This window comes from Rhynchophorus ferrugineus, unplaced genomic scaffold (assembly GCF_030347505.1).
Source record: "Rhynchophorus ferrugineus isolate W39M unplaced genomic scaffold, kcgeb_rfMv2 rfM3, whole genome shotgun sequence".
In the NCBI taxonomy this organism is placed as follows: domain Eukaryota; kingdom Metazoa; phylum Arthropoda; class Insecta; order Coleoptera; family Curculionidae; genus Rhynchophorus; species Rhynchophorus ferrugineus.
In genome coordinates this window covers 17,170,633-17,710,233 of record NW_027472582.1, presented here as the reverse complement: position 1 = coordinate 17,710,233, position 539,601 = coordinate 17,170,633, and the positions used below count along the sequence as shown (strand labels likewise).

Sequence of the window (539,601 nt, the reverse complement as noted above, 5' to 3'; positions counted from 1 at the left end):
GTGTCGCTGTTAATGAATTGTATATAAATAAACTATATGATTGAACCAATAAAATTAAATATAACACCAATATTTTTAATATGTATTATATGAGGATTAGAATTTGTAAAATTATAATAGGTGAAGAAATGTCCCGCTACCATTTTGATTGCGCACCATCTTGGTTATGTGACATTTATCTCAGTTTCGCTTTAACCATTGTGTTGTGAATCACGTCCAAATTTCATTATGGATAACTATAGGCCACAAGAAGGAGCAGAAATAGTGACAATATTTATTGAAAATAATCGTTCGATTATTGCAACTCTGTAGAAATTGCGTCAAAAATATGTTAATAGTCCAGTGCCTTACAAAACCACATGACGACACAGACCAGCCCCGTTCTGAAAGACAACGAACGTCTCGTATCGCTGAAAATGTGGCTCTAATGCGCGATAGTGTTGCAGAGTCTCCAAAAACATCAATTTAGAGACTCCAAACAATTCAGCATCTTAAAGATGATATTCGTCACGAAATTGAAGTAATTCAGCCTCATATGTTGGAGGATGTCATGAAAAATGCCTTAAAAAGAGCCGAAAGTTTCATACCTAGTCGCGGTCACCATTCAACGAAAAAAAGACCAAATAAACTTTTTATGAAAACCAAACTTACTTATCTTTTCTTTGAGCACAGTTAAAGGCAATCAAAATGGTAGCAGGACTTTTGCTCCAGGTTGTACAAGGACTGTGAATTAATTTAAGATAGTGTGTTATTTTTTTTAAACCATACATTGGATTATTTTTGAACGCTTTCAAGAAAAAGATATATATTAAATGAACTATATGTCGGATTTGATAATAAAAAACACTTTTTTCTATAAACATATCGTTACTAGGTCCAACACCGAGTTATTTGTGTAATTCAAAAAAACTAGAATAACTGAACAGAAATCCCTATAAATTTTATCTATTGCGGCTGACTTTACCATTGAGATAAAAAACAGTCATCGTACTCGACATGGTGCTTTTTTCAAATAGACAACATTGCTTACTTTTATGAGAGTTTACGATATTGCAAAGAAGAAACCTTGCCCCATTTCTCTATATAATGGTAGTCTATTTCTACGCATTTTTGTAGATGATGTTCCAATTTATATATCCCAATGTCGTAGAACTACGTCGTCACCAAATCGTTGGGGGAGACGCTTTACCTCTTCTTTGATTTCATCGTAGCTGCGAAAGCGTTAACAACTCAAACGTTCCTTTAACTTGGGGTATAAGTGATAACGCGTGAGGTTCGAATTATAGGTGGACTTGGCAATCTACCTAACGTATATAAAAAGTCCTGCATTTGGCGGAATCAACAATAAGAACCTCCACGGACAACTGCAGAATCGAGAGTGAGGTACGCAAAGAATCGCCGCAGAATTCAAGGTAAAAGAACAGCCACACACAGCGATATAGCTGGATGTAGATCCGAACCCGGACGTAGATCCCGGACCTCAAGCTCTTAAAGTAAACAAGGCGGTCCTTCTACTGCTACGATAGGCGCAGGTTCGATTCCCACAGAACATGGACATACTTTATATTTGTGATTGCAATTGTATATGTTTCTAGCCAACAACTGTAACCAGAATGAGTAATTCGGGGTGTCTATGTTGATCACTAAGTTGGTCGATCGGTAGACTTAATGACTTAAGACCGTGGTTCGGAAACCACGTTAAGCTGTAGGTCTAACGCCTGAAAAATTCAATAGGCTAACATACCCAAAATCCATAGGCATACATAAGAAATTGTATTATTGACTGGATCTTCTTATTTTATTAATTTATAGTCAATTAACCGAGATAAATTTATTAGAAGCAATTATGAATAAGACTGCCTTGGTGTAGCACAGAGGTGTGTGAGATATATTACCTCAGAAACAAATTGTTCACGGATTGTTTCCAAAATAACAAAACTCAAATTATTATTATAAATTTTTTGATCAAAAGAAAAAAATCATTTTTTACATCAAGATAACACACAGATCTCAGACAGATAAAAAAATTGAATTAAAGTAACATACTCGTAACTATTCTCCAAATATACCTCCCTCTAACATCTGACCGTCTTCGCCCCAAAAAAATCATAAGTAGAAAACGCTTTTCATCGAATGAAAAGGTAATAAAAGCCGGATTCTCAGATATGGAACCAATATACTGGAACAAATGTATTGAAGTTCAAAGAGATCGTGAATAATAAAATGTATTGTCCATTAAATAAAAACCGTTATGAAAACCCTCTCTCGATGCTTCTTAACCAGGCAAGTTGTAATATTAAGGAGACTCTTAGATTTAAAAAATTGTCAGAATCATAAGTGGATAATAATCTGCTAACACACTGGGTGAATTAGTGAAGTCAATGAAACAGCAATGCTGAAAGAGTATAAAATTGTATTTTAGTGAGTTCATACGATTTTTTTGAACATTCCACATCGCATGTTAGCGTTTGGGAATAGTTCATGCATCAGCTGCTAAATCGTCTGAAACTTCTTTGAGAGTTTGAGCAAGGTTCTCATCAAGTAAGTATTAAATATGACGGGGCAGCAACGCCATAACTTTATTGTTGGAATATTGTTTTATTTAGAGAAATATTTACACCACCGAATTTAACAGTTAGGTTAGGTTGTTTAATAGTTGCTTACATTTTCACTAACATATATCACTGATACACAAAATACAAGCAATCAAATTATAAGCATTTAAACAAAACTCAAAACTGACTTTTTTCTTGTTTATAAAAGTACAAAGTTTCTTCTCTTCCATCAGCAATGAAATGAAATCGCCCATTGAGTCATGATGCTTACTAAAAACTAATTTTGAATGATACAAGTGTAGCCCCTGGGGATACAAGAGAAAAATCTAATTACATATCAAAGAATATCTTTTTCAGCATACTGATTCCAATTATCTTATCATCTCCATCATCATCAACGCGCTCAAACAGCCAATATAGTGAAGAGATCAACACAGATAAACCAAAGTGGCCAAGTAACCAACCAAGTCACATCAACCGATAACAGCAAAGTTACGATAAAGAACATCAACGATCATGTACCTAACTACGAAGAAACCTACCAGTACTTAGTCATCAAGCAGATTCTACGTCGTAGAGAAAAGAAAAATCCGTTTACAAGGCTTACACAAAAGCGGTTTGTACCGTGAGAAATCGTACAATGTAACATTTGCAATATTCACAAAAAGAAAAAAGTCACAAGTCACAACACTAAGTTGAAAATTATATGTATTCACTAACTGTACCAAGTTATATGTACAGCTTGTTCTAAGTTTATCTGTAATTTAATTTAGGTTATTTTAATAAATACGTTTTAACTAACTTGCGATAACTAACTTGAGATTTTTTCGATGCAACGTGTGTTGCTCTATTACATCATTAAAATTAATTCACAGCCCTTATCGATAAATAACACAAAATAACATAAAAAAATCGAACCAATACTTTACTTACCCGAGTGGCAACTTCTGACGTTTATGTAATGTGTGAAAAGCTTCATCACGTTTAAATGATAACAGTCTCGAAAAACACGAACGTATAAAACGTGAACATGCGAAAGGAACGGTATCCAAAAAAGACCATGGCACCGAAAGAAGCTCCGAACATTATTTACGGCGCAGATTGAGGGGTTTGTATTAAATATTTAACTTTTATAAGACAAATGTTAGTTTTCCGAAGTTTTACAACGCTACTTTACAAACTCGATTACGATTATGAGACTGTTTAGAATTTTCGCTTACATTTAGATTTTAACATTTTTTAAGTAATTTTTTTTAAAGATATATTTTTAAATAGCATTCATTTAATATAGAGAATTTTGATTTATAAATGAAAACATTAAAAATTACACGGTTAAAAATAATTGATTTGGCTGGATTGGCACTAGTTCTCTTCACTTGTCTCGAAGATGTGAAGGTGGTGATATAGGTAATTATTCTGAAACAAACATATTGCATTAGATTATTTACAGTTATAATAGTTTAATATAACGGATATTAAAAAATTCGCATATAAAGTAGTATAATATTGACAAAAAGTGTTTTTTAATTTTAGCAACTAAACGTTATTTTTGTTCAAAAATATTATGTGATAAAACAATAGTTATTATTTCCAAAGAAGTAATTTTGATCTATTTTGCTCTACTTTTAAATATGTTTAATGAAGGTTGTTTAAACCTGTTTATGTGAGTAGATTTTTTACTGTTTTAAGAGAAATTTTACCTTTAACATTCAGATAGATATCTATTATAATGTATTTCCTTCGGATACCATAAATAATAAATGGTTGTTAGTCCATGGAAATTCTTACTTTGATAAATTCAATGACCATAATATGAAACTAAATAATAATGATAGTTGAATTGTTTCTCAGCCTGCATAGCATATGTATATGTTCATGTCAAGCATCACTTACTATTATTACCTGATGAAGGTATGATACATCTCATCCAAAAGTCAAAACTTATAACTATAACTATTTGTTTCTCCAATATGACACATAGATTTTCTGAACTCTGCAATAATATTGACAAGCCGTAAAAACCAATAATTAATTTCAGCCCTTTTCTTATTACCCATATAACTCACTTCACTATTCCTGAGAAGCAAAACACAATATTGTTGTCAACTGAACATCTTAAATATGTAGATCTCTCGTGAAACTAAGTTGTCAATTATCTACCCAGAATATTAATTTAATAGCCACGTTGGCGATTTGTGGTCTATGGATTCTCAGCAACATGAAATGTGTTGGTCTCTTGTATTCTGAACAAATCATATAGCGGCTTTTTTTGGTAAAATCTAACACAAAGAGCATGAAATTCAAAATTTGAGTAAATTTTGTAACTTTTAGTTCCTTTGTTGATACAAAAAAAGATATATAATATATAAGATTCAAATTAGCGAAGTGTAAATAGAGTAAAATACAAATTATTATATATAAATCATATTATTTATATTCCATTAATAAATAAATATTATATATAAAACTATTTTTTAAGTAAAATACTTAATTAAATCAATAAGTAATTTGGTTGAAATGTCGGACTAAAATCTTAACTAACCCTTTTTAAACTTATCCGCAATAATCTGATAAGGTTTGAATAGAAAACTTGCGGCTGAAACCAAAAGGAATAACCATTGAAGATCTCTATTATTACAATAGATACGTTTAGGATAGAACGCGCTATAATTCTTTTGCAAAATGACAAGGTTTATACATCAGACATTGCTCCTTCCAATCACCATTTATTCCATCATGTCGCATGGTAACGAAGTCCAAAAATATTTGTTTTTGGAAAACTATTTGAGTTTAAGAAGTAACATTTTCACTAGAACTAAATCAGGAGATTTCAAAATGATAAATATAACATTTATAGTTCAATATTTTATATAAAATCACAGGCATTATTATCATAAAAAATAAACGGTGAACATTTGGGATCGCTATAAATACCCACAGACCATATCAGAAATAGCAATACTACTGAACCATTAAACACCGTTATAGACAAAGTAACATTTAACGTAATACATCACAGTCAAAAGCTCTTCCGAAACGACATGAAGTGTATGCTTTCCACATCCATCATCGACGAATCTTACCGCAATTTATTCCACACAAACAACTTGTAATCTCCAAGCTAAACAACAGCTCCAGATTACATTGCACGTAGTACAGGAAATTATTTACTGTTAATATTAATTAATTTATGAAGGCAATAACAACATCTAATGTACTCCATCAGTGTGCCTGATCACGTTTGTGCTCTAGCTTCGACATTAGTTCGAATACTATTAGCGAGATGTAGATACTTTGTCGCCATTATAAAGTCTCCGTTCGTGCAATACAACGATAGGATTTATTTCAGTATTATTCTACTTATTCCAGCGTTTCTATAAAGCGAAGAGATAGAGTGAAAACTAAAAGTATTAATATTTTTAAATAAATCACTTGATACAAAATAATACAATATCTGTTTATTAATGAAGTATAATACCTACAAAATGACAGTAGCCCATTTTCTTAATCTAATATTGTGGCGTATTATTGATTTGCTGAAGATTTATTTCACCAATAAAAAAAACAAAAACAAATTACTTGATACGCACAGAAACCGTATAACTTATAAATTTGTAATCGTATAAATTTATGTTAAACTAAAAAAAAGACACAAAAAACAAAAAACGTATTGCCACAAAATTGAAAAGTGTAGGTACTAAACTCCTACATACTTAACGTATATATATAATAAATTACATATTCAATATTTTCTTGACTGCTACAAATACTCTGCACCAGGGAAATTAACTATTATCTTTTGAGACTTCAAAAAATACTACAGGAAAATAAATTTGGTTTGGTCAAAACTAAGGTTATGAAGGTAAAGCCGGATCATTTTACCAAAAAAAAGTCAAAAAAGATAATGGAATTGACATTTTGAATGATATATGATTTTGAAATAAATTATATAGAATAAACCACAGGGATATATACCATTAATATTTTATAAAAACTGTTACAGTTGTGTTTTGCTGTGATTAAAAGAGACGCATTTATTCATAAACCAAGATTAAGAGCAGTAAAAATAGAGAGTTCTTTGATGAGTTTTCGCTCACATAGAAGAATTTTTTACTAGATGGAATGGCAAGCTGAGGAAACTACTGCCACAGACCGTTGACTGAAGTTATTCAATTTTGTATTAAGATATTAAATACACTACATACAACTTTTATATTTTCATTGACCAATATCAATATCAACTAAATACGCACCCAGTTTCATTCCTGATTTTAGATCTCATTAACTAGGTATTTAAGTTAAAATTTCTTCATTTATAATAAAATCTAATAAAATACAAATGACTATTTTTCTACCCAATTTTTAGGCGTGATTAATTATTGTTGAGAAAAATCAGTACAAAATATTTCATTCAAAGTATTGTACGTAGATAACCGCTATTTTATCCTATCTTTTAGTAATTTTACTAGTTCCATCTCGAAAGAATGATATATGTCTTGAAGCTATTAATATAGGTCGGTTCGATTATTTTTTGATATCTTCATAAGAAGTGAAGCGCTGATCAAATAGGTCACGATACATGTGTCTGAACAAGCAAAAATACAATGTGGAGTTCCAATTTTTAATAGCACCCATTTTAGCAACACCAACAAAACAAATCTAAACTGATATAATTGTTTGGGCTCGGCACCGACTTCAAAGTAGTCAGTTGATAGTAGTTAAAATAATATTGTAAATAGATAAATAAGGTTTTCGTTTATTTTTATTTAGTTATTACAACGTTGCTTAAATAGATCTCGACACATGTGTGTGAACAAGCAAGAATAAGAGTGGGGTAGCACTTTTTAATAGCACCCATTTTACCAACACCAACAAAACAAATTTAAATTGATATAATTGTTTGTGCTCGGCACCGACATCAAAGTAGTCAGTTGATAGTAGTTAAAATTAATATTGTAAATAGATAAATAAGGTTTTCGTTTATTTTTATTTAGTTATTACAACGTTGCTCAAATAGATCTCGACACATGTGTGTGAACAAGCAAGAATAAGAGTGGGGTAGCACTTTTTAATAGCACCCATTTTAGCAACACCAACAAAACAAATCTAAACTGATATAATTGTTTGGGCTCGGCACCGACTTCAAAGTAGTCAGTTGATAGTAGTTAAAATAATATTGTAAATAGATAAATAAGGTTTTCGTTTATTTTTATTTAGTTATTACAACGTTGCTCAAATAGATCTCGACACATGTGTGTGAACAAGCAAGAATAAGAGTGGGGTAGCACTTTTTAATAGCACCCATTTTACCAACACCAACAAAACAAATCTAAACTGATATAATTGTTTGTGCTCGGCACCGACATCAAAGTAGTCAGTTGATAGTAGTTAAAATTAATATTGTAAATAGATAAATAAGGTTTTCGTTTATTTTTATTTAGTTATTACAACGTTGCTCAAATAGATCTCGACACATGTGTGTGAACAAGCAAGAATAAGAGTGGGGTAGCACTTTTTAATAGCACCCATTTTACCAACACCAACAAAACAAATCTAAACTGATATAATTGTTTGTGCTCGGCACCAACTTCAAAGTAGTCAGTTGATAGTAGTTAAAATAATATTGTAAATAGATAAATAAGGTTTTCGTTTATTTTTATTTAGTTATTACAACGTTGCTCAAATAGATCTCGACACATGTGTGTGAACAAGCAAGAATAAGAGTGGGGTAGCACTTTTTAATAGCACCCATTTTACCAACACCAACAAAACAAATCTAAACTGATATAATTGTTTGGGCTCGGCACCGACTTCAAAGTAGTCAGTTGCTAGTAGTTAAAATAATATTGTAAATAGATAAATAAGGTTTTCGTTTATTTTTATTTAGTTATTACAACGTTGCTCAAATAGATCTCGACACATATGTGTCAACAAGCAAGAATAAGAGTGGGGTAGCACTTTTTAATAGCACCCATTTTACCAACACCAACAAAACAAATCTAAACTGATATAATTGTTTGGGCTCGGCACCGACTTCAATGTAGTCAGTTGATAGTAGTTAAAATAATATTGTAAATAGATAAATAAGGTTTTCGTTTATTTTTATTTAGTTATTACAACGTTGCTCAAATAGATCTCGACACATATGTGTGAACAAGCAAGAATAAGAGTGGGCTAGCACTTTTTAATAGCACCCATTTTACCAACACCAACAAAACCAATCTAAATTGATATAATTGTTTGTGCTCGGCACCGACTTCAAAGTAGTCAGTTGATAGTAGTTAAAATTAATATTGTAAATAGATAAATAAGGTTTTCGTTTATTTTTATTTAGTTATTACAACGCTGCTCAAACAGGTTTCGACACATGTGTGTGAACAAGCAAGAATAAGAGTGGGGTTGCACTTTTTAATAGCACCCATTTTAATGTTCCCAAGTATATTTTCACTGGTTTTACATGTTGTCATGCTGAAGAAGAATATTGCCGTGTCTTTGCTAATATTCCGGCCGTCTTTCGCCCAATGCTATTCCATTGATGGTTTCATTAAGTCTTAGTAGGTCATAGTATACCACACAAAGCTGATCCCAACATATACAGAGCATTAATTTGGAACCATGGATATTCGGCTTTACCCTTGACATTGACGCATGACCAGGTAGTGCCCACAAATTTTCTCACGTTGGATTGTCATGATGGATCTAAAAAAACCTTTCTGATTTTGTCGTTGAAGTAGCACTTCAATGTATCTTGCCTGTGGTAATCTTGGCAAAAACATCCAAGCTTGTGGATCCACAAAGGATTCCCCTGTTCTTGCGATTGGAAATGGTATCTTATATTAATCCCAAAAATTTTGCATATTTTTCTTGCATTTTACATTGTTTATCATTGAGCAATGGCTTCATTTCCTCATCTTCATTTTTTGCCTGTCCTGAACCCTTTTTGTCTTCGGTATCAAAATCGTAGAAACTAGTATTCACGTATTGAAATCGATGAAGCATGGTTATCATAAGCTTCACACATAAATAACACACATTTTGATAAAAAAAAGAAGTATAAAAAGCAAAATAAAAAAAGTAAAACAAAAAAAATTATCAGCGCACTGAAAATAGTTCTGTTCACACATCAACGATATGAAACCCCTGAAAAGTGAAGCCTTCAACATGAAGTTGGCTACAAATATACATACATAGTAACACTGTCTGTTCTAAATCTTTTAAAAATAATTATAGATCAATTTTATATTAAATAAATTATATCAGGTGCCTCTATCGGCAATACTCAGAGAAATTGTAATTAGTATATTTCAAATCCGTACAAAATTTTTGGGGGCTTATTTAGAACGTATTCCGTCTTCGAGGGGATAAAAAATATAATAAAATCGGAATATTTTCAAATGTCAATACTCGTCCCGCACAATCTTCGCTTATTCACCTCCAACTGTCAGGAAAGCTCTCTCGACACCGCTTCCATACGAATAAAAAACGTGCCTCGTTCCGAGATGCCGGTGACATCTCGCGTGGCGTAACGAACATTTTTTCCACCTGCCTCTTCCATGTTCGCCATCTCGCTAAAAGATAAAGTTCGTCGGCTCTCGTGGGGAATAAAAATATGTATGAGTTCTCTTTTTTCTAGCGCTCTAAACAAAAGCGGTGGCTTAGAAAAAATATGATGTTTATCGGATAAAAATGATCCTCTTGTTTACCATCAATGCGTAGAAAATATGCGGTTGGATATTTGACTAGTACTATAATATGCTAGATAGAGACCAAAGTATTTCCGATACAGTCAGTTTAAACATAAGTTAACAAAACACAAAAATTCAGTTTATACAGAGAAAGTTTCAATCCAATGTATTGTACTGTGTTGCTCAAAAAACAAAAGCATTTGTAAAAATCTATTACATACGTATTCCGAGAAATACTACTGTCCACCATTTCCTACAACCTCAGCATTCAATTTTTATATTTTTTCAGTTAACAAGAATATTGATTCTACGTCGATTAAATTCATCATCTCTAAAGATTATCCAAATACCCTGGACCCTCACATCTTCAAATTAACGAAACTGATGACCAGACCATGAGTCATTGACCAGAACAGATTATAAAAAATAAAAGAAGCAATATCAGGAGAACATGACAGATGGGATAGAAATAGGATATTCTATGGGTTTGCCTTAGCAATGTAATTGTGATTCTAATTGTATAAATGGCAACAGTTTTATTCTCAAGCCCACAAGTTGAGATGGACACTGTGTCCCTGCAATTGTTTTAGCAACTCCTGATTTTAACAAAGCTAACTTTAACAAAAGTTTCCTGATCCAATAAAACTATTTACTTCTTTTGGAGCTGTTGCTAGTAGTACTGGCCATTTTATTATATACATCTTACCCATCTTTCAGATAATTTTTGAATGCCATACAAAAACAAAAAGTATTCGTCCTTTGAGCAAAACCATTCATCGAGCCATTTCCTAACTTGTTAGAAATTAACGAAGTCTGCAAGCGTGCGTCCCATTCTTGGTAAAAGTTGATAATCAAACGGGGCAAAGTCTGAAGAGTACGGCGGGTACTATAATATTTACCATCCAAGTGCTTTCAACGCTTCCTTAGCCGGTATTGTTTTAGCCGGCGAGTTATGGTGCTGTAAAATCACATTACCATGTCTTCGGGTCCATTCTGGACGCTTTTCGATCAATTCCTGGTTCAAATTGATAATTTGTTGTCGGTAACAGTTCGTTATAAACTACAAAACACAGAACAATGTCCTACGACCAAAATGATTTGGCCTTGGAGTCGATCGGCCGGCTTCGCCAGGTGCTAACCATGATATTTTGCGCTTAAGGGTTTCAAAATAAATCCACTTTTCATCACCCGTCACTATTTGATGCAGAAATTACTTCGGATAATACTATGAAGCAGAATTTCACAAATGATTCATCGATTTTCCATTTGCCTATCATTCCATTGATGTGGTATCCATCTTCGCATCTTTTGAATTTTCCCCATTACTCGTAATCGATCGCTAATCGTTTCTTGGACCACGTTTAACGCTTAGGCCAGTTGTTTTTGAATTTGGTTTGGGTCTTCATCCAAAAACTCTTGCTGATTCGCAACTTCACCTTTTTTTGGCCTGTCAGAACGTTCTTTGTCTTGCACATCGAAATTGCCACTTTTGGATTTTCAATACCACGGCTCACATGTTTCTTTTACCATAAAACAATGAATTTCAGAGGCATTTTTGATTAAATAAAAAAAAGTAATGCACATTTTCAAGCAATAAACTTAAAATTTTCTAAAAGGGATAAATCTATGACGATATTATTTTCCCAAAATATACCATATAGTCTATTCAAAGTTTATTTGTATATGCGTCATCGAAATTGGTGACGTCAAAACGTCACAATGTTGCCGCATCAACTCTGAGTTTTAGTTCAGTTTGGCTTTAACAAATTCTAATCTAAATAAAATCACTGAACAAAATTAGTTATAGGTTATAACCTCTTATCACTATTGCTTTCAAAAATTTTGCGTCTGACAACTGGACGACTTTGACAGGCTCATTAATTTACGTGTTCGAACTAATCAGACAACATTGTGTCTCATTTTAACTATAATAAAATGAGAAGGAAAATATTGTCTGATTCTGAAACGAATTTACAAATTGCGGCAGGCAATCCATTAAACATCTTGATGACGCATATACAAATAAACTTTGAACAGACTATATATAGGTTTCCAGCTTGATGTCAGTAAATTAAAGTGACATATGTGTCAAATCATAACATTGCATGCTTAAGCCTAACGACATCTGTTCAAAATAGGTAATGACTTTTCAGTAATACTGGTAAAACAATTAACGATACTTACAGTCCTTAGAGTAATATAAATTTCGATTTGTTTCAGCTATAAATAATAATGTCTAATAAAAAAACAAAGATAGAAACCAAAGATAGACGAATTACTGACTACTAAAATGACACTTGTTTTGACCAACGATAAATCTAACGACATATGTGGTACATTTTATTTTTATAAATATATCTAGGAGCCGGGGAAAGAACTGATCATGACGTCGTCAGCCATTCAGATGTGAGTTTTTGACCACAAAAGATCTTTTTTAAAAGCCGACTTAACGTTACTATACTTCTGATTATAAACAATAGTTTATCTAAAAATACTAATTTGAAAGAAACTGAACATAAGAGAAAATTAAGCACTGAAATTATTTTAATGGCTCTTTCAAAACAAAAAATAATTATGGTCATAATAGCTTCCTGTAAAAAAAATTTGATATCCCATTAGAAATACAATACACCGCGACATACATGAAAATATTTCTATACTTTTGTAAACATTTTTCATAAATTACGTATAAAAAATAACAATAGCTCAGTACTAATGCCTTGCCTCGCTTTATATCTTTCCTTTTCCATTCCGTATTCGAGCCATCCATAGATAGATCTTCACAATAACATATTTTGGATATATATTGTTAAAATATTACTGCTTTATGTCGGGAACGCCTTTATATACACACGAATAACTGAGCATTATCTGGCCTTGCAGACCATTCCAAAATTCAGTGGCTGAGGCCGGTCCTTAATTGCGCCAACTTCCCAGATTAAACGATATTTAGGATCTCGGAGTGGAGTGGAAGGCGTAAGTTGAGTTAATCTGCCGATCTTGGAGTGCCGCTACCATTGTATGATATTTTATTAAATCTGTATTCCAGACATCCGCGCTAGGCACAGATGTATGTATTCATCTTCGGTTTTACCGAACACCTAAGCCTCGCTGAAAATGGAAATTAAATATTTGTACAGCGTACACCAATCGAAACTATGATTATCAAAACTAGGTAATTCCGCATTAATTTTCATATTATTATATATATTATATTATATATAACGATTAGTTATCTTTGTTAATCTCACTTGAGATAGTGTAGTATATCAGGATTATTGGAATAGTTTTATTTAGTGTTGGGAACTATCGACTGAAATCGACTATCGACTGCTTAGTAATTGACTACTTCTTACTATCGACTGTTTCAGTTGCTATTTTTGGTTCCACTGATTTTACTACCTTTTTCCAGTGACTGTTCTCAGTCGCTAATTTCGGCCCGACTGATTTTGTTACTATTTGCTATAGACTGTTTCAGTCGTGTACTTTTAGTTACTATTTTTGGTTCTACTAGTTTCATTCGACTGATTTTTAACGCTCGGGCTCTGTCGTCCTAGCCGAACTACTAGAAGAATGTACCCAATATATGCTTACATAGATTTATATGTAATAAATATAGTTTTATGATTGTTTTGGTAGTTTGTTTGCAAATAACAACATATTGTATATTAATATAGCAGTATTTTGGAACGATATTTTTCAAGATTGTTAATGTAATAGGGTAAAAAGATTAAAATGGTGAATGATAAATATTAAAATACTTTTGATTGTTTTTATGGCACTAATAGGTAGTATTTCGATTACTCAATTTTTGTTAAAAAATATTTCCGTTTAATAATAAATAAAGCATTTGATTTATTTAAAAAGCTCTAGTAGTTATTGTGCGATCATTTTTAATTATATCATGAATTAGTTTTTTTCTATGGTTAGGTATAAGTTCTATTGTATTATCTATATTTATTATAGTATATTTAAAAATAGCACTTAATATATTAAAATATGATAAAATATTTCTACGGTATTATTCCATTTCATAGAAAAATTCCATTTCTTTTTACAGATCCACAGAACATTCCAATATAAAAGTAATTCTACTTGGTTTAAAATGAAATTGTTAATTGTATCTTAATAGTATTCAGCAGTTATTTTTTTCCTTTTCTTTTTTAAAGTTAGTACGTGAAAGAATATGTAAATCTCCGTCTCGCTTATACTATATACGTTTTCAAAATTGTATTGTAATTGTAATAAATTGTAAATTATACGTTGGAAAATATAAGGACATATAAAATTAACTGCACCAAGCAATTATCTTCGTCCTTTCCTCTCGCACAATTATTACAGAAAAGGGTTCATACGTCATCGTCTGACATCACGAATTGAAAAAAAAACAGTCGAACCGTGCATTTGACTGAAAATAGTAATTAATATTTTCACTAGCGAGTGAACGACTTTTTTGAGTATCGACTGTTTCGACTGATTTTATGAGTCGATAGTTCCCAATACTATCGAGTATTACTCAACAAGAAAGGCGCAATTATATAGCAACTATGTAACATATATTATTACTTTATAATATATGACGTTTGCTATTTATCTTTCGAAATTTTAGATCAAGACCCATTATTTATTAAATATTATTATAATTTTAAATTATTCCTACTGGAAATTACGATTTTGATCTTGATAATTATTTATTTTCCACTTCGTTTCTCTCACTTTTTTGATAATTTAATTAAAAACTGTGATTTTCATCTAAGCAGTTCGTACAATTTCGTTCAAACTTTACCTCACAATATTTGAAGAGTATCGCACTCTTTTAAATTTTAATCTAGCTCTCTAACTTGCTATTATTAGGCCTCTAAAAAAATATTATATCACAAAGAGATGCCAAACGAATACTAAACAAAGCAAAACCTTCAAACTTTTACATAATATTTTTTTAGCTATTTTCGATGCTATATCAGATATTATTTCGCCCACCTGTAAAACTGAAAAAGATAGTGTTGATGTCTTATCAAGTTAAAGCTTTTAAGTTAGAACTCGTCAGATGAATCAATATTAAATTTTATTTTACTTCAAACTGTTCAAATACTAAATAATAAATCTCAAGTAGCCAAAAAATGAGAAAAAAAACAAGACGGTACCAACCAGTCTTAACTTTCAGTTCGAAACGGTTTAGAAACGGAAGTCAATTTTCTCATCTCTCGTCAAACATTTTTTATTAACTTATTAATTTACTCGTGGACTCTTTTATTATCATCCTACAGGCAAAACTGACTAAAGTTTAAAAAAAAAGATATAATAAAGACAAGGAAAAGTTTCTAGATATAAAATCGATATAAAAGGTGGTAAGAGATATGGATTCCGATTAACACCGCCAGTAGACGTATTGTTTGATGGTTTTCCATTCAATAAGTTTGTAAATGAGAAACAAAAGTTGTCACTGTTGCCGCAAGATTATATTATAAAGATATTTAAAATCTAATTTAAAACTTAAATTATAATTTAAAACTTTTTTTATAATTTCTTTTAATATATCTCATTATACCGGAATTAATATGCCCATTCTCGTATAGAATATTCAGCAACTAAAGCCATATTAAAGACATCAGATAAAGACATAAAGTGCTGATTATGATTTAATTCTGATTAGTCTACAGAATTAACCATTTAAACATTTAATATCGACCATTTCGTCTGAAATGCTTCATGCAAGAACAATTATTATTATATTTAATTCATCTTATAAGACTAAAGCAGTCGATTGCCATTTACTTGTAACTTCGCACGACCTAGATTCAACTTAATCATATTTTTGATGTATTTGTTTCTTCTTCTTCAAACTGATGTGAAAAATTTATCAAGTATAAAATAAACGTCAAAAGTGTCAAACTATAATTCATCCTTCCGTTACCAGACCCACAGCATAATGAAGTTCCGAAGAGCGCAATTCCGAAATATAAAAAGTAATTCAAATAGATTATTTGTAGCTTAAAACGTAGTTTGTTTAATAAAAGGATTCATACCGGTAATAATCTATATCAAACATGTAAAATATATCTGTATTAGAAGATGATAGTATTAGAGAATATATTAAAAAGCATATATTGTTGGCCAGCCGTGATTGATTGTCTTTCACTCTTGGAATGAGTTACAAAACGACGCTTTTAAGAGTGTCGATGACGCTCACCGGTACTACCTTGTACATTTCATATTTTTCTTGTAATAATAATTTTTCTCTTTATATTTAGGCAAGAACGAAGAAGGCATGTCCAACTGAAAAGATAAAAAGCATAGCAGATCAGACTTAAAATTCTGTACAAGTTAGTCAGAAGATACTCCCAACCTGATATAAGATCAAAGGGATTGGTTTGGTTTTCAATTAATTTATTAGAAAGCCTATTTGGACTTATGGATTAATTACTAATGCTTATAGTTACGCAACCAACCAAGAATTACACGAAATTCGTGTAATTCTGGTTGGTTGCGTAAAAAGATTAAAATGATGAATGATAAATATTAAAATACTTTTGATTGTTTTTATGGCAATAATAGGTAGTATTTCGATTTTTGTTAAAAAATATTTCCGTTCAATAATAAATAAAGCATTTGCTTTATTTAAAAAGCTCTAGTAGTTATTGTGCGATCATTTTTAATTATATTCTTACATTAATTACTAATGCTTATAGTTACGAAACCAACCAAGAATTGTACGATTGTAAAGATTGTACTAAGCATATCTAATGTAAGATTTAACGTAAGTAATTTTTAAAAAATACCTTGTTCACATTTACTCCATAATTATTACTCCTTAGAAATATAACTATAAATTTTATTTAATTATTTACACACAATATGTTATAACAAAATTTTACTGCTACCGATATCCTCGTTCTGTTAAACTTTCAACAAAGAAATACTTTTGTTTTTTATCCATCTAGTTATCCTCTCAACTAATTACCCTTAATTAATATTTAGCAAGCAATTAATATTCAACAGCAGTCCAGCAATTACACAGACAGTATAAAATATCTTGTGAATTAAGTATCTTGTACATTTTCACCATATTTTATTTATCCCTTTATTAATTATACAGTATTAAGCTTTTCAACAAAAAAAAAACGGTTAAAGAATTACAAGTTAAAAAAATCATATTTATGTAAAACAGGGCTTAAATAATGTTTTTGTTACGAGTTAAAAGTTGATGACTTTTTTATTGTTTTAATAAATTATTCTTTCACGGTTACAAACAATATAAAGCATTGCAAATACAATAATTTATTTTAATAAACTCTAAAACACGTACCATATTGTTCGATAAGATCATTAGGAAATATTCATTTGTTAGATCCAAACAATTAACATCCAAACAAAATTTGACGCCACTGTAATAAAACATATTTGATAGGAATATAAAAAAATTTCATATTTAAATTAAATTTACATTTAAAAACATAAATTGTGTTCACACTTTTTAAAGGATTAAGCGAATGTTATACGTCGTTTCATCATTATAATGAGTTACTGGTCTGCCATGATCATGAACCAAATCAAGATACAAACAACTGGTATAAAGCCGGTTCTTCGACTAAAATCAGCTTCGCAAATCAGCCAAAATATATTAACATCAATTCTCAATACATTAATTAATATCCAGAGTAATTAAGAAATAATTTCATAACAAAGAAACAAAGAATAAAAAATATATGAATCAATGAAAATACACTTGGAGAGTAAACGATTTTTCCAATACGATTTATGTAAACTCAGAAATCTGCATACATGGGATGCGCCAATAATTACGACTTTCTAGGATAAACTAACTCAGAGCATCGTTAATATACAGTAACATATTTAAGAGAGGGTCATTCATCACAACTGGATGATATCTATTGTTGAAGATTGAAGATTAAAATTCTGGTGTTCTATTCAGTAATTGGCTAGTAATATTATAGAAGGTCTGTTCAAAGACTAGAAAGGTTTAAATTATAATCGTTAGACAAAGTAGCTATATCTACATATAACAAATGAACGTACATTTTTCATATTATTTTAATTAAGAACATTTAATGAAACTATATGAAATTGTTTTCGTTGATGAAGATTTTAAAATCAAAATATGACTTATAGTTTTATATAACGATCCTCGGTGACCGTTTTATTAACTTGCAACTGTTGCTTTATTCCTCTGGAGGATTTTCATTAAAACTTTAAAAATATATTTCCAAATAAAATAATCTATTACTGCAATGTAAAATTGGAATAATATAAAAATAAAATTCTAGTACCACAATAATAACCTAAATCCTAATAATAATAATCCTAACTAGTTCCTAAATAATAACTAATGGAATATACTTAAATGTAAATAATTACATCATATCATGTTACAAAAATAATCATCCGTTTGATTGACAAATTTCTATAATTTTCAATGTGTCAATTATATTCGGATAAATACCATTACCAAATGTATAATTTTAATGATTCTATAAACAGGTAGTGTAAGCTCTAATCCTGCTTACATATAAGCGTACATATAAATATTTATTAATGCCCGTATTATATCCAACATAACCTCTTTATTTCAGAGCTGCCGAGAAAAGAGCACATTGACATCGCGTTTTACGCTGACGACACTGCTTTCTTAACGGCATCCAGGCTCAAGGTTACCATTCAACAGCGTTTCCAGAAAGAAGCAGCTCCATCATGCGGTCAAGTGGTTCAAATTCTGGAGGTTGCAAATCAACCCCCTGAAAACCCAGGCCATCATTTTCCATAAGAAGCGTTACGCACTGCGCGTCTCGCAACTTAATGTCATGTATCTAGCTCCCCACTTCGACAAACGGTTCGGTTGACATTCCCAAATCCAGAAAGATTCGGGGATAGTAACGATTCTTACTCTTTTACGTATCTAATGTCTACTCCCAAAATAAGCTCCTTAGGAGAATCTTAAACGCTCCATAGTTTGGCAGAAATAATCAAATTCACAGTGAAACTAACACACCAGAAATTAAGCACTTCATATCTCAATCATTCCACAAACAACAACTCAGCTCAAGTTCTTCTGAAAAGGCGCTTGTTCGCGAGCTGGTCGACATGCTGGGAGCTTAGCCCCGCGTCATCGCTAACCTCCCCTTTTCCAGACTAAGACGACCTCATCCACCACTGCAGTCATAACTTTTGCCCCCATACGACAGCATCCAATCGTATGTTAACCCAAGTTCCTTGAGTTTTCTTATTACGTGTCAGACGACCAAAATAATAATTAATTGTAAGCAGAAAAATGATTCTCTGTTTACAATTAATTATATATATATATTAGTTATATTAGTTATATTAGATTATTAGATTATATATCTATATATATATATATATATATATATATATATATATATATATATATATATATATATATATATATATATATATATATAGAAACTGTAAAAAAATAATTAATACAAAACTATAAAATATTTCAAATATAGCAAGATATATTTACAAAAACATAAAACACAATGAACCAACGAAATATTCATTAAAAGTTGAATCCTTCCATCGTAAAACATTTTTCGTTTCAATTACAAAATATCTGGCGAAATCTTATTTTATATCTGGTTACGGAGAGACTGTTACAATGACAAAAACGCGTTTTAATGAGAAACCAGTTGTTAAACACCACCTTATCTGAACATTATAATATCCAAGTGTGAATTATACTTTTGTCGAGAAAATCTACCACTGTCCCTATTTGATTAACTCGTCGCCGTAGCCTTTGTTTTTCCGCCGAGAAACGAAACTTTAGCAACTGGAATTTTGTCCGCCCTATTATGAACCGAAAACAAAAGAAAGTTTGGTAATCAATAACAAGTTTATGGAAGATGCGACCTAGGAGAGGCTGTCGCATAGAGCAAGTTTTAGTTTGAGTTATTTATAAATGAAAATAGAAAAGATCATTTGCATTTTATCGTATTGATGTTATATGAAGAATTATCAACATAACTATAGAAAATATCTGTAATAATTGGAATATTCAGGAGACGATAAGTATTAGCTAAAAAATACTAGGTCTAACACTTAATTCCTCCTAACATATGGCAATATAACCAATTAGAATCAAACTTAATTTTAAAATCTCGCTCTTCGTTAGTCTGGCTAAAACTCGAGAATAGTTGCGCCAATTTGACTAATTTTGATTTCGAAATGTGAGGGTTCATAGAAGATTTAGATGATGAAAAAATGTTGAATATTTTCGAGGAATGTGGTAGAAACAACAATTTTGTTCTCCTGTAAAATGTCATTGTCATTGTCATTAGTTTCACTGTAACAAAAGATCGACAATTCTGGTGGTTGTCTATGAGGATTGTTATTAGAGGTGCGTAAATACTCATTGAAAAAGAATAGATTTGAAGTAGGTATAGTTTATTCAAAGTGTTTTTGTACATAGGTCATCAAGACATTTAATGTATTGCCTGCCGCAATTTGTAAATTCGTTTTAGAATCAGACAATATTTTCCTTCTCATTTTATTTTAGTTAAAAAGAGACACAATGCTATCTGATTAATTCGAACACGTAAACGAATGAGCCTGGCAAACTCGTCTGGTTGTCAGACGTACGCAAAATTCTTGAAAGCAATAGTGATAAAAGGTTATAACTCCATCCTATAAACTATTGTGGCTGTATAATTAAGTGTAGTTTTTAGATGTACTATAATGTTAAAATAAATTATATGTAATAACATTTTTGTTCAATTATTTTATTTATATTAGAATTTTGTTGTATGTCAAAGCCAAACTGAACTAAAACTCAGAGTTGATGCGGCAACATTGCGACGTTTTGATCATAAATTTAAACTAAGTATGTACAAAATAACTTTGAACAGACTATAGTGACTGTTTATGGTAAAGCATACTTTGTACTTTGTACTTGAGAACTTTTTTTACTTTTATTATTAACAAGGTCACGGAAAAGTAAAGTTAGGATAATTAGTTCCAATACAGGTCCATTATAAATTTTTAGTTTAATTTCCTTTAGATTTTGGGTTCCGAAATGGTTCGAACCGCTTCGTAACCAACATTCAAAAAAATTGTTGTTGTTTCCAAATGATGTCGTTTGGCGCAACGCATAAATTTACAAGACAATTTCATTTCCACTTTCAAGGTATTATACCATAAAAGTTGTTTGGTAACATTCAACTTTGTATTAAAAATAAGATAACAAAATCTTAAACAACTGCAGATATAAGGACAAATCTATGACTTACTAAAGGCATTGTTAGGTGCAGGTCATCAATTCTTACACATTTATTTTGTGAGAAAACCGGATGTGGAAATTGAAAGGTGTTGTGCTTACAATGCACCAGTGAAGCTAATTATAGTCCAAGAAGTCAGAATCACGCCCGACTCAATATATTATAGCATATAGCCTTGTACATGTGACAGGTACTGAAAGAAATCGAGTAAAACTCATCAAATTCGAGAAATACCAACAACTGAATGTAGATATCAACTAAAATTTACTGAATTTCAGAATGGTGTTAGCCTCGATTTGCAAGTGCTTAAACTAAAATGTTTAACTAGAATGTTAAGAAAAATTGTTTTTGTACTGATTTTCGTCCTGCTTTCTTCCTGCTGTATGTTCGACATCACCCTCACCTTCGATGGTATACAGTGGATATACTTTGGGCAGCTATAGAAGCTGAACATGTTAAACATTATTAAAGTTCTTCAGGCATCTTAAAATGGTACTGTTAAAAGCGCGCGAGTATGAAACGTTCAGATAGTTGTCAAATGACAGATACGGCGTTCAATAGATGCTACAAGCTTCTAGACGAATCTGAAATTCTGTCGTTAATACAGATGTTGAGACTTTGAGCTTTCTTCGGGATAATAGTATTGTGAATTTAAACAGCATCCGGGGCACATGCAAGAGTTGAAGTAGTGAGTATGTGAGAACTGGGTCCCTTATGAAAAGTGTGGCATAGTTTTCGTCGGAAGCGCATGTTTCACGCATGTGCTACGACCATGAGTGAATGTCTAGTGCCGACCACCGTAGCTCAACGTATTGTCATTCGTTTTTTAGTGTGGAAGGCGTTAAAAAGAGGGAAATTTTCTGTGTTTGCCAAATCAGTTCGATAGTGAGCGCCTGAGTAGGGCCACCGCGTTTAAAAGTCCAGTTTAATCACACCAGATCATCACACCGCCGCGTGGCACAACTAATTTAGCATAAATGTTCGAGACATTTCGGCTGAACTCGGCAATAGTATTGGTAGTGTAGAGTCTACCATCCACGACCACCTTCAATATCGCAAAATAACGGCGCCATGGGTTCCTAAACTGTTGAATTTCCTGCGCACCCAAATGCACCATTAATGCTGCATACTACTCTAAGCTTCTAAAAACACACGTGAAACCCGCTTATCGCTCGAAACGGATGATAATTCCAGCACAAAGTGCGATTCCTCTCCAAGATAACGCGCGCCCTCATACCGCACGTCTCACGATCGATACAATATCGGAATTAGGGTGGGAGGTACTGAAACACTCTCCCTACAGTCCGGATTTATCACCCTGTGATTACCACATGTTTTGACTACTGAAAGAAGGCTGTCGGAGTTGCTCAAGGAATTCTTCGATACCGGCACCAAAAAACTTCCGGAAAGATGGACAAGCTGCGTAACTAGTGAAGGGAAATACCTAGGAAAACTGTAAATTTTTGTAAATTTTTTCAATAGTAAATAAAAGTGAACCACCCTCGTAATTGGAATCAGTATTACAGGAGAAGAAAGGGCATCTAAGATGAAAGCGACCAACTAATGGAAATATTAGAATAAAAAATGAAATTCGGTTCTTTCTAGCGCTTATGTTACCAATCCTTCTATATAGCTCCCAGGTTGGAACACTCTTGCAGTCAGACATTTATAAGATTGAAATCCTTCAAATGAAATTCTTACGACAAAGTCTACAGTGTACAGTTTGAGAAAGAAATCAAGAGCGCAGATTCTAGTGATTTGTGATTGTGATTAAAAGGTACGCATTCCTAGCAGAATTTTGGAAAAAAAACATTTTTTGACAAAAAGACACTTATGAAAATCATCTGTAAAACGTAGAAAATTAACATTATCTGAGGCCAGAAAGGTTGCAGCCAATTGTCAACAGTGGCAGGATTTGATGAAGATGATGACTAATAATTGAAATTCTCTCTCTTAATATCTGGATGACGAGCCAATAATCCATGAATTAAAAACCATGATCAATAAAGTCAATGAATAAAATACAGAATGGACCAATTATCTCTTTTTTTTTACTTTTTGTGATTCCACAATCTGCCCTATAGGCTATCACGTCACATATTTAGCTGATATAGCGTTTATATATATATATATATATATATATATATATATATATATATATATATATATATATATATATACATATACATATATATATATATATATATATATATATATATATATATATAGCGTTTATAGAGTATGTGCTTCTTCTCTTTTTTTTACTTTTTGTGATTCCACAATCTGCCCTATAGGCTATCCGTCACATATTTAGCTGATATAGCGTTTATATATATATATATATATATCGTTTATAGAGTATGTGCTTCTTCCAGGTTAGGCGTCGATACAAACCAAGATATTTAACTTGCTCTGCTTGAGGGAGTTGACGATGATTGATACTCACTGTTGGACATGTTCCTCTACGCAGGGTAAACGTTACATGCGTGGATTTTATTTCATTGACTTTAATGCGCCATGTCTTCAACCATAATTGTATTTGATCCAGGTGGGTTGTAGGTATATTGATGCTGTGACCGGATCTTCATGGAATGCCAATATTGCTGTGTCGTCTGCGTATGTTACCACAGTAGTTATTTTTGTAAGGGAAGATCGGCCGTATAAGAAGATACAGTACTGGACCCAGTACACTACCTTGCGGAACTCCTGAATATATAGGATTTAAATCGGTATGTTCATCGCCTTGATTTATAATAAAATGTAATATGTAAGATAAGATTTTAGTAACTGATAATCCGGATGAGGGAGAAGTTTCTTTAGTTTAACCTTCAAGTCCGTATGCCATACTTTGTCAAAAGCCTCAGATATATCTAGAAAAGCAGCCGAACAATATCTTTTGGCATTTAGGTCAGTGTTTATTTTGTTTACAAGTCTGTGCACTTGTTCTATAGTCCCATGGTTATTGCGAAACCCAAACTGATGTTCTGGAATAATTTTTCTTTTTTCTATTATATAGTTTAACTCCTTGATGTATAGTTTCTCGAAAACTTTCGAGATTATCGGTAATAAACTTATAGGCCGGTAGGAGGTCACATCTTCTGGTATTTTTCCTGGTTTAAGAATCATTAGTATTTTAGCTACTTTCCAGATGCTAGGGAAGTAATTAATTCGTAGCATAGCATTAAATATAAATGTTAGTAGTTTCACACCCTTTTCTGACAGTTCTTTTAAAATTTTACTAGTAATTAAGTCATAACTAGGAGCTTTTTTAATATTAATTTCTCTCATTATTGTTTGTTTAACTTTTTTAACCGTTAATTTCTCGTGCGGTAAGTCCATTTGAAATGGCGAATCTAGAAAGCTAGTAATTTTATTTTCCTCATCTTTATGTAGCTGAGACTGGAAAGGTTTAAAAACATTTTTAAAGTGTTTTGAGAAAATGTCGGCCTTCTCTTTATTGCTTCTAGCCCAATTATTTTCGTTTGTTTTAATAGGTGGGTTATGCTGCTGGGGTGTCTTAAGCTTTCTTGTTGCTTTCCACAACGAATAGTCTGTAGCCTCAGTCCTTTGTCCGTTGCTGTTGCCAATTCTGTCGTAACTTTCTTTTTTCTGCTATCTTTTTCTGTATTGTACATGATATATGTGCATTTTTCCTTGGAAATGTTTCATTGTTAGTAGTTGCGGAGTATGCTGCCTCCTGTATATTTTTTGTAATGTTTATTGCTGCCATTTCTATGTCAAAATCAGTTTGTAACGGTAAGTTTAGAGAGATGTTTCGGTCTAACTTTTCTCTAAATGACGACCAGTTACTTTTATTATTGCACAGAGAAGGGGAATTATCTCTTAATATTTAAAAAAAAGACGACTTGACAATAGATATTTTGGAATTCGCCTTTGCTTCGGAACAACTGGGGAAAAAGAACTCAGATCTACTATTGGTACTCCAAGTAATATTCAATAAAATAACAGACATGTATTTAATATTTAATAGTAGACCTTCCATTAGAATTGTAACATTATACATTTAAATATTTTATATTGACAGAAAAAAAGGATTATAATACTTTAATATATCTCCCTATTAAAGTGTTGGAAGGCTACGGCCTGCTGAAAAAAGGGTTCATTTATTCTTTGGGAATTTATTCTTCAGTTCGATGAAAAAATTAGGCAGCAAAACGTCGAAAAAAAACTTTTCTCTTGACCAAATTCTTGAAAAACCGGGGAACTTTTAAAACACAATTAACATAATAAAAAGAAAAATAATATGCAAAAATGAAACTCCTCCGAAAAGTTTGAACTTTTTAATGAAGGTAAGGACTGTACGAGTGAAGTAATATTTCAATTTCAGCGAGAGAAAAAATTGAACTTTTTTCCGTTAAAAGTTTATACATTTGAAAATATTTTTGAAATAAACAAAACTAAATGTCACATTTAATGTAATTCGCTAAGAGAGTAAAAATTTGATAGACAGGGAACGGTAAAAACAATTGATACAAAATTAATGGCTTAAACAAGATGTTAAATAGACTTTAAATGTCACTTTGAAATCCAGGTGTTCTCAGAAAAAGTGAAAAAAGTATTGACTAATAATAATATTGTATTAAATCCTTGGGTTGATCTTCAATAAATAATTTCTGTCTTTCTTTGAACATATAAAATTTCTAAAGCAACCAAATTAAAACGAACCGATTTGGTGCTGCGATAGCCGCGAGTTCGAATCCTGCTGGGGGCATGGTTGTAAATTTATGTTTGTGGTTGTTTAACATTTGTGATTACCTTTAGGAAAGAGTGTAAAATCTGAAAGGGAAAATGATCCCAATCTCGCCAGCAACCAGGCTGGGTAAGACCGGATATCTTCTAAGTTGGTTCATCGCCAATCGGTGGGCTTAATACCGAGTGCCGCGGTTCGGAGCCCTCGTTAAACTGTAGATCCAGTCCAGATAAACCCTCATTGGTAAAAATAAGACTTTAAAATATAAAAAACAAGAACCGAAACTGTAAAATATATCAGGTTAAATTCAAAGAGAATATAGAAGCATTAAAATTAAATCAAAATTTAATATTGAGTTTAATAACACCATTGTCATGTTTGATCGTAATTTTGGCATATTTATCAAACTTTGGTCATAGAGTAATAGAGGAAAACTCAATACCTATACCAAATAACTCACCCATATCAAGCGCCATGGCATCACGTGACTAGCTATTGATGACATATCTTTATTGTCAATAAAAGTGAAATTAAAAACGAAATTTTATTTCCGTTAAAATTTTTGAAATAAAACTCAGAAAAACGTCAACTAAAAACGTAAGAAATAAAATCAATATATAACATAATAAATATATATATATATAAATGCATGTAATATATATATATATATATATATATATATATATATTTATATTTATATATATTTATATATATATATAAATATATATATATTTATATATATATATATATATATATATATATATATATATATATATATATATTTATATATATATATATATATATATATATATATATATATATATATATATATATATAAATATATATATATATATATATAATATATATATATATATATATATATATATATATATATATAGATATATATATATATATATATATATATATATATATATATATATATATAATATATATAATTTATTCTAATATACTATTCAAATATTGATTGACTTTGCGATAAAAATCTTGTTATAACTACTTTCATAATTTTGACATTGTTCGATTTGAACACATTTTGGTCCCATCACATTTTACACCCATCATTCATAGGTTGGTAATAAAGTGAAACATAGCCTAACGTTCTGAAACAAAAAACATTATATACGTATAAAATATATGTAGAATATTCAAAGTTATTTTGTACATACGTCATCTAAATTTGTGACGTCAAAACATCGCACATCGCATTGACGCATTATTGCTGTCAACAATTTTGCATACGTCTGACAACCGGACCACTTTGACAGGCTAGTTCGGTTAAACGTTCGATCTTATCAGACAGCATTGTGTCTCTTTTTAACTAGAATAAAATAAGAAGAAAAATAGTGTCTTCATTCTAAAATGAATTTACAAATTGTTACAGGCAATACATTGACGACGTATATACAAAAAAACTTTGAATAGACCATATATTAAACCCCTATGTATATATACCAGGTAAAAATAATCCAGTCCAGAGTCACACGACACGCGTGGCTAATCCAGATACTTTAGGATTCCTAACACAATCTACTTATTTTAGAATAGAAAATACCTTGAAAAGATAACGATGGCCTATTCCTATGCTTTCTGTACGCCCGGGTGTATAACACTTCTTGGAACGGATTTGCATTAGAATTTAGTTAGTTACGAAATTATAGAAAAATGCTAAACGCACTCTTTTTTACGTCCTACACAAAGAAAATGCCACCCAAAACGACAAATTCACCATAAAAATTATGTGAACCAATCAGAAGCCCTCATGGCTCTTAGCATAGCTATTCAAACAAACCAATAAAATGGATCGAAAGGGCGATTGTAGTGTAGCTTTTTCCAGTACTAGTAACAGAATCTTGTTACATGTTTTAATATTTGGGTTTTATTTTATAATAATCAAATCAACAATTGTTATATAGAAATTTTAAGCGTATTAATTACTATTATTCAATTAATCGACATCGCAATGAACTAAGAAATGAAATGTATACTTCTAACTACGCTCTTATCTTAAAACTTAACTCTTATAGCTGGCTTTGCTTTTATTTATGGTTTATTTTAATTCGGCCTATGATGTCCCACTTTTCTGTGGACAAATTGAAAATTCCGACGCTGGTGTTTTGCCCGAGAAACTTTGCAAATTTCAAATTTAAATTCGAAAGTTTCGTTACCTACACAGAGAGACGGGAAGTTTTCGGTTTGTATCCTTCCTAAACTTTTACTTTATAACATACATAAACCCGTACCCATTCCGTTGCAAATATCATCGGTATTTTTAGTCAATAGTAGATTATATATACATTTTGTAATGTTTTATTAGGTGCTTTTATGTATTTTGATCAGCGATATCTATTGGTAAAAATGGGAAGTATTTTTACAGTATAAATGAGTGTTAAGCAACTTATTTATTAAATTCTATGGCTTTGACACTTCTCTAAATAAAGTAGCAGTGTTCCATTTAGTGTCATTCAATATATACAGACATTCAAAATTGTAATTTCGACATTAGTATTGTTTCAACAAATCGACTGCCGAAGCTCATGTGCTTCGTCATCACTCAATCTTCATGTTAGACAAAAAGTAGAGCAGATTAGTTACTGGTTAGTTAGACGATCCAAATTGATTTAAAATAAAGGAGATTAATTTATCATTTAATTATAAAGTCTATTTAAACTTACGGGATGCCAACATGAGGTTTCACTAAGACATTAATGCTTATCAAATCAAATCTATCAATTAAAATCAAATGGATCTACGAAGTTATTCTAAATTTCGCATTCGAACATGAAAGATTGTAGTAAAGCAAAACGAACGAAGTTGTATAGTTCAAAATGTTACTCTTAACCTAATCTCAAATAGACTAATTAATTTTTGATTTAGGAAATACATACTTATGTATTTATCCCTAACGCTTTTTATAATTGTTACAAATAATAGAACATATACAATACAATATAATTTTTTTTAGAAATGGTGGCTTTGATGCCAATGACCAAAACGACCTAAATGACGAAATAAGTTAAAATATAACACAACCAGAATATGGTATGGTTGTATTATGAGTTAACCAAGAGATATGAGGGTAGCTATTTTTATTTTGAACCCTAGCAATACTTAGTGTTGTTAGGCTCTATCTGACGTTTCTGATTGGAAGTTTGACCTTTGTAACCATAACCTTTTACACTTTTTCTTATTCTAGTAACTTGAAAAGTTTGTGTCAGCGATAAACTTAAAAAGTTAACTCGTGGACATTTTCATCGCTCAACTTACCTCGACTTATGGCGATGAAAACCCATCCTTGACCACTGCGAAACCTTGGTATAACATATTTAACCGTAGCCTCAGCTCGCTCACCGTACTCTCCAGACCTTACCCCGTTCGACTCATCAACTTTTCAACAGCACTTGAAATCAGAAAACGACTCGATGAATGGTTTTATCCAAAGGACAAACGGTTTTTTTGAGATAGCATCCATACATTACGTGATAGATGGGCAAGATGTATAGAATCAAATTATCCAATACTTTGAATAAACACATTTTCTCCATTTTCTTGAAAATTATGTGGATATAAACGTTAATGACTTTCCGGTACACCTGGTAACTCCATACAAATGACGCAAAATACTCAAATAATATTCCTTATTGACAATTTCTTCTGGTGGAAGCAATTCATAACAACGCCAGCATAAAATAAAGCGTCTGCCATGTTATTGCAGTTTGCTGAAAAATGTATTTCTATCGTTTATGGCCTCCACTCATCATTTTTTGCACCCCAGAAATTTCCTTGATTTTTCCCATAAACTTTTTTTATATTTCCAGCCAGAAGCAATTTGATTTTTCGACCCTTTGATATATTGGGGCCGGCCTCTTGTCGATGGTGGGTTTCGTGTGTGCGCTTGGCGCCGAAAAGTCTCTGTTATGTTTGGGACGGATTCTGCGACTTCGCATTTGTTCCTGAAATGTGCGTCCGGGACCTGCGTTCGGCAAAGCGGACAAGAGGGAGAATATAAATTCGGAGGATACTAACGAGATTACTTACTAGTTTTGTTCGGGTTATAACATGTAAGCCCCTGGGTATTTTCCTTTTATGATATTCAGTTTACTTGCGAATGAGAACTGTTATTGTGTTATTGTGAAATATTTGATGCCGCAGGAATGAGAGTTGATATCATCTTAAAATATCAGGCACCAATTAACAAACATTTAATGTATTGCTTATCTTTTAGAGATTTTTCAAAAACTTTATTGCATATAGAAATAAACGACAATAAAATATTGGTGCAAGAGCTAGGAAAAATATTCCAAAATATTAGGAAACAAGAACATTGATATGTAAGCCCAAAAAATATCGATAATTTTAAAAAATAATTAAAATTAAGTACCAAAACGTGTTTTAAATATATATGAAAATATTAATATTACTGTAAATATTTAAAAAAAATGTTTTTTTGAAATAATATAATAATCAACATCATCTTTAACTTATATACTGCAAAATATTTCTCTTAACTTCAGCTTAACTAGTCTAATTCAATTTTAATTCTCGAACTCGTCTTGCTTGACTATTAATGTAAGTACAACAGAATAGTAGTAACAAAATAATTTGTACATTAATATTGTACTAACCATATCTAATATAAGATGTAATTAAAATATACCGCAAATGTTGAAACAAACATTTTTGAAGTGGTGATTTTGACATCAGAGATAAAAAATCCTCTCTTTGGAGGGTGAAAAACTTCTTATATAACATATGACTATATAACAGTATTTTATTAAGTCTAAATTTGGTATATATTATATTAAAATACAACGTATCCATATGGATACTATGGATACTACTGAAATTATTTACTAGTTTTGTACAGGTTATAAAATATAAGCCCCTGGTATTTTCCTTTTATGATATTTAGTTTACTTGCGAATGAGAACTGTTATTGTGTTAGTATAAAATGTTTGATGCCTCATTAATAAAAGTTTTTTAAATTCACGGAAAAAGAATCAAGCACCAATTAACAAATATTTACTGGATGACTCTAGTGATTTTAAAGGATTCTATTTTAATTTGAAGCCTTATTGTTATAATGTATTTTACGAACGCGCGCTCGAAAGAACGAGGTACATTTTGAGGGTATCCACGTGTCAACCCATTTTTTGGTATCCTCGTAAGAAGTAAAGCGCTGCTCAAACATGTCACGACTCATATATCAGAGCAAATAGTAATCAGAAGGGACAAGGTCTGGAGAATACGGAAGGTACGATAGCACTTCCCATGTTAGGTTTCGAAGTATGCTTTCACCGATTTTGCAACATCTGCCTCAGTGGTGCATTACTGAAGAATAACATTGTTGTGTCTTTACTCGTATTTTGGTCGTATTTCGCGCAGTGCTAGGCTCAAACGCATCAATTGCAGTCAATAGCGATCTCCATTGGTGGTTTTATAAACTAATGCCTTCAAATTGTCGTGTTCAAACTGGTTGTCCAAAACGCTCTTTGTCTTCGGTGTCAAAATTACCACTTTTAAAATATCGAAATCAATAGTCACATGTTGAAATCGATGGAGCCAGGTTGCCACAGTATTCGGTGATCTGCAGCAGCCTTTTTCTACAAATTTACTCGGTACAAATTCAGACACAACCAACGCACTGATAAAATGTCTGATTCACACTTCGACGAACTACTGAAATGTGAAGCCTGTCAAGGAGGAGAAAGGAAGTTTGAACAATCTTCTATATAACACATATATACAAGTTACAGGCAAAGAAACAATATATAGTATTTATGCTTAAGTTGAGAGACTAAACTCGAATAAAAATCTTGTATCACCGGATACTTACATTTTCTGGCATATTTTTTTTCTTCACTAAATATTTTAAGTTAATCTAGATCAAAGTTTTGAACTGAGATAATGAAAATAAATAAAAGAAATAAAACAAAATTGATGTGAAATATAATATATACTCCTTCCAATTAAACAGCCAATGCATGTCATAGATACATAGAAATACAAGAAAATTGTAAAATTCGTTATAAACTGGAAGCGGATTTTTCCTTCTCATTTTGCCCTATTTAAAAAGACAAAGAAGGGCTGTCTAATGCGTCGGAACATGTAACCGAATTAAAAATAATCCCATCTTCAACCCCACTTCTTCATAAAATAGTCGTTAGTTACAAAAATTGCTAACTATTTACTATCAATGAATTAAATTACAACAGATAATAAGAGTAAAGATATAAGATCGCTGTTGAACACAGTGCATAACATAGGACATTCCAAAGCTCTTCAAATAGGTCATTGTGATCCAACATTACTATGAAAAATATTGGCATATTCAGAAAGTGTTTCCTTTTTTTAATGTTTTATTTAGTGTTATTAGTAGTTATTGTGATTGCCATTACATTTGGACGCTATTTAAAACTGAGTTACATCAAGATTTTGCAGCAAATATCAGAAAAATATTTGGTATTTTGAGAAAAACATTGAAAAAATACGAATAGCAAAGGAAAATGGTCGTCATGCATTCAAGAAACGATCGGCTTTATTACCACCCTGTCATAAGCCATCTAATAAAGTAAACTCGAACCAATATCATACCAACACATATAATCAATATGTTAGGTCAATTATTTAATAATCTGCTAAATATAATGAGAGGCGAAAATGCGAAAAGGCCATGAGAATGAATAATAAAAGTTTAATAAACTAATCAAATTAAATTTTGAAACTTAATTAGATTCCAACTTAAATCTGACACTATTACACATTAGCGATGTTAATACTGTATAAATCTCAATTACGGGCTATAACTCTATTTATATAGCATAGTATTTTCGATATTTGAAAATCCAGCAGTTCATTTAATCTATACAATAAAAAATATTTACAAAAAATTAAAATTGTATTTGCATTTAATTGGAAATGGATTTATATATAGAAATATATACTTAGCAACATTTTACGTTTATGATATAAGATTACTATAAATATCAACTCTGTTATCAATGGTCAAAAACAAAGCATCATTTTGATATCTGTATTTATTTTGCACAAATGTGATAACAAAACTTAATTTTTGAGTTTCGTTGTTGATATAAATCATATAAAAGAAATTATAAATTAAACATTAGAAGAAATCACTTCATTTAACCAGAGGTCTTAAACACTGTTATTTAACCACATCGACAAACTTCTAATCGATTTCATTCACCATAATCACCAATGAGTAAAGACTGGAGTGTAACTCAAATTTTAAAGTAAATATGACTTTTGGCTTTTTTATTATTATTTATTAAGCCTGTCAACATACCTAATACCAAACATAACGTTAATTACATAAGCTTAATATAACAAAAAAGAACAATAACAAGTTTATTTCTAAACAAATTAATTAAATATTAATAAACTAATTTAATGTAGTTAGAAGAATTATAAATATATGTCAAAATAAATTAGACACAAATTTATTTAATTCCATTGTAATTGAATTTTCCTTCTCTAGAATATTATTGAATTAAAGCCGCATATAGTCATGCATTTTATCTTATATTTGCAATTATTATTTCACTATTTGCAACCTATTTTAAAGTTTTAAAGTAAATTATGCTAATAAATTTAAAATAAATTACTATATATCATCAGAGAACCGATTAAACCCAAATAAATTATTGTTGTTCGGACGCTCACTAAACTTTTCATAACTCACCAAATATCTTTCCATTAATTAAAACTCGTCAAAACTTTCTCACATGAAAAGTTTTTCACCACTATACTAAAACAGAAAAATCAATGCTTCACTTTCGCGAAAAGTAGTACTGTTTTTTTCTGACACTCCCGATATAATATATCAATTCAAATGAGTCCTGAAACGTGACAGTGAGCGGCTGAAAGATCGACTCGTGTCTACTGAAAACTCGCTACTGAAACGGCTAAATATTTTCCCCTATTCGAACTTCGCAATGCGAAATTTAAGTCCTTAGTTTGACTTCAGGACGTATGGTGGCAGCACAACATGGAACCTTTCGTTGTTTGAAAAATCTAATTGATACCTACCAAATAGAGATCCCTAAGTGTTTAAATAAGCACTCAGATATAATTTCACCAATCTTCGAAATCACAAAAACATAAACACATAAGACATATGCATATAAAAGTAATGTTCCCTCTTATATACTTAATTATTTATATATAAACAAGAATATAGAAACAAATATACCCCTCTTCATTTGTCAAGAATATTGAGATATTATTTTATAACAAAGAAATATTAAATAATTAAATGCTCAATTATACATTTGTATATAATAATTTTAAAAAATTTTAAATCAATAATTCCATAATGATTGGTACTAATTTCAAATAAGTCAGCTATCAGATAAATAAATTTGAATACATTCTATACAAAATTTAAATTTTTGAAACTTATGCAACCAAACATATAAAGATGTTTTATTATTTTTATTACAGATTTACTACTCAATCATGTATATTCATACTATAATATAATTTTACGGCTAAATAAGGCAATTATATTTTGTTTTTAAGTGTCTACAGGTTTTCTACTTTGCTATTCATCTATTATTTGACATAAAATTTAGTTCTATTTTATACCGTTTTGTCAGAAGTTGTTTGACGTTGGGCTTGTTTGTTTGCTGTTGCATTTGTGTTTATGGAAATATAAAACAGTACAGGCGCAATAAAACTGAAACAATCTTTATTTTAGCATAATTTAATTTAACATGTCTCTTCGAACATATGGCGATAAACCAATTAGCTTTCAGCTTGAAGAAAATGGAGAATATTATTGCGTTGGTTCAGAGGTTAGCTTCACTTAATATTATAATCATTTTATTTACCCAATTTTTTAAATTTTAGGTGGGAAACTATCTCAGACTCTTCAGGGGTTCTCTCTACAAGCGATATCCTGGCATGTTTAGAAGATCTATTACAAATGAAGAAAGAAAAAAATTAATTGATTTAGGTCTGTCCCAACATTGCCTAGCTAGTAGTGTTTCCTTACTTCGGGCTTCAGAAGTTGAAGATATCATTGAAGGAAATGATGACAAGTGCGTGGAACAAAAGTGTACTATGTTGTGTATAAATCTATAATAATTGTAGATATAAAGCTGTATCAGTTCACACTAGTGATCCACCTATGCCAAGGGAAGGAAAAAGCAAAAAGAATATGCAATGGGTACCATCATTACCAAATTCAAGCCACTTAGATGCTGTGCCTCAAGCAACTCCTATTAATCGTAATAGAGTGGCTGCAAAAAAAGTTAGTTTAATTTATTTTAATTGGGTATAATATTATGAGAAGTTTGTAGGTAAGGACATTTCCCCTCTGTTTTGATGACACAGATCCACAGTTAAATCAGGAAAATGCTTGCCAGCAGGAAGTTTTGGTTCCTATTCGTCTTGATATGGAGATCGAAGGACAAAAATTAAGAGACACCTTTACATGGAATAAAAATGGTGAAACTGCATCATATTTTAATAAGTTTTATTTCTTGAACATATTGATTTTTAGAAAGTCTAATAACACCTGAACAATTTGCTGAAGTTTTATGTGATGATTTGGATTTAAACCCTACAACATTTGTACCAGCTATTGCACAAGCCATAAGACAACAACTAGAGGCTTTTCCCAATGAACCACCAAGTATTATTGAAGAAAATGCTGATCAAAGAGTAATTATTAAGCTCAATATTCATGTTGGAAACACATCATTAGTTGATCAGGTTCATAATAGACCAAATATTTTTATTAACTTTTATTTAATTATTATATATTGTTAGGTTGAATGGGATATGAGTGAAAAACAAAATAATCCAGAAGAATTTGCTTTAAAATTATGCTCTGAATTGGGTTTAGGAGGAGAATTTGTTACAGCAATTGCTTATTCAATCAGAGGACAACTAAGCTGGCATCAAAGAACATATGCGTTTAGTGAAGCTCCACTTCCGACAGTTGAAATTCCATTTAGGTAAAATTATATAATAATATAAAAATATAATAGCTTAATATATATCTTCCATTATTTTTTATCTTCGAAATAAATAACTTTAATTACAAGGCATTATTAACATTTATGTTAATTATATGATAATCATTAGGACTCCTTCTGAATCTGATCAATGGGCTCCATTCCTAGAGACTCTGACTGATGCTGAAATGGAGAAGAAAATTAGAGACCAGGATAGGAACACGCGAAGAATTAGAAGACTCGCTAATACTACTCCTGGATGGTAGAAGTTAAATGTATTTGAAGTCTTATAAATGATAGTAATTCAAATACAAGAATATGTGGCAAAAAATTAATTTGAATAAAAATATAATCCATTATGTATTTTATTTATATGCTATCAAGTTTAACTTTTTCTGTAAGCCAACTTACTTTTTAGTTACACCCTTTTGTTAAATTTACTGTTTTAAAAAATTAAAATATGCTATATAAAGTTTAATCGTCAATAATTAAAATTTATCCAATATCGCTTAATTAACTGAGACAATGCGGCAACCGCGCATTGTTTTGACATGGAATTTTAAAGGTCGTCGAGGTTTGGAGGTTATGTAGCGACACTTTCGACTTAGTGTAGTTTCCAATTCTCTATCGCGATAATATGTTTTGTTAAATTTAAAAACAAGAAACCATTTACTAGGTAAGATTTTTCAATAGTGATATTATAGTGCCGAGTTTTTTACTTATTTTATGAAATTATGGCCCTATTTAGGTGTTATGTTTAATTGTATGTCATTACAAATATATGGATAACATTAAAAATAAGAGAACATACGGTTTTATTGGGATTTATCAATAATTCATTGTTATGTAATGAAGCTAATTCATGAAGACAATTTTAAATATATATTTTATTTCTATTTCAGTTCTATATTTTATAAAATGAAACATTTACTTTTATAAATTTTTTTATTGATATTATAAAGGTATATATTTATTACACAATGATCTACGTTAAAAAAATACATCTATAATTTGAAAACAAATATCTACTTACATTTTTCATACTTTATGTAATAAAATTCATATTCATTCATATGAGTTATTAATAAAAAAAAGTAATTTAACTTGGTTAATAATTATTTTAAACGAGAATTTACAATAAAAAAGTAGGAAACATAAATTCTATTCCTACATCATTTAATAAACCAATTACTTACTAACTTAAATTTTTAAAATGAAGGAAGCTTAATTAGTTACGCTTATCGGCCTTTAATGAAATGTCAGTTATTTTGCGTTAATTGCTTTCGAGTGTGGCAAAGGTGAGGCAGTTTTTCGGGCATTGATTACATTTGTTTGACGCATGTGACCAACGGTCAATTAACCGGAAAAGCACAATACTTAGGATAATAGGATGTCTCTCATAAATGTATTAAATACATACTACAGTATTTTAATGAAACTTTATTCCTTTCTGGAAGAAATATCTGATTTATTATAAAATATCTTATTTATATCTTTTTAAACATTTGTGTTAAATTTTTGAGAATAAAAACGTATAATGCGATAATTTTGGTTAAGATTAAATTATTATCTATTTAATATTGAGACTACGTTCTGAGCCATGAATAATTTTCCATTATATAATTCCAATAAGATAAAATATATAGGAATGTTTTATCTTTATCCAGTTGCTTGGTATAAGTGCAATAAAATATATATTGTATATAATTGCCACATATGACCTTTAACAATGAGATTGCTGTATTGGATCATAACTTGATCATGCAAAAGCAATAATCTGAATTTTACCTATTTTTTGCTGAAGTTTTTAATATGTTTGGCATTTCCACTACAGTTTGATAAAAATTTAATAAAACTAGATGAAACAATATGAAATATTATCACAATGACGCCACTGTTTTCACTTGAAAACTGGCGTCAACACGATTTTTTCTGAACTGTGTATTAACGCACGATAAACCGTATGTATAAAACTTATCGAATATACAATATTAACCAGATAACTGTATTATATTAGTAATATATTTTAACACGTGTGAAATAAAATTAATATAATTTTATTAATTCCTTCTTGACTGCGTATGTATGTTAGCTTTACTTGCTTATTCGGCAGTTTAAAAGGAAATAGCACTAAGTAGGTAAAATGTAAATCAGCTATTTTACTTAATAATCTTGTTTTTCTATTAAAAACCACGCTTAGTTGCCATATGATTTATTTTTATTGAAATTCTAGGACGAAAATTATCATTTTAAATTTTATTTTATATAGAAATTATAAATATATTTTTAATGATTAATTTGTCGGTCTTCAAGATTAAAAAAATCTAACTGTATCCAAAATGAAAATACTTAATACTAACCTTTGAAATTAATAATTTAGTTATATAATGGAAACAATTGGTTCTATACAATCTTAAAAACTATTTCAACGTTTAAATTGAAGAATTATTTCACAAAATAAATTTTGTATTTCTGTTATTTCTAAAACGGAAGTAAACAAATTACAAATACAGCTGGAAAGTTGAGATACATTCAATTACATAGCAAACATATGAAAGGCGACAATCCACACTAAAACTATTATAAACAAAAAATGAAAAGTCAAAAGTAAATAAAAGAAAATTATGTCTGTAATAATTACGCGTGCTAATAATCCTTTGACGAGTACAAAAAATTCCATTAGTTTTTTTTTATTTTCCAGTATTTGTTTGGGGCTAATTATGGATTTTACTACACATTGTACTATTGTCGAGCAGAAAAAACCGCTTAACATATTTAATAATCGTCAAAACTGATTTACAATTTTTTATCTTTCATGTGTGATTTATAGTATTAGAAAAAGACTAAACTAAACATACAATTTCATGATAACAATTCTATAGCGTCATTTAATATTGAAATATATAACAGCTACAGTGCAATGGTTGATAACATCTGATTTGACTCTAATTTTATATTTTGGGAACTCCATACCATTTTTTATTAAGGTATGATATACTTTTAAAACCTCAAACGTGTAGTATTTGAAGACAATATAAAATTATACGAAATACGTCCAGTGGCTTAAAATAGTCGATTATTAAACTGAATTTACTTTTACAAGGCTAAAAGGAGCATTATATTGTTTAAAGTTCAGGCAAGTTCATGGTACCAGTAGCTAAAAATATCCTACACAGTTAACAAGAAAAATTATCCATTATATTTATTCAGAAGTTATTTTGTACTACAACAATATTCATTTAATTATTGAAAAAAAAACAAATATTCGGAATATTAGTTATCTTAAATATTTTAAAACATTATATACATTGTTGATGTTTTAATAATAACAGTGTTATTACTTAATACTAACGTGTAAGATCTATTACAGTTTATAGATAACAGGCCAGACAAGATGTCCACACAACCACCTCCATTCCTTCTGCGAAGGCCATGGTTAAACCAGAATGGGGCAGCGGCAGCCGCTGGCGGTGGTAACCTTGGTGTCAAAGGAATAATCGCAGGTACTTACTACTTAATTAACTTAATATTAACGCTGCGAAGAAACCTTGCACTATGATTAATGATCTTTTAGTTGTTTTATTATTTAGTCGCCCGTAACGACTTGACAGATATGATTGTTGGTCAACTAGAAAGTAGTACTGGAAATATTTAAGGCAAGGCAGCTGACTGAAAAATATTTTGGCGTGTGTTAAACCTACTAATTATTTTTTATAATACTATCTGAGATTTTTTATACGATAATGTGTTTACATGTGTATGTTTTAAGGTCATATCGGCCAGTTTATTGGACTTTAATCTGAATTGCCTAAAATTAACTTATACTAACAGCATTAACTGTATAATTTAACATTTTATTATTTAGAGACTTTTTTAGTAATAATTTAATCTCTAAGATTTGGAAACGCCTGGCAATGATATTTTTAAAAATACTCAAATTATTGAGTATTTGCGTAACATAATAGTCAGATAATCAGAATTGTTTATATTCAATATGGTATTATAGTAATTCAAGTAGAAAAGGTATTAAAAATATAAGGCCAAAATATTATAAGCATTGGTGTGATGTGATCTTATTTCAACCAGTCGAAATTAGATCTTGAAATTATAATAATGAAACATATAAAGCTTTGGTTTAAAATTTTCATTTTAAAAACTAATCCAAACTAAACGACAAAATATGGGGAGAATTAAATTTAAAACAAAATATTTTTACAGGTGGAATTACTGGAGGTATTGAAATATGTATCACCTTCCCCACGGAGTATGTCAAAACACAATTACAACTCGACGAAAAGGGTGATAGAAAAAAATATTCGGGAATAGCAGACTGCGTTAAGAAAACCGTAAAAAACCATGGATTCTTTGGTCTTTACAGGGGATTGAGTGTACTGTTATATGGATCTATACCTAAAAGCGCTGTAAGGTAATTGAAAGTAAATAGCAAATTATTATTAATATAAGTTTTTGGTGACAAGTTTTACAAAAAAAAATGTTTAAAATTAGGAGATCATAAATTACTTTTTAACATTTTTTTTTACATTTTATTAAAATGGTAACTTTTCAATGAACTATGTACTAATAAAACAACATATTTCTTATTATTATTTAAAATTATCAAAAATTATTTAAAATTATTTTATTTACAAAATAATAGTTGTTTGTTATCTGATGTATTTGTTAATGCCACCAAACCAAATGTCGATGAAACAAGAGATTGGAAAATGAAATTAAAGAAAGCATATCTACTTAATTTAGTAATACATTTTAGTTATATTCATTAACTTAATTGTATATTTCTATAGAGTGAGAGTTAATTTATTATAATTGGCAATGTCATTTAAATTTTTCAAGAATTTTTACAGTATCTGAAATGCTAAATAAGTTTTTGTTTGAATAATTTAGTACAGCTAATCAGTTTCTTCTACTTTCAACAAAAATAGTAAATATTGGAACCATAAATTAATTATTTATCAGTGCCACCTATGTAAATCTCATCCAACTCAAACCTAACGCAACATCAGTAATAGACCATTTGGATCTAGCTGTCCATCGTAAGTCCAAAGAAAAAACTACCAAAAAGGAAGCATCGGGCAGCGACAAATTTTGAGGCCAACGAATTGCAAGCATTATTTACCAGTATAAAAATATATGAAAATTGTGCAACAAAAAGGAAAATAACAATCATACTAATTGACTGGAAATAGTAGTGTGCTGTGATATGATAATATCAAATAAATTCAGCATTAATGACATTTTAAGGAGCTTGAATAATAAATATTACAGAAAGGGCTAACAGTAAAAATCGATAGACCCAAAATCATTCTTTTACATGAGAGCATTCAGCAAAGCGTTGGAAAAATAAAAAAGTACACTATCGCGGAGTAATTTATGATATATCCAACAAGCTCACTATATTAGCACTTATGACTTGACTGGCTTGATTGACTACCTTTTCCCAAAGAATTATTTTTATGTATTGATTACTTCTGTATCTAATAGAAATATATAGATCGGCCTTTTATATTATTTTTAGATTTGGCGCGTTCGAAACTCTTAAAGGGTTTATGCAATCACCAGACGGTACTCTTTCTCCGGGCGGCAGATTACTCTGTGGTTTAGGGGCCGGTGTGAGTGAAGCCATTTTAGCCGTAACACCAATGGAAACTATCAAGGTCAAATTTATCAACGATCAGAGAAGTGGGAATCCTCGCTTTAAAGGATTTTTCCATGGTGTGGGCATCATTGTCAAAGAACAAGGCAAATAATAAAAATCAATAATAAGCCAGGATAATATTATGTAACGATTTATTGATAGGTATTGGTGGTGTGTACAAGGGCTTAACGGCGACAATACTCAAACAGGGTTCGAATCAAGCGATACGTTTCTTCGTCATGGAAACGCTCAAGACTGCTTATAAAGGGGATGATCCCAAAAAACCAGTTCCTAAATATATGGTTGGTCTATTTGGTGCTGTAGCAGGTAAATGTTAAACAAATGAATCGAAGTCCATTATGTATGTGTAAATTTAATTTTATTAGGTGCTTGTTCGGTCTTCGGAAACACCCCATTGGATGTTGTGAAGACCAGAATGCAAGGTCTCGAAGCTTCCAAATACAAGAGCACAGTGGACTGTATGATCAAGATTTGGACACAAGAAGGACCAGCAGCCTTCTACAAGGGAACAGTGCCAAGACTAGGCAGAGTGTGTCTAGATGTAGCCATTACATTTATGATTTATGACAGTTTCATGGATTTATTCAATAAAATATGGCCTTAGATTTTAGTATCATTGTGTAAACAAAAGTATGCTAAACTTAGCAGAAAAATACTTTTTTCAAATATATATTTTGTTGCTACATTCGTTCACTACACAATAATTTTCATTAATCTGAAACATTCCTTTGTGGCATTTTAATTGTTATGTTTTACTAGTTTATTTGACATTTGTAAATGTGTTGTTTTTATTGCTTTTTTTTTTATTTTGTGTTTTACTTTTTGGAAATTTTATTCGCAGTTCTATTGTATTGCTAAGGTAATGTATTATAACATGGTAACAAAGTTCATATATAAACATCTAATGTTTATATAATTAAGTTATACATTAGCGGTCAATAATAGAACTATAACGCTGCCAAGTCAATTTTTTGACTAAAATATCATTGTCTACTTATTCTATGATGCATTTTATGAAAATGTTTTTTTACAAAATATTTTATCCAGATGAGATTTAACAGTACAATTTTTTTGTAGACATAGTTTAAAATTTTGACACTGATTCACGGTACTCTAAAATGCATTATAAAGTTATTGTACCTTTATTTTTCGTTATTTTATCTGATTACAGTTGAATAGTGTTACTAAATTATTTTAGTAGTCGTAAAAATTATTGTATATCTTAAAGATACTACAATTATATATGTATTTATTATACACATTTTTCTAAAGGGCTGGTAAAAAATATATATTTTTTAAAATGTACGCTTGTTTTTGTTCTGCTCCAGCTTTCTTCTCTAACTAATCGAGATGTTATTATCATTATATTATAATCCCTTTTGAACCAACTTCGATTTATTTAGACCGAAGCAGACAAATGGCCAACTTAGATAACATCTCATGAATAATCCAGTCTTGTCTAGGCTAATTTTACTATGATGGTCGGTATATTTTGCCATTTTTATACAGTTAACTGTAGACATTATTTACGAACACAATTTAACATTTCAAATTATTTCTTCGCGAATTCGCATCCATGGCTGTCACATCAATAGAACCATCTCGTCGCGTTGACGACTAACTATATTTTGAAGTGTGGTACTTATATATAAAGGATTAGGCAGAAGCTAGAATCATCTTAATTATACAATCTAATTAAAAGCAAAGAGAAATAAAGCTTCTTCACATTAAAAAAGCCAATTAGATTCCCACAAAAGAATATTTAAAAATATAAGGGATCTCAAAAGAAAATTTTTCGTAATTCAGTTGTTTTTTTATATATGGAGGTCTTACATAAACGCTGGTTTAACTACACTTGAAAATTATAGCCATCTAAATGTGCGCAAAGCATTTCTCTCATTAGAAAATATATCGAAATGTTTGAAAAGTTTGGTACATCAACATGTCTAAAATCCATGCTGCGATCATCAAAAACAGCAAAAAACCTGGAGAGTGTCATGACGACCAGAATATTTCAATTCAGAAACGCGAAAATGGTTTTAAAAGGTGGAAATCAACATTATACTTTTGTTTTATACAAATTTTACACTTTTGCATATTTTTTATTAGACGATTTACTCACTAAATATAAACTTTCTTTTGAGACAGATCTTCAAATGTCACTGAACACCATTGATTGTTTTTAAAATTTACGAAGAATGAATTCTCTTGATTGTAATATCTAAATACTAAGCTATGATTTTCAGAAGTGGTAATTTTAAAGGAGAAATTGGATGGACATGCCACGAATCACGCGTCAAGCACCTTGTAAGAATGCAATAAGGAGCTACAGATAAACTATTATGTTTTATGTATTACTATATGTATTAAAGCTTGATAAAACTACTAAAGACCAATCATTATAAACAATAAATAATGTCGTTAAACGGATTATTGAGACAGAAATATTTAACAGAAAAAGTTAAGAATAATGTCCAAAAGATATTTTGGAGACAAGATACGACGCAGAGAAAAGGTAAATAAGTAGAAAAATTATTTAAACAGTAAACAGGTTTTTGTTCAGGTTGACTTGATCTGTTATTATCTATAGCTCCCTCGAATTTTATATGTTATGTTGATTTTTACAGCTGATTTTTAAGATTAAAAATTTTAATTACACTTACAGTAACTAATACTAATAATAATTTAAATTAATTAACTAGTTCTCGAAAATAAACCTCAATAAAGACATTTATTTGTGTAATCAAAATTAATAATGTTAAAAATGCAAATATATATAAAAATGCAGTTTATAGTAGTAAAATGCAGTTTATATATATACTCCAGGAATGTTTTAACCTACATTTTTGTAACAATTTTAGTTTCCCTCAGATACCAAAAAACATTGTCATTCCCAACCCATCACAGTTTAAAATGCAAAAATAGAAATGCTGTAAACCACGATTCGAAATTGAAGAATTAAAATTCAAAGTGAGTTCCAACAAAAATAAACCGATTAGAAACGTCAAATTAACTCATTAGCGTATTAAGTAATTTCGTGGAATTCGCAGATCAACTAAACCGAGCCAGACAATTTATTACTCATAAAAACAAGTTACTGGAACAAAAAAGCTTCATTCTATAATTAGAATAAGACAAAAAGAATAATGCTGAATAATTCTTCATAAATTCATTTACATTTAAATTTTTCTCTCATAGTTCTACTTTTCGGAGTTAATCGATGTTTTAAAAATTATATAAAAAATTAGTTTTACTAACAATTTCGGTATCAATTATTTCTAGCCACCAAAAATGATTATTTTGTTCATATTCAGCAATCGCTATTTTAGTAATTTATTAACTGCTTAAATAAGACTGGTATACTTTTTAAGTAAAGTGTAAATACATAATAATATAATAATTAAATATTAAAAGACGGTACTAGTATACTCGACTGATAAAAAATCACAATTTGTTATGAAAAGGTCAACCTGTGTAAGAATAAAACGAATTATTTTTTATAAATATTTATTTTTATAACTGATAAAATGTAAAAAAGAAAAAAAACATTTCAATAGTGTTTTTAGCAAGTTCCAAACGTTGTTAAAAATTCCGTGACTGGTGAACGTTAAATTCAATCTCTATAATGTATTTTCTTCTATTATCTCTCCGGATGTTTTGTTAAATCAGAATACACCAATTGTTTTGAAAGTTATTTTCGTTTACTTTGTAACAAGTCACAACAACTTTTGATTCGTCAATATTGTTACGGTAGAATAACTCATCCAAAAACTAATTTCTATATAAGGCTTTAATGTTGTTCAAAACGAGCGTATTAATTGTAAAAAATCGCAGTTAATTTCACAACGAAGACGTTGTTACAAAGTATGTCTTGTACAGTATCGTCTGATTTTTGTGTCTACCTATTAAACATCTAGTTTTACCAATAAGATCCCTTAATCGAACACTTTTTACTTAAACTATTTTTTTCTTTTATACACTGGCGCGGAAATACATTTTCACATTTCAAAAATTGATTGTACACATATTGTACAAGTAATCGCTGTTAAAATAATCTACAGCTTGTTGAAACTTAAATATCTCACTAATAGAATTTCACTGTAAAGGTAAGACTGGCATTGACTGATCGACAAGTTTCAATTTTTACCGTGAAAATGTCCTAGCACACCAAAAAAGAGTACAGCCATCTTCTAAGTATGTTTATCCGTTAAACATAATTAGAATTCTACATTTCTATGTAAATATTATCAAATATCTGAAGAAACTTTTCAAAAGTACAAATCACAAATATATGAAACTTACTGGTTGAAAAGTTTAACTTAAAAGAAAACAAAGAACCTTATCGAGTTGAATGAGATTACGAATTTATTTTCTTTTTAGAGTATAATTTCAATGTCCAAAAATTAGCTATTTCTTTTAAAAAATAAAAAATGACAAGGTCAACATCTACAAATAATTCCCCACCATTCTCTTCAAACATATTCTCATTGAATCATCGCATAACTCCTCTTCTAATTCCTATCATCATCATTTGTGGATGGTCCTTAGGTTGTATAATCTGATATTAACTTGATAAAGATCTCTAGAAAGGAACTATATAAATTTTTTTTAATGGATGGCATATTATTCGTACTTTTAAAAGTTCAATTGTGTACCTAAAAAGTTATTCCGTATTTTCGTTCTAAACAGTGAATAAATGAATACAATCTACAGAGTATACGCCAAAGTAAAAATAACTTTAGTTTTACTCTGTATACATTATTTATTGTGTTAAGTGCAAAAATTTTAAAAATATTGAAAACTCGGAACAACTGTTGAACATTAAAATTTAATGCTCAAAAAACCATACATAACCTTTCTTGCAACATTAATTTTTTTGTTTCTTTATAATATATAATTTTTATATTAGTTTCTAAAAAGCTATGTTTTCAGTTTCTCTTTAATAATTCAATATATTCTTTTGGGAATCCTCTCTTTTGTTGGGAAAAGAAAACTCAAATGTTTGCAAATCGCAGAAGATATCTCGAGAATTCACAGTCAAAAACTGGACAGTCACATTTTTGTTGTACTCGGTCAATTTTGTACGATTTCTTTTTTCTTTGCTTGTTTATACGGAAGAAAATGTGGCGTCACATTTCAACTGACAATTCTCAAATGGCTCAAACGAGGTACAGATTTGTTTAGTTTGTTTCTAACATAAAAGCCCTTGCTAATACTTTGAAAAACACAATCAATTTTTTTCCGATCACTTGACATTTGATTCAAAGCGATACATAGAACCAAAAAAATTGGTTGTCTAAAAATTGACCAGGTTTTTCCTTCGAAAAACATTCATATCCTAGCTACGTTACTAACATTTAAAATGCAAACATTGAAGTTTGTAAAAACTTTGCATCAAAATAAAACCGATAATGTTAAAAAGAACCTCTACATAAAAATGATTAAACTTCGAAGTAAACTTGACCGAACAGAAACTAAAATTGCTTTATTGATAAATCTACGGCTATTTCATTTAATTTTTTTCTTCTTTTTTGTTATAATTTATTTACTTCAAAATTTAATCATCATCTCTGACTAGTCTAGAAAAATAATAGATCTATATAAATAGCAAAAACAATGTGTAGATTCATTTATACACAATTATAAATCGTTAAAAGTAGTTTTAATATTATTCGGTCGAATTTCATCTTTTTTCTCGTAACAGAACACAGTTAAAATTACTAATCACACGGGTGGTTTGTAAGCTTGTATGAATCCAAAAACGTGTATATCAAGACATGTTATGCTGCTCCAATACATTTAATCTGTCTTAATTACATCCTTATGACCACTTAAATCAATTATAGCTATAACCTATGACACTATATTGAATCACATATTACAAAAATCTTGATATACATACATATCCCTCCTGTGACAATTAGAAACACAAACAAGCCTAATTAAACACATAATTTTACAATTAAATATAAAGCGTATGCTTATATAATTACAATTAAATATATCTTAATACTTCCTGAAAATGAACTGACTTCAACTGATTTTATGCACATTTGATTTTAGGATTAGTACAGGATAACTCTAAAATAAATTCAATCACAAGGCTGAAATTGTTTTATTCATTCTATGTTTTGAGCTATTTTAGAGTCACTCTGTACATAAACTCAACAAATTAAGCCTTAAAATAATGTGGGGGCACCACTTTGTCGATACAAGCTTAATTGTTAGAGCCGATAAGTTGAAATTACATTCATAAAATAATTCATTGTAGCTAGTAATCAAATGTAATTTGTTCTTCTGGCAAATTACCAAGGGGTTCAAAACAGAAAACATTTCCTTCTCTTTATACTAATAGTTCAAAGATTATACATATGCACCAAGAAAAAACTACTGAAAACTACTGATATGAACTACTTTTATAGAACGTATAAGTGCATAAAAAATAGTGAGAATACTATACTTGCAATAATTAACAGTGTACTTATTAAAGCAGAATCCAACATATTTATATATTAAAATTTGTAAAAAATAAATTTTTAATTGATAACAAAGATATATATATACTCCAGATCTAGTTACTGTTGGAATATCGACATTGCAGAAAACTACTGTAATGCTAAGAATGAATGTAATGTACTCATTTTATCAAAAACAAAAGATGAATTGAAAGCAAAAATACAGTGCCTTGTGGAAAGTAATATTCTATTAACAATAACATAACATCATATTGTATATATAATTAATAAAATCTTTATCCAATATCAAATGATAGCTCTTATATATTCACTTCATTTGTTAGTCACCATCAAGTGCTATCCATTACAGTGCAGTAGTCTACAACCAAATTTGGAAAAATACCATCCCCATATTCTTTTTAAAAAATATTCATTTAATTTCAACTTTATCCTCTAGGTATAAGGTGCCCTATAATATATTTGCATATTATATATTCATATATAAATATATACGAAAATAATTTAACTGTGAAACCGGCAATAAAATTTCAACATGCTTACTTGGGCAAAAAATTAAATTATATTGTCACTAAAAAAGCACTTAAACTTTGGCAGTGAGAAATAACCATCACCTTCCATTAACATCCATAAGTAAAAGTAAAAAACTGAGTTTTTGAAGAAAATTTTCTGACAAAATAGTTTACAGTTATGTCAAAATATATCCAATATCAATATATTAATAATGACAGGGGAAATAATTCAATTCAATTCAGTTATATGCTGGTGTATTTAAATGATATTTAATCAGTAAGATATATTTTGACAAATAAAAAGATAACTAACAGTAAAGACAATATAGATTGAAACAATATATATAAAAACATTATTACAATTTGGAATTTTTAAAGCTTTGGAAACTTTGAACATCTTTTTATGAGCCTGTTAAATGAGAAAATGCCCTGAAATAAAAATAAAGACGGAACTAAACGACTAATAATATATAAAAACAATTTTTCGAGATGCTCTAACCAGTTTCATTTATTTCGATATCCAGAAAAAAATGTTCAAGTAACAATAACTGACAAAAAAATAAAATCAAATTATACATTTAATAAATATAATAAAAATATAAAGCTTACGGCTTTTTTTCTTTACAAAGACAATAGAAAAATCACAGAGCTGCGACGTAAAGCAACCGACATGGTGAACCATCGATTTTTTACGCCATTTTACATATATTTTAAAATCACAAAAGAAAACAGTTTGTGGTGCCCTCTAAACCTTCAATTAAAAGATTCTGGGTAGGTCCAGGTGAAATTGAAATTAATTTTTGGTTAAACCAATACACATCTGTATATATAATTGGAAATAATAATTTTAGGACCCACTTAGAAACTACAAAGCTATACATTTTCTCAGCTCCCTCCATCACCAATAGTTTGGCACAATATCACATACAACACACACTCCCTTCCTTGTGAATATTACTGTAAACTTCCCAGCTGTTTTGGTCTATTTCTTTTGCTATAGTTTTAACTTTAAAAACAAAAATACTATGTACATCTACAATTGTTACACATTTTGACTAGCAATCTTATTAACTAAATATAACTAGCTAACAAAATAAAAACAAAATATGCGATGATAAACAACATTAGTTAGTAACTGAATTTTATTAATCAAATTAGGTGAACAAAATCAATATAAAAATAAAAAAATGCAAGGAAGAATAAAATTTTGACTGATACAGCTGATTTATAGAGAACTGGTTAAAATATATATCCTTTGGCAAATATGAAAAGCTAAAATGTTCTGGTTTGATTTCAATTTCACCTAAAAACCTCGATAAAATTACAAAAAAAAACACAATTGTGTCAACAACTTAAAATCGACAATGAAATAAATAATTACTTTTAGTATTTTCTTCAATAACATATAATAGAAATTCTAACAAATAGTGTATCTTTTTTTGTTAAACACTGCACAAAAAACCAACTTTTTACTGTTCTCAAATTATTCTATCGTCCATTTATTGCCCCACCATTTAATTCTTTATACACTCTCACTTTTTGGGAACAGCATTAAATTTCACCTCATGCCTAAGCGTATTTCAGTAGTAACCTTATTTGATAAGGTTTTACATAATTCAGTTTTAAACTGAATTTTATATAAATCTCTCTCTGTTAAAATATATCACATACCAGTTATATCACATCTCAATCAAATCTTCATGTCAAACAAGAGTTAATTGTTTCTTCTCGGTAAATCATTAAAGGGGAATATTTTAAATACAAATATTTTTTCATGCTAAATTAAAAACAGAAACAAAAAAACTCTCACAGATGATTCAAAATTTGGTGCTGTTCCATGGCCAATTCTGAACCGAATCCTTACTAAAAATACAAAAAGATATATGGGGCGGTAAACTGACGACAGCGTCTATCCAATTTTTTTAATTTGTTATATTTAATAAATCTAGTATTTTTAGTCTAAAATGGGCATTCTAGCCTACTTTAAACTCGTCCCACCATCCTGTTGGGTATTATTTCCAACCTAAAAAGAAAAACAAACACAATAATTGAAAATTAAAAAAATATATATACATCAGAATAAATGTATTTGTAGATCTAACAATTAACGCGTCCTCAATTGTTTTAATAAAGCATAAAAATAAATTAAATATGAGGGTAGAGGAAAATAACACTGAAATATTAACACAAGTTTAGACCATCTAACAACAAACAAAAATAAATTCAAATATTGAGATTAAAGTAATATACAAATATGTATATCATGCGTTCAGATAAGGCACATTTGAATGTTAACAAATAATAAAGTTAAGATATATCCTTAGAATTGATATCTGACTGAAAAAAAGGTCAGTATGTTGTGCTTGAACTCTTATATGGCACGGAAACTCTAGTTTTAGCTTTGCCAAAACAACGATGAATATTTTATAATAGAGAGCAAATCCTTTGTATCAATGACAGAACAGTTATAAAAATGGTATTACATAAAAATGAAAGGACATAACAAATTACAGTGGCCCCATGAGAGGGCCTACAGTGCAGCTTAATACCTTTGATAGTTCATGAAATAAAGGTTTATAATTTGAAGAATTTATTTTGTTTAGAGATTAGAAGAAACCAATTGAGAATTGAGATAATTCAATCTAATATGAATATATATCTATTGGATCCCTACCTATGAAAAATATAATACTTTGAAAACTTACCAATGGGTGTGGTTGGTCTTGTCCTCCTCCACCTAGTTGCGGTACAGTGCCACTGGGAGGTTGTTTAATTTTATCGCAGTAATCGCTGAGAATATCTCGAAACCGTGACCAACATTTCTCAGGCAACGTTATGGCGGTGCGAAAGTTCGTTTTTACTTCAGAAATGCGCATATAAACACCACGATTATTTTGACCTACACAAGAGAAGAGGTACATCAATTTATTTTTTTTGAAGGTATGATTCATATAAGTGAATTACCAATATCAAAATAAAAGTTTTTGTTATCAACATGCATGTGTCGGCCTTCAGGTAGATCGGGTTTGTATGCATGTTCATCAGTACTAAATTCATCCAGAAGATCCGTAAGGGCATCTCTGAATTCAATCATCCCTTGAGCAGGGATTGCTACCTGAATATTAAAATAACCTTTACATTAATTGAACATTAAAATAAATTGATCATTATAAACAAATAAAATATAATATAGAAAACATTTTTAAAGTTACTTACTTGTGAACGAGGACCTCCTCTTGTAATTGTTTGAGATACACGTAAAAATCGCCCTCGAGAATTCTCTTTAAGATCCAAATAGTATCGACGATTGTCCTTAATCATCATTTCAGATTTTAATTTCCCATCTTCAGGGACGTTATCGGGATTAGGTGGACCTAAAAAAAGGATCACTGTCAAAAATTCCTTGAAGTCCACATATTAAAATTGTTACCGAGAGAAGAATAATAGTCACTAAATGTAGAGAGATGGTCTCGAAATTCTGCAGCAGTTGACAAAGCAAGAAATACTTGTGATCTCCTACCATCAGCTCCAATCTAAAATAAAGATATGCTATAGAAAATATTACAATTTTAAAAATATAAAAGGGTTGTAATCCAGTATCTAATACAGCTATGACAATTTTATAACTTGATAATACAGGACAGAACAAAGAAAATGTCAACAATCTATTTAAAAGACCCAAAACATAACCCTCCAAATTTTATTAATACTGTTACTAACTTACCTCAGCAACTTTAATAAATCTACCCCTTCGATTTTGTTTAACATCTAAATAGAATCTTTTGCTTTGAATTTGTAGCATTTTTGTTGCCAGTTCTTGTTCCATCTGGCCTTGTTGACCTGTAAATTAATTATTGTTAACTTCTTGTATGAAGTGAAGTAGTTTTGCACAAAGTAGAAAATGCAAAAGGTAATATTTAAGTAGATAATAACATTTATATATTAGAACATTTTATCATATGCAAACACTTCACTAATATAACAAAATAAATAGAAATTTTAAAAATAAACCAACTTGGATCTTGCCAATGTTCTATTCTACCAATAACCCAACCAACAGTGTTAAACTCCATTTCACTTAATTATCACATTAACATATAATTATTTGAGGGAAGAATTTTTTGAAAGCTCTGAGACCGGTCAAAAGCGCGAATAAACTAAACATGATTCATTTAATGAAAGAGCAATAGTAAAAATCTACTACTATGGAACTCACAAATTCCCAGGAAATCAATGACTCATCCATTGGAATCTCCTTCAAATTGTTTTAGAAATTATAAAGATGAACACTAGCATTTTCGGGCTACACTGGCTTCAATAATGAAGAAACAAAGGGACCGGGGATATGCGATTTTAAGCAAAAGAAAGAGCATAAAGGGCTTACCTGAGTCATATTCGCTTCCTTGTTCCATGCCGTGATATTCTGCAAGAAAAATGAGAGAAAAATTAAAGTCTACGTTTCAATGGAAATGTTTTCTAAGGCGAACACATTTTCAAAAAATATTTTACAGTAGTTTTTCACAAAAATTGATCAAAAACATTAAATTTTGTACTAAGGTCGAGATTCCCGTATTTTGACATTCACTTTGAAATAGAAAGGCAACCGAACTGACGTTGGCCAAGGTCACTATATTTGACTATGACAATACTTTAGATATTGCAGATTTTCTGCGGGTTTTCTGGCCCATTTAGTAAATGCTTAGCCATTATACCACTACATAAAGGCACTAACAATTCATTTCTAAAATGTTCATTTATCACTCTTTCCGAACTCTTCTGCAAATCTCTAAAATTCTAGTTATTCTCGCTTGGAACAATCGAAATTTACGCCATCTTGGTACACTTGTCAGGTTTAAAATCAAATTTCCGCGGAAAGACACGAATATATCAACACGAAAACTTGCACAGGGATTAAAAACAGAAATATATTTCATACGTCGATTACTTTTTGGGTATTTATTACTCACTTTGCGAACTAGAACCTTCATCTCCACTACCTATATCCGACATCGCAAGCCCTACTCACACACACACAACCTTCTATTTTGGGGAAAAATCGAAATGTTACTAGGAAAATATGTCAGGGATTACATTAGATCCAGGATCGGACTAAAATATTTATTTGAAAAATGCATTAAACAAAACATTAACTTACGGAAAAAATGTAAAACAGTTTAGATTTCATATTCTTAAGTTATTTAAAATATACATTAAATTAATAAGTGAACTCAGGATGTTACTGACAAGTTAAAGCACTTTTAAAAAGTTTTCGTAACGCGCGCTATAAGCAAAATCAAAAATTATGTACTATTAATTTCTGTTTTTAAAAACTAATTTTATATAACCATAAGTTTATATTTTGTTAGTGCTTTTATTTATTCTTGATAAAATGTAATAAATATATGGAATTGAAAAATACAACATTACATAAGCTTATTATATCATCAAAATTTTAAACTAAATAAAGCTTTATTATTGATACAAAAATAACTGGAACTTGAACTCGAATCCCAATCGTGACAATGATCTAATAATAAACAAAGACGTCATAAACATTATGTCATAATTTTCGATGTAATTGCAAATCATGCGCCTTCTACGAACGTCTGACATCGGTCCTACCAATACGCATGCGTTGAGTGTTGTCGTAATTACTGTTGCAGCAAGGGGAACAAAGATGGCTATGGATCTATCCGCCATTTTCTAAAGTGAGATGGAATCAAGTGTTTTTTGTGATTATTGTGAAAATTTGGGGTTATTTTGATAATTTTTCTATTGTATTGACTGAAATATGCGATTTATGTTATAAATAAAGTGACTTTAAATAGGTTTAAGTGAAAATATAGGCGAAAACGGAGTACTAAAAGCAGCGTCTTCCTTGAAGAGACAGAGTGAAGGTAAATCGTTTTCTTTGTTACTTCTATACACTTATTTCATTTTATCACATCGTCTTTGTTGTGTAAAAAGAGATAAATTTGGAGGAAGGATAGACGGTCTTTTAAATATAGTCTTTTTTTCTTTTCGTGGGAATATTGCAAAAATATGTTAAACAATTTTTAATATATCGCCACGCCCTTTGGTACCGTTTTGTCTCATGACACCAAGATATTTTTGCGGAATTCCTGTCCAAATATGCTTTTATTATTTTTTTTGCATCATATCCATAAACCGGCTTTTTTGCATAGATGAATTAGTCTCTAAAAATAGACTTCTTTATTAGGAATTATTTTAAATATTTTATCAATTAATTTACTACATCACAAGCATTATGGCGTTAAAAAATAGTATATTGTAATTATGTATATAATCGATAGCCAATGTATTATAACATTTTGTTATGAGCCAAAATAGTAATATTTATTCCTTACATATCAAAACAGTAATGAGCACACAATTGATCAAAAATTAAATGTGATTTTTATCATATTGCAACTGCTTATAGAAACATTATTTTCACTTAAATTTAACCAAGGAATTATTTATAAATAGAAACTGAAATGTATATAACTTTATATGTGCATTTTGCATGAATATTTTTATGGCAGACGCATTCATTCACTTTTAAATGTAATTTGTTGATGTAGATGAATTTAGTTTCTGATTTTAATTTAGTATGATCATTCATTTGTACGGGTTGTGGTCATATTCTTTATAATTAATTAAGACTCATATAGAAAATACTAATAAAACACTCGTAATGTAAAAATATATATTGCATAATTTTAACATCAAGTCGACATTATGTACTATTTTTTGTATAGTTTTCTTTTAATATTTACTGTAATACAATTTGTTATTATTCGTAATGTGTTGTCATTCATTTAATGTAGATTTATTAACTTTAACATCGTTTTTCCCAAAAATATATGGGTAACTAATTATATCATACAATTAAATACTCAGCTATTTATAACAATGATATTGAAACGTTTCAGATAACCTACCGATATGTTTGACCCTAACAATGTTATCACCACTACGACACAACAGTCACAGATTCAATACCAACAACAGCCGCAACAAACGGACAAAGATAAAAATGGCCAAGACCAGAAACAAGAAAATTTTGCTCCTTTTTGTTATGCTAACGTCAACATGATACAGAAAATTACCCCTCAAACTCAACATTCGACAGTAAACATGTCACAGTTGACGGAAGACAAATGTTATATTACGCAGCCCTTTAGTTATAACTATGCCTTGGTAAGTCCTTCTGGTTCGGCTTCACAGTACAATATGTGCAAATGATATGTCAACAGTGTACTACTTCCAAATTGTTACAATAATCTGAATTAGTACTGTAACGCTAAACTTTTAGTAGTTTTATAATAATACAATATTTTTTATTTATATTATCAAAAATATTATTAAGTACAAGTACACAGACTAATTGTTATAAATTAAAAAAATGTAAAAGCTGTTTAATATATATATGCATACTTCTTCAGGTAAATCAGAATCTATTGACGCAAAATGCAATTTCCAATATAACATTTAAATGTGATGTCTGTGGATTAATGTTTAGTCATTTATCCCTCTTAAATCACCATAAAAAAATTCAACATGGCCAAACTGATCAACAACAAGCACAACAACAGCAGATCACAGTACAGGTAAAGTAAAAAAGCTCAAATAAATGCCATGCCTTAACTGTTTTTTTTTCTGTTATTATAGTTGATGTCAACTCAAGTACAACAGACTCAGCAGCCAACGCAAATTCAAATAGTACCTGCCGAACGGATACGATTTTCTTGTGAGGAATGTGGAATGACATTTGCCAATCAGTCTGAAGTAAAAAATCATAAAATTCAAAATCATCAACAGCCACAACAGCAACAAGTAAGAAGAGGTGAAATTTTATTTGTTTCAAAACTCATATGTTAAATATTTTGATCAGGTTCAGACACAGCAACAAACAGCACCAGCAAATACATTAAAAATAAAAAATTGTGAATCTTGTGGAGCGCCTCTACCACAAGACACAAATAAAAAGAGAGCTGTTATGAAAGTAAGTTATAAATCATTCAGATTAATTATTTTCTTACATTACTAAACATATTAGTTTCAAATTAACCAAGCAAATATATTTACTAAAAATCATTGTAAGTAAGAAACCAGCATATTAAGATTACATTGTAATAAAACTTAATTTTTAATGGATACCCTAATAAGAGTCTTGATTATTTATGAAAATAAGTAATAATATCCTATATACCACATTTTGAAATTACATTGATTAGTTAATGTATTTCTATATTTATCCGTTTTTATTAAATAAAATTTGTATATAGGTAAAATGTGAAAATTGCTTAAGTGCGGAAGCTATACAACCCCAAATTTTTGTAGTCGCTGCAGCGCCAGAACCAACAACAGTCAAATTTGAAGAGAGTTCAACTGGAACTCAAACTCAATCTAATTTAGGTATTTAATAAGTCTATGTTGTCTTTGAAGTATTATATTTTTATATTTCTTAATTTGGCAGGTACCCAAAATTCTATTCCAATCGGTGTAAAAAATAATCACCCTGTTAAAAGACGTGGTATAGCCAGTGTGACAAAATGTACTAAATGCAACGGTAGTGGTATAATATTTATTGGAGGAACAAAAAATCAACAAAATAATGTAGATAAACCATTTCACTGCAATATTTGTAATGGTAAGTGTTTTTTTATATTTCTTATACTAAATTGCAGATCTTCATGCTTATTAATAACAATAAAATCATTTTCTGTATATAAGTTAACCCTTGAATATAGTCAGGGTTGAGTGACAATCTAACATTATTTTTTAACTAACAGATATATTGGCGTTTTTAGTTTGAATTAATTTTTGTTCGACAGCTGCTTTTTTTGTTTTACACTGTCAATTAAATATCTGCAAAATGGCTCAACTATTATCATCATGGCATAATATGTAAGGATAATATATAAGTAGCCTTTAGTCAATATCGAAAGTTCTACAACTTTAGAACACTAAAGATGTTTCACTGCAAGTCTCATAAAATAGTTCACTAGGACTTATTAACATTTATAAAAACCATTGTTTTTCATTATAGCAAGACCCATAGAATTTGATTTTTTTAATAAGGTCATAACTTACCTTTACCATCGAGTTTTTTCCTTTTTAGTTGTCGAATTCTTGTTGTTATACGTTTTTCGACGCATGCTGATGATTTATGAAAATTTTAATTTGTTTATAATGTTTTATTTTGGGTATAACGAACTTTGCACTAACAGAAAAACCAAAAACAATTCGCTAAAAATGAGTATATTTTACAAAAGCATCATGTTTAAAGATTGTATTTAAATTACGAGCTAATGCGTTTCCTTCTTCGGCCTCATTGCTCACATCACCTTTTGATATGTTATTTATCTGCCTTTTCGAATATGAATACATATCAAAGGAAAAATAAAAATTCACAAAGGTAATAGCAAGATAAAGAGTAAAGGGAATAATTTAAAAATGATATATTACTAAAACTTGTTTTCACAATATTTTCAATATAAGATAAGAAATGTAAAATAACTATCTTAAGAACTAACACTAATCTTTTTTCAACAAAGTATTGATAAGTTCAAATTACTACACCATTAAACATTATAGCAAAGTATCGTAAGATTATTTTCAGAGCTGTAACAACTTCAGAGCATCAAATATAAATATACATGATATTTCTTTACTTTTATATTATAAATATAAATATGGAATAATAAATCAAGTGATACGTATTCGTAAATTAAAACTGATTTATATTTGACTTTAGCATGTATATTAGAAGAATAACGAGCACAATTACTTAATTTATTTTTTTTAATTTAGAACTTTTATCATTAAAGGAATGTATTTACAATCATTAAATTAACTACTGATTCTTCAAAACTTAGGTCTAGAAAGTGTATTATCCAAATAAATGTCAAGAATAAATTTTTAACAATAAAACGTCACATATAGTCACCAATCTTATCAATGCTATAAAATGTTTACTGCAAATAATTCATGATTTCTTCTATTTGTCCTGTGTTGCATCTACGCAAATTACTTCATTTATGAAATCATATAGTCTTTATCTTTTATCCATATTTCTCACCTAAAACAATAAATACACCAGGCTGATTGAAAGAATAATTTATTTACCTGAATTTTTAAATAAAATTGCATTTTTCTTGGCTTATGTATTCAACTCTTCGATATTACCCTAGCTCATCTTTAATTTTCCTTCTATGGCTATTCACTGATTCCTACTTATGTCCTACACTGGAACTAACAATTCACCAATAAATGAGGAATTAAAATTCTATGAAGCTATTTCAAAATTATTAATATTCTTTACAACATTCATTTTAACTCTTGATGCACAAATTAACCTTATTATTACCTGCAATGTTGAATTAGTGCTTTGTTAAGAAATACATTTACTAAACAAACCTGAAATAAATGAGAAGCTAACACCACTAACATTTACAGAAACATCTTAATAACCTTTAGAATCACCTTTCCTATGCAATGACACTATGTCTCCAAAACCATATGAATTAATATTCAGTCCTTAAGCAAGAATGATTCTTCTTAGCTGTTGTCTGTTCATCAGTTTAAACAAAAGCTGATTTCAAAATTTTAAATATCTTGCAAACAAAGAGGACAGACAATTCTTTTTATTCTTGAACTTCGTTTAATAATATTATAACGCACTCACATCAAAATTGCTTGTCGGCATTTTGCGGTACAACATTGCAAAAGATTTCAATTTTAAAAATTACGTGTCCGTAGCTAATTTACGTACAACAAAAACTACAAATCATCTACCATATACAAATTCGAGCTGGCAGCGCGTTGCCCAGAGCCCAAAATATTTATACATTTTGTGACACCGATCTGACTGCTATTCCAGGTTGCTTGATTTGGGTATATTTCGTTTTATTAGAATTTATTTATTTGTATGGCATATTACACAAACATTTTAGGCCTAAAAATTCTTTCTCCAGATAACCGTACAAAATTTCACGCCTCCAGGTGTCCCCGGTTTCCTCAAAAAGGGAGCCAACATTTTCGCTAAACCGATTAATATAAAGATAATGCCAGCTTTAAAATAACGCACTTAATAAAAATTATAAAATAAAATTTTAAACAGATATGTTATATTTTTGTCCGTCGTATATATATATTAAGTAAATACTATTTTAAAAGAAACATTAGAATACATAGTCGGAATCAACATAATGTTTTACATAAATTATTTTTCAATTTTCAGGCTCCTTCAGTAGATATTCATCATTGTGGTCACACAAACGATTACATACTGGCGAAAAAAATTTCAAATGTAATATTTGCGGATTAGCATTTGCGAAAGCTGCATATCTCAAAAATCATTCAAGAATTCACACTGGAGAAAAACCTTATAAGTACTAATATTATATTTGCCACTGTTTTTCCAATTTTACTTATAACTTTAATTACAGATGCAATGTATGTGGAATGCAATTTTCACAATCACCACATCTAAAAAATCATGAAAGGATACATTCAGGAGAGCGACCATATGTCTGTGAAGTTTGTGATAAATCATTTGCAAGACACTCCACATTATGGAATCATCGAAGGATACATACTGGAGAAAAACCATATAGGTAAAAGAAATAATATTTAATTTTAAACCACCCTATTGTTACTGGATTTCTAAATATAGGTTCTCGCTTTTTTTGGAGAGCTTTTAAAAGTAAAGCTTCCCCATAAATAAAATGTTTGTAAACGAAACTTATTATGTTTAGCAAGTGAAGAGTTGTTTCTACTTTGCAAAAATAATTTGAATCTGTATTACCACAATGTTACAGATAATAGCTAATAGCGAGAACTTATTCACGGTTCCAATAGTCAATTTTCACACATTTTAATTTCTGGGATTACTTTCAGATGTGATATATGTAGTTCTTGCTTTAACCAAGCAACTCATTTAAAAAATCATCAAAAAGTTCATTCAGGTGAAAAACCGTTTAAATGTGATATTTGTTCAGTAGGATTTTCAGACAGGTGAGTTTATTATAGAATACTAAGTTATATTTAATCTTCAACATGGAATTTTATTTTCAGATTTGCTTTAAAAAGACATAGAAATATTCATGAAAAATATGGTAGAACCAAACCCATGCATGAGACTAATAATACTCAATCACAAAATTCATCTGGTGAAGCTTCTACTGAAACTTCTGTACAAACCTCAATGCAGGAAGGGTATGTATGTAATTGTTGATATTATAATTATTTGTAAGCCTTGTATTTTCATGGATTATGACTTGCCAAGTCTTGGCTAATGTTTTGTTAAACATAATACCATAAAAAAAGGTGGCTTGGTGGATTAGCTTGGGCAAGTCATACATCGTGCGAACAAGGCTTTGTACTGTAGTGTTTTCTACGATTGAAATTATAATTTTTTTAATAGATTACTACAATAAACCCAAACATAAACCTATAACCCCTCAGATTGTGTCAGAAATATACATTATACATACATGCCACTCGGTTATTGATGCACATTACTTTGAATAATAATTAATATAAAGCCATTAAAGTTATTCTTAAAATTAATTGATAATCCTCATACGTAAAAGTTAAATAATGCGCTAATGCGTTAATTAAGATTCTATTTTAGTACGGATCATGAGGAACTAGTGGAAACAAAATTTGAAGAGAAATATGAACAAACTGAAGAAATGACAGGAGATGATATGGAAGATATTTCCGAGTTACAAGTCCAATTGCAATAAAAATGATAATACTTCCAAGTGACAATAAATAAGTTTTGTGCTTGAAATTGATAAGATAATTAAGCACTAAATCTATTTATTATGTTAAATTTCTAAACTGTTTATTTCAATCCCTGGTGTAATTGATTTTATAATGATCAAATCACAAATCAATATTGTAAATATTTTTTATAGAATATTGTTTAATTAACTAAACAATATCCTATATATATTTATGTATATATAAATACTGTACGATAGCTTACATTTCTATAGGCAGAGACTGTGTCGATAATAAAAGGGACATTTTATTATGGAAAAAGTGTTTTATTTCATAAGGCCAACAAATCTTGACCTAAATATTCTTCCTAATGAATCCAAATTCTCACTCTAAATATATTCTTATTTTTATTTAAACAAAATAGATGCTATTTAGTTTAACTAAAGTTATTTATTTTTTAGTTTGTCTTATTTCTTCATTAATCAAAACATTTTTAAATATTGATACTTTATAGTCTTGCATTTCTAATTGTATACTATTAATACCTTTCTTAGGCTATTATAAAAACCCATTTTAGCACTTACACCTAATTACTGCTCACCCCAATGTTTATATATATTTCTCCAGAGTACTTTTGAACTGGAAGAGTACGAAGAGAAGCAAGTCTAAATCATCATTATGTTATTTTTCTATTAACTTTTTGCTATTTGTGCCTCCTTGTTCTTCACCAATAATCAAAATCTCACTTTCTGGTTAACTGGTAGGTCCACACATATGTATAAGGACAGAATTTTACACAAGATACTATAACTGTGTAGCAATCTAAATAGTGGAAATATAATATGCGCCGATGAAAAAGAAAGTGGTCCATCTTATGAATAACTATGTGCCTCCCTTAAATGCTTATCTGTTAGGAGGATTTAGACATCAAACCCGATGGTCCACTTATTGTCTATATATGGACATTTATTGGCATTTTAATCACAGCAACAGGAAGTTCAAATGACTACCCAGACTTAAAATTCTTATTGGAAAACATGGACCACAAAACGATTATGAGATAAAATAATAGAAAGAAATATTAAATTCATTTTAAAGAACTGGAACTAGTTCTTGTAATAAAAATTATAGTATTCTTGGTGCCTATTCATTTAAAATATTTTATAATGTAGTGTAGTTTTTTATTTTTTCATTAAATACACACATACCTGCATTAATTTGGACTAAGCTATAATTAAAAGAATATGCTAATTACAAATATTTAACAAGAAAATACTTGATAATACAGCCATATTTTCTGAAGAACATTCCTGACAAAAACAAAATTTATACTCCTAAACTAAGTCATTTCTAAAATTAAATATTTACACAGGTCTAGAGAAAACATGGCAAGCTGGAATGAGAAAAATAGTTTAAAAGTTATCTCGTTGAAAATATGTTTTAGTTTATCGATTAATATATACTTTACAGTTCTACTCAATATACTAATTGCATTATAACTAGTGAATAAAAATTATTTTAAATGTCTGTTTGGTATCTATTTTGTTTATTGAGAATAACTTTACAAGGAAGGCATAACATAACTAAGTTCCATATTGATATACCCATATAAATCGTTTGAAAACAGAATATATTTTTATACTACCAGCAGATTAATTATTAATATCATTATCAATAGTGAATTTACTCTGTAAAAGGCGTTTTATATGAAAGGAATATTAAACTTGTAACTCAAAATAAACTAGTTTATATTATTAATACAGTACTGACAATAAATAACAATTTAATACATTATAAACCTTAATTAAGTATTTAAGATAAACGCCTTAGACTGAAATATAATATCCGATAATGAGAAAATACTTTATATATAAATATGCCATGGTACTAATGGTGTCGTTTTTAAAAATATTATAAGCAATGAAATTAGAAACGTCACTGCGACAACAATGAAGCATTAAGTGTACTACTACAATTGACAGTACATTACTATTAATTAAATATATTTATAATTTCGTTATTTTGTGATATATTTCAAATTGAACTATATGGGTAATATATTTGGACCAATTGTCTGCATTGTATTTTCGCCAGACATATAAATATATACGAATATTTATTAATGACAAAAAGATATAATATAAACAGGACAAAAAAATGTACCATGTGTTACTACTTTCCGAGTAAGACTAAAACTTAAATTAATATAAAAATCAATTTGTCAACATAATAAGAATGCTCAAAAACACCAAAATAGATGCTCGATTGTCTAGAAAAATATATATGGTTTCTAAAACACAAGTAACAACACTTAAGTACATTTTTCTATCACTTATTCCTTATATAAATACATGCAAACGTTGGAAAAAATATAATAGGGTAACACTAGACATAATTCTCAACTCTACAATGTTGTTCCACAAATTCTGCTTATAGATTTTATTAACACTATTTGAAAACAACAATTTTTATGTAAAATAAAACTAACATTCTTTCTATCAATATTGTAAACAACGAGTATGCTACAATATAATTTATTAGGGCTATAATTTAAATACAGCTTAAATGTTTCTTACTAAATTGTAATTGCTTTATTTAGAAACAAATTTAAAATTTATAAAACTAACTAAACAAGACAATAGGTAAGATTAATGTATAAGTTAAAAAATACCACAGACAAAAAAAATCTAAAAGGCGGCTATACAATATTTTATTGGTTCACAGAATGTCCTGTACATACTACAACAATATGTAGATTTCAACAATATTCTATAAGATTGAGAAAAACTTAAAGCCTAAAACACTTAAATTTCATTGTCTAATAGTTTATTTCTGAATAGTAAGCAAAACTTTCTTTTTCAAAAACACTAGTCAGTCTTAAAAATACTAAATGGCAAAAATACTTCGTAGTAACAATGAAGAGTTTTTCTCAAAATATACTAAAAATAATTTATACCTTGAATATATTAAACGTTTGATATTTTGACTATTATTTTAAATAATCTGTAGGAAATACATATACGTATAAATGAAAACTCACTAGATAAATATTTTAAATGTAAAGATCTCCACTGTCACTAAGGATTTTTAATAACTTTTATGACATTATATAAATTTATAAGCAACTGCAATAAAAATAAAATAAACCTTTAGACGATGATGTCAGTGCAGATTACAGATACGTTTTAATTTTGTGTAAGTTGACTAGGCAAAGGGTGATTTATGTTTCTTATTGAGTTCCATTCGTTTTAGATTTCTTAGAATATTAGACGACCAATCAAGTTCACCATTTGGCTTCGCCGTTTATATCTGTAATATAAAATGTCGACCTGCTTACTTTAAATCTAAAACAAAAACAGAAAGAAGAAACAAATATTAAGATAATCTTTCCAGTTGTTAGTTACGGTATGAAGGCTCTACCTAGCATTCACAAAATGTTTCATAAAAGCATCCAAAGCAATATACCTTAGCACCTACCCTATTCCTTATATCTAGCTATAGCTTTAATGTAAATGAAAGCAATCTGCGTTATAATTAGGAACAAGAAAAACAAAACTTTTTAAAAACAGCGACATTCCCTTTAAGATAAGAACACAGACGATTCCAGTTCTCAGATTTATTTTTTCCAATACAGATAATTTTATTATAACATAAAAACTATTAAAAATAAAACAATTTTATATAAACATAGTGATTAACGTTATTCGTTGGAGTCATCTGAAGTCAACCATTTCACCCTCAGAGCCACTCTGCGAACAGAGCATAAATGAATTTACATCTAAGCAAAATTTTTATTTTACAAATAAAAATTGGGAATGATGTTAAGTGTTATATATTTGATTCTGCGATTAATTGTGCACTACGGATGGATATTTTATACTATTCATATATTTTTATAATAGGGATCATTGAACAGAAAGCAAATTAATGAAAGTTAGAAATATGTTTGTCATTAGTCGACTTATTTTTATTATGAAATAAATTAATTTTTAATCTTGTGTGATTGAAATTTATATAGAACATTTTTTTCTCAAATATTCTTATTCTTATTCTATATAAATATTCTTTCTTTCTCAAAAAATTAATTATATGCTTATGGGGGTAAGAAATACAGAAAACATTACATATCATACAGAAACAACACAAAACATTTTATACATATATACTATATATTATATTATAATATAATGTTCTAATATACCTAACAAAAACTAATTTATTTTATTTTCCTTCTCAGGATTTATTTCATATCTCAGCATATGCGAATAACAATTAAACTATCACTTGCACCAATAATTTTATTGACAGTGGCGGATTAGCCGGTAATAAATCTTGTTCTGTTAAAAAATCTTGATTAAAATCAAGACTGATACCCTAATTTATGTAAAAGGGGGGCCACAGGCATAGATTGCATAGGCCATCAAATAGTCTTAAAACGGCACTGTTTATTGAAATGTAGACATTAGTTTTTCTTATGTTTTGTTTCCCTTCTGTGTAAAAACAAATGCCTTGATATATCTTATTTCAGTTGTCTAACAACATAACACCATTATTGTATTGTACACTCGTAATTTTACTTATTATATCGCATAAATGTACGTAATGCTTATTAAATTATTATTATTTTTCAATCTATTTTGAAGTCTCCTTTTACCAACTATGGGTTTATCTGGACTAGACCTAAAGTTTAACGTGGGCTCCGAACCACGACCCTTAGCATTAAACCTACTGACTGGCGAGTGACCAACTTTAGAAATCATCCCAGAAGACAACTGGTCTTACTTACCAGCCTGGTTACTGGCGTGACTGGGATCATTTTCCTTGTCAGATTTTACACTCTTGCCTAGGACAATCACAAATTTTAAAAAATCACAAACATAAATTTACGATCATGCCCCAGCATGACCACCTATCACATTTACCACTGCGCCACCAAGCCGGCTATTAAATTATTGTTACTACGGATTTTAAAATTTCGTGAGAAATTATTTTTTAGACTAGAATTTCGAATACAATACAGACTTTATCAAAAAAGTCTGGCATCAGCCAGAAATATACCTGAGTAACTTAGCTCATTTTTATAAACTCCATACATTGTTAAATCTAGGCCTATAGATATTAAGCATCATATTAACTAACTGCATCTATTAGACTGTCATTCCCAAAAGCAAAAAATACTACAACCTAATAATTGTACAACTTAAATAATAAGTTAGAATAGTATCCCTCCATAAATGTCCAGTTGTCAAGTCACAGCCCGTTGTAATATAAGGCCTTCACTTACCAGGAGTATAAACAGGCACGTCACCTTGATTTAAGGCCGCACTTTCGCCAGCGGATTGAGGCGCTGGCATTGCGAATACGGGATTGCTAGGGCCTTTTTTAGGGGAAGGTTGACTTGTAACCGGAGAACCGATTCGGTCATCATCGCTGCCATCGTCCTGCAATAAAGGCTAGATTTGTATGTAAGTCGAGAGCTTAAACTCTATCATGCTTAAAAACTACAATTATGTAAAAATCGGGAGATTAACATACAAAAAGTATTTTTACAAGTCGAAATGTCAATATAATACTAAATAAAAAAAACAACGGTAATTTTATAGTAATTTTTACTACTAAATATTCAAATAGAATCGTTAATTGAAAATACCCAAATTATTTCAAATTATTCATTCGATATTTTACTAATAATATTATGAGAACTTTTTTTGTATAGGTAACAAAATTAGAATGCTACATTATTATTACATATACCAGAAAGTATACCTTAATATGTATGTATTTATATATATATATATATATATATATATATATATATATATATATATATATATATATAATAAACAAATAATGAAGCCAGAATTTTAAAATGATAGAGAAAAATAATTAATAAATATTTTCTTCATTAAAACACTTCAAAAAATTCAATTTCAGTATATTATTCAATAATAAAATTCAAATTACAAAATTGTTGTAACTCTTAACAGTTTTATCCATAGAAAGTTTGTAAATAATACTATCTTGCATGACATTCCCCCCAATATATAAATGCGATATATTCATATACAAAATATAAATATAAACAATTAAAACTTATATAATAAATTTGTCCTTATTGAAAGGGAAGAAAATACACACTATGTAAAATCCGCTAAAAATGCAAAATATCAAACCTTAATGAAACTTACCCGCGATTTACCTGGTTGCATTGTGACTGGTTGACCCGTACTTGGTCCACCCTCACGCTGAAAATATCACTACAGTCAGAACTCTCAAACAAAAATGAAACTTTGATACTAAAGAAAATAAAACGAACAGTATTTTATTGCATTTATATATAATACAGAATGAAAATCCCAAAACAAATCAAAGCCTTGCCGAATATGAAAAACACTAAAACAATTTAGCCAGAATATTTTGGAAAATAAGAATAAGTATGACGAAAGTAGAAATAAGAATTTTGAACATTACAAATTTATGTCATCATCATTTATAGACTTAGTAAACACAGGATTTTAATTATTAGAATAAATCATTTACAAATCATTACATAAGATAACAATAAAGATACTTTATTTCATTTACTAAAAATCATCAATTAAATGCCAACTAACATTGTATAATATAAAATTATAATTAACATAAACATTCTAAACATTTAACATTATATATTATGTTCCTTTTATGCTCCATTTTTAAGGTCATAAAATTATGTTCATAAAGAGGCATACAAATAAACACTCAAAACATTTGACAGAATACAACTAATTGAATTCCTGACATTTACTAAAAAGATCACCAAGAAGAAATTAAAGAAGTAAAATATTTCATACCCATTCCAAACTAGACAAAAAAAAAGAAATTAAAAATAAAAGGGAAAATTAGTATTATATAACATACATTACCTTTACAATGCCGATGCCTTTTTTGAAACGAACACCAATACATAACAATAAAACAACATATAATACTTAACTACTTACCTTACATGTGTGTCTAAATATATATATATATATATATATATATATATATAAACTATATATATAAACTAACATATATATAAAGAATCAATAACATAAACTTCCTAGTAAAATATATCAGATAGAACAATGAGATATTTGTCTACTATCTTTATTTCTTTATTTATGGTATTCCATTAATATCTCTTTACTCAACTGATATATTAATAGAGGTAAATATTTAGCCTTACATTCAGTGTATGATAGTCGCCAGTATCCTGTGGAGTTCTTGGTTTGCATTTTCCACAACAGAAGTTGCAACAACAGCACAAACAACAGCAACAGTAACATCCCGTGAGAATTCCACAGACTGCAAATAGAGCCTGTAAAAGTTAACAAATAATAAGTCAAAATAAATTATTAAAGTTTTAGTACTTGACTATCCCAACCAAGAAGCTTTAAACTATCTAAATAAGACCATATAACCAATGTATTAAATACACCAGACATAATTACTAGAGTACATGAAATAAGAACTTATTTAATCAATCCTCCACAAAAAGATTATGAACTAGATAAATAATGTTATTTGCAATGAACTTCGATCTGCATAATCAAAACATTACTTATCTCCAAAATTTAAGAGAAAATTAATTAAAAAATCATAACATTCCTATATATGCTATTTAAAAAAATACTTAGTTAATTCAGTAAGAAAATATTTAATAATCTAATTTTATAATAGTTTAGTAAAATAGAAAAATAAGTATATATTTAAAAATACATAAGCATTAACTTGGCTAAAAATTAAGTCTTTCATTAAAATATAAGAAATTAAAATTAATAGAGATAACAGTAAAATAAATGTCATTACACTAAGCTGAAATATTGACTTATTGATATTAAAAAATATTTTAACAAGAATAGTTTAGTTTAAAATACTTTAAATCAAAAATATAAAAGTTGGAAATTCATTTTAAATGTAAAGTGTTAGTGTTAACAAATATTATATCTTACCTTGCACCATGTAGATGTAACAACAAAATATGCATTGACATTTTCCTCTCCAAATTGTTCAGCAATATAGAGCCCCAACGACCCATAATTATCATATATATTTCTTTTTGTTGGATCACTTAAAATTCTATGAGCTCTAAAGACCATGAAATAAAATGAACCTATTTGTTGTATAATACATGGAAATATTAATAATATATATGGCCATTTACTTACCTATTTACTTCTTTAAATTTATCAGCTGCATCAGGATTGTTAGGATTTTTGTCTGGATGATATTTCAAAGCTAAGCGACGATACGTTTTTTTAATTTCTTCTCCTGATGCAGTTTTAGGAAGAGCTAATATTTCATATAACGAATCGCCCTGAGTCCTTAAATTTAAAGGGAAATTATACAGATAAAAACTGCATATTTAACACCCTATATTAACTATTGAAATTTAATTATACCAAAATTGATTGACACATATTAAGAATTTTGCGGAACAATATACTTAGTAGGATACCAATGTGTATTCACTGAATAAAAATTTAAAATAATATAACTTTCAGTTTTACATATTCGTTAAACTAAATGTCATTTAAAAACATCTACATCTTTGATGAAATTTTGACAAAAAAATACTTTTATACTTACGATAATTTTCTTTTGTTGTCCATTTTAATGAAAAAGTTTAAATGTTGAAACGTTTACTACAGTATATATTATAAAATTCGAAACCGACACCGCTCCTTCACAAATTTTGAATCATATTTACAAAACTCTCCCGATTCATTACTCACAATAATGTTAATGTCAAAAAATGTCAATAATATAATTACTAGATCAGAAGTAATACCAACAAACTTGACAGAAAGTTACCAAGTAATAATTTAAATCAATTTAGTTAAAATATATTATTTTGTCATGTTTTATATTTTACTATTTATTTAAAATAATTTTGATAAAAATAGAAAACTATTTGAACCTTTTGATACCGATCCCGATCCCCTATCGATATCTGTGTCTATTAGTAGTGTTGTTGGAGGATATCGACACTTTTTGTACCATCGATACTAATTTTTATTAAATTTTATTAGCCGCACTTGCAATTTTTGTATTCAACAAAAGAAAATATTTTATATTTGTTTAGAATTAATTGTTTCAGGAGTTAGCCTGTCTTCTGACATGATGTCAGTAATAATTCAACTTAATAATAAAAAATGTTTGCCAGTACTGCAGTCCATTAATAATAATGATAAACACTCAATAATGACTCAATAGTTTAATATGAATAATTAAACATTTGTCGATCCTACGTTATTAGAATAAATATACTTAAAAAAATATTGGCAACAACGAAATTTTACAATAGAGATTAACTTATTTAAGCAATAACATGCTAAGAGAATGATAACTTTCGTTTGGACTTTACAAACAGAATCAATAAACCTTTCAATAAAATATAGTCATAAATAATATATGTTAGGAATGTATACGTATACAAATAATGAGAGGGCTTCGAAAAACTGATTGTCATAATTTGCCTCATGTTGATGTTTTATTTCCATATTAAATTCCATGTGAGTGTCTATCATGTTAGGATATGTGGGCCTGCCAACATGTTAAAATTGAAAAACAATTGAAAGCAGTATAAAGTGTCTCTATTTTTTAACTAACCTGTTTCAATAATTTTCATTTTTTGAGGAAAGTTATGGAGTAAATAATTGAATAAAACTTTTCTATTAAATATAAATTTCCATTATATAAATCAAGTCCATTCTACGTTCATTTCTGCTTGCAAATTTTTTAATCATTTTTTCATTAAAATTATCTATTGCGCAGATAAACTTTCTTTCAACAGATAGCATGTAAATAACTATTAATCATCCCTCATTGAATTTCGGAGAAACCTTTTGATTCTGTTTAGTGTTGTTATAGAATTAGTTTAGGCGTCTAATGTAACAGGTCAATTGTGAAGTTTCCGGCCTACCATAGTAAAACACATTTTTGTATTTTTTTTTTAATTCAACATGGGAATTATGTTCAAGGGTGATACACTGATTATAGCGACCCTCCAATTTTTCGATGTCATTTTTGTAGTACGATTTGTCCTTTGCTTCAAAATAGGCATCAGTTTCGGCGATCACCTCTTCATTCGACGAAAATTTCTTCCCAGCAAGCATTCTTTTGAGATCTGAGAACAGGAAATAGTCGCTGGGGGCCAGATCTGGAGAATACGGTGGATGAGGAAGCAATTCGAAGCCCAATTCATGGATTTTTGACATCGGTTTCACTGACTTGTGTCACGGTGCATTGTCTTGGTGAAGCAGCATTTTCTTTTTCTTGAAATACAGCCGTTTTCGGCGATTTCGCCCTTCAAACGATCCAATAACGTTATATAATAGTAGCTGTTAATGATCTTTCCTTTTTCAAGGTAGTCAATGAAAATTATTCCATGCGCATCCCAAACTACAGACGCCATAACATTGCCAACCGACTGTTGCATTTTCCCACACTTTAGAGCGGGTTCATCGTGTGCAGTCCACTCGGACGACTATCGATTGGACTTCGGAGTGAAATGATGGAGCCATGTTTCATCCATCGCCACAAAGCGACGCAAAAACTCGGGTTTATTACGCTTGATCACCTTCAAGCACTGCTTCGAATCATCAACTCGTCGTTGTTTTTGGTCAAAAGTGAGATCGGGCGGCACCCACTTTCCACAGAACTTTCTCATACCCAAATACTCGTAAATGATATGATGTACACGTTCAGTTGATATCTTTAGAGTGTCTGCTATTTCATTAAATTTCAATTTACTGTCATTCAAAATCAATTGGTGGATTTTTTTAATTGTTTTCGTCGGTAACAACATCTTTGGGCGTCCACTGCGTTCACCGTTTTCGGTGCTCATTTCACCACGTCTAAACTTAACATAGCAAACTAAACTAAACAAAGATAGAATAAAGAAATTTTTCTTTAATTATCTTTTATTTTAAAAGAAAAGTTTCTTTATTCTATGTTCACAAACTAAAGTTCCGACCGCTATCAAATTTATACACGCATCTTTTGAGCGTTAGGGCTAACTAAAAAACATATGGATTTAATTCTAGTAGCGTCATCTATGTGCCAGACTGGAGACTTTTCAATTGACCTGTCATTTTGTATTCGGTGTTTGTTTATGTCAGGTTTATTTATGACAACAAAATTACTCGAAACACATGTATATGAGAAGTGAGGGTGGGTACGTGGTGAAATTGTTAGAAACTAATGGAATTATTTTTGATATATTCGAGTGATTGACAATTTACAGTTGACTACATAGCTACTCCAGGGAGCGCGAAGAAAGAAGAGACCGTCGAGTTTTTTCCAGAATAACCAGCTAGAACCAAATGGTCTTTTGCTGATAACGCTTCGGATTCAGGATAGTTAGGTTTTGCGGGCGACAGAGACCGTGGGTTATAACTGTGATTGTCGCATTTGGTTTAACTACCGGCGTTGTTACTGTAAAGTCAGTTACAAAACATAGAGGAGACACCAAGAAATGTGTAAACTATTTCAGAGAGATTATAAGTATAAATAAGAGTAAGAGGGTGAATTAGAACGAAAGTCAGAAGAACAACCGGAATGGATAGAAGTGAAGAACAAGACAGATAAGAAGAGGAAAAGGCCCGAGATGACACCTTCCTCGCTAGTAAGGTATCTTCAAGGAAACGTTGCACATAATATAAAAAGAAGAAGCAAGAAGATAAAATTCCTCTGCCTCCCCCGATCACGTTTCTTACTTATTGGCAAAGTTAATCTATTCAAAACACAGTTAAAGAATGTAGCCCCCAACCAAGTGGCAGAGAGTCGATATTAAAGGATTACCGTCAACAACAAGTCAGCACTACATTAATAGCGAACTAGAGGTTTACGGATATGAGGTCGCGACCGTTACTTTTATAGTAAAAAATTTTAAAAAATATTTTAATGTAAAATATATACATAATAATTGTTGTAATAAATATATAAAATAAACAAAGACCATATTTAACTTATCTAGTACGCATATTTCATATTCTGCTATATACACACAATTTAGCTTAATATCTATCTAAACCTATTTATCTAATTACAATATTATTTTAACTACTACCATCTGATCAGTTTGAAGTCGACGTCGAACCCAAACAGTCATATTAATTTAGACTTGTTTTGTTGGTAATTTATTTTTTTGTATATGTCACAAAATTATATTATTATGTTTGTATTGTTTGTATTTTGAAAATCGGCTCACAATTGACGGAGAAATCGGCAAACATACATAACATATATTTAATGTATGTTTGCCGATATATATATATATATATATATATACAGCCGAACATAGAATCCATTTTCGAAGGCGGTTAAAAATAAGAAACGTCTCAAGACCTGTGGCCCGTTACCTAGTCTAGGTGACGTGACACATTTTCCAACCAAACTAGAACAAAAGAAAGTTGCTGCCCCCGTTGAGCGCAATTAAAGACGCGACCTCTTGGTGTGAGCATAATGTTCTAATCGATACACCATTCGAACCGTTGCCTTTTTGTTTTAACGACGTTTCATATAAACTTCTTTTCCTTTTTTCTAAATTTCTCCCGATTTTTCGTCACATCAGCTCAGCAATGACATTATAAACTAATATCTGGTTATTTTAGATAAAAACGTGTGAAAATTTTAGTGAAAACAAAAGTGAGTAATTCGTTCTTAAGAATTATAACATAGAACGCAAATGGGCTCAATCAACGGGTCCGGGAACTAGAACTATTTCTGAGAACAATTAATATAGATATAGCTCTCATATCGTTGACTTATTTTTTCAAAAATGATGATATGATGCCTACTAGACACTACACTCCAGAGAACGCGCTCGTGATGGAACAGCTCTTATTATAAAAGAAAATATAGAATATTTCCAAAAAGACGAGATTAAAAAAGAATAAATACAAACTACTACAGTTGGCATTGTATAGGAGCCATATACTGTCCACCAAGACACAAAATAACATAACAAGAATACAGAGATTTATTTTCAAAATTGGACCCAATATTTACTATTTATATACTTTAATATTAAACAACCAGCTTGGGGTTTAGGATTAATAGCACCTGGAAAAGGAAATGAATTATTCATAGCAATAAATATTACCAATTGTGAACCATGCGTGAACCCATTTCCTGACCCGTCGACAATAATAAAGTGCCAGACCTACTGGATTTTTACATTTCGAAAATCTCATCAAATTAAACAAAAATCTATAGCTTGTATCATCGGCTCACACTAAACAAAAAACTCAAATATACAGAGTATACACGATCTTGAGCAACAAACCCGAAATATAAATGAACAAATTCGGTCAGCTGCAAAAGAAGAAATTACCGCAACATCAAGAGAGAAATTAGAATAAGAGGTAAATTACCCCTTGAAATTAGTAAATTGATAAAAGAAAGACGGAAAGCTAGAATGGCATAGAACCAGAAATGCTGTAGATAAAACAATATTTAATATAATTAGTAATCAAATCAAAATATTAAAAAATATAAACAGAATTGCTTCCAAAATATATAAGTGAATTCAGCCCGAAAGCAGACAAAGATTGTTCGCTAGGGAAAGCAACTCGAAGATTTAAAATATCAATTATGTTATTAGAGTACTGCCTTATTTAAATGATCGTAATGAATGGGTTCGACGCAACCATGAAAAAGCTGAATTATTCGCACAACATTTAACTAACGTATCCCAACCGAATGATGTAGAATTTACAATGGATGCAAACCTTGTTTATCAGCCCGATGTAGCTGTAAACTTGTTTTCTCCATTGGAAATTTTTACGGAAATTGTTAACAATTTCAATCTTAAAACGGTTCTTGGAACTGATAATATTTCTGACAAGAAAAACAATCGTCATGTTCATCATAGAAATACCAGATTTCTAGTTTGAATTTCGAAATAACCACTCAATAATCGACCAAGTGCAGGCATTTGAAAAGTAGTGGCTTGGTACCACTCCTATATTTGCTATATACTGCTGATATGGACACTGGAAAATACAGCTTATTAACGTCAAATGTGTCACTATTTTTGCGTTACGGCGAAATGACAAAAACCTAATTATATCACTTGACGGATGCCGGATTAATCAAGCAGAATCAGCTAAATACTTAGGCATCCATCTTGATAGCAGGTTAAATTGGAAACATGAAGTTACACAAAAGACAGACCAGATTAGACACAAAATCAAGCAACTGTACTGGTTATTCGGAGGATATTCTCAACTTGACCTAAAACCAAAGAGATTGGCTTATCTAGTCAATCAATATATTCAATTTGGAGTTATGGGTTGCAAATATAGGCTTGTACTAAAACATCAAACCAACTAGTAATCCACTGCACCCAAAACAAAGTTCTACTATTAATTACCAATGCTTATCGCTACGTAAACAACGAAGAGCTACACGATGACATCGAAATCAAATAGATTTACAATTTACAATCAAAATGACTCTAATGAACCAAGATTTTCGTCTTAAAAGATGAAATAAGGTAAATTACAGTAATGTGGAAGCAATTCAGCTACTGGACAACGCGCAGGAAACAGAAGAATGAAGCGAACCAAACCATACAAATTTGTATAGTGTATAAGCGTATTCTTAACTTTAGCTTAAGTAGTTCAGATTTTATTTTAATTTGGAAAATACATACTGATGTATTAATCCCGTACTCGCCTAACTTGTCTACTAATATAAGTACAACAGAACAGTAGTAATAAATTAGTTTGTAAATTTCAATTGCACTAAGCATATTTAAGGTAATATGTAATTAATTAAAAAAAACAATTTATAATACTACCACCATCATAATATCATCATTTATAATCGATACCATGCTAAAATTCGGTAATTAAATTTACTATTGCCTAGATGTTTGCGTTTACTTTCTTGACTGTTTGTATTTGATGTTTCACTAATTATGTTATTAATATTATTTTTAACTTGAATTATGCTGGGTTCACAATTATCGGTAGCGTCTCTTACTATAGAAGGGTCAATCATTTTTCTTTGTTGCAATAAATTAACAATGATATTTACGTGAGGCATCACATGATGGAAAAAAATCAGCCAAAAATTAAGGATAAAATTAGGCATTTTCTTGTTTATAGTTTATTTGTTCTTGTACTATTTATATTTTGATTGTAAATAGTAGGCAATAATGGATAAGTTATGGATTTGTGAATATTGTAAAATAAGCGTTTATGTGTCAATTATTGTCAAACTGTTTATGCGTACAAATTGGATTCAGTTTTATAGGGAATTATTATATATAGTTGAGCCTGCGAAAGAAAAAGTATAGATAAATATGTCTTAATGTCCCTTATGTGAGCAAACCTTATCAAAATCACAGCTCGTTAATCATAACAGGTCAATTGAAAAGTCTCCGGCCTACCATAGTAAAACATGGATTTTTGCCATCGTTTTCACTGACTGGTAACGCGGTGCATTGTCTTGGTGTAGCAGCACTTTCTTTGTCAAACGGTCAAATAACGCTACGTAATAGTCGCTGTTGATGGTCCTTTTTTCTCAAGGTAGACAATGAAAATTATTCCATACGCATCCCAAAATATAGACGCCATAACCTTGCCAGCCGACTGTTGCGTTTTCCCACGCTTTGGAGAAGATTCATCGTGTGCAGTCACCTCGAATGACTGTCGACTGGACTTCGGAGTGAAATGGTGGTGTCATGTTTCATCCATTGTCACATATCGATGCAAAAATCGGGTTTATTACGCTTGATCATCTTCAAACACTGCTCCGAATCATCAACTCGTCGTTGTTTTTTGTCAAAAGTGAGCTCGCGCAGCATCCACTTTGCACAGAGCTTTTTCATATCTAAATATTCATGAATGATATGATGTACACGTTCAGTTGATATCTTTAGAGTGTCTGCTATTTCATTAAATTTCAATTTACGGTCATTCAAAATCATTTTGTAGACTTTTTTAATGTTTTCCTCGGTAACAAACTCTTTTAGACGTCCACTGCGTTCAATGTCTTCGGTGCTCATTTTACCACGTCTAAATCTGGCATACGAATCCTTGATAGTTAATTTCCTAGGGCAGTGTCCGGAAACTCAGTAACAAGCCAAGTTTTTGCTTCAACTGTATTTTTTCCCTTCAAAAAGCAATATTTTATCAACACGCGAAATTCCTTTTTATCCATTTTTTCCAGAATAACAAAAGTTGCTTCACTCAAAATGCTATAATTCACAAACTAATGATCCGACAGCTGTCAAATTTATACACGCACCTTTTGAGGGTTAGGGCTAACTAAAAAACGTATGAATTTAATTCTAGTAGTGCCATCTATGTGTCAGACCGGAGATTTTTCAATTGACCTGTTATAAGTGAAAATAAATTTTATATTTACATACATACGTACAGACTTTTCTTCATTAATGAATAGACAAATAAATTCAATATATACATAAATAAAACATATAAATCTAACAAAATTATATGCTTTTCTTCTTATAACCCGTATATGTATGGATCCCTCATTAACCGCGGTTTCACCAACCGCTGCTATCTTATCGGAATGTAACCTCGGCGATTAACGAGGGATTACTGTATAAAAGATGAACATTGTATATTGGAATTACAAAATTATACGTTTGGCTTACCATCATACAATCAATATCTGTTGCTTTGTCCACCATAATCGGCAAAAATAAAGAATTGTTAATTTCCTCAATTATTTCTTCATGACTCACCTCAAGCATACACTGTAACAGATCATTCAGTATTTCTTTGAAGGTGCATTTAGATATTGAAGAATGTTTTAGATGTTCATTTAGAGTTGCTTCTAATTTAAAATGTATAAGTATGCGAAATATCCTGGAATTGTTCTTCTCATACATTCATTATGACCACGAAGAGCAAATTAAAAAATTCTTCAAAAAGTAATGCAATTAAAATGTATTTTTGATTAATTATATAGTCGTTCCAATTAAACAGCCAATACATGTCATCAACATCCTCGAACGTATTACCAAATTCAGTTTAAAATACATAAAATCCCTTTTAAACTAGGACCATTTTTTTCTCATTTTATTGTTTAACGTTAGTCCAGTTAAAAAGAGAAAAAATAAAGTCTGATTCGTCCGTACATTTAATCAAATCGGTCTACAAAATTTGACTTATGGTTGAAATGGTCGACACCGTTGTCATATGTCAATAGAAATATAATAAAACAACTCAAACCTGCGAATTATTCTGGCTGTTTAATTAACTGTAGTTTAAGTCCTTCAATAAATAAGCATTAGATTACAGAATTAATAAATAAACTATATTTTATAATGTTATTTTTGTTTCATTATTTTATTTGCATTATTATTTTGATGTCAGAGCCAAAATAATCAATAATCGAAAACTAAAATTTTGCGCGGCAACATTGCACTATAAATTTTGCTGACTATTTTATTGGAAGGACTATGCCACAACACTGACAGGCAGGATATTTCCACGTTTTGTGAACCATACCTGTTCTTTGACACGTTTTCATTATATCTCTGTACATTTACCCAATAAGCAGAATCCACAGAGAAACTCTTTGACAGAATCTAATTGAGTTATAATGTTAGTTGGCCTTAGTAGCGCAAATTCCATAGGATTATGAAGATGTCTTTTAGAGTTTTCTTGCCTTTTTATGTTGCAACACCAAGCTTTATCGCCACCAAAAAGTAAACATGGAAAACAATATAACGCATTATTTCTATTACGTCCACAAATTCATTCATGTTTCAAATAAATGTCTGTATTAAAATTACATCTATAATTTTTTCCTCTGCTTGCACCAGATTTTTCAATGATATTTTCTAATAAACATTTCAATGATTTTTGCTTTAAATTTTTAATTCTATTTATTTTTCCTGTATTTAAAAAATCACTCTACGTTGGTTAAATTAAAGAAAAGATCCATCAGTACTCAATTTATAATTGACGTAAAATAAAATAAATTAAAATAACATTATCATAAATATATACATTATCTGTAAAAACTAAACTATATTTTGTGTTATAATTCCAATCAGGAATGCGAAATATTAGTAACGATACAGAAAATATTTTAATTATGTTATAGATTGTTGGAAATTATATAGAAATTATAAAAGAAAATTAAAAATTATATAGAAATTATATAGGATAGGATGGTATATTGATGAAAAGTCCGGTTAAAAATATATTTCTTGTTTTCTTGTTCCACAATTTACAATTTCTTCTCAACTGTCTTATTACATTACATTTTGTTATCACATAAGCATATTAGTAGAGCTATGAATTGAGTTTAAAGTTTTTTTTGTATATTTTGAATATGTAGTTGATTATTTCGTAGTTTTATTCTAAATTATTATTTTTATTCTCTAGTTTGAATTATAATATATAATATATGAGTCTAGTAATCCTGACGTCACAAACTCTCAAACTTTATATATATGATCTTACATGTACACTTACGATATATATGTATATATAATACTATAAAATATTATAGATAACTAACTATTTCATAAAAACATAAATAATTATTATAAAATATATAGATATAGATATATACAAAAATAAGAATATTGTTATTTTTTATATATGATAAAGATTAATATAACCTTTAATCAATATTAACTCATGGTGATGTCAAAAAAATACATTTGAACTACTTCTAATTCTGTCAAATAGTTAGCGTCCAAACAAGCTAAGAGAAAACATTTAGTTTACTTAAAAAATCTATCGGCAATCATCTTCGTCTATATAAAATATTTCTTAAAACTATTTAACTAGTACCAATATAGAAGTATTAAAATGTCTATCGGCGTTCCAATTAAAGTTTTACATGAAGCAGAGGGACATATAGTCACTTGTGAAACAATAACCGGCGAAGTTTATAGAGGGAAATTAATCGAAGCAGAAGATAATATGAATTGCCAAATGACTCAAATTACTGTAACGTATAGAGATGGTAGAGTTGCACAGTTAGAAAATGTATACATTAGAGGATCTAAAATAAGATTTATGATTCTTCCTGATATGCTAAAAAATGCCCCGATGTTTAAAAAACAAACTAAATCCGGTACGGCTGGTAGAGGAAAGTCTGGGATCCTTAGAGCGCAAGGTAAGTTCTGATATTTAATGAGATTACAATGTTTCTCACTACTAATTTTGTAGCAAGAGGTCGGGGAAGAGGTGGGCCTCCTACTCGAGGTGGTCGAGGAGCAACACCTTGGCAAAATCAACAAATGGGACCAAGTGGTCGAGCAAGATAATATCTTATTATTATTTAATATAAAGTCATATTTGAATGTAAATATTTAAGTATTTAAGTTTTTCTATAAGTTCGATGTAATTGGAATACATGTTTAGTTGACAAGACTTTAAGTAAATGAAAAGAAAGAGCTCAGTTTACATGATCAATCCATTTATCGTAATAAAGTTATTTTTATTTAACAATCTACACTTCATTTACAAATAATATGTGCGCCTCTATACAAGTATTGTATCTTATGAAAACATATATTGAAAATATAAAGTAACAGTTTTATTTTGGAAACACAATTCAACTTTATAATTTAAAACCAGAATGTATTGCTACTATTCCTAGTGTCAAATTCTCAAAAGCTACTTGGCGAAATCCAGCTTCTTCAATCATATTTTTATACTTTTCCTGTAACAAAAATTTAATTCTGTTTGGTTTATAAGAACATATTAAAACAATACCTGATTGGGGAACTGTCTTATACTCTCAACCAAATATTGGTAAGGTTTCCACTGTTTTGCAATAAGCTGACCCATTACAGGTATTACTTGAAAACTATATTGATCATATAACCTTAAATAGTAAAACAAAAATGTATTACATTAAATATAAATAAGCAATTTGAGCAATAAAAAGTTAAATCAACAAGTTTATAAGCCATACCATTGTAATGTTGTATTCTCTAATTGACTAAATTCTAAACACATAAATCTGCCACCAGGTTGTAGCACCCTATAAGCCTCACTAAGAACTTTATCAATATGCGTGCAATTTCTTGCACCGAAAGCAATAGTATAAGCATTAAAAGTATTGTCTTTAAATGGCAATTCTTCTGCATTACCTACAATATATCCATTTAAAATATAAAAAAATACTGATTTAATCAAATATAGTTAAAAACCTTCTTGCCAATTAATTATGCCTGGATCATGATTCAAAGCTTTGCTTCTAATTTTTCCAACATTCAACATGTGACTATTTATATCGGTAACAGTAACATGGCAATTTTGTCTCTGATATGTTTTAACATAATCTATAAACCTAAAAGCAATATCTCCTAAAAAAAATCTATAGAACCAAATGATTATATTTTGTCTTATAGACCTGTTCCACCAGCAACATCTAATAATTTTGTATTGTTAGTAGGGCTTAAAGAGGATATAAAATAATCTTTCCATAAACGGTGTATACCTAAAGACATAACATCATTCATAATATCGTAATCTTGTGCTACATTTTCGAACACCTTAAGAACTAAAAATCAAAAGATATATCTTAAATAATTGCAAAATCAAATATGATTATAACCTTTTTCTTGTTTTTCGCTTTCTTTTACAGTCTCGAAACCAAAATGAGTTTCTTTCTCATTGCTGGTGGATTGTGAAGTAGAAGTAACAGGCCTTACATTTATTTGCTTGGGTTTCTTTAAATAATTCCGTAATAATATTCTAAAGTTTAGAGCCATCTACTCCGTAAAGTATCAATCATAAAATAAAAAGTTTATATTAACTTTTTAATATCTTAATATCTAAATATCTTCTTTTTAATATCTTTTTAATTTTTGGTATTAACGATAGAAAAAAATATGAATAAACTGTCAGGCTACAAATGCCGAAAAGATATGAATATATAGATGGAAGCCAATATTTCAATATATTTTACAATATCCATATTTTTGTCCGAATTCTGAAAGAAAAATTTTCTGTGACGATCATAGGACAGGCCTTTTTTCCTGATAAGTTTTTAAATTTTATATATGAACCGTCCTAATGGGTGTTCGCAACAGTAGTTATTTTATATAGTAGTTTAAAAAATTATAGTATACCATGTATTGAATGACGTACTTTTAACAATAAGGTGTATTTGGCTGTATTTGACGTATTTGTCAAAGGGATTTATTTTTGTTGTATGTTGTATTGTTATTCATAATTGTTATTGCTATTTTTTAAGTAAGAAATATGTCTGGCCATCAATATATAAAATCAACAAATCCTTTTGACACTGACTACGACGATGTAGATGACGAAACTTTTTTAAAAAATTCAAGAAGGCCAGCAAGTAATCAGAGTAGTTTCGATGCCCAGGTATGTTTTTTGTTTAATTATAGTCCTAATATGATATTTTATGTTGGAATATGGTATAATAGTGATATTGTATACTTATACCGATAACGAATATATTTTTTTGTTTCTTGAATAGATTCAGAGTTTTCACGAAAGAAAACGTCAAATTGAAGAAAGCACAATTCGAAGCTCTGAACAAAGTTTGAGTATTTTAAGAGATTCTGAACAAATTGGAATAGCTACTGCCGAAGAATTAATGCGCCAAAGAGAAAAATTAGAAAAAACTGATAAACAGTTGGATGATATTAATAATACTCTAAGATTTTCTCAGAAACATATAAACGGAATTAAGTCTGTATTTAGTAGCCTCAAAAACTATATGTCAGGAAGAAATGATAAAAGTCCAACAACATCAAGTTCCACACCCAGTACAGTAAAAGTAATAATAATTTAATTTGCTTATAACATAAAAAAGTGTTTATTACATTTTTTATTTAGGAATCTACATCATCGACAAATTTGCAGAGTAAATTAGAAAGATATGATCGTTTTAGTGAGCATCCAGCTACAAGACTTCGAGGAAATGATTTTAATGAACCACCGACACAACAGTACTCTTACAGTTCTGGAAGTAAAGATTTCAGTGCAAAGCTAGATGCCAATTTACAGGAAATGTGTAGTAATATATCTAGGTATGTCTTTTTGTTTATATTAATAACTTTAGATTTGGTAGTATAATCATTTTATAAATTTATAAATGAATAATATAAATATTTGAATAATTTTAAAGGTTAAATATATCTTAACTTGTGGTTTGTACATTTTAATTACTAAAAAGTGTTTTAATTTTTAGATTGAAAGGTTTGGCTAGTGAATTAGGGGAAGAGATTGACAGTCAAAATGATTTAATAGATAATATAACTAATAAAGCTGAAAAAGCAGAATTAACCGTTCAAAAGCAAAACAAAGATATGCAAAAAATTCTTAAAAAATAATGTATCTAAATTATTCTCATTGTTCTTTTTTTAGTTGAATTTATATTATTTATTATTGAATTAGAGCAAACTAAATGTTATTGAAGTTCTCATACAAGAAAATGTAAATGTTGTTTTGTTCAGAAAAGCTGTATTTAATCTATATTTTTAATATATTATTTAATTTTTGAATTATTTTTTATGGTTATTGTAAGTATATTGTATATATTGCTATTATTATTGTGTTCAATATATAAAAATTAATTTCATATGTATATTTTTAATATAAATTGTATGTTTCCATAAATTGTTTTAAGTGATATAATTTTATTTTTGGATGTTGGGAAATTTAATTTCTATAGTCTTTTACTTATTTTTCACCTACAGAACTTAATTTTTCCCGATACCCCTTCATATATATTCCCTTTCGTTCCACTGAATGTATTTCATTATTATTACTAATTGTAAGATATGTAAAAGTATGTAATATGTATTTTACATATACATTTTCTAGTCCATAATTCATAGATTCCCCGTGATACAGAAACTAATGTGTTTTAAAAGTTGCATAAAGATATATAGCTTCTAAATATTAATATATTAAGAAATTATGAACTTTTAATAGCCTGTAGTTGTTATTGCTAGATCTGACTATGGACTTTTTAAGATTATAAATTTTAGTCAACATTTTTTTCTGTCAATTCTAAAATTTAATTTTTCTATGTAAATATGTTTGATATGTAATTTAATTTAAAATAAAAAATGCCCTTATTATATAAGAATTCAAATTTAGAGCTTTGCGCACTGACGGTATCGCACTTGCGCAAACAGGAAGTATGTGGCAAGCCTAGCGGACAAAATGAGAATTTTTTAACACTTCTGTCTACGGTCGACCATGTTGGGTGCAGTAGGAAGAGCTGCTAGCCTTTTGGCTAGCAAAACCACTGAAAAAGTTGGACAAGAATCACTAAAAGCCGTAGCATGCTACAACCAGCAAAGTAAGTATTTCATTTACACCGAAATGCTGTATCTTCATATCTTTTATGTTAATCAGTTTGACATTCCGGTTACTTATATCATCTCAATACCACAATTATAGCTGCTTTCTAAATCAAATTATAATAGTACTTTAATCGCATTTATTAATGCTTCAAGTGTCGATTAAATTTATTTATAACTATAAAATCTTATTAAAACCATCTCTATCAATAGTTACATAATCATCCTACTAACACTCGCCATTTTGAGTGTATGTAAGAATTTTTAAGCGAAATTAATATAAATATTGCCTTATTAGAGATAATATCAGTGTTTTCTTTTAATTTGGAAGAAAATGTGATCATTACATAATAGATAGGCTTATGTCATACTTAAACTCATGTTTCCTAAGATTTTAGTCTAAAGGTTAACCATTTTTATTGATAGATCGCAGTTTTGCTGCAAAAGCCGCACCAGGAGCCGCAAAAGGCAAAGTCGTAGCCGTTATTGGTGCCGTAGTAGATGTTCAGTTTGATGACAATTTGCCACCTATTCTCAATGCTTTGGAAGTTTCAAACCGTAGCCCCAGGCTAGTACTCGAAGTAAGACATTTATAAAGTGGACTATAAAATATTCAGCAAGCTTCAGGGTTGATTTACTATTTAAATAGTTTTTCAATTAAATATATCTTGCAATATAAATTATAATACGTTACTGTCTTTGGCCTTTTTTATTTGGGTCAAGGGTTTTGTTATTATATACAAAACTAATTTAATTTTTTAGACAATTTTTTATTGTTAACTTTACATTTTAGGTAGCTCAACATTTGGGAGAAAACACTGTTCGTACTATTGCCATGGATGGTACTGAAGGTTTAGTCAGAGGGCAAGGTGTTTTGGATACTGGTTATCCCATTCGTATTCCAGTTGGTAAGTTGGCATTGTATATGTCTTTATCCATTATAGACTAAACTGGGTTAATTTAGGTGCTGAGACTTTGGGTCGTATCATGAATGTTATTGGTGAACCTATTGATGAAAGGGGCCCAATTCCCACTGATAAATTAGCTCCCATTCATGCTGAAGCCCCTGAGTTTGTTGATATGAGTGTTGAGCAGGAAATTTTAGTTACTGGTATTAAGGTAATTTTATTTCATGCTGTTTATGCATATGTACTCACTTGCTATTTATGAGCAGGTTGTAGATCTTCTAGCTCCTTATGCCAAGGGTGGTAAAATTGGACTGTTTGGAGGAGCTGGTGTAGGAAAAACTGTATTGATTATGGAACTGATTAACAATGTAGCTAAGGCTCATGGTGGCTACTCAGTATTTGCTGGTGTAGGAGAACGTACCCGTGAAGGTACGAGGAAATATAGTTTTATAAATTTGTATGTGTATTTACACAAAATATTCTGTAGGCAATGACTTGTACCATGAAATGATTGAATCTGGAGTCATTTCTTTGAAAGACAAAACATCAAAAGTAGCTCTTGTCTATGGACAAATGAATGAACCACCAGGTGCCCGTGCTCGTGTAGCTTTAACTGGATTGACTGTTGCTGAATATTTCCGTGATCAAGAAGGACAAGATGTGTTGCTGTTCATTGACAACATTTTCAGGTATTTTTTAACTATATTTTTCAGCTTATTTGTTGTCAATTTTACAGGTTTATATTATTAGAATTATAAAGGAACCTTCGTTTAATTTTTAATAATCTCCTAGATTTACCCAAGCTGGTTCTGAAGTATCTGCTTTGCTGGGTCGTATCCCATCTGCTGTAGGTTACCAACCTACTCTGGCCACCGATATGGGTAGTATGCAGGAAAGAATCACCACCACTAAAAAGGGATCAATTACATCAGTACAGGTTCGTTTATTTGAACATGTTATTTCAGTTACATTTATATTAATGTCATTATTGTTTAGGCTATCTATGTACCTGCTGATGATTTGACTGATCCTGCTCCAGCCACCACTTTCGCTCACTTGGACGCCACCACCGTGTTGTCCCGTGCTATTGCTGAATTGGGTAAAATCTTGTGTGAATCGTTCAAATATAGCTGCTAATATATTTTAATCATTTTAGGTATCTACCCAGCTGTCGATCCTCTTGACTCCACCTCCCGTATCATGGACCCTAACATCATTGGTCAAGAGCACTACAATGTTGCTCGTGGTGTACAAAAGATTTTGCAAGACTATAAATCTTTGCAGGTATTTCAATAAGAGGCTGTTCATTTATTGTATATGACTAACTTTTTTTTTGGAAGGGAAGCAGTTTATCTGATTTTTTCTTACAATAAATGAACAGCCACTAAGTTTTGTTTTGGAGCATATTTTATACTTATGTAATTAAATTTTAAGGATATTATTGCTATCTTGGGTATGGATGAATTGTCTGAAGATGACAAATTAACTGTCGCCCGTGCCCGTAAAATTCAACGTTTCCTGTCACAACCTTTCCAAGTTGCTGAAGTTTTCACTGGTCACGCTGGAAAATTGGTCCCTCTTGAAGAAACTATTAAGGCGAGTAGTTCAAATTTAAACTACATAATGCAATTAATTGTTAATTGTTATTTTATTTTAGGGATTCCAAAAAATTTTGGGTGGAGATTATGATCATCTTCCAGAAGTAGCTTTCTACATGGTCGGTCCCATTGAAGAAGTTGTACAGAAGGCGGAAAAACTGGCAGAATCTTCCTAAATGAAGATGTAATACGTGATTTGTTTCTGTTGGTTCTTTATAAGAATATTCCATCATTCGTCAAATATATCTTGGATTTTTTTCAACACTCTAGATGTCATTTTATTTGAAAAGATTTAGATATTTTTTTTTATGTTCCAATATACAGTTTGCACTTAAAGTGCTATTGTTGTATTTACTAATATTAATTATTTAAAAATAGATACAAAAACATTATCGCTTTTCATTTATCTCTATTTTACTTTATGCTATATAGTCATTATAGATTTATTATTAACTTATCTATTCAAGATAATTTAAATGATTAATTCAGAGATTCAGTAAGATTTTAAAACATTTTAAAGCTTCCTTTTTAACCAACTGGGGTTTATCTGGATTGGCCCCTGCTACTTAATGAGGGCTCTGAACAAAAATCCTCTGCAAATCTTATGAACTGACCAAACACCATCCCAGAAGACATTTGATCTTATTCAGCCTAGCTAGTGGCGTAACAAGTATCAAGTTGTTCCTTGTCGGATGTTTCACCACTGTCTAGAAATAAACATCAAATATATCCAAACCTGTGGATTTCACTGTAGTAGAGGAATGGTTCTATCATTTCACCACTTTGGCTATAATTTTTATATTATATTACATAATCATACATTAATATATGTAACATTAACCTTGTTCTGAATTAATGCAGACAGATATTTAATATTTTATGATCTGTCATTAGATTTTTAGTACATCAAAATTAAGTACATTATATGAATTAAAATTCGCTAATAAACAAAATATGCCTACTATTTTGTCTAATCTAATCTTTTTTAAAAATTTTTGTATGAAATACCTAATTGTTATAAGTAGCACCTTATCTAGATTGTTTTGTCTTGCTTTAACTCAAAAATATACCATATCATTAATAACATGTTAAAATGCTATTTACTGGAGACTAGATAATTCAAAATATTATTGTCTTTGATATATAACATTTTGTCACCTATATAACATGCCATGTTAATGAGGTAAATTAAGCATTTTTTCCTGAATAGACATTTTTATTATAACTAAGTGCTACCTTGAATGACATAACACATCGATGATTGACAGTAATGAATCACTAATATGAAGGATAATACTATAACTTGTTAGAATAAAATAGAAAAATATACGTTTTAGAGACTTTTATTGTTTTTATTACATCTTTTTATAATTTAATAATGCTCTATTACTACATGATTAAATCACCAATTCAAAATCCAATCCTGTATAGAGAATTGTTCTGATACTTTAACTAAACCTAAATACTTATCAATAATATGTAAGTGCATAAACTAGAATTTATCCAAAAAAAAAATATATTTATAAGAGAAAAATATATTTATATTACTATTGGTGGGAAATATAAAACAAAATAGGAAAACTAAAAGGTATTTTACACATGCCTATGATTAATAAGCATAATTTTGACATCTCATTTTTATATATTTTTAGTCAGTGTTACGATAAAACTGTAATACTAGTTTTGCAAAAATTATCCCAAAATTAATATTTTCTGTTAATTTTTACAAAGTAGTGTCTTTTAAAATTAATTTAATATTAATCAGTTTGACCATAAACATTTTCATCAGAATAAGCAATGTAAAGGAAAGCATCTTCCTCATGATGTTCCTAGAAATAATTATATCACTCTTTTTTCTATAATATCATACATTTCAAATACATACCTCATATAATGATCCCATAGTTGCGGATGTGGGAGGAATAACATTGTTTACAAAAAAAAACAAAGCATCTTCTGGCCTAAGGTGAATTCTCTTCCTAATCAAAAAGTAAAACTGGCCAAGGGTCAAATCAGAGGGTACCAAATATTTATTTTTGTCCACATTACCAATTTTTGCTTTTGGGGCTTTTTCAATAATAACCTAGGAATAAAAATAATTGATGAAATTATGACAAGTTTAACATTAATAATACAGTACTTTCTATGATCAGGTTAATAATAACATATTATTGATAAAGAATAATCAATTAAAATCTAACAAAAGCTACAATTGAAAACTGTCAAAAACCGACAGCTGTATTTTGTAAACCTGAAACTAAAACTCTTTTTTTAATTGTAAAGTAACATTATTACAACATTACCTAATATCTGAAATACAATGCTCAATATTTATTTTTAGAAAAAAATAACGTTAAGTACCAACGTTTTGTTCTATTTTCAAAATGATTCAATCATATAATAGCTGAAAACTGTGTTTATCATATGTTATTGACGCCATTATGCTAAGACGTAAAATATAAAAACATTTGCCAAAAACAGAACGTCATGACGTATAGAACTACCCAGTTTTTAAAGAAACCGTATACATGTTTTATTGACAAAAACATAGTATAAATAACTGTTATAACAATTATTTCAGTATTTACACCATATTTGCTAACACTTAAAAAAAACTTACTGGCACTCTATCGGCATGTTTTTCTCTGATTTTCAATCCCTCACTTTTCCTTTTCTCGAAAGGTTGTTCTTCCTTGTATCTAAATTTCATTTTGTTAAGCTTGTTCACCAAAATTTCGACAAAAACGTTTTAATATTTTGACAAAGCACGATTGGTTGACGTTCAACTTCTAGATTTCCTTGTTGTGAAAACAATCAATATGTATTGGTGGGGCGTACTACACTAGTCAATGATTAAACTTGACATTTTTAAACAAACAATATAAAATAAATAAAGTATATCATTAATACAAACAAATGTTGTCTTTATTTTCTGTCTTAATATGTATGATCAACAATGTTCTATTTAGAATATAAAATTAAAAAGTGTATTGAACTTGACTAGTGATAATATCTATATATTTTGAGCATAATCAGCTGTAATTCAAATCAATGTCACTGTAATTTTCTTTTTAAATTTTTTGTATAATTATGTGTAATTATCTCTTCTACTATATAACTGATCTAATAATTATATTATTTAAAAATTAGTTTTCTCAATATTCTATATACTTAACATGTGCATTATATTTATTTTGGTAATTATGAAATATCAATATATTTAGATGAAGACCTTCAAACATTTGAAGTTATATTTAAAGGTCATATTTGTTCGATATATCGCAGAGAAAATAGAGATCTTAACTGGAGCAATTTTGGAGAAATATTTCGCGACACCCAACACCTAGATATGTCTACTTTGAACATTACTTGCTTGAATCGCTTAGTTAAGAACCGCGAAGAGATTTGATTGGTTCATTCCGCTTTTATGGCACGTTTGTTGTTTACTTTTTAGTATGTTTCATTTATAGAAGAGTGCGTTTAATTTTTTATACGGTTTGGCGATTCAATTATTAGTTATTAAGTTCGTCAATGTAATATTAGTTACTCTATGGTACAAGACATTGAATATTGTCTGTATATTTTGTCCTCTGTGGTGTGTCCTAGTTTTCTCTAGCTTCATAAGTGATCTAAATTAGAGAAATCAGTAATGATTAAAGGATTGTTATTTATTAGTCTTGGTATTTTGATTATGGTGGTTGTTAATTTTTATTTTATTGTCATTGTTTTAAAGGTTGTTTTTTTTTCGTTCACTGATCGCTGAAGCTGTATTTTCTCATATATTAGATAAGAGGGATAGATTATAGAGAATAGCGAGTTGATAGTACTGCTATTGAACGTCTGCATATTGAGAAACGAAACCAGATCCTCGATGATTAAGAACATTATTAAAACATGGCATTCAATCCAATTGCAGATCTAGGCAGGTAATACTGATAAGAACAAATGATACCTTATTTAAGTAATATTATATTAATAACGATTTGACCACCCATATATGTGTTTTGTTTCAGTAAATAATTGTTTCAAAGTGGTTTTTATATTTTTATTTATTATAAATATTTACATAGTTTTATAACACTGACCATCATCTAACCATGTACACCAGGTATTATTATAAAACCTAGGGTTTGACGATAAATCAACAGGATACATTCTTTCAGGTACTAATTCATTAATATAACTATTTAACCTTTGTTTCAATAATTTAACGACATAGGGTAATGTTGTATTTAAATTTTCAGTTTCACAGGGATCTTCCCATAAGTCAAAAAGACATTCTCCTTAAAAAAAATTTTTAATATGGGTATTTCAATTATGAAATATAACTTACTTAAACATGGAGAATCCCTAGTTCGTGTTTTACCATTACAATGACTTATATCTAATTGTTGTCTTATTTGAATAATCCTACTTGGGGTTAAGGGTTGTTGTTTAGACAAACTTTTAATAGCTTCGTTAACAGGGCTTCGAATTATACCCTGAATATTATATGGAGGAACGGTTCCATTTCTACCTGTTTCTCCATAAGCTCCATCATATATGCCAGCTTGGTAAGATCCTAAAAGTATTATAAGATATTATGCAAAAGACAAGGCAGTACCATATTTGATTAAGTTGTTTTTATTATGATGTAATTTATTAATGATATAATTACTTACCATTTAGAAATTTGTATCTTCCACCCTTACTTATGATAGCAGAATAACCTTCTAATTCATCAATATTGAGTAAAACTTCATGGCGTGGAGTAGGAAAATCATATGATATTGTAGGCCATTGGTCAATACCATCCACATCATAGTCAACTGATCCCCCTGGAAATTTTAAAGTTTAATATATATAATAAAATTTATTTGGGAAGTTTACCTGCTAGACAGATAAATGTAGTGTAAATGTCTGTGAGATGCATTAAATTATTGTTAACATATCCTTTCTTGTACAACATCGGACTATACAGGACAGCAGATCCTCTTACACCTCCTTCAAGCAAAGTAAATTTAAGCTGAAAATATGTTCTAATTAATGAGGTACCGTTGTTGATGTTACTTGGTTTCCCTGATTACCTGAATGTCGTTTTAGGACGAAAGAATAACTAATTAGATTAATTTAAAAAATACTATAAAACTGTATTATAAGACTATAACTATATTTATGTTATTTATTTCTTTATACATAGTTCAACTGTAAATTAATTTTGAGGATTTTACAATAAAGGGAGTACCGTTCGCTATATAAATTTTAAATTTTCAAAAAAATCAGTCAAAAATATTTCACAGTTCTTATATAAATATTTGAAGTTTGCAACTTACCCCTTTAAATGGATAATTGGACCCATGATTTTGATACAGTCCAATTGTTTGTGCGCCGTTATCAGAAAAAAATAAAATTACTGTGTTCTCTAGCATACCTCGATTGCTTAATTTCTTAACGATTTGTCCTACTGAATTATCAAGTCTGTTCACAACATCTATCCATAAACGGGTCATTAGAAATGTATGTTCTTGTTGTTTTTATACAAATTACCTGCTAATCGTTGTCTCATAGGATTGGTGATATGTGAGTAGGTTCTTCTAGTATAGTTTAGATCCGGAACACCCAGCTCAGTTCCGTTTGCGCCAGTATGGGCTGCTAGATGTGCCACCATGAGAAATAATGGTTTCTTTACGTTATGTTTATCTATAACTTCTAAAGCCTTCTTGGTAAACATATCTGTTACATATTGGTTTCGGTATTGCCACTGAGGTTTTATGTCGTCGTGCAAATCAAGTCCGGATAATGGTGGTGTGGCATTCTATCAAAATAAATAGATTATTGGAGTTTGGGAAAACATTTTTTTTCTAATAGATTGATTTAAAGTCACTTATCTAGTAATTTTTAATTTATGGAAAAAGTCCGTACTATAGCGTGTAAGAGTGTCATTCCTTTAGTCAGTAAAATTTTATTTCGATTCAAAACCGGAGATTATCGAAGTTAATTTTCAGAATATCAAAAAAAAAAACGTTTTAAAAGAGAAATATTGAGTGCATTCAGACTAAGTAAAAAATGAAAAAAAAAAAATGTCGGAGATTTTGAAGCATATGCGGTTCGCTCGGATGTTGCTTGGTCCGATTACTATTTGTTTCGGTCTTTGCAAAACTCTCTTAATGGCTGGATTTAAAAGGGCTTGCAAGAATCGAATGGTCCACATTTTCAAGTTCAACAAGTGACAGAATTAAAATGACACTTTCAAAAACACAAAAGGAAAAAACTAAATTATTTTTTCATTTTGCCATTATAATGCTTTTTTTGTAAAATGACAGCAGAAGCTAGTGCAATACTGATTTTTGATAAAAAATGTCAAATATTCTGCAGCTTTAATCTACATTCCTTTGCAACGGCGTGTTGGTGCGTTTCTTTTAATTCTTGGTAAATACCACACATAAAAAGATAGTACAAAGTAATATTTTGATAAAAGCTCGGTAATTGAAAAGTAACTGTTGCAATAAAAGTGAAATTTTCTTACCTAACAACTTTTTATTATTTATGTCTATTTGTTCTTTTTTCGTTAGTTTTAATTCACAGAAATTATGCATTTTTAATTCCATGTTGTTTTGTTAAAAATTAAAAAGTCGAGATAATTAAAAATATTCATTGCAACTATAAGATAGGTTTCTAATTTAGAATATTTATATTTATGATTTGGTATTGATACATTAGCCTGATATGTTATCTATTGACGTATGATGAATGATGACGTATAAATGAATATTGATGCAAACACGACTTTTTAAAAATAATTACATCCTTAACTAATATTCTGTCAAAATTTAATGATCATCAGACGATTTATTATTTTATAAATGATAGCGTCTTTGTTGCATTGGTGCAAGAACGAATGTTGAACAAAAGGCTAACATAAGTTTTATTTTGATCTAATAACTGGTTACTGATGTTTTTAATTTTTGTGTTTTAAACAATTTATTATGGTGTATTTATGGCATTGAACTAGAATTACATAGAACATAGTTGGCGTTTGTTGCATGATAACACGCGTCTCATCATGCCAAATTTTTTTATAAAAAAATCTCAATTTCCCCACATTCGTAGTATTCACCTGATCTGTCACCTTACGTCTGAGAAATTTTTACTATGTAAATGTACTTTGTAATGTAGCTTGTATTGGTAAATTAATACAAGCTTATTTTTTAAATTGTTCTATAAACTTTTTAATATAACTGATATATGCAATGTAACAGTTCGCATGAAAGAATGTAAGATACATAATTGCCATACAACAGTTTGCATTGCTGTCATAGAAATATTAAATGAAATTTATCTGGTTTTTTATTTTTAGGAATATATGCAGTTGTAAGCGATCGTTATAAAATATAACATATGAATAATGTTCAATAATAATATATGAAATATGAATAAAATTCGAGTGGGAGGGGTTGCTAATTGTATGCATGTTACTTATGTATGAAATGTTATTATTTTCTCTATTAATATTGAAGTTTTACTTTACACTGCTCTATAAATTTATGATACTCACGTTTACGTTTTGGCTAATAAAATGATCAAAATAACCAATATAACCGTTCCAGTAACCAAAATGGGAGTCGAATCCTCTTGCCGTTGGAAGGTCCTTCCTTCTTGCAGAACTTAGATGCCATTTACCAACCAAATGAGTCTTATATCCTAGTTGTTTTAGTTTCATTGGTAGCGTTTCGATGTCATTCGGCAATGGTCTGTCTTCTCCTGCCTTAATTGGTGTTCCTTGCAGGCCTAAATATTGATAATGGTTGAACAATTAACAGAATTCAAAGTTATCAAATATATATTAGTAAATCGACGTGTTTTTGTTTAATAAAGTTTTGTCGAAAGAAATGTCTTTTGATAGGTGAGATTTTCGATTAATGAAAAAACGCAACCTTGAATACAAATTATGACTGCACTGACAAGCAGGAATGCGTTTCTGAGCAGGAATTTAAAAGCTTCAAAAAATATTTACGATTCACAATTTAGCTGTTTGTTGAACTTTTGGGAAAAAAAAGAAATTGGAATTTTACTTGGGATCTGCAAGAAATATTGAATTAATCTGTTGATGACCAAAAAAAAAGAAAAAAATAGAATAGGATTACCTCAGATATTAAATAAAATGTTTACGAAAATATGGGATTTTTTTGCTTATTTTAAGATATTATGCCACTGTTAGTAGCAGCACTCAAATTGTGGCTTGAGGACTATGCAATTGTCTGAAGGTCATTTTTAAACGAAATTGGTTTATATTAATTTATGAAATATTATGAATTATGTACGTAATAATTTTCATTAATACCTCGTTTTTGCATGATTGTTTAAATTATATAATATTTATATTATCTAATTTCTCGATTAAATAATAAATTATTGTTTATGCAATTTTGTGTTCGAATTCAAAGCACGATCAAAAAAAAAAAAGAACTAAACATGCTTTGAAACTGTTTTTTGGAGGTCAAGAAACCCATATTTTGATATATTACCCTTCAATCATGTTTGATCAAATGATTTTGGTATTTATACATTTCCATTTATAATATCTGTAACTTTATCGTAGCTTATAAATATGTTATATTTTTTACCGCCGGTGACGTAATGAAGCTTATATTCGGTCACAATTTTTCCACATTTAAAAAGCTGTGGAACATTTGTACATTTTGGTTTGGTGATTGGCATGCGTCTAAAAACTTCACTTCTCTTTTGCTAAAAAAGTGTGGAGTAAAAAATATGAAATCAGTTGTTTTGTTGCTGGTTTGTAAATTTATGGTTCAATTCCATGCTATTGTTTAGTTACTTAACGTGACCACATTAGTAATTTTGATATAATCGATACATTTCAGTTGGTTCAATAAAAATAGTTTTAGTTTCTTAACGATGCTTGTTTGGTAGGTGATTTAAAAGGAACCGATTTAAAATATCTTAAGTGAATTGCTTGACTATGTGCTGATGGCACTCTGAACTTCAGTCATTCTTTGCAACGTCTAAACAATTTTTTTATTAGAAAAGAATCGAAATTTTAATCAGAATTAACACAATATTGCAAAATTTACCTTCTAATATTGATTAAAACTTTCTGGTGTTTTGTTTTTAATGTACTTGGAATGTCCTTATAACCGTATAGAAAATAAATTCACCAGTAATAAATTAATAAAATAACTGGGCAGCAAAAAATCATTATATCCGCTTGTATCTAGCAAATTATTTACCGAGCATAAAAACTTATAGAAAATATACACGTATTGAATAACGTATATTTTTGGAGTAATTTTTAATTCTAACTCTTGCGTTACATTTTTTCTGGAATTCGGTATATGACTTACCCATTTTCATGGGATATCTTCCTGTTAGCAGTGCGGCTCTTGACGGGGTACATGTTGGTTGAGTATATAGATGGTTAAGGAACACGCCATTGTAACCCAGTGCGTCGATATTTGGTGTGGGAATCTGATTTGAACCGTGGAAGCCAAAATCATTCCAGCCCTAGAATTTCAAAACATATTCGCTCGTTACCCAATAACAATTCATTAAATTGAATAGCTAAAATAAAATAATATCACGTGTGAACGTTTTTATTTATATATATATATTCTTTTCTTCTTTTCTTTCTTTTTTTTAATATATTTTAAAGTCTCCTTTTACCAACTATGGGTTTGTCTGGACTGGGCCTAAAGTTTAACGTGGGCTCCGAACCACGGTCCTAAGCATTAAGCCTACCGACTGGCGAGTGACCAACTTTAGAAATCATCCCAGAAGACATCCGGTCTTACCCAGCCTGATTACTGGCGTGACTGGGATCATTTTCCTTGTCGGATTTTACACTCTTGCCTAGAACATTCACAGATTTGAAACAATCACAAACATAAATTTACGACCATGCCCCAGCAGGATCCGAACCCACGGCTATCGCAACAGTAGGAGGACCGTCCCATCGCCTTTACCACTGCGCCACCAAGCCGGCTTAATATATATTTACTAGTTATTGCCGACTAACGTATCTAGGAAACTAAAAAATTATCGAATAAAATAAAAATTAGTAGCACATTTCAGTGTTGTTACCATTTAGTCTTCATTACATAAGAAAACATGTGTTGGTTTCTTGAGCCTACGTACTAGTTCAGTGTTGTCCTAGAGTTACAGCTCTTTGGTGTTTAGATGAGTGGAGTTTTTACTAATGTCTTGTTGTGAATCTCTTAATTTTCTCAATGATGATTGGAATCTGAAGGTCTCGTTGTAAATAATTGTTTCTGTAGTATCTGGGTGCATCCACAATACTTCTTAGATCCTCTCGCAAAACATCCCCCATAACTAATTTCCAACTTATTATGCAATTTAGATTTTCTTCCAAGTAACAAATGCATTTTCTTTTGTATATTAATTCCAGTTGTTTTCTTTTTGATATTCTCTCTGAAGTTTTACCAAGGTATTTAACATTGTTAATGTATAGGATAATAGTGTAATAGTGCATATTTATTTGTAGATGAACAGTTTGGTTATAAGTGAATTCAATATATCTCAGTCCACTTATTTATATGATTACTTGCCTGTTGCAGTTTTCTGGTTCTTTATGAGCTATTATCTCCAAGATATAATATCTCCAGAAAATTTATTCATAATAACATTTTCTATTTGATATGTTACATGTATATTACATGTATGGTACATCTGCTTCTGTCTTTTTAAATATTGCGTAAGCTTTAGCACGTCGAAATATTGCCGTATTAATTTAGAATTTGGGTCTCCAAAGTTTGCCGATATGTAATCTTTAATTATTATCACTAATATTTTTAATCATATTGTAGACATCTGACAATAGGGTCGTCCAGATCAAATAGCATTCTAACTCTTTTGAACTTCTGAATTTAAAACGAATTTTACATTTTTACAAACTGTGTTTGGCTGTAAATTCGAGTCATCTATGACGTGCATTGGCTGTTTAATTGAAAGGACTGTGTATAACGATGACAATCGATATATTGACCTAGACGTTAACCGGTAAGATTATAACGGAACAGACATTCTACGTGAACCCGGGGCTGATTTCTCCTTCTCATTTTTTTCCTAGTTAAAAAGAGATAGATGCTGCCTTATGAATGGGAACGTGTAACCTAATCAGCACATAAAATTCGATGGGGGGGGGGGGGTAGATTCTAATGTACTATGTTGCCAAAAGCCCGCAAAATTCTTCAAAACATTGGTGATAATAATTAGAGGTTATAAACCGTCAAACGTAAATCAAAATTCTAACCTCATTACGGTGTACGGCGTCATACATTTTGATGACATGCATTAGAGGTTTTTTGGACGGGCTATAATTATCTCTTGCAGAGGCCACCAGTCATACGTGAATTGTCTAAGATAGTGCGTTGTGATCTTGCTAGATTAATTGATGTAAAATTAAACCATTTGACATGTGTATAAATTTGACACCTGTTGGATCATTAGTTTGTGAATTATAGCATTTTGAGTGAAGCAAGTTTTGTTATTATGAAAAAAATAGTTAAAAGGGAATTTAGCGTGTTGATAAAATATTACTTTTTGAACCATGAAGGATTGGTATGCTAAGTTTAGACGTGTTGAAATGAGCACCGAAGACGGTAAACGCAGTGGACGCCCAATAGAGGTTGTTACCGACGGAAACATTTAAAAAATCCACAAAATTATTTTCAATGACTGTAAATTGAAATTGAATGAAATAGCAGACACTCTTAAGATATCAACTGAACGTGTATATCATATCATTCACGAATATTTGGGTATGAGAAAACTCTGTGCAAAGTGACACAAACAAACAACGACGAGTCGATGATTCGGACCAGTGTTTGAAAATGATCAAGCGTAATAAACCCGAGTTTTTGCGTCGATATGTGACAGTGGATGAAATACGGCTCCATCATTTCACTTCGGAGTCCAATCGACGGTCATCCGAGTAGACGACACACGATGAATCCTCTCCAAAGCGTGGGAAAACGCAACAGTCGGCTGGCAAGGTTATGGCGTCTGTATTTTGGGATGCGCATGGAATCATTTTCATTGAAAAAAGGAAGGACCGTCAACAGCGACTATTGCCATTGACTATTATTACTATTGTTATATATAGCGTTATTGAACCGTTTGAAGGACGAAATTACCGAAAAACGGCCGCATTTGAAGAAAAAAGAAGTGCTACTTCACCAAGACAATGCACCGTGTCACAAGTTAGTGAAAACGATGGCAAAAATCCATGAATTGGGCTTCGAATTGCTTTCTCATCCACCGTATTCTCCAGATCTGACCCCCAGCGACTATTTCCTGTTCTCAGATTTCCTAATTTGAACCAAAGGACAAATCGTACTACAAAAATGGTATCGAAAAGTTGGAGGGTCGCTATAATCAGTGTATAACCCTTGAAGGGATTTATGTTGAATAAAAAAAAATAATTTTGTCAAAAAAATTTATATGTATGCTAAAATGTTTGTATGTTTGTAAAAAATGTATTTTATGTAAAATGTATTTTACTATGGTAGGCCGGGGATTTTTCAATTGATCTGTTAGAGTTTTATGTGTTATTTTAAAATCATCGTATACATTCTTGAAAATGATTCTTATATTAAATGAAAATGTGTTAATGTCACCCATATGGGGCAAAATAATTTACCCATCAATAGATTTCGACCTTCTTTTGGAGATAATTACTTTATTTTCCGGAATGTATGCCATTGTCACTAGTAAATTATGATTTTTTACTTATAGCTTGTAATATTGTTGGAGGTTAAAGAAGACATAAAAGACACTCAGGCGTTTTGTTTAGAGTTAGCTCAAATACTGATTTTTTTTTAAACGAGGATTAATTGTACCCTCTACCTTACGGTAATAATTAATTGTCAAATATCGAAAAGTCAAAGTCAAATATCCAGTATCCGGTAATTTTGGAACACACGTGACCAAATCGAAATTATCTTTCATTCAGCAAACAGATATCCTGAACTGAGAAAAAATATCAAAATTCAGACTACTCATAGCTACATCATTAAGCGCCATTAAAAGATAAATAAAAATAATTGTCGCTAATTTGTCATAAGGTGAACTGACCCATATGCTGATAGTCGTATGCGAACTATATAATCAAAATTCTTATACTTTTAGATGTTAAACATCAAAGAAATATCGGGCTTCTTTTACGTGAAACTCGAATAAAGATATTTTATCCACGTGCATAAAATAGCATTGATTTTTTTATAGTCACTTAATCATACAAGGATATAAAAAAATTAAAAAAGAAAACAATAGTTTTTGTTCGTTGCTCTTATACTAATGGTAACAGCTTTTTTTGTTAACTAACTAATTTTCTGCTAATTATTATATCCTGATTCATGGGGAATAAAAAATCGTTTTTTTAATATGCATATGTTTTGATGGATCTATATAGAAGGAAAATCTGTCATAATTTACTGAATGAATGAAATGAATAATAATTTAATGAATTTTACTGATGTCACTTTTTGACATAATTTTGTTCGTGATAAATTATATTTAAATCAATTTTCAGTATTGTCCATATATCGCATTTTTTATTTGATATTTTACTTTCTTTTCAACTTTCTATGTTATTTATCATTTGGATCTAATGATTAATTAATTAACTATAGTAAAATTCAAATTAGAACATTCTAATATTTATACAAATCGATATTTATTATTTGATCGACTATCACTGAAGAAGGAAAACACTAAATTTCAAAGCAGTTTATTTTTATAATCAATATATATTATTATCATTATTTTTTACTTTCTCGAGAACTTTCAACGACAATCGTGACCTAATAATATTAAAATTTAAATAAATTTTGTCAAATTAAAAAAAAAACACTAGCTATAAATTGTATTTAAAAAATTACCGTTTTTTTGCTATAGTAATAACAAAAAGAGAAGATACTTATTCACTGATAATGTTGAAAAGTAGTTACATTTCTTTTCCTTGTGGTAAACAACGGCATAAATGAAAATAATATCGTTTTTACTGAACATTGTTTTTGTATGATTGATATTATACGTATATGTATAAAATCAAAGCACGGCATTAATAGATGATTTGTGGTCGAGACAAATTAATTCTAGGAAAAGGAAAAAGAGATAATCATGTAATGTTTTTAGTACTTACAATGTCGTCTCCGACGATAATAACAAAATTCGGTTTTGAATAGACCGCCGTCAAAACACCGAGTAGTAAGGTTAAAATCTTCATTGTGAATAATTTCAAATTGGGTTAGACACTTCATTAAATATTGTTTAAAGCAGTCAAGTTTTGCGCCAATAGTGGGAGGGAGACTTAAATATTTTCATTTCTTGATATAATACTAGTAGTTTCATTTAATTCAACAATATATTCCAGACAATCTTTGTGTGATCTTTTCTAAATTTGATATTTTTGTGAAATGGTATTGTATATAAATTATATATACCAGTTACATGGAGTAAAGTGAAGTTTCTATAGCTAGTGAGTGTACTTTTATGAAATTAAATTTTTGACAACTTCAAAACAAACAACTGAATGACTAACTACGTTATTTTTTACTTGAACTGTCAAATATACTTTACTTAATTTTTAAGTTAATTTAAATAAAAAAATTCTTCATCTTGTTGACGCTGTGGCACTTAATATTCCAATATAGTCCATTTATTATGTTTATTTATGTTTTACTATGTAATTAGGGACCAAATATGTTACGTTGTAGAAATATTGACAAGGATGGGTTAATTTTTGTGGATTGTTTTGTTGTTATTTTTAACATGTTTAATGATGAAATAATATGATTTATTACATTATAGTTTCATAGTTCTAATATGTTATCTTTGAAGCAGTGATAGTTAAATTGTGAAATTCCATAAAGAAAGTTATATAATATTTTATATGATCTATCAATAAAGTTGGTTAATGTTTGTTACGAGCTGTTAAAATGTTGATTAAAATTCGAAACATTTTCCATGAGTAATGTTTAAACAATTAAGAATCCAAATTTACTGTTGCAAATCGACGTGCTTAAATGGCTGAAATTATCTATTTTATTTTCAGAATATACGAATTGTTTATCATTAGCCTTGCAATCAATTAGCGATTAATGCAATTTGTATTTTGATGGTTTTAGATTACATGATTTTCATATATTTGTTTATATAAATATAATAATATATAAATATTAAACAATCATAAACATAAATTTATGACCATGCCCAAGCAGGATTCGAACCCGCGACTATCGCAACAGTAGGTGGACCGTCCTGTCGCCTTTACCACTGCGCCAACCAAGCCGGCATATATTTGTTAATTTATTTGGATATTAATTTTTAAGGTTGAAAATTGCTTTGTGTGAAGGTGTTTGAATACAGAAATTATTTAATGATATTGTCAGATATTGTAGGGTTTACCTTTTAATAACAGGATATCGCCCGACAAATATTCCTCCTCAGAAGTGATTGGAATGGATAAAACCATTCCACTTATAGTTTTTACAATTACGGAATGAAATTACATCTTGAATGTTGGCGGAAAATTGTTCCTTCCAATTTATATTTTACAATTTAAATGTTAAACACGGGGGTGACTTATTCATATACTCAATATACAAATAAAAAATCGAATAGTGTTTTTTGCCCTATATCCTTTATACATGTAATTTTCACCGAAATTCTAAGAAGATAGTTACGTAATTATGTCATTTTTTGTTTATTTATACCTAGTCGAAGACTATGACAAATTACCTATTATTACTAAAATACTAAGTCACCCTCGATTTAAATCCAGTAACATGACTAAGTATTTTCACAGATGGTTTATTTTTATTAATCGAAATAGGTGCAATGTGTACTTACTTTCCTGAATATCATTCAACTGTACGATTTTAATAGTATTTGATAACCGCAGACTCTATTTATTCAAATGTTTTATCAATTGTTTATAAAAAAAAATTGCAGTACCTGATTAAAAAACTAATTACTAATATACATTTTATTTATCTATCATAATTTTAATTTTATCAAATGATCTTTCTTCAAATATCAAATATCAAATGATTTCTTCTTTGTCAATAAACATAATAAACAAGTAAGATAATAAGCATGTGTTGATAAGAAAGTAATTTAGGTTTTTCCCTTATTTTTATTTATATACAATAAGAATATTTTAAACAAGTTTATATTTATATTATATAATCTTTATGGCAACTTCACGATGATGAGGAATACAATTTGAACTAGGCGCTAACTTAAATTAACAATATTCGTGAAAGTTAACAATATACAGATTTTGTGAACTTGGGAATAAATCAGATGATGCTAGCTCGTGTTATTTGACGTATGCTTCGCCATAACCATCCCTAATGAAGCTGCAACAGTTTTCAGTGATGCCTGAAACCTGAAGCCATTAGAGCAATGTCAATATAAACACTTATAACATCGGCTGAAATATATTGAGACGATTTACATGAGATCCGCTGAAATAACGTTTTTAACACCCTGATACTTATTGATATGCCAATGTGGGCAAGGTTAATTGATATTGTTGGTTCCGCAATATAATAAATTGAAACTTTTTTAATTTACTGTTATTTTTATTATGACTTATGATGAGCGTTTCCAAATAAATTTAATCTAACTTATGCGTAAGTGTAATGACCTCCATATCTGTTTGAAATACGTTGGTATTAGAATGGCTTTAGTAGTTCATTTGACAATTCGCGCAATAATAATTCTTTTATAAGTAAAAGGGTTTTGATTGAAAACCTTGAATGATTCAAATTAAAAATTTAGAATATTTGGGAGATATATGGCGGAAAACCTTCGTAATATTATTGTATTGATTTGAAATCTAATTACAAAAATAAATTTTATTAATAAGGAAAATGAACCGGAACCTACAGTTCTAAATTAATTTTTTATATAATATACTTCCCTCTTATTTTTTTTTAATAGCCACACTCATGTAAGATTTCTTGTTTTTCATGAATGATATACATTTTTTTTATGAGATTTTAAATTATTGTGAAAAAAAACTTTTTGAATATATATTTATAAAATATACATTAACTTAAAGAAAGTAGTCTACTTTTTTAATAAGTTTTAATTGTAATTACGTATGTTTTCCAACTTATGTTATTAGTATGTAAGTAAACACGAAAACAATATCTAAAGGTTAAGTGATAAATTGAAATATTGAATAAACTAAAATGCATTGTGACTGTAACATACGCTAAAACGTTTTAATCCTGCAGTTAAACGTCAAGTCAGCCAAATAACACTATCACGTTTTTTGTATGTTATAATTATTTGTGTTGGCAATCGACCATGTAATTCCATAACTTTTCCATCATGTTTCTGTAATAAATAATTATACAGTCATAATTATTATATAATAATTTTATATTGAATTAAAAATTAATTTACGTTAAACTGGAAATATGAATTAACAATATCACACAAATGATCTCTTTTGTCTTAGAAAAAGTCATATCCAAATGTAACCGCGACATTATTTCTACATAATGTAATTCTGCTTGTTTCGGAAATATAGTATAAAATCTTATCAATAGAAAATTTACGCCGCTCTATAAACTTAGCCGAGGGTGAACTCGACCTGGAAGTGAAAGACCGAGTTTCTTAAGGTTGTTTTGTTTATTGATAGCTTATGAAATCAAATGAAATAAAGAAAAAAAACATTTACAAATAGTTTTTTCTGTTTAAAGACCACATATTTTTTTACCAAATAGACATATCCATATTTGGTGATAATTGATAGCTACAAAATTAACAAAAACTGTAACTGAACTAAAAATACATTAGCAATTATTTTAGTAATTTACACTGGTTCTTACTTGTAGATTGATGAAGATGATTTTTATATCTATGATTATATTTTTGGAATTGATGACGATAAAATGTTAAAAGTCATGCAACCCAAAGGTAGTAAAGCAAATGTTTTACTACTTGGCCACTTTGACGCTGACGGAGGTAAAATTATTGGAAATCTTTACCATGTAAGTTAACATTTCACTCTTTATGTTCACTAGAATAAATTAATTAATTAATTAATTTTTAGGATTATGGCTTTGCTGGGTTTGAGAAGTGTTACCAGCAGTGTGTTGATTAACTACCCACAGATAACTAATTAAATCTTGTAATTCAAAAGCGTTTATTAATTGTTTTAATAATACATACATTATATTTTAATAAATTTATATATCAATATTTTTTGTTTTTTTGAATATTTTCAATATTTTTTGTTCCTTTAAAAGTCTTCTTTTATTAACGAGGGTTTTTTTTTTATCTGGAATCGATCTACAGTTTAACGTGGGGTCCTACCCACGGTCCTCGGCATTAAGCCTACTGACCAACTTAAAAATTATCCCGGAAGACATCCGGTATTACCCAGCCTGGTTACTGGAGTGACTGGGATTATTTTCCTTATCGGATTTTGCACTTTCGCCAATCAAGGACAATCATAAATGTTAAACAACAAATATAAATTTACTATCATGCCGCGGGATTCGAACCCGCGACTATCGCAACAGTAGGTGGACCGTCCTGTCGCCTTCCAACAACCACTGCGCCAACCAAGCCGGCATATATATACCAACATAGTATAGTTAATTTTGTATTTCACTCTTCTGAAAACTAAATAAATAATATAATATTTTAGGTAATACTACAAAATATAATCTTGCTCTCTATTCATATTCTAATTATGAATATCTGCTTTTATCCTGAAAAATTATGTTTACCTAATTTATAACAACATTCACAAAGAAAATGTTTAATGATAATATTAAGAGTATATAGAACTTATATTAGTATTTTATATAAGTATACAAAGCAAAAAGTGAAACTGCACGATGTTATATATTTCATTATAAAAATAATAATGTTGTATACATTTCAAAGTTCTTCAAAAAGACAATCAATACCACCTGATAAATTTTTACATACTGTCTTATTTTCATTTGCCTCACTATTAGTTGCATTACATTTTTTGCAGATGTATCTGAGTTTATGTTTACCTTTTTTTGTCTTCATAATTATGATTTATAACAGGTTGGGATATACATATTTAAAGAACATCAATATTTTGCTCGGCGGTTGACATCGCCAGGTTTACAATATTTATTATATAAAAATTATTTTTGTATAGTTTGACAAAATAATCTATACTACTGGAAGAATCCATTTTGTAAATTTCTAATATCTATTATGTATATATTCACGGCTTAGAAAATATAATTTATTATACGTAGAAGGGCAACAAAAATAAACCACCTTTTAAATTATTTATTAAATCAATTTATCTCTCATAAACAATTAAAAATCTGGATGCTACCATGGCCTAATCTTTGATTGTGTAGCGTGTGTTAATATCCATGTATTTTTTTCTCTCTTAACCATTGACATTTGTTTATGTCTTCGATGAGTTCTACATATAACATACATCCTCTCTTGTCTACGAACAAAGTAACAATCTTTACAACGTCGTCGGACTTTACCAACTACTTTGAAACCACAATTTGGTATAATAGCAGGTGTAATTGGTTTTAAAAATGTATTTTTGCATATCTGGCTGATAGTTGGACTAGTTATTGCGTGAAAACCAGCTATTGAATTTATTATTTTGGGATATATATTTCTACTTCCAGTTAATAGTGATCTAGCTAGCGCGAACATTCTAAAAATATACACACTATTACAAGTAAGAAAAGGATTATTATCAGTTAATTGAAGTTTTTTTACTTAAGTTATTCTTAAATATAAGAAATTACCTAAATTCAGCAATATAACTTGCAGGTTATGCAGTTACATTTCTTCTGAGTATATATATAAATTGGATGACAACAAATATGTTTGGTCATCTAACTATAAATTAATCTTAATAATTAATATAATTTTTCGAGACGGGTGTCTGAAAAAAAAACACTGTTAGAGCCCTTCCACAAAATATTATATATACAACTAAACTATACACATTAATAAATATATATTACACTTACAATAATTTTAAAAAATATATAACTCCTTTATTCAGTAATATAATGTCCTTTTTAAGAAATAAAAATGTATAATTAAATATTAATTATATTTATAAAATTGATCATTTACTATTATTTCGTGAAGATCTAATTAACTAAAAACAATGCTGAAATTTTTGTAGTTTGTAAGAATGATTAGCTCATTGATCTGTTTACTTCAAAGATGATTTATATTTAAATGATGTTAAATAATATAATTAATAAATTCAAATATTAATAAACACCCTATGTAGTAAACATATCTGCATGAAATAACTTAAAAATATACTGATCCATGTACTGGCAATATTTTAATTATATATAAAACCTATAGATGATTGTACTTTTCAGTTGAAAGAAGTTCCAGTCAATATGCCATTATTTTTACAAAACAATAATTTATTTTAATATACTTTTATATAAAAATGTGTTCTCTTTTACTTGTTTGTTCCACCCTTCTACCTTCAGAGAAATATTATTTAGATCATTAAGGTGTCATTGATTGCTCTAACTTTGTTTGTTTGTTCCAGCTCAACTCTTGTTAATAAATTTAATCTTTTCAAGTTATCACTCTAGGCTATTCTAGAATCCTGCCAAGATCCTGTCTAACTTCTCTTATCATAATATACCTCATCTATCAATATATCACCATTTACGACAGGTTTTGCTACTATTCTTGATAGACAAACCTAATTCATAAATTGAATACTTTCAATACAACAAGAATGATTTTCTTCTGTTGTTATCATTTTGAAGCCTTCGGCTCTTTCGGGGTGAAATTTTGACATATGTTGATTCCTATTTGATGCCCTTAAAAATGACTGCTTATAAATTTGGCAGTTAACATTTCCATTATAAATAAAATTGATGCTGTTTGAATTTTTGTAACTTAAAAATTTAACTTTGTTCAGAATGTCACGTTTGTTCTTCCATGTTTTAAAACCAATGTATGTTATACCACCAAGAATTACATAACAATTTAATTATTATTCCTATAGAATAGAATTAATGCAGTACAAAATTCAATATTCTATATTTTTTCGCTCGACAGACTCGAATATAATGTAGCGCTACTAGAAAAGGATAATCAGATAGTCATAGAGTAAGATAATCTATGACTATAATATATATACACACAGTGAAACACTATATATATCTATAATTCTATACACATAATTTATTCTATTTATTTTTATGAAATAAAATTATTTTTGTAAAACAACGCGCATGCGCTAAAACCCAAATTGTCAAATAATATATGCTAGTATGTTAGTTTTCTCCACAAAATATAGAAATGTTAGTCCTCCTATAAATCGATAATGGTTAAAGGAGCGTTATTTGTTTGTCTTGGTATTGTGGTTATGGTAGTTGTTGATTTATTATTATACTATCATTGTTTTAAAGGTAATATTTGCCGTTCACCGATCGCTGAAGCAGTATTTTCTCATGTATTAAAAGAAAAAGGAATAGATGGACAATGGCAAGTTGATAGTGCTGCTATTGGACCTTGGCATATTGGGAAACGTCCAGATTCTCGAGCATTAAAAACATTATTAAATCATAATGTACCATCCAGTTGCAGAGCTAGGCAGGTAACACTGATAACAATAGATATCTTATTTTGAAATAAGTAAATATATTAATTTAAATTAAATTAAATACGATTTCATCATCCATATACGTGTTTTGTTTCAGTAAATAATTGTTTCAAAATTGATTTTATATTTTTATTTGTTATAAATATTTACATAGTTTTGTAACATTGACCATCATATAATCACATACACCAGGTATTGTTATAAAACTTAGGGTTTGACAATAAATCAACAGGATACCTTCTTTCAGGTACATTCAGGTTTCATTAATATAACTTTTTTTAAAAATAATTTAACAACATAAGGTCACGTTATATTTAAATTTTCAGTTTCATAGGTATCTTCCCGTAAGTCAAGAGAGATCCCCCTTAATAAAAATCTTAATATATGTATTTCCATTTATGCTATATAACTTACTTAAACATGGGGAATCCCTAGTTTGTGTTTTACCATTACAGTGACTTATATGTAATTGTTGTCTTATTTGAATAATCCTACTTGGGTTATTTTACTATTTAATGGTTCTTGTTTAGACAAACTTTTAAAGGCTTTACTAACAGGACTTTATCAGGATGAATTAATGAACCTTAAATATTATATTGAGGAACAGTTCCATTTCTACCTGTTTCTCAATAACCTCCATTATATATATCAGCTCAGTAAGATCTTAAAAGTATTATAAAATATTACACAAAAGACAAGGGAGTACCATATTTGATTAAGTTGTTTTCATGATGCTGTGACCTATTAATGATATATTTACATTAATAGGATATTATTAATAAAAAAAAAGTTATATTAAAGGAATTTGTATCTTCCACCCTTAGTTATTATAGTAGAATAACCTTCTAATTCACTAATATTGAGTAAAACTTGATGACCTCGAGTAAGAAAATCAATACCATCCATGTCATAGTCAACAGATCCCCCTGGAAATTTGTTTAATAATAATAAAAATAATAGAAATAAGTTTAATACGCATAATAAAACTCATCTGGGAAGTTTACCTGCTTGGAAGATAAAGGTAGTGAAAATGTCTGTGAGATGTATTTAAATGATTGTTAACATATATTTTCTTGTACTCCATTGGACTATATTCAGCAGCAGATTCTCTTACACCTCCTTCAAGCAAAGTAATTAACATTAGCCTCAGTAATTTACACTTTTTTTAACTTGCAGATTGATGAACAAGATTTTCATAACTTTGATTATATTTTTGGAATGGATAACAATAACATTACCGACCTAAAAGATATGCAACCGAAAGGTAGTAAAGCAAATGTTTTACTACTTGGCGACTTTGACCCTGAAGGAGATAAAATTATTAGAGATCCTTACTATGTAAGTTAACATTTCATTCCTAATGTTCACTAAAACTAACTATATTTTAATATCATTGCTTTTTAGGATTCTGGATCAGATGGCTTTGAGAAGTGTTACCAGCAGTGTGTAAGATCATGTAATGGTTTCCTTGATCAACTACCCAAAGATAATTAATTAAATCTTGTAATTTAGAAGCATTTATTTTTAAATATATTATTTTAATAATATGCAAATTGCATTTAAATTATAACCAACATTGTATTTCAGTTTTTTAAAAAGTAAATTAAATTGAAATGATATTTTAGATAATACTAAAATATGATCTTACTCTCTATTTGTGTTCTCATTATGAACATCTGTTTTTATCCTGAAAAATTATGCTTACCTAATTTATAACAACATTAATAAAGGAAACATTTAATGACAATATTAACAGTACATACAATTTATATAAATAGTATTTCATACAAAAGTACAAAAGTATACAAAGCAAAAAGTGAAACTGCGCATTGTTATATATTAATTCTGCATATTTCTAATAAAAAATCATATATAAAAATAAGAGTTTTCTATACATTTCAAAATTCTTCGAAGAGACTATTAATATCAATACCATCTAATAGATCTTTACATATTTTTTTATTTTCGTCTGTTTCACTATTATTTACATTAAGTTTTTTAAAATTAAAATTGGTTTTTTTTGCAAATGTATCTGTACTTATGTTTAACTTTTTTTCTGAGTTATGTGTTCTAAGAGGTGACATAACAATTGATATTGGGTTTCTATTTTTAATATCTTCATATTTATGATTTTCAGCAAGTTGAGATATACATTTTGGGAAATGTGATGTGTATCTATTAAAGCATTGAGTATTTACAGCAGAAGATATATTGTTCATTGTAAATTTTAAATGATCACTTTTTCTTTTATCATTTTCTAATTCTTTTCTATTTTTATAATAATTTTTTAATATATCGTCAGGATCTACTTTAACAATGCTAATTTTTTCATTTGTAGAATAAATGACACATAAATTCTTTGACACTATGGTTAAATGGTGGTTATCACATTGTTCACAAGTACAGGAAAGTACACCAAAATTTACAATTACTAACACTGAACCTACAACTAACTTACTTAAATAATCTTTATATAAACTATATTGAATTGTTCCCTGTATTCTGCCTAGAACATTTCTGTGTCAATAATATTAAAACCATACAATTGTATTATCTTACCAGTAGCATCTTTTAACATAACATTAGCACACTTTTGTTTTTGTCCATCAGCTATTTCAATTGAATGTAGTACCGCAGCTAAAAATGGAGCCTTCTGCTTTATAAAATTGTTTGCAGCAGCTTCTTTTTTTATCCATGCAATATTAAATTTATCATACAGATAAAGAGCATTATTTATTTTAAAGTCTTTAGACATTTCCTTCCAAGGACCCTCTTGTAATACTAAAGGCATTTGTTGAAAATTAATTGGTATCTAAAATAACAATATTATTAAAAGGCCTACACATTTGAGCACATTGTACATTGTTACAGTACTCCATTTCATCATCAGGTAAGATTCCTGCCGGACCTGGAAATCTCCTTTTTATTGTACTTTTAGCACCATCACTTTGTACATTTGAATCTGTTAGTTTTCTTTTTGGACCACTGTCTGGTAATGTTAATTTTCGTTCTAACATGTTCTACAAAACAATGTTTTTAAAATATTCAAATGTCAACATGTTACTTACTGTAGAAAAGTTGTATTTATCAGACATCTTAATGTTATTGTTTGCAATATAGGTTAGTTTGTACAATATTTTTATATTTTTTCCATAGTTTGTCAAAATAACCTAAAAGTAAAATTTTAATATTTTATATGAATTTTTTTCCAGAGATTAGAAAATATTATTTATTAGAAGTAGGACAGTAAAAATACACAAAATAATAATTGTGTGGCATGTGTTAATATCCATGTACTTTTTTCTCTTATCCGTTAGCATTTGTTTTTGTCTTCAATTATTTATAGATATGACATACATCCTCTCTTCTCTATGAACAGGGTAACAATCTACATTCAAACTTTACTACTATTTTGAAACCACAATTTGCTATAATAGCAGGTGTAATTGGTTTTAAACATCTATATAGTTAATCTAGACTAGTTACTGTGTAAAATCCAGCTACTGAACTTATTGTTTCTACTGTTCACATACTACTTGTATTCATTCATATCTACTTCCAGTTAATAATGATCTAGATAGCGTGGACATTCTAAAAATAAACACACTATTACAAGTAAGAAAATGACTATTTTTATTTGTTAATTGAAGTTTCCTTACTTAATTTATCCTTAAATATCAAGATTTGCCTAAATTCAGCAATGCCGTTTCTAGGTTATGATATTAAATTTCATAATTAAGTATATGTCAATTGAATTAAAAGAAATATATGTTTGGTCGTCTAACTATAAAATTAATTTTAGTTAATATATTTTTTTATTAATATTAAGAGTAATTATGATTAATTATGTAAAGATGGGTTTATTTAAAAAAAAACATTGTTACTACCCTTCCACAAATATTTATATAAACAACTAAATGTTAACATTAATAAATATATATTACTTTTACAATAATAACTTAAAAATATATATAATTTCTTTACTCGGTAATATAATGTCCTTTTTATGAAACAAATCTTAGAACTACATATTACTTCTATTTTTAAAATCGATTATTTACGATTATTTCGTGGAGATCTAAATAACTGAAAACAATGATGAAATTTTTGCAGCTTATAAGAATGCTTAATTTATTGATCTGTATATTTCAATAGATGATTTATATGTAAACAATATTAAATAATATATAATTAATAAACTAAACATTCTAGGTAGGAAAAATATCTGCATGAAATAACTTAAAAATAACTATGGATTACGAGTTTTCGGTAAAATATACTGGCCCGTGTACTGGCAATATGTTAATTATATAAATAAATCTAAATAAAGGCATAGGTACTAAAACAGAAAAATATATACATACATATATATATATATATATATATATATATATATATATATATATATATATATATATATATATATATATATATATATATATATATATATATATATATATATATATATATATATATAATGAATGTGTGATAAGAATTTTGTGATATGGTTATTGAACTAACAATTTAATAATGTATTAGATAAACCGAATTGAAGATTTTTTGTGGAAAAATAATTGACATTATTTACAAATTGGCGAGTAGAATATTTTTATATTTACATTATGTATTACTTTTAATATGATACAAATAGACTTTGTATAAAAATATATATTGAAATCTGTTTTTATCAATAGTATTATGATAATATTTTCAGAGTTAATTAGGAGTTTGTTCATGGAAGACTAATCTTTTATTGTGTGATAATACTCTTTAGGTAACAACGATGATATATCATTTTATTGCATATTTAGAAAAAGGAAATGAAGATATTTCAAGATAAAATTAAATTATAATCTATATCTTACATTAAACTGGCTAATAATCCACTGGTTGTATTGTCATTTGTGTACTATTGTTACAATTTGATGTGGAAAACTTGTATATGGAAAAATATACAAGAATATAATTATTTCCTCACATATATTTTAGATGCTGTGATGATAATACATGAATGTATGTGTTGAACACATTAATATTGTAACAACAATATACATCTAGAAAACACCTGTAAGAGATGTCTCATATATACTATTCTACTTATAACAAATTAGCCTAGAATTGATTTAACAAATAACTACAATATGATCAAAACAACACTATTCAGTACATAAAATTCATTAAAATCAATGAAATAATTACTGACCAATTATTATTTCTTTACTGAACTATTATTATATTGATCCTACTATAGTTGCCATATAAAAATACAATATGTATATATAAACCTTAAAAACATTAATATACAAAAAGAAAATATTTTCACATCACTACTGGCACCATGTTCCGATATGTCTTAAAACTATACAATTTTTATATTTCTTTTAGGAATGTTTAGGAGTATATACAAAATAGATGAATTATAAGGGACAACCCCACAGAGGAGAGTTAACAGATATTAATTAAAAATACAATTTGTTCATTATGAACTTTTCGTTTAAACTTTTTTGTGTACTTTCAATCATAAAAAAATCGTTGTATAGTCTGTCCAAAGTAGCAATGAACAGTGAACTATAATGTTAAAATAAATGGTATTTTATAAAATTTTATATTGTTTCTTTCTTTTTTTTGTTATTTTATTTGTATTAGAATGTTGTAATATATAAAAGCTAAAATAAGTCAAAAGTCAAAGTTAAATGCGACAATATTGCGACGTTTTAACGTCTTAAGTTGACATTAGTTCAGTGCTACTTTAGATAGAGTATATAAATGTAATGAATATTAACAATAAACAACTCGAAATAGAAGAATCTTTACATACTTAATAGGACTTTTTCACAACGATCTGTAATTAAAATAATTACCATTCATAAGAGTTCTCAAGCCAAAGCAATAATATATTTATTCTGTATCTACTAATAACGGGTAATTTATACGAATGACTGTGTAAAATGAATAAGATATTGTTCTGTAATTTTAGCTAAAAACATGTGGTTTATTTTTACAGCCTTTTATTTAATTATTTTGTATTTTACTGTTAGTTAATTCTCTTATATTTTTTAAAAATTAGTATTGAAATATTGTAATTTTTGAAGAAATAACTTTAAGGTCATATATCTTAAGTGGCATTTAAACAAAGACTTGTCAACTGTAAGAAAGTTGCGATGCGCTTCCATGGCTTTTATGACAAAAGTAGAACAGGTATCTGCTCTAGAACATGTCGATGGATGATTTATTTAAAAATATCTGTACAAAATCGTGTGCATTTTTTTAAATCGAGTCCCTCTTAGCATTAAATCGTCAAGATTTTAACTGGTGAACGACGTGGATAAAGTCGTGATCATGGCTTAACCGTTGTCGTGTGACAGCAAATATGAATAATACATCCATGATTTTCGTCTCTTTATTGCAAGAGAGTGGTTGTATGTTTGCGTTTTTAGATAACTTCTTGAATGCCAACAAAAGTCGGGTATGAAACTCTCTTTTCAGTTGTTCAACTGTCACTGCATTTACATTTCATTTATTGGTTTTGAATAAGTTTTTAGCATGTTTTAGATTGATTTCAATTATTGTTGAATAATTTTAATGGTTTTTATAGTCCTAAATTTATAGTAATAAATACAATATAATGACATAGAAGAGGTCGATTGATAAATTTGTTGACAGTTCCGAATGAATCTCATTTATATACTCTTAAAATAGAGTTTACGTATCGCGATATCGATAAAAATAATTTTCTGTACATAATTCCCCTAGCAAAATATTTATAATGGTTTTTCCTAAACATCAATGTCTTTTCATGTGAAGCGACAGGTGATCGGATCTACTGAACGACCTCTGACACAAATTACACCTGAATGGTTTTTGACCCGTGTGTTTTCGATAGTGTCGCGTCAACTCGTCAGATCGTGCAAACTTCCATGTGCAGCCTTCCCAGGAACATTGATAAGGTTTTTCACCTATAACAAAATATAACACAATATAAATATCGAACTAATAGCAGCGTAAAGTGATGATGAATATTGTAAATTGAGTACTTATTGTTTTTTTTGTCTTTTTAGCAGTAACTATCTATTAAAAAAAGCCATTAATACTAGTCATAGGGAAAATTGAAATTTAACTTCATAGGCAATTTTGGGGAAATGTTTCGCGACGTCCAATATCTAGATGTCACTACTTTGAACATATTACTTGTTTGAACCGCTAAGCTGAGATTCACAAAGGCATTTCATTGATCCATTTCATTTCTACCGTGCATTCTGATTCGTATTTAAAAAATTGTCAAAAATATATCATGTGAAAAATCTCAGATTATTTGGATTAAGGTATCTGATATGTATAGAAATATATACGTAGAATAAGTGTTTAACTTATTTTTGGATTAAAGAAGTTTTTAGAATTAAAACAGGGAAGAATGAGGAATTAATTTAATCTTATAGATCCCATTAAATTAAAGGCATTAATTAAATGTGAAATGCAGTAAAGTGTTGGTAAAGTGTTGGCCAGTGAAAAAATATCGATATATCGTAACAACCTCTTTTGGGCGTACTGCGTTCACCGTCTTCGGTGTTCATTTCACTACGTCTAAAAATAGCATACCAATCCCTGATGGTTGATTTTCCCGGAGCAGTGTTCGGAAACTCGGCATCAAGCCAAGTTTTTGCTTCAACTGTATTTTTTTCCCTTCGAAAAGCAATATTTTATAAACATGTGAAATTCCTTTTTATCTATTTTTTTCACAATAACAAAAGTTGCTTCACTCAAAATGCTATAATTCACAAACTAATGATTCGACAGCTGTCAAATTTATACACGCATCTTTTGAGGGTTAGGGCTAACTAAAAAACATTGGATTTTCTAGTACCGTTATCTATGTGTCAGGCCGGGGACTTTTCAATTGACCTGTTAGCTTTACTGCGAAGCGAGAACTGCAATCGTATTTGCGCGGTTTCTTCACTGAGTCACTTCACCAAGCTGCGTCCCATTTTGCGCTTGGCCGTACAGGTGCCTATAATAGAGATTTAAATTGACCAATCAAATTACTTGAATGGTCGGTTATAACCCCATCTAGATATTGGACGTAGCCAAAATTTTCTCCAGAGATTCCTATCCAATTTTCTCTCTATTACTCTATGATATTAGTATCATGTATGACGGAAAAATATTGAGATGTAAAATTGTGCAAAATTACCTGTGTGTGTACGTTTATGCGCTTTCAGATGAGAGCTTTTCGTATACACTTTGTGACAGCCCACTACGTCGCATCTATGAATCTTTCTTCGCCGAATAGTTACTTCCGGCATGATTTTCGTATCCTCATATATATTGTTATTATTAATGGTCGTGTTGTTATTGCTTGACGTGGATTTACTCGGAGAGGATGGTAACGCTGGCGTGATAGTTAGCGATCTGTAAAAAAAATTATAATAGCAAACATTTGGTATGAAAAAGGAAATCTGTTATTATTTCATCACGCAAGTTTTTGGTTTCGGTTATATGACGCTACTTCATGAAAATGGACGTTGGTAAACATGTTGGTACATAACAGTTAAATATTAATAAAAATGGAATCAAATAGTTGATCAAAGTACAAGCTTTCGTATAATTTATTTGGACAATAATTCAATTATAATACCCGATTAAGTGGTGGTGGTTCCTGATAAAATGTTTAAGTTTTTCGGCAAACTCCATACTATGTCCTTTTTTGTTCACAAATCTAATAATCACTTTGTTATAAAAATTGTCTGTTTCAAAGATAAACCGTTTTTCAATAGAGAGCATGGAAAGAGCTGTTAAACGATTTTCGGCCATTGAATTTATGAGAAACGATTTTAATGCACTTTAGTGTTGAGTAACACCTTTCGGCCTCTGATGTTGTCATGGGAGTTGTTACTACGATTTATAATAATTGCCTAGTCTCCTTAATGCATGTCCTAGATTGTTTGCTATTAAACACTTTAGAGGAGGTAGTGCATCATTAATGTTCTGCAATCATTTCCTGCATAAATAACTGACAGTTCAGTTCGTAATCGTTCTTTATCAGTGAGTTTATTCTCAGGAAACATATCGCAATACTGTTAAAAGATTTTCAAGAATATGTAAGTTTCAAAAACACTCAAGTGGCTAACCATCGCGAATATATCTAAAACTAAATACCAGTTGAGATTTTGCAACTACATCAGTTGTTTTGTCCGCCATGATCACAAAAAATGAAGAATTATTAATTTTCTCAATTATTTGTTCATGATAAATTTCAAGCATACAGCATTCTTCACAGTCCTAGTAATTCCTAGCAAATTCCATACGATTATGAAGACGGATTGTAAAGTTTTCATGTCTTTTTATTTTCAAACTTAAGTGCTCTCAATCAGTGACCCCTATTTCCGTCCAAGCTTTATCGCCACAAAAAAGCAAGTATGGAAAATAGTACAAAGCACTTATTTTTGTGACATTCACAAATCCTTTTATTTTTAAATAAATGTCTCTATTAAATTTACTGGTCTAACTTTTCCCTCTACTTACACCAGATTTCTCAATAATAATATCTGGTAATCATTTAAATTACCACTTTTCTTCGTAAAAAAAATCAGACCACTTCCATAGTCACAGTTATTAATATTGTTACTATTAACTGGCCGAAATTCGCGTAAAATTCCGATATAGATAACCGATATCACATACGGTGCTGCACTAAATGCAGAGAAATCTCCACTTAAATATAGGCTTTGTTTTAGACCGTTTTGATGGACACAGGGGAGCGGAGTGCCGCGCGGGTGTTTGAAGGAGCTTGCAGAGCACAATCGTGTGGACCAGATAAATAATAGTGATAGCGTGAGTCGGTAGCCTACCGACGGTAGGTTATTCCACTGGTCCATGTTACTTCCGTGGCTCGCAATTTCATTGCAGTTTTTTGTGATGTGTTACCATAAGAATTCGCAAATGCTTAGTGGAATTTACTTTTTGGTAAGTAGTAGAAAATATTTTAGTATTTAAGTGAGATTACATAATTATTTTTTGGGAGCTTCTTTAGTTTTTTTGGAGGAGCTCTGTGGCACTATAGCGCTTCTGCATCAGCCGTTACTGTGATTAAGTACTTTTCGTTTTTGTCTGATTTTGGATCGTGTTAGTTTTGGCCAGAAAAGTTATTATGTTAACGTGAAAGCAAATATTTTCGAAAATATATTAAATGAATAAATGCCTTATCATTCCATAAAAAGATTCTGAAGCAAATATAAAAATTCTTTGAAGTGGATCAGTTTCCATGGATTTTCTTGATAATACACTTTATTCTACACTTTCCTGTCTAACTTCCTTTCCTATTCATATCTTCAATAAATAAAGTTTTGTTTTATCCAACTATTTTGATTTTAATCTTCTTCTTTCCTGAGGATACGCGTTTTGTCTTTTTACCCTAATCCTTGTATTTAAGTCTAATTTTGCATATGATATTGACATGTTATTTTTATTCTTATTAATATATAGGTGTGTTTAGTTTTTAAATGTTTATATTGATAGAGCGCTTTATTTATTGATAATTTAGTATTTTGTTGTTATCTCCTTATTTATTCTGGTATACCGTTTAATATGGTAATTTGTTTTGCTACTAAAACATACTAGTATGAATTCTAGTATTTGTAGTAAATATATAGAAACTATTTTATATATAAACTAAAATAATGCAAATGAATTTCTAAATGAAGTTATAAAATTTCATTTTCTTTTTACTTTTCAGATTATTCTTATCGGCTGGAGTTCGACAGGGTCTCACAGGGTTTCACTGCTGATACTCTAACAAGAAAAGAAATAGTACTTGGAACATTTGCCGACGACACCGATAAAAATGTACCTCTGGTCAAGACTGTAGAAAAGTACAAGTCAACAAGATCTACAGATGGACTAGAGATTGGAAAATACAGCTTAATAGCTCCAAATCTGTCTATGTTAATTTTAAGTTGCGAAATGACAAAAACCTAATTATATCACTTGACGGATGTTCGATTCCTTAAGCAGAATCAGCTAAACACCTCGGAATACATCTCGAGAATAGGTTAAATTGGAAATATCATCTTAGACAAGAAGCAGAACAGATTAGACTTAAAGTCAAACAACTGTAGTTGTTAGTCGGAAGATACTCTCAACTTGACTTAAAATCAAAGAGATTGGTTTATTAGTCAATCATAAACCCAATTTGGACCTATGGTGTGCAAATATTAGGTGGCACTAAAACATTAAATAAACTAGCAATCCAACGTACATAAAAGAAAGTTTTACGATTAATTACCCGTGCTTACCGCTACGTAACCAACGAAGAGCCGTACGATGACTTCGAAATAAAATGGATATTATTATATATATGGATATATTATTATTATTATTATTATGTGCTCTGACTGATACTATTAGACCTAATTTTATCAAGATACCTGGAAATAAGCGCACTAAATGACTTGCTGGTCTTAATTATGCAAATCTAGTGAAATATGTAGAAATATACATACCTTGACACATCCTTTATCCGCTGTAATGCCAACAGGGTTGCAGTCGAGGTGAGAGATCGTGAGGGGTCAGATACAAGTGCCAAGTTGAGGTCTGGAGGAGTTATCAAATTGTTCTTAGGAATATCTGTAACATAAAGAGAAACTAATTAATAATGTTTATATATTAAGTATAGGAGATGTTATAATATGATTCAATATTAATAAATAACTAGTATGTTACGAGTGTATTACGAGATACTAAAATTTGAATGAAACTGTTACTGCATATGTCTACCGACGTCAATTGAACAGGTTGAATGATGTATTGTTGTAAAAAAGATCAGCAATAGTAACTAACAAATTCAAAGTGATCCTTTGCACGACAACGCTCGCACATACGTTACAAAAGTTGACATAGCACTACCTGACTGCCACATGTTTAGATCGCTGCAGCATGCCTTAACTAGCATATGGTATTGAGCTGTTGCAGAAGTGGAAAAACTTGGACGGACAACATTACTTCTTGCTAAGACTAGCGTATTAATATTACTAGCACAAATAACATTAAATATCTTTCATGGTGAGCACAAATAACATTAAATATCTTTCATGGTGAGCACAATCATCAGACCTTAGCATAACTTGGAGCAGAGAGCGAGGAGTAGATTTCCATTTTCAACATCATTAAAGCAATTGTCGTATGTTTTGGTACAAGAATGGAACAACCCTCCACTGGAAATTATTCAGATACCTTAAGAATGTATTCCGCGAAGAATTGCAGCTATTTTATAAGCAACTGGTTAATAGACTATGACAAAAGCTCAACACATTATTATTAAATTAATATTGTGTATAGTACTTTCAACAGCCAATGAACGTGGAATATACGGCCAAACGCAGTTTGTTAAAATGTAAAACTCGGAGTGGAGTTTTCCTTTTCAATTTACTAGTTAAAGTCTAGTTAAAAAGAGACAGAAGCTATCTTATGCGTTGGAACATGTAACCGAATCAGTTTATAAAATTTAACTTGTCAAGCTGACTGACCTTATTGTGAAATGGCTGCAAAATTCTGTAAAACATTAATGGTAACAAAATTAGAGGTTATAAGCCGACAAACGTTGTACACAAGAAGTTAAATTCGATGCGGCAATATTGCCATGCCATTTGGAACCTGAGTGCTTAATCACATTTGATGACGTACATTGGCTGTTATTGGATAGACTTTATATAGTATATTCAAAATAATAGTAAATTCACGTTACCAAGATGTTTAATGTATTGCCTGCCGCAATTTGTAAATTCGTTTTAGAATCAGAAAGTATTTTCTTTCTCAATTTATTATAGATAAAAAGAGATACAATGCTATCTGATAAGTTCGAACATGTAACCGAATCTGCCTACAAAAGTTGTCCGGTTGTCAAAGGTCTGGAAAATTCTTCAAAATATTAATTATAATAACTACAGGACCGGAAATGTCAAACTAAAAAATTCAAAGAAATCCATGAATTAATCCACAAATCCTGTCTATTATTATTTTGAAAATTCCGAAGCGAGGCAGAATAGATTGCGTGTCTAATCAGTTACTTCGAACAGGAACGAGATAATAAAAGCCTCCTGTTGCCAGTAAAATTGGTTAGAGATGTAAATTGACAAATGGTGGAATCGTGACCAAATGTTAGATAGATTGGAAATTAACAGCTTAGTTATTCACTTGAATGAAACTGTCTAAATCAGGAATGGAATCTTTCCAAGACATGGTGATGAGATTCGAAACAACTAAAAGTGAGTGTATAATTAATTATACGATAACTATAGGAAGTTATACTATAGAACGATTTATATGCATAGATATGTATGTAATTATTCAGAATATACATGAGTATTTGCTTAAAATTTGCGAGTAGATAATACAATAGGGAGAATGCAGAACAAAGATGTATACAGGTAGTAACAGAACAAACTAAGGAGAAATACAGTGATATCAAAATTACTTTACAAGAAAACACTGTACCGAAGGAAACAAGAACTAAGCGTAAAATGTAAATATGCTCTCTGATAAAAGTAAAATATATTACTTGGATATACAGTTGTTAATTAAGTAGATTAGGCCCCCAGGAGATACCACTACATAAAAACACGCCTAGAACTTTAACTCGTAGGTGGTATAGAAAAGAACTTAATGTAAATATAATAAAACATAACATTAACCTACAAACTATTATAACTGTATAATTAATTGTGGTTTTAAGTCCTTCGATAATATATGCATTAGATCTACCATAATGTTAAAATGAATTATATTTGATAACGGTAATTTGATTTAATTATTTTATTTAGATTAAAATTTTGATGTATATCAAAGTCAAAATGATTTAAAACTCGAGCTTATGCGGCAACATTGCGACGTATTGACGTCATCAATTCAGATGACGCGAGTTCGCTGTTTTACTGAACGGACTATATGTCAGGTATTCATGTTATTTTGTGTATATCGTGTATTTTTTTCCCGGCATGGCTACTACGAGCGCGTATGCCTACAAGAACAATGACCAACAACCGAATCAATCAATGGCGTTGTTTAAGGTAATGACGGAAAATGTTATTTAAATGTGAAAAAAGAAACTGATACCGAGAAGATTGTGAGATTTACATCGGCGTCTGAACGAAAACAAACATTTCATTGGACGTTATTTAATTCCTTTGTAGGCCAACCCCACTTTTCTTGAAATTAATCGTCCCAGTGACATTACAAGCGGCGCAATCAAACAATCGACCGTCTCTATTTCTCGGCTCTCGTTCGGTTCCCACGACGTGGGAAACCGGCCTAGGAGAGGATCTCTCGAAATAGTCGGACCATTAGCTGTTGTCCTTTCATCTCTCCGTTGGAGATGATGGTGTCGAAACGTTTTCGTGTCCGCGGAATCATTAGATCACGATCGTCCGCGGCACGCTGATAAATCGCCGATCGAGATCGAACCGTCGAGGAAGGACGAACGATCTAATGGGTCTCCTACGTCAAACCTGTATTCGGTAGGTTTTAATTGAATTTGTTCGACTTTTCGTTATGGTATTACGCTTACATTAGCGAGGAAAATGATCGAGTCGTTAATAATAGAAACATCCAGCTATTTCGAACGATTCAAGAAAACGTTCATCTATTCTAACGATATTCGCCGAAATTTTATGACTGCACATTCTCGTAACTTCAACAGTTTATTTACAGTCGAGCAATTTTTTTTGAAGCAATTAATGCTGAGAAAAAATGTTTTCCGATAGCGTGTAACAAGATTTAAGATATAATACAAGTAATCGTGTTTTTTCAATTTTATTTTGTAAACATATTTTTCAATCAATCACAGGCCCCACTAATTAAAATATCAGTTATGGGAATGTTCTGCTAGAAGTAATATGAACAAATATTTCAGAGAAAATATGTTACATGAACAATTACTTACACCCAGACCCTTGGATTCCAACTGTTATAGAGGAAATTAAGAGATTCGCAATAAGACATGAGGAAGAAATTATAACTCTTGGATAACATGGAACTAAAAGATTATGGTACAGAACCAGAAAAGCTATAGACAAAAGAATATTTGATACATTTAGTAATCAGGCAAATCAAAAGATTAAAGAATAAAAACAGAGTTGCTTCGAGAACTATGTAAGTGAATTATGCCCCGAAGCAGACAAAGATTACTCGCTATGAAAACCAACTCAGAGATTTAAAAGACCAATTATTAGAGTGCCGCTTATTAAAAATGATCAAAATGAATGAGTTCAATGCAACGATGAAAAAGCTAATTTGTTCGCAGAACATTTAGCTAACCTATTCCAACCGAATGATATAGAATCTACAATAGACATAAATCCTGTTTATCAGCGCGATATAGCTGTAAATCTGATTTCTCCCATGGAAGTTACAACAGAAATTGACCACAACCTCAATACTAAAAAGACTCCTGGAATTGATGATATTTCACCTGGGTTATTAAAAGAGCTGCCACGAAAAGCAATAATCATGTTGTTATATATATTCAATGCCTGTTTGAGACTGAACCATGTTCCGGAATGTCTTAAGGTTGCTCGAATAATTATGCTTAAAAACCTGACAAACCGATAGAATAAGATCTTATTGGCCTATTTCGCTCCTACCTGTGATGTCAGAATTATTTGAGAAACTAAAACGTATTAAAATATTTATAGAAATACCAGATTTCCAATTTTGATTTTTTAGTCACCATTCGACAATCCACCAAGTGTACAGAGTAACAGCGGTTGTTGAAAAGGCATTCGCAGAAAAGAAATACTGCCCTGCAATATTCCTGGATGTCTTACAAGATTTTGAAACTGAGCAAATTGCTAACGCGGAATTACTGTCGACTGCTGGAAACATATCTTTTCGAAAGAAAATTTAGAGTCTTGCATGAAGGGGCATTCTCAACACTTAAATCTATTTCGGCTGGAGCACTACAAGGTAGAGTCTTGGGACCGTTTCTATATCTGCTCTATACTGCTGATATTCCAACAACAAAAGAAACAGTACTTGGAACATTTGCTGACGACACTGTTATAATGGCAAAGATGTATGTCTGCTTAAGGCTATAGAAAAAGTACAACTAGTCCCGCAATCCAAGTCTCGCAAGCAGAGGATGTTAAATATCTTGGTATGCACCTAGATCGACGCCTAACTTGGAAAACACACTTGGCAAGCACATACTCGCCAAACGGAAATAACTTAGACTTAAACTCTACCAAATGTATTGGCTTATCCGGTGCAAATCCAAGTTATCATTAGATAACAAGATATTACTGTACAAGATATTACTGTTTAAATGAAGTGATATAACGCGATATTCCTCTAGAACCAATAACGAGTGTAATTCAACGTGTTTCTGTGAAGTACTTCAAAAGAGTGTAGTGTATCCCAATTTACTCGCTAATCAGCTAAATATGCGAAGTGACACCGAAGAGCGTAGACTAAAACGTCTAACACCATCCGATCTGATTATTGGACATAACAGGTCAACTGAAAAGTTCCCGACCTACCATAGTAAAACACATTTCTTGGCAAAATTAGTTTTTTTTTATTCAACATAATTCCCTTCAAGGGTGATACACTGATTATAGCGACCCCCAACTTTTCGATTTTTGTACCTTTTTTGTAGTACGATTTATCCTTTCCTTCAATATATGCCTCAGTTTCGGCGATCACCTCTTCATTCGACGAAAATTTCTTCCCAGCAAGCATTTTTTTGAGATCTGAGAATGGGAAATGATGACGGTGAATGAGGATGCAATTCGAAGCCCAATTCATGGATTTTTGACACGGTGCATTGTCTTGGTGAAGCACCACTTTTTTTTTCTTCAAATGCGGCCGTTTTTCGGCAATTTCGCCCTTCAAACGGCCCAATAACGCTATGTAATAATAGCTGGTGATGGTCCTTCTTTTTTCAAGGTAGTCAATGAAAATGATTCCATGCGCATCCCAAAATACAGACGTCATAACCTTGCCAGCTGACTGTTGCGTTTTCCCATGCTTTGGAGCGGGTTCATCCTGTGCAATCCACTCGGATGACTGTCGATTGGACTTCGGATTGAAATGATGGAGCCATGTTTTATCCATTGTCACATATCGATGCAAAAACTCGAATTTATTATGCTTGATCATCTTCAAACACTGCTCCGAATCATCAACTTGTCGTTGTCTTTGGTCAAAAGTCGTTGTTTTTGGCAACTACTTTGCACAGAGCTTTCTAATACCCAAATATTCGTGAACGATATGATGTACACGTTCACTTGATATCTTTAGAGTATCTGCTATTTCATTCAATTTCAATTTACGGTCATTCAAAATCATTTAGTGGATTTTTTTATGTTATCGTCGGTAACAACCTCTTTTGGGCGTCCACTGCGTTCACCGTCTTCGTGCACATTTCACCACGTTTAATCTTAGCATACCAATCCTTGATGATTGATTTTCCTGGGGCAGTGTCCGGAAGCTCGGAATCAAGCCAAGTTTTTGCTTCAACTGTATTTTTCCCTTCGAAAAGCAATATTTTAGCAACACGCAAAATTCTTTTTTATCCATTTTTTACACAATAACAAAAGTTGTTTCGCTATAGCATTTTATAATTCACAAAGTAATGATACGATAGTTGTCAAATGTATATACGCGTCCTTTGAGGTCTAGGGCTAACTAAAAAACATATGGATTTAATTCTAGTAGCGCCATCTATGTGTTAGGCCGGGGATTTTTAATTGACCTGTTAGATAGATTAGATAGATTTGTATAGATAGACTTTAGAATAAGACTAATTAATTGAAGTAGGATTTTATACAGGGGATTACTTAATGAAGTGATTTTCTACATGCCATGTATATATAATATAAACATAACAAATACGTATTGCCGTTTGGACAGATTGTGGAACTACTAAGAGTAATAACAAAGCGTGTTCAGATATATTTATATAAAAATGTAACAATTAAAAACCTATTCATTTATCTCAAGATAAACGATCCGTGATGAAATCTATCTGTATCGACTGCCACATCTACGCTAAATCGGATTATCAAGTTCCCTTGATTCGTGTTGATTTGTCGACTCCATCTGAAGCCATCAAGGCCACTTTTGCACCGTTCACCCCCGTTTAAGTCGCGGTGTGGCAATATTGATTTGTTAAGCGTTCCTTTAAACAGAATTAAAAATATGGAAAGGATTACACGCCGGTAATGAGAATCGTTTGAAAATAATTGAATCCAATGTCTTTTCCGTCGAGCGTCGTGATTTGATCGTTTCCTTTTGCGTTGCCATCGATTGTTCGCGTAAAATTATCGATATTATTCCATTAAGTATCTGTAATAGTGTATCATTAAGATATTGGAAGTAAATATGTCCAATAAAGCATGATTGCGTCTACAGCAACATAAGTAACTCGATAATATATGTGTTTGTGGAAAACATTAAAACGGAACGCACCAATTATTGGTAATTAGTATAGGGATGGTGAAGAAATTTCGATACATCGATATATCTATATTTTTGGCAAAATTATATCGATATATTGATATTTTTATTAGACGATATTATTCGACGTGGTTTTGTCACTATATGCTTTTTCCATGTTAAGCGTCGATCAAAATGCATTCGCAGATATTTAACACTGTCTGCTTGCGGGAGTTCATAATTATTTATTTTTACTGGGGGACAAGTCCTTCTACAAAGGGTGAATGTCACATGGGAAAAATAGAAAATATCGAAGTTTATTCGTTATCGAGCAATGTTTGGTTTGTTATTTATAGTTTATTTTATTTATATTATATTATAGTCTTACTTTGATACAATAGAAGAATGTACAGAGAAGGCTCAGATCAAATTTCAAGTAAATTATTTCAGTAAAACTTGAGATATCATGTCAATCGTCTCGAAAAAAACGCGTTTAAAGTTGAGTTTAAAGTTTAAGGTAAAGTTTGATGTTGAGTGTGGTTACGTGCAGTCTCAGCTAATGGTACTTTGTAATTAGATGTTTTCAATCTGCGATTTCCTCTCCATTTATTGCTCATTATTTTTAAAACGGCAATGAAATCTTCATTAAAAATGCAAACTGCTATAAAAGTTGTAATTTCCTCAAGTTACAGCAAGAGTAGTATACTTTTTTAAAGATGCCGCGTTATTAAAATATCTTCGAAGTAATTTTTTTGAAAAATCCTTTTAAGGGCATATTATTAGAGGGTTAAGCTTTGAAAATATGAAAAAAAAAACGATTTTTTCAAATTTTTAAATTAGAATAACCCATTAATGTTCTGAATTGACATGGTAACTTGAAAAATAATTACATGTTCATCATCATCGTTATAAAAACAGTTTTATATGTCTTATTTTTTTCTAGTGGAAATAATCGATGATTAGATGATTAGAAGTAATTGAGTCGTTAAACCCATCATTCCAATCCGGACTACTCATTGTTAGAATGATCAAAACCGCACCATCAATCATCGCGAATGCGAATGAAACGAACAAGAAAAAAAGAACAAACCAAACATAGCTCGACAACGAATCCGAAATTATACATATCTAGTTAATATAGTAACGCCATCAGACCGTATACACATCGCTCAGTTCATATTTATATCAATTACTCACCCATCGTTATGCCGCCCATAAAATTAACTTTCAAAATTGTTAATGCCGCGCCGTGTTAAAGTCGGGCCGAGCGATTATTTATATGCATCGTGGCCTTGTCGTAATTTAGATATTTTCTACTTCCTACATTTGTCATGAGAAATTCACTGCCAGGTTTGACGTTAATATTGTGTGATTCCTTCAGGTGGTTTCGATATGGGCGCATTAACTGCAATCAGTGAACTGGTTCTGTCGAAGTATAAGAGCGCGGATGAATTGAATTGCATTTCTTCAAACTATATGTAGATGATGCTGGCCGGTGCATATTTGTCTTTCTGTGAGATAAATACAATTCGAAAGATTACTTTCTGAAATCTGTATATTGTATCACTCTGTATATTATTATTTTTGATTATACATCCAAAAAATGTCTTTCTAAACGACATAAGGTTACACAAGACTAATGAAAAGAAAAAGAAGTTGATGGAAGAAGGTAAAAATTAGAATAACATTTTAGGATTTTTATTAGGTTTTGTAAATCATAATATTTTTAAATGATTGCAGATATGTTGTTCTTGTAATGTAGATTGTAATTAAGGATTGGCTTGCAAACATATATTAAGATTAAGTGATTTATTTTTTTAGAAATAGGTCTGGAAAAGGATACAAATTAGATCACATGGCTGAATAATATGGCCACAGAGTATAAAATCTTCCTCCCTATCCACTATACATTCAATCAGATCGAATTGTAATGTAATATGGCAAAGAATTACTTGAGTAGATATGCAGGTCGAGAAAGACATATAGGCATGAACTGTTCGGATATATGGAAAGGATTGCCTACAATAACACCCTTCGATTTGGATGAACTCCATCAGACACACAGAAGAAGAAATTGACAAATGCTGTAATTCTGAACTAGTATTGGAATGGAAATGTTTGATTCAGTTTGAGTAAAAAAAGAAAATATTAGAACAAAATGTTGAGAAAACTAAATATACTGATGTGTATGAACATTTTCGGATGCTGGTACGGTATATCTTTTGGTCCTAGAGATACCGTCGCTTCATCGTCGCTTTGGCACTTGAATGTAGTCTATGGACGACTTAGAAAATAAACTACTTTTCGAGCAGGACACCCGGAATCCCCTCTGTGGGGTTCGTTCTTTAGATGGCGAGAAGTTGACAATATTGGTACCGCGGCGAAGATATGATGAATCTACGCAACTGCAATTGATACCTAGCTTCTGGGACTGCTCTGTGACTAATCAATAGTCACATACGTTACGTTACTCGGCGGAAAACAAGTAACGACGGTATCCGACCGAAGCTGCCCGAAGCCTTTCAAATCAAAATGTCTGCCGATAAGATTGACACTGTGAGTGAAGGAAGACTTCGACTGATTTGAATATAGCGCCGAAAGAAATGCCCAGTTGAAATGCTGATGATTGGATAACCAAAAATTAAAAATCAAAAGCTCTAAGATTTCAAAAAATTATCGGAATGATATCATTTGGAAAATAAATTAAAAATAATTAAAATTTAAATTTAATAAGGAAGTACTTCTTGTAAGCATGTAGATATTGAAAGAAAAGGTTCATTTTGCGAAAAGATCACGTAGGGAAGTCACCACTTTGGGAATTGGGAACACCACCGGCGCAGACCTGTAGAGGGCGCAAGGGGCATCGATGGTAACACGTCGACGCCTCGGGGTTGCCAGATCTTCGTTACCGTTTACTGGACGGTGCTGCTGGCACCCCGCACGTGTTCAACATATTGTAGCGACCGCTACGACCCTTTAGGGCACCACGCATTCACCTACAACAAGTTCAAAGGTTGGCAACGCCGGCGGATTGGTACCATGCGGTTCCCGGCTATAAAAGACCACCACGGCGACGTCTCGCTCTCTTTTCTTTTCTCTACTCTCTTGTAACAGTAACTACCCTCTTGTAACTTTCACAGCGCTACCGTACTTGCTTTACCTTAACCTAATATTCTCCCCATTCTCCCGTCGACCACATGTATCAATGTAAATCGAAATAAACAAGAATTTCTTCAACCAGTGTTTTTAGTTCTCGTGCAAATTCCTTCCAAAAATAGTAGCCAGTGTTCGGACAAGCAATCGCATCGACAACTACATATTCCGACCGACCGACCCGAACATTCCTACAATATAATATGTTTCTGGGTATTTTGTAGGTCGCTATTCTCAAATGTAAAATTCGACATACTACAACGTATTACCGCTCAAAAACAAAACCTCTCAACACTTGACTTTAAGATGCAAGTAGTCTGGATCTTGGGGAAAACCCCATTACCCAAAACCGATCATTTATTGGAGCAAAACAAAGTTGTATGTCTCTACGATTTGACACAGTAAGAGTAAAAACAAGAAAATATTAGGCTGAAAATACAATGAAAGAATTGAGTTGCCAACGATTGTGTGGACGCTTGACAGACTAACGGACTATTCCAGAAGTATAAAAAACCAAATTGGCCAATGTTACCATTCTCCCATATTGGCTGTCAAGTAATTGCAAATATTCTTGTAAATTTGACGGAAAATATGCTATGGAAACGAAGCCGGCTAATATTTTATTGTTATCGGTGTTGTTATCGCCTGATATCTGGACCAGTTTATGGTGTAGCTCGCGCGGGACCGATAAAAAAATAGGTGTAAAGGCGTTACGCCGCCGACGTACGTACACACACGCACCACGTCCATTCCTAATTATCGGCCAATTCTTAAACGAGCGGCCACTTTCCGTTTCTTGGCAAAACGCGACCCGTTTCGCGATAATTAGCAAGCGACAGTTAACGGTCGACGACGGATCGGTCCTTTTGAACGGCGATCGTTTCTTGCCGCGGCCGCTATTCTATTTTTTATGTCTTCGCTTTGACGGCGTCGGCGATCGCGGGCCGTTAAAATTGTTTCAAACGCCACTGACGGTCCAGCGCCGTAGATGGTCGCCGGCGCGCACCCTCGGGACCTTTAAAAAAGGCCGCGCGCCGCAGCACGCCTACCGCAATAACGTGCATTTTTTTTCTGTTCGCCTAACGAGATGTTTCCATATGTATGGACGGATAACTTCGTAACCTGCTAGTTTGGCTTCAGATAGTTCACAACTTTTTTTATAACTCTCAAAGGATTCGGGCTTATCGATAAATTTTTCTGTTAGATAGTTTTTTTATAGTCTTTCCAATAAATGTAAGTCAAATATAACTTCGAATATATTGCCCACTGCAGTTGGTGATGTCTAATGATTAGGAACATGTATCCGAATCACAATCACAACATATATCGACAGTGTTGTCAAATATCTACAAAATTTTTCAAAACATTAGTGATAATAATTAGAGGTTATAAACCGGCAATCGTTGTAAACCAAAATTCTAAGTTAATGTGGCAACATTGCGACGCGGCGGTGCCAAATATTTAAATGACGTGCATTGGCTGTTCCATTGGACAGACTATAGTTCTCCTAGTATTCAATGATCAATCAATGCCCAATGGACAATAAGTATTAATTTTATACATAGAATTTCCGAATTGTTTTGTGTGGTCCTAGCAGGAATTCGCCGAGAACGTCATTTCAAAAAGCAAAATATAAAGCAAATATTTTATTAGGAAGACATTTCATTGGTTGGATTTCATACACATCACGTGACTAACCCCTTACGTAACATTCTACTGACCAAATTTTAATATTTATTAAGTATTTTAACCAATATAGATTTGTTTAAGTAAATGAACCCTTTCAAAATAAATAAGCTTTTAATTGACGGCACTTTACAAACATCCTTTTAAAGGACAACAAAGTTTGGCCCTATATATGTTGAATGACTTATACGCGCTAAAACTTTTCAAGTAGTATATCACATTTACCTTCAATGTAATTTTGCCATCGCATCATTTTGACATATTTTCTTTTTAAACTGTGGGTAATATTTTCATGATTTCATTTCTTCTGTTGTATTTCTGTAAAAACAATATACACACATACACCGGAGGCATTCGTGAGACCGAAGATAAATTATTATCAAATAATAGTGATAATCAGGTACACAAAAATGGTATCATAAACAAACTGACCTTCTATTTTGATAAATATTTTTGTTCGTTTTCAGGTGGACTCATTAATTTACTAATAGCTTTTGTTTTTTTTTTGTACAAAGAAGTCAATTAATTAAGAACTTCCTTATTGTAATATCAAAGATGGATCCCCTGAATTATTAAAGCTATTTATTTTACGATTACTTAGTGCCTTCAATGCAAACATTGCATGTATTTAGTAGTAACCTTATATTATATAAAACGTTTTCAATTTTACCGTCACCTTATTTGACGTCGGCTTAGCCATCACTTACCATCTTTCACCTTGTTTTAATCACGATTTATGAATAATATTTTCATAGTCTGTCTATTTTTCATATTTCTTGAATTCACGGTCTCGTCATGTGATATTTAAACATTTTTTCGGCATCTTACACTTAATAGTTTATTTTACTTTATTTTTTATTAATATATATAAATAGCAGGTGAATAGGCAAATGTATTACTTAAGTCTTAAAATTAGCTTACTCTTGATTTAAATACTTTATATTTTTGAGTTTATTGCATCCATGCAATAAGATTTATTGACTTTACTGAGGTATCGACAGAATGTAATAACATTAATAATCGAAGGAACATTAAAACCGTTGAACAGTATATTGTATATGCGCTACATAGCCCTAAACACTATATATGGATATATGTAGGTGTATCTAGTAGCCCGTGACAATCCTTGAACAATTATACATGGCCGATAGTTGTCGTTGTTAAATTAGGTTTGTTAAATGTACTAAAAATGCATATTTATTGCTTTATTTTAGCATAAGATGTAGTTAATCGAATTTCAAGTTCTGTTGCTTAGTTTAATTGCTGGGACAATTTATCGTAGCGGTTGGTCTTGAAATGGCTGTGTGTAAATATAATTTTATTATAGATAGTAAATTTAGTTGGGGCGTTATTAAAAGTTTTTAATTTTCGAGTTATTATTTAAAAATGTATGCTCACAATTTTATCGTTAGAGTACAAAAAAAATCAAAATAACCATGAAATAATTAATACTATGGCTTGGTGGCGCGGTAGTTAAGGGCTCGACGAATCCTTCTGGGGCAAGGATGTACTTATTGTTTGTGATTGTAATTGTAAATGTCTTTACAGGCAACTTCCGATTGAATACTTATCATCATTGAATACCAATATTGTATTAGTGATATTCTTAATTGTGAAGGAGTAATAAGGCTACATTTGCTGATGATAATATCTTACTCGCTATAAGTAACAACTTTGAGACAGCTGTAAATAAATTACAAACAGCTATTAATAACATTAGAGTGCGGCAAAAAATGGGAAACAAAATTAAATGCTACAGAGTCTACACATATGGATTTCTCATATAAAATTAGATTACCTGCCAGAGATAATTGGTTATAGCATGTGTTAAGAAAAAAAGAACATAACTTTGTATGAGGCCTAAACAATATGGTGGTTGTCTGAATAACAGTCCAATTATTACCTCCCAATAAATTTTTACTGAATAAACAAATTTTGATGTTAGTACGAACATACGGTATGCATGGCATGGACTTGTATAAATAAATCCTACATCAATAAGATCCAAACTTATGAAAACAAAGTTCTTCAGAGTGTTATTAACGATTCATGGTACATAAGAAATGAGGGCATCCACAAGGACCTAACCGTACCTACGGCCAGCGAAGAAATTAAGCGGTTTGTGAAAAAATATTAACTGAGATTGCGCAAACGTAAAAACGTTAAAGTACGACTACGCGACAATGGATTTATTTAGAGGCTGAAGAGACAAAACCCTTTCTTGCCAAGTTTTAAATTTATATATGGATGGACTAACACCTAATACATCCATCAAACGCTAATTTTGAGTTTGAGATCTTGAAGAACAATATTAAGGAAACATAACTATACTTCCTTCCAATGAAACAGCCAATGTACGTCATAGATGACGTCGAATATACTGCCAAATGCAGTTTGTAAAAATTTTAAATGTATTTTAAACTCAGAACGGGTTTTCTCTTTTCATTTTACCCTAGTTAAAAATACACAGGATGTTATTTAATGAGTCCGAACACATAACCAAATTAATCAATAAATATCCATTTATCTTGGTGTCAACACTGTTGTGACAGATGTGTACAAAATTCTTCAAAACGTTCATGATAGGAATTAGAGGTCAATAGAGGACTATTTTGAGGATTTTGATTTTGAGGATTTGTATTGGCGTGCTTTATTGTTATAATGAATAAGTAATTGCAATATGTGTGCGCCGTGTTTTTTAAATAAAAAAATACTCCATATAATTAACGTACAGTACTTCTTATTAACAAAACTATGGGTTACAAGCATTGAACATAACCTATACAGAAAGAATGAGCATGTAATAAATTAATTAGCCTAGATAATAAACATATACCCTTTCGCATTCTTCCACCAGATGATGAAAATTCAAATATGATATTCCTTATCGAGTGAACAATTTCGAAATGCCAACAAGAAGACCATCATCGTTTAACTTTCAGATCATGTTTAGATGTGCTTTATATAAAATCAAGGTCCTCGAAGAAGACGGACGAGTAAACGGTATCACAATTTACGGTGAAATATACCGTAACATCTCGTGCGATACTCGTCTAATACGATACCTACCTTGGACCGCACTTTATGATCGAACTTAGAGATTGGCATTGAAGGCAATCGAATGGATAATTGTGTAAATGTTGCTACAATTAGAGAGTAATGGGGTCTATATGTGTACCTAAAACGAGATACCTACAATTTAGAAGGTACCTGTTTGAATGCTATCGGTAAATTATTAACTCAAGTAAGAATATCTTTTCAATTTCTCCATAGAAAGTTTATAAATAGTTTTTTTTAACTATTGGAAATTTAAATTATGCACTTAGTCATTATTTCTCCCTACTTTCTTTAGGTTAGAGGCGTTTAGTTTTATCTCCTATTATTTTCTGGCTGAATTATGTTAAAATTATATAAACATCATGTTGGCGATTCAAAATTTTACATCGACGTTAATTTCAATCTATTTAAATCACTGAAATCACTTTTGACAACTTATTTTATTTAAATTATATTTAATATGTACTTCTATAAGTAATCATACGCATGTACAAAATAACTTTGAACAGACTATATTTTTGAACCCTATAAGCGGCATATACGGGAACTTTGTATTTATTTCTTCTTTGATTACTTATAGAAGTACATATTAAATATAATTTAAATAAAATACGTTGATAAGATAATATACTAGATAGAATATACTAGATATTATTTATATATAGTAGATATTATTTACAATAAATAAACATCGCGGATATTTTAAGGTTATGTTGTTGGCGTATATCGGATCCTGCGTTATTAATTATAATAACTTAAGTGTTTCACACTTTCTTTTGTTGGAAGGAGTGATTTATTTGTAGAGCTTATAATATAGTTAATATTCTTGGTAAACTTATATTACATTCACAGAATAAATAAAATAGAATTTAATCAGAACAAATTGATTTTGAACATTTAGAAATAATAGGAATACTACTTCTATTTATCCATCTCTCTGGTGATATTCGTGAGGTCATGGTGGATATGATGAAATAGTAATTGAAGTTATACAAAACTTGACCCCAGTCAGACATTTTGTATTAATATCTTAAGAATTTCCAAATAGATCTACACGAACGAGGTTTTCGTTCAAGCGTTTCTTAAAATCCTAACCAAATAACAGGTCAATTGAAAAGTCCACAGCCTACCATAGTAAAACATATTTTTTCCGCAAAATTAGTTTGTTTTATTCAACATAATCCCCTTTAAGGGTGATATTAATTAATTATCGCGACCCTCCAACTTTTCGATATCATTTTTGTAGTACGATTTGTCTTTTGCTTCAAAATTTCAGTTTCGGCGATCACTTCTTCATTCAACGAAAATTGCTTCCCAGTGAGCATTCTTTTGAGATCTGAGAATAGGAAATAGTCGCTGGGGCCAGATCTGGAGAATACGGTGGATGAGGAAGCAATTCGAAGCCCAATTCATGGATTTTTGCAATCGTTTTCACTGACTTGTGACACGGGGTATTGTCTTGATAAAGCAGCACTTTCTTTTTCTTCAAATGCGGCCGTTTTTCGGCGATTTCGTCCTTCAAACGGTGCAATAACGCTATGTAATATTCGCTGTTGATGGTCTTTCCATTTTTAAGGTAGTTAATGAAAATTATTCCATGCGCATCCCAAAATACAGATGCCATAACCTTGCCAGCCGACTGTTGTGTTTTCCCACGCTTTGGGGCGGGTTCATTGTGTGCAGTCCACTCGGATGATTGTCGATTGGACTTCGGAATGAAATGATGGAGTCATGTTTCATCCATTGTCATATATCGACGCAAAAACTCGGGTTTATTACGCTTGATCATTTTCAAACACTGCTCCGAATCATCAGCTCGTCGTTGTTTTTGGTCAAAAGTGAGCTCGCGCGGCACCCACTTTACACGGAGCTGTCTCATAACCGAATATTCGTGAATGATATGATATACAAGTTCAGTTGATATCTTTAGAGTGTCTGCTATTTCATTCAATTTCAATTTACGGTCATGCAAAATCATTTTGTGAATTTTTTAATGTTTTCGTCGATAACAACCTCTTTTGCTCTTTCACTTTTCTTTCGCTTGATCCGACAGCTGTCAAATTTATATACGCATCTTTTGAGGATTAGGGCTAACTAAAAAACATATGAATTTAATTCTAGTAGAGCCATCTATGTGTCAGGCCTGTCATATTGTGTGTGAATTGAATGATTTCTAGATGTATTACTATCGTAAACTATCTGAATGCTGCCCAATTTGCGTCAGTAATCATTGTTGCGAGAACACAGCAAGATTTTATTCAACGAATAGTAAAGGAAAGTATACATGCTCAAATTATTTTTAAATGTTTGTCTAAATAATGTATATCATTAAGATCAAATTAAAGTGAATTTATTAAATGATTTAATCTTTTAGTAAAGTTCCATAATAACGTTTATTAAAATATTTTCCAAAATCGTATTTAAATTTGATATAGAAATACATTTCTGCCTACTATAACCTTGGCTTTCTTATTTTGAAAAATGCTTTTGAGAATTGTTTATATTTTTACGAGTTACATAACCTCTATTAAAAAACAACGGTGGTTAATACCGTTTTCGCTTTTTTGACATTTTCTGTATTTTGTCAATTATAGCACAATTTATAGTTTAAGAGACATGCTAGAGAAGAAAGCAACGATATATTTGTAATTCACTAACGAACTAGATAGGAATTTTATTCGAATTCTGTTAGTTGTATCTTTAAACGAATACGTAGATTTTTGTTTAATTATTATTATTAAAATTTGTCCTGTTACTGCTTATTATTTTATTCCTATTAAAACTAGGTATGGGTCCAGTCGTTGCTCAACATAGTTATACCAGGCAGCTACTATCATAAATTAAATAAAACGGAGCAATTTTCTTTTATTTCTTTATTTTTAACTATAGTGATTTGCATATAAGGACTGTTGCAACTGAAATACAACACATAATGTGAAATAATGCTCACATGACATGTCTACTATGCTAGTAATAAATTTAGGGTCAAGGTAGCAACATACTTAAGATCAAGAACTATTATTCTTATAAAACTTGTTGAAAGTTATGATTAAAACAATCATTTGTCTATATAAACACATATTTGTCACTGTCAAATATGTCAAAAGGAATTTGAAAAATATTTAATGATATAATATTTTATGAGTAAGAGTTGTGAACTAATTCTGAGGGAGTGTTGAAGTAAATTCAACCTTTTATTGCAAATAATTTTTGATATTTTTATTTTCACGTCTTAATAAATTATTGAAGGAGGCTTCCCTCTCAGTTTCTTTCATTTTGACCTTTTAAATCATTGTCGACAAACCAGGACATTATTTGGCAATTAGGTCGAATTTATCTTGTAAAGAAAAATCATTGGCACTTTTTTTAAAATTCGGCTATTAAATTATTTTTTCAAAATAATATATTCACTTCAACGTTTCCATGACTTTTCGATGTTTTTAGTAGAACCTTTTGGTTGTTGATAGCTTTGGACGATTTTTATCAACTGCTCTTTATTCATTTCATGATCTTCTTGATTCAGATATATAGCAGTTATTTCATTCATTGTTGCATATCAAAGCAAACAATCCTTTTTGTTGTGTTTGAACACCTCGAAAGAGCATTCTTCGAGTACACACGTTGTTGTTTTTGATCACATCTTAAATAGTATTTTTTTAACCAAAAGACGATTAGTTTTAAACATATAAAATTCTTTTACCTACTTTTCATTCTGTTTTTATAAAAAATACTGTACATTTATTGTTCGAACGTTTACTATCCAGAAATCATATATGTTTATCAATAATAGTACCATCTTTATATGATACTATGAGAGATATGTTTTTACTACGACAAAAGCCATGTTAAGGTCTCTAAATTATTTGAAGAGACACTTAAAGTCTTATGAAGAAGTCGAAGAAGGTGAATATTGGTTTAAGTGGCAGGATTATAAATGACTTGATAGCGGATCTACGAATATAGCTCGAATAAATACATTATGTAATTCTATGAGCTAAATAACCTAATTTTGGACCAAACCGTTTAAGAGAACAATGGTTCCAAACAATGGAATTGAGAACAAATAGAAATTGTCAATACAATGTGTCAAAATACCATTAAAATTAAATACCGTGCTTAATATTTCTTAACACTTCTAGTTGAAAATGACTGATAGTTCAATTCGGGCAAGTTAAAAAACCGCAATATACACAGCTCGTACGCTGTCTCGTTTTGTCCAACTCTACTGATCATGTGTTTAAAGCTATTAATTACCGATGTGTTTAATTAATGACTACTTGAACCGAAATCATCAACCGTAAATACACCGCCGTTGCGGTTCTTTCTCAAATTTGCATTATTTCCGTAGGCTTCTAGACGACCTATCGGTTAATTATCGGGCAACCATAGCATTGTATGTAGTAATTAGTGTGGGAAATGTTAAAGGCGGGTCACCATCTGACTCGAAGGTATCAGATTTAATGGTCGGTTAACGTCAATTAATAAAATTAGACGCTTAAACCCAATTTGTATGAGTAAGATGCGGTTATATATTTATTTAAGCTTAACGTGTGCACAAAATACTGAAATTTTGTATAACTCTGAGAGAAAAGAAGACACTAAATGTGGATATATTCTGTGAAGCGCCGGAAGATAAATAATTTCATTACTTTGTTGTTGAGTTGAATTTGATTGAATTGAAGTTTACCCTCCAAGATACAACCAAAATCAATGTACTATTTCGACTAAAACATGTCCCAGATGTTTGGAAGATGGCTGAAATTATCATGATCCCAAAGCCTGGAAAATAGCCAAATGTTATTATATTATTATATCTTATTATATTTATTATATTTATTAGGTATTTGAAAAACTCCTGTTGAAAATAATAAAACCGATTATAGAGAAAAAAACTCTAATACCGATACAGCAGTTCGGGTTTACTAACAACCACTCAACAAATAACCAGGTTCATAAGGTACCAACAATAAACAATAAGGTATGACATAGCGCTCTTGTTCATAAGCTAAACAAAATTTTAGTGAAGCAAGACACTATTAAAATCTTACATCATAGTCAGAATGTTTAGAGTCAAACAACAGGCCTATTCTACAATATATATATATATATATATATATATATATATATATATATATATATATATATATATATATTAATCACAAATACAGACATAAAGTATGGTATATATGTAGCAAGGTCCTCCTACATATATACCTAGTTTTTAGGTCCTTCTACTGTTGCGATAGCCGTGTGTTGGACTCCTGTTGGGTATGGATATACCATACTTTATGTCTGTATTTGTGATTATGTGAAATCCGACAAGGAATAACCATCCCAATCAGAGGGCGTTAGACCGGATGTCTTCTGGTCTTCTAAGTTGGTCACTGACTAGTTGGTAGGCTTAATGCGGAATATCGTGGTTCGGAGCCCACGTTAAATAATAGGTCCTGTCCAGATAAACCCTGGTTGGTAAAAAAGAGACCTTAAAGTACACTTAAAAAAGTTATTGTAAAGACAGATTGTAGGTTAGTCGGTAGAGACCAGTAACAATGTAATAAATACATTTAAAAAATTATTCAGAATTTCAGAGATATATATGTGTATCCTATATAATAACCTTCCCTATAAGAACTAAATGATGTACAAACGTCTACGTAGCATTTTAAAATAGTTTACTTGATCCTGTGCTATAATATGGATGTTGCGTATGTTCATTGAAACTGATAATTTATTGTGGGACCCAAGCGTATCTCGTGTGATCTGACAAACGATTAATAAATAATAAATAATAAATAACTAAATAAATATTCTCACTATTTTATTTGGTATGAATATAGCAGGAATATGAAGTATGATACTTCATATTAAAGAAACTTCTGGGTAGTAAAATGACACAAAACTCCAAATGGTTGGTACTATTTGTATCCAAGAAAGAAAGATAAGGAGATTAGAAACAACTTTTTAAAACATAACAAGTGAATTTGTATATAGTATAAAACTATATATGTTTGTTTCAACAGAAATTATTTATATATTTTTATGTTTTGTTCATATTCATAGATTTTATTATTTATAAAATATTTATATTCGTTTTGATAGGTTCGACAAATTTGTATTTACATAAACATTTTACTTGACCATATCTTAGATGTATATTTAATGAGTGTTTTTCAAGTTTACTAATTTGTATTCCGAGTAAATCACGACGGATGAATAAAGTTATTTATAAATGAGAAAGTCATCTATATAAGAGACCTTTTTTTCTATAAATAAAACCGTTAACGAGGATCGAAGCAGAAGAGAATCGCGACCGGTCCCGGTATATTAATCTATCTAGGCGTTCACGTAAACACAATATCCGCGAGCGGCATAGTGAACGCAACTATCATCTAACGGTCGACCCCGCGTGACGAGTGGGGCTGAAAAGGCCCGGTTTCAAGGTCGCCGCTGAAGATGAGCTCGCCAGCCAAGTGTACTACTACTCGGTCGCGCTGAGATGGGAAAGAGGTTTCGCGCTGTTGTTTCTCGTTACGGCAAATGAATTTTTTCGCTGTCGTTAAAAATTCTATAATTTAGTTCAGTGTAAGGGCTTAGGTTAGTATTTACAGACCCCAATTTTCATGCAAATCACCAAGAAAATACTTGCTTGATATAATGAAAATTACACGAAAATTAATAAATATAGCCTAAACAATACAAAAATAATAACATAATTTGGTGGCATGTACACAAAATTAAATTACAATGGCACTGACTTGAAAATGATCAGTTGGTAGTAGTTAAAATAATACTGTAAATAGATAAATATTAGTTAGGTATTAAGCTAAATTGTGTGTATATAGTAAATTATAAAATACGTGTAGTAGATAGGTTAAATAAGTTTTTTGTTTATTTTTATTTAGTTATTACAACGATTATTATGTACATATTTTATTTTAAAATATTTTTTTTGTGTTAAAAATCTAAGTTTGATTATTGTTTACTTTTTGGTGAGTTCGTTATATGTTTTTTGAAGTCGGTTAAATTTTTTTGCTAAACATATTTTATATACTTTTCTTTCTCTGGATTTGGATTTGGTCTTTGGATTCTAACTTACTTCAGAGTCGAGATATTAGATCTCTTTCTTTTAGTCTCTTAGCTATAGTATAAACAAATGTACATGTATGTATGGACAATGTACAAAATCCTTATGTCAAATGATCATATGATATAGTACGAGGGCGATTTGATAAGTTACTGACTTCTTAAATAAAATGATTTTTTCGATAGAAAAGCGTTTTATTTCTGAACATAATCTCCTTTTAACTCAATTTACTTACCTAACTCGTTTTTCCAATTTTTTATTCCTTCCAAATAATAGGTTTTTTCAAGGTCCCCTCTTACCACCTAGCCATGGAGAATATGCTGGATGGGGAGCAATTTTTGAATTTTTTCTATAGTAAATCGATCCAGCTCTAAATAATATTATGGTTTGTGTAATCGCGCGGATAGCTTTTTAATACCCATATATAGTACCCATATGTAGTTTCATTCTCTTCAGCACACGAAACTAAGATTTTTCCATTTCTATTAAAATTCGATATTATATTATTTTATATAGTCAATGCCTGTCAAACACAAACTAAATGACGGAGCTTGCTCAAAATTTCGCCGTAGTCCATTAATAGATGGCAGTTGAGAGTAACAATAATTCACTTAAAGATAGTGTACGGGAAATTCAAAAATCACTGACTTATAACAGCTTAGAAGAAGTTTGTGTGTGTACTTAAGTATTAGTTCTATTTTCTTTTCAATGTATACATAATCTTTTTGTTTAACTATTTTCTGTGTAATTCCAGTATGTGCGAAATTCCAGTAGTTTCATTAAAATGTCAATTCAAACATTCCAATACAACATACCAATACACATATCATAATAGAAAACATTTCCAGAATCAGGTTTGTTCGTGCCCAGCGGGAGATTTCCCACAAAGTATCGCGGATATAGCGACTGAGCCTTCCGGGCCCAGGTCGGTGTCATCTTCGTGCCGTCATCAAGTGGGTTCTTCGTTGTCGTTGGTATCATCTTCGTTCGAAGAATCGATAAAATTATCAACACGATCGGTCCGTATTTTACGATAAATATAGCAAAGATTGCTAGACGTATTTGTGTTACATTGAATTTATTGTGCACAGCTCTAAATCTAACGGTTTAAGTATAAAACCAACGTTGCAAGATCTATTATTAAGTTTATATTATTGTTGATAAAATCACTCTACAAATAAAAAGGGCATTTTTGTATTAAAATCTGAAGCTAAATATTATTTGTAAATATATATTAACTAAAAATATCTTATTAAATAAAAATCTATAAAATTCTAGTACTCTATGAATTCAAGGATCAAAACAGTGACTTTGTAAACGAATTTCGATGTTTTGTTAACGTTTTGTATAATTTTGATTATAATCTTCCAGTGCTCTCAAAAATAACAAATAAAAGTATTGAATAAGTTCCGTGATATAAATACCAAACACAGAGCAATAGTTGAATTTATTTTAATTCATTTCTTGAAAATGTATAAAAAATTAAATTCGTGATTTTTTCTGCTAAATTCTGCTTGCTTTGCTCAATGTTCGTTGACTTTTTTGCTTTGTAACTTTTTAGTTTTTTACAATAGCAGCACATTTCTAGATCAATAATTTTCTTCTTTTTGGTTTTAGATTACTAGGAAGGTTGCAATCGTGTCATCGAGGACGCGTCATTTGTCAGATTCTTTCACTCACTTCACTAATCACTTTACCCACTTCATTAGCCTGTAACCTTTGGATTTTAAATTTTTTATCTCTTATTATGTATTTATTTCAATTAAAAAAATACCTAAAATTCCCCCTAAAAAATCAATTTTGAGTAGATTAAAACTGAAGTGAAGAAAGCCTTGAATGTCATTAAAGGCATTGTTTACATTACACAACACTATACAAGATCAGATGGTTTGATTCTTTTGAGTCTTTGTCCTGTTTTGGTGGTATCCAAAAGCTGCAATACTTCAATATTCTCATGAGAATGGAATCTTTCCTCGTGCCCCCTTACAATTCTCTTGATTTCTTGACTGACTGTGGGTATCTGAAGGTCTCGATGTAGGTATCAGTCCTATAGTATTTGTGCACCCACAATACCTCTCAGGACTTTTCTCTTTGCAGAACATCCCCATAATATGTCCACATAGGTTTCAGTATTTGCTTATATAATACCAATTTATTATGTACTGATAATTGTGATTTTCTTCCAATTAGCCAGTACATTTTCCTATATTTCAATTTCAGTTCTTTTCTTTTCTTCTTTTTATGTTCCTTCCAGCGAAGTTTTGCATTAAGAACTAAGCGTGTCTAATATAGTAAAAAATGTTAAATTATTATTTTTTATTCATTTCGTTTTACAGCGACCATTATAAAGATTGTCGACAAATTCTCCTCAGCACGCATCTAATATACTTTCCCCAAGTCGCCATCATTTTTGTCGTTCTAACTGGAGACGGTCGCAGTCACTTAATTAAGAAGCAGCTAATTTGCGTGTACGTTTCCTGCGGATTAACTCGCCTAGTCGGCGCTTTACGAAATACAGAGTGATTTAGGGCACGAGTAACTGTCAGGGTCGACAGTTCAAAGACGATTTAAATGAAGTCCTATTAGGCCGAAAGCAGTTTTTCAAGCTACCGTTTCGTCGCCAGTGATGAAGGTTTTATTAAATTTATCCTGTTACTAGATTTATTTTAAATGTTTTGTAGTAAAACTATAAAGATTTCTTAAATCAAGTTAGTATCCTGTTCATTAAACTTGACTTTATAAAATCAATTATGTTCCATTTCGATTGATGGTCGATATAATTCTGTATTTAAATAAGTATCAAATTGAAAGATGGATGATTCGCAGACAACGTGATAGGTCAGTTTTAATTAATTGTAAATGTAATTTTAAAACTAAATACCGAAGAATCTGAAACATCATAACTGAAAATGTCTGGTTTAGTAGATTTTTTCTATTTTTAGTACATTTATCTACTTAATTTAAAACTATGTTAAGCTTAACTAAACTTTTAACTTTTTTATTGTTACGTTGTCTAGCAGTGGCCAATTTTTGATTGTCCACATACTGTTAATTGTCTGTTTTCTTTGTTTCTGTCAAAAGTTAAGTTTTGTTCAAAAATTTAAATACGGCTTTGGTTAAAAAATGTATCGATGGTAATTAATAGCATCTTTAGTGAGCATCTCAATGGATTTCACACAGCTTGACTTGACTGATCATTAATGTTTAGTGTTACCGGTGTATATCTTTTTTATAATTATTTTCCCTATGTCTTCATGATTGGCATATGTAAAAAACACTTGTGGGACATTCAATATCTCTGATTTTGAATTATTTTTAGTATTTTTAAAAGTTGTTAGTCTAGTCTTGATTCGAAGGCACTAAAGAATTAGGGTATAAGATGATGGTAAATATTACAAGTTACAAATAAATATACTTCAATTAATGATTATTTTAAGATTTGAAATTAGATAGGCAAATGTCAAAAAAATGCTTAATATATGCATATTTCAGTATAACACAAGGACTAAAATGTCCCGGGCGTAATAAAGAAGAAGCGTTTTTTTGTTCAAAATTGTTTTTATTCATAAACGTAATCGCCATCTCTTTATTATTTTTTTATCTTTTGCCTCAAAATAAGCCTGTCACCAGTTACTGTCCACTCAGATAACGATCGTTTTGATTCCGGAGTGAAAACGATCGTTTTGATTCCGGAGTCAAATGATGGATCCATGTTTCACTCATTGTCACATATCGACGCAAAAATTACATTTAAACACGGCCAAACACTGCTCATAATCATCAATACGTTCTTGTTTTTGGTCAACAGTGAACGAATGCGGCACCCACTTTGCACAGAGCTTTTTCATAGTGAAATGCTCATGCAATATAACACGTTCTTTTGATATCGTTACGATGTTAGGTAACTCACGCAACTTCACTTTTCGATTATTCAAAACAATTTTGTGATGATGTGATTTTTTTGATGTTTTTTGGTATTACCACCTCATTTGGATGCCCATTACGTTCTTCATCATCGATGTCTCTACGACCACGTTTGAAATCACCAAACCAACGTTTTATTGTTGTTTCTGATGGAGCGGAGTCATTATAATATTTTTCAAACCATTGCTTCGCTTGAACGGTATTTTTCCCATCAAGAAGCAGTATAAAATTAAAACACGAAATTCTTTTTGATCCATTGTTTTGAAAATAACAGAAGTAATGTCACTCTTAGCACAATAACTCACAAACATATGAGTAGAATATCATGAAATTTTAATAGTATTCTTTTGATTAGTATTAAATGAAAAAGCGATGATTGCAATAAAACTAGCGCCATCTAGATATAAGGCCTCAAACTTTTCAGGCCATGCGTTGCATTTCAAATATACATTATTAAATACATTATTTGTTTTATATGCTTTTAATGGCGTCATGATCAAATCAAATTTACAAAATAAAATAATCAGTTAAATCATTAATTTATAATAGTTCTCTTGCTTTTCAACCCATGATGGGAGGAGCAATTTTTTTAATAAAACATATCCAGGATTATTAATATATATAAGAAATATAATTTTTTGTGTATGTAAAATAATAATTAAGTTTATTAGCATACTTTGATACAGCAAAATCATCATTGCTTGTTGTATTTTTTTTGAAAATCAATAATGCTTTATGCGTATTCAGTTCTACATTTTTTAATATTTTTTGAAATTTAACAGCTAGTTTAAGCTTGTTCTTCGTGAAATTTAATGTTTTGTAAATAAATTTCTTCTTAATATTAATCAAACTGATTCCATCACAACAGTATATAATATGTGATTGATATGATGGTACTTCCTTTTTAACTATGATTTATTTGTCCGACGTATCCGTGCTTCATATCATTCAGCATCATTTCTTTATCCATTTAGTCGTTTAACATTGCCAATTAAGTTTTTACATATACCGTTTTCTGTTTCTAAAAGTAACTGTAGGTTACAGTTGTTGATGCGTTCTGGGGATCTAAATCATTTGTTTATATTTAAGAACGACTATTGTGAAGAATTCAAACATATGGTACAATTTTTTGTGACAAATATAACCCGTTAACATTCTAACTGATGTTGTTTATCTTAAATATTTACCGAGAGTGGATGATTATTCTTAAGATCGACGAAGTTGGATAAAAGATGGGTTATACTTATGTTACACGTGATTTTCTGGTATCTTTCTATTAACATTTTTAGATAAAACAAAAGGTGAAACCGATTTTCTTACTAATACCATTTAAATGGTAGTTCGTTGAAATCAGGTTTCTTTTTATAAGTAAATAATTTTAAAATTAAATAATTTGTAAATAGAATACTAAAACTATCCTATAATTGGGGAAGTTAAGAAGTATTTTGATTAATAGTTTCTAACATTTAGTAATTTCTGGCCATGTCTGTAACTCGAACATTTTTCTATGTCTTCTTCTTTGTTATACAAATATTTTTTATGTTAATTAACATACATCTTACATTAGATATACTTAGCAAAATCTTAATTTACAAATTAATTTATTACTACTGTTCTGTTGTGCTTGCATGAATACACAAACAGTTCGAGTACGGGATTAAAATAAAACTAATTTACTTAAGATAAAGTTAAGAATACATTTATACACTAAACAAATTCGTGTGGTTTGGTTCGCTTCAATCTTCTGATTTCCTGCGTGTTGTCCAGTATTGCTTCTATGTTGCTCTGATTTAACAACCTTATTTCATATTTTAAGGTGAAATCTTGGATTACTTCGTGATCATTTGATGATTCATTTGATTTCGAGGTCATTGTACAGCGCTTCGTTGGATACGTAGCGATAAGCATTGCTTACTTATTAATCGTAGAACTTTGCTTTGGGTGAATTGAACTACTAGTGGGTTTGATGTCTTAACGCAATCCCGTATTTGTATCCCAAAAGTCCAAATTGGTTTTATGATTGACTGATAAATCAATTTCTTTGATTTTAGGTCGAGTTGAGAGTATCTTCCGACTAACCAGTACAGTTGCTTGACTTTGAGACTAATCTGCTTTTTGCTTTTTGTCTAACATCATGTTTCTAATTTAACTTACCATCGAGATATATTCCGAGGTATTTAACTGATGCTGCTTGAGTAATCGGGCCTCCGTCAGCAGATATAATTAGTTTTTTGTCATTTCAAGCTATATTTTCCAATCTCTAGTCCATTTGTAGATTTTGATGACCGCTACTTGTACAACTACTTGGCAAATGTACCAAGTACTGTTACTTTTGTTGTTGGAATATCAGCAGTATAGAGCAGATATAGGAGTGCTTCCAAGTCAATATCTTGTGAAATTCCAGCCGAAATAGGTTTAAGTGTTGAGAATGCTTCTTCATGCGAGACTTTCAATTTTAGTACTAGACAGTAATTCCACGGTCGCAATTTGCTCACTTTGTATATTAATCCCAAATGCCATACTCTGTCAAAAGCTTGTGAGACGTCCAGGAATATTGCAGGGCAGTATTTCTTTTCCTCGATTCTATAGAAATATGAGTACCATTGTGATACAATGGTTTAATCAAATACTATTATTATTAAATTCATTGTTTAATTCATAGTAATTTTATAATCTTTTATAGTAAATAGTAATTCATAATAACAATTGACAATATATTGATTAACATTATTGGCATGTGTGAGATCTTCGATATACAAGCTTAGTTATCCGATAATAATTCTTGTTGGTAAAACATTGCTGAAATTTATTTAGTATGCAATAAAATCATATCGATCATTGTAATGTAAGTTATTATTAAAACATATAATTGAAAGTACTGCTAATCGCTGGCTATTATATTTTCTCATTTATCAGGCATAATTGTTGTTTTTCTTGGGAGAGAGTCCATCTATAATAATTTTGAGTATTTTAATGAGAAATCACTACTTTGAAAATAAAGAAGGCAATGTGATGGTGGGTGAAGTAAGATTTAGAGATAAGCTTTTCGAACTAAGAATTGATGTCTAAGAACTGCAGTTAATGATGCTCTATGACAGTTTCATAAAAATCTGTACAAATATTTCTTATTTTGATTCATACACATAAAAATACTATATATATATAATTGATATATATATAATTGATATATATATAATTGAATTGATAGATAGATAGATATATCGATATATTATAGATAAAGAATTTAAAGCTTGCTTATATGAGAATTTTTAATAAATGCAAACCTATGTTTGCAGCGTGTAGCAGCGATATTGTGTGGAATCGTCAATTTAATATGTTCTTTGTTATTCAGTCACTGATGTTAAATCACTATGGCAGATTACACAATTGAGCAGCACATTCAAAATTTATTACCAAACTAAATGTTCGTGAGCACTTCATTTTTGTTCGAAAAATCATTTTTTAATAACTGTGTTAATTGTTATAATCGTGGTGAACCCGTGAAAGCGACAATGCATAAATAAAAAATTGTTTACTACGAATTTTGTGTCGGTAGCTTCCTAGATTTTGCATACCGTCAACTGTAAGTACTACATAATGTAATGAATGAATAGTTTATGTTCATTTCTTTTTGTGTTGTTAATTAAAGTGAAGATAGCGACATAGTTTTTTTCGCATATCTCATAATACAGTACACCAATGACATAGTTTAGTTGCAATAAATTAGTTTCGATTTATAAAGCTCTTTTACATGATAATCAGATCGACAACAATGTAGGCAGAGATAACAATAATAATGAAAGCGAAAAAAAAAACATGTCAATAACAATGTGGTCAATGAAAATTACCGAGTTTCGACGGTTAATCACATGACGTTCTGGTCGATGGTCCCACCCAACAAATCTGCATTCTGCTATCTCCGATCTTCTGGTGAAGAAACTCGAAGCTTACACTTTAATCATGCACCTACGTATCCTCTAGTATGATAATTACTGATCTCTTTGTCGTAACCGAATAGTTGCATTTGATTTACAATTAATTACCAGCGGCCACTACTGGTTTTGAAACACAGTTTCTTTCTGTTGATCGTTTAATCTGATTAGACGGTACCACCAGATAGGATCATTGTTATTAATATCGCCTACTGGACTGCAAAGGTATTTTTAATATAGATTTTGTCCGCTTCTGTTCTGTGCGGTTGGCGCTACTGTATGAAGAGGCCCACTTTTATCTGATTGAATGGCGAATTGAATGGGCTTTCTTCGAATCGGGGCTTAATCGCTTTGTAGTCGACGGGTGCCGCCGCAGTACCACGGTGACGTGTTATTAGTTTATTTATTTGGAAAAGGCGATTATAATAATGAAGATGTAAAATTTAAATTACATATTCAATAGGATAATTACATTTATTTTTTTGCCTTGTGTTAGGTCGTAAACGATTTTTATTCAATGTAGTATAGAGATTAGGACTGTAAACTCCGTCGATTCGCTATATTTGGTAAGACTTTTGGCCATCCAACATACGGTTTCTTCCATGGTATTGTATCACTCTGTTATTCATTACACAATAGTCCGATTATAATATTTCTTGTGCTATCATCTGACTCAACTGACATATTTTTTTGACTATACATTGACACATTTTAGGACATCTTAATCAGATAATCAGATAATATTTGTTTTTATATATTTTTGTGTATAATTGTAAGTATATATGTTGTCATGAGGTCTTTTTTATAGCATTTAAAGTAACAATGATTTGTATAATGCAAAAGAACAAGACATTTTTACAAAATGTGATAAATCAAATAAAGTAAACGATTTTGTTCTAACCGAGAAATTGTTTTAGAGAGTAAATAATAAACCTAAGGGAATCTATTGTAGGAAGCTTCTATATCAAGCTTTGGACCAGAAGGTTTGTTCTTTGGTTTTCAGTTCTGGTATTATGGGTCCAAATATGGGTCCAAAGAGCACTGTTTAAGCAAGATGCAATTTCTAATTGTATTTTAAATTACCTACGACTTTTATTAAAGTTTACATCGATGGGTCAATTTAAATACATGTTATGGTTATGTGGATATTGATAGATCCTTTATATTAACTTATCGAAAAGGAAAACATGGTTTCAGTATACATTATAATCTCCAAAAAGATTTAGAACTAAGTATAAATATAGTGATTATTTAAAAGGAAGTAAATTGAGATGTTTGAAAACTAAAAATTATTACATATGTTTCTCTGTAGGTTCTTTTAAAATATCAACTTATAGATAGTGTATTGTAGGTACTGCTAGTGTTATTTTATGTTATTATACTAATTATTATAATAACTAATTTAATATTATATTAATAATTTAATATATTACAATCATATTTTATTTCAGAAAACGACTTTTGATGTGATTTTTTAATATAATTAATTGTTTGAATAATCTTTAACAGGACATTACTATAACAAAAATAATAATAATAAGTGTTGTTCGTGGATGACCAAGGTCAATAGAATTTTAAAGGATTAATTATATTATATTATTATTATATATTAATTATATATCAAAGGATAACTGTGTATTTTGTGTGTTTTTTGGCTAAGATAATGGGCTCATGTCAAGCCACTATCACCATCATTCATCTTTAGTTGGTGCCCATAGAAACTTTTTATTTTTCAAGAAACTTACTAATGCTGTTTCAATGAATATTCTTCACCAAGTCTATTCTCCAGATTGCTTCTGTGTGAAGATTTGTCGAGCTTACAAATATTATTTAACTGAAAATTATGCGAAACAAAATAATTCCAAATTGTTTGAATAAAACAACATCAAATATAGCACTATCAAAGTAAAACTTAATATAATGATTTCATTTAGTAAAATATTAATAAGTACCAACAGATCCATCTATTAGAAATTAATTAGAATGAGAGATAATAATGGTCTTAGAATGTTCCTTTTTTATAAACAAAAGATTGAGTTAAAGGATGAAACTACTGTTCAATAAATTTTATAAATAATTTACATTATATTACTACGAGATATAAATAAATAGGGCATATATATTTTGCGAATCTTTCTATCAAGCCTCGTATTGGTTGTACTATGTGCCGTAATTTCTAAATAACTCATATCTTAATTTATATGAATTAAACGTTTGTATACTGTACTCATTCAACAGGCACTAAATCTATCAATTTACAAGACCACCATAGAATATTAATTTGCGTTTCTAGTTGTTCATTTATTAGTGGCCGATCGCTAATATAGAGTCATCGAGTAAAATGTAAGAGGAAATAATTAGTGGAAGATACTTACCAATAACACTAAAATAACTTAATATCCTTGTTCTTATCTCGCAGTAAAATACCACCAATCGTTTCGAATTTCAAGTTTATACGAATTATATATTACCAGAGAGATAATAAGGGACCAATTGATTTCATTGACTCATTAATTTTGATTCACATTCTTAGGTTGGAAGCTGCTAGTCATTAGGCCGCTGTTTTTTATTGCTGAAGATAGTGGTAGAAATGTTAATAAGTCCCCATAAAGTTAAGAGTTTATTTGTATTTTACTTATTAATTTTTATTTTCAGAAGATATTGTATTTAATTTTTAAAATATTTTAATGAATATTTTAATTATTAATATTGTTTAAAAATAAATAATACAATATTATTTCAACCAAAATATAACATAATTATACGGATACCGATGAAGTATTTTTTTATTTATTTAAAAAACTTTCTAAAAAAAGAAAAAAAAATTGTTTAAAATTTTTTTAAAACTAACTATTAATATTTCCTTAATTTCCTTGATTTCAGACCCAAAATTAATTAGAGTTTGATTAGGTGCACTACATATATAGTCCATTCAAAGTTATTTTGTACATACGTCATCTAAATTTGTGACGTCAAAACGTCGCAATGTTGCCGCATCAATCCTGAGTTTTAGTTCAGATTGGTTTTGGCAGACAACGAAATTCTAATCGAAATAAAATATTTGACTAAACATTTGATCAAATATAATTTATTTTAACATTATAGTACATCTAAAAAATACAGTTAATGATACAGCCACAATACAACAAGGAAAATATTGTCTGATTCTAAAATGAATTTACAAATTGCGGCAGGTAATGCATTAAACATCTTGATGACGTATATACACAGACATTTTTCAGACTATAAGCTTTTTTGTCGCCTTAGACGATGTTATCGTCGTTTCGCGACTATACAATTGTGCTTTTGAGCTTAAATTGCTGAGAGCTGATATTGCATACAAACGACTTGAAGAAACACAAAAAATTATGTGTATAAATAAAATTCATGCAATAAATTAAAATGAAATATAGGACCAATAAAGTGTGTATAGATAAACTTTGGGTATAGATAACATGCATATCAACAGTGAAATGTCAAAGTTCAGGGTGACGGAAAAGGCTAAAACAGTTGAAGGATACAAAGACAAACGATAATTATTTAGATTTAGGGGAACGGTTCATATGAGATATATTTTATGATAATAATCAATCCTATAATGAATTCTATAATTATTAAAATTTGAATAATGGCCACAAAATGTACAGCTCGCTGGAGCGTTTGGGGACATCAAATGGCTGTGTGAGAAATATATCCAAGTTTCTGTCGATTGAGTTTCACTGCATGGGAACGGATAGAGGGAACAGGAAGAAAACTGAATAAATCACTTTTGATTTCAAAGAGTTTGTTTGATCCATCCTCTCAGTCCCAACGTCTTTGCACTGCGCCTCTGGTAAAGATTCTGATGATGGGATAGAGGTCAGGGTGGGTAAATATATTCTCGATAGGGAGTTTGAGAGCGGACCACAGACTTCACCTGGGCATCTACCTCTTCATTCACAGTATCCCAACACTAGAGTCAGCAAGAAGTATCGTAGGGATTTGGAGACTACGGAATGGCTGTACTTCCATCTAATAAAGCAATCCAGCGAACTGTAGGAGTCTGAAAAGATGAGCCATTTTTTCTATGGTTGAGTAGATATAATTTAAGGCCTTGATGGAGAGTATTTCAAAGAATTTTTCTCTTATGAAAAGGGAGGATGCTCCCTATTGGAGTATAGACGAAGGGAAGTATTTATAAAAGAAGCAGTGAAATTCTAAGGGGAAATTTTAATATGGAGTAAATAATGGAAGATAAATCCAGTTTCGGAGAGCAACTTAAAAATATTTAATTTTTTAAAATACAGTTTTCACGCATAGGTTAATTGTATTCATTCAAAGGATTTGTCGATGTTGTCGTGTAGTTGTAGTAATTTTTGCAACAATTTCTCTTGCTGCCTGTTAGAAAACTGTTGGATTTCTTCGCTGACAGTTGGAATTTTTCTATCTCTGTGCAGTTTCATTTTATTCGCCATATTTTCGTCCAACCAGGTATATTGATAGTTGTCTGTAATCTCAATGGTGTTACTTGTAGTCATTAAGGCAGTATCATCCACATATTTGATACTGATATAAAGTATCATATTGGTCCAAGGACTACCTTGTGGCACAAGAGCTGTCTTGTTTCAACATTGGTAGATTTGATGTTTTATTGTAGGGCGATTTATCTGGTATAGGGATCATAATAATTTCTGCAACATTTTATTGCATCGGAACATATTGCAATCGTAGTGTAGTGTTGAATAGATGTGCAAGTTTTATTAAACCTTTTCTTGGTAGTAGTTTAAGTAGTAAATTTTAAGTATTAATAAGTCATTGCCTCAGTATTATTTAAAGTAAAATTATAAGTTACTAAAAGTCTTTTAATTTTATTCAAAGCATTTGAATTTTGTTTCAAAGATATAAGTCTCATAATTTCCTTCAAAAACCGTTCTGAAATATGAATAATTTTTCAGTGGTTTGCAACGTTAAGATCTAGATATATTACAGTCAAACACTAACAAAATTGCCTCCTCTTTTTGATGTGGGTACCAGAATGAATTAAATGGACAACGCCATTTTAATTTTTCATAATGAATTAAACCAAAAAAAAAACATGTCTCACAACTGTACTTTTTCAAAGGAATGGGTCCTTATTTTAAAAATTAATTTTATCTTGTATACAGCATTTTAATATTCATATTGTTTACCATTTTTATGTTAAATTTGTATATATCTGAACTAATGCCTCCTTATTCTGAAGTATTTTTATATATATATATATATATATATATATATATATATATATATATATATATATATATATATATATACATTATAATTAAGTACCCGTTTTAATATAATTAAAAAATGATGTAGTGCTCCCGATTTTTTTAAATTTATATTTTAAATTAATAAACTTAATTATAGCTTTTACAGGCTCATTAAAACGACCAACTGAGTATCTGAAATTCATCGACAACGGCATAATTTTCACAATATCACGCCGTATTTCACGTTACCAACCACGGCACCACAATTTATTTATACGATACCATCAATACCATATATTGCCGGCACGAAAAGATCAGTGTTAATTTTAGTCGCTTCTCAATTAAAAGAATGAAGCTTATATGATTTCCATATACAGACGATTTTATTGGTGATATAACAATTATGCCCATATCGGCGTAGTTGGGTCTTTTTGGACAATTAATTTTGATTGTAAATATTATTTATTAGTACATGCAGAATATACACTGTTATTATTATTAACTTGGTGTAGTCTGTGAAATAAAAAACCATATATTTATTTGTTGTATAACTAAAGTACTATTATAAGTATGATTTCATAAACCAAAATATATTATTGGGCCCTTTGAAATACATTTCAAATGTGCTATTTATTCTTCCAAATGTATTCCCCCTTCAATACGATACTACTTGAATTCTGTTGAAGTAGACTTTAAATCTGTTTTTGATTCAATTTCAATCTTAAATGTTTCAGCGCGGTTATTTGAGGTTAGGGAATAGCTAGAAGTTGCAACTGACCACGATGGAGCTAAATCAGGTGAATAAGATGGTTAGGCAGACCGCCCAAATTATGTTTCTTGTTGACACTTTGTCCTGGTGGGAAGGAATTCATAATGAACATAATGATAATCCAAGAGCACTGTCATTGCAACTTTCATTTTTGACTCGCTTTGTTTAGTTCCTTTGATATTTGGCATCTTCTGTTATAATTCTCTTGATGACATTTTGAAGAAATAACGGTTTTAGACTAATATGATTCTTCAGGTGATTTCAATATATCTAATTGTTACCTGACGATATTTGGGTACCGAATACTTGACTTCACTGATACTGAATGATAACGAATACAATCAGCGCTGTCAATATTCTCCGTCATTTTTTAATACTTTATACAACTTTTTGGTTAATTTTGACACTTATGTTAAAAATCGAATGCACTATTGTCAACAAAATCTGAAGAATGTTCAATAATCTGGTTTAACATATTGTATAATTAGAGTATGGAATTTGATTTTGATAATAAAATTGATAGATTACGGAATTTCCATCACACTTTGAAGAATATATGAAGAGGATTATCTATGATAAAAACAAATTGCTGTTTGTACAACAAATTGTACATAGTTATGTCTTCTTGAACAGTTTTAGTCACGTGTGTCATTCTGTCACGTGTGAATGCTGTCGCAATGTTGATATGAATAACAAGAAGAGATATATATCTACTTCATCGACTAGGAAAAAGCCTTTGTTGCGGTGAAACACGATAAATTAGTTGAACGACAGTAGGAAATTGAGTTTGACAGCAAATATATCAATTTTACCACGAAGTCTCTACTGAAATAAAATTGCATGGCGCAAATATGACTGATCCAATTTCAGTTAAAAAAGGCGATAGACAAGGACGTCCATTATTTCTTATTTTATTTAACAATTACTCTGAAATTATTTTTGATGAAAAGAATATTTATATATTACTGCAAAAGTTTACGGGTGATTAATGACCTTGGATAACATTAACAGAGCCTAGGTGTCTTTCGATATATCGATATATATTTTTCGATATTTTTAAAAAAATATCGATATATCGGAGGAAAAAAAATATCGATATATTTTTCGCAACAAGCACAAATATATACAACATAACATATATTATATAAAAATATCGATATTTTACAAAAAATATATCGATATTTTTAAGAAAAAATAAAAATAGTGAAATATTAACCTAATGAAAGTTAAAACAGGCGTTAAAAGGACGTAAAAGTCATATAAGCGGATGGTAAGAATCTATTGGACAGACCGATTGATATTGGACCGTATAGATATTGGAAGATAATCAATACCCAAGTCCTGAATGTGATGCACATCGACAAAGAAGTGTTAAAGAAGAAGTACCACTTATTAAGAATCACTTTAGAAGAAAGAACAAAATGAAACCTGGCAGAAAAATGATAACATCAATAAATAACATCTATCTATGTTGTCACAACAAGAAATAGCTTAACCTACAGTACAAATTCTACATACAGTGCAAGACAGACGGTTAGGAACAGATAGCTGCACATGCCATACGGCAGCATCAAACGAAGAACATATTATTATATCATAAAAACTAATAGCGCAAATTATAAATCAAATTTCTCATTAATGCCGTATTTTTTAATTGTAAAGCCGATGGCCGGTAGCGAATCTTAAAAGTAAATTCCTCGAAAGACTGTCGAGGAAGAACCATTAAAACACTTGATCTATTCCGTAGAACAGGCGCCGTCGGATTTACTATCGATGCATTAAGCACACCGTTTTTTTTAATTAAGATGTTTAGTAATGCGTCGATGGATAAATTGCATCATCGAGTCGTGACTGATTTCAACTTTTACCAAGAAAGTGGAAAATTGCTTTAGAGAGCTGTTGATTGCATCGGACCATCTCATAGTAATATTAATTTTAAAGCGTTATCATTCCCCTGCGAATATTAGGTATGTGTCTACAAAATCTATTTACAAAATAAAATTTGCAGTGTAGCGACCTTGAGTCATCTCGAATTTTATATTTTACAATAGCGGCCTACAAATCACCCAAAAAAAATATCTCAGGTGTCGAATACGTGAGGGGTGCCAGTCAATGTTGATTTTTTAAAAAATCAAACTTATATTTAAATATTAGATATTACAGAATATATTAAAAGTAACAAGCTACACAAGAACGATCTAACAGCGTACTAAGAGGTATAATATTATACTTAGACGACTATCAGTATTGCACTAATCTACTAAGCGCCCTATGATTGTATTTATATGTTTACGATGGTCAGCACAATGTTCAAGGTTATGCATTTATTGAGCTGACCAGGTAGAAATGATCATATAACTTGTGTGACAATTTTTTTGTTTTATAATATTACATAAACCGGATTTTTTTTGTCAAATTGTATTTGTTTAACACAAAAACTTAAATGGATTTTTGTAAGTGGAACACATACTGTTAAAGATATGATAAATTAAAGTACTATAAATAAATAAAGACAATATGTATAATATGTGTAAAATGACAATAAATCAAAAGGACTCAGGTTTAAGAGGTCAATAGAAAAAATGAACCACTACATTTTAAAAGAAAATAACGAAACGAAACTTTTCCTCTTGTGAACAGTAGAATCCTCTCTCATTACAAACCAGCAGTAATCTGCTAACATATTAGAATTCCATCTTCCTTGATAACGCTCTTTATCTGTTTTATATCCTGGTGAAAGCGTTCATCTTGTTCGTCACTCACCATTCCAAGATTAGGGGGGAAAATCGCAATGGGAATGCAAGAGATGTATTTTTAAAAGATTTTGCACATAATCACTTTAAATTTTTGTAACAACTCATTTACTAAAAAGTCGGCATTTTCAACTTTAAGATTGCCTAAAACTCCATGAATTACTTTGTTTAAAGAAAACCAAGTCGTTAACTCCTTTACGGTTAGATTTTTATCGAATTCATTGTTTTATATTTCTTAGTTGTGGGCGAAAAAATGTCTTCTTTTAATTTAGCATCACTTAATTTGGAGAGAACAGTTTTCAAATACAAAAATCCTTTCCCATTTTTATCCATGGCCTTGACAAAATGTTTCATTAAATCCAGTTTTATATTTAAGGGCGGAAAACTCAATTTTCTTATGGAATAAAAGATTCGTATTTAACGTTTGATTTACCACAAATAAAGTGAGTTTTTTTTTGGCCAATCTTTCACTTGCTGGTGGTTTTTGGTGTTTCTACTGTCCCACAAACAGATAAAACAGAAATATTTCGTGAGACCTCCCTGTAGGTTTAAACTTTTAAATAAGGACAAATTTTCCAGTTGTAGTTTTTGTATTTGATTACGTCTAAAATTAGTTTCATTTAGTTGTTTTTATACGTTCCTTAAAATTACTGAACATGCAATAGATAAGGACTGGGGCTATTACTAGGGAACGTGATGTGTGACAACCGTATCATTAGACAATGTTTCTAACAATGGAATAAGGAATAAGAAAACACGTAATCTTATCTATATTAGGTAAATTGTGTCACATATTGTAATTAGGATTTTGGATCTCATTGAAGGGTACTTTGGATCATTCAGTATCTAACCATCATTCGGTTCAGGCGTGCCACCATCGATTCTATTTATCTTTTTGTATTTGTTATGATTTTATTCTGTCAACAAATGACGATCACATCATGTAATCATTTCACTGCTTCATTTCGCTTTACCTCCATTTACCGAGCGATAACCCCCAAAGTAAGAAATACGGTTTTTGCAGAGTCAAATTAATTTTAGTTCGAGGGCAATTTATTTGAGTGATAATATATACACCAAGACAATATTAGAGTTGAATTCGATCGACCTCACACAGTGCAATTTTGAGGATATAAATTATTGAGTATTATTTTCAATTCATTTTTGATGGCGATACTGATGCGATACTGATGAAAATTCAATGGTTTTCGATTGATTTTATAATACATTTTAAATCTTGTCGACGTTAATTTGGCGAAGCGTTAATTATTGTGTGAATATTCAATTCTCTGTGAATATTTGGCGTACATCTCGCTAATGTGAGCTCTTATAAGTTGACTTAAGTAGATGACTTTAAAAGCCTATATCAAGTCTTATTTTGCGTTAAGAGAGCTGCGGATTAAGCTTCTCCCGCTTATTGGGTCCAGTATTTCCAGTATGTTGGATTATAAAAGCTCTACTGTGGTAACATACTAAGACGACACAGCAGCCTTAGCATCTTACGAAGCATCTTATCAATAAAAGCATAAGAAACTTTAAAATACCCCTCAAATAAAATGCATCCATCAAGCTTTATCAACCAGTGAATATTAATAGTTTCTAGCTCCCCTTGAAAGAGGTTACTAAATATCTTAGCATGCATATATCTAACTTGGACGAAGCTCATACTCACTAAACGAAAACAACTTAACGGTTTAAAAACAAAGTGTTGTTTGCTACGTCGTTAATAAAGTGATATAGCGCCCATAATTAGCGCAATTCAAAGTATTAGTGTTAAGTATCGCATAGTTCATGTGCATCCCATTGTTTTTGCCAATTATCTAAATGTGCCTGATGCCAGGTGCAGTGAATACCTAAACGTTTATAGACATAACAGGTTAATTGAAAGAATTGAATCCATATGTTTTTAGTTAGCCCTAACCCTCAAAAGATGCGTGTATAAATTTGACAGCTGTCGGATCATCAGTTTGTGAATTATAGCATTTTGAGCAAGCAATTTTTGTTATTGTGAAAAAAATCCACAAAATGATTTTGAATTACCGTCAATTGAAATTGAATGAAATAGCAGACACATATATCAACTCAACGTGTACATCATATTATTCACGAATATTAGAGTATGAGAAAGCTCTGTGCAAAATGGGTGCCGCGCGAGCTCACTTTCGACTAAAAACAACGAGTTGATGATTCGGAGCAGTGTTTAAAAATGATCAAGCGTAATAAACCCGAGTTTTTGTGTCGAATGTGAAAATGGAGGAAACATGGATCCATAATTTCTCTCCAAAGTCAAATCGACAGTCATCCAAGTGGTTCCAAACTGCACACGATGAATACGCTCTAAAGCATGGGAAAACGCAACAGTCGGCCTAATATTCATTGACTACCTTAACAAAGGAAGGACCATCAACACCGACTATTACATAGCATTATTGGGCCGTTTGAAAGACTAAATCCATCAATTGGGCTTCGAATTGCTTCCTCATCCACCGTATTCTCCAGATCTGACCCCCAGCGACTATTACCTGTTCTCAGATCTCAAAATAACGCTCGCTGGGAAGAAATTTTCGTCCAAAGAAGCGGTGATCGCCAAAACTGAGGCCAATTTTGAAGCAAAGGACAAATCGTACTAGAATGGTATAGAAAACTTGGAGCGTCGCTATAATCAGTGTATCAAGGGAATTATGTTGAATAAAAAAACAAATTTTGCCAAAAAAAAAGTGTTTTACTAGGGTAGGCTGGGGACTTTTCAATTGACCTGTTAGATAGATTTTAGAGTATACATGAAATCACTTATTAAAGTGACGTTTTATATGTGTACTTACTTAATTTAGATTTCTGAACCACTAAGGCTATTTTCCGAACCACTAAGAAACCTTCCGCATGATGATGATCAAATGAAGATTATTTGAAATAATCAATTACTGCTTTTATTTTGAATATATTTTAATTATTGAATATTTTTGTTTTCTTGTAGCGCTTGTATACTTGCTAAATTTCCTAAATAATACCAACAACAGCTGAATACGACATTACCAGAATGAAATCATTACATAAAGACATTTCAGATATAAATAAAATTTCGTATTAAAAGAATTGTGATACTTCGGTAACTAATTGTATTGTAAAACACGATACAAGTTAAAATGGCAGGGAATTTCATGTTAATAAAGATATGAGTTTGATTGGATCAATAAAATCATGTTTGTTATTATACACGATTTCAGCAATTTAAAATCGCTTTAACCATAAATTCTTTTGTGGTGGTCGAACAATTCCAACTACCATAACTATATATCATTCGATCTTGTCGATTAATACTGAAAGGGGAATATCATAAAACAATACGCTGAAATCACCCAATAACAATTAAAGTCTATACTCATTCGGCTTGTGGTAACGGACCTGATCGCCTGACTAAAATTCGGTTTATAACCATTGACATATTCGCTTGTGGCGAAAAAAAAGTTTTGTGTCAGCCATATAAAGGATCTCCGATAATTGAAGATAATTATCGCGTCTCCATATTTGTACAGGCTGTTTATCCGTTTTGTTTTTGTTTTCTTGCGTTGTTTATGGCTACAGTAGATTAATAATATTGTGATTGCTTTATATGATGCTGAAACTACGACCAAATTAAATATATTACCAAAATTATTAAAATATTGATATTAATATCAAAAAATGGCATAGCTGGATTCTTCATTTTTTCAAATTTATTTCGTGGTTTTCAAAAAACAGTTTCTAGGTTTTGAAAAAGTTGTTCAATTCGATTTTTGGAATGACCTTTAAAAACCTTTTCCATGTTTATTCTAATTTCCTCTGTTGAATATAAAACGATGGGGTCGAAGCAGGTTTTTGAGTTTCATCATCGTCATCAATTCATAGCTGGTACTAACAGAAAGAATGTCTGCTTTTCAACCAATTCGTTGCTGTTGGTGCCGCAGCACTTCGAATATACTTCATCAAATTTTGCCTCAGTTTCGCTTTCTATGATCTTGATTAATATATTTTTGGAGCTGAGATGAGTGAGACAATTCTGAAAAAAAATTATAGAGTTTGCCTTATGTATCGCTTTTGCCAGTCCTCAAGTTTTTAGAAACTCCAAGTCTTTGAGGAAAGCAGAGGTATTGGCAAGAAATGCATTGGAAATAGACAGGCTTTAATGTTGATTGTAAAATGTCTCCTTTTTCACTTATAAGCCTACTGACTTGAAGCTTAGCCGATTTTGTTTATAACTTCAGTATTAGACGCCACTTTATTTTTTGAGTTTAGAGAGTTGAATTAAAGTTGTGAAGGGTCAATGCTGTTTGGCTTTAACGCATATTATCGAGATAAAAATTCAGTTTTCGGAGTCCTATAACTTCTTGAGCAACGTCGCAACGAACAAGCAATACTTGGAAGGAACGATATATGGTGAATAAGTCAGACAATTTGAACATTTTATTTATTAAATTAGGATTGGGTTAGTTTGTGTAGATTTATGAGATTATCCTTATACCTTTCGAATATCTTAACAACAATATTACATGATTCAAAATTATTAAAAAAATATCTTCACTTGTTTATAAAAACATTGTAAAAAGTTATATTCCTTCCTTTCAAAAGTTTCCTATTCAAATATTTCAATTTCATTTAATAGTAAGTTTCTAATACTATTATCGAAATAACTGATTAAAAAAAATCTAATATTAAACACGTATAATTTAGAACAATGTACTTGGAAGTAAGCGTTTCAAACATAAACAATCTCTCTGTACATGAGTTTAATAAATAATGTTTGTAAAACATTTCCACTTGCAACCTTTGTTTTTATTAACATTTTCAATTAAAGTGCGGCTATTACTAAACGAGAAAAGGTTAGTACATCTTTAGAATCATAAAGCTTTCGGAAAACGCTAACAATCCCCAAGATCGCTGTTAAAATGAACGCTTCTTACTTCAGTCGTTAAGTTACGGCGATTTTATTTGAAATTGTACCAACACGTACCGTTTTTAATGCAATCTAATATATGATGGGTTATTCGATAAGTTTCGTACTCGATAGTGGATGAAACTATTCGATTGATCTTTTTTTTCGATTAATTATTAAATTGTCGATTGATCGAGAGAGATTTAGTAGATTCAGTGTGAGAAATATTTCGGCTGAAGCCTTGAGTTTCAGAAAAGTGTATTCATAAAGTATGTTGGATTTGATAAGCGCGCGAGCTCACTTTTGACCAAAAACAACGACGAGTTGATGATTCAGTGCAGCGTTTGCAGATGACCCAGCGTAATAAACCCGAGTTTTTGCGTCGATATGTGACAATGGATGAAACATGGTTCCATAATTTGAAACATAGTGAATGAAACATAGCTCCACCATTTCACTTCGAAGTCCAATTGACAGTCATCCGAGTGGCTGCACACGATAAACTCACTCCAAAGCGTGGGAAAACGCAACAGTCGGCTGGCAAGATTATGGCGTCAGCATTTTGGGATTCGCATGGAATAATTTTCATTTACTACCTTGAAAAAGGAAAGGCTGTCAACAGCGACTATTACATAGCATTATTGGACCGTTTGAAGGAAGAAATCGCTTAAAATGGCCGCATTTGAAGAAAAAGAAATTGCTGCTTCACCAAGACAATACAACGTGGCACAAGTCAGTGAAAATGATGGCAAAAATCCATGAATTGGGCTTCGAATTGTTTCCTTATCCACCGTATTCTCCAGATCTGGCCCACAGCGACTATTTCCTGTTCTCAGATCTCAAAAGAATGTTCGCGGGGAAGATATTTTCGTCGAATGTAGAGGTGATCGCCGAAACTGAGGCCTATTTTGAAGCAAAGGACAAATCGTATTGCAAAAATGGTAGTCAAAAGTTGGAGGGTCGCTATAATCAGTTAAATAAAAAAAACTAATTTTTCCAAAAAAATGTGTTTTAATATGGTAGGCCGCGGACTTTTTAATTGGCCTGTTAAACAATGTAGCATCTATCCTTTCCGCCAGATGAGCTCCCAATGACTCTATAAAAATATCTGCTGTGGATTTTTATTTTAGAGATAAAATAAGTTCATTAAAGTTCAAGTAGAATATATTGCGAAACAAAAGAAATGTGATTCATTTTAAAGTGTATATTTCCTATTGAATTTTTACTGTATCCTGGTGGTGTATATTGAAGAGAAATAAATGTCTTAAACAATATAACTGTATAACTGATGAGAGACATTAAGGTTGTTAACGATCATTGCTATAAAATATGTAATTATATAACAATTTATTTTTTGAACTTTTTATCAATTATTTTAATAATTTACTTTCTAGATATAAATTTTGAAAAGTCAGTAGTTCATTTAATTATTATACACCTATTGCTTTGATATATATTTTTAAATTGTAAAAAATAAAGTGTCTAATTGTATGCATTACTTTTCTAATATACATGACAAAGTCAAAGAATAATTTAAAAGTTATTATATTCATATATTACATATATTGGTGGCGCAGTGTTAAAGGCGATGGGACGGTCCTGCTACTTTTGCGATAGCCGCGGGTTCGAATCCTGCTGGGGCATGGTCGTAAATGTATGTTTGGGATTGTTTAAAATTTGTGAATGTTCTAGGTAAGAGTGTAAAATCCGACAAAGAAAATGATCCCAGTCACGCCAATAGCCAGGCTGGGTAAGACCGGATGTATTCTGGGATGATTTCTAAAGTTGGTAACTCGCCAGTCGGTAGGCTTAATGCTGAAGACCGTGGTTCGCAGCCCACGTTAAACTTTAGGCCCAGTCGAGATAAACCCATAGTTGGTAAAAGGAGACTTTAAAATATATATATAAAAAAACATATGTTAATTCATTTAATACTCCATATTTATGTTTATAACATAAAAGTAAAAAATAATCATATATTCAATGCTCTGAAATTGTTACAATTTTGAAAATAATCTTAGTTATGATACCTCTGTTATAATGTTCAGTTATAATTTTAAACTTATCAATACTTTGTAGGTCATCAAAACTTAAATTAGATTTAATTAAATGCAATTTAAAAATAGTTAGTGAGTGTTAGCTCTTGAGATAGTTTGCATATACCCCAATATATTTAATATGTTTTAATATGTAGACATCAAGTACTTCATTTAATATTATTTATCAAATATACTTCCGATCTTATATTGAACGTATCATTTTAAAAATACTCTGTTATAAGAGAAATATGATTAATTTAACCGAAATTAAATTATCGAAATTCGACTACTATTTGTATTTCGAGTACATATTATTTTCGATAATTTTATTTGAGATTTTGTTGGAAATTAAATTACGATTGGCTCTGAACACTTCAAAAATATTTTGGTATATAACATTGTGTCAATCAATCACATTTGATAGTAATTTCAATATTGATTTCTGTTCGTAAGTAGAATTCTTTCGGCGTTAGACAACGTAATGAACAGATGTCGAAGGTTGTCTGATGAGTAATCACAGTTCGATTTTGAATAAAATCGATAAAAATCTGACATTTCATATTAGACGTTAAACAACGGCCTGCATGTTTCAAGGAACAATGGCTCTCGCTCCTTCTAATCCAGTTACGTGATCACAACGAATTTACCAGAAACAAATGCCAAATAAATTAAAATAGCGGTACGCAGCGCGGATTTATTAAACGAAAAATCATTCATCTTCTTGGTAGGAAACTATCGCAATTCGATTACTGGCACTTTTTCCGATAAATGCGTAGCTAAATTTAATAATACATTTTGATTCGAAACTAAACAATAACCCTCGATCTGGCCGATCTGCCGCGCCATTATTAGATTATCCGCGCCTGGTGGAAAACACGGAACACTATCCGCGATAGTAATGGTGCAGATGTTCGAGCATTCGTAATGCCGTTATCGCTATTTTGGGATCGTCCCTCAAATGAAATGCAGTTATTTAGTTGCTTGAAATTTAATGTGAAATATTGTTTAGAATAAAGCAATCGGAATTGTTATTTGAATATTATCCAATCTGAGGTATGGGGTCAGGTAGCTACCCACTCGATGATTTAATGAGGCTACGTGCAATAATAATTTGTTCTGTTCGTAAAGAATAACAGTAACATATCATCTGCAAACAGAGTGAGAATGGCACTGTTTCTGATTTAAATACATTCTCACCGAAATTCTAACAGCACTATTCAGTCTTCTCCTACTAGATATTGGTAAATAGAAATGAAAAATTAATAAAATGCATATATCCCCAATTCCTTTGATCACGCCATAACTTTTTTAAATTATTACTTTATGTTATAGAAATCTTGTAAATTAACACTAATAAACTAATTGTTTTAATCCTAATTTGTTAAGTTTTTAAAATTGCAAAGTATTTGTTCTTAATATCTGTGTTACTATTTTCAATGTGTATTATGTTTTACTTATAACATCACTGAACTAGATCTAATAATTTTATTTTCTTTAGTCTTCTGTATGAGTGATAGAGTCTCTATTCTTGTCTTTGGGCATAGCCCTTGATAACATTACAGACAATTTCTACCTTCAGATCTTCATGTAGAATGTACCATGTAGCATCAACAATACCTTGCAGTACCCTGTTTTGGAATCTTTGTATGATATTTCTATTGTTTCTGCTAATACTACGGCAGAGTTGAACACCATATGTTCACACTAGTTTTATGACTTGTTGGCAGAGCAAAAGCTTATTTTATACTGACAGGCTAACAATGTTGTTATCGTTAATTTGGGATCGTCCCTTAAATGAAATGCAGTTATTTAGTTGCTTGAGATTTAACGTGAAATATTGTTTGAAGATCGGTATTGCTATTTGAATATTATCCAATCTGAGGTATAACAGTTTAATTGAAAAGTCCCCGCCCTACTATAGTAAAACACATTATTTTTCCAAAATTAGTTTTTTTTACTCAACATAATTCCTTTCAAGGGTGATACACTGATTATACCCACCCTCCAACTTTTCGATACCATTTTTGTAGTGCGATTTGTCCTTTGTTTCAAAATAGGCCTCAGTTTTGGCGATCACCTCTTCATTCGACGAAAATTTCTTCCCAGCGAACATTCTTTTGAGATCTGAGAACAGATAATAGTTGCTGGGGGCCAGATCTGGAGAACACGGTGAATGAGAAACAATTCGAAGCCCAATTCATGGATTTTTGCCATTTTTGCCACTGACTTGTGAGACGGTGCATTGTCTTGGCGAAGCAGCACTTTCTTTTTCTTCAAATGCTGCCGTTTTTCGGCGTTTTGGTCCTTCAAACGGTCCAATAATGTTATGCAATAGTCGCTTTTGATGGCCCTCCCTTTTTCAAGTTAGTCAATAAAAATTATTCCATGCAAATACCAAAATGCAGACGCCATAAATTTGCCAGCTGACTATTGCGTTTTCCAACGCTTTGGAGCGGGTTCATCGTGTGCAGTCCACTCTGATGACTGTCGATTAAACGACGATGTTCAGATGATATCTTTAGAGTGTCTGCTATTTCATTCAATTTCATTTTACGGTCATTCAAAATCATTTTGTGAATTTTTTAAATAATTTCGTCGGTAACAACCTCTTTAGGGCGTCAACTGTGTTCACCGTCTTCGGTGCTCATTTCACCACCTCTAAACTTAGCATACCAATCTTTGATGGTTGATTTTCCTGGGGCAGTATCCGGAAACTCGGCATCAAGCCAAGTTTTTGCTTCAACTGTATTTTTTCCCTTCAAAAAGCAATATTTTATCAACACGCGAAATTCCTTTTTATTCATTTTCTCACAATAACAAAAGCTTCACTCAAAATGCTATACTTCACTAACTAATGATCCGACAGCTGTAAAATTTATACACACATTTTTTGAGGGTTAGGGCTAACATATATATATATATATATATATATATATATATACATATATATATATATATATATATATATATATATTTGATTCCAGTAGCGCCATCTATGTGTGAGGTCGGGGACTTTTCAATTGAACTGTTGGGGTCAGGTAGCTACCCACTCGGTATTTTAATGAGGCTATATAATATTTGTGTATAAAGTGATATGATAGCGAAGTGCGTAGACTAAAACCTTTAACTTATTTAATAAGACTAATTAACGAAACGACTTTATAAATGTCCTGTATATAAAATAATGAAAATAAATGCTTCTTATTTATGGACGTTTGGACATATTGTTGAACTACCCTATTTAAAAAGAAATAGGGATATTTTTACAAATCTCATCCCACACACAATATCTAATGCTAGAAAGTAAAACAGAAAAACGAAGGTCCGAGCGCATCCTATTCGAAACGCCGAAATCGTCCGACGGTGATTGGATTTGAGCGCGGAAATCGAACGCTCATAAAGACAATTAATCTTCGGAGGGAAGAACAAAGCGGAGTCGTACGGCCGTCACGAAGACTCGCCCTGTAAAAGGCCGGACGTTGTGGTACCACAGTCTGGTGGTTTTTCTAGGGTACCGACGACCGTCGGGTCACGACTTGAACTATCGCACGCTCCGCGCATCTTCACCGTTCGGTTCTCGCGGTCCCAATCGCATATTTAGCGGGTGCCACGCCCGGCCGGGATTGCGCCTCGGAAAATCTCCCGATCGACAAAAAGCTAATTAGAGACGAGGAGGAGGCCCACGGCGGAGGTGGTTTGGCGGTAGAGTTCGGTCGGCAATTATTACGGCCAGTTAACCAAATTACCCGATCAAAAACAACCAGACTTCATTCTTCATTCAGATGGAACATTTTCTCAGATATTACATGCAAATAGAAGGCATACTTATTTATTTGCTCAAATGGATCAAATTTTATTAAACAAGATGTGTAATAGTTTTGATTGATAGGTTTTTTACGATATTCGGAATTATTAGTATTATCAAATAGGGTCGTCAAAACAATATCGATATATTTATATATAAATAATGAATCCCCAATTCTTTTGATCACACCATAACTTTTTAAAAATTATTATTTAGATTAGCGTTGGAAACTATCGATTGAAAATAGTAGAAACTGTTGATATTCGCTCAATAGTCGAATTAGTGGATAGCAAAAAGATTAACAACTGAAAATAGTTACTACTATTTCAGTCAAATGTACACTTCCACTATTTTTCTATTCCGCGACAACAGACGAAGATGTACGAATTTCTTCACGTGATGTTTTTGATAGAAGAAAGGACGGAGATAATTGTTCGATCCTCTGTGCTGTGCAGATCAATTAATTTTAAATAATTTTAAATTGCCAAGTGGCAATGTGAAAAAAAAAGGAATAGAATAATGGTCCCAAATATATTTAATCGTATTTTAATATTTGGAAAGTTACAATGACATAATATAATAAAAGTAAATGGTTTGTTTCTATTTAATTCCAATATGCACATAGTTTTTGTTTGAACCGTGCCATAAGTGCGACGGAGATGTACATCTTTGTTTTCAAATTTTCTTTTGAAAAGAAAAGGAACGAGATAATTGCAGTAATTTATTATTTTCAAAATGATAGTTTCATTTTGAATGATGTAAAATTATTTTTATATTTTATTTGGCTTGATTGTAAAGTGGACTGGCGTAATGACCACTAAATATTTGTCGTTTTATCAATAAATCTTTAACAACTATTTATCGCATACTTAACTTTATTTATCTTCAGTAAGGAATATTTTATTATTAGGAATATTATTTTGAAACTTGAAAGAAGTTTTAACATTCAACAGTCTTGAACAAACATGGATAGATTTAGAAAATCAAAAAACTCAATCAAAAAAAAAAGACCCAATAGTGGCCAAGATAACATAAATTCAGCCACATTTTTTCTATTTATCAATCAAAATTATATTCTTACCTTATTACATTAATAAATAATCTTGAAAAATGAGTTTCAAAATGCTAGCATATTAATGTACAACATATTTTATTTAAAATCATATTAGAAAAATAACATAAAACCATATATATATATATTAAAAACATACAACAAACAAACATACATATTAGATATAAATATATGTACGCATAAATTCGGCAAATTACCTTCAAGGTCGCATCTAGGACGGCAAAGCCAGAACCTAATGAGTCGAATTAAACTAGCAGTTCATAAAATAGTCACTAAAAGTATATGACTGAAACAGTCGATAGTAAAAAATAGTCAAATCAATCGAGTCGAAAATAACGGCTGAAAGTAGTCGATAGTAAAAAATAGTAAAATTAGTCGGCCCGAAAATAGCGACTGAAACAGTCGATATAAAAAAATACCAATTACTAAATAGTTCATAGTCGCTTTTAGTCCACAGTTCTCAACGTTAAATCTTATGCTTTAAACCCTCTTGCCAAAACTTTATCAAAAGTTTGAGTGGATGTTGCTAAAAATATATTTTTTTTTTTAAATATAATAAATATTTTTATATAAAATATTTTATCAAAATAACTTTTAAAATTTTCTTCTAGTGGTTTTTATGTGACTAAAAAAAAACGTTATTTTGCGTTACCAGAAATAAACGAAAATGTAGTAGTGTATATACTATATACATATTATATATAATGTAGTAATGTAGTAACAGACAATAACATAAAATAATAAACTATTAATCGCTTGCACGCACTTTAATAAGTATCCATTGGTGAAAATGCGACTTATAAATATCATAAAATAGCCGTTTTTATTTAGTTATTCAACATAGTGTATTCACGCTAATATTGGGGCGTTAAAAACAGCCTTTCTTCAACATTTATTAATTGTTTGTTTTTTGTTTTCAATATATCTCCTGTCAAGGTCCATCAAATACTTTTATTATTTCAATGATTTAAGCATTTATTTTGATATCAACGACAAAGAACGACTTGGAGGACCAAAAAAGGTTGAAAATAATCAATTGTAAAGATTATTAGACGAAAACTCAGCGGAAATTCTCAAATAACTATTAGAAAGTATAGCAGTTGATGAACCAACTGTTTTTAAGTGTTTATGGCTACCACAGCAATTGTCATCAACATCAACATCCAACATCGAAGTGCCATTACTTGGCAGGCCAAAAGGAAGACACTTCTTGTAGCATATTGCTACTGACCATGTAAAATGGATCTACGATGAAAATTTTAAACGGAGAAAGTCATGAGTTAGTCATTAGCTGAGCCAGAAAGATAAGAAAGAGCTATAGAACATAATGAAAAATCCTTTGATTAATTTATATTGTGTACAGTTTTCTAAATAAATGCATTTTTAAGATGAAAAATAATCAGCAAATATACAGGCAATAATTTAAAATTAAAAAACATGTCTAAACAAAAAAAAATGACTTATAATTAATTCTGGAGATTGCTGTAAAATATTTAGGTTAATAAAAAAATTAGGAACTTATTATTGATAAAGTAATATATTAGATAATTATAAAAAACAGAAACAAAAAACGTAACCTCAGCCAATAATAAGAACTAAAAACGTATTTATAAAATTAAGTATATTATGAATAATAGAAATATAGAGATTATCGTAAGGACTAAAGGCGTACAACTAAGTTTTATGATCCTATTAAAATCCTACACAAACATTATTTTAACTGGAATTATTAGAATTTAAATAGACCTATGTCGTTTCTCTCTCAAAATGATTATTGTTTACGAGAAGAGGACCACGTATAATTTAGCCATCCAACGAAATGAGAAAAACAAATTTAATACGAAAAAAGAAACGGTACCACTTATTTCTAACTTAATTGTCGATAATAATGTTCGAGACATAATTATTAGGAAAGTCGACGTGAACATGCATCAAAAAATAAACCGGTTTTAAACATAGTTTTTTTATTACAGTTTACGGCTTGCAACATACACTAATTGCCTATATAAATCGACTATTTCCAGAGGTTAATAATAATTTATTATGTTAATTATAAATTTTAGATGGTGGCGTTTTTAAAATAGTGGAAGGTTTTTTTTTCAAATAAAATATTGCTCTGATAATACGAGGTGTTTGCAAAAAGTGTCGATTATCAACATCATATGAATGAAGGGAATGGAAACGAAATATTTCTATATATAAAATATATGATTAAATGTTTGCAGATTTCTCAGAAATTTTATTTCATATTAAACAATATAAATAGAGTTGATTTGAAAAATTTCGACAGTACGGTACGACAGCAGACAGGCTTCATTCTTGAAGACAACGGACGTATCGTAACGCTGAAAATGTGGCTCTGGTGCGCGATAGTGGTCTCCAGAAACATCAATTCGGGGACGTGGTTCCCAGTTATACATTTATGCACGCAGTTTAAGGCGAATTTTGAAAAATGTTGCAGTACAAAATATAATTAGTCAAAAAATTGCTACCGAGAGATCCTGATCAACGAGTTGAATACAATCATGCAATTCTAAAGTTGCTGGTGAAATTGAAGATTTTTCATCTAAATTGATCATGAGTGATGAAGATTTTCTTCTGAGTGGCCACGTCAATAAACACAACAATCGGTTTTGGGGAACACAGAATCCTCAATAAATTCATGAAATATCATTGCATCCACTAAAAACAACTGTCTGGTGTGGTGTTCATGCTGGAAACATCATTGGTCCCTATTTCTTCCAAAATGATTAAGGTTTTGCATATACTGGTTCAGCAAATACTGCTGAACGGTACCAAGACATGATTCGAAACCTTGTGACTGCAATGGAAGAGCAAGGGCTAGAGGATATGGAGGATATGTGGTTTCATCAAGATGGGACCTCAGCACACACAGCTCGTTCAATAATTCAATTATTGAATGATGTTATTCCACGAAGACTAATTTCGCGAAGTGACGATTTAGCATAGCCAGCCAGATATCTGGACTTAACAGCACCAGACTTTTTCTCATACGATTGTTTAAAATCAAAAGTTTATGTGTTATGTTATATTCGTGACGAAATTGAAGAAATTCAGCCTCAGATGTTGCAGGATGCCATGAAAAATGCCTTAAAAAGAGCCGAAAGTTGCATAGTGAATCGCGGTCACCATTTAGCCGATATATTTTTTCAATCATATCGAAAAAAAAGGTAAAGACCAAGTAAACTTTTTTATGAACACCAAACTTACTTATCTTTTCTTTGAGCAAAGATATAGGCAATCAAAATGACAGCGGAGCTTTTGCCCTACGTTGTAGAATATTTTAGCAAATACTCTCTAGCTCTTATCCAGTAGAATATTCAAATATCAGTTTAAAGCTATGAAAACTTTAAAGAACTTTAAAGATATTGAAACATGTAATTAATGGTGAGTAGAAAGTCTTAAGATTAACTCATTGTTGGTATTAAAATAATAGTTTTAGTAATATTTCCTTTGCAACAAGAAAACTACTGAAAACAAATAGTATTCTTTTCGATAGGCTTCATCAGCTTCATTAATTTATTAAAGTTTATGACCTATACCATCGATTGACTGCCAACATAAATTGATCGCTTTTGAAAGTTAATAATAATTTAGTACTTTAATTAAAATTTTTACCCGGTGGAGCTATTAAATTTCAAAATGGAAGAAAAATGGCGGAACTAACGACGCACTATGTGATCTTAGTTATAATTATAAAATGTAAGACGATAATAAATTTGAATTTATCTTCGATAAATGACAGGGTACATAATGAAGTTTCGTTTAAGTATGCATATATTACTCAAGAATGGATATCTTCCATTAAAGGAAGATAATTTTCCTAATATATAGGTCACAATTTATTTATGTACGTCATTTAAGTCTTAGATATACGACATCTGTCAGTTTCTTAACTAACACAAATAGTTTAATGACTAATTAGCAACAGAAATCGACTTTATGCATCAACATACTTTCTTTCAATATTGATACATGTCTATTTCAACGTTCCTGATATATTTTCTTGTTTATGATCTCTTTAGACATCATTCTCTGGCTATTGTTCACTTATTTGAACATATTATTGACTGTTAAGTATCATAAGTTATCTTATGAAGTTTTATTTTATGCACTTTCTAATGTTTTTTAGAAATAGTTGTCGATTTTGAGTGATGAAAAATGTGATCGTACAAGCAAGTTTGAATTCATTCAAGTTATTGTTTGGATTTAGCATCAGATTCAGATCAGTTGGTAGTAGTTAAAATAATACTATAAATAGATAAATAGGTTTAGGTAGGCAGTAAGCTAAATTGTGTGTATATAGTAGAATATAAAATACATGTAAATAGGTTAAATAAGGTTTATTTTTATTTAGTTATTACAACGATCATTATGTACATATTTTATTTTAAAATGTTTTTTTTTGTGTTAAAAACTAAGTTTGATTATATTTTACCTTTTAGTGAGATCCTTTTTTTTTAAATTTTTTGTTAAAAATATTTTATTTTTATTTTGTTAGTGTTAGATATTTATATAAAGTACGCAGTTATTTTATTTAATATTACAATGGTTAGGCCAAGTAAAGATGCAGCCGGTATGAGGGAAAATAAGAATAAAGAAACAATGAGTGAAAATAAGGGGCGCTTCAGGCCCTGGGTTCCGCTACCTAGGCTAAGTGATTTGAGAAATGTTCTAACTAAACAACAACAAATTGTTATTGTCCCCGCCGGGAATCGAACCCGCGACCTCCGTTTGGGAGTTAAACGCTTTAACCATTATACCATAGAAGCAGACGTCTATAACATTTCTACGACATCTTATATGCTACAGTTAGGGCTTAAAAGGCAATCTGAATGGATTTTACAGTGAACGTCTCATATCACAAGTTTAGTGTTAAGAAGCAAACTGAAAGTGTTTTACACTAAACTACTTCCGATTTTTCATCACATCAGCTCAGCTATAACATTATACACAAATATCTCATTATTTTAGATAAAAAATATGTGAAATCTTGGTACGTACCTTTGAAATTTGAGCGTTTCCCTCGATTGCCATAATATCCGGTCAAACAATTTTTATATTTTTGAATTTACAAGATTAATTTGACGCAATTCATCCGTTTTCAGCAACATTTGCTGAAAAAATGTTTTGTTCTTAGGTAACATTTTTGTTATCACTGAATGCCACATTATCCTTTCCAGTTGAACAAAATTAGTTTATAAAAAAATTATATCTGAGCATTAACTCTTATAGTTAATCAACATTTTAGAACAATAAAAACACACATTAAGTACTATTAATGGTTAATTTTAGGTAAACCAGTGACAAGTTCTAAACTCAAATTTAAATTTCCTAACACCTTAACTCAGATAATTTTGATGCGACACCATATCTACCACATCACCAATAAATTAAACCAACGACCCAACATAACATTTAAAAGGTTTATTAATAATATCCCTCAGAAAAGATTGGTTTTAAATTTATTCAGTGTTTTATTAGCGGCCTGGTCGTTTGTTCGATAGATTCTTATTAAAATTCAATTCAGCGCGTATCGACCGCCGTATCTTGACAACAAATGGCAATACGAGTTTTCCTGATTCTCCAAGATGACTTTCAAATGGGCAGGCTTGAAAATATTGTAGGAATAGTAAACAACAGTTATCTGTTGACTTAAACAGATTCTTATTTATATATAAGTAACTGGATTTTTTTAGAATTGTGTTGATATTAAATGAAAATTGATTATTTTGTATAAGGACTATGTATATATTTTAATATAATCGTAGAGGATATTGATTGATTTAAAAATTCTGTTGTATAGCTTTGTTAGGTTATGATTATAGTATGGTCAATTAAACTGTACTCTAAGGAATTACGAAAAGTCCACTAAAAAACAACAACATACTGTAGTAATAATTAAATTCGAGAACAAAATATGAAGAACATGTAAGTTATACAAGACTAGCGACCCGCCCCGGCTTCGCACGGGTGCAATGCTGATACTAAATTAAATACAGTACAGAAAAAAAATGAACGTTGTATATAAAAACATAGCGGCCCGCTCCGACTTTGCACGGGAATAAAATATATATGCCTATGTCACTCAATGAAAACATGATTAAAATCGATCCAGTATTTTTGGTTCATTCATTACTGCCCTTGGCCTGCACGCATTAAATTTGGAGTAAAACAATTCCTCTTCCCCTATACTTACTATGAAGATTTCCTGCTATCTTTGGAATATCTAAATTCATACAATTTTTATTACATTACACATTTTTAAACGCAAATTTTAAATTTGTAATATCTCCGAAAATATTTGTTTAATTTACATGCTGTAAGGAACCATATTGATCTATATTAATTGCACACTGTATTTAAGGTACTTAATTCGATAAGGATTAATGCCGTATTGCTTAAAATAGCTTCGTAAATAAGCCATTTTCTCACGTAAAAAGTAAACAATAAAAATGGTTAATGTGGGTTATCCCTAAAAGATAAACATATACCATCGCGGACTTTTTTGTAGACCTTTTTATGGTGTACAATACTGTAGTACATTAATTTGATCTAACTCGTAGGGTTAGGCAGCGTTTTTGTTAATTGCTAAATAAGCCTAAAAAAATAGGTTAATTTACGACATCACGTTAGAAACCTCTAAAATTAGCAATGTTGCCTTAGTATATTATGCATGTATTATACATATAAACCTTCCTCTTGAATCACTCTATCCATTGAAAAAAACCGCATCAAAATCCGTTGCGTAGTTTTAAAGATTTAAGCGCACATAGGGATATAGGGACAGAAAAGGCGACTTTGTTTTATACTATGTAGTGATGAGTCCTAAATTAATTAATCAATTGGCTGGAAAAGCTGGTCGATGTTTTTTTCACGAATATCAGGATCTTTCTGAAAGGATACTATGGCGAGGATCTTAGACAAGGTTTTTGTTCAAGAAAATGTACCAAGCGTGGTGGTCTGACTGGAAAAGTTTGTGCTAACTAGTGGGGTGAAAACTATTTTGAAGAATATTAATTGTTTGTAATGTTATTTTCAATAAATATAGTGGTTTAAAAAATGTATTGTATAGTAAGTACTCCAGGCATTCCTTGTATATACAGGGATAGGTTGAAAAGTAATGCTTATATGTTAGTAGAACATGAATAGATACTTGTTAGAATTCTGGACAAAAAGAACATTAAACTATAATACAATTCTTGACAATTTTTTCTATTACATCACATTCATCTTCTGTGTAACAAATTATTTCTTGGGCATGGATGTGTTTTATATTTGTGATGTTTGTGAGCAGTGCAAGATCCGACAAGAAATAACCATCCCAGTCACGCTAGTAACCAGGCTGGGTAAGACCGGATGTCTTCTGGGATGGTTTTTATGTTTCACTGGCCAGTCGGTAGTCTTAATGCCGAGGATCGTGGTTCGGAACCCACGTTAAACTGTAGCTCCAGTCCAGATATATCCTCGTTAGTAAAAGGAGACTTTAAAATATTTAAAAAAATAAAATAAAATAAAATAAAAATTATGTCTTTCCCTAGCCGAAAAATTATTTATTTTGAAAACTCATTTACATCCAGGACACGATATTTGATTGGGGCTTTTCTTGAATAGACGAAAAATAATAATCTGATGTGATCTCGGTATAAGCTTTTGATGTTTCATAAAAAATAACCCATTGATTTATCATAAACAGTACTCAGGAATCATGTGTTCTGATCAATCCAGAAACATCTTATTCAATAAAATATTTATTTACCACCGTATAATATTTTTGCTTAGTTGCGAGGTCTTGACCGGTACAATATATCCTCCTACACCGCTGATTAATTATCTCAATTAATTGGCGTTATTAGCGAAATGAAAAGGGAATAAAAGTAATGTATCGTTTCGCTGACAGTAAGTTTTCATTTGCACTTGATCTATTGGCTGTGTAATATATATTATGCTGTAGTTGGTGTATATAAATCGCCTTCAATCTCAATTGGTTATTTTACAAGAAGTTAACGAGAAAGATGCAGTAGTAAAAATAATTCGAATGTATGTATGTATGGATAAGAAACCGTTGAAGGAGACCTTGATACAATTGCGTTCCATACACTGGTAATGCAGTAAAAGGTAGTACTTTATTGCTACACATTTTATTTTTCGCTGTCATTTTGATACAAATACAGTCCCTTTGAGACGTACGGAAGCGATCAGTGGCGTTACTTTATGCGTAAATGTATTTGCTTTGAAATAAGTACTTGAAAGTCAAATAATAACATTTAATTTTTTTATATAAAAACAGTAACAGTAAAAAATATTATAATATATTATTATATATTAAGCTTGGAAATTTTTGTGGCTAATGTATGCTTATTGGAATATACTTGATTATACTGGAAGATGAGGTTAAAGGAAGTAGCATAGTTTCTTCTCATTTGAAAAGGGTTTAGAACAGTTTACGGTAGGAAAAATATCCATTACATATCTATTATTATTGTCAGTACCAGTAACACGTATATTTCTTTATGAACTCTTTTCCTTGTCGTATAGATAAGGAAGGAATATTAATAATTTGAGTGAATAAAACAACGACATAAATGCAGAACAAATTTGAATTTAGAATAAACACACGAGCAGTGTATGGCCTCAATAATAACGGAGGATATTGCTATACAAATAAATGTTTTTTTTTCTAATTTTAAGAGGGTATAAGAAAATTTATGGTAGGAAATATACTATCCATCATTATTAGTCAGTGATATTTGATTTTATGTTTTTCACTCTTTCGCTTTTCGTGATAGAAGATAAATTGAGTGAATAAAATAATGACAGAAGAGCACAATATACCATATAACACTAGAAAATAGTCAGTGCTTCTATTCTTTTTTTACTTTGTTTTATCTTTTTGCTTTCGCGGGTTTGAACCATATTGAAGGGTGGATGTTTATGTTTCTTTATAGACCATAATGCAAAATTTTACAACGAATAACCATCTCGGAGTTGCCAGCTACCAGAGTATGTAACTAGTTATGTTTTGTTTGAATCATTAATGACTCAGTTATAATGAGTTTAAAAATAAGTTAATTTATAATATTGTTAGTTAATATTATATTTACCAATGTATTATTGACTATAAGGACATATACTGATTGTAGCTTATTGACATAGATCTGCATTTTGAGAAAACTACAAAAACTCTAGCGGGGTTACTTTACACGATGTTAGTGAGCAAATTTGCACTGTAACACGGTGATTTGGCATGACTGACTAAATTAATTTATAGTTTAAACTGACGTTGCTAAAACAGCATGACCGCCACAGGTTGAAAATATTGAATAACTTTTATTGAAAAACTTTATATTTCAATATTTTCTGTTAAATAACTTGACAACATTGCAAAATATGACGTTTTTGTGGCAGGAGCCTTTGTGTAGTTAGGTTGCAGAATTTGAATGAACATAAACAACACGAAGAACAGAAGAACATAAAACTTATATATTTAAAAACGCAATAATACAATAGTGTTTAAACTGTAGAATATGTTAATATCTACTTTTTAGTCGATCAAAATAGTTTCATCATATTAACCAGCTTTCAATTTTTATTAGTGGCTATTCGACCTCCCAGATCTCCAATTTCAGATCATTTCTTCGTCTGGTGACATTTTAAAAATTCGTTAATATGTTATCAACCTTTATCGCTATGAGACGAAAGACGTGATAATTTAAATTTAAAATAAAACATGTCGCTTGTTTATGTAAAATACTATATTATTATAATCGTAGTCGTTGTAAATTCGCAAAATATGTATTTTAATGATAATAAACATAACGTGTGTGGTAATGCATAGTGTTATAACTGTCGTTTTATACGTGTTTATTGAGATGTCTTGTTAATTTTAAATTTCGTGTATTGTGAGGTGTATAAAACGTGGGTCGAGATATGATAATAAGCAAAATATTTATCGGTCTAAAGATCAATAAACTTACTATAATTTTGTTTATCGGTTGGGTGTTGGTTATAGTAATTAAAGTAAAATGTAAATTAATTAATGTACACTGTAATTATTATTGACAATTTATTATTAAAAATTTATATGTATAGTCTCCTTTTTATCAGTTACAGTTTTCAATAATAACAATCTTCAGGGAAGCAATGGTAAAAAATGGTTTTGTTTATGAAAACGTATTCGAAAAGGTCGAGGCCAATGCCAATGCAATTTTTTATCGTAAAGTTTTTGTTTTAGGAAAAGTAAAAGTTTTTCGTAATTCGTAAATTATTATTATCTCGTATTTAAATTCGTACATTTTGTTCTAATAGGTTTGTAATTTTATATTTTGCTCACTACCTCATCTCAGTTAATGGTAAGCAGTTACCGTTCTGACCTCGGATAATGTTAGTCTCCCATTTTTTAGCCGGATTTCTATTATCTTCATCCATGTCTTTTTCACGATAGACAGTCTAAACCTTTGTATTCTACGTATCTGAATTTGTTACTCCATTGTGCACTGATTAAGCAATAAGCTGTTGTGAATTAATTAATGATTTATTCATCAGGAAATGAACTTTCTCCGGTATCAATTATTGGCGGAGTTGTTAAACTCTTTGGTGGGTCACAAGGAAGACTTTTTTTCCAATAAAACAGTCAATGTACGTCATAGATCGAATATACTGCCAAATGCAGTAAAATGCAGTAAAAATGTAAAATTCGTTGTAAACTCGGAACAGATTTTTCTTTCTCATTTTATTGCAATTTAAAAGTCGAGTCTATAAAATACTTATAGATTTGCAATCAATCTATCGAGACTTTGCAAAGATTCCATCCACTTTTCGAATGTTGTCGTTGGTAGATTTTCTCCTACTGCTCAATGCTTCAAGTGCTTGGTACAACATCCGATATTCACGTTTCGATGCACCAACGTCCAAATTGGCAGTCACACTATTTCAGCGGGCTTCTCTTTCTAGCTTTATATTTTGTCTAACATCTCTAATTTGCGATATTTTTCAAGGTCGAATAATAATTGAATAGTCTATGAATATTTTTTATTACTTATTTTCATCAATATCTCATATGTTTTTAGTAACTTTTTAAAAATGAAACATTAATTTTTACGTAAATGCAGTCGATAGACTTTCGGGAAGATAGTAAAGTTTCCTCTTGAATTAATTCAATTAACCGAAATCAACTTAATTATCAAGAAAAGGAAAAAAATCACGAAAAGAGGACAATTTGATATTGGATGGGCAATGGTTTGCATTTAGTCGAAACATTCCTTGTCGGAATTAAGCGGAGTTATTAGGAGAGTTAGGTGGGTAAAATTATCGCATTTGAAGCTGCAAGGTTATATACAATTCCCTAGCCATAAACTACTACAATTAGGAACATCCTTAACAATAAAGATTTAATTTTTATCATAAATATCAATAACTATTCACTGGTTTAATATGATACTAATTACGATGTTTTAGTATTAATGACATGTAAAATAGTTATCTATACTGAATTTAAAATGTATTTAAATCTTTAACCTACATAAATATTACTTCGCTGGAATATTAATTTCATATACGACCCACGAAACCAGAGACGCGAATTAACCAGCACATAGTAAATCTATTTTGCTCAATAGTGCAAAGTTATACCTATTATTAACGTTACCTACCGCATGCTCTAACGTTTTTCACCTACAATAACCGACCTTTCACAATTCAACGTCTTATTTTAACATTAGATCTGCTGAATAGCTATTATTTCCCAATAGCGCGCAACTAAATTCCACCCAATTCCACCTCGAAAATTATTAAATTAATTCAGCGAGCGAGCATGCGAAAATCACGCCTCCCAAATCGTCTAACAATAGACGTTAAGCGGGAAAAATGATAGACCACCGCTCAGACGACGGACGGAAGAACAACATAACCTCGTAAAATCGTTGACCCGGAAACGATCGAGCAGTCACGGAGCCAAAGGCGATTTGACCGACGGAAAAATATCGAAAGTCGAAGGGGTTTTTTTTAATATGGCTTCAGAAAACTAGAAATTAATATAAAACGAGCATAAAACACGCACATGTCCGTCCTCTCACCTGCCATCATCTATCATTATTAGTTTTGTTTGGCAAGAAATAATTGCTGTTTTGATTCATGGGTTTTACGCTTTAAAATTATCTGAGCTGTGAATTGATTTTCAGTTACATTTTCAGCAAATTTAAGACTTTTATGTGTCCATGTGTAGCCGTTATTTTTTGGCAGTAATTGAATTCTACGTTGAGAAAATAACTTAGTCGTTTATGTTGTCATATGTCAACATTTCTGCGTTGTAAATATATTATATCGCACGATTGATACGGCTCTGGTTGTTTAAGAAAAATGGCGCGTTTATGTTCGAGATGCGGTGAATGAGGTTGTTAGAGAGTTTTTTGATGGACTGACGGCCACTGTTGGTCATGTTTATTAATGTATATTTAGGGCACAGAGATAAACGTTTATAACTACCGCCGCCGTACCTCGAATCTTAGTTATTTCACGGAAAATATTTTCTAGGGTTAATAAGTATTTACTGGGAACATTTGTAAATCCGTTGTGGTGTACGGTTCTTAGAAAATATAATATTCTCTCAAGGTGGTGTTGTATACCCACCCCAATGCAGCTAGGAGAGCATGATATGATCATTCACGTACAAGAGGACCTACAGTATAAATAGCTAATTAATAAATTAGTAGCAGGTACAATGAGTGCTTTGTTATTTACATACAAGTCTTACTGAAATCGTCAGCCGTGTGCAATCAAAGCAAATTGAATGCAAACTGTGAATCGTTGACGCTAACAATATAAACAAACAAAAGGGCAGTTTACTACGGGAACTGTCGAAGAAGTTCTCCAACGAAAATGAGAGAACTAGTTTTATGCAACAAAGGTGTCTAAACACATTTTCAAGAACAATAAATGTTTTTTTTAAACCTTATCCATTTCCTAAGTTCAAGCAAGTTCATTCGTTCTGTCGATATTTGAAACATTCCTTATCATAGTAAGTGGAATTCCAGCAAAAGTATCGCTGTTGAAGCTTTAAGGTCACACAAAAAGTGGATTGAAGGTGCTCAAGTGTGAATACCCTTAGCCATAAACTATTGAAACTATGTTAGAAAACACTCATGTTTTGAAAAATCCTTCTAATCTGTAGATTCCTAGAACACGAATTACAGTTCAAGGTGTAAAGCCATTAAAGGCAGACTGAAGTTGCTGTAAACTAACATTTGGATAGAAGCTGTCAGAATGTACGATTACCAAAAGGGTGTTGCAGTTCTTCTATTGGAATTTGAAACCATTCGAAACAGGGTATACCATGAAAATTTGTGCAAAAAACAGTATTATTCAGAATGGAAGCGATACCCACAAATAATTTTACTACAACTAGAAGCTGTTCAGATGGGACAACGGAACGGACAATAACCCTTTGGTCATTTCTTTAGAAAGGAGGTGTTTTGTTTTAAATTCTACACATTTCTTAACTTCTTTACATAGTCAAGCATTATCATATGTAAATATGTCAAAATGGCGTTGTATCTTTGCTTGAACTGTAACAAGCTGAGAACACGTTGACTTAACATCTGGCAAAATCGATTCATATATTGTCATAACAATGCCATGCCAAATCGATGCATAATTGAACCAAAGAGTTGGCAACTACAAAGAGTTGATCTCGGAGAATGTTCAACGGTTCTCGGCACTCCTTATGCACTGATCATTGTGCATAATCGTTGTTTTTTTTATATTTCTATTTTATTGTACATCGAGTTAATATTTTTAAATTTAAATTTTAATTTTAAATTATCTATTCGTCGTGTTAAAAGCTTTTACAATGTTTTCTATTAAAACATTTAGTTCAAATTGTTAACATATAATAGATATTTTTTTTCCAGAAAGATGGATAATATGCTCTTCCTTTATGTTTTTTTAGATGGTTGAAACACATTTTTTTCCTTTTATTTAGTAATGCAGACCATTGGCTTCAATTAGATAGTATTCTACAATTATAAATGATAGTATTGTCAATTCTCGATCGAAAAATATATTTTTATTATTTGTACAAATTGCAAGGTATATAATTTAATGGTTTATAAAGGGAGATTCTGTAAAAAAAACAGATATATAAGATTTTGACATATTGAGATTGAGAAAAACTTCTTTTCTATTATTATTTAATACAATTGTAGACGCAAATAGGTGAAACTAAACACACAATTAATTGAATGTTATCGATTTACCCACTCATATCTCCTGAATCGAACATAAATACCTATTTGCTTCCATTGCAAAACACCTTTGCTTTATTACATCGCACCAGCCCATTAGAAAATTTGTATGTTAAGGACTACTTGTATTTCTGAATATTATCCGACTTTTCAACATATTTGATAATGTATTAATATTATTTGTTAATTCATTCGATTTTAAATAAAATTGGGAATTTCAGCTTGAATGGAAAGGTTATAACGGGAATACTCGGGTTCAAATACTAGGGATGCCGAAAACATGTTTTATTTTGGTATCAATAAAAAATATCGATATTTCTCAAAGAATCTCGATATAAGTTCGTTTTTATGGATTTTTTTGTCCGATTGGTAGAGCAAACAGCTTAACGCCTTTAAATAGTTTCTATTTCTTTTCACTTTAGAAAATCCATACAGTATTTCAAAGTTATCTGCTAAAAAAATGCAAAAAGTGATTCAAAATTTCATATTTTTTATTGGGTCACTGTTAAAGATGCTAGGTTAATAATAGTTCGGATTTCTACTTACCTATTATAAATTAACGAACAGTGTAGTACATAATTCTAGCTATGACTTACCTGAAAATAAAATATATGATTAATAAAAACAATAATGAAAATGGTATATTTTTATATTTAAACATCACTTTTCAATAATGCAAAGGTAAAAAACTATTATTTAAAATTTATTTTAAAATAATTAGAAATTTATTAATAAATAAATATTAATTTAATGTAGGTATAATTTGTTAAATGTATATAAGTATATAATATGTTATAATATATGAAAGGATTTAGAAAACAAAAACCTAACTGAGTTGACGGTTGAACTGACTAATTGAACGGCGATACAAAACGGCTTTGAAGGTAAAAACAGACCCATCTTACTCGTAGTAGTCAAATATATACGGATTTAAGTTTATTGGTACTTATAATTGGCTCCGAATTGGATACTCCGATATTAGACCTCTGCGATTCGTGAATGTTTCGAAAATGTAAGTAATCAGCGTGGTTATAATTTCAGAACACCTTTATATTTGGACACTTTTGGTTACAAACACAAACATCAAGTTTACAAGTTAGTTATATTGGGCCCTGCAATGTTCACGGTACCTAGGCTGTTAAATCCTCAACAGCTACACCACTACGCCAGCGTTAGTTGTTATTTAATTATTACATATTATTTTCACTATTACATTACCTTAGTGTTGGTTTACGATATGTAAATCTAACAATAAATAATAAAACTTAATTAGCAAATAACCATTTGTTTTATTGTTAATAAAATATTTAATTATCTCCTCATGAGAGTAGCATAGAGTAGTTTTAAACGACCGTAATTATACTTAATGCATAGCATTATTCATGCTGTACTTTGTGTTCAGTCACTTTTTAAGCTAAAAACATAAATATTAGCACTGTAAATGTTAGTGTAGCAAATCAATTAATTACTGCATGTCAGAGATTTCAAAATATTCATAATCAAATAGATGTTAGTATTGTTATTATTATAGTAGTGCTACAAGAACTGCCTTTTTGTTATCGGAATCTTTCGTTGCTTATTTATATCTGAACTATTATCATTGATTAAAACTAGTCTACGTTTCGCAAGCGTTACAGATTGCATCTTCAGAGATTGAACTCTGATACTGAGCTAATTAGATTATCACACTTAAGCAAGTACGTGTTACGACAGTGATACCAGTGAAGACGATGGGGTGGTCTTATAGCGCTAGTCTTTGTAGATGTCATTTTGGTGACTATGACCTTTTTTTATCTATGGCAATTAAGTTCATTTTTTAATGAATATGGTTAGGGTAAGATGAAGTAATATAAATTAAGGAATTCACTATGAATAAGCTTTGGGATGGGTGATGGTACAAGGTAACCTGAGCGTAGCTATCTATATTGATTTCTTGTAAACCTGATATCCAATTAACCATTGTTCATTCGTTGAACTAAGACGACTAAAAGTCTTGAAATTATATTCGGATTCTATAATGAAATGGATATGGAAGAATATAGATAATAGATAAGGAAGAGAATAGATATAAGAAGTGGTTGGGTATTTGGATCCAATGATTCCAAAAGACAGCGAATCTTGTCTCTTTTGTTGCTTGAAAAACATTATTTTTGAAAATGTTCCATAAAGATGTTGATGTTGATGATGTCATTTCTTCTAATTTTTGGATTCTTTAATGGGGACTTTGGTAAAAAGGGAGACTATGTCAAAACCAGCAAGATAGCCTCTTTAATTGGTTTGAATAGTCCGTATCTTATTTATATAATCAGCAGGGTTTTAAATATATATGGATTGGTATCTGTTAGTTATTGGAGAGGTCTATATATGTATTTAACAAGATCGTCATTTCGAAAGCTTAGCAACCAAGCCTACCATTTACTACACATGAAATAAAACCTAATTATCCATAATTAGTTTAAAAAAAATTTCATTACTCGTAATATTAAGATCATTATAACTATTATATCGATTTTATGTAATTTGTTTTCTAAATCAGTTTCACCGAACTCCAAACAATTAAACAAAATCCGGAATGGGAAATGATACGATTAAGCAAACAGAAAGCGTTGCTATTAATCAATATATTATGCAAAAAAAATATTGGACATTACAAAAATAGTTATTTTAAACGTTAATGAGACAATTTAATTTCGATTTTTTTAGGTCGACCTACATTCGAATCGGTGGGTTTTATTAATGATGATTAGAAAATATGCGTGTAAACTTCTGACATATATTTTGTCGATGGGGATCCCTTTCGAAGTTTAATAATATATATATATATAAGTTATACAAGAACTTCGAATATCTTAAAAATCTATGGTAATAAATATTAGGTGTTTGTTGTAATATATGGTGTGTAATACTATAATCTGCTCAACAGTAAATTCCCGTCATCATGACGTCAAAGTTTTTTCCTATTGCAGTTTGTATTTTTTTTTAAATTTTTCTTTTCATTTTGTTTTAAATTTGGGCAATACAGACTGATGTATGAATCCCGTATTTGCCTTGCTTGTGTATTAATGCAAGTACAACACAACAATATTAATAAATTAATAGTAAATTAAGGTTGCACTAAACGTATCTAATGTATGAAGCAATTAATAAAACAAATTATTTTAGGTAAAAACACTTACAGAGCTGTCCGAATATGTAACTGTATCAGTCTATAAAATTCGCCTAGTAGTCAAATACCTGCAAAATTCTTCAAAAATTCTTACGTTTAAGCGCTTATTACTTATTGTTATTGCTTACTACTTATTATTGTTATTATTATTATTATTGCTTATTACGATAACTTACTTATTTCGAAAAGGAACGAGATAAAGCTGCATTGAATATTAATATGAGACTAAAATCTTTCAAAAAGTTAAAAATAATCACCAAAGAGAAACCGTCCACATATGAAGCCGGTGAACTCAGGAATATGCAGCTCTTTGAGGGAGAACTTCTTCAAATTGTCACTCGGTATATATAAAGTAAATATTTGGGTTTTATGTAATTTCTTTTTTTAGAAACAATCCTGAAAATGATCAGACCGCAGAAGAATATGATCACAGAGTATCACGCATTCCCCCCAATAAATGCATGTTTAATTCTATTTTATTAATATGTGTTGGGGTTTTATTATATTATAGGCAATAAAGGGCAGTTTGGACCCAAGGAAAGAAACATTGTCAACAACACCATGGGTTTGGGTTAACTCCATCAGACGCATAGAAGAAGAAATTGAAAATGAATGGCGGAATCATGAACAAGTGTTTGATATATTAGGAACTAATAATTTAATAATTGACTTCAATAGTGATTCTGATAGTGAAAGGGACAGTGACTGTAAAATTTGTGTGCATAATAATTACATGTGTATAATTTTTCATAAATTAAATAAACAAAAGTTGAAACTAATAATAAACCATATTTTAATAACGCACATATTAAAATTGGTGCCGTGTTTAAATACACATTGCAGCTTCAGATCAACTACGAGTAAATTTAAAGATTTGTGAGATATGGTCTGGATGGATACGAACCAGAATATTCAGTTCAATAAAGTCGAAGTTCTAGTCACTCTATAAAGCTTTTTTGAGAGCAACCATCGACATGCTTTGAGATGTATAAAGAACAAAATAATTTGAACACAATCAAAAGCTATAAAATTAATAAGGCACAAGTTTTTTCTGGGTTAAATAGAATAATCTGATCAGAGCCTAAGTTAAGTTGTAGGTCCAAGTCAGACAAACCTTAGTTGCTAAAATACATTCTAAAATATGATGTAAAAAATCGGTAGCAATATAAAATACAATGAAAACCAGATCGTTCTTAACCAGATAAATTATTAGTACTTTTTAAATATTAATTTAAATTTATTTAAAATTTCATCCGGCACATTCACAACACTTACACTCAACTTGAGAATAAAATTTACGAGCTAATATCATTTTAATCAGAAGTTTCCGGTCAATATAATGTGTAATAACAATAACACAACGAAACACAAAAAAAAACGGCCAACTTAGATTTTTATTTATTCTGATGGCCTTCGATTCGAAAAAAACCGTCAATTACAAACCGGCTAAAAGCAATTGTATTTTTTTCTTTTAACGTATTGTGTTCGACGGTAAATTGTTTTCATTCTGAAACTCAATAAATTATACAGTTTGGTAGTTTAGAACCGTTTTTTCGCTACTGTTGATTTACTAATTACCGACATTAAACAATAACCGCTGAGGCTTTTCGTAATTTCAAACGTATCCACGTCAAGGTGGAGTGTGTCCTTAGGACACGCAAATCGCTCGAAATTTTAACGGGCAATAAAAGTTGCTGGTGGTTGCCTGAAACTAGATAATTTATGAATAGAGGCGTTGAAATGGGTCGGAATTATTGCGGCATAGTTCAGTTCATTAAGGACTTTTGACAAAGCACAATAAAGAAACGCAATTTAAATTATAAAAAAAAACTCTAGTTTGGTGTATTATATAACTTGTATTTTACTAGTTTTTCTGGGTAATACTATTTTTTTGCTATTCTAAAAACGTTGTGTTATTTCTTCTTATACTATTAGCTCTACCCTACTTCTTTACCAGGATATAATTTATTTTTTAGGGATCAATAAAAATATTACTATTGAGAGAAATTGGTGCAATATATATTAAACAAAATATTTTCCATTATTTTCTACCACTTTTTCCCATATATTTGACAATATGACGATATCGTGTGGAAAGAACGATGTTGGTCTGCCATTTTCGCAATTCTTCAGCATCTCTAAACTGTGTGGCAGCCAAGCCATACCGTATCGATCTGAACAAATAATAATCAGAAAGTGTGTTCTGTATGGTGCATTATATAAGATGAGTACACTCTGTATTCTTCGTGTGACTGTTACAATGTATAGCTTAATGTGCTGTCATGCAACCCGTTTTTGCTAGACATTGACAGTAACAGTATAATTTGGTTTTAGTAGTTCTTTATAAATCACACCTTATTGATCCCACTATAGGCACAACAAGATTTTATGGCAATTGATGGCGCTTTGGTGTTATGTTGTAGGCTCTTCTGGACTAACCCATGACTTTTTGGGCTTGGACTGTTTGTAGTAGGTCCACTTTTAGGCCACAAAAAACTCGTCTTTCTGAACAGTAAGAAAAGAAACCGTGATGTTGAAATGGTTCGAAATTATATTTTCATTCAATTCACGTAATAGCTATATCTTCACATTTTGGATCCATTCCGCCGTATGTAAACGTCTAGAAATAGTTGATTTCAGGTCGTTCTTTGTTATCAATATATAGGATATTGAGAGAGGTCAGCTCCTGATGTACAATAGATAATTTATATTTTTTAACAGTAATTTTTTGTAATTAATTTTATTCTGTTGATTAAGATGTTAAATATATTTGTAGATGGAATTTAATTATATCATTAATATGAGCTTATGTTAACTATTGTATACGATACGATACTTAATTAGAAAATATTTGTAATAGATGGTCTAACTAATTACTAAGTTATGATGGTAGGTTAAATAAGCCAAAATTGTGGGCTGATAAGACATAGTCTTTTTGTGTTTAATCTTGAGTGATTAAAATTCCAATTCAACAGCCTTTTATTGCATTTTATTTTATATTTATTCCATTTTATTCATTTCGAAATTAATCATTTCGGACTTAAATAAAAACTATATGTTAAAAATGTCCAATTATATTCCAACGAAACTTTTATATAAAAACTATAAATTCTGTCAACTTCAAAATGAGAATACCGATCATGGAGACATACAAGTGACCATTCCAATGTATAACATGAGCTGTGAACCATGAACCTCGCCCTCCAACGAGATTCAAACTCATGCCCGTAATTTGTCGTAATGTTACATTATAACAAATCAAAGTACTATTTAGAAACAAATTTTGTTTCTAGTTTTAGATATATTTGTATTGACAATTATAGCTGTTAATAGACAGTATTATAGAGATATATCTATTAGATTCTACAACATAATTAATATTAGTAGTATTAATTAAGAGCAAGGTTAATTGTTCCAATTATATATATTATCAAGTAAAGTAGTTGAAAGTTTCAATTAAATCTTTCCTTGCAGAAACCCATGTTATGTAAGATCAGTTACTATAAGCTTTTCGCAAAACTTATAGATATTGGGTATCTTATGGTATTAAATAAATTGAAATAATTCTTAATAGACAAGTGAATGTACAAGCAACAACAGAAATTAATTTTGGAATATTAAAATAGTTGTAAATAGATGAGAATTGCGAGTATTATTATGATGTATCAGTGAGTAATAGAAAAATTATCATATGATAAAGAGATAAAATTAAGAAGATACAATTTTATATGATCTTAATGATGTTAATTATCGTAAAACTTAACGAAATACTATTTATATGATGAAAAATCATCTGCTAGTCTACTTCAAATAATATAAAGTAAGTTAATTAATAATCACAATAATTTATTGACTGTTATTGAATTAGAACACGTAACGTGACATTAAAGCATATTTGTTTAAAATAACTATAATTTATAATAAGGAAATTAATTTTATTTCAATCAAAGTATCCTTCTATCTATCTAAAATATATTTATCAATATGCTATCTATAAATTCCTGTCAAAGCCATTTGTAGTGGATTTGTAGAAAATGTTGATAAGTCATTTCTTGAAGACAATGTCATAAGATCCGGTGAACAGCTAGTCATGTAGTAGAGTATTTATAGTGATATAATTTGAATTTCTGACAAAAACAAGGAGAACCCAGGCTGTTGGAGAAGGTGCGTTAGTTAACATGATGAAAAAACCAATAGTTGTTAAATAATATTTAACACGCAAGAAATCAGAAGATTGAAACGAACTAAACCACACGAACTTGTTTAGTGTATAAGTGTATTCTTAACTTTAGTTTAAGTAGATTGGTTTTCATGTTGTGAAATACATACAAATGCGAAATGATACAAATATCTTTTAATTTTTGTAGATACATATAACTTTTAAAATTTGAAAAAAATTTGGGATGCACAATTTTGTTCTTATGTTATCTGCAAACTTAACCTGTTGACAACTGAAATAAATTTACAACTTTTGAATTTCACAGCTTCCTCTTATTGAATTGTTGCAATATCCAAACTATTTATTCTTTATTCACTAGGCTTAGCACCCTTTTACTTCTGGTTGTTTTAATTTTTCAATAGGCAACAGCCGTGAAAGCTTATTTTGAAAGCCATCCAAGAATGAAATTCATAAATTATGAAATTGTTGGAATAAGGGTATTGCTGCTAATTCATTAGTGATTACTGATTAACAAAAATGTAAATAAAACTATTAAATAGTATTATTCTTATGGAGAAAATCTTTGAATAACAGATGTTATTGAAAAAGCTTGTGAATGTAGAAATGTGTTTTCTGCTATATTCTTAGATCTAGCACAAGTCTTCGATAAGTATTTCATATCTTTTGGATGGTAATGTACAAAGCTACAGAAAATGTTACCGAAACAACGTCTTGGATTATTAAAATCCTACGTTACAGTCAGAATTGGAGTGAAACAAGAGGAAGCCTACTCTATAATAAAAGAAGCTAATGCAAGTGTAGCACAAGGAAGCCAATTCCTTACCTACTCTACAAATATGATTTACAACAAATGGAAACTATCACGATATTATTTGTTGATGATACTGTTGTTGAAGACAATAGCGAAGAAGCCACACGCAAATTACAACACGCAAGTGACAACATAAATAATTGGACCTAAATCTGAAAAATAAAAATTACGAATAAAAATTAAGTGCAGTTAATCTGTGTAAGTGCAGATCACGTATGAGCAGATCGCACAAGAACCAATAACAATACATAATAACAGCATTCCATACAGCGACAATGCAAGTATCTCGGAATTAACTTAGATGCAAAACTTCGCTGGAAGGAACATGTACAAAAGAAAAGGAAAGAAGTGGAGTTGAAATACAGAAAAACGTATTGGTTGAAATTGAATCAAATAGCAGACACTCTAAAGATATCAACTGAACGTGTACATTATACCATTCACGAATATTTGGGTATGAGAAAGCTCTGTGCAAGGTGGGTGTCGCGCGAGCCTACTTTTGACCAAAAACAACGACGAGTTGATGATTCGCAGCTGTTCGAAGGTGATCAAGCGTAATAAACCGGAGTTTTTGCGTTGATATGTGACAATGGATGACATATGGCTCCATTATTCCACTCCGAAGTCCAATCAACAGTCATCTAAGTGGACTGCACACGATGAATCCGCTCCAAAGCGTGGGAAAACACAACAGTCGGCTGGCAAGGTTATGGCGTCTATATTTTGGGATGCGCATGGAATAATTTTCATTAACTACTTTGAAAAAGAAAGGACCATCAAGTCATGAAGCAAAGGACAAATCGTACTACAAAAATGGTATCGAAAAGTTGGAGGGTCACTATAATCAGTGTATCACCCTTGAAGGGAATTATGCTGAATAAAAAAACTAATTTTGGCAAAAAAGGTTAGTAAAACACCTAAAACACAGTGGTAGGACGGGGACTTTTCAATTGAGCTGTTATATATACCTATATTTAAGTTATTGTAAAGACAAATTGTAGTTATTGCAGTTCTATTGTAAGTTAGGCAATGACTAGTAACACTGTAATAGAAAAGTAATAAAAAAAGTTTTATTCTCTTTCTCTCTCTCTCATAGGAGCTTACAGCAAATCCTGTTGATATAACGGAGTACTGATTATATATCATCGAAAATTATCGGAAATAATCTGTATCTAATTTTCCTACCTGTTTACAAATAATTTATGACCAGCGACTGATTGTTATTGAAAACCGAAACAATTATTACGTAAGTACGTTTTTCGCTAAGGTCTATTTCGGATAGGTTATTAGTTGACACACCCTTAAACTCGCATATTACATTATTTGCTAGATTGGCGGATCGTTCAGCAGGGGCGTACCTGTTCGTAACACTACATAATTTCCATATAAAAAAATCGATTATGTTTGTCGGCGGTTACCTAACGGTACGTATTTCAGTTAATTGCCGTTTGGTCGGTAAAGGTCTTGTCTAAGGGGACATTTACACTTATCTGAATTGGAACTACGCACTGTTACACTGTAATTCATTCGACTGAAAGTTACATTTCTAATTTCTAATTCTGAGAAATAGACCGTTCTTGTAAATTGGACATTGTTGACAAATTAGATGCAGTTGGTAAATATACTATAATTGGTATACATATACCCCGTGATCAAGAAGTACCTGGAATATATAATTTAAAGGAACGCTCGTCTGGGGTATCATTAAAACCTTTTTTATAATCTCTCTTTTCAAAAATAATATTATTATTTCATGCCCTACTTCGCTCATTTGCTTAAACAATTATAAATATCTATGTATAAAGCGGTTTTAATTTTATTATTTAGTGGTGGTTAACAGGTCAGCAGTTACACACAGCAGTACACCCTGTATATATACAGTTTTTTTTTGATAATCTTCAAAAGAAAACATTACACAATGTCATTATTGCAGTTCAGTTGTCACTTGATGATTTTATTTGCATTCTGCCAGTATACATTATGTCAAAAACTAACTTTTGGCAATTTAGGAATTAATCCTTCGAAAATATTTCTAAAGGGATGCTAAAATTGTTTCTATCCATTCATCAGGCTACCCGATTGGCCGCACACCTCTATCACGCTCTTGACCAACGTAAAAAGGATGGAGCAGTCCTTCTAGACCTAACTAAAATCTTGGACAAGGTCTGGCACAAAAGTTTGATCGCTAAATACGTTACGCACTGCGCGTCTCGCAACTTAAGATCGACTCCGCAACAATTCCATGGCTGGATAACACACAACATTCTACAAGATACAAGATATTCTACAAATGGGCGTTCTGTGAAGAGACTAAATGTGTGTCTCATAGTGTCTTACATTGCATCTGGTATAGAAGAGGGTACCTATTTAAGGAATAAAATGTATGAGCCCGTCATTATATACCGATTCTATATTAATTTTATATGAAAATTTACTGATTTTCTTATAGATTATAATATCTTATAAACTTACACAAAATGATAGATGAAAAACAAAAATTCTCGTATTGTTGTTTTAAACGTTTTATTGCAAGTAACCGTTCGTGGAATTTTTTAAACGAATTGCCGGCGAATTTTTCCAAAGCCTTATGACGAAATTAAGTTTTAGCACCATTAAAAGCCAAAGATTTACATGGGAACTGGGTTTTTACGAATTGCATGGGCTCTAATCCGAACGGATTGCATAATCTGTCGGCTTAAAAGTATCGTCGGCTTTTCAATTAAATACGTGCTCGACAATCGTAAAAATTAAATTACTTCATTTACATTTACTTAGTTTTAATTTGTTCTACTTCTCAACTAATATAGCGAATAAATACATCTCTGATTAATTTTCGTTAAAACTTTAAAAAATAAAAAATAAATAAATACCTTTTTTTATATTTCCTAAAAAGTAAATTGACTTATATTATTCAGAAAACTGTAATATAACATTTGTAAACATTTAGACTACCATATTGCTTATTGAGGTACTTTTGCGTATATAGTGGAAGTACAAATGAGTTTCAGCTGTTTTTTAAATTGATATGTGAGTGTTTATTATGAAAGAACTGAACTTATGCTATCCAGTACTTTTTTCGAACTTTCAGGCAGTATAGGACAGGAAGAATCCTTTCAATGATATATAAATAGGGATGATTTGAGATAGAATGTATCGCGAAATTAAGCGTTTTAATGTATATTTCAATAAATTTGGTTGGAAAAATAGTTGTTTGATTTAGAAATCAACCCAAATGAATCAGTTATCAATCGAAATGCATTTGTTAGCAATTTTTCATGATTATTTGAATGAACATTTGCTACATTTTTATATTTGCAATTATTGTCAATTTATTGAGTAATGAGTAATAAAAAGGTTTCGAGAAATACTTACTGAATACTCATTACTGGAGTTTTTACTCTTCTCTACTTATAAATATTATGATATATAACAAGATGGTGGTTTGTACAGGAGGCTAGCGTTTGTGGGAAATATAAATTTTAAAACATTTTTAAAAATCATCATTCGAAACCTATTATACCTGAAGGGTTCGTTAATTTTAGGACGTTAAATTTTAGTGAGCGGAACAGTTGTCGCTGTGATTTGGGAGCAAGAATGCTTATGAAGAATACCATTGGATTTACCGACACCATAGATTAAATAAAAATGGCCCTGTAGATATGAAGATTGTAGAGGTAAGCAGGAGATCGAGATAAATGAAGAGATGTGCAGTGAGAGATAGATATTATAGTTTTTGTTCTGGTTATAAATATATCAAGAAAATTCAAAAAAATTAAGAAACGTCAAACAGATGATAATAAAGATAGGCATTTGATGCTTGCTGAAATACAGAGCGTGTGGAGGAGAAGAAATATACTATAGGGTTTTTCATTAGGGGCGGGTTAATGCTGAAATGGAATGATTCAAGTGGTCTGTTATATATGAAATATGACAAGGTGGCGGTGGCATGGATCAGAGAAGGTTAGTTATTTGCTTCATTGATTTAGCTAAATATATGGTCTGAGTTAAGTTGGGTTTAAGGGCACCTCTTGATTATTGCAATTTATTGACGTGTAAGCATCGTTTTATATATGGTAATTTTGTTAACATAGCCATTAATTCCAAAAGTTGTCGTTAAAATTGATTTTTGAAGGTTGATTAGTAAAAATTATGATTTTTAAGCGTACCAGCTGTAAAAGCCGTATCAGCGAATAAATGGCGTTGTTTATGGTCATCACCTGATTTGGGAAACAATGTATTGATTAGTAATGACAGATTGTATTAATAAATACTTTTCTTAATAGTAACTTAACCTAACTATCAAGTTCGATGTGCTAGACATTTCTCGACATTTCCATCAAATATTTTTAAAGAATTCATGGTAATACTGTTAATACGTGCCCCAATTGTCAATAATTTAATCGACTTCGAAAAAGGAAGAGGTTCTATGTTCGGCTGTATATATATTTTTAATGTAACAGGTCAATTGAAAAGTCCCCGGCCTACCAGAGTAAAACACATTTTTTTTGGCAAAATTAGTTTTTTTTATTCAACATAATTTCCTTCAAGGGTCATACACTGATTATAGTGACCCTCTAACTTTTCGATACCATTTTTGTAGTAAGATTTGTCGTTTGCTTCGATGAAAATTTTGTCTAATTTGAGAATACGGTGAATGAGGAAGCAATCAGAAGCCCAATTCATGCATTTTTTTGACACGGTGCGTTGTTTTTTCTTAAAATGAGTCCGTTTTTCGGCGATTTCTTCTTTCAAAGGGTCTGGTTAAATCGAGGGAAACGCTCAAATTTCAAAGTCACATTATAATAATTAGATATTTCTGTATAATGTTATTGTTGAACTGATGTGAGGGAAAATCGGAGGTCGTTCAGTGCAGAAGCCGTTTCCTTTTTAAGCACAAACTACAGGATATATGACGTTGTGGGATTATTGTACACAGCTGCTTCTATGGTGTAATGGTTAAAGCGTTTAGCTTCCAAACAGAGGTCTCGGGTCCCATTCCCAATATGGACAATAACTTTTTGTTGTTGTTTAATTAACACATCTGGTAAATCACCTAGACTAAGTAGTGGATCCGGTGGCCTGAAGCGTTCCTTAATTTCATTGTTTCTTTATTCCCATTTTTCCCCATATGGGTTGCACACTTACTTGGCCTACCCATTGCATTATTAAATAGAATAACTGCGTAATTTATTGAGTAAATATCTAACACTAAAAAGAGAAAAATAAAATATTTTTAACAAAAAAATTAACTAAAAATTAAAAAATAATCAAACTGAGATTTTGAACCAAAAAAAAACATTTTAAAATAAAATATTTAGATAATAATCGTTGAAATAACTAAATAAAAATAAACAAAAACCTTATTTAACCTGTCTACTACACTTATTTTGTTTTCTAATATATACACACAATTTAGCTTAATACCTAACTAAACCTACTATTATTTTAACTACCACCAACTGATTAGTTTGAAGTCGGTGCCCAGCCCTGGTGGACCAGATAAATTCGAAACAACTGCAAGATTTATTGGATGAAAACTCAGTACAAACTGTCAATGAACTTTTGGACGGTTTAGTAGAGAAAATGGCTACCCCACAAATAGAATTGCTTGCCACGCAAAGAAGAAAACTCTTATTTTTATTGTAGCTGACAATGAAAAGAGGATTTAATACGACATTACTAAGCGCAAAAAGTCAAGGATTAGTTCAGCAGACCTTTTTACATCGACATCGAAGTGGAATATTCATCGCCGTAAAGTCTTGCTGTACATAGAGTGGGACCAGCAATGTGCAGTGTATTACCAGCTGTTAAAATTGAATGAATATTCGAAGTGTTAGAATTGACTGACTATTGGATTGCAGTCAAACCAATATCGTTATTTCGACGTGGTATCGCCATTTTCCTACACCACAAATATGGCAAACATTTCCATGGAATATATTGTACTAATTTTTCTCAATAAATGACTTTTTAAAGTAATAAATAACCAGAATATATTCAAGCACTCAACAGCTAAATTATAAAGTTTATAAATCTCTGAATGTGTGTACATTACCAGTTTCTTTTATAATAGAGCAATATATAAAACGGCATGCGTTTTTCACTTCTATTTTATATTTTACGATATTATAAATATTTTGAAAATACCGCTAAATGGCATAAAATTATAAAGTGCTAAAGCGTCATAAAATATCCTGTGTTTTTTTTTGCAAATTTACATTCTTACCCGTCGGGTTCCGGCAGCCTTCTCGCGATCCCCGTCCCATTAAAGCAATAAACGATAAATTAATGCGAAAGACTACATTACTTTTTTCCAGGATGTGTTCGAGGAACTTTAAAAAAAACCGGCCGCCGGTTATTAATTTCGAAAAACGCAGGAAAATATCGCCCTTGCGAAAGCGGCAGCGCTTATTTTCACTCGCCGATAATTTAAAAGCGTAGTCGCTTTTACTTCAATATAAATTACAAATGCCTGTCTTATTGTTACTTTATAGCTTATTTGTTTTCCGGCTGCATAACACGATAAACCTCAAAACTAGACAAACCAGTATTTCAATTTCAAACGACCTAAAATTTTATTGGAATATTAAATTCTCGTTTATATTATATTATTGTATATGGACGTACGGTACCGGCCGCGTTATTATTACTTATTTATAACCGTTTGATATCTTTCTGGAGCGATAGGTCGTGTTATAAAACGATATAATGTTCACAAACGCATTTCTAATGGCTCAATGTATTAGTGTATATGTTTCACTGTCAAACGATATTCTAGGTTAATTGTAGATTCAAGAAACCTTAAAATCGTGTATTTCACTATCGCAAGCGCTAATAGGTGCATTTTAGATAATGCAGATATTATCGGTTTAGTCAGTTCTAATTTTCTAAATATTTTAAAAATATTTTTAATAATTAATTTTTTCAAATTTAACGCTCTGCTATTCGGGAAACTTTCCACATACTTCGTAAAAAAGGCTTATGTTTTATACACTCTATTATACTATAATGCTCAATAAGTCCGAACAATATTTTCAAGATAATTTTCTTCATTTTTAATACTTTAGACTTTAATAACAAATAACAGGCTGCCAAATAACAGGTCAATTGAAAAGTCGCCGGCCTACCCTAGCAGAACACATTTTTGTCGCAAAATTAGTTTTTTTATTCAACATAATTCCCTTCAAGGGTGATACACTGATTATAGCGACCTTCCAACTTTTCGAGACCATTTTTGTAGTACGATTTGTCCTTTCCTTCAAAATAGGCCTCAGTTTCGTCGATCACTCGACTCTTCATTCGACGAAAATTTCTTCCCAGAAAGCTGTTTATTTCGTTTTTGAAAATCCATTTTCATGAGAGAATATTTGGGTTTTGGGTGATCCAAGATCGAATATCCAAGATCGAAGAATAGAAAACTGAATATGCTGGATGTTGCTTGTTTAGTATTGTTTTGAGTGATTTTTAACTGTGTGAGCAGGTCTTATGATTTTTCTGTAAATCAGACTTCTTTCACTCACCGAAAGCGTTAACTTTCGGAATTCGAATATTATTTTCCAGGTCTCGGCATTATTGATAATCGACTAGAATCGTTTTGTCTTCGGGAACTAATAGGTTTTGTGCCCTATTCTTGAGACCTCTCTGTGTATTCTTCTCCCATGTTCTTTTTAGAGCTGCTCAATGCTTCTTATATCCAAAAGGTTGCTTGTAAGGTCGCCACAAAAGCCTGTGGGGAATTCGTTCGCCTTTCATTCGACAAAAAATGTCCAAATCATTGTAATCAGAATTTTGGATTAGCTGTTCCACTGTATACTAATTGTCGCATTTTAATTAAATAATGAAAAGTACTCAGATAAATACTTGGTAGATCTGGTGAGTAGTATGGTAGCGTATCCCAATACCCTCCAGGAATGTGGAGCGGATTTTTTGGATTAAGTCCTAATTAAATCCCAATTTAAATTGATGTTCAATAATGTACGCACGATGCGAAGATATTATTGCAGAAAACTACCATCTTGTCTGTGTAAAGTTTGAACTCACTGGCCAAAATGTACTAAGTCTCCTACTATCAAACGCGACTGGAGCTATTTACTGAAACCAAACTATCCATCACAATTTGTGACAGCAAATAAATGCCAGTCAGTGTAACACGTCAAAGATTACAGATATTTGAAACATCAAAAAAGACAATATTTTGAAACAATTGTTGAGAAGTAGTAAACTTCCGATAAAATGTGATCACTAGATATATCCAAGTCCTGGTCACACAGATCTGGACGATAATCAACAAAGCTTTGGCCTACAATTATGAATAACAATAAACATTATACATTATTAATATACATTATTAGCAACATTATTGATTACCAATGCCTATCGCTACGTAACCGACGAAGAACTGCACGATGACCTGGAAATCAAATGGATTTGCGAAGTTATCCAAGATTTCGCCTTGAAACACGAAAGAAGATTACTAAATCATACTAACGTGGAAGCAATCCAACTGCTGGACAGCGCGCAGGATGTCAGGAGATTGAAGCGAACGAAACCATACAAACTTAATATAAAGTGTACCTTAAGTTTAAACTATAGCTATTATAATTAAGTTATTTATATTAAAAGTTATTATAATTTTATAATTGAGGAATACATATTGATGTATTTTCTCGCACTCGTCTTGCTTGTTAATTAATCCAAATACATAGGAAAAGTAGTAATAAATTATTAATAGCATTATCATTAATAGCATATCATAGCATAAATTTAATAAATTTATAATTAAGATTGTACTAAGCGTATAAAGATGTTATAAAAAAATTCTGATAGCAATGTAAGTTTTGTTATTGTTTGAAATGCGTATGCATGAAGTTATACTGCAAATCTCAAGTCATATATTCTTTTTTTCGACATTCAGTTCCACATATCTAACACTACAAAAATTTGTAGATAATCCACACTAAGATTCTAGCTTGATTATATCATTAAACATAACCATTAATTTTTCCAAGGTCTGTTCAATAATAATTGTTTTATACGAATTAAACATTCAAGTAATTATTGTGATAAATTTCAAAATTAATTAATAACTATTATGTACCGTATATTAAATTACGGTTTATCTAATGTATGTTTTATTACATAAAGGGTAAAAAATAACGAATCGCAACTGCTTTATTTAATTATGCAGGCATTGCCCGATACGGCTCGATTTCTATTTAAAGTAAATTTAATTAATTTTTAGATTAAAATCGGAAAATATTGCAGGCAGATATATCTGTCTCCTCCATGCTTCAACGTTCATAAGATATACGCGATAGTATTGCCGTTACATTCAAATGTACCTATTATTATCCTTATGCGTAAACACATATTTATTGCGTATGTATTAGAGAGAATTTGCAACATATTGATATCGAAAAACATATACTATAACGATAGTATATTTAGAGATACACGTTAATTTTTAATATTATATTTAATTACCAACAAAATAAATCTAAATTAATATAACTGTTTGGGTTCGGTTGAGTTCTTAATATTAAATTAAGAACAAAAAAATAAATCAAATTTGTTGCTTACCATCAAATTCAGACTGATCAGTTGGTAGTAGTTAAAATAATATTGTAAATAGATAAATAGGTTTAGGTAGGTATTAAGCTAAGTTGTGTATATATAGTAGAATATAAAATGCGTGTAGTAAATAGGTTAAATAAGGTTTTTATTTATTTTTATTTATAGTTATTACAACGTTACTATGCACATATTTTATTTTAAAATGTGTTAGAAATCTAAGTTTGATTATGTTTTAATTTTTAGTGAGTTCCTTATTTATTTTCTGAAGTCGGTTCAATTTTTTATTAAAAATATTTTTAAATATAAAGGTTTGTTTATTCACTCCAAATTGGTTGGAAATAAAGATTCCAGAAAGTAATTTTCGGCATATCTTGCTTTTTACTTCCGAAAAAGAAAAAATGCACATAAGGCTTATTAAAAATTGTGTCAAAATATCAGTTTCAAGATTTTGTCATTGACTCTACAGTAACCTGTAAATTATTGTTCGATTTGTATTAATGTTGATTATCGAAAATTATGCGTCTATTCCGAAAGGTAAAACATTAAAATAACTTTTTATCAGTCTTTGGTTCACTAGTTGGTTGGAAAATAACAAGGCGAAAACTCCCTCGCCACATATCTTTCTAACAATCACATTTTGATGTATTTCGTCTTAGTAAATTTAGACACATGTTCTGTTCTTTACCTTTGTATTGTGCGGCGATTTTTCTTGTATTCGCTTGTTTCGTTCCACGTGTTTTCTATTAAACGGTAATATTTACGCACCCATCAGAACACCCACCCATTTAATATGGTACGTAAAGACTTACACTTTACGAGGTGCCTGGACGAATGAATGCTTTATCTGTTTATTTTTCAACGCGTTAATTGATGTAGAATCATTAAGATATTCAGTTTTATGTGTTGCAATCAGCATCCTTGTTCATTAAGTAATGTAGTTTAATGTGTTGTGTTGTTGACGCATTCTTTATAAAACTTCTCCATTACCGACAATGGATTCTGTTACTATGGTTTCTGGTCGACCCTGGAGATGGACCTTTTCCGCAATTCGATTCATGGCAATTTTTTTAAGCCAACAAACTGTCAATACTGACGGGCGTATTTAAATATATGGTTGTTTATGCTTTTTTATTTAACGTAATGCGGTCTATATTCTCTCTTACTCTTTCTTTGAAAAAATTTGAACTAATAGATGTGTTAGAAATGCCTAAAAGTGTAGGCCCTGGTTTTCCATATACGCCAACATTGTAAAACGGTGTTATGAATTATGGATTTCGTTCAAATTCATACACCAAGTAATATTGCGTCATGCTGATTACGTAGTCGTTTGCCAAATTGAATTATCTCTTATAGTTTCCAAGATATAGGCAATCGAAATTTTACAATTTAGGCTCTATTTTTCCACATAAGCCATAATTGTAAAATGGTCTTATGAATTATAGATTATATTCCAATTCACATACTAAGTAATATTCGCCATGTTAATTACGTTGACGTTTGTCAAATTGTATTATCTCTTTTAGTTTCCAAGATATGGACTATCGAAAATGTGAAAGGGGTTGAAACACTAGTATCAAACAATACACATTGAAAACAATAAAACTTTCAATTCTTAAATTTAAACAATTTCTTTTAAAACTATTTTATGACATTGGCGATTTAAAACTATTCGAATATAAAAAAACTGCCTATGTCTAGAGGTCCAGACCAATTCACCATTCAGCCTTAATATCACCCTGTCTCGTCTTTGACTACATAGTTTTCGTACTCTGGTCCATTAACAGTTGTATGATATAACATACATATATTGTTAGAGTACAGAAATCACTACTATGAAAAACAGTTAGTAGATATGTCATATAAACCATTAACTCTGTAGCAATTAGAAACTTTCATAGTACAGTGACTAAAATGTCAAAAAGTATAAAAACCATAAAAAATAATTATGCTACAACATTTTTTGCCACAAAATTGAGGATTTAAGTGTTTCTTTTTTGGTTCTTCTTTCTTAAGTCACATTTTTGAGATTACAATTACCTTGTTGGTATTGTCTATAATTGCCTAACTACAATTAGATATTACTCTGCACGACATTTAAATGTCACCACTAAAAACTCATTTTTCATTTTATACAATTTTGATATAATTCTCGAATACGAATATTTCACTATAGTAATAGCACAAATTGTTCTGTTTATGTATCTGTAGATGTTTATCGCAAAAAAATTGTGTTGACATAAAACATTACAACTTTTGGGGGAACTTATCCATTCATGTTAATTTGAGCCCCATCAAAAATATATTAGCCGGCTTGGTTGGCGTAGTGGTAAAGCCGATAGGACGGTCCTCCTACTGCGATAATTGCGGGTTTGAACCCTGCTGGGTCATGGTCGTAAATTTTTGTTTGTGATTGTTTAATATTTGTGATTATCCTAGGCCATAGCGCAAAATTCGACGGGAAATGATCCCAGTCACGCCAGTAACCAGGTTGGGTAACACCGGAGATCACCTGGGATGCTTTCTAAGTAAGTCGGTAGGTTTAATGCCGACGATCGTGGTTCGGAGCCCACGTTAAACTGTAAGCCCAGTCCAGATAAAGCCTCATTGATAAAAAGGAGACTTTAATCATTAATTATTAAGCATACAGTTTAATAATTAATATCAACAATAACAACAGTATTAATAACAATAATAACAACAATCAATTCAAACTATAGATTTTAAAACAAAATTCAAGAAATGTTTATAGAAGATGTAATCAGGCAAGGTGCTGCGGTTTACATCAAGTTATAACCTCTTATCACTATTGCTTCCAAGAATTTTGCATACGTCTGACAACCGGATGACTTTGACAGGTTCATTAGTTTATGTCTTCGAACTAATAAGATAGCATTATGTCTCTTTTTAATTAGAATAAAATGAGAAGGAAATATTGTGTGATTCCAAACCGAATTTACAAATTGCGGCAGGCAATACATTACACATCTTGATGACGTATGTACGTGTGGGCTTGTCTCGATTGATATAGCATGTTTTGATTGAAAATAATATTTGAGAATGGGCAAGCAATACAACACGTGTTATTTTTCTGAAGCTAGCGCTAAAACCTTTAAACATACTTTTTCTGTGAAGAAGTTTTCAATTTATAAAAAAAGAACTCAAATTAATTCGCATTCCCTATAACATAGACGTTTTCATTCTATGCAAATAATTAATTATTGTATTAAAAAAGAAGCGACGTTAAACGAACACTCGTACCATCACGAAGGTTGTTCAGTTAAGACAGATATTTACGATCTAGGGAGTGTCGTTTAATTTTAGGTTTGAGATACTACACCTAGGTGAAGGCGTGTTTTACTCTTATTGTTTTGCGGGGTTCGAATCTGTTTTGTTTCCTTTTTATCAGTCTTCCATTATTATTTTATCTTTTATGCGGAGAACGACATTGTCATTTGACTATCGAGGTTTTTTTTCTCGTCGAGATCGCTATAGATTCTATCTGGTTTTATTAATTGCGTCAACAATAATAGGAAACGAGATATTGAAAGTTTCCAGTGACACGATGCTTAGAAAATAGTCACGGAATACCTATGAATGTAAATGGCATTACATGGCGCGCTGTGCCGTGAACGACAGGTGGCGATCTTTATATAATTAAGGCAAATGCCTTGTGACGTTCAATTCATTCTAACACTTTAAATATTCTTGTAAATATTTCAGTAAATATATTTTTTGATTGTTTTGGTTTAGTTAGATAATACTGTTCTTAGTATTTTACGTCAGAAAAATGATACGTTCTTTGGGATAATTTATATAAATGTCTAAGTATTTTTAAATATTATACGAGGATGGTTAAAAGAGTATATTATTTCTCAATATAATCTCCTTTTAATTGAATATATTTAGCGCAGCGATTTTTTTCAATTTTTTATTCCTTCCAAATGTTAGTTTTCCACAAGGAACTAAAAATAGGCATTTCTTTCAGTGATGCTCTCCTCATTCGACCTAAATATTTCGTCACCCAGACAAGTTTGAAAACAGGAAATAGTCGCAGGGGCTAGATTTGAAGAATATGCTGGATGGGATAATATACCGAAAATAAAATTGCTAACATACAATTCGTACTCCAATTTATGAATCTTTGCAATATTGTTTCGATGGAACAACCCTTTTTTGTTCGCCGTTCTATTCGGGCATAGAAAAGATGGATTTAATATGTCCAAAGACACTAACCATTAACTATTCCAATTACGAAATATCCTAGCTTTGAAAAACACCCCTAGTCTGTGGATTCCCGACACAAGCATTGCAATTCGTAGAGTATTGGAACTTAGAGCCATCAAAACCCGAAAATCGATTTCAAACCATGGATATTTGGGTATGAACAGTGCTAATCAGAAGGTTAACAAAGGCAAACTGGCGAACAAAAGTACAGGTGATACTGGTGGTACACACATAATTTTATTATAACTATAAGCTATTCGGACGGGACAATGACCAGGTATATCCGTTTGGTTGTTCATTTAAGAAAGAAAGGTTATATTGTGTGATTGATGCAGCTCTGTATATTCAGAGGAAGGAGACCGTGTATTTAGGCTAGCTGTTATGTAAATCGAATAGTGGGATGAGTGGGGCATCAACACATAGTGGTTTGGTTTCTATTAGAACAGATCTAAACTAGCGTTCGGAACTATACACTGAAAACGACTATCGACTGCTTAGCAATTGACTACTTTTTACTATCGACTGTTCCAACCGACTGCTTCAGTCATTATTTTACGTCCGACTAGTTTCAGTCATTACTAGTTCATTTGACTATGGTTTTAAGGTTTATAACGTTTTGGTTTTGCCGTTCTAACCGCGACCTTCAAAATAATGTACGGATTTTTATGTTTATATATAAATATATGGTTTTATGTTTTGTTTGTACCCTGCGTAGAAGAACATGTCCACCAGTGAATATCAATCATCGTCAAATCCCCCAAGCAGAGCATGTTAAATATCTTGGTATGCACTTAGATCGACGCCTAACCTGGAAGAAGCATATACTCTCTAAACGAAAACCACTTGAACTTAGATTATATCAAATGTATTGGCTCATCGGGCGCAAATCCAAGTTATCATTAGATAACAAGATATTGCTGTATGAATCTATACTTAAGCCTATTTGGTCATATGGAATCCAACTGGCTACCGCTAGCAAATCCAATATATCCATCATTCAAGGGTTCCAAAATAAAGTGTTGCGTGCCATTGTTGATGCTGCGTACTATAGCTCAAATAAAGTGATACAAACGGATATTCCTCTTGAACTTATAACGAGTGTAATTCAAGGTTTTTGTGTAAAGTACTTCGAAAGAGTGTCAGTGCAACATACTCGCTAACCAGCTAAATATGCGACGTGATAGTGAAGTGTGTAGACTAAAACGTTTAACGCCACCTGATCTGATAACTAGACATACATAGACTTTAGAATACGTTTTAGAATAATACTAATTAATTAAGATAATATTTTATAGAGGAGATCGCTTAATGAAGTGATTTTCTACATGCCATGTATATATAATATAGACATAATAAATACTTATTGCCTATAGGGCAGATTGTGGAATCACAAAGAGTAAAAAAAATGTTTTGTTTGTAACGTGATTGTAAATAACAATCTACATTAATTAGTTATGCATTAAGGAACACTATTTTTCAATATTATTTATTAATGTAATAGAGTTCAAAAACAACATTTTGATTAATAAATGGTAAAATAAGTCTCTCGATATTTTTTCAAGCCTTTTGAATATTAAAACTTCTTTAATTGGAACTTTAACGAATAATAATCTTAAAATATTCCTGATTAACGATAAATAAAATCATTATTTTATTTAAAAAGGGTGCGACAAGATAAAGATTAATTCAGAAAATACGATATAAATATTTACAGGTCATTACTCCATTCTTCTTTACAATCAAATTAAATATATAAAATTGTAGCTACCTTGAAGCATGTCGAATTTTACACATTAAAATAGCGGCCTACAAAATACCCGGAAAATATTATCACAGATGAGATTGTTTCATTTCGTTTTACCTCCATTAACTCAGTCATATAACATCCCTACAAAATATAAAAGTAATTGTACATAATTCAAAATGATACTATTCTTTTAAACATCATAGAATCCAGCATTTATCTCTTTTCATTTGTTTCCCAAAAAAAGTTCGAGAAGAAACACCTATATATCCCTCTCACTTATAGCACAGTTGAGAAAAAAAAGATTGGTAAGCACACGTTGGACTGATGTAAAAATAACCAATTACTTTTATTATATTATGTCATTGTTACTTTCCAAATATTAAAATACGATGAAACATATGTATTTTATTACAATTATTTAAATGAACTGATCTAACATATACAGCACAGAGAAGCAAACAATTATCTCTGTCCTTTCTCAAAATGAATACGGGAAGGAATTCGTACATCTCCGTCTGTTATCACGAAGAGAAAAACAGTCGCGTACATTTGACTGAAATTCGAGCTAGAAAATCGACTAGTTTGATTGTTTTTTGTTTCGAGTCCATAAAATAGTTTCAAACCAAAGTCATTTCATTTATTACTGTTTCCTGATTACTGTACTACATAATATACTATATTTGTGCGTATATAAATAGATGGGGATATTGTTTACTTGTACATAAATGAGATTGTATGTAATACAGACTCGACAACACGGTTGACTGTTTTATAAATGAACGCTGCGAGTATCACGCCCCCTCGTGATTACATCTGTATTAATGTTTATTTATTAATTATCATTCAGAGATAAATGACATTCCAACTGAAAAGGAAGTAAGCTGTTACGGGCCGTGGAAAATACCAGCGGATATTTATGTAGACATCAGTTGTGTGGGGCATTTTTTATTTCTTGTTTCTTCATTTTTTATTAGTTTCGTAGTAAGTAACGACGATTACTAGGATGTATCAGTACAAACGGTGCCGCTGGTTTTTATGAGCTCCGATGGCCTGTTAAAAGTTTTTATAATGGGTTATGAAACGCAAACGGACAACTGTATGAGCTTCTACTTATAGGATGAGTTACACTTAACAAAGGTTATGGAATAGACGGATATGTAGTTTTTATTAGTCAACATAGGCTTGTCTCATTTATTTTGCTATAAAATATGATTTATTTGATATACCCATACATGTAATTTTTTTCTTGCCTAAAGGGGAATGTTGAAATACAGGAGCCTGAAATATCAAATCTATAGAAAATACTACAATATGTAAATTAAAGCTAATTAGAGCTTGATGAATTGTTTTACTGCTGTTCCTGCTATTATTTTACTGCTATTACTGATATTAATATATATTACAAACAATTTTCGAAACGTTCTATCCATTGCGATCAGTGATCGTTTAGGGGTAAATAATCTCTTATAGTACCAGTTCATATGTAGTGTTAATATCCTATATATATATATATATATATATATATATATATATATATATATATATATATATATATATATATATATATATATATTTGAATTGGAAGTTGGCAAAAGAGTATATTATAAAAGGTCATTGAAGCATTTGCATTGAGTTAATTTACTTCAGTTGCCAGATGGTAAAATTAGCTTAAGTCCATTAATGCTCTAAAAAATATGACTGAGAAGATCATTTATTTTACAATCTTTGCTCTTAGTGAGATATTGGGTGGTAGTGAATAACTGAATTGAACTTACTTTTAATACTTTTCAAATATCTTCTTCGTCTGGGGGGCTCCTGACCAAGTTTCTGAACAAATAATTATTGAACAATGAAACAAATGCGAAACAACGATAAGAGATCTATAGCGAAGATAAAATTGAAATATAGCAGTTAAAAATAGGGTCTCATTTATTGGAAATAATCTACAATGCTTCTTTAGTGGTGATACTTCTTCATAGGGTGTTAAGCTAATCACTCAAAGCTTCTTTTCAAAGCTTATAGAGTAATAGGTAATAAAAGTATACTTTGTTAGTTGTTATATATCCCTTTATTAGTTTGTGATATAGGATCGACATTCAAAAAGCTTATATTTGAACTAATAATTCAAAAAATTCAAAAATTGATGAATGATGTTCAAAAATTATCAGCAAATAAACCTGAAAAGAGAAATCTTTGGTAACTAAAATACTGTAATTCTGATCTTATTTAAAAAAGTCACTTATTGGAAAATTTGGTAGAAAATATTGTGGTAAATGGTAATCAAAAGGGGCTATATCTGGTGAGATGCTGGGTGCAGCAGAATGCCCCATTCGAGCTGGAACAGTGTATTGGACAGTGTATTCTTCAGAACATTTACAATATGTGGCCGAACGTTATCATGCAAGAAAATTACTTTTTCTTACTCGTTACAAAGTCGATACGTCAGTAACAATTTCATTCGGTTTTAGTAGCTCGTACTACGCTACAACCTGCTTATACACTGCTGTAAGACTTGGTGTCGATGTCTATGGTTCTACCAAACTAACTAATGGCTTTTTGCTGTTCATATTGTCGTACAATATCCAGTTTTCATTGTCATCCATTTTAAGAACAATACGCTACAAAAAACTCTGTTCTTTGTCTGGCAAGCAATAAATCCGTCAATTCGTGTGGTAGCTATTTTCTCTCCGTTTGGAGCTTTATCATCGTATGTAAACATCTGGAAACAGTAGATTACGTTAAAAAAAATTGAAATTAATTATCTTCGAACCTTTTGGGTCCTACAGGCCGTTCTTTTTCAAAATCGCCACCTTTAAATCGTTAAAACCAAAATTCTAAAAGGTTCTAAACTAATAAAAGCAATGAATGTCGAAGATGCAATTGTGAGCCTTCCATAATTAGCTTCTCTACACACTGAATACGTTAGTAATACTAAAAGGAATGGTTAGATTGGGTTGTTAACAGATGCTTATATTTATGTATCGCATTATTGCCAATAGATATCGCTGATCCAAATATACGCAAGTGCCTTATACAAACAGGCTATATCTTTGAATAGTGAATTTCAATTTAGTAGTAACTCTTTTAGCGTCAAACTGTGTTAAATGTATAGTTGGGGTAAAAAAACTAAATTAAACTTTGCCATATGGATTCGATATTCTATAATTATCTTGCATATTTTGAATAAAATTCTATATATTTTATAAAATAATATATCACATATTCTTGGTGTAATTAATTTAACTGATTTTATCAGTGTTGTTTATATTGTTTTATGATCCTTCATACAACTAATAAAAGACACAACATCATTTATAATACATTAGTATAACACAGTTTGAAAAAATTCCAAGAACACGTATTCAAGATACTTAATAATACCGCTTTGTAACGATACATTAAAAAACATTGTTTTGTCCACCTACACCGGCCGTATACAATTTAAGACAACAAAATACTTGTAGGATTTTGATATATCGCTGAAATTAAAATTGTGTTCTATTTTTACACATCATTAATAGGGCGTCGCTTGAATATGATACGCTCAAAATCGGTATATGCGTGCGTTATCTGTTATACAGACATTTGGAATAAATAATGCGTTGACTTGTTTAATGATATTTTTTATTATTTCCGGAGCTGTGCATAGATATCAAATTATGTTTGGATATACAGATATGTAGTCGTATCAATAATTATATTATTAGTTTGTGATCAGGAAAATCATATCATACCAACATGTTCTCTAAAATATAAACAGAATATTGTATTGTAAACGCTCAGAAAGGAAGAACACTATTGAAGTGAAAATAAAACTAAGAAAATGAACCAGCAGCTGAAGTATCTAATAGAGCAAAAACTAGACCTTGGTTAGACTGGATTTAACAGGTCAATTGAAAAGTCCTCGGCCTACCATAGTAAAACACATTATTTTGGCAAAATTAGTTTTTTTTTATTCAACATAATTCCCTTCAAAAGTAATACACTGATTATAGCGACCCATTCCATTTTTGTAGTTCGATTTGTCCTTTGCTTCAGAATAGGCCTCAGTTTCGGCGATCACCTCTTAATTTGAGGAAAATTTCTTCCCAGAGGGCATTCTTTTGAGATCTGAGAACAGGAAATAGTCGCTGGGGGCTAGATCTGGAGAATACGGTGAAAGAGGAAGCAATTAGAAGCCCAATTCATGGATTTTTGCCATCGTTTTCACTTACTTGTGACACGGTGCATTGTCTTGGTGAAGCTACACTTTCTTTTTCTTCAAATGCGGCCGTTTTTCGCCCGATTTCGTCCTTCAAACGGTCCAATAACGCTATGTAATAATCGGTGTTGATTGTCCCTTTTTTCCTTTTTTAAGGTAGCCAATGAAAATTATTTCATGCGCATTCCAAAATACAGACATATGACCCATTGTCACATATCGACGCAAAAACTTGGGTTTATTACGCTTGGCTATCTTCAAACACTGCTCCGAATCAACTTGTCGTTGTTTTTGGTCAAAAGTGAGTTCACGCGGCACCCTCTTTGCATAGAGCTTTCTCATACACAAATATTCGTGAATGATATGATGTACACGTTCAGTTGATATCTTTAGAGTGAATACTATTTCATATAGTTTCAATTTACGATCATTCAAAATCATTTTGTCGATTTTTTTAATGTTTTCGTCGGTCTCTTTTCGTCCACTGCGTTCACTGACTTCGGTGCTCATTTCACCACGTCTAAACTTAACATACCAATCCTTGATGGTTTATTTTCCTGGGGCAGTTTCAGGAAACTCGGCATCAAGCTAAGTTTTTGCTTCAAATGCATTTTATTCCTTCAAAAAGCAATATTTTATCAACACGCGAAATTCTTTTTTTCCATTTTTTTCACAATAACAAAAGTTGCTTCACTCAAAATGTTATAATTCACAAACTAATGATCAGACAACTGTCAACTTTATACACGCATCTTTTGAGGGTTAGGGCTGACTAAAATATATATGGATTTAATTCTAGTAGCGTCATCTATGCGTCAGAACTTTCCAATTGACCTGTTAATATATAAATGTAATACTAGAGATTCAGCTCTATATACTAATAACTTTTTCTTCCTGTAATAATTCTATTTTATTTTCTAGTAATTAAAAAATAAAAGAAAAGACTATTTTCTTATACTTAAACGTACCTGCAATTATCATGGGCCGATATTTTAATCTAGATTTATCTAGAGCTATTGTTGATAAAGGTTTAAACCTCAACGCTTTTAACCAAAGTTTTATCAAATAAAAAACTAAAATTAAATTTTTATATAACATGCCTTGTGATTGCTGCAGTAAGAAAAGAGTTAATAATTAATTTTCTATAATGTGTTTTTGTTATATCGCTCTACCACAATAGTGTAACAGTAATATAACGGATGACTGATCACTTGACAAAATCTATTCTTTTTTATGCAATATAATTTATTTTGTTGCATTTCTAGAAACTAAAATGTTATTATTTATCTTGTTTTCTTATTGCAGTTCTTATTTATTATGTAATTATTTAGCCACATTATAGTATTAGTTAATATACTTATTTCAAATCGTTTAATATTTGTAACTTTTAATCAGAAGTAATATTTTATATAAATAATTATATGAAAAAATATGTACAAGCTATTATTAATGAACTTGTAGATGGTCTGTCATATTCCAATTGTTAGCTTTAGTTTCAAAGGCTTAAAAGTGATGATTTTGATGCCAATGTCAAATAACGGCCTAGATAATTAAAAAAGTTTAAAGACAATGCATGAATCGCTGTTTCATCGCTTGCTAGGAAAAAAAGAATATTCTATGGGGCATTGTGACTGGTCATGAAAAGCAGATCTACTACTACAAACTCAATCGCAAAGGGTAATGAGTTAGTCAATTAAATCATACGGAGCCTAAAATCTTGCATGACAACGCTCATGTCACATGCTCTCGAATAGGAATTTTTATGGAATGATGATGGGATCGCTGCTAAATGTTTCCAATGCACAATAATCTCAAATGTTTAAAAGTATTTCTGTTGAAAAGATGATGTTTGGATATAAGATTGATGGTGACAGAGATAAAAGTATGCAGGCCCATGCTGATTTAATTTCTGTATTGATGATACTTTAATAGTTATCAATAAATATAAATTTTATAAACCGTATTTTCTTGTATTAAAAAAGCTGATGCAAATAGTAAATTTGTCATTAGGATTTAAATAATCCAAGAATCACTGAAATAATAATATAAGATTTTCTTTTACTACCCTTAGTAGTTCAACAATCTGCCCAGAGGGTAATAAATATTTGTTATGTGTATATTATATATGCATGGCATGTAGAAAATCACTTCGTTAAGTGATCTGTGTAAAATACTATTTTAATTAATTAGTCTTACTCTAAAGTCTATATATGTCAAATAATCAGATCGGATGGTGTTAGACATTTTAGTCGACGCACTTCACTGTCACTTCGCATATTTAGCTGATTAGCGAGTACATTGGAATGCACCTTGGACACTCTTTCGAAGTACTTCACACAAACACGTTGAATTACACTCGTTACTTTATTTTGAAACCTTTGTATGATATATATATATATATATATGTATATATATATATATATATATATATATATATATATATATATATATGTATATATATATATATTAGACTTGCTAGCAGTTCGCCATAGTTGGATTCTATATGACCTAATATAGATTGGTATAGATTTATACAGTAATATCTTGGTATCTAATGATAACTTGAGTTTTCGCCCGATAAGCCAATATATTTGGTAGAGTTTAACTCCAAGTTGTTTTCGTTTGCCGAGTATGTGCTTCTTACAAACGTCGATCTAGGTGCATACCAAGATATTTAGCATCCTCTGTTTGCGGGAGTTGACAATTATTGATATAGACTGGCGGGCATGTTCTTCTATGGAGCGTAAAAGTTATAAGACTTTTTGCTTCGTTGGCTTTTATATGCCATCTTTTCAACCATATTTGTATTTGATTTGGTGTGTTTGCAAACTAATTGATGCTATAGCTGGATATTCATGCGAGCTTGAGGCTGCCATGTCATCTGCGTATGTGCCATAATGATTATTTTTGATGTAGGTAGCTCGGCTGTGTACAGAAGATATAGTACTGGACGGTATGTTCGTCGCCTTGTTTTACAGTAAAATGACGATCTGTGAGCTAATATTTTAGTAGCTTATAATCCAGATGAAGGAGAAGTTTCTTTAATTTAACCTGCAATCCCGTATGCCATACTTTATCAAAGGCCTGAGATATGTCTAGGGATGGAACTGAACAATATTTTTTGGCGTTTAACTCCATATTTATTTTGTTTATGCACTTGTTCTATTATTCCATGCTTATTGCGAAACCCAAATTGGTCTTCTGGAATGATCTTTCTTTTTTCTATTATATAAATGAGTCTCTTTATGTACAGTGTCTTAAAAAAATTGAGAACTATCGGTAACAAACATATAGGCCGGTAGGAGGTAACATCTTCTGGTGTTTTATAATTATTATTTCAACTACATAAAATAAGATAAAGTAATAGAACCCATGGTAATATATCATGGACATCTTTTTGGAAATATCGTAAAAATAATGAATAAAATAATAAAACTGCGGAAATTTGCAATATACTTAAGAGATTAGAGGAAGAAGTTATAAATAAATTACGAATATTGTCCTGATGTGATATCCAGATTGGACCTAAATTTTTCATCAGTAATATTGTTATAAATGTTGTCATGTTAATGACAAATGAGGACATATTTGACAAATCTTATTTTCTTATTCATTATTATAGTGGATAAAAAAAATTAAGAAGAAATTATTTAACTACCTTTAATTTCAATTGTTCATGATCTGATGTAATTATTTCAGGCAATCGTCGAGGAACAATATCATTCGAAGACATTGTTCGAAGAAAACTTACTCATGATGAATTCGACCCGTTAGTGGCACGTTAAAAACATTGTTTTGTCCACCCACAATGGGCGTGTACCATTTTAAGCAACAAAATACTTGTAGGATTTTGATATATGGCTAAAATAAATTTTCCTTTCTGTTTTGGGACGGTTGCAGTTACGTGTGTCATACAAAAAACCAAAACGGGGCCCCACTTATATATTCAGCGGCGTGTTGCAAAAGTAACGCTCATTATTTAAACTTTATTCAATTTGAAATGGAGACACTCCCAACTCCACGTCTACGTACGTACACGCGGAATAATAATCTTATTAGGCGCAGATGAAAATAGTTTGTTCCTTTTTTTCAGTTTCGGACGTGTGTAAAGAATTATAAATGGGGAACATTTGTTAGAAAAGGTATAGGTTTGGCAATAATGTACTCATGTTCTCTATAGAAAATAATAAAGTTTATAACAGTACTATCTCATATATTATACCGTAAGTGTCACATTTATTCAAACTGTGTTTTTAAATCCTTTATTTTATAAATATATGGGTTTAAATAATGTATTCTGAGTACCAACTTTGGAAAAAAAAACTCAGGCAGGATATTTATTTTGTCATGCGTTTTCCAACCTTTTCAACCTCCCTTGAATAATAGTTGTTTTGTTTGAATTCGAAATGGTTTTTAAAGCCTTCTTCGATTTGGTTTTACTCGACTAACAAACCATATCACGAGGTTTATTAGAGTTTATTGAATAACTAGAAAACCGATGGAGCTACATCAGGAGAAAATGATGATCGCGGAATGATAAGAGTACAAAATATAAAGGTATAGAATGGGACCTTAAAGCACTTAATTACTTAAACAACTGACATATTTACTTTCCTTTGATTTGAAATTTTGAAGGATGTATTATATTATATTTGATTTTCGTATATTCCAATGTTGTTTTCCAGCATTTGAAAATTCAAATGAAACGAATTATTTTTCAAAGAATTCTGCTCTAGCACAGACAGGATTATGAAGACAAACAGTGATAAAATAAAGAGAATATCTTATCAGTTTCTACATCTAACTTCCAGATAGGAAAGTTTATTCTTTCATTACCAGGTGATCATGGGCCCATATATGGAAGAGCATTGTTTAACCAAGACCCAATTCCTAAATGTGATTTGGATGTAAGTGTTTAATTAATGTCTACATCGACAATTAATTGAGATACGTTATATGTGTATATTCGGATATGATTTTCTTAAAGCACTAAAAAGGAAAAATGAAACACAATTACAAAGGATGTAAATTGAGAGGTTTGAACTGAAAAATGTAACATGTTTCTCAGTTTCATCGCAGATTCTTTAAAGAGACGAATTTGAGTCTTCAACTTCATGCAGAAGAACTAATTGCATATTTTTTTCTGGTTCTGGTTTTGTGAAAATGAAAAATTTTACCTAACTGTATATAATATGGATAGAGCATATACAATAATGAGCATATACGTGTATGGTAGTGTGATATATAGAAAATAAAAGAATGTTTAAAAATCAAAATTCAAATATGTAATTTACTTCGGTAAATACAAATTATTATATTTATTTTCTAATTTTAAATATATTTTGGGTACATTTTCGTAATTTTAGTACCTTAACTCACATTTACGGCATTCTGTTTATTTAAGGTAATAACAATCTACATTAATTATAAAATAAGTTATTGATAGCCAGATTAAATACTTTATTTTACGGATAAAGGTTGAATATATAATTGATAATATGATGACTAACTTTGAGAAACTACTTTACGACAACTTAACGCAATTACTTTATCTGGTATAAATATTATTTCTGAAAAAAAAAGAACGAATGTAAAACTCTGTGTGACGTAATTGTTTTGGTCGAACTCGACGGTTTGTATCTATGTTTATTTGTGTTATGAGTACCGATAGTGTGAGTACTAAATTTAATAATAAATCGGTAAACAAATTGTTTATTTTGGTTTAAGGGTACAAAAAATGGTTAAAAAATGTTCTTAAATACAACAATGAGAGAATATGAATGAAATATATCTTAAACATCGATAATTTATTTCCGTGAAAACCAATTTCATGTAGGTATTTACTACTTTTACAACCTTTAATAATGTCTAACGTTTATAAAATTTTAAGCTACGCCTCAATTGCTTCGTTTATTGTGTATATAATAATAACTAACAACTTATAAGTATCATTAAAGCCAACATTCCTACAAAAATATATAGAAGCTAGATAGAAGATAATTCACTAACATTACTGAATCATCATATGATCTCAAAAAATAGACAATAGTTTCAAACATTTTGAACAATTCGTATAAATAATGTATGTCTCCAAGTGATATCACTCACGTAAAGTAAAATACACTATAGAGGGACCTATTTTAAGAATTTAATACTGAGAAGATATGTTGATACTAAGACCACGATTTAATAAAAGGGTCTCTAAGATTTTGTAAAGGTACTTATACGTAAAAGTACAAAATACTCTTTTTGGCGCTTTACTAAACTCAGCAAGATAATTTTTAACAAAATGAATTTCTAACTTCCTATACTTAATCCTGACCTTTAGTTCGAAAAAATGTTCCGCAAATAATTTTGTTTAAACATTGCAAATCAATATGCAAAAATTTCCTCTTAAAATTTTAATTTTTCATATTTATTACAAGGTTTATAGTAGCTATTACTTTGCGATTTAAATAGAGTAAAAACTATGAACACACATATCTTAAACGCATTAAACTATATAATTACATATGTAATATTAAATTAAAAGTATATAAAATGAAAGTTGAGACCTTCGGAATAATCGATCAGAGAAATAGAAATGGTGCGTTGTCCTTGCTATTATTGAAACTCCTTGGGGGTGTTCGACTATCTTGTTATAATATGTTAATGAGGAGATAATTCAGTTTCTTCGAGAGAAATGTTATAACTGGGGGCGATCGAATAAGGCAGTGCACGTAATAATTTGTCTAAATTAGTGTCGAATCGTGTAATAAATCTATAAGATATTATTAACCGGTTAGGTATCGATATTTTTAATGACAAGATTTATTAAATCGTACGCATTTTTGATATAGCGTTGGATCAGGTTGTAATAACATCGTGACTGATGACCAATAAATTTTTTGTATTTTATCAATATTGAAGCCGTATAGTTACTAACGATTTTGCAACGATTGGTTCTGACGAATATTTTTCGAAATGCAAGTAAAATATCTAAAATTTACTAATTTTATATATCTGGTATATACCAGTCATAATTTCATAATAATTATAATATGGTTTGTATTTGATGGAAATATGTCAGCTTTTTTTCTGCAATTTCGGTATTATTGGCACTAGCTTATATTGCTGGTTACACAATTTTTCATAGGAAAATGTTAAGTAATAAGCAATAATAGCAAAGGAGCTGAATATAGCAATAAGGTTACAGTAATTGAGGAGGTCATATTCAAACTTATAAATAGTGCAGTTATAATAATGTGTAATCTTAAATATGAGAATCCAATGAGATTAGATGAAGAGAACAAGACGGAATTAACAAAAGATTGAAAAGGGAAAATGTTTCAAGCGACTTGCTTGATATTTTACAAAGAATGCCCTATGCAATGTACTAAACCTTTAGAAATAATTAAAAGGTTTTTAAAGTGTTTAAGATATATTTGATTTTTTTAAATATCAAAAAATATCGGTCAAAAATATCTATATTTTTTGAGAGATCCATTTATAGTGTTTGTTTGTTTTTTTTAGCCGGCACTGACAGCATTTTGGTAAACTTCAAATTTGTTATTTTCCGATTTAACTTTCAGTGTTTTGAAAATTAATGAATTTCTTCATTTATTTGCTTTGCCGGTAGTAAATAATCGCCACTTGCCAGTAAATACTGTATAATACCGAAAATCTAATATCTAAAGCTTTATTTTAGGTCTATAAATTAATTTTAAAGAATTTACGATAGTCGGTATTACTGTGTATTAAATCACATTGGACACACTTCTAACCAACTTCATGTTGAAGCCTCACTGGCAGGTTTCACTTTTCAGTATGTGTCAATTCATGAAAGTGTGAACAAAACATATTGTTAGTACGTCGGAAATATCTGAGCTTATTGGGTAAGTTTTATTTTATCACTTTAGCTTGAAAAGGCGGCTGAGACCCATCAAATGCTGTGTGAAACTTATAACAACTATGCTGTACCAGTTTATACTACGAGCTGCTAAAACCTAATGAAACCATCAATGGGATGAAAGATGGGAAAAATCGACTATCGATGGACAATACTTTGAATAAAATAAACTGTACGGATTTTTTCATAATAAAACTACAAATTAAAAAAATCATAGTTTAGCGTAATTTAATTTTAATGTGTGATGTATTGATGTATTGATCCAACTGATTATAGTTAATCCAATAAAAATTAAAAGTAAAAAAAAATAACAATTAACCAAACAGTGCTCCCAGATATCACCATCAGCAAGAGAAATTCGCAGGCTATCATGAAAGTGTTGTGACTAGCAATGGATAATACTAAAAAATATCCCAATATCAAGAAGATATTATATCGGGATTTGAACCAGCGACTATCATAACATTACATGATGATTCTGTACTCTCGAACACCGCAGTTATCAAGCTGGTGACCTTTAAAAACGATTCCATAACGTGAGAAAGTTTTATTATAAAATGGCGAATGCTCCAAGAGTGTTCTAAACTAGAAAAATTTTGGTAGATTATGAACGTAAATATCTGGTAGAAATTTATCTCCGTAATTAATATGACATAACAATGCGAAGAAGCCTTTATCCGTCAGGACAACGATTTAAATAAAATTTTCATCGACTCTACTACAACGAAACGGTTCCGCAACGGCATCGCCGCGATAACATGCACACGATCGCGCCACGAAGAAGAGGGCCCGACATGCCGAAATGATCATCATTTATCGCGAAACGCAAGCATCTAATCCGGGACGTAGACGTTGCGCGTGGGCCGTTCTCACGACCGACGTACTCTGCACGTCGCCGAGGAATCCAAATGTAAGAAAAGGCCGAAACGGATTTTCGTCGTTCGTAAAAATCGATTTAGACTATTGTTTACGGCCGCCAACGCGTAAACTTAAAGAATTTCGTGTCAAAGGTACATGAAATCCGTTCGGTGCTCTCGATTTTTCACCGTCGATACGGATCTCGACGTAATTTGGGGTTGGAAGATGTTGTTAGGCTATTGTTGTTGCGGCCGCGATAACGATTCAAATATGCTTGATCTTAAGCTGTATTACACTTTCGAATTTTTTAAAATTTTATTAGTGTTACTTGATTAATATACAAACAAGGCGAGTACGGGATTAATACATCAGTATGTATTAATACAGTATATAGTATATATGCTAAACGTACTTATACACTCAACAAGTTTGTGTGGTTTGGTTCTCTTTGATCTTTTCATTTCCTGCATATTGTCGACTTTTCATTTCCTGCATATTGTCGATTAGATATATTGCTTCCATGTTGCTGTGATTTAGCAACCTTATTTCATATTTAAGGCGAAATCTTGTTTCACTTCGTATATCCAGTTGATTTTGAGGTCATCGTGAAGCTCTTCCTTAGTTACGTAACGGATTGGAAGCATTGGAAATGATATATCATGTAACTTTGTTTTGGGTGCGTTGGCTTACTAGTTGGTTTGATATTTTAGTGCAACCCCATGTTTGCACACCGTAGGTCCAAATTGGTTTTATGATTAACTGATAAACTAATCTCTCTGATTTTAGGTCCAATTTGCTCTGCTTTTTGTCTAACATGACGTTTCCAGTTTAACATATTATCGAGATGTATTTCGAGGTATTGAGCTGATTCTGCTTGAGAAATCGGGCATCCGTCAAGTGAAATAATTAGGTTTTTGTCATTTCGCCGCAACGCAAAATTAACACGGACATATTTTGAGCCATTCAGCTGTATTTTCCAGTCCCAAGTCCATTTATAGATATTGTTAACTGCTACTTGTTCTTTTACTACTGCCTTAGACAGAGATACATCTTTTGTAATTATAACTGTGTCGTCGGAAAATGTTCCAAGTACTTTTTATTTTGTTGTTGGGATATCAGCAGATACAGGAGTGTACCCATGGCCCTGTGGAACGACAGCCGAAATAGGTTTAAGTATTGAGAATGCCCCTTCATGCGAGGCTTGAAATTTTCTTTCGAAAATATATGATTCCAGCAATAGACAGTAATTCGCGGTAACAATTTGGTCATTGTGCCTATTGATCCCAAAGGCCATATCAGGCTTGTGAGATGTTCAGAAATATTGCAGAGCAGTATTTCTGTTCTTCGTATGTCTTTTCAGCAACCGCTGTTACTATTTCTATAAATGGTTTAATACGTTGAACAACAGTTTCTCAAATAATTTTGATATTGTAACATCCGTTGGAGAAATCAGATTTACGGCTACATCGGACTGATAAACAGGATTTATATCTATTGTAGATTCTATATCATTCGGTTAGAATACGTTAGCTAAATGTTCTGCGAATAATTCAGCTTTTTCATCGTTGCGTTGAACCCATTCATTTCGATCATTTCTAATAGGCGGTACTCTAATAGTTGCTCTTTTAAATCTTCGAGTTGCTTTCCGTAGCGAGTAGTCTTTGTCTGCTTACGGGCTTAATACTTTCCAAATAAATACATTTTTTATTGATATAATATTACTAGTCGTAACCGACTAACTTACCTTACCTTAAAAGAAAGAAAAAGATCTAGAAAGCCCCCAGTATCTTATAAAATATTAGTTAGCAGAATTGAGTGTTTTTACTAAGACCACATAGTTTAGTTCTCTTGAGTCTGTGTCCTAGTTCAGTTTTGAACAAACCTTTTGCCTTTTGTAGACTTTTTCAATAATGTCTATGATTCTATGTACTTGGTCAATTGTTGAATGTTTTCTCGAATCACACTGATATGCAGATATTATATTTTTTCAATCCATAATTTGTTCTAAAATTATTAACAGGATTTTTTCAAATACTTTGAATACTACAGGTACCAGTGAAATTGATTGATAAGGTTTCACTTGATTTGGTGATTTTCCAGCTTTTGGAATCATAATAACTTCAGCCATTTCCAAACTTCAGCGACATGTTTTAGTCCGAATGTTGCATTAATTTAATATAAGTTTATAAGTTTAATAATTGTCTTTCTTGATAGGTTTTTCAGCACTTGTCCATTTATTAAGTCATATGGTGCTTTTTTGAAATGATGTTATTTTTTATAACTTTGGAAAGTTCTTTTGGGGTAACAAGTTTAATCGGAAGATTTTCGCATTCACTGACTGGAAGATTCTATTCAAATTCATTTTCATACGGTTTCAAGATTTGTTCTAAAGGATAGGCGAATGCTTCAGCTTTTTGTTGAATAGACAATACGATTGAATGTTGTTTTTACATAAATCTTTATCTTGAATTCATTTAATTTAAATTACGGTTTGTGAATTATAAGAACTGTGAATTTGAATAATAGATAATAATAAATGAAAGAAAGATTAATAGGAAATGAAGTTATGGTGTGATATAGAGATAAGGGAAAAGATAAGTGAGAAAAAAGGGAGAAATCATTTCAATCATCACCGGATAAACTATCGTTTTTTAACATCCTAAACGTTCTTGTAAAAACATATTCCCATATATTCTCAACAAATTAAAATATTCATATTCTGAACATATTTATATTCTCAAGTATTTTACGGTCAATGCTTTATCACAAAAAACAGAAAGATCACAAAAACCAAACGGTTTTCGAAAAACATGTTCAGGTTCTTAATCATCATCTTAATCGTAAAGGAAAAGTGCAAATGATGATAGAGAAAAAACCTTGTACACATATTGAAGCCATTAACTGATCATGGTAAAATAAGATCATATAGAGAATTTTTTACACTGATTTTTTTTTATCAAAGAAATTGTCAAAACAACTAAAAGATCCTTCAATAAAATTATTAGATTTTACCGATACAGTTATACGTTGTATCTTGACATAAGTATTTATCCATTCTCGAATATTGCAACTTATATTTATAGAAAGAAATCAAGATTTTTTAAGGGTATTTTTTTATAATATGTTTTAACCAAATATGCCTTTGTTGATAACCAACATCATCATACATATATGGTAGCTTCACATTTTTGATATTTGATTGTTTAGAATGTAATTAATTAGAATTAACGAAAAGTAACTTTAGTGTTGCTTACCGAGGTGATACGTTAATATAATTTTATATTTGATGCAATACAATAATTTAGTTTCTTCTTGATATTAATTTTTGTTAATTGGATGTATGGATTTTATCAAGATTACAGTACAACAATTTAGTTATAAACAAGATCACGTGTTATTAAGGACAAATTGATAAGTTTTCAAATAAAGGAAGGTTTATGTATCCGAGATTGTGATATATCTTTTTGTTGCATATTACGTTATTAATTCCTTGTTCACGAATTCAGCAACCTTTCACCTTTAAGACGATCATTAGGAATGTTCAAATTACAAGACCACCATTGATCAAATTAAAAAAAAAACGATATCAAATCAAGACCATATCTGTGAGATATTCACCAAAGGTGGTACTGTTATTGATACGTTTTTTCTAACAAGCTTAACTTGTAATATTATGTTGACATTTACGTCGAACTTTCCTAATAAGCCTTAATATCAATTTTAAGCTGATTTGTTTAGTTATATCTAAGCTCGGATGAATTTATCACTATTTATTATGGTTTTAATTAAAATTTAACATAACGCTGCAAAGACATTTAAAATGGAATTAAGATTGATTTATATCAATATTTTATTGATTTATTGGATCTGTAAAATATATTGATTTATTATGTGCCATTGTTAGGTGTGTATTTAACATCTTATAAATGTATAATTAGTTATAAATTATAGGAATAAAAGTTCAAAGATGTTTATGGGGACTTGTGCATTTCATTATTAACCATATATAATTTGAAAGTTCATCGTCCAGGTCTTTAAAGGTCTCAATAGAATAACCATTTACTTATGATGATCATTGAAAAATAAAAATTAACGAGATTGTTGTAGTTTTGTACAATTTAGATAAATATGTATCAGTTTCAAAAGAAGTTTGATGATGTTGAAACGCTGAACATAGGAATTATTTTTGAAGTTGGCTCATAACTTTGTTAAGATTTTTGTAGACTACAAAATATGAAGATTTTACAATAGACAATACTGTCGTTGTGACACCAATATTAATAATATAAACACATTTTGAACAGGTTAATAAATAGCAACATAAGCAAACCAAAACATAAGCAACTTTATGAATAAAAGTTAGTAGAAAATCATTGAATAATTGATCATTAAAACCAAATTTATTTCTTTGGAACATCGCGTTAAGGTGTTAGTAGTTAATAGTTAGTTTTCACAGTTAAAATGATTACGAACTCATTCAATTTATTTTAAATATTTTCATTAACTTGTCATACAGTGTATCGTTTTGGCAAAACAAAACATTTATGACGGTTTTTCTTGATTTCTACACTCAAAAGTTATGATCCAAAACCAAGTAATACCTGCTATTGATAATTTTAGTCCTCAGCATAGTTGATAAGCAAAACATTATTGTTCTCCCCACTTAGCTAATAACTGTTTATAAAGGCATTTTTAACAAAGGAAGAAATAAAACTTATAGCTCTACCAAAATATATATGTAATGTAATGCAAATAACAATTTAACTTATATAGCCGATTAACCAGCTTGTTATAACACCGATTTTACACAGGAACTTTTAAAATTCCTATAAATTTAATACGTATGGTAAATTTTTCCATAATATTATTCGATAAAAATGTTAAAATAAGATGACATCTACCGTGTCTCAAATTAAAACTTATTTAATAAGCAATATTTATTTATAAAAGCTATGGATGATTATAATGAATGATGAGATAATTATTAAAGCATTTACCTAAATAACAACAAATATTTAAAATACAAAAATTTTAGTAGTTCTAGTATACAAATTTTTAGTTATTCACTTGAATTCACTCACCATTTATCTACAACAAAAAGTGACATTATTCGAAGTTATCAGTTCTACTATTAAATTAAGCTTAACTTTTCACAGATAGTTGGTTTTTATAGTCCAGGGTCTACAGGATATTACGTATTCAATTAATTAGCGAAAATATAGATAGCGAACTTACATTTTAGGAATATGCATACAGATTACCTGCTTATCGCTTCGATTTGTTTTTTATACAGGCAACGGGAATCGTTAAAATTTAGGTATAACCAGTTTCTATAGCTGCATCATTAATAGAATGAGAAACTTTGGTGAATGCATGTGATGGAATCGAATAAGAAGAAGCTGTGCAACAATATTGACTTGAAAATACGTTTAATATGCGAATATTATTCAGACACAATTAAAATATAAAGTTTACTGTAACTATGTCCTGGTGCATTATTTACTGCTTTCTGATAGCCAATGTAGTAATTTTTTAAATGAGTGCTTTATTTTCTTGTAAATACATAGAAAACCGTAGTATATATATATAAATGATATATCATGCCATATTATTTATCAATTATCACAATAAATATAAATTGATTTTCAACAAATTGTGTTTTCTTACCTAGAATTCATTTTCGAATTTTGTTTGGACATTTATTTGGTTATTCAAACAGCAACAAAGTTGACATGGCTTTCAAAACATTTGTATAGAGATAGGGATGCACAAATGATAATACAAAATAAAGATGTTGATTGTTATATCACTATTAATATTGACCAAGAAGTGTTTATATTATTATGTTATGTTTCATTTATGTTTAGAATACGTTGGTATGCAACATATTGTTTATGCAACGGTTGAGTGAGAAATATGTGATGGATGAAGTATCCTAAGAGAATTTCAGGAATTTCTTAAGAGAAGTAACATAAACTTTTGTGACACGATAATTGATTGGCCAGAGTGGTAGTTTTGAGAACTTCTGTGATCTTCTTGATGGTATTGACGGTAACTAAGCTGATTCACAGAAGTTCATCGTCCGGTGATTAATTCCAAGTAACATAACCATGATTGGGTTAAGAAACTAAAAACTATAATGAATCATTATATTCATTGACTTGAATTTTTATTTCAAAGCATACATACCCCAAAACATGGACTATCGTGGATTATTTAATATTTTTAACTGAAGCCATTGATACGTTTTCTGTGAGATGCCATTGCGTTGCGTGTCATTAAACAACGCTCTGAGGAGCGAGCTTCTGTTGCTTTTAAAAATGCTAGAAAAGTTCGTTCAGAAAAGGTTAATTTTGAAGCAGTAGAAGTCCTAGTGTATCGCCGAATTAGGAATCGCCAACTAACCAAATGTCAGTATTGAGAACCAATATGTGAGCTATCATATGCCGGCCGCAACTTCATTTCGTAGTTTTTTCGGGGTATTTTCTTGAAACTTCTTCAACTTAATGGATACGATATACCAAGTTCTATTTAAACATTCTACTAGAACTTTCTACTCTATTCTTTTAAAAATTTGGTTTCTTTGGTTTCAAAATACCACAGAGTAAGTCGCATTATTTTATCCCCAATTTAGTAATGTGAATTGTTTGGGTTTTCTTGTCTTGAAATGTCAATACATATTTTTTTAAACAAATCTATTATACTGTTCGAAGGAACTAAAGTAAAAGATCTCCAGATCAGAATACTTCCTAACTCCAAAAAGTGTATATATATATATATATATATATATATATATATATATATATATATATATATATATATATATGTATATATATATATATATAAATATATATATATATATATATATATATATATATAATTATATAAATTATATATATAATATATAATAATACGCAAATGTTACTCTAGCATATTTTTTATAAATAAAGTGTCGGTTTAAAAAATTATAATTACATTCAGTGCAAAAGGTAATTAATTTAGGTGCGACTATCAGGGAAACATCTGCTTAATTTGTCACGGAATCATTAATTCGAAATTTTAGTGCCCATTTCCGATACACAAGTACACATTTGACATAGATGCGATGGGTATACGCCCCGTGGATTGTCTCGCCGCTATGAATCATTTCGTGCTTCCTGCACATTCAGCCATATTTTCGGTCGGGCAGTAACCTTTTCCTGTTCTTCTCGTCTAATTTACGGGTGATGGGCGAAGTCATAATTTTTGTTTTTACATATCCGTAAAGTAGTCTAACTTCCTCCTTTTTTGTAGTTAAATTTGACGAAAGGAAATGTATTTTTGCTTGTTTTTTTACATGTATTTCTCTTAGTTGGTTGAAGTTGAATCCTCATTGTATTAAATTCAATATTACAGCCAAGCATTCAGAAATGAGGAGGATTTAATTTGAGATATTAATTTGATGGACTAATTCTTGTATTTTCTTTTGAGTTTCATATTCTCTTATTAAATATCCCAAGAATTCCGATATTGAAATCCTTATAAAATATATAGGTAAAGAATCATATATAAGAATATTGAAAATTTACTATGCATCTCATAAATGTTAAGAGACATTTGAGAAATTATAGAGTCAGCTTTCTATAGTTAACTATCCTTTCAACGCTGGATTTTTTCTTCAAAGTAAATGGGAGAATATCATGATTTAACAATTAAATACACCATACCTTTGACTTGGCGTGCCCTACGTATTGGGGTGGTGAAATGCCATCTATTTGTTAAAATTTTGATATCATTTTAAAATTTCATTTTTCATGAGAATATAACGAAAATTTTATGATACAAGTTGTTAGTATTTTGAAAAACAACAAGCGGACTCCAACATATGGAAGATACAGCTTTGGTCATCATTGAAAAAAATTATAGTCTTGTGCGACTTTCAATACAAAAGGTAAAGATGAATGATGGATGATGGAAACTCATATTTTCAGTTTCGAAACGAGGTTATGTTTAGAAATTGCTTAATAAAGTGTTAGAACCAGATTTTTTTCTCATAGAAAAATGTTACAGTACGAATTATTTCAACATTACAATATCTAATTTATTCCACAGATTTATATCCCTCTGAACTCCGGCCCATATTCAAAAACAATATATCAAGGAGATTGTTCTAGAGATATCTTAAAGATATATTGCTTTAAGTATTTAGAATCAAGGGTTTTATTTATATCAAAATAGGATTATAACCAACCCGGTAAAATAAAATAGATTTCAAGAAAATTAAATTTTTTGATTTAAATCTCATCTGTTCCATAATTAAGATTGAATAGCAATAGTTTGATCAAATAGTAAAATGTAAAAAAGTATTTCATTATGTATTTCTTCTGATGTGCTAAGCTACCAACAGGGAATATAATTTGATTGTAATATATCTTTTACGCAAAAATATTTACCTCAAGAGGATGGAGTTTTCTTGATATTGCTATACTAGCTGCTTTTCAAGGATAAAACCAGTCGGTATAGCTGAAAATCGGTAATTTATTGCCATGATGACCATTCTAATATAAGTATTTACTATTTTAACTATCTTTAATTATGTCTACACACGTAATACTGAGCTGATGTGACGGAAAAATTGGAAGTCGTCCAGTGCAAAAGCCGTTCAGTTTGCTTTTTAAGTACAAACTATAGTATATATGACGTTGTAGAAATATTGTACACAACTGCTTCTATGGTGTAATTGTTAAAGCGTTTAGCCCACAAACGGAGGTCGCGGGTTCGATTCCCGGCGGGGACAATAACTTTTTGTTGTTGTTTAGTTAGAACATTTGTCAAATCACCTAGGCAAGGTAGCGTACCCGTTGGCCTGAAGCGCTCCTTATTTTCAATCATTGTTTCTTTATTCCTACTTTTCCTCATACGCGTTGTACTTTTATTTGGCCTACCAATTGAAATATAAAATAAAATAACTGCATAATTCATTTAGTAAATATCTAAAACTAAAAAGACAAAAATAAAATATTTTTAAGAAAAAAATTGAACCGACGAACCGACTTCAAAAAATAAATAAGGAACTCACTAAAAATTAAAAAAAAATGAAACCTTTAACACCTACCTTAGAATATAAAATAAGTGCAGTAGATAGGTTAAATAAGGTTTATCTTTATTTTTATTTAGTTATTACAACGACTGTTATGTATTTATATTATTTTAAAATGTTTTTTGTGTTAAATATCTAATCTATTTTTTAATTTTTAGTGAGTTCTATATTTATAGTTTGAAGTCGGTTCAATTTTTTAAAAAATATTTTATTAGAATACGTCTATCATAAATTATTATTATAAATCAATATTTTTGTGATTCTCTATTAAAAAATCATGCTTACTTTTATTATTGCAATAGAATAATGTGTAATTTATTGACATAAGACCATTTTGTTAGTGAGCATGATATAACATTAGCGAATGTTGAAAGGCATCTGATGTAGTTGTTGTTGTTGTTTAGAATGTTATTCGACGTAATAAAAGAAAAAATGTCGACAGGAATGCGATAAAGAAACTTTATTAACAGTGACACGAATATAGTTCTAAAAGGCCAAAAGGAAAAAAAGCTGTTCGGCACCGAAAGGTAAGGCACCATATATGGCGAACTAATACACACACCGATCGCATTTAACATACTGTACTGTGTTTATGTATACATATTATTACAATAAATAAAGCCGGCGAATATATATCCCCACGTCGCGTACCGCAGAACACTTTCGTTCCATTTCGATTTTATATTATTTAACGAGTAAATGAGCGAAGGATAACACGGGACCGTTAGAAGTCATTTTAGCGATAATAAATTAGCCGCGTATAAATTTGCCCACATAACAGAGTGCCGGGGCGAACGAAAGGGGCCGCGAGGTACCACTCGCGGCGCACTAGATGGGTTCGGTGCCGTGGGAAACGAGACCCGGTTCCCGTCTCGTGTCCGCCACTGGTCTTACGCTCATTGCCAGCTCGTGAGATAAGCTTCGCGTGGTGGTACTACGACCAGGCGGACCAACGGCGATAAACTGTTCGATTACTAATTTTATTTATTGCCGGTTTGGCCTAATGCGTTCCCGATGATTTTTTCTCGCTCTCGTTTATTCGGTACCACTCTAATCCTTTAATCCGACCGGGTGTAGGAAGCGAATCTGATGTCGGGACGATTACATTAAAAGGATCGATCAAGAGTCAATTTCTTTAATCTGGCATAAATGCAAACGACGCTATCACTCGGAGGTGGAAAGATAATGTTAATTGAACAACCTGTGAGTAACTGAGATAGAACTTACATAAATTAATTATTAACGAGATAAATCAAATCCTAATTAGATAAACTAATTAGATAAAATTATATGCCAGGAAAGATACATATATTTCTCAATAATCTTTTAATCACTCTATCGTAATAAAGCAAAAGGACTTAAAAATGATATGTTACTAAAACTTGGTCTTTCAATAATTTTAATATAAGATCATAAATGTATTTGATACATAACATTAACTAAAATAATAATTGTTTATATATATTAAAACATCTCAAAAACTAATACTTACTAACGTTTTTCAAATTATCTTTCAATAATCATTTTATTATCTTTCAATAATCAACAAAGTATTAAAAGTGTAAATTACTACGCCACTGAAACACACAAAGTATCATAAGTAAGATTATTTTCACTGTAACAATTTTAGACCATCAAATATATTTATACACAATTTTTCTTTACTTTCTTTATGTTCTAAACATAAGTATGGAATAATATATTAATTACTGTATGTTTGTAAATTAAAACAAAGAATATATGTTATGAACAAAACAATTTTGAAATTGATATTTAACTTTAGCTTGTATATTAAGAGAATAACGAACGGCTCGTTGTCGAGTGCTTCGGATAGTGGAGGTGCAGGTACCAGGAGTAAACGACGGAAAATCCCTTATTGTGATCCCCATAACCATACGGGGGTCACTATTTATATTACGGGAATAGGAAAAAACCATATAATTAAGCTGCGAATATATTTTTAGTTTTTCAAAGCACTCGCCACGATCATCGATACACTTTTGCATACGTTTAAACCAATTTTCAAAGCATTTATTCCATTCCGAAGGAGGTATCTTCAAAACATGATTTTTGAACGCTTCAATAGTTCCTTCGGGTGATGAAAATCGTTGACCACGCAGTTTATTCTTCATGGATGGGAACAAAAAGAAGTCATTGGGTGCCAAATCAGGACTGTACGGCGGATGACCCATTATTTCGATGTTTTGAGTGCTCAAATAATCTCTCATTTGAGACGATGTGTGAGATCTCGCATTGTCATGATGAAGAACAATCCGGCGTCTTTTGTTTGTTTTCATTATTTCACCGAAGACTTCTGTTAAACAAATGGTTGTGTACCAATCAGAATTTACTGTTCTACGATACCCTAGAGGCACTGTTGCAATTTGACCAGTTTTCCCGAAGAAACAGGTCACTATTTTCTTTAAAGTGCTTCGTGCACGAACAACTTTTTTTGGAATTGGTTCATCTTTGAACACCGATACAGTCGACTGTTGCTTACTTTCGGGCCCATTCGAATATATCCATGATTCCTCACCTGTCACGATTTTATAAACGTCTTTCGAAGCAGCGCGATTGAATTTCTTAAGCATTTCTTTGCACCATTCGACACGAGCCTTTTTTGAGCGATTGTCAAATTGTGTGGGATCCAACGTGAACATAACTTTCGCACAGCTAAGTGTTCATATAAAATCGTATATATGGTGGTGGGACTAATTTTTAGGGATGCCTCAATCTCATAATAGGTGACATGACATATAAATAGTGATCTTGCTTAATCATTTCGCACACAGCATCGATGTTTTCTGGCAAAACAGCCGATTTTGGACGACCTTCATGAAACTCGTCGGACAGCGAACTACCACCACGATTGAATTCACTAAACCAGCGATACCCAGTGGTTTTTGATGGAGCTTCATCGCCAAAAGTTAAATTCACGTTGAAAATCGTAAAAAATCATCACACTAAAATGTTCAGTTCAGTTCCATTTTTCACGATTCAGTTCCATTTTTTACCGGGACGAAACTTTCAACTAAATATAAAATAAACAAATAGCGTCCGTGCGACAAAATGTTCTGAGTACATATTTCGAATGGCGATTTTCGTCACAGTACAAGCACACATCAAACACAACAGTAGAATTCTTATATAATCATCAGTTGGGTCCGATGATAGAATCGGCATTAGCGATTTAGTAAGTCATTTCAATTCATTGCATAACTCTCAGCACCATATGTATCGATTTTATATTATTTCTATTTTACTTCTTTTATTTTTATTTTTAAATATACAATTTCTCTTATTTGCAAAATTATTAGTCTCATTTATACTAATTCTCCATAGACTGGTCCAATTGCTGCTTTTTGGTGGTTTTTACCTACAATCATGATAGTGGTGTTGACAGCAAAAGAACCTATTGTCCCAACATACTTATCTATGGTACTCGCGCTTTTATGTCAATTTTGAATAGACACCTTCGTGCTTAATCCTAAAAGCTCTATACCAATTATCATATTTTAACTATATTAAAACTTTTCATTCTTAATTATTTTAATATAAAATTAAGTAATTAATTATAAAAAGCCACATCTAGAAAAACGGCAAAACAAAATCTTCTTTCCTCATATAACTTTTCAATGATATGGTTTATAGTTCTTTAATTTAATTTTTGTCTGAAGCCAAGGTCACCTTGTTATCCTTTTTTTGTCATTTTGGTGATTTAAGTATAGTTTTTTCGAATAATTTGGAAATTAATGGCAATAACGAGATTGGCCATCTCAGTTGACTTAAATATTCAAAATTATAACATTATTACTTTAAGTGTTTCAGAATAAAATACTAAAAATATTTACTAAGTATTACTAAGTATCTTTTACATTATAGTTCCTAGAATTATTAGGAATCAAAAAAGAAGATACTTCATTGATATTTGCAACCTTTGCGATTTTGTGTTGCTGCATTACTAATTTGTTTTAGTTTTATTATTTTTATATTATTGGTATATCTATTAACTTTACTCATATAACTTTAAAAGAATAATTAGTAATTAATTAATAAAATGTTCTTGCGGGTAGTTTCACTTTACTACTCTGATATCAAAAAGGAGTTTGAAAGTCATCAGATTTTAGTGGGAATGGTGATTTTGGACACTGGCTACTAGTGTCAGTTTGGCACTAGTTTTTATCAAGCAAACTGTCAAACAAGAATTATCTAAATGATTGGAAGTCATTGCGAATAGAATCAAAGAACTTTGGCAGTGGTCTGTTGTATAAAAGCGAGTTTTATTTGTTTATATTTTCTCAGTATTATATTTTCTTAAAAGATAGAAGACCTGCTACTGTTTTTGTTTATCTAATATGTTAAATTGTTTAATTTTGTTTTATTTAAATATAAATTTTATTTTAGACACTGGGTTTAAAATTAGATCTACAGTTGCTTCATGATCTGCTGCTTCAGCGACAAAAATGAAGGTATTCTCGCATCGAATTATCACCGGTGATGAACAATAGATCTTTTACAACAATTTCAAGTGGAGAAAGTCGTGGGTTAGGCCCGGCAAACCATCAACATCATTTGCAAAGTAAAATATGCACATGTTCAGTGTCTGCTACGTATTCGGTGCAATTAGAAGGGTATGATTTACTATGAACCAACAAAAAACGCTACGAATTAATTGAACATGAAATAAAAAAAAATATAAAATAAAAGAGTAAACAGCTATAATGCTAGTAGATTTCTTTGGCTAATCCTAAAACGATTAAATATCATAAGAACAAGTTTAGCGTTCACGAATAAGTCAGGCGCTTACGCATATGTGTATCGAAAATTAAATAAGTAAAAAAAAACGTGTACGATTACGTCTAATTCGACCGTGATTTATTTTCGAAACGATAAATCTCCGTATTGATATTAGTCACAAGTTAAGACTAAATCGCGATATCGGACACCTTCTCTAACCTTCAACGGACGAAGTTCCCACACTTTCCGTTTTCGATGTATAACAACATTTTTAGTCGTTGCTTCTTGATCGGTCCAGTAGATTTATATCTGCTTAAATTGACCTAGACATTAAATGCGACGTAAAATTCGACCGCTAATTTCGACAGGTTAAAAATAGCCATTAAAAATTTGCAACGCTATTATCTCTACATTCTTCGATAATTTGATTAACAACTTAACTTTTTTTAGGTCTAATTTTATTAGGAAATAGTAAAAGATTTATATTAATGCATACTTTTTCCTTCTTTCGTACTATAATTGTGAATTAACTTTGACGAATTCTCTTATTCTCAGTCCCTATGCCATACTGATTAGTGTATTTTACGCTATCCATGGCAGAGTTGCGTCATTGATGTTTACTGTATTAATTAGAGGAAATGTCTAAAAAAACAAAGATAAATGCAGCGAAACATAAGATGTTTAAAAACATATAAATTTAATAACAGGTGGTCAGATCCCGAAGAAATATCGATATTTTTTGCCGATATTTTGTTCTCCAATATATTGATAACGATAAAAGATAGATTTGAATAAGTCGAGTTGGATATACTAGCAAATATTTTTTGTAAATGAGTAACAGGCATTTATCTATCAATCGAGTATATAGAAGAGACAGAACATCGGTAGGAGTGGGTGTCCAACTTCAAACAAGTTGAAAACTGAAGTGAGGACAATGGTGAGATGGACTATTCAGAAATAAAATTAATAATAAAGATGAAAAAGAAAAATAAAATAAAAAGTATAATAATGTTATACTGTCTAGGTCAAGAAGATATAACATGAATTAAGACAATTCATTGCATAATTTAAAAGTTATGGCGGTTATAGCTGTTTCCCATGACTATTCGTATTTTTAAAGAGCATAAATGAGAGAAGGGTATCGTATTATCTTAGTTCTGCTCCCCAGCGACTACTAGCTATTTATAGACTCCAAAAGAATACTCAGGTGAAAGACGTTTGGCTTAAATAACGAATTGAAGCCCATTTTAATACATGGAAACGTTTTGAACTTTCAAAACTGCAGTAAGTGGAGTTACGGAATAAGTCTCTGCAACAAGATTAGTTAGAAACTAATTTAAATAGTCAATAGTGTGTTTTAGGGTGTTGGTTAACGAGCAAAATATCGATATATCCTTTTTGATATTTTAAAAAATATATCGATAAATTTTTTTGCAATATTTATTAATATCTTTAATAAACCCTTACATTTAAGTACCGAAACAATATTAAACATTTAAAATTAAGTATCAATTTAAACAGTTTATAAAAAATAATTAAATGATTTTTCATAATATTTAGGAAATATAATTAATTTATTTGAAAAAATATTGAAAAATATCGGCTTACAAAAATATCGATATTTTTTCGGCATCCCTAGTGTGTCTTATCTGTACTGATACAAGGCATGTATGTAGTATGTTATAGAGTATTATTGAAAATATTGGAACCTACAAGGACTAATATTTATTTATTTAAATATATATAACTGGAATAAATGTACTGATTTGTATTAATAGTACCAATAAAGCATCCACATGTGCACCAATAATGAAAAAAAGAACCTTGTTTTTATATATATGTATATATATATATATATATATATATATATATATATATATATATATATATATATATATATATATTTATTTATTTATTTATTTATTTATTTTAAAGTCTCCTTTTACCAACTATGGGTTTATCTGGACTGGGCCTAAAGTTTAACGTGAGCTCCGAACCACGATCGTCAGCATTAAGCCTACCGACTGGCGAGTGACCAATTTAAAAATCATCCCAGAAGACATCCCGTCTTACCCAGCCTGGTTACTGGCGTGACTGGGATCATTTTCCTCGCCGGATTTTACACTCTTGCCTCACAAAAATAAATTTACGACCATGCCCCAGCAGGATTCGCGCTAATACTGCGCTACCAAGCCGGCTTACCATGTGCTTTTATTCAAAATGTTGTCAATGGCTAACAATTTTCTTTTTTCTGACGGCATTGATGCTTATTGAAATGCGATGCTGGTGACATGGTCCTCAAACAGGTTAAACAGTTTAGCTCAAAAGTTCCCTTTAACCGTTTCCATGTAGAGTATGAAACTAAATATGACGTGAATATGAAACATCAAAAAATGTGGCGTTTTACAATTTACAATTTAAATGGAAAGTGGGGAAACTTATTTGCGCTTCCAGTATGTATTAAACGTCAATAACACAACCCTTGTGACATGAATTAAAATCATTAATTTTGCCATAAAATTAGGTTCGAGGAAATACGCACTGACCTTGTTATTTACCTATATCCTAAGGGGCGCCTAATATCTTGTAATACAGTAACGAGGAGATAATTCTGCATCTTGAAATAAACTTGAGGCTATTGGTTGTTGTAATATACTGGAATAATTTGTTTAAATTGATGCCTATGGCTACATTTATATTATATATCATTTATATTTATATTTGTCGTTATGAAAGGATATTTTTAAGTTTCATCGAAATGTTATTAATCAAATAAATAAAAAGCTAACTGAAACAAATTAAAACCAAAATTAACCATGGGTAAATTATAACCAATATTTTTATCTATTCATTTATCAACATCAACATCAACAACTTATATTTATCCCTAAAACATACTATTGACTAATTAAAGTTTCTAACTAATCTTATTCCGAATCCACTTACTACAGTTTTGAAAGTTCAAAACGTTTCCATATATTAAAATGGACTTCAATTCTTTATTTAAGCCAAATGTCGTTCACCTGAGTATTCTTTTGGAGTCTATAAACAGCTAGTAGTCGCTAGGGATCAGAACTAAGATAATACGATAGCCTTCTTTCATTTATGCTCTTCAAAAATACGAATAGTCGTGTGAAACAGCCATAACCGCCATAACATTTAAATTATGCAACGAATTGTCTTAATTCATGTTATATCGTCTTGACTTAGATAGTATAACATTATTATACTTTTTATTTTATTTTTCTTTTTCATCTTTATTATTAATTTTATTTCTGAATAGTCCATCTCACCATTGTCCTCATATAATCATGAATAATCATGAACGTCCGCAAGCTGCCAACGTTAAATATCTGGGAATGAATTTTGATCGATGTCTGACATGGAAAAAATATATAGTGACAAAACGCTAACAGCTTGAGCTTAAACTAAACCAAATGTATTGGCTGATAGGGCATACATTCAAATTATCATTAGATAACAAGATTTTGCTGTATAAGTCAAAACTTAGATCCATTTGGACGTATGGTATTGAACTGTGGAGTACAACTAGCAAATCTAATATAGCTATCCTCCATAGGTTTTAGAATAGTGTTGCGAGTTATCGTCGATATTACGTCTCCAACAAACTGATTTAACGCGATATCCCCTTAGTACCCATAACGAGTGTGATTCGAAGTGTTAGTGCGAAGTACTGTGAAAGACTATTAGTGCATCCACTCGTCAAATAGTTAAATGTGCGTGATGGCAGTGTAGTGCATAGGTTCAAACTACCAGACGAACTGATTAATAGACACATAGATTGAGACTTAATAATAAGTAAGATTTAAGAATAAGCTAGAATAGTTTTACAATAAGTTAGGATAGACTTTAAAATAAGTTAGAATAGTATCTAGAATAAGATCTAGATTATAAGTTGTACAGCAGATCACTTACTGAAGTTATCTACTACATGTCAGGTCAGTTATATTATATAACGGAAATAATATAATAAGACTTATTGCCCACGGGCAAATTGTTGAATATCTAAGACATTAATTTTTAGGATAAATGATGTGGCTCGGTTAATGGATGTAAAACGAAATGAAACAGTGGTGTTTACATTATGTGGCCGTTATTTATTGGCAATATAAAAAATGTGGAAAATACAAAATAGATAAAACGGATGGCAGCGGTGTTACCTGGAGACGAGGCTTGGGTAGTCGATGATGGCACGTCTAAACCAAACGATTGTCGGATAATGAATGAATGAAAATCTCCTTCAATAACATCCCAGATAAACGTCTCGGGGTTGCCAGCTATTCGTTATCGGGTTCTAGTTGGCGCTGCTGGCACCCCGCCCGTGTTCAACATCTGGGATTATATTTCTGGGTATTTTGTTGACGGTTATTCCATGATGTAAAATTCGACATGCCTCAAAGTCGCTACAAATTTAAAAAAAGTTGTGTAAATGAAAATGTGCAAGTGGAAATGGAAACGTCTGTATTCTAGTTGGTTAAAAGTTAAATCGATAGTTCAAAGCGAAAATCTTTAAGATCCAACGAGCACAAACACTGGCAATAAACTACCGCACGTAAGTAATATTTCACCTCTAAAGGCATCTTCCGATCGTTTCCTGCAATTCGCGTGACTTCTTCGCTATACCGGCCCGCGTTTTTTCCCTCCTATTTAATTTGATTGCTAAAATCATCGTCAGCCGTTTTACTTGATGGCTTGATTGCCCAGATTGATGTCTAAACGATTTTTAGATTTTGTCGAAAGCGCGCTCGGTAATCGGTTGGAAAGAAAGTATCGTCCCATTAAAGTGACGGTACCACTTTAGATATTACTCGTGGCCTGCTGTTCAATTTCTGTGCTTGTGGGAACGTATATAAATTTAAATAGAGAGTTATTCACGTAACTCGGCGGTTATATGTTCATTATACACAGTGTGATTTGTTAGCTTTAACATTTAACATTCATATGTTTTAGGTCGTGGTGGGACTAAAGCTATGCTATTTTGATAAAGTATAAAAAATCATGATGAGGTACATTTTCAACTAGAGATTGTTTAGGTTCAAAAAGATTCACTGCCATGTATTAAGTGTTTGCATTCAATTATTTATTGTATCACAAACGCTAAACATCTTCAAATTGCAAATTGCATAATTGCAGTTTATTTGAAGATATCTGATGCCGAAGTCTATAAAGTACTTCTAGAAACTAATGATGATGTTCCATCATATTCCAATTGTCAGTTTTGGTTTCAACGATTTACAAATGGCGATTGTGATGTAATTGATAAAGGACGGCCTGGGGGACCAAAAAGTTTGAAAATAATGAAATAGACAATTTATTGGACAAAAACCCAGCTCAACCTCTCAAAAAACTTTTAGAAAGCTCAGCAGTTAGCGGCAGCAGACGTTTACATACAATGAGAAAGTTCCCAAAGGAGGGAAAATGGCGGCCACGTGAATTGACTGAAAACGCTTTTCGATCTGTTTCAGTATCCTGTTTTCATTGTTTTCCAGATAAAAAAAGCTTTTTTGTGGTGCATTGTGATTGACAATCAATCGTTTATCGACGACGACAATCGCAAGTACCAGAAGAACAATCTGCAATCTATTAAAGTTATTAAATAATTCACTGAGAGTTTATTCTTGCCTTGTTTTTCGGTTCTTATCTTGCACGAACCTATACTCAGCGGAGTTAAGCTTCTCCAGATTAAAATCCTATTTGTTATTGGGAACAAAAGGTTAGTGCATTTGAACATTCACATGTTATGTGAAATAAAGGTTTTCTTCGATTATTACTTCCTTGATTTCGGGATCTTAAATATTTTTATTATTACTCTTAGTACTTCCACAATCTGCCCAGAGGCCAAAAAGCATTTGTTATGTTTATATTATATATACATGCCATGTAGAAAATTTCTTCATTAAGTGATCTCCTGTACAAAATACTATTTTAATTTATTAGTCTTATTCCAAAGCTTATTCTAAAGTCTATAAATGTCCAATAATCACCTCGGATGGTGCTAGACTTGTTAGTCTACGCACTGCACTGTCACTTCGCATATTTAGCTAATTAACGAGTACATTGGGATGCACTGACACTTTTTCGAAGTACTTCACACAAACACGTTAAATTACACTCGTTACTGGTTCTAGAGAAATATCGCCTTGTATCACTTCAGTTGAAACATAGTACGGAGCATCGACAATGATAGGCAACATTTTATTTTGAAACCACTGTATGCTGGATATATTAAACTTGCTAGCGGTTGTAGGCTGTATAGGTTTATGTATAAGCTTGTATAGGTTTATACAATTATATCTTGTTATCTAATTATAAGTCAGATTTGCGCCCTATAAGCCAATATATTTCGTAGAGTTTAAGTCAAAGTTGTTTCCGTTAGGCGGGTATGTGCTTCTTCCAAGGTAGGCGTTGATCTAGGTGCATATTTAGCATCCTCTGCTTGCGGGAGTTGACAATTATTGCTATAATCTTAAATAGAATTGTTAATGGTAACAATTAATTCCTTTATGAAATTACTATTGCTAAAATGTCTGGAAAATATCATAAGAAAGCGGTAATATTATAGCAATTTTGGGACATTTCCGACTGTACTTATATTAAAAAAAAACATATTACACAGGAATATTAACCTCTGGAGTCAACTAACTTACGTGGTGGCAACTCTACCAATTAACAAAACCAAATAGGTTAGCGATAAGGTTATCCTGGGATAATATTAAAGGATTCTCGAAATTTTTTTGTGCACCATAACCAATATACAGATATGCATTGATCGGCATTGTCGTTCTCCTAAAGTTTCTATTGTTATTAGTTTATTTGTATTTCATGAACACTCAGTTTGCATACATTTTTTTTTCACTACAAGATTCTCTATCCATGCTATTTTGTATCAACTTGGTTTTCGATGACATTCTATGGATTCCCTGGACTCAATGAAATATAGCTAGATATTAATATGTAGGGTATAAAATGTGAAAAACAAAATAAAGAGGCGACTGGTTGAACGGCAATACAAAACGATACTGAGGGTTCTTATCTATTAGAAAATAGTCCGTCTGACTCGCTCACCATACAGATAGTTTTCAAACACAGGGACAGAAAGTCAGGACCGTATTACATAGCGTATATATATTGTACTAAAAAACAATACAATTTAGTACATTTTCTACAAATGCATTACAAGAGATGGAGGGAAGAGGTTTTTACCATAACATTTATAAACCATAGCCTTAAAGGGAATTTTTGAAAAAGTGGAAATCTTATGATTTCTTTGTAAAAAAATAAGAAATTAAAAATACCTTTGTTGTTAAAAGATACACAATATCTAAAGACACAGTGAATACATTATATATAATGTGTGAAGCGACCTTGAGGCATGTCGAATTTTACATAGTGGAATAAAGGTCAACAAAGTACCCAGAAATATAATTCCAGATGTTGAACACGGGCGGGGTGCCAGCAGCGACAACTAGAACACGATGATTGGCAACCCCGAGACGTTTATCTGGGATGTTATTGAAGGTTATTTCGATCATTCAGTTACCGACCATCCCTTGGTTTAGACGTGCCACCATCGACTACCCAAGCCTCGTCTCCAGGTAACACCGCTGCCATCCGTTTTATCTATTTTGTATATCATAGAGAAAAAAACCTAATACCAACACACCAGTTTGGGTTTATTAACAAGCACTTAACAATTGACCAGGTCCACAGAATAACAGATGTTATTGAAAAGCCTATGAAAGTAAAACATTATGCTCAGCTATATTTTTGGATGTAGTACAAGCCTTCGATAAGGTTTGGCATGAAGGCCTTGTTCATAAACTACAGAAAATGCTACCAAAACAACACACATCATTCCCTATAGCAACAACGCTAAATATCTTGGCATGAATCTCGATGCAAAACTTCACTGGAAGGAACATATAAAGAAGAAAAGAAAAGAACTGGAATTGAAATATAGGAAAATGTACTGGCTAATTGGAAGAAAATCACAATTAACAGTACATAATAAATTGCTATTATATAAGCAAATACTAAAACCTATGGACATACGGAGTTGCATGGGGACATATGGGGATATTCTGCAAAAAGTAACATCGAGACCTTCAGATACCCACAGTCAATCAAGAAATCAAGAGAATTGCAACGGGGTATGAGGAAAGACTTCATTCTCGTACGAATATTGAAATATGAAGCTTTTGGATACTATCAGAACAGGACACAGACTCAAAAGGATCAAACCATCTGATCTTGTGTAGTGTTGTGTAGTGAGGTGCCTATATTAAAAAATACAGCCGTGATATATATAAACATTATTTCACCAGAAACTGAGATAGGGCCGATGGGTCCTCCTAGTTAGGTACCTAGATTTCAGTTATTATAAAGACAAATTGTAGGTTAGATCGAAACGACTAGTAACAATATAATAATTAAATAATTAAAAAATCTATTTTGTATATTCCATATTTTTTATATTACCACCACTGTTTCATTTCATTTTACCTCCATTTACCGAGCCATATAACTTACCCCAAATGTATTATGTAAATATGGATACAAACGAGATATTATTTCTTGCAGATAACTTTATTTTTTAAAGTATTGAAAACCTTTCTATCAAAAGGAAAACATTGTATAAATGAGGATTTCATCGTTCGAACGAACGTCACAAGGCGATCGTTCGCTTTGAACATTCGATTTTGGAAGTGAGGATCGACAATCAATTCATCTTTAAGCACATTTTAATTAAGTCCTCGAACTTGGTACTCTCAGAACTGCAGTTATTACAGAGATACTTTACTGGCACTAGTCGAAGTTCATCGCGGTAATAATTTTTAAGTATTTAATTGAGTAGTTATTTTGCAATATAAATTGTATTTATATGAAAAAGAAAAGTAATTACTAAATAGAAATAATGGTTTGGTGTAATCCTGAAATATAAAAAAAATCGTATTCAGAAATAAACTAGGTAATAGACGTAATTTAAAAACCAAAAAAATTAATGCTGCAATTTGGATTCATCAATCAATCCGTACGCAACCTCACGCACACGTACAAAGATTCCCCTTCCCGCTCGCCCGTTGAAGTTCACGGTAATTTGTCATTTTTTTTCCAGGCGCACTATGATTAGCTTCGCTCTTGCGATTGAACTTGCGTCCGACCTCTCGTATTTATCATAACATTGTTTTGATTAATTGTAATTGCTGGACGTATGTATTGACTGGGACCGCATTTAAAAAAGCGATGATAAACTTACCGAGTGGTTGGTTAACAACAAGTTTTGATGAACAACGTCCATTATATAAATAGTTATAAGTTTCAAATATTGGATTATTATTTATGAGCTCGATGACTGCCATAAAAAAATCAGAAAAATATTGATTAATAATAATATATTATAGGGAGATTATTAAAAATGCATTTATTTTAAAATTAAAAGAGGGATTATTAAGATTTTACCAGAAATAAAGACACAAATGTTCAAAATTCACCATTTTAGGACAAATACCTATCAGATGGGCTACGAAACATTGACGTCACTTGTAGTTTCCTAACTATCATTTCCGAATTCCAACATTTGAACATTTTCGTGCGCTTCGATTATATTTGGATTATTTATCTTATATTTGACAGTTAAAAAATGTTAATGGAAAGAAAAAATAAATGAAAACATTGAATTGGGTTTTATCAAGGCAAATAATCTAAATTTGTCCACAATCGATTCGTCGATAATAACTGTATTTTGTGACCGTTAGTGAAATATTATTATAATTTTAAAAATAACATTAGAACCTTTATGAAATCACGCCCTTCTAGTATTCCAGATAAATTAACCATGAATGTAATAGAATATTGAAGAATATTAAACAAGAATGCTATCAGTATAATACTTGGCAAGAAAATTAATAAATGCAGGTAATAATTATAAAAAGGGGGCAGTAATATCACAATTGCTACTTAGGAACTGTGGGAATAGTATTATTGAAATTAAGTGCTCTGTATTTGCTAATACAAATCAAAGTTGTTTCGATGACAAACCTGCTGAAAAAATATATGATGACAATTGATATGAGCCTTAATAAAATTCAGATTATTTTAGTACAAAGATAAGGTTTATAGAAAAGAAGAAAGTGCTATCGACCAACAACGTAAATTATACAATATAGAATTGGCATGTTGCAGAAAGGCCTACTTTTCTAAAACTATATTTGGAATAAAAGAAGTGTTATTAACATTAGATAAATATTAGACAGTGAAATTGAAGTAACTGAAATCCTCTTTCTCTATTCTAAAGCTCTAATATTTGAAAAATTCAATTCTTAAAAACGTCTTTATATGGTCGAAAAACTATTATGCAAAACAGCTACAACCAATCTCCAACATTGAAGAAGATTGGTAAAGAATGCGTGAAAGGCAATAAATAAGAGTATGTATATTGGTTAAGAAGCAAAAACTCTTGAATGCTGGCCAACAATTCAAAAAAAAAATCAATAAAAAACTATAATCTTCAATAAAAAGCATCGAGTTTTTTTAGATCTAGTGTACTATTAGAAATATATAATTTATAATTTTAACACTTTATTACATAAAAACAAATTATGATAATCGTTATACTAAACAATTAAAAATACATAAACGTAATTAATTCATAAAGATTTTTATGGAAAATAATGAGTTTCTATGTAATATTACCCTGTCACTGAAAAACAAAAGATCTATCCATCAATCAATTCGCACGCAGTTTCACACATACATCTATACCTAGATTCCTTTGCTCGCTCGTCCAATAAGGTTTACGGTAATCTGTCATATTTTTTTCATTAGCGTCATGATTAACTCCGAGCTTATTATTGAACCCGTGCCTGACCTTTCGTTTCTATCACAACATTGTTTTTGATTAATTGTAATTGTTGGACGTACGCAATGAATGCGATAAAATGGCCGTTAAATCGGCGATGGTCAATTTATTGACTGATGGCCAGACAAGGTGTTAAAATATTTAAGGAATTACGCGAACCATTATTGATCATTTTTACCAACGAAGAAATGCACGATGACCTGGAAATCAAATGGATTTGCGAAGTTATCCAAGATTTAAACGCAAAAGAATATTACTAAATCATAGTAATGTGGAAGCAATACAACTACTGGACAACGCGAAGGAAATCTGAACATTGAAGCGAACCAAATTATACGAATTTATATAAAGCGTATACCTTTAGTGTAAATTATAGCTTAAGTTATTATAACTTTATAATTGAGGAATACATATTAATGTATTTATCTTGCACTCGTCTTGTTTGTAACTAATGTCCAGTTGGACAAACGCAGAACATATCAGATTCAAAATCAAAGGACTGTACTTGTTAGTCGTAAGATGCTCCTAACTTGATCTAAAACAGTAAACCGATTAGTAATACAATACTACTAACTCTTATGGTGACTTAATCAATGAAGAACCGTGAAATGGCTTCAAAATCAAATGGATTTACGAAGTAATTCTATATTTCGGCATAAAACACTAATGCTACAGGCAACGCACAGGAAATTAAAGAAAGACATGAACTTAAGTAGTCTAATTTTACTTTACTTTGGGAAATACATGCTGATCTATTCATACCACATTCGTTTTATTTGTGTATTGATGCAAATACAACAGAGCAATAGTAATAAATTAATTTGTATATTAGAATTGTCTGATGACATAACAGGTCAATTGAAGTCTCGGTCAATCAAGTCCTCGGCCTACTATAGTAAAACACATTTTTTTGGCAAAATTAGTTTTTTTTATTCAACATAATTCCCTTCAAGGGTGATACACTGATTATAGCGACCCTCCAACTTTTCGATACCATTTTTGTAATACGATTTGTCCTTTGATTCAAAATAGGCCTCAGTTTGGGCAATCATCTTTTCATTCGACGAACATTTCTTCCCAGCGAGCATTCTTTTGAGATCTGAGAACAGGAACTAGTTGCTGGGGCAGATCTTGAGAATACGGTGGATGAGGAAGCAACTCGAAGCCCAATTCATGGATTTTTGCCATCGTTTTCACTGACTTGTGACACGGTCAATGAAAATTATTCCATGCGCATCCCAAAATATAGACGCCATAAACATACCAGCCGATTGTTACGTTTTCCCACGCTTTGGAAGCGGGTTCATCGTGTGCAGTCCACTCGGATGACTGTCGATTGGACTTCGGAGTGAATGAAGTGATGGAGCTATGTTTCATCTATTGTCATTGTCATTGAATCATCAACTCGTCGTTGTTTTTGGTCAATAATGAGCTCGCGTGGCTCCGACTTTGCACAGATCTTCCTCATACCCAAATATTCGTGAATGATATGATGTACACGTTCAGTTGATATCTTTAGAGTGTCTGCTATTTCATTCAGTTTCAATTTACGGTGATTCAAAATCATTTTGTGGATTTTTTAAATGTTTTCGTCGGTAAACGTCCAAACTTAGCATACCAGTCCTTGATGGTTGATTTTCCTGGGACAATGTCCGGAAACTCGACATCAAGCCAGGTTTTTGTTACTAACAATCCGAGAGCTGTCAAATTTATACACGCATCTTTTGAGGGCTACGGCTAATTAAAAATCATATGGATTTAACTCTAGTAGCGCCATCTAAGTGTCAGGCCTAAAGGACTTTAAGGACTCTAAGGACTTTTCAATTGACCTGTTATCTAATGTAATATTAAAAGTATTTTTTAGTAGTAGTATTATTTAGTTACTAGTTTTTTATCTGGTACCACATAATTTAAGTTTATGTTTTACTATCAATCATGAAACATGTTTTTTACTTAATTCGTACTCAATAAGTATCGCGTCTGACACACCTGACTATTGATATCTATTGACCACTATTGACAAATTTATTGATATGAAATCTATAAAATAATTATCAAAAGAACATTGACAGTATACGGTAAATTATAATCATTCCAATTATTACTTTACAAGTTACAACTTATTGTTATTTTCAAGTCAGCTGTTGCGTGTACATTAAACAATATGTCTTAATTACCAAATACTGTTTATGTCCAAGTAATTGGTTGACAAATCTTACCTATATGTGTACCCTACAACACCAATGAAACTGAACGCTATAGATGCCAAATTGTCAATTGTTCCAGCAAACTACACAGAAAAGAGGTTTTTGTAAACACCCAAGTGAAGCTAGTCTCCCATATGCATTTTGAAACGTGCTTGACATGATATCTATTCGCTAAGCTGAGAAAGCTTAAACAATCAACATAGAATATTACACAATATTATTAAGTTGATTGCTGATAGAAATCAAGAAAAAACCACAAATTACGATAGTTGCTCTCCCAACTGATTCATTGTCTACTATACTTTCTGAATTTTGTCCGCATTAACTACTCGATTTTTAGAGATCTCAAAAAGTACTCCAAGGAAAATTTAACTCAGATGAAGTACTTATTTCTGAAATTGAACGCTGCTGAAACTATTTTGAAAACAAAAAGTTAGAAAAGCCTTAAAGATGCCTCCTGATGCAGATAGAATGATGATGAATTGCAACAAGTTTCTGGAAACATATTTTTTGTTTATTGAGATTGGAAACTTAGAGAGTTATAGCAAGAACGAAATGGCATCCCGCAGAGCATGCAAATCTTATTGTAAAATGTGATAAGGTGTAACCATTTCAGTTACGCCAGTAACTAGTCTGGGTAATACCGAATGTCTCTGTGATAATCTTTCTCTGTGATAATCTTAAGTTGTAACTGGCCAGTCAGTTAAGCTTAATACCGAAGACTGTGGTCCCAATTTTCAATTTATTTATTTTTTTATTTATTTATTTTTCTATATTTTAAAGTCTCCTTTTATCAACTAGGGATTTATTTGGACTAGACCTACAATTTAACGTTGGCTCCGAATTAAGGCCCTCGGCATTAACCGACTGGCGAGTGACCAACTTAAAAATCACCCCAGTAAGACATCCGGTCTTACCCAGCCTGGTTACTGGCGTGACTGGGATCATTTTCCTTGTCGGATTTTGACCTCTTGCCTAGGACAATCACAAACATAAATTTACGACCATGCCCCAGCAGGATTTGAACCCGCGACTATCGCAACAGTAGGAGGACTGTCCGGTCGCCTTTGCTACTGCGCCAACCAAGCCGGATGTAGTAATTTAATGATCACCTGCATCCACTTGTGTGAAATCTACAAACAAAGTCCATGCCAAATCAATTCCAATCTCTGAAATTCCTTTAAGTCCTAGGAAATGGTAAACGATGTCTCGCCATACACATGTAGTGAGGAGCAAAGAGTGATGTCTTGCCCTTAACTGCGCGTCCAATCCTTGAGATCAATCCCTGCGAGACTAATCCTTTTCCTAAATGACCCGCTTGGTAACTTTTGTGAATTAACCCCGTTAACAAATCATTAATTGCGGAGAGGTCATCGAATGGCCAGCGAGGTATTCGGATCTTACCCCTACAGATATTTTTACGGGACTATGTTTAAAGCAAACATTTCAATTACAGCAAAGTGTATTAGAATCATAGAGCCAATCAATATGACTCTGGGCGCACAAAGCTGCATTGGGTGATTTCTGAGACACTATTTATAAAAACAATGCATAGTTTCTAAGATAACAGTTAAAACTAGCGTTGGGAACTCTCGACTGAAAACAGTTGATAGTCGCAAAACAGTCGAAACAGTCTATAATAAAAAAACTGGCGACTGAAAATAGTAATTACCATTTACTAGTTCGACTGTTTTGTTGAATTCGTGATGTTACATATTGTGTGATACATATTCCTTCACGTACTAACTTTATAAAAGAAAAAGAAAAAAATACTTAATACCATTAACATGCAATTAATAATATTTTAAACGAAGTAGAATTACTTTTATATTTGAGTGTTCTGTGGATCTGTAAAAAGGAATGGAATTCTTCTATGGAATGTAATAATACCCCACAAATGTTCTATTGTATTTTAATATGTTAATTGCTATTTCCAAATATACTATAATAAATATAGACAATACAATAGAACTTAAATAAAACCTAAAAACTAAAGATGTACAATAACTACTACAACTTTTTTCAAATAAAGTAAATGCTTTATTTTTTATTGAACGAAAATATTTTTTAACAAAAATCGAGAGAGTAATCGATTATTGCCATAAAAACAGTCAAATATTTTACTATTCATCATTCACAATTTCAATCTTTTTACCCTATTACATTAACAATCTTGAAAAATCTCGTTCCAAAATGCTGCTATATTAATATACAATATTGTTATTTACAACCAAACTACCAAAAAAAATCTTAAGACTATATATATATATATATATATATATATATATATATATGTAAGACATATATATATATATATATATATATGTAAGATATATATATATATATATATATATATATATATATATATATATATATATATGTAAGACATATATATATATATATATATATGTAAGATATATATATATATATATATATATATATATATATATATATATATATATATATATATATGTAAGACATATATATATATATATATATATATATATATATATATATATATATATATATATATATATATGTAAGATATATATATATATATATATATATATATATATATATATATATATATATATATATATGTAAGATATATATATATATATATATATATATATATATATCTTACATATATATATATATATATATATATATATATACATTTGTGGGGTAAAATACAATAGAACATTCCATAGAAGAATTCCATTCCTTTTTACAGATCCACAGAACACTCAAATATAAAAGTAATTCTATAAAAGCAGGATTTGAACCCGCGACTATCGCAACAGTAGGAGGACTGTCCGGTCGCCTTTGCTACTGCGCCAACCAAGCCGGATGTAGTAATTTAATGATCACCTGCATCCACTTGTGTGAAATCTACAAACAAAGTCCATGCCAAATCAATTCCAATCTCTGAAATTCCTTTAAGTCCTAGGAAATGGTAAACGATGTCTCGCCATACACATGTAGTGAGGAGCAAAGAGTGATGTCTTGCCCTTAACTGCGCGTCCAATCCTTGAGATCAATCCCTGCGAGACTAATCCTTTTCCTAAATGACCCGCTTGGTAACTTTTGTGAATTAACCCCGTTAACAAATTAATTGCGGAGAGGTCATCGAATGGCCAGCGAGGTATTCGGATCTTACCCCTACAGATATTTTTACGGGACTATGTTTAAAGTAAACATTTCAATTACAGCAAAGTGTATTAGAATCATAGAGCCAATCGATATGACTCTGGGCGCACAAAGCTGCATTGGGTGATTTCTGAGACACTATTTATAAAAACAATGCATAGTTTCTAAGATAACAGTTAAAACTAGCGTTGGGAACTCTCGACTGAAAACAGTTGATAGTCGCAAAACAGTCGAAACAGTCTATAATAAAAAAACTGGCGACTGAAAATAGTAATTACCATTTACTAGTTCGACTGTTTTGTTGAATTCGTGATGTTACATATTGTGTGATACATATTCCTTCACGTACTAACTTTATAAAAGAAAAAGAAAAAAATACTTAATACCATTAACATGCAATTAATAATATTTTAAACGAAGTAGAATTACTTTTATATTTGAGTGTTCTGTGGATCTGTAAAAAGGAATGGAATTCTTCTATGGAATGTAATAATACCCCACAAATGTTCTATTGTATTTTAATATGTTAATTGCTATTTCCAAATATACTATAATAAATATAGACAATACAATAGAACTTAAATAAAACCTAAAAACTAAAGATGTACAATAACTACTACAACTTTTTTCAAATAAAGTAAATGCTTTATTTTTTATTGAACGAAAATATTTTTTAACAAAAATCGAGAGAGTAATCGATTATTGCCATAAAAACAGTCAAATATTTTACTATTCATCATTCACAATTTCAATCTTTTTACCCTATTACATTAACAATCTTGAAAAATCTCGTTCCAAAATGCTGCTATATTAATATACAATATTGTTATTTACAACCAAACTACCAAAAAAATAAGACTATATATATATATATATATATATGTAAGACATATATATATATATATATATATATATATATGTAAGATATATATATATATATATATATATATATATATATATATATATATATATGTAAGATATATATATATATATATATATATATATATATATATATATATATATATATATATATATGTATAGATATATATATATATATATATATATATATATATATATATATATATATATATATATATATATATATATATTACATCTAAATCTATGTAAGCATATATTGGGTACATTTTTGTCAAGGTTGCGGCTAGGACGACAGAGCCAGAACGTTAAATATCAGTCGAATTAAACTGAACTGAAATGAACAAAAATACAAGTACACGACTGAAACAGTCGATAGTAAATAGTAACAAAATCAGTTGGACCGAAAAGTGCGACTGAAACACTCACTGGTAACAAGTAATAAAATCAGTTGAACCAAAAATAGCGACTGAAACAGTCGATAGTTCCAATACTAGTTAAAACTCAATATATCAGATGTTACTTTTATATTATTCAACCATGAATTATTTTATAAAATATTATAACATTTCCATTACTAGGTAGTGTTAAACTTATAGTAAAACTTATATGAAAACAGAAACTAGACCCAATATATGGACAAATCAGTTAAAGGAAACATTTAATATCGATATCCTTATATACGAAACTAAAATAAATCATGCCCGTATCTATATATCTGTAAATATGACATACAGCGTACCATAAAATGCGTCCAAATTGCAAAATTGTCCGTTCAGCTTGCATTGTACTTGAAAACTCTACGCTCGTTACGTTCTCCATCGATTAACGTTCGTATGTAACATTTGTTGACATTTAATAATTTAAATAACTTTTCTATCGCGTTTACTTAACGGTTTCAGTTTCAATATCAAGATAATGGCCATTGTGAAACGAACAATGTCCCAATATTTGTGGCATTTTTACAAAACCGTTAGACTTTTACCACGAAAGGTAACAGAGCATACCGATACACACTTGGGCCGTTCTATATCCATTATTTTACGCACAAAACCACTAACGAAATAATTAATTAATTTGGCTTTTGTTCTTATGTATTCACAACTATGTATGTTTGAGTTAACGATGCCATTAAACATTCCGAAGACATTATGGACTACTAATGTAAACTATATAGCCTTACTTACCAGGTGGTTTAGTTTGAATTTTGACCGACGGTGCTGGGTTTTTGAGGCGCTGGGGTGGATGTTTGGGCATTTGCACGACCAGGGGAGTCTTGATGCTTAGGTCAACTGGCTCCATTTGAACGGGTGGACCTTCTGCCTGCAACAATTTAACATTAATAAATTATTCATGAGAATAATACTGTTATATGAAACTTGTTAATTTTTAGCTACAGTGTCATGTGGCGTAACCGTGGCGGATAAGTGTATATAGCGGATAAGTGTACGTAGTGAATATGGAATAACACAGTCGAAACCTGTCGTATTTAGTTTGCATATGATCACTAAGTAAGTGTATCGCATAGCATCACAGGTTTGCCGCACAACGGAATACTTAGTACTAATCGCCCTGTAGTCTATTAAATTGTAATAATCAACAAAGTATTGATAAGTTTAAAGTAATTTATCCACTAAATATTATATGAAAGTATTATAAGTAAGATTATTTTCGGAACAGTAACAACTTGGCAGTATCAAATATAAGTATATATGATCTTTCTTTACTTTTATGTTATAAATATAAATATAAAATAATAAATGAAGTAATCCATGTTTTTATATTAGAGAATATATGAATAAAACAATTTTGAAATGGATATTTGACTTTAGCTTTATTAATTTACTTTTATTTTTAATTTTTACTTTTTTAATTAAAAACTTAGATCTCTAAAGTAAATAATCAAAATAATTGACACAAAGTTCAAAAATAAAAAACAAAATGTCATATAATCACATGGCTTATAATAATAACCGTTAAATACTTTAATACTTATTGATGTTTTAAAATATTTATAAATTTACTGTTAATAATTCATAATTATTTTATTCTATTTATCTATGTGTTCCATCTATGTAAATTATGTAGTTTTTTGTTCAAAATTTTATTGTTCTTTGCTTATCTATTCTACTATTCAATCTCACCCTTGCTTATAGCTCTATGGCTTTTGTTCATCTACTTTGTCTAATGTCCCACGTCGGAACTAATAAAGCACCAACCAATGGAGTATAAAAATTATATAAATAGTATAAAAATATAAAGCTATTTTATATTTCCCAATAACATTTATTTTAAACTATTTACAAGGTCATTAATAGGCAGACCAATACTTATCGAACTAACTATCGAGTTATAACATTACTATCGAGACTAATAATATGAGTTTTTTGGAGAGTCTGATTTCAATAAAGACAGTTCACCCTTTAGTTATAGCTATCACAGAGCTACATACAGCACTGGAGAGGAGGGGAGTAAGGATAAATTATTTATGAGTTCCCTGTCATAGAGAAATATCCGGTAACGTAAGAGCTGACTCTCTAGCGAGCAGAAAAGAAGTTTTAATTAAACTAAGAATGCTATTTAGCAATGAAGACACTAAAACACACATAGGGATTCTATACAAAAAATTGGATCAACTAAATTGGGATCTCTTTATGGAAAATAACAAGTTGTGGGATATCAAAAGGGTATTACATCAATCTCCTTATAATAATAACTTTAGCAGGTTCCAAATGAGCGTCCTTGCTCGGCTGCGGATAGGACACAGTAGACTTACACATTAGCAACTGTTAAAAGGAAGAGCACTGTAATGAACAGAGCATCAAGCAAACCTTTCTGGACTGTATAAAGCTTAAAATACTAAGACAGCAACTCGGGGTGTCAAGGTCATTAGAGCAACTGGTCCAACCCTAGCATCTGGACATGCTTATCAACTTTTTGACGGCCGCGGGTTTGTTACAGCTCTTGTGATTATGTTCTATTGCAATTTGTATTATTTATTATTTTAATTTAAATGTCTTTATTTTGCCTTATATTTTATATATATTATATATTGTTATTGTCTACCATATGCTATGAAACTACTATATATCATTATATATTTTATTTAACTATTATATTGAAACCATTCCTAAATAGCCCAAGAGACTGACGGGCTTTAAAAAAGTAAACTCTTGCCCCTTGACACAATTGACTGCAATATTTAGTTAGTGCTTAGTTGAGAAAGGTATTTACTAAAGAAACCTGAAATTAATACCACTAAAATTTAGAGGAAACCCTTAATAACCTTTCAAATTACCTTTAACACAATGATATATTAAGTCTCCAAAACCATATGAATTACTATTAGTCCTTAAGCAAAAACAATTTCTCTAAGCCGTTCTCTGTTCACTAAGCATCAAATTAAATCAAAACCGTATTCGAAATTTTAAATATCTTGTAAACAGCGAGGGCAGATTATTCTTGCTATTTTCGAATTTTGTTAATCTATGTTAATCTTCCTATAAAGTGGACAAATTAACTTGTTTTCTTTGCAAAAACAATATAAAATATAATTTCACATGATCGTACTATTCTTAATCGTTATTTATCCAAACTTGTCATTACTGTTTAATAGTACCAAGAATATAACCAATAGTTTAATAGTACCAACATTGCTTAAAATTAAATAAATTCGTTTAACTAGTGATGTTTTAACACAACCATTTTCCATTTTAATCTAGTTTCAAATATAAAATTTAGAGATTTGTTTTCCAATTCAAAATTGCCAGTCGGCATTTCCCGTACAACGTTGCCAGCTTTTGATTTTGAAAATTACAGGTCCGTGGTTGATTTACGAAAGCAGAAACATAAACGATGAATAGTTTACCGTATAAGAGTTGGAGCTGGCAGCGTGTCGGCTGGGTTCAATGAAAATGGAGCCTAAAATATTTGTTTATATATTTTGTGTCGCCGATCTGACGGCTATTCCCGGTTACTTGATTTGGTTGTATTTCGTTTTACTGGGATTTGTTTATTTGTAGTGCATATGGCACAAAAATATTGGGCCTAAAAATTCTTAACCGTGATAAATTTCATCCCAACAGATGTCCTCGTTTTCCTCAAAAAGGGAGACAAAATTTGCGCTAAGCCAACTAACATATATATTCAAAAGGTTACTACTATTATTTGATAATCTTCAGTTATAAGAACTATTGAGCATAACAGATACACTACTGATATAAAACTAGTAAAATAAAATTGGTAAGAGGCAAAAAATTGAAATTTGCATAATGTTTGAGTAATAAATTGAGCAAGTCGTTGTTAAAAGAGCCAAAGTTTTTTTTAGCATTTTAGTCAAAACAAGCCAAACCAAAAATCATGCAAATCATTTACAACCAAGGTTGCCAATCCCAATTTATAAAATTCCTAAATAAACCAAGTCAAATTCCCTAAATTAGCGAGAAAGATGTACTGATTCCTATCATAATTATCTTAAGGAATGTAAGAGAGCTTATCTATTTTGCTACTTTGTCTTAATTCGGCAATAAAACTGTTAAGTTTAAACGTTTTTCAGATTTTATATTATATAATATTAAATAGTATAAAATATTACATGATCCATCATATTCTTGTTTGTAAATAATCATCAAATACATGTTCAGATATTATAGTGAAATCCAATTAGTTTTATCACAAATGTACGCTAACAACATTATCTGTGTATCGTAACATATTTATTTATTGTTTTTTGATTTAGTTTAAAAGTCTATTCGGTAAATTTCTATCCCATAAATAGAATATATTCATGAAATCTAAATGTTCCAGCGTTATAGAATTACGCTAATGCTAACTATAATTTGCTAATCAATTTAATTAACTCATCCAATTAGTCCTTCTCGTTAAATTACATCGTATAAAATTTGTTTATGTCTGTTTTACGAACTGGTCTCGTCGTAACTATCCGCTTTTTTGAGCTTTCGGGATTTTATTTATGTTTTTATGGCGTTCCTTGGATGTTTTAAAAGAAAATGTAGCATTTTGGAGTTTCCTGGAAATTGAATGATTTGTTGAATCACATATTTCACATAAAATTAGTCGTTTGATTATTCCCATAAAACATTTGATAGTTTTTTTTTGTAAAATAGTTGTAATAAGATAGAAAATTTAATACTGAAATAATTCGAACAAATGGTTTTATTTTAAGTTTTTGTTATTTTAAACCCTTAAAATTTCATAACTGGCTCAGTCGGTTCAATGGAAATCATAAGAATGTTCTCTTTTGAATTCATTCATTTGACCGAAAACAAATTAATTATCAAAAAATGACAAGATAGGCCGATAAGCGTTCCGTAGTTACTCAAAACATTATTTTGTGTAGTTAAGTGGAGTTTGGGCAAAAGTATCGCAGCTAAAGCTGTCAGAATGTGGGTTGAAGGTTCTCAAAAATCCCTAGCCATAAGCTAGTCCAATTAGGAAACATTCAAGCTTTGAAAAACGCCCATAAACCGCGGATTTCCGACACAGGCATCACATTGTAAGGTGTGTAATCGAATCAGTTGACAAATTTGTATCATCATATTGGCCGATATATCGGCTAGAAAATAATTTTCGCGTAAGTGCATCCATCCATTAATATGCTAAAACGCAGTGGAGATATGGTATCTCCTTTATGATCACTAACTTAAATCACGATGAATCTGACATTGTTTTGTATCGGCACATAACATACTAATGGGATCATGTTAATAATTTTTTGGAATATAACATCAAATATCTTTGATATGCATCAAAATAAAGTAGTTTGATTATAAGTGTATAAATTATTAACAATATATATATATATATATATATATATATATATATATATATATATATATATATATATATATATATAGATAATACAATTTTATAATGAAAGTATACTTAGAAATATTATTTAGAAAAAAAAATTAAATTAAAAAGATGAGATACTTAACAAAAAAAGACAAGTTGTGTATTATTTGAGTTTAAATAACGGTTTCTATATTAAAATAACAACGTTGATGTTAACAATAAAATATAGGAATTGTAATTTGACGACATCTTCAAGAAAATACGGTTGAACAAGGCAAATAAGCTCAGACAAGGACTCGGTCCGAAACAGTATGAATCAGAGGTTAAAATTAATTCATTAATATTTGCCAACCGCTGTTTTTCAAAAACATGTTTCCTAATAATTAATGGTGCTGTTGTAATTATTTAGACTCATTTAAGTAAATTTATGAGACTTATATTGTTGTGTATCATGTTGAACATGAGGATAACAATACAGAAAATACTATAAAATGACAGTTCTGTTTTTCCGAGGACGTATATACATCAGGTTCATCATTTAGAATAGTAAACTAATGATGTTTAGAATTATGGTTTTCGTAAATATAGGAAAACATAGAAGAAATAAAGAATATATTGTATTAAATTTTGAGATTGTAGAAGTGACTAGATCGTTTAATAAGCTCACGGAAACGTAAGGGAAACGAAAATGAAAAACCTCATGATTATATCCCTCAACTTTGGTGATGGTCTGTAAAATACTGTCTACAGCAGTCATACATCTTCGTCTGCTCTGAAGAGTCGGGGGTCAGAGAGATAAATTTGATGCATTAGCTGGATGTTGAAATAATTCGTACCTTAATTCATTGGTTATAACCATATTTGTTGAACGAAGATTTACATGGCTTTCTGCGATATTAAATTAATTTACTTGTTCACTTTTTACAGCCTCAATTTTGGTTTTTAATTTCATGTTGTCTTTCTAATATTTTCTAAGAGTGCACTTCCGAGGTGGTTCCATTCGAACAAAATCAGGATCTGTTGGGGGAAGGGGGGCAATCGACGGAACCGCTCAAATTTCAAAGGCGAGTACAAAGTTTTCATATATTTTTTATCTAAAATAATCAGATATTTCTATATAATTTTGTTGTTGAGCTGATGTGACGAAAAATCAGAAGTCGTTCTGTGCAAAAGCCATTCAGTTTGCGTTTTGAGCACTAACTATAGTATATAAGACTTCGTAGGAATATTGTAGACAATTGCTTCTATAGTGTAATAGTTAAAGCGATTAGTTCCCAAACGGAGGTTGCGAGTTCATTTCCCGGCGCGGATAATAACATTTTGTTGTTGTTTAGTTAAAACATTTGTCAAATCACCTAGGCTAGGTAGCGGACCCCGGGACCTGAAGCGTTACTTAATTTCAATCATTGTTTCTTTCTTCCTATTTTTCGTCATATAAGCTGCATCTTTACTTGGCCTACCCATTGTAATATTAAATAAATTAACTGCGTAATTTATTGAATAAATATCTAACATTAAAAATAGAAAAATAAAATATTTTTAACAAAAAAATTGAACCGACTTGAAAAAATAAATAAAGAACTCACTAAAAATTAAAAAATAATCAAACTTAGATTTTTAACATAAAAAAACATTTAAATATAAAATATGTACATAATAATCGTTGTAAAACCCACATAAAAATAAACAAAAACCTTAACAAAAAAAAATAACACAAAACTATACAATAATAATAATTAATTTTGTGACATATACACAAAATTAAATTACGAACAAAACAAATTTAACTTGCTACTCGGCATTGACTCACTATAATTAACCTTATATTACATATAAAAACATTATATTTTATATATTGGTATTTACTGATTCTAAATTTTTTTTATCAAAAAACGCTAAAAATTATGTGTTATAAACATTAACTATTACATAGAGAATTAACACAAAATTAACTGTCTTCTCTTTGACCAACAAGCAAAGTAAAATATCGCCTCCTTCTAAGAATATTATCCCCGCTTATAGAAAACGAGATTGGTCATCTAATTATCATCTAATATGATATAAACTGATTCATTAACGTTAATATGCGCATCCTAGTCTTTAATGGACAAGGTTTTACTTCTAATTACCGTTCTAATGGGCCCCACAAAAACTTTGTCGGAGTATAAGCCGCAAAGTACCTCGATCCTTTAATGGCATGATGGCATTTTGACGATATTATTCTCGATGAAACTGATTTTTCTATTAATAGATAGGCTCATCAGGCTTTGTTTTGGTAGCTATTTTCAGTTTACAGCCGATGTTTACTGGCTATTAATTAAAGTTAATTCCAAATTTAAAAATATCTGCAGAAAAATCGATATAGTAGAAGGCATACTATATTGGAAAATTGTTTGTTTGTTGTTTTTTATCCTCTTTAACGTTATAATAATATAGTCTATTATATATATATATATATATATATATATATATATATAATTATTAATATTTGTTATTGTCATAATATTATTTGGCATCTGAGCGTGCCATAGTCGATTATGAAAATGGAAAGGCAAAACCGGCCTGAAGCGATTTTATGTTTCAGTTTATCTTAAGTTTCTTAAGTTTTACTCTTTAGTGTTAATCCTTCATTCTTTAATTCACAATAAATTGCTTTTCAGAGCAATAGTTTTTTGTGATATTTTAAGATCTCCTTTTTATCTACTAGGGTTTTTCTGGAGTGGACCTCTAGACTCCAGACTATTGATTAACGAGCAACCAACTTGGAGATCATTCAAGAAAACATCCGGTCGCACCCAGCCTGGTTACTGGTGTCACTGGAATCATTTTCCTTGTCGGATTTTATACTCTTGCATTTTCGACAACTAAAATTATAAAAATAAATTTACTATCATGCCAAGCCGGATTCGAACCCGCGACTATTGCAACAATAGCCGGCAGAGCGATATTTCTGCATACAATACACAATAATAGACGTTTGCTGAAAAAGCGATACAGCAGCGTTCTTTTGATTATTGGGAAAGTTATTTGTGTATGTGTGGAAATGGAGAAAGATCCATTATCTTTCCACATATATATATTTGTCCACATTATTACAATAAAGGGAAGCGTGCAAAAATGTTTCGTATTTTTCAATGAGGCCTTAATAAATGTACACATGATCTTTAAAATAAGTTGTAGACTTTATAAAAATAGTTGTGGCTGCTATAAAATGATGCTATTAATCTCCACGCTTTCACCTATTCTATTCTATTCTCAATGTTAACAACTTATATCTCATTTAATTCTGCCTGCCAATTCTTCTTTTTTTTTTTCATTTCCAAATATGAGTCTCCTTTTTACCAACTAGGATTTATCAGAACTGAACCTACTGCTTAATGTGGGCTCCGAACCACGGTCTTCGCCATTAAGCCTACCGACTGGCGAGTGACCAACTTAGAGACCATATAAGAAGTTATCCTGTTACTGGTTACTGGTGTGACTGGGATTATTTTCTTTGTCGAGTTAATCATTCTTAGCTAATGGACAATCACAAACAGAAATTTATAACTATCCTATATTTTATTAGGAGGACCGTCTTGTCGCCTTGACCACTACGCCAACCAAGCCGGCGTATAAAATTTGTAAGAAATACAATTGTTATAAAACGTGAGGATCAACATATAACAGGTTAATTGAAAAGTCCCCGGTCTACCATAGTAAAACACATTTTTTTGTAGAAAATTATTTTTTTTATTCAACATATTTCCCTTCAAAGATGATACACTGATTATAGCAACCCTCCAACTTTTCCATACCATTTTTGTAGTACGATTGGTCCTTTGATTCAAAATAGGCCCTGTTAATGCTGGTTCAGGCACTGGAAAAATATTTACATGTCGAAAATCATTTACGATCTGAGGGTTTCTCGGATAGCTTTAACAGTTGAAGCAGGCAGAAAGAAATGGTTGAAGTATTAACTAAAGATGAAGAACGCTTTAAGTGTATTTATCAGGATTTTTTTAATGATGAATAAAACTAGAATTTTTCTAAATTAGAATTTTGAACTTATTGGGAAATGTGACTATAATAATTTAAAAATTAATGCAAATAATGTAAAAATGTTTTCCCATATAACATTGATCCTTCACAACTTTAATTTAATTATATGATTGCTTAATGACCATATATGCTTAATATAGCGCTATCGAACTTATCACCGGGGTTGCCAATGCAAATTTATCAAATTCTCCAAATTGGGGAGAAAAATTGGGAAGACAAATGGAACAAGTCTCAACCGTTTATATAATATTTATTTTTTATCTTTTCAAAATGTAATGATTTATAATATTAAATTTTTTCCATATTTTTACAATACTGGTATCAGGGATTTAATTTCTAGACCGTCCTGTAATGTTTACTACTGCGCTAACCAAGCCGGAGATAGTTGTATTTGAAATTTTGGTAATAACTTTATTACCAAATGTTGTTTAATCAGTTCATTAATATAAATAGAAATAGATAGGAATTTGTTAAGAATAAGTTATTATTCTTAAAATAATTAATGATATATGACACAAGTATGCATCAACAATTTTGACATATGCGAAGAATAAGAACGAGAAGAAGAATTAATTACATCGAGTTTTAAATAATAACAACAGAAGAACAATTTAGACTAGACATTGCACTATTTGGTACGACCCTGTGCTATTGTGTTGACTGTTTTTCTATGGGCAGCCATTTACTCAATAGTGAACGATCTAAATTCAGAGAACAATCCCACACATTGGATCAACAAAAACAGTTAATTACTATTATTCCGTTCGTAATTAACACAATGCTCTTTGTCAATCAAGTTTAAATGGAGAGTAACCAGTTCCATTTAAACAATACTTATTATATATACAGGTGGCAGGAAAATCACTCATAGTAGGTTATTAATGATGGCTTTTTATGCAGGCGTATAAAAAAGAGGAATGTGATCCTTAGTGAAATTAAATAATTTATTTTTTTGAAGGACAAAAATTAACAATAAATTTTAAATTGTACTTCTGGTTTATTCTATTTCACAAATGCGTAGGATTTGTTTTGAGACTTCCTTTTTCTTTGATCATCAGCTTTTCTAATATTCTCTTCATAATGTTTGCGATTCAAAAAATATATTTTATCAGAATGTTATCAAAATGGTATCGATTTCGAATGATATTCTCAAAAATAAATAAAAATTTTCGACTTTTGCGACAGTGTTTTGAACCGTGTGGGAATGCAACGCAATTCACAGTTGGCATCAGATAATTTACATTTTGACGCACAATTATTGCTTTTCATTTATTATTGTTTCAAGCTGACAATAATATTGTTTGAAAAATATTGAGTATTGGTGTTTACTGATAATTGTGCATGGGACACTGGTAATTTACATGAGATGGAAATATTTGCCTCGAAATCTTTGAAAATGGTGGATTGAAAAAAAATTATTCTTTATAAAAATTTACCCATTATTACTTAACAAACGTCAAGTGCGAAAAATAAAAAAACAGCTTAAGATAAGAAAAATATTGTTAAAATTGCCCGTGTAATAGACTAGCTGTAAGGGTGTTTTTTTTACTATATTTTGCAGTTTACTTTTTACCAAATAGATTTCATCTGGATTGTAACTAGTATTTAACGTGGGCTCTGAATCGCGGTCTCGTAGAAGACATACGATCCTACCCAGCCTGGTTACTGGCATGATTACGACACTTTTCCTTATTGGATATTACAGTCTGGATTAGAGACAATCACAATTACAACCATGTTCGGCACATTTAAATGGCGAACTAACTAGTTTGAGTTGCAATTAGTTTGTTTTGAGCAGTTGAAAAGCTTGAGTAAGCTATTATAAACAGAGGTAAAATTGACCTTTTGTTCTTCATGGAAGAGTCGTGGCTTTTGCTGGCTTTGCAGCGTGTACATTCAAATCGTCTGTAATTAATGAAACAGGCAAGAGATATTTGTTTCCGAACAATGAAAACGGTTTGAAACTGGCTGGAATGTTTGTTGGATGTCGAAAATGTCTTAAAAATTAGACTTTACTTTGTTATTTACTTATCATGTTTCAAAAGCTAGATCAACGTGTGTTATAATCAAGCACCACTTGAATTGTCTTACCAAACTCTTGCTTAATATAATTCTAAGGAGCATTTTTTTAAAAAATTACAAGTATTCTCAGTTTTATTATAATCAACTTGTCTTTTAGATGAAAACAAGTAAAAACCGTTATATTTATCCTGGTCAAACTCCTCTACCACAGCGCTGCGATTTATATTGTTTTCAGTCTAATCAAATGTTTCCTCAGAATTGTAATAAAAAGAGATCTATAGTCTATCCAATAAAACAGCCAATGTACATCATCAAAATGTATGACGTCAGCACGTCGCAATGTCGCCACATCAATTGAGAATTTTGGTTTACAACGATTGCTAGTTTGCAACTTTCAATTATTATCACTAATATTTTGCAGAATTTTGTAGACATTCGACAACAATATCGACCACTATCAACATATATTGAATTTTATAGATTGATTCCGTTACATGTTCCGGCGCATCAGATAAATTCTGTATTTTTTTGACAATGGTAAATGAGAAGGAAACATTTGGACCGAGAGCACATTCGACGTCATCTATTACGAATATTGGCTCGTTAAAAAGTCACAATTTTACCGCATCAACTCGAGTTTTAGTTCATTTTGATTATGAGGTATAACAAAATTCTAATCTAAATAAAATTATGAAACAAACATAATGTTATCAAATATTATCAAATATAATTTATTTCCAATTTACAACATTATAGTACATCTAATGCTTATATTATCGAATGACTACAGTTAATTATAAAGCCACAATCGTTCGTAGATTAGACTTGTGTTTTATTATATTTACGTTGAACTCTATTCTACACCAACAAGTTCTAGGAGCGTTCTTTAATGTAATGGTCTCCTCTCGAGACCTAATCCGCTTAATTAACAATTGTATATCCAAGTAATGTATTTTACTTTCATTAGAGAGCATATTTACCTTTTACGCTTAGTTTTTGTTTCCCTTGTTGCAGTGTTTCCTTGTCAAAGCATTTTGATCTACCCAATTAATTAACAATTGTATATCCAATTCTTAGTTAGGTGGATTAGACCTCCAGAGGATACCATAGGTCATTTGAAAAAGAGTTTAATGTTTACATTCAATGTATAAGAAATAATAATAAAAATAATATAAAGAAATATTATTTTTATATAATAAAACAACTCTAATGTACAAACTATAGTGGCTGTATAATTAGTTTTAGTTTAAGTCATTCGATAATATATGCATTAGAGGTCATATAAAGTTAAAATAAATTATGTTTTATAACATTTTTGTTTCGCTTTTTATTTACATTAGAATGTTGCTATATATTAAAGCCGAAATAAACTAAAAGTCTATAAACTAAAATAAACTTTTGACGTCATAAGTTTAGAGGACGTGAGTCTACAATTTTATTGTATAGACTATATATTAGGTTGTTCAACAGTTTACATTGATAATTCGCCTTTCCACCATTAGATATCGCTCATCAAAATACATGTAATATATTTTCTTATCAAGCTAATTGAAAAGACAAAGAAAATATCATTGGTTGTATCGCTCTGTATAGTGAACACCAAACCAATAACGTCTTCCTTGTAAGTTAAACCGCGTGTATCCCATCAGCCTCCTCCTTAGCGAGATAACGCAAGGTTTCTAAAAAAATTCTTTGTTGCAAACGCGGACGCGGCCTGCCTATTAAAGGCTGAAAGGTTATTGTAACATTTTTTTTCAGGCTCACCGATTGCGCCAGGACGCGAAACGACTCTAATTGCGATTATACAACGGCCGGGTGTCAATGAAAAATTTGATCAAGGCGCATTTCTATAGAAACCGGGGATATAACAATTTACGCGATATTGTTTTGACTTCTGCTCACAATCGTTCTTTTCTTTATTGATCCTGACGTTGATTGCGATACCATTTTGATAATGTTCTTTGCTCCGTCGGTCTGCCGTATTGACCTTGGTCCGTTGAACACTTGAGATATAATTGCGTGGCGTGATCGGTATCGTTGACTTAATGAAGTTACAAAAGCTTCTGTCGTAAAGAAATCTCGTAACGATACAAAAAGACGTTTTTTTTAGATAAACATATTTATTAATAAGATTGTCTTATTATACAGCCCGCGACAAAACTTTAGCACGATACAGTTTTTCATTTGAACTCTAAATAAAAATATTTTTTTAGGTCTCAGATGATACGATTTATGTAATCATTACAAAGAGAGAGTTATTGTTTACCCATAGGTTTTTCTATGCAGAACCTGCAGGTAACCAACAGATTAGCTGCCCAAACCACGTGATGAAACTGTAGCACAGTTAGCTAAGAAACGATAAAAAAAACTGATTGATAATATTAAAAAATTTTATTTTTTCATGGGTACATCCTCCTCTATTTTCACAACTTCAGTAAATCTGTTCGGTAGCGTTTCATATACGTTTTTAGCATAATATTGATCTATCTTTTTCCACTCACTTTTGATAATATTTTTAGTTGTATGACACTGTTTATACTTTGGTATTTCAGTACATAGTACGTGCTAGCGTATCCCAACAATTTTCAATAACAAACTAGGGGTGTGTGCGAGTCACATTAACATTTAAATATTGTGTTGGTTTTTTTATATATTTTAGAGTCCCCTTTTTACCAACGAGAGTTTCTCTGGACTGGGCCTACTGTTTAGCGTGGGCTCCAAACCACGGTCCCCGGCATTGAACTTGGAACTTGGAGACCATCTCAGAAGTCATCACGTCTTACCCAGAGTAGTTAGTTGTCTTGCAATATTGTCTATAAAGACATTTATTATTACAATCACAAATATAAAATACATCCATGCCCCAACAGGATTCGAACCCGGGACTATTACAACAGCACTCCTACCGTTCTGATCGTCCTATCTCCTTAACCACTGCGCCACTAAGCCGGCAATATTGTGTTGTAAAAAATAGTCTTTAACAAGTTCTGAAGTATGAACAGCAGCATTGTCTTGTTCTTCATAATTTATATTAACTTGACGAATTGATCCCTTTTTAAATCATGATAGTATCACGATAAAATGTTGTTGTAGAGAAATCAATCATACAAGAAAAACGTGTTATTTAAATTAAAAAAATTACTGTTAAAATTATCCTATTATATTTTCATTGTATGTAAATCAATGGTATTTAGGTTTAAAGATAATTTAGAAATAACTAATGGGATATAAATAAAATTATTGGGATTGCTATAGCAAATACATGTAAAATACTAGGAAAGCTACTTTGTATGATCTAACAATATTTTTGTTTTGATTCTAAAATTTTGAGACTGAGAGATCCCTTATGCGGCTATTACCAGCACTAGTTAGATTATTTCGTTCAGTTTGGTCTATTTTGGACGTTTTGTTAGATGTTTCGCGTCTAAACTTAAAGCGCTTTAGCGCCACGTTAAGTGTTAAAATCGATTTCCATCTGAAACTACGCATCTTATATTTATATCTGCAAATTTATCAACTCTCCTTCTCGAGGGATTACGAGATCAATATTATCGTTTTCACGACTGCGTCAATATTAGATTTTCTAGCTCATCCATGAGTCTGTGGCATAATTGCCTAAATATAATAGACATGATGGCAGTAATAAAAAAACACAAAAATATTGATAGTATAGGATAGACATTTTATTAAAAAAGTCATTTGTTTTTAAACTACTAGTGTGATTACTAATATTTTAGTAAAAAGCAGAACATTTAAAATATCCACATATTAAATAAAACATCAATCAGAAGCTATAAAAGATTGATGTCGCTTAACATTTTCGAACCATTATTTCTGCAACTCGTCATTTCTCTACATCCGAAATTGTTTGCGTGCCTCAATTTTATTTGGATTTTTTTTTCTATTTATTACATCTAGTATTTATAATAGGCAGATAACACAAATTTAAAATAAAATTACCTGTTTAATTAACATTTTCATTAAGTGATTATACATAAACTATAATATATAATGAAATTATTATTATACCATTATTAGTATACAGTATTAGTTATTAGTATGCGGATAGTTGGTGGTACAACTACAACACAAACGAACAGTTTAAATTATAGATTTGATGGTGAACACATACGTACCAGTATATAAAAACTTGATAAATGTACATGGTTCAGTAAAACATGTATTGACTAGATCAGCTGTATTTCCTAATCCAGCTGTACGTATTTCAGATTTTTTTTATTACAATCATGTTTTTTAATATGTAGCTGTCATTGAAATTCCCATAATTAAGTCTGAAGGCCTTAACCTTGATCTCGAGCTATATCGAAGGGTACTTGTCAGTTCTTATTCACCCATCACCGAAGACCCCAGATATGTAAGCTGTTTAATGGATCAATAATGATGTAAACGATGTCCCACATGTTTCTCAAAAAAAACCATACCACGAATCTCACATAGTATATTACAATAAAACATACTTTTAAACTTCTTTACTTTCTTTTTGATTAAAATACAATTTTTGATTAATGTATTATTATTCCTGTTGAACATATAAAAATAATTTAATCCCTTACTTTTCCAGAAACATTATAGTTAAACCAACTTTAAAAGAAATGTTAAAACAAACTACTATTTATCACGCCAATTTTTAAACTGATCCTCTATCTCTCTCAGAATCAGATTAGCATAGCGCTGCGTGATATTTTAGACTAAACATATCAAATATTATTTATGATGTTTTAATTAAAAAGATGCCATATGGAACGTGTGTAATCTTGTCTAGTGACGCAATAACACACCTATTAACTTTCAAATGCATTAGCATGCAATAATCAAAAAAGAAATATATCAAATTTGAAAAAAAACATACAGGTGTATTTTCGAATGACATTTGATTTATTGCAAAAGATCGTAAGAATATATTCTTTAAAATCGTTAACAAGGATAGGATCGAAAAGGAATTTAACTTTGGACTTTGTATGGGAATGGCTTTTTATCGAAAAATTATTATGAGGTTTTTGAATTATTAATATTTGAAAAGATATAGTTATTTTGAAATACTTATTTAAACTCTCTTTAACGTCAAGAAAATCATGTTTTTAAATTCATTCAAATATTTAAGATGTTACAATGGACAATTTAAAAATATGTTTTTTAATTTATTTTAAAATCTAATTATAAAAGTAATAATTTTGCTAATATCTCAAAGTAATCACGTCAAAACTGTACAATCTGGAACTCTATTAGAATGACTTAGTAGGATCCAAGTATAAATCTACTTTTCACTTTTATTGGTTTCAACTTTAGACGATATTTTGAAGTACTTTTGAAGATATTGCTGACTAGTGATTGTACAATAATTATTTTCTAATTATTACATCGTCTTTTATAAAAAACAAATGGCGTAAATTTTAGCACACAAAATTTTCTTAATACATTACCTTAATATAATAGGTTATAACATACTAACAAAAAATATAGGCCTCTTGAAATTCAGATGAAGTTAAGTATGGAATATGAGTTATCGTGACTAAAAAGTCTCTGAAAGAATAAGATTATATAGATAAGACATTTGCAAACAACACTGGAAAACTGCCCGATGTGGAATAATAATCTCAGTCACATCAGTAAGTAGACGCCTGTATCTATGTTCACCGCAAGCATTATACGTTGGTTTCTCGCTAGATGGTAGGCTTCACAGTTTGTTATCGGATTAGGGATAATTGGTAGCCGAGATCCATGGTCAGAGCTCAGTGGCTAGTAGTAGAACTAATGGCCGAACCAATGACCAGTGAGATATTCAAGAGATCGAAATCATTAAAATATATCTACATACACATACAGATCAGGTCTTCGAAACTTAGATTCCAGACTAAACCTTTATGTATAAATGAACATCATATACATTATTATTTAATACTGCTCATATACCTTTTTAATAGTACATTTGTTATATTATATTTTATTAAAAAGTAAGGACATATTTTCAAAAACTTTCGAATACCATGTACCATATTTAAAAGGGTCTTGGTGGCGGTACCAATTATATCAAGTGTCTAGCAGTTGAGGACGTATTTTACTATTCCGTAAACAATGGAAAATATCGCGCTTTATTATTATAAAGAAACTGGTAATTTTTGTTTTGACCTTTGTTAGCTTTTAACTCGAAGCCACATCGAATGATATTCAATAACAGTTAATAATATGTACTTCAGTAGCAGAATGCTTCAATAGAAAACGTTTCAGTTCTTATAAAATGACGTGTTCAATACAATCTTAATTTTCTTCTGGACAGCCAAGAACAGGTTAAACAGAAGAGAAGCCTGCAGAATCATCGATTCGAATCGACACGACAATTAGTTCCCACATTATAGAAATCCAAAGGAATGGTTCAGTAGTTTACTATTTTCGTAGAGTTAGAACCTTTTCACTGCCATTTTTTCCGGACAGAATTCGGAAAATTCCTGAGATAGAAGAAAAAGTATTAATAAACTATAGTATAGTACTTTAATTTATCTGTTAATTGATTTTTTTCTGAAGTAAATGCGTCTTAACCTTATATAAACTTAATAAAAAATTTGATCCACCACCACCGCTTGCAAAACTACATTTTTTATGCCTGGTATAAACTCGTCAGTTACAATGAATAACGAACGCCTGCAATAATACAGAACAAGAAGACATTTTTTTTCAGCTTACATTTTCATAATATTAACATATAGTCTAGCGAGAAAATAGCCAAAACTTATCCAAAATCTTATTATATTTCGATCGGTTACTTAAAATATGCTGTCACAATATTTCAAAAATCACTGTTGAAATACCATAAATAACAATTTTATAATCTTTAAAGTTTATGTGTTTTAATGTGCTATGAATTTCTGCTGCTTTATTATGTAACAACATAATGCAACTTTATTCACACGCTCAATCTCAAAACGTAAACTATTTTAGTTGCCAATAAAAACAAATTACATCGCCTTTTTTCAACAAATGACTACGCCTCCCCATAGAAAACCCATGACCATTACTCGTTTTTTTACAGTCATATTTATAAAATCATTAGGCAGCCAGTTACATCCGCTTGACGATAATGCTTTACAATTATTGTTATTACTGTCCGCGACTAAAAACAAGTAGCTCCATATATTTTTTTCCAATCTTCCGTAATTTCTTTAATGGTTGACGAGATTTATCTCCGATTTTTCTACATTTCATTGGTTAGATAAGTGATCGATTAAAGCCGGCTCAAAGCTTTATTTTCGTTTTTATCAGTCATTACTTTGACTCGAAACCGATTATTGAGGTTGTTACTTAAATTTAATTGATTTATTTTTATAATTTGCAATCAGTAGTTGTATTTTATCTGCTAGGTATATGTTTTACTTACATTACTTAATTATTTAATATAACTATTGTAGAATTGAAAAAAAAACATACACGTGTACTTTCGAATGACATTTGATTTATTAGAAAAGACTGTATAAATATATTCTTTAAAATTGGGAATAAGATTTGGACTGAAAAAAACTTTGGGCTTTAGATGGGATGGCTAAAATAATTATCCAAATATGATTATGAGATTTTTGTATTTTTAACGGACTTCGAAAAAGGAGGAGGTTCTATGTTCGGATATATAAATTTTTAATGTATGTTCGCCGATTTCTCTGTCAATTGTTGACCAACTTTTAACTTTTTTTTATTCGAAAGATTGCACTTCTGAGGTGGTTCCACTGGAACCGAGTCTGATGGGGGAAAGGCAGAAATCGAGGGAACACTCAAATTTCAAACGCACGTACAAAGTTTTCATATATTTTTTTATCTAAAATAATTGGATATTTGGATATAATGTTATTGCTGTTATATAATGTTATGTATGAGCTGATGTGATGAAAAATCAGAAGTTGTTCAGTGCAAAAGCCGATCAGTTTGCTTTCTAAGCACTAAGTATTGCATATAAGACCTCGTATAAATATTGTAGAAATTGGCCACTGAATATGAATATCTTATTAATTTTTTTTATAACTAAATATTAATAGGCTTGTATTCATTTTCGGCTACTATATGATATCAGATACTGTATGGTATGTCTCTATGATAATTATCTTACACATATTTGCATGCTATATCAAATTTACATCATCAGTAGCTAGTTACGAACTCTGAGCTGTGAGTCACTGCTTAAAACTGACAGGGTCCTATGTTTCCTTTTATCAAGTGGATCTTCTCTGTACGTGTTGTCTTGTTTTGTTTTTTACTGTGGGTTTCACATTAGCATATAATACCATGATCATCCATACTTTGATCAATGTAAGATCTCAATAGGTCTCCACTTTAAATTTATTCAATTTACTTGACTTTATTGATGTTGTTATAATAGATGTCTTGACTTTATTATAAAGTACCAAGTGCGTATAGAATTAAGCATATATATTTTTCCTTCTTCCATTTCTTTCTTTACGGTTTTACGGTATTAACAGTTTAGAATCTTATTATTTTCTTATTATTTTAGGATACATTTAAAGTGGAAGCTTTTGGTCAGAAATTAATTTATATTTATAGCCTTATGTGATGGAATTTTAATGCTTTCTTTGAGAGAGCGTGTCACATGATCCATTTCCCATGCTTTTTTGCAACAATAACCAATAAAATAATAGAATTCAATCCGCCACTGCCAAGGCAGTACCATCAATTGAATGTCCACTACGCTACCAAAGCATTTAATTAGCCATGATATTAGAAAATTTATATTCTTATTAAGTATCCTATTAAACATTATTAAACTTGCTTGAAGCCGGCTTCGATTGCGCAGAAGTCAAGGCGACAGGACCGTCTATCGCTGCGATAGTTCCGGGTTCGAATCCTGCTCGGACATGGACTTACTTTATGTTAGTGATTGTAACTATAAATGTCTTTATAGGAAAGATTGGAAAATCTAAGATTATTAAAGAATATTTGCAAAAGTTTTTTAATTATCAATTGTTTTTTAATTAATTCGTGTGGTAGTTTACTGTGTGCTTGTGCTTTTGACCATTCCTATCTCGTGCAACATTTGTATTTCCACATTCGTCATTCTCTGCATCAAAACCACCAAATTTTGATGAAACTTGTATTTAGTAATATCTCTAGTATATCTCTACAATATTTTTTGTCGGATGCACTTTCAAGTTTGTTAAATAAATACTATTTTATATTTGGGAAAAAACTTATTTATAAATTAAAAATGAAATATTACTATTATACGTACCTAACATAACCAGTAGTTTAGAGAAGCTCCCCTAATAATTTACCTAATATTTTAAAACTGACAGATAGATAAGACTAGGACGAAAATATAACCGCACAATTTCCGGCACATTCAAATGCTAATTTTTACTATCCAAGAATCTCGTAAGTCCTCACCGACAGCTCGGCGGACCATCGAATAATAGTCGCGTTTCAGCCGGTGCCAAAGTTAATTCATCAATGCGAATCAGCTGAGAAATCAGCTGAATTAAATTTCCCACAAAATAGGTAGGCAGTACCCACTCGTCAGGTTTATCTCGGCTTCGACATGTGTAAATGCATTCGTTTGTTTACAACATTATCATCTTTCACCGATGCTCAACGCCCCGCCGTTATTGTCACACGTCTCGATAATTTCTTCGCAGATAATCAATCGACTGTCGGCGACATGTTTACGTTTTTTATTTCGCGGTTAAATGAAACGAAATACCTCAGTATATTTACATCCATAAACGAACCGATAGAAAGACAGTGAGACAAGCTCGTACATAAATATTTTCAGTTTCAATCGAATCTATTGATAACACAAATATATTTTTATTATAACTTTTATTACTGATAAAATGTGAACTATAGTATATCCAAAGTAGTAGTGAAACTACGTCATCAAGATGTACAACGTATTTCCTATTGCAGTTTCTAAATTCATTTTAATATTAGGCAATATTTTCGTTTTCATTTTATTCCAGCTAAAAAGAGATATAAAGATATGGTAAGACAAATTAATTCAATTTCTTCAAATGCAAAATTGTTCAAAATATTAGTACTAAGAGGTTATAAACTGGCGAACATTCTTTTGGGGCTTCGATTCTTTTATTACTGTGATAGCGGAACTGAATATTGGTATGGTCACTAAAACTAAAATCTACCAAATTAAAGAGAAACAATATAATTTTGGATACACCGAAAATAATATATTTACATGCCTTGATGTTAGATTTATTCAAGATTGAATTTATAAAATGTATAAAAACAGTGAGTAGTTTTTTAATATAAAATAATTTAATACATTAATAACTAATAATTTAATAATTTTCTGAAATAACTGTTATTATGGAAAGTACCCATAGAAAACTTAAGGTTTGAAGCTTAAAAAGTTAGAAAAGAAAAAGGTAAAAGTTAGAATAACATTTGATTAGGTTTTGTAAATCATAATATGTTTTAATAAAACATTGCCGATATATTGTTCTTTATGCTAGTAACTAAAAGGCTCGAACAAATGGTCGGCAAAAGCTGTATTAAGGATTGACTTGCAAAATATTAGAAATGATGTAACATTAGCAACCGCGAGTAACACACGCAAAGTCATCCATTAGCATGACAATGCTCGGTCACACGTTGCAATAGTGGATGGTGCACTGGATCGCTACCAAAGCAACATCGTTCTTTCGGCCCGATATATATTACCAGGGGGATGGGAAAAACTGTAGAAAATGATGGAACATATTTTCATTAATAAATATTGTCCTAACATTTCTTAATAGATGCTTTTTGCGGTGAAAATATTACTAGAATAGTTAATTTTCCTGATAATGTCTCCATAGTCCTTATAAAAGTATGCTCAGACAGTATTTCTGTACACTAATAAACAACATTCAATCAGTACTGGATAACGCTTTTTGATTCATTGTTATCCAGCAACAAAAAGTTGTTTCATTAAAACTTTATTAAAATATAGGAAAATGTAATGGTTAATTGGAAGCAAATCACAATTATCAGTACATAATAAATTGTTATTATTTAAGCAAGTATTGAAAACTATATGGACAAACGGAATACAATTATGGGGATGCTCCACTAAAACTAATATACATACAATACAAGTTTTCCCGAGCAAAGTCCTGAGAAGTACTGTAGATGCACCGACTATAGTCTATGTTAATGTAAAATGTCTTAAAGTTAATGTAAAAACAAATTGTAGGTTAGTCGGCAACGATTAGTAACATTGTAATAAATGAATTTAAAAAAATTAAAACTTTCACTGCATTTCTTAATTTAATTGTTAAATGATATTTAATTTTCCGATGTCATATAGCACAAGTCGCTTTATCATTCGTAAATATTTCAAAACTAATTCACAGTCCCAGTTTATCGATAGTAATAAATTACATTCTATTCCAGAGCGTCAGTTATATCGTTTTAGTTTTTGTGGTGGCGATAGATTCCGAAGAGACGATCGTAACTTACGCCACTTTATAATCATGTGCCGTGTTAGTTAAGTGTTTTAGAATTGAATATAACAATACTTCCTGGGCAAGGTTGCGACCTTTGACCGTTAATATGTAAATTCGTTATGTTTATCTATTGTCGAGGTGACGCGTGTAAACGAAGAGCGGACGGGTGGTATTTTGTGATTTATGTTCTCCGCGTAACTTCCTTCGTTGTGGTAAATCGATCCGTTATGTAAATCGTCCTCGAAGGTTTCGAACCCTCGCAGGCACGCTGCAGGTTATTAATAAGGGAAACCGATTTTTATTAATTCCGAAGTCATTGATTTCACAGATCGTTTTTCAATGTAATTATTGATTACATTTATGTTGCAGTGGTTGCCTAAGCACTACAATGTGAAGATCTCACACTATATATAGTGCTTCATAACCATAAAACAGACAATGTCTAATATACAACGCTGAATATACCGCCAAATGCAGTTTGCAAAATTCTAAAATTCGTTTTAAATTAGTATCAAGTTTTCGTTCCCATTTTACTAGTTAAAGTTTCCTAGTTAAAAAAAACAGAATGTTGTCCGATGCGACGGAACATTTAAACAGCCTGTTGACATGATATCTCAAGTTCTATTGAATCGATTTATTTGAAATTTGGTATGAGTCTTCACTACCAAAATTCTTCTATATTTTATCTACTATAAAGAAATTATTATCCCAAAGTAAAATCACAAAAATACTATTTTTAAAAAATTAGGACATTTAAAAAAATTATCTTAATATCATATTTATGAACAGTAGTAATTTAGTGAAAAATCCAACAACAAAAGAAACACTTCTTGGAACCTTTGCTGACGACACAGTTATTATGGCAAAAGATATATCTCTGCCTAGGGCAATAGAAAAAGTGCAAGTGGCAGTCAACAAAATCTACAAATGGATGAAATATTGGAAAATGTAACTTAATAGCTCCAAATCTGTCCACGTTAATTTTGCATGAAGGCGAAATAATAAAAACTTAATTATATCACTCAATGGATGCCCGATTCCTCAAGCAGAATCAGCAAAATACCTTGGAATCCATCTTGACCGTAGATTAAATTGGAATCATCACGTTAAACAAAAAGCAAAACACATTAGAACCAAAATAAAACAACTATACTGGTTAGTCGGAAGATACTCTCAATCTAAAATCAAAGAGGTTGATCTATAATACAATTATAAAGCCAATTTGGACCTATGGAGTGCAAATATGGGGTTGCACTAAAAATTCAAATCAGTTAGTCATACAGCGCTGTCAAAACAAGGTTCTTCGATTGATTACCAATGCCTATCACTATGTAACCAATGAAGAACTGCACGAAGACCTGGAAATCAAATGGATTTGCGAAGTTGTGCAGGATTTCGCCTTAAAACACGAAAGAAGATTACTAAATCATACTAACGTGGAAGCAATACAACTGCTGGACAGCGCGCAGGAGGTCAGGAGATTGAAACGAACAAAACCATACGAACTTGTGGGAACATTTAGTGTGTAATATTAGTGTAAACTATAGCAATAAGTTAATAATTAATAAATAATTATAATTTTATAACTGAGGAATACATACTGATGTATTTTCTCGCACTCGTCTTGCTTGTTAATTAATCCAAGTACATAGGAAAAGTAGTAATAAATTAATTGTAAATTAAGATTGTACTAAGCGTATCTAATAAAGATGTTATAAAAATATTCTGTTTCGGATACTTCAGACCGGTACGGATTAAATACTTGTTTTAAGTGTTTAAAGAAAACTTCCGATTTATCTTTATCATTCCTAGTCCATAGTGAAATATATGCTCCATAAAATGTTTTTTATTAGTCACATCGGATATTTTTCAGCCGATGAATTATATAGCATACCATTGTCGGAATCCATGACCATCGCAAAAACTAGTGCCAGTAACACTAGAATGATATAACCGACGCTAGAAAAATAAAGTGATATTTATTACGACACAGCGGGATGTTTGCCTATCGTGATATCAAACGGGGCAGCGGTCGTATTTCTTCAAGAACGACCGGGTTACTGGTCCTAATGTGCATGTTCGTTAATGATCCGTACGTGTTCAGATTTAAGATATGTCATATCGCGTTAGGATCCTCCTGCAGCAGGTAGATCGGTGGCTGTGGCTCTGGCTGCCACTCTCCGAGCGGACATATTTTATATGACAAGTGTTTTGCGCGGCATCAATAACGGGGACGTCACTGAAAGATGACTATCTAGGCGTTTTCAGCGACTGAACTTGATTTACGATGGTGGTCGATGGAGCTGCTTCAAGTGGCAATATATAACACGGTATCGAATAAGAAACGGTGAGAATGCTTGATCACCATAAAAAGTATTATTATGTCGTAAATATTCCGCTTCGGTCACCTAAAGTCCTCGTGCTAGACGAAGTCGTAAATTAAAAGTTACAAAAATATTCACTCGAAAAGAAAAAATGTAGAAGATATTATTTAAAAGTACTTTCTAATTTAATATTGCTTAAGATGTCTTTAAATAACATTGTATTATTATATATTTATTATATTATCGGTATTTTGTCTTTACAATGATTTAAATTTACGTATTAATCTAGGAGTTTAAAATATCTTAGTCTCTGGTATGATAATGCTTATATATTAACTCTGTTGTTTTTTTATTAAATGCAACTCATTACACTACACAAAAGCAAACGGTTAGATTTAGCAAACGAAAAGTTTATGTCCTGTTCTGGTGTTAGACAAGAGCTTTAATACTTCGATATTGTCATGAGAATGGAGTCTCTCCTCATATCTCCTTGCGGTTCTCTTGATTTCCTGAGTGACAATCGAAATCTAAAGGTCTCAGTGTGAAATAGCTGAAAATAAGGAACACCTCAAGCCTCGTCAGGCCTCGGGGTCCAATAAATAGTCTAGGTGATTTGGCAAATGTACCAACCAAATTAAAAGAAAAAAAATTACTACCTCCGTTGGGAATCGAACCCGCTACTGCCACTTGTGAGCTTAACGTTTTAATTATTACACCATAGAAACAACTTTATACAGTATTTCTACGACTCGCCATATTATATAGTTAATGCTTAAAAAGCAAACTGAATGGCGTCTACACTGAATTAATTCCGATTTCTCGTCACATCAGTTTAGCAGTAACATTATATATAAACATCTGATTATTTTGAATAAAAAAAATATGGGAAACATTGTACATGCCTTTGAAATTTTAGGATTTCCCTGGATTTGTTCCCCTTCCCTTCAACAGATCCTGACTTTGGGACCAATCCAATGGAACTACCTCGTTCTAATTAGAAAATAATTTTGAAAATCGCTCCATAATTGAGGGAGAAATCGACGAACATGCATTAAAAATCATACAGTCGAACATAGAAATTCCTCATTTTTTAAAGTCGGTTATTTATTTGATGGGATATGCTGTAAACAACACACATAATGCCGTACACCTGTCGTAAATAAAAACATTCTGAGTAAGATATCGACATATTAATTTATAGTTCTTAAAAATGTAACAAGTAAAATATTTACAATAAAAGGGTTTGGTGTATGTTTAAATAACAGCCATTTCTCTTTTTCTTAAAATAAAATAGTTTCAACTAAATTCAAATTCGATGTTTTCACACACATTTCATAACTCATGTATCACTCATGTTAAACAGACATGTGAATTGACAGAATCTCAAATTTAACATAATCTTGAAAAAAATCTTGAACTTTATAAATAAATGAAATGTTATATTTATAGAGATACAGTTTATTTACTTATGTATCATTAGAAAATAGTTAAAACATCTTATTAATTAGTTCACTAGAAATTACAAATACCAAACAAATGCTACAAAGAGAAATGCAGTGAAGTTACATCTTTTAAGTAATACACTATATATTTCACTCCTAATTACCTCATATTTAACAATATCATTACGATATTATACGATTTAATTATAAAGATAAATATTAAGCAAGTTAAAAATGGCTGCACATTAATGTGTGAATCAAATCAATCAATCAAGTTGTGACCGTAGCACCAAACAAAAAAAAAGGAAAAGTCACTGTTTAAATATAGGTGCTGAAACAAGCAAAATAAGATCCAGAATGATCACTAACAGAAACCAGTATTGTTATTGTATATTGTTAATAATAATTCATAAAACCATTAACATGAATAGTATTCTAGACCCAAGTTATGAAATAGAATTAATAATGTCTATACTTTCAATTCTAATAGTGATTTTTCTTCAAAATGTACCGTTTAATTAAATTAATTATTTTGATCATCCACGACACTTTCTTTTCTTGACTAACGATTATATCAGTTAAAAACCTATAATCAGCAGTTAAAAAATAATTAAAGATACATTAAATAGTAAACACGTTTTTTTTCCAAATCAGCCATAACTATCTAATTTTAGTAATTCTATAATCAAAGTAAAAAAACAACAATTAAAGTTTACTAATCAACCAAAAAAATCCAATACCTAAACGATTTTGGTAATTAACACAGATTTCTATTTTTAAATTAATAATTTGATATCCATTCTCTACATCATATAGAAATTGGGTAAGACAAAGTCGAAACTGTCATATATTTTATACAAGTCCCTTTGGTCTACACCAAAATCACGCTAATAAAACTGTTTATTAACAATTAGGATTCCCAACATATAATCATAGGCATGAAAGTCGCTTAATCTTTGTCGGCATTCGAGCGGTCTAAATTAAAATCATTTTTAATCTGTGTTTTAATATATTTTAACCGAACTATTTAATGTCAGGTTTATAATTACCTTACACTAACGCTAATCTATCATTTTTCATTATAATACGTACAGGAACATGCTCTTGAAACGCCCTGTTTTCGTACCGTACGTAATAACAAATGGGAATAATAATTTTTAACGTTTTTATGAGATTGTTGTTATCAGTTTTAATTAACTATCAGTAACTGTTAGGGTTGGTCAATGATATAGGATATTTTTGCCTAAAATGTCAGTTTAATCATTAATAACTCTGTATACTTAGATTTATATGATATAACATGATATTATTTATATAGTGCTTTGATATCACCGCTTTTGGTTCGAACCATGACTTATTTAAAAAATTGATTGTATTTTACATCTATGATTCGAAATATTGTGGCTAATCAATATTTTTTGTTGGTCGTTTTTTTAAAGTGGATCAATGTAGCGATTCAGTTATTTAGTTCGTGACATTACAGTAAGGTTTGATAAAAATTCTTTCATTAAAAGTCATGTGTGCTGGGGTTTAATATGCTCAGTGTTGTATATGAGTATTATTTATCCTATTAATTCATTGACTGTTATTTGATGCCTAAGAATTTTTTTGATTGGTTTGTTCAGAAAGCTATCACTATTTAATAATGTCAGCCAACCAAGCTGATTTTATATTTTATTATTAGTTCACTTTATTATTAAATGAACAGTTATTATATAGTTACTTTAGCAGTTTTTAAAGAATATCAATAAGCAGAAGTATAAATAAAAGCATTCTTAAATAAGGTATTGATCAATTAACATTTTAACAAGATAACTGAAGAATAATATAAACATAAATATGCATTGCATATGCATCTACTTGTCAGCTCATATGCAGCTGTTGATACTTCAAGACTTATTCTTCACTAAATATCGCCATAGTTAGATCTCGCACACATTCAAAAGGTCGATTTTGCTACAGATATCGGTAAGGAATTTATTCACCAGTCACTCAATAGACATGTCCAAATCATTGCAATGTGCGTCTACTAATTTATTCTTCAACCGTGTAATAATTATCGCATCTTACAAGAATGACTTACTTGCTTTCAATGTGTTTGGTTCGCATCGTTAGCAGTCTTATACTGTAAAATATAATACAATTGTTTCTTGATTTTTGATTTTCCTTGTTACTTCTTTTTATTACCTTTAATACCCACCTCTTATAGAATTTATAAGTCTATGTAAGTTTTGGTAATCTGAAACTATACTATGCGATGAATGACCATTTCTAAATACTAACGAAATATCCAAGATAAATGTAGAAGTGGAAAAAATAACCAAAAATAAATATTAACGAAGATAAATATTTTTAAACCTATTAATATGCTAGTATTAAGGATTATTGGTTAGTCTAATAGTAAAATAGCAACCATTAAATTATTATATTATCAGTATTACTAAATTCATATAGAGTGAGACAAAAGTCTCGCTACCATTATAAAGATGAATATTAGGCAATTTAAAAATAGCTGCACAGCAATGTGTGAATCAAATAAATCAATCAATCTATGATGGTAGCACCAAATAAATCACAAAGGTCACTGTTTAAAAATAGGTGTTAAAACAAGTAATACTAAGATGCGGCAAAAGTCCCGCTGCCATTTTGATTGGGCGCCATCTTATGTGATGTGATGTTTAGCTCAGTTTTGCTACACAATGATTAACATTGTGTTGTGTCGACGTCCAAATTTTATTATGGTTAAATACGCTACAAGAATGATCGCAAATAGTGACAATGTTTATTGAAAATAGTTGTTCCATTATTGCCACTCAGCGGAAATTGCGTCAATGATAGCGAGACTTCTGCACCACGTTGTATTATAGTTATTTAATTTATTTATTAAGAGAAGAGTCATAAATCATAAAAACATGCAGAAAAGACTTGATTTCAATTGAAATATCTTATTAGAATTAGGAAAAAGCCTGGACATCGAATTGGAAGTCGATTTCATTCTGCATTGTAAATTCTTCATCTCGCATCGGCACACTTTAGTTCGGGTGTTTCAATTTTCTACTTCACTACTATTTCTTTTCGCACATTAAACAGAAATAATTAGAGGATGATGGAAAAGTAACGGTAGATTAATTAACCATCAATACAAAAAGGTGGACAGGGCCAAGCTTGGAAAATATGTTGGGGGGCGATAAAACTTCCCAGCCAAGTAATTTCAACATTCTTTGAGTGATTTTACTATATGAGAGTTTATCAGTCATATGTCGTTGTTATGGTGCAAAATCACCTTCTCATGTCTTTAAGCCTGTTGTGGACGTTTCTCCATTAATACACAGTTCATAAAAATGGCGCAAATGCACGTTGCATGCACAATTTGATATTTTCAAAAGCTATAAAACTATAACTCATATCGGCCGAACGTCATTTGTCTTGTTTTGAGTGTGTATCAAAACTTTTTATGTGTTTTTTGTGTATCATTGTATACTTAGGTTAGTGAACTTTTTTATTTATTTCTGTTAGAAAAATACAAATGACTATGGTGGTATTTGGTTTAGTTATTACATAATGTATTTACTATTACATCAGTATACCACAATTTTCATATAAATTTGCCAACATTGTCTAATATGTGATTTAGATTTAATATAACAATGTTACGAAAAGAAGAGTTATAGAAAATGAATGTACCGTCAAACAAATCACAGATAAATGAAGTAAACTTGATTAACTCCGTGATCGGTCATGTAAACTTCGCAAAGGTGATTCTAATCAATGTTTTGATTTATTCCGATCGGATCGTTTAGTGTCATATTCCTAATTACTTCGAACGATAATTTCGCTCGATCATTTTTCACCGGTAACAAATGTGAAACGCTTTTACGGATCTCGGGAAACGCCCACTTGGGATGCCGCGCGCTCGACTCAAACGCCTAATTGGATGGACGATAAAAGAGCGATAGGACACGATCGGATTGTCGAGCTTCAAATTCAACAGAAAAAAAAAAAGACGATCGGAATAAAAAATTGACCCGTCTATAGGAAAGGTTGCCTCGATGGTCCATGCTAACGGAAGACGGACGATTCAAATAGATTTGCTGGAGTGTAACGTGTATTTACCCAGTGGCGTGACATACTTTACACATACACAGATATTTATATTTATACATTATTAAATATGTTTCTTTTTCCTTCCAAAACTTCTTCAATTATATCTGCTTTTTGCTATGCAGAATATTATCTTCCGTGTAATGTTTTTATCTAGATATCACTATAAGAAAGTTCAACTACACAGTAGTTTATTTCTCCTACTTCTTAGTTTGTCCAACTTTATGTTTTTTTGTAAGATTTTCTCGATGAAAAGATTGAGAACTACAGGTTTTAGATGTTCTTCAAAGCGAATTTTATAAATTTATATAAACATTAATCAATGATATATTTACCTTTTTGATCGATGCCCTTTTGCCACTGATAACGTTTGAGATTTTTGGCCGAAAAACTTAGTCAAATTGTTTTCATATGTTTCATAAATTTTTTGAAGTCAGCTTTACATCATAAATATAATTTTTGGCTCCTCCGGTTGAATAGTAGCCGGAAAAAGCAAAGTTCAAAGCAATACCTTTCCTATTGAATACTAACCCTTTTTATTGTCCTATTTCAGTCACAATCATACAGCTATTGATAATAGGTTTCAAGGTCTTTTTCAAACACCTGAATAATTCATTCCCAATTACACTCAACACTTAGCATTACCTACCTTGGCGTCAATGCGGGCTTTGCAGCCTTTTCAATAACGATATCGCAAGTTATTGTCATTCGTGCGATCCACTTTTCATTTATAGTAATAACTGTTTGCAAAAATTGACCGATTTCAATCAATTTCGAAAGCCATTAGCTAATTCCATTTAGGTCCATTGAAGATTTCACTGTTAATTCTTACGAAAACCAAGAACCCAAGCTTTTTTAGAATTCAGTCTTAATGAGTTTTGAATAATTCTAAGTCAAAATATATCCGTTGCTTGGTGGCGCAGTGGTAAAGGTGACAGGATGGTCCACCTACTGTTGCGATAGTCGCGAATTCTGCTGGGGCATGGTAGTAAATTTATCTTTGTCGTTGTTTAACATTTGTGATTGTCCTAGGTAAGAGTGCAAAATCCGACAAGAAAAATGATCCCAGTCACGCTAGTAACCAGGCTGGGTAAGACCAGATGTCTTCTCGAATGATTTCTAAGTTGGTCACTTGGGACCGTGGTTCGGAACCCACGTTAAAATTGTAGGTCCAGTCCAGATAAACCCCTAGATGGTAAAAGGAGACTATAAAATAGATTAAAAAAAATATTTTGTGTGGAATATATTGTTGGAAGAAACAAACAGTACTTTATCATATAATATTTTTAATAAAATATCATTAATACATGTTAGCACTTAATTTATTTTTAGCACTTAAAAAAATATTCAATAAAGTTGTAAAATATGGTTAAAAAAAACCTCTCATACATGCGCCTAACCAAGAATTCTTAAGACAGGGAGAGGTAAATAGTATCTAAGTTATATCCAGAAATCTTGAAATTTACACCCTAAGGACGTAAAAGTATTTTAACAATAATATTTTCAATGTCAAATATCACCTCGCTATCAACGATCAAATTAATTCCCATAATGAAAATATATATTTTCGGTTTGTATACCTTAGGATATAAAGCAATATAACATGTCCAACTAAATTAATTGATACACATATATGAGATATATTAGTAATAGCGTAAACATGGTAATAGAGAGTGAAATGATATTTGATTAATATTAGTAAAAAAATATGTTTATATATTAGTATGTGAAGAATTTTTATAGAGAACATATATATTTAATCAAAGTCCAGATTGCTATATATCAGGCAAAATAATTAGGTAACATAATAAATCAAAAATACAGGGTGTGATATCTGTTTTGTCCATTTAGTATCAATAGTTTTGATTCTAATCTTGATTTTTTTCTGAATACTTTTATAATAACTAAGTATAATTCATAAAAATTATTAAATATTTTTTAAATAGTTTTTCTTACTTAAACTTTACAGTAATAATAGATTTATTTATAGTTTAGATATATTAATGTTGCTTATTTATTGTACAATTTAATAAAGAATGTGGAATGTATATTTAGTTAGTTTTCTTTGTTTACAATTCATGTTTTAAATGCGAAATTATAAATATGTTTGTACATAAGAGAGTTTAATAAAAGTTCGAAATTCTTCTGCTCTGTTAACTTGAGCGGATATCATATTGAGAGTTAATGTAATTTTTCGAAAGCGATCTATATATGTTAGAAGATAAAATAATTTTAGTCTGACTGAAACCCCGAATTAACTTTGACATCAGTGAGAAAGATGAAGGTACAGGACAAGATAAGGAAGTATAAGAAAATTTGAAAGGAATTGTTACTACAAAGAGGCCTATGTCCAGTACTGATGTTCAATCAATTACGAATCTCGTTATATTTAAGAGAAGGAAGAAGCAATGTATCATTTCGAAACTTTTTTATTATTACACTAATTTCAGCTTTATATAAATATTCAAACAACCTACGCAGAGTTTGAAAATTAAAAATAAGTAACTCGTTTCATCGTTTAACAAAATGTAAGCGATTCTGGAAGATATAATACCAATTTGTGAAAAATACAAAAAATATCAAAAGCGTTTTTGCTTGATAGCATTTGGTTCGACAGTAGCAACACTTCTCATCTGTCAGTACAACACTAACTGTTTTTCTATAATAATCAAAAAACCACAAAAATATTGAGTATAAACATAACATACGTTAGAAATATTAAAAAAACATATGTTTTAAATTGTAAATAATTACTAAAACTTCAATGGAAAACACAACATTTAAAAAATCGCCATATAAATTAAAACACCAATCAGAGAAGTTAGGAAATATTGATGTCACTCGATTTGCATAACAGCGAATTTTTTTTAAATAATGACATTTAAAAAGAAGGAAGCTTTACCGTATTGATAATGAAGTAGAATATTGAAGAAAATGAAGTACAGAATACCATCAATGTAACACTTAGGAAAGAAAATTAATAAGTGCAGACTCAAACTGTACAAAAAGTATAATCATATAAGATCAGTAGTTGGGAATTATGTAAATAGTATTACCAGAAGAGTCCACAATTGCTAAGACATATAAAAATTGTGTAAAATCCATGGCAAAATTTGTGTTTAAATATGCTTTAAGATATTAAATTCACCTAACAGTCTAATTATCTGTACAACATGAATTCTTAAACCAGTTCTCTGCGTATAGTCTTCTACTTTACTATTTCTTCTATCTATGTTTGTCATATTACAATCATATCAGGCTATAAAAACTCGATGAAATCACATGGTATAACTAAACATTGTATATAGGATCCTTAGATTATACTCGCATGATTGCAAAGTAAATAGGACACATTACTTAACAAATATCTCCGGATTTGGCGTATGCGCACAATCCTACATAGAAAACAATTTCGAGTCCATCCATACAGTCCGTCAAGTGAAAATAACGAAAAAAATCTAGAATATTTAGATTTTGTGTTACATTAATAATTCTATAGGAATAAAAATAAATTGTTTTATTATTGACGGTGGTTTAATGTTAAAACTGAACACAGAAGAAGATGATTCTTGTTGTGTTGGGAGTAGTAGAATAGCAGCAAAAATTGTAGTAACTGGTAATAGTTAGACATTTGTTTTAAATATGATATATTTTAGTAATAATTTAATTTTTATTTTATAGATGAGATGTAGCTAGAATTTGTTAAGAGTGAAGTCGAATAATGTGAAATTCAGAGAATCAGAGAAGAAGAAATTACTCAGGATTTTGCTAAGATACAAAAACAGTGGATCTGGATTGGATCAAATAAACAAAATATAAAACTATCAGCGACACTTTAATGATATAATGACAAACAAGGAAAATAGAACGCATTATTATATAAGAGTATGGGTAACATAAATAAATTATTGTTTTATCAAAATAATGATGTATTGACTGGATAGTTATTTCAGCGTTCATCTATTCGTTTTAGCCTACTAAATGTATAATATGTTAATCGAAAGCTCGTGGTAGCCAGTTTTTAAATCAAGAATAGTAGCACAAATTGCAGTAGGGATCATAGTTGATCATATTTCGAGATTTTTAGGACAATTTCACTGTTTATTTCCCTCCTTATATATAGTTTCAACATTAAATCAATTATTTATCAAATTTGTGTATATTTATTTATAAAAATAAAAATAATTTGTATATAAAAAAGGAGTAAGTAAATGAAGCTGTATTTACGCATCCGCCAAATCCAAAGATATTTGTTGCATCCTAAAGTAAATAGAAAATAGCTTTCATGAAATGACATAAGTTAGGCATTCCCGGGATCTCATATGTTAAATAACTCAAAAAACGCTGTATGTTGCTGGAAATGGAAAATAATACAATAACAATAGCAGCATCTATATAAGCATAATCCAGAAATAAACAGAACTCCTCTATATGCGTAAATACGTTTGAAATTAAAATATTTCGTCATCGGAAACGATTCAATTTAAAATTATGTGATCAACATGACAAACTTGACATATGTAAACTAACGCTGTTAACTGCCTACACCTATATTTTCGCATCTCTGTGTGAAAAGAAATAGGAGTGTTTTCAGACAAAATTTATACAGCAGATCAACGCCGAATTAAATTTTATTTAAATTACGTATTTAAATATAGTCATCTAGATTTTGCGGAATAAAAAAATCGTTATCTATTCCGTCGATGATGGCTTCAATATGTTAATACGTTTTGTAAAACCGATAGTGTAATTAATATATAATTGGCAGATTGTAATCGCGATATTTTAATATTTTAAGCATGCACGTAATAGTTTTCGAAGCAAACGAGCGGTTATTATCGAGTGATTTATTAACAACGATTTTGAGAGGTGTTAATTTTGTTTGGGTTAATTCATTTTACTAAGTTGGTTGTTGTAAAATATACAGGTTTGCAAAAAATAGACACGGTAAAGGTTTAGTGGTTATTTCTGTCTTTAATTTACAAAAAATATAAATGAAATGATCGTGAATGGTGTTGAGATTGTTAAATTGACTAGTTATGAGGTAGATTACTATAATTTCTGTTTCTGTTCTAATTTATCCAGTGCATTCACAAAGTATTCAAGTATTCAAGTTGTAATGATCGTAAATGTACAGTATCTATTACTATCTTTAATTAAAAACAGACAAATGGTGTTCAGAATTGAGTTTTTTGAATTGACTAGATTATTGTTAATTATGTTACTGTTCTAATTAATCCTTATATTTCATACCAATTCAATGATTGAACATTCTTTTGAAAGATTTTTGGTAAAAAAAAGTTAAAGTCTTAATGTGGACATTAGTATTTTTTAAATATTAATATTATTATTGTCCATCATTATCAACGATTTTTATTAATTTTAGTAGCATTTTATTAATCGAAAATGTTTTCTGGCAATGACAACATCACACATGAAATATATTTGAAAGGCAAAAAATTTAAAAAAAGGCAAAATATAAAGTATAATAAAATATTGAAAAAATATTGAATCTCATTAAGAGTATAGTTCATCATGTTAATGTTAAAGATATACCCTACGTTCAACATGTTATTAGTGCGCCTAAAGGAAATCGACAATTTGAAAAGTTCTTTCGAGACGGTCAATTCATTTCAAATGTTTTACGGTTTTTGTAGCGGATAAAAATATTGAACAAGAAAATTGTCTTAAATTTTTCATTACGAATGGAATTTTGTGTCCCATGTCAAAGACTTAAAACAGACTGTTGCGGAAGACAGCAAATTAGAGATGTCGACTACGAATATCGATATAACGGCTTTTATATTTTCAAAAATATATTGATATATTGGAGAATAAAAATATCGCTATTTTTTGCGACAGCCGACAACGTTACGAATATTTATATTAAACGTTATGAATAATAATGTCTAAAAAATATTTTTTTAATATTGAAAGATATCTGGTCAACATATATACAGTGTATTCATTCAATAGTCAATAGTGAATTCCATTCAAGATGTGGAAAAAGACTTCAGGTAAAGTGGATACCGCCATTTAAGTTTGAGATAAAAAGTCAGACAAAAAGGACAAATTTGTAGAAAGAAAACTCTTGAATTTCACACCATTTCACAACTTATCATATCATATTATGATTGCTTTTATTTTTATGTTTTAACCAAACTTAACAAATATAACCAACACACACCATAATCGTCTAATATGGCTCCAGTCATTGTCTTTTTCTTTACAATATTCAATACATCAAAGTCAAGTCAAGAAATCAATTCTCAGTTCTGCAAAATGCATTTTAAATATCTTGGATTGAAAAAAAAATGGCTAATTCCTTGGCGTATAAATAAATTTGCATTAAAAAGTACAAAAAGAAAATTCTAAATTCATATAAGTCAGAAAATATCAGTTAAAATTAAATACATACCTAAAATAATATTTGTTCAACAGCGAAAACTGAAATACATATGGTGACGAATCACTACGCCTCTGAAACCGTATAATAAACAGAATGGGTGGATCAATAACTCTGATTTGGTATTTAAATTAGACGAAATTAGGTAATAGGGTATCTTGATTTGGCCAGTTAGTGATGATGATCAGTGGCATTTGATTTTATTTTCTGAATCGAAGATCGTGACTGATATATCTTTTATGTCCTAGTGCGCGCTCGAAGCCGATCGATTTTTCATTTTTGTCCGTTCGTTTCGTCTTCAGAAGAAATGTAGAACAGGGCGTAAAATCTGGAACGGCATCTATCTATATATACCGTCTTGATTAGTGTAGAAGGCGGCCTTTGATATATCGATATTAGATAATGTTTTCAAGGCGACAGCTCGGGGGTTAAAATAGCATTACGCTCGCATGGTTGTGGAATTTTAATTTGGTTATACAACCAGAAAGAAATATTGCAGAAAATTATGTCAAAAACAATCTCAGAATTGATTGAATAGAATATTTCTATAAGCTGATGAGTGTAGCAACACTCTATTTATAAATATATTTTACTGAGTCAATATAATACTCACGTAAAATGCTAAAGTACGGGGCTTGCATATATTTTGATCAGTGATATCTATTGGCGAAAATGCGAGATATCAGTGTAAACTCAATTAGTTTTGAAATTTATCTACATAAAATAATATTCTTTTCTACATTAATTACTCCTTTTTACCAACGAAGGTTTATCTGGACTGGACCTACAGTTTAACGTGAGCTCCGAATCATGGTCCTTGGCATTAAGCCTACCGACTAGCGAGTAACCAACTTAGGAATCATCCCAGAAGACATCCGGTCTTACCCAGCCTGGTTACTGGCGTGACTAGGATCATTTTCTTTGACGGATTTTACACTCTTGTCTAGGACAGTCACAAATATTAAACAAGCACAAACATAACTTTACGACCATGCCCCAGCAGGATTCGAACCCACAACTATCCCAACAGTAGGTGGACCATCCTGTCGCAGAACTAAAAAACAATCGAAGACAATGAATTACAAGATGTATTGGATGAAAACCCAGTTCAAACTTGCAAAAGCTGAGAAAACTATTACTGCATGAATTGACTGCAAATACCATTTCGAACAAGGAGAGTTTTCTGTAACGTATTGTGGCTGGTGATGAAAAGTAAAAATGTCATGGATTAATTTAGCAGGGCCATTGATATGATATTGTAGGATCACCAACAAGTAGTATACTAACACCGAATCAAACTGCTACTGCAAATGTCACTGATGTCAATTGAACAAATCAAATGACGCATTATTTCAAGAAAGTTCCTTGTCCCAAGAAAGTCCTGGCATGTTAACGCTCGAACATTGTACACACAAACACATTGTAAGAGTTTTGAAGCATACATTGCTGCGGCTTCTGATGGGTAAGTTCTGCAGTACCCAGCGTGCAACTAGGTCCAGCGCCTTGGATTGAAGATTGGATCGCTGCCAAACCAACGTAGTTCTTTCGACACGGTATGGTCGTATTCCCAGAAATATGAGAAAAAATTGTGGAATGATAAACGCCTTTATAAAATGAAAAAATTATCAGAATACAAGAGAGCACATAATAATTGTATAACATTTTATACGGTTTATTAAAAGAATAATTTTTAAGTTTGACATTAATTTATGTCATGAGTTGAACCTTGATAAATACGAGGAATTAATCATAAAAACCATGTTAATGTAATGTAAATAAAAACAGACGCCAAATCAGAATTAAAAAACAAGAGATTTTTGCAGATGTCAAGAATAAACTGAACAAAACGACATCTGGTGGTTGTTATAGTCATGTCGTGTGACTCTCACATATCTTCGGTACTTACAACCCGTACCCGACTTTTCATCGAAAATTATAATCATACGATTATTCCCTGACCGCTCTATTCAGCAAATTTAAACTGCCGACCTCTGGCTGTTACTTAAATATAAAAAATGTTTTGTTGAATGGATTGAGCACGATCATAGCAAAGTTTATTGGTGATCAAAATAAATTTAAAAGCCTTAGAAAATAATGATGATGGTAGATATGTTGCAGATCTATTTATTCTTGCGCAAAAACCCTAAAAAGTTTTATGAATTAGTGAAAGTAATAGATTTATAACATACTAAGAGTTGGGGACATATATTATGATAAACGACATAACTAGAAAATTAATGTACCTAAATAAACTTAAATGGATAAAAAAACTAAAAAAAGCAACAATTATTAAAAAAATATTTTAAATTTCATGCTATTGTGTCAACTGATTTTGAATTTGTTTTGTATTTTATATTTATATTTATTTAAGTGATTAAAATGATTTATTAATATGAATCATTGTTATTTTAATTAGTCTGGATTATCGCCAAGTTTGTTTCACTTTTACTAGTCAATTTGTTATATCAACAAGACTTTCAACGACTCTCGAGAGTTGTAAATTATACTATAAAATACACTATCAAGAAATAAACAACCATTAAATATTAAATATTTCTTTATTAAATATAACCGACGATGTACATAGAAATGATTATATTTAGATTATGACTGTGGCACACGCATTCGCTCACAAAGGAAAAATGATGAGAATAAGGCAGGATAGATCTTCAGTGTGACGTCGGATTTGGCGCTCGGTCGCCAGCTGTTGGACGCGTAAAATTATCCTCTTAACTGTATAAAGATAATTGTTTGAGGTAGGGCTCCTTCAAATTATCATCAACGCTTCTGGCGTCGAAGTAGCATTTGACTTTTTATCGCGAAAAAAAGCTTTACTGTAAACGGATTTGTACATCTGTTTAGAATCTGATACGGCTAAGAGGCACTTAATGATGTATGAAGAAAGGTTTTTCTTTGTCGGTGGTCTGCCATCTTCGTTAACAAATTGCATCGACAGCTATTGCTTACCTTTTACGATATAATAAAGTAATGTTTTACTTTGGACTTGTAATTTATTTAATGTATCAATAAGTCTCAGAGTGTTTTTGTTGTTCGCTCTATTTTGGAAATCAGATAATAACAGTTACGCATTGTTACACCATGACTATTAATAACAAACATATTTGTTAGCCATGTATAGCACGTATAAATTGTTTTTATTTATTAATCAACGTCTTCTCAAGTTTCATATAGAAATAAAGTATTTGTCTAATAACAAGTACGGACATACGAGCTTTAATTATGGAGCTGTATCCAGTAAAAACAACTATAAATGTACCCAATGACCTAACAACCAAATAACGACAGAAGGAAAAGTAATTTTGGTTTTTATCATAATTTTAAAATTGAATCTTCTATATACGATACTTATATTGCGATTAAAAATGTTGAGTAGTGATAAAAATTACCGGCCACTATTAAAATAAAATCCACGATTAAAAACAGACATTTTTCGGCACTTTACTACGGCTTAATACTTTACTACGAATTATATTTCTATTAAATGTGGGTATTTTTTGATAGGTACCTCAATTCTATAACGTGAAAATCAAGTGACAAATAACGACATATATGTCAAATATAAGTATGTGCTAACGGTAATGCCATTTATCAAGAACCGAGTTGAAATGTTATAAATGTTTTAACCTTGATATTATTTAGTTAGAAATTTACTACGCAAGAACTTTCTTTATTTTTATTATTAATAACAAAAAGGAGAAGACGACCTGAATTGGCTTAGAATGCAACGAGATGGTGCACATTCCACTACGATCTGGAAATAGATTTTCGTTCAAAACAATTCAAGTCATAATTGGAGTTATGACAATTGCTTGCTAATACGATTTTCGTACTCTGGAGCATACATTAAAACGCACCACAATATTATTGACTTACTTTTTGCGCATGGTCCAGTTTACATCATATTTCATCCATCCCAGTGAGAGATGACACTATTTGCAAGTGCGAATAGTTATTTTATGCGAATTAAAATTTACGTTATTCTTCTATAAAATTTGTTACAATAATATAGAAAATGAACAGTAGATAATATGAAAAAACTTGCATCTGTTTAAAGAAGATATAAATGTAGGAATATAAGATATTAAGAAAGGTTATGTTAGGTAAGTCATTTAAGGTAGATAACTAATGACTTTAAATTGTTAAGATATCTATTTAAAATTTATACAAGCTTTATTCATATTGTATTGGTTTACTAATATTACTTGTATAGTTGCGTATGTTATGCAGATAAACAATGAAAATATATTGAAAACATATATAAAATGTAACCTCATATTATAAATTTTATTCTAACAAAGTAGTAAAAATTGTAAACAAGCGCTAATACTTAACTAAATACGAAACTCTTCAACAAAAACAGTACAAGGTATACAAGTCAACCTCAAATATTCCTCATATTTGAGAAGTAAGATAGTTTTTCTGTTTTTTGTTAATATTTCGGAATAAACTGATTACAACCAAGAACTGATGATAATAATTAGACAAATCATCTGATTTGATATATTATTTGATTGATACGTACATATTGAGTTTTCACTATTTCCATCACCTGCAAATCATGCAGCTTTAAAAAACTTAATGTTAACTTAATTGTTAATTATATTTTGGCTGTTTATACTACTGTCTGTATAATTAAAAAATAATTATGTTCCTTTTCACTTACTCCATGAGAATTATGAGTTAGATTATACTAAAGGAATGATAAATTATGAAATAGTCTATGATGAATGTAATATCAAAATATGTTAGCTTTAGACTTTTTAATTAATATCAAGTTTGAGGACAATATAATCTTGATCTTTTTTTTATAAAATTGAAATTTAAAAATGAATTTTAATCACAAAAAAAATAATAAAACACTTGTTTTTTAATGGTAATCGAAGAAATTAACAAATTATAACGAAGCTGCGACAACAAATTTAGTTTATGTCTAGTCATCCCAGTAAGTATCTTCTAATATACTGGAACTGTGTTATATGTACTGATTAGACTATAAATGAAAATTGTAATATATTCTAGATATGACGATATCAAGAACATTACCAGGATAGTTTTTTAAAGTTGCAAAGAGACTGTAAAATGTAGTTAGTTATCCAACAATGTTAAGAAACAACAAATTAAAGAAAAGTAAAGAAGGGATTTCATACATGCAAAGAACGTTTAGAGCACATTGGCGGTATGAAAAATAAAATGTAAAGGAAATATATTAATATTATGTAAAAATACCTAATTGAATATATCGATGCTGTTACTTCGATATTGAAATATACCGTATTTGACATTAACTTTTATGATTTTTTAAAGGCGCATGGGCTCAACTAGCCTACAATATACTACGTATCATCAACTTCCCTGTAGCCTGTAATCTAACAAGCAGTTATGCTGGAAAGTGTAGCATGTGCAAATATACTGTGGTATACACAATACTTCTCTTTTCGCACCACAATCTATTTCGTCCATTATTATCATACGTGATGTCACTCTTCATCGTCTATCGATTGGTTTCAAAAAAAGCACGATTTCGTTTTGTTTCAGCAGCGATTCACAAATGGAAACTAGAATTTAGTTTTTTTAATGTTGTTATGGAGAAATTCTTAAACATATCCAGGCAGAACGACTTATTTCGAGATCGAGATATGGATAAGTTCACCATGAGTTAAATATTAATTAAAACCGACACAAGTTTTTCCCCAACCTAACATTTTATAGCCATATAATCCTAAACTACTGTTAATTTTTATTGCAGCACCATAGTGGTACATCCCGCTTCAGTTATACAAAATTGCTACTGTACCGTCATTCCACCATGACCGAAAACAAAATAAAACATCGGAGCGGACGAAGTGGAACCTGCCAAGGGTCCGACACCGGCGGCTAAAACGCGAACCGAAAGGAATCAACGCCGTATTCCATTAATACTGGCCACAACCGAGAATAGTGAAGGTTTCCCGTGTAAGAGGTGCATTTTTGTCCCGGCTCTGATTTACAAACGCGCAATGATGAATAATGAACATTTTTACGTCATCACGTCCACGATAATTATCGGGTGTTATAAATCGTAATTGATGTGTCGGAATCGAAGGAGCCCGAACAATTTCGACGCAATTCAGTCTACTCGCTTCGAAATGATAAAGTAATTAAATTTTAAATTTCTAATTAATTGCATGTCGGATTGTGCAATTTCATTTAATGATGCTTATTCGACGTAACATTGAAATACGATTATTGTACGGTAGATTTCGATTATTTAATAGTTGTTTCTAATGATATTGAAACACCTATTATCAGACAAATTAACATTATTATTAAAAACTTAATATTATAGTTCTTGTGTTGTTTTCGGAACACTTAATATTGAGGAAGTACATGTATCTTAATTAGATTTATCATATTTATTAATAATGTTATATTAGTTGATTATATAATAATGCTTTAAAAACATCAGATGCATTAGTGATTTCAGTAATTGAAATAAAGTTTTGAAAGGCTTAAGATTATGGAGATACAATAAAAGTTGAGTAGAATATAGTGATACTCTTATTGACAATTTTGATGTGATACTCTTATAACGCGTTTCATTCATATAAATATTTTATACATTAAGATATTAAAAAATAATAACCTCATTGTATAAAAGAAAATAAAATAAAATGACTATTCATCAGAATGATTCAATTAATTAGCAACTCAATTTCGTTACTAATTTACTGAATAAGACAGAATATATACTTCTTAACTAATAAATAGCTTTAACACATTGTGATTTTACATATTCTTTGCCAAACTTAAACATTGTTTACAATTCTGTAACAAAATTCATTTTTTCAGATTATTTTCTATGACAGTTCATGTCCTTTTGAAGTTGATCTTTGTATTTATCATTACAGTTATGCGATTGATTCCTTTTTTGATAAATATCATATATATCAGGCCACTTATGGCAGGGAAAATATAAATATAGCCCATATACACCAATTTTCAAAAACATCGATATTTGAAGCCGATATATTTTTTGTCCGACATATCGATATTTTTTTAGCTGATATTTTTTCAAAAAATTTAAAAAGGATATTTTTTAAAAACTATAGAAAACTTTTAATTATTCTTAAAAAAACCTTTGAAAACCCACAAAAATTGGTCTTTAATTTAAAAAGTGTATTAAAAACCTCACTATTTTTTTAGGTCAATACGTCAATATTTTAATTTTTTTCTTAGAAAAATCACTATATCTTTTGTAATATATCGATATTTTTACTAGTTGCAAAAAAAATTGATATATTTTATTCTCCGATATATCGATATAAAATTATCGATATTTTTCCCGGCGGCCGACACTAAGGCGGACTAAAATTAGTGTGAATTAACCTAGTCTACTTGAATTTGAATAGAAGCTTGCTGTTCATGGTGAATGGTCACCCAACGCAGATTGTAGTAGCTCACTTTTTAGCCGTAGACTATCGAAATCTGGAAATACCAAAACCGAAAACCATTCCATAGAGGGACATTATGGAAATTTGGGTAGAAACTGTGCTATTTCGAAAATATTCAAATGCAAAGCTAGCAATCGAAGGTACAATCGGTATTCAAAACCATTTTTACAATAGCTATAAGCTGTCTAATTGGAATAACGGCCACGTACATCCCTGTGGACGTTTCTTTAGGACGTAAATGTTATATAATGTCGGTTACGGCCCTGATTATCGCGGCCAAGACTACTTGGATGGTCTGTTCTCGAATGGATAAAAATACTCAGTGTCGCTTCGTAAATTAATAATAAGTAAATAATAAATTTAATTTATAATTTTTTATAAATAATAAATTTTATTTATTTATTATTAGTTAAGTAAATTAATAATTTATTCTAGGAAATTATATAAAGGTGTTCTTTTTTGAATGCATTCAATTAACCGAAATTAAATTAATTATCAAGAAAAGAAGATCGGTTGACGTTGGACTTGTTGGCTCACAGCGTTCCTTGTTGTAGTTAAATGGAATTCGGGCAAAATTATTACAGCTGAAGCTGTTAGGTCACAAAAGATGGATAGAAGGCGCTCAAAGACGGCTGGAAACGAACTATTCCAAGTAAGAAGCATTCAAGTTTTAAAAAACACTGTTTAGCCGTAGATTCTCGGCACATGCTGAATTGTTAAGTTCAGCTAGTTGAACGAGAACTAAAACAAAAGGGAGCAAGATCTGAAGGTGGCAGATGAGATTCTGACGAAACGTTACTAAAATATTAAAGATTGTTTTCAAAACCAACCGCAAATACACGCCAACTGTGAGAGTTGAAGCTAGTGAATAACTTAAAGACCTTTCCAGATCAAATCCGGTCTTAACGAGCTTTATTACTGGCGTTAATGGGATAATTTCGTCATTGTGGCAGCGTAGTCACCTTAACGTGTATATTTGACATACACTGAGTCCTTCATCCCACATTTACAATATTTATTTCTTTTTTTTTTAAGTCAGCAGTTGCAGCGATTTGGTAAACGCAAATTTTTATTTTCTGATTTCACTTTCAGAGTTTTTCAAAATTAATGATCTTTGCTTTTCTAGTACTAAATATTATTTCTTACTTTACCTAGTTCTTAGGCGATAAAATGCTATGGTGTAATTTATATTTTATAATTATACTGATATATTATTCACCATCATTAATATTAGATTTTAAAATACATTGAATATTTCGATATGTATAACACTACTAAGCTTTAATAGCCATCAATTTCAGATATTTCAATCTGTCGAATAGGACAAAATAGCGTATAATTCTTCAACTAACTTCAAACTTAACTTCATGTAATTTTTCGATTGAAACTAGCGATTTGTATCATAGTGCGATGTCTTGGTGAACCTTCCTACTTTCCATATACAGTCTTATTTTTCTTAACCTTTGTATAATTCACTTTCATTGTTTTGAAATCGTGACATTTTTTTTTTTGAAAATTACTGTACTAACAACTGTAACATTTAACGGGTTATTATTCTTCTTAAATTACATTTTATTTGGATAAATCTGGGTTTATCGGAACTGGATATAATGTTTAACGTTTGCTTCGAATAATAGTACGTTAGTTACTTCACTAAATTTAAATTTTACTTTTAAATATTAATGCCAGTTTATTATTTATTACAGGCTAATGTAATAAATCAAATGTAATTGAACCAAACAAATGATTCAAAACGCTACAATTACTTTTAAATCTCTTATATAATATTTTGAGTACTCAAAAAAATAGTAGATTTTTATATTCTATCAATTTTTAAATTCTATTTCTAGTTTCATTGGTCTTTCAGACTTTTCATACATTTAAAGATGTAAAATTATATCATTGCTTATTTTTACATATTTATGATGGTATGAAATTTTGATAACCCCTAAAAAATACCACTAATTATTACACTTCAGTGTTTCCACCTTGGATAACTTCATGGATAGGCTTAATGCCGAGGACCGTGGTTCGAAGAGAACGTTAAACAGGTCCACTTAGAGACTTAGACAAGAAAAATGTATATACATATATATATATATATATATATATATATATATATATATATATATATATATATATATATATATATAAACAATATTTTTCTGCAAATTCTGATTATTACGAGTATGAATGTATTATTTTGCTGAAGAAATTATTAAGACAAAGTCGTAGTATTTAATTTAATTATACTTTATTATTGGAACATCATTAGCGTGAGTCTATATCAAATTCGAAATACTTTTAACAATATTTTAAAGATTATGCAAAACAGTAAAATATTTTTTAAAACCGCATTAATTTACATTAAAAGATCAGATAACGTTTTGATATATTTTTATCGTTACTCGAATCTGATAAACACGACAGGAAAGCTATTCTCAAAAATATTTTAACAGGTTCTTGCTGTACTACCGAACGTATAAAACGACGGAATTTATTTTAATAAAAGTGTCATTAGGGTACAATGAAAACTTATCGATTCAAGCTGGGAACTGTGTTTCTTTTTGTTGTTGGAACTTTTTCTATTTTTATGATGTCAAATTTTCTAACACGTTCTTTAGACAGGTTTTAGTTAATTTAAAGTTACATAGTCTGCTGGGAAAAATTACTACATATTTTTCTAAAGTCTGCGTAAATTTTATTGCTAAGCCTGTAATTATCTGTGTTGGAATTTATGCACAGCGTTTTACCTCATGTTAAAGAGAAACTGGTCAGGATATATCGAAAAATGCGATAAAACATTTCACGCATCGGGTATATTTGATACTATTCATGTTGAACTGACTGTTGAGGTTTCATTTTTCAACAAACAAAACAAAAGTTGTTTTCAGTGCGTTGAAAATATCTGAATCTGTACCGAGTAAGTCACACAGGCGGGAGGTTCATGGGAATCACTAACGACCACAATTGATGCGTTTGAGCCGAACACTGCGACTTCGGCATTGTACCGACTTTTTTAAATAAAGCTTCAAATTTAAAATATCTTTTAAAACTCATTTAGATGCCTAATAAATACATTTGTAAAAGGCTACAAAATAATTGAAACTCAAATGCAACACGATATAAATAGATTTTTTATTTTGACCTGTAACCAAACTAGAGTATTATGGAGGAGCTATTGAAAAGCGTTAGTTATAGATACAGAAACATTCGGTCACATTGCGTAAAACATGCAAAATGTCACACTTTATACATTGTTTTATGACTTGTTCTCACTAATGCCATTTGATTTATCTAAGCACACAGTATTGTTATAAATATATCAGAAAAAGGTTCTGACTGTTGTATATTATTGTTACCAGTAGTGAATAATATTTTGAATCTCAAATAATGAATAACCATAATAAACATTTACCAATCAAAGAGCGTTCCTTATTGTCATTATACATCAGAGTCTTTTAGAAAACCAAGAATATAAAGGTACTTCTACCGCAAAGTGCTCACAAACCAGCGAGTCAACCACATAACACTAGACCAGGTTAGTGGTTAATTGATTATAGAGTTTGATAAAAAGAAAAATGTGTAATAATTATTGGTTCTGGCATCCCAAACAATAACAACCTATGTACAGAATATACCAAAAAATGTGAAAACATAGAGATTTAGAGTATTTTTTAATATTCAATTAAAGGATAACCACTCTGTCCCAATATTGTTATAAAAAACAGATTTAATTGATAAGAAACTATCGGCGCAAATTAGTAAACTGGGCCTACATAATTTTTTTATGAAAGTATATCGAAAGCTGTTTGGTTGGCGACAGCTAGTCCGAAATTCCTTATCGGTTTCGGAATCAACAGTAGGGGTTGAAAAGCTGCAAAGAAGCTAATCAGAGCTTAATCCATTTGGTATTTCTAACTTGGGGTAACTTAATGGTCCCCTTTGTGAAAGATGGAATGCCTTTTGGCTAAATTTAAAGTAAAAATAATAATCCTAATGAATTAATTTTTTAATAAAAGGTAAAAGTTTTAAATAAGTTTCGAATATGAAATTAAAGATTCAGAATTCTAGCGTTACTTAATGACAAGATACAATTGAGAAATTGTAATTTAACCTGTAATTGTAAGATTTTACATTTTTTAGTGGTCTCACAACTTTAATTTATCATAGAAAATATTCTTTGGTAAATTTAAAGATGTAATAGTATATAATTAGCATTCTTATATTCATCTGCAACGCAACTGATGATTCACCTCACTATAACATGTCCTTGACTGAAATTCACGGCTTTTACGATGAATTATATTTAAAACAAAGCTCTAATATTAAACTTGTTATTATGTGTCATTTTCCTAAACCGTAAACAACATACAGTGTGTCTGTTGCGAAAGTTCATCAGTTCATTTAATTTAGATTAGGCGTCAATGTTTATTGCGGACTAGTGTAGACGGGTCTTGGTAATGCGTGGATTTAGTAGCTTAATGTATATTTGTTGAGATTTAAGCATATTTTTAGGACAATTCAGTATTTTGTATTGAAATTTTTCAAAGATAGCAAATAGAAGGTAAGAAAGAATGGGAAGGAATCGAACTACTGAGAAACAATTGAAGAAAACTACAGATACTGGACCGCAGTTAAAAGAGAAACATTATACACAGTCCAAAGGCGTTGGATGTCCTTTATATTTTTATGCTTTCTGTCAGAGGAGTTTATATATCAAATAAAATCTACTGAAATTAAATTAATTTAATTTTAATTATATTTTGAATTTTAAATTTTCACACTGGACACACTGTATATTACTCAACTTTGTGGTACTTGAATTTGAACAGAAACATACTGTTTGACAAAACCTAAAAAGGTGGTAGTATTAAAATAATAAAGTGTTCTCGAAAATTTATGGTAAACAAATATCCGTCCATAAAAACGAGTGTTATCTAGATAGATTTAATCCCCTTCAAACTGAAACTTTGAACTTAAATAAAATCATCATTTGAGGTTGCTACTGATGATAATTCATGTACTGTAGGTAATACCAAAATTAACAGTCGCTGTAATACCAACAAAACGGCAAAGTATTGGATGGAGCAAAAATGTAAAAATTCCGCCAATAACTAACTTGTTGCAAAGTTGTGACTAATAAAACTATGAACGTTAAATTGTAATTATTTGTTAAACAGATGATATAGTTGCATATGTTGTTTAATAAGGGAAGTTCTGGTTAACAAAATAAAACTTTGTTTCGTAAAATAATACAACATAGTTTTATTTATCTGTTAATGTTAACTACTTGCTTAGTAAACAGAAATAAAAATGTGTAATAAATGTAATTTAATTTTGTATGCACTGTAGTAAATTATATCGGATACTATCTGCTTATCGCGAAGATATATTAAATGATGTTTACAACAACGCTACCGAATCAATAAAACGGTGGTATTCATTTTCGTAATCGTTCCTTTCTCACAGCGCAATAGAAAAAAATGTTGATAACTACTTTTTTTGCTTTCAATGGAATACGCAGGTTTGGTACTATCTTGAAAGCAGGCTAATAATGTATCGGCCCCGAACCGTACTGGTAGCCGAGTATGGAATCTTTTTTAAAAGCAGCTGGCTTGGTTTATGGGTGTTTCTAAGATGGTGAGAGGTTCAGATAAACGTTCAGAAATTAAACAAACCATTAATAGTCCATTTTTTCTTATAATAAGATAATATGCGGTATATTTCTATTTTAGTTTGTGAAAAAGGCTGTTATTGAGTATTTGAATGCGGAATTTATTATGCGTTATTTTAAATAAATTAATGTTTCATGTGCACTATATATTTGTTATATATTCTTTTAATTCTTCATATAATCAATTCTATATATGTTATGTAATACAGCCCAGCTTTTCCGGCCATCTGTCTTTTTTACCACCTGAATGGTAAGTGAAACGGGTTGGTGTATCCTGAGCGTCGCTTTGTATTAAATAAAATAATATTTTCAAGTAAATTAATAGTTCTTATTTTCTAAACCCTCTTTTGAATTCATTCAATTATCCGGAACCAAACTAATTATTAAGAAATGAAGACAGATTGACGTTGGATTGACAATTATTCCACAGTTACTCGAAGCGTTTTTTTTTTGGTAAAGTTAGAAAAGGTGAAGGTGAAAAGGTCAATTGAAAAGAATTGAATTTCAATTTTGAAATTGAATTGTCAAAATTTTTTTTACTCAACATAATTCCCCTCAAGAGTTAATACACTGATTATAGCGACACTCCATTCGATTAAAATTTTTGTAGTATGATTTGTCCTTTGCTGCAAAATGGGCCTCAGTTTCGGCGATCATTTCTTCATTCGACGAAAATTTTTCCCAGCGAGCAAGTCCAATTCATGGATTTTTGCCATCGTTTTCACTCACTTGTGACACGGTGCATTATCTTGGTGAAGCAGCACTTTCTTTTTCTTCAAATGCGGCCGTTTTTCAGCGATTTCGTCCTTCAAACGGTCAAATGACGCTATGTAATAGTCGCTGTTGATGGTCCTGCCTTTTTCAAGGTAGTTAATGAAAATTATTCCATTCGCATCCCAAAATATAGACGCCATAACCTTACCAGTCGACCGCTGCGTGTTCCAAAGCTTTGGAGCGGGTTCATCGTACGCAGTCCATTCGGATGATTGTCGATTGGACTTCAGAGTGAAGGACATCCAGTGTCACATATCGACGCAAAAACTCGGGTTTATTACGCTTGATAATCATCAAATAGTGCTCCGAATCATCAACTCATCGTTGGTTTTGGTTAAGAGTGAGTTCGCGCGGCACCCACTTTGCACAGAGCTTTCTCAGACCCAAGTATTCGTGAATGGTATGATGTACACGTTCAGTTGATATCTTTAGAGTGTCTGATATTTTATTCAATTTCAATTTACGGTCATTCAAAATCATTTTGTGGATTTTTTAAATGTTTTCGTCAGTGAAAACCTCTTTTGGGCATCCACTGTGTTCACCGTCTCCGGTGTTCATTTCACCACGTCTAAACTAAACTCATGAGACAGGGTCCGGAAACTCGGCATCAAGTCAAGTTTTTGCTTCAACTGTATTTTTTCATTTCAAAAATCAATATTTTATCAGCACGCACACGAAATTCCTTTTTATCCATTTTTTTCACAATAACAAAAGTTGCTTCACTCAAAATGCTATAATTCACAAACTAATGTTCCGACAGTAGTCAAATTTATACACCCATCTTCTGAGGGTTAGGGCTAACTAAAAACATATGGATTCAATTCTAATAATGCCTATGTGTCAGGCCGGGTTGAATTTTCAATTGAACTGTTAGGTTATAAATAAAAATATGAAAAAATGGAAATGTCGGTAGGAGCCTTTGAAGATTATGTAGTAATAATAACTAGTAGACCAAAACACCTACATAAAATATTAAATAGATGAAATAAGAGACTGATAATGAACAAAAACGAAAGTCACAGTTATGGAAGAGTCACAAATAACAACTATCCAAATTGAGGGTGTAAAATTAGGACAAGTATTCAAGTATATGTGTATACAAAGCGACAGCCAGGACATGGAAATAGATACATACCAGAATAACTAACCCAGAAATGGAAGAACCATAACTTTATAGTTCCATATAGATAGCACATTCATTAATAAAAAGGAAATATTAAGGAAAAACAAAACGCAAGTGCACAAAACGATTTGCAGATAAACATTAGATACAGGCAGTAAAGATATCCTCTGAAGAGTCAGAGTTGTAACAGAGATGGACATTGAATTGAAATATTGAATCGGTGGAAGAGTGCATACTCGTAGAAACATAAACGAGACAATACACTTGGAGAAAAAGAGAGAGGAGAAACATCAAAAGGCGACCTAAACGAACCTGGTTTATCCTACTTCAGAAACGAGGAAAAACCGTCAGAAAAAATATATATGAACTTTAGACTCTGTAACATACAAAATAATACTATTCAAGTAATAAATTCATGAAGCAACCAATCGATTGCTAGAAAATTTCCGCGATAGTTTACCGACTTCGCTGTTACCGATAAGAGATTGAGATAACAGTTAAAAACCATTAATCGTTCTCTTCCGTTGCAATAAAACTTTGCAGTCCTGAGATAAATTAAAGATGGATGCAAGTTGACATGCTAAGTCAATAAACATAATTCATTGGCGGCTCTACTACATAAAAGCAATGATAATAGTTAAACGATTACATTTTTACTAACCGAGAGATGAATTTATCTATATAGCATTTCGTATAGATTATAGATTTCATATTATATATTTCGTTCGTAAGGATTATACTAATATAGTCCTTTCAATAAAACAGACAATGCAATCAAATTCAGTTAGTAGAAAGTTAAAATTATTTTCAAACTCGTACAGGTTTTTTCTTCTCATTTTACTAATTAGGATTACTCTAGTTAAAAAGAGACGGAACGAAGACTGATGCGTTCGAAATGTGACCGAATCAGTCTATAAAATTCGATTTGTGTTGGTAGTGGTCGACACCTTTGTCATATGTCGGCAAACGATCTTTTACTGCTTGTTCTGATAAATTTCTAAGTCTTAGCTAGTTTAGACTTCCAAGAGATACCACTACATAAAAAACATGTTTTACTTGCATTAGTATTTTGTTATATCAGAGTGAAAATAAAACAAAATTTAAATTTAATGTGGCAAGGTTGCATTATAAATTTTGATGACGTACATTGGACGTTTTATTGGAATGACTATACACATTAGTCTAAGCTTAAAGTCGAAACATAAATTGGGTTCTTTTAAATAATATTCAAGTATTCAAGTTTTTTTTTCGAGATGGCAACTGTAAATATTAATGGATATATCTATAGAATACTATACCAATGGACCTTGATTGAAGTAAAAATCATTTTATGGTCATAAATAATAGTTATTTGTAATAAAGATCCATTAAAATTAAATATAATATCAGCATATAATACGATAAATGATTTCTATTAAATTATTCTTGTTATTAGAATTGTTTTATTTATAAGGTTGTGTAACGTTAAGCTATTTCAATAAAATATCTTTAATACAAATTGTAATACACTATTCAATGTATTATCTATGTAAATATATCATTCAAAGTTAATGGTTTGCGAGGGAATTACTTATATCTTAGAGGTGATATGTATGCAAACTTAAAAATCAAAATAAGATATAACGATGTACTTATCTATCATTAAATATAGTTAATGAGGAGTTACACAAATTGATCGACAAGGAATTAATGAATAGGAGAAATTATCGAAAGTAGGGACTATAAGTAATATGGAATCTATCATATATTTTCTGCATCACTTGCTTTCATATGTGTAATTAAGCTGAACCTATGACCGTGTAAAACTTTCCCATTTTTTTATAATAACAAGATTTTTAGATGTTAATAATGCTTAAATAATTATCAAAACAGCTCTTCTAATATGGTTGAAAGTAATGAAAGTCATGGAAGATGGATTATTGATTTAGAACGAAAATCAGACCGATGGTTACAGATTTCTCGTTAAGTAAAAGGTTTTTATCTACAGGTCACGACATTTATTTTATTTTTTGACAAATTACAGGGGTAGACAAAATAATATGAGCACCATGCAATATAGTAGCCTACCTTGTTGTATGTTGGCAACAATGCCTCTGCGTAAATAATGCGAGGCGTATGTATTGCTTAGTTTACTTGACACGTCTTGTAGGTTATATTTCAGTATTATACACTCTGGTTGGTGAAATATGCAATTTTAGATGATCTAATGTTTCATGAGTCAAATATTGTTTAGGGTAAAATGATGTGGCTCGGTGAATGGAGGTAAATCGAAATGAAACAGTGGTGTTTACATGATGTGACCGTTATTTATTGACAATATAAAAAAATGTGAAAATACAAATAATAAAACGAATGGCAGCGGAGTTACCTGAAGACGAGGCTTGGGCAGTCGATGGTGGCACGTCTTAACCAAACGAGGGTTCATCACTCAATGACCGAAATACCCTTCAATAATATCCCAGATAAACGTCTCGGGGTTGCCGCCAGCTATTCGTTGTCGGGTTCCAGTTGGCACCCCGCCCGTGTTCAACATCTGGGATTATATTTCTGGGTATTTTGTAGACCGTTATTCCACGATGTAAAATTCGACATGCTCAAAGTCGCTACAATACTCCCCTGCCAGAATTTTACATAAAATTATTTCAAGTAACAAAAATACAAAAATGTTTGAAAAAAAAATATCAATACAAAAAAATATATACCAAACAAAATGTGCTGTGTAAAATGGGCTTTGAAGAATATGATAGTTTGAAATGGTTGTGATCTGGTACGGCTGTTGATATCTTCCGGTCCTACAGATACCGTTGCATCATCGTCGCTTTGGCACTTGAATGTGGTCCATCGACGACGTTGAAAACAAGCTATTCTTCAGACAGGGCTCCCGTAATCGACGCTGTGGGAGGATCGACTGTTCGACGACGTGGTAGCTTATTTTCTTCGACGACGAGACGTTAGCAATTCTGGTACTTCGGCGAAGACATAACGAGTCTACGGTGACTGCAATCGGTACCTAGCTTCTGAAGCTGCTCTGTGACTAATCCGTAGTCACATACGTTAGGTTAATTCAGAAAAAAACAAATAACGACGGTATCCGACCGAAGCTGCCCAAAGCCTTTTAAATCAAAATATCTGCCATTATGACGGAGACGGCGAGCGAAGGAAGACATTATGATTTAAACATAGCGCCGAAAGAAATGTTTAGCCGAGACGCTGATGATTAAGCAGTGATGTAAAAATATTCCAAAAGATTGAAATAAAAATTTTGACAAAAAAAATTTTAAAAAATTAATTGGAAATAATGAAATTAATCGGAATAAAATGAAAATGAATCTTGAAGGTAAAATTGAAAAGGAATCGAATTAAAAATATTTAAAATTTTGAAACAAAAAAAATATAACGGTCACGTAAAATACACCATTTTCTACGTACCCTCCATTCACGAGTCCAAACCCAATATTGCGAAAGATCACGTCGGGGTCACCACTTTAGGGTAAAATGATGTGGCTCGGTGAATGGAGGTAAATCGAAATGAAACAGTGGTGTTTACATGATGTGACCGTTATTTATTGACAATATAAAAAAATGTGAAAATACAAATAAAAAAACGAATGGCAGCGGAGTTACCTGAAGACGAGGCTTGGGCAGTCGATGGTGGCACGTCTTAACCAAACGAGGGTTGATCACTCAATGACCGAAATACCCTTCAATAACATCCCAGATAAAGGTCTCGGGGTAGCCGCCAGCTATTCGTTGTCGGGTTCCAGTTGGCACCCCGCCCGTGTTCAACATCTGGGATTATATTTCTGGGTATTTTGTAGACCGTTATTCCACGATGTAAAATTCGACATGCTCAAAGTCGCTACAATTGCTTTATTCCAAGAAGATAATGTGCCCATACATACAGTCAAAAAAGTTCAGTCTTAGTTTGACAGTCATCACAATATCATCAAACATAATTGAGCATCTATGGGGAGTTTTAGAGCATAGAGTTAGGAATAGATTTTAATTTCCAACATCGTGAAGCAATTTGTGGGTATTTTGGCATAAGAATGGGACATTTCGTATGGACGACTACACACTAACCATTAATGCAATAAGTTTGAGTCTGAAGTCTTAGATCATCGGCGGACGAAACAATTGATATTGCTGCAAAATCTCAAGTGGTAGTTATTTTTAGATACGTTCGAGATGGTGAGTCAATTGAGCGGTTTTGGAACTACATAATTCCTGAAAAATGTGATGTAGAAACACTTAGTAAGAAAGTTAGTTTTCGGCCAACTTTTTTAACCAACAGCAAAGAAAAATAGAACTTGCTAGAATAAGAGACGATATCTATAATTTTGAATGCAGTATTATTCAAGTTCGAAATAATATTGATAACACCATTAGTGAAGCATCAGATATAATAAGTTATGAGCCACCGAAAAATAAACGCAACCGTCCAGGCAACAGTAAATTTGATCACCGAATTTTTGCTTTAGAGGCATCCCACACCTTATATATATTATATATAATATATTATATTGTTATAATATATTATGCAAAAGATCGATTTCATTTTAAAAAGCATCTAATAGTTACATCACTTTTCTTTTCGGAATACTTTGGAGAGAGTATTGCAGTAAATTTCTAAAGCACAAACTCACTTCCCTATGCTCATTTTATCCCGCACTTGATAAAAAACGATTACGAACTCAACTGTCAGTTACTTATTCAAGAAATGATTGCAGAATATTAACTGGTGCACTACCTAAAATGTTTAATAGCAAACAGTCTAGGAGGCACGTTGAAGGAGACTAGAGAGTTATTAGAAATCGTATTCCATGACAACATCAGAGGCTGAAGTGATTCTCAACACTAAAGCGCATCAAAACGTTTCTCAGAAATTCAATGACCGATTAAAAATCGTTTAACAGCTCTTTCCATGCTGTCTATTGAAAAACAGCTTATATCCAAAATAGACAGAACGGATGGTCTTAATTTATAAAAATAGGTAAGTTTTTTTGGAAAACATCTTAAACATTTTATCAGGCGCCGTCACTGTTATTAACTTAAGAAGAATATTATTAATGAAAAATTACTGGAGAGTGAACAACATATGTAACAATGTAATGTGTGCTTTGTCATTTTCAAATAAAAATTCATGGTGTTATACAATTAAGAGAAAAAATTAAACCAATATTCAAATAACATATTTTGAAGTAATTAGTGGTAAACGACTTTATAATTCTCTGTCTTTATTTTCACGTCTGTGAGTATATTCCATTCCAATTTCTAAAACCTTTTGTAAGTAAACGGCTTAGTTTGGTAGTAAGTGTCACAGAATTTATTGTTATTTGCATACTATTACATTAGGGAGTCTATTATTTCCGACTAATGGCACATTACCTTATCTATATAGCTTTAACTGGTACTGTTCATATTGCTTTAATATGTAAACTACAGCGAAACAAGCACTAATGTACATCTCCAAGTTGCAAAAAAATAATTATTGCTTCACCACATTTGGCTAGGCCGATAATACACGAGAGATTGAACTGGATCTATTTATATTCGACATTATTCTCAGTTTTAATTTCGAAATAACGAATTGGTAGAATTTTTATAATTAGATAGGATGTAATAAACAATCTCTATATAAAGGTTATATATACATTCCCATAATATATTTTATTGCTTAAAATTTACATGTAAATAGTTCAATAAAGATTACATCAAAAGGGTGACATATTACGTACATTGATACTATGCTCTTGACGCTTTTTTTCTGTTTTGAAATGTTATTTCTTATGGCTGAGGTCCTTTGCTTATGTTTATAGGCCGAAATTATCAAAATGGCATCCAATATCCAACTATACCAATTTTGAAATAAGAGATGTGCTTAAAACACAAAGACATATTGGATATAATCTTAGTTATATTTTTTATTGACTAAAATTTACGTTACAAAAAGTTTTGTAGAAACACCTAACTTATCTTTGGTTCAGGTCATCATGAAATTATGAAATTTATCATGTCCAAAAAACAAATTTTAAAATGTTAGAAAACATGCGAATATTCCATCCTTCCAAAATTATCTACGTATTTTAAAGTTATTTGAGATAATGTAAATGACTATATCAAATAAAACTGCAATCAACAAAAATAGCTAATTTATAGAATGATAATAAAATAAATAATCCTTAGTTATGTTATTAGATGTACTCAAACGTTGTGTGGTAATACGAGGGTTACTATTTATATTTCGGGAATTGGCAATACTGTTGTCATGTGAGTCCATCTGATGAGTTCGTAAAGTTTGACATTTTTGACGATATACGTACTCAGAACATTTTGTCGCACGGACGCTATTTGTTTAATTTGTATTTAGTTGAACGTTTCATATCGGCAAAAAATGGAACTGATTTTTTACGATTTTCGATATGGATTATCAAAACAAGAGTGCATCAATCAACTTAATTTGACTTTTGGCGGTGAAACTCCATCAAAAACCACCGTGTGTCGCTGGTTTAGTGAATTCAATCGTGGTCCTAGTTCGCTGTCCGACGAGTTTCGTGAAGGTCGTCCAAAATCCGCTGTTGTGCCAGAAAACATCGATGGTGTGTTCGAAATGATTAAGCAAGATCGTCATGTCACCTATTGTGAGATTAAGGCATCCCTAAGTATTAGTTCCACCAGCATATATGCGAATTTACATGAACACTTAGCTGTGCGAAAGTTATGTTCGCATTGGATCCCACACAATTTGACAATCGCTCAAAAAAAGGCTCATGTCGATTGGTGCAAAGAAGTGCTTAAGAAATTCAATCGCGGTGTTTCGAAAGATGTTTATAAAATCGTGACAGGTGACGAATCATGGATATATTCGTATGAGCCCGAAAGTAAGTAGCAGTCGACTGTATGGGTGTTCCAAGATGACAAAAGTCAAACCCAACAAAAGACGTTCGCGCGCGAAGCACTGCAAAGAAAATCATATAATCTTCAAAGTCATATTGCAACAGTGCTTCTAGAGGATCGTAGAACAGTAAATTTAGATTGGTCGCCAGAAGTTTTCGGTGAAATAAGGAAAACAAACAAAAGACGCCGGGGGGCTTTTCATCATGACAATGCGAGCTCCCACCGTTCCCATCCGTAAAGAATAAACTGCGTGGTTAACGACTTTCATCGCCTGAAGAAGCTATTGAAGCGTTCAAAAATTATATTTTGAAGATACCCACCCCATTCGGAATGGAATAAATGCTTTCAAAATTGGTTTAAACGTATGCAAAAGTATATCGATCATCGTGGCGAGTACTTTGAAAAACAATAAAAATATATTCGCAGCATAATTATATGTTTTTTTTTCTATTCCCGAAATATAAATAGTGACCCTCGTAAGATTTTGTAGATTGTATTATAGATGTACAAAAACATATTAGAAGTCTTTCAACCTATTTACGATGATAATAAATAATAAACTTATCATCCTTTATCATCCATACGAAAAACAAATCGTTAATCTATCTGTATATAAATATATAAACTGTAATAACGTTACCTCTGGAGCTGTGGGAGACAGGGGGACACCCGGACGAGGGGCCCCGATCCACCTGGTCGTGTCCGTTTGACATTCGTCCTGAAATCAAAGCATTACATTATTAAATGAAGCTTAGGTGGATGAATAAAATACTTTTCATTCACACAATATAAATATCGTGTATGGCCAGTAACTATTAGATGACATGTGTTAAATTGAATGATTTTGACATTTATTTACATAAGATAACTATATTTCATTTAGTATTATCGAGTTATTTATATATAGATGCTAATCATGAATCATGACTGGTATGTATCCTTTTAAAAAAATTGGCGGCGAAGTTAAATATAATAATAATCCTTCGATAAAATATGTATTAGGTGTATTATAATATTAAAATAAATTATATTTGATAACATTTTTGTTCAATTATTTTCTTTAGATTATTTTTTTTTTTGTATGTCAAAGTCAATTTTACTCACCAAATGCTTTTTAAAGTGAACAAAAAAATGATCAAAATGCTTGCAAACACCTAATATTTCTATATATATATATATATATATATATATATATATATATATTAGGTGAAAAATGACACAATTTCAACCAATTATTTAAAACATACTTGTTGAACCAGTGGCAAGCGCTTATTTTAAGTATCTGTAGACTGCAGAATGTATTAAAATGTATTAGTGATTTTTAGAATAAAATACTTTTGCTTTAGTTTGGAACAATTCATAGTTCTTGATAATATTTCATAACCATGCCGATACAATGATAATTTAGTAAAGACCTGAAATATAAATATATCGCAATTAACAGCATTCGTTCAATTTTGTTTATAATATCAAATACGATTGGAGACAACTTCCAAGCAGTTGTATTAACGCAATTTATTTGAAAATATAGTGAAATTATTAGTCCAAACAACAGAAACTAATTTTTTTAACATCAGAAAATGTATTGTTCGAATCGAAAAATACAATTAATATTTGTAGAACTATATTGGGGACTACTTTCAAGCAGTTGGGTTCAGTGAATTTATTGGAAAATAACGAGTAATTATTCAAAGTGCAAACAATAATTTAGCTTTATCAAAAACAATATCTAAATTTAAAATATTTTTTAGGAATACGCATCTTTAACATCAGAAAATATTTTGTCGAAAAGTAGGAATGCCGAAAAAATATCGATATATATTTTGGTACTTAATTATAAGGGTCTATATATATATATTACAAATAATTAACGATATTTTTTCTCCGTTATATATTAGATTGTTTTCAATTGTTGTGTTCAGAGAATTTATTGAAAAATAATGTGCAATTATTGAAAGTTCAAACAATAATTCAGCTTTATCAAAAATAATATCTAAATTTAAAATATATATATAAGGGATACGCATTTTAAGATCAGCAAATATGTGATGATGTTAAGTAATGATAGCCGAAGCAAAAAACATAGTTAATATTTGTAAGAGTATATTTGCATAAGGAACTAGATAATAATTATTATTAGCCTTATGTCGAAACATACTTTTTATGTGATATAAAACACGGCTATCAGTAAAATATTCTCATCAGTGTGCAACAAATTACTGTTGATCAATAAAACAACCATAAAATTCAGCCCCCGGTTATAAAGCGGAGTTCGTACGTTTTAATTTTCAATGGAATAACACTACCGTAACTAAATCTGATATATCGTTTCATTTTCCAAACGGGATACCGGTAATTTATTTATTATGAGTTTGTACACGGTCCTAACAAAAAAAAAACACATATTCAATCATTGTTATCTTATTCACTCTATATATATATAATTTGCTTGAACATTTTGCGGTCGATGATAGATGACGAGATTAGACTTTGTCGTTTTATTTTTCTTTTGATTCGATTGTTGATAAATCCAGATATTTAATTGAAGCCCTAGGCATCTTGTGTACCATGCCTAATCTGATCAATGTCTCGACTGAATTTTTGAACCTGAGACTGTTTTTTGACATCATAGCACCACAATTCCTAAGAATGAAAAACGGGTTAAATTTTTGTGTTATATTTTATGTTAGATATGCTTAGTACAAACTTAATGCATAACATTAATATATTACTATTGTTTTAGAGTACTTGCATCAATATAGGTTTCCAAACCATCGTGCAGTTCTTCATTGATTACGTTCTTTTCTTTGAGCAAAGTTATAGGCAGTTAAAATAGTAGCGGGACTTTTGCCCCATGCTGTCTAAACTAACAAACTTGAATATTTAGAAATTATATTATGGTAACGTAAATTTTGATTACAAAAACAAGAACATAAATTGTATTGGCCTTAACATTATTTTGTAACTCACGTGGAAACCTGATTAATACTACTCAGAATAACATATATTGTTACAGACCGCCTAACTTACTGTGAAGCTTAATTGTGAAACACCAAAAGGTTCCTGAAAAAAATACTACAAAAAGATCCTAGTTAGATATATCGTTTCGTATGCATAAACAAATGTCTGAACCGTCATAACATTATTTACGACAACAAAGAATCCCAAGGCGGAACTAAATCAAAAGATAGTACTACAAAGAGGTCAAAAGGCAATACGACATACGCTATACTCGTCTGATTTTTTCAGTGATAATGGGCTTACGAAAGTAGGCAAGCCAAACGACAGATGATTCGAAGAATAACAATGATATGAAGAATTAAGTTCATTACAAAGTCGCATACAAGAAGCTAATAAAACAACATATGTTTATTAATAAAGTAATAACTCAACATAAAAGAGTAACTGTAAAGCACTACTTGAACAGATATGTGATGCGCGTACCTCTAAAAAAGGAAAACTTTATTGCTTGATTGTGTACGAGAATGACAAAAAAAAACAGATAATAAAGCTATTTAATTGGCATTCGTCTATCAACTTTTTGAATTGCAAAATAATTTGTTTCTATTATAATAACTTATTAAATTATAATAACAATATTATATATTCAATTCAAGTTCATAATATTTAAAAGAAAATTTCAGAAAAGAGAAATTTCTACTTGTTAAACTGACTATTTTCTAATAAAATTTTAATCCATTATTCTATATTATAACAGATTAATTGAAAAGTCCCCGGCCTACCATAGTAAAACACATTATTTTGCCAATTTTTTTTCTTTATTTAACATAATTCCCGTCAAGCGTGATACACTGATTATAGCAACCCTCCAACTTTTCGATACCATTTTTGTAGTACGATTTGTCCTTTGCTTCAAAATAGGCCTCAGTTTCGGCAATCACGTCTTCATACGACGAACATTTATTCCCAGCGAGTATTCTTTTGAGATCTGAGAACAGGAAATAGTCGCTGGGGCCCAGATCTGGAGAATACGGTGGATGAATGGATTTTTGCCATCGTTTTCAGTGATTTATGGCTCGGTGCATTTTCTTGGTGAAGCAGCACTTTCTTTTTCTTCAAATGCGGCTGTTTTTCGGCGATTTCATGCTTCAAACGGTCCAATAACGCTATGTAATAGTCGCTGTTGATGATCCTTCCTTTTTCAAGATACTCAATGAAAATTATTACATACACATCACAAAATACAGATGCTATAACCTTGCCAAGCGACTGTTACGGTTCTTCATGCTTTGGAGCGGGTTCATCGTGTGCAGTCCACTCGGATGACTGTCAATTGGACTTCGGAGTGAAATGATGGAGCCATGTATCATCCATTGTCACATATCGACGCAAAAACTCGGATCTATGATCTTGTTCATCTTCAAACACAGCTCCGAATCATCAACTCGTCGTTGTTTTTGGTCAAAAGTGAGCTCGCGCGATACCAACTTTGTACAGAGCTTTCTCATACCGAAATATTCGTGAATGATATAATGTACACGTTCAGTTGATATCTTTAGGCTGTCTGCTATTTCATTTAGTTTCAATTTACGGTCATTCAAAATCATTTTGTTGATTTTTTAAATCTTTTCGTCGGTAACAACCTCTTTTGGGCGTCCACTGCGTTCACCGTCTTCGGTGCTCATTTCACCACGTCTAAATTTAGCATACCAATCCTCGATGGTTGATTTTCCTGGGGCAGTATCCGGAAACTCGCCATCTAGCCATGATTTTGCTGCAACTGTATTTTTTCCATTCAAAAAGCAAATTTTATCAATACGCGAAATACCTCTTTATCCAATTTTTTTTTGCACAATAACAAAAGTTGCTTCACTCAAAATGCTATAATTCACAAACTAATTATCCGAAAACTGTCAAAATTATACACGCATCTTTTGAGGGTTAAGGCTAATTAAAAACATAAAGATTTAACTCTAGTAGCGCCATCTATGTGTCAGGCCGGGGACTTTTCAATTGACCTGTTACACATATTAAGAACCAGATAAAATCACATTGCATAATGAACAAGTATTAAAACTTTAATTCAGGCCCAAAAACTAAATGTTTAAGAAGCTTTAAAACCAAAGAAAAATTAAGGATATTTTAGAGTCTCCTTTTTACCAACTAGGGCTCATCTGCACTCGACCTAATATTTAACGGGGACTCCGAATCAAGATCCTCTGCATTAAGCCTATCAAGTAGCGAGTAACCAGCTTGGAGATCATCTCAGAAGACATCCGGTCTTACCCAGCCTGGTTACTGGCGGTATTGGGATAATTTAGCTTGGCGCTAAGAACAATCACAAATGTTAAACAATCGCAAACATAAATGTACGACCATGCCCCGTCAGGATTCCGCGACAATCGCAATAGAAGGAAGAGCTTCTTGTCGCCTTTACCACTGCGCCAATCAAGCCGGCCTAAAAGCGAATATTATTACAACTTTAATTGATTCCTAAAAAATTAAAAGACTTCCTGAAGCTCGGGTAGTATCATAAAAAAAAGATTAAAAATGATGGTACTCCGAATATAGAAAAAACAAGTCCATTCTTCATAGAAAAAAAAACAAACGTTTCCTTGGTAGCACTATAAGTTATATCTTCAGTATTTCTATTCTTGCCGCCCACAAGTCATCAATATTCAACTCAGACAACTGTTATAATTACAAGAACATGCCTCAAAACAACAATAACATGGCATAACAATCAACAATATCTTGGGGATATGTGTCATACTTTTACATATTGTGGGTGTGTGAATAAATTTAATAAAAGCATTAAAATTAATTATTTATCATTATTCTCATGTATATATAATATGCTTTATGGGTAGTTAATTTTTAGTTATTTTAGAATATACAATTACTTGTTCATATAAAGTAAGACCCAAAATTGGAGATGGATATTGATTTAGTTTTATTTTGTTAACAAATGTCTAAAACTTTCGATTTTATTGATATCCGTACTTCCATAAATGTTATTCTTTCAACAGTTAGTATTATGTTGATAATGTTCTTTGTCATTAATTAACTTAAACGCCATTCTATATGTTTTCTTTCTATCATTCTAAACATGTTCACCATCGTAAACATGTTCCCAACATTAGACTTCCCATCGTATCCTAATCGCCAGTTCTCATCTCTCATCACTATCTATATATAATATTTTTCCAATTCAATTTGAAAGGAAAGGTAGTGAGCTTTGTAGAGCTCTAAGCTCCAGAGCAATCATTTGTAGCTTTAATATTACCTCTAAAATATTTATCTTTAATAAAACTATTATCTGGATAATTAATATATGTGACATACAACCAAAGATTTGAAAACAGCGATGTCAAATTAGTACTGTACATTATTTTTCATTTAAGCATATTCATGGATTTTCTAATATGCTATAATTATCTTGCTGTGTAATATTTAATACAAAACTAATATTTTTTATCGATGTCTAACATAAATCCCCAATAAAACTCATTTTGCACTAAGTGTGCTACTAAACACTTTTTTCTTTTACTTGTACTTATGAATTTATATAAATAAGAAAGATTTGAAAGGAACAATGTCTAATTAGTACAGTAAGTAGGATGATAGTTGCTATTTAAACACTTTCCTGGAAATGGAAATTACTTTATTGTGTTTCTACTTATACGGCGTTTTTAAACACTCGAACATATCGATTGGAATCAACACCGATATCCCATTATTGTTTTGTCGGTAGTGTGTTATTATTATTGTATTGTTTTTACCTTAGAACTTGAAGTCTACAAATATCGAAATCCTTACTATCATTTTATATTGATGAATCTTGAGTTTTTTTAAACATTTAGCTCCAAACCAATTATTGAGGTTCAGTAAGAGACTTTCCTTAAAACAAACCGGAAAAAAGAAAAGTTCTCGGAAATAATGGCAAACCTAAACAACGAAATTTGTATCTTGAATATATCTTGAAAATGCAAAGTATCAATGTATACAAATATAAATAAAATAACAATTTTAATATAGTATTATTGAGTTATTCAGTATATAAAGACATTAATCATGGAACGTTCCAAATGGAAGAAATCTACTGATGAAACCAATCAAACACTCTCAGAAACTTATATTGATGCTACTCCATCATTTCTCAAATGTAGGTTTTGATCGAAAGGATTTAAAAACGGTAATTTTGATGTCGATGTAAAGAACAGCCTGGAAAAAACTTCTAAACAATAAATTGCAAGATTTATTGGACGAAAATCCAAGTCAAACTTTTGTTTAACAAATATTGTACCAATATTTCTCAAAAACATATCTGATATAACAATTTTGTTTGCTTTGAATGAATTACCCGATGAAACCATATGAATTACCCGATGAAACCATCACTGGCGGTCACTATCGACAGCAACTGATGCGTTCGAGCTGAGCACTGGGAAAAAAACCGCCGGAATACGAACAAACACACAACAATGTTATTCTTCAACATGACAGCGCTCAACCACAAACAGTTACAGACCACAAAATCATATTAACATTACTCGACATTAAAATGGGAAGTGCTACTCCACCCGCCGTATTCTCCAGACCTTTCTTCTGATTACTACTTGTTTCGACATGAGTCTTGACTGATGTGAGCAGCGCTCCACTGATTCTGAAGATACCCAAAAAGGGTCAATTCGTGGATAGTCTCAAAAGATACATCAATCTTTCGAGATGGAATCCGTAAATAGTCTGAAAGATGGAAAAAAGTGACGGCTATAGATAGATAATACTTTCAATAAAATACATCGTTATATTGGCCTATTTTTCAATAAAGCTTCAGATTTAAAAAATCCATTAAAATTAATGTATAAACCGAATAAAATGACTCACGGACACCACATTAATCATATTAAAATATATTTTTCCTGTAAATAAATATATGAAATCTGAAATACATTTTTTATATTTTGGTTGGAGGAATATTTTGGTTAGTAGTGTCTGTGAGAACAGAATCAAAACTATGCGCCATCAAAGGTAATAAAGAAAGTTGCTTATATCGATCAATGTTGTTTATCATCTATCAAAATCGAGAGCGCACCAGTTGAGAGAATTAGCTCGAAGAGTGTGCGAATTTTACAGTTCACAATTAGGTATGCGACGGAAAAAACCGCAGCCGTTGGAAACATATTTGTACATGCGGCAAAAACGACTTCATAAATCGAGAAACGATTTTTAACGTTTTCCCATGAGTCGAGTTAGTTACCTCATCTACACCGTACGCACCGAGCACCATTCTGCAAGGTGATAAATACAAATTGCAACATCCTATTGACGCACGTATCGTATCGTCACCAATCGCCGATCGCGCTCATTTTTACCACTTTCTCATGTGCTTCGCCCATCGGCCTTTACATTAAGCTATTAAATAATCTAACGATGCTCGATACTCATAAAAGACTAATTTCGCAAGCGGTGAGTGTGGAACGGCCTCTCACACCAAATATTTCATTGTAATTTGCATCTTTAAGTGATACTGCCCCAAAAACTGGCCTACTATATTCATTTCACTTAGAATGCGTTAGATTGTCACAATGGCCTAGATGATTGTAATAAAGGTTCACAAAAATATTGATTTATAATAATATGATATAGAGAAATTATTAAAAATGTTTATTTTAAAATCAATAATGGGATTACTAAGATTTCACCTGAAATTAAACCACAAAATATCAAAATTCGCCGTGTTAAGTCAAACATCAAACAATCAGAAGCACTACAAAACATTGACATTGACATTTGCCACTTTCTAACCGTCATTTTCGAATTCCTAATTGGAACCATAGAGTATATATAGAGGTTTTACTTAAATAGGCGAAATCAAGGAAATCTTGTGCGTGGTCCAACCAATGCTGGGTCTGAGACCACTTTTTTTATTGGTTCATTTGAATTTCTTTACAAAAGCATTTGATTGGCCAATTTCTATAACCCGATTGTTTATTTCTTTGGTTTGTTTAGGATGCCATTTTTGTGTGTCAGCATTTTTAATTCTACTCACTATTATTTGCTTATAATGTATTTTCATTCTCAAAAGTGTTGTATATCCAGTGTATGTGCGGAAATAAAAAAAAACCAGGCGTCGTTTTCCTAGGAAGAAACAAGTTAGCTCTATTAAGGATGTGTATGTGACTCAGTGCTTTTACCTGGTATGTATACAATTATTTATATAGAGCATTTGTATTCATACATATTGTTATTCATAGGAACACAACAGAAGAAATCATGAAAATATTATCCACCCTTTAAAACCAAATGTGATTATACTACATGAGAGGTTTTGTTACCTTTTAAAAAGTTCCTTGTAAAGAGCCATCAATTAAAACTTAATTATTCTGAAGGGGTTAATTTACTTCAAACAAATCTATATTGGTTAAGATACTTATAATTATTATTTTGGCTTAAGGCTCCTTAACCGAGACAAGAGGTTGTTTTATTATATTGTTAAAAGATCCTCAAGCTGTCTCTTTAATTCCTCGATTTTACCATAATAAAAGCACAGTAGTAATTTTGATATATATCACACATTTAAATTTTTTGTCGCCGTTCTTTATTTTAAGTATTACTTTTTGGTATGTTTTCTCTATTCTAACGTATATCATACAATTTAACGGGTTTAATGATCCGTTCAACAATTTTCACAATAACATTATAAAATAATTATAACTTGTCTCAAAACATTTTTGTGTTGAACAAGCAAGTAAAATATAAACAGACATAGACTTTTAGCAGTGCTACTCTGCTTTTAGAATGAGATAACAAAAAGATAGAAAAATTAATACATATTATTTAAATTGATAGCACTAAAGTAATATGAAAAAGGGAAAAGCGCTATTGACAATTTTCATTATATTTTCCCAGAGATATCTTATGTATTCAATTAGATTGCAGCCTTTCTTATATTCACATTTAATTATTCTTTATTTATATATTTATATTTCATTATTTTTATTCATATTCATTATATACTTATATTTTAGCTTTATCATGTTTTATAATATTTATTAATATAATTTAATATAATTAATTATATAGAATTTTTTTGAATTAATTATTTTGAAAAACTACCTTTGGTTTTTATTTCAAATACCGTCCTGTCGTCTAGACTACTGCGCCAACCAAGCCGGCTGGATTGGTCTTATTGTCGTGAATAAATTATCGATATTCAAACTATAGTTGGTTAGCTAGTTCACTCCTTGCAAGATTTAACGAAGTTTTTCTTAACCTTCTTGTCCTAAAACGAAAATATACAACTTATTTGTATTTTTTACTGATGATATTTATTATACGCATTAATTTTTCTTTCAAATCAATTTTTTTCCGAAATAACTTTTATCCCAGGTAAAGTAAATATGTAGAATTGTCGTAAAGTAGTTTTTCAAATAGACATAGCCTATTTGCATCTTTAAGTAATATTGCTTCAAAAACTGACCCACTATATAAATTTTACTTAGAATGCGTTAGATTATCACAATTCAGCTATAATTTAGATAAGAATCCGATAGGGTAAGACATATTTTCTATGATAACCATCGGTATATATTATCCGTTAACAGGCTTAAAAAAAGTCCAAAACCGCTTTGATTATCATTTAAATAACACTAAATACTCATTTAAAATGATAATAATCTTTAAAGAAATGAAAAATTATTATTTCAGAAATTTCTACGGTAACAAAAACGAATATTTTTGTGATTATTGTATATCTGCGTAATATTCTCAAAAATATGATCTATATCGTTTTAATTATTATATTTTAGAGTTTCCCTATTACTAACTAGAGTGTAACTGAATGTAGTCTACTGCTTATATATGGGTTCCGAATTTTGATACCCGACATTAAGCTAAACGATAAGAATCATTCGAAAAGAAAATATTATCTTATTGCGATAACATTATTCTCCTTCTAAAATGATTTTTCCTTTCTCTCCACATACTTTGCTGCAGACAACCCACAGACGGCACGAATAACTATAAGTGATAACTATAACTATAAGAATGGTGAATAATGATCAGACAGTTGTCAAATTTATACACGCATCTTATCATATGGATTTAATTCTAGTAGCGCCATATATGTGCCAGGCCGGGGATTTTTCAATTGACCTGTTTATTTGGCATACGTGAACATGTCATATTTATAAAAGATTATATTAATCAATGCTTTTGGCCTATATAGAAATAATAGATGGATAATTTAATTAAAATTTCAAGTCAAGATTTGCAGAAAATATTATATAACGCTTTACCAATTATCTCTTATGTAATAAAAAATATAATGAATTGAAATAAATTCTCAAGGAGTTGCTAAATCGTTCATTACTGCTCCGGTACAATTTACACATCATTTATATAATATATATGGACATAAACATAATGGTTCAATATATAGCATCACTCCAGGATTATTTCCTTCAGTTGGAACTAAACCCATTGATATCACTAACTGCAGAATAAAAGCTCCAAGTCATGAATAATTGTCCTTAAAAATATCAGTGTTGTAAGATCAATATCGATTTCTTTATCCAATATCCATGGCTTGGAGAATTTTTTGAATCTGTTGTGTGATCAACTTCTTTGATTTTAAACTTCAAAATTGAAATTATTATTTTTTACATCATTATGTTGTTTTTTCTTATTCTTTTTGTCTATTACTTGACGATTATGTTTCCAAAATTTATAATTAATGTTAGTAATACACTAATACATATATTATTTCTGTTATTACCACGTTACAAATATGAAAACAGTCAGTATAATAGGTTGATTTAGCAAACAGTAAAAACCGCTCTTTTGGTATTTTAGCTTGAAAAAACAAAATAAACGCAAAATAATATTAAGTTTATTTTAGCCGCTTATATTACGTTAAATTCATGTACTAATTTGACAGTAGGACTTTTTTTTAATTAAAAAATATTTTACTGAAGATATTATTAGGTGTTTGTAAGTAATTCTCTTCACATCGGTCACATATTGCAAGTATTATGAGAGATACATTCTGGCAGCTTTAACTGGAACTTCTGTAGCACATATACGCAACATATGACCAGAGTTGGGCAAATTATATGGTTTGCGTAAATTAAAATAAAATTAAAATTCAATTCCTGAATAAAGTAATATTCCTCAATTCTTCTTATAGACGGTATCTTCTGATAATTTTGTTTCATATAAAATTTCCGGTGTATTTTTAACAATCTCTCTACAGTATATTATTATTATAAATCAATATTTTTATGATTCTTTATTACATTTTCAACAACACATACAATACCTCTACAAATTTCATATTTGTATTTGAAATTTCTAAATATATTATATTTGGATTAAATTAAGTTACGTTGGAAAACAAAAATGGCTCTTCGATCGTAGAAATATGGCGTTAGTAATAAAGCGTCGCCTTGTATAGGATCACCTTGACGTTTAGAACGAATCGCAGGCGAATAAAAAGGAAACAAAAATGTTTCCAATCATGGCGAAGTATGCGCGGCGCGGTATCTATTACGACCGACCTTCTGCATCATCTTCTAAGCAATTGTCAATTTTCTAGATAATGCGAATTATCGTTGCCGTATAAGCGTTAGGTAAAACAATAGACTCATCCTTGGCGGCGTTCCCGAGCGAAAAATCACGTAAAAGATTAGCGGAGCCGAGCGGTTCGAGTCGTATTGCAAATAATAAAATTCGAAACGGCGCAATAAACCGAACCGGTAAAGATCGCACGGATCTATTCGCGGCTGCGGCGGCAACGCGCATCCATCCGACGCCCTTTCGGATATTGCCCGCGCCTCCTCGGCTCTTATTCAACAATTAAACCGTAATAGAAAAAGTTCTACGCTAGACGGAAACATTCCTGCCTCGCGCTGGTACTAATTAACCATCTGTCGACGACATAATAAGAGTTTTAAGGCTAAATTGAATTAGTTGTAACCGCCATAAGTGACGGAACGACTCTGATAATCGATTGACTACCGCAAGTGATCATCTAACTTATATTAGGACCGTGAATTGATTTCGAATGATATACTATCAAAAAGTTCGTAGAAATTAAACGATTATTTCCTGACATAGAATCTGAAGGCGGCTGAACGTCATCGAATGCTCTGTGAAGCTAGTGATTTTTTGACACTGAAGGTAAAGAGCTTTCTGGACAGTTAAAAAAAATTGAAGACGAAGATTTCAAGGCATTACTTGATAAAACCATCAATGGGGATCGACTACAATTGATAAGTTTGAGCTGAGTACACGGCGAAAAATGGCTGGGATATGTGCAAAGGCGCAATAATATTAATCTTCAATAAGACAACGCTCGGATATATGTTTCAAAAACGGTGAAAACATAAAAATGGGAAGTGTTACCCCATCCGCCGTATTCTTCAGACCTTGCTCCTTCTGATTACTACTTGTTTCGACATATGATTGCTGACCCACCTGAGCAGCGCTTAACTTCTTACGAAGAAACCGAAAATGGGTCGATTCGTGGATAGCCTGAAAAAATACATCATTCTTTCGAGATAAAATCCACAAATTGCCTGAAAGATCAATGGATTATACATTGTGCCGACTTTTTACAATTATTTTACAAAGCTTCAAATTAAGATAAATTCTTTAAAACTAATTCATATGCCCAAAAAAAAAAACAAAAACTTAATAATAATAATATAGGAAAATTACCACACTTTATTTTGGTGGATATAAAAAAAATTGAGACCAAAAGCTGGGTTCATTCATAGTGATAAAATGACCAAAATATATTTTTAATCATCTTTAAAGTCGCATTTGAATATGCTTTAATTTCATTGTTAGTGAATAGGGCACACATTGTGCACATAGATTGCGGTTATTCTTGAAGTTAAATGTAATTTAGTTCTGAACCGTTTCTTTCTTCTTCATCTGCCTAATTCTCATCTTGCTAATCTTCGTCCAACATAGGTGCTACTATTATATAATTTTCTCTGAAACTAAATCAGAATCTTTGAATCTGAATCGGCTCTGGATATAGATCAAGCCTTTTATCACCATTTGAGTATTTGATTAGATAGTTGACATTAAAAAACAAACGTAATAGATGCAATATAAACAGCACACGTTAATATATAAACAGAAGATACTAGAAATATGAAAAAATATATATACACGGCCATACTGATTACGCCCTATACCTATAATGGTCTCATGGTTTAACTGGACAGTAGTTTAATATATATATATATATATATATATATATATATATATATATATATATATATATATATATTGTTTCAGCAGGAATGGGAGTAACTAGTGGATTATGATAAACAACTCTTTCAAAAATAATACAGTTTAAACATATTCATTTAAGACTTTATTCTTAAATTGGCAAGAAATCGTTCAAAAGAAATTCACAAAACCATGGTTTAAATGATGCTGGCATTATATTTGTTAGTTTTCTAGGTTGATAAATTTTTAAGTAGACCAAATAATAAATAAACCATCTTATATTAACTGTATCGATGTCTGTTTAATAAACATTAACAAAATTTCACAGAAAAATTAACAGTAAAACAACAAAATCGTCGTTTTATTAATGACGCTTTTTATTTTTTTATTAAATCGCCTTCAAAAATTACATCATTATTACATCAAACATTTTTTAAAATTATATTTGAAGCACTACAACAGCGTTCATTTTGAATATAAAAAGTGTTTAGTTCGAAAATATGGCTTTCGAAAATCAACGAATGATTTTATGATTCAAAAAAGATACTGATATTAAGCCGTGAGAGATTGTAATAGTATACTGGGGAATATATATCTTACAAATAGATATTTAGAAAACATTGAATATATGCATAAATATTTTATTCAAACAATAATTAATTTTAGAAGATATTCACGAAATTTATATTTAATTGCACATAATATGTCAAAAGTGTTCACGATTCAATATTGTTGTTAGTTTACTTCTTTAATTGAATCAAATTAATTAAATTTTAAAGTTTAAACATCAAAATGTTCAGCAGGTCAAAACCTTGTGATAAAAATGCCACTATCATGAAAGCAACCTCAGTTATCGCAACATTTTTACGAAAAAATATTTTGAACAGGTTCCGACTGAAGCCGAAAACTGTTTGAAATAAAATGCTGCAATTTAAATGACGGCAATTTGTCCGGCCGTTTAGCTTATCTCGAACCGGTTAATTACCATGCATGATAAAAATTATTGTATTAACTTTATCTGTTAAGTAATTTGTCATGTTAATTTTCGTGAAATGCTCCGAAACGTTCGCCAGCCTAATTACCATAATGATTTCTTTCAATGATGAAAGAATATATATCTAAACAATTTGTTATATCGCGGCTAATATTCGATAGTCGTGAGTGGTGCTGATTATAAAACATGGACACCTAATATCATATTTATAATAAAATTCTTTTTCTAAGCAAAAATAATTATTTAATTAATAATTTTTGCAGGTACTTGGATCTTTGCGTTTAATATGAATATTAATTCATTAATTAAATAAGTTGTTAGAAAATCTATATTATATATATATATATATATATATATATATATATATATATATATATATAAGATATAATAATATAATAATATATATAATAAAGGAGCAGTTGCAAGTTACAAGGCGTTATGTCTGGCAAATAGGATGTGGCATTCAACCTGCAAACGCATATCTCTCACAACTAGTGGTAATGTGAGGTCGATTATTATTATTATATATTATTATTATTATTATGTTGACATTTAAGCTTAACCGCTGCCGTGAACAGACGCTGTTAGAAACTCTAAAAAATCTAAAAGTTCTTTGAGAGTTTGAACTGGATTTTTCGTTCAATAGGTGATTGTTTTCGTACTTGGATGGTCCTCCAGCTCATTTTTTTCAGTGACATCAAAATCACAACATCAAACCAAACCAAAAATGACAATTATGATAAAAGTCTTTGATATACTTTCGCAGCAGATTTATTCAAATCACACAAGAAAATAGTAAGTCAATCAGGGAAAATGTAAAACTGTTATTTTATAAAGAGATATATCAAAACCATCTAAAATGAAGGAGATATTATGTTATTTAACAATTGTTTACATTGGCATTTCGCATTCTTTCAGAGTACCTAATATTTAAATGTTTTTAATTTTTTATGTCTCAGAAGCATTTACGAATGGTAGAGACGCTCCTATCAATTTGTTGTTCTCTAAACCACGTATTAATCCTAATGTAATTAGGACATCGAAACCATTTACGTTTTAGTTCATAGAGCATGTACACCTTAGGTTATCAACATCATTTAATTAATCAATTATTTCCCTTAATTACCTAATTACCAATGAATAATTCTCAAAATTATTCATATTTATAATGCTACGTTTGTACTGCTGTAGGACACTATTAACTACCATGATAATTTTTGGTATTGCGAGGTCCGAGAATAATTTATCATTTCAGTTTTAATAATAGACCCATGACGTATGAAAACATTAAGCATAACTAACTATAAAAAATCGATTGTTTACAAACAATATTAACCGTTGTCCCCTCGAGCTTGAACCATTTTGTAAAATGGCTTACTCATAGTTATGCACACGTACGCTAATGGGTACTTTTATGTTGATAATTGGCTATTAGCATTTTTTATACTGAGGTTTTTCTATTTTTATTCTTCGGGTAAATGTATGTTAAAAGACTGGCGTTATTTATTATTAATTTCATTTACCTTGTAATCCATGACATACTAAATTAATTCAGAATTATACATTTATTTAAGTAAAAAAGTCAGTTGGAGTCATTAAATATTAAAATCCGAGATGTTGGTATTATTATTACAAAATAATTTGTGAAACTCCAATCTTAAATTAAGTAAAACCTAAACCTTAAAATCTTTTTTTAGTTTTACACTGAATTCATTAATAAGAGGATCATGTACTTTAGCATGACCCTGAATGCCAAGCTCAGATGGAAGGAACATATAAAAAATAAATACGATTAACGCAACATCAAATTCACGACAATGTATTGGTTGCTTGGACAAAACTTTGAGTTTTCAACTTACAACAAGCTTATTGTATTTCAGCAGATACTGAGATCAATGTGGAGCTATGTTGCTATGTTCCAAAATAAGGTGCTGAAGTATCTTATAAATGCGCCTTGGTATATATGCATTTGTGATCTCCATCGCGACCTAGAAATTGATATGGTTACGGACACTATCACAAGATTTGCCGAATCCCATCAAAGAAGACTCCAGAGCCACGTCAACACAGAAGCGGCCAGATATCTAAATGTGCATAATACCATTAGACGTCTCAAACTGAAAAAAACCTTGTGATCTTCTGCAAATGTTTGAACACTAAGTGATGCAGCAGAAAGTGAAATTTTGTTTATTTATTAAATAAATAAAAAAAGAAAGGGAACTTTGAGCAGAAAAATACAAATTTGTATTTTATTTATAATAAAAAACTACATCTTAAATAACTTAGTGACTATCTAGTTTAAGCGTAACCTGTGGTAGATTTTTAATAATTTCAAATTTGTACAGTACAATAATATAAACAATTTATGATAATTATTCACGGAATATTTCAAGAATTTGGCAGTACAAAAAGATGCACCGAAAGTGTTTAAATAATCAGTCTATTTTTCAAGTTGGAATAAAACCATTTGCATGATTTGTTGATGTTATTCTTAGAAACTCTTTGATTGGATTACTTACTACTGACTGCCTGTAGTTACTGGAGTAACAAAGTATGACATCCTAGTTATATTTAAGAGTACTTTAATTAAAAAACACTTCATTGAAAGAGAAGCAATATCAGTAAAACACTATTCAATTCTAACTGACCAATCTGATTCAAGAAAAAAAGTTGATTGACAAACTTTGATGATCTAAAGTCGTGTTTAATAATCGGCAAAGCATTTCCATTCATCAATCAAACAATAAAACTTCAAAGAACGAATATACAATTCGCAATTTGTTCTTAAAGTATTTATTCGATCAGTTAAGATACAGAATATACGTTGTTAAGTTAATATAGTTCCCTGTAGCAACCAGATGCAGTTGTTACCTATAAATATTAAAGTAACGCCTTTCAAACAGTTTTAATATCTCAAAACAAGGCCGTAATTGACATTCTGGATGGCCGATGTCTCATTTATATTCAAATTGGCCAATTCCTTGCGCCGAAGGACATTTTTTTATCCAATTTATATGATTATTTTAGTAAAATTTCTGGTTAACGAGCGAATAAAAAAGCCCGCCGACTTAAAATACCACAATTTAAATATAGATAATTCGCTTAACACTTATATGTGTTAAACATTAATTACAACCACGATAATGAGTACCGTCATTAACCGAAAATTAATTATAACCTTGGTTTAATATTCATTATTGGAAAATGGATTGTGATGTTTATATTTTCAACCCAGATACAAAGAAAAACTTGAATTTCTGAGAACTGGTGGTGAATACAGACGAATATGTTATATTTTATAAATATTTACTATTGAAATATCTTAAAACCATTCGTATAGTTTATATCATGAAAAAATAATATCAATATAACAACTCGAGGTATATCCATGGTGACAGTGAAAGTATTGATTTTTTTATATAACATCTTTATTAGATACGCTTAGTAAAATCTTAATTTACAATTAATTTATTACTACTTTTCCTAAGTACTTGGATTAATTAACAAGCAAGACGGGTGCGAGAAAATACATCAGTATGTATTCCTCAATTATAAAATTATAATTATTTATTAATTATTAACTTATAGCTATAGTTTACACTAAATTTATACACTTTATATAAGTTCGTATGGTTTTGTTCGCTTCAATCTCCTGATATCCTGCGCGCTGTTCAGCAGTTGTATTGCTTCCATGTTAGTATGATTTAGTAATCTTCTTTCGTATTTCAAGGCGAAATCTTGGATAACTTTGCAAGTCCATTTGATTTCCAGGTCATCGTGCAGTTCTTCATTGGTTACAGTGCCTATTGGTAATCTATCGAAGAACTTTGTTTTGACAGCGTTGTATGATAAGTTGATTTGAATTTTTAGTGCAACCCCATATGTGCACCATATAGGTCCAAATTGGCTTTATAATTGTATTATAGATCAACCTCTTTGATTTTAGATCAAGTTGAGAGTATTTTCCGACTAACCAGTATAGTTGTTTTATTTTGGTTCTAATATGTTTTGCTTTTTGTCTAACGTGATGCTGAAAGTATTGATGACAATCACCTTTTTTTGTAGCACGATTTGTCCTTTGCTTCAAAATAGGCCTCACTTTCGGCGATCACCTCTTCATTCGACAAAAATTTCTTCACAACGAGCATTCTTTTGAGCTCTAAGAACATTATATTACATTAGGTGCATTATATTGGTGAAACAGTTCTTTCTTTTACTTGTGTGGCCGTTTTTCGCTGTTGGTTGTCCTTCCTTTGTCAAGTTAGTCAATGAAAATTATTCCACGGGCATCCCAAAATTCAGACGCCATAACCTTGCCAGCCGCCTATTGCGTTTTCACACGCTTTGGAGCGGGTTCATCGTGTGCAGTTCACACGGATGACTGTCGGTTGGACTTCGGAGTGAAATAATGGAGCTACGATTCCTCTATTGTCACATATCGACGTAAAAAATTGGGTTTATTACGCTTGATCATCTTCAAACACTGCTCCGAATCATCAACTCGTTGTTTTTGGTCAAAAGTGAGCTCGTGCGGTACCCACTTTGCACGAAGCTTTCTCATACCCAAATATTCATAACTGATATGATGTACATGTTCAATTAATATCTTTAGAGTGCCTGCTATTTCATTCAATTTCAATTAACGTTCTCATTTAATGTTTTCGTAAGTAAGAACCTCTTTTAGGCGTTCACTGCGTTCACGGTCTTCGGTGCTCATTTTACCACGTCTAAACTTAGCATACCAATGCTTGATAGTTGATTTTCCTGGGGCAGCGTTCGGAAACTTGGCATCAAGCCAAGTTTTTGCTTCAACTGTATTTTTTCCCTTCAAAAAGCAATATTTTATCAACATGCAAAATTCCTTTTTATCCATTTTTTTTCACAATAACAAAAGTTGCTTCACTCAAAATGCTATAATTCACAAACTAATGATCCGATAGCTGTCAAATGTATACACGTATCTTTTAAGGGTTAGGGCTAACTAAAAAAACATATGGATTTGATTATAGCCAACTATGTGTCAGTCCGGGGACTATATACTTCTCAGTCGATGGGTACTGCACGATATGTTATATATGTAAGAATGTTGAAAAATTAATAGGCAAGTGTAAAATATATTCACCAAAAATAAATTTTATCACTAAAAAAACTAATAGATGTAGTTAACATAAATTAAAATTTAGATGATATAGTACACTCTTAATCAGCGAACAGAAGTATATTACGTTTATATACGTAAATTGTGTTGAAAAATTAATAGGTAAGTGTAAAATATATTCACCAAAAATAAATTTTATCACTAAAAAAACTAATAGATGTAGTTAACATAAATTACCATTTAGATGATATAGTACACTCTTAATCCGTGAATAGAAGTATATTACGTTTATATACGGTAAAACAGGATATTATCAATACATCTATCTAAAAAGTTATTAATTTAAAAAGAGCATCATTTATAACCTATAAATTATTTATTCTAACTATACGGTCTGGAGATTTATGTAACATATTTGTAAAAATCATAAATAATGAATATTCAAATTCCTTAATGAGGTTACCTAAAAATAAATTGAATATTTAAAAAGATTTAATGTTAGTTAATGTATCTACGAGAGGGTTTAAAAGATATAGGTATCATATAACATCTTATATATTACCCAAAAGTTATTTGATTATCTAAAACAGTTTTTGACAGAAACTTCAATTTGAGTATATTGATAATCCAATTAAATTATTATTTACGATCAACATAATGAATAAAATGTGAAAAATAAAAAAAGAAAAACTAGTATGGAAACAATATTTTATGGAATTGACTCTTTATGGATATCTTCATTGTTAGAAGATTATACCAAGGTGATTATACATTGTTAACTGGTTAAAATAATGAAGATTCATCCTTCAAACGAAGAAGTAGTTTTTGTGTAAGAGCAGATATTTTCGACGTTATATCTTATAATGAATAACTGTTTTAGTCGGATTTCCATTTAGTGTGTTTGTAATTTAAGATTTTGTATTGACACATTGTTACTAATTATTGTCGACTAACCTATAATTTATGTTCACAGTAACTAAGTTTTTATTACCTGTGTATAGTACCGGGACTATAGGATAGATCCGGATCTATCTTGCAATTAAAACCGATTCAAGTATTCGAATAGTATTGTTACGCGCTAATCAAAATTACAGTCAATTAAATGATGTCAATGATGTCGCTACAAGTTTTTTTAGTATTTTGGTTAAGTACTTTTTTTTAATTCGTAGCATTCTATGAGTTGCCAAACAATATTAGGATGTTAAGTCAACTAGGTGTTAAATTTAGAGGGAATAACTTCTTGAAACACCATCTACTAATGAACAACTTAGTTGTTAATTGTTAATATTAAAACTAAAAAGTCTACACGAGTTTAACATTTCGTTTTCCATAAATTTTATTAGATTATTCTTTCACAAATTCAAGACGTACCAGGCTGTCTTCATTCACCAACAATGGAACTAAACCATATTTTTAAAAATTGGATGTAAAACAGGATTTAAAAAATCACAGCTCCATATATCATCACTAAAATTATGAATGAAATAAAATGTATATGGTTTCAATATCCAGTTTGTTCGCCGGATTTAACTCCCTCTGGCTTCTCACTCTTTTCATTTTTTCATTATCGGTAATATCTGTTTCATTTCCACGAACTTCTGGAACAAACTAATCGGAACACTAAAATTTATATTAAAATAAATGATTATAAAAATACAAGAATATATTTTTAACTTTAATTTGCTGCGAGGTCAATCTCAAAAACTATAGAGGCCGCGTTTTTCATTTTTGGAATGACATTCTCGCAATACCCGAGTGGCATATACTTAAAAAAAAAACTTGTGACATTATAACGTTTAATTATGATATTGTGCGTGTAATGATTTTTTATTTTTAATTTTGCCGAAGTGCAGTAAATTTGGCTTAAAGCCACAATAATGTAATGTAAATATTACCGCCGTTGAACAGAAAAAAAATAACAAGTGAAATATTTTGAAATCGGATCTTGGATTTTATCTGAAAAAAGCCGACGTAAAGTACTAATAAACTAGTTATTTAACCACGAGACCTTAACAGCGGATGAGACTGTAATTATATTTATTAATAAGAGGTAAAAGTTAAAATGATTTTATCGTTTTGTGTATCGTGGTAAAAAGTAAGCCCCGTGGTTTTTGTTAGAGTTTAATTTTTTTACTTTCCTCTTTAACCAGGAAGCAATCAACGGGGAGATGTCTGGTACGTAATTTAGTAACGTAAAATCGCCTGATTACCACGTATCCTTAATATAATAAATACAGTGTTGGCTAAAAATGTCGCAATTTAAATGTAGGCGTGCCGACTACGTGTTTTCTGATTGCAAGAATAAAATATTCCTAATAACGTTTTTCAGCGTGTCTCCAATTTAGATTTTAATATTTTTTGACAAAAATTGATTTTTTTGTGTCACGCGCCAGAGCGTTATCGGCACTGAAGTCAAATTTTATTGCCGATGGATGAATAACGCGCGAGCGCGTTGCGAATTAAAATTGACAGAATAGGAAAATACATTGTTGGTTAGAAGATATAATTCAATATACCATAACAAAATTATACGAAAAATCTACGAATAACTACGAACAAAATATCCATTCAAGTAAATTGAGAAGATAATAACATAAATAAATGAACGACCATAAGCTAAGAAATATTTTCACTAAATCTCACAAAATAAATAAAATCCCTATTCAGATAAATCTTAAGAGGTCACTTATTCACACAATTTTTTCGCAGTCTAACTAGGATATCCAGGACATGCAGTGCATACATAAATAGTGTCTTCTTTTTTTTTGTAAATAACAATTTTTACATTGCTTTTTTATTACCTCTCCTGCTTGCTCATCTCGTATTTGCAAAATATATTTGCTGATAACCACTCTGGTTTGGACGAAGGCTTTAGTAACCTTTTATAACAGAAAAACGAAAGTCGTAAATTGGAATACGGTTGCTTGAATATTTGAATTCAACATTATTGGTCAGTAATCGTTTATTTACCTTTAAATAAAATAATTATTGCTTTTTAGTTTAAAATTTGCTTTTTTTTTGAAATTCTCTTTGATTCATTAATTTGAAAATAACGAAAACCTGAAATGGTCTGAAATTGTTACCGCTAAAGTTTGAAGATTTGTATGTTGATTATATAATTGATATTGATAACAGTCCATCCATATGTCAAACAAGTAGTTTATGTAGCGAAGTATTATAAAAAAATATCTTCATCAGTTTATAGAATTCAAATTCCAAAATCTTTTGTGATTACACTCGTGAAGACTTATCTTTACGGTATTTTAATGAATCTGCTACAAATATTTTAATTTTACAAGTATTCCTATATTACTAGTAATATTTAAAGGACACGTCAGAAACACAACACGTCGGAGAGACTATCCAAAAATTGGCACTTTTCGATTATCCTCATAGTTATCCTCACGGTTATTGAACAAGCGATAAAGTTTGATGAATATGATAACGTTTTTCTAAGAGTTCCTATAAGATATTCAATATTTCAAAGCCATAAAGGGGTTTTTTGTTGGTACAATGCCTGTTTTTAGCTTGAAAAATTAAATTTAAAATTATTTAATATGGACTTCATCTGAAGGTATAACATTTGTTCACCTTAGTGGTACTTTAAAAGATATCTTTCATTTTTTTGACTTAAATGCAAATACATTCACCATTCTACAACAAAATTTTGGATTAAGAATCGATAAATATGTGCAGCATGAAATAAAAATGTAATGTTACATGGCCATTGAACGTTATTTATTGTCGAAATTAAAATAAATGATACAAAATAGATAATAGGCGTCAGAGTGACTTAATGCTTGCGGTGTTCACCGAAGCATTATCTATACAGCTCGATGGTTAGTGAATGAAAAGGTGCGAGTCAAGAATCCTTAAACTTTTTTTCAGATCGCACACGTGACTAAACTCAGGAAAAATATTTTTGAGCATATTATACACCACTATTGTCAGAAGTAAAATCTAACATGTCCCAAAGTCGCTTCAAAATAATTGTTTGAAATTATAATGTTTGTTGAATATAGTCATACTATGATAGATGTGGCGTTAAAATATTTTCACAACATTTACAGAATATGAGAACGGTTAAAACATCAATCATTGGATAATGGTCATAAATTCAAGTTCCATTAAAAAAATAGATTAGTTTGTGTATGTATTAGCCACTACTAAGATAATTACTTCACTTAATAACTTAAGTCACAATATTACCTACCATCGAACATACAACTGTTAAAAAATAATTGAGTTGTCAGTAAAAAGGAAATATTTTACCAAGATGCCAAGAAGTACTGTGTTCTCAAGAAAAATATATAGATTTTGTAATGAGAAGTTAAACATATGCTTTGTATACACAAAATAAATAAAAACATTTATGTTTTACAAGTCTACAAGTCATTTGATGACATATTGTATATTTCTAATAACTGTAAATTTGTACATAGAGTACTTCTTAGTATGTGGTCCTAATCAGTAAAAAAATAACCAAGGACCAAGTTCCAATTATATTTAGATGCAACAACACCTCATTAAGTTCACCAAGTACAAAGATAACATAAAATACTATGAAACAATAATCATATTGTTCTTTCCTCAATATAGTCTCCTTTTAGCTCGATATTTCAGCATTGTCTAATGTTTTGCTTATAATTTCTGGCAAAAATTTTACCAAAAGACATTTAATTATTCTATTTATTATTTAGTAAAAATGTTTTTATATATTTAATAATATTTTATAAGCCACTCTCTTTGGTTAAACATGATTTAAACTTTTAATAGAGTATTTAGTATTGTTCATTATTAAGAAATTAAAGATTGCGTGACTATAAATCCATATATCTCTATCAAGCCTTAAACGAGCAGCTAATTTAAATTTATTGGCTGTTGCTAAATTATTTATTCCATTAAAAATTCAGTTGCTTTAATTAGATTAATATCTCGTTAAAATTATGTTTTGTTTTACAGATCGATGCGTGTTTTACATTGATCAAAGTTAGAGAGACAGATTTACTGCTGCAACATGCAAAATAGATTTTTTAAATATAGAAATGTTTGTTACTGTTATCTAAGTATTATAACCAATATATTTATTTTCATATAACAAAAAAAGGTAAGAAATTAGTCCTTACTACAAAAGCTTTGCCGTTAAGATTTGCGTTGTTTTTTATAACCTATACAAAATAGCAGTGAACTCACGTCATGCAAATCTATGACGTCAAAACGTCGCAATGCTACCGCATCTGAGTTTTAGTTTATCTTGGCTGTAAAGTATGACAAAATTCTGATGTAAAAAATAATGGAACAGAAAAAATGTTAATAAAAAATAATAAAATATAATTTATTTTAACATTATAATAAATTTAATGCTTATATTATCGAACAACTTAAACTACACTTAAATATGAAAATAACCAAACAATACGCCAAAACAACATTTGCCGGTTTATAGCCTCTTGTTATCACTAATGTCTGAAAGGACTTTGCAAACATTTGACAATCTGAGAATATTTGTAAGCTGATTCGATTAAATGTTCGAACGTACCAGACACCATTGTATCTCTTTTTAACGGGAATAAAATTAGAAAGAAATTATTGTCTGATATTACAGCGAATTTAGGAACTCCCTTAGGCAATACATTGTACCTGTTGATGACGTGAATTCACTGCTATTTTGGATAGAATATATTAGATCATTGCAATGTTTCTGATTACTTTTCACTATAAAAAGGTATTTTTTGAGAAAAATTGGTACAATATATGTTAATCGATATGTATTCCATATTAGTCATATGTTAGTTTGGCAACGATCCAATCATCGATCCATTCATTCAGTATTTCGAAACTGTTGTATTGCCAATCAAGTCATGCTGCGTGTATCCTTCACAACTCCTCCAACCTGTGTCTTGAGGCTGCGCGTTGTCATGTAAGGGGATGACTTTCCATCTGTAACTCGTCATCCTTGTCTTCTACGAAAACATATGTTATTCAGCTTCCTCAGTTGACGTCAGTAGACATCAACAGGAACAGTTCCATTTGATTTCAGCAGTTCGTAATACATCACACGCCGCTGATTCCATCATATTCAGAGTAAGACCTTATAGCCATTAATTTTCGCTTCGGTGAGACTAGTTCTTCTAGGTTCACCCATGATTTCTTACGCTCCGAATTGTCACAGAAGATCCACTTTTCAGTCAATTCGATTGGTAGCCACCTCCGCCCCTTTTTGTATCTTTTTCTTTTTCATAGTTGTTTATCACCTGCTAAGCGGTTTAAAAGTTTATTGAGAGTTTGAAGCAGGATTTCGTTCCATGAGTATTTCACTGAACTCAAATATTTTGATCCTCCATTAGTATACACTAAAGAGAAGCAAATATTTCGGTTCTATGCAATATATTGTCCCTACTGCATCTTATTTTATCAGTTTTTGTCGAGTGTTCATTCTTAATCGCTATTTTCGACTTTATAGCTGAATTAAGTAAAATCAAATATTTTCAAAACATGTAAGAAGTAGATATCTAACAATTTTTATATTATAACAAATATGAAGAAAAATTAGTCTAATAACATAATGTTAAATAGAAATATAGTGATATGCTTGACATAGGTATTTCTTTAATCTTTCAAAAATATTTCTTCATTTAACCTGAATGAAAAATATACCGTTTGTATATTAATATTTAATATAAAAATACATGTAATTTGTCGTGAAAACTTACTTCTTACTTGTACATTGCTATGGTCTTAAATATAACATAATATAATAGATATTATTGTGGTTTCTAACACTTCACTGTAATATTTCCAAAATACATAAAATAGAAAGCGCTTCTTTATTTTTGCACTGCAATTTTTACACTTAACAAATATGAGAAATTCTGTATTAGCATACTAATGAGAATATAGCTGGCTTGGTTGGAGCAATGGTAAAGGCGATAGTAAAACCACCGTTGCGATAGTCGCAGGTTCAAATTCTGCTGGGACTTAGTAGTAAATTTATGTTTGTGATTGTTTAGTACTTATGATTTTGCTAGGCAAGAGTGCAAAATTCGACAAGGAAAATGATCCCAGTCACGCCAGTAACCAGGTTGGGAAGACCGGATGTCTTCCGGCATGATCTAAGTTGCTCACTCGCCAGTCGGTAAGCTTAATGCCGATGACCGTGATTCGAAGCCCACGTTAAACTGTAGATCCAGTCCAGATAAACCCCTAGTTGGTAAAAGGAGACTTTAAAATATAGAAAACAAAATGCGAATATACCGAAATGTATAATATATATTATTATATATTAGAATTTTTATTTCCGAAACTCTTTATTATATTTATCTTTTAAGTATGTAATTGGACATTATGCTAGGGATGTCGGCCGTGGAGAAATACATCTATATATCGGCCTAAAATAATCCATATTTTTAAGAAAACCACTATTTGTAATAAATCTTTAAAATTCAGTTTTTGATACTTACTACTTTAGGTTTATTATATATCATATTATATACTTTATTATTTATATTATATTAAAAAAAAATATCGATCATAAAATATGTCAATATATCGATATCTTTTCGGATTCCTTACATTACGCACATTATATTTGGATTTAGCGATATATTTTTTTGTGTTTGCCCTTTGACACTAGTTTGATTGTTTTTTATATTCTGTGGAGCTTGTCATGAGCTTGTAGATGGAGTGACCCCGAAAGTTCACTGATAAGAATTAAATTAAATTAGCCGCATGTGCGAATACCCAGAACCGAAAATATTCTTCTAGATGATGCACCAGCTTCCTAGATACAGCCGCGTCTCTACAACCACATATGAATGTTTAGAACTAAGTTCTGTAGTTTCGTTCTGTTACATAACCTCTAATATGTCAATATCAAACACCATTCAACAATAAAACCTTCGCCATCTGAACGTTAAATACTTAATATCACAGCAGTATATTCCGGTCGTCTACGGGTATAAGCAATTATATCAAACTGAATCGATTGAGCCTTTTCTCAATCACGGAACTGACGACAGTCGGCTATCACGCGGACGAGTAAACAAACCCAGATCGTTCTGACGTCACAATACGAGCTTAGCATTTCTCGGATCTAATGTGGACCACGCCTAGTCAGTCGCCGCGTGAAATATTATTGAAAAGGATGACACCGGTTCGCCTTGGGTCGCTTTGTAACCTCAGCGAAACCAACATCGTCCGCTACTCTCTATATGGCAGCGGTCGTGCCCATTCTCGGCGCTGAGACGGCAAAACATTTTTCTTGGATTGGTCCGACCAGTAGAGTTATTACTGCTACAGTTTTTGCTTTGGAATACGCTTTTTTTTGGTTGATATTTTTTGTCACATTTGTTATTCAGGACAGTGTGTAATACTTATTATATAGATGGATACTAGCAAAAAATTTGACTTGCATCAGGTAATTTATAACTAGTGTTGGAAACTATCGACTGAAATCAACTATCGACTGTTTAGTAATTGACTACTTTTTACTATGGACTGTTTCAGTCGCTATTTTTTCGTTCGATTGCTTTTACTACTTTTTACCAGTGACTAACTGTTTCAGTCGACTGTTTTCAGTCGCTATTTTCGGTCCGACTGATTTTGCTACTATTTACTACCGACTGTTTCAGTCGTACTTTTAGTTACTATTTTTGGTTCTACTTGTTTCGTTCGACTGATTTTTAATGTTCTGGCTCTGTCGTCCTAGTCGAGACCTTGACAAAAATGTACCCAATTTATGCTTACATAGATTTATATGTAATATATGTAGTTTTACGATTTTTTTGGTAGTTTGCTTGTAAATAACAATATATTGTATATTAATATTATAGCATTTTGGTACAATATTTTTCAATATTGTTAATGTAATAGGGTAAAAAGATTAAAATTGGGAATGAAAGCAAGAGTAAAATATTTTGTCTGTTTTTATGGCAATTATAAGTAATATTTGGATTACTCTCGCGATTTTTGTTAAAAAATATTTCCGTTCAATAATGAATAAAACATTTATATCATTTCATTCAGATCATTTTTAATTATGTCATGGATTACTTTTTTTTTCTATGATTATGTATATGTTCAATTTTTATATAGTATTTATGGTTATTGTACATCTTTAGTTTTGCTTAACTTCTATTGTATTGTCTAACATTATTATAGTATATTATTTTAAAATAGCAATTAACACATTAAAACACAATACAATATTTGTGGGGTATTATTCCGTTCCATAGAAAAACTCAATTCCTTTTTACAGATCCACAGAACATTAAAATATAAAAGTAATTCTACTTCGTTAAAAATTAAATTATAAATTGCATGTTATGTATTATTATTATAATAGTATTCAGTAATTAATTTTTCCCTATTCTTTTTCAAAGTTAGTACGTGAAGGAATATGTACGTCTCCATCTCGCTTATACTACCGTTGGAAAATATAAGCACATATAAAATTAACTGCTCCAGGCATTTATCTCCATCCTTTCCTCTCTCATAATTTATACAGAAAAGGATTCGTACATTTTCGTCAAACATCACGAATAGAAAAAAACAGACGAACTGTGCATTTGACTGAAAATTGAAATTTCTATTTTCAGTCGTTAGTTTTTTGACTATCGACTGTTTCGACTGTTTTGCGACTATCGACTGAACGACTATCCCAACGCTACTTATAACCATCCACATTGCACAAACTGCGTTATAGAAAAATGGAGTGATTTATATTCATAAAAAATTATAGTTAATATAAAATATAAAAATTATTAAAAAAATAAATTGCATATCAGTATAATAATGAACCAAACGTTACTCTGACGCCATCTGTAATGAAGTGCAAAAATTATTGATTAAATAATAGAAAAAATAGATAATACTAATACGGGTTGGGAAGATTTTTTCATGACTTGCAAAGTGAATTTATTAACACATTTTAGACACTTGTCAATAATATATGACTCGAATATCAATGATCTTTTACGACTTTTCTGATCAAAATATAATTTGGTCACTCTAGTACATCTGAGATTTCTGACCTGAAGTGAACTTCTTTTGAAGCCAGCTTAAACATCAATCGATGCGTTCGAAACTCCCAATTTTCCAAATTCCAAACAATGTGTTTTACCCATTGTTGAATTCTACACATTTTGTTTGAGATTTTCTTAACATTTTGTCCTTAGACATAAAAGTAAAAATCAACTGACTTAATATAAATAATAAGCAGGTATCATTTTTATTTACTTAAGATAGTTCCCGTGTTCCCGTTCCCCTATACCTTAAAAATGTCCTGAGCCATCATCATAGTCTGCCCTGTTATAATAATATATAGCATATAATTTGTTCGGGATTGAGCAGGAAGTTATATATTTATTATTTGGAATATTTGGGAAGTCGAAAAACCATTGTTAAACCAAACTTTAATGTCACTTTTTATGAATATTTGCGATTGTAATGTGGTTGTAAATGGATTGTGTGAAAGTATGTATGAATGATTTAAACTCCTACAATTTAAAAAAAAATGTAATTGGTTATTTTATCGATTAGTTACATTCATGACGTTTTGTTTCAAAACTCGTCTTAATTTCTGGAAAATTCTGTAAAAGATGATTAAAGAGTTGCAAGTTTTTTTTCCTTCAATGCTATATTTTTTAATTACTACTTAAACCGGGAAAATTAATTACCTGAAATGTAAATAAAATAGCTAAAAATAAAATAGTACTTGAATATCACGTAGATAAGAACAGGAGTAAAAATAAATTGGTATTACATAGAAAAAGGTTCAATTAACAACAGCTTAGGCGAACATTTATTTATAGAGATTTAAACATACGGAATCTGTTAACACGCCGTGAAAGTAGCAATGAAGAATAATTCTACTGTGTGCAGAAACACAGAGTAGGTGTTTTAAAGGGGTAAATTGCTAATATACTATTGGATATTTGCTGAAAAGTACTTTATTTCAACCAACAATCCACATATATCGATCTGCATTTCGATAGTTTCTTAGAAAATCCCTTGCTTGTGTAAATTGCCAAAAAACAATAAAAATATTGTTTTATTTATTAAATACAATAGATTGATAATCAAAAACATTGAACCCTAGCAATTATAAACATGTATTGCATACCGAACATATAATTCCATCAAGTAGGCTAAGTTGAGTGACAAAAAAAATTGAACTCAACAAAATATAAATGAAAAATAATAATAAATTATATTGACATTTAAAAAATCAGTGACGAATATTTAAAGATCTGCATAATTTCAAGCCACTACCATATGAGTATAACAATAGTTGCTATATACAATTTTAATTGTCAATAAAATTACACAAACTGGCCCCGTTCGCTGACAAAATTACATTCACGTCGATTTTCACACTTTCAATTTTAATAATCAGTGTTTAAAAATAAACGGGTGGCTATACGCCGAGTTACATGAATGTCCTTGAAAATACCATTGACGAAAAATAAAGGAACAAGAAAGTATTAGTTAAAAAGTGGTCACAATTCCAAAAACCTTAACAATTTTATTTCTAATGGAATGAAATTAAAGTATATGCTTTAGTGAAATTAAAAAAGTTAATATACTTATTAAGCTAAAATTAGAGAGACGATAGACACTAAGATGTTTGCTTTCACCAAAGAAATGAGATACCGAAATTAGAGATGAAATACCATCACCAAGGTACTTCAAGTATTCGTCAAAATAACTTTCTAGCTGAATCAATGATCGACGAAACGTATGTCAAATATTTTATTTACTAAAAATTTTAAATACGCGATTACATCTAAATCCGGCTTGGTTGTATAATAGACAAGAAGATAGTATGGTCCTCATACTTCTGTCATAATGCGAGTTCGAATACCACTCAGGTAAAGGTGTTTGCTGTTCTGATCAGCGATATTTATTGGTGAAAATGCAAAGTATCAATGTCATGGTTTTGAAATTTATCTGCGAAAATTACAGCTTCCGTTAGTACTGTTGTGTTATTCAGTGTAAATAGACGTTTTCGACATTTATTACTTTTGTTGCCTGATTTGAACAAATCTTTTGCCGAAGCCCATCGAACTTTTTAAAACATTATGGTGAAGCCTTTCCAGTCCAAATTGTCGGTTTTTATTTCATTGATTTAATAGTAGTGATTTGATGTCAGTGACAAAGAACGGCCTGCACGACCAAAAACGTTCGAAGACAATGATTGCAATGGTTATTGGACGAAAACTCAAAATCTCAAACTAGACTTCCAGACACTTACATATGGTGGGAAATGTTCAAAAGAAAGGAAATAGCTACCACATAAAATTGCTGAACTTTGCATTTCGAACCCTTTCAACATTGTGGTTTGTACATATGTTCAACATTGTACCAGAAGAACAGTTTTACTTAGACAATCTCTAGCACAAAAAAACACCTCAGCAAGGTGTAGAATACCACGAGCTACTAAAACCGAATGAAATTGTTACTGCACATGTCTACCGATGTTATTGTGGCAAAAAGACCAACAATAGCAAGTAACGAACGCAGAGTCATCTTGTTTGTGAATGCTTGGCCACACGTTATAAGAGTTGCGAAGGATACACTGTTGGAACTCGTTCTGACGCACTCAGCATACTTTCCAGGCATAGCACTTTCTATTAACATTCACTTGGATTGATGAATGAGTCATTGAACATCGTCCCTTTGAAGTGATATCGCCACGTTGTCATTAAAATAGGAAAAAACTGTAGAAATTGAAAAAAAAATTTTAATTAATATATATTGTACCAATTTTTCTCAATAAATATCTTTTTAAAACAAAAAATGATCAGAAAATATGAATAATAATATAATACATTAGTTTATTTTCTCTAAATCACATTAATTACTCCGACACCTGGAAAGTCTTCATATGTCAATGCAATACCGTGATAAATTACTTTAAAAAGCATGTTTCAATTTTATAATGATTCTCTTATTTCGTGGAAAAACCGGTACCACACAGAGAAGAATGGGCACTCAGCCGGATATCAATGGCTTTATTAAGTCATTGATTATTTATGCATGTATAATGCTTTCTGGTCAAAAAGGGTACATTAAGTTGGTTAATGTGAGTTATAAATACAGAAATATATCTATTACAAGATCTACTTTTATCAGAAAATTTGAAGCTTTGAAGTAAATTTTGAGAAAGAGATATAATCAAATTATCAAAAAGAGAAATTGGCATTTTGTAACGTGGTACTCAGCTATAATTTTAATTATTTAGGCTGAGTGACTACCAACATCCGACACATTTATTGTAATCATTTATTGAAATTCCTACCCTAAACAATTAATAGTTTTCCTCAGATCATATAAAGAACTCAGTTATAACAATAAGTTTTAACTAATAATAATCAACATACCGTATACTTTTTAGCATATTTAAGGTGTTCCAAGTCATGTTAAGACATTAAATTTGCTACAGTGGCTAGTGTTGATGCATTTGTTGAATGTTTTTTACGTGAATTCATGTGGATAATTGAGCAATCTAACTGTCTATTGTTCTAATTAAAAATAAAAAATTCCTAATACAATAATGTTCCATTAGACAACTAGATAAGGGAACATGACAACTTAACAGGTCAATTAAAAAGTCCCCGGCCTGACACATAGATGGCGCTACTAGAATTAAACCCATATATATTTTAGTTAGTTGTGAATTATAGCATTTTGAGTGAAGCAACTTTTGTTATTGTGAAAAATATGGATAAAAAGGAATTTCGTGTGTTGATAACATATTACTTTTTGAAAGGAAAAAATACAGTTGAAGGAAAAATTTGGCTTGATGCCGAGTTTCCGGACACTGCCGCAGGAAAATTAACCATCAAAGATTGGTATACTTAGTTTAGATGTGGTGAAATGAGCACCGAAGACGGTAAACCCAGTGGACGCCCCAAAGAGGTTGTTACCGACCAAAACATTAAAAAATCCACAAAATGATTTTGAATGACCGTAAATTGAAATTGAGTGAAATAGCAGACATTCTAAAGATATCAACCGAACGTGTACATCATATCATTCAGGAATATTTGGGTATGAAGAAGCTTTGTGCGAAGTGGGTGACCAAAAACAACGACGAGTTGATGATTCGGAGCAGTATTTGAAGATGATCAAGCGTAATAAACCCGTGATTTGCGTCGATATGTAACAATGGACATGCCTCCATCATTTCGTTCCTAAGTCCAATCGACAGCCGAATGGACTGCACACGATGAACCCGCTCCAAAGCGTGGGAAAACGCAACAGTCGGCTGGCAAGGTTATGGCATCTGTATTTTGGGATGCGCATGGAATAATCTTCATTGACTACCTTGAAACAGGAAGGACCATCAATAGCGACTATTACATAGCATTATTGGACCGTTTGAAGGACGAAATATCCAAAAAAGCGGCCGCAATTGAAGAAAAAGGGTGCTGCTTTACCAAGACAATGCACCATGTCACAAGTCAGTGAAAACGATGACAAAAATCCATGAACTGCGCTTCGAATTGCTTCCTCATCTACCGTATTCTCCAGATCTGACCGTCAGCGACTATTTCCCGTTCTCAAATCTCAAAAGAATACTCGCTAGAAAGACCTTTTCGTCGAATGAAGAGGTGATCGCCGAAACTGAGGCCTATTTTGGAGCAAAGGACAAATCGTACTACAAAAATGGTATCGAAAAGTTGGAGGGTCGCTAAAATCAGTGTATCAGATTTAAAGGGAATTATGTTGAATAAAAAAAATTTTTGCCAAAAAAATATGTTTTACTATTGTAGGCCAGGACTTTTCAATTGAGCTGTTATTTATAAATATTTAAACATACAAAATCTGTTAGTATGGCATCGAAATGGAAAACACTAAATACTATTCTAATCTGCTAAAACTACTCTCCACAAATAGCTGAATTTCATCAAGAATTAACAAAGATTCGAGCTCTAAATGGAACATATTTTGAATAAATTCATAAATTCATCGTATAAGCAAATAAGCGCATGTTATATCTAATAAACGAATGATAATATCAGTAAAACTGACATAAAATATTTCGATGATGTACTAAAATGTTTTTATTCATCGATTATATAAAACGAATCGAAAATAATTACACAAGTCCAGTGTTTATTATAAGAATTTAATATGCTCGTCCGTCATCGCTAATGACTACATGAAAAGAATCCATGTGAAATTATTAACACATACATTCATTACGGTAAAAAAAGCTAAGCAATTATCATCTAAATAGTCTTTTCACTTTCTAATCAACACTGAGACCAAAAACATGTGAAAGGTAAGGCACATCTGACCGAATCGGGTATCTCAAAATGCAATTAAGGTCAAACACATCTTCACACAGACAAAGTAGTAATAGACGTCTTCCTTTCTTTATACGCCTGCGACATCTGTTTACGAGGGGGATACGAAATGAACGACCTGAAAATTTGAACTCGCTCGCGATTAGTTTAAAGTGATTGGCAAATACCATTTCCTTCAAAACATGTTTTCTTTTTATTTAAAAAAAATAGTATTCACTTTAAATCCTGGACGTTTTATTAAGGTTTGATTTTATAGATAATATAAATTTATATTGATAACCTTAAGTTCAGTTTGTCTTCATATTGTTCCTATTGTTAGGTAGCAGAATTATGAGATATTCACTACATATGTAATATATCATTATATGATAACACAATAAACTTAGTGGTAGACAAAATCAAAGAGTATGTTATGTTCGGCAGTATTTTTTTAATGTACGTTCGCCGATTTCTCCCTCAGTAATGTACCGATATTCAAAAATCTATTTTTATTCGAAAAAGATGATCCTATTAGAACCAAGTCAGGATCTGATGGGGGAAGGGGGAAAATCGAGGGAAAACCTCTAATTTTAGAGGCACGTACAAGGTTTTCACATATTTTTTTATCTAAAATAATCAGATATTTTTGGATAATGTTGTTGCCGAACTCATGTGACGAAAAAGTAGTAGTTCAGTGTAAAAGCCATTATTAATAAAACAATTTAAAATAAAACAATTAATTAATTTTTTTAAGCACTAATCATATCACATGACAAGTCGTAGAAACATCGCAGGCAACTGTTTCTATAGTGTGACGTTTAGAACGTTAAGCTCACTTGCGGAGGTCACAGGTTCGGTTGCAAACGATGCCAGCAACTTTTTTGTTCTAGTTGGGTTGGAAAATCTGTTAAATTACCTAGACTAGGTAGCGAACGCCGGCGCCTGAAGCTCATTGTTTCCTTATTCCTATTTTTCCTTATACGAGCTGCACTATTAGTTGGGTTATTCATTGTAATACTTAATAATATAACTGCGTAATTTATTGAGTAAATATCTAACACTAAAAAGAGGAAAAAAATTAACAAAAAACTTACTAAAAATTAAAAAATAATCAAACATAGATTTTTAACACAAAAAAAACATTTTAAAATAAAATATGAACATAATAATCGCTGTAATATCTAAATAAAAATAAACAAAAAACTTATTTAACCTCTATACTACACGTATTTTATATTCTACTATATACAGACAATTTAGCTTAATACCTACCTAAACTTATCTTTACCTATTTAGAATATTATTTTAACTACTACCAACTGATCAGTTTGAAGTCGGTGCCGAGCACAAACAATAAATCCCAATAATAACAATATTTTGTGACATATACACAAAATTAACTTACGAACAAAACAAATCTAATTTGTCACATTATAGAATTTTCAATGTCAATGTCACTTTCAAAACCAATCACGATCTATTTAGGTCGTATTTTCGTGTCGTCTATATGAAATTAAGCCAATATAGTTTTTATGTTTATATTTTTCAAAATACAGATTTTTTTTATATTCACCATTGATATTGATGTACACTTGTATATTCGTTATATCGATCGTTATATTTTAGTTTAATAATTATTTTAAGTTGCCAAATTAAATGCGATTACTTCTACCTACTTGAAAGATGAAAGGTTAACGGGTTTATCTTTTATTAATGTTTTATTGGTCATTGCTTAAAAAAAGATGATCCTACGAATTCTGGGTAAATCGTGAAGTGTAGATTAATCACAAACTGAGATCTTTATAGCATCTCGTATGCGATACAGCAGCCGGATGCACTTTAGATCTCGCTTTATATTAATTATATTAATGGTACATTTATAATGCTTTATAATCAGATATTTTAGAATATAAAAATATAAATGTGTACTGGTTTTGTCGCACTACCATTACTTTTATTAATTTCTCTAGCAGCATTTACATTCCAAGTCCTTGTTAAATTTGAAGGTACAAATCAACCTGACCATCTGGTATTAATCAAAAGAAGTGATAATTGGAAAAGATAATTTTTGATATATATCAGCCGAATGAGCTTCTTATTTAAGTGATTTCAGAGATTTTTCAAAGCACGATTAAAGGTTATCTTGTTGCAAAACCACTTCATAACGTTTTTGCTTGTACGATAGTGAATTACGATCTTTATTATTGGTTTCCATCGATTTCTATACTCAATTTCTCATTTTTTCTATTTCAGTCAAATGGTGTTTTGATAGATGACATTTTGAGTTTTTTATGATTTAAATGTTACTTTAAAGTTTTTCTTTAAAGTAATTGTCTTTTTTTCATTGTATTTATAAGCCTAAAATATCATTTAATTGCGATGTAATTGAATTGTGCTACTTCTCCAATAAAAATAATAAATTTTCTATCGTACTGTTTTCGTTTAAATAATAAAGATAAATTTTAATAATAAATGTAATTATTAAAATTATCATGTGTTTGTAGGAATCATATAGGATATAAATACTTTTGAAAAATTATCAGGGCAAATTGAAAAGTGAGCATATTTTCAGAAATAGTAATGTTTGTTAAATCCATTTCGATTATCAGTCCATAATAGATTATTTGTTGATATTCGGTTGATAAAAATGTTGTTTTAATCTAAAATATATAGTATCCATATGCCTACGGAGGTTATTGGAGATACTATTTATACTTCATGTGGCTATGTCTGAACTAAAAACGTGTTGTTTCCTCAGCTTCAGGATGTTCTTCAATTGAAAATATTTCAACTAGATGAAATATTCCTACTTTAATAATTTATGATATAAATAAAGAAAGAAAGAATAACAGAAAGAATAACAGAAGAATAAAAGAAAGTGACAGAAGAGCTCAACACTCAGTTGAATATCATTGTTTTGACAAAAATAGTACGACGGGAGCTTCACAAAGTTAACATTCCAGGAAGGCACAAAAAATTGCAAAACCCTTGATAACAGAAGGCTAGGCTGTGAAAGAATGGGTGCAACAATCATAAAACCTGGACACTTGAATCATCGCTTACTAATCACTAATCATTGTTTCCTACAAACGACCGGGTGTATGTATGGAGAATCACAAGAAACCTATTATTATGTGATCCACACTGCCACTAGTACTCCTCCAACACTTCTTACAGTCGAGAATGGGAGAGGTTCCGTTATGATCTCATTAATATTACCCGCTAGATTACTACGAATACATATCTGATATCCTGAGTGATGTAGTTCTTACTATGACTAGCATATTGCTGTAAAAAACTTCCATATTACTAGATAATTATAACAGGTCATTTGAAAAGTCCACGGCCTAACACATAGATGGCGCTACTAGAATTAAATTTATATGTTTCTAGTTAGCCCTAACCCTCAGAAGGTGCGTGTATAAATATGCCAGCTGTTGGATCATTAGTTCGTGAAATATAGCATTTTGAGTGAAGCAACTTCTGTTATTGTGAAAAAAATGGATAAAAAGGAATTTTGCGTGTTAATAAAACATTGCATTTTGAAGGAAAAAATATATTTGAAGGAAAAACTTGGGTTGATGCCGAGTTTCCCGACACTGTCGTGGTAAATTGAGCACCGAAGGCGTTGAACGCAGTGGACGCCAAAAAGAGTTTGTTATCCAAATGAAATAGCAGACACTCTAAAGATATCAACTAAACGTGTACATCATATCATTCACGAATATTTGGATATGAGAAAGCTCTGTGCAAAATGGCAACCATATTGCGAGCGCGAGCTCACTTTTGACTAAAAACAACGACGAGTTGACGATTCGGAGCAGTGTTGAAAGATGATCAAGCGTAATAAACCCGAGTTTTTGCGTCGATATGTGACAATGGATGAAACATGGTTCCATCATTTAACTCATAAGTCCAATCGACAGTCATCCAAGTGGAGTGCACACGATGATCCCGTTCCAAAGAGTGGGAAAACGCAACAGTCGTCTGGTTTATGGCGTCTGCATTTTGGGATGCGCATGGAATAATTTTTGTTCACCACCTTGAACAAGGAAGGACCATCAATAGCGACTATTACATAGCGTTATTGGACCGCTTGAAGGACTAAATCTCCGAAAAACGGCCGCATTTGAACAAAAAGAAAGTTCTGCTTCACCAAGATAATGCACCGTGTCACAAGTCAGTGAAAACGGTGGCAAAAAACCATGAATTGGGCTTCGAATTGCTTTCTTATCCACCGTATTCTCCAGATCTGCCCCCAGCGACTTTTTCCTGTTCTCAGATCTCAAAAAAAATGCTCGCTGGGAAGACATTTTCATCGAATGAATAGGTGGTCGCCGAAACTTAGGCCTATTTTGAAGCAAAGGACAACATTTGGGTGAAAATTAATCAAACACCCTACAAATCTATTCCGCAAATAAGTGCACCTGTCCTAGAAGCAAATAGTAACTCAACCCATTTTAAATAAATAAATATTGAGTACAAGCCAGTTAAAATATTAGTTTTAAATAACGATATATTCTAAAAATAGTAACAATCGTAGCATTATCCACGTTTCTACCCAATAAACGTAATAAGGTTCGAATGCGATTAATCGACGTAACTGGTCGACCCAACCAACGACGAGCGTCATCGTCACTTCACTTATTAGAAAAGCGACGCTCGTACGTACGTACACTGGGCGAATGCGTTATGTTCATTATTATGTCGTATTTTATACAATATGTTAATTTGCAATGAATTACGGGCGGACCTTGGGGGAACGTTCCGTTCACATCGAGATAGATTTATGAACAAGCACCGCTACCGTACGCAAACCTAACTGTACATGTTTAATTTTGTTAGAAAAAATGATTAACGGAGGAGCGAAATTATTTTCTGTGGGTCATGCTTGCCATCCATTAGATATTCAGATTTAGTAGAGAAATTCATTCATTCAATAGAGAAAATGTATGAAATAATGTCTGAATTGTTACCCATTCAACAACTTAAAAATTATCTCTTTAAAAAAAAGTTTAGCCGGCTTGGTGGAGCAGTGGTAAAGGCGATCGGTCCTCCTACTGTTGCGATAACTGCGGGTTCGAATACTGCTGGGGCATGGTCGTAAATTTATATTTGTGATTGTTTAAAATTTGTGATTGTTCTAGACAAGAGTGTAAAACCCGACAAGGAAAATAATCCCAATCACGCCAGTAACCAGGCTGGGTAAGATCGGATGTCTTCTGGGATGATTTCTAAAGTTGGTCACTCGCCAGTCGGTAGGCTTAATGCTGAGGTTCGGAGCCCACGTTAAGCTTTAGGTGCAGTCCAGATAAACCCATAGTTGGTAAAAGGAGACTTTAAAATATATATATAAAAAAGTAATATCTACTTAATTTTTTAGCACTTCCTCTAATTTTTCAGTTATTATATGCTAATAAAGAATTCAATAAATATACCATTATTTCATTCTACCACATATTGAACGACTCTCCACGGCTCACCCAGATTAGAAATAAATATGGCCTGCCACATTTTAAAAATGCATTAACAGGAGAAAATAATGACAGATTCCTCAGATTTCTACGAGAGATTGATTTTCTGCATAGAATCTAGCCTAGAAAAGAAAAAGAAAAAAGAAAGTTTAAAGTTACCGATCAAATAACCATTACCACTTCGGTATGGGTGCTGATGTGTGTTGTCTGGATGGATCCTCTACTTCCTTATAGTTGTGTTTGCAGTCCGGTGTTTGTGTTTATTTTAAAATTGTATATACACTATTTATTCTTTTAACCCTCTGTTTGTGTTATTAATCTTATTTAATTATTAATTTATTATTTTATATATACTTTATGTCTGTCCCCGTCTCCTTTAGATCATAACCCTTGGTGATGATTTAATCAGAGAAATTGTGAGTTGGAACAGATTAGCAGTTGTTCAATCAAATGTTCAAATTCCACAAACAAATGCAATTGGAATGACCCAAAAGGAGAAGCAATTACTAGCACAAGAATTGATTAAAAATGCCACTTCGAACCGTTTCAACAATACGGTTTCATTTCTTTCCAGACGAAAAATAAAAAAGATGGAAGGTTATAGTACGATAACTTCAAACACAACGTCATGTCAAAGTCATGGATTAGGTTAAGAAAACCATCCCAATCCACACCGAAGCAAAATATTCATGACCATAAAATATGTATGTGTACGTGATGGGATGAGCAAGATGTAGTGTAATGAAACTTGTACTACAGATTACTTTCGACATCAGTTGAACAATCTTATTGTTGTAAAACAAAAATGGTGTATGTCACTGGTCGGCCACAAGTTATAAAATGTGTGAAGGTTTCACTGTAGCATCTCGAATGGGAAGTTCTGCCGCACCCAGCGTACTCCCCAGACTTAACACATGGTATTTACCACGTGTTCAAATCGATACAGAATGATTTGGCTACCACATGGCTTAAAATGCTGAAGTAAGAAAGCAGATTAAGGATTGGATTTTTGCTAGATTCTTTCGAAACACGGTGTCAGAAAGATCGGAAATAATTGTAGAAAACGATGGGAAAATATTCCATTAATATATATTACCACAATTTTTTTTCAACAGATAGTTTTTTTAACATGAAAATAATAAAATATTATTTGAAAATATATTATTGAATATATTAAAAAATGAGTACATGCTATCACTTAACATATCGGTTACAGCCTTACTTATCATTTATGAATTATAATGAAATCGATTATGACGATACTTTAGCAAAAACTGAGACACCCAGTATATTAGACATTATAATAAAAAATGCAATAATCGAAATTTTAAGTTATCATTCGATTATTTGCACGTTATCAAAATTTATAACGCCAGTACGTTGCAATAATACTTATTATTATTACCTCCAAATATTATTACTAACGTTTTGAAGAATTGTGTAGACATTTGACAACAGGGTTGACCAGTACCAACGCAAATCGAATTTTAGACTGATTCGATTATATATTCCGACACATCAGGCCGCATTCTGCCTCTTTTTAACTAGGGAAAATAAGAAGAAGATGCAATTGAGAAGAAAATGAAGATGAGTTTAAAACGAATTTTACATTTTTACAAACTGCATTTGGCAGTATATTTGACGTGACTTATAATGTGCAGTGGCTGTTTTACTGAAAAGACTATATATTCTACATTAAGCTATTGGAAATTATTATTAATTTATAAACAAAATAATAACTTATTTGAAAATGAAAAACATTTGCTTGCTATTGAATAGCTGATATTTGACTGAAAAATATTGCAATAATTAAGATGTAATTACAAATCTTTAAATAGCACTGAAATGTATAAAGATGCCAAAAAAAGATAAAAGTGTGAAAATATCCACTTAAACAGTAAAAACAATAATTGAAATGTTAAAACAGGCAACGTGGTTCTAAAAAAAAACTTGACCTAAATCGACTCGGACACGGTTCGCCCTTTATACTGCGAGTCATACGAATTAATTGATCAATTGTTTTGACGTAAATATAGTAACGATAAAAAAAGCATAAATAAAACGAATAAGAGATACTAGACGCGCTAGCCTTTGCGTTTCGTTTAAGAGACGTGAATAAATCGATCAAATTTTGGCATATACGATAACAAGCGCTGAAAAATAAATCTATTTAAATTCGTTCCTAATAAAAGGTTAAGGTGTCACTTTGACGGGTTCTTAAAACGTTTGTTTCTTTACGAACTGTCGTTTTAAAATCAATGATCTAATGGTTTGTTGATTTTCGTATTCCACTAGGATTATTAAGAAAACTACATTTATTTGTAATATAATTTAGAAGATTAAATTGAGAAAATACTTTAACCAATCGTTAAATGCTAAATGACCATAATTGCTAAAAACGCCTGTATGATGACTTATTTGTTATAATATACATATCACTAAATACAATGGCTTCTTTTAAATGCATTGGCAGGCTTTTGGAAATGATTTTCTTACAAATCGGAATGTATTCAAATCCAATTGCTCAAGGAGGATAACATTTTGGCGCATTAAGCGGGACTCCCCATTTTGGATAAACTTATATCCATCGCACTTATTTTAACTAAATGCAGCAATTTATTGCCTATTAGGAGATGTGGCTTATCTGTCTCACTCAAGAGTGTTTCCCTACTATATAATATGAGTAAATTATTTGATTTCAGATTCAGACACTTCATTTCAGATAAATAAAGTCTGATTTGAAATCAGACTTTATTTTAAATTTTAAAAATTAATTTTGCTCTTATCTATACTCAATTTTATTCTTTTGATTCTATTGATTTATTGTACCCATTAATGATTTGAAGACTTTACTTAATTTAATTAATTAAACTATTAATTTGAATGTTTGTTTTTGGAACGTACAACACTCAGCGAGATTCTAGCCTTTTAGTTTCATATTTTAGATTTCTTAATTTTTCATATTTCTAACAGTATAGATTATAAAAAATTACATACAAAATATTAATCAATTAATCAAAGAACAGGCATATTTGGAGTACAGGAAACCTATATGTAATAATAGAGAAAAATGAAAGGGAAATTTTTTTGAATCGTAATATTGATGGTCCCTATTTCATTTAAAATAAAAATTATGACAGAGATGTAACCTAAATGCACTATAACTGATAATTATAATCACAATTAGCTAATTCAGATCTGCAGCAACTTTAATTCCTGCATAATGGTGTAATAAGCATGAAAAAATCTTAAATAAACAAATGATACATAAATAGTAGTATTATTATTATTATTATTATTAAAATATTCCATTAAATACGCATACATTCCATTAAAGGTATGCTTGGAAAATAGGATTTGTGTTAAAATAACAAGAAATAATTGTGTAATAACTAAACACAATAGATATCAATACGATATTTATTCTTGAATATTATGTTGTTTTCACCTAAATGAATGTGTAGCAACAACTGTTAAGAATCAATTTATTTGTTAAAAAAGAAGTTATTTAATTCTTTTTTTTTCAGAATAAAAAGAAATAATGTTTTTGTTTTGCGCTGTAATTTGAACATAGTGAAGAAAGATAGATCTTAATTTTTTTTAACATAACAATGATCACTGATACGCAAGATTGGCTTGAACTATGATGACTTAAAATAAAATTGTTGAATATTTTGAGGGTATAAACTTATAAAACTTATACTCAATAAAACATATTTCAGCAGAAAGCAAATGTCCTGAAATATTTACTAATGAAGCTATAATTATTGTGTATAGATATTTTTAACAAAAATATTTGTACAGTGTTTATATTAACTGGCATTTAAAAGTAAATATCTTCATAATGACCGTAACATTATTGACCAAACAGGACAAATAATGTTTTAAAAGACAGCTTTGACGGACGTATATATTCAATTCTAAATCAGAAGTCAAACATTTATCATCCAATTACAGCAGAAAGGATGTCCAAGAAGTTGACTGGATGGTGCATCGAATAAGGCAGAACGTTCAGCATTATTAACGGAACCAAAAACAGCAGCAGCCAGAGAGGAAAAAATCGCATGCACACAATTTTGCAGACGAAGAAACCGAACCTCTCAAAGCCATAGAGAACGACAAACAAATAAAGCCGAACCAATGAAATTAAACGTCCATTGATATTATTCTAATGGGTACCAAATTTGGTCGAAATACGTACGGTTGGGCGCTGAGACCAAATACAGAGCAATTACGCCGCATTTGGTGAATGAGCGCTCTGAATATGTTCCCATCGTTATTTATACAGGGCTGGGCAATAAAGAACGGTAAGGAATTGTCGCTGCTCAAAGAGTATTTACTAAGTATGGCAATTTTCTATGGTCGCATTGTGAAGTACTTTTCCAAGATTGATTTAAAATCGAAGGTGTCAGCTCGGATTCTAGAAATGTATTTTTGGTTAGCAGTATTCCAACGTTTCAAACGATTCCATCAACCTGGCATTGAACGCTGGTTAACAAGGAAAGGATTATCGTTTAACTGCCAAGCACTTATTTAGACTCTTATATAGGCATTGCTGAAATTCCCAACATTACCACATTCCCCATCTTCTCCTTTTTATAAAAATATGTCGTTTTTTCCTACAATCACAAATCTACATTGTAATTTATAAATCGTATATAACCCATGATGATATTACACTAACAACAGAATGTATTTTGATTTTATTTTTATACTATAGTAATAGAGTAAAAAATAAATAAATATATTATTTAAAAAATCTGAGAATATTAAGAATATGGGTTTCCACATAAGGTATGGATGAAATTTTAAATGATGTGGTTACAAAAATGTTGATATAATAAAATTATTAGTAATTATTTCACAAAATTTGTTAAAGAGTTCCTACATCAAATATTGATATCTGCTTTATATTTGATAATCTTCGAAGAATATAACAATGATTTCATTCGTTTGATTTTCTTGTGTGTCTTTTGGGTATTGGTACCACAAAACCTGTACCTATCGACTAAAAATCTGGCAAAAAACTACCAACTACCCTAAGTGGAATAAGTTAACTGGAAAGAAGTACATAATTGCTTTTTAAACATGGAAATTGCTTAAACCAAACCAAATGGCTTGTCGGGAGCAAATCGAAGTTATTCTTAGCTGATATGATATTGCTGTACAAAGCAATACTGGGTCCGTTTGGTCCTATGAAATTCAATTATGGAGTACTGTGGTTTTAAAACAAACTGTTGGGTGCTACAACAGATGATCGTACTACGTCTCTACTGAAATGACACAACGCGATATCCCTCTAGAATTCTTAGTATATAATTGTAACGTTTTGCTATCGAACATAAAAAAGTCTAAGAAGCCATAGTTCAATGATGTTGAAGAATTGTGAGTAATATTGTTGTAGAAACTTGTGTACCCAATAGAGACGTTAATGCTAACAATAAAACAAAATTTAATTTGAATATATCCTTGCAAGATCTATAAAATGTGTTGCCTATTAGAATAGGCAGGCTTCTATTTATAAGATGGAATTATTCCAAATGCGGTGCTTAGAATTTCTGCATGTTTCAAATGCATGGCCAAATCCAAAAATGTAGAATAAAATGTTAGAATCACAAAAGACTTGCATTGAAACCTTAAATAATAGTAGCGAGAGTAAGAGCCAAACTTACATATTGTCTCTGAGAATCTACCAAAGATTGAGAAGAATGTCGAGGAGATGTAGGGACATGAGTATCTACAAATCCACGTCTATACTCTTTTTCTCATTGTTATGCAAGAAACGTGATAAAAACCACTATTTATTCCTTGTTGAAAAAACATACATATATCTATAAAATCTATGAAAGCACATCTATGTTTTTCCGTACGTAAAAAAATTATCAAAAACGATATTCAACAGACCGATTTATTTTCCAGACTAAGAACCTTCTTCCTGGTCGTTAATAGTTAGTTAATTTCTGTTAAAGGAATTGAAGGTTCTCTTATATTTTAGGGTCACCATCATTTAAAGTGTTTTAGTGCACCTCTTTACTTACTCACTACATGTGACATATCATAAATATAACGTTTCTCTAACTACTGATGATGACAATACGATACTTGCTATTAGAGACAATAGCGAAGAAGTAACCAGAAACCTGCAACATCCAAGTGATAATATAAACAAGTGAACCCAGATATGGAGAATAAAAGTTCAATACAATACAATAACTGTTCAATACAAACTGATGATGTACCAAAAAATATGAATAACACTATAATCCCTAACGGTAACGATAATAAGTACCTTGGAATAAATATTGATGCATAGTTTCGTTGGAAGGAGGGAACTCAAATTAAAATACGAAAAATGTATTAGTTATTTGGAAGAAAATCTAAATTGTCGGTACATAATAAGTTGACGCAAATACTAAAACTTATGGGCCTATGTAATTAGGCAGTTGTGGTGATGTTGTGCAAGAGCTAATATCAACATTATTCAAGTATTTCACAATCCTAAACTCCTAAGAAGTATTGAGGATGTACCCAGATACTATAGGAACAATTTTATCGAAACCTTGGGATTCCAACTGTCATAGAGTAAATTGAGAGATTCGCAACGAGAAAGGAGGAAAGGCTCTACTCCCATGTTAACACTTTTAACTAACTTTTATTATACAACTTTTATATAACATGTTTATCCGTAATTTCATCTCGATATCATTAGATAAATACAATATTTTTGTGAATTTTGATTACTTAAATACTAAGATATATTACCAAAAAAAAAATGCTTACATCAGTTTCGTGAGGAAATATATAAAATATGAAAGTATCCAACATAAATGAGCCTAAATCCGGTTGCATTTAAAAAAACGTATAACAACACACATCGAACTACTGTACTTAAAATAACGTTATCAAAATTATCACAAATTTTTTTTTTTTTTTGGAAAAAACCAGCACGACAACTTCGTTTAGAAAATTATACACGGACCGCCGCACTAAATGCGATCATAAAACTTCAATGTGTATCACGCATCTTCGGATCATCTCGCTAAACGATCCTAACCATGCCGGCACAATACCGGACCTGCTAATTGTATCCTGTTTGCGATGATTACGGATCCGATTTTTTCTAATGTCGACTCTTTCACACGGTTCTGTTAGAGGTTAGAACATAAAAACAATCACTTAAGAAACGGATATTTAGGAAAGACGCCTCTAGACAAGACACCATCACAGATCACGCATACTTTTCGCGGTAAATGTTACGAAAATTACCGGATAAAAAATGGGCTCGTATTCGGCCGCCCTGGGTTTGGTGCCGTCGACATTATCCACTCGGTTGGCTTTTTATTGAACGGCTTTATCAAGATAAAACAAACACAATGTAGTCCTTCGCTTTGGCTTGTAAGGCTACAAGATAAATCATAATAAAAAGAGCACGACATTTGAATTAGAACAGAAATTATCTGATAATTTAATTATGTGATAGCATTGAAGCTTTCGCTATGAATTAAAATAATAATTTTGTTGTGCTAGAACCTTCAATAAGTTCCAGCTGCTTTACGACAAAAATAATGCTTGATTTCGAAAAAAGTCGTGAAGTCAGTCCGGCGTCAACAACTACTTATTACTAGCATTGGGAACTATCGACTGAAAACAGTTGAAACAGTCGATAGTCCCAAAACAGTCGAAATAGCCGATAGTCAAAAAAAAGAGCGACTGAAAATAGTAATTACTATTTTCAGTCAAATGCACGGTTCGACTGTTTTATTCCATTCGTAATGTCAGACGAAGATGTACCAAATCTTGACTGTATATGTAAGACAGGAAAGGACGGAGATAAATGCTTGAAGCAGTTAATTTTAAATGTCTTTATATTCTCCAATGGTAGTATAAGCGAGACAGAGATGTATTCATGCATTCACGTGACAACTTTTAAAAAGAAAAGGAAAACAAAATTACCAATTTCTATATCTAATATAATTACTAATCATGTAATAAATAATATAATTTTAAAGGAAGTAGATTACTTTTATAATTATTAATTATTATTAATTAGTAGAAGAAGGATTACCTTTATACTGAATGTTCTGTGGAGGTGTGAAAAGAAATGGAATAATAACACCACAAATGTTTTATCGTGATTTAATATATTAATTGCTATTTTTAAATAACATAGTATAATGAATATAAATAGTACAATACAACTTAAATAAAACCTAAAAACTAAAGATTTTCAACAACCATAACTACTAAATAAAATGTAAACGTATACCTAATCATTGAAAAATCTAATCCATGGTGAACCTAAAAATGATCGTACAATAACTACCAGACCCCTTTTAAATAAAAGTTTTATTTATTTTTGAACGGAAATATTTTTAAATTACTGTAAATATTATCATGTTCAACTTGTCTCCCGTGAGGCGATTTCTTCGATCGTTAATTATTACGTTAATACTTTACGGTTAATATTTTTAAAAGAAATTTAACAACTGCTACTGTAACAAATTCTTCATATCTTTTGGATCTATGCAATTTCTGAAACCTTCGGAACCTAATTTTAGTCTTCAAGATTTTGGGAAAAAAATTTCGACAAACAAGAGGCTTGGACAAAAATCGTGAAATTTTATCAAAAAAGTATTACCAATTATACCAGTCCAAAGTATTACCTATTATGCCAATCAAAAGTATCTTACTATTTATCATTTACAATTTAATTTTTTTGCCTTCGAAAACTAGCGTTCCAAAATGCTGCTATATTAATTTACAATATATAGTTATAATCAGCATCATCAATAAGCAAACTATAAAAAAAACATAAAACCACATATATTACATATAAATCTATATAACCATAAATTCGGCGCATTACTTTCAAGGTCGCGGCTAGGACGGAAGGCCAGAACGTTAAAAATCAGTCGAATGAACTAGTAGAACCGAAAATAGTAACTAAAAGTAAACGACTGAAACAGTCGATAGTAAATAGTAATAAAATCAGTCAGACCGAAAATAGGCACTGAAAACAATTACTAGTAAAAATAATCAAAAAGTAGTCAATTACTGAACAGTCGATAGTCGATTTCAGTCGATTGTTCCCAACACTACTTATTACCATTATAACATTTTTAACGATTTTTTATTTGAATATTTATGGTATATTATATTAAACAAAATGCTGAGTCGATTAGACTCAAAATTAAAGACTTTAGACTCAAACTCAAAATCAATCATCTTATTTGGACTTAATATAGGAATTTCCCTAATACATCAAATTAATTAGTAATCCAACGCTACCAAAAAGTTCTACCATTAATTACCGATGGTTATTGCTATACAACCAATAAAAAATGCTCGATAACCTCGAAATCCAATAAATCTACGTAAGTTATCCAAGACTTTGCCTTAAAACATGAGAAAAACTATTGGACACGCGTACCAAGAAGATTGAAGCGAACCAAACAGAACAATAAAACGATAACAGAAAAATAGCAATAAATTAATTTGTAAATTAAATTATTCTTAGGCACGACAAGATGTAATTTAAAAAAAATTAATTGATAGAAATTTTAATTGAAAAAGTGATGCCTTTCTTGCTAGTTATAATCATTTAGATCCGCATCAATCAAAGTAAATCGTAACGGGAGATGATCAGCGTCTGGTAAAAATGTCGGGCTATTACTCGGGCTAACAAAATTTTGTATGTTTGTAAGTTTTCAGAGGGATCGCTACATATTATTGAGTCTCTGCTCGCATAACAACCGTTTTTATTTCAATGTTCGATTCAGTTTAATCCAAATTTTAATCAATAAATACCTTGTGATGGTTTCGTCTTTTTCATGATCAGCTTATAAAGAACTACATTCTACATACAGCCAAAAACGCTTTTGGAGCCAAATCAATCTCCATAGGGAGTTAATTTTTTGGAGAAGTAATACATGTTGTAATTTAGTTAGACACTTTATGAATTATTATAATAACGTAATCTTGATGTATATAATATACAATAATATAATTATAATATAAAATATATATAATAATTATAATATATATATATATATATATATATATATATATATATATATATATTATATATTATACTATTCAAAACGATTATATATCATATGTATACAGTAAATAAACAGTTTATCCTTTAGTCTTTCATGATACAATGAAAGCAAAGGGATGTCTTAAATATTCTAGTACAAACAACATGTAATATATAAACAAAATATATTGACGTTTTAAACTTTTAAATAATAGAGTTATTGCATAAAAAAATTAACATTAATTAACGAAATAATTAAAATGAAATTAACGAAATTCTGGTAGTAGATGTGTGTTCTTTTTTGAAAATATTTCATGATGTAAATTTATATATGCAACTAAAATAAAGTATTATAAACAAATTTAGTTAAGGAAGTAAAGTGACATCATTAAGTAAATAATGCAAATTTTAATAAAAGTATTGTTTGCTAATAAAAACGTTCTTTTCAATATCGATGATCTTCAGCTGTACCTGAAAGATTTAAAAAATTCTTCTAATAAAAAATCACCTCTTCTGTTTCTTTCGTTAATTTCAAAAATAAAAAATTATGCATCTCTATTTTAGTTAGTTTGATTGGCAGGCTCATATAAAACCAGAAATCATATGTTATATGATATGGCTAATAAAACATAATTTCAAAGAACATGGTTAATAAAAATGCAAGGTCCGGACACACTGAAGAAAGTTTAAATAAAGTAGATAAGAACCGGAAGATTTAATCCTAAATTGTAACCTTTAAACTAGGTTGTCGCGACATAATGGTATGGAGGTGATTCTCTAGCCTTAAAGATCCATACCGTCGGTTTGGTTGGCGCAGTGGTCAAGGCGACAGGCCGGTCCTCCTACCGTTGCTGACTATTGCTTTATAGACAACAGTGGAAAATCTGACAAAGAATAACCATCCCAATCACGCCAGTAACTAGGCAGGGTAAGACCAGACGTCTTCTGGGATAGTCTCTTTAAACGGATTCCACGTTAAACGCTAGGTCCAGTACAGATAAACCCTCGATGGTAAAAAGGAGACATTAAAATGTATTTGAAAAAATCCATGCTATTATATTTCAAATGCCTTGATATTCTAAAAATTACAATGGTACCTTGATCTGAAAACGCTCTTACTTTTGATTTGGAGATATTAACGTGATGAACACGCCAAACATACAATCAAATCAATAAAATATTTGTTTACATAAGAAAAAACACCATATTGGCATGGTCACAGAGCCTAGATTTATATAAAATTGAAGATCTGTTAATTGAATCTCTGAAAAATTAGTAAATAGGAAAAACATAACCTTTTTCATTATCGGAGATATAAAAGTAATAAGCAAACAATTTGACCAGAAGTCATATGTCCAGAAGTAACATGAGATTTTTTATTCTTAGATTTCCTTTTTTATTTAAGTTTTAGTTTATAACCACTTATGAAACTAGAAATAGCTCACTAACAGAATAAACATTAATTTTGAAAAATATTATTATTGTTCTTCTAATTTGTTTTGATCTGTAAGGGAATCTTATAATCAAATTAGTAATAACGGAAATTTCTATTCGTAATTATCTCAATTTATGTCTAGTACCATATTTAACTAGTATCTTAAACAGAAAAAAACTGTTATTTACATTTAAATAAAAATAAAAAGTGATATAAGATTTTGCCTTAATACATGAAATAAGGTTACTAAAACACAGCAACGTGGAAACAATACAGCCACTGCACAACGCGCAGGAAATCAGAATTTTGAAATGAACCAAACCACACGAACTTGTTTAGTTTAGTACACAAGTGCATTTTTAACTTTAGCTTAAATAGTTTAGTTTTATTTTAATTTAGAACGAAACACTAACTTGTTTAGTGTTAAGTGTATTCTGAACTTTAGCATAAGTACTGATGTATTAACCCCGTACTGGCCTTATTTGTGTATTAATACAAGTACAACAGAACAATAGTAATAAATTAATTTGGAAATTAAGATTGCGCTCAGCATATCTAATGAAAGATGTAATTAATTTAATTTTTTTTTAAAGTTAATAAAAATGTACATTTTCGGAAAGGAAATAAGAAAAGAGAATAAGAAATAAAAAAGTGTATCTAAGAGAAAACTACACCATAATAACAAGCTTAAGCAAATTATTTGTAAAAACATAAAATGCTAATTTAGTGATATATATTTCTAAATTCTTAGGATGGGATCAAAAAAATATATTGTTTTTATGAATACCAGTGAATTGTCGGTATCCGAATATAACTTATTGGACTTCAAAGTAGTTTTAACTTGATAGTGTTAACTTACGGTTGTTGTACCATTTTAGTATGGCGATGCCTACAAATTTGTTTACAAATTTATGGCCACCGTCTAACTTTATAGCAACTTTGAATATATGGATTTTATTGTGGATATATAAACACCTTCAAGCTGTGACTATTATATTGCTCTCTTCTCTCTGCTACACAAGAATTTACGTAGTAAATTTAGGTATATAACTATTTAAAGATTAATCAAAGCGCCATATCGATATAATCAACCACAATTTGAATATCCTCCGTTAGATTCATAAACTTTATGTCGCGGTATATCTAATTTATCGACTGAGAGTCGTTAAAAGGCAAATAGTGGAAATATTCCCGTCGTATCGGGCCATTATCAAAAGTCAAACGTCAAAAATCTTCGGACGGCCAACGACCAAACCTACCATCGCCTGAAATCGATTTGATTCTGGGAAAACCCACTTCGACCTCATAAAAAACCGATCATCTGAGAAGTATTCCTCGACCTCACTCGATAATGATGATGTTAATTTCCGTGATTAAGTTGGACGCAGCGCCGTTAAATGTCGACCAGATCGAACGGGCCCGCAAACAATTTAATTTAAGTGAATTAAATGTTACACATCTCTATCATCATGTCAGTTTTTCAAGCAGTTACTTCTAAATTAGCCAATTTCAGTCATGCACCAACTACAGATGTATTTTACACTTCAAATTCTGCTAACAGACATTATATTATAACGCCAATAAATAAATAATTCACTTTATTATTTCAGATATTCTTTATTCGTATGTAATTATATATTTATATCAGCAGACCCGACAGATGTCCTGTTTTAAACTTTTTATATTCCAAAATTTAAGATTTTTAAAATTATTTTGGGCCATTTTAATTAAAAAAAAATCATTAAACTCAATTAAATAATCACACTCGACCGCTGAAATATATGTGAGGATTTTTAGTAACTTTAGTGACAGGTATATTATGTACAAAAAATAAGTTCCATATTCGTATCGAGCATTTCCGCTCCAGTCCTACTTTTCCACTCAAAATGTTTTCTTTTGAAAAATATGACTTTTATTATTGATATTTTACTTAGCAACTAAAAGTTCGATTTAGTTTATCTCATATTTGAAGAAAATTTGAAGAAAATTTGGAGTCTCGTATGAAGGGGCATTCTCTCAAATTATATCTCTTAAATGTCTTAAAAGATTGACAAAAGAATGTCATTTTCCAATTATAACTGCTTTATTCGTACCATATCTACCGGATTATAATGAAATGTTGCTTGTTCCTGAATAACAGAATCATTGCGTCAATGGAGTTGCGCGTAATTTAATTGTGACTTGGTCGCCTTTGTTGTGTTTGATGTGCAAGAAAACGTTACATTCTAAACCTATCCATTTCATTTCCGGTCACTCTAAAACACAAATGTGGCATTCCGATAGGATTATTGTTTTCTGTCGCTCGTTGGTTATCAGTGCGGTTAGCACGTGAGGTAGCTCGTCGCACATTTGATTGACTTCGACGACCCTGACCTTGTTAGTAATAGCTGTAAAGAATGTTTTCGCGCATTAAATTGATAACTAAATAATAACAAATGTGAAAAACTACATATTTTAACCGCAATCTTAAAAATGTTTACTCGACCGCCATTAAATGCGATTCTAAACTAACGTTAGCTTATAATTATATCATATTTGACATATATATCATTAATTTTCACTTAATTTTCAAACTGTACCTTAAATGAAAACCTAATGATATTAGATAAATAAATCACAAAGAGTGACTAATTTGGAAGTGTAATTAAATGAATTATACGTTTCAAATTACTAATTGCTTTATTAACAGGATATTGATGCAAGATTAAATCAATATAACAATCAACGCTAGTCATCATTAAATAGATTTTTTGTTAAAGCTATAGTTACAAATAATGTATTACAATGAAAGCTAAAAAGCGTTATAGAAGACTTACGTTATAAAAAACTGCTTCATAATATTTATTTAAATATCTACAAAAATATTAATATCTCTAATAGGGCTATCCGCTATTAATTGCAACAAGTGATGTTGCAAGGACGCAATATCTACTCAGTCATGCTAACATGTCACTAACGATTATCACTGTCGACGGCTCGATGATTGAGTATGATTCAGTGGTGGTGATTACGTCATCCACGTAAGGAATTTAAATAAATTTGAAAAAGAGTTTGCATTTTATTGAAATAATGTTTATTGTATAATGTTTCAAAATCCAGCAAACGCAAGGTATATTTTATAAAAATCGAAAGATTGAATCTTATAAACAATATCAAAAACTCCCAGTTAGTTACTATAAAGCTGGTTGTTTTATATTTGCTTTACATTTGCTACATTATTTGTCAAAGCAACTGCGTTCGATTTTTCATAATAATCAATTATTTTTACAAAATTAATAATATTCTTCCATAGAAAAAAATTGTTTTTTTCCAATGACACAAGTCACGTGATCTTGGACAATACAATTACCCATAAAAAAAAACGTTAAAAAAGGTTCAATTCAAATCATTTTATCAAACACCGTTTCGAATCAAACTGGAATATCGTTCAAAAGCTCATTCCAGAAATCAGACGACTATAAGAAACATTGCCATAAATACATTGCATCCAAAAGAAAATACACTGAAGAGGATGAAATTAACTTTACAAAAGAAATGGTCCTTAATAGAAGAAGATAACGCAAAATTGTTGGACCGATAGATTATTTTTTTAAGGTTTACGACAGATGTGCTTTTAAAAAAGGTGATTTTTGACACCAAAGATAAAAAACTGGATAACCAAACTTATTTTGAAGGCATTGCTCGATGAAGCTATAAATGGATCGCCCACCCGCCGTGTTGTCCAGACCTTGCTCTTTCTGATTACTACTTGTTCCGATATATGAATCGTGACCTGTCTGAATAGCACTTCGCGTCTTATGAAGATACCAAAAAATGGGTCGATATTCACGAGGATAGCCTCAAAAGATCATGCTTTTCAAGATCGAATCCGTAAATTGCCTGAAAGATGGGAACAAGTACCGTGTATCGATAGACAATACTTTGAACAAAATACTTTTTACTAAATTTTCATATTAAAGCCTTAAATAAAAAAAAAACTATTGTATAGGCCTAATAAAATTAATTTATTTTGCTCTAAAGATCTTTGATCAGAAGAATAAATCAATTACAAGCATTATGTTAAATTCGTAGAAAAATCGGTATTACATCGAACGACATTGGATTACCTTTTTCTTTGTGGTAACGTAAACAATTAAATTGTAAAAAAAAGTAAAATGACTTGACATATATACATACAATTACTGTTTGGGTGTTTCTATTAACTTTGAACTACTTTAGGAGTTATGTCATTCGTATATTTATTGCGGGCTCATGACGAATCCGAACTGGTACCTTGACAATTAAAATGGATCGCAATGAAATGGGAATGCGCGCCCGTCTGTCCTTTTCGCTAAACACAAAAATATGGATGAACTATGAGCGCAACGTTCGGCTACATGTTCACAACTGGCGTTAGTCATGTCCCAATCATTCATTTTAATTAATAATCGTGCCTGTGAGATTATTTTACGGGTACGGTATGAATTGTTAATAAGAACCGGTAGCATTTGTTAATATTATTTCTTTATCATTAATATTTAACAGTTCACTCAACACAGCGCACGATGACACAACCAATTCTTCTTAATTAGCCGAACGTTGAAATATGATCACATATATATAAAACGAAAAAAATATCGCCGCTTTTAAAGAATGATGTCAATTTTTTGTGTTTGTTTGAATATTTCATTTTATTTTGGTCAATGACTTTTTTTTGGTAAATTTATAATGATGTAAAAGTTTCAATAAGTAAGAATTATACGCTTGAAAACATAAATCCATTTATTCGTTAATGAATTATATTTCATCTTATGTGTGGCGATATCAACTATGTGTAGTTGTTATATTTTTATTAAATTTTACTATAGCCGGCTTGGTTGACCCATTACGTTAGGACGGTTCTTCTACGCGATAGTCCCGGGTTCGAATCCTGCTAGGGATGTAAGCAGGCTGGGTAAAACTGAATAATCTCTAAGTTGGTCACTCACCAGTCGGTAAGCTTAATGCAGAGGACCATGGTTCGAACCAAGTTAAACAGTCCGAATACCATTGTTAATAAAATGTATGTTATTGTTATAAAAGATGAAAATGATATGGAATTTTAAAGAATGATGTCAATTTTTGTATGTTTATTTCATTATTTCATTTCATTTTTTATTTCTTTTACGATTTTTTTGGTAATTTCGTAATAACTTAAAGTTGAGAGTTGTTGAGTTAAAAGAGTTGCACCTATGTTTGAAACACATAAACCCACTTATTCATTAACAGGAGTTTATTACCAAAGTAAGTTGTTTAATAAGTTTTACTGCTAGTTATATTTGTTAATATTAACATTTACTTATCCAGGAGGTGAGAATTTCGAACAATTTATAAATACATAATTTCGTTCACGATTTTTCCACTCACTGTTTTGAGACGTGAAATAGGAGTCAGAGACAGCTAAATCTAGTGAATATAAATGGATGTTGAAATTCTGTAACCTCCTATTTCGATTTAAGAATACTTGTATATATATATATATATATATATATATATATATATATAAGTGTATAGAACCAAGTCTCACCTTATGGTAACAAAAATACACAAACAGTAGTATACAAATATGTTTTTGTTTCGTAGTCCATCAAACAAATTAAGCACAAATTATGTTTTAAAAATATGTTTTACACACTCCTTATAAACATACCTATAAGTTCTACTAAATTATTCTAAATATTAATAATAATGGTAATATTATAATTGAATATATAGTACTAACAAAAAGCATAGTGAAAATCCTTGAATATTGTTCTTGTAACATATTATACTATATTGGACCATCTGCATGTAGTTTATGACGATAGAGCTCAAATTCAGTATTTATCAAAACTCCCAAGCAAATTATTATATATATATATATATAAGCAAGTCAAATGACACCTAACACCTGAGGAGAACAATATGGATGAAATTTATTGCATATTTTAATCAATAGAAAATTGCAACTGAAACTTTATTTTGCATAATTCTTGCTGAAATTTGAGATGGTAGTACACTGTTAGAGATGGATGGAAAATGTCTTGAAATGATTCAAAATCAATAAATATATTTATAGAGAAGAACAAAGTTACTTTTGCATACGGTTTTAAAAGAAATAAATCCCTGATAATATTAGACGCTATCTCCACTTGCAAAATCACTAATAGCTCGCCAACAATTTCAAAAAACGTTACCAACTTTTTAAAGGCTAAGTAATCTTCAATAGAAAAACAGAACACTTATTCAAGTATCGATTTTACCTATGTTTAGTATTAACTGTTATCTGAACTAGACTGAAGTATGGGCATGACAGCCTCTCTAATCCTTAAATTATATCTTATCTTTTTTAATGTACAAAGAAATCTCAAAGAACCAATTCTGTGACGACGAAAAAACTAAGAGTTATCGATTTAAGCCACAACTATTGCTTTTAGAGAAATGGATTCACACAAACGTCGCATAGCACACATTTCTTCGAAATTCCTGATTAGTAATGTGGCCCAACAAAAGGAATGCAGAACGTAATATTAAATTCTAAACTAAACTAAATTAGAAAGTTATTCAAGTTTCTATTCAGTTATACGCTTCCACTGATTTTAAGCACCCCTACATGCCATTATAGCAGCAGTAGCTCTCCTACTCAACAACCCACACAAAACAATAAATCAAGTTGCTAAACGGATTCGGTAATAAAATGCCACTTATCTAAAATTATTATGATCTTATCAATATGGAACATAAAAAAATCTAAAGTGGATATTTCAAAATTGCTAATAACCATGCGGTTGCAGGATATTTATGACTATCGGTGGATATTTGTAAAATTCTTTCTGTTTTTCATTTGGTTTGGCTATTTATGAGTAGTCAGGTGTCGATGGGAGAATAAAACTAAATTTGGATTAATTTCGACGATAAAATCAGTTTAGTGGTCGATATTATATATGTTTAACTGTTTTACGAAGATATATTAGTTTGAAACATTATATAGATGAATAGCGGTTAAAACTTCTTGTTTGTTACTTAAAATATAGCCATCTCCGAAACGTTTATAATCTGGTCTATTTTTTTTATTCTAAATAAACATCATAAAATTTTAAAATAGCTTTTTAAAAACCTACTTTAGCTATATAAGATATTCATTTTATTCAGTTTATACTTACTTTTACCCTTTAATTGTTTTAAGTTACTAATTTACAAAAAAGCAGTGAACTCACGCCATCAATATGTGCCTGTCGCAAATTGTAAATTCATTTTAGAGTTAGACAATATTTTCCTACTCATTTTATATTATATTATTGTTTAGTAAACCAACAAATAGTAAATACAAGAACGTCTCAAATACTTTCATGTATTCTTATGATTTTACTTTAAAAAAGGCGATTGTAATTGAGAAAAATGGTACAATATATATTAACCAAAATATTTTCTGTGCATTTTTTGATATCTTCCTGACAACATGACAATAATGTGTGACACATAACATGCGGCTGAGCGTAATCATATAAGAGTCTTTGTTACTTGCTATTGCTGGTCATTTGTGCAACAATACATCGTTAAACTTATTCAATTGACATCGGCAACAAAAAAAAGATCTACAGCAACAGTTTCATTCAGCTTTAGCAGCTCCTAATACATATCTTCTATGCCTTGCTGATCCAGTCTTTGTCCAGTCCAAGACCTTTTGGCTATAAATATTCTCCCTATGAATATGAATATTCCCTCTTTTTGAATGTTTCGCATCGCATGAAAACGTATAGAAGCAATTCATTCATCAACTTCTAAGCTTCTTGAAGATTCTTTGAGAGTTTCATCTGGAGGATATTCATCCAATAAGTTTTGCAATTCATTGTCTTCGTAATTATTTGGTCCTCCAATCCGTTCTTTGTTACTGACATTAGAATCACCAATTTTCACTCGTTTAAACCAAAAACCGAGTGTAATATGACTATGAAGTATCACCTAAATTTCCAAGTGTGTTCAGATCAAACATCAAAAGATTAGCACCTGTCTATGCTAAATAATATAAATCGAATTTAATAGACTGATTTGGCTACATGTGCTGACACATCAGAGAGCATTCTGTCTCTTTTTAACTAGGTTAAAATGAGAAGGAAAAATCCGCTCTGAGCTTAAAACGAATTTTACATTTCTACAAAATGCATTTGGTAGTATATTCGACGATGCAATGACTGTATTTTTGGAAGGATTAGAGCTCATATTACCCGATATTAAAACGTTTTTTATAGTTTTTAGGGCGTCTATTAGAGAGAGGAAATCATGTTGAATTAAACTTAAACAACTATATTCTCAGTAAATTCCCAAATATATGTCTAAAAACATGTTATGGTAGTGAAAATTAATATTTTTAAAGAAAATTTAAATTTAATACTGAGTTAATGTTTTCATAGCCTATTCAGTATTCGATCTAACATTTATTTATAAATTCAAATTTCCTCTCATTTTTAGATACACCTTTCGTAAAAAAATTGTGTTCTATCTCCAAATAGCCTTTATATTCACTAGTCACCATATTTCAATCAAATTATTTTCTGAAGCATCTTTTTGAGGTCTGTAAAACGGCAGTAAATTCTGACAGCCAGACCTGAATATTACTGGAATCAAGAAGTAATTTAAAACATAATGCAGTCATTTCAAATATTTCTTAATTAACTTTAAACGTGGTGCATTATCTTGGCGGGATGGAACTATGGTTCCTTTTTATATTTGATCATTCTTTGTGCGCAGTTCAGGGTAAGCAAAAACTTCTAATATGAATTACCTTCGGATATTTTTAGGTACCTCCAAATGTCATATTATAGATTTCCTTTTTCTCTTCTCAAACATGTACCTATTTTTTATGACCAAAGCGTTCACCATTAGTATTTAAACACCGTAAACAATTATTTTTAAACTTAGCACACAACTCAATAAGTCATTTACAAAATGTCGCTGCAAAATGTATACGGTTAAGCCTCACTGAACACCTAATCGCTCTCATCAAGTTCCATCTATCGGACAAATATTTCCAGGTCAAGATTAAGAAACAGGACTTCATTTTCCAAAAGATGCGTTACGCACTGCGCATCTCACAACTCAAGATCGACACCGCAACAATTCCATGGCTGGATAACTTCACGTACCTAGGTCTACCACCTACCACTTCGACGATTCAGTTGTTATTTCCAAACCCAGAAAGCAATCCAGAAAATTTCGGCGAAAACAAACCTGCTATCTCCTTTGATATGCTCTTTTAGCAGACTTTCCGTCTACATCAAATGATTATTCTGCAAGATGTTAATCCGGTCCATATTCTTATATGGATCTAATGTCTATTTCAAGTTTGTTACACTCAACCCAATCAAGAAACAGGTGAAACTGCTTCAAGTTTTCCAAAATGAGCTCATCAGGGGAATCTTAAACGCTCCATGGTTTGTCAGAAATAATCAAATTCACAGAAAACCTGACACTCCAGAAAGCTGCTCTTTCGCCGGGCCCTCGTGCCCAATAACGGCTTCCGAGTTGGCGAGTGCTATATCTCCAAATTTAATGCAGCAGCAGTAGTGACCTACAGTTGTGAGGCGGTTTCAGTTTAGTGTATTGGTAATGTTGCTAAAAATAATGTTTAATCAACACACTAAATTTATTTAAGCATTATTTTGAAAACAATACATTGTTACAACAAACCCAGGGTAATTTTTTCTGATATGCATGGTTTGAACTAAGTCAACCGAAGGTCAAGCCGGAAACTTAAAAGTTAAACTTAAATATTTAAATTATTCTACCATCAAACTAGAAATAAATTTGCAACAAGACTGCATTTCTAAAAATATTCTGCAAAGGACATTGAGAAAAACAATGATCACTGATTTGCAATGGTTGAGAAAGCGCGTAGAGTACGTAATAAAATAAACTTACATTATATTACCGGTAATATCACCGCTAATTACCGATTTTAATTAATTTCTATGCTTCGAGAGGTATTCGCACCATGAAACCCGATCCTTTTTCTATTGGTGAGTCCGAGTTGTTTTGTAATAAACACCGATGAATTTATCGAGCATCGTTCACATATTTCTTTCCGATCGGGAACTTAATTGTGAGACTTTTGCAAGAATGTCGCATTTTTTATCCATCGATCTACAGAAACATGTCACTTAATGGTTTTAATTATTGGAAGTCGTACGTCGGTTAAATCGTTGTAGGCAATTCCATAATTATCGGTAGTTTCGAGAATTAAATCAGTTTTGTCATGGATGACACGATATTTACGATTGTGTTTAATGAAAAACAGTTTCAAATACAATCGTTAATCAGTGTATGTTACATACGTTATATTGATTGAAAAGTCCAGTTCGACTACCAGAAAATTATTTTGTGTAAATAATTTATTCATCAATAATAGGTTGTTAATAAGATCTGTATTCGTGGATATGTTAAGATGCTTAATAAAATCAAGAGGATAAGAAGTAGTGTGAACTCGGCATCTCTGCTCCAAGTCCAGTCAGGACACGAAAATTGACCAAGAAAGTCTTTGTAACCATCAAAAAACTGCAAAATTACCTCGAAATCAAATTAATACAGGAAATTATGGATTCTCACATAAAGCATGAAATAAGGTGGAATCTCAGCAATGTGGAAGCAGTACAAATATAGACAATGCACAGAAAATCAGAACAGTGAAGCGAACCAAACTAGAGGAGCTAAAATACTGCAAGAGTGTGGCTCTTAACTTTAGCTTAAGTTAATTTTAAGACGGATGTATTTAGTTTTGGCTTGTTTTGCTTGAAATGAAGTATAAATAAAAGTAATAATAAACTAATTTATAATGATAATTATACTAAGTAGATATGTTAAAATATATTGATGAAAAAAAGTTTTTAGGCCAGTTGAATGTTGAATTTGTGAAGAGAGAAAATAAGAAAAATATTCATTAATATAATCCGGTCTCCCAGACATCTAAAAACGCATCGTGAAAATATTAAAGTAAACTTTTGTGTATTTAATGGATCTCTTCAGCGCATTAAATATAAAGACAGATTTGTAAAGTGTCACTCGTATCTGTTTAAAAAAGTCAGCATATGGTTTATTTAGAAAATTACTTTGTTTGAACTAAATCTCACTTTATAGCTTAACAATTTATACAAAATATAAATGCTCTTTACTAACCAAAATATTGATTAAATAACAAATTCTGAAAGCCTTATTGGAAACAGTAAATTGGATATCCTACTGCATCCATCGAATTCGTCATATTATCACGATATTATATCTTTCAAATTATCATGAACTGTAGAACATGTACCATATGTGTACCATATATTCTTACATTAAAATTAAATACTTTTGGATAGCTTCAATAGGCATATTCTCTTTCGATGTACATTACAACGATTTAATTTAATTTTCAAAATAAAGTAGAGCACAGCATTAAACAATATTATCTATCTAAATCACGGTCTCTCTCCCTCTCTCTTTATCTATTAACTTTAATATTATTTGTTATCTTACTCAACGGTATATATATTGTCTATTCGATCATAAAATAACACTTTTGCATTTAGTTTTGTTGAGTTATCCAGTGTATACAGTCAGTGTATCACGGAACGCTCAAAACTGTAGTTTCAACATTCACTTCGGCTTTTTTGTTGTTTGATCTCAAGAAACATGCTGCTGAAGCATATCCATCAATTTCACAAACTTATAGTAATGTTACCCCATCATATCTTAATTGTTGGTTTTGGTTTCAACCCCTTAAAATTGTGATTTCATTGTCAATATCAAGTCACACGGTTTATTATTTCTGATAATCTCATTATTTCTGACCTTTGAATGCGATGAGAAAGATTCAAAATGAAGAGAAATTACTAACAGTGATAGTGAATACTTGATCAGATATGACATTCATCATCATGAATATCAGAATGCATGTAATAAAATAATTATCTATAAAATTACTACAGTTTATCGTATAATACTAAGCTTAGCCACACCAATAACTATGCTGGGTAAGATTGGATACTTTCTGGGATTGTTTTTTAATTGACTACTTAACAGTGGTAAAATGTCAAGTGATTCACCAAGAACACGTCAGTCAAATGGTAAATCCAAACCAGATAATTACTATTTAATAAAAATAATTAAAAGAAAAGCATTTATTTGAATAGAAAATAACGAGATCTTATTCAAGCTGCAGATATTATAATTATTTAGTAATTACAATATCAGTAACCGATAACACTAACGACGCAAAAGAAAATGCATAATCTAAAACCAAGTTTTTTTTTCAAACTACCCATTGTTAAATCCAATTAAACAATCAATCTTGGATAAACAAAACACGTGTTTCTCCTAATCGCCATTACCGAATCGGGCGCACCGCTACAAAAACGGCAATAAAAAACCCATCGAGATATTAATGATGGACGCAGGTTGAACGGCGTACGTACGATCAATACCGGTTCGCGGTACCATAAATCGGTACCACACGAACACGAATAAGAGATTTAGGGTCGGCGACGCCGTATCACAACTAACCATTCGGAATTTGGTGTTTTTCGCCCACCGACGTACGACCTACACCGGCACCGTCGTGGAGTTAAAGACCTAGAAATCGTGCGAAGTGGTGGTGAGCATCGGCCGTTGGATTTATACATTTTTAAGGCGTTGAATGGGAGAAAAATCCGAAATTTACGCCGATTTTATTTGAATGGGACCCAAGTCATGGGCGTATCGGGTATATTTATATAAATCACTTGCTGAATTAATACACTTGGTTGTGGTAATAAAACTTAAACAGTTTTTGTACTGTTATGGAAATATACACTATATAATACCCATCACTTATAGACATTTTTATTTTTAACATACAAATTACAAGGAATCATTAATTCTTATTAATTAGTTTATATTTTACAGTTCAGAACAACAATCCTCAGCATTTAGCCTACCGACTGACGAATGACCAACTTACTGACCATCCCAGAAGGCATCCGGTCTGACCCACCCTGGTTACTGGCGAGACTGGGTCGTTTTTCCTTGTCGGATTTTGAACAATCACAATTAGAAACAATCACAAACATAAATTTACAACCATGCTCCAGCAGGATTCGAACCCGCCACTTTCTCAACAGTAGCAGGACCCTCGTGTCGCCTTAACCACTGCACCAACCAAACATGGCAATATTCATTTTTATATTAATTCAACACCTACAGTACTAAATGAAAGTTGAATTCGTCTGAAGATAACTTTATTTAGTCTAATTTGTCTAAGAAAAACTTAACTTAAAAACTTTTTAATGAAAATGAATATTAGGAATACCTATTAATATGGCTGAATTTTGTGGATGAATTAGATAAATATATTATAATATTTTTGTGTTTTTTGTTGGTCACTATCATCATCCCAAATGAACTGCAATAAAAATCTGATTAGCAAACAAACAGATTTGGTTGTAGATCTAAGACCTTTTGATCTAAGGGATTTTGGAAAAACAACTACTTCTACTACCAAATAAATAAGAAGATGTTTAGTAAAAAAACTATCCTGTATTCTGCTAATATAAAAAAAACAATTAAAACGATGATATTCAAGTTCTGCTTTTAGTTTGAAAAATTAGCAAAATTATAAAAACCCAAACCTCACTTGGTAATTATTTAGCATATGGATATGGTTACTAAACATCAGCTTAGGAGAGAGAAAATCTATTAAAAACACTACTATTGGAGATAGGTAGTGTGTGTGAAGCAAATTTGATATCTTTAAAAGAGTGTGGGATCAGTCTTGCATATTATTTTACAGCTATCTTAAAATTCCAAGTACTTTATTAGCAGGCCATAGTTAAAACACCGCAGTACCATATGACTTAAGAGTTAATGAAGCTGACGGATCGTCTGCTATTATAAATCAGCAACTGGAGAAAACATCAATTAAACAAAAAATCTAAGAAAAAAATCATGGCATCTACCACCAAAATAATCAGCCGAATTGGTCCAGCTAGATTAGCTTTTGTTTTTCTAAGATAGCGAGTGCTAAAATCTTATCCTACCAATTCTTCTATATGACTCCGAGCGTTAGACTCTATTCTTATATCTCAGGACCCCCTAGCTTCTTATACTCTGAGATCATATTAAAAATGAGGTAATTAATTTAAGATCTGACAATTAGAACACATTTGGGGATAAATTCAGAGACGCAGATTGCAATAGTTTGGGCATGTCTGGATATGAAAGGTGAAATCATTCCTCACAGATTCCTGTGGCGAAATCGATCTTCTCAGAACAGAAAACAAAGAACAAAAAAAATAGGAGACCAGCATTGTCCGAGACCAGGTCAGCTGAGGGCGATCACCAACTGTGGTGGAATTTAGTGAAGAATGTTCGGAATCCTGCCTAACAGCAGTGTATTAACTCAAGTGCCGGCTATGGATTAATGATGATCATGATAGAAGAAGCTACGCTTCTTCCTCTCAGATACGAGGGTTGCTATTTATATTTCTGGCCTAATAATGAAAAAAAAAACAAATATTCATAATGGAAATTGAATTTATTGTGTTTCAAAATATTCTTGACTAATTGAAGCTCCAAAGCACTAGCTTTTAACGCATCCACAACTTCTTCGAGAGGCACTGATTATCGAAAACGGTTGATCATGCAATGTGTGACGATAAAAAATGTTATAGGGATCCAAGTCAGGATTGCAGGACTGCTTGTCTTTTCTAATTTCTACTACATTCAAACTTCTCCTAGGACTGGCAAACAAATAGTGGTATATTAATGGCACTATGTCGATGAGCCTCTTCCGCGAACAACTTTTGTTGGGTTTAACTCGTACTGTTAACTAAAGAAGTTACTAGTTACGAAAGAAAATGACAGATTGCGTTTGATAACACTTAGTGCAGCAAAGACCAGAAAGATAAATAACAAACTGAAATAGTAACAATTTAATCATATATTCGCATATTGACATGAACAAATTGGCACTTTAATATCAACTGGCTCTTTAACCTCACATCGACTATATTTGCTAAAACTTTACTAGTATTTGTAACGTCATATATTAGAAATAACTAATGATTAAATAACATACCTAATAAGTACGAAATCAAATAATTAATAACTAAGACTTTTCAATCATTAACCTGTTATGCAAAACAATCATACGCTCATTAATACACTGAATAAATTAGGTATATCAATTCATAAAATTGGCGAGAGTCTATTGTTGTTATTTACATATCGTTAAATAACTTATTTATTAGCGGCACAAGGTTAAATATAAGGACAGTTAGGATCAGATATTAAATCTGAAAAATATTCGGTGTCCGTTTGGAAATTTATTGAGTCGATTTGTTATTTATTGTATATTTGTTTTCAGCCAAGCGTAACGGGCCAACAACGCACCAACACCAAAATTGGGCATTTGAGAACGCAGTTATGGAATATCTTAATCTCTAGCCGCTATATGAATACAATTTACGGACACCGCAAACTATTTTACAATTTTAAATAAGTAATAACTTAAAATATGTAATTTTTTTCGTACGTGCCTCGCTGGACTGTATAGTGTCCAGCCCCACGCATATAAATCCTTTAAAAATAATGGCGGATATTATTGTAATTGGACATAAATTGTATTTTTATCTGATTGATTTAATGTTACCACAGCCATATTTATATAAAACTATTTTATATTACTATGAACCATGTGCAATTTGAGTCATAATACATATAGAATTACACATACAGTATCGTTCTGTATTCGTATTTGTACACAAATTCAATAACAAGTAATGTAGATTTTTTATGGATATCGTGCATGTCATACTTCGGTTATGTATTCATGTAATGTTTGAATATATATATATATATATATATATATATATATATATATATATATATATATATATATATATATATATCTGGGTGCTTTGACGTCATCAACCGCATCTCAAAGTATTCCAATGGAACAGTACTGTAACATATTTGAGGAGTTTTTAAATATAAAATATGTCCACAAAAAATGCAAAATAATAGATTGATGTGTTCAGTTATTAGAACCTTTTAAGAAACTAAGTAACTAAGCAACTCTCATGCCCTTATATCATCAGTCTGAGTGCATATACTTAAAAAATTGTAAAAAAAATAAATTATTTTTCCTCAAAACCAATTTCAGTTTTTCTATTTTCAAATATATTAATTTATATTCAATTATATTAATTTAATTTTTATTCAAATAGTTGAATAAAAGATTAAAAACGAAATATTAAAAAATGAAAACATAATGGTGTTATAAATTCTCCGAATTCTCTAAAACCAGATGCTAAAAAGTTAACAGCTCTGCTCTTTATTAAAGAAAATTACCAATTTTCAAACTTACCTACAAAAAATGTCATTCATAAAAATAATAAAAATGCCATTTTAAAACAAGTATTAAAAAGTCCTATTATATTAATTATCCTATAACGAAATATTTTTAATTGTTTTATTTTCTATGTGAAAATTTAAAATTCCATACATACAGATCGACATTAGAGTCCAGACAGAGGCAAAAATGAATTGAAAACCCATATGATATCCCGGAATCTATTGTTACTATTGTTAATTTCGATTAGACTAGATGTTAAATTACAATAGAATTTCATATTGCTTCAACATTATGTAAAAGGTTGATTATGGTGGATATTCCTCAATGACTGGTTATGCTTTTCCTAACTGATATGATAGTTTAAATACAGATGTACGAAGAAATGATGTCATGAACTCTTATCATGCGTTGTGACTACAATAATAAAATTACAATGAATAATTGATGAATAAGTTGAAACATATATAATTTAACAAATTTATAATAATATACACAAAAATATCTCTCTATATTTCCATATATTTTACCTATCAAAGTTCTACTAACAGATACCCTTGGATAGTAGATTAACTTAAAGATGTTATACCGTATTTCCTTTTCAGAGTTAGCGTTGCCTTGCTGCCTTTTCACATTTGTTTTTTCATAAATCCTACTGTAATTATACACTAGATAATCATCATTGATTGTCGATTTTCTTTTCCTTCTGTATTATATGAGTAATTCAGTAACACAGATATAGAACAATATAAGAATATAAGATATAGAAGAATATGTCTGTTAAATAACGTTAAATTATTCAAAATTTAAAACGTCATTGTTGTAAAAGTGGTCATCTATCAACAGTATAACAGTATTCTTTCGTTGAAGTTATGTGCCCATTTTCACCCTAATTAACTTACTGAAACTTACTTTACTGTAATAAATCAACATAGGACATCGCTATAAATAGATATATATAAGTCAAGCTTTTGAACACCCACTCGTATGAGAAAATTCGGCTACTTTTAACCAAATTCATTAGAAAATTCGAAAAAGCTAAAAAGAAGCTAAAAATTGGATCAATTCTTTAACCGCCTCAAGGGAGAAGGAAATATTCCAACTAATGTAACAATATAAAATCCGTATGCATTTATATATAAGTAGGAGTATTCAACATAAACAACATTATAAATCATATAATTAAAAACTACAACTAATATATTACTCATATTACTTATAATTTAATTTATATTAGAGTATCTTCCAAATCTAATGATATATTCTAAATTAGAAACTTTAATAGAATAACTAGCCTAATTTGTTACAAAAATTAGGGTTTCCTTGGGTTAGTTAGATCCCATCCTATCATCATCACACTTTTTTATAACATTAATTTATGAGATACGCTTAGTACAATCTTAATTTACAATTAACTTATTACTACTTTTCCTATGTACTTGGATTAATTAACAAGCAACACGAGTGCGAGAAAATACATCAGTATGTATTCCTCAATTATAAAATTATAATTATTTATTAATTATTAACTTATAGCTATAGATTACACTAAATGTATACACTTTATTATTATATAAGCTGGTATGGTTTCGTTCGCTTCAATCTCCTGACATCCTGCGCGCTGTCCAGCAGTTGTATTCCACATTAGTATGATTTAGTAATCTTCTTTCGTACTTCAAGGCGAAATCTTGGATAACTTCGCAAATCCATCTGATTTCCAGGTCATCGCATAGTTCTTCATTGGTTTCATAGCGATAGGCATTGGTAATCAATCGAAGAATCTTGTTTTAACAGCGTTGTATGACTAGTTGATTTGAATTTTTAGTGCAATCCCATATTTGCACCCCATAGGTCCAAATTGGCTTCATAATTGTATTATAGATCAACCTCTTTGATTTCAGATTAAGTTGAGAGTATCTTCCGACTAACCAGTATAGTTGTTTTATTTTGGTTCTAATGTGTTTTGCTTTTTGTCTAATGTGATGCTACACTTTATTATGAAAATAAAGTATTTAAGGAAGTAATATATATGCAAAATAACAAAAAAAAATTGTTAGAAACGGCAAAATTACTAACAAATCCACAACTAGTTGTTAATAAAAATGTTCGCTTTTGGCGATTATATATTCGAAGACTTCCTGAATATTAAATAAGTTAAACGCGTTAATGCGACGCATGTAGATGTAAAGGTCACAAAAGCGTCAGGAAAGATATCGAAGAAACAAAAAGTGATACTCAATGATTTCAAGTTTTCGGGACATATTAAATTCGTCCGAGCTTGATTTCATGCCAATCCCGCAGATACAGCGATAGATCAAAATAGCGATACCAGTGAAGGTTAGGTTGCGTCCGATAGAAACGGGCACAATGGTCACTGACGTTATGAATAATCCGCAGCGGAAAAATGAACGTCTCAACGTCGTCTTGAATTTACATACGTTGCGATTTGCATATGATTTTATGGAATGGAAAGAAAAATATCTTTATAACGGGAAAAGTCCCAGATCCATAATCTACTCGATTTTGTGCAATAGGACGCCGCCATTGTTCATCTGTTTTTTTCGACAGCCATAGCTCGTCATAGATGTCGCACATATTGCCGAATGAAATTTGAAAACATATAAAATTCGGTTTAAGCTCGGGACGGATGCTTCTTATTTTACTAGTTAAAAAAAAGGCAGAATGCTTGTCTGAACATGTAACCGAATCAGTTTATAAAATTCGATTTGTGGTGGTTCTGGTTCTGGTGTACCTTATTGTCAAATATCTACAAAATTCTTCAAAAAAAATTAAAACTCGAATATAATATCGATGTATAATATATATGTATTTTTTAGCGATGACGCGTTCTTAGTAGTAAAATGCGTTAGAGAGGTATTGATACTATTAAATATTAAGCTAAGGTTTTTATCGAAAATATTTTTATTGTATTTCAGCTACACTGAATGTTTAGTATGGACACTATAACTAAAACTTCTCTCAAAAAGAGATACAATAAATATAACAACATATATATAATATAATTTTGGATTCACCGAAAAGAAAGTATCTACTTACCTTGATGATCTATTCAAGATTAAATTTATAAACGCTGTACTTAAGCAATGGATTGTAAAATATAAACTAAATTTTGAAGATACTATGTTTAAAAATGAAGTATTTCAAATTGTTATTTGGTAAATATTAATGAAATGTTTAATAGTGTTTTATATAATTTACTTTTTCATTAATAGGCCTGAAAAAAGATATACAGGTAGTTCAGATGTCTCAATAATATGACCTCAGTAGGGAATGTCTTACTCTCTATAACTAGATATTCAATAAAATGAAATTGTTATGGGATGTGGAAATAATAACTATAATAGGTTGAGAGAAATATACAAGCAATAGAAGGTTTATATGTAGAAAATATAGTCTGCAATAACACCCTTCGGCTTCGGATGCAGTCCATCAGACACACAGAAGAAGAAATTGACAATTGGTGGAATTGTGAACTAGTGTTAGAATAGCAATTAACAGCTTAGTAATTGATTTGAATAGTGGTTCAGGCTGGGCCAGTGAATGAATGAAACTTTCTGGATGTGGGATTATGATTCAGTGCTGACAATAACAAGACAGCATGATGAGCACGGAAACAACTAAAAATTAGTATATAATTAATACAGATAAACTGTAGAAAATCGTATTGTAAAGTGTGAAAGAGTTATGTGCATAGATATGTGCGTAATTGCTTAGAATATATATGAGTATTCGGTTAAAATGTTCGAGGAGAGAATGAAAAATATGTTTTGCAGATATGAAAAATGCATTAGACAGATGACACAGATAGTAACAGAAGAAACTAAGGAGAAATAGATATCACAATGATTTAACAAGAAAACACAGTAACGAAAGGAACAGTAATTAAACATAAAAAGGCAAATATGTTTTCTAATGAAAATAAAATACCATAGGTGGTTTATAGAACAGTTAAACGTAAATATAATAAAATAACTCCACCCTATAAACAATTGTGGCTGTTTAATTAATTGTAGTTTAAGTGCTTCAATAATATAAGCCTTAAATGTACCATAATGTTAAAATCAATTATATTTTTTAATGTTTTTGTTTCATTATTTCATTTATATTCCAATGTTGTTAAAAATCAAAGCTAAAATACACTAAATTGTGTAAAATATCAAAGTTAATTGCTATAGAACTATATATACGTTGCGATTTGTACATGATTTTATAGAATGAAAAGAAAAATATTTTTACAACGGTAAAGGTCCCAGATCCATAATCAACTCCATTTTGTGCAATAGGACGGGGCCGTCGTTCATCTTTTTTACGATGGTTGACGCGTACATACTCCGGTAACCGATGACGCAACGACAGAAGGATACACTCGTACGAAACTGTAATATGACCGATTAATAAAGCGATAAGGCGTTTTGAAATGCGTCTCACTCAACGAAAATCATATGATTATGCAGAGGATCCGACTCGAATGGGTTTGGGTTGAGTGATGGCCGTTCTTTGCATTCATTAAAAATGTTCTGGTATGAATAAGACGTCTCTGTATTGTCGAACCTTAAAATACGGTGAAATCGAAAATATTTTAACACGATGTATTAGTATATATATTGTTAATCAAAGTTTATACGTCTGAGATCAAATAGTAAGACATAGAAATCGTAAATTTATTGTAAAATTCGTATGCCAAACCAAATCATGAGCAAGGAAGATTATTTAAGAATTATATCTGTTAATTTCTATTCGTTTTTATTTTCAGCAGTAATTCAACAATTGGCTTGACTGGAGCAGTAGTCCAGGTAGTGGATAGGATGGTCCTCCCATTTTTGCGACAGTTGAGGGTTCGGATCCTGATGAGGAATAGTCGTAAATTTTTGTTTGTGATTGTCCAAAAGGCGCGTGTACAAAATCTCACAAGGAAAATGATCCCAGCCACATCAGTAACCAGGCTGGATAATATCGAATGTCATCTTCAGTAGGCTCAGATAAGCCCTAGTAGATAAAAAGGATATAACGAAAATAATAATAATAATTCAACTTAAATCATTAGCAACCACCCTGTTTGTCTAATTTTGCTTTGTCGGTCATTATTCTTGGAACTCGAAATTCGAAATGCTTGAAAGATATTGATAGGCTATTAAAACTGAATGGAAAAAATTTTTGAAAATATGAACCTGGTTGGACACGGGTCCAAATATTTTAAATTAAATCTAATATAATTAATTTTAAGTAAACAACATTAATTTTTTAGGAGTTGTATTCCAAGACGTTTCTAATATTTTGATACCGGTAATACATAGTAAATTTTGAAAGGTTAAATAGTGGTACTCGTGTAGTTTTACTAGTACTTATGTTTCATAAACCGACAAAACTATAGGTGTGAGAGGGAATAAAATCTACACCTGAAATAAAAATAACAGCATAATACTAAAGTGACGATATTTTGGACCTTTCTTCTTCTAAAATACAACCAAGGAAAATCTAACTGTCATTAGTAATAAATACACTCCTATAATAGAAGATTTTTGAATAAGAACAAGGTTTCAACAAAATAAAGACATCTACTTCAAATCTGTTTATAGCTATCCTGATTTCAGATAGAATTATATAAACTTATTTTATTTAAAAGAAAAGTTTTATACGCTTCCATTTGAGAGTGAACTGGTAGCGCTACCGAAGATTTTTAACTTCACTTTACAATATAACACCAAGTTAAATAAAAAGCAAAGCAAATCAGAGTGAAAATCAAAGAAATGTACCGGTTAAAATTAAAATAAAACCCAAAATTAAAAAGATTGGTTTTTCAATCTATTATAAGTTATATTAGTCATATTATAAGGCAAATATGGGGTTGCACTAAAACATTAAACCGACTAGTAATCCAACGATTCCCAAAAAAACTTCTTCAATTAATTATCAATGCTTATCGCAACCAACGAAGAACTACACGGTGACGTAGAAATTAAATGAATTTATGAAGTTATCCAAGATTTGGCCTTAAAACACGAAGAAACTAAATAACAGCAAAGCAGAAGCAATACAGCTACTGGAAGATACGCAGACAATAAATGTTTTTATTGTTTTTAATTTAAACATAGGTTTTCAGGAAAAGTCCTTTAAGTGTATTATTGTAATTTTGGGTAATGTTTATTTAAGGATATAATTATTTTTAAAATCAATTAGAATATTAATAATTAATATATTGATAAATGAACAATATGAATAAATGAATATGTTTTGTGGTTAATCTATATATCCCAATGTTAAATTATTGGGACGTATATATTCTATTAAAAATTGATTAATTATTATTAAAAATATAAGAAATTTAAATGTTTACTGAAATATTATTTTCACACTGAAATGAAATTGAAAGAGAAGAATCAGATTCCATATGGAAAAGAGGGAAACCAAATTCTTTTGTGCCAATTAATTAACAGATCTAGACATCACATCACATTTTAATTAAAGCAATTATATTTTGACAAAATCAATAACATTTTTATTTATTTTGCATTATTTTCTATTAAATTATTTTTTATGTACATAATAACGTATGTCTAAACCTTTCAAAACAATGATTTTCATTCCTAACAATACTATTTCATATACTATCTAGATGCTATACCATCAAGATCTAAACTCGGTTCATATAATCGATATATTTTGCCATAATAGATATATATCCATTACATAACTCATAATCAAATAACACTAAAAATTACCTTAAAAGTATTATATAAACGACATTTTTCAATTAGACATTCACAACGTATCCTTGGTGAGGTTTAATACAATTAATTAATAATATAAAACGATTAATTATAACTAAAATAAACAACTATAACGATCAGTAAAAGGGGATATTTCATCATTAAGGAGGTCGAAGGGGATACGTTGACAATAATTTAGATTGATTTCTTCAAGACGTGCACGTTTGACACGAGAACTAGAAAAGTTTCGAAGGCCGATTAAGCAGCGATCGAAAGTTTATGTAAACTAGCAGGTGCTTAATTATTTAAAAGTAAAAGATGTCGATTAATTAATATTAAATGGTAAATTATTAACTTATGTGTGATTGCCGATTACGACGCCGACCAAGACCGAAAATAATTAATAATTTCGGTCGTAAACCCAACGATAACAAATGTTCCACGTTTGAAATTAATTAGCGGTAATTAAATTATGTTTTGATAAATGATCGATTTGGTTCTTAATAAAAATTTACTTCAAAACAAACAGTTAAGCGGTCGATTTCTGGTTCAAATGAAAGATAAAAAATCTAAATCGACTGGATACTAATTAATACAGAAACATGGTAAACTTGTTCACATTTAGAAGTCGAAATAAAATGCAAGACTAATATAAAAAAATATAATCATACTTTGAGAATACACACACTACAATATTAATGGACAGCAAACTAGCCAAAGAAGAAAGAGACTCTAGGATGGTAAATTATTTCTAGTCAACATATCACAATTATTCGAAAGCATAAACAAAAAACGCAGGTGTTATTTCACATTAAAATATTTGTTCTAAAAAATTCTAAAGTAACAAATTTATTAAGATAAATAAAAAGTACGTGACAAAAAATATACATATACATATACATATACATATACATATATATATATATATATATATATATATATATATATATATATATATATATGTATGTATGTATGTATATATATATATATATACATATATGTATATATATACATATATATATATATATATATATATATATATATATATATATATAGCAGTGACACGGGTATCGTCGCAATGTTGCCGCAGCTATTCTGAGTTTTAGTACATTTAGGCTCTGACATATAAGAAAAATTTAATATAAATAAAATAATTGAACAAATATTTTATTATATATAATTTATTTTAACATTATAGTACATCAAATACGTTTATTATCGAAGAACTTGAAACTACAATTAGTTTTGCAGCCACAATAATTTATAGGTTAGAGTTGTTTCATTATATATAAATTAAGCTTTTTTCCACACTAGTATCAGCAGCGTTCTAGAAGCGTTTTTCTATGTAGTGGTATCCTCCGAAGGCCTTATGCAATTAATTAACAATTGTATATCTGAGTAATGTACTTTCATTAGAGAGAATATTTATGTTTTACGCTTAGTTCTTGTTTCTTTCGATGCAATGTATCCTTGTAAAGTCATTATAATATTACTATATTTCTCTTTAGTTTGTCCTTTTACTATCTGTATACATCTTTGTCATCATCATCATCATCATCATCTTGATAAAACTACATTAAAGTATATTAATTGTAAACTTACCTTTACTGGTTTCCTCTTTCATCAACCTGTCTTGGTAATCGTCAGTATTAAATCAAAAACCAACATTCATAAAGTTGTATTCAATCACAGTCACTTTCAGAAATACTAGTCAAGTTAATAACCAAGCTGTTTATTTCCAATCTATTAAAAACTTGCTCAAAATTGTACCATTTGTCAATTTCTTCTTCAATGTGTCTGATCGAGCTCATATAAATCGAAGGTGTTATTTTAGACAATGCCTCTTTCCATAAATCCAGACTTTGCATAATGCATTGATGCATTATGTTATGACCGATAAAACCTAACAATAGTTATTCCAATTTTCAACTTTTTCATTTCATTTTAAACTTTTTCCATGAACCTTTGTTGTCTTTACACTATATTTACTTGCCATGAGCAACCCAATGTACCATTCTGAAATATTCATGTCTCTTTTAAATATATAAATTGATATAATCCTTCCTTGATTTTGTTATATTAAAAAAAAATAGTATTCTTTTAAAAGCAATCTCTGGAAGTTCCATTAAACCCCTTCGTGGATTATCTTTATACCACTTAAATCCTATATTATCCAACAATGTATGAACGGATGTTCTACATCTCTCAAATAGCTGTACATCTTTTGGATCTTTGTGGATACTTTCCAGACTAACAATTCTCTCCGAAATGATTGTATTAAATTATGTTTCGATTAAAAAACTAATTACTGTTTTATACATTTCGTATATTTGATCTCTGAAACATTGACAATCAAGATTGAGCTTGATTCGCATAAACACGGTTTCTTTTCAGCGAATTTAAGGTTATATTGTTTTTTATACTTTGAGATATTTTAGTGACCGTGTCCGTACTAATATACAGTGCAGCTGCAAGGCGCAAAAAATATTTCCAATAAAGACCGCAGCGATTTCAAATTTATTAAAACAACGCGTTAAAACAACGTTTGCCGGTTTATAACCCGTAATTAAAGGGGTTTTCGTCCAATAAGTCTTGAAATCCATTATATTCGAACTTGTTTAGCCTTTCATATCATTCTTCACCATTGATATCATAATAATCACTTTTAATCATTGAAACCAAAACCGGCAGTTAGGATAAGAAGCATAATAAGTTTCTAAAAGTGCCTGACATGATCACCAGTAGATTTCTGCAGACAGAACAAGAGTAATGATGGCCGAAAACGTACTTTTGAGTATTTCAGAACAACTCAATAATACTAAGTGAAAACTGTTATTTTGTATAGAGAAATATCAAAACCATCGAATTTAATGATTTAGTTAGCTTATTTAGCAGGCATTTACATCGATACTCCCTCTTTTCAACATAGATATCGCTGATCATAACACATGCAAGCAGGAACTACTCCTTTTTATTGTCATTATAAAGATTTGTAACGGCATGTTGGTAGGATTCATTTATATAGTCCTTCCAATCAGCTTCCAAGAAACAAAATAATTAAGTACGAGTTAACTATCTTTCACACTACCGTGTTATTAAGTGCGCTTTCTACATAAATGTACTATCAATAACACCATAATTAAAATATATCGATGCTGATGCGAGTCCTATTCGGCTATCGGTTCCGCGGTCCATTGCCAGGATACGATTTAAAATCCACCATCAACCTTCGTATATTCCAATTATACCAAATTAGAACCGAAAACCTTTCGCGAAATTACCATAATATTGTCGATAATAAATCAATAAATTCGTATATAAGTGGCACACCCTATACGTTTACCTTCTATGGCATTGAAACAAGCGCATCGCATTGATAAACCGTTTTACAGGTCAGGACTCGGGATTATGCATCTCGCATTCAAACGAACAAATTTCGTTTGCAAATGTAAACGAATTGATAAAAGTAATCTATTTTTAGTTGACGCGATAAAGGCGCCGTTAAGGAGGAGCTTTTTTCGCTTTTCGACCGAGGTCAGTTCGCAATAAGTATTCCGAAACAGTACCTTTGGGTGTCAAGACCGAATTAATATTTCTTATTGTTGTTCTTTCTTTGTCTCTCTCTCTCTCACTCCTTAAGAGTAATATCAAAAAATGGTGTGTGATTTATCTGCTTCATTATGACTTAATTTGAATAATTAGTTAACAAGTAAAGCGTTACTCTGACATTTAAAATCTAGATTGATACCAGAAAAATCTAGTTTCCATACCAAATAAACTACTATTTGAAAAAAACTGTTTTTGTTTGTTTATAATATCTGGACAAATATAGTCCTAACAAGTCAATTAAAAAGTCCCCGGTCTGACACATAGATGGCGCTACTAGAATTAAATCCATATGTTTTTTTAGTTAGCTCTCACCCCCAAAAGATGCGTGTATAAATTTGACAGCTGTCGCATCATTAGTTTGTGAATTATAGCAGTGAAACAACTTTTGTTATTCTGAAAAAAAGGGATAAAAAGAAATTTCACGTGTTGATAAAATATTGATTTTTGAAGGGAAAAAAATACAGTTGAAGCAAAAACATGGCTTGAGTTTCCGGACACTGCCCGAGGAAAATCAACCATCAGGGATTGGTGTACTAAGTTTAAACGTGGTGAAATGAGCGCCGAGGACAGTGAACGCATTGGACGCCCAAAAGAGGTTGTTACCGACGAAAGCATATTAAAAAATCCACAAAATGATTTTGAATAACCGTAAATGGAAATTGAATGAAATAGCAGACACTCTAAAGATCTCAACTGAACGTTTATATGAATGAAAGCTTTGTGCAAAGTGAGTGCCGCGCCAGACCACTTTTGATCAAAAACAATGACGAGTTGATGATTCGGAGCAGTGTTTGAAGATGATTAAGCATAATAAACCAGAGTTTTTGCGTTGATATGGGACAATGGATGAAACATGGCTCCATCATTTCACTCCGAAGTTCAATCGACAGTCATCCGAGTGGATTACACACGATGAACCCGCTTCAAATCGTGGGAAATCGCAGCAGTCGGCTGGCAAGGTTATGGCATTTGGGATTCGCATGGAATAATTTGCATTAGCTACCTTGAAAAAGGAGGGACCATCAACAGCGACTATTACATAGCGTTATTGGACCGTTTGAAAGACGAAATCGCCGAAAACGGGCGCATTTGAAGAAAAAAAAAGTGCTGCTTCACCAAGACAATGCACGGTGTCACAAGTCAGTGAAAACGATGGCAAAAATCCATCCATCCACCGTATTGTCCAGATATGCCCCCCAGCGACTATTTCCTGTTCTCAGATCTCAAAAGAATGCTCACTGGGAAGAAATTTTCGTCGAATGAAGACGTGATCGCCGAAACTGAGGCCTATTTTGAAGCAACGGACAAATAGTACTACAAAAATAGTGTCGAAAAGTAGGATGGTCGCTATAATCAGTGTATCACTCTTGAAGGGAATTATGTTGAATAAAAAAAGTAATTTTACTAAAAAAATGTTTTACTATGGTAGGCCGGAGAATTTTCAATTGACCTGTTAGAAATAACCTATTGATCTATTAAACTTCAACAAAATATTTTCCAATTGTCATTTTTCCGAATTTTACTCCATCTTTATGGCAACATGGCTATACCGTGTCAAAAGGACGATCTTGATTCATCAACTGCTAACCTCTCTGGAAGTTATTTGAGAATTGGAATTAGTTTTGCATTACATATTTTATTGTTTTTTTTTTTCGTACAATGATTATTGATATTCGCTGTTTTCGAACTGTAGACCATTATTTGTCAAAGACACTTTTAAATCATTGAATCCAAGACTGTCTATATAAGGGAGCATCATCGCCATACGTTTATAAACGTGTTTGACGGACTTCGGCATCAGATCTCTTCAAATTAAGCAACAATAATAATGAATGTACGATGTCGAAAACGTACAATAATTTTAAGTACAATTTTCATGATTAACCTACAACATCATGTACAATATCAATAACGTACAATTCTTATGATTAACGTCTGTACACACTGAATAACTCAATGATACTAAATGGAAAACTATTGTTTTATGTATATACAGTCAAAATCATTGAATTTAACAGTTCTTAACATTAATATTTCACATTTTCAACACGCAAGCACATAATAATTACAGAAAATATTTCTGCAGTGAAGCAGTATTGATAGAAAAGGCCAACCGAAATACCACCATAAAACCAAAGTGAAGACTAACTCCAAAAACACTGCCACAGAAAAGGATTCCATTTCCAATTAAATTATTAGTACAATTGCTAGTGCTGATGAAAAGTATATACACGTTTTCTTAATATTCCCGGTTGCCAGGAAATTCGAATTTGGTTACATAAAAATGAGAAAATCTTTACGATGGCCAAAAAGAACAGCTATCAATGTCTTGCTTTCAAGTACTGCACGCATTTCGGTAGTGTGAATACAGGAAATCATTTACATCATGATAATGCATAGTCTCATACAATAGAAGTAACCTGGACTAGGATTTGACTGTAGGATTGTTACTATAACAAAAACATATCGATAATTTTTACGAAAATCGATATTGTATTCTGGAATAACGTCCTTTTTTTCTCAATATAATAGATCTACGAAATACCACTCTTTTTTTTAATGATATATATTATAGAAAGTCCTGAAACGCCAAACAGTTTGAACGTATTTGGAGATGTCCAATTTCTTTCACAGCTAGCTATGAAGAGATAATATTAATTATTTAATAATTATTAAAACTATGACCATCTAATAACAAAAATTTCAATCAAATTCTTGCAGGTATTGGAAAAAAAATCATAAGATTTATAAGTTCAAGTATATATATAACGATATTAATCGAGAGAATTTAATGCTAGAGTAATTAAAAATTATGTAAAGAACTTTAACGATATTGATTAATTAATATTAAATGTTAAATTATTAACTTCTGAGATTACCAAATGACTACGCCAACTACGATTGATAATTAATAGTACAGCCAATAAATTTGATGATAAATGTTCCAAGTTTGAAATTAATTAGTAGTAATTAAATTATATTTTGATAAATGGTAGATTTTGTTATGAATTTATATACAAATACAAAAAAAACTGCGGATTTATGTATAGATAAAATTAAATTTTAAAGTAAAAATAAATATTTGTACCCTCTACACCATCCCTCATTGAAAATGTCATCAGCCTTGCAATCGTTGAATGATAAGTCAATCATTAATGTAAATAGATATACTAATAAAAATATTTATAACTAAAAATGTTGTTAATAGTTATAGTGACTATTCAATCGGAAACAACAAAATCATCATTATAACTCTACAGCAAGAAGACAATTTGGAGACAATGAATTATCTGATGAAGACATCGATATAAGATTGTAGCTGAATCCTCAGAAGTATTAGAAACTATTCACAAGTAAAGAAATAACTGTTTAATATGGATAGATTTGTAAGCCCAGATTGTATCATTTCGTGGCCTGAAGCTTCGATCTACAACACTCTAATACTTACCCTATGTGTGGATAATTTCTTTTCAGTTTTTGAAACAGATTTCACTGTCCAGAAGTACGCAATGTTATTATTTGATACATACGTCATCTACTGATAATAACCTCAAAATTACAAGTAAAATTACAAGGATTGAATGGCAGAAAACCGAAAAATCGTCAATGACATGATGCTTCAAATGTATGAAAAGACTGACTTATTTTGAAACTATGACTACATCGAAAATACTATAACACCTGGCTCTGTGTCTAATGGGTTCTTTTGAAACCTGGACAGACAGTTTCAATTTGAACTGTTTTTTGATCAAAACATGTTCACACTATGCTAATAAATATTTATTGCGTGATTGTGATTTTAAGGTGATTTTGCCACATGGAAACGCGCTGTATCAAACATTAAAACCACTTAAAGTTGTTGAAATTGATGGAAATTTTTATCGCGCCGGCCGTACTTCCCAGACCTGGCTCCGTCCGATAACCATATCTTCCTATCGATAGGATTGACCAAGAGATGAACAAAATGTACAAAAATATCAACACCATTAATTTGAATAAATAAATTTTAAATGTGTATTATAACGTAAATAACGTGTTTTCTTTAGCAAAAAAAAACAGAAAGGAACTACTGAAACTCTGATTCTTATGGCAGTACCCTAAGATTAATTTATACTTGGATGATCCCAATAATGTATAATTTCATCACATGAAATTCAATGAAAAGAAAATAAGAAAAAGTAGTAGCAATAAGTGATAGTAGCTAGCAATAAGTTTCAATGTATTTTTCTTTTGGCAACATTTTTTAAACAATATTCAACTTTAAAAATTTAACCTAACCTTAAACTTTTTTACTAACTATATTAAATTATGTGTATATTATTTTTTGTCAACTTTTATGTTTCTAAAAATTTAAACGAATTGATTTTAACTTTATTGATTCATGCCCAACTTTCATCCGAAATTACCATATTTGAACTGAGACCGTCTCTGGTAAAACCGCAACCGCAATAAATATAATTTTTTTCTAAGTGGGACACGGTCTTATGTAAATAAGATAAGAACGAATAAATTGTGCTCATCTTCAAGCCATAATCACAACAATAATGTCGTTTCTACTTTCTATTCCGACCAGATCGGATGCCAAACGGTGCGCTTCTGCCCGGACATACTTGCCGTACGTTTTATGTTCGGTAGAGACGCCTCCAAAGAGGAACATTTTTGACGTGGTGGATTATTATTTATGTAATGGTACCGTTAATGTTTACATCCAATTAGGAGTGGAATCGTACTCCGTGACATATAAAATAAAACGTTAGAATGGACAGTTTTGCAGTCTTTTTTTATACTCGGATAATTAAAAATACACATAAAATTATGTAACTAACAGTAATAAGTAATATTTTCCATAAGAATGTAGTGAATGTTCAAGGTTAATTCTATGAATGTTTACATTAATTTTCAGTTGTTTTATCCGTCTTCATCTCCCAAAAGATTATTGAAGCAAAAATTGTCTTTGGATCCCAACTGAAATCTATTCTAAAAATTTAAAGCTAGTTGACGATCAACATTTCTAATGATTCGATAATATAATAAGATTTTCTAACACATCAATATTTATAAAAGATTTTGTTTGATAACACCTTTATTAGATACGCTTGGTACAATCTAATTATAAATTAATTTATGATTACATTTCATTTGTACTTGGATTAATTCACAAGCAAGAGGAGTACGAGAAAATACATCAATATGTATTCCTCAATTATAAAATTATTATAACTTAAGCTATAGTTTGCATTAAAGGTACACTCTTTATATAAGTTCCTATGGTTTGGTTCGCTTCAATCTCCTGATATCCTGCGCGCCGTCCAGCAGTTGTATTGCTTCCACGTTAGTATGATTTAGTAATGTTCTTTCGTGTTTCAAGGCGCAATCTTGGATAACTTAGCAAATCCATTTGATTTCCAAATCATCGTGAAGTTTTTCGTTGGTTACGTAGCGATAGGCTTTGGTAATCAATCGAAGAACCCTGTTTTGACAACGTTGGATGATTAGTTGATTTCAATTTTTTGTGTAACCCCATATTTGCACACCATAGGTTCAAATATATATATATATATATATATATATATATATATATATATATATTATAGAATATTACAATTTAAACATTCGATCGTGTAACACCAGTTTCATTCAGTAGCCCACGGTCAATTTGAGATTACACCAATACGAAAGTACTCGCAAGTGCGTGTAATGGAACGTCAAATCTCGAAATTATTTAAGAAAAAATTCCAGATCACTTAAACGATTATAAATTACGCGCCTCTAATGCAAAGCGCGACTATATCGAGTAGTTTTTTCGGCGCAAGTTATTATTGCGAAGGCGTAGTCCACTCCTAGTTCAAATTTATACATGAAGCGCCATAAACGTCGGGAAAACGTTAAAACCCAATTCCGTGGAGTTTTATTGCTCACTGATATTTCGAATAAACATTTAAAATATTGTCGAATAAAATTTTGATGAATACGGTGTGGCGTAGGGTAATGGCAACCAATTGCATATTGATTTTATAAATGCTCTCTCCAATATTCAGGTTTAAAATTGCCTAAGCTTTTAATATCGTGATTATATATCGTAGGATTTTAAACCCCATACGTTATTTCTTGTATGCATTTTAATGATTCCGCTTGATTTATATTTATATATTTTAGTTTATTTATTTTCTTATAAATACTATTAAATCAGTTTGGTCCGTATTTAATAAAATACCAGGTTAAACCACTAAGTATTATCTTTCACGACTTTACAGTAGAGGTATATCTTAAGTATATACGTATATTTTGAAATACTAGCCATTTGTACGTGTTCTGATCAATTTTTCGCTATAAAAAGGCGTTAAAAATAAAATATATTTAACAAAAAAACTGAACCAACTTGAAAAATAAATAAGGATAAACTTATTAGATTTTTAACACACAAAAAAAAACATTTTAAAATAAAATATGTACATAACAATTGTAATAGCTAAATAATAATAAACAAAATTATTATTTAACCTATCTACTACACGTATATTATATTCTACAATATGCACACAATTTAGTTAATACCTTAACCTATTTAACTATTTACAATATTATTTTAACTACTACAAACTGATCACTTTGAAGTCAGTGCCGAACCCAAACCAACCAGTCTATTTCTACGACGTCATATAGATTGTGCCTAAATAGCAAATTGAATGGCTTTTGCATTGAACGGCTTTCGATCTTCGGTCATATCAGCTCAGCAATAACATTATACACAAATATTTGATTATTATAGATTAAAAAAAAAATATGTGAAAACATTGTACGTGCCTTTGAAATTTGAGTGTTTCCAATCGTTCGAATCTTTCCCATCGCACTTACAAATCGAAAAGCAGTTAATTCATCAACTGCTTACCTATCAGAAATGTATTTGAGAGTTTTCATTCAATAAGTCCTGTTACAGAGAAACAACTGTTACGCAGACTCAAGAGTATCAAACCATGCGATCTTGTGCAGTTGTGTAGTGAAGTGCACTAAATGACAAAGACACTGAAAAGTGCTACTAACATTTATCTTAATTTATTAAAGATTAAGTGAAGACCAATAGGTCTGCCTAGATAAGTACCTAGTTTTAAGTTACTGTAGAAAAATTATATGTGTGTAATTGTTCAAAATATACATGAGCATTTGGTTAAAATATGTCAGAAGAGAAATAATAGTAACTGTTTTGCAGATATGACAAATGCATTAAGGAGAATGCAGTGATTAAATCTAGTTCTATCAGGAAAGATGATTACAGCTATTAACAGAACTAACGAAGGAGAAATACAGTGATATCAAAATGTCTTTACAAGGAAGGACGCAAGAACTAAGCTTAAAAGGTAAATATTCTCTCTAATTGAAGCAAAATAATTACTTGAACAAATACAATGGACAATACAATTGTTAATTAGGTGGATTAGGGCTCCAGAGGATACAACTACAAAGAAAGGCGCCTAGAACTCAATGTAAATATAATAAAACAGTACCCTAACCTACAAACTATTATAACTGTGTACTTAATTGTAGTTTTAAGTCCTTCGATAATATATACATTAGATTTACTATAATGTTAACATAAATTATATTTGATAGCAGTATTATTATTTAGTTATTTTATTTAAATTAGAACTTTGTAGTATCTCAAAGCCAGAATGAACTAAACTCAGAGTTGATACGGCAACATCGCGACGTTTTGACGTCACAAATTTATATGACGTATGTATAAAATAAGTCTGGATAGACCATATGTTAAAACTAATATCGATTACTCTTCCGGAGCAAAAAAATATCGTCGCCTATTATAAATATCGTTGAATTATGCGCTTGTTCTAATCATCAGTTTGATGCTCGGAAACCAAGTCAATAATTTCGACGGACTTAATAAGGTCGAAAATGTTCCGTTTCTGAGATAATTAAGGCTCGCGGTGAATCTGTCGGCAACTGTCGATCTATAATTACGATGTCAAAAATATAGACAGAGCTTCTTCTGAGCAAACCTATTGTAAACACGCATTAATTAGACGATGGGCGTGGAACTGAATTGATGTACTAATTAGAATTTCGCCGATGAACCTACGGATCGTCTCTCTCCATTGTAAAGGCTGCTCTAATGATCCGACTATTGATTCTTTTCAATGATTCCGCGCCAGGTTTCGGTGTCTTCGTTGGTTGGGTGCCATTGTGCTTTTAAATTAAAACACAAGGACGACTCGACGGTTCCGAAAAAAAAAATTGGAACATCAATCACATGCAGGTGTTTCGATGCCTTCTACGACGACAGTGGAATTATAATATTCTAAATCTTTAAAATTTAATTATTTTAACGGTTTTTGTGGTAAGTTTTTACCAAAAAAAAAACGTAGGCTATTTTTACTGGCAAGGATTAACTTCGATTGTGTACAATATTAAACATTATTTTTTAAGCAATAATTGGTTTGTATAATACAACAACAAATACTTGTATAGTAGTAGATTTTATTTATAAAGTGGATATTTCTGATAATATTTGAAATAAATTTTAGGCAATTGGTCTTATTCTTATCATACTGCACAACATATAATCTTTCTAAAAGTTTATTATTGCTGTATTAGACTAATTATTATATTAAAAATAAGTCGTATAAGATCGACTACTATATTTCATTTCAAAAAAGGGCGTTTACCGTTTTTGCTGCAATATGCTGAACTATCAGCTTAAACGGATCTGATCGCTTCCCTTTAAAAAATTAAAAGTGAAACACAGTTAGAACTTTAAAAACTCGTGAAATATATAAAAAAGTTATTAATACGATTGTCGAAACACTTCGCATCAACGACGTAAAAGTTATTAGGTTTTAAAATATGGAAACGAATAAGCTTTTCTGTAATAGTTGAACTGCTATCTAAATAAAATCTCATTATAGAGCAAAACGTGCAGATAATGTTCCAAAATACGACAAAGACTACTTCATAATTATAAAATGCATTTCTGCCGTTAATAATAAGGATAATGAGTTAATGTACGGTAATGCAAATCAACAAAAAGGATTTTCTATAATTTTCTATAGAATGAAGAGTAATGGAAATGGTATTTTTACGAAAATCACAGACGTCATTATATATCTTAAATTTAAAATAATATTCTCAACATTTGATTTAAATCTATTAAATATTTTTTTTAAAAAGGTAAATAATTAGAAGTCAAAAAAATATATCAAAATTCAAGTTGTTATTGGTAACGTACTTACCACTGATGAAACTCAAAACTAGTTATATTCCGTTGCTTACCTGCAAAAAAAATTAAATTAAAATAGAATTTAATATAGCATTTACTAAAACAATAAAATGAATTAAACCCAATAATTTTCACTAAGTTTACTTCTCAATTAAAATGTCAACAGTTGCACTTTACAACATCCTGAGCAAAGGCAATGTAATAAGAAAAATAATAATTAGGTATTGCTTGTTTTGGTAGATGAAAAAATAGAAAGGATTGCAAAAATGAAAATTGTTGCATGGCTACATATCGTATGGATAGTGTCAAAATTTTATACGAAAGTTAACTAATATTTAAATAATGTTCCCCTGTAGCAAATAAAACCGCTTGGTGAACCCTCAGGTGGTGTAGATGCACAAAAGCTACAAAATTTGCTAAAATATTATACATGGGAGATAGTACTCTATGCTCGTCTGTTATATGGTCTACAAGCATATTTACATAACAATTAATTCATAATTATCATATGAATAATTAATCTCCATAGCTTTCATACATATATTTAGGTCAATTATGAAAAAATAGTATAAGACGAAGATTAACAGCTTCATAAAATATCGATATTTTTCTAAATCAAAGAATCGGAGAAATTTATAAACAAAATAGAGGATAAATGAATTTAAAAAATGACATCTCTAAAAAAAACAGTAAAACAGTAACAAAAAACAAAAAAAATCATGAAACAAAACAATAAAATTAATCCCAATATGTAGTATGTATCATAAAAATAAATAGACATTGGGTAAAAAATTAGGTTTTGCAGAAATAAAAATAATATATTGAAGTAAAATCAAAGCAGCAATATAAAAAACCATACCAAGAAAATTTTATTGAAATATATTCAATTATATTTAATCGAAGATTTGATATTTTGTCAAAATAGTGATTTTAAAAACAATTTTCTGCTCGTAATATTAATTGTTTTATTAAAATTATTCGCAATATCTAGATTAAACAAAAGAATATTTCACCTTAATAACAGCATGATCATTCGTAATTAAAAATCAACAAAAACAGCAATGTTAATTTCGTGTTTTAAATATTTATACTTGCTAAAATGTCTCAATAATTAAAATGTCCGCGCGGCACGTGACGAAAATAATCAAACCACAAACCAGATTGGTATTGTTTTTGCGATGTTTTAAGCAACGACCGAGGCAAATCGTATTTGGCACTTTTCCATCAGCATCCAGCACAAAAAATATCCATCACCTGTCACCAGGACGCCAGATACTATTCTGTTATTTTTCTTTAATGTCGACATTGAGTCGGTACAGTGTTGCGGTACCTGACAATCCCACGCTTCAAATGGCGTTTATCGGCATTGGCAATTCCTGAAACACAGATCTAACTAGCACTTTTGTTATTCAAGAGCTTTGGGGACGGGTTGAGCACCGTCGTCGTTTAAACTTTGCTTTTGCATATAAATAGATGCCAGCGACAGGTGTTTAAAAGTGTTTTCTATTTGCCGTCGATAAGCTAAGTGTTGTCGAGGTAGAAATAATTAAATGCTTCGCCTTTATTAGAAGGTATGTTTTTTCCGTAATTATACGTATTACCAAGGAGGAGGTGTTACCGGGTATATTTTTTTATCGGTTTACATGTTATATAATTACGAGAATTACGTTTCATATTAGATCAGTATATCGATACAAGTAATAAAATGTTTTAGGGCTACTAGTACGTGAACAAACAAACAGGTAGATTCTAGTTTGCAATGTTAATTAATGATAAAGAGAATTATCAGCTGCTTGCATTTATTTTTATCAGAGATATTTATTACAAGAGAGAATAAATTAACTCACTCAAACTAAACTAAAAGAAACGCTGACTGAAAAGAAACAAATATATAACCAAGCCCACGATAAAATGACCTATACCCAAAGCATAAACCAAAACAATCAAAAAGAAACAAAAGAAGAGGAAGCAACCACTAACAAATTGCTGTTAAAACTCAAGTTGAACAGACAGGAAAATGATTTTTTCTCTGAAAGAATTCAAAGTATTATACCTGTATTCTTAATTGTGGTTTTAAGTCCTTCCATAATATATGTATTATATGTACCATAATGTTAAAATAAATTATATTTGATAATATTTATGTTCAATTATTTTATTTAGATTAGAATTCTCTTGTATGTTAAAGCTAAACTGAACTAAAACTCAGAGTTGATATACTTTGAATAGACTATACTAGTAATACTGTAAATATAATGTAACCATACATAAACGACTTTCATCGAATGTAGGGTATTTGTTGTTGTGATACCATCATATCAGCGTTTCCTCACACGAACTGACAGCCTTCAGCTGAATTAATGGAGTTAAAATGAAAATGGTTATTCTTCAAGACGTAAACGTTCAATTAGGCGGATAATTTACAGTTAATGCCCACTTGTTAACTCGCAAACTTTATACAGGTCTAAAGAAACCCATTTCGGAGCAATTGCCTCGTAAACAGTCGAATGCAAATGAAAATCTTGTTCTAACAACGCTAATAGCTCCAATTTATATTTTAATTTCAGATGAACAGCGCGGCAAGTGTGTATCTAGAGCAATTAATGATACCTCAGAAGCAATTAATGACGCCTGAGTATTATTTTTCTCAATGTGATATGATCGAATAGAAAAACATGCAACTTTTCTACTCAATTCTAATCAAACCAAAATATTATCGACCATGTAATAAAATATATCATTATTAGCGCATAAATAAATATTAAGTAAATTGCGCAGGTATTTCGAAATAAAGTAGTGAAGAATATATTAAAAAATAAATCTATATTGAAAAATAAGTTGATACATTAGAAAATTCAGATAAACGAAACAGATCAGATCTGCGAAAGCACAATACAATCTAAATCAAGTAGGCTTGTTATTGATATTTAGGTACGGCAATAATATTTTTCTTAACTACGCCAGATATTTTATAAATCTCATTAATTCATCTCATATATGTTCAAATTTTGCTTGCAAAATAGGAATATGATGGCTTAATACATAAGTAGTGTTACTATTGACAGCTCCATATGGTTTCTGAGTAGTAATAACCATGTAACGATAAGTGTCAAAACTAAATGTCATTTGAAGAATTAGAAGTTGGTTTTAATGAACTAAATTCGGTTATTTCCAAAACCATAGATAAAAAAAAACATTCTATTAATTACCTCTTACATGAGATTAGATTTCTGGATTAATACAATCTTAGTTTACAAACTAATTTAACTACTACCGTTCAATTTTACTTGCATCAATAAACAAGCAAGCCCAGTGCAGGTAAATACAACAAAATATTTTTTCCCAAATTTAATTCAAATTGGACTATTTAAGCTAAAATTAAGAGTAATATACAACACAAGTTCGTATGGTTTGGTTCGTTTCGATTTTCTGATTTCCTGCGTATTATCCAGTAGCTGTATTCCTTGGACGTTGCTGTGATTTAATAACCTTATTTCATGCTTTAAGAATAAATTTTGCCTTAAATATTTATTAAAAGTTCTTCATTGGGTACGTGGAGATAAGCAATGGCAATAAATCGAAGAACTTTGTTCTGGTAGCGTCAGACTACTAGTTGATTTGATATTTTAGTGCATATTTGCACGCCATTGATCCAAATTGAATTCATGATTGAGTGATAAACTAATCCCTTTGATTTTAGGCAAGTTGAGAGTATCATCCGACTAACTAGTAGTTGTTTGATTTTCAGTCTGATCTGCTCTGATTTTTGTACATGTAACAATAATTTGAATTCTACAGTTCGAGAAGAATCTCTAATTTGCAGTATTCTCTAATTAGCATATTCTGTTATTACATCCACACTGAAGAATCTTGTTCAAATGGAAAGGTATTTGCTAGGGCGATAATACATTATGGCCCAGTGAACATACTTGAACCCAGACATTTGTCTTCTAAAAGGTATAAACAGATAAACTTATAACTGGACATTCTCAGTTCTCACATTCTTACTCATATGTCGACGACTCATATGTACTTGCAAAAGTATGTACCGATACGGAGAAACTATACCTGAAACTCTTGAAACTTTCTTTACTCCAAAACATGTTAATCTGTATAAAAAATGTTTCCAGTATGCCAATTAATCATATTATTTTAGATTTAATTTTATTAGTTAATTTGATTTTATCTTATCAAAAAAGTGTTGGAGAGACTAATTTATTAAAACAATAAACCATCTAATTGTCTAGAGAAAGCTAAAATCATCCCGAATAGCCAAAAACGCAAAAGTCATTTCGTATACGTATTTTGGATTACTACTTAACCCAATAAGCGGGGAAATAAAAACTCGACATGTACAAAAGAAAAAAGTGTTGTTAAACCAAGACCAATCACCATATTGCAAGTGTTATTAACTTGGCCAAACTGAATGAATTACACTTCCAATTACTCACCAAACGTACCTTCATCTTTGCAGATGTCAAGAAAATGCATCAGGGAAATAGATTTCGCTCAAACGAAGAAATGATGACAGAAAATAAAATATTTTTACAAAAAAAAATAGAACCGACTTCAAAAAATAAATAAAGAACTCTCTAAAAAGTAAAAAATGATCAACCTTTAATTTTTAATACAAAAAAACCTTTTAAAATAAAATATGTACCTAATAATCATTGTAATAACTAAATAAAAATCAGTTTGAAATCGTTACCGTGCCCAAACAGTTACATTAGATTTGTTTGGTCCCTAATTTAATTTTGTGCTTATGACTTCAAAATGTTTTTGGTTTAGTTATTACAACGATTATTGCGTAGTTATTTTATTTTCAAACGTGTTAAATATCTAAGTTTGATTATTTGTTACTTTTTAATGAGTTCCTTATTTATTTTTTAAAGCCGGTTCAATTTTTTTTAATATTTTATTTTTCTCTTTTTAGTGTTAGATATTTACTCAATAAATTACGCAATTATTTTATTAAGTATTACAATGGAGAGCCCAAGTAAAAGTACGTATGAGGAAAAATATAAATAACGAAACAATGATTGAAAATAAGGAATGTTTCAGGCCCTGGGTGATTTGACAAATGTTCCAACCAAACTGGAAGAAAACGTCGCTACCCTGTTGGAAATCGAACCCCCGATATTTCCGTGTGAGATTAACGTTCTAACCATTACACCATAGAAACAGATGCCTGCAACGTTTCTATGACTTCTCATATTATATGAATAGTGCTTAAAAAGCACAAAGAATGGCTTTTACAGTGAACTGCTTTCAATTTTCCGTCACGTCAGCTCAGCTATAACATTATACACAAGTATCTGATTATTTTAGATAAAAAATAGGTGAAAATATTGTACGTTTCTTTGAAATTTGAGGTTTTCCCTCGATTTACCCCCCTTCCTCCAAAACAGATCCTAACTTGATTCGAATGAGACCACCTCGGAAGTGCACTCTTTCGAATAAAAAAAGAATATTGAAATCGGTCCATAACTGACGGAGAAATCGGCGAACATACATTTAAATATATATATATATATATATATATATATATATATATATATATATACATATATATATACACATATATATATATATACACATATATATATATATATAGCCGAACATACAACCTCCTCTTTTTTTTAAGTCGGTTAATAAAACCTATTTTGATATCAAAAACAACATATTTGCAAGAAAGGCATCAGGGGCCGCTTCGCTAGAAGAATATTACCTTGAATAACTCTTAAGAGAAAGTATACTGATGAATGAGTTCGAATTTCTATAATATTACTTTACAATCTGTAAGAATTAAATTAAGCAATTTTTATATTGCTTAATTAATTAACTGAAATAACTTTTAGTGTTCATATTCTTATTGACTTCGAATTTCATTTTTTTGGTTCTGCAATTTCATTTTATCAACGTTATATTTGAAGACTATATTTTCGAACGATAAAACTTTCCAACATACAAGAACATCGAACAAATATTTACTAATACCAAATCGGTTCATCGCATTTGTACTACTTTTCCATTTATATCAATATTGGTTTTACGTAAACAGACAGATATTACTTCACTGCATCATTGGCAAACAATTAAAATGCCCGATAAACAAATGACGACGCCTAAGCCAATAGCCATCCATGCATTTCGGGTGTTAAAACAGAGAAATGATATAACGGTGAAACCCGGTTCTGATCCTGTTACCCATGGATCACAATAAAAATGTTCAATACGTAAAGTAATAGAAACCGTCTATAAAATATGATATTAATGGTCTTGGTAAGTGAAAGACCTCTTAAAAATAAACGCCAGTGAAATGGTGAGAAAATGTTTTTGACGATAATTACGCACACGGGTACGGGTAGAGATTAAAAGTTGTTTTCGAATGCTAACATAACTTTATTTATTGTAATTATGTTCACGGAACTATTTGTAACAAAATTAATGAAAATATTACCAAATGAAGGAGTAATATTTATTGGGTTTGTTAATGCTAGGTATAACACAGAACCGAATAATTGTTTTATTAATTAATAGCTGGAAATTAACATAAAAGGAATTATATAAAAGGAATTAACCATTTGATTCTATACATCTTGCCCATCTTTCAGGCAATTTGTGGATTCTACCCCAATAAACCGGTTTGTTCTTTGAGTAAAACCATTCAAAATTGGCGAAGTGCTGCTCTGCAAGCGCCTGTTCCATAGATGCGAAAAGTTAATGGTCGGACGGGGTAAGGTCTGGAGAGTACGATAGGTACGATAGTGTGTCCCATTCAAGTGCTTCCAATACTTCCTTGACCGGTTTTGCTTTATGAGACGGCGCGTTATCATACTGTATAATCATTTTACTGTGTTTTCGAGCCCGTGCTTGACATTTTTCGTTTCAGCAGGTTTCAGTAGTTCGTAATACACCACGCCACTCTGTTTCCATCAAACACCGAGAATTATCTTGCGACCAAAACGATTTGGCCTTGGAATCGATCAAACGGCTTCGCCAGCCTTTCACAAACGATTTTTCGCTTTTCCATTTGTCTGTCATTCAATTGATGTGGCACCCATCTTTCCATCTTTTGATTTTCGCCATTGCTTGTGACAGGTCGCTAATGGTTTCTTGAGCCACATTTAAAGCTTTTGCCGACATCTGAAAGACCGGTAATTATTTCCGGTATATCTGATAAAATAAGCCCCCATTCCCATGACAAGCGTTTATATTATAGTTAGTCACCACTATATTATCAACTTACTCTTTGCGCATGCTCTAATTTATAGATGTTCATTCAGTAAGATGTGGAACTTAATTTTTACAAGCAATGGTGAGAAGAAGCCTAAAGTATAAATTATTGGTAAAAGTTACGCTTTTATAACAGTAATTTATAAATTGAGGTCGATGACAAATTTTGAAGAATGAGGTAAGAAAATAAAAACTTAATAAAAGTATAACTTTACACCCTTAATCTTAATGGCCCAAGAAGCTGCCCAATGGGTAATAATTATTTTTTCTTCTTAATATAATTATAATTATCTTTTCTAAATGATATTTAGAAGATGGCTTCACTGAGTGGCCTCCATTATATGATTGGCAAGTACAATGGTATGCAGTAAGTTAGCTTTGTTGAAAAAGAAAACAACGGAAATAATCGCATAAAGACATGTTATATGAAAATAGTTTCAAGACGGTAGGATTTGCAGATGGTAGAAATGGCAAAAACTCAACATATATGCATTAATCATATGCTGATATTCTGTCTAATTATTCTAATCAGTTATTAGTTTCGATGACATCAATGTACATAATCATTGATCATTGTCATTTGTATGACTTTTGTTGAAGTATTTCTTATCTACTTAATTGTTACTGTGTTTATGGTTTGAAAAATTGTTCTAATAGAAAATAAATATAAAAAAGAAAAAGTATCTCCGAAAATGTTATTCGAATATAACAGTCATTACATGTTTAACGAAGGCAAAATGGTATATAGCTCTAAGAGCTGTTAGTATGAAAGACTTATAGCTAATCATTATAAACGACAAATATTCGCAATAAACTGGATTTTGACTTTGATACTAAAACGCTCTGAATATTTACACTAAAAAATACGCACCATATATATGAATATTATACGTTAGCCGCTGTATTCGACAATCATCACTTCATCTGACTATACATTATTATATAACATTTATCTAACTATGAATAAAAATAATAATATAATCTAAATACAAAAAAGTGGAAAAATAGGTCGAGCCTTCAGATATATCACCAGTTGAATGGAGCTCAAAATATTGAAAAACTTACATTTTTAAAAATTTCGTAGCTATTGTGTCATCAATTTCTATCATTTTCAAGTTCAACATGGGTCTTTAAGTTTTCAAAATTATTGTTTTTGAGAGGTTTAGTTAGTTTTTAAAACAATATAATATTTAATTGTTAAAATAGAGTGAGAATTTATTCAGTATCAAGAAGAGTATTATTATACAGTCAAATTAAAAATTTCCGGTAAAACATATATGGTAATGTTACTAAAAGAATTCGTGATAGATGGGATAAGAACATTGGAATGTATTCTGCACATTCTTAAACACCCAGAAAAGAGAACAAAAGCAAGATGAGTAGGCGTAACATATGCATGTGCTATGAATAAAATATTTCTAAAATATCACTAAATAATCTGTATTTCTAAATAAGTCAACCAGAAACAAATTAAACAAAAGGATAAATGTTTTTAGCGAGTTATTTTGCTACTTATATGATGCTCATTATAACATATAATGCTATGTTTATATTTTTAGGGAGGTCAGTTAGTGCGGAATTTTTTTTTCATTCAAATTTAAGTAAAAATAAAATGTTAAGAAAGTCTTATTTGGAGATAATATTCATTTTTGCAATCGTGTTTAAAATGTATCCAACAATTATCGACTTGATACACTATATCTTATACATTTAGTTAATTAATTTTATCACAATAATCTGTAATATTTCTAAAAAATCTAAGTAAAGTTCACAGTTTTATTCAAGTTAAAAAATGTGAAAGAGTTTAGAAAACAAAAACTATTTTATTTACAAGGCGACATTGAATGTAAAAACAGGTAAAAATCATTCCGACGTCTTTCTATATATCTCACTCAGAACACCATTCAAAACAGATGGCCTCTCAGATCGCAGTACAGTCCGTAGCCAATGAAGTATTGGTCGTATAACGCAGCATATATACTATATTGACATCATAACCCTAGAAAATGTATTTTACTTCTGATGTGGCTTTTGTGCTTACGCTACTATATTGCAGTTATCATTATATAGGAATTTTCCATAGGTGCGACCATATTTTTTTGCGGCGTATATAAAGCATGTTGTTTAAAATCAAATTCTCAATGACTCAAATCAGAAAAAACATTTCGTTAATATTTCACTTACTGTTCCTTACATAATCTTTTAAATGTTATGGATATTTTCTTAAAACAAGCTTAACATTTTTAAACTAGTACAATCAATGTTATAAAATACCGGTTTGGTTAGTGAATCCTACTGTGGGATGGTCTTAAAGGTATGTTTGTAATTACCCTACGCAAGAGTGCAAAATCCTACAAGGAAACTGATCCAAGTCACGCCAGTAACCGGGCTGGGTAAGGCCGGATGTCTTCTGGGATGATTTCAAATTTGGTCACTGGTCAGTCGGTAGGCTTAATGCCGAGGGCCGTGGTTCAGAGCCCACGTTAAACAGTAGGTCCAGTTCAGATAAGCCTTCGTTGGTAAAAAAGGAGACTTTAAAATATAAAAAAATATATAAAATAAAAATGACAGATTATGGTCATATATATTATGTGTTTGTATGTATTAAAATCATATTTTCAATATATTTTTATTACTTTAAAAACACATTTATTTAGAAAAATTCGTAGTATTCATATATTCAGCAATCGACTGGTAACAGACGTTGATGGTATTTTTTGCAACCATACGTACAAATGACATATTTCAGTCAATTGATATTGTAGATATTTCCGTCCTTTCAGATCTTTCTTTTTTGAAATTGAACAAAAATGTTACTAAATATAATTTATTTTAACATTATACTACATTTAAAAACCATAGTTAATTATACAGCCAAAACAATTTATACTATATAAGGTAATACTTAAAACCTCTTATAACGATTGCTTTCAAGTATTTTGCATACATCTGACAGCTGGTCGCCGTCCGGTTGTCAGATGTACGCTAAATTATTCAAAAGATTAGTTATAATTATAACAGGTTATAAACGGGCAAACATTATTTTAGCCCTTTATTTTGATAAAATTTAAATCGCCTTGTAATATTTCTTATTACTTTATTTGAAAATGTCGAAAACAATAGATATTCAGGGTCACAAATTAATTGCGGCTTTAATAGGTTATTTTGAAAACGAACGAGATAACGGATGCCCCCTTTTACCGGTAAATTCCGTTAGAGAGGTAATTATTGATGATATTACATAAGTCCCTACAATTTTATTGAAAATGTTTTTAGCGGGTTGCTGCCATGTTAAATATTACTGTGGGTACAGTGAATAACATCGCTTACAAAATAAATAATAATACGTTAGATTCGCCCAAGAAAACCCTTCTACATACAAAGTGGGTGACGAATCTTGATCATCTTGATATTTGCTCTATTCGAAGCCAAATATACGAAATGTATAAGAACAGTACGTACACAAGCTATTTCCGCCATATAAACATAATTTAATAAAATTGTTATGGAGAAAATTGTTTCTCTGGAAAGTATACAAAAAGGAATTAGGGACATGCAGCTTTTTGAGTGATGTAAGATATCCTTTCATACACTCTTACAGGGCATAGGGTTTAAATGGTAACCCTCGAGAAGATAACCCTCGGAGAGGTTCAATAGAACTTCCAGAGATTACCATAAAAATAATTCAATTAAAGGCATAAAATAATATAAGAAACTTGAATATTTAAAAATAGTTCATTGTGGCACTCTTGGCAGGACAGTAACAAAATAAATGAAAAGACAATAAAATTTGATGGAAAAAAGGTAAAAGTTACAATAGCATTCTATTGGGTTTTGTTGGTCATTATATTTATTAATAGTTAATTGCAGATATATTGCTGCTTGAGAAGGATATTCTATGAAAAACTGTTTGGATATATGGAAGGAAGCATTGTCAACCATAACACCTTCGGTTTGGATGAACTCGATAAGACATAGAAAGGAAGTAATTGATAAATGGTGGAATCGTGAACGTGTTTTTCACAGATTAGAAATTAACAGTTTAGTGATTGAATTGGACAGTGAGTCGTGACTGAAGTAAACTTTCAGGATATGTGATAATGCTGGAAATTCTTGGCACAGAGTGATAAGAGTGGAAATAACTAAAGGCATGCACATAATTAATTGAATATAACGGTAGAAAATGGTATTGTAGGGCGTGACAGATTTATGTGCACATATATGATTATAATTGTTCAAAATTAAACGTAAGCATTAGGTTAGAATGTATGAGGAGAGAATGAATACTAACTGTTTTGTAAATTTGGTAAAGGCATTAGACATAATTCAGTGATTAATTTGATCAAGAATGGTGTACACAGGTAGCAGCAGAAGAACTAAAAATACAGTGATACCAAGATGACTTGCCAAGTAAACACACCATCGAAGGAAACAAGAACTAAACGTAAATGGTAAATATGCTCTCGAATTAAAGTAAAATACGTTTCTCAGTTACAATTGTTAAATAGGTGGATTATCAGGCCTCCAGGGGAATAACACTACATAAAAAACGCGCCTAGAAACTCTACCTTATGCATGGTGTCTCTTGTCCACTGTTTAATGTAAACCTACCGTTTCAATGTAAACAAAACAAATCTAACCTACAAACTAATATACCTTCTTAAGTGTGTTCTTAATTGTTGTTTTAAGTCCATCGATAATATATGTAATAGATCTACTATAATGTTAAAACAAATTATATTTGATAACATTTTTGTTCAATTATTTTATTTAGATTAGAATATTGTTATATGTCAAAGCCAAACTCAAATAAAACTCAGAGTTGATGCGGCAACATTGTAATGTTTCGAAGTCACAAATACCCATGACGCATTACTAAAAAAACTTTGAATAGACTATAGATATTTCGCCGACACAAGCTTGAATACTTTTATTTTGATAGTGTCTGATACTGTTTTAAAACAAATATTATAAACCGAAAATGACAGATTATGGTCATAAATATTAAATACGTGTTGCCGAACGTAACAAATACAAGCGGGAATACGGAATCATATTTGTACGGCTAATCTCTTCACACATCATATTTTATGATCGCTAACTGAAAAACAATTCACTGAATTTTCCACACAATAGAGAGACGTTCCGTCGATTTTTTTGCAGCTCCGATTTGGAGAAGAATGAAGGGCTTGGTCGGCAGAACGGTTTGCGCCTTGTTATTGTCTATTTTGTGCACGAATCCTCTTCCCATCTTTTTCTGATGTTTGGTCGATGTCTCCTTCGTGGATAATAACTCGGAATTGTGAAAGTACGACGGCGGCGAACATCTTCAACGTCGGTAAAGTGCCGCGCGTGTACCAGTGCCGGCACCCGTCCCATCGGTCATAAAATTCCTCGTAAAATCTCGTTTCCACGAACGCTTCTTCCTATTTTTTTTTATTGCGAAAATAAAATAGAGAAAATACGTGAGTATCTATAGTTCGATCTTAAACGGTTACATTTTATATGGCAAGCGTATTTTTAGATATCGATATTGTTTATCGTTGACAATAATAGACATGATGACTAATTTTGAAAAATCTATTTTCTGACAATTTTAGGCATTTACTTTAGCCGAAATAAAATATTTCGAAGATATCACTGAATAATTTTAATTTCTAAATAAGTCAATCAGAAATAGATTAAATAAAAGGTAACAGTTAAAAAAATGTCTTTATTAAGAATTAAGATATTCTAATGTGTATCGTTAAGGTGTAAAGTTTTCTAATGTAATTATACATCACTAAAACTAAACAAATTATGTATTTTCATTCCAGGGCAGAAAAAAGTTGGAGAAATGTAGGTAAACCTTGCAAGCGTGTACCAGCCGGTATAGTTTGAACATCGGTAATAATTCACAGCAATAATACTTCTAATGTAAATATTTACTAATTTAAGTACCTTTAATTATATCTAAAGTGTAACTAACATAATACCGATGTAAGCAACACTGTTGGTAAGATTTGTGGTTAGCCCTCAACAAGGTAATTTGATACAATACCGGATACAGTTGTTCGTTCCATAAAAGTTTAAGACAATCAATCATCAATCATCAAATGTACATAATTTAAAACTCTTTTGTGTTGTAACAGGTTAATTGAAAAGTCCCCCGCCTACCATATCTTTTGGGAAAATTAGTTTTTTTATTCAACATAATTCCCTATAAGAGTGAACTTTTCGCTACCATTTTTGTAGTACGATTTGTATTTTGCCTCAAAATAGGCCTCAATTTCGGCGATCACCTCTTCATTCGACGAAAATTTTTTCCCAGCAAGCATTCTTTTGAGTTCTGAAATCTGAACAGGAAATAGTCGCTGGGGGGCAGATCTGGAAAATACGGTGGATGAAGAAGCAATTCGAAGCTCAATTCATGGATTTTTGGCATCGTTTTCACTGACTGGTGACACGGTGCACTGTCTTTGTGAAGCAGCGCTTTCTTTTTCTTCAAAAGTGGCCGTTTTTCTACGATTTCATCCTTCACGCGATCCAATAACACTACGTAATAATCGCTGTTGATGGTCCTTCCCTTTTCAAGGTAGTCAATGAAAATTACTCCATGCGCATCCCAAAATACAGACTCCATAACCTGGCCAGCCGACTGTTGCGTTTTCCCACGCTCTAGAGCGGGTTCATCGTGTGCAGTCCACATGGATGACTGTCGATTGGACTTCGAAGTCGAAGTGATGGCGCCATGTTTCATCCATTGTCACATATCGACGCAAAACTCGGGTTTGTTATGCTTTATCATCTTCAAACACTGCTCCGAATCATCAACTCGTCGTTGATTTTGGTCAAAAATGAGCTCGCATGGCACCCATTTTGCACAGAGCTCTCTCACACCCAAATATTCGTGAATGATATGATATACACGTTCAGTTCATATCTTTAGAGTATCTGCTATTCCATTCAATTTCAATTTAAGGTCATTCAAAATCATTTTGTGGAGTTTTTTAATGTTTTCGTCGGTAACAACCTTTTTTAGACGTTCAATCCAATCTTTGATGGTTGATTTTCCTTAGGCAGTATCCGCAAACTCGGAATCAAGCCAAGTTTTTGCTTCAACTGTATTTTTTCCCTTCAAAAAGCAATATTTTATCAACACGCGAAATTCCTTTTTATCCATTTTTTTCACAATAAAAATAGTTGTTTCATTCAAAATGCTATAATTCACAAACTAATGATCCGACAGCTGTCAAATTTATACACGCATCTTTCGATGGTTACGGCTAACTAAAAAAACATATGAATTTAATTATAATAGCGCCATCTATGTGTCAGGCCGGGGACTTCTCAATTAACCTGTTACTTATTATCAACTATGTAAAATTAATATTTTGGCAGCCCTATCATATGCATTGGCGTCTATATCTTTAAATTATCATCATAACATTTTTCAGTGGGTTTTCCATCCATACAATTTTGATTTGTTAATATGGGACACTTAATTTCAGTAATGCTATTCTCACAATTCCCGATTAGCGATTGTACTATTATTGGATATTCTTTAAATGGTATTTTAGGAGTATTCTTTAATTTTACTTAATTTTCTTCAATATTCTACCACATTTCATGTCCTAGTATGCCTGGAATACTGTCCAGATTATCCAATAAGAGTTCTAGTATTCTTTGTGAAGTTATTACTTCAGTTACATTAACACAGTTCAGTCACTGTCCATGAATTAATACTGGTCAGATTTAAGTCACTTGTCTTAAAAAGACCCAGTTACATGTTTTCCTTATCTTTTCTTCCCATTGGTAGCATAAAAATAATCCGTAATCCATCATATATTATTATTATAAATTAATATTTTTGTGATATTTACTACAATCATCATATCCATTCTCAGGCACATTACACATACTAAAAATTACGTTTTGAATCTTCAAGACGTCTTCTATGTTTATATTTCAACATGTTTTTAATATATTAAAATGTAAAATTGCTAAGCTTTCTTATATTTCAGGATTATTCTTTCTATAGGCCATTACAGATATAATTTAAATTTTAAATCTTTTAATTTATTACGCTAGAAAATCCATTGTCCTAAGTCTACTTGATATGTTTTAACTTCCATCGAAATAAATTTAAGTTATTTGAAGCATTTTCCATTGAAATACAGGTTTCGCAGATCGGAAAGAGGACTTAAATATTATAAAATGTCAATGTAATATATCTAAAGCCCTGTCACAGTGCCCATTTTATGAATACTTAATATAATAAAATCACAGAGGCAGTAGGCTAATATGTGACGCATGATGATTAATTCTCAGCATACTTAATAACTTTTCAACATTGGGTAATCAATAAGCCCCAACATCTTACCATCCAACAAATACCATTACCAGTACAGCGTACATGAATTTCATAACGATACAGCTTAAGTATATAAGGAAGTTTGAAATTAAGTAACCCTTCCATCATTTTTCCGAACTGTCGCGGAGAAAAATATTTGGAGGTAATTTTATGTAACTAGTTTAAAAAATTTGAATGTTATGGCCTGATATTCTGTCAGAAACAACATGCAAATATTTATTTAGGTGCCTCAACAATATTGGCCTTACTATTTCATATAAAAAGTCCTATGACAAAACAAATTCGGTGAAAAACAAATGAAGGGGGATAATTAAAAGAATTACTTCATGGTGACTTTTAGTCGACCGCATAACAGTTGAAAGTATTGAATTTAAAGTTCTGTCTGAGTTAAAACCGAGAGAAATCTCTATAAAGTTTCTTCATATTTAAATAAAAACTTCAGTAAATAAAAGGAGATTTTTATATAAAATCGTAATTAGCGATATAGATATCCAAATTTCGAAACTATGCCATTTTGACGAATCATTTTCTCAAGTTACTGTTTCAATAATTCTGCACAAATTATAGTAGTCTTAACATTGACATTTAGTATATTAAGACCTCCTCATAAACTTTTTTAGAGATGTTGACTTATACGATGATGAATTCAATCAAATCCGTCATTAAAATAGCTAAAAACTATTATGAAATGAAGAAATTTGAAAAAAATATACGAGAAGGTCTCGCAGCAACTCTAGCAGTGTACTGATTAAGAAACAAATCCTCTCACGGCATAAAAGAAACTGCTAGAACATCGAAACGCATTTTTTCGTCAAATAATGTTCGATATTTACATAATTGTTTAACATATGCATATATATGTATGTAGGTTATGCATAGATTGCCATTAAATAATCAAAACATCTATAAAAGTCAATCAGTAAAAGATCAAAGAAGGGTGTAATCGAAAGGTAATGAGAAAAACGCTTAAATTTATTACTTGTTATAAACCATATCTAAAACTGCGTTATAAATTATAATATACGACTGACGCAACATTTATATAATTAGTTACATCACATTCGCATCATTATTAATTGATTTCAAACCAAGATATTCAAATATTCCACTTTTCATATTAAAAAGTTATTATTTGTCATATAGCTTCAACATATTGCATTTCAACCTCTCGTAATTTAATACTTGTATTTAAAAAAAAAACTACAAGAGATAAAATAGTTGATTATCGTGCGCCAAGCTTCAGGGAATTCCATGATACGACTTAGAAACTACGGATGGGACATGAATATTCGAACTTGTAAGTACTGACAAGAAATTCGACAAGTCACGCTAATAATCAAGCCTGAGGCGATTTAAAGGTGGATCTTTTACTTAGGGTGTCTTGTATCAGAGACGTCCTAGTGGGATTTAAAGAAAATTAAAATGAATTAATACAATTGTGAATTAATAAATTTTAATATTATTTTAATATTAATAATAAATTAAATTTTAAGGGTTTTATATTGGATGAAGTATATTACGCTATAGTACATTATATTGCAACGAATACACATCGGCTATATTTATATCGAAGCACTCTTATTAGACCTCAACTTTGATTAAGTATGTGGAATATTTTGTATATTTTTATATTTATATATTTATGGAGTTAATAATAATAAGTGTATAGAATAGAATTTACAGCAAGTTTCAGTTTTTCAGTTTAAGAAAAAATTCTGCTAAAACTATACTATGTATCAAAAAAGAACTAATAAATTTTTTATGATGAGGAACAGTGAATTAATGCAAATCGTGGCCTAATCAACTGAAAATGTTTAAATGTGTGCAAGTGGAAACTCAGTTTGAGCCAAATTTTGACAGAAAAACGGTTGGTACACTAATACAAAGAGACAATACAAGTTTCAATACAATAACACTCAACTACGTACTGTCTTTGTGAATATAAAAATAATGAATATAAGTAAGATATCATATGTCGAAATATTTAAACAATGCGTTTTCCAAGAGACAAACCCAGTCAAGCCCTTACTTCGACTTTGACTCCAATATACACATTCAACATATTCAACCAAGTATTCAAAGTTGAAAAAATTGCATTTCCATGTTTTCCAAGAAAATAAATATATTTATTATATATATTATATATATATATATATATATATATATATATATATATATATATATATATATATATATATATATATTATATATATTACATTATATATATTACAATATTATAATATATATATATATATTATATATATATATATATATATATATATATATATATATATATTATATAAATATATTTACAAAAAATGTATGCGCCAAGAATATTTGAAGTTGTTCCTAAAGAGAATAGACATAATACCATAATATTCAGTGACGTATGCTATTTTAATTTAAATGGCTATATAAACAATCTGCAGATATTGGACTGTAACCAGGATTAGGCAGTATCTGAATCACGTTTAGTTCAAAAACATAATTAAAATAGAAATACATATTTGGTATTCAATTAGTTCTTAAAAACGTAAATTTATAGTTAGACTTCAAAATACATTTCAACATAAATAAATTTCAAATGACAAAAAATCAAAATTAAATGATTTATTTGATATTTTTGGTTGTTTGGGTAAGACTAACACTTTCTTGAGCAAGGAACTAGAATACTTTAATAAGAATTTCATTGGACTATTGCCACTACCAACTGCTACAGCGTTAGATTAATTAAATAAATGAAGCTCTATTGGCGTCATGCTGTCATCCTAGTTGGTTAAAAATGCGTTGGTTGCCAGAAAGCATCATAATAAATGAGAGACTAATAATTCAGAATCTTGCAGTTAATGTCTTAGCCAAGTTATACAAAATTTGAAATAATACCTGGGAGTAACAGGAGTAGCAGTACTAGTGAAGAAGACGATGATTTTAATGTTCTTGCGAACAGGAACAGTGATCAACTAAAGGTTTTAAAAAATAAAATTAAGTAGAAATTTTGTCTTCTTTAGCCGGTTTTATTCATTCCCCAATAAGAGGCAGTTTGTCTGATAGTACATTTAAAAATTTAGCGTTCATGAAAGAAAATTCTTTTACTGGCTAATAAGCTGGGTTCGATTAGTTCTATTCTATTTGCATAACGTAACATCTGATATTGCATTTTAAATAAAAATATTTAAAATACTGTATTTATACTTCTTATTTCAAATACACTATCTAAAAATATTTTGTATTTTAAATACATGCGAGATAGTATTATGGAATTTGTATTTTAATTAACGCAAAGCATGTATTTGGCCTAGGCTGATCCTTTGGAGATCTGTTTGGAGAGTTAAAGAAAAAACAAAACCGACTAGAATTATGAACAACTCTTCTAGAATTACTTTTGTTTTCTTCATAATATTTTTAAATATGAACTTATATCAGTTTGTGTCTCTGCCATTTCTAATACTTAAATCCGCTAAGTAGTTAAATCATAGTCACTAAAATAAATAATTTCAAAACATTGTTTATTTATTTTTTAATATACATCCATGCTCCGCCATTGGTACTGTTAAATGCACAGGCGGGTAAAGGATTGGCTCGGCATTATTTCAAAGTTTGCTCATCCTTACATTGTATCTAATCCGTTGTCGATTCGAAATTTCGTTCCCATGCGCTTTTAAAATGTCATCGGTGTTGGAGATGCGCCCGCGCTCCACAGGGCGTTTTGCCGATATTGGCCTATATTACCGGTCTACGTTTTCTATTGAAGATGTAACCGCCGCGTACGAAAAATCAACATAAATAATGCTCTCTACCACGCTTTACCGCCATTGTTTGGCATCTCGAGCGTGTTTAATCGTTCATGTTCATCGAGTAAAACCATAAATAATTGCGTTAAAGGTTATCCGAATTCAATGTCAGATATTAAAATAAAATAAAGTTGTACCTTTCATATATTTGGCCATCTTTTTTCCAATCTTATAATGCATTACCTTGAAAAATATTTCGACATTAAGGGTAAATCTTCAGTACCGTAATCATATGACTTCTCACTGAAAGTATATTTCGTTTTACATATTATTATTTTTTATTTATTAAGATTTTTTAAATTTAAAGCTTTATCGTGAAAAAGTGGATATAATTTATTTTTATAAAGTATTGTCAATCAATAGCCGCTACTTTTTCACATCTTTCAGGCTATTTACGGATTATATCTGGAAAGAACGATGTATCTTTTAAGGGTATCTACGAATCGACCCATGTTTGATGAATATGTTAGAATGAAGCGTTGGTCAGATAGGTCATGACTCATGTGGGAATGAGTAGTAATAGAAAGTAACACTTCCCGTTTTAATGTCTCCAAGTATGCCACGCCTCATATCTGGGAACAGGTAGTAATCAAAAAGAGCAAGATCTGGAGAAAACAGTGGGTGGGGTAGCACTTCTCATTTTAATATTTCATACTTGTATACTTGTTTAACTTGTTTTGCAACATGTGATCGATCGTTGTGATTGCTGAGGAATAACGTTGTTTTGTCTTATTCCGTATTGCGTACGTTTATCGAGCAGTGCTTGGCCCAAACCCATCAATTGTAATCAATAGAGATCTCCATTGATGATTTCATCGAGTAATGGCTTCAAATATTCGACATTTTTGGTTGTATAAAACGATCTTGTTAAAATCACCACTTTTAAAACGTCGAAACCAGCATTCACATGCTGAAAACGAAAGAGCATGATTGCCATAAGCTTTATTCAGCATTTGATGAACTTCAGCGGCTTTTTCTTCAAATTTAAATAACAAAGTAAAACTTTCTACATGTGCGATTTACTCGGTAGAAATTCAGACTTTGGAACGCATTGAAGACATTTTTTGTCCATACTTAAACGAAATACTGAAAAGTGAAGCCTGTCGATGAGGTTTCAATGTGAAGTTGGTTACAAATGTACCCTAAGCGATTTCATACACAGTAACGCCACCTGTAATTCTTTAAAATTAATTTAGAGGCCATTATATCTTACAATAGGAACGCTTAGTACAAAATTAATTTTTAGAATTAAAAAATACAAGCAAGACGAATAATCAGAGATAAAAACATCAGTATATATTTACCGAATTAAAATTAAATTAGACTACTAAATGAAAAGATAAATAAAAATTAAGATAAAACACTTATACGCAACATAAATTCACGTGGTTTGGTTCGCTCAACCTTCGGATTTCTTGTGTGTTGTCCAGTAAGTGTATTGCTTCAATGTTGCTATGATTTAGTAACCTTATATCAAATTTTAAGGCAAAATCTTTTACATAATTATGATGAATTGTTTACTTTGTTTTATGAATTTTTATCACGTCAATGCGTCGCAAAATTTAACCGAATCAATCTATATACAAAATTCGTATAGGTTACTACCGGTGGGCCATATTACCAAATATCTGAAAAATTCTTCAAAACATTAATGATAATGATTATATATCGATGTTTCAACCAGATTTTATTAAAATATTTCTATTATTAATGTATATCTTTCTATTATTAAGAAACCAACAATTATTTTAAAACCAACAATTGCTTAGTGAAAGATTGAAGCTCTTGAAAGATATATACTGGTCCCCATATTAAAATAAATCATTAAAAATCAGAATTCGAATCCGTAACCATCAAGAGAAAAATCGCTTCAATATTCGAAACGTCAGACCATGACGACCAAGAATAACTTTACAGTGTTGAAAAATGTAAATTGAGAAACTTTATTTAAATTATGAAGAAAGTGTTGAGTGTTGTTGAAACAGTACCTACCTATAGACTATATTCATAAATAGAATACCTATAGACTATATTCATAAATAGAATATTTTTAAACTTTTTTTTTAATTGTATGAATTTTTAGAAAAAAAAATTATCAACATATTTTCATAAGAAAGCGTAAAAAAATATAATAAGTATAATATTAATCCATTTCAGCGTTTTCAAATAGGTTTCTTGCACATAAAAAACGTTGTAATGCGCGCCGCAATATTACGAAATTATTTTATTGTATATTTTAACAACTATACTTCTTTCTAATGGTTAATTTCTAAGCATCAATTATGATCGATAGTGATAATTCCTCAATGTTAAATTAAGATAATCGCTACCATTTTTTATATCCGGAGCGGTTTAACTTCAACACTAAAGCAATTTGAAGCATCTAAACTAATCTTTGAATGTTGTTTCCAATATAATACGATTAGCAGAAGTCTAATGCTGCGTACAGACCGGGCAACGAATGAGATTCGGCGTTGCTGATCGAACATTCGTTGGCCTTCGATGAAACGTACATATTGCATTTGTTGTTAGAAGCAAACGTTCGTTGGACGTGAATCCGTATTTTTCAACAGCGGAGGTGATTATAGTGTATATAGCTACCGTCCACACTCCATTTGACGATTCCATTCATTTCTTTTGATGTTACCGACACTCTACGGAAGGATTGCAAGCGAGTGCCAACAAACCTTCGTTGGCCGTCGTCAAACCGTCCAAAAAGAACTAAAAATATCCCAACAAACCCATTCGTTGTCTTTCATTGGCCCGGTCTGTACGCAGCTTAACAAGAATTAGATGTACTTCAACAACTTCTTTTGGTTGGGAGTGATGAATGTTTAAATATAGTATTATTATTTAGTAAATCATACAGTCCTTTGTATTGTGTAACATAGGTAACAATTTCTTGCTTACTTCTCGAAGCAATGTGAATTTGGTTACCCAAAATTAAAATATTTTCACAGTTTTAAGTAGTAGTAAAATCGAAGCATTTTTTAAGAATTCTGAAACACACCCTGTATGCATAATATTGAAGAACCCAATCAATTAGCAAGCGAAACAGCCTTTTATTGTCGAGAGGTTCAATGCTGGATAATAGCATTTTAATATCGATACACCACAAGAAACGATAAACTGCTTCACTTGTCATTTAATTGATTTTCGTTCGATTTATTGCCTTGGACCACCCACCTCAGCTGTTATTGTTAAGAGAGGCATGTTGGCGGACAAGTGTCACGCTGATTTCAATATGGGTCAAATCTTTAAATTTTCCTTTATTGTTAATCGTCCGCCTTATTCAGCAGATTCGGCACCCCGCCATTTCTCGATTCTAAATATAGACGGCGATCGATTCAGACCATCTGCCCAATTCTGGTCGATATTGAGATGTTTTTTTAAACTGATGTTGATGTGATGCTTTCAGTTTTATTGAGGTTTAAACGCATGCCGATTCGTAAATTTTTAAAAGCTTGTCAGTTAATATTTCACAAATAAATTTTCATTTTCAGCTTTAATAGGAAAATATTAGTCTCATTTAATCTTCAGTCAGTGAATATTCAAATTTTCAAATCATCTGAAAGTCTGTTATGAACTTGTTTAATATTAAACTTGATATTTACACGGTACTTATTGACTAAAACTAAGCGATATTTCTCAATTATTTCAGTTTGCATCTTCAAATGCTGGTATGGCCGAGTAATCAAGCGATTAAGAGGATGGCGTGCCTAGAGTTGGTGTTATAGCCCTTGTCTTTGTTGAGATTATTTTGGAATTTATCAATATCAAAACTTTCTTGATGTTTTCTCTCAAAATAGCCTTCTTAGGTAAGTAGAACTTGTTCTTCTGTGAAAACTGTTTGGAAACTTTCTCGAAATAAATATAGCGGCCAGTCCAACAAGTATTCAGCTAAAGCTGACCCAGACAGTATCTACATATCTCGCATATAGGTGAAGTATTCTTTTTTATCCGTGTGCTCAATATCTTCCCAGTTTGTTCTATGTATAGTTTCTCAAAATTACAAGAGATTTTAGGTAGTGAATTTTTAGCTCTGAAATTAGGAAAAACTTAAAATATCTTCCTATGACTTTTGAAGATTAGTTTGATGTTATGTTTCTTTAGTACCTCACCGATGTGGTCTATTTTATCCTGAAGAACTTACTATCGATCGAATCTTTGGCATTTCAAAACCGTGGCTCAAGTTTGCTGCATCCATCTGAATAAGTTGTATATGACAGAACTACAGTGGATCAGTAACAATATATCATCAACTATTGCCATGCAATTTGACTTTACGCGTTACTAGCCGATAACGGTCTCTTTTACAATAATAAATTATTCAATTACCATCGGTAGACATGTGCAGCTCGTATTATACTCGATATATAATCCCAAAATATACACAGCAAGGTTTTAGTAGCCTCCATGTCAATGTAGATAGTTCTCTTAGGCAAACGCATTAAGTGCTAAGCTAAAGCTTTTGTGAGAGTTTGAACTGGGTTTTCGTATAATAAGTCTTGTAGTCCATTGTCTTCGAACTTGCTGTTACTCCAGGTCCTTCTATCAATGATATAAAAATCACCACTTTTAAGTCGTTGAAACAAAAACGACAATATACGAATATTTTCACAGAAAAATATCACAATCAACATATAGACGATTCACCTAGTTGACAGACTACAGGATGGAGTAAAGGAGAATGGATATATTTTGAGACGATATTAAATAATATGACGTGGATGTAGGTGTGACATAGAATTGCATGAGAATAGTTACAAAGTGATCTAATAGAGTCATACCGAATGGAAAACAGCTTAGGCAAAAGAAAACATGAAAAATGTGACTGAATATCAATCGCGTCGAAAATAATTGAAACGTTGTGATAATATCTTTGACATTAAACGTTTAAAAAGTAGGTCGAAAGTATGTTCAGTTGGTGAGCTTATAGAGCAAAATAATGTTATACGTGTGAGTTACGTGCATGCATAATAAATTATATATAGCTAACTATACATTGTAATTAGATCAGATTCATCATTTCATCCGTCGCTGATACGTGATCATTCATATCAGTTAAAAGCGGAAAATTTGAAACAATAACAAAAGCAATTTTAATACAAAAGAAACATACTTGCATAAATTGTCTCATTTCTAGGCGTTCCGAAAACGGGCTAGCGGGTGACCTGTCGATGGTAATTTTCTTAAACTAGCCTGTTTAATATTCGTCGATTATTTAAAACACACATGTAATGGTTTCGTTTTCGACATTGAATTAATCGATATCTAAATATAGACTATTATTAAATGACTTGTCAACTTTGTTGTCACTTTCAATAAAAAAACAGCTAATCCACTAAAAATTCTTAAATATAGGAAGAAAAAGTTAAAAAACTAAAGCTAACAAGGTATATAAAAAAGTATAAAAAGCTTTCCGACAAATAAATTTGATATTATAGGATACTTGTGATTTATATAATAAACTACATAATATAGTAAAATAAACTGTTTAATTGAAAGCATTTGACATTTCCCCATATAAAATAACAGTTTTCCATTTTATATTAGTGTATACAAACGTTAATAAAAATGTTAATGTGTAAATCGTAAATACAAACGTCATTCTTGCTTAATTTGAAAAAATCGATTGCTACGTTAAATCCATATTTAATAATTTAAAAATAGCGACTTTTAATATTCATGACAAGAAGCAGCCCCAGACAACCAAAGAAAATCGAATTCAATCAATGAGTGAAAATTATTTTTAGCGTCCTTGAGGCATGTCGAATTTTACATCGCGGAATGACATAACGGTCAACAAAGTACCTAGAAATATAATTCCAGATGTTGAACACGGACAGGGTGCCAGCAGGGCCAGCTAGAACACGTTAACGAATAGCTGGCAACGCCGAGACGTTTATCTAGGATGTTATTGAAGGGTATTTCCATTTTTTCTATTTTGTATTTTCCACATTTTTTATATTGCCAATAAATAACGGTCACATAATGTAAACACCACTGTATCATTTCGTTTTACCTCCAATCACCGAGCCACATCATTTACCCTAAAGTGGTGACCCCGACGTGATCTTTCGCAAAATTGGGTTTGGACTCGTGAATGGAGGGTACGTGCAACATGGTGTATTTTACGTGACCGTTATATTTTTTGTTTCGACATTTTCAATATTTTTAAAACTATTCTTCTTCGATTTTACTTTTATTCGTTCAGAATTACATTCATTCAAACATTTGTTCCTCATTAAATTTTATTTTAGAGCTGGAACAATGGACCTTAAATTTCATTTCATTATTTTCATTTAATTTTTTTTTAATTTTTTGTCCAAATTTTATTTCTTTCACAATCTTTTGAAGGCTTAGAGATATTAACATCACTATTTAATCATTAGCGTCTCGACTAAACATTTCTTTCGGTACTATGTTTAAATCATAATGTCTTCCTTCGCTCGCCGTCTCTGTGATATTGGCAGATATTTTGATTTAAAAGGCTTCGGGCAGCTTCGGTCGGATACCGTCGTTATTTGTTTTTTCTCAATTACCGTAACGTATGTGACTACGGATTAGTCACAGAGCTGCTGCAGAAGCTAGGTACCGATTACAGTCACCGTAGACTCGTGATGTCTTCGCCGAGGTACCAGAATCGCCAACGTCTCGTCATCAAAGAAAATAAGCTACCACGTCGTCGAACAAGCGCACCTCACTCAGCGTCGATTACGGGAGCCCTGTCCGAAAAATAGCCTGTTTTCAACGTCGTCGATAGACCACATTCAAGTGCCAAAGCGACGATGAAGCAACGTTATCTGTAGGACCGAAAGATATCAAGAGCCGTACCAGATCGCAACCGTATCAACCACAACCGTTTTGATTTAGCATATCCAAATGTTTAAAACTCTTTTCATGCATCATATTTTTTGTTGTTGTTTAAAATATTTGTATGTAAAATTCTGGCAGGGGAGTATTGTAGCGACCTTGAGGCATGTCGAACTTTACATCGTGGAATAACGGTCAACAAAGTACCCAGAAATATAATCCCAGATGTTGAACACGGGCGGGGTGCCAGCAGCGTCAGCCAGAACACGATAACGAATAGCTGCCAACCCCGAGACGTTTATCTGGGATGTTATTGAAGGGTATTTCGAATGATTCAGTAACCGACCTTCGTTTGGTTTAGACGTGCCACCATCGACTGCCCAAGCCTCGTCTCCAGATAACACCGCTGCCATTTAATCTATTTTTTATTTTCCAAATTTTTTATATTGCCAATAAATAACGGTCACATAATGTAAACACAACTGTTTCATTTCGTTTTACCTCCATTCACCGAGCCATATCAATTTACCCTACAATTTATCGAACAACACAGCTCAAACTTTCGAAACAACTCAGACAGCGAGCAGTTGATGAATCAATTGCTTACAGACGTTTATAAGCGACGGAAAAGGTCCAACAGTAAGTAAGATAAAAATGGAATTTCGAACAATTTCAACTTCGAAGTTTCATGGCTTGCCATGAAAAAAGAAAAGTTTTAAGAGTTGAAAAAATTATCAAAATACACGTAAGCATCTAATATATTAAATATAGGTATGGAACACAACATTTTTCCCTTTCCTATTATGAACCTATAAATTCCTTTTAAAAGATTCTTTTTAATTTGAAGCTTTACAGTAAAAAATTGATATAATTCTAAATTAAAATAAATAAACGTAAATCAAATGGGATGTTGATGCATGACTGGGTAATCAATCCCATGATTATTTCCCTTTGAGTTATCGTAATAGATCCAATCTTTAGCACAGAGGCAAAAAAACCTTTCTAAATTTAACCGCTGAAGCAGTATTTCACATCTAACCAAACGCCTTTCAAAGTTTCTTGACTTCAATTCATACGGAATAAAACATCCAAGCTTTTGGATAATTCCCATGGTCTTCAAGTTATTGGAAATGGTTTCTTGCGTTAGTCCCAACAATTCTTCTGCATTTTACACTGATCACCATTGAGTAATGCCTTTAAATCCTCGCTCTCAAAATGTTTTGGTTGTCCAGAACGCTCTTTATGTTCAGTATCAAAATCGCCATTTTAAATCGTCGAAACCTTGCCGTTAGCTTCAAACAGCATTCGATGAACTTCAGCCGCCTTTTTCTTCACTCTAAATTTAAAGTAAATGCGATTTACTCTGTGTGAATTCGAACATTTTCAACGCGCTGAAGAATGTTTTGTTCACACTTCGACAAAAATAAAACAAACTGAAAAGCTAAGCTTCAATATGGAGTTAGTTACAAATATACCCGATGCGATTTAATACACAGTAAAATTACCAATCGTAAATGCTTTTAAATTAATTTATAAGTCCATAGAGTTCATTCAAGCACGCAGTATAATAAACTCTAAAAGGTTTTAGTTTTTAGCATTGCCCTATTTACATTTTATAATTTAATATACACATAAATACGCATGAATACATAAATAAACGCATTCATAAAAAATAATTATTTTTATCAATAAATCGGCTATCAGCGTCAATAATAAACATAGCTATATATATATATATATATATATATATATATATATATATATATATATATATATATATATATATAGCTATAATTTGACCCTTACTTTAACTTCACATTAACCATATTCAACAAAACGCTTGTAAGATAACACCATAGCGAATAAAGTGTAATTGATAATCAATGAATAGAATGAAATTATGAACAGGAATGATAGATAGGTTAAAAACATCCAAGTTGTAGAAAATAAAAGTACTGATAAAATATTCTCGCATTACCTGATTCAATTATAAACGCTTGTAATGTCGATTAGAAAATTATCACCCGGACATTGCAGCTATGTTGACAAATAGCATTCTGTAGAAAATACGCTTAGAGGTAATTGGTTTTATTCAATTATTAGCTGCTACGGGGGCCAGTTTCAAGAAATTTATAGGACAATGAAAGGTGGGTACAATAATTACTCAAGATTTAAAGAAAAAAATACAACTGTAGCAGAAAGTAATTTTATGCTTGGTACACTAATCTATCGCTCAGCAATCGCTCTTTAAATACAGTTATTAATATTTTTATATGAAGTATCATTACTTTACACACAAGCTATTATTCATGCAGTCATTGTTTTGATCTATATATTGATTGACTTTATTGAAAAAGACCAAATCAAACCAGTAAACATATATTTTATATGTATCTCCATATAATGTGATTGTGAAAAAGCAGTTAAAAACTTTTCATTTAAAATAGTTAAGTCGGCACTACGTTTCAAAATGCATGTTACAGTCATAACCTTGAAAAAAAGTTGCGTACAGTTGTCGGGGTATTATAGTCAATACCAATTACAAAGATAACCACAAACAATGGATAATTTTTCACTATTTATACCATTTTAATGTGACAAAGCACAAAATACAGTTAGCGTTGAATGTCGTCCGAATTTATTAGTTTCAATACGACAAATATAATTTGACGTGTTCGTTAATTACATGGATTTTCATTGATATTAATAATATAATTTACGGGTAATATTATATATAGTCAATACAAAATAACAGTGAAACCACGTCATCTAATCTAAAGTCAGACAGTCCCTCTGATTTTGTTATAATCAAAAAGAGATACAATGCAGCGTGCAAATTTCGCCGAGCCTTCGAATCCCTCAAAACATCAGTAACAATAACTACAGGTTATACATTTCTGGTCTTGAAATTTTCTGTTGAAATTATAGTTGCAGCTGCACTGAATATTGGGCACTGTGATTAAAACCTCTCAAAAAAATTAAAAACAAATATTATCTCGTAGTCATTGAAAAGAAACCGAAGCGGGTGACGAATCAAGATCAGCTTTATGAAATGTGTAAAAACAGTGAGTAGTTTTTCCATATAAACATAATTTAATAAAATTATTTCAAATGAAACTGTTAGTCCGGAATTAACTAGTCCAAAGATAACCCATGAAGAGGCCCAATGGAACTTCCAGACAAAGCATATAGCAAAATCAAGGAAGGCTTGTTATTTCAAATTGCAGATATATTATTCTTCATGCTGAAAACTGGAAATTGAGCTGTTAAAAAGCTCAATTCACCGTCACCGTCAACCACCATCACTTATTATTATGGACAATGCATTATGTCATAGGGCTAAGGTCCCAACAAGTGGGCCAACAAATGCTACAATTACAGAATGTCTTGCCAAACATCAATTAAGGTTTGAAGATTCGAATTAACCCTGTTAAAGAGTGAACTTTTTCAAATTGTTACTCGGTAAATGTAAATCAAATCTGTAACTGATGTTTATTTTATTTACGGTTTCAGAAATATATAGGATATTTAGGATATACAAATAAGAACTGTTCGGATATGTGGAAAGGAGAATTGTCTACAATAACACCTTTGGTTTAGGTGAACAAGTGTTAGATACATTGGAGGTTAACAGTTGATTGATAGTGATTGATACTAATAGTGACTTAGAAAGTGGCTATGACTGAATGAAATTTTCGGGAGGTGGAATTATGATCCAATGCTGACAATTACCAAGATAGTGTGTTGAAGGTGGAAACAACTGAAGGTGTGAAATATTTGCGTATAATTGTTCCAAATATGAATAAGCAGAAGAAGTTAGAATATATGAGGCGAGAATGAATATTGTTTTGCAGGTATGGTAAATAAGTTAAGGACAAGACTGTGATGAGATAGATTTAATTTTATTAAAAAAAATTACACAGGTAGTAACATACGAAACTAACGAGAAAGACAGTGACATTACTCGAAAAGGAAACACAGCCACGAAGGAAACAAGAACTAAACGTACAAAGGTAAAGATACAGTATAATGAAAATAAAATGCTTGGATATGTTTTATTATGTAGATTAGAAGTCCTTTGACCTTTTGAATTAGATGTACTATAATGTTAAAATAAATTATATATATAAACATTATTTTTGTTTTATTATCATTATCATTTTGTTGTATGTCAGAAACAAAATAAACCAAAACTCAAAGTAGATACGGTAAAAAAGAGACCCAGCAAAACATATAGAAAAACAAAACAGTAACAATAAATCATCAAATTCTTCTACATATCTCACACACCACAGGTCCAATGTCAACTGGAGTTCAACCCAAACTCAGATTAGATTAAGATTCGTACAGATTCTTTCATGTCAGTGGTAACCAAGATCTATTAAACCAAATTATTTTCTGAAATGTCGAAACGTGTTAAATGCGTAGGACAGCTTCTGTTGTTGCTTCATCGATTTCTCTTTCCTGATAATACAAATTAAATTACAAAGATTAAGAACTGATTTTACTAATAATTGTGGAAAAAAACCCCGGACCCGTTTTTTATAATCGAGCTTATTTAAATCCAGAAATCAGTCTAGTTGTTCGACGAGCGATTTTGATAATAAATTAAAAGGAAATCCCCTTTTAAATTGGCATATCTCCATGATTTAAGACTGTAAACTACTTAATTCGATCTACCTCATTTAATCCCAAAAAGGTAACTGACATAAAAGTGGACGCTGTACAAGAGAAAACGAAATAAAAATAAATGAGCGATATCAATAAAATCACATTTAGAGAATAAAACCGAACGACAAATAAATGACTTATATGGTTTGATATGTAAAAAAATAGTTTATGTAATAAAATATTAATAGTTTCTTGTTTGTAAATTATTTTATCCCAAAGTATTAATTTGGTTTTAGTTAACACTTGCATTAAAATTACGTTATGTATTCCCATTAAAAATATTTATAAATCATAATATACAGCTATTTCTTACGTTTTAATTCAAAAATCCTTAATTAGGTCAAATTGCGATACATTTGTAATCTGGCTTTAACCCTTTAAAAGTACCTTGGTAATGATGATGTAACAACTACCCTCATGTATATGAGTGCTGTTGATAACCTTCCTCTGTGCATTCCTGAAAAAAATGTTTCAGAATGTTTTCTAAAGAATTACAGCGTCTTTATAAACCTGCTTTATTTAATAAATTTGAATTATTTGATCACTACATTGCGATTAAAAAAAATCATTAACTATAAAAATTATTATTCTTTTAATTTAGAATCGATTAAAATCGATAAAATCGATTCCTGCGGTCGATTAATCGATTCTTAGAATCAAAAATTATAAAAATAAAATCAGAATCGAGAATCGATTCTTTATGACATTTTTCCATACCTACTAACAAAAGCGCAATCTTGAATAAAAGAAGCTGAAAAACTATATCAGCACTATCTGAAACAATTATGTCCCTGTTCTTGTCAGACTAAATACCGCATGAAAAAAATGCACTGCATTTATAGCTTATATCACATTAAGCAACTACCTTAGTTTCTCAGCATTTAAAGTTTGATAAAGCATTCAAAAATAAGATTGCTTCCTCTTACTACATAAATACATAACATCGAAGTAGACATTGGAGGCTGATTTTAAAAAATATTAATAAGGAACTCGCTAAAAATAAAAAATAATCAAACTCAGATTTTTAACACAGAAAAAAACATTAAAAAAAATAGTCGTTTATTACAACTAAATAAAAATAAACAAAACCTTAATTCATCTATCTACTACACGTATTTTATATTCTACTATATACATATAATTTAGCTTAATACCTACCTAAACCTATTTATCTATTTACAAGAGTATTTTAACTACTACTAACTGATTACCTTGAAATCGACATTTAAAAAAAAACTATATACAGTCGAACATAAAGCCTCATCCTTTTTCGAAGTCGGTTAAAAACACACAGTATACTGCAGAGAAAAAATTAGAATGTATGAAGTTAATTAAAAAAAATCGAATCCAATTAAAGCATACATCCAGTTAGAAAAAATTATAATATAATTAAAACTGTGGCGGCCTTCCGATCATTAGATTCATCCCCATTTCACTTGTTTTCACAGCCAACTGCCTGCGAACAATTAGCCGCTTAATTTCGCTGATCCACCATTATTTTAATGCACTTACCCACGGCTGCCGGCTCATATATCTCGAATTTAAGGTTACTTGTAGTTATGGTTGCCAGATTGTTATCGAAAATACAGTAGCGGCAGCGGGTTTTTTCGAAATTTAAAAATTATCAATAATGGAAATGATGAATTTGAACTGAGACTTAAAAATATTAAATCTTATTATAATATAATATAAACGATGATAAATCTACCAACAATGGATTCGTAAACAAACGACTAAACTGTTGGTTCAGACCAAAACTATATATAACCAATGAAATAATCAATCACACTAAATTGAGAATTGATATACATACAAAATGAAAAGAAGTAGTTAAATGGGAAAACAACAATGATTCAATGAAAAACATTATATCGTATATATATTTTAAATTTTGAGCCGAATAACCGTCATTTGAAGTAAAATATTAAACATTCTTCAATCGCAGAAATAAGGGGAAAATAGTGGCTACTGATGGACAATAATTGCCATACAACATTCTTCTCTGATAGTGCTGGTTCGCATATTGTGAAATATACTAAAGAAACATTGAAAACACCTCTTCGAAGTATTTTACTTCATCAATACTTTTATCGTTTGACTTGCCCAAGAGTATAAAATCCAACTAGAACACTTCAATATTATTCAAAAAGTTATATCCCTAAAATCATTTAAGTACCTTTATTGACATGTATTGAGTGAGGCGGTTATTGGTATGTTTTCGTGGAAATATTGTTAAAATCGAAATAGTACTGATATTGGTGATGATACTTTATATTTTCCTTCTCATTTTATTCTAGTTAAAAAGAGACACAATTCTGTCTTATTAGTTTGTTATTATTATTATTATTGGTTTGTTCTGGACTAAAACCAGGCGATGGAATGCATGATGCATACCTGGTCGCGGAGACTTGCCCTAGAGTTACAAGTCGGATCGGGTTATGTGGAACTGCCTGTAAAATGCCACTTATTGGGCGTTTAGAAAACCCATTAGATTTTTGGTAATCTCATAATATGATACTACTTGAATTATATCAGTTACAATTAAAATATTCTGCTATACCTGTAACATATATCCCCTCGGAACGAGTTTTTCAAAATCTGGCCAAAATATTAGCAATCGAAGAAATCGCATCACGAGAGAAAATCCGAACACGATTATATTTTTGAGTAGTGATAAAAAAATATTTCTGCTCAATAATAAATGTAACATTTATTTTATTTAAAAAGGCTCTGGTAGTTATTGTGTGATCATTTTTAGTTACGTCATGGATTTGTTCTTTTTTCTAAGATTAGGTATATGTTTAATTTTTATTTCATTTTATTTTATTTATGGTTATTGTACGTCTTTAGTTTTTAGGTTTTGTTTAAGGTCTATTGTATTATAAATATTTATGATAGTATGTTATTTAAAAATAGCAATTAACATGTTATAATTCCTTATAATTCCGTTCCCCCTATATTTCCAATGAATAAATTTATTTTAAGATTTTTTATGAAATAACAAATATTGAATTTATAGTTCAACAAACCAAATACATCTCGATACAATATAACTACAAATATATACTTACCTCAAATATAAAGACTATTTATGGAACTTAATTTTAACGATACACTTTATTTCTTATTACAGTTCATTTATTTAACGACAATACCTATTAGGTGATCTAATAACATATAATCTGGAGATCATATTCTAGATAGACAATATGGCTTTATGACCACAAATGTACCGTTGTCGGCTTAACATTAATGAGCAACTATTATAGGTCGATCTTTACCTTTTCCTTTAATAATTTGATTGTTCTTTCTCATTTTTCTTATTTAAACGAACACATGCATATGCTTGTGCGATATTCATCAAGACTGAAACTAATAGCAAATGCTAGATAGGCGATATACGAATAAATACGGAGTAAAGTTGCTTTTCTAATAAGATTAGCGAATATCTACCATGTTAATTTCGGATTTTATATGAAAGAAGACTGTGCTTTAAGGTGAATATAGCTTGTTATAAATAGTAAGCTTGTACGTCTCCTTGTAAGTGAAGATAATGAGTTATTCTGTTCTGGATTGATATATCTGAATGTTTTCTTTCGATGCCTTTTTAACGTTGTTTATTTAAGCTACACTCGATGAAGATGAAGATTGGCTACAGAACCGTCCTGATTAAACGATTACATCCGCTTTTATTCGTGATGTTATTTCTTCAACTTCCTGGTAGTGTTTTAGTAGATTGTAGTAGACCAAAAAGTCCCTTTATGTCTAATCCGTTGAATACCATCGAGGGAAAGGAAAACGCTCAAATGTATATTTCTTAACTTGATGAGAAGAAGTCTGTGCCCAGCCTAAACAATACAAAAACAATAATATAATTTTGTGACATATACACAAAATTAAATTACGAACAAAACAAATATAATTTGTTGCTTGGTACTGACTTCAAAGTGATCAATTGGTATTAGTTGAAATAATATTGTAAAAAGATAAATAGGTTTAGGTAGGTATTTAGCTAAATTATATGTATATAGCAGAATATAAAATACGTGTAGTAGATAGGCTAAATAAGTTTTTAGTTTATTTTTAATTAGATATTACGACGATTATTATGTACATATTTTATTTTAAAACGTTTGTTTTTGCGCAAAAATATCTAAGTTTGATTATTTTTTACCTTTTAGTAAGTTCCTTATTTATTTTTTAAGTCGGTTTAATTTTTTTATTAAATTTTAAATTAAACTAGCGACCCGCCCCGGCTTCGCACGAGTGCAATGTTGATACTAAATTAAATACACTACAGAAAAAATATGAACGTTGTATACAAAAACATAGCGGCCCGCTCCGACTTTGCACGGGCATAAAATATATATGCCTATGTCACTCAATGAAAACATGATTAAAATCGATCCAGTATTTTTGGTTCATTCATTACTGCCCTTGGCCTGCACGCATTAAATTTGGAGTAAAACAATTCCTCTTCCCCTATACTTACTATGAAGATTTCCTGCTATCTTTGGAATATCTAAATTCATACAATTTTTATTACATTACACATTTTTAAACGCAAATTTTAAATTTGTAATATCTCCGAAAATATTTGTTTAATTTACATGCTGTAAGGAACCATATTGATCTATATTAATTGCACACTGTATTTAAGGTACTTAATTCGATAAGGATTAATGCCGTATTGCTTAAAATAGCTTCGTAAATAAGCCATTTTCTCACGTAAAAAGTAAACAATAAAAATGGTTAATGGGGGTTATCCCTAAAAGATAAACATATACCATCGCGGACTTTTTTGTAGACCTTTTTATGGTGTACAATACTGTAGTACATTAATTTGATCTAACTCGTAGGGTTAGGCAGCGTTTTTGCTAATTGCTAAATAAGCCTAAAAAAATAGGTTAATTTACGACATCACGTTAGAAACCTCTAAAATTAGCAATGTTGCCTTAGTATATTATGCATGTATTATACATATAAACCTTCCTCTTGAATCACTCTATCTATTGAAAAAACCGCATCAAAATACGTTGGGTAGTTTTAAAGATTTAAGCGCACATAGGGATATAGGGACAGAAAAGGCGACTTTGTTTTATACTATGTAATGATATTAAGGGCAATGATAAATATTCGCATTGCTGCGAAATAGTGAATTCAGTAATTTGAAGCTCTAAGTGTAAAAATAATATTTATTAACAACTACATCTGAAGGTCGTCTAAACTTGTTTAGTGATCTGAAAAGCACTTACCTTTATATGTATAATAACTTTATATGTGTGTATGTCACTGAACAGGTTTAGATTCATAATTGGGACCGATAGGTGACACTATAATAGGACTCCAGGATTTGATTGGTTGATATGATTGATATTTCAACATTTGTTCGAATATATAACATATATGATAACAAAAAAAATTTACATATTTCTTATTCAGGTATAGTTTGCAATTGTAATAATCTTATAGTATTAGTTTTATCTTCCATATAAATTATTCCATCCAAACGAAAGCCATTATTCGGGTAATACATCTGTTAGGTCCGCTAGTAGTATAATAAAATCACACCAAGAAAATGTGTGGAATGTGTCACAGGATCTCACGAATGTCACCTAGTGAACAGCAATTAAACATAAATTAGAAAGCATAGAACAGCATAAATAAACTGAAATTCAATACACAGTGCAAATTATTTAAATTTTCAGAATTACAAATTAGACTTAGCTTGTGGAACGTATGCTTTATCAAATTATTACAACAAATAGGTCGCGAATCAATTATAATATATACATTTATGCAACCGATAATAAAAAGTTAAAAATAACTATTCAGAATGAACATGCATAAACTTTTAAATGAAACTAACTTAATGATATTTAAACACTCAAATTGAAAGGGAGAATTGAATGTTTAGCGCTCTACCAACAGCTACTTACGAGATTCTTCGTTGTTATGATATAAACCCGGAAGATTTCGGTTATTCTATTAGAGATTCGATTATTTCATTCTTGTTTATTAAATAAAACTGTATATCATGACTAAGTGAAATGTACGTCATCAATTACATAAACTTTAACGTTCTCATATAATAAGAAAAAAGTTCTCTTTCACCAAATTTCATATCAATAGTTTAACTAATAATTTTCCTGACAAAATCGTATGCGCTGAATTATTGAAATGAAATTAACCAAATTAATTCCTCATTACCGGATATCATTTCAGCTTAAGTGTGTTCAGGTTCAGATAATTCGTATATTCGACTATCTAGCATTTGTTTTGTTTCAGTTTTTTAAATTTAAGTCTTAATGAATATAGTAAGCATATGGATGTCTTTGTTTAAATTAAGAAAATGAGAAAGAACAATAAAATTCTTGAAGGAAAAGGTAAATATCGACCTATAACTGGGGCAACTACCATTAATGTTAAGCCGACAACGGTACATTTGTGGTCATAAAGCCATATTGTCTATCTAGAATGTGATCTCCAGATTATATGTTATTAGATCACCTAATAGATATTGTCGTTAAGTAAATGAAATATAATAAGAAATAAACTGAATCGTTAAAATTAAGTTCCATAAATAGTTTTTAATATTTGATATAAGTATATATTTGTAATTATATTGTTTCAACATCTATTTGGTTTGTTGAACTATACATTCAATATTTGCTTATTACGGTTTGTATCAAATTGTTATATAGTAGGATGTCTATATAAGTATTGTTTATATCGTGTATCTAAATTTAGTGTTTATTGAAGTTTTAATAAAATAAGGCAGTGTATATGGCAAGGTATCTTAAAATAAAGTAATAATTTCTATTCGATTATTTATTCATTGGAATTAGCTTAAACAAGAAAAATAAGAAGGAATAATTATTGAAAAAATGTGATATATATTCGAAAAAAAAATATATATAAGGTAATACTCGTACAATGACGCTAAACCCTAGGTTTTTTGAGAGATAACGGTAAAAAGCCGATAACGCGGTAAAAAGTCACAACTGTGAATCTACATGGCCATTTTGCAGTAAACGAAAAACATCTTAAATAACATTTCAAGTAGATCGACTCAAGAATATAAAAGCTTGTTTAATGTCGCAATACAATTGTCACTAAGAGTATGAATTATTTATCAACAAAAATATCTGAGTTCCTCCTAGATTCTTTCATTCTAGATGCGTTCGTTAGATGCATCTAGCTTTCGTTGTGATTTGATATGATGTATTCGTTGTGATGATAAAGAGGACCTTTAGGACGAAATCTATTTATTAAATTCGAAATATAAACTGAAATATTATTTTGTAAACATGACAACACTCGATCGCATATAGAAATACCCCACTCCTTATATTTACTAGACTCTTCCACTCGTTATCAGTAATTCCAACCATAGCCTGTTGATCCATTTTTAAAAAATATCGATAAGATAAAATTATCCGACAATTGGTACCAAAGTATACCGCCTCCTAGTTGCTATCAGTGGATAATATTTTTCAACAATAACAATAGAGCTCAAAACATATTTTAATAAAAACCAAAAGATCGGACTCATAAAAATCATAGCAAAAATAACGTAAATTATAATAATAATCCCTAACTAATCTGAACAGATTATGATTATGAATCCACATTAAGCTATAACAGGTGAAATTTTAAATATCAGATATCTCTCAGAAATCCAAGTAGTCAAATGCCATTATTCCATTGTGAGTTATTGTGCTAAGAGTGGCACAACTTTTGTTATTTTAAAAACAATGGATCAAAAACAAATTCGTGTTCTAATCTTACACAGTATCTTGATGGGAAAAATACCGTTCAATCGAAGTAATCCTTTGAAAAGTGCTATAAGGACTCCGCTCCATCGGAAACAACAATAAAACGTTGGTTTACCGAATTCAATCGTGGTCGTAGAGATATCGATGCTGTAGCACGCAGGGTACGACCAAATGAGGAGCTAACACCAGAAAACATCAAAAAAATCCATAAAAATCGATTTGAATGGTCGAAAAACGAATTTGCGTGAGTTAGTTAACATCGTAAAGATATCAAAAGAACGTGTTGGTTTTATATCGCATGAGCATTTGACTGTGAGAAAGCTCTGTTCAAAGTGGGTGCCGCATTTGCCCACTGTTGACTGAGAACGTGTTGATGATTCTGAGCAATGTTTGGCCATGTTTAAACGTCTCAAACCGGAATATTTGCGTCGATATGTGACAATGGATGAAACATGGATCCATTACTTTATTCTGGAATCAAAACGATCGGCATCTAAGTGGATAGCAACTAGGGACAAGCCTATTTTGAGGTAAAAGAAAAATCGTTCTACAAAAGTGCTATTGAAATGTTGGAGCGGCACTGGAATGATTGTGTGGCTATTGATGGAGATTACGTTAATGAATAAAGCCAATTTTGAACAGAAGCCTAACATAAGTAATGAGAAAAAGAGTTTAATGCCAATATAATAAAACCACTCTAACCTACAAACCACTAAGCCTGTACAATTAAAGGCAATTTAAGTCATTGTTTCATTATTTTATTTATACGAACATTTGGTGTCAAAATAAACCTAAACATAAATTTGATGCAACAATATTGCAACATGATAAGTTTTGATGGTTCATGACAGAGATGGTATGCACTGTTCATTTGAAGTGTATCACTAGTAAAACAACTTGTATGATTTAAAAAAAAATAGATGAAGAACTATGAAATACAGAAAATGAGCAGTATTATTTTATGGAGTAAATAATATTGAAGCCTAACAATTGATCGATAAGCATTATGGAGATTTCACTAGAGCAATTTAACAGTTTGTTAATTGATTAACTGATCAACAAACCCTCATTATGATTATCTAAAATGATATTCAAGCAAACATAAAAAGGCAATACCTGGAGTCCGATGAAATGAAGTACGTAAAATAGTTGATGATGAATTTAAAATTATTTTACAACAAAGGTGATGTTTGAAGTATTGCAATGTTTCACAGATGTGTGAAAAAGGTGATTAATTACGTTTCAAAATTCTTCTTCGCCCAGATCTGATCCTCAGCGACAACTGGCCTTTTGGACTTTTGCAGGCGCCAAGAAGATACTCAGGGAAATAAATTTGGCTAAAATAAAGAAGTAAATACCGAAATTACAGGGCAGATATTTGCACAAATAAAACATCTAACAATTAGGGGAGTGTTAAAATGAATCTATCCCTCTTGAAGCCTTATGGTGAACAACGGCGAATATACAAAAAAGCTTCCGTAATGAAACCAGTGATGACAAATAAAAGGAATTGCAAAAAGCCCTTTCGACAAATTTCTATTTAATGCATAAAGTGACCGACGCCGTCACTGGGCGGACAATTCGGGGACGTGGACGAGCGACCGTGCGAGGATGGCAGCGACGCGGCGAAGGCGAGACCGGAAGCCGCCAACAATGAACCTGCACCGCCGGCTCCCACGCTTCCGCTTGTTAGAGCCCAGGAGAGGATTATTTTATATGTGTAGTTTTTTTTCTTTCGTTTCAACCAAGAAAAGGCTCAGTCAGTGTCGGTAATTGTAATCTGGTAGATAGTGGTTTACAAGTGATACTTATTGATTTCTTCCCACGTTCCGATCAATTCTTGTTCGGTAAAAATTAATTTTCAACGCTAATGAATCTTACACCAACATATATCAGTCGTCGGTTCAATCAATCATCGCTATTAAGTATCTGTTTGTTCACCCATTTTAATAAGATAAATATCCTGGTTACATGTTTTCCTTATTATTTATTAAGAATTTAGGAAACCATTATTTAGTTGTTATTTACTAATAATATTATTTGAAAATAGGCGAAAAAAATACAGAACGAATTAACATAATTTAAGTCACTTGAACACTATTGTATTATGTAGTGGCTAACAATACTAAGTGATACGTTAATATTAAACTTACACACATAATATATTAGGAAGTAAACTGTACTGTAATAAGACAAAAATAACACGACATAAGATAAGATCAAACAAAATACATCAATAAAAAAAACAAAATCATCATAAAAATGTGTAGGTAAATATTGAAATCGTCAATATATAACTGTAAAATTTTTGGTAGTAAATACCTTTTAAAACTTAAATATTACAATATAGAAATCAAAGTGAGTATAATGTAACGAGACATGCAAGCATATAAGGGCATTATAAGGGATATATGTGATCATTTGACCTTAGAAAAACTATTGACAACAATGACATGAAATGAAATTCTAAGAGAAAGAGTAAAGAGGTTTAAGAAGAAAACTGATGGAAAATCTATTAAAGCCTGTGATCTTTTTAGTTTAGCCAGTTACATAGTTCTTAATATATATAGTATCTGATAGTGACTACTACTAGTACACCAGTAAAGTCCTCATATTTTATTTATGACAGTCAGGTCGTTGAACATATTTTTTCCATTATTTATAAATTTGGTATAGCTACAAATGTTGTTTAGAAATTTGACGAGTTATCTATTGGTTTAAAAAGTATCTTACATGAACATTGGAAACCACAGCAATTCACACTGATGGATGTTACACACTGCTTCTTTAAAAAATAAGAGTTGTAATATAAAATGTCTGTTTTTATTTCAATAAGATGGCACAATACAAACCCTAACGGAGAAAATCAACTGAGCTATTCGATAAATACAGCAATAAAAAATCAACAATGTACTGAAAATTCTAACTTGACTTGAAGTGAGGTTACAGTATTAAGTCAGTCACTTATTAAAATCACTAGATGATGATTACATTTATTTAACAGAAATTGTTCTCCATAAATAATCGTTGTGTTACTTGAAATTCTTCAATTCAATAGCATTATCACACAGATAGGTCATCTGAATCTAATAATCTAATCTAATTTGCTTATTCTTAAATCTAATTAGCCATATTCATATCTCTGTGAGTTTTATCAATTCAAATTTGTCGAAACAGAAACAGAAAGGAGAAAAAAATTTGAAAAGTTCTTCACAGATACCCTCGTGGTTTAATTTAAATTAAATCAAATTGTGAATCCAAATTGTCAGATATTTATTTATTTGGTACACATATGAAAATCTATATCTTAAAAAAATCAATTTTTAAAATATAATTTACATAACTTTAATAATATTATATTTACTTAATTAGTATTAATATTTGATGATTTATTAATACATAATTAAATATAGTATCTCAGATATGACTTTATCAGCACAAATACTAGACAGCTGCGGAGTTAATATTAATAAATACCCACTATAGCTGAACTATTTCTTTATGAAATAAATACTACTATATGTTTATATTATTTTTTAGACGTCGACAGGAACAGATCAATTCTTAACTTGATCCAAATTATTTGGAGCTAACATGTAATCTGTACATTTGTTCACTTTAATAGGTTTATTGAGAAAAATATATAATAATCAAATAGAATTCCATATTATTCTTCAACTTCTTTCCATCTTCTACCACTTAAACTACCAATATTGACCAGTCACTATTTTTAGAACTTTCCTTAGGAATCACTCACTATCACCCTAATATAAATCACTAAATTCAGAACAGAAGAACAGAATTTGCTTTCACTTAAATAAATACAAAACTGTTTGCTGAAAAAGTTTTAAGTAGATAATATTATATAGCATTATTTTTCCGCATGAATCAAAAAATCGAGCACGCCAAGACCTCATAAAAATGTTTTTAACAATATATTTTCTAATGGCGGTACCTCACAATAATCATAAAAATAATTAACACTAAATTACCCAAAACACTCGTTTAACAAGATTATAAAGCCGACACAAATGTTTGTATTTCCATCATATTGTTTTCAATGCAAAACTAGTGTACAGGAAACCATTAACTTTCAATTAAACATTTGCCAATTCATTAGCTAAGAACTAACAAATATCGTATTAACGAGCACTGTCTTTATTATTATATCATAAAACAATGGTCAGGTTTAACCTTGCAAAGCAGCGTAGTAAAATTCACGTTGTAAACCGTTTAATTAACCTTAATTGAATAATCGTCCCGCTCAATATGTTGCACCAATTTACATCACACTTTAAATCTTCCGGTGACCAACGTACCGTTACTTGCTGGTTATAAAATTAATAACAATTTGTATTATTATAAGTAATAACGACCAGCGAATCATTAAATCAAATGAGTAATACAACGGTTAAGTTTGAAGCCATGGTTAAAAATTAACAGATCAGGGACAGGGAAAGTCCATATAGAATGGACAAATAAAAGAGGGATAACACCATTATTATTTATGAAAACAACAATTCAGCCAACTTTGATAAATTAAATAAAAGTCCTATTTAATAAACTACTATTTGTTCTTCATAGCTAACTAGATATTTCAATTCTAACTAATTATATCTCAAGAGGCCATAACAGCTTTTATAGAAATAATATATATCAACTATATATTGTAACAGTTCAAAAAATTTCGAGCAGCAAAATGGAAATGATTTTTATTGAACTATATTTTATTTGTAAAAATTTTAAAAATTAAACAAAATATTTAATTACACTTTTCCAATTCCATTTAAATTTCATAACAATATTAGATACAAAATAGCATTATAGTATATTGAATCTAGTGATAATATCTAATATTATATTTATCAGGCCTATAAATTAAATTTAAGTTATGAAGCTTTAAATGTAGCGATTTTAACACCAAAGATAAAGAGCGTTCTGGGTAGTCAAAAAAAAAAAATTAAGACGAGGATTAGACGGCAGTACTCGATGAAACCATCAATGGAGATCGCTATCGAGTGCAATTGATGCGCTTGAGCTGAGTACTACGAAAAAAACGGCCGGAATTATCTATCTTCTTATTAATAAATAAAATAATTTTCTTTGGCAATTGTTTTGGATGCGGAACTGGGCATGAAAAGAATAATTCGTTGTTGACCCACGTTGATTAGCAATTATTTCGAAAACAACTAAAGCTTTGTTATATCGCGGAAATAAAAAGCAATATTCATTAACAACAAATTAACCTTTTTATATTCAATCAAAATAATTACCTTGAACATATATCACTACGATATACGAGCTTCATCGCAGGTACATAACACGAAAATACGAAATAAACAAAAAGATAAATCAATACCAAGAGATCACTTACTGTAAACCCGCACACCGATTAGAAAATTTATATATTCACTTACCATGAAAACCATGAAATTCTCTCTCGATCTACCGGTTCCCTTTTCGTGTTCTCCTACTTCTTCTTCCTCCTCTTCCAACTTCGACTCGCGAAGTTCTCACGATGGCAAAGTTCTCGAAAGCCGATACACACTTATTCGAAATACCGAACCGATGCGCGAATACGGCGAACTTGAATGAACTGTTTGCTTAACTCTTTAGCGAACTTGACAGAATTAAAAGCTATCGGAAATATTTAACGTCGATTAACACTACTGGCGTTTGAAACTGTACTACTGGCCTAATCTGAAACAAAACGGATAAAGTAGACGGTTAGTATTGGTAGACGTATTTAAAAGCACTGTCAATACTTTGTAAAATAAGAAAATCTAACAACAAGTTCGCTGTGCATGTGAATAGGTCTACAAAGACTCTATCCAACATAAATTCAATAAACATAACAGATTATTTAATTTCCTTGATAGCTTTGATTCTAAACAAAGAAATTAAGCTAAAATCAAATAATCAATAGTAAGCTACTACTAAATATTACTTTTTGGTGTCAATATAAATTACTCCTTAAAAATATTTCAATTTAATATAATTTATTGTTTTCGTGTAAATACTTAAATGTTTTAAAACTGTGCCTGATTATATGGACATATTTATTAACCTTTAGAATAAAATATGTTGCTTATGACAATTGTTTTATTTCAAAGTTTCTGTTTTCGATTTATTTCTCATTCTCATATTATTTTTCTTCTCTAAATTCTCTAAATTCAGACACTCTAAAGATATGAAATGAACGTGTACACCATATCATTTACGAATATTTGGGTATGAGAAAGCTCTGTGCCGCGCGAGCTCACTTTTGACCAAAAACAACGACGACTTGATTCGGAGCAGTGTTTGAAGATAATTTTTGCGTCGGTATGTGACAATGGATGAAACATGGCTCCATCATTTAACTCCGAAGTCCAATCGACAGTCATCCAAGTGGAGTGCACACGATGAACCCGCTCCAAAGCGTGGGAAAACGTAACAGTCGGCTGGCAAGGTTATGGCGTCTGTATTTTGGGATGCGCATGAAATAATTTTCATTGACTACCTTAAAAAAAGAAGGACCATCAACGGCGACTATTACATAGCATTATTGGACCGCTTGAAGGACGAAATAGACGAAAAACGGCCGCATTTGAAGAAAAAGGGCTGCTTCACCAAAATAATGCACCGTGTCCCAAGTCACTGAAAACGATGGCAAAAATCCATGAATAGGGCTTCGGATTGCTTCCTCATACACCGTATTCTACAGATCGGGCCTCCAGCGACTTTTTCTCAGATCAAGTTCTCAGATCTCAAAAGAATGCTCGCTGGGAAGAAATTTTCGTTTATTTTGAAGCAAAGGACAAATCGTACTACAAAAATAGTATAGAAAAGTTGACCCCCAACTATAAGCTATAACTATAGCTACAATCCGTGTATTGTCCTTGAAGGGAATTATGTTGAATAAAAAAAAACTAATTTTGCCAAAAAAATATGTTTTACCATGGTAGGCCGGGGAGTTGACCCGTTAAATATATGAGATTTGTTTTCTGTAGGGATGAAAACACTTTTATTTTATGAAAACAAAGTTGTGAAATATTGAATCCACTGATGTTTTAACAACACTGTCTTTCTGTTCGTCCTTGTCCTCAGGTATAATGTAACACCTCCCTTTGGAAGAAAATAATCAAAAAGTTATTCGTAGTTGTGGCTGATTTTTGGCAGCTTATAAATGTTACAGTAAGTACACTAGTTCACACTTGCTGATATGAATCTTTGAATTGGCATATTCTATGAATTCTTAAATTAGTGGTATTTTTCAAAACAATTTTTTTTTATCTTCTTCCCCATTTTCCAATGTCTGCAGGCTAGGAGTAAATTCAGCGACTTCGAAACAATTGTATTGCAATCACATTTTGTATCAATTCATAACTGTACAATGTCCACTTGGAAACTTTAGAGCATTATAAATTATAAGGTATAATAAATGAATAAATAAACCCGTAGCAATTGTAAAAAACTAACTATTAATTAAAATATTATACATAATAATTTCGCCAGGTTATTTTCCATCTAGACCTTTCTAATTTGAAGCTTAAAAACTAGACCAAATAGTTAAATAAATGAAATGAATTGAAATGAAATTAAACTTTTTTATTTAGCGCAAAAATTTTTATGGATCGTTAATTCAATATCTCCACATTGTCATAATGCAGCAGTATATTACTTAACGCATGCTTCTTAAATCAAAATTATCCAATACATTCCATTAAACATATAATTTTCATTCCACCATTTTCTTCATCTCAAAATCTCCCACTGATGTCAGTGTTTTAAAACAAACGCACCCTGTATATTCAAAATGCTTTATTATATTGTATTTATTAGTTACTAACTGCAAATCGATCTAAACAAAATTGACAGTCCTTAAAGCCATTCATATAGGCCATAACAAACTAGCAAGATTGATATTTGTCAGATATTCATGTCAGATATGATATTCATCATATCAAATTGCACCAGATATGAGCTGCTTAGATGACTCCCGAATTAAAGGACCAGACTATACTACATCCAGAGATGGAGAAAAATATCTAACTCATGTAAGCCATTCTCTTGTAGGCTAACTTGAAGACCTAACTCTTCATCGGGCGACTGCCTCCGGTTCTTCATCATAATTTTTATCACGCGTGATTCGCTAAAGTACAATGTCTTTTTTAACCGACTTCGAAAAAGGAGGATGTTCTATGTTCGGCTGCATATGTATATTTTTTAATGTATGTTCGTCGATTTCTCCGTCCATTGTGGGCCCAATTTCAATTTTTTTTCGAAAGCGTGCACTTCCGAAGTGGTCCCATTGAAACCAAGTCAAGATCTCTGGGGGAAGAGGGGAAAATCGAAAGAAACGCTCAAATTTCAAAGGCATGTACAAAGCTTTTACATATTCTTTATCTAAAATAATCAGATATTTGAGTAAAATGTTATTGCTGAGCTGATGTGACAATCAGTTTGTTTTTTAAGCACTATCTATAGAATATAAGACCCCATGTAATACTTAAAGCGTTTAGCTCCCAAACGGAGGTTGAGGGTTCGATTCTCGGTAGGGAAAACACATTTTCGTTGTTAGAACATTTGTCAAATCACCTAGGCTAGGTAGCGGACCCCGGTTCCTGAAGCGCTCATTGTTTTCAATCGTTGTTTCTTTATGCCTATTTTTCCTCATACAGCCCAAAACAATACAAAAATAATAATATAATTTTGTAACATATACAAAAAATTAAATTACCAACAAAACAAATCTAAATTAATATAGCTGTTTGGATTAGGCACAGATTTCAAAATAATCAGTTGGTAGTAGTTAAATTAATATTGTAAATAAATAAATAGGTTTAGGTAGGTATTAATCTAAATTGTGTGTATATAGTAGAATATAAAATATGTGTAGTAGATAGTTTAAATAAGGTTTTCGTTTATTTTTATTTAGTTATTAGGATTATTTTGTACATTTTTTGTTGTTGAAAATCTAAGTTTGATTATTTTTTTAATTTTTAGTGAGTTCCTTATTTAATTTTTGAAGTCGCTTCAGTTCTTTTGTTAACAAAATTTATTCATATTAAATTAGTGAAATGAAACTTTCCTCAGGTACACAGGATATTGATCCGAAAATCTGAGATACTAGTATTTGAAAAAATATTAATAATTTAAGCTTTATTTGTATAGGTACAGCAGTTTAATAATAAATAGCGGGACTAAATTATTCAAGGACACTACGGAATTTCTTTGTAAAACGCTATGAATTAATTCCAACACCAGTAATAGTTTTTAACTAGTCATTCTCTATGTAACCATATATCTGATATGTAACTGTATCTTTAATACTCCCCTGTTCTCAGACTCTACTAAACACTATCCGTTCAAAACCCATTGTCTAATAAATAATACTAATAATAACGTATATTACCAATATATACGTAACGTGTTGGTTAAGAGTAAGTTGCTGTATCACATGTTATGATCGATATATAGTGATTGGAAACTCCCTCGATTTTAAGAAAGTATTTGACAACTATAATGGTCCGATAAATTGCACACGACTACGCCTACAACAGTTTATGTCCCTGAAGCATAATTAGGTTTATATGGACATACTCATTTAGATAGTCGAACAGATAACAAATTGTACCAAATAAAAAAATGATACCTTGGCGATCGGAGATCAATAGTACCGACTACCCGTTGCAAAAGGTGAAAATAAATTATAACCAGTGTTAATATCAACAAATGGTTCAATTTTGATGGGTTATTAATTTCGATTTTATTGATGTTAGTAATTAAACCCATGCTTGTTTGTGGCGGGTGACCTTGCTTATCTATATTTGGAATTAATGTTGCGACTGGATAGATACATTGATCCGAATAGTTCGAATTTATACGTGCTTGGTGGGTAATTGATACGGGCACAGAAATATGCAGGAAAAAATTGACCCTGAAAATCAGATACCCTGTAATTTCTTTCGGCGATGTCGAAAAAAAACACACTATCGATTAGAATCAATTATCAGACACTTCCTCTCAATCCTTTCTAGCCAAAAAAAGAGAACAAAACGTGTAATACCGGATACATTCCGTGCTCATATAATTACTAGGTGCTTGCAGGTATTTTGATCAGCGATATCAGTTGGTAAAAGTATCGTTGTAAACAACTCTTAACTAGATGGTTTTGATGTTGATCCATCATATCCTGTTAGTTTTGATTTTAACAATTTAGAGCAGTGATTTTGATGTCAATGATAAAGATCGGAAGACCAAAAAATGTTCAAAGAAACCCAATTGCAAAACCGATTGGACGATGATAACCCAGCTCAAACTCTAAGAGAATTTTAAGACAGCTTAGCAATTCATGAACCAATTATTTCCAGATATTATATGCAATGGAAGATATCCAAAAAGAGAGAAAGGGGCTACCACACGTTGATGCACAGTGTACTACGAGTTGCCAAAAATTGATGACTTATTGATTAGCAATAGCGAGTAACAGATGCAAGGCCATCATCTTGCATGACAACACTGGGTCATATTTTACAAAAGTTGTGAAAGTAGGAAGAATGGGAACTTTAGCCGCACCCACCGAACTCACCAAACATAGCGCCTTTGGATTGTCGCCTGTTAGATCGATGCAGCATGACTTGAAATGTAAGAAAAATGTAGAAAATTATGGAAAATATTTTGTTTAATGTATATAGTGTATTTTAAAAATGAACTAGTGATGTAAAACTTTAATAAATGATTTTATTCATCTTTCTATGTTTCAGCCAGGAAAAAAAACTGATATTTACTAGTAATATTTATTCATTAAGTATCAGTGCGTTTCTTATTGTAGGGTAATCCATAAATTATGATCTCGTCCAAAATATTTTATTTTGAACGAATATACCAGTATTAAAAAATAGATTTTTTTCTTGGGCATCACCTAAATTCTCCAATAATGTATTATGTATTTTTCAGATGCCTTTGATATAATAAGATATTGATTATAAAGTCTGGCTGTTTCTATTTGTTTTTAAAAATTAACTCTTAACTATTGAAAATATACTTTATTATTTAATATAATATATAATAAACTTAAAGGCACTTAATACATTATTGAAATGAGAATAGAGAAAACTGCCGAAATACATTTCCACGGTTGCCAAAGCTGGTGTTTCTCAGCTAGTGTTAAATCTAAAGTGAAAGTCAAGAAAAACTAAATCTGATAAATATAATGGATGTTACAATAATTCGTAATATGATAAGGTATCTTTGCTATTCATAAGCGGCATATCCAAATTTCATTCATAGTAAGTAAACTACATACTTTTTGTCATATTATATATTTTTTATAGCTCTCGTAACTTTTTGCATTCCAAAAATTTAATCAAAACATAACTCATGTATCTTAGCATCTCGTCATAAAACAACGCGTCTTTATTTAAACTTTAATTTGAATCTAGTTTTTTGTGTGCTCTGAGATTTGATAGCAGAAGATCTAACAACTACGATACATAGTTAGGCCACTCTCCGATATGTTAACAAGAAAAAACAATAAAACAATCACAAACTGAAAATTCTTCTAGCCGGTGTTGTCGATGGTTACATATTTAATTACTCTTCGTGATTCCACAATCTGCCCTATTGGCAATAAGCATTTCTTATGTCCATAATATATATAGATGGCATGTAGAAAATCACATTAAGCGATCTTCTGTATAAAATATTATCTTAATTAATTAGTCTTATTCTAAAGTCTACATATGTCCAGTAATCAGATCAGGTGGTGTTAAACGTTTTAGTCTACGCACTTCACTATCACGTCGCATATTTAGCTGATTAGCGAGAACATTGGGATGCACTGACAGGGTTTCGAAGCACTTCACACAAACACCTTGAATTACATTTGTTATAGGTTCTAGAGGAATATCGCGTTGTATCACTTTATTTGAAATATAGTACGGAGCATCAACAATGGTACGCAATACCTTATACTGAAACCGTTGAATGATGGATATACTGGATTTGGCAGCTAGTACCCCATAGCTGGATTCAATATGACCAAATGGGCTTGAGTATAGACTCATACAGCAATACCTTGTTCTTTAACGATAACTTGGATTTGCGCCCGATGAGCCAATACATTTGATACAATTTAAGTCCAAGTTGTTTCCGTTTAGAGAGTATGTGCTTCTTCCAGGTTAGGCATCGATCTAAGTACATACCAAGAAATTTAACATGCTCTGCTTGGGGGAGTTGACGATGATTGATATTCACTGGTGGACATGTATTAAGAAACATAAAATGATAGATATTGATAGACACACAAAAAACATATATATAAAGATCGCTATTGATCTTAAATTATGAGAATGTAATGTCAGAGATGCATTCAATTCTGATCAAGCAATAGAGTAAAATGTAAAGTAATATGTAAAAAAATTAAGGACATTAAAATATTAAAACTATGAAACTGGAAACTCTCTAAAATAATATTTAATATGTGTAAAACATGTAATATATCGCGATTGTATGAAATATTGCAGAAATGTTCTATTTTTGCAAAAATAACCCCAGTGTTTATATTTGAAAAATAGATTAATTTAAATAACGTATCGTTTGTTGTGTATTTTAACTATTATAACTAACACATTGGATGAAAAGTCCCGGACGTAACAAAAAAAAACGCGTTTTTTATGTTCAAAATTGACTTTATTCATCAATGTAATCTCCATCAAGAGCCACACAATCATTCCAATGCCGCTCTAATATTTTAATACCACTTTTGTAGAACGATTTACCTTTTGCTTCAAAATAAACCTGTTACCAGTTGCTGCCCACTCAGATGACGATCGTTTTGATTGCAGAGTGAAGCGATGGATCATCCACGTTATATTCATTGTCACATATAGGTGCTAAAATTCTGGCTTGTTACGTTTAAACATGGCCAAATACTGCTCAGAATCATCAACATGTTCTTGTTTTTGATCAACAGAGATCTGATTACATTTTTGGTCAACACTTTGAATAAAGTTTTCTCATAGTCAAATGCTCATGCTATATAAAACCAACATGTTCTTTTGATATCTTTACGATGTTAGCACTTACGCAACTTCACATTTTGTGGATTTTTTTGATATTTTCTGCTGTTACCACTTTATTTGGACTTCCACTGCGTTCTGCATCATCGGCGTTTCTATGGAAACGTTTGAAATCAGCAAACCAACGTTTTATTGTTGTTTCTGATGGAACGGAGTCCTTGTAATAGTTTTTAAGCCATTTCTTTGCTGGAAAAGTATTTTTATCCATCAAGAAGTAAAATCAGTGGAAAATTAAAATACGACATTGTTTTTAATCCATTTTTTTTAATATAACAAAAGTAGTGTCACTTTTAGCACAATAACTCACAAACTTATGAGTAGAATATCATGAAATGTTAACATTCTTCCTTTGAAGGTTATTACTAACTAAAAAAGCGGCGAATGCAATAAAACTAGCACCATTTATGAGTTAAGCCCGAGAATTTTCAGCCCCTGTGCTATATTATACATAACTTATTTAGGATTAAGAACCATACCTAAGATATGAAAAGTTAAATAGGAGTATTTTTAGTGTACATTGTATATTGTTATATAATATTTAATAATATATTCAGATAAAAATAAAACAGTATTAATGACCGCACAAAATTTTTTATTATATATAACAACCGATATTGATCTTGAAGATATTAGAAAAAAATGCTACATATTACAACATGATACAGTGGCAGTAAAAGTATGACCTTTACATAATCCTGGTATTGAAAATATATTATTGCATTTCATGAAAAAGCAGTTTTGAATAATAGTCCATATAGGAAAAAAATAATTTACAGGTCTTTAAAACATTTAATCGAGAATTCTATTCAAGATCGTAGTGTTCTCGAATTCTTATATATTCATAATAAATATTAAATTAAAATGGGTCCCAATATTTAAACTCAATAAAAGTCCATGAAGTATATATTTTGAGCTTAATTTGAAGTCATCAGGAGGCTTTAGAAGGATTTTTCGGTCAAGCTCTTGATTAAGTATGTCTCTATTGACTACAATAGATGCATATTAAGTTAATTCGTTCTTTGGGATATAACAAGGAAATTCTGAGGCAAAAAAGAAACAGTTGATGTAATAATTAAAAAAATACTTGGTAGACACTTCTTACACATAATAACTCAAAAATTTAACTCAAATACACTCTTTTTTTTCAAATTAACATTCCAATTGAAAAGTCCCCGGTCTACCATAGTAAAACACATTTTTTTGACAAAATTAGTTCTTTTTATTCAACATAATTCCCGTCAAGAGTGATACACTGATTATAGCGGCCCTCCAACTTTTCGATACCATTTTTCAGTTTCGGCGATCACCTCTTCATTCGACGAAAATTTCTTCCCAGTGAGCATTCTTTTGAGATCTGAGAACAGGAAATAGTCGCTGGAAGCCAGATCTGGAGAATACGGTGGATGAGGAAGCAATTCGAAACCTAATTCATGGAATTTTGGTTTTCACTGACTTGTGACACGGTGCATTGTCTTGGTGGAACAGCACTTTCTTTTTCTTCAAATGCAGCCATTTTTCGGCGATTTCGTCCTTCAAACAGTCCACTCAGATGACTGTCGATTGGACTTCGGAGTGAAATAATGGAGCCATGTTTCATCCATTGTCACATACCGACGCAAAAACTCGGGTTTATTAGGCTTGATCACCTTCAAACACTGCTCCGAATCATCAACTCGTCGTTGTTTTTGGTCAAGACTAAGCTCGCGCGGCACCCACTTTACACAGAGCTTTGTCACACCCAAATAGTCGTGAATGATATGGTGTACACGTTCAGTTGATATCTTTGGAGTGTCTGCTATTTCATTCAATTTCAATTTATGGTCATTCAAAATTACTTTGTGGATTTTTTAAATGTTTTCGTGGGTAACAACCTCTTTTGGGCGCCCACTGCGTTCACCGTCTTCGGTGCTCATTTCACCAAGTCTAAACCTAGCATACCAATACTTGATGATTGGATTTTATCAACACGCGAAATTCCTAATAATCCATTTTTTTCACAATAACAAAAGTTGCTTCACTCAATATGCTATAATTCACAAACTAATGATCCGACAGCTGTCAAATTTAGACACTCATCTTTGGAGGGTTAATGGTAACTAAAAAACATATGGATTTAATTCTAGTAGCGCCATCTATGTGACAAGCCGGGGACTTTTCAATTGACCTGTTAATAACTCAAAAAATTTACAAATACACTCTATTTTTCAAATTAGTAACGTGCTGAAGATACGTCAGTAATCCAAATATTCCATCCCAACTCTCTAGTTTCCAGAATCTTGTCCATAATAATAACACTGCCGAGTGTTTTAAAATATCCAGATAGATAGTATCAACCAGACTAACTTCATCGGCCTGTAAATATTAGCTACTACAACAAGAAGATTTAAGAAGTTAGAGCCTTTTGAATTAGTTATATAACAGTTTCACTATCATTGTGCAATCTGGTATTAATTAACATAACAGCCTAAAAGTTACGTCTAGATGAAAATAAAATTAATTAAAATGTTACACAAATTATAAAATTATATTAAATATTATTATAATCCAAAAAACGTTTATATGTCAATATTTTATGATTGCCAAAAAATGGTTAAATATGGCAAAGAATTAAATAAAATATAAAGGATATACTGATTTAAATCCTGTTAATTATTTCGACCTAAAATATAAAGTAACTTTAAGTTGCTTTCATGTATGGTAATAAAATACGAATGTAATATAAATATGATTTTTTTGTATTATATCCGAACACAATAAAGAAGAAATTAATTAGTGTAAATAATTACCGCTGGGTATTACCCAAACAAATGTCAAATAAAAAAATAAAATGGAAATTTTAAACAATGTAATTGTTGAATTTAATTTACAACTCAGAAAGAGAAAGGCCCAACGTTTGTAAACACACTTAAAATAACCGTAAAGGCGGAATATCTGAAAGAAATTAAATAATTAGGTTGATAGGTAGGTTTATTAATTGCGCGAAACTAGGACGTGGTGTATAAATTCTATAGTTGAATGAAAAATAAACAGTTAATTTAATCTTTTACCAAGACAAATATTTAGATAATAAAAAACTAATTAACAGATAATTCAATAAGTGTCTGGTCTTAGGCAAACAATATTGTTTGTAGAAATCCTACTTTATTAATTTCTACTTCCTTTTTATACAGAACGATTCTTTTTTTTTGTTATTTTTTAAATCCCTTTTTTACCAACTAGGATTAATCTGGACTGGGCATACTGCTAAACGTAAGCTCCAAACCAAGGTCTTCGGCATTAAGCCTACCAACTGGCGAGTAACCAACTTAGAAATCACCCCAGAAAATTCCATCCGGTCTTACCCAGCCTGGTTATTGGCGTCCGATGTCCCAGTGATTTTGCACTCTTACCTTTTGGACAATCACAAATACAAATTTACAACCATACCCCAGCAATAAACTAGGTTGCCGGCTTGGTTGGCGCAGTGGTAAAGGCGACAAGACGGTCCACCTACCGTTGCGATAGTCGCGGATTCGAATTTTGCTGTGGCATGGTTGTAAATTTATGTTTGTGATTGTTTAACATTTGTGATTGTTCTTAGGCAAGAGTGCAAAATCCGACAAGGAAGATAATTCCAGTGACGTCAGTAACCAGGCTAGGTAAGACTGAATATCTTCTGAGATGATTTCTAAGTTGATCACTCACTCGGCTTAATACCGAGGACCGTGGTTCAGAGCCCACGTTAAACTGTCGGTCCAGTTCAGATAAATCCTCGTTGATAAAAGGAGACTTTAAAATATATAAAAAAATAAAAATAAAAATAAACTTGTACCAAGCTGATTTTTGACAAGCTCCACAAAATATAGAAAACAATGAATATAATTTCAAGAGGCGAAAATTAAAACATGTATAGAAAATTAATACCTAAAATAAACTAATAAATATACCAATAAAAATATGTAGATAAATTGAAACTAACTACATAATTTGCTTAGATAGAACACATGGGACAGATTATTTATTTATTTACATTAATGTAATTTCTATATTGTAAAAAATGAGTGTTCGTTATTGTTTTAATATGCAAATATATATATTACTTCATTTAAAATTCCACTTTTATGATTACAACATAAAAGTAAATAAAAATCAAAAATACTTATATTTAATGCTCTGAAATTATTGCATTTCTTAAAATAATCTTACTCAGGATAATTTTGTTATAATGTTCAGTGATGTAGTAATTTAAACATACCAATATTTCGTTGTTTGTTAAAACTTAATGGAAATTAAATTTAATTAAAAACAATTTAAAAAAGGCTAGTGAGTGTTAATTCTTGAGATAGTTTCCCTGTATTTTAATAGACATTTGTTACTGTAATTAATGTTACATATCAAATATATTACTGATCTTATATTGAAAATATTATACAATCTAGTTTTTTTTGGGTACATCGTATACCAAAATGTACCAATACCATGTACATGGTACATGGTATTGGTACATTTTATGGTTTTTATTTGGTATTACAAATAATGCTGTCGTTATACAAGAAATTATCATAAAAGAGATATGTTCCATTTTAACTTCAACAAATACAAACACAGTACTACAACTCGAACTTCAAGGTACAAATACTAAAACTAGCTGAAAGAAATAATTACACCAGGTGCTACAAAAACTTTACAAATTAAGCAGTATTTGGAAATGCCATTTATTGAGCATTTAGAAAGCCCATTACATTTTTGGCATGCTCAATACATTTAAAATATTCTGCTATAGCAGCAACATCTATGCCCTCGGAATAAGTTTTTTTAAAATCCGACCAAGTTATTAACAATCGAAGAAATCTCATCAGGGGAGAAAAGCTGAACATGCATATTATATTTATGAAAAGTGATTCGTTCAATAATAAATAGAACATTTATTTTATTTCAAAAAGCTCTAGTAGCTATTGTGCGATTATTTTTAATCATGCCATGGATTAGTTTTCTTCTATGATTAGGTATATGTTTAATTTTTATTTACTATTTATGGTTATTGTACATCTTTAGGTTTTAGGTTTTAAGATGTATTGCATTATCTATATTTATTATAGCATGGTATTTAAAAATAGCAATCATCCCTTTTTACACATCTACAGAACATTCAGATATAAACATAATTCTACTCCCTTTAAACTGAAATTAATCATTCCATGTTAATAGTATTTAGTAATTGTTTTTTTTTCCTTTTCTTTAGTAAAGCTAGTACGTGAAGGAATATATACATCTCCGTCTCACTTATACCACCGTTGGTAAATATAAGCACATTTAAAATTAACTATTCCAAGTAATTATCTCGGTCCTTTCCTCTCTCACAATTTATACAGGAAAGAATTCGTATATCTTCGCCTGACATCACGAATTGAAAAAAAACAGCCGAACCGTGCATTTTTCAGTCGCTAGTTTTTTGACTATCGACTGTTGCAAACTGTCCCAGCGCTATTGCAATATTATACTTCTATTTCTTCAATTTATTTTAATAAATGTGCTCAATAATAAATAATTAATGATTAAGTAATAAATATGGCGAAACAGCAAAAAAACATTAAACTTGTAAACTACTCTTACTGAAAGTAATTAGTGATTTCAAAGCATTATAGTTTCGCATTCGTATTGGTTGACATATATTATAAGAGTTATAAATATGTCAAACGGTTTTATTACTAGTCCAGTTTTTTTATATGCCGGCTTAAGAACACCGACAATGAGCAAATCCTTTGTTCGAAAAATATTAAACTGCTTTTCGACATATTTAAATTTTTTCTTAACAACGTCTCTTTGAAAGTGCGTTGGCTGTACATGCCCGCTAAATGTTCTATGCCGTTTTTTTTTCCTGCCTTTATGTAACACTGGCGGTAATTATGACAACTAAAGGTAGATACGTACACGTTCGACTAACCTTGAATTTTATTTAAATAAGGAGAATTTAAAATATGTTTTGTTGATATGTTGACATTGTTTTGTCAGTAAAGCGATTCGAAAAAAATCCGTTATGTATTGTGTTGGGTAATTCGTCGGTATTCCAAATTAAGATTGCGTCAATCAATATTTCCTGCGTCTTATAAAGTTTCCTTGCAGAACCCTTTATTGTGGACATGAGATGTTTTAATACCGGTGACTATCACGTTTGTACAAAAATTTTAATATCAGTAAATAAGTTAGAACAACTAGTGTTAAGAAATTAATCAACTTTATTTATAAACTCCCAATAATTCTTATAAACATAGATCGATAAAATAAAATGAATATCTGACATAAACAATCTATTTACTTATTAATAAGATGGTGAGTCTCCATTTCATTTTAAGGCAATGGCAATTCTTCCCGGAATAGTGTCTGATAGTTTCCAACAGAATGTTATCCCATTCCTGTACCAAAACATCCACCAATTGCTTCAATGATATTGAAAATTGAAATTTCTACTCTCTATAACTCTCCATAAGGATTCACTTATGTTGGGGCCTGGTGATTGTGCTGGCCAGAGAAGGTGGATGATGATGTTCCTCAAACCAAGAGTAAATCTTTGCACCTGTATATATGGGCGCATTATCATCTTGGAATATGGCAGTCATACGAAGAATATCAACAACGTAGATGTGGAGATATTCATTAGCAGTAGTCCGGTGCTGTGAACCAATATTGTCGCCCAAATCATCCCTATAATTGAGTGGGGGAAAGAACCCCTTTAGAGTTCTCCATAGTTAAACCCAGCCGTTTCTATAAAATAATGTAAGCGATGATTCATTGAATCATACCACATTCTTTCATTTCATGGTCGATTTCTTTTATGATTTGTGGAGCTCCAGTCGTACTGCTTTTGTCGAAACAGTGTTGAATTCGGTTGTCACTTCTGCCGTGGTAGTTTTATGACCAGTCTCTGTGAGTTAACTTTGGATTTCACCCACTATTCCTCCTCTCTGATGTATTACCATGTTAGTAATTTATATTTCTAGTTTTGGCAGCTCCACGTACTATCACACCATCTGGCTTTTTCTTTCCGATTAATCCGCCTAATTTCCTTGCGATGTTTTCGTAATTATCGGCGTGGATTACCAAGACAATAGCTGATGATAAACTTAATTATAAATGATAAATGATAAACTTAATTCACTATACGGTGATAAGGAGCTATCTTACAGCACTTTCAAAACTATTATAACGAATTTAGTCATGGCAAATGCTCGTTTCTAAACGAATTCCAAAGGTCGACCAAAATCGATTCTTGTACCAGGATGTTTCGATGCTGTATTTGATCTTATAATGCAAGATCGCCATATATAAATGGTATGATGGTATGGTATAATGTGTAAAGCGATTTGTTAGCGTTGACTCAAGATGATGCTGATCAAGATCATTCAAGATGTGTCAAAAGCTGTAAGACATCTACATAGATGACGATATATAGACATTCTAAAATGAGCCGATCCCAGCACATAGATGATAATGGTTGCTCGTCTCTTCAGCAATACCGATCACGTATGGACCGTGATATATATGTAAAAATATACGCCCATTTTCAGCCAAAAGTATTCGAAGAAATTCAGAAAAAGTAGAAGAAGAGGAAAAGAGTCTCCATCACGATAATGCAAGGACTCACACATTAATCCAACAAATGGAATTTTTGATCACCTGCATAATCAACTTCATGAGTCTTTCGCCGTACAATCCTAAATTAGGATCTATACACATTTTTTAATTCACCCGCACATTAAAAGACATTCTGTTGATCAACGATTTTCGGCGCAGAAAGAACCGATAATTGCGTTTAAAAAGCGTGATTTCGAACTACTGCAATCGAAGTGGAAAAACACTAAAAAATTGTTTCCAATTAATGGAAAAGTGCTTTGATTTTCACGGGGAATAATTTGAAAAACAATAAATTTTATTTCGATTATCAATACGTTTTTTCATTGTTAGAAATAACTTAACATAACAGAAATAACAAAATTAAACATTTATAAATATTTTATAAAAAAATGTTGCAGAAAGTATCATTAGTTTTTTAGCCTCGTCTCGTTGAAAAATAGTTAAAGATAGAAAGATTATAAAGAATAATATAATGTATCATAGATTCTAAGGCGAATTTGGTATAAAAAAAAACTAAAATAAAACTCACCTGTTGCTTTAACATCTTATTCCACATGTAATATAACTTAAATTAATTAAATTCATTGAAAAATTAATAGATGTTACCAAATTTACGTAAAATCTAATAAAAGTTCAATAAATTTTAGTATTTATGACTTAATAACTAAATAACATTAAATCATAGATGATGTCACCGGACAGTACCAAGAAAAACTCGATTCAATAAGTAATGCTAATTCGATTACAATTAGCGTTATTTCACAAATGAAGAGATGTTCGCTTATATATGAAAGAACAAACTAAAAATGCCCGACCAAATGAGGTTAATAAAAAAGCTAAACTGTAAAACAAACAAACACAACACGTAGCAGAGAGGAAGAATGGGCATTCTAAATATCCTTGATCTCACTCAAGAGTTTAAGGAACAAAAAGTGAGAAACCATAAAACATTTTAAACAAAAAATTGAGCCGACTTAAAAAAATAAATAAGGAACTCAATAAAAAATAATCAAAATTAGATTTTTAACACAAAAAAAAACGTTTTAAAATAACATATGTACATAATAATCGTTGTAATAACTAAATAAAAATAAACAAAAAACTTATTTAACCCATCTACTACAATTATTTTATATTTTACTATATACACATAATTTAGCTTAATACCTAGATAGACCTATTTATCTACATACAATATTATTTTAAGAATTACTGATCCCTTTGAAGTCGGTGTCGAGCAACAAATTAGATTTGTTTTGTTCGTAATTTAATTTTGTGTATATGACACAAAATTATATTATTATTTTTGTATTGTTTCCAAATATTTACTAATCAGTTGGTAGTAGGTAAAATATTATTGTAAATAGATGAATAGGCTTAGGTAGGTATTAAGCTAAATAGTGTCTATATAGTAGAATATAAAATACGTGTAGTAGATAAGTTAAATAAGTTGCTTGTTTATTTTTATTTACTTATTAAACGACTATTATGTACATATTTTATTTTAAAACCTTTGTTTGTGTTTAAAAATCTAAGTTTGATTATTTTTTACTTATTAGTGTGTTCCTTATTTATTTTTTGAAGTCGGTTAAAATTTTTTGTTAAAAAAATATTTTACTTTCCTCTTTTTAGTGTTAGATATTTGCTCAATAAAATACGCAGCTAGTTAATTTAATAAGCATTTAGTATATTTAATAAGCAGTTATTTTATTTAGTATTACAATGGGTAGGCCAAGTATAATAAAAGGAAATAAATGTAAATAAGGAATGCTTCAGGCCCCGGGGTCCGCTACCTAGCCTAGGTGATTTGACAAATGCTCTAACTAAACTAGAACAAAAAGTTATTGTCCTCGCCGAGAATCGAACCCGTGACCTGCGTTTGGGAGATGAACGCCCTAACCATTACACTATAGAAGCAATATCTACACTAACGACTTCCGATTTTCCGTCGCATCAGCTCACCGATAATATTATACACAAATATCTGATTATTTTAGAGAAAAAGCTGTATACGTTCCTACGAAATTTGAGGCTTTCCCTCGATTTCCCTCCATCAGATTTTCAGAGATCAGATTTTGAACCTGATTTGGTTCAAAAGTGGCCTCTTACGAATAAAAAAGTAATTTAGAAAATCGGTCCATAATTGACGGAGAAATCGGTGAACATACATTAAAAAAATATATACAGCCCAATACAGAACCTCCTCCTTTTTCGAAATCGGTTAAAAAAATTGAATGCATTTTATCATTTCATTCATTTTTTAAAATTTATTTATGTAGGTTTTTTGAGATTATTTTTCCAGCTTAATTTGACCAGATGGCCTTGTAGAGTTAGTCTTATACAACTGATAGGTTGATATAAACAAATAAGGTTGATAAAAATCAGCCTCAAGTAACTTTTTTGAAGATAATTCTATTGTGTCTCTCCCATAGAAGTCTTTATCATTATTGTCAAAAAACTGTGACAGTAGATTTTCACAATCCTCTCTTCAGATGAACCTTTCGCCAGAAATGTGATTAATAAATGTGTATAAAATGTGATCCAGCTGCTTCAAAAATGGATCGATTGGCGATAACGTTTTTTTTGTTTAGCTCATGTGGCGCCCATACATCCAGCTTCTTTTTGTATCAGATATCAGATAAGAGCAGAGATAATATTTCAAAAATACAATATTCAGTGTTTGAAAGCATATTTACGTATAATTTATGACATTGATCACACCAAAGTAAATAAATATCAGAAATTTAATTTAATTTCTAAAGCCAGTAAAATTTATATAACATTTTTTTAAATCATATATCTATTATAATTTAATAAAATATCAAAATTAGGATTATTTGTCTAGATTTTACTCTAAGATAAAGATCATACTATAGATAACGCAATTTGAAAACTACTGTTAACCGTTGATGAAATGGAATGAAGCAATAAAAAATATATTAGAATATTTTGCAATTTGTTGAAAGTTACTAGAACATTGTTTGTTTTTTCGAAATAATCATTGATTAAACACTGTTTTATTTGACGCGTAAATATTGAAGCCAAGTAGTAGCTGAATAATAGGACAAAAATCGTTCAAAGAGAAAAGTTAAGAAAAGTCCGGAATAAATGTACTCGTCTAAGAGCTAGCAACGTTTTTGAGAGAGAATTTCAGGTAAACTGATCTTTTAACATACCATCGTATGGTGTGCGCATCGTAACTGTACAGATAAAGTACTCAATTTTTTAGACTTTCAATGATTTTTAACGAATATCAATATTTTTTTCGCCGATATATCGATATATTTTTTAAAATATCGAAATTGATATATAGATATTTTTTAAAATATCGATATACCGATACTCTTTCAACATACCTATTTTATCTTCCGGACTTAATCAGTATCCGTTATTATTTAACAATATAAGTATTGTCTGGAAAATTAATTTTACGTTGTTTGATACTTACATAATATGATATAAAAATTACAGATATACTGAACTTTTTTAAATTATTTTTTTATATTATACTTTTTTTATAAATGAAAAGTAAAAGCGTCTGGAGCATTATAAACAATCATAAATATGTATGGCAAAGAATTAAATATTTTTGTTGAGCCTATGAAAAGTCATTAAAAAAATCATTCATTCTTAATTAATTTGAACATTCAGTATTTTAATCAGTACAGATACGATGCGTACTGATAAACGCAACCCCTGCCGCCAGCCAGGTCTTGGTCCATGTGCTGATCGAGAGAGTGAAAGATATAAAATGTCAAAAGATTAGCTTACCTGAAATTCATGTTTTCTCTATGTTGTTATCTCCAGTCCAAAAAAAAACAAACCAAAAAAAGTTATTCTTCATAATAACATTAATATTGATAATAACAGAGTGACGTGTACAAGATAAATCAAACATATAAATTAGAAAATTATAAATACCTTTATTTGAAATACCTCAAAAATTAAAATAGAAATTTAGATAGAAACTTATAGTGTGAAGAATACAGAACGAGTAATACTTTTCAGTAACGTATCTGTCCTATAGGTGTTTCTAAGGAGATCCTAGTGACATATAGTCCATCTAAAATAACAGCAAATTCACAGCATAGAGTATATATAAAGGTTTTACTTAAATAGGCAAAACCCAGGAAATGCTTTGCTTGGTCCAACTAATGCTGGCTCTGAGACCACTTTTTTGATTGATTCATTTGAATTTCCCTACAAAGGCATTTGAATGGCCCATTTCTATAACCCGACTGTTTGTTTCTATGGTTTGTTAATGGTGCCATTTCTGTGTGTCTGGTAGTAAGCACGATGAGCATTTTTGTGCCTTAATTATACTTACTATTATTTGATTATTTGTATTGTATTGACTTCTATGATCTATCTATTCCAATCACTAATCACCATTAAAGCCAACTTTGAAAAAACGACGTCCGAAAGATCACTGGTCCAAAATAAATTTAAAAATAATATCTCCAGACACCATACAATACACATAAACTAGCCTTATCTCGCATCAACAAACCATCCTAGTAGAGAAATTATATCTGTATTTACGAAATATCTATCAAATAAAAGCCATATCACCATCTGTCGTAGGTTGAAGTCGGCGGCGTTCAATGTCGGAACATATTGATGGACAACTTACACATAATCCGTCCTATACGGTAATCGGCATCGTATCACGTCTTGACACGAACGGAAACACCGCGGACCGAGGAAAGAACCAATTTCCGACCGACAATCAACAAGTTATCGCATATTTAGGGTGTGGTAGCCGCGGAGATTTATGCCGCTCACCGAGATGATTGTGTGTATTTGACAACAGCAACGATAAGTTTATCTGACGCCCGTTATCTTGAAGCACGCGTTTCTTGGGTGAATTTATCAAGTTGGCGCCATTTTTTACGCGCACTCACTAAATCGAATACAACACGACAAACGGCGAACTATTCGGCGAGCTGACGAAAAAAAAACAATACATTGTTATCTTCGAGAATCTCAAGTTTAGATTAATTTCGTTTAGTTTCATTCGATGACAAAATAGAAATAGCATTTGATAATCCACAACCTTGTTTAATACGACTATAGAAATTATAGGAAAACTCAATATGAAAATAATTTTACAACCAGTACGGGCTTGGCATGTTTAGAAGTCGCGTGATTTAAACTGCTGTATCTCTGAAAATAATTTTAATTTTGAAGGATCTTCTTAAGGGAATATCCTTAAGGGTTAATATATATATTAGAATAGCCCTAACTATTAACATATAATTGCAGAGACAATTAAAATATCGTGCCTCTGCTAATATATTAACACATGGACTGAAAAGTCTCGGTTATAACAAAGAAAACGCACTTTTTCTTTGTTCAAAATTAGCTTTATTCATCAACGTAATCTCTATCAAAAGCCACACAATAATTCCAGGGCCGCTGTAATATTTCAATACCACTTTTGTAGAACGATTTATCTTTTATAGTTACATCCACTGTTACATATCGAGGCAAAAATTCCAGTTTGTTACGTTTAAAAATGGCCAAACACTGCTCAGCATCATCACGCTCTTGTTATTCAAGACAAGACATACACCAACACATTTCTTCTACTGCGTTCTGCATCATCGATGTCTCTACGTTGTTTCTGATGAAGCGGACTCCTTATAACACTTTTCAAGTCATTGTTTCGCTTGAACGGTATTTTTCCCATCAAGAAGCAGTGTAAAATTAAAACACGAAATTGTTTTTGATCAATTGTTTTGAAAATGACAAAAAATTGTGTCACTTTTAGCGCAATAATTCACAAACTTATGAGTAGAATATAATGAAATTTTAACAGCTTTCTTTTGAAGGTTAGTACTAACTGAAAAAGCAATGAATGAAATAAAACTACTGCCATATATGTGTTAGGTCCGGCACTTTTCAGGCCATGTGTTATACAATTAAAATAACTCTGTTCTATAATAGAAAACGTTGACTGAAAAAAATGTGGATTCGTTTTCAAAAACTGCACTAGGTAGAAAAATAACAGGAAAATGCTTTACATTTCTAAAATGTTGTAATACTGATAATTTGCAAAAATTACCATTAAAACCGTATAGTGATAAGAAAATAAAAGAATCCAAGTAAATGCCTTTCGAAAATGTGAATATGTTAAATGATATTACAAAAATTTAACAATTATAAATATACATACATATATCTAGTCAATTGTTGAATGCTTACTCATAAAATCAAACGGACATGCAGGTAATAGATTGTTTCTGTCCATTTTGAATATGTTCCACAAAAATATAGAAGAGCTCACTAGAGAAAAGAAGCAATTTACATCAAAACTTTAATTTATTTGAATTTATTACAATACGGGTAAAGATAATGTACTTTCTCTAGTTTAGCTTTATTGTTTATAATAATTTTTAGATCTAATTATTATCCTTTTCTATTTCCGTTTCAATGTTTTAAATTAACAATTGTGATAAATATAAAAATAAAATCTTAATTAAGCAAATTATCGTTCCATAAATAATATTTAAATCAATTTCTTCAAACTATTTAATATTCCTAACACTAATCAGTGATATATGTACTATTTTGATCATCATTCTGTTAAAACCATAATTCTGTTACTGCGCGTCAAAATCTTTCTCAATTTTTGCCGAATCACTAAAGATGTGTGTGGTCTTGTGGCGTTGTAGGGATGGAACGACTCAGCTATTCCCTTTGAACAATTCTGGTTGCTTTATTTTAATCGTCTATTTCAATTGCATTAATTGTTAACAGTATAGTATTAAATTAATGATTTGACCAGGTTCGTGAAGCTCATAATGATCAATTATTTCATACATAATTGTAATCAAGTATCACCTTCCTTAGAGTCCTCAGTTCTCATTATTGTACTACGTGATTCAGTTCCATTTCTGTCTATCACTTGTTTCAAAAATGACCCGGTTTTGTTTCGCTTTACATGGAAATTAGGTCCAACAATTTTCACACTATTATTTCACATATTTTTGAGAAATTTTTGATGCAACATTTGTAATTTTTCGAAAATAGGAAAATATCACAAAAATTATATTAAATCTTCATTTTCAAAGCTTAATAACTTTCGACTATAAAAAATATTTTAAATTATTTTATTTTTTATTAAAAAAAAATTGAACCGGCTTCAAAAATTAATAAGGAATTAAATAAAACTAAATAAAAATAAACAAAAACCTTATTTAACCTATCTATTACACGTATTTTATATTCTACTATATACACACAATTTAGCTTATTACCTACCTATTTATCTATATACAATATTATTTAAACTACTACCAACTGATGAGTTTGAAGTCGGTGCCGAACCCCAAAAGTTGCATATTAATTTAGATTTGTTTTGTTGATAATTTAATTTTTTGTATATGTCAAAAAATTATATTATTATTTTTGTATTGTTTGGGCTACAATTTTGAAAATCGGGCCATCAGACGGAGAAATCGACGACCATACATTAAAAAAATGTACAGCCGAACATAGAACCTCCTCCTTTTTCGAAGTCGTTTAAAAAGGAATGACAATACCTTTATGTAAAGAATGTTCTATGAATTACGAACATCATGTAATATGGCTTCATTGAATAATCATTGCTAGAGATTAGTTAGAATATATAAAACCTTTAATTAGGAAAAATTGAAAAAAAATCAATTAATTATTATCAATTTATCAACTAATAATTATGAGGCTTAAACGAATGTGGTGATTGTTTGAACAATTTGAATTAGCACTTCACAATAAACGTTTATTATAGACGCAGATCTTGAAGCCTTCTATTACGAATTTACTAAAACAAAGTTCTCTGCAGCAATATTAACACCCATGGTACATTAGAAATGAGATTCCACAAAGATCTACGGATACCAAGGGTCAACGAAGAAATTAAAAGATTCACGAAAAGATGTCAACATTGGACATTAACATACAGTGGACTTGGATCCAGAGGTTGAAGAGACAAAAGACCATCTGAACTAACATAGTTTTTCCTTAAAACTGTGCCATGGTTTAAAACTATGTGAAGTGCATCAGTGGAAGTACGTCCATCAAATATTAATGAAGTTTAGGTTGTTTATCTGAGCTATAAAACAATATGAAGGAAAAATGTCTAGATAGTTATTGTTAAGAACCAGTTGTAATATGTGTGCCATGTGATTTTAATTATTGAATCACTCAAATTAAAAAAACCAATTAAAGCTTTTAATAACAGGAAGACAGATAGATAATGATATACCAGTTATAAATATAATTGTAAACATTTTATCTATATTGAATGTAAAATTAATACACTCATCGGTAATAATATGGAGATAATAGTAACGTTATCTCGGTCAAGACTGTATTGTACTTCATATATTTCCGGAATATATATTTTTCCTGTAAATTCAAAACATACATGATAGATGTTAATCCGATAAAAAAGGAATAAAAATAATAGAACGGTTAAAGCAGACTTATAATATAAATATATTATATATAAACAAATAAAACTATGTTATTATCATTAATAATATAGTAATAATAATATTTATTATATATTTAGGACGTGTGCTTTTATAAAATTTTAAGTTTGAATTGGTCATTCTACGACTTCCATCATTCTATTTCCAAAAAATTCCTATAGACGGAAGTCTGTTTTCGATTCTGTTTGTGTTCGGCCAAATATTGAAATAGGTGTGTTTCGTCTAATTCAATATTTGAGCGTGAAGGTCATCGGAATTTACCGAGCACCAAAACAAGTACAACGTATATAATTCACTCATGTATAAATCTCAAATGACAGATCCAATAATTCGAGTTATATAACATCATATTTTTATCTGTAATTAAATATTTAAAATAAACAGCTACTACGAACAGAAATCTCAATTCTGAATTTAACAAAAGCTAATTAAATAAAAAAGCAATTAATTTACTTAAACTGTATATTTCCAGTGTATATCTGATCTCATTTGAACTAATTTAATATAGATTTTTAACATAACATACAGAGAACAATATCCAAAGAAATGTGTCACCAATAATTCATCTAATTTAAGAACAGGCTTATTTAACGTTGAAAATGTGTTTGAATTTAGCATTGAAAGAAATAACCAGTTTTGAACAGAATCTGTGAAAATCTACGTTAAAACCCTTATATCCTATAACTTATCCGTTGTATTCATTGGACATGATTCATTCAAGTTAGGACTTGTTTTGAGCAGAAATGAATAACTTGTCCGAGCAACAACTCATATATTAATTAAAGTACCAAAATTGGCTTAATTTATATATATCAAATCAAAAAAATGGACAAAATTTTTAACAAAATATAAGGTTCTTTCGTCTTTTGACAATAAAGGCATATAATTGAACTTCTAATAATCAATTATTATTCAGAGTTAATAGTTAATAATAATAATAAGAATAAATACTGCTAACGACGTTGCTTTACACAAAATATAAAAATAAATATGTTAAAGTATTGTAATTTTAAGTATTTTTACCACTAAGAAAAAATCAAAATTTACAAAATCTGCTATCAAAACAATCGGTTTGTTATTAAAATAGTTTTAATCATCATTTACATAAAATGATAGAAAAGAAGTAATACAGCTAATTTTTTGTATTACAAGCATCTTTAAAATAATTAACTAAAAATTAATAATAAAAACTCATAAAATAATATTCTGTTCTATATGAATGTCCTGTACGTTAGAAAAGATGTTATTTATTTTAATGCGTTACGGTTAAATCATACTAAATATATTATATAATACAGATAATATAAACATAATAATTTTCAGTACTTACGCGGAACAAACCATTTTGTATCACAATGCTACGTTGAGTATCCATAATACACTCATATATATTTGAAACACCTGCTATATTAAAAGATTCTTTTAATAATATATCATAATTACAAAGAACTGAAACAATTTAACTTTCCATAGCGATGATAACTTTATTTTGTCAAAATTAATATGACGTTTGATGCTGAAATGTTTCCAGGGCACACTGACTTATTAATTTCAACAACAACAAACTTTAACAAGCAGTGAAAATCGACCATAAAAGCAAGAGAATACTGAAATGATACCAGAATATTTTACATAATCATATTATCGATTAATTTTATCTAATATAGTAATAGAGCTTGATATTTGTAGACTAGATATTCACCAATTAAATTATTTTCAGTTTTCTATTTATGCATATTCAACAAATGAACTGTTAAATAAACGTATAGTAATATAATAATAGTTAGAAGTAATTTAAACACATAATATAAATTTAAACAAATGTAATGATAAATATTACAAGTATATTGATTAAATATTATAATTGTATTGAAATTAATTAAATATACTTTCACTGCCGAGGATTTTCATAATTTCGACATCGAACAAGAAATGTCATGGAAAATATTTACATTTTATTGTCAACTAGTTTTATACAAATATAAACCTGAATTGCACATCACTAAAATTCACAGATTCATAATTAATATAAGATATAGCACAAACTATTTCCGAAACGGGCAAGTAACAATTTTTATTTTTCGAAAAACTATTAACGGGAAACATATTCCTTGGAGTGGTAAGAAACAAATGTGTTTTTGATATCGAAATAATTAAGCAACTTGGCAACAAATTTACCAAAATAAAACTTATTGATATTAAATATATGTTGAATATTAAAAAGTATAATAATGAAAACAATCAACTATTATATTACTTTAATTAAATGTAGATAGTGTTAGTTGCAACAAAGGTATATTTATTCAAATATCAAAAATTAGGCATTATTTTATTTAATACTTTACAAATTATTTGTTTTATTCTACATTGGTTCTTTAGTTTCCATAATGGAATATTAAAATGTAGCTAAAAATAATTAAGAAAACACTTAATCATAAATATATTTAGTAATAATAATTGTTTTAAAACTGTTTTTATTAATGATAATAAATTTACGTTTTCTATATTATGTAAAAAATATTTTCAATTTACAATTTATTTGAGTCGCATTATAATTCAATATTCAGTATATAATTAAATGAAATAAAAACCGATATATTGTAAAGGTAAATATATATTAATACTGAAAACAGATAATTTTTATACTAAATTAATTAAATATAATTAATTAAAATACCTGAAACCATATAAATTTAAATAGAAAATCAGTCTTAAGATTGAATTAAGGAACTATGTAAATGCTGTTCAGAATAAATCTTATTAAAACGATTATTAAAATAAAAAATAACATTGTTTTCAGATTTTAGAATCATCTAAACGAACTGATACATAATGGCGATAATATAATGTGTCATAAAAATAATACAAACCTTATACTACGAACAAAAAGCATTAAATCCTATTGCATGTGTGCATAGAAGATAAATCTTATTAAAAAAGTAAAAAATAACTGGCGCTAAACTGGCATCAAAGTCGCAAAACAATATCGAAATAACCTAAATCATGTGTTTCGGCGCGAACGAGCGTCGACGGTCATCGGCGTTTGCGCGGCGCCGGTGTGGCAACGTCGCTGGCGGCGCGGCAACGACTGGCTCACAGCGCACAAGCGGCATAAGGCACACGGCTAGGCGGCCCCCGTCATGACGGTTCCTGGAGTAGGCGCCCGCACCCGCCTCTACCGGGTACGACCAAAAAACGACCGCTCACTAGCATTGTAACTAATCTTCGATAGGATTTATCAAAATTAGCGAATACGATATATTATAACCAATTTTTATATATAATAGTGGTCGAAATTCCAGCATACTTTATTAAATTAATTATGTTATTAGGATAGTTAATTATCTTTATTAATTATAAAAGAATGTCTATTCAAAATAAGAGTTAGCTCATGTTAGTTATTTACAGTATTGCTTGTCGCATTTTGTAAAATCGTTTTAAATTCAGACATTTTCGTTTTCAAAAAATTCCTTCAAATAATAGTTATAGAAACTACAGGTTAAGAAGCGACAAACGTTGTTTTAAGGCTTTACTTATATTGATAAATTTCAAATCGCTGCACATTATTACCCTGATTGAAAATGCCGATTGCTGCTGGTTTTATCAGTCACTAAAATATCTCAAAAAATGAAAAATATAATCTTGGATTCAACGAAAAGAAACAGCCCTAATACGAAGCGGGTGACGAATCAAGTTCAGTCTGATCTGCATTAGAGATCAAATATATGAAATGTATAAAACAGTGAGTAGTTTTTTCATTATAAAGATAATTTTATACAATTATTTCAGAAGAAACTGTCAGCCTGGAAAGTATCGATAGAAAGCTTATAGATAAGCAGCTCTTTGAAGCATTCAGAATATCCGTTATACACTCTTGGGTAATATAGGATTTAAATAGCTTAAAAATAACTCATAGAGAGGTCCAGACAATGCTTTTAAAAGAATACAATTTTCAAAAGCATATAATAGCAAGGAGGACTTATTTCAATTTGGGTATTTAGATGAAATATGTATATTGCAGAATCATACATTAAGTCACTCATGGCAATATGATAATAAAAAGTGTTAATAAAACAAAAATTGATGCGAAAAGGTAAACGTTGGAAAAACAATTGATTAATATTTATTAGTAATTGCAGATATATTGTGTTTCATGCTGGAAACAGTAATGGTTAATAACACCTCTGGCTTGAATGAACACAATCAGACACATTGAAGAAGAAATTAACAAATGATGAAATTGTGAACAAGCGTTAGATAGATTGGAAAATTAACAGCTTAGTTATTCGTTTGAATAAAACTTTGTGGATGTGGGATTATGATTGAATGCTGACAATCTCCAATACACGGTGATGGGAGCGGAAACAACTCCAGGTGTACATATAATTTATATAAAATAACTGTAGGAAATCATATTCTAGAGTGTGAAAGACTTATGTGTAATTATTCAGAACATACATGAGTATTTGGTTAAAATGTACTAGGGAAGAAAAAATACTAACTGTTTTGCAGATATGGCAAATCCATTAGAGAGAATGCGGTCACTAAATTTGGTTTTATCAAGAGAGATAAGAGAGATAAGCATACAGCTAGTAAGAGAATAAATTAAGGAGACAGTGACACCAATCAAGATGTATTTACAAGGAAATAAGAACAAACTGTAAAAGATAAATATAATAAATCTAATAAAAATAAAATACAGTACTTGGACATACAATTTAATTAGGTGGACTAAGCATCCCCTACTACATAAAAAACGCGCCTAGAACTCTACCTTATAGAAGGTCTGGCAAAGAGTTTAATATAAATTTATATTTAATAATATTTTTGTTTCATTAGTTTATTTAGATTAAACATAGATGCTACAGCCAAAATTACTTAAAACTCGAGCTAATGCGACAACATTGCGATGTTGGGACGCCATCAATTTAGATGACGTGGCTCACTGTTTTATTGAACGGACTTATATACTAAAATAATAATATGAATGTGACATGTTTAAAAATCTCACCTAAACATTATTTTAATTTACTGATTCTTGCATTAAACATGCTTTTTAATTTTATTTTTACAGAATAAACTCTTCAATTAATGAAAATGTAAGGTTACTTTTATTTCAAATCTCCATAAATAACAAACCACCAACAAGTTCAACATAGTACTAAAAATGATAACAAAATTATTATAATTAAGACTATTTTTAAAACTATAATGGTTTCAGGGCACTAAATATAATAATATAAGCAAATATGACAAATACTCTTTTTTTTAAATTATATATATTGAATAATAATTGCAACAACACTCAACACTTAAGTTAAGAAATATATATATATATATATATATATATTAAAAGAACTTTTATTACAGTCATTAAAAGGTCGTTAGACCATTAGCTCTTAAACAACTATGTTTATCAATTAAATAACTAAAAAAATGATTGATAAAAAACATATTTTATTGTATAATACTGAAATATATAAATATTTTGAAGCACTTACTAAATTACTGTGAAAAATGCACAATTTCTTCTAATTGAAACATCGATTGTGGACCATCAACGTAAATTGTGTGGCTACTTCCTTAATTTTTCTGTATAGTTTCAGTAACTCATTCGATTAATCTATTAAGGATCTTCACATTATACTCCATAATATTTTTCACCTAAAATTTACATTCAAGATAATACCATGACTTAATTGGTAAAAGAGCAATTTACCTATCACATAAAATTCACCTTCAAGGCAATAACTATCACATTCACTCATTGTCTATATTATATTTTTTCCCCAGTTCATCAAATTGTCAAATCCCTTCCAGTAAGAAAACTTATTTATCTCAGGCAATTGCAGGTACATCATTTCAAGTTTATTTTTAGACTTCGTTACTACTTCACATCCAACTTTGTGTTTGTATCCTAAATTTGAACATACTCACCTACAAAAGTCCAATTAAAACACTATAAAGTTTTTATCATTAACATTCTTTGCAACACTCGTTTTAAATCTTGATGTACATATTAATATATGTTTTACATGCAATACTCGATTAGTGCTTAATTACGAAATGCATTTCCTAACGAAACCTGAAATTAATAAAAAATTAATACCAATAAAATAAAATCAGAAAAAGCTTTACAAATACCTCTGGACTCTGATATACTATGTCTTCATTACCATATGAACTACTATCGGTTCTTAAATGAATATAAATTTTCAGCTGTACTGTATTTTCCATAGATCAAATTCACAGACATTCTTAAAATTCAAAATCAATTGATTAATGTTTATATAATGTATTTGAAAAAGTTAGTTATAAAAATGTAAATACCTTGTGAATACAGGCCAAACAATTCTTGTTATCCTGGAATTTTGTCATTGTATATTAGGATAAAATTTCATATCATATTTTTATTTCACAGCTGACTATACCTAAAAAAATGTAAAATGTAACTTTATATTATCATATTATTCTATATAGATTTGTTTCCCAACTTACGATTACTTTTTTATAGTTCCAACAATACTGGAATATCCAAAACCAATACAAAATCATAAACAACATGGCTTAAAATTAAATAACAGCGTTTAATAATGTTTTAACTAAGGCAGAATAATACAGAAGCCTGCTTTCCGATTATAAATTGCTTTAACAATCATTTTGCGATACAGCGTTGCCAGATTTCAAACATTCAAATTACACGTTCCTGGTCAGTCTACGAACAACAGAAACGGCAATTAATCTACCGTATAAGAGCTGGAGCTGGCAGCGCGTCAGCCAGGGCCTAAAATATTTGTTTACATAATTTGTACCGCCAATTCGACACCTATTCCTGGTTATTTCATTTAAGCTTATTTCGTTTTATTGAAATTTATTTATTTGTAGGGCATATTACGCAATTGCTCCCGTTTTGCTCCAAAAAGGGCCAAGGCCGATTAATATATAAAAGATATATTTAATTACAATATAATTTTAAAACACGAGATGCAAAATACTTTTAGTCATGTATTTAAAATACAAAATACAGTATTTTAAATCTATTTACTTAAAATTGAAAACACAAATCACAAAATACAATTAACTCTTAAATCTAAGAGTTCTATAAACATAATCATGTATATAGAATAAAACTTTAATGAACACTAAATTTTTAAATATACCATTAAAACTCTTGTGGGGACACAAAAATCTGCTAAAGAAAACAGTCTTTCTACAGGTCTGGATCAGCACAAACTTTTGTTATATTGTATAAACACATCTTGTATTAGCCTTATAAATTAGTTTTAAAGGATTTTTTTAATTTGAAGCTTTATTATTAAAAATCGGTACAACGTATTTTATTTAAAGTAATGTCTATCGATAGTTGCTATTTTTCTTATCTTTCAAGCAATTTACGAATTTCATCTCGAAGGAACGGGTCTGAAGGATCAAGGTCTGAAGAATAAGGCAGGTGGGGTAGCTGTTCCCATTTTAATCTTTCCAAGTATGTTTTTACCGGTTTAGCAACATGTGGTAGAGCGTTGTCATGCTGAAGAACAACATTGTTGTGTCTTTGCTAGTATTCCGAATGTTTTTCGCGCAGTGCTGAGTTCAAATGCGCCAATTGTAGTCGAGAGCGATCCCCATGGATGGTTTCATCGAGTAATGCCTTCAAATATTTGTGTTCGGCGTGAAAATCACCACTTTTAAAACGTCGAAGCCTAATATTCGCTGACCTTCAGTCGCTTTTTTCTTCAAATTGAAACAAAAAAGTAAAACTTCCCACAAATGCGATTTACTCGATACAAATTCAGACATCTTCAATGATTGAAAACAATTGTTCACACTTCGACAAAATGACACATACTAAAAGCTGGAGCCTGTCAGTGAGGATTCAATATGAAGTTGGTTATAAATGTTTGATGCGATGCGATTTTATTGATATGAAATTTTAAAAATTAATTTATAGGCCCTATATTTTAGATAACGTTCAAGGATAGTAGGCATTTTGCTTTTATCTTTTAGGAACTGACTCCATTTTTAATATTTGGAGTTCACAAAAATAATAAGATCATCTTCTTTATTTAATACTGCTACTCGTGTTACTTCCAAGCATTATTTCATGTTTTTTTTTTGTAATTTTCCTTTAAGACATGAATTGCAAGATTTGGTTTCTTTGCTCGTCATCTGTCATGATGCTTTTTGGCAACGAACGAATTTTCTAACTAGGTAAGCTATCGTTATCCTTATACTCCATTGCAGACTTTTCTGTGTGGACGTATACCACTATATATTGTTTTGTTATATCTCAAAATGAGATTAGCCAGCGTCTTCGATGAAAGCTCCGAAACGGTTTAATATTTTCCAGCATTTTCAACAATTATCGTCATGCGAGACCTGTCCGATAAGTAAATAGCCTCACCATTCGATAACACCACTATCGCAAGAGAAGCTTACTGTAGTGTAGTAGATTTTCGTAGACGGCTACTGTCGAAATTCGGACTAGTAGTTTTGTTTTGCCTAAATGGTAGGGAAATTGGGTAGCGAAATCAAAGAACGCTTTCGATGCTCGACTCTCCTTTGATCGTGACCGCCAAAAATTGGTTTAACGAGTTTCAACGTGGTCGTACGTCCAACGACATAACAAAAATCCACGATCTCTTATTGTCAGACCGCCTCACTGTTTAAGCACAATCTGGAAGAGTTTCTGCATCGTTTTGTGGCTGTCCTAAGGTCATGACCACCGTTTTCCGAGATTCACCAGGTGTGATCTGCATCCCCTACATGGAAAAGGGTAAAACAGTCACAGGGTCATATATATATATATATATATATATATATATATATATATATATATATATATATATATATATATATATATATATATATATATATATATATATATATATATATATATATATATATATATATATATATATATATATATATATATAATAATTTCTCCGTCAATAATATACGATTTTCAAAATTATTTGCAAGAAATAGTGCACCTCCAAGATGGTCCCATTGTAACCAAATCAGGATATGTTGGGGGAAGGGGGGAAAATCGAAGGAAACGCTCAAATTCCAAAATTTTCACATTTTTTGTCTAAAATAATCAGATATTTGTGTACAATTTTATTGATGAGCTGATGTCATGTGATTTTTTTATTATTATTTTAACTATTACCTATTGATCAGTTTGAAGTCGATGCCGAGTACAAAAAATACAAAAATGATAATATAATTTTGTGACATATACAAAACATTAAATTACGAACAAAACAAATCTAATTTGTTGCTCGACACACACGCTCAAAGTGATTAGTTGGTAGTAGTGAAAATAATATTGTAAATAAATAAATAAGTGTAGGTAACGACTATTATGTACATGTTTTATTTTGAAATGTTTTCTTTTTGTGTTAAAAATCTAGAGAGAAAAAAGGGAGAGAGAAAGTCACTTGCCAGGCAGAAAATTGATTAAAACGAGGAGATCATCGCCCGCCCACTTTGCAGTCCTCGAAAAACCGTAATTTTCAAACGGGTTAAAATGAACGTCGGGTAAAGAAGTTGAAGCATCGCTGAGTCAAGTATATTGAACTAAAAGGAGACCATGTCAACACTTTTCCAAAATACTTTGGCTAAGTATTTATCGGATCACCCTCGTATTTCAACCGATATTTTTAAAACCTCAAGAAAATACACACCTGCGCCTTTCTCGTGAATCACTCTGTTATTGGTGGAAACCGCATAAAACTCTGTTTAGTCGATTTTGAGTTTATCACGAATGGACAAATGCAGCATGGGATGTTGTTTTATAATATATAGCCATAGTGATGACAATTTAATTTCAGACATTGTTATCAAACTCTCATTATGGTTTGTATTATCTACATGGTGTTCAAAAAATGCGGTTTTCCGGATGTTGAATAAAATATCTCTCAATGGCAACTAATTACCTCTCATTTAATAAAAGTGTTGTTTCGCGAAATTCCGTTTGAGGCATGAGAAATGCTAGAAGTCTCGGGAAGTAAAATCTGGCAGATAAACTTGATATAAATTGTGTTTTAATGCACTGATTAATTAACGATGTTTTTTAACCTGCAAATTGAATCTTTATTCAGGAATTGTTGCGCTACAAATATGTGAATAATATTTATAGTTTGTTGTTTTGTCAGTTTAGATGTGACCCACGAACTAAATCCATTTTGCGCTCTAAAAAGTCCACTGGACAGTAACCTCCATCCTTAGTGAATAAATTGTCACACAATATATAAGGAGCTTGCATGGATTTGCCTAATCAGCGATATTTATTGGTGAAAATGCATTGTATCGATATAAAGAATCTCAGCTAATTATAAAAGGTATTCTCTTATGATTATTAAGTTATTTTGTGTATGCAAACGCTAATAATTTACTTCTCAGAAATGTATTTTCGATATTCGTTGCTTTTACTACCGAAGCCCATGAAACACTTTTAAAAATTTATTGTCATGCTGCTTCGTGATATTCCAATTGTTGGTATTGGCTGCAATAATTTAAAAGGGGCGATATTGATATCAGTCCGACGACAGTAAATCGTAAAACTTATTGGATGGAAACTCTGCTCAAGGAACCCTCATACAGCTTATCAACTGAATGAATAATCAATTGATGAATCAATCAAAATGAAGGAAAATAGGACCACGGTTTCATTCCTTACCAGGCAAAAAGAGGATTTTTCTGTAGTGTATTGTGATTCGATGAAAATAGGTCGTACTACGACAATCCCAAGCCCAAGACACCAATTCATGGGTTAAACAAAACAGAAAATACAATGTAACTGCTTTTGCAGATGTCTACCGACGTCAATTAAACAAAATCATGCCAGTACTTATTGGCTTGCTCTTTCATTAATTGTTCGAGCTCAATTTCAGTTCAATAATATTATAAATTATATAATCATTTCAGTAATATTTAAATTAATAATAGTAGATTAATTAATTAAATTATAAATTGACACAATATACATTAATCAAAATATTTTTTCTACAACTTCTTTTCAGCTTTCTGGCAACTTATATATTCTCACACATCCTCAGCATTTGGAAACTAATTTATTCTGATTTCGATTGCATTTATTTTTGTCTTTCAGACAGTGAGAAATAAAACCTGCTTTACTTACAGCCGTATTGTTCTTCTAAAAAATTAATTATTTTTATCAAAAAATCAAATTATGCTTCTATTAGTATATCAAACAATATGAAAATCAGCCAATGTAACAACGATATTATGTTGACTTTTTGAGAAGTTGACGAACTACGTATGTCAATATATACATAAAAATATAGTACAAGAAGCAGTTAGGGGACATGATTATACAGATACCATAGTTATAACAGGGGCAAAAAAGACATATTAAATAAGTGCTTCCTCATATATCTGACGATACTGTGCAGAAAGAACCATGTTGGTGATTTGGTTGTTTCGCAACTCTTCAGCATTTCGAAATCCGGTGAGTAACTTGTCATTTGAGCTGCAACAGTATATCCTAACTTTGCGTCTGTTACTCGCTATCTGCTGGTCAGTTTCACTCGGTTGAGTATATATCTTTAAAGCACCTTGCTTATTTAGCAGCAGATTTCACAACGAAAGTAATGAATGTCAAAGATGCAATATCGAGCATTCCATAGATTTGATTAGCGTATGTATACACTGTTATCGTCAAGATGAATAGTTTATTATTCCCTTGAACCTGAAGTCAAACTGAAGAACGACGTATACAGCTTGTGAGGCCACAGAATGGAGACTATTTTTTTTAATTTTACATACCTCACACGGAATACTTCTTTTGCAAAAAAGTGACTTATTTGAATTTAGTTACGGTGACCAGAGTTTGTTTGTGTGTTATTTCAACTATTTTGTTTTTGAAGCACCATAAGGAAAACTACAAAATGAACTAAAATAGCTAAGGTATTTGATAAACCGCTGTTGAAAAGATTAAAACCATTTATACAAAGAAGAAGTATATTCCTTCATTCGTCACTCTGATTATATGAACAAATACTCAACAATTTACCAGGTACATAGAATCACAGTTTTCGAGGATAAAAAATAAGCTCAGTTATATTCTTAGATGGAGCCTTCGATATAGTTTGACATGTGGAACTTATCCACGAATTTTCGAAAATTTTGCTAAAGCAACACAATGAACTCAGAGCTACGTATGTCAACATATAAATAAAAAATATAGTACAAGAAATAGTTAGGGGACTATTATTTGGGGACATAATCATACAGATACCATAGTTATAACAGGCAAAGAAGACATACTAAAAAATAGGCTAAATGTATGAATAGTAAATTAAAAATGAACAAGGGGAAAGAACAAATATTAAACGAAATAGACAGCTTTAAATGTCCAATTTTAAATAGGTATAAGCACTATCAATTAATGTTATTTAAAACAACTTTTAAAGTATATACAAATAATATATTCAATTTATTATTATTAAATGGCACAATAAAAATTAAAACAAATATGATTCGTTTAATCAAACTTTTATTAACTATTAATGGGTTTAAACATGATTGCAATACTATAACTAGGATTATAAGTATTCTGCAACAAAATATGTAGAGAAAGTTCTCAAATATACACTAACATAGAGAAATTTGAAAATAACATCAATTTTAATTATTGTTGAAAAATAAATATTTGATTTTTAGTTATTATCTGGCTTCATCCAGCGCATATCGGATAATGGCCATGTTAATTTTGTGTCAACAACCCCCTCAACGAAGGGTAACAAATCATCAACTTTAACCATTTGACACAAGTCATATTTTCCAAATTCGATTTTAAGTTTCTGAAGTTTGAATAACAATTTAAAATAAGCCATTTCCCAATTAGTGCACACTATAATTTTGTCCCCCAAAAAGGAAAAATCTCCTTCAAAGTAAAACAAAGGCGTGTAACTTTCATTGTCTCTCACTATAAATGGTACGTGATACTTAGCAGTTATCTGTAAAAAGCCGCATATCTTTTTAGATAATTCTTTGTGCATTTGTTTTATAGGATTGTACAAAATATATTCACAAAATTTTAAAAAATAATACATTCTGAAAAATTCAAACAACTGCATTTTGTATTCACAGCCCTCTAGAAAACTACTTCCAAAAGATTCACCATGTGCAATGTTAATCATATTGAACAGATCTACTTCCACTTTACTCATAATACTACACTGCAGATAAAATAAGTTATACACTTCAAATGAGAATCCCTTCACTCTTGAGAGCACTTTGTCGTTTAATATTCTGACACTAACATAAATATCATCAACGATAATATAAGGAATATTATATGATTCGACGTTAATCCATCCGTAGGTATAAATAAGAGGCGTTAGCACCTGTTCCTGTACTTGCGTAGTAGTACCAGCCGGTAAATCTCTAACGTTTCCTAGAGATGGTTCGTTAGATACCATCTCCAATATTAGTATTTGTTCTAAATTGTTACCTTCTGTATTAGATGACATTATAACTATTTTCGAAATCACAAATTGTGTGTTAAAAACCCGGCAAGATGCAAGTAATTAACTTGACGATTAAAACAATATCAAAATGGCCGAATACTTGATACCAACTGTCTTTGTAGATAGATGGTATATATTGTTGTAATTAAATATGTTTCAAATAAGCAGATATAATTAATTTTATATAATATACAACAATTATATAATCCGTAAAGATTAAATCTATAACTTTTTTTAACTTATATATTTATGATATTTATTATTTTTTAGTTGGCCAATCTGTAATTCTAATGTCATTCATTACCGATGTCCAGAATCAATTTATAGGTTAAGGTTTACACCATAACTAATATTCTAGAGAAACTGAATAGTACTATTAATTATATTTTATATAACCTTAACTACTTCGTTTACAACAAAATGGTTTATTGGTAAAGCGAGCAAGGGACTGTCATTTAATAGATCTGTATCGATCACAAGACATGAAATTTTGTTTTTTTTTACAGTTAATGGTGGACATGTAATGCAGTAAAACCAGAAACCACTTAGTTGATGACATTGATCAACTAAGCCGGATATCTTCTAAGGAAAATTTAATATTTCAAACTAGATTACTTCGAGATAATCGAAGTTCATCTATAGAAACGCAGTTGTTACATATTCGTTTTATTTTTATTGATTTGATTGTTGATTTTTTCACTATTTCTAAATGAAACACTTATATATACCTGATAATATAAGTATCAAAATATTTATATATATCAAAATTCTTTCTTCTCTTCCAGTTTTCTTTTCAGGCTTTCGATTTAGTATTATGTAAAGGTTGTTACTAACAAAGATGCTTTTTGCATGGTTTTCATTTCAATCAATGTTACACGTTTATCTGTTTTATTAACCATTGTACATTAACTGTGGTTAATCAATTGATCTGTGGGCACTGTACGCCCATTATATTTTATATTCATTATTTTTTACAATGAGATTTGGTGTATTTAAGAATTTCAGTTTTCCAGCGAGTTTTTGGTGGATAATATTAGCCATAGCATGATACATTTATCATCGTCAATCATCTCAATGATCTCCGGATACATTCGTCACGGTATTAATCGACAAATGCCTTAGCTATACAAAACTGAATGTCTTTCAACAATGGATTTTGCCGTCCAAGTTTCTATTTTTTTATTATTTAATACTTTCGATGTTTTCTTTTAAACATGACGGCTTTAGTCTCTATTAATATCTGTCGAATAGGTGAATGTACGTATGACTCTATATACCCTGATCTTTTATTCACCTTAAATATAACGGAAGAAAATTAGTGCTTCTTCATATTTCTGATGATACTGTGCCGAAAGAACCATGTTGGTAATTGGGTCGTTTGGCAACTTTTCAGCATTTCGAAATCCGGTGAGTAACTTGTCATTCCAGCTGCAATAGTATATCCTAACTTTGCGTCTACTTACTCGCTATTGCTGGTCTTACACTTTCACTCAGTTTGAGTATATACCTTTAAAGCACCTTGCTTATTCAGCAGCAGATTTCACAACGAAAGTAATGAATATCGAAGATGCTATATGATCAGCGTCTGTAAACACTGTTATCGTCAAGATGAATAGTTTATTATTCCCTAGAACCTGAAGTCAAACTGAAGAACGAAGTATACAGCTTGTGGGGTCACAGAATGGAGACTACTTTTTTAATTTTACACACCCCACATGGAATACTTCTTTTGCGAAAAAAAAGTGAGTTTTATTTGAATTTAGTTAGAGTGTTATCAGAGTGTGTACCATTTTATTTCAACTATTTTGTTTTTGAAGCAGCATAAGGAAAACTATAAAATGAACTAAAATAGCTAAGGTATTTGATAAACCCTTTTTGAAAAGATTAAAACCATTTATACAAAGAAGAAATATATTCCTCCATTCGTCAGTTTGATTATATGAACAAATACTCAACAATTTACCAGGTACATAGATTCACAGTTTTTGAGGATAAAAAATAAGCTCAGTTATATTCTTAGATGAAGCCTTCGATATAGTTTGGCATGTGGAACTTATCCACAAATTTTAGAAAATCTTACCACAGCAACACAATGAACTCAGAACTCTTAGACAGAATGTTTAGAATCAAGCGATAGGATGCCTGCTCTGCAATAAAAACGCCAAAACCGGTGTAACAAAGTTAAGCGCATTTGGACTAATTATTTACCTACTTTACCTGGTTACAAACGTGGTTACGTGGTTACAAATCATGGTTACATTCCTGATGATACTGCGATATTTAATGTTTGGAAAAACAGCATCAATAATGTTTATAATCTCAGCCTTGCTTAGAAAATATAAATGACCCAAGGTAAATTAAGATTAAATATTTTAAGTTAACTTTATGTTTACATTATTAATTTATATTATCAAACAATATGATTATCAGGAAACAATACAATAACGATATAAATTAGGATTACAAATTAGTGAGGTATTGTTGGCGAATGTAAGATATAAGAAACAATAGTAAAACAGAGATATCTCTTCCAAACCATATTTTCAACATATGCATGGAATATATAATACAAGAAAGAGTAAGGGAACTATTAATAATTATATATGAGATGGTTATAACAACCAAACGACAACTTATAGCAAAATACAGGCTAATAGAGATGAAATGAACAAGATGGATGTGAGGGAAACGTATCAATAAATAAAGTTATTCGCTTTATTGTTGTGAGCGAATGTAAGATACAAGAAATGAAAGTAACAGGGAGACATGCCCTCTAAACCACATTTTTCAAAAGCTCGAATTAAGAATGTACAAGGTGATAAAATTGAAGTATTGAAACAAAACCAAGTATTAGAGGAGGAAGACAAGTTTAAATGTCAAAATTTAAATAAATATTTTGAGAAATTCAAAAACTTTTAATTATAATACCTTCATTCCAAAGAGACAATCCATCAATATAATTAAAGAACGAATTCATATTATGTTAAACTATATTCAATAAATCACACCTTCAATTCATTATTATTGTTACACAATACACACACACAATAAAATGTTTTATTACACAATAAAAATTAAAACTAAAACAAATCATTAAATTAAACCTTTATTAATGTTTAATGTCTTAATTATATTAATACAACACTGTAACTATTATTTTAAATGTTCCTCAACTGAGTTTAGTAGAACACAGAAAGAAACATATACATTAAAAAGAAAACAAACGAAACGTAATATTAATTTTTGTTGAACAATAAAATTTTAATTTTCACTTCTTTGGCTTCATCCAGCTCATATCGGTTAATAGCCATGTTAATTTTGTATCAATAGCCTGATCAACGAAAGGCAACAAATCATCAGTTTTAACCATCAGGCACAAATCATATTTGTTAAATTCAATTGGATTATTTTGAAGCCTGACTAATAATTTAAAATAGGACATTTCCCACTTGGTACAGACTATAATTTTGTCTTCCAAAAAGGAATAATCCCCTTCAACGCAAAACAAAGGTACATAATATTCTTTGTTTCTCACCACGAACGGAACGTGACAATTTGCAGTCATCTGTAAAAAGCCGCATGTATTCCTAGGAAATGTCCGGTACATGTGCGTTTTTAAATCGTACGAAATATATTCACAAAATTTTAAAAAATAATACATCCCTAAAAATTCAAACAACCGCATTTTGTAATCACTACCCTCTAGAAATTTGCTTCCGAAAGTTTCCTCATGTGCAATGTTAATCATATTGAACATATCTGCTTCCACTTTTTTCATTGGGCTACATTTCACGTAAAACAAGTTATAAACTTCAAACGAGAATTTCTTCACTCTTGAAAACACTTTGTCGTTTAAGATTCGGATACTAACATAACGATCATCAACAATAATAAAAGGAATATAAGACGATTCGAGGTAAATCCATCCGAATGTTTTAGAAGCAGGCGTTGGTAGTTGTTTCTGTAATGGCGTACTTGCACTAGACGGTAGATCTATAACATTTCCTAGAGACGGTTCCTCAGACTTCATCTCCATTATCAGCAATTGTTTCGCAGCACTTTCTATATTAGATGTTATTGTAACTGAATTTATTTTCTTTAAACGGCAAATTGTAAATTATAAACTAAATACAGCTAATGATCTCGATGATTAAGATAAAATTAAAATGGCTGAATACTTTATGCCAACTGTTATTTTTGATTACTTCATTTCTTATGTAAAACGAAATAAATTTATTTATTTATTTCATAAAAATTATTTCACCAATTCTAATATTTCAAAAAACATATAAATTAAAACCGAAAACAATATAATCTATAAATATTCTAAAATTGTCATATAAATAAAACTAAAAATTAATTTTTTTAGTTTGCCAACGTATTATCCCAAGGTCATTCATTACCGATATTCACATTTTATTTCTAGGTTATAATATATGTCACAGTTAATATTCCAAAAAATATTGAATGGTCCTATTAATCATATTTTATATTATTTTAACTATTTTGTTTATAACAAGCTTATTAGTAAAGTTATTATGGTTAAAGGTTGACAAGCAATTATATCATCCACTAAGGCGAAGATTAACTTTTCTAGTAGTCTTTGACTTAGTCTTTGATATAATCTATGGCAGAAGTTCTTTTATAAGAATCAGTTGTTACGTATTAATTTCACAATATTGTAACGGTAGACTAATTAACTAAGTAATTTCGCTAAATTTGTTCAAAATTAAATGTTTTGTTGATTCCATAATGGTCTTTCACTGCCTCGAAGGGAAATATCGATATATACCCAATAATATAAGTATTAAAAGGATATCAAAATTTTGATATGCTTCCTTCTAGGTTTCTGATTTACTATTATTTTTGTATTATTACTATCACATAATCCTTTAATATCAAGTTAATTTAAGAACAAATTCATTAAATAGTGTCTAAATAGGAACTATCAACTGAAATCGACTGTTTAGTAATTGACTACTTTTTACTATTGACTGTTTCAGTCGCTACTTTTGGTTCGACTGATTTTACTACTTTTTACCAGTGACTGCTTCAGTCGACTACTTTCGATCCGACTGATTTTATTACTATTTACTATCGACTGTTCCAGCCGTGTACTATTTTTTAGTTACTATTTTTGGTTCTACTAGTTTCATTCGACTGATATTTAACGTTCTGGCTATGTCGTCCTAGCCTCGACCTTGACAAAAATGTACCCAAATTTATGCTTACATAGATTTATATGAAATATATACAGTTTTATGATTATTTTGGTACTTTGCTTGTAAATAACAATACATTTTGGAACGATATTTTTCAAGATTGTTAATATAATAGGGTAAATAGATTAAAATTGTTAATGATGAACAGTAAAATACTTTTGACTGTTTTTATGACAATATTAGGTAATATTTTGATTACTCTCTCAATTGTTGTTAAATATATTTCCGTTCAATAAATAAAGCATTTACTTTACTTAAAAAAGCTCTAGTATTTATTGTGCGATCATTTCTAATTATGTCATGAATTAGTTTTTTTTTTTGATCAGGTATATGTTTAATTTTTATTTAGTATTTATTGTTATTGCACTTCTTTAGTTTTTAGGTTTTGTTTAAGTTCTATTATGTTGTCTATATTTATTATAGTATATTATTTAAAAATCACAATTAACATATTAAAATACCATAAAGTATATGTAGGGTGTTATTGCATGTAAAAATAAATTATTTAGATAGAAAAATTGAATTCCTTTTCACAGATCTACAGAAGACTCAAATATAAAAGTAATTCTGCTTCGTTTAAAATGAAATTAATTAATGAATAATTAATGAATTAATTGCGAGTTAATAATATTCACTAATTACTTTTCTCCTTTTCTATTTTAAAGTGAGTACGTTAAGGAATATGTACATCTCCGTCTCATTTATACTACCGTTACAAAATATTAGCATAAATAAAATTTATTCCAATTACTCCAAGCAATTATCCCCGTCCTTTCCTCTCTCACAATTTATACAGGAAAGGGTTCATACATCTTCATCTGACATCACGAATTGATAAAACATTCGAACCGTGCATTCGAACTATAATATAATGTGCATTTGAAAACGGTAATTACTATTTTCAGTCGCTAGTTTTTTGACTATCGACTATTTCGGCTCTTTTGCGACTATCGACTGTTTTCAGTTGATTGTTCCCAACGCTAATATTAAATTATATTCAATTTATTATGATTAAATGACACAATAAATTATAAAATGAATTTAGTTTGTTAAATTAAACTCTTATTAATTTTAACCTGTATATTACATTAATATATAAACACTGTAAACTAGTTTTTTTTTAATGTTTTTAAACTGCGTTGTGAAATTCTAGAAATATAAACAAATACATAAATTATTATCACTGAGTTATTAAAACAAATGGAAAAATGTTGAAATATCATCACAAGTTTGAAGTGAATAAAAATGAAAGCAGTCGATTTTAAAATATTTCATTGAAAAAATGTTTGATTTATTAAATTGCATAATAAGTGCATACAACAAACCGTTCACAGTTTGTTTAAATGTATACAATCTATAAATATATTAAACACTTCACTAACTCAAATTTAACCTATATAACTATAACTAATATATCAAATATAACTATTTCTTCGGTATTCGCTTCGGCCCAGGCTATCCGGCGATCTGTTTTTTTTTTGTGAGACGGGTAGGTGTGTTTTACCCTCAGTGTCACTATGTATCGCCGTTCAGCCAGTCGCCTCTTCTTTCCGTTAAATAAAATAATATTTTCAAGTAAATTGATAGTTTTTGTTTGCTAAACACTTTCGTCACGACTTTAAGCCATATACTAAAATTGTAATGACACAGAGAAGATCAGCATATACAGAAAACACGATTTCGGTGAAGATTTCCGATCAACTTACATCCCTACCCAAATAACGATGGATTAGATTGCAATGAGAGTGTTGATACGTCCGTTCTAGGCCTATCGAGTTCCCTAATTTTCAGCACCCCAAAACACATAATAATTTTTACTGCTGAGAAGTTTGCCATTTGGAGATAGCTTCGATAGCTATTGAAAGAAGGGTCTGGTCATCCATTAATAATTGACGCTCATAATTAATGATCCTGCCAAGTTATCCCTAACCCACTTATGCTAAGTCGTTGTAAATTCACACATTCCCATTTCCTGAAGGGATACCCCTCCTCAGAGTTCTCGCTATGGCTCTCCAACCTGAGTATACCACAGTTTGACCACATCGAAGACCGAATTTAATTTCCCGTCACTGTTTATCACTTGTTCACTTCGGAAAACCTATCTAAGCTCCTTAGATTGCTTGAAATCCTTAATTTACATGATGTAATATATGAACATATATATTTAACGCCTGTTTAAGGCTAAAGCATGTCCCGGAATGCTTTAAAGTTGCACAAATAATTATGCTCAAAAAACCTGATAAACCTGCAGAACAAGTCGAATCTTACAGGCCTATTTCGCTACTACCAGCAATATCAAAGCCATTTGAGAAACTGATATTTAAACTTGTTAAACATTTGGTAACAATACCAGATTTCCAGTTTGGTTTTCGAAATCACCATTCAACAATCGATCAAGTGCACAGAGTAACTACGGCTATTGAAAGAGCGTTTGAAGAAAAGAAATACTGCCCTGCAATATTCCTGGATGTCTCACAAGCTTTTGATCAGGTTTGGCATTTGGGATTTATCTGTAAGATGAGCAAATTGTTACCGCGTAACTATTGTCAATTGCTGGAGTCATATTTATTAGGGAGAAAATTTAGAGTATCGCACAAAATGGCGTTCTCGACATTTAAAAATATCTCGGCTGGAGTTCCACAAGGTAGCATCTTAGGACCTCTCCTGTATCTGCTCTACACTGCTGACATTCCAACAACAAAAGAAACACTTCTTGGAACCTTTGCTGACGACACAGTTATTATGGCAAAAGATATATCTCTACCTAGGGCAATAGAAAAAGTGCAAGTGGCAGTCAACAAAATCTACAAATGGACGAAAGATTGGAAAATTCAACTAAATAGCTCCAAATCTGTCCGCGTTAATTTTGCATTAAGGCTAAATAATAAAAACTTAATTATATCACTCAATGGATGCCCGATTCCTCAAGCAGAATCAGCAAAATACCTTGGAATCCATCTTGAGGGTAGATTAAATTGGAAGCATCACGTTAGACAAAAAGCAAAACACATTAGAACCAAAATAAAACAACTATACTGGTTAGTCGGAAGATACTCTCAACTTGATCTAAAATCAAAAAAGTTGATCTATAATACAATTATAAAGCCAATTTGGACCTATGGGGTGCAAATATGGAGTTGCACAAAAAATTCAAATCAGTTAGTCATACAGCGCTGTCAAAACAAGGTTCTTCGATTGATTACCAATGTCTATCGCTATGTAACCAATGAAGAACTGCACGATGACCTGAAAATCAAATGGATTTGCGAAGTTGTGCAGGATTTCGCCTTGAAACACAAAAGAAGATTACTAAATCATACTAACGTGAAAGCAATACAACTGCTGGACAGCGCGCAGGATGTCAAGAGATTGAAACGAATAAAACCATACGAACTTGCGTGAACATTTAGTGTGTAAACTATAGCTATAATTTAATAATTAATAAATAATTATAATTTCATAATTAAGGAATACATACTGATGTATTTTCTCGCACTCGTTTTGCTTGTGAATTAATCCAAGTACATAAGAAAAGTAGTTATAAATTAATTGTAAATTAAGATTGTATTAAGCGTATCTAATAAAGATGTTATAATAAAAAAAATGAACATGATATCATGAAAGATATGAAACCATGAACATTGAAAAATATGGATGTTTTTTCTGCATCCCTATGGCAGAGTCGTTGTTCCCTTACTGGATCCAATTCAGTACTTCTTGTTCTTGAAATAATATATTTTAGTTTTAAATTTGAAATGAAATAAAAGTATATTTTATCCGTAAATGAATCAAATGCGTCATAAGCTATAAAAATTGAAATGATCATTTACATCACTATCAGTGATCTGAAGCTCGTTTCATTTCGAATTAGGTACAAGTGAGAGAATTTTCTCAATCATGCACAAATTTTGTCTAGAAAATTACGAATGTCTTCAAATAAATGTATATCTCAACGAATTTTTGCTCTCAGTATGTTTATTAAATTAGATCAATTTTAAATCCGACGATTAATTTATACTATAAAAAGTATAACATATTTTTCAGAATATATCTCTAGATTAAAGAGTTAGTTTATTCAGTTATTTGTAATGTCACAATTGCAAACTTAGGCAACACTCGCAAATTTCTTCAAATGTTTTTAAATTAAAAAGGTCCTATATAAAACAACACAATTTAAAATATAAACTCTTATACCTAAAAAATCATATACTTAATACGCCTGTTATAATTTATTTATTTATATTAAAGTTAATAGAGCATACAAATTGCATATAGAACTAATACTAATTTAAAAACAACAATCTTATAACAATTTGACAGTTGCCATGGTATCATAAAACATCTTCTCCATGGATTACTTGATATATTTTACTCGTAATTGAAATGTGACATACCGTCACAGGAAAGATATATATAATACAGCTACAGCACTAGTAATATATATTTTTTAAAGAAAACTGTAAAAATATATACTGAACGTTAACGGGTGTTTTTTTTTATAAAATGTTATCTTAATATATTTTTCCGAACAAGTTATAACGAACAAAAAATATTTCTATGTAATTTATTGAAACTGAAATCGGATTTAAAATCAAGTAGCTTGTGGGGAGCTGTGCAAATGTTTAATTGTGACAGTGACAGAAGGTAGTATATAAGTAGAGATTATAAGAGTAGTGTACTTTTTAAGAATATAACAAGAGTGTTAATTGAAATAATATAAATAAAAAGTGAAATGTCGAATAAAAATAATTCGAATAACAAAGTTTATATAATTAAATTGTCAGCAATTAACTCAGCGAATCGACAAAATATGGATAACGAATTAAGCCGACATGTTGTCCTAGACGCAGTGAGTAAGACCCAAACGTTACCAGAATTGCAAGAACCATCATGTTCTCCAGTTGTAAAATTTGGATGGCACACAATAGACCTGCAGCCTTTGCCTTACATCATTGTCGGTGATTTAAAATATGTCTCCGTTAGAATTATAAACCATAGGTTGTGTAATAATATTAAGAAGTTTTCACCAGAAGTCTACCAGTGTTTTCAAGTAAACTATGATCCTCTGAATAAATGGGAAGCGTGTTTATTCAATGAGATTAATTTTCAACATTGCGATGGTCAATTTGGAAAACTTTTATTCATAGAAGGCAGAGATACGAAGATGTTGTTGGAGGACTTTGTGCACATGTATGAGTTTCTCAAATTCTGCGTTAGAATTATGTTTGCTTTAAATAATAACATGCACAATGACATAAACGAGGATTCCTGCGGATTTCTACAAATTGACGGTACAAACAAATTTGTACCCTTTGTGGTAAGAAATGGCGAAAAATATTCACCGATGTTCTGTTTCGAAAGAACCTGCTGGCAGCCGAAAGACAAGTTCGTGAAGGCCACCAAATGGGAGTTAACTTATTTGCGGTTTTTGTTTAGACTTCAGGGTCTAGAGAAGAAAGATATTCAACTAAATTCTTGTGATTTAGTGAATATTGTGGATGTTAGACAATATTTTGATCATCAAGAAAGTTTCGTTCCCAAATGGCCCGTTGCAGATTGCACTTGGATGAGTGTAGGCAGTCAAATGAATGGAAATGTTAAATAGAAGACGAATTTTTAGTCAGTAACATCCCAAATATTATTATAAGTAGGCGGTTAAATTAGTATTAAGTTCACTAATATTTTTTCATATAAGAAATTAAACATGTTTTTGTTCTATTATGTGAAATTTGTTTTTTCATCAATAAACGTATTATATTAATTACTGCTTATTATTTTTGAACAAATTATAGTAGTCCATAAAAGCCTAATGTTTCTCTGAGGTTATGTTTAGATTTGAGGTTAGATTCAATTATTCGGTTTTTTTTCAGTTACAGAGTTGAAATATTAATTATAGTGTTTTATTTATCACTTAATAGATAGTTAGAGTTAGAGGTGCTTTTGAACAAGTTGTGAATTTTTGTAAGTTATAAAACTCAAGACTCATTTGATAACAGCTGTTGGTAAGTCATATCTAAAATTAACTCTAGATTCGTCATCGCCATTGTCATCTACTCGTTTGAACGAGGAATACAGCTAATTGCAAATATATAAAACTTGAAAACAAAATAAAAATAATCGGTATTTCAAAAATATTGATGGTACAAAAAAAACGGCTTATTTTTGTTCATTTGTACGTTTATTTTTTCTTTTATATACTGGTATTTTATTTATAGTAATATAACATGACATAGAAGGTGAATAGGCATAAAAAAGAGAAATATTATATAGAATAAGGATTATTATTAATAAAAAAACGTTATAATTAAAAATGGTTAATATATTTTTTAACGAAGAATATAGCTAATTACAAATATATAAAACTTGAAAACGAAATCAAAATAATCGGTATTTCAAAAACATTGATGATATAAAAACAACGGCTTATTTTTGTTCATTTGTACGTTTATTTTTTCTTTTATATACTGGTATTTTGTTTATAGTAATATAACATGACATAGAAGGTAAATAAGGATAAAAGAGACAAATATCATATACAATAAGGATTATTATTAATAAGAAACGTTATAATTAAAAATGGTTAATACATTTTTTGAACGAAGAATATAGCTAATTATAAACATATAAAACTTGAAAAACGAAATCAAAATAATCGGTATTTCAAAAACATTGATGATATAAAAAACAACGGCTTATTTTTGTTCATTTGTACGTTTATTTTTTCTTTTATATACTGGTATTTTGTTTATAGTAATATAACATGACATAGAAGGTAAATAGTGATAAAAAATAGATATATCATATACAATAAGGATTATTATTAATAAAAAACGTTATAATTAAAAACGGTTAATATATTTGGGCTAAGTTATATTTATCAAAACTATTAAAACAAACGCAAAAATTAACATATTTTTATAACGAAATATTTTAAAATTAACAAAGCACTATATAATATAACACACCAACATACACATAATATTAAATAATAAATAATCATTAACTTATAGAATTTTCTTATTCCTTGTGGAATAGTGTCCAATGGGTCCTTCAAAATATAAACTCGAGCTCCTACAATATTCATAATAAAATTTGTAAACATAGTATAGAAATGAATAAAATCACCTTTATAACAACAATACTAATTTAACATAATAATAACTTTATAATTATTTGACAGTTGTTATGATGTAATGAAACACCGATCCCAATGATAACTTGATATATTTACTAATATTTATATTGTCACCGTGACAGCAAAATAATTTAAATGACGTTATTACTGTCACTATAATAATTATGGTTATTTTTATATATAAGCATATAAATTAATACATTTAAATTAGTAAGGTGTCTTTTTTAATAATACACCAATGCTTTATTAATATTTTATCAGAAGTTATAATAATAACATAAATATAAAAAAATATTTTTATATATTTTGTTAGGGGGTGATGTAAAATCAAGTTGCTGGTGATGAATTGTTGTTATTGTTTAGTTGTCAACGTGACGGAAGGCGTCTCTAAGAAACAATAAGAGATTAAATTCAAATAAAAAGTGAAAATGTCGATAAATAACGATCCAGATAACAAAATTGATATAATTAAATCGTCGCCAAATAGCCAAGGATATATTAGAATAATCAGAAATAATTCTAATGACGAACACAGTAAGAATATTGAATCAAACCGGCACGGTGTACCGGCAGCTTCAGTAAGTAATACCGATAGATTAGCAGAACTGAAAGACACATCAGGGTCTCCAATTGTAAAATTCGGATGGCACACTATCGAATCTCAACACATTCCTTACATCATAGTGAATAATTTAAAATATGTCTCCGTCCGAATTATAAATGAGAGAATTTTCTCCACGATGAATAAATTTTCACCAGAAGTTTATCAGTGCCTCCGAGTAAATTGTTATCCCCTTAGCAAATACGAAGCTTCTTTATTTAATGAGATCAATTTTAAACATTGTGATGGTTCATTTGGGAAGCTTTTATTCGTAGAAGGCAGAGATAGAAAAATATTGATGGAAGACTTTCTGCAGACGTATAATTTTCTGAAATTCTGCACCAGGATCATGTTCGTTTTGATTAATAATATATATAATGACATACATGAAGATTCCTGCGGATTCCTGCAGATTAATGTAGATAATTTTGTGCCTTTCGTGGTGAGAAACGGCGAAAGGTATGCCCCGGTATTCTATTTCGAAGGCGACTATTCGCAGTTGAAAAACAAGTTCATAAAGGCCACCAAATGGGAAATGACCTATTTTCAGTTTTTATTCAGACTTCAAGACCTGAAGAAAGAATTCCTCCAACTCAATTCCTGTGACATAGTGAATATTACCGATATTAGGCCGTATTTTAATCCCCAGACCACTTTTGTTCTCATGTGGCCCATCACAGACTGTGCTTGGATGAAAATAGGCAATCTGATGAAGGCAAATGAAAACACTCAATAGGAAGGAAAGCTGAAATTCTTTAGCTAGTAAGCTTAGAAATGTTATTAGGTGTTACGAACAGTTTAACAAATATTACTAGATTTATACATATTGTTCTTATAAAGAAATAAAAATGTTATAGTATTAAATATTTTTTTTATTCGGAACATAATACTGACGAAATATTATAGGAAAGTTTGAAGTCAGCGTCATCTGTCGTTAAAATATTGAAATATTTTGAGCACTAGTTAGGAATCACTATTGGGTCCAGTATGACTGTATCATTTCCCATCACATCATAATACAAATTGTCCAATTTTTGTTACCTTAGATGATGATTCATAAATAAATTAATATAACAAATAATATTTGAAGGTATATCAAAATAATTGAAAAATTGGGTGTAATTAGTATATAAAAATATATATGAGTTGGAATGAAATAACAAAAATAACATCTAATTTGGATTTTTTTAGTTCTTCTGTCATATAACCGATATTTATAATCATTCATCTAGCATCAATCATTAATGAACTTCAGTCTAGGTAAGATTTACCTCGGATACAGGTGTAAAAGTACATGTCCCAATTCAAAGCACCCATATCGAAATCAAATAGTTCCCGGTCGCTCTTTCTCATTTCTTTCCATAGCGTTTTCACGTTGTTGTTCTCAAACTTCCACTCTTTTGTAGCATAGTAACTTAACATATCTACAATTTGATTTATCTTCTTGTAATTCTCTCTGGCTCTACAACACAATATAGACATTTTCATGTTATCAATTATATATTATATTATATATGTATATAATGAATAAATAATTTGAACAGAACCTTGATTGTACTATTCTAGAAATTAAGAATTAAGGGATATTACCTCTTTAGCGATTTTTTGTTATATTTTAAAGTCTCTTTTTTACTAACTAGTGTTTATCTGTTTCCCACTCCGAACCATGGTCCCAGAGATGATTCCAGAAGAAATCCGGTCTTACCCAGCTTGGTTACTGGCGTGACTGATCCCAGTCACAGATTTTCTTTTTCGGATTATAAACAATCAAAAACATAAATTTACTTTAGATTTTGTTTATGGCGTGAGTGATTCACAATCAAGATATACATAGCCCGATATCTCTGAAGACAAAAATCTTCTCACATTGAGATTTTTGTAGGACAATTAAATGCTGAGGTCAAATGGTTAAACTTTTGGAAGTTGCAAATCAACCCAAAGAAAACCCAGGCCGTTATATTCCACAGAAAATCCTGTATCCTCTCACGTGTAGAAAAAGCAAATTGTTTCCAATAATTATGGTTCTGCTCTATAAGACATACTCCTTTATTTAGACGGGTTAAAGTATTCTAAGTACATCGGCCATAAAGAGATGAACAAATTTAGAAATAGCGGAGAAAAAAATTTGAGCGCCTCATATACAGAATTACTCAAATACATTAGCACAAAGATTCAAACGGAATTTTTCACTCATCCCTTTTCAAAAAATTCGCCGCAGTACAATCGCAAAATTCCTATACCAAATCCTTATCATCACCAAACAGGGGTTCCACATCAACAAGGACTTTAATCAGCTGACCAAACAGGACTCCAAGAAAAGGATAGTTCATTAAGTAAATTAAAGGTTCCTAAGGTCTTGAAAAGGGAACGGAAAATGGAAAATGCACAAATACCATATGAGAAGCCGTAGGAATATTGCAGGGAACTGCTTCTACGGTATAGTTATTAGAGTCTTCAGATCACACGTGGAGGTCACGGGTTCGATTTCCGGTGGGAACAACAACAGTTGGGTTAGGTAGCGGACCCCGGGGCCTGAAGCATTTCTTATTTCCAATCATTGTTCTTTTCTTCCTATTTTTCCTCATACAGACTGCAATTTTACTTGGCCTACCCATTGTAATACTTAATATAATAACTACATAATTTATTGAGCAAATATCTAACACCAAAAAGAGAAAAATATAATGTTTTTAACAAGAAAATTGAACCGACTTCAAAAAATAAATAAGGAATACACACAAGGTTTTTGTTTATTTTTATTTAGTTATTACAACGATTATTATATACATATTTCATCTTAAAAAGTTTTTTGTACTAAAAATCTAAGTTTGATTATTTTTTTATTTTTAGTGAGTTCCTTATTTATTTTTTGAAGTCGGTTCAGTTTTTTTGTTAAAAATATTTTATTTTTATTATTCCCGTGCTTTTATTCGAATAAGCCTAAATTGCTGAAACATTCTTTAATTTGTCGAAATATATAGTTGATAAACATCGATTATTTCTATAGATATATGTAAGACTGATTTAAGTTAGAGAATTTGTCATGAAATATTTAAAAATTTTGAAATAATGAACTTTATGTGAAACTTGTGTACCTAGATACAGAAACATCGTTGTAAACTTGATCACAATTGCAATATGACAACGTGTGCTTGAACGAATGTCGTAATATATGAAAAAATTCTAAAATGGCATGAGAAAAATATTTGATTTATATCTCCATTCGTTTTTAACTAAAATCAACCCAATTTGTAAATCAAAAAATATCGACTAACATTTTTAGATAAACACCGAAAATACTTGTTTGTCAACCTGGTAATAACTTTATATATAAATACGTCAATTCTCATTCTTACGAGGTATTTTTCCCCAAACACGTAGATAGAAAATCAATAATGTATGCTGGTAATGCATGTAATAGAAAAATGGCCATTACGTGTTCCATGTAACTTGATCTCATCTTAAACATGTAATACCACACCATATAAACGGATGGTGCTTGCTCGCTGTGGTTCTTCGCCAAGGTTCTAACCTCATCTAAAATTTAAAAATATATTTCAAGTAATATTATTTTATGGTGTTAGTAGAATTAAATCCATACGTTTTTTAGTTAGCCCTAACTCTCAAAAGATGCGTGTATAAATTTGACAGCTGTCGGATCCTTAGTTTGTGAATTATCTCATTTTGAGTGAAGCAACTTTTGTTATTGTGAAAAAAAATGGATAAAAAGGAATTTCGCGTGTTGATAAATTATTGATTTTTGAAGGGAAAAATACAGTTGAAGCAAAAACTTGGCTTGATGCCGAGTTTCCGGACACTGCACCAGGAAAATCAACCATCAAAGATTGGTATGCTAAGTTTAGATGTGGTGAAATGAGCACCGAAGACGGTGGACGCATTGGACGCCCAAAAGAGGTTGTTACCGACAAAAACATAAAAAAATCCACAAAATGATTTTTAATTGAAATTGAATGAAATAGCAGAAAATCTAAAGATATTAACTGAACGTGTACATCATATCATTCACGAATATTTGGGTATGAGAAAGCTCTCTGCCAAGTGGGTGCCGCGCGAGCTCACTTTTGACCAAAAACAACGACGGGTTGATGATTCGGAACAGTGTTTGAAGATGATCAAGCGTAATAAACCCGAATTTTTGCGTCGATATGTGACAATGGATGAAACATGGCTCCATCATTTCACTCCGAAGTACAATCGACAGTCATCCGAGTGGACTGCACATCATTAACCCGCTTCAAAGAAACGTGGGAAAACGTAACAGTCGGCTGCTAAGGTGGCGTCTGTATTTTGGAATGCACATAGAATAATTTTCATTCGCTACCTTGTAAAAGGAAGAATAATCAACAACGACTATTACATAGGGTTATTGGACCATTTAAAGGACGAAATCGATGAGAAACGGCCGCATTTGAAGAAAAAGAATGTGCTGCTTCACCAAGACAATGCACCGTGTCACAAGTCAGTGAAAACGATGGCAAAAATCCATGAATTGGGCTTCGCATTGCTTCCTCATCCACCATATTCTCCAGATCTGGCCCCCAACGACTATTTCCTCTTCTCAGATCTCAAAAAAGCTTGGAAGAAATTTTCGTCGTATGAAGAGGTGATCGCCGAAACGGAGGCTTATTTTGAAGCAAAGAACAAATCGTACTACAAAAATGGCATCGAAAAGTTGGAGGGTCGCTATAATCAGTGTATCACCCTTAAAGGGAATTATGTTGAATAAGAAAGAAACTAATTTGACCGAAAAAATGTGTTTTACTAAGGTTGGCCGGGGACTTTTCAATTGACCTGTTATATACACATTTAACTGTTTAAAATTATTTTAACTTGATTCCTAATACACATTTTTTTATTAGAAGCTCTTGGTTAATCATTTAAAATAATTTTTGTTTATTAAAGATTATTACAATTTCTTAACTTACCCCAACTAACAGGATTTTGAACAGAGCTGACGAAATTGTAAATTGGTATCTCAATATTCTGACTATTTTGTATTTCTTGATTATCATTTAGTACTCTACAACATAAATAATTAGTATTTATTAATATTGTGATATTTTTATATATTACTTCTTCATCGCAACATTCCACATAGCTGCCAAACAGCCATTGATAATATGATATGATAATAATATAATCAGCTGGAACCAACTCGGCTTTGTATTTTTTCTGACAATGAAGACTGCGAAGAACGCCTAGAGAACCCCAAATCAACGCCCCTGTAACACCATGAATAGTATCTATCCAACCAGAAACGGGATCTTTGGCTGTTGCTATAGCTATAACAATGATTGTTTTAATCCAAAGTTTCTGGTCTAGTTAACTTAGTTACCGATTGATGGTCTAAATAAAACAATTGGCAGTGATTGACCATGTGATTTAATATAGTCTTCTGCAACGCATTTCGTGAAAACATATGTATTCGGATATTTCTTCAAAATACTAAAATAAAAGAATGTGATATAAAAAAAATATAAAAATATTTTTTTTAAAATTGAATCGACTTCAAAAAATAAATAAGGAACTCACTAAAAATTAAAAAACAATCAAACTTAGATTTTTAACACAAAAAAGAACGTTTTAAAATCAAAATAAACGGCTAAATAAAAATAAACACGTATTTTATATACTACTATATAGACACAATTTAGCTTAATACCCATCTAAACCTATTTATCTATGTACAATATTATTTTAACTACTACCAACTGATCAATTTGAAGTCGGTGCCGAGCCCAAACAATACAAAAATAACCATAAAATTTTGTGACAAATATACAAAATTGTATTACGAATCGTGTCGTTCGAATCGTAAAAAAAGAAGTTTTTCAATTTCGATTTTTTAAATCATAATATTAGAGAAATAAAGTTCGCCTCAAATGCTTTCTTTTAAATTGTTTATCCTTCATAAAGAAGCTTTTATCTCAATCAGAATGCTTGTCAATGAAGAAATAAAGAAAGGAAAAAACACGCAAAGACGAGCTGGCGTAAGTTGTCGTAAATATTTTCTTATAGAAAAAGTCGAAAATTAAACTAAAATAACCATGGTAATTTTCTTAAAATGGTAATTTGTCATAGAATCATCAATATCAGGTACCATATTGATTTCAATCGCCGGCCAATTCAACGTATCACTTACTCGAGCCAAGACCACCCAGAAAGATAATGAGAGACAACCTAATCAATATAAGCCCGTTGGATTTTTATTTTATTGAACTCGTTACTAACACTGAAGTGGCTCAAAATTCGGCTTGATAAGCAAAGTCAAAAAAAAAGTTTAAAAAAAGCAAGGAATTAGTTCTTTTAATATCTTTCAAAATTATTTTAATATTCACATAAATTTGATATAATAAGGATATATGTGACTTTTTCTATGGCCCTTTGCTCAGTTACCTCTACGCGTTTAAGATGATTTTAGAGAGTAAATGAAGTGGTTGCCAAATGAGTCTAGCTCCAGGCTATACGAAGGATGCATCAAAACCTCATAACCAATTTATGTTATGTCTGTTGCTGTTAATGCTTTCCGTAATACTAAAGGTGTGTAATATAACATTGTTGTGATGTAAAGTTGCACCTTTCCTATTGATTAGTTCTGGTCATATAATCCAAAGAATAGCATTAATTTTTGCATCATCTACTTCAACCGCAATAATTTTTGACAGTAGAAGTTGTACCAATAATATGGCAAGTTCAAGAACATGAACAATTCCTTTATTTCCGTCTTTTTAAAATGGTTCAAAATTATTTTCGATACTATACTATTATAATCGACTTTTCCAAAGACCAGAGCAAAATTCATCAACCCTTCAAATAAAATTTTTCAGATTGACTATAGGTTAAACAACTCTAACATTCTAAAATCATATTAGTGTCTATTTTCAAAGCGTATCTTCTAGGACTAACTGAACGAATTACCCTACATTTATGTTTAAAATATTCTATGGACTGTTACCTTTCAAAACCACTATACTATTGAGTAATTGAAGTACTACTAATGATATGCAACTTCGAAGCCATCAATTAGTTCAAATGGAAATCACTTTTCACCTAACTTTATATTTTTATATTTTTCCTCTCAATATAACACTGTCTAAATTATATATTTATAACTTACATATCTGTTATATCTCTCAGCTGATCATTATCCAGACACTCAACCAAAGATAATAGTTTCTCGCTTGATATTGGAGCTTCACAAAATTCTTCAATTATTTTCTCCTTACCAAGACTGGAGAAAACGGTTGATATGTGAAGAAACGCCTTCAAAAGAGATCCATAATTAGTGGATTCAAGACGACTTTTGAAACAAACAACAAACTTTCAAATGCTTCATCCTTTTAGCTAATTCAATAAGATATTTAACAGATGCAACGTTGGTATAAGTGGATAGTTTAATGTGTTCGTCAATTTTCTTAGTAGCTGCAAAATTCATTATACAGTCTACATCGGCGGTTAGGGTTTCTAAGTCTTCTGATTGGATTTTGAAATTTGGATAGCACACATCGCCTGAGATGACATGAACGTTTTCTTTAAAATTCGGACGAATACGTTTTAATCTCTCAAAAATCTAAAAAAAGCACTGGGTTGTTGTTAGTGAGTTATTATGATAATTATATTCGTTGATACAGATAACTAGGCAGATAACTTTTAGCATTTTTCATGACATATACTCTATTCAAAATTAACAATTAGCTCACGTCATCAAGATATCAAATTTATTGCCTATCGCAAATTGCAAATTGGTTTCAAAATCATATAATATTTTCCTTCTCATTTTATTTTAGTTAAATAGAGATACAATGCTGTCTGATACGTTTGAACGTGTAACCGAATCAGCATACAAAATTTGCCTGGTTGTCAAACGTCTGCAAAATTCTTTAAACCATGGTGGTAATAACAACAGGTTATAAACCAGCAAACGTTGTTATGGCGCCTTGCTTGTTTTGATAAATATTAAATTGCTGTTTATTTTGACTGTAAATGAAAATTTCAAAGCCATTAGACATAATATATGCACTAGATGTACTATAATTTTAAAATGTTTCTTTTATTTCAAATTTTATTTATTCTTTTAAATCTAAGCCAAAATGAAGTAACATTCAAACTTCATGCAGCAACATGAGATGAGATTTAGATGATATGAATACACTGTTTTATTGAATAGACTATTTCGATTCAGAGTCGTTTGGCTGGTGAATTAATGAAGAAACTACCAAACAATTGACAACTTACGGGTCGCCTGCTATTATAAATCTCAACGGAATCCATTTAAAGTAAGTATAGGAGTTTTAATACTTAATTATAATGATATAATTAATACTAATAATGATGAATAATACTGAAGAATAAAGTATTATCTATTGCTGAACTAATAAGCTGAATTGGCCAAGCTACAGGAACTTTTTCTTCTGTAAAGGGACGCTTGTGGAAGAGAGGAAATGTTACAATCAACACTAAAATGGCTAAATTGGCCTTTTTGGAGGAAGACGCAGTGAACAACTTCATAAAAATCATAGATTATGATTATAGAAAGCTTTTTGACAATAGTATACTAACATTGTTGGATGTCAAAATAGTTGTGGTCTGATTTGGACAGATTTGGTGAAAAAGTCCTGCTGCATCTACAGCAGTGTATCGGTTGAGAAGTAGAAACTTTCCACTAACACCGGCTATGTATTGATGATGTTGATGATATGGTTATACTGACCAGCTCATTAAATATATCAGTTAGTCTGGATTCAGCGCTCATTCCATTTTTCTTACGAATCAGAACAAATATTTTTACATCCTCGCATATGTACAGGAGTTTTTCCAAAGCCAATTTTCCCAAAAATCCTGTTACACCAGTGACGAAAACTGTTGAATTGTTGAAAAAGTGTTTAATATCACTATCCTCTTCCGACACTATCATGTCTGATGCTGTTATGTCTTGTCCCTCGCGTTCAAAATCCATCATTAAAAGAAAAACACCTAAAAAAATATGTTTATTAATTGATGCCAGGGGAAATACTGGAAATAAATACCAGGAGATATAAAAACGTCAGATCCGTGAATTTTTATGGTTAGCACATGGATAGTCGTTGTGTAATTTAGTCTATATACACTTTAACTGTTTTAACTTAAAAGACTTATCTCAGTTGTATGAAATTTATTGTATAGTGAATGTGGCAACCACGAAAAATTAAAAACGCCTAAAAATACGTGTATCAGCCACATTTTAATATTAATTGAAATAATGAATCGTTTGGGTCTTATTCAAAAAAACGTTTAATTAAAAAAAACCCATAAGAAAAAGTCTGCTGCTGTTAAATCCGGAGATCTGGCTGGCCATGCTAAAACGCCACTTCGCGAAATTAGTCTTGATAGAAATACATCATTAATTGAATAATAATTGAATTGTTGAACGAGCTGTGTGTGCTATGGCCCCATCTTACTGAAACCACATCTCTTCTAGTCCTTGCTCTTCCATTTCAAGCACAATAAAATTTCGAATATTGTCTTGGAACCGTTCAGCAGTAACAGTAACGGTAACACGTTGGTCATTTTCAAAAAAATAGGGACCAATGATATCTCCAGCATGAATACCACACCAAACTGTTGTTTTTAGTGAATGTAATGATATTTCTTGAATTAATTCAAGATTTAGGCAGGATTAAACCACTTAGGATTGCATTACTGTACTCAACTCGTTGATCAGGATCTCTGGGTAACAATTTTAGGACTGATTGTATCTTGTATGGAAACATTTTCAAATCAGTTTTCAAAATTCGCCTTAAACTGCGCGAAGCAATATGTAACTGGGAACCACGTCTCCGAATTGATGTTTCTGGCAACACTATCGCGCACCAGAGCCACATTTTTAGCATTACGAGACGTACGTTGTCTATCAGAACGAGGCCTATCTGCTGTCGTACCGTACTGTCGAAAATTCGCATGTAAACGATATATTGTGGTTTTGTGAGGCACTGGTCCATTAGGATATTTTTTGACGCAATTTCCACTGAGTAGCAATAATGGAACGATTATTTTCAATAAATATTGTCACTATTTCTGCTCGTTCTTGTGGCGTACACAATGGCGGACATTTACGCAACATAATGGTTAAAGGGAAACTGAGGTAAACGTCACATAACCAAGATAGCGCGCAATCAAAACGGTAACGGGGCATTTGCCCCACCTGTTACTTAGATTGGATATGCAAATGCTATTGACGGCCAGTTGGGTTTAACCTATGACTTTTTATGCCAGGAACCACCATCATCAATTTGTCTAAGTTTTCAATTTATTTCTTAGTTTGCCGTTCCCAAAGCTTTTAGTGGTACAGTTACTACTAAGTCAACTGTCAATGATTTAGATAATTCTTAAATTTGATACAAGTCTGTATCCAATAATTCCTCCAATTCTTCGATACGATCGATGCGATCTAAAGCTTCATTTTTTCCAACAGACCTTTTTGTAATTTTTCTAAAAAACATTACATTCGGCGCAAAATATTTGCTCTTTAATCAAATAAAATAACTGAGATGCACCATCTAATTAGCGATAGAACGAACAACCTGCAAATATCCCAGCAGTCTTTTACTTAATGACAATTTAAAAGAATTTTTACAAGTTATATTGAAACAAAATCTTAAATAGTGCAGTTTAATTAACTGTATATTACCCTTTAGATTTAATGATACATATTTTAATATAGTATCAATAAAAGCCAAAATAGCAACGCTAATAATATTTGACAAAACAAACCAATTATTATTTTTCTTGAAACCCTAATATATCTCACGTTACTTCAAGTAACAATTTATTTAAAAATATTTATGCACGATTATAATGCATACAATATGTACGTCATAATGACTCGTTGAACTCTTTGAACCCATTCGTAATAAGATACAATAATTTTTCAAACATTTTCCTTTATTTTAAATGCGTTAGTTGTAAATAATCTTGTTCCCGATAGGAAATAAAATGCAGTGTGCCGTGATTTTAAAGGTTGATATTTTCATTAAATATTTATTAGGTATATTGACGTGTAAATAAATTGCATGTTTTTTAATTAAACAGATCGATTTTAAAGCATAATGTGCATTTTTCTAGTGACCAATAACCTCATCAAACAGTAGGAGACAAATGATTTAACTCAAGTTTTGTTTCAGAACGGTTTGTTATTGTTTTATGTTTATTTTAAAATAAACTAAAAGCACTTGTCTTAACAATGAGATAAATTTAAAATAAAAATAAAGATATTACACAAAATATTTGTTTATATATTAATATCGATAAGTAACATTACTAGTAGAGTTAAGAGTAGATTTAAACAAAACCTAAAATTCATACAATCAACTCTATCTATGATTCTAAGAACATTATGTCTATTATAAATTGTCTAATTTCAAATTCAACGCCTACTATTAATATATTTTGTATTTTAATAAATGCAAAAACAGGCTTGAATTTTCTAAAAATTAGAGTGTTTTTGTTTGTTTTGATTCGTTTATTGTTTTCAAGACTGCTAGTGGCATTTGATCATGATGTGGGTTTTATTTATAGGTTTAATTAAAACAGCTTTAAATACTAATAAAAAAAATAATTTTAAATAGTATGCCTACTATTCAAGACGCTCGATGAATTCAATCATTCATGCTCAACATTCGATGAATTTTTAGATGTTCCCAAATATATTAAGCAACACAACTATAATTAAAATTTAATACTTACAACTTGTACAATTGTTTTTATACAAATATTCGATACGAGTATGTCGTTCTCAATGAGGTTAAATTTTTTGAAGTTCGCGAGTAACACTTTTTTTTATAGTTATTGTACGAGCAGTCAGGTACGTTATTGAACCGGTACGCTGCTACTATGACATGTTGTGCTTGAATAAATTCAATTGGGCAAAAAGCGGTCGTGTTAACTGGCGAACATTGGCCACTGTCGGGGCATTACCGTAAACAGAATTTCAAGATTCTAGATAACGTTTATGTTTTTACCCTTAGTGAGATTATTTCTACTTTTTACGTTGTATTATGACTAGATACGACTAGATATGTTAATTTTTCTAATAAATGGTTACAATAAACCAAATGTAACCAAACCAACTTTAATTGCTTACCTTATACATTTATATTTTAGTCAAATATTGGAGACAATAACACTATTAAAACATTAAAATGTATGTTCTTAATTTAATCAAGGTTTTGTTCATTGCCGTCTATGACCTGTATTCAATCTAGCAACACAGAAATTCCATAACTAAAAATTCTTCGAATCAATCCAATCTGCATATAATTTTTTGATTTCTTATAATACTGATTAATAGAATATTTAGTTATTAATAGTTTATTTAGATAGATGTAAAATGTTTGATCAAATGTCAAATCATAATCAATTGTTATTTTGTGTTGTGAGCTGCATATCCCTAAGTTCTCTATGGATACTTTCCATACTGACTGTTATCTCTGAAATAATTGTTTTAAATTATGTATATATTAAAATTTACTTACTGTTTTTATACATTTCATAAATGTAATCTCAAACAGAACTAACATGTATGTAGACACTTTCTTTTCGGTGAATCCAAAATTATACTGTTTTTCTTTTTTTTGAGAAATTTTAGTCACAGTGCCCATACTAATATCCAGTGTAGCTGCAACACAATAAAACATATCCACTAAAAACCCCAGCACCTTAAGATTTAAGAGTATCAATACTTACATCTCTAATACACTTTACTGGCAAGAATTGGCCGCTGTTACCTTGTTATGTTTTGACGTTATCTGTTTTTGACCGACTATTTATTGGCTTCGGCATTTTCAGCCAGAGTAATCACAAATATAAGCAGCGATTTAAAATTTATTGAAACAACCAAAGCGCCAAAACAACGTTTACCGGATAATAACCTCTTATTATCACTAATGTTTTGAAGAATTTTGCAGACATTTGACAACCGGGCGACTTTTGCAGGCTGATTTGGTTACATGTTAGAACCTATAGGACAGCATTGTATCTCTTTTTCACTAGAATAAAATATTAATACGAATTTACAAAGTGTAATAGGCAATACATTATACATCTTGATTGCGTGCGTTCACTAGTAATTTGGATAGACTATATATAAATCTTGGATAACATCGTAAATCCAGTTTATTTCGTCATTTCGTCAACAGTTATGTGATTTTAGAGTTATTTGCAATTTAATCTAGAATTGAAATGAATGCCAATATGTTTCGGTGACTCTTCTTGAGGAATCAGGCCTTAAGTGTTAGTTTCCAGTCTCTAGTCCATTTGTGAATCTAGTTCTAAATACTATTCTATTTTATTGAACAACTAGCGACCCGCCCCGGCTTCGCACGGGTGCAATGCTGATACTAAATTAAATACACTACAGAAAAAATATGAACGTTGTATCTAAAAACATAGCGGCCCGCTCCGACTTTGCACGGGCATAAAATATATATGCCTATATCACTCAATGAAAACATGATTAAAATTGATCCAGTATTTTTGGTTCATTCATTACTGCCCTTGGCCTGCACGCATTAAATTTGGAGTAAAACAATTCGTCTTCCCCTATACTTACTATGAAGATTTCCTGCTATCTTTGGAATAGCTAAATTCATACAATTTTTATTACATTACACATTTTTAAACGCAAATTTTAAATTTGTAATATCTCAGAAAATATTTGTTTAATTTACATGCTGTAAGGAACCATATTGATCTATATTAATTGCACACTGTATTTAAGGTACTTAATTCGATAAGGATTAATGCCGTATTGCTTAAAATAGCTTCGTAAATAAGCCATTTTCTCACGTAAAAAGTAAACAATAAAAATGGTTAATGTGGGTTATCCCTAAAAGATAAACATATACCATCGCGGACTTTTTTGTAGACCTTTTTATGGTGTACAATACTGTAGTACATTAATTTGATCTAACTCGTAGGGTTAGGCAGCGTTTTTGCTAATTGCTAAATAAGCCTAAAAAAATAGGTTAATTTACGACATCACGTTAGAAACCTCTAAAATTAGCAATGTTGCCTTAGTATATTATGCATGTATTATACATATTAACCTTCCTCTTGAATCACTCTATCTATTGAAAAAAACCGCATCAAAATCCGTTGCGTAGTTTTAAAGATTTAAGCGCACATAGGGATATAGGGACAGAAAAGGCGACTTTGTTTTATACTATGTAGTGATGAATTAATTGATGAACTGAATTAAATTAAGCGCTAATCGTCAAAAACTTTATAAATATTTAACAGGAAACAGTTTTTAAAATTATTTGTCACTCTGATTGGTATGTTATTAAGGATGAAAAGTAGATATATTTTTCTATATAACACTATCCACGCACGGAGTAGGAGTTCTCGGAATAACAAGAAAAGTATGACGGTACAAAGTAGGTATGGCAAAAAATATCAATATATCAATATTTTTGTTAGCCGATATTTTTTAAAAATAATTAAATATATTTTTTAAACAATATAAAAAAACCTTTTAGTTATTTCCTAATACAGCTTTAACGTTGGTATTTAATTTTAAAGATTTATTAAATATATCCCTACTTTTTAAAATGTTGTATTGATATTTTTGCGCTGATTTGTTGAGTTTGGTTTGGAGTGGCTGATATATCTTTTGTAAAATATCTATATCTTTCGTAGTTGTTACAATATAATATCGATATTTTCTCGGCAGCCGACACCCCTAGTACAAAGCATGTTCGAATGAGACAGAAATTTATCCCAGATATAAAAGGGAAATAAATAGAAAAACGGGGAAATTAAAAAATAACGAAACCTACATGCTGTAAAATGTAAACAGTTCATTTGGTGTGGGTTTAATGAAATATTTTGTATAAAGCAATCTGGATATCGTATTGAAGTAATGATAAAACTATATGGTATGCTATTATGGTTAAAATATTATGCGGATCCCTTTTTGAATATATTTTCGACTCTGAAACAGGGGACCATTTTAATTAATACATTATTTTATATTAGTATTATATTTTAATCCAATGGTATTTGAAAGTGATCTAAGTCACAATATTTTACTGCAATCTGTTGTATAACATCCGATATTATTTCCATAATGTAAGACTAAATGATTCGAAAACAAACACATTTATGAGACGTCATCTCGAGAGTGAAAGCTCTTAAATGGAAAGGGGCAGGTCACTTAACAGGCATTAGTGATAGGCGGGTCAATTTTTAAAAGAAGCTCTATTCAAAATATACGTGCCGCAAATGAAAGGAATTTAAATAGATAAAATGATGGTGAACGTATATTTTTTTGTTTAGTTTTGTTTTTATACGCGTTATTTCAATCTTTTTTCCTTAAGTGGACTTTATTCTGTGATATATACATTTCAGAATTTTTTTTACATATTTGCAAAGTTTGGATCAACTGAGGATGAATTCCCTTGTAAAATATTTTTATACTCCATAAATTCACCCTTAACACGAAAAACATGTGCAAACCAGTGCAATTTGTGTTTCTAGATTGTTCATCAACGCTACACCGATTGTTGCATCGTAAACAAATGACTCCATTTCTAAAATAATCTCGGAGAGGAGCATTTGAAAAAGCCCATGCTTCAGGCAAAGCCCAGGCAAGATGGCATAGTTCAGTGTTCAAGTCTCAGAGAGTCGTCTCATACTTTGATTGTAGTATTCTGTTTCTTACACATGCACCATTTTAGAGACGCAAACATGACAACTTCATGGAGTCGGCAAATTACTTCAGCAGTAAATGAAACTTTCTTCTATATTACTGAACCTACTAAGTGAACTTTTGTATTTGTTCTAACTAAATCTCTTTGGGATTTACACTAGCAGATGATCCATCAGTTGTTAATAATCTGGTCCCTTTTTTCATTAATTCTCAAGCCATATATGCCTCCGCTATGGCTTCTATGCATTCTAGAAGACTCTACACCCGTATCAGCGAATATAGCACTATCATCAGCAAAAATCTGAAGGTCACAGAGCTTATAGCACCATATTAAACATCTGTATGTCTACGTCTGTTTTTTAAAACCCTCACATTAAGAAACAGTGGAGAGGCATATCTTCAGGCGTTCATTATATCGTATATAATCAAGTTCTATTCGTAATTTAATGGAAGTCTCCTTTGCCTATCCATCTATAACCGAGAGCACCGATTTTTTCTATTTTCAAAAAATTTGTAAAGGTGAAAATGTAGGGACAAAAAAATTGTCTTTAAATCGTTAATATATATATAATATATATTTCTCCGATTACTCCGTCAATTATGGACCAATTTTCAAAATTATTTTTTTATTCGAAAGAGTGCACTTCCGAGTCATACACCATAATAATTATTATATTATCCATCACACTCGTCACTGATGCATAAACACGTATCAAAATCGCTATTTAATTTTATTGCAATACCAATTACAATTTACAGGAGTATATTAAAATACAGAGAGACAGTATTATATAATAAAAGTTAATAAACAGAATATAAATATATATAGATAAAATAATTGAGTACATAATACTAGACTTGGATATATGGAATGACTGATAATGTAGGAGAAACAAAATCATGCTTATTCGTCGCAATTTATTGTTATTTTAGCGTTGGGAATTTTTGACTAAAATTGACTATCGACTGTTTAGTAATTGACTACTTTTTACTATCGACTGTTTCAGTCGTGTACTTTAACTAGTAACTAATTTTCGCTTCTATTAGTTTCATTCGACTGATTTTTAACATTTTGGCTCCGTCGTCGTAGCCGTGACCTTAACAAAAATATGCCAAATTTATGCTTATACATAGATTTATATGTAATATATATGGTTTTATGTTTTTTTGTAGTTTGCTTGTATAATATAATAACAATATATTGTATATTATAATACAGGAGTATTTTGAAACGCTATTTTTCACGATTATTAATGTAATAGGCGAATGATAAATAGTAAAATACTCTTCTGTTTTTATGGCAATAATAGGTAATATTTTTTTATTGACTTTGTCGTTTCGATCTAACCGACATATATATATATATATATATATATATATATATATATATATATATATATATATATATATATATATAGATTATTTGTATATAATAAAGAGTGGAAAAACAAAACAAAAATGTGTATAGTTAAACAATTAATTACAATGTATTAAAACATGTTAAAATACAGAGATAAAGTATTATATAATAAAACGTTAATAAATAGAAAATAAATATGTATAGATAAAATAATAGAGTTATATTCAATATTTATACTAAATATTTCTAATAAAAATTTTCTGACAGGAACTCTTCTTTAACATTCAACAATTTATTTTCTTGGCTATTAAAAATTACAAGAACATAATGATGGTAGCGATACTTTTTGGTTAAAATTTATTTTATCAGCAAGTAAGACAGATAAATCTTTTTTATAACCTATTTTTATTCTTTTATAACTTTTCAGTAGAATGGTTCTATGATTTGAGAATATTTTGAAAGGGAATCCTCAACTTCTGCTATCTGTATTTAGATGTCATCAGTAAAAGACAATACATATTTTTAGATCCTGGAGAAAGGCAGTATTTGGTATTACAAATAATGCTAAGGCGATAAAGAAATTATAACAAAAGAGGCATTTTCCATTCTAACTTGATAAAATACCAATACAGTTCTGCAACTCTAAATTTAAGAGTAGTTATTGTGCAATCATTTTTACTTGTCATGGATTAGTTTTTTGATGATTAGTTATATGTTTAATTTTTATTTAGTATTTATTATTTTTGTACATCTTTAGTTTTTAGGGTTTGCTTAAGTTCTATTGTATTATCTATATTTATTATTGTATGTTATTTAAAAATATCAATTAACATATTAAAATAGGATAAAATATTAGGGGGGTCATTATTTCATTCCTTTTTACAGATCCACAGAACATTCAAATATAAAAGTAATTTTATTTCCTTTAAAATGAAATTATTCACTGCATGGTAATATTATTCAGTAATTATTTCTTTCCTTTTCTCTTTTAAAATTAGTACGGGAAGGAATATGTACATCTCCGTCTCGCTTATACTACGGTTGGAAAAAATTAGCACATTTAAAATAAACTGTTCTTAGCAATTATCTTCGTCCTTTCCCTTTTCTCAATTTATACAGGAAGGAATTCGTACGTCTTCGTCTGATATCATTAATGGAAAAAATAAACAGTCGAACTGTGCATTTGTCTGAAAATAGTAATTACTATTTTCAATCGCTAGTTTTTTAACTATCGACTGTTTCGGCTATTTTCAACCGATAGTTCCCAACGCTAGTTATTTTCAAGTAGGTCCCAGGCCAGCTGGATCTAATTAAGCTTAGTTTCAATGAAAGGGGTATAAGTATTTATTTTAACATAATGTATTCATAGCAAAGTCCGTTTGAGATGGTGTCTTTGGTTTTAAGATCAACCATTTCATTTCCCTTAATTCCCGTTTGGCTGGGGAAGGGGAACAAGGGAAACATTTCTCTTTAGTTTGGTCAGTTCGTGTAAAGTATTAAGTATAGTTACAAGTATTGTATTACACTTAATACAACTCTCTATTCAGAAGTAATTCAAAAGGTTTCCACAAGGCAAACAATTCAGCAGTGAAGATAATTTTGTACAGGGTTGTTTGCTTAGAATATCCATAAATCAAAAATTGAATAAACAATACCATCAGGCATATTAATGACGAACAATAAACAATGACGGCGTGAAAATTAATTGGATACAATTAATTAAATAACAATGAATAGTCGTAATGACCCTTATTCGTCGAGTCCTTAATTCGCCATCCAGCATATATCTTCATCGCGAACTAATGAGATGTAAAAGAATTATGCGGTGGCAGATGGAAGAGACGCGATAACTTTGCGGCACAATGGAAGCGTTAAATACTTAATAAAACCGTGAATAATTGAGGTTGTCATAAATATTTACCTTTACCATTTAAATAATTTCCTTGGAGTTGCACAAATAGGTGTGCGCAAAGACATTTATTTCAACAATTTATCGAATTGCCGCACATATAAAATATTTAACTGCATAATAATCGAATAAATGATTTAATCGATATTGCAAACGACATAATAAATAAAGTCATAAAATTACTAATTAATGGAAAATGCTAACGTCATACTTTTTAACTATTTTGAGTACATATATCGGACCGCAGAATATATCTCTGAAACTATGAGAGGAAAAGTATATCTATAAACTATACTTATATGCTATAAAAGGTCAATTGAAAAGTCCCCGGCCTACCTTAGTAAAACACATTTTTTTGGCAAAATTAGTTTTTTTTATTCAACATAATTCCCTTTCAAGGGTGATACACTGATTATAGCGATCCTCCAACTTTTCGATACCATTTTTGTAGTACGATTTGTCCTTTGCTTCAAAATAGGCCTCGCTTTCGGCGATCACCTCTTCATTCGACGAAAATTTCTTCCCAGCGAGCATTCTTTTGAGATCTGAGAACAGGAAATAGTCGCTGGGGGCCAGATCTAAAGAATACGGTGGATGAGTAAGCAATTGGAAGCCCAATCCATTTATATTTGTCCTTCAAATGGTCCAATAACGCTATGTAATAGTCGCTGTTGATGTTCTTCCTTCCTTTTTCAAGATAGTCAATGAAAATTATTCCATGCCCATCCCAAAATAATGACGCCATAACCTTGCCAGCCAACTGTTGCGTTTTCAAACGCCTTGGAGCTGGTTCAACGTATGCAGTCCACTCGGATGACTGTCGATTGGACTTCGGAGTGAAATTATGGATCCATGTTTCATCCATTGTCACATATCTATGCAAAAATTCGGGTTTGTTACGCTTGGTCATCTTCAAACACTGCTCCGAATCATCAACTCGTAGTTGTTTTTGGTGAAAAGTGAGCTCGCGCGGCACCCACTTTGCACATATCTTCCTCATGCCCAAATATTCGTAAATAATATGATGTAGACGTTCAGTTGATATCTTTAGAGTGTCTGATATTTCATTCATTTTCAATTTACGGTCACTCAAAATCATTTTGTGGATTTTTTAATGGTTTCATTGGTAACAGCCTCTTTTGAGCGTCCACTACGTTCACCGTCTTCGATGCTCATTTCACCAGGTCTAAACTTAGCATACCAATCCTTGATTATTAATTTTCCCGGGGCAGTGTCCGAAAACTCGGCATTTTTTTGTATCAACTGTATTTTTCCCTTCAAAAAGCAATATTTTATCAACACTCGACATTCCTTTTTATCCATTTTTTTCCTTGACTCAAAATGCTGTAATTCACAAACTAATTCCAACAGCTGTCAAATTTATACAGGCATCTTTTGAGGGTTAGTGTTAACTAAAAACATGGATTTCATTCTAGTAGCGCCATCTATGTGTCAGGCCGGGGACTTTTCAATTGACCTGTTATTGATTTGTAAATATCGGATCTTATTTGCTATAGGATATCTATTTAGACGAATCCTCTATTAAGTTTTACAGGTTTTGTATTTGGGGTGTGGAAGAAATCCGACACAGAAAGTAATCCGACTGCCTATATCTCAGAAACTACAAGAGGTATGTTGAAATGCTTAACAGATTCATAAATAGCTGGTCCTTTATTCTATAAGGAACCTATTCCTATATGCTATAAGGAATAATACAAATGACACCTTTCATACTGATAAGCATGAATTTAATGGCGTATTTCATCCAGTTATAATGTCAAAATTCAATGTCGATTTGTATTATTTAAATTTTAAGTAAAGCTCAGTATGTTCAACAAATTCGTGTTGGTATGCAACCGAGAGCGCTTTGTCATCAAAAGTGCTCACTACTAATTAGCGTTCTAATGATTCCTTCCTTTTTTTAAACAACGCAGAAATCTATGTCTAATCTAGTCATATTTTTTAGAAACAAAATATTTATCAAAACTTTTAAAGCATTGTACTTGAGCTTTAACATTTACATTATTACTTTTCTTTTTCTTTTGACAAATTTTAGTCATAGTGTCCATACCAATATTCACAGCAACACAATAAAAATATTTCCAATAAAAACCTCAGCAGCTTAATATCAATAACGCATTTTACTGGCAAGAACTGGCCCCTCTCACTTAGTACCTGTTTGAAGATATTGAGACGTAATTTGTTACTGACTGACTATTTATTGGCTTGAAACTTATCAAATCAAGCATAGCTCCCATACAACATTTGCCAGTCTATAACCTCTTATAATCACTAATGTTTTGAAGAATTTTGCAGACATTTGACAACCGGGCGACTTTCGCAGGGTAATTCATACAGCATTGTATATTTTTTTAACTAAAATAAAATATTGTCTAATATTTAAACTAATTTACAAAGTGCAATGGGCAATACATTATACATCTTGATGACAAGAGTTCACTGCTATCTTGGATAGACTGTAAATATATATATATATATATATATATATATCTAAATTGAATTGAAAAAGTAATTAACTTTCTTCTACTTAATATATGATTATTATATATTAGAATACAATTAAAGTACAATTAAAGTATTTCACTCAAAATTTTATACGAATAGGTAATTGTTAAGCAAATATATATTAGAATAATGGAAAGCATTATTACTGTAACAATTGATGGGAAAAAACCGTTTAAGCGAAGCAATGGCTTGAAAAGTGTTATAAAGACTCCATCAGCAATTTTAGAATAACGTTCGTTTGCTGACTTCAAACGTGGTCGTAGAGACAGACACTGATGATGCAAATGAAGCGGTAACACCAGATAACATCAAATAAATCCACAAAATCGTTTTGAAGTTTCGTGAGTTAACTATCATCGTAAAGATATCAAAATAACGTGTTGGTTTTGTATTGCATGATGACTATGAGAAAGTTGTGTTCAAAGTGGGTGCCGCGTTTGCTCATTGTTGACCAAAAACAAAAACGTGTTAATGATTCTGAGCAGTGTTTGGTCATGTTTAAACGTGAACAACAACATGAATGAAACATGGATCCATCACTTCACTCCAGAATCAAAACGATCGCCGACGCTGAAATGATTGTGTGTCTCTTGATGGAGATTACGTTAATGAATAAAGCCAACTTTTAACAAAAAAAATCGCTTTTCAGCCCATTTGCTATAATAAAAGGAATTCTGCCGTAAAATTAAAAATGAATGAATGGAAAATCCTAGTCGTTTCTCAGAGATGATGCTGATAAAAGGAAACATATATTTTATGATGCTACAATTATTTATTTATTTAGAATTTCGATATTTTTTAAGGAATTTTTTGCCAAATGTCTCTTTTTAATTATGAATATCACAAAATTAATCTAAAATGTTTCTAGTATTATCTTAAAAATATAAGCAAAACATTTCTGTATTTTTAGCTGTCATTAAGTTCACTTGTAATGATGATGTAAAAATACTTTATTACATGATATTTACTAACTGCACCTGCACAAAAAAGTTGACCTTGGTAACCAATATTCCTAAACAACATTTTTAATATTATTTTAATTAGTTTAAAATTAAAATTAGTTTTTAAAATGCGTTTATTGTATTCAGGATGTAGTTTTCTTAGTTTACAAGTATTTAAATAGGTTCCCTAAAATTGTTTCATAATACTCCAACGATACTTCAAGAATTAAAAGAAAATAATATTAAATACATCTAATATAATACTTTTTTATAATTGTTTATACAGACTTTTTTTAATACATAAAATTAAGAACCATAATCATAGAATACCCTGTGTAAGAAATTTTGAAAGAGAGTCTTAAAGCTTTCATCAAAGCTGCGATCGATATGTTTCTAATTTTAGCAAATGTTACACCTTAACGAAAACTTTTACTAACTTAGGTGAAAAGTTCTGAAGGTTGTTAAGGGAAAAGTCATGATAGTCCCAGAATACGCGTAACATTCCAAGCAGCTTTTCCTTCTAGTTCGCCAGACTTCGTTGGAGAGTACCCTGTGGTTGCCTAACATAATCAAAAATATCGTACATCTGTTAAGACAATATAATTACAAAATTGTTCGTTTAAAATAATAACAAAATGGATCTCCCTAAAGAAGTTGTCAATAAATTGGAACGAGGCAAACCAGCTGATTATTCTTTTAAAAGAATGACAATAATAAAAGGTATGTTGGGATATTTTACTTACCGTTGACATTTTTATTCGCTTGTTGTCAAAATCTAATTTAAATAATTTATTATTTAATTTAATATTTTTTTGCTGCAAAATGGATCAAGATTTATTATGTACAGGACGACCAGCTGATTTATCATTTAAAAATATGAAAACAATTGACGCGCCAAATTTCATGAAAGGTGGGCTAATTTAATTCGAATAGTGTTTTAAGTTGATTAATGGTACCGGCCATGCTATTATATTTTCCCCTTTATTTTTAAACCCATTAACAGACATTGAGTTTCAGAATTATTTACTTCTACCAACAAATCAGTTTAAAAGCTAGTCCACTATTAGAATTGTTTAACGAATCTCCTATCAAAAACCCTCTTTAAAAAAGTAATGATTTTTTTTTCAAAAACGACAAAATATGTTAATGGATAATTATGATAAGTATGATAATATTACTGAATGTTTTATTATACAGCTATTGGTCTAGAAGGTGCTAGATATACAAGAGTTGGTGGTGTTCCAGATAGAGGTCCCGAAAAGAAATTCCTTACTAAATCACTTTGGCTTAATAATAATAAATTAAAAAGTACCAAGAATCTTGATGAATTGGTGAATGCAGTATTAGAATATCCATCTCTACTGGGTTGGATTGATTTTTCATTTAATTACATAACGGAAATTGAAGAGGTCTGTATCGTAAATACAAATATTTTACTCAATCAGGTTCTGCCAAAAACCAAAGTAACTTAATTAATTCTGATAATTTTTAGAGTATATTAAAATTTCCAAATTTAAAAATTTTATATTTTCATGGTAACTGTATAAATGATCTTAATGTAGTTTCCAAATTGCGACCTCTTGAACAATTACGTAGTGTTACTTTCCACGGCAACCCAATAGCTAATCATCCTAAATACAGAAACTATATTGTTTCTGTTTTACCACAAGTAAGTTAGACTCCACTGTGACTCATATTTAATGTGGCAATGTTATAAGTTGCTTGTTTAAAATATAATTTTGTATTTTAGATTATAAATTTAGATTTTACGCCAGTAATAAAAACAGAGAAAATGTTTCCAATGCCAACTGAATTAGCTAAGAAACTTAAAGAACAAAATAAAGAAAAATCACCAACGAAGAAAAAGTGACTCAATTAATTTATTTAATAATTTATTCCATATATAACATTTATACATATATTTTAAAATTTATGCTTGCTGCCTATTGCCTGCAAATTATCAAATTAACGAAGAAAAATATATGAACAGTTATTAACCTTAAAAGTAAATAAAAGCCAATATCTCGAAAATATTTATATTTCACTGATTATAATTTAAAAAATGAAATATTTATGGAATCAAATGGTATGAAGTTTATTATGTTTTTCTTTGTAATTGTACATAATGTTTGTTCTTTTAGGATAACAATGATATCAGGGAGCTAACGAGTTGTATGAGTTCTATTTGCACATTCAATTTATCGAATTTCCTCAAAAATGATTTCGAAAATACATCAGTTTTGTTATATAATTATTTGAAAAAAACTAAACATTATTTTGACATTCTTCGATATATTATTAATACTCTTGAAACACAACATTTTTTTGTGTTAAATGGTTATAAAATATTTGTTGCCAATAAGTATTTATTTAAATTAGTGTTACTAATGTCTATTAAACACGATAAAGATATTTTTGATAAAAAGTGCAAGTCTGTTAAACTGGAAAATATAGAAGATATTATTCATTTAATTATAGAATCTTATTCAGCTAATATTCACTTTATCCCTGTTTTAAGAATACTAGATAGTCTACTAAAGAAATATAAAAATATTATAAGGCATGAATTGTGCTTAGATACATTTATATTTGCACAAAGAATTAGCTTATGTCCGATTGAAGGGTTTAAATATTACAGTCAGGTCATTTCAAAGCATATGCTGCCTTATATTAATAGTGAATATGTTAATTTGTTTTTTGATATCACTTTTTTGCCATTGAGAGGATTAGAAACATCTGGACTGATACCATTCTTTAGCAAAAAATGTAACAATGAAGAATTTACAAAAAGCTTAGTGTTTAAAGTGTTAAATATGTTTGCCAATAATTTAGAAAGCAGAGAAGGAGGATTTTTATATAAAGCAATTATGTTTATGCACTTTGATGATTGGAAAAGATTAGTTTGGCCTCATTTTTATCCAAAATTAATTAGTATTGATTTTGAGGGGTAATTTTTTCCAAATATATATATATACTATTATATTTATATTTTTTTTATTTTAGTGAATTCTTCCAAAGCATTTTGAAATATTGGATACCCATAACTCTTAATACATATAAACTAGATTTTTACAATTATATATATGAAACATCAGTTCCATTATGTATTAAAGGGCAAATCTTACTGGAAATTAAATCAAAAACGTGTTTTGTTGGATACAGTTCCAAGATGGTTTTAAATTTAAATAGTCTGATTATGAATAAAACCTACAGGTTTCTTGGCTTGCAAATTTTAAGTACATTTCACAAAAGAACTACCTATCCTGTTAAAGATGAACTACAGTTATTTAAATTATTCTTGTACAGTCAAATGAGCGAATTGGATAATGATCATGTCAAGTATGTATGGAGATTTTTATCTCATTTAAGTATTGTTTTAATGAATATGCAAAGCACAAATAATGTACTTGATGTAAACAATTTTATGATTTACTTATATATGACCTTTTTAAAAAATATCTTTAATTTTGCTTCCGATTTATTGAACTCTGGACGACCAGAGTTTGGTGCACAGATTTTAAATATATTTTGGAAATTAAGTCAAGGGGAATATAATGTACGCTATAAATATATAAGTTTATCAAACTGTACAATGGCACTTGATGAAATGTCTTATGTGAAACTTTCTGAGACAATTGAAAATCTACTCCGAAAATCAAATTTTAATTATATTGAAGTAACAAATTTTGCTTATCATATAAGCAATTATATGAAATTTGATTCTGATTACTTATTAGGATTTCTAAATATTAACAAGGATTGCATATCAATAAAGGTAAAATAGTGATAATTTAATTTACAAATCAATTTTATACCTCCTGTTTTATTGTAGACTTCTGAAGCTGTAAAAAATTTAGCAAAAATAGTGGTTTCCAAAAACAGCATTGATGATAATAAACAACTTTATTATAAATTGCAGAGTGAAGCTAAAATAATATTAAGTGAGCTTTTTTGTGGTGATTTATTTATATTGGAAAATATATTTAAAGGTGAGTAGTAATTATATTATGATGGTAGTAATCTGATTTAATTAGATTTTAAAATAGCATAGTTATATGAATGTTTGCTTAAAGTGAAAATAATTTTCAGAGGTTCTATTATTTGATATCTTGTTAGAGATAGTAAAATGTAAAATTCAGATTGATCCATTATATTATCAAGAAATTATAGGATCTTGCATTCCAGTAGTTACGCATATGTCAAAATTGTCTGCATCAGAGAAAATTCATACAAGTAATTTGAAATATACAGTTTTAGTCGAAGTTTATAATTTTTTTATATCTAGGGCTGCAAATCAAGGATCAAGTAATCAACGATACCAACTTCGAGCATATGATCAATAGTAAAACGAAAAAAATAATGGAGGCTTTTTTAAATGTATAATATAATATAATAATAATATTTGTATTCACTATTAAATTTCAGAATATCTTACAATTTATTATGGATACTTTGAATTATGTGGACTTGAAATCAGTGATAACCTTTTTATCAAGCATAATAGAATCAAGTAATATGAGAAAACCTACGACAACAAGTGCTCAAGTACTGATACTAGCAAGTGAGAAAAAATATGATGATCATACGAAGAACACTGATCTTGAAAATTTCAAAATGTTGCTCTTAAGCGAGGTGTTGTCGAAGCTATTAGAAGTTCCTTCAGCTCAACAGTTAACGATCAGAAGGAATCCAGAAAGCAGATTAATTGTTCATGCTTTATGTGTTTCTGATAAAAGTGCCCATAAGGTATATTATTATATCCAAAATAACAGCATAATACAGTTTGCTTTTTTCAGACTACACTAAAATGGGTTTTTCGTGAACTCTTAAATATATTGTCTAATGATCATAAAGATTCCACTTTGTCTTCATCGTTAAATTGTGTTGAGACTTTAATATCAGATAATACATTATATAATGATACATTTGAATTCATACCTGAAGTATTTTTAATATGCGTAAAGATGTTTGATCAAAAAAGCTGGACTGTTCGGTAAGTGTGTTTTATATTCTTATTGATTTCTATAGTCCGAAATTTCTTACATTATTTAAATACGAAGGCATTTTACAAAATGTCGTGATCCAATAGTCAGGTAATGCATAATAATAACTGTCAGAAAACAACAGTTTATTTAAGCAAACATGCTTAATTTCTTTTAAAAAAGTGTGGCAGTACCAATTTGTGTAAACAGAAGTAAACTGGTCATTCAATCTGAATAAAGCAGTTACTGATTTACGTCTAATGAGTTTTTAACATATAGATCTGGTAAAAATATCGGAATCTTCTAGGGTATTGTAAGCTTTAAAAACTCGTATTTGGTCGGATGGAAAAAGTCATTGTTTCTAATGTGCTGCTCGAACGTAGGAAAACAATTAATTTGTCTCTTCGTTGTCAACATTTGAAACAGGCGATTTAAATACTGAATCACTCCGCAAAGATTTAGAAATAGGGGCTGGTAAGTTTTGATATATCCATCGCATAGCCTGGATGTTGGACCGTCCGACTAAGATTTTTTAGGACTCTGCAAAATTCTTTTTAAGCTGTAAAGCGGGCTCTAAACGTCATATATCATTGATTAGAAATAAACCTGAAATTACTTTTTCCCAAATCCACCATATTCGTAAAATGTTGAAAACCTTGTAGGATAAGATATTTTTTATTTCAGGAATGCCAATATACAGTTAGCTAAGGCCCTCATAGAAAGATTTCATGGAGTTTTGGTAGGTTATAACAATCGACCCAAATCAATTGATGATTTATTCAACATATTCCCTAATTTGGCAGTACCTTTTTTTCAAACATTATCAAAGAATCCGTTGACAGATTCAGCTATTATTGTAATGCAGTTCTTTTCCGAGTCGCAATTTACAAAAAAAGTATTTGATGACGATTCCTTAGCTACAATAAGGAATTCGTTTTTAAGATTATTTATCCAGATTATTAAGAATAATTCAAATCACTATGGTATATTTGCTGTGAGGTCATATGTATCTCTTTGTATAGAAGAGGATATACCTATAATTATACAGGGTATTGTTAATTATATTATTGAAAATATGATTTTTATAAGACAAAATCATATATTAACTAACTTTATATTACTTTTAAATGAACTGTATTATAAATACAAAGTATATATAAAAACATTGCCTAAGCTACCAATTGATATATGTCTAATACAAAAATCTTTCGAAAACATTAAAAAACATTTTTCTCATTTTAATAGTAAACAGTTTGATTTACTGTTAGTTAAGATTCAGCCAGTTAAAAATGCCTTAAATATTATAAACGACTCTACTTTGAAAATTTCTGATTGGGATCACAGATTGTGGCAGCATAACTATTTACCATACATATGTTTACACTGTAAGGAAAATGAAATTGCTGTTTTCTTAGAAACCATATTATCACATCCAGTCCTTGATTGTATCCAAATTAAAATTTTGCAGATTCTATTCGATCGATTTTGTACAAATCAATTTTCTAAAAACACAGTTAAAAGTATAATACAATGTTTGATTAAGAAAATGTTTGAAGTTGAATATACAAAATCTTATTTGCTTTTATGTTATTTTAAAGTCATATTTTGTTTTATTAAAAATTGTGTAAAAAGAAATTATCAACACTTATTAATATGCATTAGAGAACTATATGAAAGTTGTGATTGTTTATATAAATTATTTGTTGTTGTTTTGTTGTTACCACAAAGTGAGCTGGAAGATAGTGATAAGTTCGTTTTAAAACAAACAATTAAAACATTAAAAGAACTAAAAATACATGATATTGAAACAGCAAAAATGATATCAGAAATGTTGCCTTTTTTGTTTAAAGCCACTTTTTGTATTTGTGATAAATATTTTTTATTTAAAGTGGCGGTATTTCTAATAATGGAATATGATCTTTGGGATTTTGTTCAGTTTGTTTCAAATTGCGATTTTCCTACAGCATCTTTTGCGTTAGTTAATATTTTAGATTATAAAACACTGTTAAATAATTTCAAGGATCCATCAGTAACTTTAAAGTTTGTAACGGAAGTTTTTCAATATGTGAACCAAGCAACAGATACTTTGGAAAATCGTACATATTTAACATATTACGTGGAAGAAGAAAATAGCTATGTCGATAGGTCAACAGTAAACAAAATTGTATTAAAATTTTTGTTTGACTATAATAAAGCTACATCAAATGATGAATGGTTTGAATATTATAAAACTGTAACTAAGGATAATAAAAAGTGACTAAAATCAACATCTGTGTTTTATTGCTAATCATTTCGGTCGTTATCAAATGTATTTTTCAGAATATTAGCATAGTCCCTGCGTGCTGTTCTAGGATAAGCTTTAAGAAATAAAGGAGTTTAACAAGTTTAGGAGTGTCTTAAAGGAAATAAAATATATATGAAGGGGTTTTTAATTGAGATGGGTTGTTGCATGATAAATTATGTGAATGAGCAGAATAATTTAATAATTCGGTGTTATCTAACATGCGAAATTACATCTTTCAATATATGTTAGATAATCCTTTCATATAATTAATCGGCTTAGCGAAAATTTTGTCTCCCCTTTTCAAGAAAGTACGGGCACCTGGAGGTTTGTAATTTGGCACGATTAAAGATTATCGAGAAAGGAGTTTTTAGGTCTAAAATTTGTATTTAAGGTGTGCTATAAATAAATACATTCCAATGAAATGAAGTGAGGAGTCAGTTAGTGTGTCAAAACATTATTAAACGTTATTTAAGATTTTGTGTTACTTTCGGTTATTCTTGTATTGCTGGAACTATTAGTTATGACAAGTTTGGATAAAACACGATTAAGAATAAATTGAGGAGAGAACAAATTAATGTGTCCGCTTTATCGGAAGGTATATGACGAGAGGACAGCTGCGAAAGGAAAACCGGACATATGTGAAAGTTTCATCCCAACATAGATTAACAAAATTCGAGGATAACAATAATATGCCTGTCCTCTTTGTTTACAATATATTTAGAATATGTAATTGATATGGTTCAGGAGACATTAAGATTTTTCTTTAAATTTTAGTGGTATTAATTTCTGACTAATTCAGATAACTGAATATTGCATGTAATATACGTTAAATACGTTAATTTGTGCATCAGGAATTAAAATTGATGTTGCAAATAATATTAACAGTTATAAAATAATTTTATAGAATTTTAATTCCTTAAAAATTTAATTTGATTTTGATTAAATTTGTTGGTGAGTTGTTAGTCCCCACGTGGGATCTAACAAAAGATGAAAGCATTAGATAAACGAAAGCCATAGAAGGCAGGGCTTGTGTGAGTGTTGAAGGGTAGAGTCGAAGAGATAAATAAGCAAAGAACGATGCAATTTTATTTAAAAATTTAAATAAAGAAATTATTCTTTTAATCAGCCTGGTGTATTGTTTTTGCAATATATATTTTAGGTAATAAATATGGATAAAAGATAACCATATGAATACATAAATTAAGTAAATGCAGCAGTTAAAATGAAACTAACTGCAAATTTTGACACAAAATTAGAAGAAATTTTGAATTATTAGTAAATTTGTAAACATTTCAAAGCATTGATAAATATTAAGGCGTTTAAGTATTAATGCAATAAGATATGTGACTATATGATATTTTATTGTTTGAACATTGTATCAATTATTTTGATTATTTACTTCATAGACCTAAGTTTTGTATAACCTATAGTTCTCTGTTTTAATATACAAACATGTATTACTTCATTTTTTATTCCATACTTATATTTATAACACAAAAGTAACGAAAGATCATGTATACTTATATTTCATTTTCTGAATTGTTACAGTTTTGAAAATAATTTTATGATACTTATGCTAATTTTTTACAATGTTTAGTATTGTAGTAAGGTCCATATTGAAAATATCAAAAAATAAGTTATAGTAAAATATCTCACTTTTAAATTATTGCCTTTACCCTGTTATGAGAGGAAAATGATTAACCTAATAAATTGTAATCAAATTTCGACCACAGGGCGACTAGTCCATACTAATAAATTTTTTGATAAATCAAATTCGGCTATTTAAATAATATAATATTTATGGGTAAAAAACAAGATATTTAAAAATATTATATACATTTATTCAATTTACAGATATTTTGTTTTTTACAATTTTTAACTGAAAATAATTTCAGATATTTATCGCCATAACATTCATCATTTTTATTTAACATTAAGAATACAAAATAATTAAACGACCACATGAGTCATCTTAAATAGAAACAAGAGCGGTTAAACTTGACCTCGTAATGTCACATTAATTATAACTTTCAATTAAAAAACTATAAAGGCAATTAAGTACATTAATGTAGATGACAACTATCTCTGCCAATTATTAGATTAGATTTAAATTTTTAAAACTGATCGCGTCCCCAATTCATATTGCTCGATATAATTTAATTTATTTGGTTCCAATAAATGTATATTCATTTAATGAAAATAAATATATATTTATGTTTGGTGCAGTAATATTTACTGGTGATGATATATCGGTGTTATATCATTAGTTATTAATATTGGCGATAGGGAATCCGAAGGTGGTTCAAGGAGCATCTGTTGACAATCGTAATTTTGACACGGGTAATCTTCCTGTGGTAAAATTCGCTAAAAAGTAATAAAATATCATGAACGTAAATATATCTAAATATATACCGTGACTTATATACATGACTAATATAGAAAATGTTATATTAATTGTTGTGCGTATTCCATCTGAATGTTGTTAATTTTGACAATATTGGTTAAAAAATAGTTATGTCAAATAAATGAAACTATAGTTTAAAAATACTTACGGGTATTTTCTTATGTGATATACAAAACGTACAAACTTGTTTCTTGCCCGTATTAGACGCATTATCCTCATCAGACATCTTTATTAGCCTTAAACAGGGTTGATCAATTGGTCCTAAAAATTGTAAATATATTTATAATGGACGTGACCCGTCAGACTTAATAAAAACTGAATTAAAATGATATTTTTTCGAATATACATTCAGTATTAATGTCATATTTGACATATATATTAATATTTATGGAGTTAACAGTTTAGGATAGATAATAGTTGCATATATTATTTTAAATCTTTTATATTATTACATAATATATTATTGTATATATATTACACAACATAATATATTATTAACATCATATAAAGTTTTACCTGCCATTAGTTGAGTTCCAAGGTGTGAAATGTAACTGGATGCTAACCTTAGTGTTTCAATTTTACTTAGTTTTCTGTCTTTAGGTTCGGTGGGTATGAGGGTCCTTAATGTGGAGAAAGCCGTGTTGACACTGAAACCATAATGACTTCACTTAAATCAAAAGTAAGTCTTGATGCTGGCGTTACATTTTCAGTAAAAATTAGAAACTGACTGAATGTGTGTTATTAATAATGATGAATATTTTTACGGAAAAAAACAAGGATTATAAAATACCTGTGTGTTCTATCTCTTTCTCTCGCATTGGCTTGACTTCTCTGTTTCAGCGGCGTTGAATAATCTTGTCCGCAATTTTGCGTCTTTCTTCGCTTATTGCTACTCTGATTATTATTAGTTTTTATCATAAAATTGGTATTTTCGGGTCTTTGATTATAATCGCTGAATGCCAAAAAATCCATGGTTCAGATATTTTGTTATTACCGTAAATATGCATCTAGAAGTAAAATTAATAATTCAAAATAAGTAAATTGTGTTAATGCGTATTCATTTAGATATGTTGTTAACAATTTTATTTTAGAAATATTCAATTATTTTACAGATATTTGTTAGAGTTTGATATAGGTAACTATAAAGTTAGTTATAGTTTGATAATTTAGGGATTATTAGTAACAATTCCAACATTTTACATAAAAATTGACTTATATTTATTTAAAATATCTATCCAAATTAAATTAATAACGTATATAGTTTTAAACAGATTCAAAAGTGTTTAATAACGTATACATATATATTTATTTTAAAAAATATCAAGTGTTTTAAAAGTATCATAATACAATTCTATTTTATATACTCACACGAAGTTTGATTGTTAATAATAATTAATATAAACGAACGATATCCAATGTACAAATCCTGGTCAACTATTAATTGGTACTTCACTTTAACACATTCTCTTCCTTGTTTAGGATGTTCTTCGCACGTAAATATCAACACGTCAACGACACGCTGTCTCTATTAGTACCCGCACAGTTATCCGACACTTAACAAGTGTTCAAACCTACTGATCGATGCGGCTTCTGTTTCTCAGGATATATGGGAGTTCTCTGGAATATTGTACAGAACTACTGGGACCGCCCCTTTACATCATTTGGAATTATATGGGCTAAAATTATGTTGCTATTTTTCTAACAAAAGTGTTCTATTAGAGATATTTTTGAGCATTTTAATGTTTTATTCGAATTTTAGTTCCTGTATTAGATAGACACACATACAAGAAAAACTTCAAGTCTGAATAAGCATCTTCTTGTTTAACTCTGAAGTATCGGTCAGTTATATATGAGTATATATAAATTTTTTGAATATTGGTCAGGGAGATATCTTGACCAATATATTTGATATCTTCTTAGAGATAGTAAAATGTAAAATTCAGATTGATCCATTCTATTATCAAGAAATTATAGGATCTTGCATTCCAGTGGTTACGCATATGTCAAAATTGTCTGCATCAGAGAAAATTCATACAAGTAATTTGAAATATACAGTTTTAGTTGATGTTTATAATTTTTTTATATCTAGGGCTGCAAATCAAGGATCAAGTAATCAAGGATACCAACTTCGAGTATATGATCAATAGTAAAACGAAAAAAATAATGGAGGCTTTTTTAAATGTATAATATAATATAATAATAATATTTGTATTCAGTATTATATTTCAGAATATCTTACAATTTTTTATGGATACTTTGAATTATGTGGACTTGATCCGTGATCAGTGACAACTTTTTTATCAAGCATAATAGAATCAAGTAATATGAGAAAACCTACAACAACAAGTGCTCAAGTACTGATACTAGCAAATGAGAGAAAATATGATGATTATACGAAGAACACTGATCTTGAAAATTTCAAAATGTTGCTCTTAAGCGAGGTGTTGTCGAAGCTGTTAGAAGTTCCTTCAGCACAACAGTTAACAATGTGTGATGTTAAATATCTGCGATAAAAACCTGTGAATATTGATTTTTGGCACTTTGAAAATTACTATATGGATGCACTAATTCTTTTTAATTATTTATTACATTGTTATCACATTAGTCATTGCCGACTAAGTTACAATTTGTCTCTCAATATCTTAAATTTAGTTTATCTAAGTAGTCTAGATTATCTAGGATGATCCATTGGCCCTAACTTAATCTTAGCCTAGCTAACTTAGTCTAGGTCTCTAGTCTAATAATGTTTATATATTAGCACTTCTGTTTTTTCTATTAAATGCACCTCACTACATTACACAAGATCAAATGGTTTGATTATTTTGAACTTGTGTTTTGTTCTAGTGTTATCCAAGAACCACCGCAATATTATACCAACCGCAATGATTGACACTTCGTTGTGGTGCACCTACTTTAGCTTATTTTATTCTAGAGTAAGTTTCCTCTTGTTAAACTGAAAGATTTTAAGAGTTCAGTGTGTTGTTTCGGTAACATTTTCTGTAGCTTATGAACAAGGTCGTCATTCCCTACCTTATTGAAGGCTTGTGCTACATTTAAGAATATAGCTGAACATATTTTTTATCTTCATAGGCTTTTTCAATAACATCTATTATTCTCTGAGCCCGATCAGTTGCTGAATATTTGTTAATAAACTCAAACTGGTGGTTGGTATTAGATTTTTCTCTCTATAATGATACACTAAAATGACAAACGTATGCCTGTTAACTGAAAACTTTGAGTAATTAAAAAAAAGCTGGTTATGTGACCATAATAACGTCAACTTTATTTTTAAAAATTAGAAAATTCGAGATATCTACAGATGGGAAGTCTTAACCTACCCACCATATTCTCCATACATGTCTCCCCTTGACTGCCTTTTTATTTTTTCCAATTCAGGTAACATAATTTGACTATAATACGTAATGAAGATACCCGAAATTCACAAATATTATATACAGGATGTAATTAAATTCGAGTTACTAAATACAATTTAATTCTATTATAGTATCCAAAAGCTGTCAGTTGGATCTACACTTGGAGAGTTTTCGAAACACACCGTTCTGGTGATAATCCTGTACTTTGACTGCAACAAATAGCAGGTCGAATGACGTATAACTTTTTTGGAAGCTTGATGTAAATGTTTTGAGCAGATGTAACTGATTAATATGGAAAATAAACTGAAGATTTAAAACAGGTCTGTTAAACAGATTACCAGAAAAAAAACCGAAAAGGATATTATTTAAACAGACACGCCTGCAATCATGGAATGTTACAGTAAATATCACAGTTTGTTCGTTTTTTCTTACGTTTCAGTTAACAAAATTTTTCATTCATATTGTTGATTTTAATTTTATACTTAATAGGATTTGAATTTTAGATATTTCTTCAAGTGAAATAAAACATAAACAACATTTTTACTATAATTCTTTTTTTTAATTTTTTTTAATATATTTTAAAATCTCCTTTTACCAACTGCTGGTTTATCTGGACTGGGCCTAAAGTTTAAGGTGGGCTCCGAACCACGGTCCTCAGCATTAAGTCTACCGACTGGCGAGTGACCAGCTTTAGAAATCGTCCCAGAAGATATCCGGTCTTACCCGGCCTGGTTACTGGCGTGACTGGGATCATTTTCCTTGTCGGATTTTACACTCTTGTCTAGAACATTCACAAATTTTAAACAATTACAAACATAAAATTACGACCATGCCCCAGCAGGATTCGAACCCGCGGCTATCGCAACAGTAGGAGCACCGTCCCATCGCCTTTACCACTGCGCCACCAAGCCGGCTCACTATAAATTTGTTTAGTACATATTTATTAATGTTTAAAGTATAAATAAAAGACAAAAATTAATGAAAAGTTGATGATGCGGTTGAATTTGACACGATTGCAGCCTTCCTAGTAATCTGCAACAAAAAAAAACAGAAAATTCTATCTACATAGATATATATCTATATCCATATATCTATAAGTATTGCTATCGTAAAAAAGTCAAACAAAATGTTGTACTCCAAGTTACGGCTGTTTGTACAAACGAGACATTATATTACATTTCAAGTTTTAAAAATAAATTTTATTTTATAGGAAAATTTTAAAATAGTAAGAATCGAAATTTATTTTATTATGGTTTTAAATGCAGTAAAATAATGTATCGACTCATAGCAAACAAACAGCAGAACTTGAGATATCATGTCAATCGCCTTGATCGCAAAAATTGTTTGAAGAAAAACACGTTTAAAGTTTGAGATAAAAGTTAACGCGCAGTCTAAGCCTTACAATGGTATGTTACAATCCTGTTCCGTACACTGGTCCTTCCTTTACTTAAAAAAAAAGTATTTCCCGAAGATTTTTCCTTCAAACGGTCGGTTTCGGCCTCGATAAAAGCGTTTGAAGCTCCTATTTCTGAGAGCTTACATTCTGAAATAACGGTCATAAGGAGCTTCAATTTTAAAATGGGAATACAAATTGTTATTAAAGTTGCAATTTCAATCGTGTTTCAAAGAAATGAATTCAGATTCATTATTATCAAAGGCTCATAAAAGATATTCTTATTTAAGATCCTTAAAGGCTTAAGATTTGAGAATATTGAAAAAATAGTTCTTTTTTCAATTTTTTAGACTAGAATGTCAATTTCACTGGGTTACAATTTGTGAGAGACAAAGTTTTCTTGCTTTCTTATTATTTTTAAGGCCTTTATATATTTATCTTCTGTTTATAAGTCAACTTTCAGCGATTTAGGTAATTCTTACACATGCTTGACCTAAGCTTTCATTGAGCAATTCCTCCAATTCATTTTTTTTTTGTTGGCTGTCACAAACTACTTTTGATACATTTGTTCAACTAGAGTGAAATTTCCTCTAAAATACTAATAAATTACGATGAGTTGTACATTTTCGCAATAAATTTTTTTTATTTGCTTTTGCTTATTTGCTTTATACAGCACAAAATCAAATATAACTTTAATCAAACAAAAATTACTGAAATCGGCGTTTAATTATAATTATTTTTCGAAAAACTGTAGGGAACAATGCTGTAACAGGTCAATTAAAAAGTCCGGCCTACTATAGTAAAACAGATTTTTTTAGCAAAATTAGTTTTTTCTATTCAACATAATTTCCTTCAGCTGTGCTACATTGATTATAGCGACCCTCCAAATTTTCGATACCATTTTTGTAGTACGATTTGTCCTTTGCTTCAAAATAGGCCTCAGTTTCGGCGAGCACCTCTTCATTCGACGAAAATTTCTTCCCAACATTCTTATATGAGAACAGGAAATAGTCGCTGGGGGCCAGATCTGGAGAATATGGTGGATGAGGAAGCAATTCGCAGCCCAATTCATGGATTGTTTCCATCGTTTTCACTGACTTGTAACACGGTGTATTGTCTTGGTGAAGCAGCACTTTCTTTTTCTTCAAATGCGGCCGTTTTTCGGCGATTTCGTCCTTCAAACGGTTCAATAACGTTATGTAATAGTCGCTGTTGATGGTCCTTCCTTTTTCAAGGTAACCAATGAAAATTATTCCATGCGCATCCCAAAATACAGACGCCATAACCTTATCAACCGACTGTTGCGTTTTCCCACATTTTGGAGCGAGTTTATCGTAGCACTCGGATGACTGTCGATTGGACTTGGGAGTGAAATGATGGACTCATGTTTCATCCATTGTCACATATCGACACAAAAACTCGGGTTTATTACGCTTTATCATCTTCAAACACTGCTCCGAATCATCAACTCGTCGTTGAGTTGAGTCAAAAGTGAGCTCACGCGGCGCCCACTTTGCACATAGCTTTCTCATACATAAATTTTCGTGAACGATTTGATGTACATGTTCAGTTGATATCTTTAGAGTGTCTGTTATTTCATTCAATTTCAATTTACGTTTTTACGATTTTTTAAATGTTTTTGTCGATAACAACCTCTTTTGGGCGTCAACTGCGTTCACCTTGGTGCTCTTTCATGACGTCTAAACTTAGCATATCAATCCTTGGTGGTTGATTTTCCTGGGGCAGTGTCTGGAAACTCGGCATCAAGCCAAGTTTTTGCTTCAACTGCATTTTCCCATTAAAATGCAATATTTTATCAACACGCGAAATTCCTTTTTATCAATTTTTGTTACAATAACAAAAGTTGTTTCACTCAAAATGCTATAATTCACAAACTAATGATCCGACTGCTGTCAAATTTCTGCACGCATCTTTTGAGGGTTAGTACTAACTAAAAAACATATGGATTCAATTCTAGTAGCGCCATCTATGTGTCAGGCCGGGGACTTTTCAATTAATCTGTTATTACCTAAACTATCTCTTAAAATAAGTTTTGTACGGTATAAAATTGTAACATGGTTATCTTAATTGAACAAAATCAAATTATTTGACTGTTTTATTGATCCATTATTCAAATTTTATTCGTAATTCGTTTATATTGTACAAATTAGACCAATTCAATATTTGATCCAACAGCTGTTAATATTTTAAACTACCAAACAAGTTGCATCAACTACAACATACAAAACTGACTCTTATTGATTCCGTTTATAGCGCGATTGTAAACATTTCGGTTTATTTTTGTCAATAGATCGGTTCGCTATCAAATAACAAACTGAAACTAATTACTTTTCAATCAAGATCCATTTAAATCGATCAACATGACGATAATCTCTCTATTGTTATTATCGTTTTATTTTTAGATACACATTACAATCTATTACTACGTCTAGTAAAATAATAATTAAAAATACACTTTAATATAATTCTGAATAATATAATTAGTGGTATGATTAAAGTATAGTGAAAATATATATTCAAAAATATGAATAAGACAAAATATGACCACAATAATGTATAAAATCAACTATCATACATCACAATAATTATTATACAAAAAAGTTTGTTGCAGAAAAGATCAGTAATAGTGTGGAACAGATGAAAAGTATATATCCATCAAAATTATATTATCCATCATACTTATCACTGGTGCCTAAACATAAACACGTATCAAAATCGCTATTTAATTGTATTGCTTCCGGTAAAATTGGGCGAATGTTTTCATTTGATAGAATTTACTTTAGACTGTCCTAGTATATCATTTAATCTTTCCAATAATACTTAACTTTTCTTGACTTTTGTCACCGCATTACACTTATAAATCATATTTAATTTGTGTCTTGTAACAGTGTTTAGTGTCAGATTTCTAACATGTTCTAGAAAGTTACTAAATTAAATTAACTCGAACTCCTAATCTCTTCCGATGAAGTTGAGATTTTTATTATACTAGATTATATTGGTCAGCGTTGTATATTGTTAACTATCAATGTAAACATTCGTGACATTTCTCTATATAAAATTTTTTGATAACATCTTTATTAGATATGCTTTGTACAATCTTAATTATAAATTAATTTATTACTACATTTCATTTGTACTTGGATTAATTCACAAGCAAGACGAGTGCGAGATAAATACATCAATATGTATTTCTCAATCATAAAATTATAATAACTTAAGCTATAATTTACACTAAAGGTATACACTTATATAAATTCGTATGGTTTGATCCTACGTTAGCATGATTTAGTAATATTTTTTCAAGGCGAAATCTTGGATAACTTCGCAAATCCATTTGATTTCCAGGTCATCGTGCAGTTCTTTGTTGGTTACGTAGCGATAGGCATTGGTAATTAATCGAATAATTTTGTTTTGGCAGCGTTGGATGACTAGTTGATTTTAATTTTTAGTGGAACCCCATATTTGCATCCCACAGGTCCAAATTGGCTTTATGATCTGATAAATCAATCTTTTTGATTTTAGATCAAGTTGAGAGTGTCTTCCACTAACCAGTATAGTTGTTTTATTTTCGTTCTAATGTGTTTTGCTTTTTGTCTAACATGATGTTTCTATATAGAATAACAGTTTTCCATTAAGTATTATTGAGTTATTTAATGTATGCACACGTTTTCCATGGAAAGCCCAACTTGCATTTTCAAAATTCAGCAGCCCATTAGACACTTTTAGAAACATATGATTATTACGCTTCGTCATATCCCAACAAATAATAAAAAGGTGATGTTCAAAATATCATCGGTTAGTCCAAAACAGTAATTTATATAGACAGCAAAGCGAAATATGTATAGCTACAAAGTCGTACACTCTTACAAAAGCTTGTAGCAGAAAAGACCAGTAATAGTGAGGAACAGATGAAAAGTTATCATTTTTAACCGACTTCAAAAAAGGAGATGTTTGGCTGTATATATATTTTTAATATATATTCGCCGATTAATCCGTCAATTATGGACCGATTTTCAAAATTCGTTTGAAAATTTATTCGAAAGAGTGCACTTCCGAGGTGGTCCCGTTGGAACCAAGTCAGGATCTGATGAGAGGAAGGTGGGTAAATCGAGGGAAAACCTCAAATTTCAAAGACCCGGTGATGGCAATAACTTTTTGTTGTTGTTTTAGTTTGGTTAGTATATTTGTCAATCACCTAGGCTACGTAGGGGACCCCGGCGCCTCAAGCGTTCCTTATTTTCAACCATTGTTTCTTTACTCATATTTTTCGTTATACGGGCTGCACCTTTACTACCCACTGTAATATCTAATAAAATAACTGCATAATTTATTGAGTAAATATATAACACTAAAAGAGAAAAATAAAATATTTTTAACAAAGAAAGTGAACCGAAGGAACTTACTAAAAAGCAAAAAATAATGAAACTTAGATTTTAGAACACAATTTAGCTTAATACCTACCTAAATCTATTTAAGTGTTTACAATTTTATTTTAACTATTACCGAAAGATCACTTTCAGGTCGGTGTTCTCATATCATCTGGTTAGTGCTAATAAAGCAAACTGAATGGCTTTTACACTGATTATATATCTGATTATTTTAGATAAAAAAATATATGAAAACTTTGTACGTGTCTTTGAAAGAGTGTTCCCTCGATTTACCCCCCACCCCTGATGAGATCCAGACTTCGTTCCAATGGGATCACCTCGGATGCGCACTTTATTTTTGACAATCGGTCCAGAATTGACGGAGAAATCGGCATTTGAAAAATATATACAGCCGAACATAGAATCTCCTCCTTTTTTGATGACAGTTAAAAAATATGATGAATTAAGAAATATTATGCGAGAGCTATAATACTTTTACTTTGAATTAAACACACAGTCACGATTAATTATTAGATTTAATGCCTTATATCATCGCCGTATGGCGTTCCCTTTAATTTATCGGTTATATTGTAAAATGTTCTTGATTGAATTATCGCTGGAACTTCCATTACATGGTAATCGTCGTGTTGGTAATGTCGCAAAAATGCAATTGCTGCTTTCGGAACGGTCCCGACTCGAGCGAAACATCAAACAGTGCGCTGAATGAGCTTGTTGATCCGGCATGTCGCGACTAAATGGAAAAAATAAACGGGGCGTGCCATAACATAATCGCCTGAATAAGGCCGCTTAAAAAATACGAATGGTTTTTGTTAATTGAACGTTCCAGCTTAGAAACGACATAAAAATAAACAAGCTGAAATATTTAGTACGGCTTTGGCGACTGGTTAATATAATTTCTGTAATATTGCCACACTCTTCCGAATGGATTCGGCCGGACTTGTTGATTTTTGCCAGTTCATCGGGTAGGGACGATGTATTTTAATTGCTGTCATTGAATGATGCTCTTTAATTTAATAGATGTTCAACATTATTTATTCAGTGCCTTGAATACATTCTCCTCTACGGACTTTTCAAGTTAATGCTTTATTTTAAGAAATTCATAAATGTAATTTCATTAGATATTATAATTAATCAGAGCCACTTTTGCAAAAGATAACGTCATTTTATATTTAGTCAAATAATAAAATATTTTTAACAAAAAAATTGGACCGACTTCAAAAAACAGATAAGGAACTCACTAAAAAGTAAAAAATAATCAAACTTAGATTTTTAACACAAAAAGAACGTCTTAAAATAAAATATGAATATAATAATCATTGTAATAACTAAGTAAAAATAAGCAAAAACCTTATTTAATTTATCCACTACACGTATTTTATATTCCACTATATACACACAATTTAGCTTAATACCTACCTAAACCAATTTATCTATTTACAATATTATTTTAACTAATACCAACCGATCACTGGTTGATGTCCTTACGAGCAACAAAGAATTGTTTTGTTCGTAATTTAATTTTGTGTATATGACAGAAAATTGTATTATTATTTTTGTATTGTTTGAGTTGTTGTTGGTCGGGTATCGAACCCGCTACTTCCGCGTGGGTGTTGAACGCTCTAACCACTACACCATAGAAGCAGTTGCATGCAATATTTCTACGGCTTCTCATATGGTATGGTTAGTGCTTAAAAAGCAAACTGAACGGATTTTGCACTGAACGACTTGCGGTCTTCCGTCATATCGGTTGAGTAATAACATTATACACAAATATATGATCATTTTAGGTCAAACAAAATTTGATATTTGAGGGTTTCCCTCGATTTCTCCGGATTCCACCGTCTGATCCTGAGTTGCTTCGAAAGGGACCATCTCGGAAGTGTACTCTTTCGAATAAAAAAGAATTTTGAAAATCGGTCCATAATTGACGGAGAAATCGATGAACATTCATAAAAAATATATACAGTCGAACATAGAACCTCCTCCTTTTTTGAAGTCAGTTAAAAACCTACTTATATTACTTGATGAATTAGCTAAATACTTCGGCATTCACCTTCATGGTAGGTTAAATTGGAAACATCACGTGAGAGAAAAAAGTAAAGAATATCAGGCTAGAAATCAAACAACTGTACTGGTTAGTCAGAAGATACTTTCAACTTGACCTAATATCAAAGAGATTGGTTATATATTGGTTTTTGATTAATTACCAATGCTTATCGCTACGTAGCCAACGAAGAACTGCACTATTAGCTCGAAATCATATTGATTTACGAGTTATCCAAGAGTTAGCCCTAAAACATGAGGTTAATAAATCACATCAACGTGGAAGCTATACAGTTACTGGACAACATGCAGGAAAGTTAGTTCTGTACTCTAGTTGTACTATAGTAAGTAACTATAGTACAGAAGCATAATGTAAGACGTAATTAATAAAAAATATAGTCCTCCACTTCAGTACATTTTATTCTGTTAAAGGGTAATATAACAATATAATAATTAACAGAGCTCCAATTCATTCTCTAAATGATTTTAGGATGATGAGCTTAGAATGCTGATTAGACGGTCGGTGGAGTTGACCTCATTCCTCTTTTAGGAAATGTCTTCATAATTTTCCCCTCTTGTCATGCCCACAAAATAAAACAATATCATTTATATATATGTAACACACTTTTATTACACAATATTCGGCGTCATGTCTCTGATAATATATTATTAACAAGTTAGCATAATAGAAATACAGTTACAATGAATTAACCGCAACTATATGTTAGATTATTTAAAACAATAATGTCGGTTTCTAACCGTCAAACTTAATCATGTTTAAAGCCACAATATTTTTTGTTAATAAAAATAATTACTATTGAAGTCAATTCATGTTTCTTATTTAGATAGCATAAAATTATAAATTTGTAGAAGTTACGATATTGTGTTTATTCAACAATCTGACCAGCGAGCAATACGTATTTTTTATGATAACTGTTATACACATAACTTGTAGAACATCACGTAAATGATCCCTTGCGTAAAATGTCTTATTCTAGATCTTGTTCTAAAGCATATGTCTATCTATTAATCAAATCGGATGCTAGTAAACGTTGTAATCTGCAAACTCCACTACTATCGCTCACATTTAACTTAATTAATTGGCACTTAAAGTACACTGGAGTGTAATAACACTCTTAAAATTCTTAACACTAACAGTTTGAATTATACTCATTATGGTTTCTATATGGATAACTCCCTGTCACTTCATTATAGACGTTTGGCCTGATTTACCAGCTGAAAAAGGTTTCCTTGCTGATCACTATATC

At 30.6% G+C, this 539,601-nt stretch overlaps 20 protein-coding genes and 4 long non-coding RNA genes across 55 annotated transcripts; 13 read left to right on the top strand and 11 right to left on the bottom strand.

The window, feature by feature from the left end:
• Nucleotides 1-34,834: 34,834 nt before the first annotated feature.
• Snr1 (SWI/SNF related, matrix associated, actin dependent regulator of chromatin, subfamily b, member 1) lies at nt 34,835-36,563 on the top strand. Its single transcript, XM_076400531.1, has 7 exons — nt 34,835-35,037; nt 35,093-35,283; nt 35,336-35,495; nt 35,545-35,692; nt 35,748-35,959; nt 36,017-36,204; nt 36,335-36,563. Exons 1-7 carry the CDS (start codon nt 34,957-34,959, stop codon nt 36,468-36,470), a joined length of 1,116 nt encoding a protein of 371 aa, XP_076256646.1. The 5' UTR covers nt 34,835-34,956; the 3' UTR covers nt 36,471-36,563.
• A 184-nt stretch (nt 36,564-36,747) lies between these two features.
• On the top strand, nt 36,748-43,184 carry sea (mitochondrial citrate transporter scheggia). Of its 3 annotated transcripts, none has more exons than XM_076400547.1 (6): nt 36,748-36,880; nt 39,575-39,707; nt 40,423-40,630; nt 41,741-41,964; nt 42,023-42,187; nt 42,247-43,184. In XM_076400547.1, exons 2-6 carry the CDS (start codon nt 39,599-39,601, stop codon nt 42,483-42,485), a joined length of 945 nt encoding a protein of 314 aa, XP_076256662.1. In that variant the 5' UTR covers nt 36,748-36,880; nt 39,575-39,598; the 3' UTR covers nt 42,486-43,184. The 3 variants fall into 3 exon arrangements, with proteins under 3 accessions (XP_076256662.1, XP_076256663.1, XP_076256664.1); XM_076400548.1 differs by lacking the exon at nt 36,748-36,880 and adding an exon at nt 38,141-38,165; XM_076400549.1 differs by lacking the exon at nt 36,748-36,880 and adding an exon at nt 38,241-38,338.
• Nucleotides 43,185-49,104: 5,920 nt separating this feature from the next.
• Pur-alpha (Purine-rich binding protein-alpha) lies at nt 49,105-54,199 on the bottom strand. Of its 3 annotated transcripts, XM_076400552.1 has the most exons (9): nt 54,022-54,175; nt 53,834-53,975; nt 53,251-53,289; nt 52,591-52,706; nt 52,297-52,399; nt 52,083-52,240; nt 51,831-51,981; nt 51,572-51,765; nt 49,105-50,889 (listed from the first exon to the last, which is right to left on the bottom strand). In XM_076400552.1, exons 2-9 carry the CDS (start codon nt 53,874-53,876, stop codon nt 50,845-50,847), a joined length of 849 nt encoding a protein of 282 aa, XP_076256667.1. In that variant the 5' UTR covers nt 53,877-53,975; nt 54,022-54,175; the 3' UTR covers nt 49,105-50,844. The 3 variants fall into 3 exon arrangements, with proteins under 3 accessions (XP_076256667.1, XP_076256666.1, XP_076256668.1); XM_076400551.1 differs by having other exon boundaries at nt 53,834-54,199; XM_076400553.1 differs by lacking the exons at nt 53,834-53,975; nt 54,022-54,175 and adding an exon at nt 53,599-53,719.
• A 319-nt stretch (nt 54,200-54,518) lies between these two features.
• Nucleotides 54,519-61,925, top strand: LOC143193983 (transcription factor Clamp). 5 transcript variants are annotated; one of them, XM_076400495.1, is made up of 12 exons: nt 54,519-54,763; nt 55,802-56,069; nt 56,315-56,479; nt 56,541-56,705; nt 56,764-56,874; nt 57,158-57,287; nt 57,349-57,522; nt 60,115-60,265; nt 60,323-60,490; nt 60,774-60,890; nt 60,951-61,091; nt 61,510-61,925. In XM_076400495.1, exons 2-12 carry the CDS (start codon nt 55,815-55,817, stop codon nt 61,622-61,624), a joined length of 1,692 nt encoding a protein of 563 aa, XP_076256610.1. In that variant the 5' UTR covers nt 54,519-54,763; nt 55,802-55,814; the 3' UTR covers nt 61,625-61,925. The 5 variants fall into 5 exon arrangements, with proteins under 5 accessions (XP_076256610.1, XP_076256608.1, XP_076256612.1 ...); XM_076400493.1 differs by having other exon boundaries at nt 54,520-54,763; nt 61,498-61,925; XM_076400497.1 differs by having other exon boundaries at nt 54,520-54,763; nt 60,951-61,095.
• An 838-nt stretch (nt 61,926-62,763) lies between these two features.
• LOC143194023 (dnaJ homolog subfamily C member 5 homolog) lies at nt 62,764-70,403 on the bottom strand. Of its 10 annotated transcripts, none has more exons than XM_076400565.1 (7): nt 70,218-70,403; nt 69,797-69,952; nt 69,581-69,716; nt 68,815-68,946; nt 67,793-67,849; nt 66,889-67,057; nt 62,764-64,948 (listed from the first exon to the last, which is right to left on the bottom strand). In XM_076400565.1, exons 1-7 carry the CDS (start codon nt 70,238-70,240, stop codon nt 64,938-64,940), a joined length of 684 nt encoding a protein of 227 aa, XP_076256680.1. In that variant the 5' UTR covers nt 70,241-70,403; the 3' UTR covers nt 62,764-64,937. The 10 variants fall into 10 exon arrangements, with proteins under 10 accessions (XP_076256680.1, XP_076256678.1, XP_076256682.1 ...); XM_076400563.1 differs by having other exon boundaries at nt 62,764-64,913; XM_076400567.1 differs by having other exon boundaries at nt 66,889-67,045.
• Nucleotides 70,404-80,291: 9,888 nt separating this feature from the next.
• Nucleotides 80,292-81,085, top strand: SmD3 (Small ribonucleoprotein particle protein SmD3). Its single transcript, XM_076400584.1, has 2 exons — nt 80,292-80,750; nt 80,804-81,085. The coding sequence occupies exons 1-2, from the start codon at nt 80,441-80,443 to the stop codon at nt 80,899-80,901; spliced, it is 408 nt and encodes a 135-aa protein (XP_076256699.1). The 5' UTR covers nt 80,292-80,440; the 3' UTR covers nt 80,902-81,085.
• On the bottom strand, nt 81,054-82,438 carry Coq5 (ubiquinone biosynthesis protein COQ3, mitochondrial). Its single transcript, XM_076400550.1, has 6 exons — nt 82,200-82,438; nt 81,996-82,145; nt 81,793-81,948; nt 81,555-81,732; nt 81,353-81,464; nt 81,054-81,299 (listed from the first exon to the last, which is right to left on the bottom strand). The coding sequence occupies exons 1-6, from the start codon at nt 82,354-82,356 to the stop codon at nt 81,198-81,200; spliced, it is 855 nt and encodes a 284-aa protein (XP_076256665.1). The 5' UTR covers nt 82,357-82,438; the 3' UTR covers nt 81,054-81,197.
• Nucleotides 82,439-82,750: 312 nt separating this feature from the next.
• On the top strand, nt 82,751-84,197 carry Snap29 (Synaptosomal-associated protein 29kDa). Its single transcript, XM_076400558.1, has 4 exons — nt 82,751-82,975; nt 83,091-83,393; nt 83,453-83,646; nt 83,808-84,197. The coding sequence occupies exons 1-4, from the start codon at nt 82,850-82,852 to the stop codon at nt 83,947-83,949; spliced, it is 765 nt and encodes a 254-aa protein (XP_076256673.1). The 5' UTR covers nt 82,751-82,849; the 3' UTR covers nt 83,950-84,197.
• A 527-nt stretch (nt 84,198-84,724) lies between these two features.
• Nucleotides 84,725-87,822, top strand: ATPsynbeta (ATP synthase, beta subunit). The gene is made up of 11 exons (XM_076400516.1): nt 84,725-84,926; nt 85,354-85,508; nt 85,721-85,835; nt 85,892-86,046; nt 86,102-86,264; nt 86,323-86,524; nt 86,628-86,772; nt 86,832-86,934; nt 86,992-87,119; nt 87,270-87,431; nt 87,493-87,822. The coding sequence occupies exons 1-11, from the start codon at nt 84,824-84,826 to the stop codon at nt 87,607-87,609; spliced, it is 1,548 nt and encodes a 515-aa protein (XP_076256631.1). The 5' UTR covers nt 84,725-84,823; the 3' UTR covers nt 87,610-87,822.
• Nucleotides 87,823-88,760: 938 nt separating this feature from the next.
• On the bottom strand, nt 88,761-90,245 carry LOC143194035 (gamma-aminobutyric acid receptor-associated protein). Its single transcript, XM_076400585.1, has 3 exons — nt 90,054-90,245; nt 89,319-89,516; nt 88,761-89,262 (listed from the first exon to the last, which is right to left on the bottom strand). The coding sequence occupies exons 1-3, from the start codon at nt 90,141-90,143 to the stop codon at nt 89,191-89,193; spliced, it is 360 nt and encodes a 119-aa protein (XP_076256700.1). The 5' UTR covers nt 90,144-90,245; the 3' UTR covers nt 88,761-89,190.
• Nucleotides 90,246-91,464: 1,219 nt separating this feature from the next.
• On the bottom strand, nt 91,465-101,742 carry LOC143193984 (arylsulfatase B). 4 transcript variants are annotated; one of them, XM_076400500.1, is made up of 10 exons: nt 97,511-101,682; nt 97,327-97,457; nt 96,775-96,934; nt 94,968-95,200; nt 92,960-93,227; nt 92,746-92,903; nt 92,303-92,438; nt 92,095-92,250; nt 91,767-91,994; nt 91,465-91,716 (listed from the first exon to the last, which is right to left on the bottom strand). In XM_076400500.1, the coding sequence occupies exons 2-10, from the start codon at nt 97,381-97,383 to the stop codon at nt 91,496-91,498; spliced, it is 1,617 nt and encodes a 538-aa protein (XP_076256615.1). In that variant the 5' UTR covers nt 97,384-97,457; nt 97,511-101,682; the 3' UTR covers nt 91,465-91,495. The 4 variants fall into 4 exon arrangements, with proteins under 4 accessions (XP_076256615.1, XP_076256616.1, XP_076256614.1 ...); XM_076400501.1 differs by having other exon boundaries at nt 96,775-97,083; nt 97,148-97,457; nt 97,511-98,583; XM_076400499.1 differs by lacking the exon at nt 97,327-97,457 and having other exon boundaries at nt 101,592-101,742.
• A 3,576-nt stretch (nt 101,743-105,318) lies between these two features.
• Nucleotides 105,319-105,670, top strand: LOC143194039 (uncharacterized). Its single transcript, XR_013005162.1, has 2 exons — nt 105,319-105,459; nt 105,522-105,670. It is a non-coding gene; the product is annotated as an uncharacterized LOC143194039 (long non-coding RNA).
• A 1,062-nt stretch (nt 105,671-106,732) lies between these two features.
• On the bottom strand, nt 106,733-107,286 carry LOC143194040 (uncharacterized). 2 transcript variants are annotated; one of them, XR_013005163.1, is made up of 2 exons: nt 107,233-107,286; nt 106,733-107,138 (listed from the first exon to the last, which is right to left on the bottom strand). It is a non-coding gene; the product is annotated as an uncharacterized LOC143194040 (long non-coding RNA). The 2 variants fall into 2 exon arrangements; XR_013005164.1 differs by having other exon boundaries at nt 106,733-107,153; nt 107,233-107,283.
• A 1,405-nt stretch (nt 107,287-108,691) lies between these two features.
• LOC143194030 (low molecular weight phosphotyrosine protein phosphatase 1) lies at nt 108,692-110,623 on the top strand. The gene is made up of 4 exons (XM_076400581.1): nt 108,692-108,828; nt 108,883-109,070; nt 110,253-110,414; nt 110,481-110,623. The coding sequence occupies exons 1-4, from the start codon at nt 108,798-108,800 to the stop codon at nt 110,568-110,570; spliced, it is 471 nt and encodes a 156-aa protein (XP_076256696.1). The 5' UTR covers nt 108,692-108,797; the 3' UTR covers nt 110,571-110,623.
• Nucleotides 110,624-110,797: 174 nt separating this feature from the next.
• Nucleotides 110,798-112,821, bottom strand: LOC143194006 (uncharacterized). 5 transcript variants are annotated; one of them, XM_076400536.1, is made up of 6 exons: nt 112,736-112,821; nt 112,374-112,667; nt 112,145-112,246; nt 111,919-112,096; nt 111,636-111,857; nt 110,798-111,582 (listed from the first exon to the last, which is right to left on the bottom strand). In XM_076400536.1, the coding sequence occupies exons 3-6, from the start codon at nt 112,169-112,171 to the stop codon at nt 110,975-110,977; spliced, it is 1,035 nt and encodes a 344-aa protein (XP_076256651.1). In that variant the 5' UTR covers nt 112,172-112,246; nt 112,374-112,667; nt 112,736-112,821; the 3' UTR covers nt 110,798-110,974. The 5 variants fall into 5 exon arrangements, with proteins under 5 accessions (XP_076256651.1, XP_076256653.1, XP_076256649.1 ...); XM_076400538.1 differs by having other exon boundaries at nt 110,798-111,578; nt 112,563-112,667; nt 112,736-112,816; XM_076400534.1 differs by having other exon boundaries at nt 111,636-111,888; nt 111,938-112,096; nt 112,563-112,667; nt 112,736-112,816.
• Nucleotides 112,822-114,677: 1,856 nt separating this feature from the next.
• Nucleotides 114,678-471,638, bottom strand: LOC143194021 (uncharacterized). 4 transcript variants are annotated; one of them, XM_076400559.1, is made up of 7 exons: nt 471,419-471,638; nt 444,811-445,093; nt 312,922-312,999; nt 253,938-254,073; nt 120,572-120,695; nt 117,265-117,482; nt 114,678-116,032 (listed from the first exon to the last, which is right to left on the bottom strand). In XM_076400559.1, the coding sequence occupies exons 2-7, from the start codon at nt 444,820-444,822 to the stop codon at nt 115,860-115,862; spliced, it is 741 nt and encodes a 246-aa protein (XP_076256674.1). In that variant the 5' UTR covers nt 444,823-445,093; nt 471,419-471,638; the 3' UTR covers nt 114,678-115,859. The 4 variants fall into 4 exon arrangements, with proteins under 4 accessions (XP_076256674.1, XP_076256676.1, XP_076256675.1 ...); XM_076400561.1 differs by having other exon boundaries at nt 253,938-254,069; XM_076400560.1 differs by lacking the exon at nt 471,419-471,638 and adding an exon at nt 464,702-464,960 and having other exon boundaries at nt 114,685-116,032.
• A 2,855-nt stretch (nt 471,639-474,493) lies between these two features.
• LOC143194123 (uncharacterized) lies at nt 474,494-475,183 on the bottom strand. The gene is made up of 4 exons (XR_013005192.1): nt 475,047-475,183; nt 474,879-474,979; nt 474,693-474,805; nt 474,494-474,633 (listed from the first exon to the last, which is right to left on the bottom strand). It is a non-coding gene; the product is annotated as an uncharacterized LOC143194123 (long non-coding RNA).
• A 16,893-nt stretch (nt 475,184-492,076) lies between these two features.
• On the top strand, nt 492,077-492,871 carry LOC143193634 (uncharacterized). Its single transcript, XM_076399961.1, has one exon. The coding sequence runs from the start codon at nt 492,077-492,079 to the stop codon at nt 492,869-492,871; it is 795 nt and encodes a 264-aa protein (XP_076256076.1).
• A 1,297-nt stretch (nt 492,872-494,168) lies between these two features.
• LOC143194012 (fatty acyl-CoA reductase wat) lies at nt 494,169-506,900 on the bottom strand. 2 transcript variants are annotated; one of them, XM_076400544.1, is made up of 10 exons: nt 506,745-506,900; nt 503,734-503,996; nt 502,345-502,593; nt 502,141-502,286; nt 500,359-500,468; nt 500,097-500,305; nt 499,949-500,043; nt 498,359-498,539; nt 496,274-496,464; nt 494,169-494,337 (listed from the first exon to the last, which is right to left on the bottom strand). In XM_076400544.1, the coding sequence occupies exons 2-7, from the start codon at nt 503,980-503,982 to the stop codon at nt 500,032-500,034; spliced, it is 975 nt and encodes a 324-aa protein (XP_076256659.1). In that variant the 5' UTR covers nt 503,983-503,996; nt 506,745-506,900; the 3' UTR covers nt 494,169-494,337; nt 496,274-496,464; nt 498,359-498,539; nt 499,949-500,031. The 2 variants fall into 2 exon arrangements, with proteins under 2 accessions (XP_076256659.1, XP_076256660.1); XM_076400545.1 differs by lacking the exon at nt 502,345-502,593.
• LOC143193633 (uncharacterized) lies at nt 494,830-495,738 on the top strand. The gene has a single exon (XM_076399960.1). The coding sequence runs from the start codon at nt 494,830-494,832 to the stop codon at nt 495,736-495,738; it is 909 nt and encodes a 302-aa protein (XP_076256075.1).
• An 11,156-nt stretch (nt 506,901-518,056) lies between the features above and the next one.
• Nucleotides 518,057-519,530, top strand: LOC143194025 (leucine-rich repeat-containing protein 51). Of its 2 annotated transcripts, none has more exons than XM_076400576.1 (4): nt 518,057-518,164; nt 518,642-518,853; nt 518,937-519,113; nt 519,195-519,530. In XM_076400576.1, exons 1-4 carry the CDS (start codon nt 518,080-518,082, stop codon nt 519,312-519,314), a joined length of 594 nt encoding a protein of 197 aa, XP_076256691.1. In that variant the 5' UTR covers nt 518,057-518,079; the 3' UTR covers nt 519,315-519,530. The 2 variants fall into 2 exon arrangements, with proteins under 2 accessions (XP_076256691.1, XP_076256690.1); XM_076400575.1 differs by lacking the exon at nt 518,057-518,164 and adding an exon at nt 518,211-518,354.
• On the top strand, nt 519,397-524,693 carry LOC143193966 (uncharacterized). The gene is made up of 9 exons (XM_076400458.1): nt 519,397-519,530; nt 519,586-520,391; nt 520,448-521,219; nt 521,277-521,433; nt 521,534-521,677; nt 521,730-521,821; nt 521,870-522,190; nt 522,241-522,437; nt 523,111-524,693. Exons 1-9 carry the CDS (start codon nt 519,507-519,509, stop codon nt 524,681-524,683), a joined length of 4,086 nt encoding a protein of 1,361 aa, XP_076256573.1. The 5' UTR covers nt 519,397-519,506; the 3' UTR covers nt 524,684-524,693.
• Nucleotides 524,694-526,529: 1,836 nt separating this feature from the next.
• Nucleotides 526,530-528,694, bottom strand: LOC143194026 (transcription factor 15). Of its 2 annotated transcripts, none has more exons than XM_076400578.1 (5): nt 528,483-528,694; nt 527,905-528,121; nt 527,631-527,761; nt 527,263-527,375; nt 526,530-527,074 (listed from the first exon to the last, which is right to left on the bottom strand). In XM_076400578.1, exons 2-5 carry the CDS (start codon nt 528,084-528,086, stop codon nt 526,943-526,945), a joined length of 558 nt encoding a protein of 185 aa, XP_076256693.1. In that variant the 5' UTR covers nt 528,087-528,121; nt 528,483-528,694; the 3' UTR covers nt 526,530-526,942. The 2 variants fall into 2 exon arrangements, with proteins under 2 accessions (XP_076256693.1, XP_076256692.1); XM_076400577.1 differs by having other exon boundaries at nt 527,631-527,776; nt 528,483-528,622.
• Nucleotides 528,695-528,885: 191 nt separating this feature from the next.
• On the top strand, nt 528,886-529,661 carry LOC143193720 (uncharacterized). Its single transcript, XR_013005079.1, has 3 exons — nt 528,886-529,151; nt 529,204-529,295; nt 529,344-529,661. It is a non-coding gene; the product is annotated as an uncharacterized LOC143193720 (long non-coding RNA).
• The last annotated feature ends 9,940 nt before the right edge of the window (nt 529,662-539,601 follow it).

Excerpts from the sequence above, each read along its gene's own strand:
- LOC143194025 (XM_076400575.1), top strand. The coding sequence starts at position 518,267 with ATGGATCAAGATTTATTATGTACAGGACGACCAGCTGATTTATCATTT. Across the intron at positions 518,355-518,641 it reads CGCGCCAAATTTCATGAAAG|CTATTGGTCTAGAAGGTGCT; the intron begins GTGGGCTAATTT and ends TTTATTATACAG. Across the intron at positions 519,114-519,194 it reads TTGTTTCTGTTTTACCACAA|ATTATAAATTTAGATTTTAC; the intron begins GTAAGTTAGACT and ends TTTGTATTTTAG.
- Coq5 (XM_076400550.1), bottom strand. The coding sequence starts at position 82,356 with ATGGCTCTAAACTTTAGAATATTATTACGGAATTATTTAAAGAAACCC. Across the intron at positions 81,733-81,792 it reads CATAATTAATTGGCAAGAAG|GTAATGCAGAAGAATTGCCA; the intron begins GTTTTTAACTAT and ends GATATATTGTAG. Across the intron at positions 81,465-81,554 it reads GAGAATACAACATTACAATG|GTTATATGATCAATATAGTT; the intron begins GTATGGCTTATA and ends TTACTATTTAAG.
- LOC143193966 (XM_076400458.1), top strand. The coding sequence starts at position 519,507 with ATGAAATATTTATGGAATCAAATG. Across the intron at positions 521,220-521,276 it reads AGGATTGCATATCAATAAAG|ACTTCTGAAGCTGTAAAAAA; the intron begins GTAAAATAGTGA and ends GTTTTATTGTAG. Across the intron at positions 522,438-523,110 it reads CAAAAAAGCTGGACTGTTCG|GAATGCCAATATACAGTTAG; the intron begins GTAAGTGTGTTT and ends TTTTTATTTCAG.
- LOC143194012 (XM_076400544.1), bottom strand. The coding sequence starts at position 503,982 with ATGATGGATTTTGAACGCGAGGGACAAGACATAACAGCATCAGACATG. Across the intron at positions 502,594-503,733 it reads CTGATATATTTAATGAGCTG|ATTTTTGAGAGATTAAAACG; the intron begins GTCAGTATAACC and ends TGCTTTTTTTAG. Across the intron at positions 502,287-502,344 it reads AAAGGATGAAGCATTTGAAA|GCGTTTCTTCACATATCAAC; the intron begins GTTTGTTGTTTG and ends TCTCTTTTGAAG.
- LOC143193983 (XM_076400493.1), top strand. The coding sequence starts at position 55,815 with ATGTTTGACCCTAACAATGTTATCACCACTACGACACAACAGTCACAG. Across the intron at positions 56,875-57,157 it reads AAAAGAGAGCTGTTATGAAA|GTAAAATGTGAAAATTGCTT; the intron begins GTAAGTTATAAA and ends ATTTGTATATAG. Across the intron at positions 60,891-60,950 it reads TCAGTAGGATTTTCAGACAG|ATTTGCTTTAAAAAGACATA; the intron begins GTGAGTTTATTA and ends TTTTATTTTCAG.
- LOC143194021 (XM_076400559.1), bottom strand. Across the intron at positions 254,074-312,921 it reads TGTCTCCCACAGCTCCAGAG|GCAGAAGGTCCACCCGTTCA; the intron begins GTAACGTTATTA and ends AAATTGTTGCAG. Across the intron at positions 116,033-117,264 it reads GCATAAACGTACACACACAG|GTGAAAAACCTTATCAATGT; the intron begins GTAATTTTGCAC and ends ATTTTGTTATAG.
- Snr1 (XM_076400531.1), top strand. The coding sequence starts at position 34,957 with ATGTCTCTTCGAACATATGGCGATAAACCAATTAGCTTTCAGCTTGAA. Across the intron at positions 35,496-35,544 it reads ATAGAGTGGCTGCAAAAAAA|GTAAGGACATTTCCCCTCTG; the intron begins GTTAGTTTAATT and ends AGAAGTTTGTAG. Across the intron at positions 35,693-35,747 it reads CTTTACATGGAATAAAAATG|AAAGTCTAATAACACCTGAA; the intron begins GTGAAACTGCAT and ends ATTGATTTTTAG.
- LOC143193633 (XM_076399960.1), top strand. The coding sequence starts at position 494,830 with ATGTCGATAAATAACGATCCAGATAACAAAATTGATATAATTAAATCG.
- LOC143194023 (XM_076400563.1), bottom strand. The coding sequence starts at position 70,240 with ATGGACAACAAAAGAAAATTATC. Across the intron at positions 69,953-70,217 it reads GACAACAAAAGAAAATTATC|GACTCAGGGCGATTCGTTAT; the intron begins GTAAGTATAAAA and ends TTTAAATTTAAG. Across the intron at positions 69,717-69,796 it reads AAATTTAAAGAAGTAAATAG|AGCTCATAGAATTTTAAGTG; the intron begins GTAAGTAAATGG and ends CATGGTCTTTAG.
- Snap29 (XM_076400558.1), top strand. The coding sequence starts at position 82,850 with ATGTCTGGCCATCAATATATAAAATCAACAAATCCTTTTGACACTGAC. Across the intron at positions 83,394-83,452 it reads CCACACCCAGTACAGTAAAA|GAATCTACATCATCGACAAA; the intron begins GTAATAATAATT and ends TTTTTTATTTAG. Across the intron at positions 83,647-83,807 it reads ATGTGTAGTAATATATCTAG|ATTGAAAGGTTTGGCTAGTG; the intron begins GTATGTCTTTTT and ends TTTAATTTTTAG.
- LOC143194030 (XM_076400581.1), top strand. The coding sequence starts at position 108,798 with ATGGTTAAAGGAGCGTTATTTGTTTGTCTTG. Across the intron at positions 108,829-108,882 it reads AGCGTTATTTGTTTGTCTTG|GTAATATTTGCCGTTCACCG; the intron begins GTATTGTGGTTA and ends ATTGTTTTAAAG. Across the intron at positions 110,415-110,480 it reads TTATTAGAGATCCTTACTAT|GATTCTGGATCAGATGGCTT; the intron begins GTAAGTTAACAT and ends ATTGCTTTTTAG.
- sea (XM_076400547.1), top strand. The coding sequence starts at position 39,599 with ATGTCCACACAACCACCTCCATTCCTTCTGCGAAGGCCATGGTTAAAC. Across the intron at positions 41,965-42,022 it reads CATCATTGTCAAAGAACAAG|GTATTGGTGGTGTGTACAAG; the intron begins GCAAATAATAAA and ends ATTTATTGATAG. Across the intron at positions 42,188-42,246 it reads TCTATTTGGTGCTGTAGCAG|GTGCTTGTTCGGTCTTCGGA; the intron begins GTAAATGTTAAA and ends TAATTTTATTAG.
- LOC143194026 (XM_076400577.1), bottom strand. The coding sequence starts at position 528,086 with ATGGATTTTTTGGCATTCAGCGATTATAATCAAAGACCCGAAAATACC. Across the intron at positions 527,777-527,904 it reads GAAAGAGATAGAACACACAG|TCATTATGGTTTCAGTGTCA; the intron begins GTATTTTATAAT and ends ATTTAAGTGAAG. Across the intron at positions 527,075-527,262 it reads TATCACATAAGAAAATACCC|CGAATTTTACCACAGGAAGA; the intron begins GTAAGTATTTTT and ends ATTACTTTTTAG.
- Pur-alpha (XM_076400551.1), bottom strand. The coding sequence starts at position 53,876 with ATGTCGGATATAGGTAGTGGAGATGAAGGTTCTAGTTCGCAAA. Across the intron at positions 52,707-53,250 it reads AGGAAGCGAATATGACTCAG|GTCAACAAGGCCAGATGGAA; the intron begins GTAAGCCCTTTA and ends ATTAATTTACAG. Across the intron at positions 51,982-52,082 it reads GAGGAGGTCCTCGTTCACAA|GTAGCAATCCCTGCTCAAGG; the intron begins GTAAGTAACTTT and ends TTTAATATTCAG.
- LOC143193984 (XM_076400498.1), bottom strand. The coding sequence starts at position 101,511 with ATGCCGTGCTTTGATTTTATACATATACGTATAATATCAATCATACAA. Across the intron at positions 93,228-94,967 it reads TTATTAGCCAAAACGTAAAC|AATGCCACACCACCATTATC; the intron begins GTGAGTATCATA and ends TTATTTTGATAG. Across the intron at positions 92,251-92,302 it reads TACATTTATCTGTCTAGCAG|GGGGATCAGTTGACTATGAT; the intron begins GTAAACTTCCCA and ends TAAAATTTCCAG.
- ATPsynbeta (XM_076400516.1), top strand. The coding sequence starts at position 84,824 with ATGTTGGGTGCAGTAGGAAGAGCTGCTAGCCTTTTGGCTAGCAAAACC. Across the intron at positions 84,927-85,353 it reads AGCATGCTACAACCAGCAAA|ATCGCAGTTTTGCTGCAAAA; the intron begins GTAAGTATTTCA and ends TTTTATTGATAG. Across the intron at positions 86,935-86,991 it reads CCGTGCTATTGCTGAATTGG|GTATCTACCCAGCTGTCGAT; the intron begins GTAAAATCTTGT and ends TAATCATTTTAG.
- SmD3 (XM_076400584.1), top strand. The coding sequence starts at position 80,441 with ATGTCTATCGGCGTTCCAATTAAAGTTTTACATGAAGCAGAGGGACAT. Across the intron at positions 80,751-80,803 it reads TGGGATCCTTAGAGCGCAAG|CAAGAGGTCGGGGAAGAGGT; the intron begins GTAAGTTCTGAT and ends CTAATTTTGTAG.
- LOC143194006 (XM_076400534.1), bottom strand. The coding sequence starts at position 112,171 with ATGTCTGATAAATACAACTTTTCTACA. Across the intron at positions 111,889-111,937 it reads AAATGGAGTACTGTAACAAT|ATACCAATTAATTTTCAACA; the intron begins GTACAATGTGCT and ends TTGTTATTTTAG. Across the intron at positions 111,583-111,635 it reads TATGTTAAAAGATGCTACTG|GCAGAATACAGGGAACAATT; the intron begins GTAAGATAATAC and ends GAAATGTTCTAG.
- LOC143194035 (XM_076400585.1), bottom strand. The coding sequence starts at position 90,143 with ATGAAATTTAGATACAAGGAAGAACAACCTTTCGAGAAAAGGAAAAGT. Across the intron at positions 89,517-90,053 it reads AACATGCCGATAGAGTGCCA|GTTATTATTGAAAAAGCCCC; the intron begins GTAAGTTTTTTT and ends TTTTATTCCTAG. Across the intron at positions 89,263-89,318 it reads CTATGGGATCATTATATGAG|GAACATCATGAGGAAGATGC; the intron begins GTATGTATTTGA and ends AATTATTTCTAG.
- LOC143193634 (XM_076399961.1), top strand. The coding sequence starts at position 492,077 with ATGGATAACGAATTAAGCCGACATGTTGTCCTAGACGCAGTGAGTAAG.